Consider the following 526961-nt stretch of genomic DNA (forward strand, 5'->3'; position numbering starts at 1 on the left):
ATGGTGTCTAAAAAATATTCAGTAAAAAAACAATTAATTGTCTGATCAAATCTGCAAAACGGAACTCAAATATGTCAAATCCACGAAATTTAACTGAAAATTTGTTACTAAATTACACATATATAGTCCGTCGACGTCCATTCCGCCCACAAAAGTCAAAATTCATGTGAAAATATGAACCACATAAGGCGATGGCGCATATTGTTGTTGCCAAGTTGGTGCAAATTTGGCTTAGACTAAATTATGCTAAAAAATATGCCAGATGCTAAATGGAAAATTTTGGTGCCAAAGCGAGTGAAAATATGCCAGATCTGGCATCATTTATGCCAAGTTGGCAACACTGATTACTATGTAGTGGCCAATACGTAGTGCACTGCATCTAGTTTTCCGGTAGAAAAACTAGATACGGGCGGATGTAGTCTACATCTCTAGATATATTATATAGACTACATAGACTAGATCTAAACCAATGTACCTACTTCCCTATATATTAATTCCCTGCGGTTTCGTGGAATTGGATAATTAGTAGGTAAATGTAGCGTTAGCAAAACTCTGGTAAAATAATGTAAGTTACATAAACTAAATTCGAATAATATTTTTAAACTGATGATTTTGAATGATAAATTATTAAAAAATTGGATTTGATTTGTAACGTACAGTCAACGGTAAAAATATGGGTGTAGACAACTTACTCAAAAATATGTCCCATAGTTCTTAATTCACTGACATAAGAGTTATGGGACATATTTTTGAAATGATTTGTACACCCATATTTTTACGTATAAAACATTTCAAATTAAGTATTTTCCTTGCGTTGGTGTGGTGTAAAATTGTGTGTTTATCTCGGCAGGAAAGTTTGTTTAACCTTCGCGCCTACAAACCCTCGGAATGCTCAAAGTTCCACTTTTACCGATTTTATACGACAAATGTTTTAAAAACAGATCAAAGGCAGACATTAACTTTACTATCTACAGAACTGCACTTTTGAACTAACATCTCAGTAAATCGTTATTTTATACCTTAAACTTTGTGAACACACACGTGGTCCCAAAAAGTAACAGCTGCAATTTCACAAGCAGCTAGAATAAATCACTTGAAAATTCGCCATTTATCTAAAGAACTAGTCGATGCTGTCGGTACCAAATGCTGTAAAAATTAAGTGCTGACGCGTGATCGCAGCCAGTTAACTTGAGATCGATTTTTAGGGTTCCGTACCCAAAGGGTAAAACGGGACCCTATTACTAAGACTTCGCTGTCCGTCCGTCCGTCCGTCCGTCCGTCTGTCCGTCTGTCTGTCACCAGGCTGTATCTCACGAACCGTGATAGCTAGACAATTGAAATTTTCACAGATGATGTATTTCTGTTGCCGCTATAACAACAAATACTAAAAACAGAATAAAATAAAGATTTAAGTGGGGCTCCCATACAGCAAACGTGATTTTTGACCAAAGTTAAGCAACGTCGGGCGTGGTCAGTACTTGGATGGGTGACCGTTTTCTTTTTGCATTTTTTCCGTTTTTTTTTTTGGTTTATGGTACGGAACCCTTCGTGCGCGAGTCCGACTCGCACTTGCCCGGTTTTTAACGGTTTAACGCGTAATGTGAATAACTGGGTGATTTTATTGTGTGAATTCAATTTCCTAGAGTCTGTTCGGAAAGAGAAGAGTCGAGGAATGTATTGGAACTCATAGGTACATTCCACGACCTATGGGTACCTCTTCTTCTTCCTGGCGTTATCCCGGCATTTCGCCACGGCTCATGAGAGCCTGGGGTCCGCTTGACAACTAATCCCATGATTTGACGTAGGCACTAGTTTTTACGAAAGCGACTGCCATCTGACCTTCCAACCCAGAGAGTAAACTAGGCCTTATTGGGATTAGTACGGTTTCCTCACGATGTTTTCCTTGACCGAAAAGTGACTGGTAAATATCAAATGATATTTCGTACATAAATTCCGAAAATCTCATTGGTACGAGCCGGGGTTTGAACCCGCGACCTCCAGATTGCAAGTCGCACGCTCTCACCCCTAGGCCACCAGCGCTTATGGCGCCTATGGGTACTTATGGGTTCCAATACATTCCACGACTCTTCACTTTCCGAACAGACTATCATCGAACATGAACATCGGCGCGATTCGGGAAATGAATTAGAGATTAACTAGATACGATATAGTAAAGATATGTGACGTCCCACGGGTAAAGGTACCTTATGGCGGTTGGCGCTTACGCTATTGTTAACGCAGCTCCAATATTATTGCGGCGCTATGCGACGTTAGCGCCATCCGATATTCGATACCCTTTTCCGTGGAACGCCACATATCGTCACTATTTCATATCTAGTGAATCTCTAATTAATTTCCCGAATCGCGGCGCCAGTCACCATAAGGTACCTTTTGCAGTGGGACGTCACATATCTTTACCGTTTCATATCTAGTGAGTCTCTAATTTATTTCCCGAATCGAGCCGCATGTCTCTCTATCATTGGTTCCAAGTGCGCTGCCGGCCTTTAACATGTACAGTCAACGGTAAAAATATGGGTGTACAAATCATTTCAAAAATATGTCCCATAACTCTTATGTCAGTGAATTAAGAACTATGGGACATATTTTTGAGTAAGTTGTCTACACCCATATTTTTACCGTTGACTGTACCTACTTGTACTGATCAAATAAAGATATCTGAGAGAGCATTGGTCAGTTTTATTGTAGTTAGCTCGAAATTAAATATTATAATTGCAATTATATTGCAGCGTTGAGGTGACACGCTGGATTTTCATCTATATCGGTGCACAACACAACCCACAATCCATCAATGTTATAATTGAAATGCTGCGGTTATCAAACGCTGGTTTCAGTATATATGTTATTAACATCCAAAAGCCAAAAAACATTAAATAAAAACAATTCCAAATTACAAACTGGGGATCCAAGAGCTGGCACTTACCTCGCTCAACGCTTCAGTCTTGCAGTTCAGCGGGGTATCGCAGCCAGCTTCTTGCAGTTCAGCGAGGTAACGCAGCCAGCTTCTTGGGGACCTTGTCGCAGGGGCCTTTTTAAGATTTAGTTTAGTTTAGTTTTATTTTAGATAATTCATTCATTAGGTAGGTACCTACTTAATATACTGTTGATTGTCCTATAACACGCGGCAAAACATTACCTAACCCTTCTCATGCTTTTTTTATTAAATATTAAAACCGTGATCCCCATAACTCCTGTCACATTCCCATTCCCGTCACGCGCTACAAGTATGTTGTCACGTTCTGGATTACCGTAGCAGGTGTTGGAAGAAACATCCTGTAGTTTTGGCAGGAATTTCAAACTAGCTTGGAGCTGTGTTGTGAAAACTCTGGTTTGCATAATAATGGACGTTGAAACAAATAGTGTTAGCCTGATTTATTTGTTTGGCATCTATACGAAATGGTAAACAAGGTTAAAGAATAATAGGTAGGATATAGTGGTTAGGTATAAAATATCCTATCATTTATATTTTAGATAGGTAGACATGTGAAAAACCGGCCAAGTGTGAGTCGGACTCGCGTTTCTAGGTTTCCGTACGTAAGTCCGACTCACGCTTGACTGCACATTTCTAATAGGTATTACTGTCATCTACAGGTAAAGAACTGTATTGTGTATTTTTTTCAGAATTTTAGACCCAGTAGATTCGGAGATAAAGGGGGGGGGTGATCATTTTTTGGCTATTTTCTTAAATAACTTCTTCTTAAATAACTTCAAACCTTTGAATTTTAAAATTATAAAAAAAACATGACCATCTTTGGGTCACTAATTTACATATATGTACCAAATTTCAACTTAATTGGTCCAGTAGTTTCCGAGAAAATAGGCTGTGACAGACGGACAGACAGACAGACGCACGAGTGATCCTATAAGGGTTCTTTTTTTTCCTTTTGCGGTACTGAACCCTAAAAATGGTGAAATATACTGTTATTACAATGTATTTTGCAACATTTAGATCTTGACAATATGTAGCAAAATCTTCACAACCTCATTGTCAACATTTTTAAATGCGAACTGAGCTTATCAATCGTAATTTGACAGTTTGACTACGCGAACATAGTCGCAGGCTGAAGCTAGTTGTTCATAACCGAACACAGGTTGAGTATATTTAGGTGTATAAAAACTCTTTAGGTTCCTTTTTTACTCTATTATTATCTATGATAAGAAACAACTGAATAGAAACAATGGAGAAGAGATTGAGTTGTGATAATATAAAGATGTAAGTTTTGGTGGAGAAAAATATATTTTGTAGTTGCAGTGAGTTGTTTTATTGTGGAGACACGGTCAGAGCCAGGGCCCCTTCAAATTGTCTCGCACACTAGTGTCGTTTCAAATACTACTGATCAAACAAATCCATTAACACATATTTAATTATTTTATACATACATTACCAGCGCATTTCAGCTCAGCAAGACTTATTTAGTATATGGGGCTAGCATGTAGCAGTGGCGGCGCGTCCATAAAAGCCGATTCCCCCCGGCTTGCCTGTTTTTGGACTTTTGAGCAGAGTTGTAAAGGAAATATGTACTTAAGCCAAATTAGCCCCGGCTTGCCTATGGATATATTTGACGCGCCGCCACTGGCATGTAGCGTAAATATTTAACCCTTAATACACAAAAAAGTGAATGAGTGATTGAAGTGGCAATGGGCAGGCCACATTGCACGCAGAGAAGATGGCCGATGGGGTCGAAAAGTGCTCGAGTGGAGACCACGGACTAGCAAGCGCAGCGTAGGACGTCCACCCACAAGATGGACAGACGACCTTGTTAAGGTCGCCGGAAGACGCTGGATGCGGGCTTCCAACCGGCACGTATAGAGATTCAAGGGGGAGGCCTATGTTCAGCAGTGGACGTCTTATGGCTGAGATGATGACAAAAAAAAGCAATCATAGCGAGTTCAAAACTCCTTAACGCTCAATGGTCGTAATTTTGGTAAGCAAATTAATGCAAAACATTCTATCACAGGGTCTCAGGCGGCGGCGTTCTCTGTTCATATCTTATGCTTCTTCTTCTTTTTTAGGTGCCATATCCTCTACGGATGTCGGCTACCACAGTCCGGAACTCTTCTTTATTCGCAGCTTTTCTGCCTAGCGCGGCAGCGTCGATTCCCGTCCAACTCCTAAGGTTATCCACCCAAGTTGTTTTTCTTTTCCCTCTGCCCTTTTTCCCTCTATTATCCCTCTAACAATATTGTATTTGTCATGTCTGTATACGTGTCCAAAGTAAGCGGTTATTCTTTTCATTACGTACGTACGTTACGGTATGTTATGCTTAGTAGGGGAGACCGAGGTGAGTTGTGACAGAGAAGAGTTGTGACATTGTCGATTTTTTCGAATCTATTAACTAAAAAACCGGGCAAGTGCGAGTCGGACTTGCGCACGAAGGGTTACGTACCATAATGAAAAAAAAAAATAGCAAAAAGAAAACGGTCACCCATCCAAGTACTGACCCCTCCCGACGTTGCTTAACTTTGGTCAAAAATCACGTTTGTTGTATGGAAGCCCCATTTAAATCTTTATTTTATTCTGTTTTTAGTATTTGTTGTTATAGCGGCAACAGAAATACATCATCTGTGAAAATTTCAACTGTCTAGCTATCACGGTTCGTGAGATACAGCCTGGTGACAGACGGACGGACGGACGGACGGACGGACAGCGAAGTCTTAGTAATAGGGTCCCGTTTTACCCTTTGGGTACGGAACCCTAAAAACTACGTCGCAATAGCGCGCGTTTGTTAGTTCAAGTTGCGAGCTAACAAACGCACACTGTTGTGAGCTCACTAACATTTATTAGATTTCAAAAAATCGACAAATATACAACTCTCGTCTGTCACAACTCACCTCGGTCTCCTACCTACCTACCTAATACATGACAGTCATTAACCGATCTGAACACGCTAGGTATGCTACTACGAAATGTTAGTGTTTAAAATGTCAAATCTCTGAGTCGCTATGTTTATTATTAGTGTCTTTGGTATTTAAACATGGTGTGAATCAGCTGTGTTACTTGGTATTGTTATTAACAATTTCACATAAACATTTTATGTACACTCATTCAAATAATCCAGTCTTAATTCCTTAAACCAAACCGCCGGGCTAAAGTTGGACTGGGCAGGCCATGCGTGTTCCTATTACGAACCTATATGCCTATGACATTTGCACCCATAGAGGCACCCACTAAACTAGCCACGGAGTGGGGGCCACAATTTAAGAGCCCTTCAACCTGCACACTAGCGCCACTACTAAATTATCATGATTATTTAAATTTCACGAAAGATATTTAAAAAAGAAGGCCGCTACGGTCTGTATTGTGTATTTAAGTACCTTTTGAATACATCAAAATAGTTCTTATGTTGCTGGATTTGTCAATCCATGCGTCCAAAGTAAAAACGGCCGTTTTTGTTTTGAGTTCCTAGATCGACGACGAATCTAGCAACATAAAAACTAGTTTGATGTATTCAAAAGGTACTTAAATACACAATACAGTCCGCAGCGGCCCCCATCTTTAAATACCTGTCGTCAAATTTAAATAATCACGATTATTTAGCAGTGGCGCTAGTGTGCACGTTGAAGGGCTCTTAAACGCCGGAGTGGTGATACTGGTGATTAAGTATATTACGAGGAGATGACGGAACGGCCCAACCTGGACGCATTTACCAGCAACGGAACGGATACTGCACTTAATCGGGAATATTGTAAGTCTAGGCGGCACCTTTTTACCCAGCATAATAGCAGTGGCTTAGCACCAATTGCACCATCCCACTAACCCGGGGTTAACCTGTTAAACCGTTAACCAGGTGGCCAATTGTACTGGTAACCATGATAGTTTAACCAGTTAGTAGAATGGTGCAAGTGGCGGTAATAAGTAGTCGAATGTCCCACGGACAGCTACTTACAGCCTATCACTTAGGATTTACAAAAGCTGGGACATTTGTGGTAATTCTGGTTGCCAATAATTGACGATTTTTTTTGTAACTCTCGTATCGTATTTTAACCTTATCGCAAGAGTTAATGAGCATGCTAGTGAGAAACCATTACTGGTAAGTGACCACCCCAGGAGACTGGCTTCTTATGTTGTGCGAGTTAATGACGAAATCGAATCAAGCTCATACTACGTTTTATCTTAAACTTTACTGCATAGAAGATACGGTCCATTATTGATTAGTTCAGTTGATAGGGTCTATTATTGGTAATTTGAAATGGAATCAGGCTCTCGGGATGTTTGCATTACGTTTTTATCGTCGTTGTTAAATGACCATTCATGAACCTTGATACAAAGAGATAAGGTTTATTTTTGAACAATTAAATATACTGTTGTCGGTAAAGAGACTAGTGCATAGAAAAGAATTTCAAATAATACTGAATTTTCACTGTTGTAAATGGCGCTTAAGTAATTATTAATTTTACAGTATTTATTTAATTACAATTATATTTTACAAATCTGTAACTGGTATTTACTTTATAACTTAAAATTGGACTTCGTTGACCATTGTCAGAGGTACAAAAATACAATAAAAGCAATATAAAATTATTATACCGAAATTCTTTTTTAATAGCGCCATCTATTTTTATCCTTTTTGTAACTTCCATAGAACTTTAATGAGGAAATGCCCCGAATGCTTTTATTATGCTTTCGTTGTATTTAGGTAACTACTTACTTTAGTTCTTATGACAGGGCTAGGCAAGTTCAATGTTTAGGAGTCATATAAGTATAAGATAATAGTTTTTACATGCACAAAATTAAAATGCAATACTTAAAATGAATGAAAGCATGCGGGGAATGCGGTGTTATATGGAGGTTGTCAGTCTTTTCTATTTACTAGCCTCGGGTACTGGCTAATGACGAAATGGAATCAGGCACTCGGGACGCCTGCATAACGTTTTTACTCCGTACAGACGGACGCTCATTCTGTCCCCTATTTAAATTTTAAAATATTGTTATATGGAGATTGTCAGTCTTTCTGTTTACTAGCCTCGGATGCTAGCTAATGACGAAATGGAATCAGGCACCCGGGACGCCTGCATAACGTTTTTACTCCGTACAGACGGACGCTCATTCTGTCCCCTATTTAAATTTTAAAATATTGTAAGGGCAAAGTCGATGTTTAGGTCGAACCATAATACTCTCATTCGATAGGTAATAACAACACTAGAGAAATAAGGATAGACATATGTAAAATTACATAGGTTAAAAAGAGATAGCGCTATACGAATAAAGAACACTTCCAAGATGTCGTTGTTTCATTAAACTAGCCTTACATGGCGCTGCGTCAAATTAATTAAAAATAATGGTTTAAAGTTGTTAAAAACGTGAAATAAATGTAAATTAATAGACCTCATAGTGAAAGTCATGTAATAAAGTAAAAATAAGTATATAAACGTTAGTGAAAACACGGATGTAGCCGGATTGCGAATCCTACGTTAAAGGAACTAGCTCGCATCACGTTTCGTTGCGGTACCACGTTTCGGTACGCCGGCAAGTTTTCTCTTTTTTCAGCTTTCAGGTCAAAAGTAACTAAAATCATAAATAATGGAAGGAACAGAAGAAGAAGATTTTCAAACTGTTACGGTAGCACAGTTACGGGAAGAATTGACATTACGTTATTTGCCAGTAAGTGGCCTAAAACATGATTTAATCAAAGAATTATCGACGACAACAAAGCTAAAATACAGGATGGTACAATGGAAGCATTGAAGCAAGAAAAGGTACGTCGTACATCTCAAATTTTGGAAATGGAGTCTATGAGACAGCAAATTCGGGAACTACGAGCAAGTCGAGCACAGGTAGTAAACGAAGGTATGTCCACGGAAGGTACGAATGCGACCTTAACCGAAGTTTTAACTCAATTGGCACAGACTCAAGAAATAATTGCACAAAAAATGTCTCCTACTTTTCAAGTCTTTTCAACCAGTGACACTAGTAACGCTATTCCCCTTTTCGGTGGTAATCGCACTGAAAATGCAACTGAATGGGTTAGGCAAGTAGAACGTATAGCCGCACTAGCTAGTTGGTCAGATAACTTGACAATGGTAAACGCATCCATGCGATTAAGAGGCCCAGCTTATAATTGGAATACTGTTTGTGGAAAAAAAATAGAATCATGGTCAGAATGGAAAAAGCAACTCGTAGATAGGTTTAAAATAAGAATGTCATTTGCCGAATTCATACAATACCAAAGTAAAAGGATACTTCGCTCGAATGAAACCATTACTGAGTACATTTATGTCAAAAATGCGATGCTTGAAAAGTCACCTAGTTTAATTCCAGAGCCCGATCGAGTATCTCTGATACTGGAAGGAATCCAAGACATGCGGTGGTCAACGCCTTTGGCAACGCATTGCTGTAAGAATGTGGAGGAGCTCATCAATCATGCAACAGCAATTGACAACATCAGGAAGGTACAGCGTAAGATGACCGAGCAGCAAGAATCAGTAAGTAAACAAACATTTGACAAATCAAAAAGCAATTTCATACCGAAATATAACCCCAGTGTAGACAAAATTGATGAAGTAACTTGTTTCCGATGCAAAAAGAAAGGCCATGTTTCATACAATTGTGAAATGCAGTCACAGCAATCCAATGTACAGTCACCCAAGGAAAAAGTAGCTACAAAACCATACTCTAATCAATTGAATAACCCAAGCACATCGACAGGTATTAAAAATAATCAAAATAAAGAAAAACAAGTTAATTGCATACAGTTTGATGAACCAAGTGTAACATTAATACCAATTATACTTAACAGCAACATAGAACTGTCAGCACTCCCAGATTCAGGATCGGTGGTAACCATGGTGGATAAGAAGCTACTCCCAAGTGACCTGCAAGTATACCCATGGCAGAAAGGCTCATACAAGGTAGCAGGGAGCATGATCACACCCGTTGGATGGATTACAGCGAGGTTACAGGTGGGAAAAATTGACTATATTATGCCTCAGATAGCAATCAGTGAAAACTTACCAGTAGATATGATAATAGGAAAAGATTGGCAAAATGCGGTATATGCAAGAATTATACATGAACCAGATGGCAAAGTATGTATCATTACGCCTACGCATACAGAGTATTTTGACAGTTTGACACAGGATAATACTTTAACTGCATGTTGTATGAAACCCATAAGCATTAGTAAACAGGAAATTTTAATTACACAAGATGACCAAGAAAAAGTTGCAAATTTAGTTGACAAGTATTCAGATATTTTTAAAAGTGACAAGAATGATATAGGAGAATTTCAGGATGTAGAACTAGAAATAAAGTTAAAACATAACATTCCCATTAAATGTAAACCGTATAGACTGCCACAACCAGAACGAGAATTTCTAAGAAAAACAATAGATGAATGGATTGAGCAAAAGATATGTAGACATTCAGATTCCCCATATGCTGCACCAATGTTTGTTGTAGAACAGCCATTTCATAGTACAACCCCTTTCAGACCAGTTGTAGATTATTCAAAGACTATAAACCCTATTACAGAAAACAATGTTCAACCTATAGACCGAATGGATGACATAATAAATGTAATATCTCAGTTTGTATACAAATTTAAACTTGACATTTACCATGCATATCACAATATTAAAATTAAAGAAGAAGATATTTATAAGACAGCGGTAATAACACAGGATCATCATGTAGAATTCATGCGAGTCATGTTTGGCATGGTCGGAGGACCATCGATTATGTCAAAAGTAATCAATTTAACATATGGACACTTATATGATCAAGGAGTACGCTTGTATTATGATGACATTTCAGGAGGAGCACATAATATTGAACAATTATTGTCAGTTTTGGAACAGGTATTTATTGCAACACAGAAAAAAAAATTGAAATTAAACAAAGAAAAGTGTGTATTTTTAGCAACAGAACTACCACTATTTGGAAGAATAATTGGTCACAATGAAGAAAAACCAGATCCACAAAGAACAGCTGCAGTGAGTAGATACGAAACTTTGACATCAATTTCTGAAATTCGATCATTTTTAGGTTTCACAAATACATTTAGAAAATACATACAAAATTATGCATCTATTGTAAAACCACTGACAGATATGTTGAAACGAAACGCAAATTTGCCCATAGAAAAAAAACAAGAGTTAAAAAAGAAACAAGTGACTTTGACAGAAACACAACAAAACGCATTTCAATCAGTAAAAACATTAATAACGTCGTCACCAATATTAGCATATTTTCGCCAAGACGCAGAAGAAACCATAGTAGAAACTGACAGCTCATACAGTGGAATAGGATCGTGTTTGCTTCAAATTCAAAATGGACAGAAAAAAGTGATTGAGTACGCCAGCAGATCATTGAAGGATACAGAAACAAGATATCACATCAATGAACTAGAGGTAACGGCAGTTCATTGGGCTATTACACAAAAATTTAGAGTTTACTTGCTTGGCACAAAGTTTACACTTATCACGGACAGTTACACGACAGCGTACGTTATAAATAAATCAAAAATGAACAGAAAATTCGCCAGATATGTTGTAGATTTAGCTCCATTTGATTTCATACCAGTGCACAGACCCGGCAAACAAAATTGTATCGCAGATCATTTGTCAAGATATCCCTTAGAAGATTTATGTATGATGATAGTCACAAGTAATGAAGAAAAATTAAAACAAGCTCAGAATAAGGACAATTTCATTAAATTAATATGTACAAAATTAAATTTAGACCCAACAACACACCATTTGCAACAAATTAGACAACAATATAAAATAGAAAACGATATTCTCATACATGTCAATGAACAAGAGCTTTACAATAAAGAGAAAATTGTAGTACCACAAAGTTTAAGATCTTCAATATTAAAGTTAGCACATGATGACAGTGGACACATGGACTTGAAATCAACATTGGCACGCATCAAGCAAAAATATTGGTGGAAATCAATGCACAAGGACGTTAAAGCTTACACAAATGCCTGCATTGTTTGTGCAAGTACCAATCGAAGAACAAAATTGGCTTATGGATTAATGGGTACAAGACCGATACCACACACACCCATGGAGGTAATATCAGCTGACCATATAGTAGCATTGCCACAGACCACTTCCGGCAACATATACATGTTGGTACATATAGACCATGCTACTAGGTACATAATGGCTAAGCCCACAAGCTCGTTGTCAGCAAGTGATGTCATAGACACAATAGAAAAGGATATTATTTACGTATATGGTCCACCATTGACATACATTTCAGATAAAGCCCCATGTTTTATGAGTCAATCAACTCAACGTTTCTTCACAAAATATGGAATACAACATCTGCCCACAACACCATACACGGCTCAGAGCAACGGATTAATTGAAAGAGCAAATGCCACGATTATTGCAACTCTGACTAAAATGGCATTGGAAAATAGTACAGAGTGGGACAAGTTATTGCCTAATACTTTATTAGCAATAAATACATCAAGACAGAAGACAACAGAATATTCCCCATTTTATTTATTACACGGATATCATCCTAGAATACCACCCAATGAAATTCACATAGGAACTATTCAAGAAAATATGGACCGGACACATCAGTTAGATTTATTATCCGAAGCAAGAACCATAGCAAACAAAAAAATAGAAGAGCAACATTGTAGAAATAAAATCAGATTTGACCTCAGAAAATTAGAACATAACTTCAAGGAAGGTGAATATGTATTATATGCATGGCCCCAACCACAAGATCATAAGTTGACTCCAAAATACAAGGGACCATACAAAATAGTAAAGAAAGTAGGATCAGTATGCTATGAGATACAGAATGTCAGACAACCCACAAAGAAGAAGATAGTCCATGTACAGTTTTTGAAACCCTTAACACCACCTCCCTCTTTAGATTCTTTTTCAGCTTTTTCAGATACACAAAACGATGACCATATTAATAGTGACCAGTACAAGGATGATGACAGCGATGATGTAAACTCCCATAGTGACCAGATACCGGAGGATCATCAGACCACGGACGTGACCCATACCCTGGAGTGTGATGGAACCAGTCATACAGGAGGACGAAGACAGTATGTAACCAACAGAGGACGCATCACTGAGAAACCATACAAGTATGATATTTAACCGGATTTGACAATATAAATATATGTATTTCTTTTATATTCCATGATAGTATACAATCTATGTACCTACGTAAGAGTCTTAGATATCAATTTTGTTTTTCAATATATAGTAATTTCAGTAATATTTTGCATAATTAATTTAAAAGTAAACAGTCCAGTAATTACATAATAATTTATTTTTACCGTAACTCAGTTTAAAAAGAGGAAAAAAAAAGTAAAGGAATGGAAAGTCAGTTTGCGAAGCGCCAGAATGTGTAAATAAAAAGAATTTGCTATAAATATGTACATATCTAGCTTTAAGTGTATATAGGCGTGTATAGTAGGGTAAAGACTGTAGTATTGTGCGTATAGAGAGGAATTAAAAAAAAAAAACAAACAAATTTGTGTATAATGTTATATTGCATGCTCTGTAAATAATTACTTAATGAACTTAACCTAATAAACTTAACCTAGTGCCGAATAAAATAAGCAAATCTGTAAATAGTGACTGAGATGTATTTGTAAATAATTATTAGAAAAAGGACACCAACTCCAAAACCATTTGTATAATAGTAAATGTTAATGAACTATTGCATGATATGTAGTGTAATTTTTTTAGATATTAGTGTATATAACGAGTCTAACATAAGACATTAATTCGTTTGGTAAATTGCTGTAAGTATATAGGTCGCTTCAAAAAAAAAACATTAGATTTAAAAACAAAAAACATTTAAAAAGAAGAAAAGTTACAAAAAAAGATGTGCTGTATATATATATTGCTTATAATAGTTAAAGGTAATAAGTTTTGACAAATTAAGGTCAGATAGAAATAAAAATGTTTGGAAATGTATGAAACAAATTTAATATATAGTAATGATGATTTCAACAAAGAAGTGTAACAATAAAGTAAAATAACATGATTCTCATTTATAAGTTTATAACAGTTGTAATTTCAAGTTTGACAATATTAAAGTTTCAGTAATTTGAGTTGTATAATGTTGGTAATGTATAAGTAGTTTCAGTTTCAGGCCCGCCCAAATTAAATGGAAGTAAATTAACTTATGTAATAATAAAATGTTTTTCTAAATTTAAAGTTATAGTTTTGAAATAATGGCATGTAAGGGTAAGATAAATGTGAAATTTAAAATTAAAACAATACAAATATTCTTTTCAATTTAAATTTCAAAGGGCATGTAAGGGCAAAGTCGATGTTTAGGTCGAACCATAATACTCTCATTCGATAGGTAATAACAACACTAGAGAAATAAGGATAGACATATGTAAAAACACATAGGTTAAAAAGAGATAGCGCTATACGAATAAAGAACACTTCCAAGATGTCGTTGTTTCATTAAACTAGCCTTACAATATTGTTATATGGAGATTGTCAGTCTTTCTGTTTACTAGCCTCGGATGCTAGCTAATGACGAAATGGAATCAGGCACCCGGGACGCCTGCATTACGTTTTTACTCCGTACAGACGGACGCTCATTCTGTTTCCTGATGAGATTTTAAAATAGTGTTATATGGAGATTGTCAGTCTTCTGTTTACTAGCCTCGGGTGCTAGCTAATAACAATATGGCATCAGACACCGGGACGCCTGCATTACGTTTTTACTCTGTACAGACGGACGCTCATTCTGTCCCCTATTGAGATTTTAAAATAGTGTTATACGGAGATTGTCAGTCTTTTCTGTTCACTAGCCTCGGGTGCTAGCTAATGACGAAATGGAATCAGGCACCCGGGACGCCTGCATTACGTTTTTACTCCGTACAGACGGACGCTCATTCTGTTTCCTGATGAGATTCAAATTAGTTTTATATATTTTCTTGTTTAGTCAGTTTTTTTATTTTCTGTAGAAAACACCCGTGGCACAAAGTAATTAGGGGATAGCGACGAACCTTATAAACACCACAGGTGACCAGAAGGATGGCCATTTCGCTCAAGGAATGCTTGTAGCCATTCAACGTGGCAATGCGGCCAGCCTTCTGGCAGGCGTGTCTCACTCCGCGATTTCGTCGCTTTGCTACAGGTAGCTAAAAGTACATCCGTTCGGCCCCAATTTTGGGGTTTGCCATAAGCCGCGCGTGGCGCTGTCGCCACCTAGCGGCCATATCTGTGCTGATCGTGACAGACGCGTTTTGTTAGAGAGTGAGTCTTCTGTACCTAGTACTATTATTTATTCTGTGCTTCTGGGCACATTGCCCATCGGCAGTGACTTGGAAGACGATTTTTATTTTTAATTATTTAGCTTTATTTGGAGTTTTTTTTGGTAGTTAATTATTGTCAAACTGTCGAGTTACGAAATGCATTAGCTTTAAGATAACATGGATTAAATTAAATGTATTGTATAACAGCAGGTAACCCTGGTTGCCTGGAAAAATTGAATAACATTTTTTATTCGTGTATTTATTCGATAAGTTTACTTCAACTTAAACTTAATAATAGTAACAGTTATATTTAAACCGACTTCAGTTTTAAGAAGGAGTAGATTTTGTATTCGTTTATATTTTAAATGTGTTCGTCATGTACACCTATATCCAATCCACGTGATCCGATTTGACTAATTCCTTTTTTTTATTAGTCTATTTTAGTGTCCCACTGCTCCGAAAAAGCAAAACCGTATTTCAGTGTATATAAGGTATTGCTAGACAAAACCCGTTAACATACTTTACTAAATATAAATTCAACTGTAAATATGAATATAACTTATACAAGTTCAAGCTTGACTGACTGCATATATTGGATTAAACCACTCATACTCGCAGCAGCATGCTTCGTGACCTTAATTGAAACTTAAAGTCCGATTAAGTCTACTGTAAGAAAGCGATGAGATACTGCCGTATTCGAACTTCAAGATATTCACAAGAGACTACATGTATAGATATCAACTAGTTCTCTTTTGCAGTGCAACTCGGGCAACCAATGTCACTTTTACGTTAGATAGCGTAAGATATCTATTAGATGTGAATTGGATCTCTAAGTCATATCCTGAGGAAATCGTTCAAGAGTAGCTCCTGAATCGCGCAAATGTCAAATTTGAGATTTTAGATCTTAAACATATCGTTATCGTATCTTGGTGATGTCTAAAAGATATCTAATAGATGTCTATTTCAAAATCCGAATCGGGCCGATATACGTAACACAGTGAGCGAGCTGCCCTAATGTGAGAGCTTATTAGCACTTATCAGCTTTTTCACACGACTGTCCAAATCACGAGCGAGAAGCGTTTCAAGGGACTTATTTAAAAGCTGCATATACATATTAAAACGGAGCGTTGAGCCAGGAAATTAAAAGAAAACCAAAAAATAAGTAGGTATAGCGCGTTTCGTGGCGAAACTTGCGATGGAAGATATTTCCGTGACATGGATTATTACTATTGCTCTGAAAATCTACTTCTCTTTACAATTTTTCTAGCCAGATCCCTCGGCTATATCACTAGTTACATAATTATACTGTTTTTTACTGCAACCTGTTTCAACGATATAAAACTGAATATAAATGAAAATTAAACATGCTTTCGTGGTGTTTTCTGTCGGATTAACTTTAACTTTTCAAGTTTTGATTGGAGTATGTCCTTGCAAATGTACCTAGTCTACAATCCGTGTGATAATTTTTATGGCAATAACCCTTAATAAAAACGTGTTAAATTAAAACTACAACTTTGCGTTAGCCCCCACTTAATTAACACAAAATGTTACCCGCTGTTCGCTTATCGCTTATTTACCACAAACCACTAATTCCCGTTAGCGGAGAAGGATACAGCGCACCCAGTGGCACACTGGCCCGTTGTATTACTTACTTATAAAAGGTTATATTACCTACAACTTTCAACGGCGCTTACGTCGTTTTGTCTACGCTATGCAGCGCTTTATAACTTAGTCGTAGAAGGTTATATTGTCTTTAATGTTGTACGGCGCTTACGTCGTTTTGGGTATTCGGTGCTACAAGACTTGGGAGTCATTAGGTTGGTTTATCACTGGATTGTCTAAATGTTCGCACACGACGTTGAATAGTTAATAATTATGTAGTTAAATAGTGTACGGTATTGAGTGCATGGACAGAGTATGAGGTAGATATAGGCATGTTTTAGGCATATTAAATAAATAAAAATTATTATATACAATTAGGTAGGTACTTATAAAATATGTAGGTACCTATTAAACTTAGCCTTGGCCTCTTCCACAAGTTATTAATAAAAAGATATAATTACACCTCTTCACGCCACTGTTTTGGGTGTTCGATAGATATAAACATACATATCCACTCACATGATTGATATTTTTCAGTGACCTCTATTATAATGATAAAATAAGGGTCATCATCATCATCATCTCAGCCATAAGACGTCCACTGCTGAACATAGGCCTCCCCCTTGGACCTCCATACGTGCCGGTTGGAAGCGACCCGCATCCAGCGTCTTCCGGCGACCTTAACAAGGTCGTCTGTCCATCTTGTGGGTGGAAAATTGGATATTAAGGGTGACAGCTGGCAACCACAGTTGCCAGCTGTCAACTGTGTGTTGTTTCGCAAAATCGGTGAACGCTCTAAGGAATAAGCCTCTTAAACCTAGAGAATCAACTTTCAATCTAGCCACTCTTCATAGCATTTGCTGGCTCCTCGGACCTTCACTAATAAACAGCTGCCAGGTGCCAGAATCTTGTAATAAAGATTATGGCTATCTAAATATATTTTAGCGGGGCTAGTTCTTAATATGCAATATCCCTCTAAGCAGGGGTTAACCGATTAATCCTAAAGTTACCAATCCTGAATTTGACGCTGGGGTAACGGTTTAACGGGTTAACCCCGGGTTAGAGGAATAGTGCAAGTGGCACTACGACGCTTATCATATTTCTGACCATGCTAAACAGCAGAGTACCTACAGAAAAGTAAGTTCATTAATATAATTAGAAGAACTTTCGCCTTTAATAGTGTTAATCATTTGCATAACGCTACTATGTAAGTTTTGTTTGCTCACATAATGCGATCATCTAAGATTATCTAAGGTTTGTGATTCGTCATTTCTCTATTATTAAGGTGCATTGGGGTAATTTCGAAAGCGGGACAATTTTGTAAATGGCAAATATCTGATAATAAACTACAATGTTTTTTGGTTTGCGGCATATTGACAAAACGTACCATAGAATCATGCTACATAGTTGGTATCTAAATAATCTCACATTACAGATAAGTTCACTTATTAACATTTAAAGACTTATCCATTATGGGAGCAGATAGATAGGCATGTGTTACAATTAAAGGCTGGCGTCCACTAGACTCGCCGAGGCGAATCGAATCGAATCGCAATAATTCGCCTCCTATATTTTCTATGCAACTGCATCCATTGACGAATAGCCGCGGCGCGCCGATTCGACTCTCCGCGCGTATTGCTCGTCAGGCGAATTTCTGCGGCTACGCGTTTCGACTCGACTCGGCGAGTCTAGTGGACGCCAGCCTTTAAATAGCGTAGTCATTTGCACGAGAGCATTTGGTGATAAACTTGACTTGAAATCAATTAAAGCTATAAAGCACGCATACCATACTCATAGTTTTTAGACAAAAAAAGGCAGTATTTTAATATGGAACTAGTCATGTTTTGCTTCATTTCTTGATAGAATCGCAAGCGCACCCACCCAGATATTATACCTGCGTAGACCGCGCAAGTTTGAATGTCAATAACAAGACTTTGTATGCATGTGTTTACTGTTCTCTCCAATATGTTCTGCGCACTATGCCGCTTGTGCAAAGTTTTGAGATTTTTATTTCAATCAGGCTCGGCTCAGCATATGCCCCTGATGTGGTAACACTAGTAACGAACATCGTAGGCCTGATAAAGGTGACATTTATACCTACCTAAGTATCATAATTGTGTTGGTCATGCATGAACCACCCCATAGTTCTCTGAAATGTTCACCGAACTTCGTGCCAATTTGTCCTTTTCAATTGGTTATAGTTAGTTAGTTAGTTATCCTGGGCATTTTCCGCAAATCGACAACCACTGTGCCTATTTTGCGTGAAAACGAGGTTGCACTACTCTAGCCACCCCAGCTCTTCCATGAAACCTAGCAGTGTCTTCAGGTTGCTAACTGCCTCCTTCAGTGTGCACGGAGTCCCTAGGTATTGGTTCCTGTATGCTTCTATCTGTTTACAGTGTAGGAGGATATGTTTTGCTGTTTCTTCTTTGGTTGGTTAGTTATAATTAAGTGTTGTTTCGTTACATAAGTTGTCTATTATGACTTATGTCTGCGCACACTCCTCGCCATTTTCTTTAATCAAATGCTCACCGGGCATAATAAATAGCATAGTAACATTAGTAACCTGCGCATGTCTTTAATATTCTTTAGCAATCTGACGCAAGTGACGCTGACGCTGTCCTCCGCGCATCAGGCATATCGTGAAATTCCTAGGCATATCGTGAAACGTGAAAATCTTTAACTCGCTGCGCAGGGCTCCTATTTCTCGACAGTTTGCCCTTCGGGCATCTGAAGCAACCTAACGAACCTATCCTACATACATACATAGGTAATAAATAGTTATTGGTTTAATGTAACTATGGTCAAAACATTACACAGGAACATTACGATCTGCCTGATCTTACGATCGGCCGCCGACATTAATATAATTCACGAAGTGTTGTGTTGTCACACGTGACGTCTATTTGTTCGAATATCTGTGCACCCACCCCACTTCTCTCGAATGCTCACCGCGCTTCGGCGCACGCGCATCGTCTTCAGTTCTCTAGGTCAAACAGCCGCGGTGCAACGCGGCTACGAATTGTTGTGTGTGTTGTGGTTGTGTTTTGTTTTTGGATTTTGCCGGCTTGCCGACGGCTTGACGGCTGTTAAGGTAATTTGTGTGTGTGTATTTTACCTATAGATTATTGTTTTTTTGAAGGGTGTGTTTTATAGTTTTTTATGTGGAGAAGTTGCAGGTATAGATGAGATTTTAAACGCATTTTTGTGTAAAACGAAATTCGATAGAAATAGCAAAAAGTATAAACAAAACTATAAGATAACCAGCTACCTCAATACTTAACTAAACTTTACCTATGTTCTACGATCGAATGTTGTTTATTTCGCGTTCTAAGATTTACCTACATACCTACATAAAATGGACCACAAACAAAGATTAGTTAAGTAAAAACTTGACTTAAACTCATAAGAATAATTAAATGGGTAAGTAGGTACCTAATTCGTTAGACCAGCCATTCTCAAAGTGTGTTCCCCGGAACCCTAGGGTTCCGCAAAGCCTTTGTTGAGGTTCCGCGAAAATATACTTGTAGTAATAAGAAAAAAACCAGCTCTTCTATAGGTATATCTCGTCCACAGTGATGAACGAAAATTTTTAATTTGGGGTTCCGTCAAATATTTCGCTTGCCGAAAGGGTTCCGTCACCAAAAAAGTTTGAGAACCGCTGCGTTAGACAATAGGTAATAAACAGCTATCATAAGTTGGATAATGATAATATCCCTGTGCTGGAGACAGTCCCAATATCAATAGTTGCTACCTTCGATTAACCTCTGGTAAGTAGAGATGCCACGAATATTCGGCAACTATTCGGCCTATTCGGCCAATTTGCCGAATATTCGGTATTCGGCCGAATGTTGCCTACTATTCGGCCGAATACCAAATATCTGTTGCACCTACCTAAAAAGAAAAATTTCACAAAAAAATAATCAATAACTAGGTAGTTATATTTAATATTTAAAATGTATTCTTGGAAAGTGGTTAAATACGAAGGCGCGTTTTTGAGCATTTGTTGATTCCAAAATATTTAATTTGTATAATGGGTCTGATTTAATTGACTCTAACTACATACATTTTTAATTCTGTTCAACATTAAAATATATCTTAGCAAACGTTGTGCTTTGTTGGCGAACAGTTTTCGTAATAATTGTGACTCAAAATGTTCGCATGTTATGCCGAATATTGCCGGGAGGGGGCGCCGAATATTCGGTATTCGGTATTCAGCCAAATTCACTATTCAGGGCATCTCTACTGGTAAGTATGTGTTACTTAAGTAGGTACTTCAACTTTTAGCACTTTTTGAATTTTGAGATTTGAACCCACGACTTATTATTAAAGGTTAATTCCCCACAATACAAGTGACAAATGGGCTGCCAACTGTTTTAATTAGGCTGTCAAACACTAGTACGTTTACCTTAATTATAAAGTAAAAACAAAGCACTGGCCATTTCTATTTATCATGATTACCATCAATTATCATAACGAACATACTTATGTTTTTGTTTTTGTGACACTTCCTTATGTTCCAAATCAATTAGTTGTTAATTTAGGTGGCGAGGAAAATCTGTGAAAGAAAATAGACAGTGGAAAGTATTGCATACATGCATTATGTAAAATCACACTTGTATGAAAGAAAACTGGTAAACAAAATAAAGAAAATCTATAAAATTGCATGAAAATTGGTGTAATATAGGTTTAATAAAGTTACATCGATTTTAATTAGTGTAAGTACTTTAGAAAGTAGGTAGGTACCTACTACTTTAAATAATTAATAAGCAGAGAAGTGATTAGGAAATAAGAATATTACATATTCTAAATGAAAAGATTCCCTACTCGTTTGCCTACAGTAATTTGTTCGTGTGAAAGATTTGGCTTGATTGGAACATATTTTTACTACCTACACGTTTATAATACCTTTTTACCTAGTATTTATCTAGGTATCCGTCATAAATGCCTACATACATAGCGATATTTATAATTACTTAAAATAAACGAGACATTTATTTTTTTACATCAGAAAGAAGCCTTTCTCATCTACTTACTCATAACTTTCCATAAAACATTATCATAACAATACCTATCAGTCTAATGACTGCAATAATATCCCATTTAATTATAATTGTCGTCATTTCCTTTTGTTCGAAATCGTTTCTTTAAAACTACAACAGAAATAACTAAAATAGTAAAAGTAACTTCAGTTTAGACACGAAACCTATGAAAATATACTGACACATCAAAAACACTACGGTTCGTTGCTTCTAGTTTGCGATTGTATGTAAACCTCTATCGCAAACCTGTATCGAGATTAATCTGTTGTCTGTTACAAAAAAAAATACTTTAAAACTTATAATTATTTATCTCTTTAGTAATTCTTCAAGTCTGTGTAACAACTTGAAATGCTAAGAGTTCATGGCGTGAATGTAAAAATTGATAGGCAAACCAAAAGTATGTTAAGTATGTAACCTTTAGCAGACCTTTCTATGCGACTGACATTATACACTTTGTATTGAACCGTTTACAGCAATAGGTATGCTATGTTTTAGGATATATTACAAAATGAACCTAGTATGTATATAGATATTTCAAAACAAGTATGTACCTTGCATCACTTGGAACATACTCTTACAAGTTCTTTTGAAACTAATAGCATCTATGTAGTACCCAATAATTGTTACTGAGAGCTTTAATCGTTTTTAAAGTACACTTACCCGATGATCCCAGTTGTTATTATGTAACAATAAATACTTATGTAACCAGCCACTCGGAGTAATTAACAATGGAGCCGCCATTAACAGGCGTTCCCCTCTGTCGAATATAGGCGGCCAATGGTCAACCTCATGTCAACCATATGTATGAACTGACGTTTATCTGACATGACGTACCTATACATTTGATGTGCCCCTCCCCCGCAAAAAACGGCAGACTATTTTGTACCGAAAATTTTAGACATGGCGTCTCCGTTGGTTATATCCTCCAAGACCAGCCATGATGAGACGTAAATAAATATAATTTTCACCACACCAGCTCGGAAAGAAATACTTTGCACTTCAAAAACGAATAGCAAAGTTGCATTTTATCCACATGTGAGGCAAAGTAATCAAATGCAAATTTTGAGTTGTTTTCTTATGTTTGCTGGTAGAATTGACTTTTAAATGATGATTTTGGATGATTAATGTTTAATAACATTCATTTGGATTTGATTTGGTTTTATTTTGTTTCATATTTTACATTTGTGTTTCACAAAATTTTGTGTTTCACTCGGGGGCAAATTTTGTTTAACCCTCGTGCTTTGAAACCCTCGCAACGCTCAAGATTCCATTTTTCGGAATCTTTCGCTTGCTCGGGTATCAATATTAGCACGAGCGGTTAAACAACAACTTTGCCCCCTTGTAAAACAAATAACTATTCTTATTCGCGATCTTTAAAACTATTTACCTAGCTAAAGGTTTACGGGTTTGAGTCAACTTGCCAATCCTAATTGTGCTCAATTTGTCCTATGGGTTGAAAAGTTATTCTAGCCATGTGCGTAGTACGTGATAGACTGACGATGACAGAGGGACAAAAAGCGGCCAAGTGCGAGTCGGACTCGCCCATGAAGGGTTCTAACTACTCGTACTTACTAGATTTCGTTCAAACCAATTTTTGGTGGAAGATTGCATGGTAATGTACATCATATATTTTTTTAGTTTTATTATTCTTTTATTTTAGAAGTTACAGGTGGGGGGGACACACATTTTACCAATTTGGAAGTGTCTCTCTCGCAAACTATTCAGTTTAGAAATAAATGACATTAGAAACCTCAGAATATTTTTGAATATTTTTTTTTTGAGTTTCAGTTCTAAGTATGGGGAACCCCCAAAAGTTATTGTTTTTTTTTGTGTGAAAATCTTAACGCGGTTCACAGAATATATCTACTTACCAAGTTTCAACAGTATAGTTCTTATAGTTTCGGAAAAAAGTGGCTGTGACATACGGACGGACAGACAGACAGACAGACAGATATGACGAATCCATAAAAACGGAACCCTAAAAAGTCGTGACCGATATAAAATGTGAACATTCGTGGGCTTTTAACATTAATACAGATGTAGTGCATAATTTGTTTTCCTTCGTATTTTCACGGAAACGTACGAACGTGTCGTGCTATTTCAGTCAGTCTCGGTACAAAAAGTACTGTAATAATACGAACGTGTCAGAGAAAATACGAAGGAAAACAATTATGCACTACATCTGTACTCATTGTGAAATGTCAAAAATGTTTCGAGATGTTGATAATGAATTTCATGTCCTGAAAAGTTGACATTTCCTCCCGTATATGCTGCATAGCAATAATGTCGCAATCAAAATGTAACCTTTATTTTCACACGATTAGGGTCGATTGCACCAAACTTCTTGTCATCCCCAAAGAGTTCGCTAAATCTTATTGCATGGAAAGTTTCATATAGTACTTACTTACAATGAAGTATTTGAACAAATTAAATTATTTTCCAGGAAATATTTTAATTTGTTTTTTATCAAGTAGAAACACTACTATATTACTTTACTTTATTTCAGTTTATAGTACTTACTTATTGATCACTTTGTCAAGTGAGGATGGTGCTTACACATTGAGAAGTTGTCAAACAATTAAAATTAAAAAAGTAATTAATTATTTTGGTTACCCACTTAAACTGTCTCATTGCCGCCAGTCAGAAGCGGGACCAAGAGGGCATGCAGTTTATTGGTCTCGCATAACCAATAGATGGCATGCGCATTTGAAACTATCACCAAAGCCAATTTATGAGTTAAGCAAGCAAACCACATAATCGTTTAGGAAGTCAGGAAAACATCTATTACACTAACTATGTACGTTACATGGATCCACAAAAAGCCGATCGATCGCGAATGGAGCGTGACGTATCGGTTGACCACATGCTGCGGTGGATTTCTAGCAGCACGACATTGCCATGTGAAACTCCCATTACCCGCTGATCGTGTTCTACGGATTTATGGGGCTATACACCGTGTTTTTTTTTATTTCCGTTAATTGCAAGGGTGCATTCCTGAGCTTAAATCAAGTAACTTTCTCAAAGACACCGATATTCTAATTAACTCCATTTCGGAGATAATCAATGATTTATTTTTTCTAATAAGGCCTCTACAAGTGTACACTTGCCTTAGGCTCGGTTTACATATTGATTAGTGTTTAGAATGAGTTCATACATTTGCTACTAAACTTAAGTACAATCTCGGTCGATCGATGTTCGAAATGACATTGATATGTCACAGATTTCAATTGTTTGGTTGAGTTAAATGTAATGTACGTGTTATAACAACGCTATATGCCACATTTAATTACTTTTTATACCTTATTTTTTTTGTAAAAAATAGGTTTTTTTTTTTTTGAAAATTAACTATGGCATTTAGTTCTCTTAAACGTACTTAACTTAACCATACCCCGAAGTTAACGGAATTCAATAAAAACACGGTGTATACATCAGATTGTACAGTCAGCTGCAGAATGATCCCTTTCTTTACGACTTCATTCTACTGTCGTTCTATCACCGGACGTCCAGGCGTGAGCAAATGCACCATTAGGGGTCATCCATTAATTACGTCACACGTTTAGGGGGAGGGAGGGGGTCAAGAAAATGTGACATATTGTGACATGGGGGAGGGGGGAGACAGAAACTTTGTGACGTCACTTTAACTTCATCAGTAACCGAAAATTTATTTAAATTATTTAGTTCGCTGTACATTTAAATAACAGGTTTTTAAAACGAAAATAGTTTTTAATCGTTTAATTTTCTTTCCTAAGCAGTTTTGGGTTATAAAATTACTAATATTTATATCGTCAAAAATATTTTGATAAAATATTCATAATACTTAGGTACTTACTTAATTCGATTTGGCGATTTCGTAGAAAAAATGTGACGTCACACTAGGGGGGGAGGGGTTTGCCAAATGTGACCAAGTGTGACAAGGGGGGGGGGAGGGGTCAAAAAACCTAGAAATTGGTGTGACGTAATTAATGGATGACCCCTTACGTTGTCGACATATTGTACCATTTATTTGCACGAAGCCATTTAAATCGCCATTCCTAATGAAGGCTAAGGAATGGACACAGAATACGGTGGTTGGTCTAAAGTTCCCGTTGTCAATATTCCTTGACAATTATCTAAGTTGCTATTTCAGTCAGTCTCGGTACAAAAAGTACTGAGGTTGATTCTTCAATCAACAATTCAAATAGCATGACAAATACGAACGTTTCCGAGAAAATACGAAGGAAAACAATTATGCACTACATCTGTACGCGACGTGGATCGAACATACGGCTCGATTCGGGAAATGAATTAGAGACTCACTAGATATGAAATAGTAAAGATATGTGACGTTCCACTGCAAAAGGTACCTTATGGCGGCTGGCGCCGCGATTCGGGAAATAAATTAGAAATGCACTAGATATGAAATAGTGAATATATGTGACGTTCCACGGAAAAAGGTACCGTATGGCGGCCGGCGTTTACGTCGAATAGCGCCGCAATAATTTTGGAGCGGCGTTAATAATAGCGTAAAAGTGACATTCCATTTCCAACTGCAGCTGCAATACTGTTCATTTTCTATGGAAATTGACAATGACAGCGACGCGTTTCCATGAACAGTATTGCAGCTGCAGTTGGAAATGGAATGTCACTCTAAGCGTCAACCGCCATAAGGTACCTTTTTTCGTGGGACGTCACATATCTTTACTATATCGTATCTAGTTAATCTCTAATACATTTCCCGAATCGCGCCGATAATCAAGAGTTTATTCGACTTAATACGCGAGCAACCCTTTCGCCGTGCCATTTTCAACGCAAATTATCGTAAAAAGCGACACGCAGACATCTTAGACTACCTTAATGTCACTTTCTTTAGAGAATCTGTATCAAGATAATTAAGATATTTCAAAGTTAATGAATGCAACGTTATAATAGTAAGTTTTGAAGTAAACCAAGGCGCGACCCGAGTACCGTTTGACTTGAATTTCAAGTTTATGTGATTGCTGCTGTGTGTTTTAATTGCTATAAAATATGCATGACAAGTCAAATCTAGAAGTTAGGTTTAAGATTAAGATTTGGTTGCATGAGTTGATATTCCTATCACCAAACACCAACAATATACATAATATAGCCTCTAGTAGGTAGCCACTATACTGGAAACACTGGCAATGGTATTCAATGCAAATTCTTCCCCATATACCGGGTGTGGCCTGTAACATGAGCAAATAATTAAAACATTGATTGTACTCCTCAAACGGTGACACTTTTGTTCAACAACTTTAAAAATTATGAAGTATTTAGACACCCTATTTTTCATACAAAATTAATATTATCTTCAATGGACGCCATCGCCACGCCATATCATTGCGATTGACGTTGCTTGTCAAGCCTTAAACATAACAAAATTCGCAATATATTGCGTCTTTGAATAACCTTTAAAGTGTATTAAAAATCAAAGTACAAGTTATTTTCAAAAGTCGCTGAACAAAATGTTGATCAGTATGAGGAGTACAGCCTACAGTTAAATTTTTTGCTCATATTACAGGCCACACCCGGTATATACCTAATATCAGGGAGACCGAGCTTTGCTCGGAAAACATAATACCTATATAAAAACTCAAAAATGCGCGTTTTCCCAAAGATAAGACCTAGCTAGATTGATGTATCGTCCCCGAAAACCCCTATATAGCAAATTTCATCGAAATCGTTAGAGCCGTTTCCAAGATTCCCGAAATACGAGTATATGTACCTATAAATAAATACCTATACAAGAATTGCTCGATTAAAGGTATTAAATATTATTTACTTTATTAAAACTGATTAAATAATTAAATTAAACATAATTTTATGAGGCCCACTTGCCATCCCACTAACCCGGGATTAATCGGTTAAACCGTTAACCCAGTGTCAAATTGTACTGGTAACCACGGTAACTCCAGGTTTAACCGGTTAACTTGGGTTATTGGAATGGTGCAAAGTGGGCCTAATAATGATTTCTATTCGCAGCTGTTTAACTAGGTATGCGAATAAGGTACCTGTTAAATAAATACCTAAAAATCTGACACAGAGGGGGGAGGTAGATTGAGCACATTGTTACATAAGACCAAAAAGAATAGATAGTATAGAGGGGTCCTGTCATAGTAAATGTTGTAGTCACTGTAAATTTACTGCCATCTATCGACGCACGACTATAACTCAAAATAAACACGTATGAACATAATCAAAAAAATGAATATACCTGTATGGATAAATGATTTTATTATTTTTATATCATTTTGACCCATGTTCATTCACTGACATCTATGTGTTAAAATTGTTAAATATGTAACGGTCTCGTCACGCCATCTAGCAGAGAATAGGCCAAAGGTGTGTGCGCCATCTATCCGAGAATGACTTTTTCTTGATTTCCGAGGCACGATTTTTTCTTAGACTTTATTCATCTTATACGAACTACATATGTCTTTGTTTAATAAATTAAGTACCTATATGTATCAACAATACGTCTCGAGTTGAAGTGGTGCCCGAACCTCCCGACTGCTCAATGCTCCTCCTACCAGAGGTACCTGGTACATTCTAAGCACCATTATTTTCGCTCCATTGACCTCATTTATTTCATTGAGAATACCCGATAAAGTAAGTTCATTGAAAGTAAACGTTAAAGAAACGTAGATAAAAACGATGTTTTGCTTAACTTTTTTATTACGTACGACCTTGAAGCTCATTGATGCACGTCGACACTTTAATCTTACAAGTGTGACGTTTTCAACTAAAAGGTATTTTGTCCGATTTCTGAGATCAAGTTCATCATAGATTTACTATGGCGTACTTTGATCTTAGAAAAGCGGACAGACTACCGCATTGAATGATTTGATTTGATTAGGTTGATTTAATTTTGAACTCTTTAAGGGGCCACAAATTACCAGTTCGCCGGACGATATCAGCCTGTCAGTTGTTAAGAGCTGTCAAATTTAGCGTTTAAATGACCCCTTTATACAATAGTGACATTCTACTGTCACTGAGTGTACTATTGACAACTGACATAAGTAGTAAGTAACCGTTTGGTTGAAAACACCACTTTTATAATCTACTCTTATTTTTTAAAGAGGGATGACACGAAATTGGAGTTTTTATATTAAAACAGTTTTTGGTAAAGGTTAAGTTTTAACAATTTAAAAGTCATAGCAGTTTTTTTGCTGAACTAGGTTTCAATATAATCTGAATAATTTAATTAAAACCTTGTTCAGTTATTTTTTAATTGATTACATATAGTTCCGCAAAGTAACTGCTATTTTATTAAAACTTGACGATTGATGACATTTTTCAAACGAATGCTATTGCACCCAATTTCATTAATAGCGGAAGCAGTTATAAAGTTGACCCAAAAATGTTTTATTAAGCTATGAGCTTCATCACATATGTTCCTTGAGTAATTCTAAGCATTTCAAGCCTGGGAGGCAATAAGAAATGTGTGTCTACTCGGATTTGTAATGGATTCAAACTTTCAACCCCTTTTTAACCCTGTTAGGGGATGAATTTTACAAAACGCTGAAATTACTTTTCCTGTCTTTTAATAATATCCCCAAATACAAAGATTCAAGTCCCGCGTTCGAAAAATTTTTTGATATCCATACAAACTTTCAACCCCCTTTTCACCACCTTAGGGGATGAATTTTCAAAAACGCTGAAATTAGTTTTCTTGTATTTTAATAATATATCGTTTTACGAAGTTTCAAATTCCTAGCTTAAAATAAAACTTGAACCCCATACAAACTTTCATCCCCTTTTTAACCCCCTTAGGGGTTGAATTTCTCAAAATCGCTTCTTATCTCTTGTACACTTTATAAATGTAATCTAGTGTGCAAATTTCAACTTTCTATCTTTTGTAGTTTCGGCTCCGCGTAGCAAAAATCTCCAACCAAATTTTTCACCTTTTTACGTTTTTCTTGTAAAATTACTATGAAATTGAAAAAACAAATATCAGCAATGAATTCTACGTCTTTGGTTTATACGAAAATGATACCAAACTTGCCCTAGTACCCACCAGGATCAGAGTAGATTTTTTTTAAAGATGACGGTTGGCGGCCGTCTTTGTACCCCACCCTCCCCCCCACTTCAGGCTGGAAATGCTTAGAATTACTCAAATATCAGATGTGATGAAGCTCATAGCTTAATAAAAATTTTTTGGGTCATGTATGGCAGCGTTACATAACTGACTCCAGTATAATTACAAAAATTCCGTAAACCGTTATTAAAAATATATGTCAGCGCATACCTATCCAAAAAGCTTTTTAAAATTCGAATCATCCGTATAATAAGTCCAATGACCGGAACATTTTAGGTTCAACTGTCAAACGTCAACAACCGTTTAGGATCGAACGCGATTTGAAATTCAAATTTGGAATCTAAATTTAAACGGTGTTCGTCACGACAGTGAGTGGCCGGTTTTGAATTAACTATTTGTTAAGATTTTGTTCTTGTTTTGACACGACCTTGGTTTGGCTTATTTGGTGCATGCAATGAAATTCGTGTTATTAGGTTGGGTATCTCGCTCGCACTAGTTTATTGGTGCGCGTTGTTCTGATAATTATTTAATGTTATTAAACGGTTATGGATATGTTCTGTCAGCTGTCAACACTGATAACATTTGTGTCGCTTAATTTCAAACTCGGGTAAATCCATTCGACCCTCTCAGCATCCTTTTACCTTTTCTTATTACCAATCGCAAAATCTGACAGATGGATTTACCCGAGTTTGAAGTTAAGCGACTCATTTATGGTTGAAGAAATGTTAAGGTCGTATCAAAACGAATTAAACTCCACGACAAAATGTTAGATTACAATCAGCCTCCGAGACTTATGGCGGAGGAAGTGAATGAAACAATTGAAGCTACAATATGTAATAGTTTCCGGTACGGCTTATGATTAAATACGATATAGCTGTGCATTCGAATAGCCTTTGTTAATAATGATGATGATTGACAATTATTGGCAATAAAATGCGGTAAAACTTGAAAGCAGTCTGAATTTGGGCATATTTCGGCGAATGGAACTTTAATAATCTAAGCCTGTAAGATAAGATAAGGGAAGAAGGAACTAAACGGACAAGTGTAAAAAGTGGGTGGCTTGATTTTGCTGCCCGTTTTTAAAAATTATGATGCTTATATTTTGAGGCTAATATAAATTTATTGGTGCTAAAATATTAATGCCAAATTACCTATATTGTTATATGCCCAATGAAAGTTCCTGTTTAATATTTTAATGTTTAATAATAAGCCCAAACAAACTAACCAGTATATTGCCATGGTACGAGTAAGTCTCAATTAAATCCCAGAACGATTAGGTAAATTAAACATTGCCTTAATAAAAGTAACAGTTTAGAATAGGAATATTTTAACCTAGAAATTATTTATTACGGTAAGGTGGTGGGGTACCACCGGGTTAAAACTATCACTTTTATGGAATCCTCATACTGTAGGTACGTCTTGTCCCGAGCAAAATAAACTATATTAGTCTTACAGACAAAACATTCTCCAGACTTAATTACACACGGTAATTTTACTCCATGTTCGAGTCGAAAGTGCCTTTGTGTGACGTCCGTGTCTCTGAACGGACCAATCACGGCACGGGACTTCGCTCACCTCGTCCCGCGCACCCCCGCATTTTTGGCATCAACGGTTGCGTGAAATAATTGCTCTAAACTCTGTCTAGAGGATTCCTAGTCTATGGTCTTACCCCACCTTACCTTAATTATTTATCAAAACCCGATAACTTCACTTAAACTATACAAGATTCATATTATGACTTAATTTTGTAGAGAGAAACATTCCTTGAAACAATAAAAAAAATGTTAAAAAAACCCCCCATTGAGAAGTTCCTCCTATTAAATTCTAAAGTCTAAAACTAGGCATTAAAACGTCAGCATCCTTAAGAATACAAGATCATCTTGGTTTCCTTATCTTGTTCGTACAGATAACCTTTTGCAGAAAGTTTGCAGGATAATGAGGAATCTTTACGGTGAATTTAAAAAGGTGCCTAGGGCGCGTCTGGTGAAGACGCGAGTAAATGAAGCTTGCTCGAGCTGAACTGTGGGTTGGTAGATAAAATTAATTAGACATTGTCTAAATAAATGTATAAAGGGGCCCACAGTTTTCCAGTTCGGAGGACGATATCGGCCTGTCAGTTAAGCCTCCTCCACACTCGGGCGCGAATCGCGGCGCGAAGCCGCGAAGGCGAGTGTGGAGTCGATTTTCGCAGACAGCGAACTCGACTCCACACTCGCGTTTGCGGCTTCGCCCGCGATTCACGCGCATAGTCTGGAGGGGGCTTTAAACGCAAAAGGTGACGCGAAGGCGCAAAAGGTGAGGCGAACTGGTAATCTGTGGGCCCCTTTAAATAAGCTGCAGCGCTACACAAAGTCTACGTTACAACACCCAATACGTTCATTTTATAGTATATCAAAATTTTCAATTATCATGCCATCCCTGATGTAAATAAATATGGTTTTGATATTTAGATGATAAAAACATGGTAGTACTATGACTTAAAGTTAAAATATATCTGATAAGATTTATTGAGTAACTAATTGAACATAGCTTAATTAAAGATTCGCCTATGTACTGTAATATGTGACGTTCCACGGAAAAAGGTACCTTATGGCGGCTGGCGCTTACGTCACATAGCGCCGCAATAATATTGGAGCGGCATTAATAATAGCGTAAGCGCCAACCGCCATAAGGTACCTTTACCCGTGAGACGTCACATATGTGTATGTTCGTGTATGTGTATGTAATGTATACTTTAGGTTTTACTATAATACTTACTATTCGAGCCGAACATTGCCCAAGTTCATTACAAGGAAACTACTAATGAGGTGCTAACCATAATTCATTAACAAGTGAGATACTAGTCACTTCCCCCGGTATTCCCCGCAGTAATCGCTGCCTGTTTTTCTTCCGGCACGAGTATGACATTACTAATGACAGTTTTACAGGCGAGTGGGCATGTGTGGTCTGTGCGATGAGTTGGCAGCGATTATTTTTGTTTACACTTAATTAAAACAATTCACTGTCAGTGGAATTTTTTGTTTATGTGTATCTTTATGTTTTCGCATACTCTGGTACAATATCAACTTCAAAGTTTCTTAAATATGCCTTAGATTTTTTGTTTAAATCTGACATCCGCTTGAACAGTAAAACGAGGCAATGAAATTGAAAAACTAATATTTATATACCTATTAATATTGCCCACATTTTATTTCTAGTCATTTCAAAAAGTTAATTTTTTTGAATATATATCATATTTTGATTTAATTTCATTTCTTTCTAATTTCAATTAATTTATTTATCTCTATAACATGTGTAACCAAATGACATTGTATAGCATATAGAGCATAATACTAACAATAGTTTATAAGTCATAGTCGTAAGTACTAACAAAAATGATCTCAGTTGGTCCTTAAATAAATGATAATTAAAAATTAAATTAATTATATTTAGTTCTTTGAAAGAAAAGAAAGTATGAAAATACATTTTAAGTTCATTTTCATATTTTGGTGGACCATTACTTCTTAAAAATGTATTTGCTAGAATTAATATTTTTTTATCTATAGTTGTACAAACGCCTATACATATAATGGTTAAATAGTTTTCATTATTGTGATAGCATTCTTAGCCATGATTCAATATTTTTGACATTTTCTATCTAGAACTGCCGTGACATGTGAGTTATTCGCTCGCTCATCGTTCATCCCTTGCGCGCGAGTGGAAAGTCGATGAGATACGTTCAATCGGTGCGCAAGCGCCGCCGCGTGTAATTACTCGTTACACTGACCCATTTGTACGCAGTTTCACATATTCTTACCCTACCCTACCCTACGGTAGGAGGGTACATCACTATAAAGTCGCTCATTATGAGATAAACCAATCAAATTTTACGATGCTCAGTTGTTTGCAGTTTCAAAAATAATTCCCTGCCAGCGTAGTTTCACATATAAGTTAAATAATTAACCGCTCGTGCTAATATTGATACCCGAGCAAGCGAAAGATTGCAAAATTGAACCACGAGCATAGCGAGTGGTTCGAAAAATGGAATCTTGAGCGTTGCGAGGATTTCAAAGCACGAGGGTTAAACAAAATTTGCCTACGAGTGAAATACAAAATTTTTCACCACACCAACCGGAAGCAAATATTAAAAGTAAAATATCAAACAAAATCAAACCAAATCGAATCCAAATGAATGTTATTAAATATTTATCATCCAAAATTATCTTTTAAAAGTCAATTCTACCAGCAAACGAACTCAAAATTTGCATTTGATTACTTTGCCTCACATGTGAATCATCTCAGCCATAAGACGTCCACTGCTGAACATAGGCCTCCCCCTTGGACCTCCATACGTGCCGGTTGGAAGCGACCCGCATCCAGCGTCTTCCGGCGACCTTAACAAGATCGTCTGTCCATCTTGTGGGTGGACGTCCTACGCTGCGCTTGCTAGTCCGTGGTCTCCACTCGAGCACTTTTCGACCCCATCGGCCATCTTCTCTGCGTGCAATGTGGCCTGCCCATTGCCACTTCAGCCTGCTAATCCGGTGGGCTATGTCGGTGACTTTAGTTCGTCTACGGATCTCCTCATTTCTGATTCGATCACGTAGAGAAACTCCGAGCATAGCCCTCTCCATAGCTCGTTGAGCGACTTTGAGTTTTGAGATGAGGCCGATAGTGAAAGACCACGTTTCGGAGCCGTAAGTCATCACTGGTAACACACATTGATTAAAGACTTTCGTCTTGAGGTACTGAGGTATGTCGGACGAAAAGACATTACGTAGTTTCCCGAACGCTGCCCAACCGAGTTGGATTCGGCGGTTGACCTCTTTCTCGAAGTTGGACCTACCTAATTGGACTACTTGTCCTAGTACGAGTCAACAACTTCGAGTACCGAGTTCCCAACAGAGACTGGGATGGGCACAACATTGGCATTTGACATAAGTTTCGTCTTGTCCATGTTCATTTTCAAGCCCACCCGTTGTGAAACTCGGTTGAGGTCATCGAGCATCATGCTGAGTTCCTCCATCGACTTTGCCATGACTACGATATCGTCGGCAAACCGAAGGTGAGTGATGTATTCGCCGTTGATGTTGATGCCAACTCCTTCCCATTCCAGGAGCTTGAAGGCGTCTTCCATTACGGCAGTAAACAGTTTCGGAGAGATAACGTCTCCCTGCCTTACGCCTCTTCGCAATGGAATCGCCCTCGTGCTCTGCTCCTGTACTCGGACCGACATGGTGGCGTTACTATACAAACACTTCAACACTTCGATGTACCGATAGTCAATATGGCATCGCTGAAGAGACTCAAGCACCGCCCATGTTTCCACCGAATCGAAGGCTTTCTCATAGTCCACAAACGCTAAGCATAATGGCAAGTTATACTCTTCGGTCTTCTGTATAACTTGCCGCAGCGTATGGATGTGGTCTATGGTACTATAGCCTTTTCGGAAACCGGCTTGTTCGGGAGGCTGGAAGTCATCAAGTCTGTGTTCGAGACGGTTCGTGATGACCCTTGAAAACAGCTTATAGACATGGCTCAGAAGCGTGATGGGTCTGTAGTTCTTCAATAGGTTGTTATCACCTTTTTTGAAGAACAGCACCACCTCGCCTCTATTCCATGTTTCAGGCGTTATGCCCTCGGACAAGACGGAATTAAAGAGCTTCTGGAGGACTTTAAGTACCGGTGTTCCACCCGCTCTCAGAAGCTCTGAAGTGATTCCGTCTTTGCCCGGCGCCTTGTTGTTCTTAAGCTGCTTCAGGGCCATCCTAATCTCGTACAGACTGATGTCCGGGATATCTTCGGTATAATGTCGGGACAGCTTGGCTCTTGGATCTCCTACCAAGCTGTCAACGGGCTTTGCGATCGAAGTGTATAACTGTCCATAGAACCTCTCGATCTCACCTAAAACCTCCGCTTTGCTTGACGCTATGCTGCCATCTTCCCGTTTCAACTTTGTCAGCTGGCTTTGCCCAATAGACTTGTCCTTTGCGAACACTTTGGAGCCTTGGTTTCGCTCAATAGTCTCTTTAATACGGTTAGTATTAAAGAGACGCAGATCATGTCGCAAGGACTTAGATATACGTCTATTGAGCTGCCTATATGACTCCGCGTCATCGGGAGACTGCAACTGTAGCGAGCGTCGTTCAGCCATGAGGTTTAAGGTTTGCTCGGTCAATTTCTGAGGTTTCCGTCAGTCCTCATAGTGCGTATGTTGTGTGTTACCAGGGCCAGTCGTCGTCGGGGCGGGTAGCCGGATCTTTGCCGGAGATTCTTAGTACCCCTGACCCCGCTAATGCCCTGACCGCTACCATAGCCAGAGCACCGGGGGTCGCCGGAACCTCGGGGCCGTGGTTTTATTGTGCTCATCATGATGGGGGGTGAATGCCATAATCGCCACGCTTGGCAGGCGGGTTGGCGATCGCAGTCGAGTACACCGAATTTGAGGGACGCTGCTGCCCGTCCACCGGTGGTCTTGGACGTAGTTTAAGGACATACCCGGGTCCTCACATGTGAATAAAATGCAATTTTGCTATCCGTTTTTGAAGTGTAAAGTAAGCCTTTCCGAGCTGGTGTGGTGAAAATAAATTCTTACATTTCTCCCAAATTTATTGGAAATTAATCTAGGTGTCAGGTATATTAAAATAGGATAAAATACTCAGTTTCATCTAATTCTGTAAGGATAATTCTACTTTCCAAAATTGTAAACCGCGTCGTAGAAATGCTTTCCCACATTCCAGGATTAGTTTTCACTGTGGAAGCAAATTTCACGGTACGGGGTTTGTCTCGATTTAAAACTAATCAGGTTTAGCTATATAAGGAGAAAAACAATTGTTTCGAGAACAGAACAGTGTCATTACAGTAACTTTTACCTCTGTTGTTTTAAAACAGATTTATTACCTGTGGAAATATTGTTATTGCGTAATAATATCATCGAATGCGATTTGGTAATGACATTCAAATTTCGAACATCTCTAAAAACAAAGGAATGTGATTTAAGTATACTCCAATATTATTCGAGATTACTTTTTATTCGAAATGAAATGTTAATTGCAAACAATTTTGGCAAGGTACTTGATATTGAATCATCATTACCTCTGTGAGATACTGTAATGCCCTCTTTACAGCCCTCAAGCTGTAAAGAGGATTGATCCTTCGACTTAGTCTGGAGTTGTTTTGGCTATCATATACTGGATACGAAATGACAATTATTAAAAAAATTGTTTTATTTCAAAAAAAAGCATGCATATTTACAAACTTAACTACTAATCTTAAATTAATTATGGGCCGGACACTATCATGAATACTGACATTACTTTGATGGAATGACGTTTTTACTGATGGTGTAGGGATTGACGGCAAGTAATGAGGGTTATTTAAATAATATTCGTCAGTATTGGAATTATGTCAAAGTAATGACGCTAGAAATGACATTACTACTGACCGTGAATTGATTAGAAATAAGATTTTTTGAGTTGAGGAAGTCTAGGTAGTCATACAGATTTAATTATACACCACTATTACAGTTTTATTGTATTGATACAAGATAGGGATTCGATTGTTCTCTCATTTTAAGCATGTGTGCAACTCACCTGCGCTGCTATACTTAACGAGAATGTTAGACAAAACACAATAAAGTAATTCTTAACACGCGACATGTCTATGTTTGTCATTGACAATTCAACTTGAGTGACAAAAAAGTTAGCGATATTAAAAGCTGTTGTACATGAAATCTATCTCAATTACAAATGCTAGATTAAAATGGCATCAGAATAATATGCACGCTACATTTGTTTAATTACCGTAAAATGGGGTGAGTTGGGTGAAATTTGACTTTCAAACCTCGATAAAATTTTATTTTTACATGTGAAAACTGAATGGTGTATATAATAAGTGGTTCGGACGTTTGTATTTTAGTTTGTATTTTATTTTGGGTAGTTCCATTTCATAACTTTGACGATAAAGAGGAAAACCCACCTCACCCCGTAGTGCCTCGTATTTGGGGTGAGAGGATTTTCATACAAAGGTGATTTTGGAAGATTGGTGGATCGTTTTTTTTTTATTATGCATAGTACTATAGCCCTATTTTAAATTGGAATACATTATTTTTGTACAAGTAGCCTTAAAATCCCTTCTCACCCCCCTCAAACCTTCTCTCCCCATTCATAACCCAACTCTCCCCGCGAAACCTACTCACCCCGTTTTACGGTACTTATAATAGGAGAAACAAAAAAACAGCTATCGTCAACCTATTTACTTAGAATCAGATCACAACAGTTACACATACACTCACATTTTTTTTTGTTTTATTATGAATGGGCTTACTCATGGCCAGACTAGCCGAGGCGTAGACGTGGCCTACGATGGAGCGAGCTCGCCCAGAAGGTGCCTGTTCACTCTTGATTTGAAGGTTGCCGGGTTATAAGAACACGGAAATATAGACGCCGGCAAGGAATTCCATTCCTTGGCAGTGCGCATAAGGAAAGTAGAAGCAAAGCGCTTCGTGCGAATTGGTGGAATATCTACCAAGTAAGGATGGAAACCGGCCGTGCGTCTAAAAGTCCGATGGTAGAATGGGGACGGTGGAATGAGCTCGTGTAGCTCTTGGGCACACTCCCCGAAGTGCAACCTGTAGAATACCGACAGGCTGGCGACTTTCCGCCGATGGGTCATGAATTACTTGTCGCTATTGGCGACATGTTTCGGGCCTATCGGGGGTCCTTCTTCAGCGGGGCCTCGGGGGCCCGAAGCATGTCGCCAATAACGACAAATAATTCACGTGAGTACAACCGTTTTGATCTAAATATTTTAGAATATGTCTCACGAAATTTAATTTAGAGTCTGCGGAAAGAGAAGAGTTGTAGAATGTATTGGTCCCCATACATTTCACGACTCTTCTCTTTTCTACAAAATTATGATTACCCCTCTGTGTTGAAAGCCTGCGTAAAAATGACAATCCAATCTATCTTCATCAAATCTGAAACATAAGTAAATAGCAAATTGAATCCGGATCTTTTATTTATAGGAATAGCACAAAAATAGAGAGTGTCATATCATGTCATATTTTAGATCCTTCCGCGTCTTCTTTCCTTATCTGTAATTTCTTCCATACATATGTCATGTATATCTACACGGCGATAAAATTTGTAAACAAAAGACTTCATTCGATTTTCTTCGCCATCGTAACTCGTAACACACATTTCACTTCCCAGTCTTAGCGAAATGGTATCGTAAAAAATAACCATTCGTTTGTTAAGTTTCCGCGCTTCTTATGTGAATATCGTAGATCACTTAACTACTAGATGGAATCGACTCCCGGCGGTAGCCCGGTAGCATTTTTATCGCTTGTCACCATGCCTGTCCCATTCTAACATGTACGTAAGTGCGAAAGTGACGGGCATAGTGACATGCGATAAAAATAGAATCATGCTGCACCTGCCTGGGGTTTAACCAAGATGACAATCGTACTTACATCGAAAACGAAAAATAAAAATGTATAGGGATGACAGATGCTATTACTAAGAGTCACGTGACTATTTCAATATAAGTTTTGAGTGGCGTTTTCTATCAACTATTGTCTTATTGGCTATGCCCCCTGGTCTACACGCATTGGCGCTCCCATGCAAATATTGCTATTGAGGCTTCTAACCTCTTTGGTGACCTGACATCTGACTAACTAGCTGACTGACTTACATATTTGGAACGACTGACATCTTAAGGAAATCAAGCAAACAAATGGTTCCTGTCCCAAGGACACCAAGCAAACAATGGTTCCTGTCCCATGGACAACAAGCAATTACAGAGTATCAGTCCATGCGGCTTAGATTTGAATCAAAGCAAAACTAAATGTATTCTAATTAATTAAATATGTGACGTCCCACGGGTAAAGGTACCTTATGGCGGTTGGCGCTTACGCTATTATTAATGCCGCTCCAATATTATCGCGGCGCTATGTGACGTAAGTCTCAGCCGCCATAAGGTACCTTTTAACGTGGAACGTCACATATAAAGTGTATACTGGTATAGTTATGGTGATCTCTTTGTAAAGTCATCATAAAGCGGAGTCTTGTATGTGTTATCTACGGCAAGCATGTAACCGATACGCCGACTGATTTGTATCGATAGACAGCTGTTGTAAGTTTAAGTAGCCAGTTCCTATGCTATTTTAGTCGACTTAACCTATTCATCGTTGTGTAAGTGTATTAGACATTGTTATTTGCGTTCGGTAAAGCTGGTCGCTGGTGGTGTAGGTAGAGTCAGACCAAGAAAAGTCTGCAGTGATTTTGAGAGCCTTCTTCCAAACTTCTATGAAATTATGACGTATAAATAGCAAGTGTTATTTATACGTCATAATTTCATAGAAGTTTCACTGCGTGTGCTGTCAAAACGCTGCAGAGTTTTCTTGATTATTAAACTGTAGTAAGCCACGAGACGCAGTGGAGACGCATCTTTGTAAACGGGGGCGAAGCCAGGAAATTAGAACGAAATAAAAGATGTGGTGACATAATATCGGTCACCGCTCAGGCTTATGATATGTGTGTAGGTAAATGCCTAGTTATGTACAGTGTATGTAACTGTACATAATGATGATGATCATTATGTCCTCCCAGACGTATCCGTCGACGACGACATCCTGACAAATAAAAAAAAGGATCTTAACTATTACGTGCAATGACGCGAGCGTGGCTCGCAAATCCAAAACTTTTGAAAGTGCGACAACACAAAACTGTACATAATTAGGTATTAAAACACTAGCGTAATGTTTTTATGAAACGCACACTGCCTTTAATTATTAGCAGTCAAATAAACGACTATTAAGTATTAGATCATGTTTATGATAACGCCGGTTTGTTTTATTTCATAAAACATGTTAATAATTAACAGTTTATAAGGATATAAAAATTAACATAATATGAAGGTATTAACCGTCTTAAATTAGCGTTATAAAATAATGAAACACATTTGCATTTGATGCATCGGTGGTTTACGAATAACTTACATACAAATACAACACACACTTTTAAAATTCCTATCTACTTCATCAAATATACTACAAATTTAACCTTATTAGTTCGGAGTAAGGTTGCTTATTGAATGTCACATTTCAATAAGATGCGAGCTTTCGATAGTAACTAATCGATATGTAAAACCTCCAACATGATCTGCCGGCCTAGCCAAGCTTACAATCGCTATCGCTTCGACATCGAAAAGCATTATGTCTCTCTATCACTCTTCCATATTAGCGCGACAGTGACAGTTGCGTTTCGATCGCTACGGATCGTAAGCGATTGGCATCTTGGCTACGCGGCCAGTGTAGCTTGATTTTAACAGTCCTCTTCAATTAACGCCAATATGAACTTTACATCCTTGTAATAAGGTAGCTTTTGCAACGGCAAGAGTGCATAAGATACGAGCTAACGAAAGTGATAAGCTGAATATGTAAAACATCCTACATGGTCAGTCTGGTGTTAACAGTTTTTACCGACAACGCAAAAGGAGGTGATGGTGAGGGACGCGTGAACATGATAGATTTATGTTTTTATTTTCTTGTTAATTAATGATTTGTGGAAGCGCTGGTGGCCTAGCGGTGAAAGCGTGCGACTTGCAATCTGGAGGTCGCGGGTTCAAACCCCGGCTCGTACCAATGAGTTTTTCGGAACTTATGTACGAAATATCATTTGATATTTACCAGTCGCTTTTCGGTGAAGGAAAACATCGTGAGGAAACCGGCCTAGTCCCAATAAGGCCTAGTTTACCCTCTGGGTTGGAAGGTCAGATGGCAGTCGCTTTCGTAAAAACTAGTGCCTACGTCAAATCATGGGATTAGTTGTCAAGCGGACCCCAGGCTCCCATGAGCCGTGGCGAAATGCCGGGATAACGCGAGGAAGAAGAAGTTAATTAATGATTGTTCCATGCCGGTTGATATCATGAATGATAGTAAAGTTTATTGGTATTGGCTGTTTGTCCATTTAAAAGGCAGCGACATAATAATGTAGTGTATCATGATCGCATTATTACGAGCTTTTATTTAGTTTCACCTGACCGTTGTCTGTCTGTCTGTCTGTCTGTGTGTAATCAAATCTTGCAAGTTAAATTTGATCCACTTCCCGGTTTCCGATTGAGCTGAAATTTTGCATACATACGTAAGTCGGGTGACATTGCAATATTATGGTGTCATCGAGCTGATCTAATGATAGAGACCGGAGGTGGACATAGGAACTCTGTCATAAAACAACGAAACCTAATTGTGTTTGGGGTTTTTAGAATTTTCTTGATGAGTATTAGTTGCCTGTGGAAAAAAAAGTACAGTCGGCGATAAAACCTTGTACCAAAAATGAAATTTTTGCCAAAAACTTATTACTTGTCAGTCATCACTTCAGTCTACATCAGTCACTATCAGTTTCGCACTTACATACTTGTTAGAACGTGACAGGCATGATGATAGATGATAAAAAACCGACCATCTTAGCCCTACAGAGTTTATACCGAGTGTGGCCTGTAATATGAGCAAAAAATTAAACTGTAACTAGGCTGTACTCCTCATACTGACCAACATTTGCTCAGCGACTTTTAAAAATAACTTGTGGTTTGATTTTTAAAACACTTTAAAGTTTATTGTAAGACGCAATGTACTGCGAATTTTGTTTTGTTTAAGGCGTGACAAGCAACGTCAATCACAATGATATGGCGTGGCGATGGCGTCCATTGAAGATAATATTTATTTTGTATGGAATTTTGTATATTCATAAATTTTAAAAGTTGTTGAATAAAAGTGTCACCGTTTGAGGAGTAGAATCTATGTTTTAATTATTTGCTCGTGTTACAGGCCACACTCTGTATAAAGGCAATGTTAGACAACTAATAGCGGTATTCATAAACGCGCTACAAGTCTCAATTAGGTATTATAAGTTTGTCTTAATCTGTCATTTTGAATTATATTTGTAAGAAAAGGATAAAACGTAAATGAATTAACTAATCAGGCTAAAGTTTTATGAATAAGGGGGCCGCGAGGCCCGGGCCGAGGCATCAGGCATGTCATTTTCTATGACGGCTGATCGGTGATCACGTGGTGCTTTCCATAGAAAACGAAGCGCCAGAAGCTCCGGCCCGGTCCCGGCCCGGTCTAGCGTGTGAGTCATCCTTTGACATTCGGATCGGATGACAACTGCAGTTGCATAACTGCAGTTGTCATCCGATCCGAATGTCACCATCACGCAGAGGAATCCGCAGGCAGATACTAGTATGGAAATATTTATATTGCTGTTAAACAAAAAATAGGTATAAAAAATATGTTTATTTCAAAGATAGATACTTTACAAGAGTAATTTTCCAAAATTAAACATAATTAAAAGTAATCGACCTCCAAAATACTAATTTCTCCGTAAATCAATGTTATCGGAACCCCTTTCCTAAATCAACAAATTACTCCGAGTCCCAGTGATTTTAATTAATAATAAATCATTGTTAGCACAATGGGTCCTATTACGGCGCCTAGGGCGATAGACCAAGAGCTAGCCTCGGGAAATGTTATATCTGGTGTTGCCTGTAACACGAGCAAATAATTAAAACATATATTATACTCCTCAAACTATAAAACTTTTGTTAAACAATTTATGAATCCTTTAGATTTCCTCTTTTTTATACAAAACAAATATTGCCTTCAATGTACGCTGACATCAGCTTAAAGGATGTAACCAAACGAAGACGCCTTGTCTGCAATTTTCTGTACATACCAGTCCGCCGATTTTTGCGGGGGAGGGGCACGTCGAATCGCTCCTTGAGAAGCATAGTGTCACTATACAAGATGACTTGTGCCTGAAAATTCACTTTTCAAAAATGGAACAACGTCACTATTGGAATGATTCTTAATTTTGTATAGTGACACTATGTTTCTCAAGGAGCGAAATGTATACGTAGGTAACGTAAAAATAGTCATGTCAGATAAACGACAGTGTATTGTAATTTTATCAAGGACGTTGACAGATACAGCAGCAGCTAACATCGCAACAGTAATGCAGCTGCAATTGACACCCGAATGTCAATTTTTGTTGCTCCCATTATCATTTACCATTTTGTAATGCTAGCTCTTGGCCTGCGATGAATGTTGAGCGACTGAGCGTGGCTACCATTCGTTTTATTACTGTACATTTAACAAGCAATTATTGAGAATACAAAGACGATTTAACGCTCTTTGTACACTCTGTGGGAATGGGAGGTGTAGTTTGGTGGAAGAAGGGTTCTGTTTTTTTTATTTATTTAAGTAAATCTAAAAAAATAGCTACATACTTGAAACTATAGTTCCTTTGTTGATTTACATACTAATGCTATAGCATCAGTATGTGAATCAACAAAGGAAGGTAGGTCATAAATCAGTGGTGGGCAAATTTTCTTCATGGGGACTTTAGGAAATTTAAGTGGGGGGCCAGAATTGTAGCCAAAATTTATTTTTATTTGCGATAATCGTGGGCCAAAGCCATATACTAATTATTTCATAGGACCGGCGGCGGGCCGGATAAAATCCATTGGCGGGCCGGAGATGGCCCGCGGGCCGTACTTTGCCCACCACTGCCGTAAATACTTACAATTTCATCATTAGTGATGCTACCAGTGATGGTCTCTTATACCAATCTCAAAATCGCGAAGAGGTTCCAGCGCTTACTTCCGGCCCGGACCCGGCCCGGTCTAACGTGAGTCATCCTTTATTTTAATCTTAATCTTTATTGCACAATACATGAAGGTACAAAAGACGGACTTAATGACTTAAGGCATTCTCTACCATCCTTTACTCGTATTGTTAGGTATCAGTATTTTGTTTCTTACGTAAGATAAGAGGCTTATCAAAACACCGGTAGAACCCTAACAAGTTCGTGATTCAAAACAAATGCTACCAAATAAAGTTGTACAAATAAACGAAAATCTCTCAGGAAATCGTCATTCCTTTGTTTGCGAGAAAGTTGGCCGCAAAGAAAATGTTAAGCCAAGAATTGTTGAATTAAAAAGACGTTGCCTTCAATTGTCCTATACTGTGGACCGGGGAAAGTTTGCCTTTAGTTTTTATTTACGAAATAATGGATACCCTTGTAGTGTTTAGAAGAATTGCTGTGGTATACAGCCATAAATATACACCGTGTTTTTATTGAATTCCGTTAACTAACAAAACACGGTGTATAACAATGGCTACGCATTGAAAAGATATTTACAAATCGACCAAACTTATTTAAAAAAACTGTGTATAATACTTAGAAAATATTTAATTTATATTTAACTGAAGTAAAAGAGTGTTTGTTCTTTTATTAGGTAGGTGTTCTGTTTGCAAATCTCTTTGATTGATTTTTATTGCGACTGTAATACCTAAATATCTGACATCTAATATTTGCACTACGACATAGGCGATTGACGATTGGCGATTGGGACAATATTTAAAACTATACCGAATATAATTCAGATTTTTATTTTATTGAAAAAAAAACTTTACTTATCTGAACAACACTATTAAATAAATATAAAACATTAAATTAGCTTAAAAATAATAATACAAACTATCTCTAAACTAAATAAACTTAAAATAAAAACCTATAAATAAAAAACGTCCCCCAACGTTTTATTGATATTGAATGAATGATATTTTTATCATTACAGTAACGGTACTTTTACCACAGAATACAACTACCGTACAGAAAAGAAACTTCCTACAAAACCGAAGTTTCACAGCGATTCGGGGATAGGAGGGCCCTCCCCGGCCCTTAATTACATATGTATGTAAAAAAAATTTGCAATTCTCTCTTATCTGTGGTCGTACACGCAAGCGGATGTCAAGTTTTGCCAACCCTAATAAATGCTTAGAGCACTGATTCGAACAGAGACGAGAATGCCCGAAAGGATCAGAGCGGCTACCGCGAAAACCGAAATTCGTAAATTGCGGGGATCTTTCTCTTTTACTCCAATGAAGACGTAATTAGAGGGATAGAGAAAAATGCCCGCAAATTGCGAACTTCGAAGCCCAGTTTCACCCCCCTGCTCTTACGTTAAATAGATTTAGATTTATATATGTACCTACATATACATTGAGTTATAGTAGGTTTTACTTGTCCTCGCACTTTTAACATCAAAACGAATTGCATATTGCACCTGCGAAACCGGGGTATACCTACATATATACATGCATTGAATTTAAAGGTACTCGATATTTCGGTTAGGTGTTTCTTAAATATTTTGTTTATTTAAAAATACTTATCCGAAATAGTGCAGTTCAAAGCCGTTCTCACATTTGGATTTACTGCTACGTTACGGTTTTAACTCCATTTTAATTTATACTCCATGGAAAACACCTTATAATCGATTTCACGCTCGATTCCAATACCTATCTCTAGTTTAGTCCATTCCAAAGATAAAAAAGTATTATTGAGATTTCTCGTTTATATTGAAGCGTGCCTCTAGATATAAATAAATAAATATTCGTATAACAAATATCCAGAGCGTAATTTGATATTTTAAAATCTGTCATTAATTTGTTTTGGATATGTTACGTCTATATTGCTTTCTCAGTCGCAGCACATCTCGCTCGTACCACACACAGGCGTAAGATTACGCCTGTGTGGACATATAGATTGCCTAGGCGTAGGATTTCCAAACATTATCAAATTGACATAAATTTGTTAAGTAAGGATGATTCACGTTTGACCGGACCGTGCCCGGGCCGGAGCTTCCGGCGCTTACTTTTCGATGACATGTGATGCTTTTCATAGAAAACGATGCGCCGGAAGCTCCGGAAGTCTAACGTGATGTGAGCCATCCTTTAGACGGACGTCTAAACATTTAATACTGATGACTTCTCGTATCAGTACGGATATTATGGTCGTATTTGTCTACGTGACAGCGTGATAAAACGGCGTCCGTCTCTTTCTATCCCGCAGAGTTAAAAAGTGACAGTTGTTTTATCACGTGGATAAATGTGGATAAAGCGATCCATAATAGGCTTGCAGGTGTCATCAATCTTATGTATCTTTCAGTATAGGAGTAGCAGCGAAAGAGCTATTATTATTGTTTGTCCTTGTCACAGTCTCACATTTTATTTTTTCCCCATCGTAAATTTAGTAAGGATTACGGTAGGCAACAAATAAATGCGACCAATCATATTGTCGCATTGCGTATGTTTTGTCCCTGACGGAGGCACCCGTATACCACTTCTATAGGATCCTACCTTCTATGGTTTAACTAGACAATTTTTCTTTTTACTCGTAACATCACCTGTCCGTAGGTAAGTACTTTATAATTCATTCAGGTACAAAATTAAAACATATAATAGACTTTAACATGAAATATCTGAGTACGAAGAATCCCTCAGTCAAATAAAAGACACGAACTAGACAGAACCCGAATAAAAGAAATAGTGGGTTTTAAATTTACTTCGTCTCTTTGCTGTGACGAATCGACCTTTGGGTTCTTATTGACGACGATCTTAACCTGGATAAGCCGTTAATATATTATGCAAGTTATTAAAAAAAAAGTTATCAAGTTAGTAGAATTTTGAAGTGTCTTTGTGTCTTTGCAGTGTGTTAAATACAGTGGCTAAAAAATAAAGTGCATTCCCGTTGACAGGGAGGTTTTAGGATTATACTGAGCAAGTTTTACTATGGGATCAACTACGATATCGCGGAAAAAAGTTGACCGGTTAAATACGTGCCAAAAATAATTACCCTTAACTCACATTATAGAGTGGTCTAACGCGAATTATATTCAATTACCTTTATTTACCGACGTTAATATGAGTTAATATGTATTCAAAACGCGAAAGTTTAAAATAATAATTACCCTCCCATAGAAAAAAGACCAGCCATAATGTATGAAATAGCCAAATTTTTTCTCAAATTATTTAATGTCCCAAATCTCAAGGCGCTTATGTTGCATTGCGCCATAATGCCAAAGTATACCTACGATGTTCCATGGTATGTAGTGTGATTCACGAAATTAACCGTTTTAAAATTAACCCTGCACCTAATCATCCATGATAACATAACCACTTAACCAGTGATGACTTACGGCTCCGAAACGTGGTCTTTCACTATCGGCCTCATCTCAAAACTCAAAGTCGCTCAACGAGCTATGGTGAGGGCTATGCTCGGAGTTTCTCTGCGTGATCGAATCAGAAATGAGGAGATCCGTAGACGAACTAAAGTCACCGACATAGCCCACCGGATTAGCAAGCTGAAGTGGCAATGGGCAGTCCACATTGCGCGCAGAGAAGATGGCCGATGGGGTCGAAAAGTGCTCGAGTGGAGACCACGGACTAGCAAGCGCAGCGTAGGACGTCTAACCACAAGACGGACAGACGACCTTGTTAAGGTCGCCGGAAGACGCTGGATGCGGGTCGCTTCCAACCGGCACATATGGAGGTCCAAAGGAAAGGCCTATGTTCAGCAGTCGACGTCTTATGGCTGAGATGATGATGATGAATAGTTATTGCATACTAAACTTTACGTTCATGCTAATTCTAAGTAAAAGTTAACCTGCAGAAAGTGGCCGCTAGAAGCGTTAAATGATATTAATAACTGTAATACCACACATTATAATAATATTAATGTAGGCCCGACAGTATAAAATACCAGGGTTCCATAACTTGTACAGTATAAGAAAGTAGCGATTAAGGTCGCCTCGCGTAATAATTAAAGGTGACAGCTGTCATTTGTCACTCTGACTAATAACACTGTCAAGATGTGGAATATGTGAATAGGCGTAAATACGCGAGATAAGAAATAACTTTATACTACAGATGTAGGGCATGTCTTTTCCTTCGTATTTTCTCGGATTTGTCATGCTATTTCAGTCAACCACAGTACTTTTCGTACCGAGACTGACTGAAATAGCGAGACATATTCGTACGTTTTCGTGATAATGCGGTGCCCTAACAGGGTTTGTGGTAAACGTACCTAATGTAAACCCACAAAAGCAATAAATAAATGAATGAAAATACGAAGGAAAATAATAATGCACTAAGTACTTACATCTGTACGTACACAAATATTTAAGAAGGAAAGAATAGTACATTTCGATGCTAGTGCGGAAGGTATGTCATTACTTCACGAGTACCGAGATATCTTGCCACTCGCCTGCGGCTCGTGGCAAGACTCGGGACGAGTGAAGAATGACATTTCCGCACGTGTATCGAACGACGTTTTTTAATACAGTTGCGAAAAAATAAGAAAAACATTGTTAATCGTACACTAAACAAAAGTGGTAACAGTGACAGCTCGGTTAGACGTCGTCTTTAAGTATATTATATCTATGGGCGTTTGACAGCTATTCCGTTCCATTCAGTCAACTTATTAAGAACGGAATTTTCAATATTGAATATTAAAAATTAAACGTGTTATAATGATGAAGAGGTAAGTAATTAAATATGAAATATGTAATATTTTTCGTATTCTTACATTAACGGTAGGTTTTTATGCTGATTACGACGTTTAAAGGAAACTAATATTAACACTCATCAATAAGTAGTCGTGAATTGGAACAAGTATAAATTTAAAAAAATTGGAAAAGTAAAAAGCACTAGTTCGAGATAACCAACTTTCCGCACGCTAAACAGCTACGTAAAGTAGCACTTTTTGAGCAACTGTATTAAAAATATATTTTTCTTCTTTTCTTTCTTTCTTTCTTTCATAAATATGTATACCTTGCGTGTTTTATTTTTCCGCTATCGTTATTTATTTGAGATAATTGTGACTATGCGGTATTCAGACAATGTTATTTCTCTTTCCTCGCGCACGTAGATTTAAACACTAAAATGCTAAGCTCTTTAATTTGATCGTGACAAGCAAAAATAATAGTAATAATGTGACCATAAAAATTGTTTTAAACTATCACAGATATTGCGTTCAAGCGTCCGTCATCAACTAATCATAATCATCATCATATCCGTTCCTTTCCTGGTTCTATCATTTTATGGTCCACTGCTGAGCAAGTGAGCATAGGTCTCTCTTCAAGTACGCCACTTGTCCCGGTCCTGAGCCAATCTCATCCAGAAGTGACCCGCAATCTTCCGAATGTCGTCCACCCATCGAGCCAATGGACGCCAGGCACTCCTTTCCGTTTGTAAGCAGCCACAATTCCTTCTTACCTGCCAATTTTGCCATCACTCTGCCTAATGGCTCCTCTACACGATGGGCCAGGGGACACTCCAAGGGACGAATTTATGCGTTAGAGGGAGCAAGTGATATTGCTATCTCATTCTACCGCATGGCTGCGTCCCTTGGAGTGGCTGGCGCTGGCCCATCGTGTAGAGGAGCCATAACACCAAGTCCCATAGCTCCATTTAAGTTTCATAGTGACGTATCGGACGTATACCTATAAGTAGGTATATACGAACTTATGTTTTTGTGAAATTCATTTTATTCACTTCTTGTTTTTGACAATTATGGTTATACAGTCGTAGTATCTTAAACATTGATATTTGGCAGTCATGAATTGACCCATAAATATACGAACCCAAAGCAGGCGGCTCACTCCGCGATTTCGTCGCTTTGCTACAGGCAGCTAAAAGTACATCCGTTCCACACCAATTTTGGTCGTGACGCTGTCGCCACCTAGCGGCCACTTCTGTCCTGATCGTAACAAACGCATTTTGTAAGAGAGTGAGTCTTCAGTACCTAGTACTATTATTTATTCTGTGCCCAAAGGCTATCAGGGAATTGTCGTATCCCCTTTATATTTCCTTCGTCTCTCGCTCAATCATTCTCCCTCTATAACGACATGAAAGAATTTAATTCCATTAAACTGACTTATTTTCACACTTTGTTTTTCCACAATGTAGTTGTAAAAACAGTCGCATCATAAAGCGGAGTCGGGTTTTAATTAAATGTCTGTAGTAGTCCAAAATGAGATAGTTGGTTTATTTAATCAGCAGACGTCTTTCATTAGTCTAAATTAGTCTAAAAGTTGCATGACTTTGTTATATCTCTTCTATGGAAACGGAAAGGGTTGCAAAGAAAATTGTTTTAAGCGCACCGAATTAAATAATGTGGTATTACATAATTAACACAACAGATATACTGTCGAATAGTAATTAAAAACGTTATAAAAGGTCATTCTAATCAAGGCAATTAGACGCAACAGCAGACTGAGTCATATTCTCAGAGAATGATCCTAAACATCCTTATTTTAAGAAAAATGCAATAAAAGGTTGATTACTCCTGCATTTGAATTACCAATTTTTAGAATATCAGTAGGTAGGTACCTATAGATTGACGATATTATTAGTATCACGTTTACTGCTTATGATTTAAAAATTAAATCGAAATATATTTTAATCATATGTAGGTACATATAAACTAAAATGTGTACCTACCTACTGTAACCCGCCCCAGGCTGCTCCTGGCGCAAAGGTGCCCATCACGCTTGCTGCCACGATGGATTGAGATGGACAGCCTAAGGGATAATTATGGACTTTATTTAGGTTTATTAATTATTTTTTTAAGTTTATAATTATGGTTAAAATATTTATTAATTTAAAATAAATAGCTATTAAAGGTAGAAACGTTCATAGTTTAGTTTAGTTTAGTTATCTCAATATACAATTTTCATACAGGTAAAATATACATACATTTCAGCTTGTACTACTTGTCGTATGATGATCGTTTTTTAGAATAATAATAAGAATTATAACCGAACATCAAAATATAAAATAAAATAAAATAAAATTAGTACATAACAAATCAAAACATTGCAAATAGAAAAAAAAAAGTTTATCTTTTAAATAATAAAGGGTATGTAAATAGCAGGCTATTATAATTATGCGCCGTATTGTAGTGGACAATACCCGCAATCAGTGCCTATTGTGCGAATTAGCTAAGATTTATTATCTAGGGCTAATGTCCTGGCAGCTATTTTAATAAATAATTCGCCTTTTAGAATTAATTTAGAGCTTTGAATAAATAAGGTCAATACGGCTAAGTGTAGCTGCGGGGTTAGTGTGACTCAAACTTGAAGGCTTGTTTACATATTGATTTGTGTTTATTGCGAGATCGGCGAACCCTGCACGTCAATAAATATTGTGATAATTATCATGATATTTATTATGTATCTTGGGCCGGATCACAGCACACCCTACACCATCAATACGGATCGCGTCAGTAACGAAGCGTTCTTTGTACGAGGCAGACGTGATGGACTCTAGACAGAGAAAAATTACTGATGCGATAAATATCAAACGCGACACTACACGCAAGATAAATATCACGATCCGGGATCTAGGATCAGATCACAAGCATTTCCAGAAATCCAGCGAAATATTGTGATCCGTCAATACACTACCCTACACGTCAATAAATACGTAGGTATCGTAATCCGACAATATAATTGACGGATCACAATATGGATCTTGCGTGTAGGGTTCGCCATACATTTATATAGTCTGTCGATCTGTAACTGGCCCCTAGCCGCTAATCCTTTGTCTAATGGCTCCTCTACACGATGGGCCAGCACCGGCCACTCCAAGGGACGCAGCCATGCGCTAGAATGAGATAGCAATATCACTTGCTTCCTCCGATAAATGCGTCCCTTGGAGTGGCCGGCGTTGGCCCATCGTGTAGAGGAGCCATAATACTAAGTAAAACCGCATGTGCCTCTATCTGTAAAAAAGGGGTCGTGTAATTCTCTACGGTTACTGAGTGCTGGCGAGTCGAACCAGTCTAAAATGTGTCATCGAGATGCATAACAAAGGCGCGTTATCGGAGGGCGCACCTACACTGGTTTTTGAGCGTTGGCCTAGCCCGCGCTCAGGTGCCAATTAGAATAATTAAGATCCTTTTTTGCAGGTAAGTAGCTCGAGCGGTTTTACTTAACAATAAACAAAGGAATAGCAGTGGTACCTACTAGTGCTCGACATGCTAATGCCCAATAGATGACACCCTGCTGTCACCTCTATTGACAACATCTTAAGTTTAAAGATGATGATGATGAGCACCAGTACCACCACCTTTACGGCTACCACCAGTTTTGACATTGACAGATACGCTCGCGTCTACGTAAATTACTTTTTATACATCTCGCTTGCACTAATATGTGAGTACGAGCGAGATGCATAGAAAGTAAGTTACTTACACGCGAGCGTATCTGTAAATGTCATAACTGGTGGTAGTGGTTCTTGTACCACCAAACGCAAGTACCAAATGTAGGAACGTTTAATGTAAGTACATATAGTCGCACCAAACAAAGTTTGCAGCGGATCTGATAGCCCACGCACCGCACGCACGTAGTGTAAGTGTAGTGTGTGGTATACGTCATAATTTCATAGAAGTTTGACGTTTAAAATGACACTTGCACTGCGTGGGCTATCAAAATGGCTGCAGACTTTTTACGGTCTGACTATATGTTACAACAACAGTTTTGTAGTCAAGAATCCGACCATAAATAATGGAAGCTGGTAGTGTTGTCACAAATTCCGGCGCTAATCTGAGCATTGTCACGTCTGGATTTACGCGGCATTGTGCGGATAATACCGGCAATTAGTATTGTGCGTAAGCTTAGATTTATGCCCTAGTGCATGTTTCATTTGATTCCTGAATAGTGTTCCAATCGCCTATTGTAATAGTAGATTGTTAACCAAGGGATAAAAAGCACTCATTTCTGCCCAGATAGTTCGTCGTCGTCGTACGCAGTGACAGCGCCAATAGTCCGAGGCTATAATTATATTAATTATGTAATAAAATAAAAGGTATTTTTATGAGACCTATATTAATTGATGTTCGAAATTGATTTGATATTCCAGATATTAAAATGACAGTGTCCGATTTCTCTAATTTGTCCTACAGATCTGTCGCCTAAAGGAAAAGTCGACTTTTATCGACCGGGATATGAACCGTGATTAGGTATCTTTTGTATAATTTGTATTGTCCCGTGTTGTAACCGTGAATCATTCAAATCTGTTAGGATAAGTAGTAGGTATGTAGGTACTTGTACTTAAGTAAAATAGCAAAATAAGTTTTGAAAGCGAAATTAATACTTTTCTACTAGGTATAGCTAATTTCATTTTTGAACAACTTTATACAAGATAATTATGAATTATGATACAACTTTCTGAATTTTTACCCCGTAGGAGTTCATGTACCAATATATTTTTTAAGGTGGATCCACACCAGTTAAATTTTGTGGAGCCTTAAAAAATGTTACCATGTTGCACAATGTCGCTCCAGTAAAGGGAAATGCAGTGTATATGAACCTTTAAACAGACATGTTATGCTAATTACCTTGTACTATGTTATTACTATCTATAAGAAGTAAACTAGATTCACGTTAGTACCTTATCAAGCCATACAAGTTTCATCCGCATGTCGCTAGTAAAATCAGCCACAAAACGGACTTCTTATAGACCTTAATGCAATGGTATAAGGTCTAAAATTGGTTAATTAATTGTGTTAATGTTAGTAGGCACGCGCTAACTGCGTATCACTTGGCGAAAGTCCAATTATTTAGAGCTAGGACCTGTTAGAAAGGCTAGACCTACCTGTGTTATAGCTATACTTAGGTTAAAGACAGAAATTAGCAGACCAGTCTAGTGTCTATGTCAGAGGCCGATCGTAAGATCAGGCAGATCGTAATGTTCCTGTGTATTGTTTTGAGGATAGTCACATTAAACCAATATACTCGTATAGGTAAGATAGGTTCGTTAGGTTGCTTCAGATGCCCGAAGGGCAAACTGCCCAGAAATAGTGGCCCCGCGCGCGGGGCTCCGTCGACTCAGGGATCGAGTCAAAGTTTTACACGTTTTACGATATGCCTAGGAATTTCACGATCTGCCTGATCTTACGATCGGCCGCCGACATCTATACCACGATATAGGTACTTAAATGATCTAAGTAAGGTGGTGGTACTGGTGCTCGACGCGGTTCCAGTACCTACATGTCATCTTGAAACTTAAGTCATTGTCAATAGAGGTGACAGCAGGGTGTCATCTATTGGGCATTAGCATGTCGAGCACTAGTACCACCACCTTACGTGGGTTCTTTTGAGTGATGTTTTGTGAAAGGTTCGTTTTCGGGGTGCTTTCAAAAATGCACGGTACATTCGGAACTGCACATGTGACACCCCTGGCGGAATTTGAAGTCATAAAAATGTCATAATCAGATAAAACTTCTTTGGTAGTTGAGGAGAGAATTGTCAAAAGGGTTTATTTATCTTCGGACACCATACAAAAATAAGCTTGAAGGTAAATATAAATAATAATTAAATAAATATTATAGGACATTCTTCCACACATCGACTAAGTCCCACAGTAAGCTCAAGAAGGCTTGTGTTGTGGGTACTCAGACAACGATGTATATAATATATAAATATGTACTTAAATACATAGAAAACAACCATGACTCCGGAACAAATATCTGTGTCATCACACAAATAAATGCCCTTGCTGGGATTTGAACCCAGAACCATCGGCTTCACAGGCAGGGTCACTACCCACTAGGCCAGACTGGTCAAAAATAAGGTAGTTTAACAAAATTAAAAAGAATCTGATTGTCTATTAGTCCAACCTCCTCAATAAAGCAAAAGCGCTGACATTTATACTCCTAAATCTATATTTAGTCACTAACAATAGTCTTTAGTGCAAACTGGTGCCCAAAATACCACGTACTGAGTTTGAATCAAATCTCATAACAATTCAGCGAGCTCTATTACAGCCTAAGTTTCCTTATTGTCGGGCTCCATACAAGTCGCAACTGCACCAAAGTTCATGTGTACCGACCGTGGATACAACAATTATTATAGTATCCAACAGATACTCCACTTATGGGACAAATAAATGGACTTGATAAAACATGTTGATTTATGTAGGTATTATGTTGTTTGAAATTGTAGAAAAACTACTCTATACATTATTAAGCTAATGCCGAAATCGGCTTCTGGGCTTATTTAGACGATGCGAGAATTCGCATGCGAATTTCATTGCGGTGTTTCATCGGTCGGTTGAATTGGACGTAACCAACAGTCCGCAAAATAACTAAAATCGCATGCCAGGTCGCGCGACGTCTAAATCAGCCCAAATAATGTCAAAAGAATAGCGCCACGTAGGTACCCGGCATTTTTCTGGAATGCTCCTAAGAATTAAAAAGACTCCAACTCAAAACTGGGCAAAGTATAAGAACGTATCCGCGATCAGTGTAGTTTAGACGAATTACGTATAATTCAAGAACTAAAATTCTTTTCGACATTACTTATATTCATAGATACCTATTTTAACGGAAAAATAACAAATAGTAGCTAGTAATTATGTGAAGCTATATTACTGTCTTTTTATGTAACATATGAGCACAAAATGCCGTGTCTTACAGCTACATGTTATTACTATTTTAATATTAATATAGGCCGGTAGCTTGAACATGTCATGCTCGCTTAAAAGTCTTTGCTTACGGTGGCGTTGTTGATCGGGTCGCCACTTTCCCGAATGAAGGTTGAGGGAGGCGATGGCTGAGATACGCGTCATACTCGTGAACGGGTGCTGTTTGTGGAGACTGGTCTGTTAAGCTAACACGAGCTATTATACTTAGTAACTTTTATTAATTAATTACAGTGAGACGCCTCATTCTGTTCTCGTATGTTTCTTTTCTTTTAATGAATGTATTAATTATACAGGATATTGACTCTTGGAGACCCTATACATCTCTAAGGATAACTTGATAAACTATATAATCTTATAGTTCTGACACCTAGAGACATTTACACCTCTAAATATTATAGATTTTTTGTGTGTGTTTTTTTATCTGTATTTTGTATGTAATTCGACATTAAGAGACCATATACATCTCTTAGTAATTGTAATACGTTAGATTGAATTGTTAGTTTTAATTTATAAAATTGTTGATGTTATTATTTTTGCTTTTATGTAAATTCAATGTTGACGTGTAAAAGTGCCCTTGTGGCCTATTTGCTGAATAAATGTTGATATTTGATATTTGATATTTGATATTTGACAAATTGATAAGTATAGGTAAGAAAAATATCATCAACGCCATTATAATTCCAGAAATAGTTTTTTTTGTGACGTATCTGAAAAATATGGTAACGTATACATATAATTTGTGCTCCAACTGGCAAGTAAGTGGCAATTTGTGTGCCACTTGAACGCGGTTACTGCACACATGTTTAAGCTAACAGTAATTATGTAGTTTAGTGCATGAAATAGTTAGTTGTGTCCCTTATGAGAAATGGTAAAATTCATTGTAGCAGCTATATTCTTGTATCCTTAGTGGAGTATCTGGTAATATACAGTATTGAACTAACCTGTGCTCCAACTGGCAAGTAAGTGGCAATTTGTGTGCCACTTGAACGCGGTTACTTCACACATGTTAAACTCACAGTAATTATGTAGTTTAGTGCATGAAATAGTTAGAGTTGTGTGCCTTATGAGAAATGGTAAAATTCATTGTAGCAGCTATTTTCTTGTATCCTTAGTGGAGTATCTGGTAATATACAGTATTGAACTAGTCTGTGCTCTAACTGGCAAGTAAGTAGTAAGTAAGTGGCAAGTTGTGTGCCACTTGAACGGGGTTACTGCACACATGTTTAAGCTCACAGTAATTATGTAGTTTAGTGCATCTGATAGTTACTTATGTGACGTTCCATGGTAAAAGGTACCTTATGGCGGCTGCCACTTACGTCACATAGCGCAGCAATAATATTGGAGCGCCGTTAATAATAGCGTAAGCGCCAACCGCCATAAAGTACCTTTACCCGTGGGACGTCACATAGTAGTAGCTCTCTTTATGAGAAATGGTAGAAATAATTGTTTAAATCCGGAAGTCAGCAAATAGTAAGTACCTGGAAATAAAAGTTGAAGGGCCAAAAACGGGCCATAATATGAGGTTAAAGATAAACCCCCTTATTCATAAACGTTTACTAAAGTTAACAAGCCGATAATAATCGTTTGTCCCTTGCTATCATACTAATACGTCGGAAAGGGACAAACGATTATTATCGGCTTGTCAACTTTAGTAAACGTTTATGAATAAGGCGGAAAATATGTATTTCATGCTAAGTATGTAAGCAAAGCAACTAACTATGAAATCTATGTACATAAATCGATATATTGGTTTCCCCAATTTAGGGATAGGTTATTTTAGGGCCAAAATTACGTTTTTAATAAAATACCACGAATCTTCGCTTTTATAAGGTTTTAAATAACTTTTCTTCAATTCTGGCACTAATTCACAATCCAAATTACAAATCTGTCGAACAATTCGTAAAATTGTAACTACCCCTTTACAATAGCCGTAATTCCATTTGAACCACATTTAATTTGTCAAAGTCCAACGATTAAAAAAAAGTTTTTTTTTTTTAATTCTTCGCCAAAACGTGTCGAGTTCAGAGTGGCGTTTCATTATCGTTATTGCGGTTCAGGGGACTGAAGACGTTTACGGTTGACGCACACTTATCTAATTGGCACTAGCTCATTATTCCCTTATTAATATTTACCTAAGTACATATAATGAAATATATTTAGAGTCAGACCAAGAAAAGTCTGCAGCGGATTTGATAGCCCACGCAGTGCAAGTGTCATTTTAAACGTCACACCTCTATGAAATTATGACGTATAAATAACACTTGCACTGAGTGGGCTATCAAATCCGCTGCAGACTTTTCTTCTAGCTGCATGTCTATAAGGAAAATTTTCATATTTACCTACTACTAATTAATACACAGTACCTAAATACAAATTTTGGAAATAAAGTTGCAAAGCTACTCAAATCGCTCGACATGTTTATTCGTCCTTGCTTAGTGTCAATGTGATTTTACGTCAAGCACTCAACGTATACATTCGGTTTTACAGATTATCAATGTAGCGATCTAAAAATACTGCAGTCTCTTTTACCACCTTCGAAGCCAAAAATTCTCGTAACTATCTTTGTCACGTTTGCAACTTGTCTTAGCCGCATTTTCATTTGAAGCTCACTGCCCACGTCGTGAGCAGAAAATGTCTGATGCATAATATTGTCACGAATAGTCGTTGTTTCATCATAAGTACTACGTTGCTCTGCTCTCGCCTTGATATCCTAGCGAAGCTGAGGGCCTATATACCTCGAACCACGTTCGACGTGTTGCCTTCCTGTCACACTTAAGTACGAATTTACAAGTGCGACAGAGAGGCAACACGTCGAACGTGGTTCGCGGTAGGCCCCTGAACAGGCTTGTCTACTTGCATTCGGTTGATGCTTTATGTGCGGCGTAAATTAAGCTTTGCCATACGAGTAAATGTGCGTACTGATGTGCCGTGCCGTCGGAAAATTTCCAAAATTGCGAAAGGTCCATATTGGCAATTTCGGAAACATCTCATAATTTTGTATGCAGGTCGAAATTTCTCGTTTCGATTGAAAGTTTCCTTAATTACCTACGAAATTTCCCTGAACTATTTATGCAACTTTCCGCAACTTACAAAGATTCTGTAAGTGTGCGTTAACCTTTTCAGTTTACACTCTGATATAATCTCTTTCCGCGGAATGGTTTTTATTTCCAGCATTCTTAGCACTAATGCTGGTAAGTGCTCGGGTAATCATGTTTTTTTCCTTTTAAAGATTGTGTTTTAGTTCGATTTATATGTACGATTGTTTGTGGTATGGTATGGCCCAAGCTGAGACGTCCGACACGTCATTCTATGACGGTTGATTGGTGATCACGTGGTGCTTTCTCCGATCCGGCCCCGACCCAGTCTATCGTAAATCATCCTTAAAACTCAAACCAATTCGTTCGGCTGAAAGACAAATAAACGATTTTAAAATTTCTTTTTTTACCGTAGGTGGTTATAGACCGACCGCTTGAAAGAGTCCTCGCCTGCGCGGTACGGGGGCGACGGGAAGGGACGACTAAGGGTGGCGGGGAAGGTGCGGGCGGCAGGCGTACGGCGGTCCTACCCCGTCGCCCCCGTACCGCGCCGGCGAGGGACTCATTTAAGCGGTCGGTCTATAATTCAATTATTTTCTCATTTCAGAACCAGTATCTACCTCAAATGGCTCACTAGCAAACATCCGCAATGGGCAGCGGCCTCAGCACCGCGACCAGCAAGAAGCCCCGGAAGCCAGACTCGCAGGCCGAGTCTTCCCGGGTCTTGTTCCTGTTGTACCTCATTCATAGGACTTGGAATGTACTGGTCGAACATGTCGACGCTAAAAGCGCTAGGTAAGTTTGATAACCTCCATGTGAGACTCACAGGTTGTGTAGTATTTCTATGAAAGAGTGAGGAGTATACACATAGACACCCCATTTAGCGAGAAAGACCGCAAGGCAGACTCGCAGGCAGAGTCCTCCAGGGTGCTGTTCCTGCTGTACCTCATACATAGGACTTGGAATGATCTGGTCGAACATGTGGACGCTAAGAGCGCTAGGTAAGTTCCGTAAACCCTACTTTGAAACTAAGGGAAAGGGAGTAAGTAGATTTATTTATTTAATCGTATGGCTACAAACTAGTCGCTTGATAATTAATTGCTTATTGAATAGGTACTATAGTTTAACATCTAGTTTCTTCACCCATTGGGTTGCGTTCACATCAGGGCGGAGCAGGTCCAGGGAAACTCCGGTATATTTCCTCTTGGGGCAGTCGTAGATGATGTGATTAATAGTCTGCACTGGAGCCCCGCAATCACACGCCGGTGAATTTCGCCAGCAACACTTAAACATGTAATCCCCACAGAGTCCATGTTCGGTTCTGAGCCTATTCAGCTGGCACAAGTCCCGTCTAGAGCCCGAGAAGCCAAATGGCTTTTGCGTGGGGTCATAGTTAGAGACATCAGCCCTGGGTGGGTTTGCTATCCATTCGTCTTTCCATCTTGTTTTTATATTGAACGGCTTTTCCATCAGGTACTGTGCTGTCTGGTAGGGCGGATGTCGGGATTTCAGACGATGTCGAGGCGGGCACATAAACTCCTGGTGAACCGGTAGATTTGAGTTTCGAGCTATTTTGTTGGCTTCATTTAGTAAAGCCTGTTGCCTTCTAAGATGGGGAGGCGGTATGTGGCTCAGTGCTGGCAACCATTGTAGGGGGGTTGATTGTATCGTGCCAGATATACAGCGCATAGTTTTATGCAACTGGACGTCGATCTTGTCTGTGTGGGCACTGTTCAACCAAACCGGGGCGCAGTATTCTCCTGCTGAATACACCAGGCTAAGCCCACTTGTGCGCAGTACTTCCGCGCTAGCTCCCCAAGACGTGCCTGTAAGCTTATGCAAGATGTTGTTGCGAGTTACGAGTTTCTTATTTAACTTGCTCAGGTGAGATCGGTATGTCAGCGAACGATCAAGAGTGACTCCAAGATATTTAGGCTGTGGGTTGTATTCCAGGATTTTACCGTCAAAAGTGACTTTGGGGCAGTATGTGGCCAGTTGGTTGTGTAGGTGGAATGTTGATACTTCAGTTTTACTAGCGTTTGGTACTAATCTCCACGTTTTGAAGTAGTTGTTTATTGTAACCAAGTCACTTGTGAGTTGTTCCTCAGAGGCCTTAAACGTTTTGTGCTGGTAAGTTAGGGCAATATCGTCAGCATACATAAATTTTCTAGAGGCCGTGCTCGGTAAATCGTATGTGTAGAGGTTAAACAGTAGCGGCGCCAATGTTGAACCTAGTTTTCTACCTCAGTACCTACCTAGTAGTAAGTAGATAATCCTAGTTTTCGGGGAGCGTCGCAGATAGAATGCCGCAAGCGATCCCATGAGGTTCCCCTAACGGCAAAGAGGGTGACGCCGCAGGGGATGTTAATGGGTATTCTTCTCCTCTCCCTCTGGCTAGGACAAGATGTTATGGGAGGAGGGAGTCCCACATACCACCCCCCCAATGGGCTTCCCCAGCCCGGGCTGAGATGTGTAAATGCATTTACCTAGCCAGTAAGTCATAGCAAGTCATCGTCGTAATCGTCTCTAAAAAGACATACATACTTACATACATACATCACTGGCTCAGCGACCCAAAGAGGATCTTGGCCCCTGACACAAGAGAGCGCCATTCTGCCCTATTCTGCGCCACTTCACGCCAGTTGGGTATTCCGAGGTCTCTAAAAAGAAAACCCTCAAAATGGACTGACATGCTCAGTTTTCATAGTTCCCTCATAGCGCTGCGCTAGGTATGCTTCAACACCGCAACATGCAACAAACAGGTTATGCACTTTATGCAGTCATGCTGTCAGCACCGTCCGTCAACCTGCAATCGCAGGCTTTAGAAAACTTCACACGTCGTAGTATTTACCTCCTCCTTGCGTCGTATTCCTCAATATTAAGGGTCGTGATCTCCCTTTTGTATCACTTTCTCTCTTATGATATTTCTCCGTCTGTTTCTGTTCAGCCGGCCTAGCCACTAGCCAGGTTACAATCGCTATAGCGTTGACAACGAAACGATTTGTGTCTCTCTATCACTCTTCCATATTAGTGCGGCAGTGACAGTTGCGTTTCGATCACTACGGAGTGTAAGCGATTGGCATTTTGGCTACGCGTCATTGGTCATAGCATTAGGTCTGTGGTCATAGTATTTTACCTCTATTCAAAATTAAACAATTTCATTCTCCGGTTTCCAGGTGGCGCGGCTCCCAAACGGTCCCAAGCTCGCGCCGGTTCGACTCGGCCAGCATGCCGGATTCCGACCCCGGATCCTGTTACTCCTCCTGCAGCTGCAGCTACTGCCAGCTTCGGGAATGCGCCCAGGATTGTGTCAGGTAAGAATCTCAGGGGAGAGGGAGGGAAGGAGTTAAGTTTACTCCTAGATTTAGATGCGCTTGACTGACTCGGACCAAAGCTGCTGCTACCCCTCCGCAGCTGCAGCTACTGCTAGCTTTGAAAATGTGCCCAGGACTGTATCAGGTTAGCAAGCAATAATCTAATCTTCCTAGATCCCTCCTTGGGCAGGGACACTTAGGATTAGGTACCACCGTACATTGACCACCAAACTTGCACATGCCGGATCCCGTACTTCGGCTCCTGCTACTCTTGGAGCTATTGCCAGCTCCGGGAATGTGCCCAGGATTGTGTCAAGTAAGAATCTCAGGGATCTACATTAAAATCTCCAGGTCGCATCTCCCAAGATTGCTACTTAAGTAGGGTTAAGTCCAGACATGTCTATGAAGTTCGGTATAGTGATTTTCGTAAGGCAGAGAAATAATTATTCTAGAAAAAGTATTTGTTCATTATTATCTATCTGAGCTCTGTCTTCTATTTTTTATTTAATCTATCTTTTTTTCTATTTCAGGTAAGAGGTACGGCTATACAGACATCTCGGCTTCATCTTCATAAGTTTTAGTTACAAAATACAGTTCAAATTAGATCCGAGCCACAGATTTGATGACCAGTCTGGCCTAGTGGGTAGTGACCCTGCCTGCGTAGCCGATGGTCCTGGGTTCGAATCCCAGTAAGGGCATTTATTTGTGTGATGAACACTAATATTTGTTCCTCAGTCATTGGTGTTATCTATGTATATAAGTATGTATTTATCTATATAAGTATGTATATTGTCGCCTAGCACCCATAAAAAGTACAAACTTTGCTTAGTTTGGGGCTAGGTTGATCTGTGTAAGATGTCCCCAATATTTATTTTATTTTTATTATTTTATTAGATTATATAATTCCGAGCTTCTACCTACATTATTTCGATGGCAGATAGTATGAATTTCACGTAGCTCGTGCAATTGGTCACTCTCGGTTTTCATACAATCTAACTTTGACGAACTTCGATTCATCATCATCACTATCTCAGCCATAAGATGTCCACTGCTGCGTGCTGAACATAGGCCTCCCCCTTGGATCTCCATACGTGCCGGTTGGAAGCGACCCGCATCCATCGTCTTCCGGCGACCTTAACAAGGAAGTTTAACTTCGATTAGTCAAAATTAAAAATACAAATCTTACATATATACGAAATCTACTTAATTTAGGTTCGTCATTGACGTCTCGAAAAACGTGTCTAGGATTTTTATTTAAAACTAATTAAAACAAAATTTAAGGCCAGGAAACCAGTTTTTTGGCCTAAAATTGTTCAACTTTGATGCCAAATATCTCGATGACAATGAAATTTGAAGTGAAGATATGGGATACTATATTACTTAAAGCCGTTGCTGTTAATGCAAGTGTTATTTTAAAAGTCAATCTTTTATGAAATTATGACGTGTAAATGACACTTGCACTGCATATGGTATCAAAATCGTTGCAGACTTTTCTTGGTCTAACTCTATCTTCATAGACTGGACACGATTTGAGAGTCAAGACAACCATCTTTAATTAATTTTTGTACTTACTATATTAAAAGATACCTAAGGAAAAATTTGAAGATTCAACAACTCTGATGAGTTTTTAATTGTAATTTTGTTCGCAGATTGCTGCTGAATTAAAAAAATTATAGAACGATATATTTTGTAGGTAGCTATTTCTATCCAATGCAATCTTGCCTCCATCAAGCCAAGCACGGTCATTAGACAAAATCTCTAAACGCAAGCTTTTCCGAGATCATTCCACTAAATTACCTCAACAGATAACCGCAAAGAAAACTCTTTATTTTTAAAAGCCATTAAAAGGTTTAATTCCTAAAATTCGGCCAGCTATGTTCAAACATTTACAACTTTTATAAAGTCGTATCGTACATTTATTTTACACGCATTTTTGAACTTTAAGTCCACAACATAAGTGTCAGTTTTAAGTAAAAAGGTTTTTAACGGTACGAATTTGCGTATTATCATAAAGCGTCCTCTGACCTGCGGTTGATAAATGCGAAAAGTTTAAAATTAACCCAAATCTACCCTAACACATAATCGACTTTAAGTGTATGAGGTTAAGGTTCATATTGCAATGAGTTTTTTAGGAAGATTGCTGAGGCGCTGATAGCTTACTTAAACACGTTTCCTGATTTATTTTTAGGAAAAGGTCGGTAACGATTGAATTGAAAAAAGTTGCTTTTCTATAGGGCTAAATGAGTAACACGATTTGACTTCCGCTTTGGTCCCTTTTCCATAAAAAAATCTCTTCAAAATGTATATCAATTCAAATATATTCACAAAACGAAGTAACGGTACGTGTATGGTACGGTATTGAGCCACCGAACGTGGAGGGTAATTTTTTTATTTTTTGTTAGATAAAGTAAGACCAAAAAAGTCTGCAGAGATTTTGATAGCCCACGCAGTGCAAGTGTTGTATTGTAGTTCGGGCGATTTTCCGCAACTCGACGTCTTGCGCCTATTTTGCGTGGTAGTGGACTAGTCTTGCCAGCCCAGCTCCTCGAGGAATCCTATCAAACCTTTGATGTTGAGTAGGACCTCGGGGAGGTCACTCGGGGATCCGAGATGTTTTGCCCTGTATGGGGCCAATCCGCTGCATTCCAACACCACGTGAGAGGCTGTTTCTTCTTCCTCCATGCATCCACGGCATAGGGGACTGTCTGTGACACCTGTTATAAAAAGATGTTTGTTAAAAAGTCCATGACCTGTTATGACACTGGTTACCATACTCAGTCGAACCTTTCCTAGTTAAAGGAGCGCCCTTGTGAGCTTACCGTTCATACTAGGCATGGCTTGCTTGGCCTGTCTGCATCCAGTTTGGTTTAGCCAGTGTTCTGTGTGTAGTTTCCCTGTACGTGCCAGCAGCATTGAGCGTACCTTACTAAACGGTATCGGGAGGATCGGTTCCGGGCCTATCGCCCCCGCACCCGATCCTTGTCTGGCGAGCTCGTCCGCGGCATCGTTACCTCGGGATCCACTGTGTCCTTTGATCCATTGTAAGGTGATCTTATTGTTCTCACATACCTCCATTAGTCGTTCGTGGCATTCGTGTATAAGTTTGGATGTGACTATATGGCTTTTTAGGGCCATTAAGACTGCTCAGCTGTCGGAGAGTATGCGGATGGAGGATCCTACTACCTTCCTTGCAGTGATGGCAGCCGCCGCGTTAATGATGCCCATGCACTCAGCCTGGAATACCGAGTTATGGGCTCCTAGCGGAGTGGTGATTGACATGTTCAGGTCTTCTGAAAAGGTTCCAGAGCCTGATCCGCTGTCTGTTTTGGACCCATCAGTGAAGATTCTCAGCTCCCGGGGATTGAGTCCTTCGTAGTTGTCGTCCTCAAATAATTGTATTTTGTACCTTTTGTCAAAGATGGCTTGTTTGTGAATTCGATCCGTGCCCGCCATGAGCACTGGAAATTCGCTGTATACTTTTTCCAGGCATGCTGTGTGAAGAGCTCCTGTGGTGTTAGACCATATATTGAGGGTTCGTAACCTTAGTGCAAGTGTTATTTTAAATGAAATTATGTCGTATAACACTTGCACTGCGTGGGCTACCAAAATCGCTGCATCTGCAAACTTTTCTTGGTCTAACTTACAGGTTACACACAATTTTTCGGAAACACCTCTAGTGTTACGAGGAGTAATGATTACAGTGGGCCTACCACCAATCACGTTCGATGTGTTGCCTCCCTGTCATACTAACGTACGAATTTACAAGTGCGACACAGAGGCAACACGTCGAACGTGGTTCGCGGTAGACAAACAACAATGTCTGATAGTCATAAATATTAACAAAGTGCGGCCCGCGTCCACTTCGTTAACTGTTATGTGCTATGTTGCCCTTGGCTGCTAAAAGGTTGCCGACCGCTGCTTAAAACCGTTTACATTCGTACATCCAGAGAACTAAACCGCGATCCACAGATCCACTTAAACTTTTAAATGCAGTTGCCAAAGCTGGCGCAAGTTCGATTCCCTTTTAGAGCTTTTAATCAATTTAATGGCGTCTGGCAGTGAAAAGTGTTTACTTTCAAGCTCAGTTTAGGTTTGTAGCGGCCTTTTCATATTCTATAAAACGAGCGGTTATATTAAGCCCATTTGCACTATCCCACTAATCGGGGTTAAGCGGTTAAAGAATCAAACCAGTGTCAAATTGTACCGAACTCCAGGTTTAACCAACCGGTTAAACCTGGAGTTCGGTACAATTTGACACTGGTTTGATTCTTTGTTGCCCCGGGTTAGGTGAATGGTGCAAGTGGCGCTTAGGCAAATTAGTGGGGCAAATAATTTATTTGGACTTACAACGCTGGTACATACTTGTTTTATTTTATTCGACATGGAGGGGAATCTAGGTTGTATTTAAATTATTTTCAAAGCCTGTGAATACATCGTAAATCTAAAAAATAAGCGCTAGTTCATTATCTCGTTTTTAACATCTGGTTTAGAGCCTGAAGTGTCATACAAAAATAATTAATTCTTTTTGCAAGTGCCCAACAAAAAAAGACCAATTTATGACAATTTTAAAAATCGCTGATTTAAACTTTTTTTAACGGTTAATACTTGCCGCAATACCAACTGGCGACTGGGATGATAATGCTATCTCCTTTACCCTTGTTCAGACCAACCAAAAGTGAAAGAGATAGATGGCATTATGACCTGACTCGCCAGTTAGTTTTGCGGCATATAGGTACTACGGCGGGCTAAAAACAAGCGTTTGTTTGACTATTAAATAGTCTCTTCTCTTTACAGAGTTTGTTAGTGGTGCAATACCGCAAAGTGCATGCGCATTTAAAGCTGCGTCCAGGTTCATGTCTGATTGGCTAACAGCCTTCAGCCGATTCAGTCTCTAAAGGTACCTTTCGCATTCAGACTACAGCAGTATTACTGCTGCAGTATTGCGGCGCGACATTGCTGCCGACTGCATCACAGAATAAATAATTGATAATGGTACTACCGTGCAGAAAGGACACTTCCTACAAAACCGAAGTTTGACAGCGATTCAGGGACGAATTATGCTATCCCTTTCTAATGAATGGCACTATCCGTTTCGGCTATTTAGGGGTGTCAAAATTCAAGTGATTAATATCTTGTCTGTGGTACTCATAAGGACGTCAAGTGGTGCCATGCCAACCCTAATAATAATTGCCTGGAGCAATGCTGAGCCGAACGGAGCCGAGTTTGCCCGAAGTCCAGAGTGTCTTCCCACTGACTGCATTACGGTGGAAACTTTCGGAAAAAAGACAACTTTTGGTTTTGTGTGTATATAGAGATAAGCATTATTCTACTTCAAGCACTTCTACAACTCCTTCGCTCACACACATGACAGTTGTGCGCGGTGTGCGAACGAGACAGCGCTATATGATTATCTCATGATCTTCCTCGCGATGACAACGGCTTTTTGCCACGGCTCATTTGACCCTGGGGTCCGCTTGGCTAGTAATCCCAAGCATTGGCGACTGCTATCTGACCTTCCAACCCAGAGGGGAAACTAGGCCTTATTGGGATTAGTTCGGTTTCCTTACAATGTTTTCCTTCACCGAAAAGCGTTTGAAAATATCAAATATTATCCATAAGTAAGTTCCGAGAAACTTATGGGTACGAGCAGGGGATACTGAGGAGCCGCCTCGACAACGACAAAAACAATTAAAGCCGTTAGTAGTACTTTGTGGAAACGCTGAACATCATAGAAACGGCTCAGTCCTTGGAGTTAAGTGGTCATGTTCAGAAGTCTGTCAATTCAATAGTTCCCAAATTTTGAGTCTAGAAGCAACACACATTTGTACATTATGATATATTTTATAATATGTTGTATTTTATTATAATCTTAATGCACTTACATATGTTTGCAATAAGAAATCCGCAACGCAGGCTTCATCCGGTGGCTACAAATGCAAATCAGCAACATGCCTCATCCCAAAAAAACCAATGATTAATTATGATTTCTTTTATCGTAACCAGCTCATTAGAACTACAAATAAATACAATTTATTAGGGATCTATTCTGATCTGCCAGTTGACTCGTTGAAGTCCGCATTCTGCGTATACCGTTTATTAGAAAAGATTTAATAGGCTAATTTTATTGACGGGTAAGTAATATAAATTTATAGCAATCAATCGATCAGAATATTCAGAATATACATACAAAGTTTCATACTTGTTCTCGGGTTAGTGGGATGGTGCAAGTGGTCCAAAGTAGGTATACATGTCTTTGGATACCATAACACACGTGTACCTATGTATGCCTTAACTTAAATCCTATTCGGAGGTCCAAGTCATAGATATAGGTACTTAAATTATAAAACGTTAACCACAGTATATCATAGCAAAAAGAATAGATAGTATAGAGGGCTATTGCCAAAGTAAATTTTGTAGTCACGGTACATTTACTGCCATCTATCGACACACGATTAAAACTTAAAATAAAATTGAAAATGTATAAATTAATTAAATTAAAATATGTTTACGGATAAATGATTTTTAATTTTTATTGTTCCATACTGACCCATGTTCAACGCCATCTAGCCGAGAATAGGCAAAAGGTAATGGCGCCCTCTATTCGAGAATGACTTTTTCTTGATTTCCGAGACACGTTTTTTTCTTAGACTTTATTTATCTTATACGGAGTTATACATATATATTATCAGAGATATTATCTCTGATCATAGTACCTAAAGGGTAACAAATAAGTTGCACTTAAATAAGATAAGAACTTAACTAAACCTAAAGAAGAAACTCGTCTTGTAGATAAATGGTTCACTATACTTACTTTATGGCAGTGACTATATCTCCCAGGAATATTATTTATGTTTTTACCATAGTTTTGAACTAAACTCCAACTTCGGCATTTGGCACCCTGCCGCGGACGTGTTTATGTAACTCTCGCAGTCAGTGCGGTATGATATTAGTTTTACTTCTAGAAGAGAATAGAGTGTAAATAGTTACTGTCATGGTAAATTATGTAGCCACAGTACATTTACTGCCATCTTTCGACAGAAGGTTAATGGCCTGTGCATACCGGCTGCGTGTGCGTGACGTGCACGTGCGCGTGCGGCGTTGTAGTATACAGATCCTTATGAGAGATGGCACACCGCTTGCGTGACGTGTGCGTGTGGGGCTCCAACATTTTAGCGCACGCACACGCGCACGTCACGCACACGCAAACCGCTGTGGCTCGGCCTTAAAACTTTTAGAACGCCATTTGACTTTAATCTTTATTCTTTCACTGATATGTGTTAGCTTGTTAAACATCAATAAATTACGCCATCTACTCGACAGCACACCAAAGATATGGCGCCATCGCTCGAAAATATTGCACCATAGGTACATTTCGAACGCCTGGGGGCCGATTTTTGAATTTCGACCACCCGATTTCGTGTATTTCGTTAAGTAATATCTCCCCTACTAGGCATTTAAATTCTACTAATAGAATTGAAATCGAGTGGTCAATATCAATAGTTTCCAAATTTCGATCGTTCGATTTCGTCACTCGAAAATCGGTGGAAAACGGAGAAATGCTAATTTTTGAAATTCGAGCGATAGAAATTGGGAATCTAGTGGTATTGACCACTCGTTTTCAATTTTATTAGTAGAATTCAAATGCCTAGTAGTGGAGAAAATCGAGAGTTCGAATTTCAAAAATCGAACGCCTGTTCTCGCGCTTGCGTAGGGAACACTTGCATTGTCCTATTGTTGAACTTTGTCGACTTCTGAGTACAAATGTATTGTTGCATTTAGAAATGGAATGAATATTAACTGCTGCAGGTTTAGTAGTAGGGGAGACCGAGGTGAGTTGTGACAGAGGAGAGTTGTGACATCGTCGATTTTTTGGAATCTATTAACTAGGTCGCAACAGTGTGCGTTTGTTAGCTCGTAACTTGAACTAACAAACGCGCGCTATTGCTACCTAGTTTCTAGTTAATAGATTCCAAAAAATCGACGATGTTCCAACTCTCCTCTGCCACAACTCACCTCTGTCTCCCCTAGTAGTAAACTCTTTATTGTACAAAAAGACATATTAAAAATAACATACAATTAGTAAGAAGTACAAAGGCGAACTTATTCCTTTGAGTAGATGAGAGGAAAGAGCGAAAAGAGGGTGACAAATGCAGCAAACTGTACAACAAGGTACCAGAAAGATAAAGGATATAAATACATACAAGCTTTATAGGATAAACATACATATATTACACAAAAAAGGAATGGGGAAAATACACTAAAAATTGGAAAGAATTAGAACGATATAAAGCAACTACAATAGAAATATACAGTTTTACTGGGAAACAGGAAAATATATGTAATACCTAATACCTATACCTACCTACCTATCTCTAAAGTGTCATTCTATGGAACTTGCTAACAGTGTAAACAAAAGTCCCTAGTAAATTCATCATTTTTGACAGTTTCAATATGGCAGTTTATTTACATAAGTAAAAAAAAAATCTGTTTATTTTTAATCGAGAGGTTAGGAATTGTACATGAGTCTCAGTTACAATCTCTATATTTGGAGATTATTTAAACCAAGCTTAGCCTTAATTATATATAAACTAATATTGTTAGCAAGTTCCATAGAATGACACTTTATATTTTAGCGTTTTTAGTTCGTGATTCGTGGTCCATAGTTATATTTCATGAGTACCTAACTATCGCGGTAACCGAAGACAATATTATTATGCTACGACGAAGTACCCGAGTAAGTTATACAAAGACTAGCAAAACTAAGTTTCCAATAAAAATACCTCCTCGCAAACTACGCCACTAAGTTGAAACTGAAACTTTAGTTCTTGGCGTTATGCCGTCGTTTGTTTTACAGAGACAAGCTAGTTTAACAGACTGGAGTCGTACTCCGATTTAGATATTTATTATGAATATAAATAAATATTGTAGGACAATTTTACACGAATCGACCTAATCCCTCCGTAAGCTCAATAAGGTTTGTGTTTATGGCCACTATTAAATGATAAATTTATAGGTCATCATTCGCTTGCCCTTATCCCATTAATTTAGGGTAGGCGCAGCATGTCTTTTTCTTCCATACGGTCTCTCGCCCGTCATCTCATCATTCACTTACATTCGTTTTATATCATCTCTCACAGAGTCCTTCTAACTTTTTCTCGGTTTTCTTCTCCCGTTTCTTCCCTCCACATTCATTCATAATACCTTTTTCGTCACATGACTCTCATCCCTCCGCATCACATGCCCGTACCGCGCTATGCGATTCGCTCTTACTTTTTCTACTAAACGATGATTAAGACGATAAAGTTATAGGTGTATAATTAATACCCTCACCCTCATAAACTCACAAACAAATATTCGTGATAGGTACTGATAATAAATCAATGCAACTTGTGTATAGAGATTAAGTATAAGTCTTCATAATCTTCTTGTCTATGACTTTATCCACGATATATCAGTGCTATGTGATTAGGTACTTCCAAAGTTCCAAGAGTTTGATACAACTACTGGAAGCTTGCTAAATTCCATGCTTCCTACCTAAAGTATTGGTGAGTTGACGTAACGTACCTGAAACTTAGGTAAGTCCAGAGTAAGTCTTAGGTGAGCGATTTAAATTGAATAAATTTATGTTTGGAACACCTTTTTTTTTTTACGTGGAGTAATGCATTTAGGCATTCCGCCTAGCCGGGGAACTAGGACGGATATGTCGGACTCGTGGCCAAGGGGCCAAATACCGACTAAACCCTCCACGGTATGCCCGTCTCGCAGCAATAGTGACGGTGAACACGGGACCGCAGAGCATTCTACCGCGAACACCGCCTGCTGCCGACAGCCGAGGCTGTCCCCTCCTTGGACCCGAAGGCCCTGGAGCCGAAGCTCCCCCTCTCGAAGGTAGTATGCAGGGCGACACCACACACTGATCCCTCATGACAACCTCCACGCCGGGAGGAGATTGGAAAAACCCCGGGTTCCACCTCCTCAGGTTGTCTTAGCGATTTTTTATAGAGGTGGTCTTCCTCGTGGCCACCATACCGGCGCCGGCCAGCAGTGGCAACCCCCGCGGCCGTCATCATAGGCCCTCTGCCTAGACAGTTACGGGGACCGCAGTTTTATACAGGTCAGCGGCATTCCTGTGCCCTCACGCGCCCAAAGGCGCCCGGCCCGAAGGCCCCATCCGCGACCGTAGCCGCCCGGCCCGAAGGCCCCCTCCAGCACACACTCGGCTGAACTCTCCCTCATTGAGAGGACACCCTGTGCGGAACCCCCTCAACCCCCCCACGACAGGACATTGGCAGCACCGGTAAGGAATCACTTGAAAATCAAGAGATTATTTACCGTTGCCCCCGGGGTGCACCGTCCAAGAACCCTTCCCTTACCCCCGGATCAATTAGATCAAGAGGAATGAGAAGGGACCTGGCGCTCTGGGAGGTTTCCTGTCCGTAGCACCCCATGTTTGGAACACCTGTCCGACCGATGATGTTGATGACAATGATGACTGATGAGCATACATCGTTATCGCGGGAGCAAATACGATTTGACAATACTGAAAGATTATAAAAAACAGTCAAAAACAGAAATGACATTCGTATAGAGAAACGTTTATACCTACGACCTTAAAATGTATAATTATTTTATTGAATATCAATGCTATCTTACCTCCATACTTGACTTGATTGGTACTTAAAAAGATTACCTATTAGGTACGCAACCTTATCAGTCAATTTAGACATTTGTCAATCTTGACTGATCTTTATTTGTAACAACATAATCAAATAGAAGTTGCCTTTAAAATGCCTCGAAGGAAAATAACATGTGATGAATTTGTGGGGTTGTTTATACAGGATTATCCTGAGCTAGAGGCTCGCGATACAAATCTATTTTGCTCGAAGTGCAATATTAGTTTTTGTAAAACTAAATCTTCCGTGAAACGTCATTTTAACTCTGAAAGACACACTTCTCTCAAAAAAGATTTTAGGTTGGAACTGACAAAATTTCTAGTAAGCTGTAACATACCGTGGTCTCAAATAGAGAACCCTGTATTTAAAAATTTCATTGAAGATTGTGTATCTGGAAAATTTGAAAAAACTGTTCAGGTCCCTTCAGAATGTTTGCTGAGGCAGACTTGCGTGAATGAATTATACGACAAAGAGATGGATATAATTAGAGACGAATTAAAAGACGCGTATATACAGGGTGATTCATGAGACGTGAGCAGGACTAATCCTGCACACTCAGTAACTGATAATTGATAGATCACCGTTGTATTTAGGCAAAACAACCACACTTTTTCTATTTTTTAACTTTTTGGTGAGGGCAAATTTAATTCTCTACTATCATGGTCACCCTACAAGACCTAATTAATAAACATAAAACCTCTTTAACCGTAATGACAGCATATTGATTACGAAGAAAATGAACTGTCAACTGACCGTGATGACAGGGATTTCATTCAATTTGACACAGAATATCGGTACCTAGTTGTATTCTAATTTTAGGGTGACCATGCATGACGTAAATAAATTATAAACTTTTTTTTTCAACACGACTAGAAAATTAACGTTAACCTCACTAATACTCATACGAAGCAGTTGCTTATAATTTACGAAATGCACAGTGTTAGTCCTGCTCACGTCTCCTGAATCACCCTGTATATGTAAGTGTTGATGAAACCACAGATGCTATAGGTCGTCAAATCGCTAACGTTATAGTAGGTGCTATGCTTGAAGATGATGTTGGAACTCCACACGTGCTGTCAAGCAAATGTTTAAATGAAACGAACAATATCAGTATAACTAATACTGTAAAAAATGCCCTGGATGATTTGTGGGGCCCTGGTCACAATAAGCATGACAAGGTGTTGTTGTTATTGACTGATGGTGTGGGGTATATGTTGAAAGCTGGCAGAAATTTGAAAACACTTTTTCCGAACATTGTCCATGTTACATGTTTAGCCCATGCTCTTAACAGAGTTGCCGATCAAGTTCGTGTTCTTTTTCCAGAAGTTAACCTATTAATTTCAAATGTAAAGAAAGTATTTCGCAAATCTCCGAAAAGAGTAAAAGCATTAAGAGAAATGTTTAATGGAATTCCTTTGCCTCCAAACCCAACAATTGGGTAGGTAAAGTTTTTTGAAGATAGGCAAATTATATTTTTTCCCGATAGTATTCATTATAGCGATCACGGAAATGCAGCTCTTTTATTTTTATATCATTTTATTGATTAAATAAAAAATTTTAAATGATCGATATGACGTTTGTGAGGTGAAATGGCAGACTCGAGTAATTAATTCCTTGGCGCGTAGTAAATGGGACGAGATAGAAAAAAAATCGATGTCAACTGTCAGTGTCACTTAGCTCTCATTCCCGAAAAATAACGGACAAGCCTCATGTTACCTTGCGAATTGCTATTAATGTTATCATTGAGATTTTCGGCGACCTCAGCACGACCCACGGACTTCTGATTCCCCACGACATCTGCGCGTATTTGGACAAAGATTGAATTTACTTTCGATAACTTGGCACTGCATAAATTATTGGACAACGTTTTCTTCCCCACCCCTACACGACGGCCCCTACGCTGACCCTTGGACAGAGTTTTGCAAGAAAAATAAGCGAGTTCATACGAGATTGCGAGCAGATTCTACAAATTTGAAATTATTATCATAACAGTGATAAGCACAATGCCGTTGAATTAGAGGAGCAATGGCCGTACAGGAGTACGTATCCGTGAAATACATAGGTACAGAAAACTTTCTTCACTTGTGTTTTGATTTTTATTATTAAATTGCCATGAGCTGTTAAGTTCGTAAACAAGAAATCGGTCTAATTTTTTCTAACAATTTCAACCATCTGTTAGTTTTGTGTGGTTATCCTCATTTTATGAATGTTGTTCTTATTTTCAGGTGGATGTAAACATTCATTGGCGGTATTATACTGATGGCTAATTAGAACCATTGAGCCATGACATACTTCCTTGCAGTGTTATTCGGCTAAGCCTCGAGCATCCTGTGAATCTGAAGGATATAATTATTTCCATAAAAAAGAGCAATCGAATTAGGACCAAGATATCCCGAGAATCTAAAGACATTTTATAAAAAATGCAATAAAATGAAAATGGGAGACTCTCTTATTTTAACAATGTTACAAGATCATGACAATGTTATGGTCTATACTTATTAAAATTTTAAAACCAACATGTCTTTATCTTTGACTTGAAAATGTACAAATGATTTGGGTTAAGTTTTATGAAATGCAACTTATGCTAAAAATCTATTATTATTATATGTCAAATTATCGTGAACTCGATGTTGCTTAAGGCGTATCCAAATTAGTCAATTTTTCGCCAATCTGATTAAATTGCCCGATCGAATCGGGACGTACGGACGCAAACGCCAATTTGGCTCGCCGAATTCAACCGCCGATAATGACCAATAAAATGAGGTGCGGACACAAGAACACCAATTTGTGAGGCTAGTATTTTCGTTATGGGGCATTTTTTCAATTTAAATGGGTCTAATATCACCATAAATCTAAAATTGGAGATTGACGCCAATTTCATTTCTGATCAAATCGACCGATTTGATCAGTCCCGTCTGGATACCGCTTTAGCACCGCGAAAGGGCGCTGCGCGGTGCGCGCGGATTGACGCATGCGCGTACCGTATGCTTTGTATCTATGGTAATATAATTTTAAAAAATATGCAAATAAAAGGCGGCAAAGTTTATTCGTTGTGCAATACTCAATAAGTTACCGCTTGTTATTTTAATACTCGTAATAAACAAAATGAGTTCAAGTGACGAAAACGACCTGGAATAAACGGCATGCACCGCCTCGTTTTAAAGCAGAAGCAAACTTAATAATGAATAACTAGCTTCCTGCTAAGTCCTGGGACAAATACAACAGGACTTACGACATGCTCATGCTGTGGAAGGACACAAGAAGGACAGCCAAAACGCAAGAAACACCTACTCTGAAAGTGGTTTTTAGCGTATTTCTGTGACCAAGTGAAAACTAAAAAGCCATCTACATTTAATATAAACTAAGAATATGCGTTGTTTTTTTAATTGTATTCGCGTCACTTTACCCCTATTAAATACGCTTTACTAAATTGAATTTGTTTTATTTCCTCACATAATTTGAGAATAGTGCTTACTATGTATACCTCAATGGAAGCAAAAATGTAGTATTTTTGCGAGTTGATACACTTGCTACTTGTGTATAGTGGCAAATGTATTAAACCCGCAATCAACACTAATCAATATGTAAACAGGCCCCAATGTGAAGCACATTTACCCTACAGACATACTTATCCATATTGACCATATTTGAACCTCTCAACTCTCTTCAAGGGCACGCCACACAGCGTGATTCTATATACTGTTGTAATGTTAATGCTTAAGGATAATAATTTGTGGATTTTAAAATAAAACGAAACGAAATTTACTGGATTTATATTATATTATTTTGGATTTATATTATAAGTTTTCTAAAGTACAGTCGCCATCAGATATATTGGTGCAGCTAGGGTGCTCATAAATATCTGAACACGCCTCTATTATCAGGGCGTGCGTGTTCAGATATTGTGAACACCTTGCCGAGCCCATATATAATAGCCAATAACGACCTAGTTATTAACACTATTACAATCTTAATCATTATGTATGTATAATACAACAATCACGTTTATATAGTCCTCACAAACGTATAAGTTACCATTTTGGCCAATATATCTTCAAAGCTTGGCACCGAATCGCTGTTAAAGACTTTGGTGTGCTCAAATACGCTGAATTTGGAAAGTAACGTCTGTACTTCCTACAAGACGGTACGACGCACTTTGGGTTCATCTCTGTAATATTCTATTTCCATTCGAACGTTTCCGGGATCGTCTCCATCTATTGTGTTGATACTGAGATCCAAAATGACTCGTGTAGCAGTCCAAGAGTCGTGGTGGAGGTGTTAATGAAAATGTTCTCCAAGAAGCAGTGCCAAGTAGTCGAAAGCAATCGTTATCATTATCAAAATATCCGTGTTGATCGTGCTAGGGACGTTAAAAATACTTATTCTAGAAATCACACCGACATCCAATTACAAGAAAACACAAATGTTTCGTCCGACCATTATTTTCCAATTATTTGCAAGTTATTTTCCAAGAATGACACTGACAGTTGACATCGATTTTTTTTCTATCTCGTCCCATTTACTACGCGCCAAGGAATTAATTACTCGAGTCTGCCATTTCACCTCACAAACGTCATATCGATCATTTAAAAAATTATATTAAATCAATAAAATGATATAAAAATAAAAGAGCTGCATTTCCGTGATCGCTATAATGAATACTATCGGGAAAAAATATAATTTGCCTATCTTCAAAAAACTTTACCTACCCAATTATTCGCTGGGGAACATGGATCGAGGCTACCACTTACTACAACAAGTATTTTGATGAAATAAAAAGCGTTATAGACACATTTCGTAATTCAGACGCACAGTGCATCGTCAAAGCAAAAAAATCTTTACTCAGTGCAAAAGTTCGAAAAGATGTAAATTTCATAGCAAAGTATCTGCAAGTAATACCAGATGCTATAAATAAACTGCAGTGCCAAAATCTATCTCTTAGTGAAAGTTTGACCATAGTACAAAATACATACAAACATATATCCAAATTAATTTTGAATAAAGATGGAAAACAGATTTTAAAAAAGTTCAAAGTGGTTTTGCAGAAAAATGCCGGATATGAAGTTATGAAAAAAATGTGTGAACTGATATCGGAGAAGGAGATAGTACTAGATTCAACGATATATCGTTCTACATTTGATTACTTCCGTCGTTTTAAAAACGCACCCATTACAACAGTAGCAGTCGAAAGATCATTTAGCCAATTAAAATGGATATTTACTGCACGACGCCGCAGATTAAGAGTAGAAAACATAGAGAAAATTTATGTCGTATATTACGAAAATCACTTAAGATCAACAAAAATTAAATAATGTTGTACAAAATAAATCATGAATATTTATTTGATATGTCGATTCCGGGTCATTATTTACTAACAGAGTGTAAAGCAAGATTTATGAACATTATGCAACAAAAACTTCGTGCTATGTATGATGAACTTCTTGGAGGCTTATAATGTGTAGGCAGAAAGGTCTGTTTTTACTAAACGGGCAGTCTGTTTTACCACTTCTTTAATAAATTTATATTTGCTCCCGCGATAACGATGTATGCTGATGAGAAAGCAACAAACGATTGTATTTTATCACGCGCAACATTTCTTAAGATAAGAGTAAACATCGCGTTGAAAAAATTTGGTCAGCCAGGACGGGTATTCGACAACCGACAAGTCCGTCATTTTCTACGTAACAGCGTATTTGTAAAAAAAACTAATAACATCTAATGAAGACATTTTATACAGTCGAGAAGTGGTAAGCAAATATGTATTAGACTTTACTTTGCTCGTGTTAAGTCAGAAAATCAAATGTACACAATAGACTGACAATAACAAATTTCATATTATTTTACCTGTGTGACCTATATTTGACCTAGCGAAATTTAAACTTTCCTCACTTTGCACTATTTAATTATTTATTACAACGCCACCTAGCGCCATCCGACTGAACTAATGAGCGGATGAAAATGCGTACTGCCTTTCACTTTGCTTCGGCGAGTTTTCTTCGTAGACTGTCAGCTGAATATCGCAGTGGTACTAGTTTTAGTGCATAGATGGCGCATATATTATGTTACTGGTTTGATAAGTATATGTATTATTAGTATATTTACAGAGATGAGAAAAATGCTTTATAAAAAGTATTTAAATACAAAATACAAATACTTCCTTGATAATACTATTTCAAATGCAAAATACAAAATAGTTTTTGAATTTGTATTTAAATACAAAATACGAAATAGGTATTTTCAAAAAACTTTTTTAAAATACAAATACTTTGCGATAAAAGGTACTCTGAGTAGTGAATACCTAGTCTGAATTAAAAAGTATTACTCGGAATTTCCGAGTTGAAAAGACTCTTTCTATTCTTTGAAATCAATCGGATCCTCTATCTAAAGTGCAAATTTCTAGTTGTTTGCTCATATTAACCGGTAGGATGTAGGTATGGAATTATGGATGATGGTTTTTAACGGCCAACTTTTAAAGCATTAATTTGTAATGTTTTACAGCTATTATAATGCCTCTCGTTAGTGTGATGAAAACGTCTCGTTTGTGTTCCACCAGGGCAAAAAGTTTGTTCTCCTCTCGTGCCTTGAAACCCTCGCAACACTCAAGATTCCACTTTTTTAACCACTTGCTACGCTTGTGGTCAATTGGTCATGTCATGTGCGACGTTACTAAACAGCAGATTCAACAGTTCCATGTTAAAAGAATGAGAGAGTTGCCAGGATTGTAACATCAGAAGAGATTGTAACTCCTACCTACATTACCTACCTACTATAAAGTATTTTGTATTTTGAAAATAGAAAATAGGTCCAAAAAACTGTTTCAAATAAAATACAAAATAGTTTTCTTCAAAAGGTATTTAAATACAAAATAGGTATTTTGCATTTTATATTTGCATTTTAAATACAAGTATTTCAAATAAGTCACATCTCTGTATATTTAATTACAAACAGTACCCAGGACCGCCAAAAACATGTTTAAATTATTAAGATTTTTTTATGTTTTATAATAAAATCATTTACTTACATACTTACAATTTATATACAGTGGTACAACTAAACGAAATTAATAACTAGCTTAAATCTAAAATAGGCCCCTGAGGCATTGTACGGTGTACCAAGGATGCTGGCGGCATTAAGATTTTTTAGTAATCAATACCTATAGGCAAATAAATATACCTAGCATGAAAATAGAGTACCTAAGTAAACTTCTTCATTCACTCGGAAATTATATAAGCAAACACAATGTAACAATACATTCGGCCCGATTCGGGAAATGAATTAGAGATTCACTAGATATGAAATAGTAAAGATATGTGACGTTCCACGGCAAAAGGTACCTTATGGCGGCTGGCGCCCCGATTCGAAAAATGCATTAGAGATTCACTAGATATGATATAGTAAAGATATTACTATCTTTACTATATCGTATCTAGTTAATGTCTAATTCATTTCCCGAATCGCGCTGTTTGTCACTATACTACCAAGAATCGAAGTAGTCAGATCAATCAATAGACACAATTTCTTACGTCACATATGGAAAGTTACTCCGGGAAACTTTTCCTTCCTCATCAAGTCATCATCATAGGAAACTTTATCTCGCAACCTAAACGAGCTAGGGCTCTGATCGGTAACCTAAGCGCAGACACGAAATTCGGTAGGGAGGTTTTCATAAAGGTCTTTATTTTAACTCTCACGGAACGGAGCTCACTTGGTGAAATTAATTTACCTTTGAGTAGAGAATTAACTTTGTTTGGGAAACGAAGTTTTCTATTTCCAAAATGGAAAATGCCTTTAGTGCTTTGACCATTTCCGGAAAATTTTCGGGAACCTTTCCTACTTTTAGGAAAAATATTCGATATCTCAAATATCTCGCGCTTTTTAATTACTATGGGAAAACTAGGATAGTTGTGTCTTGGCATAAATATACTAAAGGTGGTCACCGAGGAGAGAGGGGGGTAAAAAATAGTAAAAAATAGGGCACGTATTAGGGTACTTATGTTCCCTTACACGCCCAACCGCTAGGCTAGGTGCCGATGCTTCGCTCGAAGGAACTTTCCCTATCCGGGATAAGCGCCATTATAACAGCTTTCCAAACATCTGTCAGGGAACTATTCATTATCTTGATAGTCTAGTTTTTATAGTTGTGTTTGCTCAGAGCATAAAAAGGTCAACCACGGCGTTGCATGAACAAGAGATTTCCTTTGGCAGGATTGGTCCTTAGGACCCAAGGAAGGAATTAAAAAGTGGAGCCACCCAGATTTTTGCTGCAGGTGGGGGGTGGGGGGGTTTTTAAGCGTCTGCGACGTCTGAGTTTAATAATTCTTTAAGTTTAGGTTCTAAGTCAAGTTTAGTATCATTTTGAACTGCTTAAATCAAAGATGTAGACATAAATTTCATCGAAATCGGTTCAGCGTTTATTGATTTCCCATACAATCCTACACCTTACCTTTCATTTTTAAGGTATTTCTTCCTTGGGACTCAAACTATCTCTATACCAAATTTTATCTAAATCGGTTCAGCGGTTCTTGAATCCCGATACAAATTTCCTCCTCCCTTTTCACACCCTTAACGGATAATTTTTGAGATTAAATGTTTGCTATTTTATTCCCCGGGACTCAAACTATCTCTGTACCAAATTTTAACTAAATTGGTTCAGCAGTTTAAGCGTGGAGAGGAATTTAAAAAAATATTTTTTTTTCATATTTTATGTATTTTTACTTCGGAATGGTGTCATTGTGATATCAGAAATGAATTCAGCACCCCCGATTTATACGAAAACGATACCAAACTTGGCCTAGTAGCTTAAATGATACAGATATCAAGATCAAGTTGAGAGCCCCCCCTCCCCTAAAAATTTACATCAAGAATCTCAGTGGCTCCACTTCTTGAGTCCATCCTTGGGTCTAAGGACCAATCCTGCCAAAGGAAATCTCTTGTTCATGCAACGCCGTATGTTAGCTCCAGCACCATCCGCTATTAACTACTTAAATGTTTAAAACTCCCGTGAGACTCGAACATTATTCAAATTAGTCGGTAGTCCACTCGAAAACCTTCTAAAACTTAAAAACAAAAAGGTAAATAAGTAAAAATAAAACTAAAAACTACTATATTGTTATGTATTTTGAATTAAAATGTTTATCAAAGTTCTAGGCCAATTCGAACACGCACCGATATCAAATCCTATTGGAATCATATCAGTTAATAGCTGTCATTTGCGCAGGCGTCTTGCTTGCACTAACTTTGTGCGTTAGTCTGAGCGAAATGAACGCGTAGATAATGACAGCTAACTGATATATGATTCCAATATCATTTGATATCAGAGCGTGTTCGAATTGGCCTATTGGCAGGTATGCCTCTAATTACAGATTTGCAAGTTGCAGAAAGTTCGCTAAAAGTTGAAAAAGTCCTCGGAAATTTTAGGAAAATTTCACAGGAAAAAAAATAAACTTTCATTTTGGAAATAGAAAATGTCCATACCCGTACAAAAATATGAAAACTTTCCAAAAAATTTCCACGTGAAAATTTCGCACATTTGGAAACATTTCGACGACGGCACATCATAGGCTTTAATAGTAAACCTAAAAGCTATTAAAGTAAAGCGCTACAGCTACGCGTATAGTATACACATACATACAGTACAGTAGGCCCCGCAAACTTGAAACTCCAAGTTCACCAGTCCGGCACCGGCGTCCGATGCGCGCGCACGTGCCGCCATTTTGAATCCGGACGTTTTGAACTTACTGGAGTTTTTGAGTTACTGGAGTTTTGAAAATGTGCGTGTGATTTGGGACTGTGTTTGTGTGTGTGTGGATGGGGATTGGAATAGTGTATAAAGGTGAGCTGATTTTTTTTTTTGTTTTTAAAGATTTTTTCTTGAGTAGTTTTTGTAATTTATGTATAAACTATGTTTTTTTGTTGACATTATTCAAATTGTAGTAATATGGTAGTAATAGTTGACAGGTGACAAAATGGTTAGGTAGGTAAGAACTATATTTTTAGGCTTTCTTATACAATGGGCGAGTCTGTCTGTCACCATACTGTATAGAATAAATAGGTAGATAGAATAGATAGGTAAATAGTAATTTATAATTTTTTAACAGACATTTATAATTTTTAATTTTTTTTGCAGTTCTGTCATTACAACGAATAATAACAATCATAGTATAACTTAACAAAAAGAGATAAGTACACAACTAAATAATAAATAAACAAATAAATAAAAATAAATGTATGAATACCTACAGAATATGAATAATGTATGTCTCTATTATGCACAAAGATTAGACTGTCGGCCCAATTCGAACTTTAAGATACGTCAGTTAAATACTTAGGATCTAGAAACGATATGAATTAAAATTAAATAAAATGTAACGTTTCTTCAAACAACGTCATTTTGACACTGTAAAGGGACAGATACTTAAACTTTTTAACGACCTAGGACTTTTACGAATACTACTCTGATTTTTATGAAGACACACTACACTTCTTCATTTTTTAAAGCTTTTTACTGGACCAAACATTACCGTTTTTCAGCCGATTTTTTAGTCAATGTCATTACCTCAACGACCCGACTTGACAACGGGTGTCGACCATCATTATTTTTTCTACTTTTTGTCGCGGCGTGATAGAAATAGTTTTCTTTTCAACACAATGAGTAGTAATGGCTATTGTCGGTTGTACAATTATTTATAATGGATAGGTTAAGGCACGTAAAAAGTTTAATATGTACGTATGAAGCATCTGTTAATAATTATAAGGTGACATATAATGCTACCTTACCTAGGGTCTTCGGTCTTCCTTGTTTTCCAAACATAAATTACTTATAAGTAAGTAGCTTAAAACTTTATAAGTACGTTTGAAACTTATTATAATTGAGTTTTCATCTATGTATGGAGTGAGCACTGTAATTTTGCTTATTTCTCTATGGTAATACTACGGTTGAAAAAACCCGGAAAAATTCCCGTTTTTTTCTAAAAGCCATGTTTTTTTAAGTTTTATTCGAAAAAAAACGGAAATCAACAGAAAAAAGACGCCCTTTGAAAAGCACTAAGGTACATTATATTTAATCTATAGTTAGGTATTTATGAAAATGTCTATTGACTTTGACGCTGTCGTTAGTTAAAAAAAATAATTTCTTTCCCAAAAAAACTGAAAAATACGAAAATATCAAAACTTCCTAAAAAAACGATTTGATATTTCGAGAATTTTCAACCCCAGGTAAAATAGGTATTTTGAAATAGGTACATCCTGTATACCTACTAAGACGCGTACGTAAGTACAGTCGCCATCAGATATATCGGAACGGCCGAGGTCCTCAAAAATATCTTAACACGCACTCTAACGCCATGACAATAGAGGCGTGTTCAGATATTTGTGAACACCTTGGCCGCTAGAATATATCTGATGGCGACTGTACGTCCTCCCCTATCTCTATGTAGTTGTATATGTTATTAATGTTATTATGATGCATGCATAAGTCATACGTGTAATAACTATTCATCGCCATATTATCCAGCCTGTGGGAGTTTAAAAATAGAATAACAAGTTTTTGCTTGATGAAATTGCTTTTAGACCGGCAGAAAGCGTACGGAGACATAATATTATAGTTATCTTTCTATCATCATCATCTCAGCCATAAGACGTCCACTGCTGAACATAGGCCTCCCCCTTGGACCTCCATACGTGCCGGTTGGAAGCGACCCGCATCCAGCGTCTTCCGGCGACCTTAACAAGGTCGTCTGTCCATCTTGTGGGTGGACGTCCTACGCTGCGCTTGCTAGTCCGTGGTCTGCACTCGAGCACTTTTCGAACCCATCTTCTTTGCGTGCAATGTGGCCTGCCCATTGCCACTTCAGTTTATCTTACCATAGGCTTATTTTTCTATAGGTCACTTTTTTATCTACTCGTAGACTGGGTTACATTTTGAAGGGTACCTATTTTCTGGATGTAGTGCATAATTATTTTCCATCCTATTTTCTCGAAACCGTACGAACGTGTCTTGCTATTTCAGTCAATCTCGGTACAAAAAGTACTGAGGTTGAACTTGACTGAAATAGCATGACAAATACGAATATTTCCGAGAAAATACGATGGAAAACAATAATGCACATACATCTGTAGTGCCCGACTGAAGTTTTGATTTCGGGCTCGGCATGTTTCGCCGCACATTTTCTTGTAAAATACACTTTGTTAATCTCATGAATAACTTCCACTAACATACTTATACCCAGTCATTATCATACTAAACCTTAGAGAATATAACCAAATGGAGTGGTCATTAACAGGCGTTCCCATCTGTCGAAAATAGGCGGCCAATGGTCAACGACATGTCAACCACATGTATGGACTGACGTTTATCTGACATGGCTATGTTTACGTTACGTATACATTTGATGTGCCTCTCCCCCGCAAAAAACGGCAGACTATTTTGTACCGAAAATTATAGACATGGCGTCTACATTGGTTATATCCTCTAAGATTTTGAAAGCAAGATTTTTGTCTTAGAAATAGGGTCGTTTTTACCCTTTAGGAACGGAACCCTAAAAACTTCGTTCATACATCCAATCGCCATGATCAAAACCGGCTAGGAAAAACTAAGATTATTAAGCACGAGCCATTAAAATTAACAAGAAATCTGATTGCCTTAGTTTATCAGGCTATAAAATTAACTAGAATATTCTTGTTCAAAGAAATGTGAAAGCACCATCTAGATGTAACTTTCGTGCGTAAACAGATATCTCGTCCAGTAATACCAGCCTCATTAAAATAAGATCATATTATTATGTATGACTTTAATGTTGTACCATTCGGTTTGATGAACGCACCGATTGGTTGACTGTAGCAAAGAGAATAGATAGTATAGAGGGGTCCTGTCATAGTAAATTTTGTAGTCACTGTAAAATTACTGCCATCTATCGACATCCGACAAAAACTCAAAATAAACACGTAAGTATACAATTATCAAAAAAATGTGTATATATGGATAAATTATTTTTATATCATTTTGACCCATGTTCATTCCCTGATATCTATGTGTTAAAATTGTTAAATATGAAACGGTGTCGTCACGCCATCTAGCCGAGGATAGGCATAGGCCAAAGGTGTGTGCGCCATCTCTCCGAGAATGACTTTTTCTTGATTTCCGAGGCACGTTTTTTTCTTACACTTTAGTCATCTTATACGAAGTTACATATGTCTTTGACTGTAGTAAATTCAGCGTTGAAAGTAGCGTATCAGACTGCGTCAAAAGTATCTGCTTATCATTATCTGATAGTTTAACTAAAGAGAACAATTACACTATTGCATCTGTAACAAGTAAAACTTTCGTTGCATCTGTATCAAAATGAAAGGGTTTTGTCTGGCAAAGGGTGTTGTGAGTTAAGCCTCATGCAAAACCCTTACACAACCCTCTATAAGGGATAGCGGGCCGGTCCCAGTAATTTAAACTGTTGTGTGACTGACTGCCCAGTTCGAACTTTAAAGATACGTCAATCAATAGATCTACCTAGTAACGATATGGATTAGATGTGCCAGTGTCAAGAGTGACGTTTTTGTTTGAAGAATAATATATTTCAATATTAATAATAATATTTTGTTGGTTTTGGATAAAGTTACATACCTATACTGTCATGTTGAATGTACAACATTAGCTTATTTACCATCAGATTCAAAGTTCATGCAATAAAAATTCAAACAATTAACAAACTGCAACCATTCTGAATGGGGACATGATCAAACCAAACCGTGTCAAAGTGTAATTGAACCTCGATTTCATGGTATTGACGGTTACGTATTTTTGTGAAATAATTGTTCGTCTCGACCTGCGATTTTGCATAATTTTATATCTGTAGTTATTATGTGAATTTCGTAATAAGCACTGTTGATGTGGGGAAAATGCCTGATATCAAAGGGTAATGAGCATTTGTGATAATTAATTAATGTAAAAGAAAATAATAAAAAAATCCTTCGCTCAGTTCCGAAATTAGATATTTATCGATAAAATAAAAGAGAAACTCTTCACTACTTTGTAGGACACCAAAAGACGTGATTTTCTAAATAAATTGTAATATAAAAAAAAACGGTCCATTTTTCAACACGACACGGACAGCGCTTTTTTATAGTGTAGAAGGACCGCCTGCTATAATTTTCTCTTAAGACGAACCATAGAGAAGAGAGGAAGAGGAATAAGGAATAAATTTAGTGCATTCGTTCATGATAATTAAAGTATAAACCGAACAGTGGGTTAGTGTTGAAGTAACAATAGATACTCAACGTTAATTAAGAGTTGTGAAAACAGAACAGCATGCAAATTCTCCATCAATCAGGCATTACTGTCACTGAGAACGCAAAAAAATGCGAAATGTATCACATAGTTTCTTCATTAGTAAATTTCAATCAACAGGCAAATTATTTCTCGTGTGTGACTGACAGATGGCTTTAATTAATTTTGTTTATGTCTTAACACAAATAGAATTGATAATTCATTAATGTAAAAGAAAATAATAAACAAAAATCTTCGCTCAGTTCCGAAATTAGATATTTATCGATAAAATAAAATAGAAACTCTTCACTACTTTGTAGGACACCAAAAGACGTGATTTTCTAAATATTTTTTATTGTGATATAAAAAAAAAACCAGGCAAGTGCGAGTCGGACTCGCGCACGAAGGGTTCCGTACCATAATGCAAAAAAGGCAAAAAAATATTTTGTTATTATGTATTTCGTATACATAGTTTCATTGCCAGTGAATATAATTATAATAAAAGCATGCATGATAAACAACAATTAGGCCCTGTTTTCTAAAATATGTATATAAAACTATGTATGAATAATCGAAATCACGACAAACCTTGAAGTTGGTATATCGTGTTTATTATGAAAATAAAAATACAGTTACTTTTATTTCGTTCGTACCATTAACCTTCACAAATCGAAACGCTTTTAATTATAACTGCGTTTATAAGTGCCCTCAAGTCAAAAGAATTGAATATTATTACACATATGTAGTGCATAATTATTTTCCATTGGATTTTCACGGAAATGCCCGAACGTGTCTTGCTATTTCAGTCAGACTCGGTACAAAAAGTACTGAGGTTGACTGAAGTAGCATGACAAATACGATCGTTTCCGAGAATATAGGATGAACACAAATTATGCACTAGTAGGCGGATTGTCATATTAAGAATAAGGCCAGATGAGACACTCAAATGCACCCATTGAACATTTAAATCTAGAGTTGGAGTTGGTAGTAGGTATATTCGTATTTTTCCACCTGATTTGATATTGGTAGAAATGCCTACACGTGTACATTTTATCATGTACTAAATTTTTAAGAGCTCCGCACAAAAGTTTACGGAGCAATTGTGGGATCACTTCAGTCTGTCAAATCGGTTAGAGTCTGTACGGTAAAGAAGAGTCGTGGAATGTATTGCGCCCCATACATTCCACTACTTTTCTTTTTCCGAACAGTTTCTCTCCGATACCGTATGACGCAGATACCTAAAATTTGGAACAGTTACAACCACTAGTACTCTGAATAAATCAAAACAGCTTATTTCTTATTTTAGAGGGGCAATTTAGGGGTTAAGGGGGACAAGCAAAAATTTTATTATTAGGGGTATTATAAACTATAAAATACTAGAACAGGGGCCTTGCATAAGGAAATTCAAGCTAATACTACCAGTGATATTTTAAAATCACTAATAGTACCACTTAGTGATTTTACTATGCAATAGGCCTCAGATCTCTACTACTCACTAAACTAAATAAATAGCTAAATCATGTTAATTCTTCAAATAACGAAGTTGTTGACCTGACTCAGATATTTTTTTTATTACATAATATGTAAAATATAACTCGGAAGGTTTGGCTTTGGGTTAATTATATATATATATGCCTTTTACGTAATATATCAATAAGTTAAATTTCCAAACCGATTTCCATGTATAATTTATGTTTTCTTAGCAGATGAGTTTTTTTTATTTGTAAATAATAAACGGTGTTTCTTTTAATAGACACGGCGGTACCCTAAATCCATTATTAGGTACAGTGTTATTAGTTAAAGGTTTTTTCACCTCAGCAGCTCGAACAAGGGTACTTTGCTTCTTAAAAACAGTGAGCAAAATGCGATTTTGCTCACTGAGTCATTTTGTCTCACTCAGTGGGCAAAATGCGATTTTGCTCACTTAATGAGACAGTATGAGTGAGCAAAATCGTATTATGCTCACTGAGTGAGACAAAATGTCATTCAAGTGACTTTTATAGTCAAATGTCATTTCAACATGCGGGGTCTAATACAAGTTCGATATACTTGCGTTCTATTATCTCTGTCCCTCTAGGTATGTTCTCACTGCTTAGGGTGAAAAATTTTGTGTACTACACGAGATCAAAGTTATTTACATCTCGTGCGCTTTTGAATCCCTTACTACGCTCAAGATTCTAAATTAGATTCATTATAGAATCTATTATAGAATCTTTCGCTTGCACGGGACTCAAAATAAGTACTCGAAGAAATATCAAACTTTGATCTCTTGTTGTACAAATAACTATTATCTAGTTTTTATTCAAGGAAAAAATAAAACAATGTTAATTGAAACCTATTAGTAATTTCTTCATCTCTCTGAAGGACATAAGTATGTACCTACATATATTTTTACTTTTTGTTGTTCTTAGGATTATTTCTTCAAAAAAGTTTATTATTAAATTAATTAATTGTGATCAAAATATCGTGCAGTCTCACGTAAAACCGTAATGTAAAACTCAGATCACCGAACTTTCCAACATGCAACTACATATTAATCAGCTTGCTCTCAAACTCAAATCCTCAAAAACCTATGAATAAGTTTGCATACATTCGCGGATACACGTTGACCATAAATTACGACGGTCAGATATTTTTGAATTAATTGCTTACGTAATAAACATAAACAGTTATCTAACGTAATGCTAGAGCAAGTGATATGAAAAATTTATGTAGGTACCTAATTTATTTCTGGGACCTAGTACTCGTAATCTATACAGTTTTAACACGTTCAATGCGGTAGGGGGTCGAAAGACCCTATACAAAGTATGGTTAATTACGAGTTATACTAATTGCCATATTGAAGCGCTGGTGGCCTAGCGGTGAGAGCGTGCGACTTGCAATCTGGAGGTCGCGGGTTCAAACCCCGGCTCGTACCAATGAGTTTTTCTGAACTTATGTACGAAATATCATTTGATATTTACCAGTCGCTTTTCGGTGAAGGAAAACATCGTGAGGAAACCGGACTAATCCCAATAAGGCCTAGTTTACCCTCTGGGTTGGAAGGTCAAATGGCAGTCGCTTTCGTAAAAACTAGTGCCTACGTCAAATCATGGGATTAGTTGTCAAGCGGACCCCAGGCTCTCATGAGCCGTGGCGAAATGCCGGGATAACGCGAGGAAGAAGAAGACTAATTGTCATATTACTAACCCGCCGCCAAAAGCCACTTCCATAGCCTCTTGGGGTTCAATTTCCTAATACTAGTACAAATTACCTCCAATGAAATTTAAATCTTAATTAAATGGAATAGAGTTTCTTTTATTTCGTTTCGTTCGATTTTAAAACAAAACAAATTCAACTCTATTTTCTAATACCGTTGATTCAAATTGGATTGCCAATTTTCCTTGTATGGTGGGCCGCTAGAGGATAGAGTAGGAGTTTTATATGTAAAACTTCTCGCTCTTATTTCTTTGTAATTAATTACAATTTCTGCTATCGAAAACAAGTAGGTACCTACCAGGCATTAAAATCAAAAATCTAAAACTAGTACCAGACATAGATATACTGACTCAAATGTTCATGACTTTCATGTTATTTCAGAATCTCGTTGTACCTAGTAACATTAAGGATGACTCACGTAACTCACGTTAGACCGGGCCGTGTCCAGGTCGGAGCTTCCGGCGCTTCGTTTTCTATGGAAAGCATCACGCGAACGCCTGTCATGTCATAGAAAAGTAAGCGTCGGAGCTCCGGCCCGGACACGGCCCGGTCTAACGTGAGTCATCCTTTACGCGCACATAAGAAAAGTCATAATGTTTAATTACCTGCATATTTCACTTTATGATAGAATACGAGGTACGATAAACTACCTGAAAAATAGTTGGCAATTTTGCGTAAAGAAAATTATAAACAGAGGAGACGACGATATTTGAACCATCGGGAGAGATCAACCAATAATTTTAAAACTTGACATGCAATTTTGAGTGACCTCGAACATTAATATTTTTTTTTGTAGTAGCGCAAATTTCATTGTACCTAAAGGGCCACTAATTGTCAGTCAGCCGGACGGTATCGGCCTGTCAGTTGTTCGGAACTGTCAAAATTTTGTTCTAACTGACAGGCCGATACCATCCGGCGGACTGTTAATCAGTGGGTCCCTTTTAGAATAGGTACCTATTATTAAAACAGGTATGTCCATTCTTAGGTACTTATGTACATTGAAATGTGCGCTACTGCAAAGCATTTCATTTTTGAAATACGTCAATTTATCGATATTAAACTTTCGTGAGACATATTTTAAATTGTTTATACGACAACGGTCACTCTCAGCAACGGCAACGGCGCCAGCGGCGGCAACGGTCAGGGTCGGACTCGAGCCTGAGGAAGGACCCCCGACGGGCCCGAAACATGTCGCCAATAGCGACTAAAAATTCAAGCAACGTCAATTTATGTTTAGCTACATTACATATTCAAGAATGTGTTTAGTCAGAAATACTTATTTCTCCCCACGGTTCGTTCGTCCCAGTTTCCTCCTCCTCATATTCTTTGGTCGGTAAAATCTTACGGCGGTGCATTCGCGAATGTGTGGTCGCACCGTTATAATAGAACAACTTTACTGCGAGTTTCCGACGGTACCGTTTTATTTTATTGTTTATTTACATGATGTGACATTTTGTCTTGGATAGATAGAAAGCTTCAAGGAGACTGATATATTTTAAAATAATTTTAACCTAAGTTTAGGTAAAAATATTTGAAGTCTGTGATTTTGAAGAAATGATATGGAATTAAAGTCAAAAATATCATCTCATAGTTCAGCGATACAGGGGCACTTCTTATAAATCATATTTTTATAATAATTATGTTCTTATTAATTATAATTTGTTTAACAACAAGGCAAAATTTTTATAGACCAAGGGAACACCGTTTCTAAGGTATATTTCATTTAGTTGTCATAATCATAACACTGGCGAAAAAACCGTTTTAAAATCTGAAATTTCAATAAAAAATATAAATGCAAGAGCGAATGTTTGAACCACTTTCCAATCGACATTCATAACTTAAATACTCGGATTAAACGAGGGTCTAAAAATACGAGCTGTTTTGCACTAAATTAATTTTATCTTTCCTTGACAAACTCGTTTTCTTGCAGCTATTAAACACAGAAAGTTAGAAACGCATAGGTACCTACCTATTCAATGAATATATCTACAAACATAATATTTAAGGCATATTAACACTTTCGTTTGGTATTAAGAGGGAGCGTAAAGCCAGGAAATTAGAAGGAAACAAAAGATATGGCATGCCGCGTGAAACTTGCGACGGCAGGTATGGCCGTCGCGCGGTATACTTTTTATTTATCAAAATTTTGCTCGTCAGATCCCCCGCGCGGTTACCTATTTTGTTCCCCTATTTTAAATGTTAATTCATCAAAATTTTGCTCGTTGAGCCCTGGGTTACCTATTTTGTTCCCTTATTCTAATACCCTGTATTACCGTTTAGCCGTTGCATGCAGGGAACTATTTTAAAGCCAGCAGAATAATTATAAATACTGGTTTCTGATTGGAGAACGCATTTGTCTGAAGTATTGCGATTAATGGAAGATTGTGGGAGTCCATTTATGGGCAAACTGAACGCTTCTGTATATTACATAGGTATACGTAATAATTATTATTACTAGCGAGCATAGGCCTCTCTTCTTGTACGCCACTTGAGAGGCCTATTGCTCAGCAGTCGGCGATAAATGGCTGATATGATGATGATTACCAGCGACCTGCCCCGGCTCCGCACGGGCACTCTATTGATAAGTAAAAACATCATGAAAATACGTCAGTACCTAGTTTTTTTAGGGTTCCGTACCCAAAGGGTAAAACGGAACCCTATTACTAAGACTTCGCTGTCCGTCCGTCTATCCGTCTGTCTGTCACCAGGCTGTATCTCACGAACCGTGATAGCTAGACAGTTGAAATTTTCACAGATGATGTATTTCTGTTGCCGCTTTAACAACAAATACTAAAAACAGAATAAAATAAAGATTTAAATGGGGCTCCCATACCACAAACGTGATTTTTGACCAAAGTTAACCAATTAACGTCGGGAGTGGTCAGTACTTGGATGGGTGATCGTTTTTTTTTTGCTTTTTTTTTGTTTTTTTTTGCATTATGGTACGGAACCCTTCGTGCGCGAGTCCGACTCGCACTTGCCCGGTTTTTAGTTTATCGCAAACATAAGTAGGTACCAGTGGCGGCGCGTCCATAATAGCTGTTTTTGGACGTTTGAGCAGAGTTGTAAAGGAAATACGTAGATAAAGTATTCTATTCTATTCTAAGCCAAATTAGCTTGCCTATGGATATGTTTGACGCGCCGCCTCTGGTAGGTACGATACATACTGACAGACGCGGTGGGGGACTTTGTTTTATAAGGTGTAGTGATCATCATCTCAGCCATAAGACGTCCACTACTGAACATAGGCCTCCCCCTTGGACCTCCATACGTGCCGGTTGGAAGCGACCTGCATCCAGTGTCTTCCGGCGACCTTAACAAGGTCGTCTGCCCATCTTGTGGGTGGATGTCCTACGCTGCGCTTGCTAGTCCGTGGTCTCCACTCGAGCACTTTTCGACCCCATCGGCCATCTTCTCTGCGTGCAATGTGGCCTGCTTATTGCCACTTCAGCTTGCTAATCCGGTGGGCTATGTCGGTGACTTTAGTTCTACTACGGATCTCCTCATTTCTGATTTGATCACGTAGAGAAACTCCGAGCATACATAGCCGAGCATAGAGAAGGTGTAGTGATATGTACCTACATACTAGATAGGTACGTGTATTAAGTAAATAAGAAAGTAATTAATAGTCGTCTTCAGATATATCGTAGGGGCCAAGGTGTTTACAAATATCTGAACAAAGCATCTATTATCAAGACGTTACTAAAGTGTATGTTCAGATAGTTTTGTTCAAACTACAAAAAAATATTAGGGCACTAATTGACTTCATCACACACTCATATTTTAAAACAAGCTTTTCATTAACTTGCAATGTACGTATGTATCAATGTATGTAACTATGTTTGTACGGGTGAAATCTTGCAAGTTAAATTTGACCCACATCCCGCTTTACGATAAAGCTGAAAACTTATTACATTTGGGCCCACTTGCACCAACCCACTAACCCGGGGTTAAGCGGTTAAACCGTTAACCCAGCGTCAAATTTTACTGGTAACCATGGTAACTCCAGGTTTCACCGGTTAACCCCGGGTTAGTGAATGGTGCAAGTGGGCGTTGGAGTCGTATTGCCAATATTCTTTTCTTACACTTAATTTCAATTTAATCTTAGCGGCGCTATAAGAAAACTCCCTCACCTCACTAGGACGTAGATTATTTATGACGTCGGCTTACAAATGTTGCGGATGATTAGTCGACAGCCTGATATATGAGCGTTTTCTAATTATCCGGCTATCATTCCATCACGTCCAACGCCATCTATCCTCACACGACATTAACATCCACTTTGCGGGACTCGCGTGCAATCGCGATTCCTCAGGAGCTTAAAAGCAATATTAATTAAGTTTAAATAGATAAATTATAATCTTAAGAGCGTCCTGTTGTAATTTATTTTACTTATAAGCAATATTTATACTACACTACTATGTAATTATTCTGATTTACCTCAAAATTTCCGCATGAAAATTAATTTGCTGCAATAATGTTCAGAAAGCTATCATTTGCCAGACTTAATCAATAATCAGTGAGCATGGTAATAATTAGGTATTAATAATTATATTGGTAGAATAACCGATAAGGCAAAAATATTCTTAAGTAGCGATCATCACCGTTTCCAACTACATAAGTATTAGCTACCACGGTTCATGAGTTACAGCCTGGTGACAGACAGACATACAGACAGACCGTGGAGTCTTAGTAATAGGGTCCCGTTTTTACCCTTTGGATACGGAACCCTAAAAAAAGGCATAACTGAATAGCCACCATCTTAGCGCCTTTGCGCAGTTATCTAGATAACTCCTGCTCACGCGCAGGTGGCCAGCTTTAACGTTAATACCACAACGACGTATGCTCCATTGACACTCTATAAACTTACGCTCTTTTACTTAGCACCGGATCGGCTATTGGAACGTTAATAATTTTTGACACTTTAGAAGCAGAAATTGATCGTTACAAAAAGGCTTATATCGATAGGGAATGGCTGGCGGTTATAACGTTTTTAAAGTAATAGGTATTAGATCTGGATCGATCCGATTGCGTGGAATGTCAGTGGTTTGTGTTATGACTTGAGATGTTAGATTGGTATCATTGCGTGTAAATAGCCTGCAGGGACATTCTGCTACTCCTGTTTTTTTTTGACTTTGGTATACGTTCTTATGAATGGAAAAAGAATGAGTCATATTCGAGTAAAAACTACTACTATAGTAGGGGCTAATATAAGTTGGCCAGACATTTAACTAAAAACGTTCGGTGTTCGATTCGGGCTCGGTAAGGACTCGTCACGTTGTATTGTAGTTAATTGTTTTTTATATAATAAGTAAGTATGGACGTAAGTAGTATTCTACTGGCAGTAACACCTCACCTCAGCCTGATTTTAAGACAGCAGTGGTTTTCTTTAGTTATCTACACCAAAATAGGATACAATAACTCTCGCGTCGAATGATGGTTCTTCCTATATTACCTATGATATGACAATTAATTTCTTCTCATGTGGTTGGGATTAAATAAATAAATAATTTAAGAAATAGTTTTTTACCATATTATTATACCTATTTATTAATACCTAATTGTTACCTACATATAAAAAGTGCTAATCTTCCAAAATTGTCCACAAACAATTTACGTAACAGTTACTCCATATAAAAATGAACTGTCATATGAACCATCACTCAACTCAACGTGAGAGGTATAGTACATATAGTAGGTACTTTTACTGTAAACTTTTTATCTTCCCATGTAGCCATTAGTAGTGGCAATCAGCGTAAAAAGAACCAGTTGGACAGAAATAGAGGGAGTAAGAAGCGTAAACGCTTTGCGGCACTACTGTGCCAAAGAGTAATAAATATGCAGTTGCACACTGTAGAAATGTGCAAAACTGGCTACTTGCGATAGTCGGACAATTGCCTAAATATTATTTTTGTTTTTTTTTTCAATAGCCTAGTTTGTGTCCCACTGCTGGGCAAAGGCCTCCCCCTTCTTCCGCCACTCGTATAATATACAGGGTCATTTTTGGACCGTTAGACATATTGTGCGAGGAGATTAGGTAGGTCATACTGAACAACTTTTTCTATGGGACCAACCCCGAAACCAAAAAAAAAAATTGGCCTTTCCATTGAAAACGTCGACAATCCACTCGACCACAATGTACGAACGACCAAAAAAATTTTTGTGATTACGGAGTTGTTCCCATAGAAAAAGTTGTGCAGTATGGCCTACCTAATCACCTCGCACAATATGGCTAACGGTCCAAAAATGACCCTGTATTAATATTAGAGCCCAGAGTACTCCAATTGTTAGGGTTCCGTACCCAAAGGGTAAAACGGGACCCTATTACTAAGACTTCGCTGTCCGTCCGTCCGTCCGTCTGTCACCAGGCTGTATCTCACGAACCGTGATAGCTAGACAGTTGAAATTTTCACAGATGATGTATTTCTGTTGCCGCTATAACAACAAATACTAAAAACAGAATAAAATAAAGATTTAAGTGGGGCTCCCATACAGCAAACGTGATTTTTGACCAAAGTTAAGCAACGTCGGGCGTGGTCAGTACTTGGATGGGTGACCGTTTTTTTTTTTTGCTTTTTTTTTTGTTTTTTTTTTGCATTATGGTACGGAACCCTTCGTGCGCGAGTCCGACTCGCACTTGCCCGGTTTTTTATCATTAGTGTTAATAATCTCATGTCGCCTCTGTTTTGCAATGGAACTCTTTGCCACACAACGCAGTCACGGATCCAATCAGATTGGAATCGAACCGCATTCGGTCGGCGGACGTGGATCGATTCGATGGACCGGCTTTTGCGACATTTTCCTCTTATTAGTTCCGCAACATGGAACGAATGAAGAGGAAAGCCTAGCGTGTTGTGCAATGCAAGTTTGAAACCCTCCCCTCCATTTTCATATAAAGCTTAACCAGCTTTTATTAGTTAAAACCAAACATCTATTGATAGAATTTAAGTAAGGAGCAACATAGCATATACCATTCACAATATTTCTTTCATATTATAGAATAGTATTTAGGTACGGATAATGATTGATTATCCGGAGCCGGGCCTTCGCGAGCTTCCGGGGCTTCGTTTTCTATGTAAATCACGACATGATCACCGATTAGCCGTCATAGAAAACGACATGTTGGTCGTCCCGGCCCGGGCACGGACCGGTCTTACATCTCTTATGTCTTTATCTAGCGTGAGTCATCCTTAATCAGTATAATAGAGTGATTACTCTCTCATGTTAATTAAACTTAACCGTTTCAGCCATTACATTATGTCATCAATCCCATAACAATGATATCATATATCATGTCAATTAAAAAAGTGATTAGAGATTAGGTGCGTGTTTATGTAAGGTGTTAAAAACATCGTCGATTGTTTTTGTATGGCTTATGTATGGGAACCGATTGATAGACATCTCCCATTCAGTCGTATTGGTCTGGTATTAGTGTTTCTTTTAGGGATCGGTTGACATTAATTTGTTGCCATAAATTTTAGCAAATGATAATTATGTTAGCCTAGAACTCCTATTAAGGGCATACTGAAAATTTCTGGACTGACCACTTAGAAAAAATAAGTCTTACACATATATCAGAATCCAGACACTTTCAGCAAAAAGAATAGATAGTATACATAGAGGGGTCCTGTCATAGTAAATGTTGTAGTCACTGTAAATTTACTGCCATCTGTCGACACACGATTATAACTCAAAATAAACACGTATGAAATTATCAAAAAAAAAAAATACTTATGGATACCTAAATAATTTTATTATTTTTATATCATTTTGACCCATGTTCATTCACTGATATCTGTGTGTTAAAATTATAAAATATGAAACGGTGTTGTCACGCCATCTAGCCGAGAATAGGCCAAAGGTGTGTGCGCCATCTATGCGAGAATGAGTTTTTCTTGATTTACGAGGCACGTTTTTTTCTTAGACTTTATTCATCTTATACGAAGTTACATATGTCTTTGCTTTCAGTATGGATTTAATTTCAGTATTTCAGAATAAATAATAGTACGACGTCTAAAACTAAAACTTAAACCTCGCGAAAGTTTCAACTACCTAAATAGAGGGCAGCTGTTAAAGCTCAGCCCACACATTGTGCAATCTCTATAGCAATAATTCATAAACTATCTTGATCTGAAACCATCGTATTAACCCATTTTTTGCTCGCAAACGGCCACAAATCAAGAATTATCTCAGCGCCATCTCTTTATCAATTACGCTAACTGTTGGGTGATAGTGATCGCTTAAGAGGATTTGAAATGATTAAACTAAGGATTATTTTATTTTAGTTAATTTTTGAAAGATCACTAGCTACCTACACCTCACAAAACAAAGGGCCCGATTCGGATTTTGAAATAGATATCTATTATACAGTGAGTAAATCTAATACAGGCGATAAATTAAATCGGATATAGTATTCATTAGTGTAATCATGAAGTAAAAGGTTTTTTTGAGTTGCAGTTCATTACGACCCCATAATTAATTTTTTAAAATTTCTCAGCAGCAATGTACTGTAAACATGGTTGTGGTACCGAAATGTCAAATGTTCATTAGCAATACAACAATAGCATTTACAAACTTACCTATCTGGAGGAACATTCACAATACATGTTAGCATTACACTGCTTTTAATGTTTTGTAGTTATTTTGGTAGATAAAAGTACTACTAGGCGTGTTAAAAGATATTAAATCTTATTTATGTATCATGTTTATCAACAAGAAACTGACTTCATTTTAATCAGTCACGATGACAGCACTTGACGTGATTATTTCTAATCTGAGCAATAGACAAGCACCTTTGATAGCATACCCTTTTTGAAAATTCATCTAATATCAGTATCTCATAAGTGATTATTGTGTATTCATTTCGTATTTAATTTGCCTGTTTTTTTATACCAGGATGGCGGAAAATAAGCATACGGCCCGCCTAATAGTTGTACAGTTATTACCAAAGTTATTTCGAGAATTAACTAAACCGTCTAAACACCACACAACTTGGTTGGTACACTGTGTGAAAACGTGGCAAACTCTTTGGTGGAATTGCAAGTTTCTTATTTTATTTCAACTCTGATTTGACAATGTCAGTCGTTCGATTCAAAAGTAATCGTATGTTACAAAAATGCCTCGTTTAAAAACTTTTACTATTCCTGAATTAATGGACATGATTTTAATTTACGGTGAAACACTACAAAATGGTCATCGAGCGCTAGCTGTGTACAGAGAGCGATTCCCTCATCGGGTTGTACCAAGAAACGCTCGAGTAATTGTAAACGCGATACAGCGAGCTCGCGAAGGATTGCCCGTAACTGGAAGGGTGGAGGGGGCAAAACTAAACTCAGGTTTCTCAGAATTTGTATCGTTGTAAATTGTGTTTTTTAGTTTTCTTTTTTAGTTGGTTTTCTTTAGGTAAGTATTTCAGCAACTTCAGTACGTTTCAGTTGTAATTTCAATGGGTCGTTATTAAAATAAATGATTGCTTTAATAAGATTTTTTCATGTAATTTGATTTTAAACTAGGTAGTAATTTCGTCCGATAAAAAACATCATACTTATTTATTATTTACCCACTCATGACAGTTAATGACATTACATACGCAATAGGAGTTTTTGAAAGTAACTGTCAACGAGCGTTTAACGTGAGTGTGTTTGCATTACATTGCGGGCTGAATTATTTTGTATAGACAAAATTATTGTTGCAACTTTAAGTAAATGTTATCTAATTACCTTTACTTTGTCCTATACTAACCACCGTTAAGAGATTCGCCCGTATTAGATTTACTCACTGTATTTTTTTTAGACATCACCAAGATACGATGACGATAGGTTTAAGATCTAACCTGTCAAATTTGACATTTGCGCGATTCTGGAGATACTCTTGAACGATTTCCACAGGATATGACTTAGAGATCCAATTCACATCTAGTACATATCTTACTCTATCTAACGTAAAAGTGACATTGGTTGCCAGAATTGCGCTGCAAAAGAGAACTAGTTGATATCTAAACTGTAACGTATCTAGAATGGACCGTAGTTCTGCAGAAAGCGACCAACTTTTTATGTTTGTCAAAGTGACTTACACCCTAACTCAGTAGCTTTGGTCGCTTTCTGCATTGATAAAAAAATTGTGTTGGTCGTTTTCTGCATAACTACGGTCCTAGTACGTGTCGTCTCTTGTGAATATCTTGAAGTTCGAACACAGCAGAAAGTTTGCCGCGTCTGTCTGATTGTGTGCATGTTAGCATGTATGTTCGCGATAAACTCAGAAACTACGGAACGGATTTTCATGCAGTTTTCACCTATTGGCGTTGGCAATTTTTTATTGTTTTAAAAAATTATATGTTTTAGGATTCCCATAAATATTAACTTTACTATTAATAACATCAGCTAACTAAATAATATTAAATAAATTATTCTGCTTGAATAAAAAAACGACTTAGAGGTAAAAAAGGATATCAAAACTTAAGTTTCCTCTTATGTTTTCTTTCATCTAAATAACAAACTATATTCCGTCCGTAATTATATATTTCGTTCCCAGAAACGTAAAGAAAATGGATTTTGCATACCTATAATAATAAAAAACGAATAAAAATTAGTTAATGGCTAAAAATATTTAAAATGTTCGACTGTATTTTTGCCGCAGTAAACTTGGTATAACTTCCCCTTAAATTGCCACTTGGAATCATTTTGCGGTAACATTAATATGACGGCGATTTTTACACGACTGCCCAAACAAAAAGAGTGTATTGTTTTCAGGGTTCATGTTTGTATGTGAGTTTCTTTATTCCACCATAACTTCTGAATGCCTTAACCGATTTAGATAAATTATATATCATTAGAATCCTTACGTCATCCCGACTAACATAGGCTATGTGACGTCATAATAAAATCAATATGGCGGACATAATACATGATATTGCGTGATGATTAGAAAAAAAAATTTTGCAAACCTATCGAGTGGGGCCTCAAAATAAAGAGCTTTAAAAGACGATTTAAAATATATATGCAACATACGCGTTCAAGTCTTATTTTGGTAGAATAAGGATTCACAAAATGTGCTAAGAAAAATAAATCCTTCTATCTTATTTATTGAGCTATAAAATGAAAGGGTTTTTACCGCTGATCATAAAAATATATATAAATCATATGGTATACCTAAGGTAAATACAGGAACTAAATACAAACATGTTCTAAATCGCACTATTGAAATCTAAACGTGTGAACTTCTATTTAAGCGATGGGCTTTGAATAATTTCTGGCTTATTGGATTCTTATATTCCTTGTGAATAAAATTATCCGTGCCTACTAAACCTACTTAACCCGCCTGCGAAACAGATTGGTTTTGTTTTAACACGTGCGTAGGTAGGTACCTACCAACTTCGATCATTTCTTCTTAACTCTAGTAGGTACTAAACTAATTTTCATAATAGGGATACTGCATTGTTCTGCCGAATATGCAAGAGTGATAGCAAAATTTTGATATTCTTATTTTGCGGTAGAGCCCGAGATTGTGATGGATTTTAGTAGTGGCGCCCCTTCCTTTATTCATTCCTAACCTAAATAACTAGTAGTAGACATTTTTCTAAATTCAAAAGCCGATATGTGAGCTCCGCGTAGGGTCCAAGGGCCAGATCGCGCGCTTTTCGCAACTTTTCCCTAAGTAATATCTTAATTGTGAAGGCCAAAGGCCGAGCTGCGGGAGTGTTGTGTTCAAACACAGACCAATAGAACAAGTGTCTAGATGCGCAGGCCAAAGTCCGAGCTGGGCTAGGGTCGAAGGTCAGGATCGTCTGACAGGTGGAACTCACTTACTGCAATTTCCCCTAGTATAGCTGCAATCTCCCCTTTTATAACAATAAAAAGCCAATGGTCCGAATCGTCCGAAAAAGGCGCGTCTTTAGTATTCAAACAACAACAAAGTACCATAATATAGACAATAATACAAGTATCTAAATACGAAGGCCGAAAGCCGTGAACCTCGTATAGGGCTGAATGCCCGAAGCGTCCGAGAAAGGCGTACCTTTAGTATTTAAACACAGAACAATGCAATGTTACAAGTGTCTAAAGCGAAGCCCGTAGACCGAACTCCGCGTAAAGCCGAAGGTCCGGAGCGTTCGACAGGTACATGCGCTATCCTCAATTTCCCCTAGTGTCTTAATTAGGAAGGCGCGATTCCACGCGACGCCGAAGACCGACCTGCGGGAGTTTGGTACTCGTGGAACTCGGTCAGACATTTAAAGAAATTGCACCCGTGGGCCTTACGTAGAGCTCGGTCTTCAGTTTACGTATTTTGACACATGGTACAATAGTTCTGTGTTTTACCGCTAAAGTCCCGCAGCATGGCTTTCAGCCTCGCGTAGAAGCGTGCTTCTCTTGAACGTTTTGGGCGTTCGGCTATACGCAAAGCTCGGCCCTCAGCATCTAGTCTGTCGGGGCTACTTACCTATATTGGCGAATTCATCATTTGTAAGTAGGTAGTAATTACAGCCACATAAAGATGTTAGCGTCGCGTAGACTGAATAATGAAATGCAATCTGACGCATATGATTGTTGTTCGATTTGTTGCTAGCAACGTGCTATTTTAGCCTAGGGCCATGTGCGTCCTGCTAAAGTCGCATCGAAGGTAATTGAGTCAATAACTTTTTAGTGGGAGTTAAAGTTATGAGTCTTTACTGTGGACCTTCAAACCCTCTTGGACATGTTAAAACGACTTCTACTTCTTTTTAAGAAGCTATATCGGAAAATGTCAAATGTCCCATATCGTGAACACATCCACATATTATCAACAGAAAAGACGTCGGTATTCCGGACCGGTGAGTTTAATTAAAAGGTCTCAGTCCCAGGAGCTAATATCCACATAAAGAGAACTTTGTGGACATACTAAATGCCCGGATAATCTTTATAAATAATAGTTTTAGTTCGTTTTGTAACTAAAATGTGTAAAATAAAATAAATTAATTAAAAAATTAAAAACACGACTGCTGAATTTTAAAGCGAACTGAAAAGCTAAAAATAATGTTAATATGTTAGTTACATAAGGGGTCATGCACATTTATGACCGTGACTGTAGGTAGGTACGTGTGCATTTAATTTCGATTGCAGTCGGGGGACCTTTTGTATGAAAGAATGCAGTAGGTAAATGAAGGTCCCCCGACTATAATTGAAATTAAATGTACACGTACCTACCTACAGTCACGGTCATAAATGTGCATGACCCCTTATGTAACTAACATATTAACATTATTTTTAGCTTTTCAGTTCGCTTTAAAATTCAGCAGTCGTGTTTTTAATTTTTTAATTAATTTATTTTATTTATAATAAAATTAATACCTTCGTGTAATTTATATCCCTTTTGTGTTTATAAAACATAAATTAAACATGAAACTAGCTGTTACAGTTTAGTCAAAGATATGTAAATAGTAAAGAATGTTAGTTTACTTACATGAAAGTCAACGTGCGTGGCGTACCTACACGAAACTTACCTCCACTTGTCTAAATTTTATTTATATTTATTTAAGAATAATCATGATTAAAAGGCATTTTATATAAAAAAATATGGGACAATTATACACAAATTGACCATGCCCCACATAAAGCTCGTTAAAGCCAATAGAAGTTTAAAAAAAATGTTACAGTAGTACTGTCTGGATAACATGATCTCTATATTCCAATAACTCAAAACAAAGTTATTCATTTGCGTGAACCTTTAGTTATTTCTATTCGTCAGTTACAGATGTAGTGCATAATTGTTTTCCTTCGTATTTTCACGGAAACGTACGAACGCGTCTTGCTATTTCAGTCACGGCGCGATTCGGGAAATGAATTAGAGATTCACTAGATATGAAATAGTAAAGATATGTGACGTTCCACGGCAAAAGGTACCATTGCTCCGGTTGAATATTGGAGCGGCGTTTATAATAGCGTAAGCGCCAGCCGCCATAAGGTACCTTTTTCCGTGGAACGTCACATATCTTTACTATTTCATATCTAGTAAATCTCTAATTCATTTCCCGAATCGCACCGTCAGTCTTGGCTTGGTACAAAAAGTACTGAGGTTGACTGAAGTAGCATGACAAATACGAACGTTTCCGAGAAAATACGATGGAAAACAATTATGCACTAGGTACCTACATCTGTATTTTTTATATTGCCCTCAATCTTCACACCGCATGTAAAGTTGTTCTTTGTTGGGGCAAAACTGTCATATACATATACCATTTTATCTTCTCACTCTAATCTAATGCTTTCCTGTAAAAACCGGAAAGCCATTACTTAACCCATAGATTACTTTACTTGGAACACATTAGTTGCACTCACAATTACAAGAGATAACGTCTATGTAAGGAGTCTTTAGGAGATAATCACAACTGGTTGTCCAATTTATATGTGGTCTGTTATAACATATAGTTATTACGGATCTGGGGGTCGTGTTTAAACTGGTTTGTAAAGTCGAATACTCATCTGCGCGTTTGTATGTGATAGTAAAGACAATTAAATAATATAGGCTGTTGATCTCCAAGTCTCCATGAAAAGTTTTGTACTTTATTTATGGCAATCACTACAAGGTAGTTACCTAAAAATTAATTACTCATCCGTGTTCTTTAACTTCTGTTTGAATAGCACCATTTATTCTAAGGCGGCGTTTTTGTGTTGTACTATATATTATGTATTATGATGATGCCGACATGGCTCCCTGCTTCAGCTACCACAAATGCGGTCGCAAATGCCGGTCCCGCATTGGCTTATACAGCCACGAGAGACGTTGTTCCTCGCTTACAGACGCTGCATAAATCATCTGTCAAGATGTTAAAGGCCTGATGATGATGATAATTATTATAAAACATTATTTATGTTACAAAAATCTCGCAGTGACTTCATTTGATTTGTGTTGAGAAAACTCGATCCATGTCTCCGTGATCCGGATGACCGAGTAGTTTAGGCATCTGCCGTAAATGCAGAGGACGCTTTTCCTATCCCAGCCCTGGGCACCGGAGGCCTTACTGACTTTTTATTTCGTATATGACATTTGTTTCAGTTTAAAATAAATATTATGACAAACGCAAATTTGTATGAAAAGACGTTTTAGAAAGTCAATATTATTTATTTACTAACAAGATATATACTCGTACAGTGGTATTACTAAAAGAAATTAATAACTAGCTTAAATCTAAAATAGGCCCTTGAGGCATTGTACCAAGGATGCTGTCGGCATTTCCTCGCTGTATCGCAATGCTGATACGTTGTGCGAGGTAGCCGCCATCTCTTCGGTCACCACAATTACGTAAACCAGACGGTTCGCGATTTCTGCAAACCACTTATGCGTTTTTATTCAATACATGTCTCTGTCGATAGGAATAACATCATCAGGCCGTCTGCACAGTGTCCTTATTAAGGGGATAATCACCGAGGAGCCAGAACCTGTAGACTTCTCATTAAGGGCACATCCTGTGACAAAGACGACTTCCGCTGTGACGCTGCCTTACAAGGTGCTACAGTTAGGCCTATAGTCTTATAACATTTAAAATATAAGAATGTTTAAAATAACATATTAAATAAATACTTATAGGTACTTAGAAGTATCAAATTATTTTGAAAGAAAGAAGAAAGAAAGAAAATACATTTATTTACGTCAAACCAACAACTTAAATTACAAATTTAAATTATTTTCAGAAAACAGTTAAGTTTGTTTTTATTTCAAGTAGAAACACTACTATATTACGGCCCCGACACTATCATTAGCAATGACATGAAATTTCATAACGCTCCAGCGTTTGATCCAGTCAGGTCATGACATTCCTAAATCTCCCCACACACTTATCAGTATTTCTATCAGTATTTTCATCATTACCTTTCACGGGGAATTTTAAGTTATTATTTTCCTAACCGTTCTTAGTTATGTTGTAGTGTACGTTTTGAAGAACACAAAACCAAGACATTATTCAATCATCGATTCAAATATTTCTAACCTGTCGTAATTATACTATGTACTGTGGCAACTCTATGCCCGATGAGCCAGAAAAATGCAGAAAAAGAAATAGTTAATTAAAAAGAATATTTATTTGTTTCAACCTTTTCGTGCGTGCGTGCGCCATGACTGTGTGAAAGATTGATAGTTAAAAAATGTATCCAAATTTTTTTTTTATTCTTACCACGAACCGGAAATCAAACTATTCTTAAAGTACAATCAGCATCATATAGTAGGTAGCATCCAAAGTACCTATTCAAATAGTTCGGTACGCCATACATACCTATTATATGGTGTACCGAACTATTTGAATACTTTGGATGCTACCTACTATACGACGCTGACTGTACCTACTGGATTCTTCTGTTATGTAAGAATGTATAATTTGGTTAAGAAAAAAGGGACCTGATATGTAGGGATTGCAATCCGGTCCGGCGGATCCGGTAATCCGGCCGGATCTGGCACATTTTTCAAGATACCGGATCCGGCAAAATTCACCGGATCCGGTCTCGGATCCGATAAAGTGAATCAAAGCGCTAAAATATAAAATAACAGCTTAAAACACTGTTAAAATTTAAAAGTTCTCGCCAATATTCGAATTTTCTCGCTCGCAAACAGCAACACAACAACTCGTTTGTTAGTTGACGCCAGTCTTCTAGCCGACGAAATATGTGTAGTCGTAGCGTTGAGATTTCCGTGCACCGTAAGTACTGGATTGGTTTATATTCAATTTATTGTGTAGTTTCATTGTAATTTAATGTACATGTTCTTTCGTTTTATTTTGTACAAACCATTACAGCCCACTTTAAGACACAGGTTTTTGGGGTATCCGAAATACTAATACTTGTACATAATTATATTAATTATTAAAAAAGTGGTTAGGATTTTGCTGATTAAAACTAGTCGGGGTTTCTGCGGTTGACCTGACGTTTAGTAAAAACAATATCTGTGGAGGTTCGAAGTAAGGAGGTATAAAAAAAGAGTCCGTCATAAAGCAAGTTCGAACGGGATAGTCTTATATGGAACATTTAACCATAAACACTAACTATTCATTCTCAATTAGTCATAAAACTTTTTAAGCTTTACAGGCCTGATTTAGTTAATATGTTTTATCCTTCTTACAAATACATAAGTCAAAATGAGAGATAAAGACCAAAACGAGAAAATCAAAACTATTCATAGCTAATTCAGGTAAGTAACGCGTTTATAAATAATGCCATAAACCAGAGAGTTTACTTATAAGATGCATACTTACAACATGTTATTATATAAGAATATACAAAATAGGGATGTTGACCATATTTTAAAAAATATATTGAACTCTATGCACGAAATAAAACGCAAAAGGGAATATTACGCAAAAGTCGGCGTAGGGTCCACTAGCAAATTCAGAGGGTCACTTCGCAATGCGAAAATCGAAATTTCGTTATCAGTCTCTAACCCTCGAATACGCAAGAGTGATAAAGAGGCAGAACGAAATTACGCGGTAAGCCCTCAGTATGTGCTAGAGGCGCCCCCTACGCAGAGTATTGCGTAATATTATTCTATTTCCCTGAATAGGGAATATTACTCGAAACTCTGCGTAGGGGGGCGCCACTACCACAATCCATCACAATCTGGGGTCTACCGCGAAACACGAAATTTCGTTATCTAACCTCTCTATCACTTTTCATCATCATCATCCTTACTTTTGCATATTCGAACGATAAAGAGGCAGATAACTAAATTTAGATTTTCGCGTTTCCCGGTAAAAATATAATGAAATTGTTGTAAACAACATAAAATAAAAGGTTTTTAATTTTTATTTCATGTATGGAAACTTTTAGAAAGGGACAGAGATTTTCTTTGTGCATCGTATTCTGCATGTTTTCCTTTTTTCTTAAGAGTCAAGTGAAAATAAACTTTAGAGCAATGATAATAGAGTAGGTATACTTCACTTATTGATTTAAATGCCAGTAATGACTCTTGTTAGTATAAAACCTTCTTCTAAAGTACTTTAAATGACGGAATGAGGGATTAAGTGATGCGCTCCACTCACTATCAGTATAATGTCATTATTTTGACATTTCTTCAAAAATATTAAAAATGTTTAATAACTTCATTATCGTCCATCATTCTTTCTGTCATTTCTGATTCCATCATTCTAACCAATTCACTGTCAGTATAATGTCATTTCTAGTATCATTACTTTGACATAACTCCAATACTGACGGAAATTATTAAAATAAGCTTCATTACTTGCCGTCATTCCTTCATGACACTCCCTACACTATCACTAAAAACGTCATTCCGTCAAAGTAATGTCAGTATCCATGATAGTGTCGGGGCCGTATATAAATTATAAACTGACTGGCTTTGGTTGCACGGTGCAACCCACTCATTAAGTTACAGCCTACATTAAATTTTCAATTATTTTTCTATTATATGTATTGAACTTAGGTATAAGAAATGGGCATCCATCGTATAAAAAAGCGGCCAAGTGCGAGTCGGACTCGCCCATGAAGGGTTCGTAACATAATAAAATTGCGGTTTACGGTTTATGACGTATTAAAAAAAAACTACTTACCAAATCCTGTTCAAAACAATTTTCGGTGGAAGTTTGCATGGTAATGTACATCATAATTATATTTTTTTTAGTTTTATCATACTCTTATTTTAGAAGTTACAGGGGGGGGGGACACACATTTTACCACTTTGGAAGTGTCTCTCGCGCAAACTATTCAGTTAAGAAGAAAATGATATTAGAAACCTCAATATCATTTTTGAAGACCTATCCATATACACCCCACACGTATGGGTTTGATGAAAAAAAAAAATTTTAGTTTCAGTTCTATGTATGGGAAACCCTAAAAAATTTTTTTTTTCTATTTTTGTATGAAAATCTTAATGCGGTTCACAGAATACATCTACTTACCAAGTTTCAACATTATAGTGCTTATAGTTTCGGAACAAAGTGGCTGTGACATACGGACGGACAGACAGACAGACAGACAGACAGACATGACGAATCATGACGAATAAGGGTTCCGTTTTTTGCCATTTGGCTACGGAACCCTAAAAAAGGAACCTCGACACGAAAAGAAGAAGAAGAAGGTATAAGAAATGTAATGACTTAGACTAGTCCTGTAAACTTGCATTTTGTTTTAAATAAATAGATTGAAATTGAATTCAAAATATCATAAAAATTAATAAAATATTTAAAATTACAACAATGTTGCACCACACCATACCTACATTTATTTTAAGGTGTACACTGTATTGGTTACCCAGTTGCCCTGAATACAGGTTAGGGGTCATCCATTAATTACGTCACACGAATTTCTAGGTTTTTTGACCCCTCCCCCCCTCCTTGTCACACTTGGTCACATTTGGCAAACCCCTCCCCCCCTAGTGTGACGTCACATTTTTTCTACGAAATCGCCAAATCGAATTAAGTATGTACCTAAGTATTATTAATATTTTATCAAAATATTTTTGACGATATAAATATAAGTAATTTTATAACCCAAAACTGCTTAGGAAAGAAAATTAAACGAGTAAAAACGATTATCGTTTTAAAAACTTGTTATTTAAATGTACAGCGAATAAAATAATTTAAATAAATTTTCGGTTACTGATGAAGTTAAAGTGACGTCACTAAGTTTGTGTCTCCCCCCTCCCCATGTCACAATATGTCACATTTTCTTGACCCCCTCCCTCCCCCTAAACGTGTTATGTAATTAATGGATGACCCCTTATGTAGTGAATTCGTAGTATTTTGATATGCACCCACTCAGGCACTCATGATAGTGGTGCAAGGAATCGCATGCAAGAGCACCATTTCAACTTTTAAAATCGGAACTTGGTTTGATTCTCTAGGAACATTTTAAAAATGCTCACGTTTAAGTACGATTATGAGGAATGAAAATTTTCATTACAAAAACAGAAATACATAAGTGTATTCGGGTATTTCCGAAAGGAAAAACACTGAAAAAGTGGCCGATAATTTCGAACAGGGACTCATATTATAACAGAATGTGAGTGATGTTTATTTGTTTAAATGATTTTCGGCATTAGCCACACATAAATTACCCGAATACACCTTTTTTTTTTCTTAGCCTATTTGAGTGTCCCACTGCTGGGCAAAGGCCTCTCCCCTTAATTTCCACGACTCCCGATTTGGTGTTTCCTCCTGCCCGTTGTTCAGGAAGCTGTCCAAGTCATCTCTCCATCTCTTTCCCCAAGTCTTTGTATGAATGTAACCATGAAATACGTATTTTTTGAATAAATTATGTTTTATGTTTATGTTTATCTACGTTTGGGCCTATACACTAATACACAAAAAACATACTACTAATACACCTTAGATTATTTTTTATTACCTACTACACAAAAGTATGACAAACAGACAGTGCATATAACTGCCACTGTGTTGCGCTCGTCCAAAATGACAACTTTTCTATGAAATTCCATCATTTTACCATACCTTTCCGGATTTTTGTAAACTTGTACTTGCACACCAGTAAGCACGAAATGCACTGCGATTAACGTCATATCCAGATAATATTTTTTAAATTCGAATTCCTCTCCAATTAGAGATTGCATTCCCCGCGCGATCGCAACGCGGTAGTCGCGTTCTGTCGATTCTAACGCCACTTTACATTTTCCGGAGTGAACTGATTTTTGTTGCACTTTTTTTACTTTTAATGGTTCCTACCAAGTCTACAAACATATGCACGCGTATGTATATAGGAAAGAAAAGTGAAAAGTGTGTCTATATAGATAGGACGTTGCTTATTTTACTTTTTACCGTACCTTTTACGTTTGCATGCAGATGTATGTAGTATAAAAAGTGAAACTATATAGATATGAAAAATTCTCACACTTCTAGTTAAGGTGCACGTATCCTGGCTTGTGTGGGTTTATTGTCGCACAATTTTACTGTATTTGCATCTGCAGATTTGTCTTACATAGAAGAATGTGAAAAATGCCTTGATAATATGATATTTTCAATAGATTGGTGAAAAAAAAATAGTAAGTACCGATTTTTGCCATGGCTTGCAAAAAAAGGAGCTTAGCGTTCAGTAACCTGCAGTAGTTTTAATACGAAAGCGTGGCCCTTCCAACCCGGAGGGCATCTAAGCTTTATGAGTATTAGTATAACTATTATTTAAATTACCTACCTTAACTTCCCGTTAAAAATATCTTAAATAAAATCAGCCAACTCGACAAACTTTAAAAGGAATTTCTCCACTAAAGAAAATTGCAAGATTTAAAACACGTAATAAACCTATATCCGTCTGGCGAGGTGTTGCCGCCGCCCAGTAGTCCGTTTATATTCCCATTTGGTGCGCAAGCGCCGTTGAGACAGTTAAGAATAAGAATAAGAATAAGAATAAGAATGATTTATTGCAGTACTGTGTACATTAAATTTTGTGGATGGTAATCATGATACAATTAGTTTCAACAGTTACCCATTTCGGGTATGCAATACTTAAATAACTTATGAACTAAACTTAAATAACATTGCAAAGATAATTACATACCAATTAATGCTCAAAATATTCTTTCAGACTATAAAATGTTTTATCTAATAGCCAGTTTTTCAACCTTACCCTGAATCGGTTGTCTTCAAGTGCCTTAATATCAGCTGGAAGGTGATTAAATACTCGAATAGCTGTTACAAAAGTGCTCTTTTTGTATATAGACGTGTTTGTTTTTGGTAGTATAATGTTATATTTATATTGGGTCCTAGCATTGCACTTAGTTGAAGAGTGAGCTGTAAAATAATTAGGCTGTTTTTTTACAAATAAGCATACTTCTAGGATGTAGAGTTATAGGGTAAACCAGTGTAACTTGTCCAAATACAGCTTGTAATAAATTTTTGATAGTCAAATTACAAAAATCAGTTTCACCAACACAAAATTTATGATTTTTCCGCATAGAGCAACTGTGGAGCAACAATGTGCAACAGTAAGTACAGCTTGGCAAAAAAAGGTAAAAATTAAAAAGTGGCAGCACTGTAGTGTCGTCTTGTTCTCTTATATAAATTGGTTTCAAAGAGACGACACTAGAGTTACATATTGCTGCTCTACTATACTGTTGCACATTGTTGCTCCACAGTTGCTCCTTACGGAAAAATCAGCAATTTTGTGGTACTGCTGCAAACTTTTGTAATTAGATTATCAAAAATTTAATCCAAAAATATGATCGATTAAAACTACTCCATGTCCTTCGGGCCTCAAATTATTTCCATACCAAATTCATCTAAATCGGTTCAGCGCTTATGCGTGAAGTGGTAACAAACAAACAGAGATACTTTCGCATTAATAAAGTAAGGATTTATTATATATTTGGCTTTTTCACCTTTGTTTAGTATAAGCTGTTGGAATATAAACGTATACCGTTTTAATGCGCGTACGCTGGACCGCTGAACGCTGGGGTAGCCAACCTTTTTACTGGGTATTATTTCTAAATATAGTAGCAATAAACACGATCTAGGTTAATCAAAATGTGAATGTTAGTCTAATAATCAAGTCGTAAATAAAAGAAAAAAAAACCATCACTTTTAGTGACTTATAATTTTTTTCTAACTTACTGTATTAAAACCTACATGAACGTACTAGAAGTTATTAAAAGTATTTGGCAGTAAAGTATTTGGTAGAGAATGCCTTTAGGCATTAAGTCCGCCATTTGTACATTTTATTTTTATTTTGTGCAATAAAGTTTACATAAATAAATAAATAAAGTAACTTCAATTCTGTATTATAATTATGTAGCTGCCGATTAGCATTGTAGACTACGCGGCCTAATTGACGTCAACTTCGACTATCGATAAAGCTACCGATTTTGATTGGAAATATGCAAAAAAAGATAGTTTAAGATCAAAAACAGATCTGAAAAAAAATCTAAATCTTTTTTACCTACGGTTTTTGTCTCGCGACTAGAGATGCACCGGATATCCGGTTACTATCCGGTATCCGGCCTATCCGGCCACTATTTTACCATCCAGCCGGATACCGGATAGTGACCTACTATCCGGCCGGATAACGGACAGTAACATTGCTTGATTTCGGAGTAAACAAATTGGATTTAAGAAACAGACACGGTCATAATCGTACCCACATGATTATTATTTTAAAACAAATTAATAATTTCCTTGACTTGCATGCGCACTCATTTAGAACCTTGAAATCAGTCCGCGCGAACGTTAACTAGGAAACAGGTCAATCCTGCAGAATGCGCACCTGAAAAACCGATATGTAGGTATAGTTCCACTGGCCGAATATCCGGCGGCCGGATACCGGATATTCGGCTGATGGTCAGCCCGAATATCCGGTATCCGGTATCCGGCCAAACAACTATCCGTTGCATCTCTACTCGCGACCACACAATGCGCGCTTGGAATACCTATTCTAATATAGACAAGTGGCCAGTAAAGCTTACATTACCTGCTTATGTACATAGCCTGTTAGATTTATTATTATACTGCCATAAAACGGGCATTAAACTTCGTTTTATAACGGTTGAATTGTAGCGCTTAATTAAATTAGTTATAACTAGGGTAATATTAAAAATACGAGGGAAATATTATGTCTTTCTATGTGAAGGAAATCGTTAAATGTTTATAGAGAATAAACAATTACTAGTGACTTTTATGTCTAACTACAGAAATTTTTAACTTATATAAGTAGGTACCTAGATCTCTCACATTGAGAAAACTCTGTACCTTCTAACATTTTGGTAATTTAGGTAGTCTTTGAATCAGTCTTTATGTGCAGAATATTTTTAATTGTTACTATCACCGGCTCGTCTGCTGTTTACTGACTATCACATTCTGTAAATAAAATATGTACAGCCACCTGCAGTAATGTTACTCTTCGAAGACCGCAAAAATATGTGACGCCTTCTAAATAAGATCGTGTCAGATATTTTTGGAGCCTTCGTTGTGTAACATATTATTGCAGTCAGTACCTATACTGCAGGTTTAACATAACAATGCCGATAAATTCACTTACCAATTTAACATAAATACTAACGAGCCCCATAGCTCCCCACTGGCTTATAAATTGCCATTCAAATTCACTTAATATAAATTAAATTCACATAAAAGCTAACGTCGAACATAAGTTAGTCTAACAAAGCTGCACATTGCATAGAAAAATGCAGAATTTAACCTTTGCATGCAGCGAGCAGGTGCGTTCGGGACCTATTTATACAGGACAGGAAAGGGGCTGTTGCTTGTGAGTTATATGTTTGTATGTAGAAAAATACATTAATAGAAATAATTTGAAAAACTACTGAGAATAGACTTATTTCATAATTTAACTAGTTTCGAAAGATGTGCGCTTCGTTTTTGTGTCATCGCCAAAAGTAAGTAAAAAATAGCTATACAAAGTTTAATCTTAATTTTTCTACCTATTTACTATTGACTCACTAACAAGAAAATATACTGTATAGGTAGCTACTAACTAACTTGGTAATATACCCGATATTAGAGATCTTTATTTGCATACCAGTATGTTACATAGGTACAATGGACCCTGGAAATAGCAATTCCTATAAAATTGCAAAAAACAAAAAAAAGAAAATGATCTGAATTATACAATTTAAACTAATTACCTAAGCAGCAGACACGAAAGCATAAAAAATTGTCGACATCCTTATAAATTGCAATGATACCAATGAATACCTGCAATAAGACAGACGGTACTTTATCCGTTTCCGATGTATATAAACATGGCCACCGTAAAAACTACCGCATCGATCAATGTGACGTATTTGCTACACACGTCAGATAATGACATCCGTTGGATAACAGCCCTTATCGCTTTTCATATAGAGTTTAAATTACCTGACACTAGCACTAACCATGTAATACAGCTGGATGACACTATCCAATTGATAACATTGCTTATCGCTTTGATATAGAGTTGATAATGTAGTGGCACAGCCGCTAAAGAGTTGGAAAAGAACTTATGACCCGTGGAATCGTGACTTATGAAGGCGACAACAGGAAACCATCTAAAATGTAAGGCATTCATAAAACTTTACGGGCCTGATTTAGTAAAATTATGTTTTATCCCTTTCTTACAAATACATAAGTCAAAATGACAGATAAGGACAAACGATTATTATCTAATTGACTTTTGTTGTAACGCGTTTAGGAATAAGGGGGACACACATACCAATACCATTAGCGATAGGTTTGACTAGCAATGTACAAATTGCAGAACATTCCCAAAAAGCGGAAACGTTCTCGAGAATGTTCTCAGAACATTCCTGCAACATGGAAATTATTGTTTAAACAAGAGAATATACTTGAAATAAAGTTTAAATAGGCATAACTTAAAACTAAATGTTATTATGCATATATTATTGTCTATTACAGTTAGCTATTTTGTTGATGTGATAAATTTACCAATAAGTTGCTTAAATTCTCACTGTATATCAGAGAACATTTCGACTTTCGACAATTTTTTCCAAAATTATTTTTTTGTTTCATTAGAATCTAGAGGCCTCTATCTCCCGCCATGCCAAATCTCAGCGCGCTCGGACCAAGTTGAAAAAATTAAAAAAAAAGTCGGCCATTTTGATTTTTTTTAATGCACTTTGTTTTGTCTTGGGGCCCTCTATGACATTTGGTCGAGCACCCCCCACCTATCACGCACCGTTTAAAAGTTGCCATACAAAATAAAAGTGGCCAGGTTTCCCGCAATGGCAGCATTTTTCAAAAAAAAATTATTTCATAGGTATCTAGGGGACCCCGAGATTCCGTGACTAAAATTTCAGCGCGCTAGGACAAAATTAAAAAAGTTTAAAAAAAAAGTCGGCCATATTGAAAAAAAATGGCGGCGTCAAAATCTGCCGGGGTCCCTCTATGACATTTGGTCGAGCACCCCCCACCTAAGTCTGACCGTTTGGCCGGGCCGTCATACATTTTTCTGACCGGAAGCGGACGACCAAAAGTCGGAATTTTTTGGGGGTAAGGACTACACCTAAACTATCGTGAATATTCATGGTATAAACCACGATAAATAAATAAATTCTCGTTCTCGAGAACATTCTCAGAAGTTACCGAGAATTTCTCATGTGGAAAGTTTCGCAACTTTAGAAAGTTCTCGTGCGTGCATTGCTGGGTTTGACCGTGATGAAAACCAGGGTAATTCAAGGAAGTACATACTTTAGGAGCCTAAATATATAGTTGATGTAAAAATTTGGATAATTGTGCGCGTAAAAGGACCCTCATTCATATCATTGTTTGTGTGAGAAACAAGAAAGTGCCGAAGCCCTGAAACAATTTTTTTTTTAATTAAAATATAACTTAAATACTTTAATCAATTTACTCTCTTAATCGCCAAATTAATCTACGCGATTGTGTTAAATTTAATCAATTATCAAGCATGAAAATTATTAGCAGTTCCTTAACTCCTTATTAAGATCAAAGTCTCCCCTCGCATAATTCCTGAACCAAGCAAATCCATTAAATTACTCAAATATGGCCACGTGCACGATTCAAAACTCAAAAGCATTCCTCAATTTGAATATAATAGAAAATGGCGGTTCAGCACAAGATGGCGGCCAATTTATATGCTAAAGCAAGCATCTGCCTGAATTTAAGAGGCCATTGGGCCTTTGAGATTTTTGATTACCTACTGCTTTAATACTGAAATGATTTAATACTAAGCTTCTCCGAGAATAAAACAACAAACTGCTGCTCTGGCTGTATATAAATTAAATAACAAAAAAATACTAACCTAGCATTTTAATTCCCCTATTTCCACTGTCAATTGTGACCTATAATTATATTTTTTAAAAGGACATTGCTATGCCAACTTTTCGTTTATTAACTGTCGTTAAGCAGTGTTATAAACAACTCAAAGTTGTCATAATAATCTTATTTAGTAATTTTATGAACGCTTCTAATTTTTTTTATTAGCCTGCTGTAGTGTTAGTTAATTTGCTTTTTCTCGAAAACATTAAACAAGAGGCAATGTAGTTAATTTAGATTAATAGTTATTTACGATACAAGTGCGAAAAATAGGAAATTCGCAACAAGTTGCGAATTTTAAAACACGGGCGAAGGGAATGTTTTAAACCGAAACGAGTTGCGAATTACCTGTTCGCGTGTAGGTATTGTACAACGTTTGACAGTACACATGGCCCTTAGTTATTTAATGTGCTTATTATAGCACCGGTGTCGTAATGAAGCACATTATGTACTCTAAAAAATAAAAATAATCGTTACGTCTAAAGATGAAACGGGATACTACATTTATTTAAGAGACATGACCGCCCAGTGCAATGTCCTCTTAAGGAAATAATTGCAGCAACTGACAATGCGTGCACTTATGCATGCGCGCGGAGTGGACTGTGGCGGTGCACGTTCCGCGAAACAACGTATTAATGTGAATATGCTAATTAAATTCTTAGAAAACATTTTTAGTGGTTTTGATAATACAGATTATGACTTATAGGTGTGTACTAGTAGGAATTGCTACTATTGTACTAAGTTCTGACATATATTGTTGAAGAATTTTGTTTGAACCAACTTTGCCTCACTGTGGGTACTTAATTAGTTATGCTCTCCTTATATAAATTGATTTAACGTCTAATATATTTTAATAAGTATTAAATTTTTATGTTATGTTATTATGTACCTAAATATATTCTCAGGTAAACCAAAATGAATAAGTAGGTATATATTTTATATTGGCTACGTTGGTCATTAATCTATCTTTTATAGGATTTTTATATTACTTCCTTTTTTATGAAATGAAAACTTTTTTGATGATGAGTACCTATATTTAAGAATCAATATTATAAATTATGCAAGATCATCACTACTATTTCGTCTACTATACTTACTTATTGAATAACCTTTGACCAAACCCACAATTTACTCCAAAAGCAACAGTGTAATTTCCTCGCCCCCGCATTGTCAAATATGGCTGCGGCGTAGCTTCGAGCATTTCCCATTACAAATAGAATCTAAATAACCACGAATCACGATTTGATCGGAATCAGAACGATAACTACATTCTGGGAACTATATTTTGATGTATTTGGACGGTGTTATCCAGTAAGCGCCAATATGCTTATAAATAAAAGAAAAACGCATGAAACTTAATTATTATGCGACTCTTGTTTTAATCAAAAAGCGCCTTTTATTTTAACGAGTAAGAGTGACATTCCATTTCCAACTGCAGCTGCAATACTGTTCATTTTACTATGGAGTTTACGCGTCGCTGTCATTGTCAATTTCCATAGAAAATGAACAGTATTGCAGCTGCAGTTGGAAATGGAATGTCACTTTAAAGCTCACAATTATTATATTACATCCCAGTTACATTTGAATTATTAAATTAACTTAAAAACGCCTGACAGTGTGACAGTATAATGTGATTCTCGTCATTTTCACCAATTATTTTTATGTAGGTTGATATTGAAAAGTTCATAGGTAGAGTAAAATAAGTAGAGTAGTAAAATTTATATCACGACGACGCAGTAAATTTTTAATACAGCAAAATACTACTGCTGTTTAGTTTTTTTGTGTTTACATAGAATATTTATCACATTCTGCTTAATACCATCCAAACCTAGTATTGCACGATATCATTATTTAAGCCAACCCACACTACTTTCTGGTTACATCTAATATTTAGATAAAAATGCCAGTGCATATTTCTGCCAACGTAAGAAAGATCAATCTTTAAACCACCATCAATTATAGCTTTATACTCAACTTTTCTTTTGTTTTACTAAATTTGAAGACTATAAGTTCTTATTTCAAAGCAATAAAGTTTAAATTGACACTTTCATGATTATTAGGCATTGCATGGATCGCGAATGGATTTGAGTGACCTTTTAGGTAATAATAAGAAACGGATTAGACATTAATTAATCATATTATACATATATTATTATTTTGTGATATAACCATCACAAAATAATAATTTAGTTATTACGCGATTTGCTATCCTAATCCTTGTGAGTTTGCTTTTGATAACAGTAGGTATAGTTGATCACACCAATTTGTCAGTCAGTAAAAACCAGGAAAACACACACCCTTTTGTTTTAGGTGCTAGTACTAGTGTAAGACAAATAAAAACTTTTTACAAAAAAAAAGAAAACCGACTTCAAAAAGGATGAAATAAAATATTATCCTTTTTAAGTCTATGCGTTACCAACTGATATGTTTGAAGTCGGTGCCAAGCCAACTTTTGAAGCATACCATGATTTTGGTGCGATTCGATAAGGATGTACGTTACACGACGTTGGATTGCCTTACACGACGACAATGAACGTACTTTCTGTAGGTACAGTCGACGTTAAAAATATGTTTAGGTACACTTTTCGTCTTATTACAAAGGAGTAAGGTGCAAAAGTGTAAACATATCTTTGACGTCGACTGTACTAAGAACACACCTCAGAACACACGATCAAACCTTCTTGGCACAGTCCGTACCATGTTTGTCGGCACGCAAGCGTGGGATTGGGACTGAGTTATTTCCCGTTCCTTATTCAGAGGACTACATTTCAAAATATAAAACAATTCAAGGAATTTACGTTCTTGCCAAATTTCACCTAAAGAGGTTCAGTTGTTTAGCCATGAAAAGGCGACAAAGAGGCAGACAGAATTACTTACACATTTACAATAGTTATTAGTACAGTTCTAATGGGATTTATAGTCATAAAGCTGATTATTTTTGACGGGTATTGTTACTACTTGGCTTGGCACCGACTTCAAACATATCAGTTGGTAACGCATAGACTTAAAAAGGATAATATTTTATTTCATCCTTTTTGAAGTCGGTTTTCTTTTTTTTTGTAAAAAGTTTTTATTTTTCAATTTTTAGTTTTAATGCATTGTTAAGAGCAGGAAGCATGAATTAAAAACAACATCATGATTAAAATTAAATGCGGGTACCTACTTTAATAAACATGTAATCAGGAATTTTCTCGAGTCCGTCTGGGAAATTATAATTCCTGTCACTACACTAAATCCATCCTCCGCCCCGTCACTAACCCAATCCCTCAACCCCCCGATCACTCTACCTCACAGCGCATCAACCCCTGATCCATGAACCCCTCGACCCTGAACCAGCAGCCCTTCAACCGCCATTCCCCGACCCCTTAATCCCCGACCCCTTAACTCCTAACCCTAACCCCCGATCAGTAGCCTTACCAGCTTACCAAGAGTTTGACATTGATTTATTCGCTAGCGTGTGTGTAACTTACTTTCTTTGCATCTCGCTCGTACTGGCATATTAGTGCGAGCGAGATGCATAAAAAGTAAGTTACAAAGACGTTAGCGTCGCTAACTTAGCGAATATGTCAATGTCAAACTCGTGGTAGGGCTACACTTGCACTACATCAAATTGGCGGTTTTCGGCAGCAAATGCTCGAGTTACTTTAGAAAACACCGAAATCACTTTACACGTGCCTTTAAAAACTGAGGAGTTCCCTCAATTCCTCATGGATTCCATCATCAGACCAGAACCAAAAATAATACGGAGACACCTTGGAGGGAACTCCTTCCAAACAAAAAAAGAATTACTCAAATCGGATCACAGGTGCCGGAGTAATCGCTGAACATATTACATTTAAAAAATCATCATCATTATCATCAAAACAATCATCATCATCAGGTCTACTTCATCAAAGTGGTGGTTTTCGGGAGAAAATGCTCGAGTAGCTTAAGAAAACACCCAAATCACCATGCATGTGCCTTTAAAAACTGAGGAGTTCCCTCAATTCCTCATAGATTCCATCATCAGACCAGAACCAAAAATAATACGGAGACACCTTGGAGGGAACTCCTTCCAAACAAAAAAAGAATTACTCAAATCGGATCACAGGTGCCGGAGTAATCGCTGAACATATTACATTTAAAAAATCATCATCATTATCATCAAAACAATCATCATCATCAGGTCTACTTCATCAAAGTGGTGGTTTTCGGGAGAAAATGCTCGAGTAGCTTAAGAAAACACCCAAATCACCATGCATGTGCCTTTAAAAATTGAGGAGTTCCCTCAATTCCTCATGGATCCCATCATCAGAACAGAACCAAATTAAAATGGGACCAACTCGGAGGTAGCTCCTTTCAAACAAAAAAAGAATTACTCAAATCGGACTACGGATGTCGGAGTAATCGGTGAACGTACATAGAAAAAAAAAATAAAAAAAAAAATAGCCACAACCGAATACAGAACCTCCTCCTTCTATGAAATGGAAGTCGGTTAAAAAAATATGATTCTCCCTGTCTATAATTGAAATGAAACAGTCCTTTGACAAACTATATTTTATGGTCCTCGTAAAAAAAATATCCTATTTTTATTTTATCATTCCAATTTACTCGAATTATACCTACTGGCGGCAGGAATCAATGTTGCTGCCCGGATTTTTAACATGTAATGGCGGCAAAGCAGTCAGCACCAGCAGCAATATCAGCAGCAGTAATGCTGGACATGCTGGTACCTATAGTCTGAATCCGAACAATACGTTAAACAAGTATGTATAATGAATAGGTACTTACCGTTTTTATGCCAATACCCACTGGATCTATTATTGACATGGAAATAGCAAATCAACTGTAAATAAACATTCAATCTTTAATTCATAAGCCAGAGATCACTGAAACTGGTAGCAGTGTCGGTGAAACGGAACGCGCTTTTTGCTCGGAACTATTCTTGTGGAAATCGCATGTAACGAAGCATTTAGAGAAATAATGCATGATACAATGCGTCTATACTTTTATGACTGTGAGTCAGTAGAGGGAGATGCTGCAAATGATTTTTTCAAGTTTAGTGACAGTTTAAAGGTAATTAGCTAAGTTATTTGAATGCACGAGCTTTAATGCTGGTTTTAATGAGTTTTTAGTTAGTTACTTAGCGCTTGCCTGGGATTTCGTCCGCAAAAATGTCGTTAATCTGCATTCCACTCCTGTACTAAATTGCAAACCCTACGGCACCCTATTCTTTTCTATCTATGTGACAATTTTTAGAAATTCATTTAGGTGTTTTACGTGAAAGAGGAACAAATAGGTATCAACTGAATGTATTAGTAGGTAGAAATCTTTTCGGTAAAGTAAAAGATCATGAGGAAACCTGCATTAGGTACCCATGAAGATTGTGGCATTAAATATATGTATGATTTCTGTAACTACAAATAAGTATTGGGCCCGATTCGGATTTTGAAATAGGTATCTATTAGATATCTTTTAGGCATCACCAAGATACGATAACGATATGTTTAAGATCCAACCTGTCAAATTTGCATTTGCGCGATTCTGAAGATACTCTTGAACGATTTCCACAGGATACGACTTAGAGATCCAATTCACATCTAATAGATATCTTACTCTATCTAACGTAAAAGTGACATTGGTTGCCCGAATTGCGCTGCAAAAGAGAACTAATTGATATCTAAACTATAACGTATCTACTACCTAGAATGGATCTAGTACGTGTCGTCTCTTGTGAATATCTTGAAGTTCGAATACGGAAGATTGTCTGGATAATATTTTGTAGTTCTGCAACTACAAATATTATCCGGACATTTCCGCAATTGCTAACTCGCGTAATGAAATCTCTCATTCAATTCATGTCGATCATCATCATTACCAGACCAGTAAACATCATCATCACGTTTTTGCCAAACCATGACTGCTTACACAACCTGTCCATACAATACAAACTCAAATAATCATGAACCTTAGAAAACGAAACTTTTCATTCGTCTTTCCATCCTATTTCAACTCATCATTCTTGATTTGCTATCTCTATCATGACAAAAGAGGTATGAATCGTCAATATTTTAGAACTTTTTATATTGCAGTGACTTGCCAAAGCGTTGACTCTCAATTTTAAAACGCAGCATCTCTTTATAAAAATGTATTTGCTCTAATACTCTTCAGAAATGTTAAGCATATTAGAGTAAGTGATTATGAAGATGACAGAAAATGTATGTCAAGATCGAAGTTTTTACTCAGTTTAATAAAGATTTTTAACAAAGATGTTTCTTGCATTACAAATCAATTTACGTAAAATGTAATCAAAACATTTTTACAGATAAAAACGTCTCGAGAATTGGATTGAATTCGTTTCTCACAGATTTTTGTTGGATTGGATTCGCACGTACGATGATCTTTACATAACGGATATTTAAACAGAACTGGGTTTGTTTTAATCCGTTTGGATTTGTATCACAATACCAATGTTAAAATAGGAACTAAAAAGTAAAAAGTGATATTTTTCGGAACTTGAGTATTTCAGTGAACTGATATTATTTTAGTTTATTCATTGCTGAAATAGTCAAGTTCCGAAAAGTATCACTTAAAGTGACATTCCATTTCCAACTGCAGCTGCAATACTGTTCATTCTACTATGGAAACCAAAGAATTATATGACAAAGAACAACTCTCAATCTTCAAAAGCGTGACCAAAAATGAAATGCAAGTGTGTGCGTAAATTGTCTATGTGAGATCAAAAAAAGTGATGTCATGTTACAACATATTACTAATCTGTCGATGTTTGATTGCTTTATCGACTACTTTTTCAAATGTGTTATTTTAAACATTAAAATTCTACGACATTATGACGTATAAATAACAATTGCACTGCGTTTGCCATCAAAATCGTTACAGACTTATCTTAATGTAACTCTTACTGTGCTGCAAAGTGAAGTTATCATGACACGCTAAACATGAACACCTTCAAAAAGGTATAACAATCGTTATTATTTGAAGTCGGTTATAAAAACTAATATCTTAATGATGTCTTGTGAGGAAATAATTACATAGCTATTAATATACCGACAAGTTATCGATACTGTCATATGAACATTTTGTCAAGCCCTAGCGTAAACGAACAGTTTATGTTTTTACACAAAATATCCTAAATTATTGACTAATATGATAAAATATTAGCACGGAACGGAAGAAAAACTTATAATGAACTGTATAAACCGGCTTCTTACACTTTTTACGCTGTTAATTTGACACAATATCGTTATGAAGAATATCATAAATCCTCTGAAATGAGTAATTACTTGGATTATTTGGCCCTGTGACACTGCAATCCGGCACACTACAAGATACCATCTTCACTGAATTATTTTATTTAATACTTTTCGTCGTAATCCGTGTATATTTTTCAATTTGAAAATTACCGTGATACGCTCTTGGCCGTCCGCGGCCGTCGTCAAACTCAAAAGTGGTTACGTTTTCTCATTGGTAGTCTGACTCTTTCGCACTCATGGGATGTTCATATACGTGATGGCTTCCCTTTCGCACACTTCAGCTGTCTGTCAAGCGCAAGCGAATCCTAGGTCTATGATGGAAACGCGTCGCTGTCATTGTCAATTTCCATAGTAAAATGAACAGTATTGCAGCTGCAGTTGGAAATGGAATGTCACTCTTATATATTATCCCTTAAGAAACATGAATACCATAACGACTTCAAAAGTGAATATAATGTTAAGTGTATAGTACTAGTAGTACCTACCTACTTATTTGGACTAATATGTTGACAATAATCTTGTTTCCTAATCAAGGCATGAAAATCTACTTTCTATAGGTGATTAATTATCGTGTTTTCTTTTTTGCAGGTAAACTTCACGTACCTTCTTGAGATAGCAGAGTGACAGGTATATGCAACTATATGACTAAGCTGGTACCTCCGTGTTCACTACCAACTTGTCTTATATTTAAATAACCATACACGATTAACATGTTATGTTGAGTTAAATGCACCAACCAGTTTTACTTGCTTCAGCTTCGTATTGTTTGTACATAGGTACGGCAAGTCTGAAAATATCAATACGAAAAAAGTGCCAAAAAAATGTATACATTACTATATTGCCCATATATTAAAGTAGGCAGTGTATAACTTTTTTGACACTTTTTCGTATCGATATTTTCAGAAGTGTGCGAAAGCAGCTGTAAATGTAAAAGTCTTACTTTATATTCCTGTGAGAATACTAGATCATGTTAGTAGGTATAAAGTTTCTTCACGATGTTTTCCTTCACTAGTAAGTCGTAAGGTAACATTAATCGCTTATCAACAGAACTTATCCTGAATCAATAAGCTTATAATACCTTAAGCGTACAGCTCTTAACGCATCATTACCTGTTTACATCAACGTTAGTAACATAGCAACATTGTAACTGCATTGGTTAGTGCATCTAGAGGCGTTTGCTATGATGGATGCAGGATTAGATAATAATACGGCCGAGAACGGCGTGAAATGCAATACAGTTCTAGTCAAACACTTATAACATGCCATAATGGGAAGGCAGTAGCAATAGAACAGGCATATAATTTCCTTTCGAGGTAGACTAATGCCCATTGCTCTTGAGTACAATAGGTAAACTTCAAAACAAATAGGGCAGCCAGGGTTTTTTTTTAATTACGAATGGACTTACTCATGGCCACAGACTAGCCTAGGCGTAGATGTGGCCTACGATGGAGCGAGCTCGCCCAGAAAGTGCCTGTTCACTCTTGACTTGAAGGTTGCCGGGTTATAAGAACACGGAAATATAGACGCCGGCAAGGAATTCCATTCCTTAGCAGTGCGCATAAGGAAAGAAGAAGCAAAGCAAGCAAGCGTAATTTAATTGAAAATATTAGACAAAAATACACGAGCAACTTTTACTATGGGTTCATGGGTGAATGGAGAAAGTGTGCCATGAACACAGGTGGATCTAGCTCTAGACTACCTAGTCTACTGCCCCTGAAATATAAGTACCTACTATGTTTAGAGTGGGTACATTTGCCCCACGGTTGCAATTGCCTACCTTACAATTCCCTTCCAAAGAAGACCCATGCCCAATTTGCCCAGCATAGCTCTTAAGTACAATGGGTAAACTTCAAAACACACTAATTAAAAACTTCAAATAAATTGAGATTGTAGGAACTGACCAATTTTTCTAAATAATACACTATTATTGGTAGCCTCAAGGGTTTTAAACTAAAGGAGCCCACAGATCGCCAGTTCGCCGGACGATATCAGCCTGTCAGTTGTTCGGAACTATCACCTTTTGCGTTTACTTGACAGGCTTCCACTATAAATAGTCGCACCAAACAAAGTCTGCAGCGGGTTGGATAGCCCACGCAGTGTAACTGTTAACGTCATAATTTCATAGAAGTTTGACGTTTAAAATGACACTAGTTTGCACTGCGTGGCCTATCAAAATCGCTGCAGACTTTTTACGGTCTGACTATAGCTGATATCGTCCGGCGAACTGGTAATCTGGTGCCTCTTTATATACCTACAAAGTTGGTAAAGTGCAACCTCTTTCACATAAAGGCACGTAACAAAAAGCATTTTAAAAAGCGCGGTAATGTCTTAATAATTCCCACACCCACTCATTACGGGCCATTTCATTTTATCGCGCGCTCAAATAGCGCATATCTACCCGTCATCGTCGAAAAAACTTAAAATAATGTCCGTTATCAACATTTTGACTTATTGCTCTTGCACGCCTTGGATTCTTTTCTTTAAAATAACTACAATTTCGCTATGTTGAGAAGTATTTATTTGTTAGTGTGAGCAATTGGCCTAGTGGGTAGTGACCTTGCCTGTGAAGCCGATGGTCCTGGATTCGAATCCCAGTAAGGGCATTTATTTGTGTGATGACACAGATATTTGTTCCTGAGTCATGGTTGTTTTCTATATATTTAAGTATTTATATATTATATATATCGTTGTCTGAGTACCCACAACACAAGGCTTCTTGAGCTTTCTGTGGGACTTGGTCAATCTGTGTAACAATGTCTTATAATATTTATTTATTTATCTATTTATTTGTTGGTATGAGCAATGATTGTATCTATATGTTGCTTCCATCTTCCATCTATATCTACGTTAGATCAAGAAAATTCTGCAGCGATTTTGATAGCCCACGCAGTGCAAGTGTTATTTATACGTCATAATTTCATAGAAGTTTGAAGTTTTCTTGGTCTATCATAATAACTGTATCATATTTTTATCAGGGTTTTGAAGCAGAAGCGCTCGTGAAGCGCTGAAGGCAATGCGTGCACTTTATCTGAAGATTCCATCGATTAAAGTAAGGACGCTATATTTATAAGAACGAAGAATTTCGTACATTGACCGTTCATTTCCTATATCTAATAACTATAAGTATTTTCCTACTAGGTAGTCAAATCAGTTACTTTTCTAGAACTGTCAAAACGATTTGCTAATATGGAATTTATATGAAACATTACATCGTGACGTCACGGTCAACTCACCTACTTTTACTTAGGTATATTTATATCCGATTTATTAAATAGAACTTATGTGTTTAAAAATAACTCCTATCTGTGTTTTTCTTATAATTCTCTGGTGCTTTATTGCATGCATGGTGTAAAATATTTTATTTTATATACATACAGTATAATACCCTATTTAAAGAAATGCTGTCTCACGATAATGTACCCAAATTGGTACAAAAGAAAGCGCACTCAAACAATCTATGAAAAGGCAAACAGCAATTTATTTGTGACCAGACACGTACCAAAGTAGCAATTTGCACAATTTACTTTAATGTCTCCATTTGAGCTTGTAAATAGTTTGTGTGTTTTACTGCTAATAGATGCGGGCATGCGATACTTAAATCATTTATTTTACGTGCACCTATTATTTCCGAAGAGTTATTAAGGCACTATAATATTTCCGGCGCGTTATAATAAAATATACTATTATTATTTTCACATATACTTACTTCTACACCTAGCATTATATTTATACATCTAATATTATTTGAAACAAATTGTCTTCAAAAGCTTATTATAGAGTTGAGGACTATTTAACAAATATACTCTCACTCAATCTGTACCTACAAATTTACTTCGATTAATGAAAATACCCTAGTTAAGCAAGAGCAAGATTCTATATTTTGTACTTTAAGTACCTATCCCTTATGCCCTCTTTGTAACTATTGTTATTTAATTTAGAACTTTAATAAATATCAAAATCTCAAAATTAAATTTATCTATTTCTCGAAATACTAGTAATAAGGTGCAAATATTTTCCTGGATATGTTAATAAAACTTGTATTTTGTGAAAAAATGTCTTTTTATAAATTAGAAGTTTAATTTCCAAATTACTGAATAAACAATGTGTGTTGTTGACCCAAATATGACCCCTTAAGTACGTTTTCAACTCCTACCTTGCCTTATTTTGTCACCACGCGACAAGTGGGTTGCGAAGCGCCCTGCAACAAACCTGTACCATCGCCCACACTGTTAACTGTATATCAGTGGACCTTATGCCTTTTGTAATAAGGTCCACCGATGTACAGTTAGGAGTGCTGCTGTTTGTACTGCAAGTACTGTGTGAAGTGAAACAGTTTTGTCATACATAATATCGTAATGCGATATGCGTGCACTGGAGCGTAGTGCATATTGTGTACGAGGTCCTGTGTCAATCATCGACGCAGGCGCAGTCAATAGATAGATTCCTGGGTCTTTATATCAAGAGCCTATCCAGACACCGACGCTGGAAAGACGATAGTGTGGAGTGGCACTATGGTTAGCGCTATGGAAAATGGCGTGACTTTGCGTTGAGCAGCAGCCATAGATAGGTTTTTTTTATCACATCGGTGGCAAACAAGCATACGACTCGCCTGATGGTAAGCAGTCACGGTAGCCTATGGACGCCTGGAACCTCAGAGGTGTTACATGCGCGTTGCCGACCTTATAAAAACCTGTACACTCCTATTTTGAAGAACCCCATACTGTAGATCCTCGGGAAAATCTCGAAATTGAGCTTATTCCACAGCCGAAGCGTCCGCGGCAGGAAATTCCTCTTAAAACGCACAGTACGCGACCATTTAGTTTCTAGGGTGTGAGGATGAACACCCAATCGACGGCGAGCGGTGCGGTGATAGAAAGCGGCCGTTGGCATCATGTCAAACAATTCTTCAGAGCACGTCCCATTGTACAAACGGAACACACACAAGGAGGCAAAGTCTCTCTTTAGACTTAAAGGTTCAATACCGCTTGTGAGTTCGGGATCATCGACGATTCGTAGGAAAAATTCACCGCTTCGGGCAAGACTCGAGCTCTTATCCAACCGAGCTACCGAAGCCTACCAGAAGCGTGTGAATCTTTCCATTACTTCCTTTTTTGTTTTCGATCATACAAGTACAAGTCTAGCTATTACATTTTGGTCTTCAAACCGTTACGTGGGAAATGATCCAGATTGCCAAGAATTGTTTGCAAATATTTGAAACTCCCGATTAGTGAAATCATGACTTTCACAGTTTTTTAGAATAAATCAAAAACATCTAAAATTTCCATTGTCTATTAAAATTTCCTATGCTTTATTTGTAATTTTTCAACTTGACGGCTTGACGTACCTAAATGATAATTTTATTCAAAGTAGACGTTCGTTTCCTCCTCATTAGTGAAAGCTGTCGCATCAGTAACGTGTTAATTCCTAAATTATAATATTCATGAGCGTTTCTGCGATGAACATGCAAACTAATTTGCAAAAGTGGACAGTATAGATTCAATCGCAACATGATTATAATATTAACGTAAAGTTTCCTATAGAACCATCCAGTTTTCATTAACATTATCTTTACTAAGACAAGAATCAGTGAAATAATGCGCATGCAAGGTAAACTTTTTAGAAGAAATAAGGTAAACAATCTTGATGTGTCTTTTAATTGAATAACACATTTTAAAAATAAGTTACAGCAAATATATAACAATTATGAATCTAATATGATCATTTATATTCTTCTGCTTTCATAAGTAATAGTTATTGAAGACATGTCAAGATCGCTTACCTTCTATGAAGTTCTTTCTAATGCTAAAAAAAACAAACTATAATAATAGATAAATACCCCAATAATGTACAGTCAATATCAATATAATATAATTAACGGATGAAGCAACGCAGCAAAAGAATCTGCCACCCTAAAATACTTATTCAAATAAGATAATAATTAATATCTCTAAAGTTTCCGTTCAAAAGTATATGTCACAAATTCACAATCTAATTGTTCGCCATTTTGATACACACGTAAGCTTCTATCCATCGAAGTTCTTTCTTCTTCTATTGCATTTCTTCCTCATACAAATACTACATATGTATAACTTGATTAAATAATGTTAGTGTAACCCCAACGTGAAATTTGTCCAAGTATTGCTTTGAAATTAAGTAGCGACCTAGGTAGCTTAAGCAGGAAGCTAATAAATATTATTTCCAAATAGTACAATACGGTAAGAAATAGTCCACGCAGAAATATGTTAAGCGAAATACATTTTCACCTATTCCGCATTCCCGTTCGCACGCAAACTATGCATTCCGTGCGACACGATCGCATAACACGATATCCATTGATCGTTTTACTAGAATAATCGCTATTAAAGCGGGATAACGAAAGCGATGGAATGCGAATTAGAGAGGTGGAAGAGGAATGTGTGAATTCTCGGTACCGGTCCAACAAAACAGTGTGATAGCTACTTTCGTTCTACATTAAAATTGAAAGATTTAGTGATACAGCGGTATAGAACAATATGATGTTTTCTCAAGATGATTTTCTGAAACTATAGGAAAGTTGCGTATTGTGCCTTTTGTTTCTTGTTATCGGATTAATAAGCGGAAATTGTTCGATTGTTATTTGTAATTATTTTCTGTGTAAGTAACATTGATTACGTTAGAGAAAAAATACTTTCATGCTACTTTGTTAAGAACTAATTGTACTTCTCAGATTGTCACCAAATCTCGCACCTTATTTTTTATTTCTCAGTAAATGAATCGATTAGGTAATCCTCTGGTATTACTATTTAGTCTTGGTAGAGTAAGTACGAGAATCGATGTTAATTGTTTTGTAACGTGTTTCAATTCAACCATGTATTTCAAGATATAAATATGTAGATGTTTATGAATAAAACTCTGCATTAAATTAATTTAAGAATACAGAAGGAACACTTCTTCGACTTTAATTGTTAGCTAACTATCGAGCAATTATTTTTCTTATACCTTTTGTTTTTATTTATTTTACGCTTTCATAAACCACAATATCAAGTGATTGAACAAACAGAGCTAGAATTAAATTATGAACGTCGAAGAATTACCAAAGATGATTGCTTAATTTACCGAAGATTCTGTAGCCCTTCTCACTAATTTCTCACTTTCTACAAAAAGTAAATATAACACCCAACTCTCTAGAAGCGTTAAAATTAGCTGATTCGTCATTGTTTGGAGGTCAACGGTTAGTTAGTTATGGTATTTTAACTAAAGTTATCGAAGTATAAACACTTCATCTTGAGTGGTAACTTTTGGTCATGGGTATCATAACCTTATTAGAGACATGTATGAAGTTGTGGGTTTACTAATTCTTCATTCTCGTGGCCACTTTTTTCCGTTTCGTTTATCTGTGTCAAATTTTGAAACAAATATTGCTTTTGTGTACTATATCTCGTAACATTTTGAAGAAACTGATAATTTGTCACCCTTGAACTTTGTGAGGTTCGGGTCCTTTTTCAAAAAAGAGTGCATCCGTTTAGAAAACTAAACTCTCTTTAAACTATAAACTTTCTCCAACGTTAACTTTTTTTTCAATTTCCATGTCAATAAACACACATTTAAAATACCTTATCTTAATATTCTTGTCAATTAACAAGCACTTACGTTGTTATATTATGTATTTCCCCATACTACACCTTTCACACTTCTCATGTCATGACCACTTTCATTACTGATTTATCTTATTTCACACTTGACGTTCTAACCATCATGGCAACATGATTTATTATTTTTTAATTGACGGCTACCCAACCTTTGAATAGTACTCTCAAATTCTGAACACTCCATTACTTTTTTTATCGTGTCAACAGCGCGTGCCGTACTGGATAACAAGCCAACGTAACCATACACTTTATGAACGTTTTGCCACTTGTCATTAAAGATCATAATACCTTACATGAATTCTTTAATGCTGTTTAACAAACCATCTTACTCAAGGAGTTCTGTTGCATCGTATTACGTTTCAATACGGTCAGTAGTCGCTTGAATCAATTGCAAGTGATAGCACCAACGGTCACTTACCTCCTAAGGCGTTATGGGTGCCTGGTACAAGCATTGTTTGTTTAAGAAAAAAGTCGAGTGTAATGTCTTCGCCATCGCGATACAGTTATCTTATTACATCAGTAGTATGTCCCGATGCAATGGGAACATAGTATTAACCAATCAGTAGGATTAAAATGCCGGTTCAATTGGTCAATTAAAAATGTTTAAACTCTTGCAGAACTGAGGCCTCTTGCAATTATTTTTGCGTAAGATGGTCTTGGTAAAATTGATGCCCTTATTTGCCAATTTTTTCGCTGTGTTCTCACGAGATATTTGAAATAATGGAATTTGAATGTAATCTGTGATGGTAATCGGTAAGTATCTTTGTTAACTTTAGAGACGAAGATTCATATTTAAGAGACGGGAAAACAGCGTAGCTCAAATCAGATTGAACTGATAATTATGAGATGAGTCATAATTGAAAAGTGTAGGTAATGCAATAGATGAGCATTTTTCATCAGGTAAATTTATCAGCGTATTAATCCCAAACCATTAAATTTTAAACCAAGGATCCTTTACTAATTCAAAGATAAAGTTACATTAAATAAATAGTCTTCTTTTCAAACTTCTGCCAATTTACTTTTTTAATACATTGAATTCAATATCATAGACGTAGATGTTTTCCATTGGATCTTAAATTAAGTAGGTCCACCGAAAATTGTTTCCAGATGTAAACTTTCTACAATTTACCATCTTCATAATAATAGTAATCCAATTATAGCATAAGACGAATTATAATTCAAATTATTACGAATTATACAACGAGGAAAGTAGGTACGAGTAAATATGATCTAATTACGAACGGTAATACTATGTTGTGCATTGCATGACTAGTTACTATTACGGGGCCCTAAATGAATGGTATGCTGATGTTCACATAAAATTGGCGCATAGAACTATTGTACAGTTGCCATCAGATATATCGGAGCGGCCAAGGTGTTCACAATATCTGAAACGCACTCTAACGCCTTGACAATAGAGGCGTGTTCAGATATTTGTGAGCACCTTGGCCGCTCCGATATATATGATGGCGACTGTACCATCATGCTCCGCGATTGTTGCGCCATTTAGGGTCCCAGCTAAATTAGTTGTTCAATACTTACTCTATAGAATTTCAATTTAGCAAGAACCCTAAATGGCATAACAATCCCGTGTGGTTTCACACATTACATTTTTATACACAGTACATTTTTATTTCGCCGGGTGGCAAACAAGCTTAGTCGATGGATAGTAAGCATTACCTTAGTCTATGATGCTTGTCATTCTAGCGATATCACATAGAAACTAATTATAGTCGGACAAAACTAACACTGCACCGAATTTGATGTGACAAAGTGTAAAAGCGCCATAATAAACGACATATTTTGATGGGATTTTGATGTTACGCTGACACACTGACCAGGTTCAGCTTGGTCAGGTCAGACTAACGTCGCTAAACGAAATACCTATACGATTAAAATTAAAAATTTATAAAACACTATGTTGTAATTTATGCTATAAATAATTTTGTGACAGTGTAGCTCCCCCGTCTCATATTATACATAGATGCGTCTATTAAATTGAATAAGCGATTACCTACATAACATTATTTTGAATCAAATTTCTTTAGTTTATTCCATAAATTACCGGTTATATCTAATCCAACCTAATGGGTATCAATACATCAACTTCTCTTTAACTTTTTTGCCTATCCGTCCTTCCGGATGCAGAGGCCAGTTATTAACACTGCCACATAATATGATAATCGTATCGCATTAATTTAATAACTCAACCGCATACCTGTTTTTTATTTTGGCTGTTACGCCATACATTTAACGGTATTCTTCAGATTTCTTAATCAAGACAACTGGTTCTGTTCCAAAAGTACGTTTACATGTTTGCATCTTATTACGTCGTAGTAAGGTATACAATGTTTACTTATTTTTGAAGGAACCTAAGTAACGTGAACGTGGCTTCCCGGTCTGATGAAAAAAATCTTTTGGAACCAAATCGATTTGGTCGGATAATTGGTTTGCCATGGTACGAGGTTCGATGAGTTTTTGTTGGGTTCAATCCGAGATGGGACAAGTCGGAAGCGTTGTTTACTCTGATAGAAACGTCAGGGAATGAAGAAATTTCATTCAGTAAATCAATTATTTTCTTCTTTTAATATTTTATAATCCTGAATTATAAACCTGAACTAAAAACAGGTTGGTAGTTTTTCTGTATTAACAGGTCCATCGTCTACCTAACGACGTTTTCTTAAGGCATATAATATGGAGTTCTTCAAAACTAGAGACACGACGTCTAGATTATTTCTCAAAAGATGAAGGAGGGTCAACACAATAGTTTTTCTATGGCCCTAGGGACTAATAAGGTCAATTTTAGATCCGCTGACAGATTCACTGAGCGCGTCCGTGTTTTGGTTCTCCACAACAGCCAGTCAAATCGATTTAGAGGTCTTCATGTAGGTAGCTTGAGAGCTGATATCGATGAAGAAAAACACTCTTGATAAACGCCTTATTCCAATAAGACCTAATATATTTTACGGAGACGGATACAAAGCAAACATTCTTGCCCGTCCATTATTCAGTCTAGGATACAAACACTACAAACAGTCTAAGATGAAGAGTCAACATGACCTTTCAAGTGCCATCAATTTAATGTGAAATCCTGCATACCAACACTACCGTTACGTATAATGATATTAAGCTGGTTTTCTATGTAATAATGCAGTGATTCCTATATCTTAACCCAGTATTCCCAATCAGCTAAGAAGTACAAACGACTTAACAACATACGTGACTATCAAATATTAAGTTTATACGTCCTCGTATGGACCGTATATCTCCGTAATAAGAGGGATATTTGTTTACATTAGGCCTTTGCTTTATGGCGTTTAAGCCTTTTTATAGCTATGCTGGTAGATTTACTCTAACGACTCACATTCTCGCGGAGGACCCTGTTAAGTGCGCAAGAGCAAGCCATGCTGTTCGCGTAGCTTGCAAAGCAATCGTGTAAGAAACAGTATAAGTTGGGTGATAGATCAAATATTGTGGTGGATATGGGCTAGCATTGTAATTTCACAGTTGGAAGCCTAATAGTATGAAAATTATAGCCCACGGAGAGGACATTTTTGCGATACTTGCGTTGTCATAGATTTTCGTTCCCTATTATATAGGCTACAGCCTATCGTATAGCATCACATCAGAAAATATTAACTTTGACGTTTCAGTTAAATGTGAACATGTTCTCAATAATATTCGCTTAAAGGTCCGATGTAAACTTTTATGTAACATTACCCTCCAGAAAAAAATTAAAATAGCTAGAGGTAACTTTACCCGTTCTCGGTAAGCGACAGTGGGAACACACTGGCCACCATTGACTGGTAATGTCAAAAGCATCAAGATCGCGGGAGTACGGCGGGCCACGTTCCATTCGCGTAATGCTGGTGGTAATATTTCCCGCAATGTGACCTGTTTACATAATATAAATAAATACATAAGTATCCCTTCAGATATCCTGTAGTGTTTTGATCTTTCGCGTAACTACTGAACCGGGCAGAACACATGAGACTAATTAGAAAACACCGTTTGAATTGGCTGACTACGTGCCTTTAGCAATGTCGGAGAATTGTATTTTCTTGTAGCATTTGACAATTCCAGATTCTTCTGACAGTTTAGAATAAACTGTCTATCCAGAATCACACTATTCTCAACAGATGCTATTATTATGCGCTGGCTTATACCTGCGCCCAAACTTCAACATTGCACTTACGAAATTTCAAAACAGCTGCTCAAATATATCTTCTGACTCAGTATTGTGGCCTCGATCAGTAAGGAAAACCCTCTCTCGTCATCAGAGAAGATTTCTCCATTTAGTCCTCTCTTCTCTGCCTTTCTAAGTTAAAGGAAGTTGGTATTGTTAGAATCCTCTCAACATATTAGAGATAATATGGAGTTCATGTTAAACCAGCCCAACTAAGTTTCATTGAACTATAAAATGTCGAAGCAAATAAGGCGGAAATGAGATGTGCTTACACACGTCCAATGACCCGCGGTTCCCACACAAACGGTACAGGATTGCCGAAATACCGTTCGCTAAGACGGAAACAAGATCGGTACATTCGAGTGTATATTCAGTAGGTACCTACCTACCTAGAAGCGCTGGTGGCTTAGCGGTAGCGGTTCGAAGCCCGGCTCGTACTGAGTTTTTCGGAATTTATGTACGAAATATCATTTGATATTTACCAGTCGCTTTTCGGTGAAGGAAAAGATCGTAAGGAAACCGGACTAATCCCAATAAGGCCTAGATTACCCTCAGGGTTGGAAGGTGAGATGGCAGTCGCTTTCGTAAAAACTAGTGCCTACGCCAATTCTTGGGATTAGTTGCCAAGCGGACCCCAAGCTATCATGAGCCGTGGCGAAATGCCGAGATAACTCGAGGAAGAAGAAGATTCAGTACCTAATGTGACGGGAGTATTTGGCAAGGACATTTATTTTTCACATCATCGGTAGTAAACAGGCATAAATTATGACTCAGGATGCTTGTAACTTGCAAAAGAGGTGGTCAAGCTTGGTGGTAAGTTGGTAACTTAACCAATTTTACATAGACCGTGCTTGGCCGGTGCTTTTTGAAAACTGTCCTGTTCAAAGAATGATTGATATGGAATATAATATTGTTTATATGAATTTTCTTAAATTTACCTGGAGATGGGTACATGGGTTGACATCACTCGACGACTAGTTTTTGTATTCTATTCTTTTTATTTACGAGTACCTATTTGTTTCATGATTTCTTCCAGATGGAACAATATTTTTAATCACTTGAGCCCAAAAGCCATACTCAAATTGAGTAGGTATTCCTTTTTGGGAGTGAGATAAACTCCACAAATCTATTAATGCTAATAGTGTGAACGCTAAGGTCACGCCACGGGCCGCGCGGAACAAAGGGCTGCTGACCTCATACAGTTACCAACAATGGTGGCGGTGGGACTTTCCCACAAACCATCTGGTGCTGTTTCCTTCTCCTGGTACTGTCGTGACCACAAGTCCCGAGATAAAGAGAGTAATGATTCCTCAGCAATTTATTTTCATAACGAACTGGTATTAAATTAAATTTTATTAAAGCGAAGCAAACTCGGAATTCGAAACCAAAAACCGTAGATATTAATTTGCAATGTAACTGTATAAGTAACACATGGAAAAGTAATTTTATTTTGACAACCGAATTTGAGTTTTTCTTAATAAAGGCAGAAAGGAACCTTATTTTTTTCTAGGAGTATTTATCCAAGGGCAAAAATAACCCTTATAATGCTGTACCAAAACTGAGCAATAAGTAGGTACCAGATCATTTGCAACATAAAATGAACTAAGTAGACTACTTCTGAAGTGTGAATCAAACGTTCTTATTTATCACGTACACGAACTTTTTTACCGAGCCTGCCGAGGTCGTAGTTTTCACAAAATAAATTAAAAATGCCGTAAATCTTAGGAAATCTCAACATTGATGGCTGTTATGAAATAAAAATGTCTATTTACAACTCATTAAGAATATATTAGAATAGTGAGATATGTTTCCCGTCGGGATTAAATGAATAACTCATCATTATCCATAATCGAAACCAAGATATGAGATATTACCATAGTTAATATAAATTATTCAACTAAGAATTGAAAAGCCTGGGATACCTACGTTTACGAGATAATTTTTCTCCGCTATTTCGGTGTTGGTTCAATTAGTAAAAGAAGCTCAATATGTCGTATGCATATATTCACCTCGAAAAATAATGGTTGAATTAAATGCTATAAATTTTATAACCAAAAAATAAAAGTTAGCTTGATAGACAGCCTTTTCTTTGCATTTATGATTAACACAATGTTAAAATTTTGTACTATTTTTTTTTTTTTGTAATTTTTACGTTCACAAATAGAAACACTTTTGTTCGCGTCAGTCAACACTTACAAACGTAAGAAATTGTATCAGATTCAGAACGCACCGCCATTAATTACTTTTGCTTTATTAATTCCTATCATTTGCTCGTTAATTACTTTACTGCATTTTACCTACTATTTCAATCTAAATTTGATTCCTTTTAAAATAGTATTATGACTTGATTGATGTTATTGAATTTAATTTAGTAACTTAATTGCGCATAACAAGTTAAGCATACTTAATGAATACTATCTTTCAAATTGTCCGAATTTTAGTTAGTCATGTTATCATTTATTATCCAATCGTGCATTTCGTATGTCGTTAGTTTTGACTTCTTTTACGACACCGACATTCATTTGACCTATTAACGTAGATGAAAAAACTAGGCATTACTGGAATTATTCCGGTGCTCTTGCCATTTTTTCTCTCACCGAAGAACACCTCGTAAATTGTATTATATTTCGTACATCAAAAACACATTAGTACAGTCGCCATCAGATAAATCAGAGCGGCCAAAGCGCTCACAAATATCTGGTCGCGCCTCTATTGTCAGGGCGTTAGAGTGCATGTTCAGATATTTTTGGGCACCTTGGCCGCTCCGATATATCTGATGGCAAATGTACGAGCTGGAGTTCGAAAATCGCAAGCCTTACCGCTTACCAACGCTTCTACAATACCTGTTTTATTCTGAAATAAATCCATCTTTGTAAACATTTTGACATTGTTTACTTATATTATTTATTTTATCACACTACTAATAAACAGTTTCCTAAAGAGACGCCTTGTTACCAAGAAACATCGACAAAGGCCAGTGCTGTGCTCGATTGTCATCGACTCCATTGTCCGGTACCAGGAATCACTGCCACACACATTGTTTCATCGATATTATCGACAATTATGTCAGCGAACTGATCCCATATTGTTATTTTGCTGAGGATCCAATACGGCATCATTAAGGTAGGTACCTATTCTTGGAAGTGAGTTATGAATTTTGAAATGAGAACATTGACTAAGTGAGTTGTACGTGGTGAGGGAAAAAAGGCGAAGATTTCGCTCAACTAGGAAAAATTAGGGACAGTAATGTTTAGAATAGGGCATAGGTTTTTTTTTAAAGTGCAGGTACCATAACTACTAGTACCATTGAATTACTGTTGCTTTGTCGAGAAAGTTATATTTTAACGTTCCAGAATTGATAAATCAGGATATTTGTGGGATCCCCTCTGTGTCTGTTCGACTGCCACAGGTGTGATCAAAATTGAAGAATACCTAATAAAATTGGTTATACCTACTTTATATAAGGGCCCCCCACATCTAGCGTCTTTCGAGCGTCGGCGTCTACAACTGTATGGCCGCGCTCGACGCAACGTCGACGCAACTGCGCAGCGACGTCATTTTCCATAGCGCTGACCAGACGCCGACAGACGCCGACGCTCGAAAGACGCTAGATGTGGGGGGGGGGGGGCTAAGTAGGAATTAAATGTGCACAATTGCGCATTATATTTGTTTATGACAATTATGACTGATTTTAAGAGTTTGAACTAATTTCATCATTATTTGTTACAGGTAATAATTGCTTAATCAACTTTGCTACTCCATCATGACAATTAGCGACTCAAAGGTATGTGTCTATAAAAAATGATTTTAAACTTTCTTCCATCGCACTTAAAGTCTAAATTAGAATATTTTGTTTTATCCAACGATCGCCTGTCACAACTGTCACGGAACTGACAGTATCCTTACAAAATTGACATATCAACGTCCTCTGACAGCCCGACACCTAACATTACACAGCTCATTACCCTGATATCTAGTTAGTCAACCAATCAAAACGCTTCCATAAAATGTCACTTTCGTTCCATATGCAGCTGGACACGCTAATTTAGACTTAAAGTTGATCGACATAAGGAGATTAAGACGGCGTTTGATATATCCGCTACCGTGACGCAGTGCCAATTATCGATAGAAAGTGACCATCACTATGCATATTTTTAAGTGGAAACACTGCTTCATTATTTTCATGCAAATTTTCTTAATTTTCGATTCGGATTCTGAATTTAATACAGTCAGCATAGATAATTGTTCAGCACCTATCTATGTGTAGGGGCCAGGCTATATTTTTTACCGGATTTTTTCTATATTTTGTGCCTTTCAATTGCTTTGGTTTATGTGTGCATTTAGGGAAGCCCCATGGGTATCACATCACACCAAATTTCGATTTTTAAGTTTCGTCATGTACTTTGATTGTTATAGGTCATTTAAGGTTTCCTTTAAAACATTGGATATTTTATAGGGTAAGTATTAAACAGTCAAAATAGCTTAGGTAAGCCTAACAATGGCTTACCTATATCCATATCTGAGGCAATTATAAAGGCATATTATAGTTATGAAAAAAAAAACAATAACAAAGTCTCAAGTAAAATAACAATTACTACCAGTTTTAATTAAAAACCTATTAAGTAAAAGCACGTCCGCTTTTAATGCACAAACGAAATTAAAAACCTATAAGAAGGCAGGTGCTTTAGAAAGTACAAGATGATCGGTATTCGTAATGAGAGGTTGCTTAGGTTGCTAGGTGTTTTATTAGAGCGGTTACAGATTAACTGTAAATTACCGTTATTGGAGTAGGTATTTTATATAGAGCATACGTAATTTTTAAGTCACGCTCTAATTTGATGTAAGCAAGCTTTGTTGATATTATCAACTTGATCTCATTAGTTAGATCATAAGTAAAAAACTTACTCATTAAATCGTTACTATAAACATGCATTGTTTGCGAAAAGTTTATTAACTCAGTTATTTTCTTAATTCTCAATCTAATCAGGCATAATCCGGTCTACAAAATTGCCTAACATAATAGATTAAGTCCTTATATAACACATACCTCATTACTTTTATGAAGAACTAACGATCTTTGAATAGTTTGTGTTAGAGACTAGTAAAATTATATAGATTGTTAAACTATGATAATATATGACTGTATAAACTTGCATATGGATTCATTTTTTAGGGTTCCGTAGCCAAATGGCAAAAAACGGAACCCTTATAGATTCGTCATGTCTGTCTGTCTGTCTTTCTGTCTGTCTGTCAGTCTGTCTGTCTGTCTGCCTGTCTGTCTGTCTGTCTGTCTATCTGTCTGTCTGTCTGTCTGTCTGTCTGTCTGTCTGTCCGTCCATATGTCACAGCCACTTTTTTCCGAAACTATAAGCTCTATACTGTTGAAACTTGGTAAGTAGATGTATTCTGTGAACCGCATTAAGATTTCATACAAAAATAGAAAAAAAAAACAATATTTTTTAGGGTTCCCCATACATAGAACTGAAACTCAAAATTTTAGTTTAAGAAGCTCACAGCTGGACTATGTATGTGCAATTACTCATGGATAAAAAAAACTCAAATTATTTATGTATATTGTTTATTGTGTGTTGTTTATGTCTCTAAGAGTTTATAATGGACACTGATCCCAGTCATATAGGTTAGGTAGTTAGGTACCTATATCACTGGGACCGTCTTAGGCGTTGAACCTGCGGTGCGGATAATCGGTCATTGGCGTCCAAAACCATGGGTTAAAACGCCGAAAATGCATTGCTAAAACAATTTTATTTACCACCGATCCCAGTGATATAGGTTAGGTACCTATATCACTGGGATCGGTGTCCATTTATTATTACACAATAGGATCTAGTGTATTTAAGTGACACCTATAAATTAAGCCATCGAGTGAAGCTCTTTAGTTCCGTACCATAGGTAATCTTTAGTGAACGTAGTTTGGCGAAACGGATTCATCCTCAAAAATTTGTGATTTCAATAAATGATTTCCCTTTTTGACAGAAAGTACAACTTCTTTGACAGCTTTTTGTAGGTTGGATCCTTTCCCCTTAGCTACGTCAAATTTGAAATTACCAGTCTTTAATTTTTAGTTGTCTATGGCTCGTACGTTTGCGTGTGCTGGGGCAACAGTTGCTCAAATGACACAATTACACACATTGAACTGCAACGGTTAAGTACGAACACAGGTACAGTCAACTGCAATAATATCTTGCTCCAACAATATGGCAGACTTAGGTAAAGTCACTTGCTAAGTACCTATGTCCTGCAGGAAGAACGCGTAGCAAATGCTTTTACAGTTCTACAAATGATTATCAAATGTGTCAGATTGTCAGATAATTATGTTCACGCTTAGTCATGCAAGATATTTAGTATTGGGTGAGATTACTGCAAAGAATATAATACTGGATTACTGTCCTAACACGTAGTATTGATATTAATTACATTTCAGTATTTCTTAATTTTCCATCTTAGGCTATAGTTTGTTTTTTTTTAGCATTAGAAAGAACTTGTAAGAACGTAAGGGATCTTGACATGTCTTTTAATTGAAAAACGCTCTTTAAAAATCAGTAACTATTACTTATGAAAGCAGAAGAATATATACTATCGCATCAGATTCATAATTGTTACATATTTGCCGTAACTTATTTTTAACCGACTTCCATTTCATAGAAGGAGGAGGTTCTGTATTCGGTTGTGGCTATTTTTTTTTTTTCTATGTACGTTCACCGATTACTCCGACATCCGTAGTCCGATTTGAGTAATTTTTTTTTTGATCGAAAGGAGCTACCTCCGAATTGGTCCCATTTTAATTTGGTTCTGTTCTGATGATGGGATCCATGAGGAATTGAGGGAACTCCTCAATTTTTAAAGGCACATGCATGGTGATTTGAGTGTTTTTTTAAGCAACTCGAGCATTTTCTTCCGAAAACCACCACTTTGATGAAGTAGACCTGATGATGATGATTGTTTTGATGATAATGATGATGATTTTTTAAATGTAGTACGTTCACCGATTACTCCGACATCCGTAGTCCGATTTGAGTAATTCTTTTTTTGTTTGAAAGGAACTACCTCCGACTTGGTCCCATTTTAATTTGGTTCTGTTCTGATGATGGGATCCATGAGGAATTGAGGGAACTCCTCAATTTTTAAAGGCACATGCATGGTGATTTGGGTGTTTTCTTAAGCAACTCAAGCATTTTCTCCCGAAAACCACCACTTTGATGAAGTAGACCTGATGATGATGATTGTTTTGATGATAATGATGATGATTTTTTAAATGTAGTATGTTCAGCGATTACTCCGGCACCTGTGATCCGAATTGAGTAATTCTTTTTTTGTTTGGAAGGAGTTGCCTCTTAGGTGTTTTTGTATTATTTTTGGTTCTGGTCTGATGATGGAATCCATGAGGAACTGAGGGAACTCCTCAGTTTTTAAAGGCACGTGTAAAGTGATTTCGGTGTTTTCTAAAGTAACTCAAGCATTTGCTTCCGAACACCGCCAATTTGATGTAGTGCAACTGTAGCCGTACCACGAGTTTGACATTGACATATTCGCTAAGTTAGCGACGCTAACGTCTTCGTAACTAACTTTTTATGCATCTCGCTCGCACTAATATGCCAATACGAGCGAGATACAAAGAAAGTAAGTTACACACACGCTAGCGAATAAATCAATGTCAAACTCTTGGAAAGCTGGTAAGGCTACTGATCGGGGGTTAGGGTTAGGAGTTAAGGGGTCGGGGATAAAGGGGTCGGGTAATGGTGGTTGTAGGGCTGCTGGTTCAGGGCCGAGGGGTACATGGATCAGGAGTTGATACGCTGTGAGGTAGAGTGATCGGGGGGGGTTGAGAGATTGGGTCAGTGGCGGGGCGGAGGATGGATTTAGTGTAGTGACAGGAATTGTAATTTCCCAGACGGACTCGAGAAAATTCCTGATTACATATTTATTAAAGTAGATACACGAATTTAGTGTTAATCATGATGTTGTTTTTCATTCATGCGTCGCGCTCTTAACAATGCGTTAAAACTAAAAATGGAAAAATAAAAACTTTTTACAAAAAAAAGAAAACCGACTTCAAAAAGGATGAAATAAAATATTATCCATTTTAAGTCTATGCGTTACCAACTGATATGTTTGAAGTCGGTGCCAAGCCAAGTAGTAACAATACCCGTCAAATATAATCAGCCTTATGACTATAAATCCCATTAGAACTGTATTAATAACTATTATAAATGTGTAAGTAATTCTGTCTGCCTCTTTGTCACCTTTTCATGGCTATACAACTGAACCGCTTCAGGTGACATTTGGCAAGAAAGTAAATTCCTTGAATTGTTTTTATATTATGAAGCGTAGTTCTCTGAATAAGGGACGGGAAATAACTTCAGTCCCAATCTCACGCTTGCGTGCCGACTAACATGGTACGGACTGTGCTAAGAAGGTTTGATCGTGTGTTCTGAGGTGTGTTCTTAGGTACATTCGACGTCAAAGATATGGTTACACTTTTGCACCTTACTCCTTTGTAATAAGACGAAAAGTGTAAACATATTTTTAACGTCAACTGTACCTACAGAAAGTACGTTAATTGTCGTCGTGTAAGGCAAACCAACGTACATCCTTATCGATTCGCACCAAAATCATGGTATGCTTCCAAAGTTGGCTTGGCACCGACTTCAAACATATCAGTTGGTAACGCATAGACTTAAAATGGATAATATTTTATTTCATCCTTTTTGAAGTCGGTTTTCTTTTTTTTGTAAAAAGTTTTTATTAAAATGTGTTTTTCAACTAAAAGACACATCAAGATTGTTTACCTTATTTCTAATGCTAAAAAAAACGAACTATAGGTCGTTTATTTTATAAAATGAATATAAAAGTAAAATATAAAACAATACAAAATACACATAAAACACATTATTAAAAACCTAACTTAGGGTGCCGCCAGCAGCGGGACAGGGCGAAGCTGCCGGTGGTCAGGGCCGCAGAGTGAGGAACCATCGTAGTATACGCTCTGAGTCCAAAATTACCGCCTTCTGCATCTGACCCTTGGTTTAATCTCATCATTATTAGTTTATTTAAAAATTTGAATAAAACCATCAAAGCAACCGCTGACCAAAATGTGAGTGATTAAAACATAACGTAATAAGGGTCAGTTTAATATCCATAGACTATCTTTCCTATTAGGGCAGATACAGACGGACTGCAACCCGACTGCAATTTGACATTGCAGTTCCCATCAAAGTTGCGGTCCATCTGTACCGACCCTCAGACATTAAGTTGACCTTACCTATCTATTAAACCCGCTACGGTATTTAATTACGTTCAAAGTAATCCACTAATGTCTTAGCGTATGAGTCTGACATTTCGCAGCCGCGTGCGACGTCGACAGTTAGCTAACAGTACACATCTCGTATTGGGCCCGATTCGGATTTTGAAATAGATATATATTAGATATCTTTTAGACATCACCAAGATACGATAACGATATGTTTAAGATCTAACCTGTCAAATTATCATTTGCGCGATTCTGGAGATACTCTTGAACGATTTCCACAGGATATGACTTAGAGATCCAATTCACATTTAATATATATCTTACTCTATCTATAATTCGTTTTTTTTAGCATTAGAAAGAACTTGCAAGAAGGTAAGCGATCTTGACATGTCTTTTAATTGAAAAACGCTCTTTAAAAACCAAAAACTATTACTTATGAAAGCAGAGGAATAGAAATGATCATATTAGATTCATAATTGTTACATATTTGCCGTAACTTATTTTTAAAATGTGTTTTTCAATTAAAAGACATCAAGATTGTTTACCTTTTTTCTAATGCTAAAAAAAACGAGGTATAACGTAAAAGTGACATTGGTTGCCCGAATTGCGCTGCAAAAGAGTACTAGTTGATATCTAAACTATAACGTATCTAGAATGGATCTAGTGCGTGTCGTCTCTTGTGAATATCTTGAAGTTCGAATACGGCAGATTGTGGGCGCCGTCTTGGTCGATTGAAGATCTGTGACGTGCTTTATGATGCACAGGTAATCAACAAATACAAGTATGGCTTATTTTAACCATACCTACGATGTCTGCCAAACCAAATTTGTCAGTAAAGAAGGACAAAAAAACTAGAGTTACACCAAGAAAAGTCTGCAGTGATTTTGATAGCCCACGCAATGCAAGTGTTATTTTAAACGTCAAACTTCTATGAAATAATGACGTATTATTATCACTATTTTGGCATGTGCAAGAAACTTTTTAACAAGTTATCAAAATGTATCAAAGAACTGACCTGATTACCTGACTGACCTGTTAATAGATATCGAAATTAAATGTTACTGACTGAAAAACCTATTTCCTCTGTGAAGATAATTTTATTTTAAGATTCGTTTTAGATTTTTGCATACTAGTACAATCAGCAGCAAAACTTCTAAGCGAGCGAGGTGTTCAAAATAAACTCGACACACTCTTATTCTCTTATAACAATAAAGTCGCGTCAAGATCATTTTGAACACCTCGCCCGCTTAGTAACTTCAGCTGCTGACTGTACAACCTGTATACCAAGGTAATAATAATTACTAGTCATAGCGAAGAGTCTCGACAAACACCTAGAGAGACTCTCGCTAGGTGGTTGGATCAAGGGTCAGATGCAGAAGGCGGTAATTTTGGACACGGCGCGTATAGTACGTCGATTCCTCACTCTGCGGCCCTGACCACCGGCAGCTTGGGCCCTGCCCCGCTGCTAGCGGCACCCTAGGTTAGGTTTTTTATAATGTGTTTATAATTTTTTTTTTTTTTGTAAGTGTTTTTATAGTTTACTTTTATATTCATATTATAATTAACCTAACTTAAGAAGAAAAATAAATAAAGAAAATTACTAGTCATAACACACGCAATCGCGCGAACCAATAACAATGTTCTTGTACCATTGACACCTGTCATGTTCCTGTCAGTTCTAATCTCTATGGTTTTTGCTCTCTAGATTCGCGCGTCTATGTCTAGAACGCATATAGATCGCTATCGATAGAATACGGGCACTGACATAGATTGTAATAAAAACTATAATTAATCTAGTATACCTACCTATCGGTATTAGAGGTGATCTAAGCCAACACTACGCCAATTTTTTTGTACAGCCAAAGCTTAGAACTAAATGCTCTAAGAGCCAAAGTCATTATTTTAATCAATATTACAAAATTTACGAAGCTTGAAGTCTTAATAATCAGCAATCTCTAGTTTTTTCTAATGCGCTTTAGGAAAAAATGTGAAATCTTTTAACTAGTAAAATCAGTACCTAAACCAAAGAATATATAATACTCACTACCTAAACCGAGAATTTTCGTTTAGTTGAGTCATATAAAACCAGTACCGGGAGGATACTGAGATATACAGTCTAATCTTTTCTCCTAGTTAACCTCGTTAACCTCTTATACCTACATAAAATATATTTTTATGACAAATCCCCAATTTCACCTATTTACGAGTAAATATGGTGAAATTTTTGGTTTTTAAGGGTTCTACAAAGCGCGCTTGCGGGTGTAGACAGGCTACGGTAACGCTTATGGTAACATTCCATTTCTAATCGCAGCTGCACTACCGGCTACCGGTACTGAACGCGTCCCTGTCATTGTCAATTTCCATAGTAAAACTGACAGTAAGTAGTGCAACTGTCGTTGGAAATGGAATGTTACCCTTACCATCCGGACCGAATGCTAGTTCACCACCGACGTAAAAAGAAATATTGAACACTATATTTATATGTTTTTAACGCAAAACTATTATAAAATAATATCCCCAGTTGGCAGGCCGAGGCATCGACTTATAAATGGCCGGCGTCCAGTGATAAGTATAATTCATGCGTTCAATGGAGGCAGAACAGAAGCCGGATGGGGTTAGCGGCGCGTGCGCATTGCGCGTTTATTTACGGCACGACATTATATGATAACCCTTTTGTGAAATGGCTCCTCTACACGATGGGCCAACGCCGGCCACTCCAAGGGACGCATAAATTCTAAAACTGGTCTCCAATAACAGATTATGTAAACTAAAACTGGGCTCCAATAGTTGCGTGGTTACTTACGGCACGACATTATGATAACCCTTTTGTATAAGATTACTATTAACTATAGGTACTGGGTTGTTCACCGAGTCGATCACTGAATTCTAAAACTGTGCTCCAATAACAGAAAATACTAAAACTGGGCTCCAATAGCATAGATAAGGTAAATGTCGAGAAGACTATACAAATTTTGGTTGGGAAAATCGTTACCTATAGAGCAAAAACTCTCGTATTTGTATATGCACTTGGCTCAGACACAGTCAGAAAGGAAGAGCTTCGCTCCTTCTGCTCTACTCATCTTATCTAAGTGGAGTATGTGTACAAGCGTAAGAGTGAAAAGCGACAAATGAGCTTATAAAAGGCCTTGCCTAAACCCTGTAATAAATAACCCTCTCCACAAACCCCCTTTGACGTTACTACAATTAATTGAAATGTTTCACCTGTTTTCTTATTTTGTTCATCTGAATCCGCAATTTCTACTAGCTTTTTAAAAATCATAGTTATGACATATTCATTGCCTATAAGCCCAGCACCAGTATAATATTTGTCATATTAAACTTCAATTTATTCATAATCCCTTTTAAATTATAAGTGTAATGGAGACGCTGGGCACTGTGAATGGGCTCACTTCATAATTTATATCAGATTTAGTGCGCCTCGGGCCGTTGATACTGGTAAATGATAGCCCTACGGCCGCCGGGTGAAGTGTTGCCTTTAAATATTTGCACGTGAACTGTAATTATTTCCGACTGACTGTACTCAGTAGGCTTTAGAAATATTGCAAATTCCAAAGAAGTCTTTGAATTTGTAACGTATTTTGTCACTCTTTGATGGTTCACTAGAGAAATTTCGATTTTCAAAATAATGGAAAATGCAATAAGCGTATAAATATAAAATGATGAAAGCGGTGTCAATAATAAAATTTCCAGGCCTAGACATAAAAACATTCCTTCAAAATTTTGAAGTCGGTTAAAAGCAATGACCGATTTATGGAAGCAAAAACACACAATTATTAAATTGGCGTTATCTAAAGGTGCCATTTAAGGCACCTACAAATCTTTGCCTACAATTTGAGCAAATAAAAGTAGGAATACTTACATACAAATTGTAAAAAAGACGAGATTGGCAAACCAGCTTTTAAAAGCAATATTTTTTTAACAATGACGGTTATGATAAAAATTCTTTATAGTAAGTATCTGCGGTAGGTACTTTTCTTAGTAAACGAAAGCCTCAGGCATGGTCATTTTGCATAAGTATCAGTTTGAATGGAATCCTCATCATACTTGTAACCGTTCATTTGGCTTCGTCTGTCGTTGGAAACATTCATTTATTGGTATTTTGGTACCTTCTCTTTGGAACTGTTACTCGTATTTTATTTTTAACGTATTTTAGTCATTCGAGGTTCGAAAACCTTTCTCCCATAAAATTGCATGTTTATCTCGTTAATGATCAATAAGTTTGAGAGAAAGTTTAATCCTTTCTTGGCGGTTTCAAGGAAAAGGATAAATTGGATTACCGTAAATGTATTTGGGTATGCTTGAATTTACATTTATTTTGTTGGTAATATAAATATAGCGATAACAAGTCCTGTTTAAGTTCTAGAGACATATTGAACGACGAAAGTTTTTAAAGCGTTGTATTTGAAAGCCAATGGATTTGGCCAATATTTTAAACAGACGAGTAAGTTAGCATATTTCTATTAAATTAAAATTTTTTGAAGGACACGCATAGATTAACTGGAGTATTATTCATACAATGTTTCTAATTTCGAAATTTTCATACCTACCGCTTCTCCATAAAAACGAAATCTCCGTTTTCCTCTCTAGAAAATAAATGTTGACATTATAGATTATAGATAAATACTTATATAAATAAATATTGTATTTTTTTTATATTAAAACTATTATGCCACTTCATTTGTTTATTTTTTAGAAGAGATAGATGCATTATACACTATCGTGTATTACTATGTCACTTCATCACCTAAAGTACCTATCTAGATAATCATTACTTTGAACTAGACACGGGCACAGGTACCTAGGTATTATTTATTTGTTGAAAGCGCCGATGTACTCGTAACAGCTATCCTATAAAGCCTATTTTTTTTTAAATAACGACGTTATATTACCAATATGCCATAATTTCATTACCTTACCTACAATACAGAAAGTGAAAATTAAAAAAGTCCATTAATAGATAACTGATGACTTTCACAAGGTCACAAATAGCTGTCACTCTCATGCTTTCATACAGAATGACTTGACTTTATACGACAAACTTATTTGGACATCTGGCAAATGAATCGGTTGGCATCAAATCTTACATTTTGTGTCGATATGTTTAAGAAGATGACGGTAAAATTAACATTGTTTAGTTTTGAATGCCAAATGATGAGTTGTTTTAAATCAAATGTCATCGTTCTAGCGGAAGCAGTTATAAAGTTGACCCAAAAATTTTTTATTAAGCTATGAGCTTCATCACATATGTTCCTTGAGTAATTCTAAGCATTTCAAGCCTGGGAGCCAATAAGAAATGTGTGTCTACTCGGATTTGTAATGGATTCAAACTTTCAACCCCTTTTTAACCCTGTTAGGGGATGAATTTTACAAAACGCTGAAATTACTTTTCCTGTCTTTTAATAATATCCCCAAATACAAAGATTCAAGTCCCGCGTTCGAAATTTTTTTTGATATCCATACAAACTTTCAACTCCTTTTTCACCACCTTAGGGGATGAATTTTCAAAAACGCTGAAATTAGTTTTCTTGTATTTTAATAATATATCGTTTTACGAAGTTTCAAATTCTTAGCTTAAAATAAAACTTGAACCCCATACAAACTTTCATCCCCTTTTTAACCCCCTTAGGGGTTGAATTTCTCAAAATCGCTTCTTATCTCTTGTACACTTTATAAATGTAATCTAGTGTGCAAATTTCAACTTTCTATCTTTTGTAGTTTCGGCTCCGCGTAGCAAAAATCTCCAACCAAATTTTTCACCTTTTTACGTTTTTCTTGTAAAATTACTATGAAATTGAAAAAACAAATATCAGCAATGAATTCTACGTCTTTGGTTTATACGAAAATGATACCAAACTTGCCCTAGTACCCACCAGGATCAGAGTAGATTTTTTTTAAAGATGACGGATGGCGGCCGTCTTTGTACACCACCCTCCCCCCCACTTCACGCTAGAAATGCTTAGAATTACTCAAATATCAGATGTGATGAAGCTCATAGCTTAATAAAAATTTTTTGGGTCATGTATGGCAGCGTTACATAACTGACTCCAGTATTCGGTGAAAATATGGAAACATGGAAACGTACGTCTATCTGCGCGACTAATTTAAGAAGAAAGGTATGAATAAAGGTGACAATCCATTTTCAACATCAGCTGCACTCTGCACAACTGTTGCGACGTTACTGTCATTCATTTGATTGTCTTGTCATTCATTTTACTATGGAAATTGACAATAACATCGACGTATCGGAGCAGTAGCGGGAGCAGGTCAGAAATGGAATGTTACCTTTATGGGTAACATGCAGTTTTTTTTTTTGGGTACCTATGTAACTAATTATAACAAACCCAAAATGTTGAAAAAAATATATAACAAGCCCTTTATAACATTAACCTTTCATAAATTAACTCCTATACTGAAACTAAAGTTAATTACATGTCAAGTCACATCTAAGCTTTCCTGACCGTGACCATATTTGGTCTATCTTTAAGCTTATTTTAAAGTCAACCTTGAGATGATAAGCTACTTATTCAATAAAAAATGACTTTGAATATCGGCTCACCGACACTCACGGTGTCTTGAAGCATACTCACAAAAAACATAGAGGTATTAAGAACCTTCATTAGGTATTACCTATATGTAGGCCTAGAGGTATTAATATATGCCATTCATACATGTAGATCTGCTATGTCGCATCTGATTCAAATCAATAAAAATCCTCTTCAATATTCAAGTACATATTGAAATAATTAGTGTAAATATTCTATGAACGCTGTTCTTTGAATTTTATTGAAAATGGTAGGTGTAAAAGCCACCATAGGTGTGTTGTGTGTTATGCTCCAATTTCCGAATCGACATGCGCGCACAATTAGAAATCCAAAAGACTCGAACCCTGTTAGTTCTTTTTTAGGGCTTGCCTCTTTTTTAACGCTTAAAAGGCTAAAAGCCTTTTTCTATTTAATTAGTAAAATAGGCTTTTAGCCTTTTAGTCAAGAGATGAGGCGAGCCCTATAAAAAACCGGGCAAGTGCGAGTCGGACTCGCGCACGAAGGGTTCCGTACCTAAAGCAAAAAAAAAATAATGCGGTCACCCATCCAAGTACTGACCACTCCCGACGTTGCTTAACTTTGGTCAAAAATCACGTTTGTTGTATGAGAGCCCCATTTAAATCTTTATTTTATTCTGTTTTTAGTATTTGTTGCTATAGCGGCAACAGAAATACATCATCTGTGAAAATTTCAACTGTCTAGCTATCACGGTTCGTGAGATACAGCCTGGTGACAGACGGACGGACGGACGGACGGACGGACAGCGAAGTCTTAGTAATAGGGTCCCGTTTTACCCTTTGGGTACGGAACCCTAAAAAAGAGCTAACAGGGCTCGAGTCTTTTAGATCACTAGCGCACATCGTCTTAATTTTGCATAAAACCTGCTCTTCACCTGCATCCAGCCTCTTGGTGCGTGGTTTTTGTCAGTCCACTATCAATTCTCTGTAATGGCAGTCGACAGGTACTATGTTAACACTTAGCTGGTGCACACAAGTTGGCTGGCCGACCGGTTTAGACAAGGGTTTTCAAACTTATTTGCTAGGATATATGTACGCTATAATGCAAAATATATCAGCAGACTGTTTCGAGGGCCTAGACAAACGACAACCGTACATCGACAAACGCCAAAGAAAAAATAAAACATGTATCGGGAGTCCCGATTCGGGATGATATGCTACGAAAAGTCACGTTTAAGTTTCGATTGGCGTTTTCTGTCAATAATTTTCAAGTTGGCTGGACTCGCAGGTCAAAGAAAAGACCGAGAAGAAGTATTGGTATTTATATCTAATGATTTGACAATTCAGATTATTCAGATGAACCAAAGTAATCTCAAACAGTAGGGGAAAACCCGGAAGTACTGATCTCCAAACTTGTAAAAAAGTTTTCTCAGATAAGCTTTTTATCGGTAATAAACCGAGACACAAACTCTAATTTAGAGATATAGGTACAATCTTATGCAGACTTTCCTTCAAACTAAGCAAAACTTTTACACAATAAATGTCGACGTTGCGAAGTTATATTTTTAACCATTTGAACATAAATCATATAAATGCACGAATATTGATATTGGGATGGTCTTTAGCGGTAAAGCGAGTGGGTAGTAGGCACACTACTCAGATTTTCTCTTTGTCCAGTCCCTAATAACAAACCAGTATGCACACTTTGAGAGCCAGGCGTCGATAGGCCCGTATGATAATGCGTCTAATCGGGCGGTTAGCTTGTGGGAAAAAACGGTTCGCAATTTACGATCGCCCAACTTATTAACCGCTGCGTGCGCGCAGGATTCGCACCGACCGCATGTTTTGTTGGTTTTATTTATTTATTTAGAAATTTAATTCAGGCAACAAGGCCCATATTACAAATACCTTACAGACTAACATACATAATGTATTTTATAAACTTAAAACTAAACACTATTTAGTCGACAAAACGGCGTATATATGTATATTAATTTATATTGCTCCCATTTCGTGGGCTGGATGGTAAGGAATTTGGCTAATCTAGAGGCTCGCGGGCCGAATCCGGTCCGTAGTTTTGAGATCGCTAAATACCAAGTCTAAGGTACAGAACCGATACCGGTACCGATTTTTTGTATGATAAAGTGTGGAAACGCCACCACGAATGTTATATTTTTTGGGAATTTGACGTGTTACTTAGATATAATTTTAGTTTTCTGTTTTTCCGCCGCATTTTCTGTATAAATTGTTTTTACAATAAAAAACTACAAAGTTGGTCAAAGGAATGGATAGATGACCGTATTTTTCAATAAACTTCGTCATTCAATAAACCCTTGTGAGTTAGTCGGTGTAGACCCATTTAAGTCGTCTAAGCCTACCCTTATACGTACAGCCTATAGACGTGGTACATTTGCCGTGAAAAAACCCACTCGGTAATCCTCGTAGTTTTAAGCTTAGCTACAGTCACAGTTATGAAAACATTTCCGCTCATATTTTTTTAAACCTAGTAAGTACTCACGTGTTATCGAAATAAATTAACAAAATTATAGGAAATTATTACACTAATTGACTAATCTTCACCGTAAGCTCTGTAAGGCTTTTGTTGTGAGTACTTAAACAACGATATATTTAATATATAAATACTAAAAATACATGAAAATCACCCTCGACCAGGCGTGGTGAAAATCTCCTCACTCCGCGATTTCGTCGCTTTGCTACAGGTAGATAAAAGTACATCCTTTCCACACCAATTTTGGTGGCCATCCATAAGCCGCGCGTGGGGCTGTCGCCACCTAGCGGCCAGATCTGTCCTGATCGGAACAGACGCGTTTTGTTAGAGAGTGAGTCTTCTGTATCTAGTACATACTATTATTTATTCTGTGCCTACCCAGAAACAAATATTCGTGCTAATCACAAAAATAAATGCCCTTACACTTTGAACCCGGGACCATCGGCTTCATAAGCAGGGCCATGGTCATGAGTAAAGACTAGGCCAGACAGATCCTACAGGTCAGTCGGACTATAGATATTTTTAAAATATTATTGCGAAATAAAGAAACATATTGCTTTACGACATTAGTATATTCACCTTGCTGATGCCAATTTAAAGATAGTAGGTAAGAAGCATTATTTTTCTCAATCTTTTAATTGCTATCTCTAGCGATACGGGACCTAGTTACCGCAATAAAACCAAAAACAAGTTAATGCACAAGCAAGCTAAATCCTAATAAAATGATAGGCTGTTCTATGCCTTATAGTCTAGGTATTTAGCATTAAAATGCAGTGAAATAGTACATGTACATGAGGCATTTCTTATCTGAAGTACGCTAAAACAATCAAGTTTTAATAGGATTCTACTTGTAACAATAATCGAAGTCTTATGTTGTTTATAAATCTACTCTTATCGCCGCATTTAACTACATAATTATAACCAATTCAACTTGTGTTCCATTTGACAAGCAAAATTTTTAACTGAAGTAGACTTTTAGAGTTACTGACACCGTGCGAAGTGCATTGTAGGGGTAAGTACAGATAGTGATCCAAAAACTCGAGTCTTTTAGCTCTTTTTTAAGGCTCGCCTCATCTTTTGACGCCTAAAAGGCTAAAAGCCTATTTTACTAATTAAATAGAAATAGGCTTTTAGCCTTTTAGGCGTCAAGAGATGGGGCGAGCCCTAAAAAAAAACCGGGCAAGTGCGAGTCGGACTCGCGCACGAAGGGTTCCGTACCATAACGCAAAAAAAAAAACAAAAAAAAGCAAAAAGAAAACGGTCACCCATCCAAGTACTGACCCCTCCCGACGTTGCTTAACTTTGTTCAAAAATCACGTTTGTTGTATGGGGGCCCCATTTAAATCTTTATTTTATTCTGTTTTTAGTATTTGTTGTTATAGCGGCAACAGAAATACATCATCTGTGAAAATTTCAACTGTCTAGCTATCACGGTTCGTGAGATACAGCCTGGTGACAGACGGACGGACGGACGGACGGACGGACGGACGGACGGACGGACGGACAGCGAAGTCTTAGTAATAGGGTCCCGTTTTACCCTTTGGGTACGGAACCCTAAAAAGAGCTAAAAGGTTCGAGTCTTTTGGATCACTAAGAACAGCGATCGCAGCCCATGCGGTGGTAAAAATAGGCACTAACTTCGGTTACTGTCTATTCAGACGGACAGCAGAGTCTTAGTAATAGGTTCCCGTTTTTACCCTTTGGGTGCGTACGGAACCCTAAAAACGTTAAAAGCTGCGCGTTCGCCGTATCTTCCGTCGTAAGTTTCGCGTCATCTTTTTTCTTTTCTAATTTCCTGGCTTTACGCCTTCTTTCAACTCCTTTTATTAGAAAGGGTTTTTGTTTTCTGGTTCTTCAAGTTACAAGGTTTTGTAAAATAAGCGTTGTAATGACCCAATGACAAGCGTAATCGACCGTTCCAACAATTAATCGATCTTGGATGATCTTTTGTTTAATAATTTTGTTTTATTTTGGATCGTTTCAATTAAGAAAACTTTGAGAGATTAGGCTTTTGTTGATCAAAGCGATGGTGTAAAATTGTAAATGTAATTAACTTCGACGGCGCAAAGTTTCAAACTCTAATTATTGAATTTAATTTTAACTGAATATATTCCGTGATTTGAACATCGAACATCTGAACATCGTGAGGAAACCGGACTAATCCCAATAAGGCCTAGTTTACCCTCTGGGTTGGAAGGTCAGATGGCAGTCGCTTTCGTAAAACTAGTGCCTACGTCAAATCATGGGATTAGTTGTCAAGCGGACCCCAGGCTCCCATGAGCCGCGGCAGAATGCCGGGATAACGCGAGGAAGAAGAAGAAGAAGATATTCCGTGATTTGAAGATGTTTTTTTTTAATTTGAATATATGTAGTATAATAAAGGGATGCTGCCTGGGCATCCACTGGTGGACTTGGATGTAGTTTAAGGACATACCCGAGTCCTACATATATTATGTTTGTCCCAAATTGAAATTTTGCATTTATTCTACGCAGAATGAGCAGCTCTTCAAATCAGCCTAATTTTATCAAAGTCTAACGAAAATAAAATGTACACCAAAATATAATCGGCTCAATTAGCAGGTATTAATCGACCTATCAATCAGACCAGATTATTACGCCACGTAGGTGTCCCAAATTAAACAACGTTGCTCAAACTTGAAACATGAATACCGTACACGGTCATGACGGTCATCACCATAAATTGTCAGAGGTCCTTGATTTGTGATGCTAGTGATGTACGTACCCAGTAAAGTAGTGGTTTAATTTATCGATAATTTTATTTCTGGTTAGCCAATGCGCTTGTATATTTAATGTATATCTTGCGTGCGCCACTTACACGATGAAAGGCTATAAAAGATAAGTTAGGTCTTAGGCCCCTGAGGCCCTACCGCGAAAAACAAAAGTCGATATTTCATTATCTGTCTCTCTATCGCAAATTCGACAGAGAAGCAGATCACAAAATTTCAGATTAGTTGATAAAGCAAAAATTAGGCAAAATAAAACTGTGTCACAAAGCCCAAGAGTTGGGGAATCAGTAGGATAACAGTATTAATAATATTAATATACTGGTTTATACAAAAATTTATTGGTTTATTAGAAAATACAAATTTCCTAATGAAGGCGCTACTTGACGGTCGACGCAGTTTTTATAGGTACCTAATAGGTAAAGTATATCGAGAGGTAGCACATCACTAGAGAGGTCTTTTTAGGGTTCCGTACCCAAAGGGTAAAACGGGACCCTATTACTAAGACTTCGCTGTCCGTCCGTCCGTCCGTCCGTCCGTCCGTCCGTCTGTCACCAGGCTGTATCTCACGAACCGTGATAGTTAGACAGTTGAAATTTTCACACATGATGTATTTCTGTTGCCGCTATAACAACAAATACTAAAAACAGAATAAAATAAATATTTAAATGGGGCTCCCATACAACAAACGTGATTTTTGACCAAAGTTAAGCAACGTCGGGAGGGGTCAGTACTTGGATGGGTGACCGTTTTCTTTTTGCTTTTTTTTGTTTTTTTTTTTGCATTATGGTACGGAACCCTTCGTGCGCGAGTCCGACTCGCACTTGCCCGGTTTTTTAAAACAATGGCGTCTGCAAAAGTTCACACGCGCTATCCGGAATGCCACCTACGAATTTAAACCAGATTTAACTTATACAACCTTAATGCACATATCGATATGGTCTAAACTCGTACATCATAGCCTAGTTTTATGCTATTGCCCAGTTGTGACCAACATTTTTATTATACCAAGTAATTGCCCGTGACTTTGCTTACTCTTTTAGGTCAAAATAATAAAATAGTTATGACAATTATTGTGATTTTTGACGGATTGAGTGACGTGAATTCAGTTCGCAGTGCGCTGAGCACAGGGCTATAACCGCGAAAATCGAAGTTCGCAAATTGCGGGGATTTTTCTCTGTCACTCTAATTACGCCTTCGTTAGAGTAAAAGAGAAAGATCCCCGCAATTTGCGAATTTCGGTTTTCGCGGTAGCCGCTCTGAGCATTAGCGGAAAGCCGTGCGGGCCCGGGATCGTCGATATCAGTTATTTACAAGCAGTTTTCATGCTTTTAAACCTATTGTATTATGTTTCTACCGATGTTTAATAAGATTTACGCGTTAATAGAGAAAGGCTTCAAGGTTGCAATTCATATATTTTGACAACCGTATTAAGAAATTTGCACAAAATATTTGTTTTTTTAGAGTTCCGTACCCAAAAGGTAAAACGGGACCCTATTACTAAGACTTCGATGTCCGTCCGTCCGTCCGTCCGTTCGTCCGTCTGTCTGTCACCAGGCTGTATCTCACGAACCGTGATAGCTAGACAGTTGAAATTTTCACAGATGATGTATTTCTGTTGCCGCTATAACAACAAATACTAAAAACAGAATAAAATAAAGATTTAAATGGGGCTCCTATACAACAAACGTGATTTTTGACCAAAGTTAAGCAACGTCGGGCGTGGTCAGTACTTGGATGGGTGACCGTTTTTTTTTTGCATTTTTTTCCGTTTTCATTATGGTACGGAACCCTTCGTGCGCGAGTCCGACTCGCACTTGCCCGGTTTTTTTATAGTATGTAGTTACCTACACTGTAAAAGACAGACAAACACACTAGTCCAATGATTCACACGTTGTCTCGGTAATGTATTGGTACTGAATATGTTACACATAAATTATCATACTAAAACGACATTGAAATGCTCTCTGTGAGAATGAAAACATACATTGTTTGTTTTGTTAACCGTACTTTTATAGTTATTTACTTTGTTTTATTTGAGAAGAACTTTTGATTTGATAATAGATTAAGAAAATGTACATAGTTGAGTAGTTTAATGAACCTCTAATTCAAATTTAACGGAATGGTGCTTTGAACTACGAAATTTTGTACAATAATGAGTTTACTACTACTACTACTAGTTCCTACTATATTTGCAGAATATAACTTAATACATATACCGGGTGTGGCCTGTAACACGAGCAAATAATTAAAACATAGATTGTACACCTCAAACGGTGACTCGTCTTTTGTTCAACAACTTTTAAAAATTATGAAGTATTTAGACTCCCTATTATTTTTCATACCAAATAAATATTATCTTCAATGGACGCCATCGCCACGCCCCATATCATTGTGATTGACGTTGCTTGTCACGCCTTAAACATAACAAAATTCGCAATACATTGCGTCTTAGAATAAACTTTAAAGTGTATTAAAAATCAAACCACAAGTTATTTTTAAAAGTCACTGAACAAATGTTGGTCAGTATGAGAAGTGCAGCCTACAGTTTAATTTATTGCTCATATTACAGGCCACACCCGGTATCATCATCATCATTTCAGCCTATATACGTCCCACTGCTGAGCACAGGCCTCCTCTCATGCGCGAGAGGGCTTGGGCTATAGTCCCCACGCCAGGCCAATGCGGATTGGGGACTTCACATACACCTTTGAATTTCTTCGCAGATGTATGCAGGTTTCCTCACGATGTTTTCCTTCACCGAAAAGCTAGTGGTAAATATCAAATGATATTTCGTACATAAGTCCCGAAAAACTCATTGGTACGAGCCAGGATTTGCACCCGCGACCTCCGGATTGAAAGTCAGACGTCATATCCACTCGGCCATCACTGCTTTTTAGGGTTCCGTACCCAAAGGGTAAAACGGGACCCTATTACTAAGACTTCGCTGTCCGTCCGTCCGTCCGTCCGTCTGTCACCAGGTTGTATCTCACGAACCGTGATAGCTAGACAGTTGAAATTTTCACAGATGATGTATTTCTGTTGCCGCTATAACAACAAATACTAAAAACAGAATAAAATAAAGATTTAAATGGGGCCCATACAACAAACGTGATTTTCGACCAAAGTTAAGCAACGTCGGGAGGGGTCAGTACTTGGATGGGTGACCGTTTTCTTTTTGCATTTTTTCCGTTTTTTTTTTTGCTTTATGGTACGGAACCCTTCGTGCGCGAGTCCGACTCGCACTTGCCCGGTTTTGTTTACACCCGGTATACCAAGTGGCAATCATAAACTGACTCCAGTCATTGAACAGCCGTTGTGGTGAAAACGTTGAAGTTGACAATTTGCGTTTGCAAATGATGCGACAGACCCAGTAAGCCAACAGTGGAACGTTTGGCGTGTGGTCTAATGAGGAAACGCTATGACGTTCTCATCTCTTCTACTTCGGAGCCCGGGGGGCCTAGCCAATATGATAACCGTATATCGACAAACGTCAAGCAAAAAGAAAAAAAAAATATTGGGATGACAGTTGCTACGAAAGGTCACGTGACTATTATTTACATAAATTATTTAAGTTTTTTTGTTTTCTTGGCTTGTCTTCTTGGCTTGGGCCTCAGGATCTTCAATTTCGGAAAAGTACTGGAAGTACATAATGCATTATGAACAGAATAGTATATTATTAACAGAAGTATTAAGATTGCCATTATTTTACTTATGTATAACTTTTTACGTATTCTAAAACATGTATTATAGGTATTTATAAATATCACGTATATTCTAGTTAGTTTTTTCCATACAGCGTTAGTGGGAAAAAAGCAAACGGCCCGGTTGATAGTATAGGTACCTATAGTTACAGTCAGCAGCAGAAGTTGCTAAGCAGGCCAGGCGTTCAAAATTATCTTGACCCGTCTTTATTATGAGCGTGTCAAAATTTTCAACACCTCGCCCGCTTAGCAACTTCTGCTGCTGACTGTACCATCGCTGATAGACGTTTGAAATATCAGCGTTGTCAACCCCTGGGAACCAATTCGCTGGCACACGATTATATCTTGATTTTACCAAATCGCTACCAGTTAGTAACTTGACTCTACTGACACAGTTCTACTGAAGCAAAACGGACTGATATCAACCTCCGAGATTATCTCGACCGCCTGCGGAAAATCACATCTTTACCGACTAGTATTAACAAATCTATAATCTCTCTTCCATAGTTACGACCATAGACAGACGAATAGTAAGACGCGTGAAATAGTTCGAAATATTGCCGGTATTGGGACAACTCCAGACTGTACGACTCCGTACATTATGCGGTTGCTAGGAGTTGTGCTCAACATGATTTTGGACGGATATGACACGGCTCGCTATTGTACATCTCGTACCTAGGCACAAGCCTAACTTAGACCCTTCATTTGAAGCTATAAGCATGCCTATAATTGTGATGAATATGGTAATATTATTATGGAAAGTTGAGATGCGAATACAAGAGAAATTCCAAGTTTCAAGATTCTCATGATATACCTATTTATATTAATTTTACATATAATTAAGCCCCTACATTTAATACCTAAGTGTGTCGTACCTCTGAGTTAAACGGTAACTAAACATGTTACTACCTTTTGCCAAATTGAAGTTATCTTTCCAAAAACATCTTGAACTCTTAGATGAACTAAGATGAGATAAGAACTTTATGGAACTAAATTTATTCAACACACACTGCCTATTAACACCAATATACCACCATTAAAGTCATAAAATTATTCATCTAGCCGATTCCGCTTCCTATCGTGATTCGTGACCGACCTGCGTGAATCTAATCCGATCGATTATGTAAAAAAAATCGAGATCAAATCGAAGAAAGTGACGATTTTATTGAGTAACATCCGTAACTTGAACATTCCCATCACATTCAGAATCGCCTCACAAGAACCAATATACGTTTCTGAAGGATTAATGCGTCAGTCGAAGGCCTTATTATACTGGATTATTGCGCCAAATGCTGGCTTGGCGGTGGTAATAACAGCTCTGTTAAGTCACGATACGGAGTGATATATCGTCGGACTGGATTTGTGGAAAAACGGGGAAATTTGTGAAGTTACATCAGACCCTACTTTCAAATTGCATTTTTGCTGACGGAGGTAAGTACGGAGGACGGTACGTTATCGAAAAGCGTTACATTTTCTCTACCAAAGGCACAATCTGCTGAGATCAAAACAAATCATTATTACGCCAGTAAAATAAATATTTAGTACTACATATTAGCATGTTCATTAGCATTCATCCCCATGGAGATCCTTGGGGGAGGCCTTTGTCCAGCAGTGGACGTATTTCTGCTGAGATGATGATGATAATTAGCATGTTCCCTTCTCCAACATTTTAACGGACGTATTTCGTCAAACCCGGGACCCGGGTATGTCCTTAAACTACATCCAAGACCACCGGTGGACGGGCAGCAGCGTCCTTCAAATTCGGTGTACTCGACTGCGATCGCCAACCCGCCTGCCAAGCGTGGCGATTATGGCATTCACCCCCCACAAGGGGAGGCCTATGTTCAGTAGTGGACGTCTTATGGCTGAGATGATGATGATAATGATGATGATGATTTCGTCAAATTCCAAATATAACTAGGTGATGAATATTAGTCGAATTTTTCATCTGCCTTTAAAAGCATTCAGTTTGACAACGGAAAATGTTTCTCCACTAGGGTCCCGAAACGGATTTTGAAATAGACATCTATTAGACATCTTTTAGACATCAGCAAGATACGATAACGATATGTTTAAGATCTAACCTGTCAAATTTGACATTTGCGCGATTCTGGAGATACTCTTGAACGGTTTCCACAGGATATGACTTAGAGATCCGATTCACATCTAATAGATATCTTACGCTATCTGCGCTGCAAAAGAGAACTAAGTAGTTGATGTCTAAACTAAAACGTATTTAGAATGGATCTAGTACGTGTCGTCTCTTGTCAATATCTTGAAGTTCGAATACAGCAGTAGTAAGTTTTTTCCGACCTTCTATTAACTCTCTCTCACGTATTAAGTTTCTAGCAAATCTGGAGTAAACTTGCATCAATACCCTTAATCGTACTAACCTTAATCGCCATCGATATACCGCTGATTACTCCCGCCATTTATGTAAACAAGTTTAATCCTAGCTAGACGATTTTAGCTTCTATTCCACTGTATTAGAGTCTAAAAGGCAGAGTTATAGTAAGCTTTAGCTTATAGAGGTTAATTTAGAAACAATGTAACTGTTTATCGTCGTTTTCAAACGGCGTTTATCTGCTTCAATCTACCTAGATCTGTAATTTAGAACATCTTTCCGATAGCTTTATCAATAAATTGTATATGCAAATGTCAACCACAATGAAAAAACGTGGGACTCGACTCGACCCACATCTTTGGCTTGCCGGTCCAAAAATTCTTTCAATATGTTTTTGATTAACATTAGCTTTATTAATTGCATGCATCTCGAGTCCCGAGGTACCAGGATAATTGTGCTATTTTTACCCTATGGGTACGGAACCCTAAAAATGATTGTTATCATACACATCGGTATCTCGTAGTATTTTGATAGCAACATAGTTTAATGAAACAAAATTACCTATACCGATTTCATCTCTAAATACTCTTCCGCTAAACTGCTCCAACATTCCCCACGTATAGTCGTATCGTATTTGTTGTCGTTGAAGCACATAGACCATAGACTAGGAAGCCTCTAGACGGAGTTTAGAACAATTATTTCATGAAACCGATGCTGCCAAAAATACTGGGGTGCGGGGGACGAGGTGAGCGAGTCCCGTGCCGTGATTGATCCGTTCAAAGACACGGGCGTCACACAAAGACACTTTGACTCGAAAATGGAGTAAAACTATAGTCCGACCACTTAAATGAGTCCTCGCGTGCGCGGTACGGGGGCGACAGGGTAGGACGACTAGTGCGGCGGGGAAGGTGCGGGGACTCATTTAAGCGGTCGGGTATATTTGTGGCAGAAGGGGTAGCGCTACTATGCTCAGTCTGGAGGATGTCTTGTCTGTGATACAGACCGACGGCAATATAACAGCACCTGTAATAGGTTACGGGACGCAGACTGAGACGAATGGCTGGCCTCGATGCCGGGGATTGATCCCGACTGCGCGTACGATTTAGGGGCTTCCAGTTTATTTATTTAATATTTATAGCACAGTAAATAAAGTACAAAAGGCGGACTTATTGTCAGAAGGTATTCTCAGCCACTTATCAGTCCAAACACTCCAAACAAATAAAAGATCTAGGCGCAGAAAGAAACGAGCGAGTGTAAAGCAAGAAAATTTGAAAACAACATTAATCAAATTTGACATTTGCGCGATTCTGGACATACTCTTGAACGATTTCCACAGGATATGACTTAGAGATCTAATTCACATCTAATAGATAGCTTACTCTATCTAACGTAAATTGGTTGCCCGAATTGCGCTGCAAAAGAGAACTAGTTGGTATCTAAACTATAACGTATCTAGAATGGATCTAGTACGTGTCGTCTCTTGTGAATATCTTGAAGTTCGAATACGGCAGCATTTATCTTTAGCTAATCCATACTTTTATACTTTACTGCGGCAACTTGTAAAATATTCTCATATTGCCCGAACACAACGGCATTTCTCCACGGTATGTGGGTTTGACCTCTATAAGGGCTTATTTATCCGCGGGTAAGTAATCCGACTGTACGATTTGTTATTTGTATCACTAAGAACGGTCTAAGTTGAGTATTTTATCTAGCGCCCTGGATACCAGGAGCCCAATTCATAAGAAAAAGCGGGTTACAAGATGTACTCGTACCTATTAGGAAGTATATTACCTATTTCATACTCTTGAACGATTTGATTCCTATTTTATGCAGGTAAAGCTAATGGAAAACGCTATGCAATAATAAGCGTTAGTCAACGAAACCAATGAGTTTAATTAATTCGTAGCATTCTCGGCTCCGTTCGGCTCAGCATTGCTCCGAACAATTATTAGGGTTGTACCACTTGACGTCGATCCTTGTGCGTGCACTACCACAGATAAGATAATTAGTCATTACTTACTTGAATTTTGACAACCCTAAATAAGAAAGGGCATGATTCGACCCTGAATCGCTGTCCAACTTCGGTTTTGTAGGAAGACTAGGAAGCGTCTTTTCTGTACGGTAGTTTTAGGTAGGTACTAATTACTTATTCTGTGGTTCAGGTCGGTGCGAACTTAGCTTGGTCCGACTCTAATGACTTGCACCGCCCCGTGTACCGTAGCTGCCGCCGGCGGTCTCGCTACCAACTCCTGCGCACGACTCTATCTGCGGCTACTCGTAATTTACTTATCCGCGGCGCGCACGCCTCAGGCTCCATATTCCACCTCGCTTTCTTACAAAAAGTCGTAAGTCTATACAAGATTCATAGTCCAATACGACTTTGTGTCGCCAGTGCTAAAATGACGTTAGTTTTGAGTTTACACTCCGGTCAGCCATTTTTGTGCGTGATCTGCGTTATTAGACATATAGTTAATGTTGACGTTAATGTTAAATGGGCATAATTACGACAAGTGTAATGTGTGTTATTGAGGACGGAAGACTTGATGGGATGGGTGGTCTGGTAGTTGAATGGTTGTGTGACGGGCACCATTCGTTTTCAAGCTGTGTACAATTGATTTCGTGTGTCAGTTTTTAGAGCGTTTTCACATTGTAGGATCCTACATCCCCGTAGTCAGAGGCGCCGTCTTTATGGCTCCTCTACACGATGGACCAACGCCGGCCACTCCAAGAGACGCAGCCATGCGGTAGAATGAGATAGCAATATCACTTGCTCCCTCTAACGCATAAACTCGTCCCTAGGAGTGGCCGGCGCTGGCCCATAGAAGTGTAGCAGAGCCATTAGCGGTCACCAAAATCATCGATACCAAAAAAAAATATCTTGACAACTGCTAATTAATCAGCATGTTTAGGCCATCTGTCGATGTTTTTGCCGCGAAAAACACTAATTACTTCAAACAGCACGTGACCGATTCTCTCAACGCCCCAAAAATTCAATGAAAACTCAATCCAACGAACACACTCAATCGGCCAAAAACAAACCGACCAAGATCACGATCTGAGAGTCGTGATAAAGCGGAGACAAATACAACAATGAATTTGTCCGTGCGTGTCGGTACTCGGTAACGGTATGCCGGTCGTGAAATATGCCGCGGCGGGAAAGATGAATATTTAGTAGAATAGTTGAGATAGCCCGTGGGAATACGAGATATACAGGGTAGCTAAAAATAATGCATTCCCGTCGGCAGGGAGGTTTTGGGATTATATTGAGCAACTTTGGGACCAAACTTGAATCGCGAAAAATAATCTGGCTGTTTCATACATTTTGGCTGTTCCATTTTCTATGGGAGGGTAACTTATTTTTTCGGGGTTCGGGGATCGATTTCGGGGTTGGTCCCATCTTAGTAAAAATTGCTCAGTATAGTCCCAAAACCTCCCTGGCAACAGGGATGCAGTTATTTTTTAACATACTACTATAAATACACAGTTCTGCTATAATCCGATCAATTGTGCCACAATATATTTAGGCGTTTAATACTTGAATTTTGATTATAAATTGGGTATTTATAGAGACTAGAACTAAATAGAATATAATTAAATACCTACCTCTCTGTAGAGAGTAGGTATTTGGTTATATTCCATAGATACAAGGTAACTATAAAGTTAAGGCATTTTTTTTACCCACGTATAATTCGTCACGTCAAAAGTTATAGTATAAGTTATAAAATTTTAAGAGTACCTAATGCGCGATATGTACCTAAGGTTCTAATACAACAGCCGTCATCAACAAGGCATATACTTATTTCTTCCTTAACGTTTAATCGTAGTTTTGCCAGTTAAATGCCAACTATCTCGTCAAGCCTAGCCATTGAACCGTATCCAGCCGAGTAAGACAAACATAGACCTAGTATTACATAGATGAGCTATACGCGTGCTTCCGTGAGGGACAAAACATACGCAAAGCGACAATATTAAAAACACGTTTTAACATTCCTGACAACATACCAAAAACAATCCACGTAATTCGGTCGGGTTATTTGTTGCCCACCATAAACCATACTACATTTTTGGTGGGGAATAAACAAAAAGTGAGACTGTGACAAGGACAAGCAATAATTTCTCTGCTACTCCTACTGAAATTTCCATGAGTGCATCTCGTTCGGTCGTTTGGCCCCTCCCCCGTGTCATCTCTATATTATTGTACCTCTATGAAGACAAAGGTTTATTACCAAGAAGCATGGTGGCCCTGCCCGTGGAGGTAATATCAATGTGACTACGGTATATGTACCGCTATACGATATTATGGTCATATTGTCCTTTGACTTTTGTTAGTATGAGTCATATAAATACCGTGTTGGTTAACTTTTGTTTGTTGTACAATTGATCAATCTAATTAAATATGAAAGTAGCCGCATAAAACGCGTGTCGTCCCTCATCAGCATTAAGAAAATTATTTAAACAGATCTCTGGAGGGTGACTGCCACTACACAGTAAGAAACAAGCCAATAGAAGTCTAAGGGTCGGTTGCACCAAACTGTTCGTATTGTTAAAGAGTTCGCTACATTTTTATGTACCTATGGAAAGTTTCATAGTAAGAGTGACATTCCATTTCCAACTGCAGCTGCAATACTGTTCTTTTACTATGGAAACGCGTCGCTGTCATTGTCAATTGCCATAGCCAAATGAACAGTATTGCAGCTGCAGTTGGAAATGGAATGTCACTTTAAAGCGCTGGGGCGCGCCGGCTGACGTTGATCAGTCTGTCAAATGTTGGTTGGTGCAATTGGCCCTTATTGCTAAGAGTGGCCAATTACTATGTAGTGGACAATAACTATAGTGGTCACCCTATTTTATTTATCACTTCAGTTTATAGAGAATAGAAATTTATTCTCTCGAACACAGGGGATGTTCGCATTTTCTTTCCCTTTCCTTTCAATAGCAGTCTGGGAATAAAATTATTCTATGAATGAATATGAATAATCAATAACCACCTTACACTTTTGATGTGCCAAGATCTAGATAAGAATATGTAGCTGCAGTAAAACGTATAATACTGCCGTATTCGAACTTCAAGATATTCACAAGAGACGACACGTACTAGATCCATTCTAGATACGTTATAGTTTAGATATCAACTAGTTCTCTTTTGCAGCGCAATTCGGGCAACCAATGTCACTTTTACGTTATTAGAGTAAGATATCTATTAGATGTGAATTGGATCTCTAAGTCATATCCTGTGGAAATCGTTCAAGAGTATCTCCAGAATCGCGCAAATGTCAAATTTGACAGGTTAGATCTTAAACATATCGTTATCGTATCTTGGTGATGTCTAAAAGATATCTAATAGATGTCTATTTCAAAATCCGAATCGGGCCCATAGTTCCTCATTGTGACAGAATTCTTGTACCAATCGTGGTCATAAACCAGTGAAGGCACAAACGAAGAAATGTGCCATGTCGTATTATACCGATTTACCATTTTCCCCTATTATGGACACAATAACACTGACTATCCGAGAACATAAAACGCTTTTAACACCATGTTTGTGTAGCAGAATGAAGTGTTATTTCGCATTTTTGACTTGGCAATTTTAAGTTCCTTATAAAGGTGGTATAGAGTGGCTACCTCAAACCAACTCTAGCTTTTAACACCATGTCCATATTAGCGGAGAAAGGTTTTATGTCCCATTTGTATGCTTTACGATTTAGACTTTTTTGTCGACAGCGATAAGACAGATTATCCCACTACACTTGCTTACGATGTCTTTAGTTGTGCGCGTCGCTTTTTTGTATGACGCGACTAGTTCCGCATTTGACGGCACTCGTAAAATTAGCTGGCCATCGGATTGTGGCAGTAACGGGGTCCTTTTTATAGGGCTTGTCGGTTGTAGTGACATTTTTACTGCGCAGTCATGCCGCATATGTCCCCGGGTTTGACCACTTTGACCACTAGACAGGTTGCCATATATGGATGTACCTAACGTAGGACGTAAAGGATCAAACCGTTGAGTTTTGTAAGAACACAATGGGTTGATTCGCAAAGAATAGTCAGAATTGATCTTTGAATTCCCAATTTTGTTTCATAGCGGACTCCAAATCTGTAGGGCTAAGATGGTTGGCTCTTTATCATTTGTCACCATGCCTATCAAAGTCTAACAAGTACCTAAGTGCGAAAGTGACGTATGACATGACAAGTGATAATGCGACCATGATACAGGTGGTGATCTTCTGTTACTTGCTACTTGCATTTTTTATTTTCTCAGATCCATCTTCATAACTTTCATAAGGCACTCAGTTAAGGAAAATATTTAAAAAGATTTAATAGTAAGGTCGTTGGGTTTTGACATGGTTTATTTAAAAGGAAAACATTAAAACGAACATCAAAAATCCAAATTCTGCTATGTGGCTCTTTACCGCTTTTGCATATATGAGCCGGTATACGCCTTAGTAAAAGAAAAGAGCATGTTCCCATCTTAAAGGCAACGCGCTTAAATAACCCATCTGATGTTGATGTGTCTATGGGCGATGTATGCCTCCTGGGGAATGCAAATCGGTTATTTTCGGTTATTTTTTGTATGGAAATAATCGGTTATTAACCGAAACCGCGGTTATTTCCTTACAAAAAATAACCGATTTGCATTCCCTAATGCCTCCTACGTAGCTATCATAATAACCGGGCAAGTGCGAGTCGGGTCGTGCACGAAGGGTTCCGTACCATAAAGCAAAAAAAAACGGAAAAAAAAAGAAAACGGTCACCCATCCAAGTACTGACCACGCCCGACGTTGCTTAACTTTGGTCAAAAATCACGTTTGCTGTATGGGAGCCCCACTTAAATCTTTATTTTATTCTGTTTTTAGTATTTGTTGTTATAGCGGCAACAGAAATACATCATCTGTGAAAATTTCAACTGTCTAGCTCTAGTCTAGTCTCTAGCTAGCTATCTCGGTTCGTGAGATACAGCCTGGTGACAGATGGACGGACGGACGGACGGACGGACGGACGGACAGCGAAGTCTTAGTAATAGGGTCCCGTTTTACCCTTTGGGTACGGAACCCTAAAAAGAAGTTGAAAGTGAGAATATTACTTCCTCAGCTTATCATCTCCATCACATGTCCGTTTCTCAGCCCTCAGTGAGCAAATCACTCCTTTGGGCATCCTAAACATAAACAGGGTTGAAGATAATCTGCCATACTCAGTTATCAAGTGACAATCTCACTTTCCACGCACATATCTGTAATCTGCATAGTAATATTTCAACTCGTCGGGTGACAGCGACAACCGGTCTCGTATAAATAGACGGTGCTTTTTATAAAAATGTGGTCGCATAAGTACCTCCATTTTTATAAATGCAAAGGGGTTATAAAGTTTATGTTTAATAAAATTTAATGATTGAGCTGGAAAGTAAAATGAAAATTATAAAATATAGTAATCGTTATGATCAATACGGCTTTGTAAAAAATGCACGCGACATTATACCGGACTGAACTGACTTTTATCTTATAGGTACCTAGAACAATTTTATTGTGAAAAAGATCTTCTCAGAGCTTCAAAATATGAAGCGCCACAAAAACAATTATCATCACTTAAAATGTTGTTGTATAAGTACTCACAAAGAAACTCACAAAGCATTGAAATCAGCCAAATACGAGTAACCACTGAAAAGCCTAATTTCCAATAAGATTTTCATCAATAAATAAACGCAGTAACGAACGGATCACCTGAAAAATATATGACATTACTATGTCTAAGATTGTCGAAAATCGTATTGTTATAATTACACTTTTACGTCACGTTTGTTTACAATTTTACATGAAGACACGTAAGGATGGATACACTTTACTTGGAAATACATGCAAACTAAGTACCTACATGAGCGCACCAATCAGAGTGGGCAATCGTCAAGTTCGCACCTGTCATAACAAGATCCAAATCTAAACGAATTGTAACTACTAAGTAACCCCGGCTACACAAGTTAACCCTTAAAACGTTTCTGTCACTTTTTTAGTACAGGTACTAAATGTGGCGCCAAGTTTAAACACTAAGTGCAGGCTAGAAAAGGAAGTACGTTAAAGAAAGTGCGAGAATTGTACTTTTTTTCCTAGTTTAAGAAAATATCAGACAAAATTAGGTTTATGCGCAGGCGGCAGTTGAAATCTGAAATTCGCTGAATTTGTGACGGTGTGTGTTCCTGGGGTCATAGAATATAAAGTTAATAGCCAAATTGTTTTCTTTGTGTTGATATTATTACTAGATGAGTTAAACATTGTTATTCTATATAAAGCTCATTAAATCATAGATTAATTCTAAGTCAAAAATTGCGAAATATATCTTGTCCCATTTTTGTGACATTGTCGATAGTACTGGTAACAAGGTACCATTTAGCACGTCCTAAAAAACGGACAGTGCCGACTTGTGCGGAGACAAGATTGTGACAGAAAACGGACATTGCCATACTTAGGGTTTATGCTTTTTTTTCATTTATCGTCATTTTATAGGCTATTGTTGCATTGGGGTTATGTTATACATAAGTATATGTATACATTTATTTATATTTTAGTTTCAGGTGGTTCCACCATCTGATTCAGAAGAGTGAGATAGCGAAAAAACGACGATGACGAAATTTTACTAGAGACAGATTGTACATCTGCCTTGCCCCAATCTGACTCTTTTTCAGCCAGGTCACTTTCTACGAGGATGTCAAATATGATGGACAAATATATGTTCATTTACAAACACGCGTGCTTTTATTCTTATTGTCATGCTATTAAAGTTTAGTGCGCCTCATTGTGAATGGCACTATCTGTATTTAAATGTAATTTCGAAGTCTAACGTAGTCATTGTGGGAAAAAAGTTGTTCATAATATTCGACCTGACCTAAACACGACCTGTCCTCTAGTACTCCATCCACAAAACTTAATTCCTCGCCATTAAACGCATAACTCGCTTCAGTATCCAAATTATTGGCACTTCTTGAAATGTCCTACGGTTAGAACCTATTTCAAGTTGATGATGAAGATGCTACAATTCCTGACGCCTGTAAAATGTAATCTCTACAAATTTCAGGAGAGTAAATAGCTAATTTAATTTTAATTTAGATAAAATTTTGTGTAGGTTAAGTTTTATTTGAATTATTTGAATTATTTTTAGGGTTTTTTTACAATAATTGTATTAATGATGTGTAATATTATGATTGTATAAAATGAATAATATATTTGGCTACAATAGCTAATTTCTCTGGTCTGGAATAGAATCTAGTCTTTCATATGTCGGGCAGACGAAGCAAAGCATTTCTACTCGGGTACAAGAACATATTATTATAGCTGATGTCAAGCACCGCCAACTAAAGTCTGCGGTCTGGGAGCATGACATGGATAAGACTCTGGTTCTCGCCAAGGAGGAGCCATATATTACCAGAATGTTGCCAGAGGCCATTGAGACTGAAAAATATCTAAACTTTTACTGAAACTACAGCTCTTCTTTACCACCAGCTTAGGTTCCAGATACTCCGGGTGATAAGAAAACAAGCAAAACATAGAACTGTGAGACCGTAGAGATAAATGGTGTGGTCATTTAAGTAAAGTAATGTTACTTACAATCATTGTAATGTGTAACTATCTTTATTAGCCTATTTTGCCTGTATACGTAGCTTTATAATGTATATTTTTTGTTTATTACATCTGTACGTGGGTCGTTTTACATATAAACACTAGAAGTAAATATAGTATTATTATGTTTCTCATTACTTTTTTCTTCTTATTAATATAATTAAACATTTTTCCAAACATTCACTAGTGTGTTATTGAAATAATTATAAATTTTCTTGCCCTGTAATTCTTTAGTATTTTTTTATTTTGTGAAACTGTATAACGGCATTGTCCGTTTTTTAGGACAACCTTGAGAGCAATCAATCTATAAGGTTCGTGGCAATGTCCGTTTTAACGGACGTCCTGAAAACCCTACTTTCAGAATGCTTTTAATATTTTTTTCTTAAATATAGTACTTTTTTACCCATTACTATCCCCAAAAACATTCCATGAAATAGGTGGATACATTATTTCATGTCTTGCCATGTTAAGGGTTAACTATAGATCGTAGCGATTAATCTGTGCAGTCCGATTTGCGCAGTTTTATCTACCGTGTATATGACAAATCATTACGATAATCGACAACGATTTTTCATACACACGGCAGATAAAACTGCGCAAATCGGACTGCACAGTTTAATTGCTACGATTTATAGTTACGTGTGTAGCCGTCATAAGTAGTACTACTACTATTAGGTACTGGTTCATTCAAGTGATGCTGATGAGTAACAGTGTTTTTCTTTTGTTTCAGTGAACTAACACTGCTGGAAGGCATGGCAGGCTGCGGGGGTTGGAGTGAGGAGCCGATCTCCAAGGTAACAAACCTAGGGCCTAATATTTTTTGATTTGACTTACTCGCAGCTCACTTGTAGTATATTACTTGTAGTATATTATTGTAGTGTAGTATTGTAGTATATTAGGTGTGTAGGTATCATAATGTTTTGTGCATTGGCGACCGGTCTGGCCTAGTGGGTAGTGACCCTGCCTGCGAAGCCGATGGTCCTGGGTTCGAATCCCAGTAAGGGCATTTATTTGTATGATGATACAGATATTTGTTCCTGAGTCATGGGTGTTTTCTATGTATTTAAGTATTTGTATATTATATATATCGTTGTTTGAGTACCCACAACACAAGCCTTCTTGAGCTTACTGTGGGACTTAGTCAATCTGTGTAAGAATGTCCTATAATATTTATTATTTATTTATTTAAGTTTCACGGAGTTCTAGATTGCCAACATGTAAAAAATAAAGAAATACTTATTTAATATAAGTAGATACCTACCAATAAACATAAGAAATCTATATATACAGACTTATCCACAAATTTATTATATAAGGAACTTATCTTAACGTGCGATGTAAACTCGGTATCGGTGGTCGCACTAGACATAACATGAAAAGCAATTTCCAACTAAATAAGGTCCTATATGAAATTTTGAGAAATTCCCGAGATCCTACAAGTGGAAAGTTAATTCTGGAAACTTTCCGTAGGCTCTGTTAAGCTAGTTTTGTGTCAACTGATGGTAGTACCTACTGTATCGTCAAAGTTCATCATCATCATCATCTCAGCCATAAGACGTCCACTGCTGAACATAGGCCTCCCCTTGGACCTCCATTCGTACCGGTTGGAAGCGACCCGCATCCAGCGTCTTCCGGCGGCCTTAACAAGGTCGTCCGTCCATCTTGTGGACCGTCAAAGTTAACTGCTTGCATCTAATTCCTAGATTGGCCATTAAATTCTTAACGTCTTCTAGTTAATAGTAACGTCCCCATAATGTTGTGTTTTCTTATTTATTTTCTTTAGCGAAAGACTTCATTTATGTACTGACCGTTATAACGTTTTAACTTGTTATTGCTATCATTAATACACTAACCTATTTTAAGTTAGAATTGGATAAGTTGACAGGAGTTCGAAGAAGTATTTAGTTTTTCGGCCATTTTTTTGTAAAATCATAAATGGAAAGGATTAGAACTAATAAAATAAAGGAAACTACTTAATTCATAAAATGAATACCACGACGGTAATCTCATTGAATTCATGCCTGCAAACCTTAGTTTAGTTACATGTACCTACCTATATTACAACTACGGGTGTCGTGGAAGACAAGGGGAGAGGCCTTTGCCCAGCAGCAGTGGGACACCATAATAGGCTAGCTAAAAAAAAACAAATTATACATATGTTAGAATATTGTCACATAAAAATAAAATTGGTACATAACGAACCTGGGCATGTATATACCTACATATATTCTATAAATTGTTACCTACACATTACTAATACACTACTACAACTGTTCCAAAATAATGTAGCTTTATTAGAAAGCAAAATTCTACACACAAAACTAAATTCGCAAAGATAAAACGCAACATACAATCAGCCAACATTGCATAAGTCATTTAAAGCGCTGTTTACTTAAATCCTATTTTAAAAGTAACTTTCACTAGGTAGCGTTAGAATGATTTACAAGAAGATTTATGACTGAAGTGTTTTCCAGTTGCGAGGGCGCTTTCCAGAGACACAATACTGCACTTTGCGGGTTGCACAGTAATGCACATGCTACACAGACACCGCATTATGAGGCGTATATGTCGGCGGCCGATCGTAAGATCAGGCATATCGTGAAATTCCTAGGCATATCGTGTTCCCTGAGCCGACGGAGCCCAGCGTAGCGGGCTCCTATTTCTGGGCAGTTTGCTCTTCGGGCATCTGAAGCAACCTAACGGACCTATCCTACCTATATCTTGGATAAATGTGACTATCGTCAAAACATTACACAGGGACGTTACGATCTGCCTAGGGTTTGCACGACGGATCCGAAATGTATGGGAAGATCCGCGGATCCGGATCCAGATCCGGATAATTTCATACATTTCGGATCCGGATTGCAAACCCTAGATCTGCCTGATGATCGGCCGCTAACATATACAAAGAGCATGCGGTAACCACACATTGCTTTTCGTGCCTGCGATACGGCCCACTTGGGCACCAACATTTTTAAACATTTTTTTTTATTTAGATTTAATTGCCAATAATCAATACATTTTGAGATGTGGCCGTATAGCAGGCAGGGGACGATTGGTGTAATTTGACTTGTAAAATACTACGATTTAAGCAGCACACCTGAGTTGTATTTTTCACCGTTTTATACTATAAGAGTCCACGTACAATCTTAAAACTGTAGCACAGCCCTTAGTTCCCACACAGACATGTAGACACACCCTCATACACACGACTGTGAACTCCCTAATCTTCATACACTCACCATTCATCATATTCACTCGACCAATCACTCAATCACCTCGCGTGCGCCATACTGGCAGTCCGATCCCGTTTGCCTATCGAGATGCAACGCACGCGACTTTACGATAATTTTCAGTGAGTGATCCTTTCTTAGCTATTTTGTGTAAATCACAGGACCCCTTTTGACCATCCCCGGTTACACGTGGCGCCCAACGTGGGGCCCAAACTAGCAATGCACGCACGAGAACTTTCCAAAGTTGCGAAACTTTCCACATGAGAAATTCTCGGTAACTTCTGAGAATGTTCTCGAGAACGAGAATTTTTTTATTTATCGTAGTTTATACCATGAATATTCACGATAGTTTAGGTGTAGTCCTTACCCCCAGAAAATTCCGACTTTTGGTCGTCCGCTTCCGGTCAGAAAAATGTATGACGGCCCGGCCAAACGGTCAGACTTAGGTGGGGGGTGCTGGACCAAATTTCATAGAGGGACCCTGGCAGTTTTTGACGCCGCCATTTTTTTTCAATATGGCAGACTTTTTTTTTTAAACTTTTTGAATTTTGTCCTAGCGCGCTGAAATTTTGGTCACGGAATCTCGGGGTCCCCTACATACCTATGAATAAATTTTTTTTGGAAAAATGCTACAATTGCGGGAAAACTGGCCACTTTTATTTTGTATGGCAACTTTTAAACGGTGCGTGATAGGTGGGGGGTGCTCGACCAAATGTCATAGAGGGCCCCGAGACAAAACAAACTGCATTAAAAAAAAACAAAATGGCCGACTTTTTTTTTTTAATTTTTCAAGTTGGTCCGAGCGCGCTGAGATTTGGCATGGCGGGAGATAGAGGCTTCTAGATTCTAATGACACTAAAAAAAAATTTTGGAAAAATTTGTCGAAAGTCGAAATGTTCTCTGATATAAAGTGAGAATTTAAGCAACTTATTGGTAAATTTATCACATCAACAAAATAGCTAACTGTAATAGACAGTAATATATGCATAATAACATTTAGTTTTAAGTTATGCCTATTTAAACTTTATTTCAAGTATATTCTCTTGTTTAAACAATAATTTCCATGTTGCAGGAATGTTCTGAGAACATTCTCGAGAACGTTCTTTTTCGGAATGTTCTGCAATTTGTACATTGCTAGCCCAAACTCATTAGGAGGAATGGTCAAAATTAAAATTATTCATTAAATTTTTTATATATTTTTAATGTACACGTGTACCTACTGCTGGGCTAGCAATGGGAATAGAGCGACAGTAAAACGGCGAGATGACTACCCGTCCCTCTTTTACTAACATAGAAAAAGACGGTTAGTCTATCTCGCCGCGAGATACGGTCGCCCCAATCATATGCTAGGCCTACTGGGGCCTATTTCTCGAGCAATATTAGACTTATCCACGAAACGTCGCAAATCGTATGGGTTACCATGGCAACATGCGAATAATATTAGACTAATACCGCTCGACTAATGGGCCCCTGGGCCCGGTTTTCCATATTCGTTTTTTGACTATAGATGTATACCTAAATAAAGAACACTATTTAAAAAATTTAAGCAAATTGCTTGAATACATCCCCATAAGTCAAAAACTGTCACTAGTAAGATGTTGATACTCAGAAAAAATGTCCTTCACCATAAGAGGTACTCACAAAAAAAACCCGAGTCAAATTGATTTAAGGGCCAACTTACTATGGAAAACCGACTATGGCCTTTTGTACGGGAGCGCTTATGTGTGGTAACCTCGATAGTCGATTGTCTTGTGCTGTCTAATAGTTAAGGTGGTCTGTGGTGGGTTGTCTATGCTCTATGCTCATTTTAAGACGTTTAACATGTTCAGCTTTTACCGTCGAAGTAAATGACATTGTGGTTTTTAAGATCACTGGCGGAGTTTTCCGGTAGCGGCCTTACTTTGTTACATTGTGTTCTCTATAGTGACTTAAGTCAGCAGAACTCCTCAGTACGGATATGATGGTCGTATTTGTCTACGTGACAGCTTGCGATAAAACGGTGTCCATCTCTTTCTATCCCGCAGAGTTAAAAAGTGACTGTTGTTTTATCACGTGGATAAATGTGGATAAAGCGATCCATAATAGGCTTGCAGGACGAGCTGTGTTGACGCTATCGCTATGAGATACAATACAACTATCAATACAATACAACAATCAGTCTGATCCTTAAAAGATAATTAGGGAATGTTTTTTAACCCTTATCTTGGCATCGTAACACCCGTGATACATGGAACTTAAAAAAATCTAGCAAGTTCACTTTATTACCTAACAAAATAATTCTACCATCAATATGTCGAGCTACCCTCCTTACTTATAGAAAAAAATAATGGGCACGAGTGTCATTGTAAATTAATTAGTAATAATCAACATGGCGCCGCGGAAACAATAGATTTCGGTTCGTACAGGAAGTTTTGCATTTATTTCTTATGTTAGTATATATTTTTCCATAATCTACATTTTGATGTCTTTACTGGCTCTTAATGCATACATATTTACAATGCCTTTGAATTTAAAAACATTTAATACATAGAACCTTACATGAAACTGTTATGTATTATATTTGATACAGTGCCAAGAACTCAGAAATGTACATATCGTAAGGATTGTATTACATTTAATACATTGCCAAGTTATCGTCAAAATAGATTTATATGATTTTTTAATTTTTTTATTTTTGTGGGGTTACAAAACATGCTTCAATTATAGAATATTAGTTGTCGTATTATTTAGTTATTTAACTTTGATTTTTTTAAGAACTAGATGTTATTTAACTATATATTCGTATGCTGTAGCACTATTGCTACGCCGTAGCCCGTAGCACGGAAAAATATGTGTATGGCAAAAAATGGCCCCAAAGTAAAAAAAAAAAATTTTTTTTTACTTTTAATTATTTGTTTACTTTTCATATTTTACTCAACTTTTTGCTGACGACTTTTTTGAAACTTTACGGGATCAAATTTTCCGCCCATGTGATCAGGTATTCGTAGATATATTTTATATTTACAGGTTTAATAGTCATCTGATGCTTTAGATTGCGTTTAATTAGCAGTAAATGCTAATTTCTGTTGCATTACATGTTTTATTTTTATTAAAATCTACATTTTTCTTTTAAAAAGTAGGTAACTATTTTGTCGAGTTATTGGCACTGTATCAAATATGATACATATGATTTTCCGAAACTGGAAAATCCTGGATTTTTTTTCTTATTTTTTAATAGTCTAGTATGCTCAATAGGTGACAAAAAACTAAAAAAATGTTTATATTTAAGATATTTTGAGCCTTGCCAAGATAAGGGTTAATAACTTTTTTTTTGTTTTATTCTTTTTAATTAACAAGTGGATACAATATTAAAACTAAAGTTAGCCTATTTAAATGTGTCCCACTGCTGGGCAAAGACATCTCCCCTGGTTCTCCATAACTCCTGATTTTGTGCTTCTTCCGGCCAGCTATAAAGGAAATGACATACGGTGCCGAGACATGGGCGCTCACTAGGGGGGCTGTGCATAAAATACGAGTAGCACAAAGAGCCATGGAGCGCTCCATGCTCGGCATTAAACTGCAAGACCGAGTGAGGAATGTCGAAATCCGACGCCGCACCAAGGTGCGAGACGTAGGTGACGTCATCTCCAAGCTTAAATGGAGTTGGGCGGGACATGTTGCTAGGCAGAGTGATGGCAGGTGGACCAAAAGGTTGACGGATTGGTGGCCACTTTCGGATGAAAGAAGCGCCTGGCGTCCGTTAGCTCGTTGGGTGGATGACATTCGGAAAATTGCGGGGCACTTTTAGATGAGACTAGCCCAGGACCGGGATAAGTGGCGTACACGAAGAGAGCCCTATGCTCAGCAGTGGGCGACTGAAGGCTAGAATGATGATGATAAAGGAAAAGGTTAGAATAAAAACTTTATTATAATTTTCGCATTCTTATTTATAAATAAGGCCCGTCTCTCACGAGGCTACTCTCAAGCGATTTGTGTTTCGTACGCGTATCCTACGCGTCGCTTGTGAGTACCCGCCGTATTGAGTGAGAGAAGACGGGCCTAAGAGATTGTTCATAATTAATTTCTTCAACATTTAGGAAATGCAAAATTACAACAAATATTACAGGAGTGATGCCTACATGACGCAATTTTAGAATAGGTAAATATAAAATACATAAGTATATAAAAGGGAGCAAGTAAGAATACATCAACAGTTCCCTGCAGCTTTTTAAACAATCAGTACTGAGGATCATAAATATCTATAGCACAGAGTCTATGCAGTGAGTAAATCATATCAATTCCAACCAATTACTCTAAGACAATACAATTAACTGACAATACAATAAGTTATGGTAATCGCGGCTTCACACCTCGACAACAAAAGATGATCTTCCAATTACAATATAAATTAGACTAATAGCTGATATCAATGAATCTAAATCTCTTGATATATTCTTTGACTTCTTTTTGTTCAATCATTTCTGGAATATCAACTTTGTTTCGCACGGAATAAAGCTGCTGTTTGTAACAATTGACATAACAGATTGAAGAATTATCGATTATGGGAATAAGGTAATATAAGCTATGTAAACATTTGATTTATATGATTTTTTAAAGAATGGATAAGTTTTTCTCGAATGTGTAATGTATGCAAGTCCCACGCTCTCGATTCCTACGACGGGACTTTTTGTTGTGATTCCGACACCGATTCGATCGAAACGTTGGGATTATTTTATTATATGAGAACTGGCAGTTTCGTAGCTATCTATGAATTCTAGATTATAGGTACAGTCAGCTGCAGAAGTTACTAAGCGGGCGAGGTGTTCACAATTACCTTGACACGCTCTTATTCACTTAACAATAAAGTCGCATCAAGATCATTTTGAACACCTAGCCCGCTTAGCAACTTCTGCTGTTAACTGTACCTAACGTGCTTTGTTGATGCATTTATAGTTCGTATTTTTAGCATTAGAAAGAACTCCACAGAAGCAAGCGTGCAGTTTTTATCAGGTTCTTTAATTGTTAATAATTATTGAATTATCTAATGTGGCATGGTCAATACATATAATTTACTTTTTAAATTATTACCGCTAAAAGTGCCGGATTTGGAACCACAAGCTTACTTCTGCGAAATTCTTTCTAATGCTAAAAAAACGGACTATAGCATAGGGTTTGTTCCTGGTTACAAGTTACAAGTTAAAATAACAGCTACAAGGAGGACTCTTCTAACTGTTTACTTATGACTCCTCTAAATTCGCAAGCATCTGTAGACTCTGATATCCGCTCACCATCGTACCGTGGTTTTAATAAACAGATAACAAACTAGCTTTTTATTTTTCTCTTAACTTATCTTAATCAAATACAGTGAGTATAAAAGTAACGGATCAAACTACGCGTCAAATGTTATCATATCTGATAGCGTAACAAAAAGATATACACGTAAGTCCTTTTATGTAGAACAATTTGAGTACTTTAGAACGCGAACTGTAGAGATATAGGTATATCTCTATTCGGAAAAGAATTCCAGAATGGCAATTACTTTTAGCGCGTTGTTACATGCTCTTTGTACATAGTATCCCAGACTGACTTACCGAGCCTGTTTTAAAAGACTACGGGTCAGAATAGCGGCGTTCCCTTGTTAGACGATGTCTCATCAAAAACTACCATTACTCAAGGCGACGTGGAGTAATTGGTATCCGATTTAAGGCCGCATACCCGTGCCGTACTCAACCCTGTATCTCCACCCGCTTGGAGGTATGGTATAACATCTCGTTTCCGGGGGGAACGGGATTAATATTTATTTCTAATAATAAAAAATAATGAATCTCGCGCAGACAAAAATGCAGACAATTCTCAACAATTGCTTACATAGAATTATATATGACAATTGATTAATGCTAAGTAAACATTGTTTACTTTTTGAAAACCATTTTTGTATATTTACATTAGTTAAGTTCTATTTAAGTGCATGAATGTTATAATTTTGGATAATTTTAAAGAAATAAATATTATTCTATTCTATAACAATAACGGGATTTATTTGAGCGTATAATAAAAAATAATGAATCCAGCGCAGACACAAATGCTGGCAATTATTTAATTGTCAACAATTACAGGAATTTATTTGACAAATTGTCGAATTAGCTGTACATTTTTATATCATTTCTGACTATTTAATATAAGCCTTGTACTTATTGATAACTGGGAATGCCATCAAAATGTGTACTACGAATCTAACAAACACTTTAATAACTGGCCAAGCCCGCCAGCAGCAAGCAGGCCAGCGTAGTGAAACGTTCATCACACTGACAAAATGCCACTAGACATTGACAACTTATCGTGCCGTGCTGGTCCAATAAGTAAACAATAACACTGTGTAAGTACCTATTGTCGTTACTTGCCAACCCAGAAATCTACAGGGAATTGTCACTTGTCAGTGTGAACTGTCAATTGTCATGTTGATGAATAGACGACTCGTCCCGTTTATTGCAACTTGACTCTCGGACACAGCGTCATCGCCTTAAGTCGTGCTATGGCAAATTACAGCTGATTTGCTGTTCCATTGTGCGGCATTCTGAAACCGCCACTGCCTATTTATTCGTCATCATCAGTCGCAAGACGTCCACTGCTGGACGTAGGTCCTTAAAGATTCTACAACGACCGATCAAGATCCTTGGTAGGTATGTCCTTATGTAGGTACCACAGACAAAACATCCTCCAGGCATAGTCGCGCTACCCCCTCTGCCACGCATACGGTAATTTTACTTCATATTCGAGTAGAAAGTGTTTTTGTGCGACGTCCGTGTCTTTGAACGAACTAATCACGGGACGGGACTTCGCTCACCTCGTCCCGCGCACCCCCGCATTTTTGGCATCATCGGTTGCATGAAATAATTGCTCAAAACTACCTAGAGTGACGGCACCAATCATGGACATGTTAAGCGCACTAAATTAGAATTTCGTTTAAAAATGGGATGTTTTTTGACGATACAAAAATGGTGATTTTTTTTTCGGCACTTAAATACATGAGGAACATTTAAACAAAACCAAAAATTCTGTATGTTTAATACATAATTAATAAAAAATATATAAATAGAAATTTACGAAATCACCATTGATGGACATCAAAAATTCAGTAATGGACACCCAGTCATGGACATGGACCCAATTATGAACATCCATTAATGGACACTTTTGTATTGAACACATAAATGAAACAAATGATGTCACAAATCAACTTTTATTAACGCTATTTGAACTTTCATTTAGATTTCTAAGTTATACTATAAGAGTTTTAGTCCGGTTGCCGGCTGCATGAAACAAACCTGATCAAAAAATAGAATATACCTACCCTGTAGAGGTACCTGACATTTAGTACCTTCCAACGCACTTGGTCGGCCTAGGCTTAACCTGGCAGATTTTGTACAAATGGCAAAAACGTTGGACAAAAAAACATCAAAAAAATACCTCATCGAAAAATGGAATGAAACTTGTATGGTAGGATACCTGACCTTGGGGACAGTAAAAAAAAAGTGGTCGGCCTCACCTTAGCCTGGCAGTTTTTGCAGTCCGACCAGATTTATTGGACCACATGACACCTGCAATTTACCTCATAGCAAAATAGAATTGTTGACGTATGTCTTGGTCGGCCTCACCTTAACCTGGCAGCTTTTGCAGTCCGACCAAATTTATAAAAAAAAAACATGAAAAAGACCTATCGAAAAATCGTATGAAACTTGTATGGTACGATAGCTGCCTTTGAGGACAGTAAAAAAAAATGGTCGGCCAAATCCTGTATTGGCCGGCCGATTGGCGATTGGGTCGATCAAATTTGTGGTACCACGTGAGAGCTACAATTTACCTCATCAACAAATAGAATTGGCAGTTTTTGCTGCCAGGCTACGAGTTTTTGCAGTCCAACCAAATTTGTGGTACCACGTGACAGCTATAATTTACCTTGTCGAAAAATAGGATGAAAAAAACGGATTATAATAGCTAAAATAAACCTGTTGACGTATGGTTTGGTCGGCCTCACCTTAGCCTGGCAGTTTTTGCAGTCCGACTAAATTTGTGGTACCACGTGACAGCTATTATTTGCCTCATCGAAAAATAGGATGAATAAGGACGGGTTATAATAGCAAAATAAACCTGTTGACGTATGGCTTGGTCGGCCTCGCCTTAGCCTGGCAGTTTTTGCAGTCCGACCACATTTATCCATCCATCTAAGACAAAACAAAGAGCCCAATTATGGACAACTAAAAATACCCAGTTATGGACATCGTCCATTATTGGAAAATAAAGAGCAATCACAAAATCAACCCAACTCAAATGTTTAGTGCAATAAATTAAATAATTTAACACAATAAACTAAAAAAGTAATAAAAAGCTTAAGCTTGGACACTTGTCCATTACTGAATTTCATAAAATATCGAATCCAGTAATGAACAAACCCCACAAAAAACTTATTGCTGTGATTGGACATATTCAACTTAGCTCAATTTACTTGCAATATAGTATTATTCAGTAAAAATAACATTAAATCTCATTACAACATAACACAAGATAACGCCATGCACAAATATGTACTCACCTCCTTAACGATTTCAACAACAATAACGGATTTTTATGACCACCGCCCGCAACGAGATTTTACTTTGCAGCCATCTTAGAACAAAACGGCTGATTTTGGCGACATGTGTCAAAATGACAGCTCAAACGTCTATTGGTTATGCTTTAGTGTTGCCAGTTGAAAAATGTTGGGACAGTTGCTTAATAAATTCGATCAACGTAAAAAATGTCCATAATTGGTGCCGTGTCCATTACTGGTGCCGTCACCCTACCTAATGTTTTCCTGTGGTCTTATCCCGATTGTCGGTATAGAACAGTTAGCGGGGCCTTCTTCTGCTGCGTCCTTCGAATATCATTCAATATTCTTTATCCCCAAATCGCTACTAATATTATTAATGCGGATACACCACACTTCCGTAGCGGAAGTAACTCTGTCTGTCTGCTCTTCACGCTTAAACCGAATTAGATTAAATTTCGTATGGAGATAATTTGATGCCTGAGGAAGGACATAGTATAGTTTTTGGCAGTAATCATCGTCATCATTATCCCACGCAGAAGCTAGTTATAACCTCGTGCCGCCCAATATACATTAGGTTGTACATGTACACTCAGATTCGATGGAATGTCAACCTTAATTAAAAACAAAGTAGGTAGCATTTCATTTATCTCGTAAAATTTTCGAACAAATGAAATTCAACTGAAAATACAACAAGATTCTAACTTCCTTGGCTATAATTTTGTATGGTGAGCGGCACGCGGATAATTATGCTTCAGCGGCCATTGGTTCAACGCACACAGAAATAGACAAAACTCTTAAAACTCTTGTTTCCTATTAAGATCGCAGGAGCTTGATTAGCAAGTGAAACTCCCCTGATTTTTTTTTTATTATTATGAATGGGCTTACTCATGGCCACAGACTAGCCGAGGCGTAGACGTGGCCTACGATGGAGCGAGCTCGCCCAGAAGGTGCCTGTTCACTCTTGATTTGAAGGTTGCCGGGTTATAAGAACACGGAAATATAGACGCCGGCAAGGAATTCCATTCCTTGGCAGTGCGCATAAGGAAAGTAGAAGCAAAGCGCTTCGTGCGAATTGGTGGAATATCTACCAAGTAAGGATGGAAACCAGCCGTGCGTCTAAAAGTCCGATGGTAGAATGGGGACTGAAGAAATGTCTTTGAAGTCACCCGTTTATGGTCTAGAGACATCAACGTAGTAACGACGGAATGTGAAAAATGCAGTTTCCTCGCCTTACCCTGGACAAACGAGTCCGCCTCCATGAATATTTATAGCGTGAATAACACTTAATTAAGTGAAAATTGCCGCATCTTAGTGCTTTCTTGATTGCATCCCGAAGGAACCTAATAAGATTGGTTTGTCTATCTGATCTCTAAAAGTAACGATATTTATTATTTGTTATTTCGTTTTAGACAGGCAGCTGATGCTGGTACGTCCATATTATATCAGAGTTCATCTACCACGATTTCACTGTTTTGATAGTTTGTTAAACCTATTTTTAAATTGATTCACGCTTGTAGAGTTCACAACTTCAGAGGGTAATTTGTTCCAAGCATTTACTATTCGGTTTGCAATGAAGTTTTTCGCGATATTTGTTTTATCCTTTGTTGTTACTAGTTTAAGGTAGTGTCCTCTTGTGCGCGTGTTTGTTTTTTTTTTATCCATAAGTAATACATGGCATGTGATTCTCGTATTTCATAGGTAAATAAGTTTCGAACTAACCTTTGGTTTGAAAGTAACATATGCCTGAACAATTCTGCTACCATTGCTTTTCAACAGTTACATAAAATGCAAAAACTAGCCCTTCACTAATTCGAAGACGTTAAATTGGATGACGGGTTAATGGCTTATTACACAGTATCACATCAGAGAAATTCACTCGTCCACTTTTACAATAATTCGCACTATTTAGTAATTACGTACGTATCGCCGAGCCTGTGGTTTGGTTTAATTAAATTAATTAAATGCCTGCTGCTTTTAATTGCCACGGTGAGAATTCTGCGGCCACCGCGGTTACAACAAGTATGGCACAGTGGACACGTTACTAACAGTACCCTTTAGGCCATAACAACATTGTGACATCAACAACTTTATTCGAAGTGGGCAGTATATACCTATATATTTTACTTTTTATGTCATGAATCATGAATAATCCGTCGTAACGTTAATCCACGATTAAAATCAAATCCGGACGGCAGATCACAGATCTATATCAGTAGCATTGTAACCTTAAAAATCACAACTCGTTCTGATTGGTGAAGTGCTATCGTGTTCAATAAAACTTACTATACATGGTGTGTCTGACCATGGGGCTTTAAATCCAGGGCTTGATTTTACTCGCTAAACTGAGCTACTTTTACTATGGGACCAACCCTAAAATCGGGGAAAAATTTTGGCTTTTCCATAAAAAACGTCGACATCTGATCAGCCAAAATGTATGAAAAAGTAAAAAAAAATTCGGGATTTCGGGGTTGGTGCCATAATAAAAGTAGCTCAGTTTAGCGAGTAGAATCGAGCCCTGGATTTAAAGCCCCAAGGTCAGACACACCCTGTATATACGTAGTATAACCGCGGGCAAGCATATATACATATATGCACTGTACTCATATATGTATGAAAATAAGATTTTCGGATAGAAGAAGATATGTTGTTTTTTTATTTGGTTGCATAATTATATGACCCTTCAATCATAAGTTCATGGTGATGCCGTACTGACCCATACGGTGGAAAAATTTGCTGGCTATGGATGAGGTGTAGGTGGCTCAGATGGCAGAGCGCTGGAGTATCGATCCAGAGGCCGTAAGTTCAAGTCTCACACAGTATTTTTTCCATTTTTAAATTTATTCTAAGCTTGATGGCGTACTGTTTATACACTTTACACTGAGCTACTTGTTGCTTCTATTATGAAGCGGTTCTTATGTATTTGTTCTTCCCGTGCGTTCAACTCGGAACTATAACGGATGGGTAACAATTTGAACATACCGAGGAAATCAACGGTGGATTCCTTCGTTGTAAAACGGTTGTTGTTTATGTCATTATATGTAACAGTAGGTAAGTAAACAACGTCCTTAATTTGGACATAAGTAGTTTAGGGTAAAAGATCCAATCCACAAAAATCTGTTAGTAAAATTTGAACTTTCTGTCAAACTGAAAAGTCATTCATTTAAATGACAAATTTTAGAGGATGGATCTTTTACGCTATTTTATCTGACTCCCTTACATGAATGAGTGGGTACCAATCGTTGTGAGTATCAGACATCGTACATTTTCTAGCATGTACAGTGCAGCGGGGTGGTGTTAACGGAATTGGTATAAATAATTTCAACCCTAATGATTAATTAGCGTTAATTACGTTAATATTAACCTTAATTTACCATTTCAGTTGAAATTATCTATACCAATTCCGATAATACCACTCTGCTACACCAAAAATGCTGGAACATGTACGATCATTCGTGAGTATACTCTATGTAATGCTTGCTTCATGCTAGACCATGGGGTCACAGCGCGCAATTTTTCTGCAGAAATCGCGAAGCATCTGGTTGACGTAACTGGTGACCGAAGAGCTGGCGGCTACCTCGCACAACGTATCAGCATTGCGATACAGCCAGGAAATGCCGCCAGCATCCTTGGTACAATGCCTCAAGCGGCCTATTTTAGATTTGATTGTATTGGTAACTATTTGTAGTGTAGTACCTCTGTATATTTAATTATGCTTAGATCAAATCTAAAATAGGCCGCTTGAGGCATTGTACCAAGGATGCTGGCGGCATTTCCTGGCTGTATCGCAATGCTGATACGTTGTGCGAGGTAGCCGTCAGCTCTTCGGTCACCAGTTACGTACTTACTTCATGTATATTTTAGAAATTCCCGTTAGTGAATATTTATCAATTTTACTGCTTTTTATATATTCGGGTATAGTAAGGGTCTCATTCGATCTTAGAGATGCAGGTAAGAGTCTAAACATCTACATAATATTATGGACTAATCTGAGAATTAATGACTGTTCGAATTCACTACTGCTTTTAGTCTGGCGGTATATTAAACAACAATAAAATGTTATCAAACTGCACAACGGGACTTAATCGCGTATTTAAGTTAACTTAACTTAACCATTTAACTTGACTTAACTTAACTTTTTTTTTAACTTTTTTTTTGACTTTTTGATTTGTGTTTTAACTTGAGCCAGTCTTCTCCGAGACCACGGGGACAACGCCGTCCTCGAAACGTCGGAGGTAAATCTTATAACTTAAATACGCGATTAAGTCCCGTTGTGCAGTTTGATAATGTTTAATAATCGTGAAAGTTTAAATCAGTGTTTAACAATAAAATGCATTTTAGAACAGGTGCAGTAAATAAGGGAACTACAGATTAGTTCCAAGAAACTAGATTTCTGTACGAATTTGAACTTTAACACCAAAGAATCTCATAGTTTTATCGAAATAATTGATTGTTATCTAAGAAGACCCCTGGGAGGCGGTGTCCCGTGACGATACAAACGGCTGTACAGTCAGCAGCAGAAGTTGCTAAGCGGGCCAGGTGTTCAAAATGATCTTGAAGCGACTATATTGTTAAAAGAATAAGAGCGTGCTGCTGACTGCACTAGTGCAAGAAGGGTCACTTTTTTTGGAGTAATGAACTCACGAAGCGTGTAACAAAAAAAAAACCGGGCAAGTGCGAGTCGCACTCGCGCACGAAGGGTTCCGTACCATAATGCAAAAAAAAAACAAAAAAAAGCAAAAAGAAAACGGTCACCCATCCAAGTACTGACCACTCCCGACGTTGCTTAACTTTGGTCAAAAATCACGTTTGTTGTATGGGAGCCCCATTTAAATCTTTATTTTATTCTGTTTTTAGTATTTGTTGTTATAGCGGCAACAGAAATACATCATCTGTGAAAATTTCAACTGTCTAGCTATCACGGTTCGTGAGATACAGCCTGGTGACAGACAGACGGACGGACGGACGGACGGACAGCGAAGTCTTAGTAATAGGGTCCCGTTTTACCCTTTGGGTACGGAACCCTAAAAATGGGTTTGTAACAGAATTGTATGGCGTAATAACTTAAAGTTCTAGCAGAGTTGCTTCTGTATAAATGCTGACCACCAAAAACATTTTCATGTACATTTTGCCAAGACGAAACCATAAGGCTCGCACTTTCAAAAAGTTATCAATTATCTTGTAGAGCCAAGCTTTTAACTCTACACAAACTACACTTTAGTCAAAATATGTGGCTTAGCCGTTTTGCTACCGTCATATGGGCGTAAGGTGAAAAAATTATTCACTAATTATTTTTTATTAAACAATAGTCCTTGTAGTAACGAAACGGCCAAACATATTTTGACCTAAGTAAGTTTTTGACCTACCTAATGTAATATAATATCATTAATATCTTAATTCTAAGTCATTTTTGAATGGACATCGCATAATTTATATTTAACATTTTAGGAGCAGCCTCTAAAGACTTAGGCATGTTCTTTTTATATATAGATATAAGGTATAGACCTTAGGTAATATGATAATTTTATAAATAATTTTATAACTTATAAAAGTTAGTTCTCTAAGCCTAAAGAATTGCAATCTTTTGTGATGTTTTCTGTTTGTTATACAAACTTCGTAACATTTATTACTCGCTCCACAAAACTTGACAAATCGCAGCCCATTCAAAACACTAACATAAAGCAATAAACCCATATAAATGGATTCACAGGCTACTTTATAATGACAAATTGTTTTCGGAACCCCAGATAAGTATCGGCCTTTCTCTCAACCCATCCACTGTTATTAAAGTACGGTGAATATATAATTAAATACGTCTTAGTACGAGCTTCCGGTAAAAATAGCTTTTGGCTCGAGTGATTAGTGAGACAAAAGGGTTCTGTAGTTTTTTCGTTTTGTTTTAATAAGGTCATGTGGGGTAAGTGAAACATAGTTTTTTTTATCGGGGCAAGACTAAACAACTGTACCTTACCTATGAGGATTCCATACAAGTTATTTTTTGCCCCAGTGTTTCTCTTATCCCGTCTAAACTGAAATAAAATTAAAGTAGACGCTATTTTAATTTGTTGTTATAAAAAAACGCAGCAGAATCCCATAGTATTAGGTAGTTATCAAAGGTCGTTACCCAAATTAGGTATCCAAATATCGAGTTAAATTAGGCATTGAAATTATAATCAAACCAATCTCTTTCTTACCCACATTCCTTGTAACTGTGTCTGTCTGTAAGTTTCGGTTTTCATTCAAGTAGGTAAAACCACTCAAATTGTATAAGTAAGGTCAATGTGGCTGATTCCGTCATATTAGGGGCTATTCCGTCCACTTGCGTTTTTCTCGAACAACGAACAATGTTGATAACTTCGTCGACAAAGCAGCGATTGCTTTTAGTTACAGCAATTTAAAGCAAATACCAATTTTCCCTACTACTGAAAATCAAAGAAATATTTATGTACGCTCGTGGACGGAATAGTCCCTACGACGAAATTAGCCACATTGACCTTAGTTATAATATCTTTATAATAGGTATACACATTTACTATACTTGTAAGTACCTTTATTTAAAATAAATTACATTGTTAAGTCCTTAGTCCCTAATGGATCCATGCATACTACCTAACTTTATGTGAAGTACCTACTTAGTATTAAATAAAGATATCTATCTATCATTCATTACTGACGAATACATTTTTTTTCTGACATAATTAGTATCTTTATTTGTGGCGCATATGCACATTTTTAAGTAGGTTGCTCTATTAAAATACAGATCTCTGTTTTTATTGGAGTATCATGACTGTTATTAAACATAAAACGTGCATCTTTTATTGCCTAGTTCATATTCATTATTGTAATTTTTATTGTGTAACTATCAAGTTGCAAATAAGAAAATAAATTGAAAGAAATAGCATAAACTATATAGCAATAAGGATGCATCCACTTAATGTTTAATGCATTTCAAATAGCAAAAACAATAAACCAGGGTGGTGATAATTCTAATTGGCTGTGCTCGTAAAATACAGGGTGATTTCGGGGTCGTGGAGCAAGAGAGCCAGACATCATACAGAATCCAAAGATGAGCCTAATGATGTTGTTAATTATTGGTTATCACCAATAATGATGATTATTTTCCAGATGACAAGTAGGAAAAAACATTTTTGCATACAATTTGGTGACCCTACTCAATGTGACGTTTTGTCGCTTTCCATACAGCGTATGTCAAAAGTCATAGGGTGACCATAATTACTTAGTATAACATTAATTTTACTTGAAAAATAAGAATAATTAAAGTAATTATCTTTTAATCAAATACTACCATATGATAATGTGGATCATTTACAGAGTCAGAAAAAGTGGTTCTGGATCACGACCCAGAAATCACCCTGTATAATAACTATAAACACTGATGAGTATTTAAGTATTGACTGATTGAATTTATATATTATTGCTTTCTACCTTCACCATTAGAGCCTTACCCCCTTTTTCATAAAACTTAGTAACATGTGTAAAATTTTGTCTCTTTCTGATAAACACTAATTTTAACATGACGGATAGGGATAGGGATACACGAATGCTGCAAAGTCGAAATAAGAGAGTTAAGTATATTTTTGACCTGAATATTATGTCAGTCTCTATGTTCCCTAGGTACCAATCAAAAAACTTTATTGCGCCTGTCTTCTCGGGGTCGTGATATGCTAATAATTAAAAAAAAACCGTTTTGAAAATTCGGCACATTCAACCACGGAACCCTGATAATATTCTGCTTGTTATTACATCCACTTCATTGCGCGATAGCATCAGAAGCACAACAAAAGATGTACCAGTGTAATCGTTGTACAAAAATTACCCAAACTAGAGCGGTAGAATCATACCGGTTACGTATCATTAGGCTTATGAGCAGAAAGCGTATTATACTTGATTTATCGTTTGATAATGACAAGATTGGTATGATCCGTTTTTTACTGATAATCAGTATAAAAAACTACATATATAGTACCTACCTACCTACATATATTGAAATTAATACGAGTTTAAGGTAAACGTCCACAGGGTCGCATCGCACGCATCGGACGCGTACGCGTCGTACGCAACGGATTCTAGTATTATTTGTATAGAAAACTCACACACAAGTGCACTGATCCGTTGCGTGCGATGCGTCCGATGCGTGCGATGCGGCTCTGTGAACGTCTACCTTAAAAATAAAGCTTGAATCACAAGTGAGTCAGTGATATGTCTCAGATAATTATTGTCAGTCATGTAGACCGATTTTTTAAGTCGAAAATGTACTAAGTGAATTGGTGTAATACTGTAACCTAAAATAAACAATAAGAGTTTCGCCTATTCCGGGTGTGGCCTGTAATATGAGCAAAAAATTAAACTGTAGGCTGTACTCCTCATACTGACTAACATTTGTTCAGCGACTTTTAAAACTTGTGGTTTGATTTTTAATACACTTTAAAGTTAATGCTAAGACGCAATGTATTGCGAATTTTGTTTTGTTTAAGGCGTGACAAGCAACGTCAATCACAATGATATGGCGTGGCGATGGCATCCATTGAAGATAATATTTATTTTGTATGAAAAATAGGGAGTCTAAATAATTCATAATTTTTAAAAGTTGTAGAACAAAAGTGTCACCGTTTGAGGATTACAATCTATGTTTTAATTATTTGCTCATGTTACAGGCCACACCCGGTATACATAATTATTATTTCGTCGCTGCACATAAGTCCTTGATCATAGATGAATGCACTCACATGTGAGTGCTGTGCAAATAAAGATAGATGATGCGTCCCGTTGAGTTGAGTATGTGAGCATATTACCATCAGTGTACCTCAGTAAACCATTAATAAAAACCGGGCAAGTGCGAGTCGGACTCGCGCACGAAGGGTTCCGTACCATAATGCAAAAAAAACAAAAACAAAAAAAAGCAAAAAAAAAACGGTCACCCATCCAAGTACTGACCACTCCCGACGTTGCTTAACTTTGGTCAAAAATCACGTTTTTTGTATGGGAGCCCCATTAAAATTTTTATTTTATTCTGTTTTTAGTATTTGTTGTTATAGCGGCAACAGAAATACATCATCTGTGAAAATTTCAACTGTCTATCAGGGTTCGTGAGATACAGCCTGGTGACAGACGGACGGACGGACGGACGGACGGACAGCGAAGTCTTAGTAATAGGGTCCCGTTTTACCCTTTGGATACGGAACCCTAAAAATTTAACTACCTATGCCTACAATGAGCTATGCTCAAAATAAGATCCACCCTCCCACAAGGTATCAATCGTTTCCGCTACGACAACGATACGCTATGTCTCTCTATCGCACTATTATATGTGATAGAGAGACAGAAAACGTTTCGTTGTCGTGGCGCAAACTATTGATACCTTGGCTAACTCCGGACGTCAAAGACGGATTACACAGACGCGCCCGCGCATCGTTCCGTTCCGTTCATTAACCCTGCTTTCTTTCGTCGTAAGCTAATTTGACAGTAATTGTTAGTTTAGCACTTACCGCACTCATGTATTATTTATAATAACGCAACATTGAGTTGCGGGTTAATTGCATTGTTTCGTTTCGTACCGGTTTTAGTTGCTTGATCCTTTTAAGCGGCCCACTGATTAACAGTCCGCCGGATGGTCTCGGCCTGTCAGTTAGAATTTTGACAGTTCCGAATAACTGACAGGCCGATACCGTCCGGCGCGTCTAGTGGGCCCCTTTACAAACTGTAAAATACTTCTTTCACCCCTATTTTCGATAAGAAAGCCCGCTGCTTCACACTCGTAAAAAAATACCCTCTCATAGAAAATGGACCAGCCATAAAAACGTGTGTGTATAGCAGGCCTAATTCAGAGTGAAAAATAAAATTTCATAATACGAGTAACATTATTGAATAAATTTCAATCCAGTTGTCAGAGCCACTTTCTCATCTTAAATAATGGCGTAAATGGCTGTTTTATACGAGAAAACTCTATATTAATCGTCAAAACTGCCGACTTATAATCGCGTATTCAAATTTTTCACATAACACCGGTAATGTTACGTGAGCGAAATTATAAAATATGGTGTTGGGTGTTGAAGTCCAATGGGTGATTATTTACATCACCATAAGTAGATGGTTTATACGGAACGTACACGTCTTCTACTAGTCTAAAATACAGACTTATTATTTAACATGTTACTTAACGGTTCGTTATTGGTAGGTATGTAATTTATGTCAAATTCACTAAGTGCAATGTAGGACAAAAGCCGCTTCTCTACTTTACTATCAGCCATTACTGTAATGTGCCCTTCCACCCATATTAAGTTTAGTCACACTTAAATTTGTAGGTCTCCTTGGATGCGCCCTGTAGTCCGGGCGTAAGAATACGGCTACGGTATCCCCTGCCTGTCGTAAAAGGCGACTAAAAGGGGTTCTCGGGGTCGGAGACGGTCGCAGCTAGGGACTGCGACCAAAAAAAAAAGGAGAGGACCCTCAAAGAGGCATAGCGTTAGGACGGCACTGGCGCGTTCACTGGAGATCCCAGAGCCGTCCGAAATGCGCTGAGAAGGACTACTGGGAGGTTTTTAGTCGGTGAAAGTCCGACATAACCTCCGCGCTGTCCCTGCGGTGCGGAGGTATCCATAACGGATTTTCCTCCCAATAAAAAAAAAATAAAAAAAGAAGGTCTCCTTGGATGATCCAATATAAAATATATCCTTATATATTAGCCCCTTTATTCACAAAACTTTACGGGCCTGAATTGGGAGTTAAATTATGTTTTATCCCTTTCTTACAAATACATAAGTCAAAAACGACAGATAAAGACAAACGATTCATGCCTAATTCAGCCTTGTAATAGGCAGGCGGGCATTTATGAATAACGTCATTGTACTTACCTACCTACTTTAATCTTCTATCATTAAATTGAAACCTATGTTCAGCAGTGGACGTCTTATGGCTGAGATGATGATGATGATGTATGGTATTATTCTTAACTAAAGGGGCCCACTAATTAACAGTCCGCCGGACGGTATCGGCCTGTCATTTAGAACAAAATTTTGACAGTTTCGAACAACTTACAGGCCGATACCGTCCGGCGGACTGTTAATCAGTGGGCCCCTTTACACCTATAATATTTTTCGACTTAATTTTAAGACACATAATTACCAATTTCTCTTCCAACAATTACTCATAAACTAATTTGCGCTAATAACATACAAAACACATTCGCACTAATAGGCTTTTTACAACGAATTGTCTAAAATGTTTCACATAGCTCAAATTCTTGAACAGATGGCCTACCGCGAACCACGTTCGACGTGTTGCCTCTCTGTCGCACTTGTAAACTCGTACGTAAGTGTGACAGGGAGGCAACACGTCGAACATCGTTCGCGGTAGATCCTCAGTGTTCCAAACTTTCTCCGTTGTCATAGCATTGTAAACGAATGAGCTATGTTGCGCCGAAGTTCCCAGTTAATTTGTTATGATATGTGCAGGTATAGTGGGGAAAATTGCTATTTGTTATTGCTGATGCTGACTTTGACATCAGATAGCCAGACGGTATGAGAACGCAACTATTGTACTGCGCTGGTCTAATCATTATTCAGTTCTATAGTCGCACCAAACGAAGTCTGTAGCGGAATTGGTAGCCCACGCAGTGTAAGTGTTATGTATACCTACGTCATAATTTCATAGAAGTTTGACGTTTAAAATGACAATGACCTGCGTGGGCTATCAAAATCGCTGCAGACTTTTTACGGTCTGACTATACGCAATTTCATGTAGGTAGCCAAAGTGTCTAATGTAATTTGTAAGCATTATATTGCTGCATTTTTGCCTGACTGACCAAAACAGAGTAGACTAGACGAATAGGCTTTAGAATGAGACGATTTACGAAAAGAATAAGAAGCGCCTATGAAAGGAGGCGATTATAATGCCGTTGTAATGAAACTTTGCACATACAATGACAAATGAGGTATAACTAATCCTATAAGGGGTCATCCATTAATTACGTCACACCAATTTCTAGGTTTTTTGACCCCTCCCCCCCCCCCTTGTCACACTTGGTCACATTTGGCAAACCCCTCCCCCCCTAGTGTGCCGTCACATTTTTTCTACGAAATCGCCAATCGAATTAAGTAAGTACCTAAGTATTATTAATATTTTATCAAAATATTATTGACGATATAAATATTAGTAATTTTATAACCTAAAACTGCTTAGGAAAGAAAATTAAACGATTAAAAACTATTTTCGTTTTAAAAACATGTTATTTAAATGTACAGCGAACTAAATAATTTAAATAAATTTTCGGTTACTGATGAAGTTAAAGTGACGTCACAAAGTTTGTGTCTCCCCCCTCCCCCATGTCACAATATGTCACATTTTCTTGACCCCCTCCCTCCCCCTAAACGTGTGACGTAATTAATGGATGACCCCTAATTCCTTTTTATGGCTCCAGTTTATATAACAAACGAAATAAACCAATAACAAGTTTTATTTATAAAAATTTAATTTCGCTGTATTGTTTTAACTATGGTATCTGAAGCTATATAAACTAATTACAGGACTAGATATTACATACATTATCATATTATTATAAGTACAAAGTTTCAGAGCAATCTAGCTGGTCGTTTTAAAATGAGAGCGTAACTACGTTTGTATACGTGTTTTTGAATAAATTATGTTTATGTTTACGTTTATGTTTATGTTTATGTTTATGTTTATGTTTATGTTTATGTTTATGTTTATGTTTATGTTTATGTTTATGTTTATGTTTATGTTTATGTTCATGTTCATGTTCATGTTCATGTTCATGTTCATGTTCATGTTCATGTTCATGTTCATGTTTATGTTTATGTTTATGTTTATGTTTATGTTTATGTTTATGTTTATGTTTATGTTTACGTTTACGTTTATGTTTACGTGTACGTTTATGTTTATGTTTGTTTATGTTTATGTATAGAGAACCGGGCTTGCTGGGGACTCATCAAATCTAAATGCGTACCCAATTAATTCTATCTCCGTTTTAAATTATAAATTATCTTGTTACAGGAAAAGCAAAGGCCACCGATCTACAACCCGGAAGACTACGCGACATCCCTTAAAAAATGGGGCAAGAAGACTGGCGGCGGCAACTTGTACGAGCTCGAGCAAGAGCCAGGGAAAGCGCGCACGCTACCCAACCAGGGCAGCAAAGACTTCAGGTAATGTTGCTTTTCTATTTTCCCTGATTGTGTACAGAGATTATCTAGGATTTCTGAGGGATGGGGCTAGAAGACTGGCGGCGGCTGCCTGTACGAGCTCGAGCAAGAGCCAGGGAAAGCACTTCAGGTAATGTGACTTGAAGACTGGAGGCGGCTGCCTGTACAAGCTCGAGCAAGAGCCAGGGAAAGGACGCAGGTTACCCAACCAGGGCAGCAAAGACTTCAGGTAATGTTGCTTTTCTTTTTTCCTCATTGTGGACACTATCTACATCTAGGACTTCTAAGAAATGGGCTAAGACTAGTAGGCGGTGGCTGCTTATACGAGCTCGAACAAAAGCCAGGGAAGGAATGCACTCGGCCCAACCAGGTCTGTCGCTCTAAAGTCCTAAGATTACAAATAATTTTTTAATACAGTTGCTCAAAAAGTGCTACTTTACGTAGCTGTTTAGCGTGCGGAAAGTTGGTTATCTCGAACTAGTGCTTTTTACTTTTCCAATTTTTTTAAATTTATACTTGTTCCAATTCACGACTACTTATTGATGACTGTTAATATTAGTTTCCTTTAAACGTCGTAATCAGCATAAAAACCTACCGTTAATGTAAGAATACGAAAAATATTACATATTTCATATTTAATTACTTACCTCTTCATCATTATAACACGTTTATTTTTTAATATTCAATATTGAAAATTCCGTTCTTAATAAGTTGACTGAATGGAACGGAACGGAATAGCTGCCAAACGCCCATAGATATAATATACTTAAAGACGACGTCTAACCGAGCTGTCACTGTTACCACTTTTGTTTAGTGTACGATTAACAATGTTTTTCTTATTTTTTCGCAACTGTATTAAAAAACGTCGTTCGATACACGTGCGGAAATGTCATTCTTCACTCGTCCCGAGTCTTGCCACTCGCCTAACGCTACGTCTTACGTAGGCGAACAACGCGCGAACGCGGCGCGGCGCGGCGCGGCGAAAGCAATCCTTTGATGCCCATAGAAGTGTCCTACGTAAGCGATCTCGTTGCGAACGCGGTGCGGCGCGATTTGCACGCGAATGTCAGGCGGCGCGGCGCGGCGCGGCGCGGCGGCGGCCGCTTTCGCCGCGCCGCGCCGCGCCGCGTTCGCGCGTTGTTCGCCTACGTAAGACGTAGCGTAAGGCTCGTGGCAAGATATCTCGGTACTCGTGAAGTAATGACATACCTTCCGCACTAGCATCGAAATGTACTATTCCTAACTTTCTACTAGGTACCTACGAGTAAACGTATGAAGAAAATGCATATATATTATTATGTTGTATGATTTTGCTACTTGTTGTTTCTACTTTCTATACAAATAATTTGTCAGACCCGGAAACGTAAAAGGGTCAATTTTTGAAGAGGGTGTTTTTTCGACATTTGTATGGCAATTTTTTATTTTTGAAAAATCTGATTTATAATCATCGTTTTAGGAAGGGTTCTTAACAACAAAAAATATACTGTATGAGGCACCTCTGTGCTTTTTATAGTTAGCTAGATATGGACGTTTAAAGATCGACATTTGTATGCCACTATTTAGCCATTTGTAAGGCGCTTTTGACGTGTCTAAGGCATTTTTTCAACATTATATGGCAGTATCAACATGTATATGCCACTATTTATAATGTTTGTTGCATTTATAAGACCCTGACGACATTAGTATGTTACCTTCTCGACATCTGTATGACATTATGTCGACATTTGTATGCCACAATCGACATTTTTACGGTCAAAATAGCCGTATAAATGTCGCCATACAAATGTCGCGACATGTCGCCAATAATATTTTTTAGCGATATTTCCTACACAATACAACCGATTCACTTATTTATTTTACTATATATTTTAACACTATATTTACAACTATTATTATAAAATAAACATTTTTAGTTCAACTATGTACCAACGTATTAAGCGTCCATACAAATGTCGTTGTAGTCGTACCAAAATATATCGAAAGAGATTCTTGCCTGTTGTTAAATAAATTAAACTGTTTCCGCGTCTACATTCGATGTCAATCGATGCCCAACTAACCGCACTATTGCGTCGTACATTTAATCTAACCGTTATTCAATAGACAAAGAAGATTATAGGGGGTATATTTAAGTCATAACAAAACAGGTGCCGCGCGGGACAGCGATAAAAAGGCTTCCCTTGTTTTATTACATAACGCAATAATTTATCAATATAATTAAATAAATTCTCTAGAAAATGCTCTTTATAAAAATACAAACTTGTTTATAATACGTTGCCTACATCCAAAGTTATGATTTTTTTTATTGCGCTATGCCGCCACTGGGACACGCCAAAAACGGACGTTTTTGGAACTTCAAATGCGATTTTGTCAGGAACTAATAATACTTTAGGTACAGTTGTGCATGATTTTTAAAGCTTATAACACGTTGAATGAAAATATATACATACCTATTCTTTTAGTCCTATGGACTTCAAGTTTTAGCCGTGGGACAGCAAAAAATGCCTATTTGAAAATTGACCCAAAATATGATTACTGTGTCATAATATTTCTTGCCGTCATGATTAAACAATAAGTAATCCCATGGTATTTAGCATTATACTATTCTGAAGAGCTGCCTAGACTTTGGTGGCTGGATGATGTCGCAAAAGATTTCCAGTATGCAAAACGGTGTTAGGGTCTCCCCAGATATATCGGCGCATTCGGCAAAATCCGATAGGAAAAAGCTTTATGTTCGATATTCAAAAGTAAATTACCTACGGGCGTTTGAAAAGTAAAAGTCACTTCCATATGAATAGTTTTCCATAAAAGCATAATGAAGTCTTTTCATTTCGTCAGATTTTTGGCGCGAGGCGTAAATGTGTCGATTATGCTTCAGATGTAGCCCACAAGATGGCAGAACCTACTATGCACAAGGAAACGTACCGACGAGAACGGTAGATGGTAGCACTTGCTTTGGCAATGTACATGTGCACATATGTTTCGCTTCAGGCCACAAGATGGCAGCCTCTCCAACGCGGACGGTCCCTATAATGATATTCTAATGTTTTTACAGAAATCCATGCCTCGGCATGGGCGAAGAGATGAGCCTGCGGCAATTCGGGACTCCTAGTGAGCTGCTCACCAAGTTACGAGCTGATCTGAGACTTTCATTCCCAAGGTAATATCTTCTTTTAACATCTTTACCTAAGAATCTAGGTAGAGTAAGACCAATAAAAGTCTGCAACGATTTTGATAGCATACGCAGTGCTTGCAAACTTCTATGAAATTATGACGTATAAATAACACTTGCACTGCGTGTGCTATCAATCAATATCGTTGCACACTTTTTTTGGTCTTACTTTATGTACCTATGTATGTATTTATCTAAAGGCCACTTGCACCATCCTAATAACCCGGGGTTAACCGGTTAAACCTGGAGTTACCATGGTTACCAGTACAATTTGAGAGTTAACGGTTTAACCGGTTAACCCCAGGTTTGTGGGATGGTGCAAGTGGCGCTTAGTAATACTATATTTCTTTGAACGCAGTTTTATTTCTTTAAAAAAATAAAAGATGTTTCTTTTAAGTAAAATTAGCTAATTTAAGGTTTAAGGCACATTGCCTCCAGGGCCTATTATTTTTTTCCACGCAGTATGTTTACCGTTATGCATTAAAGTACGAGTATGTATATAATTAAATGTTTTAATGACTGCAACGTGCAGTTAGCTATTTTGTGGTACATAAAATATTTCTCAAGGGATCTAAGTGTACTTTATTTTATAATTAAAATATACTTATTTTTATCCCAGTCTTAATGTTCCCTTAATGCCCTATAAAACCTCTTAGGTTATAAAATTTGTTACACTTAGCGACTATTTACTTTATGCCATTATATTTATGGGTTTACAAACTATTAATGATTATGGTTTGCGCATAATGAACCTCTCGGCCATTATTTTGCAACCGTTGTAAACTACACTTTTAATGGCTTCAGTAAAATGCGATCGATAGTTGAATCTAAAGCAGGCCACTGACGAGCCTTCCAAATGGATGCCGTTACAATGGATTCATCCAAATGGACGGCATCCTAATATTAAACATTATACGTTTTTGATATTCACGGACCGATTTTGGATTGCAGCCATAAGCCACGCTATTTCGACTGTTGGAAGAAGGTTGGAAGGCTCGTCAGTGGCCACCTTAATTATTCGATGTGAATTTTAGTAGTTTATGTGAATGCTACTTAATGAACGGCATTAAAATACGACTGTGTTTAATCATATTCATAGAAATATCACATGAGTGTTTTAATGCACGATTATTTATAGTTACAAGAACTGCGTTAAGGTAAACGGCCCCAAGTTCGTGTTAGTACGTTATTTCGTTAGTTTTTTTTCTGGCGCAAATAATAAGGAATTCAAATATCTTTTATTCAAATTATACATATGAAAAAAATCTGTATTATTTAATCTCTTCAATAAAATGATAACCAATATTTTAGTGATTAAACTAAGAGTAATACGACGGTCGAAACTGTTAGACGGCCGCGAATAGCTGTGTTGTATGCGTGCACTTTTTTTAGGCGTAAGGTGCGCGCTCTCACTTGTTAAGCTTATAGGAAGGAAAAGCTAAACCCATTCGGATAAAAGTTTTTGGGAGTGTTTCTGTGGGTTCCTTAGTAATTGATTTGACAAGAAAAAAGATTGAATATATGCATAGAAATAACTTAAAATTGCAATAAATCGACTCACGAAATAGCGGTCATTTTATCTTACGTATGTCTCCTATTTCGTGCCACTAACGAATCAAGGATTTTCTAGATACATTTTGAGTGCTTGTTTTTAAATATAACAACAAAGATAATTAAAAAAATAAATTAGAAAACCATTAATGTATTTCATGAAGTTTCGTATGAGCGAAATTCGGTATATGTTTTTTTCACTAGAATTCTTATAAAACGAGTTTGAATGTGACCCAAGTTAAACATTTTAAGGTATGTTCCACGTATATTGTCATATTAACTACTAGCACAATTTTATTTATTATTGAAATTTGATTTATTTTTGTGTATGTTTATTTTTAACGTATAAGATAGTAAATTATTTTTTGTAAAAAATTTTTATTTTTAATTATTTTTTATTTTTTTTATTGTATTTTTTTATGTTTTATTTAAATTAAATAGTTTGACTTTTAATCAAGTATTAAAGTACCCATATGGTTTACCTAAGTCTTAATTCAACCATTAAAGTCGACGAGTACAAAAAACTTTAAGCTAGTTCTCAATTTAACATTTTTTTTTATTTATTTTTTTTATTTGACCTTACAATTATTCGTAAGTAGGGAAGACCGTTAAATATTTAAAATGATTATCAGAAAATTATCAATTTATCACCAATTACTCTAAGAAAACTTTATGCCGAAACAGGGGACACGAATTCACGAATTTAGGGGCTGACCTAAATTTGTATCACGAAATGGGAGCCAAATAAGAGGTCCACGAAAAAATTCATATAAAAAAAAGTTTCAACTAAAACCCTACAGTTTATACATTAAATTATTAACAAAGAACTAATATAACATATTCAAAAGCTTTCAAGGTATTGATATGCTTAGTAATATTAAAAAAAAATACACAAACTCTCAACTCACTCTCAAGAGCCTTAACCTGCCGAAACAGGGGCCCTTTACTTTATAATTAAAATATACTTATTTTTATCCCAGTCTTAATGTTCCCTTAATGCCCTATAAAACCTCTTAGGTTATAAAATTTGTTACACTTAGCGACTATTTACTTTATGCCATTATATTTATGGGTTTACAAACTATTAATGATTATGGTTTGCGCATAATGAACCTCTCGGCCATTATTTTGCAACCGTTGTAAACTACACTTTTAATGGCTTCAGTAAAATGCGATCGATAGTTGAATCTAAAGCAGGCCACTGACGAGCCTTCCAAATGGATGCCGTTACAATGGATTCATCCAAATGGACGGCATCCTAATATTAAACATTATACGTTTTTGATATTCACGGACCGATTTTGGATTGCAGCCATAAGCCACGCTATTTCGACTGTTGGAAGAAGGTTGGAAGGCTCGTCAGTGGCCACCTTAATTATTCGATGTGAATTTTAGTAGTTTATGTGAATGCTACTTAATGAACGGCATTAAAATACGACTGTGTTTAATCATATTCATAGAAATATCACATGAGTGTTTTAATGCACGATTATTTATAGTTACAAGAACTGCGTTACTATTAGAAGTATTTGATCAGAAAATATTTTAATTTGTTTTTATCAAGCAGAAACACTACTATATAAATTATACTGAAATAAATGTCAGATACTAAGAAAAAAAAACGCGAGCCGAGCGAGTTTCGGTGGCCGAGTGGTTTAGACACCTGCCGCGATAGCAGAGGACGCTGGTTCGATTCCGGCCTGGGGCACTGGAGGCCTTGGTCACTTTTTCTTAGTATATGACATTTATTTCAGTTTATAAGCACTGCGTTATCTGCACACACATATTTTGAGCTCTCTGTGATGTGTTCAGGAACCGCATGTTACGACCGCCAATGTGTCATTTGATTACACTTTTAGCAAATTACATTTGAGTCGCTTAACTTCAAACTCGGGTAAATACATCCGTCAGATTAAATATGCAATTTTGGTATTAAGAAAAGGTAATAGGGTTAAACATTTGCTGAGACGGTCGAATGGATTTACCTGAATTTGAAGCTAAGCGACACAATTTCTGTGTATAAAATTTTCATGAATTAACCTTCAATAAAGTTACCCTACAATATTCGTACCTGCTTAATAGCCTACAGTAGCTCTTAATTCTTAATTTTATGGCATTATTATCTTTAACACAAACCTCACTTAACTTTACTGGCTGATCCATCAGACTTATATAACACACTATCTATAGGCACTTAGCACATATACCTATATTACCTATAGACCCATTAGGTTCATCTTAGGATCGTAAAGTTTATAAATTTATTACCAATAAGGGTAATTAATTTAACGTGTATTTTATTTTATCACTATTAATAAGTATGTACTATAATATTTATACCTCGGTTTATAATGCTGTGATAAGTCAATGATAAACTATTACCTATAACTCAAGTATTAACTTCTCACTTTATCTTCTTTTTGTGACGTGGCGATTTTTACATTATACCTACATTCAATTAACTTTATTAAATGACTTTATTTTATACGTTCACACCGAATAGTTTGTACGTCGGTACAATTTTATTTGTCTTGTCGATATTAATTATTTACATGAAACAATTTACATTTAAGACGCTAGTGTGACCCTTAAGGCTCATTTAGACGATGCGAGAACTCGCATGCGAGTTTCATTACATTGCGGGTTTTGATCGGTCGGTTGAATTGAGCGTGACCAACAGTCCGCAATGTAACTAAAATCGCATGCGAATTCGCGCGCCGTCTAAATCAGCCCTTACTTTCGCATAAATATAAGTAGGGTAAATAAAACCACGACAATGCAAAATATAAGCACGCTTGAGTAAAACTGCATTACAGAAGTGCATCTCAAGTGCATTATATTATAAAGTGGCGCGTTTCTAATAATAAGGGGCTTGAGGGAGTCCTAATTACATCTCACTCGGATAAGCGCGGTTAGCTTATTGCCGTGGCGGTGTGTGGCGCGAGGGATACGCTGAAGCGGACTGTAATTGTACGACACTAAAATACCTATAGAGGTAACTGGTAGAGAATGCTTTCTGGCAATAAGTTCGCCTTTTGTACAATTTTTATGTGCAATAAGTTTTAAAGATTAAGTAAATATGTAATTAAAATGAATATAAACGCAACGCCTATTTTTATTTAGCGTTAGATAAATGGTAGGTACCTATAGTCGGACCAAGAAAAGTCTGCAGCGGACTTGATAGCCCACGCAGTGTAAGAGTTATTTATACGTCATAATTTCATGGAAGTTTGGGCACGTGGGCTATCAAATCCGCTGCAGACTTTTCTTAGTCTGACTCTAAACAATCTTGACATGACTCTTTACTGATAAACGCTTTAAAAAATTGTAAGTAACTATTACTAATGAAACCAAAAGGTAAATGAACATATATGCCAGGTTAGGATGTTTTTCAATAAAAAAATACACGTTAAAGGGGCCCACTGATTAACAGTCCGCCGGACGGTAACGGCCTGTCAGTTAGAACAAAATTTTGACAGTTCCGAATAACTGACAGGCCGATACCGTCCGGCGGACTGTTAATCAGTGGGCCCCTTTAGGATTTATTATCTTTTTAGGGTTCCGTACCCAAAGGGTAAAACGGGACCCTATTACTAAGACTTCGCTGTTCGTCCGTCCGTCCGTCCGTCTGTCACCAGGCTGTATCTCACGAACCGTGATAGCTAGACAGTTGAAATTTTCACAGATGATGTATTTCTGTTGCCGCTATAACAACAAATACTAAAAACAGAATAAAATAAAGATTTAAATGGGGCTCCCATACAACAAACGTGATTTTTGACCAAAGTTAAGCAACGTCGGGAGTGGTCAGTACTTGGATGGGTGACCGTCTTTTTTGCTTTTTTTTATTTATTTTTTTGCATTATGGTACGGAACCCTTCGTGCGCGAGTCCGACTCGCACTTGCCCGGTTTTTTCTAATGCTTAAAAATGGAGTAGGTATAGTAAGACTCTTGCATTTATTTGTCAGTCTTATATATCACTACATTTTATTACGGGATAATCTACTTTACCTACCTACTTACCTACCATATACCTAGTTGCTTTGACTTTGTGTTTCCGATTTTCGAGCACCATTTTTATGGTGAGTCTATTACATTACAGGATCACATGGTAAACATCCCGTAATTAAATTAATTGTCATTACAATTTACCTAAAGACGTCTATGGTGTAGGTAGGTACCTAATCTATCTTTACTCTAGGTAAACCCACGCCCACAATCTCTCCGCTTTGCCTTAAGGTTGACTGGTAGAGAATGCTTTTGGCATTAAGTCCGCCTTTTGTACGATAAGTTTTCTTTTGTGCAATAAAGTTTAAATAAATAAATAAACTGACTCCATAGCAGCTGGCGTACGTTGTTTAGATAATTTCCTTTAATTCTCGCTACCGCTTGTACCTTAGTCCACAACTCAGCACTTTTTACATTTCAAATTGCCAGGACGAGTGATTCCGTGGCAATTTGTGACAGAAATGTTTCTTATGCCGCCAAATTATATGGCAGTATTATTGCACCGTGCCATTCCGGCCTAATGGTGGCGTGCCATACTAAAAGTGCACTGGGGATAGCACTGTATACAGGGTGAGAAGTCTATGTGGGTTAGAAGAATATATGGGAATATGTACCAGTAAACTGACGCAATTGCTTTTAAATCGACATACCTAGTACTCTTAAAGATGCCGTATATCGTCATTTATTAGGGTTTCGTATTTAAAGGGGAAAACGGGACCCTAATTACTAAGACTCCGCAGTCCGTCTGTCTATCACCAGGCTGTATCTCATGAACCGTGATAGTTGTCTAGCAAACAACTGCCTAGTTGAAATTAGGCAACAACAAATACTAAAAATTACGGAACCCTCGGTAGGCTAGTCCAACTCGCACTTATCCGGTTTTTCATAAATCGATGCTAGATAGCGGTAGGTAGCTTTTAAACTAAACAAATGGTATATTCTTGCTTAAATTTATTAAATAAATAATTTCTAGTTATTATTTTCAATAATTGACAATTTTCTACGTAGACGGTCACAGTCCAAAACAAAAAATTAATACTTTAGTATTTTCAAGTCAAACTCTAGTTATTTGCAAATTAATTTAACAAAATATCCTAATCGCACTTTTATGTATTTTAAATGTGATAATAATAATAAATCATTTAATTCGGACCAAGTTATGCACGTATCAAGATGGCGGAACAATAATTTCCATGTTGCAGGAATGTTCTGAGAACATTCTCGAGAACGTTTCCGCTTTTTGGGAATGTTCTGCAATTTGTACATTGCTAACGTGATCCTATTATAAATTGTTCACATGTACACCCTGTATACCAAGTGCGTTTTTCGCTTTAGGTTCATTTGTTTCATTTCGTTTAATAAGCGCATTTATGACAGGGGAATGGTTCAGTGGCGCCACGCAATAATGGAGGTAAAATTATGACGTCTAATTAACGTTGCATTTCGAGTTTTTGTTGATACCTACTGTTGAGATATGAAAATTTAATATCATTTAAAAAGGTTTCATAAGTATACATTGCAAGTAGGTACTTAAAAGTTTTAATCAGGTTTTCGATTTTAATGCGAATATAAGAATTTTACGCATTTGAGCGCTTTGCAAGACCAAAGTGATCAAAAACGTATAAAAAATAATTGCCGCACCAAAAACCCGATGTATGAATACGAATATAATTTTCACCTCAGCAGCTCGAACAAGGGTACTTTGCTTCTTAAAAACAGTGAGCAAAATGCGATTTTGTTCACTCATACTGTCTCACTAAGTGAGCAAAATGCGATTTTGCTCACTGAGTGAGACAAAATGACTCAGTGAGCAAAATCGCATTTTGCTCACTGTTTTTAAGAAGCAAAGTACCCTTGTTCGAGCTGCTGAGGTGAAAATTATATTCGTATTCATACATCGGGTTTTTGGCTCACTGAGTGAGACAAAATGTCCTTCAAGTGACTTTTATAGTCAAATGTCATTTCAACATGCGGGGTCTAATACAAGTTCGATATACTTGGGTTCTATTATCTCTGTCTGAGGGTGAAAAATTTTGTGTACTACACGAGATCAAAGTTATTTACATCTCGTGCGCTTTTGAATCCCTTACTACGCTCAAGATTCTAAATTAGATTCACTCGCTACGCTCGTGAATCTATTATAGAATCTTTCGCTTGTACGGGACTCATAATAAGCACTCGAAGAAATATCAAACTTTGATCTCTTGTTGTACAAATAACTATTTAGTTTTGCTGTGACTTCTGTTTTACGCATTGCTAACAAAGAAAGACAGGAAACTTGGATTACTAATCAAAATTTATGAAACGTAACTTACCTTTGCCCAGCAGTGGGACACTCTAGGCTCATATAAAATAAAATAAAATGAAATAAACTTACCTACTTCTACCAACTGCCTACATACGAAAAAGCATATGAACTTACTCCGCTTTTACAAAATGACAATTTTCACGTTTCAGTTTCGTCCAAGAGTTCGCCTGCGAGCCGCTAGATGGCGTGACGCTACTACTGGAACTGCTGCGCAACGTGCAGCTCAGCCAAGTGGGGGAGGGGGCGAGGGGCCCGCCCGCCGTGCGGCGGCGCCCGCTGCTTGATGAATTAGCTTGCTTGTAAGTATATTTTTCAGTTTTGTGTAAGAGTTCACCTGCGGGCCGCTAGATGGCGTGACGCTGCTACTGGAAGTACTGGAATTCCTTCGCAACTCCTGACCCAATGATTGAAAAGGCTTTTTCTGGCTGATCTTTCAAATCGCGGCGCCACTCGTCCTCCTCCTCATAATCCTTGAATAATTTTCCGGTTAAGACTCACTTCTTTTTAGTCACTCGCGCGACATGTCCTTTGATGTTCTCGTGATCCGTATTTCCTCCGCTTGTACTGAACCACTCTGAGCTTTGTCAACGACACTAGTTGTTTTGGAAATCTTCACATTTCCAAATCACCCTAATTATTAACGGAAAAATAAATTTTGTAGGTAACTATCCAGGCCTGCAGTTAAATCCTACGAGAAAACTATCAAGAACATGCACTATTCTTATCGGCATAAACTGTCATTCAATGGAACTTGCTAACTATGTACACAAAAGGCACTAGTAAATTCATCATTCAGAGACAATTTCAATATGGCGGCTTGTTTACATAGTTAGCAAGTTCCATAGAATGACACTTTACTATTTATTTTTTCAGGCAATGCCTCTGGAGTTGCTGCAGCAGATACCCTGACTGCGTGAGACGGCTGGTGGCTGGCTCCAACGGCGTCTACACGCTGACTGTGTGCATCATGTCCACGGTCAACAAGTCCAGGGTGCTGGCGTTGCAGGTCAGTTTAGTTGTTGCAGCAGATACCCTGACTGCGTGAGACGGCTGGTGGCTGGCTCCAACGGCGTCTACACGCTGACTGTGTGCATCATGTCCACGGTCAACAAGTCCAGGGTGCTGGCGTTACAGGTCAGTTTAGTTGCTTCAGCAGATACCCTGACTGCGTGAGGCGGCTGGTAGCTGGCTCCAACGGCGTCTATACGCTGACTGTGTGCATCATGTCCACGGTCAATAAGTCCATGGTGCTGGCGTTACAGGTCAGTTTAGTCCTCAAAGAGGTCCATTAGAGGTCTGCCGCCCGCGGTATTCCGGATCGATAGGACCTTAAAGGGGCCCACTGATTAACAGTCCGCCGGACGGAATCGGCCTGTCAGTTAGAACAAAAAGTTGACAGTTCCGAAGAACTGACAGGCAAATACCATCCAGTGAGCTGTTAATCCTGATTAAGAATCCTGAAGAATCCTGAAAATATCATGGACGGATAGAATAACTAACGAAAGAGTGCTGCAGTTAGTAAATAAAGAGGTCGAGGTTTTAAAGACCGTCAAAACACGCATGCTACAGTACCTTGGTCATATCATGCGAAACGAGAAGTATGCAAGTATGCAAGGAAAGATCCAAGGGAAAAGATCATCCGGACGAAGACGTAACTCATGGCTCCAAAATCTCCGAACATGGTTCAAGCAGAGCACACGCTCATTATTTCGCGCAGCTGTTATTTGTTAATTTAAAGGTTAGTAAATTATAAGACAACATTATTGGTAGCCATCTTTTATTAAACAAGTTCCAAATCCAAATTCGACCATAAACTAAAACCATAGACTATTCCATAACGTAACATTCCTCTCCTTCACAGAATTATAACTCAAAGAGTAAAGTAAGTATATAGGTATTATAACTACAACTATAACTAAGATTCAATTAGTCTCGACGGAGCCTTGACTATTCGTCCAGACCTCGTCTTATACAAGTCAAGATTTGGTTCCGGAGTATCATTGATTCCAGTAGAGCTTTGACTCGCTTCACTTGTATCAATGAGCTCCTGATCATCAGTTTCTTCTGCTTCATAAAAGGATTCACAGTCGCTATCATTACTATCATAGTTTATAACATAAGAGTTAGGATTAACAGACTCATTTTCAGTACAATTAGTTGACTCATATTCATTTATATTACGCAAATGTTGTCTGTTCCTCCTATATTGGCGACCTTGTTCATCCTTTACAATATAAGAACGAGGGAAGTCAGCCTTCTTTACAACACTTCCTTTTTGCCAGCGATCATCTGACATCTTTTTCTTAAACATGATACCCTGACCTATCTCTAATTCTCTTAGAGACCTAGCAGTTTTATTGTAGTGGTTTTCAACCTTATGTTGCAACTATTTATCTAAGAAATAATTTCTAGTATATATTTTAGGCTTTAAATAATTTGCAGACACAGGGCAACGGTCATTAAGGTTCCGATTGAACAAAAGATTAGCTGGAGAAGGGCTATTTTCCTTCGGACTATTTCTGAAATTTAATAACGCAATATAAGGATCTGTATTATCCTCTTTACATTTTTTTAGTATAGATTTGACAGTTTTGACCGAAGATTCCGCTAAACCGTTCGACTTTGGGTAGTCAGGAGACGAAGTAATATGCTTAAAACCATATGCATCCGCAAATTCTTTAAACTCTTTACAAGAATACTGTGGACCATTGTCACTTACAATCTCTAAAGGACAACCATGTCTAGCTATCATAGACTTAATATGATTGATGATAGTCCTTGAAGACAAGTCATTTAATCGAGCAACTTCAAAAAATTTACTGTAATAATATACAACAACCAGATAGTATTGTTTATTAAATTCAAAAAGATCAGTGCCTAACTTTAGCCATGGTAGTCTAGGTATGTCATGAAATTGAATTGGTTCTTTAGTATTATTTTTCCTAAATAAGGCACATGTTTGACAGTTGTTGCAGAGTTCTTTAATTTGACTTGTCAATCCAGGCCAAAATAGAACGTTTTTAGCTCTCCGAAGACATGTATTTAATCCTAAGTGACCTTCATGAATAATTTCTAGCATCATTTTTTGTAATGCTACTGGAATCACAATAAGACTATTTCTTAAAATTATCTGGTCGACTAGGGACAATTCATTGCGAAAATTCCAGAAAGGTTTTACTAATTCATTTAGGTTATTCTTAGAATTTGGCCAACCATTATGTATATAGTCTTTTAAACAGGACAATGTGGCATCCTCGTTCGTTTTCATGGCAATGAGTTGTCGCTTGTCACTTGAAATAGGCAACGAATCTATCATGACCTCAACATGACAAACAATTTCTTTGTTGAATTCTTCATCAAATTCCTTCGTTTCATCATTCTTGTCAACTAGGAAAGAGCGACTGAGAATATCTGATATATGCATTTGTTTTCCAGGTACATACTTAACAGTAATGTCATTCCCTTGTATTTTAAGCATCATTCTTTGTAGTCTTGCAGGTACTAAAGAGAGGGGTTTTTTAAATAAAATTTCTAATGCCGAATGATCGGTTTCAACTAGGGTATGTTTTCCTAAAATATACTTATGGAATTTGATGCATCCAAATACAATAGCAAACATCTCGCGTTCAACCTGGGCATAACCTTTCTGACATTCAGTTAGTGCCTTAGAAGCGTATGCAATAGGCTGTCTGTCTTGTAAAAGACAAGCGCCTACTCCTTCCGAGCTGCAATCTACCGAAACGACAACATCTTTATTACTGTCAAATAATTTAAGCGTGGGAGCGTTTGTTAATGCCTCCTTAAGTTTATTAAAAGCATTTTCATGAGAAGGAAGCCATTTAAATAATATGTCTTTTTTAAGAAGCTCGCGCAACGGGCTTGTAATAGTCGAGTAATTCGCCGTGTGCCTGCTATACGGCCACAATTCAAAATTTTTGATTTTCTGGATTATTGCAGATTCGTATTTAAAATTGTTCAATTTACGACCTTATTTCGAGAGCCATAGCAAAAAAGGTCTTTAAGAACCTTTTTCTCACAAGTGGCCTTATGGATTTGACCATAAATTGTCAGACAATTCCCTGCAATACAGCCACTTTTGAGTTGTGGCTATATAGCACACGTTTTCAATTAAGCTTTTGAGTTGCGTCCTAGAAAATAATAATTAGCGTAATAAAATTTACTACATTTTTGATATATTTACAGAGATATTCAAAGGATCGCCGTGCATGGTCGTATGCCACGATTATAAACTTTAAGGTAAAGTGGCATACGACCACAGCTATCCTCTGAATCTCTGTAAAAATATAAATAATGTAGTAAATTATATTACGTTGTATTTTTTTATTAAAAAAATTATAACATTTATAATATTTCCTGTTTGATAACTTCAGATAAGAATTCTATCTTGTTTCATACTTTTAGAGCGCGATTTGCAGTAGTCGGGTTTTAGTTTTTGAACAAATTTTTTATTTAATTAATTTTGGGGTCATGACTTCGTTACTAACTATTCGAAGCCACTTTATATTACTTTTACGAAGGCATCTCCAGTACAGAAATGCACGCAGAGCGCCACATATATCGGGCTGCGCCATCCTTTGGCATGGAGGCGCTTTCGGCGCCCAGCTTTGGAACGTGTAGAGTGCGCCTCCTACGTCGGGCTACGCCCGACTATTAGGGCCCCCCCACATCTGGCGTCTTTCGAGCGTCGGCGTCTACAATTCTATGGCCGACGTCGACGCAACGTCGACGCAGCGTCGACGCAACTGCGCAGCGACGTCATTTTCCATAGCGCTGGACCGACGCCGACAGACGCCAACGCTCGAAAGACGCCAGATGTGGGGGGGCCCTTAATATGAGGGCGCCGAGGGCGCCCGTCTTTGGAACGCGTAGAGCGTGTCTTGTACGTCGGGCTACGCCTGACTCTTTTAGTATGAGGACGCCAAAGGCGCCCGGCTTTGGAACGCGTAGAGCGTGCCCGTTCGTCTCTGTACGGCTGTTTCATGCATTTGCCCGGATTTGGTAAGCGTCCAGCGTGTCACGTATGTCGACACTTTTAGTATGAGAAAGTCGAAGTCGCCTGGCTTTGGACCGCTTGCAGCGCGCCACGTACGTCGGGCTACGCCCGACTCTTCTAGTATGAGGGCGCCGAAGGCGCCCGGCTTTGGAACGCGTACAGCGAGCTTCGTACGTCTCTTGTACGGCTGTTTCATACATTTTGGCTGATCTGGACTTTTATACCTATTCACGTTATAAAATATTGCAGGTCAAAAAAAAACACTATGTTTATAGCGGCCAAACAAATTTATTTTGCAAATACCTTCTTGTATCGCCGTAGTCGGGTAATACGCGGATAGAATCCAGAGCGCTTGTAGATTCGTAGTTCGAATCACCTACCCGATAAATTAATGTTTCATCGGGTGCATGCAAGCAAAGCCGGGTGCAAAAGCTAACAATATTTATATATTCGAAATGTGCTAATTGAGCTCTTTCAAATGATATACATCACGTAATCATTACTTATTTTTATTTTTTTCGTTCGTGACTTTATGACCTCTAGAGGGGCGCCTTGTTCATTTTTTTGTGACTTCATATAGCCTATAACCAGCGGACGATTAAGATAATTCGAATGACATATCGTTTGTCAAATTATAATGCGTACTTTAGAAGTTATGAGGGAACAAATGAACATACATACATACATACATACCGGTCAAAATCATAACCCTCCTTTTGCATTGCCGTAGTCGGGTAAAAATAAAGGGATTTTAACTATTTTGGTGTTTTTATTTATATTTACATGGTAACCTTTATCCAATAATTATGTGTTTAAATTTGGCCGCATCTCAAAATCTTAAAAAAACGTTTCTGCAATACGGCCACAACACTAAATACCTGTCTTTCGGGCCTTGTATCTTAAAAAATATACATTTCTTTTAAAAAGTGGCGTGGTCATAAGGAGGGTTACATCATTCCGAGTAAAAAAAGCTAAATTTTAAATTCATAGACCTAAAACTAAAGGAGTAAGATCCTATTAAACACCCTGAACTATACTCTCACAACTTTGAGACGCGATTTCTCGAAAAAAAGGTTTTTTGAGATGTGGCAGTGTAGCAGGCACACGGCGAATTGTTGATAAATTTTGACAAGTAATTTGTCATTCCTAAAAATCGTTCAAGTTCTTTCTTATCATGAATGCATTTTAATTCGGAAATGGCCATTACTTTAATTGGATCAGGTTTAACCCCTTGGTCACTTACAATCATGCCAAGAAATGAAATTTCTCTACACAGAACTTGGGACTTCTCCCTATTGAATTTGACATTACATTCTTGAGCTCTTTTCAATACATTTAGTAACACTTTATTATGTTCTTCCACCGTGCTGGCATACATTATTAAATCATCGACATAAAATTGTACATTATCAATATCACTAAAAGTCTCTTCCATGCATTCCTGAAACGCTTCTGTTGACACGGAAAGTCCAAATGGCAATCGTTTATAGGAGTAGTTACCAAATGGAGTAGAAAACGTGCATAACTTTGAACTTTCTGAGTCAAGTTGTACTGTCCAAAACCCACTGCTACAGTCAAATTTAGAATTGCTGTGTCTAAAGTTCGTATAGCCCTCATGATAGCCGACCTCCGGTAGGAGATGGCACTGGAAGAAGAAGAAGAAGAAGAAGAGCTGTTAATCAGTGGGCCCCTTAAGAAAACCCGCAACGCGTTTGCAACCCCTCTGTAGTGTTGCAGGTATCTTTTGCTTGTTTGCCTCCTATGAAATAAATAAATATTAGGGGGGACATCCTACACAGATCAACCTAGCCTCAAACTAAGCAAAGCCTGTACTATGGGTGCTAGGCGACGATATAAGATACTTTTATAGATAAATACATATACGTAGAAAACATCCATGACTCAGGAACCAATATTTGTGTTCATCACACATTTAAATGCCCTTCCCGGGATTCGAACTCAGGATCAGCTTCGCAGGCAGGGTCAGAGGGTCACTACCAGAGCTCGGCGGGGGTGAGCTGTTTTCAGAGTTTGCACAACATGGACATGCCTTGTCATTCGATGGTATATGTGGTGTAATTTAATAACTAAAGAAATTATTTTATTTAGGCTGCCTTTCCGCTACGATCTTTACGTCGCCATTAAAACAAATTAATTTTATAGCAAGCTTTTTTAGTAAACCTCTTCAAATAATACGTATATCCATCCATATGCTACTATTAAAGTTTATTTGTATATAAGGCATTGTCATTTTAGTTTAATTATAATTAATAAAGTTTTATTTTAATATTTCATTCTAAGGTGTATCTATATTAATATCTACACTTGACATAATAAGTGACGTCAAAATGGCTCACCCCTGCCGATAGCTCTGGTCACTACCCACTAGGCCAGATCGGTAGTCAAAAATGCTATAGAACAAAGATAATTATAGTGATATTGATGATTAGTTTTCATTGTTAAACTACGACTATTTAATTACAGCTGCTCACAAAATCCTGCTACCCACCCGCCAGCGGCCACGCCGAGGTCTCCGAAGCCCTATCAACCCTCCGCCTCCGCTACGGCGAGCCAGTCCGCTTCAGGTTCCTCGTAGGGATGCTCCAAAGCACTGGAGGCTCAGGAGACCTGCAAGCAGCAGGCCTGGCCTTTATAAATGCGCTGCTCTGCAGTGCCCCCACTCCGCAGAGGAAGCTGTATATACAAGCGGAGTTGGAGCAAGCTGGATTCGATATTATCACTTTGAAGAAGGTAAGCAATGTGGTATGTATCGTCAATTGAAGTAATTAATATTAGTCATTAGAAAAAATATTCAACTCAAGGGCTTAAGCATCACGGAAGCAGCTGATAGTATTGCATTAAGTATGTTTTATTGAGCATTAAGTAGCATTGAGCATACTTTTCTTGGTAACTTCAAAGAAATGCGTTAAACACCATTGATGATTTCCTAATTCTATGTATAAAGTTAACGAAGCGCTTCGAGAAAAGGTAGATATAGTCTGTCAGACCAAATTTGTCAGTCAATAAGACCAAAAAAACTATAATCATCCCTTTCTTTTGGGTGCTAGTACTAGTGTAAGACAAAGATAGTATAATTTCTCTCTATGTTTGTGAGACAGTCCTTTGACAAACTATAGTGCCCTTGCGCTTCGCTATGCTCGTCTTGGCGGGGGCATTACCGTGCCCCCAGATTTAGGCGCTAAAGCCTAAGTTGATTGAAGAATTTCGTCGACATTCCTCATATCATAAACCTTTTAACAGATATTTCCAAATAAATAAACATTTATTCCGAACGTAAGTATGTAATGCTACAAACTATCTAACTAACAATTACAAATAATATACATTGGTTTCTTAATTTTATTTCAGCTTGTCACAAAGCTGCCAAGTACGAATGAGCAGGTGACAAAAGAGATAGAAAGCTACGAGAAACAGTTGATCGACATCGACACGCTGAGCGAGAAGGCACATGAAGCGCAGAGGGAGAAGGACGATCTCAGACACAAGCTGGACTTGCTCGAGAAAAGGGTTAAGGTGAGACAACGAGTGATGATGATGATATGTTAAAGATATAATGTTCCACTTAAGTTCACACACATATACATCTAGAAGAAACTGATTTTAAAATCGGTGACAAATATGACAGCGTTCGACATCATCACAAATATTACGTCCTTGTAAAATCGAAAAAAATTGTGCCAATCTAAAATCAAAACATAATAAAATATTAGTCAACAAGTTTCAATCGAGTTTCATAATAAAATTAGTAGGTAGTTAATAATTTGTTTACCCACCTTTAACAGATTCTTCAAGAGGAAAAAGGAATCCTGCTGTCATTAGAGAAGTGTTTGAAGGAAAAGTGCTGCGAGCTTCAAGAAGAGGTGTCAACGTTGCGCTCGGAGCACGGCAACTCCAACCGCAAGAAGACTTACGTGGTCAAGAAAAAAAACACGGTTCACAAAAATAGAGGTGAGTTATGACTACAACAAGGACCCCTATTCGACAAGCGACGTTTGACGTATCGTGTTGATCTCCCGTTGATGTGGGAAAAATCATAAGTTCTCGAATACGTACAATGTCAAAATTTGACATTAACAATCCACAGTTAGGGTGGCAAGCAAACCAAACCGAACCGCCCTCAGTTTAGAGTTGAGTTTCGGTTGTACCAAATGATATTATCCACCGTTGATGGAATCAACACTCAGTATGCAATAAAATCAACTGTTGATTTAACGTGGATGCGAAATCTGACAGTTGTACATGTCGAATTTGGCCCAAGTATAGTCAACATCAACAACTAAGTAGGTACCTAAGTGAAGGAAAAACCTCCAACTTTTAAACCTCCTAAGGCAAAACAACCCTGTGTACAAGTTTTTGTAGGTCTACAGTTCTAAAATCTTTTGTGAACTTTTGTTGAGTAACTCCTCTCCTTCCTCGCGTTATCCCGGCATTTTGCCACGGCTCATGGGCATGGGAGCCTGGGGTCCGCTTGACAACTAAAGAGCTTGTTGTTGTTGTTATTGGGTAACTAAAGAGTATAAATTTAAAAATAAAACGACGGCTAAAGTGTCTCAGGAAGCCTTCATACATTGCATGAATTGCATCCGTGTTTAGTCAAAAGTCAGCCATCACGATTCTCACCTCCTTATCAGTAGTATCTACGTTAGTTGGGTAAATCAACTTTTTCTTGGCTCTAGTTGCCATGGTTACGGTCTCCTAGATCACTCTTAAAATACTAGTTATTTCGTATTTAAATGAACCAAACTTGAATTTTTTGGTACTTATAAGGCCTTTCCATAATGGTACATCTACTAAGTACGTTTGTAGAACATGGTACAGCAGCTCTTCTAAGAAACTATGCTATTATTGTCTCCTGGCTGATGGGACAGAATAACGACAAGAAATAGTTGATCGACCCAGTTACTATTTTTGACGTATTATATCAATGGGTAAATCAATTTTGTCAATTTACATTCCTTTTATCTGTTTCAGATGAGTCATCACCCCCTGAAGACGAAGGAATAAGTTCCTCGGAAAGATCTCTTAGTCCTGAAGGCGATGCGCAAAGAGAATCCATGGTATACGAGGTATTTAACGTGAAGAACGAAACTTACGATATGATGAGAAATAAGCGCAACCTGCACAAGAAATTAGAGTCCACAAAAAAACATGACACCCACAAGTCATCAGATGACGAAGAAGAAACAACAATAGATGAAGTTATACAGGAACTAAGAAATATAGTCAATGACGCGGAATCTGAACAATATGCTAAAAACAGGACTTATGACGACAAATCGTCCAGGTGCAACGAAACTTCTGAAATCAATGTTTCCATTCATGCCATGGAATGCCAAAAGCATCGACATCTTGAAAAGGAAGATTCGATAACAAGCACAAAACACAGCATCCAGATAACGAGTAGTACAGAATTCTTAAACGAAAGTAATGAAGACGACGAAGAGACTAAAATTGTGCCGAGCAAAATACTCCCGCACCCACCAAGAAAAGCCAAGAGCTTAATACATTTACTCGTCCCACCGGCTGACCAGGGTTTGCTTTATAACAAGCCTCCTGATTTGTACGACGATACATACTTCTCCAGTGACGAAGGCTCAGATTCCTTGCTCAGCGCCTCGCGCTGTCAAAATCCCATAGTGAAGAAACACTCGGTTTCAAGTTTTGATTTTCACGAATGCCGAGCTGTTTTCAACTCGATAGCTGAGAAGGAAAAAGACGATAATAGAGTCAAACGTTCTAGAACAAGGTCCAGAGAGGAAAGCAGAAGAACGTCTGTTAAAAGAACGGGGTCATTTCAAACGTCTGAAAAGGGTTCCAGACAGAGAGAGTACATTGATAGCATGTTTTATAATGAAACGAATAATTCCCATATTGGAACTGGAACACCCCTTCAAAGATCTAATTCTAAGTGCAGTCGGGTGGATGAAATAGTAAGCTTGATCGAGTCTAAGAAACTGACTAAAAGCTTGGATAGGATCGATGAAGGATTAAACTCCATGGTAGATATCGTAATGATGGATGAACCGAAGAAACCAGTGTGGCCTTATGAGAGGAGACAGCGATCCTGCTCAAGAACCAGTAGCGATGCTGGCAATGAAAGCCCCTTGATTCCAGTAACGAGATCGAATAGCAAAAGAAACGTTCACCCGAGATACGATTCAAAATCCTCGAGCAAAAAGGATGAGCCAATCAACAAGCCAGATTCTCCGCAGAAATTTTATCTGCCGCATCCCAAACTGAGTACTGGGTCCTTTGAAAACGCGTCTTCATATAATAATTCGTTTCTTATGAAGCGCGGTCACGTTAACGCAGGGTTTTATTCTGGGCCCCACATCATGAGAGATGCACCAGCAAGCATGACTAGTCTAGTAATGACTGGGACACACAGCCATTCAGATTTAAAGCGGACTTTGTCCCCTATGGGGTCTTCTGGTTATGGCATTCACAAGCTGGCAGATATGCCTTCAGGATTATATTGAAATTTCCATATTTTATGCGTACTCAAAACCAACGATTATTTTAAGATTTGTGTACCTACTTTGACTAGTGCAATATATACCCGTATTGGGAGTGTCGTTTAAGAGCTCTCGATGTATAATGTAAAGTAAGTCTTGCGATTTAGTGGAATCTTAGTAATTTTGTATGTAAGCAAAATTGGCTTAAGATCACAAAATTTTCATTGCGATCAAATTGTTTGTAACATGTTTCTTTCTTTGTATATTTCTCAAAATTATTCAGATACTTCTGAAATCTTTGGATATTTATCTATTTTCTTTATGGTTTCTTTAATTTACTTATTTTTAAGTTAAGGTTATTGCTATGTTAACATTAACATATTAAAAGTGTTTGATGAAATTATCTTATTTTATTTTATGCTCTCCTATTGAATCTAGAAGTAAATTAGGTACCTGCATTAAGATTAATATTACAGCAGATATTAGCTTCAATTCATACATAGATACATACACACATCATTGGCTCAGTGACCCAAAAAAACAACGGGTTGCACTCCGGGAACGGCGACAGAACTGAAAGCTCAATGACTAGTCCAAAATGTCTGCAGCACTATGTATAATTGACCCATCCTCCTTTCTATTGAAAAACTTTAGTTCCGAAATTGCTGGCCAGTGAGCTTAAATTTGTAGCGTTAATTGTTTAAAATTCGAATAGAAATTGTAAAGTTACCTTGCAGACCTCGCATCTTAATATATTTTGGTCATGATATTTTGAGTTTTATTCACCAGTACTAGAGTTCACTTTGATTAGCGATTTCATCAAGATGAAGCTTTATTGGATTATATTTGAGTGATATAAAGTTAGAATGTAACTGTGAGATCCTCGTATTTCAGCCCGTACAAGATTAGAACATTGAGCTTTATTGCTTAATATAAAAGTCCAGTTTTAAATAATTGACCTGATTATGATACGTTATGACTAAAGTTCTTTGGTGAATAACATTGTCCGTGACACATGACGTCAGCGTTACGTTACGCGTTACGCTGAATCGAGTTTATCATTTTTTCCCCACCTCAAAAAGTGCTCAGCGCCGCTAAAGAAGTTTTCACTTCAAAAATGATCTTGGCCTCTGACACAAGAGAGCACCACTCTGCCCTATTCTGCGCCACTTCACACCAGTTGGGTATTCCGAGAGCGGACAGCCGGCCTAGCCAAGGTTACAATCGCTATCGCTTCGACAACGAAAAGCATGATGTCTCTCTATCGCTCTTCCATATTAGCGCGACCGTGACTGTTGCGTTTCGATCGCTACGGAGCGTAAGCGATTGGCATTTTGGCTACGCGGCCAGGTTCGGTTTGAGCTTCGTCACTCCAGCGGTATCTAACGTATCGTACGTAAGAAGGAACCTATATTCATACTCGCTAAAATTCTAGTGACTCCGAGTCATCGAGAAAAACCGTAAATCAACACAGGGTATGTTTACGAGTACATATTATTACAACTGCAATGTTTATTTATAAAAGAAAACAATAAACAATCAAACCAAAACACGCTGTGATGGAATGTTTTAAATATAACAATCCACATTGTTTACTGGATCTCATTCGTCCAAACTGATCAGTCGTCATTACGGCATCCAAACATGAACACGAAGGTTCTCCTGTTAATTTTTTTGAGGTTCTTGGGCGAAGGAGTGAGCGTCGAGATGTCGGACCCTGTTGTAGACATATTCGACCTTTCCCACCCAGTTTCGTGGAAAGATTTGGTGAACACTTACGAAGAGATTAATGCACCGCATAATAAGCAATGGTAAGACAAATATTTGTGTCGCTTAACATCAAACTCGGGTAAATCCATTCGACCCTCTCAGCAAATATCTACCCTATTACCTATTCATAATAGGTACCAAAATCGCATAATCTGACATATGGATTTACCCGAGTTTGAAGTTAAGCGACTCATTTCTTGTAAACGTGATCGAATCTATACTCATGGACAGTCGGCGTCAGATATATCTGAGCGGCCGAGGTGCTCAATACGTAATATCTTAACACTTAATATCTGGCTGCTCCGATATATCTGATAGCGACTGGACATCATTAGAGAAACGCAAAAAAAACAACGTGTTGCACTCCGGGAGTGCCGACAGAAGTAAAAACTCAATGACTAGTCCAAAATGTCTGCAGCACTAATAATATAATATAATAAGTGCTCAACGCCGCTAAAGAAGTTTTCACTTCAAAAATTGGTTTAGCCACTGGATTACAGCACCTTAGATAAGTAATTTCAAAATTAATAATTAAACTTATTTTTGCGTTTCTCTAAATTTTGTCCAGTCTTATACCATCGGCCATTATACCATTGTTTATTGATAGTTCGTAAACCTTATTACAAAAGGCATAAGGTCCAACGATGGACAGTTAAGAGTGTTGCTGTTTATACATACAGAGTGGAAAGAGAAGTCGGGCCCTGAAGGGAAACTACCTTAAATCCTTAAGCTGGCTCATTTTACTTAAAGGAGACATTCCTTTATTTTTAAATAGAAACAAAACTGCATTTAAAGATTTTTTTTTCTTCAATTTGGCTTGTCTAAAAAAATCTTGCAATAAATATTCGATTTTATACGACAGACGAGTGTAAGACCTAATGTTTCTTGGAGATATGGTATCATTAACACTAACTGTATCGACTAGTAGAATAAAATTGCGAGTGTTTATTTTTTGGAATTTTTAGTTGGTTCAAGTCCCGGGCGAAGCAAGCGAGTTTTGGAAATAATTGAATGCTGTTTTGTTTCTTTTTAAAAATAAAGCAATGTGTCCTTTAAGTATAATGAGCCAGCTTAAGGATTTAAGGTAGTTTCCCTCCAGGGCCCGACTTATCTTTCCACACTGTATATTAGATAAGTATTATAAGAGTAACGTGGAGGGAAAGTCGCCCATACCGTAACGGAATTTTAGCGTTCCTCTAGGAGAAATTTGGCCTACGGTCAGTATCGTATTTACCATAAGGGCACACGGGGCCCGTGCCTAGGGCCCCCATCCTCAGGGGGCCCCGAAGGACAGACAGTAACAGTATATTTCATTACCGATAATAAATAGAAGATCATAGTAGAAACATGTTAGTTTAATTAGCTTTCTTTACTTTCCAAAAGGTCCCCAAATTCTTATGTGCGGGGCCCCTGGGCACATAAGAATTTGGGGCAGCATAGTTTAAGACGACCCTGCCTATTGTCGCGTATAAATAACTATGAAACAAGCAGCCCAGTTTCCCCTTTAATCAATTTCCAGGCAAATCTGCTACAACTGCGGTTTCCCCGAAATGGGAACTGCCATCCACTATCAATACTACGGCTGGAATGCCTTGAAGCCAGCAGCCATACCAATTAATAACTTGCTGACCAGGCGTAAGTTGATTTAGTATCTATTAGAACAATGAAATAGGTACAGATGTAAAGAACTACAAGTACATTCAGCAGCAGAAGTTGCTAAGCGGGCGAGGTGTTCAAAATTACCATGACGCGCTCTTATGCTCTTAACAATAAAGTCGCGTCAAGATCAATTTGATCACCTGGCCCGCTTAGCAACTTCTGCTGCTGACTGTACATGCTTAAATCTCATATTTAGAGACAATAATATCCCTTGCCTTTAGATTAATTTGTTTTAAAGGGCCTCGCGCTGTTAGCTTCAGCCCCACGCACGCCTCCGAAAGGTCTGGGACCCCATGGTCCCGAGATATGGAAAGACAGACAAATACCTAACAATTCAGCCTAGTACGTCCCACCGCTGGGAGAGGGCTTGGATTATCTATAGTCCCCACGCTAGCCGAATGCGGATTGGATATATTATATTTGTATTGTAAACTACGTGTATGTGAGGTGTGCAATAAAAAGTATTGTATTGTATTATATATATATAATTGGTCAAGCAGATCTTGTCAGTAGAAAAAAGCGGCAAATTTGAAAAATGCAGGCGCTAACGGATATAGTCTCATAGAAAATTTGAATTTCGCGCCTTTTTCTACCGACAAGATTTGCTTGACCATCTATATCCATTTTTCCAGTCAGAGTCCTAGACTTAAGCTACATCACGAAGAGCGATCCAAATGTCGTGCTCACTCTCGACGAGGCTCGCCGCTTTCTCACTGTGGAACAGGGACCGTTCCGGCCCACGATTCTGTTGTTCAAGTTCGGATGGCCGGATAACCCGTCATATGGTCTCAATTACAAATGTTACTGCCAGATGCCTGGTGAGTTTTGGTAAATATACAGTCAACTGTCAAATCATCTCAAAAATATGTCCCATACAGGGTGTCCCAGAATTCGACGTCAAGCCGTAAACGGATTATAGACCAAGTCATAACAGTTATCATAAAAATACAAAAAAAATAATCCAACTCATGTTTTTTAAAAATTATTATGGTCACTCTAAAAATTCACTAAAAAATCCACACCCTAGAATGGTTCTTTAACTCTTGTTACTACAAATTCCATAATTTATTCTAATTTTTTTATTATTGTGTAATCTTGAATAATTACAGGATGTGGATTTTTTAGTGAATTTTTAAAGTGACCATAATTTTTAAAGAACATGAGTTGGATTTTTTTTGTATTTTTATGATAACTGTTATGACTTGGTCTATCATCCGTTTACGGCTTGACGTCGAATTCTGGGACACCCTGTATAGCTCTTATGTCAGTGAATTAAGAACTATGGGACATATTTTTGAATAAGTTGGCTACACCCATATTTTTACAGTTGACTGTACTGTCGCTCAATCTACAGATCGTCAACTAGGTAGGTATAACTTGAGAAGGTACAGTCACCTGCAATACTATGTTACACAATGAAGGCCGCAAAAATATCTGACACGATCTTATTCGTAGAGCCATAAGAGCGTGTCACAAATTTTTGCGGCGTTCGAAGAGTAACATATTATTGCAGGTGACTGTACTTAATAATAAATTTCCTGTGTAATGTTTCTTGACGATAGTCATATTAAACCAATACGTTATAGATATGTAGGATAGGTTCGTTAGGTTGCTTCAGATGCCCGAAGGGAAAACTGTCCAGAAAAATAGGAGCCACGACAACGAAACGCTACCTAATTCTGTCTCTCTATCGCACTAACATGGAAGAGTGATAGAGAGATATAAAGCGCTTAGTTTGTAGGAGCGCAAATGATTGTCATCTTGGCTAGGCTGGGGTTTAGTACATTATGATGGATTCGTTTATAGACCGACCGCTTAACAGAGGTTGTACCGCGAACCAAGTTCGACGTGTTGCCTCTCTGTCGCATTTGTTAATTCGTACGCAAGTGTGACAGGAAGGCAGCACGTCGAACGTGGTTCGCGGTAGGCCCTCAGGCCGTGTAGCCAACATGCCAATCGCTTACCGAAACGCAACTGTCACTGTCGCACTAATATGGAAGAGTGATAGAGAGACACAAAGCGTTTTGTTGTCGAAGCGATAGCGATTCTCACCTTGGCTAGGCCGCCCGCATCTTCCCCGCCACCCATGGTATAATAATATACTCCGCCTGGTACCCCATTCCCGTCTTTTCTAGGTCACCTAACTGACACAAGCCTACGTCATCATGCGACAGCGCTATATGATAATATGCGATTGCGCTATATATAGCGGCCATGTTATTGTGACGTAGGCCTGTGTCACTCTGGGAATAGAAGACCATGTTTTATTAGACTATGCCCGCCACCCTTAGTCGTCCCTCCCCGTCGCCCCCGTACCGCGCAGGCGAGGACTCAGTTAAGCGGTCGATCTATACTAAAGTATAGTGCACCAGTGAACGACAGGGAACCAATAATCCGATACTTCAAGTTTTATCTATGAAAAAAATATTTACTCTCCAGGATTAATGTCCAGGGATGGAACGTTGGCTAAGCATTCAGCTGCACAGGGGGGCCATTTTTGAATTTGGAGCGCTCGATTTCGTCACTCGAAAGTCTGTGGGAAACGGCAAAATGCTAAATTACGAATTACGAGCGATAGAAATTGAGAATCGAGTGGTATTGACCACTCGTTTTTAATTCTGTTAGTAAAATCTTAAATGCCTATTAGTAGACATATTATAGAATCAAATACACGAAATCGAAATTATTCTAAAATCGGCCCCCAGCGTTGCCGTAAAGGAGATCGGTTCCCTAATCCTCGCCCTTAGTTTTTAGATAAAAATTGAATTTAACCCTTAGGTATTTAGTCCGTTGCCACCATACTTAAAACAAAGACGCATCTCTGCGCCCCAGAATTACCGTAGTATGGAACTCCTATACTAGTTACCAGCACACGTGTGACAGTAGGGCGCTCCAGGGGTTAAAAAACCGGGCAAGTGCGAGTCGGACTCGCGCACGAAGGGTTCCGTACCATAATGCAAAAAAAAAAAAACTAAAAAAAAGCTAAAAAAAAAACGGTCACCCATCCAAGTACTGACCACTCCCGACGTTGCTTAACTTTGGTCAAAAATCACGTTTGTTGTATGGGAGCCCCATTTAAATCTTTATTTTATTCTGTTTTTAGTATTTGTTGTTATAGCGGCAACAGAAATACATCATCTGTGAAAATTTCAACTGTCTATTAGCTATCACAGTTCGTGAGATACAGCCTGGTGACAGACGGAAGGACGGACGGACGGACGGACGGACGGACGGACGGACGGACGGACGGACGGACAGCGAAGTCTTAGTAATAGGGTCCCGTTTTACCCTTTGGGTACGGGACCCTAACAAAAACGCATCTCTACTATAAGAATTACGGTTCGAAATCGAATGACTAGAAAGGAATGTCAAATGGTTAATCATTTCAGGAATCAGCTTCGAGCTAGCGGCGTGGATAGCCGTCAATCTGAGCCACGTGGTGGGTGTGGCCACGGACGCGCCCAGTCTGGAGTCCGAGGAGACACGGAACACCACGGGTAAAACTGTGTCGGCTCTGTTTGGCAAGAGTGGAGTTTACATGATTGAAAATGTGGATGCGAGGAGGAATCTACCAGGCGAGTACAAACAGCACTTCTAACTTCACTTCGGTGGACCTTATTACAAAAGGCATAAGGTCCACCGTTGTACAATTAACAGTGTGGGCGTTGGGACTTATACCAGGCGTGGCTCACTCCGCGATTTCGCCGCTTTGCAACAACAGGTAGGTACAAGTACATCCGTTCCACACCAATTTTGGTGGCTAGCCATAGTCATATCTGTCCTAATCGTAACAGACGCGTTTTGTTATAGTGAATCTTCTGTACCTAGTAATATTTATTTATTTAGATATTTAATTCAGGCAACAAGGCCCATATTACAAATACCTTACAGACTAACATACATATGTATTTTATAAACTTAAAACTAAACACTATTTAGACGACAAAACGGCGTGGCTCCGTTGTGTCGGCTGCTCTTGATATGATTTATTCTGTGCTTATACTCTATCCTCGTGAAAATCTTAATTAACAGATATATTTTTGTTCTAGAAAGGGGATGCATGGCGTTGGTTACGCCCACGAAACTGATAGACGGGAATTTCGTGCCAGCCCGCTTTACTGCTTTCTGCCCGCGGCACCACAGAAATAATGTGGAAATAGTCATGTCTCACCGACGAGTAAGATACTAAATTGTTGTTCGATAGCAAAGGATGGACTGTATGAAAATAAACGAGAGCAACGAAGGGGGGTATGAATTGGTGATAGTTTTTATGGCTCCTCTACACGTTGGCCCAACCTATTGGTCCAATATGTTGGGACAACGTGTGGAGGGGGTATTGGTGTCGGTTGGCTTTTGGCGCGCGGGATGGCGATGAGTTGGCCGCGGTGTCGGTTTTTCGGCCGCACATTAAAGGGATTGGCCAAGCGATTTGGTACGCATCTACACGTGGCCCAATCGGCAGTGCGTGCTCGGACGCGGTCGAGGGTGGACGTTCATGCTTTTTGTGTTTTTTAACACTTTCGCAACCGGGCAAAAAACGGTGCACTAGCCCAGAAACCGGTCGTCTATATCTGCGTACAAAAGAACCCGCTGGGCGGGTTGTCCGGCATCTGAGCAAACATTACGAGTGCCTACCAGGCGGGTTCTCGGTAGTCAAAGTGAATTAAAAATGACGAATACGTGGCCACGTGTAGTAGCGTTCCGACCAAGGCACGGCCAACTCATGGGCCAAGCGTTGGCGGAGCGTTTGGCCAACGTGTAGAGGAGCCATTAGAGACACTGGCTCTGTCAACTGTATGACAGAGCGACAGTATTTTTTTTTAATAATTGAATTTTTAACTGTGACTAAGTGTTGCCACAGTCACACGAAACTTACTTATACTTGTCAAATCTATACAACATAATAATCCACAAATAATACATATTTATAAATAGAAAAAAAATAGTAGGTAATAGATTAAAGCGGTTAAATGTTAAATTATTTCGACTTTCAGTTTTTAGTATTAAGTAACTTAAGTTGCTCCCCCCACCCCACCAGGGTTCATGTTCACATGAATTAGTGTAATACATAGGGACGCCAATGACCGACATATCCGCACCGCAGGTTCAACGCCAAAGACCGATTAATCGGTCACAGACCACAGAGCAACATAGACCTGCGTGCATACGCATAAAGTTTTCAGTTTTGTTCAAATAATTTCAAATAAATAATTTCAGTAAAGTTTCAAATTTCAGTTTTGACACTTCGGTGATGTGGCGTCCGAGTGACAGTTTTTATGTTTGACTCGGCGTCGATAACGTTGTCCATGTGTGCAAATGAAACGTCGTGATATAATTATCGTCTCACCTCCCAGAGGCTTGGATATAACCAATCAGAGACGCCTTGTCTGTAATTTTCTGTAAAACAGTCTGCCGATTAATGCGGGGGATGGGCACGTCAAATACGTAACGTAAAAATAGCCATTAAACGTCACTCCATACCATGTGTATGACCATTGGCCGCCTATTTTCGACAGAGGGGAACGCCTGTTAATGGCTACTCCTTTTGGTTATATCCTCTAAGCCCAGAGACGTATAAAATAGTCTTCCATTCCATTATGATTTAGGTCTTTATTTCGACAAGTTTTAATTTATGGGCGGCTAAGGGTTATAAAAAGGTTATCGAATGAAACATTTAAAATTGAATAAATAAGCTTTATTTTTGGCCAAACTATTACATTCCATAAAACTTTACACATCTATTGAAATATTCCATTATTACAGTAAAGTAACAAATAAAAATCGTAAAAAATATAGCACAAACTAAGAATAGACCCAACATTAGATACTATACTAAAAAGAAGTATGTGTTCCCACGTCTAGTCTAAGAGTTCAGAGAATGTATATTCTAAGCTAAATATTTTATTTAAATCATCTAAAAAAATAAATGTCAAAAGGTATGGACGATAATTTCGCTACGATATCGTGATGGCTTACCGCGAAAATCGAAATTTTGTTATCTGCCTCTCTATTATGGCTGATTTAGATTAAGGCCTGATTTAGACGGCGCGCGAACTCGCATTCGATTTTAGTTACATTGCGGACTGTTAGTTACGTCCAATTTATCCGACCGATCAAAACCCGCAATGGTATGAAACTCGCATGCGACTTCTCGCATTGTCTAAATCAGCCCTTAGACGGCGCGCGAACTCGCATGCGATTTTAGTTACATTGCGGACTGTTGGTTACGTCCAATTCAACCGGCCGATCAAAACCCGCAATGGTATGAAACTCGCATGCGAGTTCTCGCATCGTATAAAAGAGCCCTTACTCTACATATTCGAGCAATGAAGGCAAATAGACGAAGTGGTTCGCGGTAAGCCTAGTATTGTGTCATGGTATTCTAAGACACTATTACAGAGTGTACACATATAAGAACGTGTCGATATTTGCGTCCATCCTAAAGGGAATCAAGCATTGGGCCTTTGAAGCATATTAATCGTATAGCAAAAAGATGTTACATACAGTGGCGTTCGTTTTGAGAACAGTAAGTACCTACGACTAAACATATGATATAGTTCGTAGTTTTGTAACTGAGCCCGAGCTAATCCTATTGTCTATTGTTAAGTAAAACCGCTCGTGCCACGTGCCACAACCACCTGCATAAAAACCTGCGTAATTCGGTTCGGCGAGTCGAATACCTAAAATGTGTCATCGAGATGCGTAACAAAGGCGCTTTATCGGAGAGCGCACCTACACTGGTTTTTTGAGCGTTGGACTAGCCCGCGCTCAGGTGCCAAATAGAATGAGTATGACCCTTTTTTGCAGGTAAGTAGCACGTGCGGTTTTACTTAACAATAGACAATAGGATTAGCCGCCGCGCCGGGCTCTGTTACAAAACTACGCACTATACCGAGTTGGCTATAAAGGCTCCGTCACATTGACGCGGTAGCGGAAACGACGCGGATTGCGCGCAGTACCGCGCAACTGGTAATGCACAGAACGTTATGAGCTACGTCACATTGCCGAAGCGCGGTATCGCGTTCAATCCGCTCTCGATACCACGGAATAAATAATAGTACTACCATTATTCTTCCTACAAACCCGAAGTTTGACAGCGTTTCAGGGTCGAATCATGCTATCCCTTTCTAATATATGGCACTATCCCTTTCGGCTATTTAGGGTTGTCAAAATTCAAGTGATAATCTTATCTGTGGTCGTGCACGCAAAAGGAAGTCCAACCAACCCTGATAAGTGCTCGGAGCAATGCTGAGCCGAACGGAGCCGAGTTCGACCGAAGTGAGGAGTGTCTCCCCACTGTCGATACTCCGACCAAATGCGGAACCGACGCGGAGCGGTTGAATGAATGTTAATTTAATTCGTATCGATAGTTGAGTTACTGTTTAACTATGAAACGAACGCCACTGGTATAACCATATCTATTTACTCTACCATGATACCAATAAAAATAAAGCTATACTTCCTTATCACTTTTTACCAAATTATATGTTGTGATATAAAGTAAATTGTAAAAAATCACGAATTTGAGTGGTGAACAATTTATTGTACATTAAAGACCAGAAGAGTTATACAGTAGAGCACCCTCTTTCATATTTTGTTTAGCTCGAAGTCCAGAATAAAGGCATAATGGCATAAATCGCAAACATTTCGAAGACCTAAATTATTAGACTTATTCACATTATATAGTAAACTTTAAAAAAAGCTGAGCAATCTTTAAGTCATAGCAATGGCATGTAAAAAAGTAGTTTAACTGGGCCTCGAACGTTAAATATGAAGATATTCTAATGTAGAAGAGAATAGCTTACTGTCACAGGTACATCTCAAGCTACGAAAGATTGAGAAATTATTGAGTGACCAGCCTCTCCAATAAGAATTGAAAATACACTTTATTGCAAACACTTAAGGTCTAATATTAAGAAAACCTCCCGCTTTTAAGAATAATACATACTAGCGTATATTGATGTACGAAATCCTGCAGTCTACTCCACAACTAAGAGAGAAACGATGTTTATGGTGACCAAAAATGGTGTAATGCCTCAAAAATGCTTCATCTATACGCTAGTTTCGTTACTAATTCTTAACCCAAGGACAAGACATCCTCCAGACTGATCATAGTAGCGCTACCCCCTCTGCCACAAATATACGGTAGTTTTACTCCATTTTCGAGTGAAGTGTCTTTGTGTGACGCCCGTGTCTTTGAACGGACCAATCACGGCACGGGACTTGCTCACCTCGTCCCCCTGTATTTTTGGCAGCATCGGTTTCATGGAATAATTTACTCTAAGCTCCGTCTAGAGGATTCCTAGTCTATCTTAACTCCTTCCATACATTAATACTTTCATAATTATTGCCATGATTAACATTAACTGGCACTGTTTTGTAGAAGCACTGTGAATTACTAAAATATAGCTTTTTTGGTGCACCAATGTTCTTAAAATACACGTTTAATACTACGTTTTTGGTGAACTGTGTAAGCATAAAAACGATACAATTTATGTTGTTCACTGAATAAATTCAAAATGTTATATTAACCGATTCGTTGAGTGTTCCATTTTCGAAAACTTTTGGCTGTGGCGCGGAACAATAATTTCAGGACACGGCAACCATGCCATGCGCCATAGAATATGATAACACTCCTCCCGTGTCATACGCCACACGTAAAAAACATTGATAACACGGCAGGCGTGTCATCAGCCCCGAATCGGTTAAAGGAAAAACAGGAAAAAATTGGAATATCGCTCGCAGACGTATCTGCTTGTTTAAAAAAAATTCACTGTATAAATTGTTTCTAGTTCAGTCCAAGATGGATACATTTTTTTTTGCGTTTGTTTGCTTACACAGTAACACTGATAATCGAATATATAGTATAATACCGTCAATAACTTTTGAGACTACGCTCTTTCCGTATAGCAGTACAGTCGAAAAAATAACGTTCTCACACCCCTAGTTTATCCACTCATACGTCAGTCTTGACATTATTTCTCTGACTGTACCATCAGACCAGCGGTATTGGTCGCATTTTTATCACATGTCATGCCATGCGTCACTTTCGCACTTACATACTTGTTAGAACGTGACAGGGTGACAAATGATAAAGAGCCGACGATATAAGCCCTACAGCTTGGCTTGAAATGCTTTTTAAAAGGAATGCTAGTTGGTAGCATGTTGTGTCGCTAGCGAGTGGGCTGACTACTAAAATTAATATAATATGTTTATTCTAAAATACTTATATATACTTTTTTTAATGTGATAGTCAGCAAACGAGCCGCCTGATGAGAAGCGGTAATCGTCGCCCATGGACATAAGCAACCATGGGCAGAAGCCACTTAAGCGTTTGCCGACCCTTGTTGATAGTATAATTAAAGTCATATTGTGATGACCCAGCTAGCAAAAAGTAACATACTTGTCTGTTATTAATAGTGATTTCTTTCATTATTATAGTTCGTAGCTTTCTAATAGAGCCCGACGGTTAATCCTATTGTCTATTGTTAAGTAAAACCGCTCGTGCCACGCGCCACAACCACCTGCATAAAAAATCGTTCGTTCACTTTACCCAGGTAATTGAATACCGGCGAGTTGTACAGTCGCCATCAGATATATCGGAGCGGCCGAGGTGTTCACAATATCTGAACACGCACTCTAACGCCTTGACAATAGAGGCGTGTTCAGATATTTGTGAGTGCCTTGACCGCTCCGATATATCTGATGGCGACTGTACGCTACAGAACCGGTCAAAAATGTGTCATCGAGATGCGTAACAAAGGCGCGTTATCGGAGATCGCACCTACACTGGTTTTTTGAGCGTTGGACTAGCCCGCGTTCAGGTGCCAAATAGAATAATTAAGACCCTTTTCGCAGGTAAGTAGCACGTGCGGTTTTAGGTACTTAACAATAGGGATGTTTCCTGTACTTAAAATAAATTATTTCAAACCGTGCACGAAATAAAGCACCAGATAATTATTGGAAAAACATAGATACTAGCAGCTATTTTTAAACACAATTTGTATTTAATAAATCGGATTGAACTATAAAAAGTAGGTGAGTTTACCGTGACGTCACTACATTCGTTTTCATATAAATTCCATATTAGCAAATCGTTTTGACAGTTCTAAAAAAGAAGCTGATTTGACTAGTAGGAATGTAGCCTATAGACAATAGGATTAGCCGTCAGGCTCTATTAGAAAGCTACGAACTATACTTTATATTGTAATCACACTTAGATTTTATTACCATTTACTAGCCGAGTGTATTTTAATAAACGATAAGTAAATACATTGCATATTATATATAGGGATGTAACGATACATGATTTTACCGATACGATACCGATACCGATTTTTGAAGTAAGTAATCGGCGATACCGATACAGATACCGATATCAATGGCACAGTAGTTAGCTAATAGATATAACAAGTAAGGAATTATATACTTATTATGCATAAAACATACATATGTATTAATAGACACTCGATTTTGTGAAGTGTGAAAAACTGTAAAACTAATAAAAGAAAAATGCCAAATCAAAATCAAAGAAAACATTTATTTAGGTAACCACCAAGCAATCAATGCAAAAGTAAATCCAAATCAGTAATTATAGTTCACTTTAGGTAGTTTTTACCCGATTACGGCAACGCAAAAGGAGGGTTATTTGTTATGGAAACAAAGTGTATTCAAATTATTAGCAGCGTCATTCGTCTCGCGCGCTTTTCAAACTGTAATATCGGCTGAATTTAAATCGGCGATGCCGATATATCGGTCTGCCGATTATATCGGCCGATATATCGTATCGGTATCGGTATCGTTACATCCCTAATTATATATTTTATTACTCCTAATACTAGGGTATGAGTATTTGAATGTATCTAATAGGTACAAAAATATTGTAGGATACTTCGTAGTCTACTTTTTACATATACTAATAGTGATTTCAATAAGGCTCATGTATTATCTACAGGAATTAGGGAAAACGTCATATCATACATATTTATTTTTTGTATATTATTATTGAAAAAGTATAAAGGTACTATCAAAAAGGTATAAGCGAATCCAAAGCTTTCTTAAACACTTTAGGTTAGTGAGGGTACGATATTTGGTTTTCAATAGGGATTAATACTAAGTGTTGATTTGACCAAACCTGACAAAATTTCCAAGTTTCTTTCGCTTTGGTCAAATGTAATTTAAAAAATTTAATTTCTAAAGTAGAAAATAAAGCAAATATGGATATACCTAGTGACTCTTAGATACTAAGTTTGTCGATATTTGATATTTCAGTCAGCCAACTTTAACGACACAAATCTAATGCGGTTATCACACTGGCGAATTCGCACGTCGCGGTGTACGAGTGTGACAGCGGTAGGCGCGTACATAGCGATGTCTCGCTCGCACTCCGGACTAGCGTGCGAAATAGCATCCGGCGTGAAGACCGCCTAAGAGTCGGGTACTGGATTGTAATAAGTATCCAATTGGGCATTTACTTGAAAGTAATATGAACGAAACTTATATTAGATATGTCTAACATATTATACTGAGTATAATTTCAAAATGGAATTTCTTGGCCTAAAGGAGAACGGGAGAGTAGACAGTATACACAACTAAGGGCCACTTGCACCATTCACTAACCCGGGAGTTAACCGGTTAAACCTGGAGCTACCATGGTTACCAGTACAATTTGACACTGGATTACCGGTTTAACCGGTTAATCCTGGGTTAGTGGGATGGTGCAAGTGGCGCTAAGAGTGTAAATATAATTCCGTCACACATTTTAGACAAAATACTCTTATAATCCATTCGTTTACATGCCAACAGAAGTGCCATACAGGAATATTCAAATAAGCACTTTAAATTACAATTGGTATCTTTTTTCCAAGTATTAACTCTACAAGGATTTTACAATTACATGGTACTAATAGAAAATTCTCTCCTGACTACATGACACTTCTAGAATACTATTACATCACTGATATACTCAGATCAAGGTAACAGGAATCGAAACCATTATTACTTTGTGTAATGGTAGTCTTTCGTTTTTCGTTTTAGCCAATCCTCTTTACATCATACTTTACAAAACAAAGTAATTGTTAGGTTTACCGCAAAACACGGAAATATTCACTTAGTAAAAAGTCGTTAACCATCTTAAAGGTACAACGAATTATCGACTTGACTATACCTACTTCGTTTTTTTTAGCATTAGAAATTAGGTAAACAATCTTGATGTGTCTTTTAATTGAAAAACACATTTTAAAAATAAGTTACGGCAAATATGTAACAATTATGAATCTAATACGATCATTTATACTCTTCTGCTTTCATAATTAATAGTTTTTGATTTTTAAAAAGCGTTTTTTAATTAAAAGACATGTCAAGATCGTTTACCTTCTTGCAAGTTCTTTCTAATGCTAAAAAAACGAACTATAGGGGTGGCCCCTAGCGTCTAGCCACCTACCTGAGAATGATTATTTACCCCCTTATTCATAAACGTTTACTAAAGTATAAGTAAGAAGCGGATAATAATTGTTTCTCCCTTTCGGACGTATCGGTATGATGGAAAGGGACAAACTATTATCGGCTCGTTAACTTTAGTAAACGTTTATGAAGCGGGCTAGACTTTTAGAGTAAAGGTCGGGCCAAAAAGAAAAACGAAAATAAATATAATTTTTGTAGCTGAACCAGTATCTCCCGTAATCCCATTTCAAAATCACCAATGGCACTTCAATCCAGTCTCTTACCAAGCTTAGTCCTTCCAGTCCTTCTTGATCTCGAAGCTCCACTCCCACTGGAGATGCACGTTTTTATCATCGTCCGTGAAGAGACTGTTGACGGTGTATGAACCTCGCGCCATCATGCCGGAAGGCGCGTCTTCGGGCGGCGTGGTGTAGGATTGGATCTCAGTTTTTGGGGGGTACGAGCCGACCATGTGGGTCATTTTGTCCACTGGAATAGAAAACGTATGAAGTTGAGGCATCATTGTTATTGGAAACTATAGGTATGTAACTGAATGAAAAGCAATTACTCAAACTCGTTAATGTTTAGGTCATACTGAGCGACTTTTACTATTGGACCAACCCCGAAAACGCGAGGTAAAAATATTGGATGCATATGTGATATATTTTGCTGGTCGGATGTTGAAGTTGACTATGAGAGACTACATTTTTTTGTCGCGATTTCGTGGTTGGTCCCATAGTCAAAGTTGTTTAGGATGATCTAAACATTAACGGGTTTGTGTAATTGCTTTTCGTTCAAACATACATTAACATAATTTATTCAAAAAACACGTATTTCATGGTTACATTCATATAAAACAAAGACTTAAAAATAGTGATAGTTTACATGTGCCTGAACTAGGATTCCCTGTGGTTCAGTTACATACTGTAGATCGTGCTTTGGTTTGGTTATACTATAACTAATTAGGTTACAAACTAATTTTTAATTACTATCGATTATTAACATCAATGCCTATTTCAAGGTCAACCCACAACCTCCAAACATGTAATAATGTAAGTGTAGGGACACTGGGTACGTGTAACGTGTTAGTCGTGTAGGGCTACCATCCGACCGGCTTTCCGTAGTTCGGCTAATGTTGCCCTTCTGGCTTAGCGAAGTGTGGCAGCGCCATATCATGGGATATTCATTTATGTTGGCGCTTTCACACTCTGTCGCATGCAAAGTCAGTGAAGAGTTATCTTAGGTGGACTCTAAATAGTTTAGGTTTTTTGTTTGAATATTACAAAAACTGAGTGTGTATAACGTAACATTACTTTCTTTATAAAATAGACAACCCATTTTTTTTCATAACTATCCCATATTAACCTTTAGCGGGCCATTATACAAGAAAAATTGGCAATAAAATTGAAATCAATGGTTTCAGAAAATATAAATGAATTTATTTCGTGTTAAAATCTACCTCGACAAAAGAAAAGCGGCAGAAGATTTTGTTTTTAATAATGATTTAAACTTAATTTGAGGTAATTTGTACTAGCATTAGAACCGCTGGACGCTAGAGGTTAAATAAAACTTGGATGTTAGCCCTAAGTGTGAGGTATAATTGCATACAATCACACGCGATATGCATGAGTCAGCGTGACAATGACAGGGCCGTGTCGCCGTGCGATGTGATGTGAGTAAATTACGATCGAGTACTATCGGCGCCGGAAATCTTGCAACATGTTTTGTACTATTGGATCGAACGGGACATAATCTTAAGTAACATCCTGATTCCTGATAAGATAATGTTGCACCTTGCCCGTTGACGGCGACCTGGGGCAAATTTTTTATCTATAGTTTTGTAAGTTTTATTATGTTTGTTTATTTCTTTCTTTGTTTTTATCAATAAATATTTCAGATAATGTTTAGATGCTAATTTAATTAATTTAATTAATTAATTAATTTTATTTTATTTAAGTGTCTGTAATTTGTGTATTTTAGCAAAAAAAAATAACAGAGAACTGCTAAGGTTTTTTTTATGAATAAAGGTGTAGTATACAAGTGTAGTAGATTGCATATATGATGTGGATTAGTACATATAAGGCTAATCGTTTCGAATTATCTTCCAGGTCTTAATTTCATTACATCTTTACAAACTATACAAGATATTTGTTTCCATTTGAATTTAATTAGTACTACGGGTAGGGCCTAACGAGGTTAAGGTGCGGTGTGTTAGGTCCTTTGCGGCCTCAATCTCTGAATGTGAAATTAGATATTGACCTTGATGTTATTTCTACCCTTTACATAACAAAAAAAAACGAATACCACTTTTATGCGTGTTCGTATTAAGTCTATATAAACTATTTAGTATTTACAATGTACTCAGGACTATGAAACAATACACCAAAAATGGGTAACGCAATATCATGCTAGGTCTCGTCTACACACAAACTAATTATATGCATGGAATGTGCATTACATGTGCATGAATGAATACCAGGAGGTACGTACCGGCCACTGTCCGAAGGAGCGTGGAACAATGAACGTGCATGTTAATGATATGAATAGTAAATGCATAACATATATATATAGTTCATATTCATATAACTATAAACAACTACTATATAATATATACATTTAGGAGCGCGTCTGAGGGCTTTCGCAACTAACTTAGGGCTCATTTAGACGATGCGAGAACTCGTATGCGAGTTTCATTACATTGCGGGTTTTGATAGGTCGGTTGAATTGGACGTAACCAACAGTCCGCAATGTAGCTAAAATCGCACGCGAGTTCGCGCGCCGTCTAAATCGGCCCTTATTCAGAGACTTTTGAGAGTTATACGCCTCATTGTAATAGCTGAGAGTTAATTTTATCCATAAATAAGAAAAATCACTGAAAGGTGAAGTTATTATACCCAATGGCCTAATATGATCCTCAACGACGACTCAGCGAAAAATTTTCGCTGAAATCGTCGCCATATTTTGGGCTACTACTACTACTAAATTGCGGGACCTGCGGGTAAGATAATTTAATAATAATTTTAATACGATTAGACATTCAACTCGCCCTACTAAAACTTAAACTTACAACGAAAACACAATTTGTAGTTGACGAAATATAATTTGCATCGATTACTCGCGTAACTTGGAATGTAAGCAAATTCCAAGCCACAACAACAACATAAATATCTCGTTCGCCCCTAACTGGCCCCGTAGACAACATGGCAATCGCTGACGCTCCGTAGCGAACGAAACGCAACTGTCACTGTCACACTGGATATGGAAGAGTGATAGAGAGACGCAAGCGATTGTCACATTGGCTAGGCCGCCTGTCCTCAACCTTTAAAAATAATAACAAATAATTTTTAGCTTGTAAGATTTTACTATTGTATGTATGTTAGTTTGTAAGGTATGTATCTATGGGCCTTAGTTGCCTGATAATAAATGATATTTGATTTTTTTGATTTGATTTTTAAGCCGATCCTTTTCATAATTTAAATAAAACCAGGTAATTATCTTAATTAACGCCCCAGCTTTAAAAGTGTAACCTAAAACTATATGTTAGCCGACCTTGTCCTCAATCGATTGTAGTCCGGATATCCCTTGCAGATCTTCTACGATTCCTTGCAGCAGTGCAATTCATAATATCACGTAACTACGCAAGGAATCCCTACTCATATTGAAAAATTCTGTTACCTTAATACACTTAAAACAGGTGAAACGATTTAAGTACTTATATGACATTTGGTAAGGAGACAGTTTCGAGTCCCGAAGAAGGCCATATGATAATTACTGATAATTTGAATACACACATATCATAAACCCTCCATGATGCGTTCAAAAACTTCGCAAATTCGGTAGCCAGAACTATGATATACTTGAAAAATTGGAGCGTTGAAAGTGTTGAAACGTTATGGAAATGTTCAACTTCGAAATCTAAAGGCACGATGACATTGCTAGAGCACTTTGGTAAATTAGATTGATTCCATTACCTAGAACCACTCGCAACGAGTTAGTAACCCTCGGGAAATTTGTAAAAAGTCAAGAGCCATCATAACTCAATTGGTGACAACTTCCATCCCGTGTGGACTCTATATGGAACATGGGTTCCATATATACATACGCTCTCTTCAGTATATTACAGTACGATTTATGATTGCTTCGGTAATCATCGCCTTTTGGGCGAAATACACCGTAAGCTATGGCTGTGTTTATGTTATGATATTGATCGATTTTAGTAACCGAAATACTCGCCACTCGACTAAATTACTAACATAGTCCGAACTAGGCCTTAGCGATAGCAAGCGAGTGCAGACGGCTTAACATAAGATACTGACGCGGAGCTGTCATGCTGGCGGCTGCAGTGGTCATTTTTCAGTTAATCATTTGCTTGCCCTTGTCCCATTCACTTGGGGTCGGCGCAGCTCTTTTTCTTCAATACCTCTCTGTCGCCCGGCATCTCTTCATTCACTTGCGTTCGAGTCACTTGCACCATCCGACTACCCCGATGTTAACCGGTTAAACCGTAAACCCAGTGTCAAATTGTACTGGTAACCATGGTAACTCCAGGTTCAACCGGTTAACCGCGGGTTGGTGGGATGGTGCAAGTGGCCCTAGGTACATATAATAAAGTTTTACTAGCTGTTACCTGGTACTCCGAGCCGATACGTCTTCTGCACGTACTTCAGGCCATGCACGATCTCACGCTGTACGATGAAGTCGATCCTTATCCGGTATTGCACGCCCTCCTTGATCACGAACACCTGAAATAGAAGACGAACGCGCAAGTTTAAGTCACAGGCCTAATATGTGGCTTTCCATCAGAGAAGGCTCCTTATGCTTCATGTGCAATAAGGACCTTTTTATTAGAATTTCTGTTGGAATTTCAGATGAAAAGGACCTAATTGTACTTGAATCATAAAAGGACCCTTCTGTGAAGCCACATATACAGTCAGTAGCAGAATTTGCTAAGCGGGCGAGGTGCTCACAATTACTTTGACACGCTCTTATTCTCTTAACAATAAAGTCGCGTCAAGATCATTTTGAACACCGGTCCGCTTAGCAACTTCTGCTGCTGATTGTACTTTACGATTTATACTCCGTTTCAAAGAAATCTCAACAACAAATTAAAAGTAAAGAAGTGGCACTTGTTTGTCTCGTAAAAATTATGAACAAACCAAATTCAACCCAATTAAAAATACAACTAGATTCAAATTTCCTTCGCCATAATTTTGTATGGTGGGGAGCAGCACGAGCATAGACAAGATTGCTTATCAACGATCAAAGGCGCGTGGAATATTGGAATCATGTCAAGTGTCATTGGAAGTATTTCGGAATTAAAATGCGATACTTAGCGTGAATTATTTTCTTTTGTAACAATATATTTCAAGATCTAAAGACTGTATCGTTAAGTACCTATAGGGACGGATAAAACCCGGTCTAACTGTTGGCATGTGTATTATTTTGTATATATGTTCTAAGAGTTTGATCTGAGGGTATTTTTAAGCTATATCTGATTTAAGAAGGTTTGACATTTTTTTTATTTTATGGACTTTATGATGCTTTTAATGGCGTATAGCAAATACAGTCCGGACAAGCCTATCGAGCTGAATTTGAGACTATTTTACCGACTCTTTGGTACGATTTAAAGTAACAACAGATTAATAGGCTGCCAAAACATGTTATCTAAGTGTCCTCTTCATGACTGTTCAATTGAGCAGCTGCGGAATAAACGTGGTGAATTTTTATTTTACATAAAAACGATTTTTCGCCTCACGTTTTGGAATCCCTTCAATTTCTGATGCATGCGTAATGACGGAGACAGCTAGAAGAATAAGCTTAAAACCAAAGCCTCACGGAAATTCATGGCATTGATTCATCGCTAGAGCGGGTCGATAGAAACGCTCCATGATAGCTATATTAGATGTCAAAGTCATAGTTGTCGTAAGTAGCATGCCATATTCTCTAAAAGGCCACCATGCACAGATCATAAACTTTTTTTTTAACGAAAAGAAATGCTTAGACTATGTCCAGATGTTTCGCTATACGAATCATGTGTAATTGCTGTTTACATAGTACGATTTTTTTTGTGTGATATTGTCTTGTTCGCAAACCGCAAATTTTCGTCTACTATTTGTCAGCAATCGCTATTGTTACTCGAGAGGATTGGGTAAATTTCGTCCAAACCATATGCTTTACGTCGAGCTCCCAGGACGAAATGTGTACCTTATTTAAGCACTAATTAAACACATGTGTAATATTGAAATAAAAATATAATACCAAACAAAAAAACGGCTAAGTAAAGTTGTCCCCATAATTAACGATACAGTCTTTAAACATCTCTTAAATGTATTGTTTTAATCTATTTTTTACAATTCTGCGTACCTATGCTATCAAAAAAGTGTTGGAAATGAAATATTATAACGAGGAATGCGGCAGAGATCATTTAGCACAGGCGCAGCACAAATTTGACAGTAGAAATAGCGCTATAGGCACTTGTCCCACCGCCGACGATGAGCGATAAGCGAGTAGAACGATAAACTAGAAACGAGTGGGCGAGCGGCGAGAAGCGAGTGTTAGCTCCAATAGTTTTGTCGCTCGGCTATAGGCGAGTGTTCAAGTGCGACGGGCTATTACTCGCGTCACTCGCTCGGGCGGTGCAGCGTAGCCGAACACGCAGACTGATTGGTTTAGCAGCTTGAGTTCTAACTACGAAGCGAGCATCGCCGAGCGAGTACCTCTGAGCTAGTTTTATCTTATCGCGGCGACAAACTAGTAGAGCGAGTGTTCTCGCCGGCAGTGTGAACAACCAGCGATGAACTATTAATATATGTGTCTCTTTTACTAACACAGGATCCTAATCTTTTGTTCGTTTCTTGGGCGAGAAAATCACCGATAGTTAATCGCTTACTCGCTCTTGGTGGGACAAGTGCCTATCGGCCGTATATTATGCGAACTAGGTTGCGTCTGTCATCCAAGTATTCCAAATTACCGCGAAACGTTTAGCGCTATCTGCTTCTGTGTCAAATTGCGGCCTGTTTGGCGGTACATACAACATCTTAGTACATATTATCAAAAAGAATAGATAGTACAGAGGGGTTCTGTCATAGTAAATGTTGTAGTCACTGTAAATTTACTGCCATCTATCGACACACGACTATAACTTAAAATAAACACGTGTAAAATTATCAAAAAAATTAATATATATGGATAAATGATTTTATTATTTTTATATCATTTTGACCCGTGTTCATTCTCTGATATCTATGTGTTAAAATTGTTAAATATGAAACGGTGTCGTCACACCATCTAGCCAAGCATAGGCTAAAGGTGTGTGCGCCATCTATCCGAGAATGACTTTTTCTTGATTTCCGAGGCACGTTTTTTTCTTAGACTATTCATCTTATACGAAGTTACATATGTCTTTGGTATTATTCTACCTGTTGGTATTGGTAATTTTAGGATGACTATGACTACCTACGTTACTCGTCCAGTTGCTAGATTTATGCATGCATGCATATGTGGAAAGAGAAGAACATTAATAACAATGCTTTAACATCTCACAAATATTGATTAACTAATTAAAAAACCAGAGCAAGAATATCATATATGTCCGCAAAAATTATGCGTGTTTTAAAAACGATTTGCTTACTCAGGCATGTATTTAGGCGAGGGACGACATCATCGAGTAATCATAACACATTTTTTATTTGCGTTTAGTATACATACTTACTAAAATTACTTTAAAATCAGTCGCTAGGGTCCGTTAACTTTGTGACCGAATTTACGGCAAGACTATGGATGAAAATGGTGTTGAAGAGACGAATAAACTAAACAAAATAATATCGGAAAGTACCTAATAATCGCTTGGCCGCACCGCTTAGACCACTTTGCATACAATGCATTACTATCAAACTATTCAGACAGACTGCAGCTAAGCACGCGACATACCCATCTGTCATCGGCGCTGCCATTATTTACGACGCGTGTGACGATCGGTGTCAGTCGACACACTGTATACAGGGTGTAATTTTTTACGTGATACAAAATATGTTTTTCTAACTCCATAAACAACTAGCAATTGAATGCTCCTACTCTCGTTGAAATCGGACAATTTTATTTTTATTTTTTTTATTTTTTTTCGTGATATTTTTTGTACTTTTAAGGGATATTATGATATTAAAACAGCTTTAAAATGTAAAGTGAACTAAATTTCTTTTCAAAGTAGCGTAAATCACAAGTCATTAAACATTTTTTGTGATTTATGCTACTTTGAAAAGTAATTTAGTTCACTTTACATTTTAAATATCTTATAAAGCTGTTTTAATATCATAATATCCTTTAAATGTACAAAAAATATCACGAAAAAAAATAAAAAAATTAAAAATAAAATTGTCTGATTTCAACGAGAGTAGGAGCATTCAATTGCTAGTTGTTTATGGAGTTAGAAAAACATATTTTGTATCACGTAAAAAATTACACCCTGTATAGGTCCACTCTTATTATACAGGATGTGAAGGAGACTAGAGCAAACTTTATCCCGGACCTCCATAGTCACTATCAAACTATTCAGTACGCCTGAAGCTTAGCACGCGGCATACCCATCTGTCATCGGCGCTGCCATTATTTACGACGCGTGTGTCGATCGGCGTCAGTCGACACACTGTATACATTATGTACAGGATGTGAAGGAGACTAGAGTAAACTTTAACACTCTCACTGTATCTTATGCTGGACCTCCATGGTTACTATCAGACTATTCAGACCGACTGCAGCTCAGTACGCGGCATACCCATCTGTCATCGGCGCTGCCATTATTTACGACGCGTGTGTCGATCGGCGTCAGTCGACACACTGTATACATTATGTACAGGATGTGAAGGAGACTAGAGTGAACTTTAACACTCTCACTGTCTTATCCTGGATCTCCATGGTTACTATCAAACTATTCAGACCGACTGCAGCTAAGCACGCGACATACTCATCTGTCATCGGCGCTGCCATTATTTACGACGCGTGTGTCGATCCGCGTCGGTCAACACACTGTACAAACACTATATACAGGATGTGAAGGAGACTAGAGTAAACTTTAACACTGTCACCAAAGACATATGTAACTTCGTATAAGATGAATAAAGTCTAATTAAAATACGATACAAGCGATGAATCGACCTGTATGCGAATTACTACGTTAAGAGTCGCACGAACCTACCGCCACAGTACAATCGAAGTTATACGTTCTCATTTTAAAACGACATTATGTAACAACACTTTTTTTCCAAATTTAACTGTATTAACATATATCTGTTTCTGTCTGCTAGTTTTTGTTGCTACAAAACTTCTATTTGCTCCATTTTCTTTGTACCCATACCATATTATAGCAACGATGACTAGTACCACACACATACATATCACTACACCTTATAAAACAGTCTCCCGCCGCCTCTGTCTGTGTGTATGTATGTTCGCAATAAACTTAAAAACTACTGAACGAATTTTCATGCAGTTTTCACCTAACGATAGAGTGATTCTTGAGGAAGGTTTAGGTGTATAATTTCAATAATCTGTTAACCCGTGCGAAGCCGGGGCGGGTCGCTATTGTATATATTCATCCCATGTTTCATGTAATTTAAGCATGTCGTTTCAAAATGAGAGCGTAACGATTTTATAGGAGCGGCTTTAAGGCGGTGGGTTCATGTGACTCTTACTTAACGCATCGATTAGGTACAATATTAGCGGAAGGAAAACCGCAAATTACACCCTTTCCATACCGTCTCATCCTGTATACGCTGGCCGGACGCCAAAACTGATTTAATACCGGAGCGAATTGCGACAAGCGACGTTACTCCGAGTCCAGAACTATTGAACTCTGCTCACAAATGTACGGTTAAATTCAGAAAAGCTGATACTAATGATGTCAATGACTTAATTACGTCAGTGCCGCAATAGACAAGTCTTTTTTTTAGGGTTCCGTACCCAAAGGGTAAAACGGAACCCTATTACTAAGACTTCGCTATCCGTCCGTCCGTCTGTCACCAGGCTGTATCTCAGGAACCGTGATAGCTAGACAGTTGAAATTTTCACAGATGATGTATTTCTGTTGCCGCTATAACAACAAATACTAAAAACAGAATAAAATGAAGATTTAAATGGGGCTCCCATACAACAAACGTGATTTTTGACCAAAGTTAAGCAACGTCGGGCGGGGCAGTACTTGGATGGGTGACCGCTTTTTTTTTGCCGTTTTTTGCATTATGGTACGGAACCCTTCGTGCGCGAGTCCGACTCGCACTTGCCCGGTTTTTTGATGAGCTGTTTTCTCTTTGGCCTGGTGCTGCTTGCTCTTTGGCCTGGTCCAAATACGCATGTTTACACTTACAGAGGTTTAAATTTTACTTCAGTTTATCTACTATTCCAGTTTACGATTGTAATTATAATACCAGATACCAGACGTCAGCTCAGTGCAAAACTAATGTGATATGTCTTCGAAGTACAGTCATAACTTCAGATAAAGTCGACTATAAACTTCTAACTGAAATAGGCGTGGTAGAGCACATGTGTTTGTTATGACGCAATATTAATTATAATCATAGCGCGTCGCTTCGCTCCATCAGTTAAAGTCAGTTTGCAAATGGAAGCTAAGCAAATATACAACAACCTGTTATTGCAATTAAGACCATATTGCCTCATTCCTTAAGATTCAAAATTCGAAACTTAGTTGGGATTTGATTGTTTGATAGTACGTGAGATATTTATGATGTGATTTTCAATAAATCTTAGCTAAATACATTCTGACGGATGATGATTAATTTGGAATTAATTAGTGGTGTATTCATTTTTCATGTATTACTAATTGTAGCTGTGATAGCATACTTTTAGTTGGAGCTGATTTTAATATACTGCTGCAGATAATACCTACAGATGTAGTGCATAATTGTTTTCCATCGTATTTTCTCGGAAAGGTTCGTATTTCGTGCCGCGATAGCAGAGGACGCTGGTTCGATTCCAGCCTGGGGCACTGGAGGCCTTGGTCACTTTTTCTTAGTACATATGTGATACTTATTTCAGTTTACGTTCGTATTTGTCATTACTTTTTGTACCGAGACTGACTGAAATAGCAAGACATGTTCGTACGTTTCCGTGAAAATAAGATGAAAAATATCAGATAGCAGAAGCAGCTACGCTGAAGATACCGAGTAGCGTAACCTAATATTTGTGACCCGCTTCGACGGATCGCTGCTCACATCTCACACCCACAATTATTACTATTAGGTGACGTGAAATACATATGAACATTCATATGAGACGTAGCCTATTTAGGAAAATGATTTTCGAAAAATGTCGCTGCACTATAGTTCGTCTTTTTTAGCATTAGAAAGAATTTGCAAGAAGGTAAGCGATCTTGACATGTCTTTTAATTGAAAAACGCTTTTTAAAAATCAAAAACTATTACTTATGATAGTAGAAGAATATAAATGATCGTATTAGATTCATAATTGTTACATTATTTGCCGTAACTTATTTTTTTAATGTGTTTTTCAATTAAAGTCTTTTACATCAAGATTGTTTACCTTATTTCTAATGCTAAAAAAACGAACTATAAGGTCACTTAGATGGTGGTTGCTCTGCCTCTACTCAAAATACATTTATTTCTACAATTCTTTTTCTACGTGTTTACGACCCGGTGTGATTGCACCATTGGGACGAGAGACAAATCGAATATTTAGACAAACTTTGTCAATGAACTGACGTTGTTTGCTCCTTGACATTTCCACCTGACATTTCAGTGCACGACATACACACTTTGTTCATAGTTCCACAGTCCTAGCAGCAGGTGGTTACTCCATCCCGCGTCCCATAAACTGGCCTGTCGCAATTAGCACTGTTATTATATTTGATTTGGCGTCCGTCCAGCGCGCGTGGAGTAGCAAAACGTTGAAAAAAGGATGTCGCGAGATAGCGATCTTTGGTCTATGATGGCCGGGTTGGGTTTGCCAAATGTAAATTATTAATTCCCGCCAAAAAAATGCGAAGCCACTGTACCCTGTACCTCACACGTGAAATAAGGGTTATTAGATGTATCCTTACGCTTCACACTGTCTGATAAACATAACCTTTCTGTCCCTTCCCGTAGAAATTGTCCGGTGACCTGCGGGCGCAGCACGGTTCCATTTTTATCGACTATCACTATGCGCGTCCCTTTCGCACTTACATACTTGTTAGAACGTGACAGGTATGGTGACAAGGGATAAAAACGCCACCGTGCTACGCCGCCTGATATTGTATTTTATTATGAATTACGGCGTGTCGAGTTGTGGGTATATTCCTCGATCTTATCATGTAGGGTTTCTATATCTAATTGAACGTGAACAGATACGGAAGTAATTAGCTTTTTTGTGGTTTCCCGAGAAAGCAAAATAACCTTTTTTCTATCAATGCTCAAAACAAAAATTAAGTATCAAAAAATCATGACCTTGTTACACACACACACAGCACAACGCACACACACACAGTGACGCACAGTGGCACCAAGAATTAAATTATGTTTTAATTTTCACGGTTATACTCCATTTCGTTTAAGACCATACATTTATACGAATAATTATCTGTCAATCTATCAGAGTTGTCAGTTTACTATCTGGCTAATTTTGAATACCCAAGAAAATCGTATCTAGAGGGGGAAATAATGTGGCATAGAATTACCTGTTTCTTGAGGTCAGTGAGGTCTCCAGAAAGGTCTAGTTCCACGTCGTCCCTGCCCGCGACGCACAGCGCCAGCTTCTTCACTATGACCTTACGGGGATCCGAGGCGTCTGTGAAAAACAAATATTTTCAGGTTCTCCACTCGCTTCAAGGCATTAGATCTTCTATTGTAGACATCATTGACATAATATATGTATATATTATCTAAGGAAGGGCCTTGGGGCTGATTAGATGATGCGAGAACTCGCATGCGAGTGTCATTGCGGGTTTTGATCTGTCGGTTGAATCGGACGTAACCATCAGTCCGCAATGTAGGTAACTAAAATCGTATGCGAGTTCGCGCGCCGTCTAAATCAGCCCTAAGGGCACAAAGAATGGTGCTAGTTCAGCGGTGTCACTAACGAATTCGAACCAATCGTGCAGTCTAACGCAACTATAGTTGCGACTAATCGCGCGCGTCATGCGAACTCATCAACCAATGGCGTAGAGTTAGACTGCACGGCACGGCTTGGCTTTTGCAACATGAAACATCTGATATTTTTTACAGAAAAAACTAATGAGTTTTGGCTGCCAATTTTACAAAAAAGTTTTCGGTGGGATATCATTTATTTTTGTAATTACCCTCGTTTTTTTAGCTTTAGCCTACGTTGCAAATTATGTGATGCCTGATGCACCCTCATTAATAGGGGATAGCCACCCTATTATTAAAAAAAGTAGTTTTCTAACTTGAAAAGAAATACATGACCTTTAAACGCGACAACTCAAAAATAACAGGACTCATCTTCACAAATAACAAACGCAATTTACCTACGCAATACAAATGCTTCACATATAGGGAAAAAAACGAATACCAAAGAGTTATAAGGCCAGCTTTATACGTGTATAAATAGATAAGTAAACAATGGTTTCCTTTACATGGGTTTACTATAGCAGGAAAATAATGAACGGAACACACGTGTATCTTTTTAGAGGTACAGTCTGACACAAAAGTAGAAATTAAATGCACTAAGGTTGATACAGGCTGTGGCCCCACGCGTCAGTTGACGTCTTCGGCGGTCAAACGTTTAACAGACATTTAAATGATGTCACAGTACCTAGGTATCGAATAAAAACCGTTGGTCGATAACCGTTTCGGACGTTCTAAAACCAGTTATTAACTTTTTTTTAATGCATAAAGTGTCATACTATGGAATTTTCAACGTAAACAAAAGTCACTAGTAAATTCATCATTCAGAGACAATTTCAATATGGCGGTTTGTTTCCATAGTTAACAAGTTCCATAGAATGACACTTTAGGTAACATTCTACTGTTATTACGTTTCCGTGACCTTGTAACACCTAAATTCGGCCGCGAATCTAATTAAATTTTGAAAATACTATTAGAATGATTTTGTTGTAAAATAGAATAAGAATAAATAAATACTTTTCCTTTAGACGAAGTATATCTTTAAGCTGTTTTGATAAAAGTCATCTTTCATACAGTGAAACAAAGTTCATAATACATTGGCTATCAGAAGTAGCAGGATATTCTGATAGCATGACTGATAACTGAGATAAAACCTTCATATTTGACATTCTCTAGTGCCTATCATGTGGTACTACAGTTATGGAGATAAGGGAATTTATTAAACTATTGGTAATTTTGTGTCACTTACCAAACTATGGATATTCATAATCTGAAGTGGATATTACTGGGTTCATCCAGTATATGATACAGTACAGTCGCCATCAGATATATCGGAGAGGCCAAGGTGCTCACAAATATCTGAACACGCCTCTATTGTCAGGGCGTTAGAGTGCGTGTTCAGATATTGTGAACACCATGGCCGCTCCGATATCTTTTGTCTGAATAAAAATATTTGGTGACAATCTTACACAACCTTGTTCCAAACGTTAAGCTTGTACTGGGTACTTGGGTAGGTACTAGGCAACAATATACATCATTTTTATAGTTCGTTTTTTTAGCATTAGAAAGAACTTGCAAGAAGGTAAGCGATCTTGACATGTCTTTTAATTGAAAAACGCTTTTTAAAAATCAACAACTATTATCTATTATCTTATAGTTCGTTTATTTTAGCATTAGAAACAAGGTAAACAATCTTGACGTGTCTTTTAATTGAAAAACACATTTTAAAAATAAGTTACGGCAAATATGTAACAATTATGAATCTAATACGATCATTTATATTCTTCTGCTTTCATAATTAATAGTTTTTGATCTTTTTTTACCTTCTTTTTCTTCTTTGAGTTTTTTACCTTCTTGCAAGTTCTTTCTAATGCTAAAAAAAACGAACTATAGGGAGCTACTGAGTTTGTATGGCGAGAACCGGGAATTCCCACAACAACAACAACATACCAACAACAACATACCAACAACAACATACCAACAACAACAACAACATACCAACAACAACAGTTCCGGTCTGCGCCTGCCCCAACAGAGCCTCCTTATATTTCCGCAAGGACTCATCCTCCTGGTCGGCCGCCAGGATTTCCTCAATGGTCTTCTCCGGGGGAGGTTTGTAGGTGGACTTGATCTCCTCCTCCTCACCCTCTGGTGTGTGTGCTACATCGGGTTCACCAGACATTGTTCTAGAACAAAATATGAAAAAAAAATTGATTGTGCCAGTGTTTTAGCCATTTTATGATTTAGATTATGCTAGTTTTTTAGCCCTTTCATGGTCCAGAATTAAAAAATACATTAATCCAGATTTAAAGCCCTTAAAATTCTGTATAAGAAAATACAAAAGATGTTGTTATATGGTGGTCATTTTTGCCATATGTGACGTCCCACAGGTAAAGGTACCTTATGGCGGTTGGCGCTTACGCTATTATTATCGCCGCTCCAATATTATTGCGGTGCTATGCGACGTAAGCGCCAGGCGCCATAAGGTACCTTTTGTAGTGGAACGTCACATATAATATCTAAGTGTGCCCTATGAAGGGTTAATATGATCTAAGTACATATGTTTAATGTTCCTTTAAATTTTATGCACACAATCCTCAAGTTGTTGGGCCACATGAGTTTCTCACATAAGGCTTATAAATTCCCTCTCAAACATTACCCTATTTGATAAAATACCATAATCTAGTAGGTTAGATCTTATCAGTGGGGAGACACTCCTGACTTCGGTCGAACGTGGCTCCGCTCGGCTCAGCATTGCTCCGAGCAATTATTAGGGTTGGCATCACTTGACTTCCTTGTGCGTGCATGACCACAGATAAGATAATCACTTGAATTTTGACAATCCTAAATAGCCGAAGGGATACTGCCATATATTAGAAAGGGATAGCATGATTTGACCCTGAATTGCTGTCAAACTTCGGATTTGTAGGAAGTGTCCTTTCTGTACGGTAGTACTATTATTTCTTGTGATCTTATTAGGAATGTTTATTAATGTGCACTGCATGATACTCACATAACTATATCAGTCAGTCATATCAAATCAGATTATATCATATTCATATAAATAAGTTATTACTAAATAGGTAAGCATGTGTGTTTGAGCATTTATAAATCAAAGACAGCACAAACTGCCAGAGCTTACCCAATTTGTTATGCACATGATTATTTCATTTTTATTCAAGAGTTTGGATTTTACTTGTACTAAAATAACCTAATTTTAAGTACCTAACAGGAAAGTAAATTACAAGTACAATTTATCTTTTAGTTATACCAGAATATACAGAATATACTAACTGCATAGAATATATTATGTCACACAAGGTACAGTGCCATAAAAAGGGAATGTGTTCCAACAGAATCGTTTTACATAAATTCTAAGTTATAACCATTTACTTACTAGGTACTTATTTAACTTGGGTGCATTTTTAACATAAAATTCAGAAGGCAATTTCGAATAAAAGTATTTTCTAGAATATGCTAAACAAGTCTAAATACGATTTGTTACCACACGTATAGCGTGGTGTCCGTTTTTGGAGCCGCCCAAGCCCATGAAGCTCAAAAAAAAAACCTGATATCAACCATGAATTAAAGCGATGAATGGAACCGTTATTTATATCCATGAAAGTGCATTGACAATGACGCACGGTTCAGTAGCTTGTACAATAACAGATATAATCGGCTTCGGCTCCGTCATTACATCCCAAGCTTATCAAACTTGGAGAATGAACGCTTTAAGTAAAGTATCAACTTCTTACTTACTTTTCTAGTAGCTCTCGACGACACTACGGAAACTAGACGATTTTTAAGCGACAAATAATTATATTTCAATGAAATCACTAAATAATCGCACAAAACTATCAATGCAATTTACAGATTTGTAAAATCTATAGATCAAAAATGACGGACGAAATGCTTCCGGCCACAGAGTGAAAAAAATTTATTAATTTTGGAGGAGCGTACCCTTGTTTCCGCTTCTGTGTTGCTTTTTATTTGTCTATGGATCACTTCGTTATTCGTGATCGTATTTTTAAATGTTCCCTGAATATAGTGAATATGTGCGATCGTAGCTCGTAACTCGCGCTGGCAGTGAATTTAGTGGTTTTGGTTGTTTCAAGTTCGTTTTGCATTATAAAAGAAAGAGATGCAGAGTGTGGTTGTGGACCTCAGGGCGGTCATAATATCTCCTTAACGCACGTACGGCGACCACCTTACACACACTAATCACACTATCGATAAGTGCGCCGCACCGCACCAATGTAACCAAGGTCGCGGTGCGATGCTGTAGTCTGTTACGGCTTTTATAACTTCAAACGTGAGTATTATATTCTTTGCTTCAAACCAAGCATTTACTGAACGCAACTTATGAAAAATCATAGACAAGTCAAACTGTCATTGTTGTCAACTTGTCAATGTCAAATATCATCAAATATCAAATAAAAGCTCATCAGCTGGATGTACAATGTTTTGTATTTTTCCTTTTGTAAAATATGTAAATGTTAACTTAAATTTCTAACTAGAGACAATGATTCTTAAGTAGCAAAACTATAGCATAGAACAAAGAAATGGTTGTAAGTACCTTCAAGTATGAAAAATTTAAATATAATCATCTATAAGGAAGTGTTTTTATTTTAGTCTCTTAAATTTCAGATTTCAAAACTCTTGCTCCTAAGACCATTCAATAGAAACAATTTTAGACCACGTATTAAATACTGTACAACGAAAACTGAAGCGGAAATAGAAAAAGAAAAGGAACTTGAGCGGCTAGCAAATGACGTAATAATTACAAATATTTATCTTTTTAAACACAGATGTTCTGGTCTTTAAAGAACACACTGCCAATCTGGTGACTGGTCTCATAATACCGTCTTTGTCACGTTTGCCTGGTCTTAACAAAAGTAAACGATAAAAAAAAATCATTTATTCAGATGAAATAAACCCTATTTTACAAACGTTTTTCTTCTGCCAAACTGCAGGGCAGTTGCGTTATGTGCTCAGTTGCCTGTTGGTATTGTGGCTACTGTTCAAATTATATTTATGCCTGCATCATTGTTGTCCAAAAGCAATTCAGAGGTGCTAAGAGTCTATATTATTATATTGTAGATGTTGTGCAGGGACGCCTGGTGGGAAACAGGTGGGTTGTTGATTGCTTGTTGCATTAATTGGAGTGGAGCTGCAGGTTACTGGTTTTTTGCCCATCCGGATTAGTGATCCTGATCTCCCACTGTTACCAAACAGTAGGGATTACCAGTTTATATCAAAAATTGCTGCCTGCAATCCCTACTATTTAATATTATAAATGAGAAAGTAATTCCGTCTGTATATCTGTTACTTCTTCACACTTAGATTTGGTATGGAGATAGTTTTATGGACCAGGAATGGGCATAGACTAGTAACCTATATAAATAGACTCAATGGCTCTCACCTCACTGTATCATATATCATATGTCATATGTTACAGGCATCAATAGATGAACCCCCAACATCATGCTGCCAATCCGGCTGTGCCAACTGTGTCTTCATTGTGTGGGCGGAGACCTTGAGTAAGAAGATGAATAATGCGGGCCCGGAGATAGCGGAGAAGATCATGAAGTCAGTTCAAGACCCATCTCTGAGAGCCTACTTGGAAATGGAGCTAAGGCTGCGAGGAGTTAATAAATAGCTTCATTTAGTTAATAGAACTTACACAGTCGGAATTAAATAGATAGTGATGGTCAATGTGTCCAAATATCCTCCTAAGGCCCAGCCATATGAAATGAAAAATGCAAAATTCGCCACAGAAATTTGAACCTACAATGTAGGAAACAGAGTTGATTTTGCATTGTTCAAAAACTGAACGAAACAAAGCATAAAAGCAACTCTGTTCCAATTGAATATGATTAAAATTTAATTGAACTGAATAAGTACTATAGGTAGGACCTTGGGTCTTAGGAAGATATATTGTTACAAGCCTATGTTACCATGAAATAAGGATGTGTTCCACTATATTTGGCCACTTTACCATCATTATTTATTTGATGCTATCTGTACTAGTGATCCAAAAGACTCGAGCCTTTGGAGCTCTTTTTTTAGGGCTCGCCTCATCTCTTGACGCCTAAAAGGCTAAAAGCCTATTTAGCTCTATAGCCCCCGAGCCTAGTTCTATTTACTCTTGGGGCTAATAACCTTATTAAGCCCCCTAAAAAACTTAGACTCTCGGGGCTTAATAAGGTTATTAGCCCCAAGAGTCTAGGATCTTAAATGTTATAAAATGTAAAAAAAAAACCGGGCAAGTGCGAGTCGGACTCGCGCACGAAGGGTTCCGTACCATAATGCAAAAAAAAACGGTCACCCATCCAAGTACTGACCACTCCCGACATTGCTTAACTTTGGTCAAAAATCACGTTTGTTGTATGGGAGCCCCACTTAAATCTTTATTTTATTCTGTTTTTAGTATTTGTTGTTATAGCGGCAACAGAAATACAGCATCTGTGAAAATTTCAACTGTCTAGCTATCACGGTTCGTGAGATACAGCCTGGTGACAGACGGACGGACGGACAGACGGACGGACGGACAGCGAAGTCTTAGTAATAGGGTCCCGTTTTACCCTTTGGGTACGGAACCCTAAAAAGAACTAGGCTCATGGGCTGAAGAGCTAAATAGGCTTTTAGCCTTTTAGGCGTCAAGAGATGAGGCGAGCCCTAAAAGAAAGAGCTAAAAGGCTCAAGTCCTTTGGATCACTAAATTCTGTACAGCACTCACATAATGTTGAGCTAGTTATATATTAGTTTAAACCCGAACTCAAAACCGAGTCATAATCAAAGCTGTATGTATGTATGTTCATTTTTGAATTTACTCTAGTTCCATTAGTTTCTACATTTGAAAACCATAGAAATCAAAAGATTAAGTAAAAGTTGTTAGTATTATATTAATATTTGACTGTATTTTTAATATAATAGTAGTAGCTTATTTTTTAACAAATATTTATATAGATATTTAGTCTAATTAGATAAGTTAAATAAAATCCTCTTGTATAGTTCACACATACTAAATACATCATTTATTTTGCAAATTGAATTGTGTCTAAGTGCCTCAATTGCGAACTAAAACCACAGAAGAAATAATAGTACTACCGTACAGAAAGGACACTTCCTACAAACCCGAAGTTTGACAGCGATTCAGGGTCGAATCATGCTATCCCTTTCTAATATATGGCACTATCCCTTTCGGCAATTTAGGGTGGTAAAAATCAAGTGATTATCTTATCTATGGTCTTGCACGCAAAAGGAAGTCAAGTGGTGCCAACCCTAATAATTGCCCTAATAACAGCAATGCTGAGGCGAACGGCGCCGAGGAGTGTCTCCCCACTGCTAAAACCCAGAATTTTCCCGACAAAGGTCCAACAGACATTAACTGAGGGCCTACCGAGAAAACAGAAATTCGCAAATTGCGGGGATCTTTCTCTTTTACTCCAATGAAGGCGTAATTAGAGTGACAGAGAAAGATGCCCGCAATTTTCGAACTTCGACTTTCGCGGTTAAGTACCCTGCAGTTTACAAACGTAGAAAATGCGTGCAAAGCTAAAATACAAAAATTATATGTAGATATATGTTACGTGCACTACCTCCTTTTCGTTTAATACGTATTCGTAAAGAGGTTAATTGCGTCTGGTAAATGTACTATTCTTGGGTAGGTATAGGCCGTATAGGGCATAGAGGTTCAATAAAATAGAGATGACACGGGGGGCCAAACGACCGAACGAGATGCACTTATAGAAATTTCAGTAGGAGTAGCAGAGAAAGCGGTATTATTGCTTGTCCTTGTCTCAGTCTCACTTTTTGTTTGTTCCCCACCAAAAATATTAGTATGGTTTATGGTGGGCAACAAATAACCCGACCGAGTTACGTAGATTATTTTTGGTATGTTGTCAGGAATGTTAAAACGTGTTTTTAATATTGTCGCTTTGCGTATGTTTGGTCCCTCACGGAGGCACGCGTATAGCTCATCTATGTAATACTAGGTCTATGGTACAGGGAATTAATACTAGGTCTCTAAAATCTCTATGCCATTAAATACCAATTGTCTACGACTAATTGGTCTCCGAATACCAATTGTCTACGGCTAATAAAATTGGAGATCGTGAAACCTCTGTCACCAGGCGAAGTCAATATTTAAGTACCTATAGTACCGTACTTAAATTGGTACATAAATACTTAGTTTTACTTTTATTATAGGTAAGGTGTATTCGGGTAATACCGAATGTCGGATAATTCCGAAATTTAGATGAAAATCACCCTTAATTCCATCATAATAAAAGTCTCTTTTCGGAATTATCCGACAGTTTTCGACATTCGGAATTACCCGAGTAAACCTTACCAGAAATTTAGCGCCTGTAAGAAACTTCATAGCAAAGTACACATTAGCAAAACAGTTTTCACACCTTTTATCATTATCCAATTCGCTTCGCACATCTTGAATTAATGTGCCTATCACAGATTTAGTAGGTACTTTGAATGGAGTGAATCTTCGTCGATGGCACTATCAACCTACTTGTAGGTACAGTCATCAGCAATAGTATCTTACACAACTATATTTGGAGCGCAATAAGAGCGCGTCATATATTTTTGCGGCCCTAGTTGTGTAAGATACTATTGCTGATGACTGTACCTAGGTATATCCAAAAATCACTAATTTCTTAACCTAAACTAACAACTAATACAACTAATCACAAAATTCGTTCCGAGTCCCTCCAGATGCAAAGGTATATAATACAATCTCGCAAATATATATAGTCTGACAAACCAAATTTGTCAGTAAATAAGAACAACAAAACTAAACTCACCCCTTTCTTTTGGGCGCTAGTACAGTCACCTGCAATAATATGTTAACTACTCTTCGAAGGCCGCAAAAACATGTGACCTGAGAGCCTACCGCGAACCACGTTCGAAGTGTTGCCTCCCTGTCAACCCTACGGACAAATTTACAAGTGCGATAGAGAGGCAACACGTCGAACGTGGTTCGCGGTAAGCCCTATGCTCTTATGGCTCTACAAATAAAATCGTGGCAGAGGGCCTACCGCGAACCACGTTCGACGTGTTGCCTCCCTGTCACACTTACGTACGAATTTACAAGTGCGGCAGAAAGGCAACACGTCGAACGTGGTTCGCGGTAGGCCCTCAAATACTTTGCGGCATTGTGTAATATATTAATTTTATCGTAGGTGGCTGTACTTAGCTTAGTGTACAGTCAGCAGCAGATATACCTGAGCGGGTAAGGTGTCCAAGAAAACATATACACTTCAATCGTCACAAAAATAAGGACATCTTAGTTGTCATTTTCACTTAGGCTTTCAGTTCGTCACATATACCTTAACTTCTGAGTTTTTCTTTAACACATACACCCTTATTTAATCACAATGACAATAACGGTTAGAATGTCAGTGGTAACTAAGCGCTCAAATTCAAGCTGCTGTCATGAATACCTAAGGTCGCCTCCATAAACTCGCGAACTAAATTGACATGAGTTTGACAAATAAAATGATACCAGGCCGCGTAGCCAAGATGCCGATCGCTTACGCTCCGTAGCGATCGAAACACAACTGTCACTGTCGCACTAATACGGAAGTGTGATAGAGAGACATAATGGTTTTCGTTGTCGACGAAGCGATAGCGATTGTAACCTCGGCTAGTTGCCCAGGAATAGCAAAGAAAAAATAGTCACGGGTATATGTCGATAAAATGATATCGATAAGTAAAATATTGCACTTACTACCCATGTCGTAATTATAAAGGGGTCACAAACGATTTCGATTAATGTGAATGTGACGAGAAAAGTGGTTAATTCGATTGTAAGATTGTGTCGTTACCAATCAAATCAGGAGGTGCGGATGAGAAACTGACAAATTTCAGTGTCATGTTAGTGTGCAACAACTTGCCGTTCTTTATTTCAAGAGCTCGGTTGTCGCCATAAATCTAAAATTGGTGATTTAATTTTATACATGTGGCCGGTAGATGAGATTGATCCATAATTATTTATACTTGGTCAAGCAGATCTTGTCAGTAAAAAAAGGCGGCAAATTTGAAAAATGAAGGCGCGAAGGGATATCGTCTCAAAGTAAATTTGAATTTCGCGCCTTTGTCTACTGACAAGATTTGCTTGACCATCTATCTTCTCAACTCAACTCAAGTCAACTTAAACGTCCAGTTTAGGGACTGGTCTTCACAATCGAAGCCATAGGGATACCGAGGCGATTTAATTTTTGCGTCCACACCACTCGAATTAAATGAGAAATTAATCACATTATACGAAATATTTCCCCGTCTGGGCCGGCCTTTTTTGTATTTTGAGCCAAAATCACTTTTTCTATGTTATCACCTACAACTTAATTGTTACTCTAGCTGTAAGTTTTCCTAACAAATAAAACAAAATAAATATAATAAAATATTTATTTAATTACAATATGTTTATTCAATATCTTTGTTTCTATTAGGTACTATAAAATTGCACAATTTTGGAAATACCGACATTCTCTAATTCAAACTTTTTTGAAAATATCGATATGAACAACACTGGCCAAACTGTGGTATCATTTGTGCACATTGACCTGTCAATTTAGTTCGCGAGTTTCTGGAGGCAACTGTACACGCACTGCAAATCACGTACGTCAGCAGCCAGGGTGCCACCAGTTGCTAAGCAGTTGTTATTTCAATGGTAACTAAGCATCAACATTTTATCTGTTTAACTTTAAAATAAATACTGTCGCAGCTATGAATTGACACCTCCTTTCTTAAAGAAGTATTTTATCGTTAAGTGTCAAACTTAGACAATAAATAAGTACAGTAAAGGGCCAAAAAGAATGCACATCGAGCTTTAGAAAGAGGCAATCGGCTAATTTCGACTTCGTATAGCGATATCTGTGTCGCACACACCATGACGTTTGTTTTGTCAGTCATGGTTCAAATGCGAGAGAGTGCAGTCGCCTATCTAAGTCAATACCTATATATATAGAGCTGCTAAAACCCCTATAAAATTAAATTTGTACTATGGCATCTATAGGGAAAAAAGGTAAGCCGTTACTCTACCAGTCACGCGAAATTATCCACAATGTTTATAAATATTTTTTATCTGAAGCCAACCAATTTAAAAAACATGAGGATGTTAATGTAAGTAATTATTTTAAGAAGGTTCAACAGAGATTTGTCATTACAATATTACACTTTTTGTCGATCTTATATAAAATATATATTTATGAAGATTATTTTTCCCTAACAAGAATATAGCAATAATTAAAAATAGTTACATCGTGTTTTACAGCTCTATATATTTCACGTGAAATCAAAACAAAACAACAATAAAGTATTTAGTTCTAAATTCAAATTCTGATAAACGACTAACCTAATAATTGATGTACATGGAAATGAGCATTCGTTTGTATTCGGAAATGCGATGATTGCCGATGTGCATTCTTTTTGGCCCTTTACTGTAGGTTCTACGAGTATGATCGGTTTTTTATTTTAAGCATAAGCGTAGAGCATATTATATATGTTAATATATTTATTTAGCCCGCTTATTGTACTAAGATATACTATACAGGGTGGGAAAATCTGATACTATAAGATATACACCGATCTCTTCTTAGGAACCATGTCATCGATTTTAGTAACACGAAAAACTGCATTCATACATTTAAAATTGTGTACTCAGCTCGGGAATCGAACCCCGAACGTTTTGAAAAATAAAACTAAGACTATTTCTATTTAATATCGATTGTGTAGGTCTTAAGCTTAAATTTAATGTTACTTTGAAATATGATGTCTGAAATTAATAAAATGCATTGATTTCATATCCTTTAATTTAATTTAGTAAGTTTTCGAAGAGACCCCCATTTTTAGGGTTCCGTAGCCAAATGGCAAAAAAAACGAAACCCTTATGTCCCTCATGTCTGCCTGTCTATCTGTCCGTCCGTATGTCACAGCCACTTTTTTCCGAAACTATAAGAACTATACTGTTGAAACTTGGTAAGTAGATGTATTCTGTGAACCGCTTTAAGAGTTTCACACAAAAATAGAAAAAAAAAACAATAAATCTTGGGGGTTCCCCATACTTACAACTGTAACTCAAAATTTTTTTTCATCATCACGTATAGGACGTGTGGGGTATCTATGGATAGGTCTTCAAAAATGATATTGAGGTTTCTAATATTTTTTTTTTCTAAACTGTATAGTTTGCGCGAGAGACACTTCCAAAGTGGTAAAATGTGTGTCCTTCCCTGTAATTTCTAAAATAAGAGAATGATAAAACTAAAAAAAATATATGCTGTAAATTACTATGCAAACTTCCCCCGAAAATTGGTTTGAACGAGATCTAGTAAGTAGTTTTTTTTTAATACGTCATAAATCGTAAACCGCAATTTTATTGTTGCTTGCTGCTATGGAACCCTTCATGGGCGAGTCCGACTCGCACTTGGCCGCTTTTTTCCGCACAGGAGTAATCTAAGTAACGCCCACTGCGAGTTCAAACCTATTACAACGTTCTGTTAGAAAGTCGTACATACGCTACAGTGACATAGCTTCAAAAATTATATAACATAAAATCAAAAGACACAAATTATGAAATTAATAATAGATATGAAACCCAAAAAAATAAAAAGCTGTAATCTCTAGGTGCGTACGACTGAGATTAGTACCCGCGGTCTCTGCTTTGAAAAGCAAACGCCTGTTACTGAGACCACAACGTGCCTTGACAATTGGCTCTAAATTCCGCTTCAGTTAGCTTTCGCTATGTGTCATTCGTTTTGACGATTCTGTTAAAAGAAATAGTTTGCAGTAAGTTGACCGAGAGGCTCCTGTCAAATGGTTGAAGGATAAAACGTGAGATAGATGTATGTGATGACAAGACTGTACTGCTTTCGATGATTGTCAAAACGCTTTACCTGAAATTAGCATGGCTATCTTTCATTCAATATTCGACCATACTTGTATGCTTTAAAGACTATTTTTCCATATTGTTCAGACATATTTGACACGTTGACCGCTTAGATACCATTGGTTTTTTGACAGCTAAGGTATCAATGACTTGTTGTAAGTGTAGAAATTAATGAATAGCGACTGTTAAGATATTTGTAACACGTTAAGCGCTCACAAGTAAATACTACTATGACAGCCAACAACTTTTTGACAGTTTAAACGTTTACCTCTCTTTGAGCACCTGGAGTGTATAGCGAGTTCTGCTGCTGACTGTACATGACTAGCGTAAGACAAAGGCAGTATCATTATCTCTGTCTCTGTTTGAAATGAGACAGTCCCTCGCTATATATTTTTTATAGTCGCTGGTTCCGATGTCCGCTGTTTTTATTAATCTGTCAGCTGGTATCTCATGAACCGTAACATGAATAGGTACCTACCTTACGGTTGACATTTCCACGGTGTATTTGTGTAGCTGGTAGGTACAGTCACCTGCAATAACATGTTATACTCTTCAAAGGCCGCAAAAATATGTGACTCGCTCTTATGGCTCTACAAATAAGATCGTGTCAGATAATTTTGCGGCCTTCAAAGAGTAACATGTTTTTGCAGGTGACTGTACCTACTTATAAAAGTTAGTTACTTATAAAAAAATCCGGAAATCGTTTTTTCCAAGTTGCGATTTCTTCCATTCGCAATTTTTACCTCTTTATTATTTCTCAAATGTGTTATTTCCCGTAAGCATTTCAAAACATTCGCATTTTCCCTATTATATTTTACTTTTCTAAAGGAAATATATTATTCCATTTTTAGCAAGTTATGAAATCTTATTAAATTGGCTGATCAAATCAGGTGGTGTGGGCGCAAACGTCGATTCAGCTAGCCGATTTCACAAATTGCGGGCATTATTCTCTGTCACTCTAATTACGCCCTGATTGGCGTAAAAGAGAAATAATGCCCGCAAAATAAGCCCCTCTGGTTTACTGTCTAGCTGTCTATAAACTGGGGGTCCCATAATAATTGATTGTCCTTGTAATGTTACGTATAAAACTCATTTCGCATAGGTAGTTATTATTGTACTGTAACTATTAAGTAACATTTCTGAAAAATTATAGAACGAACCTACCTTAATCTAGGGTAGGTTAGATTTTAGGTTAGGATTTTTCACAACCTATGCAATATATTTTCGAAAATACTTTCTGTTTCAGCTGGAGAAAAATTATGCGTAAAGAGTTTTAGGGCTTGTGCACAAATCACGCGAGGTTCGATAGGCGGAGGGGGGGTCACGAAAAAATCGCGATAGATCACGTTGGGGGAGGGGGGTATAAGGCAACCTTACGTATATTTTTCTACAGTGAACGAAACTAAGAAAGAAAGACCTACCACATGAGTAGATACTTTTTCTTCACTTTGCACTTCAAAATAGCGAGTCCATTTAACGAAAAAAGAAAAATAAACAAGATTTTCTATTATACAATACTACTTATCTTAAAATTAGGTCGAATGAAATAATTTCAAAAAAATACACGCGAGGTTGTGTGGGGGGAGGGGGGTAGCAAAAAACCTCACCAAATATCACCAGGGGTCAAAAAGGGTCAATAGTCAAGGGGGGTCAAAAAGTAGCCGAAAACACCTCGCGTGATTTGTGCACAACCCCTTATGCGTAACATTACATTAGGACAATCAATTATTATGCAACGAGATAGGCACCGATATGTGCTACGTTTAGCATTGTCTGTATAAAAGGCCTACTGCGAACCAAGTTAGACGTGTTGCCTCCCTGTCACACTTACGTACGAATATACAAGAGCGACAGCGAACACAAACAACAACGTCAAAAACACGTCAAAAGTGGTTCGCGGTAGACCCTCTGTACTAGAGATCCGGTTACTATCCGGTATCCGGCCTATCCGGCCATTATTTTACTATCCGGCCGGATACCGGATAGTGATCAACTAGCCGGCCGGATACCGTATAGTAACATTGCTTGATTTCGGAGTAAACAAAATGAGTCCGCGCGAACGTTTACTAGGAATCAGGTCAAACCTGCAGAATGCGCACCTGAAAAACCGAAATGTAGGTGTATAGTTCCGCTGGCCGAATATTCGGCGGCCTGATACCGGATATTCGGCCAATGATCAGGCCGAATATCCGGTATCCGGCCAAACAACTATATCCGTTGTATCTCTACTCTGTACCCGCGCTCGCGCCAAGCGCAGAACCCGCCCGTGACCTTGAATTAATTCTGCAAACTACCGATAGACCCGATCCCGAGGAATAATTATTCATTGTTTTGTACTTCCTTCACTCAGCAGTGTTGGGCGTAATTAATTACTTCTGTTATTTAATTATTAGTTGAATTAAATGTAATTTAAATGAATATGTAATTTGTATTTGTATGTAAAATTACATTAAATGGTAATCAAATTGCCTTACTACTTTATCTTAACATTTGACCTATAAGTAATATAGAAAAGGTAAAAAAAAAACACACGGCACACCAATGTCTGAAAAAAATGTACTTAATTTAATTTCATCAACCCTTTTCCAGGCAAAGTATCTACCTACAATTTATCGACCACATATCTAAACCGAATTATTTTCAAAATTAACAAATTGCTGAAATGTGATTATTTTGTCTTCAGATGAATCACCAAAACGACTCCAACTGTATTTGAATTTAGGGAAAATATTCTAGAACCTGGAAAAAAAAAACGTAGTAGGTAATTTTATTATCAGAAATTATATATGCAGTAACTTTATTGTAATTGGCATATATTTTGTATAAGATTATAACATATTTTTTATCCCCGAAATCATCCCTTAAGTGGATTAAATTGTGGACAAATATAGAAAAGAAGGGGTAAGTCTGTACATTTGACCCGAGTTTGAAGTTAAGCAACACAATTTGTAATTCAATTACTTTTTCTCCAACACTGCTACTCCGAAAGCAATTATGCTATCAAAACAAGAAACTATTATTCTGTGTTACACGAAATGTCTCCAAGTTGTTGATTTGTCCGTAAGGACGGCAGTAAGACTATTTTGAGGCCCGAGGACCTTTAGAGTAATAATTTGATAAAGTTTGGAAACTACAAATAACATACTAGACTCTAGGGATATCCAGATTTACTATTACATATAACTCTACTCATTGACAATAGTCAATAAGTTACGACCATAAACAGTGTACCTACATAAATGTAGGTAGATCACGTTTAATAATTTTGTACAAACACTATTGTTGGTAAATTCTCAGTAAGTACAAATATAAAAAATGACAGACAAATGATTCACTCATAAGTAGTTCATTTACACGGTCTATTTAAATAGAAATAACTTTTATTAATAAAATAACACATAATCTAAACCTAAAACTAATTTATTATCAGGTTATTATATACTTTCCACTTTTAATTAAAGTAACACAAATAAAAATATTTCATTAAATAATTTCATTTGTTCAAAGGTTATTTTGCAGAAGTTTTGTATTGTAAGATGTTTTGCTTTTATGATACAAGCAGTTAATTTGGAGGGCATGATATAATATCAATTTTACATTTTGTAGGATTAAGGTAATTTAAAAAAATGTGGAACGATAGTTCGTGCTATAAAAACAAAGGGCCTACCACTAACATCGAAAATCGAAATTTCATTACCTTTAGTTAGGGCAAAGACATGTGTAACTTCGTATAAGATGAATAAAGTCAGAAAAAAACGTGCCTCGGAAATCAAGAAAAAGTCATTCTCGGATAGATGGCGCACACACCTTTAGCCTATTCTCGGGTAGATATCAGTGAATGAACATGGGTCAAAATGATATAAAAATAATAAAATCATTTATCCATATATATTATTTTTTTTATAATTTTATACTTGTTTATTTTGAGGTATAGTCGTGTGTCGATAGATGGCAGTAAATTTACAGTGACTACAACATTTACCATGACATGACAGGACCCCTCTATACTACCTATCTATTCTTTTTGGTTAGGGGATGGTGCGAGTGGCTCTAAGGGTATCGTTCGATTTAAATTAGATTCGCAATCAGTCTTGTTCTGTGGGATTGACATAGGGTAGTTTGTGGTAGGTTCGTGTAATTAGTCGGGAATGTCGTTATCTTAACCCTTTCAACGGCGTACGTAAGATACGTATACGTACGAAAGATACGTACGTACGTAGGCGTCGTGTGCTGTCGTAAGAACTCGCTTAGAGCCGTATTCTGATTTTACACTTTAATAAACCAGTTTTTATGTTAAAATTTTGATATTGTTGTGAATCTTGACACGGTTCGCTGTGAATCTCTCGCGCACCAAAAGGTAACCACCACAATAAGAATGAATTGAATAAGGAAAATCTTTTAAGATTATACCAATAATTTTGGCGTGTGCGTGACATTTTTTACGCTAAGATATGTCAGTAAAAAATTACCTATAATGTTTATTTTTAACTTGCTCAATTATTATTTAGTTCAATGTAGTTGGTTCAATTCACTTGTCAAAGGCATGAGTTGCTGTAGGTAGTACTGTCAAGAGGAGATTACCAAAAATAAAACCCAGAAATACAGAACCTATTTTAATTAATTTAAAACCAAACGTTTTATCAGAAAAGAAAGCTATAAACATTAATGTGCTTTATTTAATTTTAAATTACCTATAAAGCTATGTTAGTCTACAATTACAAAAAAACGTATTATTACTTCCTTACGAATTCATGAACCGAAAAACCTAAATTCTAAAATTTAAAACATCTAATACATATTGAGAAATATTTATTAACAATATAATAATAAAAAATATGAATCACTAGATAATTAAGTTATAGTTTAGCACGAGGAATCAAATGTTTAACAAATGTGAAGGTAAAATAAACTTAATAGGTGACGTACATATTTGGTCCTAAAACATATAAGGAGCATTCCACGGGCTGTCCCGTACAAACGCATTTTATTTCCTGTGTTGCGACTTTTTTTTTGGTATTTAAAGCAGGCGATTATTTCTCTGTGCATATTTTTGACCATTTGTCATAGAAATGGAAACTCTTATACCTACAAATCTTCGAAAAATTCGCGTTTGTACAAACGGTAGACAAGACGGTAGACAACGGTAGACAATACTTGATTTTGGTTGTAAAATGTTATAAAAATTAGGGTAACGTTTTCCGAGGTTACAACAGGGGTAACAAAATTGAAAAGGTTGAATCATTTTAAATTCTCATACTACTTTTAATTTCTTACATTATTTATAACTTCAGCCAGCAGCGTAGTAAGCTGTTTCATTAAGAATCTCTACAAGTTTCAACAACCTCCACTGAACTTGGAAAATAAACTAGATATTTTATTTTAACACCTCTCCAAAGCTAACTTTCTTACACTGTTTTCTAAGCGAATTCGGATCAACAACAGCGTATACTAGATTCGTTATTCCACACAAGTTTTTCTCCATGTCTAGTTTGAAGTAACCTTCGTCGCCCCATCTAGCGCCCCATGAGTTCTTGACCAGCCAGTACCTTTTACCGTTTTCTTTCCCGTAGCCAACTATGAGTACGGCGTGTGTTTGACTTCCCGGTACTGATAGACTAAAAAAAAAAAAAACATTAAATATACTCTAACGAACATAATATATTATACAGGGTGTTTGGTATATCGTTTGCCAAATTAAAACGGCAGATAGGTTGAGTCATTTGCTATCTTCTCATGCCTAGAAAAAACAAAATTGGCCATGGTTTTTTTTACTACTATTACGCAAGTGAAATTTTGGAATTAACAAAAAACTGGCATAGAGTGGTAATTTTTTTTTTTGCGTCAAATTCAAAATTTCTAGGCCTGAGAAGATAGCAAATGACTCAACCTATCTGCCATTTTAATTTGGCAAACGATGTACCAAACACTCTGCATCGACATGTCGAGCGATTTTTTTGACTGAAACATACTGAAATTACGCGAGTCATCTGTTTGAAACAATTTATTTATACCTATACTCATCTAAATAAGGTAGGTAGAGGAATACATATTTATTTTCAAAAAATTGATTACTTACTTGTAGTGAAATATTATCACCTATTTTTACGCAAACTAAATATCTCTCCAAAAGTGATTTAATATAAAAACTGTATTTTACTAAGCATTAAATAAGCAGCAGCAAATTGTAAAAAACTATAGTTTTAAAATAACTAGTTTTAAATTATTAAGGACGATATAGATGGTCAAGCAAACCTTGTCAGTAGAAAAAGGCGGCAAATTTAAAAGATGTAGGCGCGAAGGTTTATCGTCCCATAGAAAATTTGAATTTCGCGCCTTTTCCTACTGACAAGATTTGCTTGACCAAGTGTATAATTTTATTACCTACGGTTTAAATATAATGCCGTCAACGAAAAACGTCGGTAAGGTATGAGCGAATAAAATATGTATGTTGTTAACAAAAAAAAACTGTAAAATACAAATCTCACCAGGTATTATCATCGTACACTCCAGAGCGATAGTAATATAACGACCCCGGTACATGCATGACGGTCGCCAGAGGACCGTGCTGACGAAGAGCGGCCTAGAAAGGAGAGAACAATATAGTGAGTTGGGACTAGGGTAGATGATGATGGTAGGGTAGGGTAGGGTAGGGTGGATGGATGATGGGTAGGGTAGGGCAGGGTGGGGGTAGATGACAGGGATTTTCCTGACAGGTCAGGAATTTTGGCTTTTTGTCAGGAATGGGGACGGAACACGGAAAATGTCAGGAATTTATTGAATTGATAGACTTTTTTATTTACCTACTTATAGGAATCCAAAAACATTGTAAAAAAATTATAAATGAGATCAACTCAACTTATCAATAACTTCGTAATTATTAATTAACAAATCTTTACTCAAAGTAGGTACAACATCCTAGCCCCCTCCCCCCCCGACCCCGTCCTCCCGTCGTCGTCAATATGAATGTCAGGAAAAAAATAGGAAATCAGGAATTTTGTCAGGAAATTCTAAATTTGTATCCGGTAACCCTAGTTGGGACAAGTGCAATCATATCATGGGAAAACTGAGCGGCTACCGCGAAATTCGCAAATTGCGGGGATCTTTCTCTTTTACTCCAACGAAGGAGTAATTAGAGTAAAAGAGAAAGATTCCCGCAATTTGCGAATTTCGGTTTTCATGGTAGCCGCTCTGCATCTACAATAACAATCCTGTCACATGTTCTATAGAGTCGGACCAAAAATAGTCTGCAGCGGATTTGATAGCCCACGCGGTCACAGAATAAATAATAGTACTAGGTACAGAAGACTCACTCCCTAACAAAACGCGTCTGTTACGATCAGCACAGATATGGCCGCTAGGTGGCGACAGCGCCACGCGCGGCTTATGGCAAACCCCAAAATTGAGGCCGAACGGATGTACTTTTAGCTACCTGTAGCAAAGCGACGAAATCGCGGAGTGAGCCACGCCTGACGCGGTGCAAGTGTCATTTATACGTCATAATTTCATAGAAGTATGACATTTTAAATAACACTTTCGCTGCGTGGGCTATCAAATCCACCGCAGACTGTTCTTGGTCTGACTCTACTTACCTTAATGGCCTTGATTTCGTTCTGCAATCTGATGTAATTGTGTATATACATTAATCGTGTTTGTTTCAAATGACAATATCCCTCCTGAAATAAATGTGTATATACCTATATTGTAAATAAAACTTAATTGAAAACTAATAAAATAAGTAGGTAATTGCTCCAAAAACTAAGCAAATATTTTGACGCATTACTTAGAAATAGCTTAACATTTTGACCGACATTTATTTATTTATTTGGAGCCTTACGTGTCCCACTGCTGGGCAAAGGCCTACCCCTAATTTGACCGTCATTATTAGTTATTTTACCCTTTTACATATTATTTTACCCTTTGGGTAATGAACCGTAAAAAATATCTAAAAAAACCGGACAAGTGCGAGTCGGACTCGCCCACCGAGGGTTCCGTACTTTTTAGTATTTATTGTTATAGCAGCAACAGAAATACATCATCTGTGAAAATTTCAACTGTCTAGCTATCACACGGTTCGTGAGATACAGCCAGGGTGACAGACGGACGGACGAACGGACGGACAGCGGAGTCTTAGTAATAGGGTCCCGTTTTACCCTTTGGGTACGGAACCCTAAAAATAGAAACTACAAAATAAACACATTATGGCTGCGATTCATTACACAAGTTACGCCCCCCAGTGTCAGGGACGGCCGCGAAAATGCCGGAACTTGACACGATACGACCAAAACTTCCCCTTGTGGTTGAAGGTCGCTAGACGTTCAGTCGGAACTCTCACCACGAAATATTTCAATTCGCATTGTGCCGAAATTCCAAGTTTGAGACCCGGATAAATCCGGACTTCGCTCGTACATACTGGACATGTCATCGACCTTCGTAAGATAATGTGTGATGACGCCATGCTGCCGTATTCGAACTTCAAGATATTCACAAGAGACGACACGTACTAGATCCATTCTATTCTAGATATGTTATAGTTTGGATATCAACTAGTTCTCTTTTGCAGCGCAACTCGGGCAACCAATGTCACTTTTACGTTAGATAGAGTAAGATATCTATTAGATGTGAATTGGATCTCTATCATCTCTGAGTTATATCCTGTGGAAATCGTTCAAGAGTATCTCCAGAATCGCGCAAATGTCAAATTTGACAGGTTAGATCTTAAACATATCGTTATCGTATCTTGGTGATGTCTATCAGATGTCTAATAGATGTCTATTTCAAAATCGGAATCGGGCCCATGTGGTACCCGTTGGGTTACGCGGTGATGCCTTTAAGAGTTCTTGACTTTTTAAGAGTTAAACTGTGACTTTGGTAGTCTTGTTTCTTATTTCCTCTTACCATTGCCAAATAAGGTCCATAATCTTTTCTTAAGGGAATGCCATTCTTTTTGACCCATTGCAGGCTAGAACTTAAAAATCCACCATTACATCCCTGATTGCCATTTCTGAAAATAAATGTAATAATTCAATACAGATTATTTATATAAATTGTCAGCAAAGTTAAAGCTAAATATCCAAATAGCTTCGCTAAAATTTTGTTCCACTAATCTCATTTGGTGACTTCGTCCGCGTAGAGGTTGTAACCCCATTATCACGAAATAGTTATACAAGTGCGAAAAAAAGGAAATTCGAAACGAGTGGCGATTAATTAAAACACGTCCGATGGGAATGTTTAAAATCGACACGAGCTGCGAATTACCAACTCGCACAGGTATCGTACAACGTGTTACATTACATATGTCCTTTTAAACTATCGACATACGCACGGAAAGTGCTCTTTCCCTCACTAGTGCGGAAATAAGCACTTTCCGTTTATATGGCGAAAATTTTAAGGGCGACGTTGTACTGTACACGTGCGATTATGTAATTCGCAACTCGTGTCGATTTAAAACACTCCTATCGGTCTCTATCGCCACTCGTTCCGAATTTCCTATACTTTCCGCACTTGTATTTTGAATCGTAAATCACTATTATTCGTAGAGCTCTATTCACCATTCAGTATGAACTTTCGTCCTGTAATTAGTCCCAGAATTAAAAGCCCTCTTACAGACCGTAGATGAAGGCAATAAATCAAATGAGGTAATGAGTAATGAAGCACAACTGTTACTCAAACGTAACGAAACTCATTACCGGTCAGAGGTCATGTTTCCCGGAAAAATCTTAACAGCGTGAAGTAGAATTTCTCACACACGCCACAGCGACATCTAGCGGATGATTCGATAGCTAAAATAACTCATTGCTACTAAAACTAGGAAACGGTTGCACGCTTACCCATTCTTGCCCGTCGAGCAGTCTATGATTGCTTGTTCGCTGGCTTCTACCAGGTTGTTACAGCCATTACTGATGTATGCCGCTGACTCGATGGCCGCGGCGACTGTGAACGCGTAGCAACTCCCGCATAAAAATGTCTGATCTGAGGAAAAAAAAGATACCTCCTAAGTATACTGAGGCAAATGCAAACAGGCTTTTGCAAGAGAGCGGTTCAAAGATAGAACGGAACGTATTTTCCTTATTTGTTAAAGTCATTCCATGAAATTTTAGATTTGTTCAAGCGAAATTACATCTGTATTAATACATATTAATTAAGATTTCTAGCGACCCGCCTCTGCTTCGCACGAGTAGAACCCTAAACATTCCTCAATCGATAAGTAAATTCCGCATGAAAATCCGTTCATTAGGTTTTGAGTTTAAGAGTTTAAAATTTGTATCTTAAAGTTCGAATTGGGCAGCTAGCCTACTATGGCTATTATTTATATTCAGAACATACCTTTAACTGGCGTCACTGCATCATACGATCTCCAATCGAAGTCCTTACTGTCCTCAATATCGTCATTATCTAAAAAACTATGCGTCGAATTGACTGTTTCCCCTTTGAGTTTAGTACCAGATAACAATGCCAACTCATCCTCTGTCAAGTCTGCAAATTGGTTGACAGACAGTTTGTAAGATCCTTGTTGGCTGTTGACAGACTGTATGTATCTGTAATTAAATTACAAAATAATCAGGTAAGTAGGTACTTGAGTTAATAGCCCTAGCTAACTTTAAACAGATTTATCGTAACATAAACTTCATTTTCTTCTATGAAAATATTAAGTATGTTATAGTCATTGTCATTACACACTTTGTTATTCTGTCAATTGTGTGTATTACGGATGCAAAAATGCAATACGGTTCTCTAATGGTGTAAAATAGTCTCTAATGGTGTAGTAGTGGTGGTGGTGGTGTTGGTCCTGGGTTCGAATCCCAGTAAGGGCATTTATTTGTGTGATAAACACTAATATTTGTTCCTGATTCATGGGTGTTTTCTATGTATATAAGTATGTATTTATCTATATAAGTATGTGTATCGCTGTCGTCGCCTAGCACCCATAGTACAAGCTTTGCTTAGTTTGGGGCTAGGTTGATCTGTGTAAGATGTCCCCAATATTTATTTATTTATTTATAGTACCCTTTATGGAACTCGTACAGACAAATTAGATAAACGGGCGAGGTGTTACCAAAATAACCTTAACATCTCCTTATTGTGAAGAAAAGAAGAGCATTAATAGTTAAAGTTTATACATTAAATAGCCAAGTTTTGGCCACGCGTCGTAAAATGTTAGCAACTCACATTAAAGGAATGAACTTTCATAATATCGTTTATTGCATGATGGTAAAAATAAAAAAAAAAGTTGTTACAAATAGGTAATACAAAGTAAATAGACTATAGATGTCGCTTGTTTTACTCCTTTGAACAAGGATTGTGCCACATGTTCTAATGGCCCTATCTTTAAGGGGCCCACTGATTAGGGAGTGCTCCCGGTACCGAGTTTCTATACAAATACAGTACTGGAACCGGGAATTCCCGGTTCTCGCCATACAAACTCAGTACCGGGAGCATTCCCTACCACTGATTAACAGTCCGCCGGACGGTATCGGCCTGTCAGTTAGAACAAAATTTTGACAGTTCCGAACAACTGACAGGTTGATACCGTCCGGCGGACTGTTCATCAGTGGGCTCCTTTACTTTTGAAATCTTTGATATACTCGTATTATCACATTCAGGGCCAAGAACCCGACAGTCGGGTACACTGTTCGTAGCGACTATGCTCTCCATACGGCGAAAGCGTGGCTACGCGCTACTAGCGTGCGCACTAAGTGGCAATGGATGTGTTGCTATTGTCAAATGAATAATAATACTTGTAAGAAAAAAAAATACATTTAAACCTATCTATAGGGTTAATAAAATACCGCCCGACTCTTAGCCGCAAGATAGCATAGTGAGGTGGTGTCGTAAGTTTTTGCTACGTAAATCACGTTATTGGATCAAATAATTAGAAATACAATAATATTTATTTTCCATAGGTACCTGACATTTTTCAGGAACACAGATAACCTCATGAAGTGCTCTTCGATATTTTTGTATTGTCTATTATGTGCCAACTTGAATCTGTAATTAAACATAAACTTAATAAATTGTTTGTTAAGTATGTTGTATTATTTATTAAGAATAAGATAGGTACTTGTTTACATCTTTTCTCCATTACACTAGTATTTTTATTTTATTTTACAACTATATTATAGGTATTATTGTACCTATACGAAACGAACTTTTTAATTGTAATGAAGTAATGATGCATGATGTACGTATTTTAAAATTAATACCTTTCAAATAAGTCCGTCACGTTTTGTTGCAAGATAGGGCTTTCGAGATCTAAACGGTGTTCAAAATCGCTTTCACTGTTTCTTACGGAAGGAGAATTGCATCGAAGGTCTGTAAGAAAGTGAATTTGAAATATGTTAATGAGGGACTTTTTGTATCAATATTATTTACTAATCTTATTTTTTAGGTTAAAATTATAAATAAAATTAAATTAGGCGTTTGCATTTAAACAGTGCTGTTAAAGGCCCTAATGGAACCTCATAGACGAGTATTTTACATCTTTGAACTAATTGTAATACTTGGTACAATGCCTCAAGGGCCTATTTTAGATTTAAGCTAGTTATTAATTTCGTTTACCACTGTAAATATCTTGTGTGTTAATAAATGATCTTTAACATAAAAATAAATTAAATGTAATTATTAAAAGATAGTTATTTCCGACTATGGCATGTTATTGGCAATAAATTGTTTTGTGAAGTCGATTTTTATGTTAAATATTATCAATAATAACGACTTACTAATGGAGAATTTAGGAAAAACAAATAAATCTGAATTTACAAAACTGGCATTTCCTTTCCTATAATTTCGAAGTAAAAAAAAAAACAAAAACCGGGCAAGTGCGAGTCGGACTCGCGCACGAAGGGTTCCGTACCATAATGCAAAAAAAAAACAAAAAAAAAGCAAAAAAGAAAACGGTCACCCATCCAAGTACTGACCCCTCCCGACGTTGCTTAACTTTGGTCAAAAATCACGTTTGTTGTATGGGAGCCCCATTTAAATCTTTATTTTATGCTGTTTTTAGTATTTGTTGTTATAGCGGCAACAGAAATATATCATCTGTGAAAATTTCAACTGTCTAGCTATCACGGTTCGTGAGATACAGCCTGGTGACAGACGGACGGACGGACGGACGGACGGACAGCGAAGTCTTAGTAATAGGGTCCCGTTTATACATACATATGGTCCCTTTGGGTACGGAACCCTAATAAAATGGCTATGTGCTTATGATATTATTCTGTAAATATGATTAGATAGATACTTTACATGTAGGTATTTACTTACTATGTGGGATTTTATACACAACGGCGTCTGGTTTGGAACGACTGAAGTATTCATAAACATGCTGAATAAAATCGCGTTCGACGCCTTTATAAAACATCCTGTACTCATATCTACAAAAAATACAATTAAGAAATAATTACATAAAGAGTGTACCATTTTCAACTATTACATGTACAGTCAGTCCTCTTATTATTCAAATACAGTCCACTATCCCATTACATCTTTTTCACAGGGCATAAAATAAAATAAAAAATTGACACAAATCTAGGGATTGACGGGGCAAGCTATGCTGGCGCCATCTGCTAAATACTTTGACCGGCCAATCCCCTTAACATTTACGCGGTAATGACATTAGATGCTAATTTGCTCATTGTCGCTTCGGTGTATGAGAGTGACAGTGATATGCGCCTATATAGCGATATCCTGCTCGCACACCGGAGCGGCGTACGGATTCCCATCCATTGAAGACAGTCTTAAGTGGGATTAAATTAAAAAAAGTGAAAAGCCAGAGCGGCCGCTTTGCAAAAAATGGGGAAAACTGCGGAAAAGTTAATAACGAGGCTATTTAATAACTTTTGTGAAGTAGCCCAAATCCCACCCCCACAATATTGAAAGAAACTTGTAATAAAAAGGCTCGCGCCTAGGGTTGCCATACGAATTTGTCCGAACATGTCAGGATTTTTGACCCTTTGTCCGGATTGCGGCCGGACTTGGCAAGTGTCCGGATTTTTAGGAAAGACCTTATAAAAAAATGTTTACTTCAAAGTCTTCATATATTTATTTCAAAGTTAACACAGTTTTCATGAATGAAAGAATACATAAAAGTATTAGTAAGTAATCAACGAAAACAATAATATTTCTTTCAACGATGCAGTACACCGCAGAGAGCAGCGCGCCGCCGGGGCGTCGTTCAAGCTACGCCATAATCTCTGTTACAAGAAATGTCCGGATTTTTAGGGTGATGTCAGGATTTTTATCAGGACATTTAATTCTTCCATATGGCAACCCTACTCACGCCGGTAAATGGGGCTATTGATATGAATTTCAAAGCTTTAGGAGGTACCTAACAAGCTCGGCCAAATTTCACCTTCCTTTACAAACGGAGTTTCGTTCTCGTTTAAAAACTACATGTTGTATCGTAATGAAACTTTGCACATACAATGACATGAGGAATATCTAGTGCTGTAATTAGTTTATATAGCTCCAGTTTATAAAACAAGCGAAATAGAGCAAATATAAATGTTGTATGAAAAACTTAAATTATCTGTATAGACCAGTCAAATTAGATCCAAATCTCAGTCAAATTAGAAAAAAAACTCCGTTTTGAGGAGTTAATTCCCAGCAACCTGGACATCATTTTAATATCTTAATTTGGTCCTAAATGCGTATTATCTGAGTTTGCTCGATCTCAGGAGGTGTGGATAAATATTGGGAGCCTTGAGAGATAGATTTTCCCTTGGATTAAAAAAAAACACTCGATGCAGAAATTGCAGAAGGAACCCACCCTCAAAATCAATATCACACACACACACACCAACAAGATGGTTGGTTGTAAATCAGTCACTGGTAAAAAAAATCGGATTATAACACTAAATATTTTACATTGTTTGACTACGAATTCATACTAAGGTACTTTTCGAATCCTCGAATGTAAATTAGAGTAGAATTAGAGTAAATTTTCCGTCGGACGTACAGTTTTTGAACTACATACAAGCAAAAAACTCCTGGAATGGAGCAAACTCGACCTAGTTTGACTGCCCTAGTAAATATTTTTTTAATCTGGTAGCTATACATTATAGGTACCTTATCCAATTGTAAGTACCGTAAAATGGGGTGATTTGGTTGAAATTTGACTTTCAAACCTCGATGAAATTTTATTTTTACATGTGAAAACTGAATAGTGTATATAATAAGTGGTTCGGACGTTTGTATTTTATTTTGGGTAGTTCCATTTCATAACTTTGACGATAAAGAGGAAAACCCACCTCACCCCGTAGTGCCTCGTATTTGGGGTGAGAGGGTTTTTCATACAAAGGTGATTTTGGAAGATTGTTGGATCGATTTTTTTTATTATGCGTATTACTATAGCCCGATTTTAAATTGGAATACATTATTTTTGTAGCAGTAGCCTTAAAATCCCTTCTCACCCCCCTCTCAAACCTTCTCTCCCCATTCATAACCCAACTCTCCCCGCGAAACCTACTCACCCCGTTTTACGGTATGTACAAAGTTTCTGAGCAATCTAGCAAGTAGTTTTAAAATGAGTGTACGTTTGTATGGAGAACCGAACTTGCTGGAGTTCCTTATTCTTACCTCACAGGTACCCATTCATTGGCTTGTCCCGTCGTCCAGAGGGCATATTTGAAAACGGCGCCATATTGCTGCTGAGTATACTGGTACTCCCATTTTGTGGTTTGATTGACATCTGGACCTGTAACACGAAAGTTTATGCAAATAGGTAATAAAAGTTTATGACGTTTAGTTAAGTTTAGCAGAAAGGAAGGTTAGAGAGTCAACACAGAAAACAACCGGGCAAGTGCGAGTCTGACTCGCGCACAAAGGGTTCCGTACCATAAAGCAAAAAAAAAAAAAAAGAAAAAAAAAGCAAAAAAAAAACGGTCACCCATCCAAGTACTGACCCCTCCCGACGTTGCTTAACTTTGGTCAAAAATCACGTTTGTTGTATGGGAGCCCCATTTAAATCTTTATTTTATTCTGTTTTTAGTATTTGTTGTTATAGCGGCAACAGAAATACATCATCTGTGAAAATTTCAACTGTCTAGCTATCACGGTTCGTGAGATACAGCCTGGTGACAGACGGACGGACGGACGGACGGACGGACGGACAGCGAAGTCTTAGTAATAGGGTCCCGTTTTACCCTTTGGGTACGGAACCCTAAAAACAACGGGTGGCACTCCGTGAGTGCCGAGAGAAGTGAAAACTCAATGACTACTCCAAAATGTCTGCAGCACTATGTATAATTGACCCATCCTCCTTTCTATTGAAAAACTTTAGTTCCGAAATTGCTGGCCAGTGAGCTTAAATTTGTAGCGTTAATTGTTTAAAATTCGAATAGAAATTGTAAAGTTACCTTGCAGACCTCGCATCTAAATATATTTCATGATATTTTGAGTTTTATTCACCAATACTAGTTCACTTTTATTAGCGATTTCATCAAGATGTACTTAGCTTTATTGAATTATATTGGAGTGATATAAAGTAGAATGTAACTGTGAGATCCTCGTATTTCAGCCCGTACAAGATTAGCACATTGAGCTTTATTGCTTAATATAAAAGTCCAGTTTTAAATAATTGACCTGATTATGATACGTTATGACTAAAGTTCTTTGGTGAATAACAATATACACAATAACATTGTTCGTCGCACATGACGTCAGCCCGTTACGCGTTACGCGTTACGCTGTCTCGAGTTTATCATTTTTTCCCCACCTCAAAAATTGCTCAGCGCCGCTAAAGAAGTTTTCACTTCAATAACGGCAGAAAAATCGGCATTTTTTTAGGGAGGTCATTTATTAAATATAAAAGTTTGACTTTGCCTCTATAAGTATAAATGCCATATTTTAAGTTAGCATTCCCATACTCTGTGGCTTGCCAAGATGGTGAAGTTAGCTTGGACAATTTCTAGATGCTCTAAGTTCTGGGGGGCTAGCCAAGATGACTATCCTTGATAGAAAACGCCAAACGAAACTGTAACGTGACTTTTCGAAGCATCTGTCATCCCGATACATTCTGTTTTGTTTGGCGTTTGTCGATGTAGTCAGCAGCAGAAGTTGCTAAGCGGGCCAGGTGTTCAAAAGGATCTTGCCACGACTTTATTATTAAGAGAATAGAGCATGTCAAGGTAATTTTGAACTCCTCGCCCGCTTAGCAACTTCTGCTGCTGACTAAGTACAATTGTCATCTTGGCTAGGCTACCTGAGCGTTATCTAGACCTTCCTTATAAATAGGCTCTCTTTTAGGCCCAGGCCAACGTGATCAGAAAAGAAATAAGGAACTAGTTGTTAATCTTATTTAGCGTTCACACGTACACAATTTCAGAGTTGAATCACAATGTAATTTTTGTGTCCGACACAATTAAATTGACAACTGTGCGAAGAATTGCCTCGTCTATACCCATATAATTATTTCCTTCTAAAATATGCTAAAATGTTGCGCGTCTTAACATTTAAACTTTTAATTTGTCATTAAGTAATCGATTATGCAATCAACGCCCAAATAATGTCGCTGTAAAAATTACGAGTAAGTATTAACTCACATTATAGACGGGTCTAACGGGTAACGGGTTGACGGGTCAGCCGCGACCACGACCAGTGAAACCTGTGTCGGAACGTCGGTAAATTGAATTGAATAAAATTCGCGTTAGACCCGTCTATAATGTGAGTTAATATGTGTTCAAAACGCGAAAGTATAAAATATTATATTACGAGTAGGTATTCTGTACATACCTGTTTCCTTGTAGTTGTAGGTAGGCGGCAAATAGTGGTAAAGCCGCTTTACTTCGGTAGAATTCACTGTTAGTTGGCGACAAACTATATCGTTTTGATTGACATTCATCGGGTCGGGGGTTACCTGCACGGAAAAATAGATTTGACGTTCCACGGGTAAAGGTACCTTATGGCGGTTGGCGCTTACGCTATTATTAATGCCGCTCCAATATTATTGCGGCGCTATATGCGACGTAAGTACCAGCCGCCATTAGGTATAGTTTGAATAACCTCAGGTGAATTTTTCGGGCTCGGACCCTAATCTGTTAAACAAAAGATATTGTTTCCTTTATGCAGTGGTTACAATGCTTACTGCTAATAACCCCGACGTAAGTAACGGGAACAAACCCATTTATAAAGCAAATTTACCATTCTAATTATATGGTTCAAATTCTTGAATCAGCTCATTCGGAGATAACACGTTTTTGCTATCTCTAAAAACAAGACCACCCTAATTGTTCTCTGAACAAGCTGTCATATGAATTTGAACCTTGATACTATCACGATAGTTGCTTTTTAAACGACATGGTTGCTTTGGCACGTGGCTGTAGACCGCTCTTAAAAGAAACAAAGGCTTTTGTTTAGACGGATCAGCACCCGAACTCGAAAAATTCACCTGAGATTATTCAAACTATACCTTTTGCCGTGGAGCGTCATAGATTTTCACTTGTCACGCTCGTAAAGTTGGTGTTTAAGTCGCGTGTAAGCGGCATAAAGTTGCTTTTTACACTCTATGATACAAACGCAAATGCAACCATCTTAGAGCATTTAGTAACCGGAGTCGCCTTTAAGAGCTTACCCCTCTGCCGAAAACCTTGCACAATTGTGCAAACTTTTGTATGAACTGACGTTTATCTGACATGGCTATTTGTACGTTACGTACAAATCATGTAAAATTAGCCATACATTTGACGTGCCCCTCCCCCGCAATAATCGGCAGACTGTTTTGTACAGAAAATGGCAGCCATGATGGCGTCTCCAGTTACTAAATACTCAAAGGCAAGCATAAACCACAGACCAATCTATTTATGTTATAAACCTATCTTTATATTATAAACCTATAAGCAACCTTGTCCGATATTCCACAAATTTCCACCCGAAATACGATATTTTGAACAATCCTCTTACTTACAATTGAAGGGCTGTTTTCAAAAACAACATAACTGCTTAGAGCGGTTGACACTTTTTTAAGAACATTGTATCGTTTCAGGTGTCAACCAGTGTAGTCAGTTATGTTGTTTTTGTAAACATCCCTTCAATTAGTTACCTACCTAGTGCCCCTGTATTGTCAAGTGAAGTGACCTATTGTGGGTCACCTTACGTGAACCGCTCTGTTGTTGCTAATATTAAATATGGATTTAATATACATTCCACATAATACCCACCCAACCCCGAGGTACAAAAGGTGCCAGGTCCTTTAACGTCCTTTTCACGCGTCTCAATCTAAAGCTTGGGACATAGCATACATACAAAGGGATTATGTTCATATCATAACGTTTATGATTTATGAATCTGCCTACTACATGCCTATTTTTAAGTATCGTACGCAGGAAAGGTACAGTCGCCATCAGATATATCGGAGCGGCCGAGCTGCTCAAAAATATATGAACACGCACTCTAACGCCTTGACAATAGAAGCGTGTTTAGACATTTTTGAGCGTCTTGGCCGCTCCCCTATATGTGATGGCGACTGTACATCATACTTGCTGCATTTACAGTCACCTGCAATAATATGTTACTCTTCGAAGGCCGCTCGAAATATGTGACACGCTCTTATGGCTCTACAAATAAGATCGTGTCAGATATTTTTGCGGTCTTCGTTGTGTAACATAATATTATTGCAGGTGAATGTACAACACCCAATCACCTGTAGTAGATTGTGTCACAAGGGAGCAAAATGATATATTTGCGCTCTAGGGCGGTAAAGTAGTACTATATCCCATCAAAAACATAAATGTAAAAAAGGAGAGCCAAGTTCAATACAAAAATTATGCTTGGCTGTGGGGTTCGCCGCAAAAAGAATGGAGATCTAAATGAGTGCCAAGTTCTATTCAAAATCCAAATATGTATTTATAGGAACAAAATAACATTATAAACAAGTATTAAACTCTATTTCTTTGCTTTATTGGATACCTATAACAATTGCTGTTATTAAAAAAAAATGCGAGATCTTAAAGCAGGTTAGATTTGACTTGGCCAGTTTTCATTACATCAGTCATTTTATAAAGTTATTCAACATATATACACCGTGAAATTTTAGTGGTTGTTTTCCCGCGGCAGGGCGATTTGCTATCGGTAGTACTTTCGAATTATGATAGACAAACTTATAAATAAACTGTTTTCCAAAAAAAAAAATACAAAAAAATAACCTAAACTCGAACAAGCGAAAAACAATAGTAACACACTAAAACTGCAAGTCGACGACAGTTCCCGATATTGTAAACAGATAAACAAATAAACAAGCACATGTTACTTTTTTAAACTGTGTAACAGGCTAGAGTGCTTTACTGTTTGACAACTGAAATTAAAATTTACTTAGACTGTTCCTTCATGATTAACAGTTGAAATAAAACCTTTTTATTAGTTTGATGATTGCCATTACGTTGTGTCAACTTTGTTAAATCGAATAATTACATCCTCTTCGCTTATTAAACTAATGTGATAACAGATCCTGTCAATGTCATCACTGCTATTTCTAGTAAAATGGATCGACATTACGAATATTCTAATTTAGAGTACGTCGCGATGGTGCAGCTGTATTACTACTACTACGACTCCCACGCCGCCCGGCGACTTTACGCGGAACCGGACCATTTACAGTCGCTGCGTCTTCGGGGGATTTTAAACCCCCAAGTTCCACACGGACGAACAATTGTCGCCGCAACACAGCGGCTGCTTAACCACGGGCAGTTTCAAACGCCAGCACATGCACAGGGCAGAGGTGATTGTGTATTGAACGTGGCGGATTGCAGTTCGAACAATTATTGCGGTATCGGAAAGTTTAAGTGTTTGTTTAAGTTTTTGATCATTAAAAGCTTGATCTTAACTTGTTATGTTTACTTTTAAGGATCTGCAAACTAACTGCACGTAAAATGTGTGAAGGAAAAATAAATGGAACTACTTTTTAGGTTATTTTGTTTCATTCACTCAAAAGAATTAGGTAGGTACTACTGCAGTGCTACTACTGGTGTTAGGTCACTTTCGAGTTTCGATCGACAAATTTATAAATCTGGCATTTCTTAACATTATTAAAAAAAAATATTACACATCGACTGTATATCGATAGCAGAATCATTTCGTTGCGGGAAAACAACCACTAAAATTTCACGGTGTATATATTTTGTAATTCTGATAAAAACTGGCCAAGCCAAATCTAACCTACTTTAAGATCTCACATTTTTTTTAAATAACAGCAATTGTTATAGGTATCCAATAAAGCAAAGAAATATATATTTCGTATTTGGATTTTGCATAGAACTTGGCACTCATTTAGATCTCCATTCTTTTTGCGGCGAACCCCACAGCCAAGCATAATTTTTGTATTGAACTTGGCTGTCCTTTTTTACATTTATGTTTTTGATGGGATATCAATACTTTTTGTAAAGAAAACTAGGCAGGTATAGAGATTTAATGTTTTTTCTTGTGTTTCCGCTGCATGTTTTTTACTTCTGTTCTTTGTATTGATTATGTGGTGCCGCGCGCCGCCAACGACACACCGTTGGCCGGTTGTTTAGCGCGTATTACAAGTTTTTTTGTATGTGGACACCACTTATTTTTTGACTTAACTTTATTTTTATATTTCTTTTATATAGCAAATATAATAATACATATATTGGGATAGTTTCAAATATCTGCTTGTAACGGTTCCAACGCTACAATTAAAAAATATTTTTTTTTGTATGGGGACCCCCCCTATTTTTTAACTGTTTTTTATTTTTTAGATTTTTTCTTACGCTTACACACAATTACCGAGCTGGATTCCAAATTTCATCCTTCTAGGTCATCTGGAAGTAGGTTAGGTTTAGGTACTATATGTCAGTCACAATAAAAAAGAAATTTGTATAAGGACCCCCCCTATTTATGAACTTTTTTTTATTTTTAGATTTTTTCCTACGCTTACACACAATAACAGAGCTGGGTTCCAAATTTCATCCTTCTAGGTCATCTGAAAGTAGGTTAGGTTTAGGTACTTATATGTCAGTCACAATAAAAAATGTTTTTTTTTTGTATGGGGACCCCCCCTATTTTTTAACTTTTTTTTATTTTTAGATTTTTTCCTATGCTTTCACACAATAACTGAGCTGGATTCCAAATTTCATCCTTCTAGGTCATCTGGAAGTAGGTTAGGTTTAGGTACTTATATGTCAGTCACAATAAAAAATGTTTTTTTTTGTATGGGGACCCCCCCTATTTTGTAACTTTTTTTATTTTTAGATTTTTTCCTACGCTTTCACACAATAACTGAGCTGGATTCCAAATTTCATCCTTCTAGGTCATCTGGAAGTAGGTTAGGTTTAGGTACTTATGTCAGTCACAATAAAAAATGTTTTTTTTGTATGGGGACCCCCCCTATTTTGTAACTTTTTTTATTTTTAGATTTTTTCCTACGCTTTCACACAATAACTGAGCTGGATTCCAAATTTCATCCTTCTAGGTCATCTGGAAGTAGGTTAGGTTTAGGTACTATAAGTCAGACTGACTGCAGTCTTAAAATTTACGACTTTTTGACCTTCATATCTTTATAACCGTTTGAGCTAGCTTCATGAAATTTGGGCTCCTAGATGTCCTTATGGATATAATTAAACACACGTAGTTTTATGTGTTTACGTTAAAGATGTTTTGAGTTATAGAAGGGTCAAAAGTGGCACCAAGTGGTTCGTGTAATATTACACTTGGCGCTGGCTAGCCAGTTCCTTTGCTTGAACTTGGCTTGACACGCTGCCGCGTGTCTAGATATGTAAGGTGCAGTGGAGCAATTTAGACTGTGGGGTAATTTAATAAACTAATCGAAATATGAACATTTCTTTGATCTAATACCTTTCGACGACGAGCAATACTTTTTTATTTCTTTATTTATTTATATGTATATATATTTTGAGGATCTCGGAAACGGCTCTAACGATCTCGATGAAATTAGCTATATGAGGGTTTTCGGGGGCGATAAATCGATCTAGCTTGGTTTTATCTCTGGGAAAACGCGCATTTTTTAGTTTTATATGTTTTCCGAGCAAAGCTCGTTCTCTCAGTTATTATTATTACAATTTTACACGTGACTCGGAAGTTCCGCCAAAACAAAACAAAAGTTACTAGTTTCCATAGACTAGGAATCCTCTAGACCGAGTTTAGAGCAATTATTTCATGCAACGACACTTTCGACTCGAACATGGAGTAAAATTACCGTATGCGCGGCAGAGGGGGTAGCACGACTATAGGTACTAAGTCTGGAGGATGTTTTGTCTGTGCTAGTTTCACTCTAAGTGCGTCGTATTTTCAACCTTGTTCGTCGTATTTTATCAGGCATATTTACTCGACCTATTTACTCAAGCACCACAAAGTCATATTGGCTAGGGTCTCGAACCGGAAAACAACTTTGTACATAGAAGTTAAATACAGTCAGCATATAGCTAGCGGAGTTAATATTATGTCAAATGTTTATGGAAATATTATATTATTAAAGCAAATAAATATAAATAATGTATACACTTATAAATAAACTAAACGTACCTAACTAGATTATAGAGTCCGGCTACCTACTGAAATTTTATACAAATGTTTGGCGGGAAATTCAAAATATCTTGGGCTGGTCACACTTGGTGTAGTAGGAATTATAGTTTTGATACTAGAAAATATTTTTGATTTTCTGTGCACACGTAAGGTACTTAGGTATAAGTTAAATATATGTTGAAGTGCTCTCAAAGTCAGCTCACATAGTTTCTACCACTATGTAATGTACAGTCAACGATAAACACATATGTTATTAACACTTTCTCACCATATACCATTGTAACAAGGCGAAAAAAGAAATGTAGTGTAAATAAGACCTAGCTCGATAATACCGTAATATTAATCCATCACCTATATATATGCTAATTGTTAAATGCTAAGTATCAAAATATTTATAGAGCACCAACCTTCTGATTTGTTTACATTTGTTTAGGAGTTGTAAACATTGCAGTTTTTCGTTATACAACGCTACACGTCGACTTCGCACATGGTCGTAAATTATTTACGAGCTTAAATAATAGTTTGCGAACCTCACTCAGTATGGACATTATTAATATTATTTAAAATAAAGACCTTATAAACCGCAAACATATGGAAACAATCCGAATGAATGACATAAATTGACAACTGACTTTTAGCTTTTTTTTTAATCATAGACAATTGGTGATGCAACAACGAAATATTTGTCAACAATTTTTGGCTAGCCAGACTCTAGTAGGTATCCTAACCTACTTTAGGTTAAATTAAAAAAAAAACAAAATAAAACATCCCTAAACCTAAACTACAATAAAAAATCGGTCAATTGCGAGTCCGAGCCCGACAAAGGGTTCCGTACCATTACGCAAAAAACGGCAAAAAATAATGTTTTTTGTATGGGAGCCCCACTTAAATAGGTAATTATTTACTATATTTATTTATTGTTATAACGGCAACAGAAATACATCATCTGTGAAAATTTCAACTGCCTAGCTACGTGATAGCTCATGAGATTGTAACAGACGCGTTTTGTTAGAGAGTGAATCTTCTGTACCTAGTATTATTTATTCTGTGGTTGTAGCGCAATGCAACTAGGTCTGTGGCAATATATCAAAAGCCTCCTCCACACTCGTGCACGAATCGCGGCGCGAAGCCGCGAACGTGAGTGTGGCGTCGATTTTCGAAATCGACTCCACACTCGCGTTCGCGGCTTCGCCCGCGATTCACGCGCATAGTCTGGAGGGGGCTAAATATTGTAAGTTAGTTAGTACGTAAGTAGTAAGCAGTAATTACGCGCCCGTACAGTTGAAGGTTGAAATTGGTTTAGCCAATACTTATTTTAACTTACCCAGAATTAAGAAGGCACTTACCCAATAGTATTGGAATTGGACGACATTGTTCACTTTTCCGTGTCGTTTCTGGTACATTTTAGACATTCCTTTGTAGAAGTCAAATCTGTGATGTCCTTCCACGCCATTAGACCTGGGGCCAAATTCGACATGTACAACTGATAGATTTCGCATCCACGTCAAAATCAACAGTTGATTTTATCGCATACTGAGTGTTGATTCCATCAACAGTGGATAATATCATTTGGTACAACCAAAACTCAACTCTAAACTAAGGGTGGTTCGGTTTGGTTTGCTTGTCACCCTAACTGTGGATTGTTAATGTCAAATTTTGACATTATACGTATTCGAGAACTTATGATTTTTCCCACATCAACGGGAGATCAACACGATACGTCAAACGTCGCTTGTCGAATAGGGGTCCTGGGGCCAAATCCGACATGGGGCCAAATTCGACATGTGCAACTGTCAGATTTCGCATCCACGTCAAATCAACAGTTGATTTTATTGCATAGGTACTGAATGTTGATTCCATCAACGGTGGATAATATCATTTGGTACAACCAAAACTCAACTCTAAACTAAGGGTGGTTCGGTTTGGTTTGCTTGTCACCCTAACTGTGGATTGTTAATGTCAAATTTTGACATTGTATGTATTCGAGAACTTATGATTTTTCCCACATCAACGGGAGATCAACACGATACCTCAAACGGCGCTTGTCGAATTGGGGTCCTGGGCTGTAACCGCGAAAATCGAAGTTCGCAAATTGCGGGCATTTTTCTCTGTCACTCTAATTACGCCTTCATTGGAGTAAAAGAGAAAGATCCCCGCAATTGGCGAATTTCGGTTTTGGCGGTAGCCCCTCTGTGCACAGCTGTGATTATTTCACGTCACTTACATATTACTTGAATGCTAGAAGAGATGGTTATGTTTATTTTTTTATTGCAAAATACGACAGTAGGTATGAAATCTAGGTAGCTTAAGGCATTACCTACCTTTGGATTTCATTTAGCTTTAGAGTAGGTATAATAGAGAATGGTTTGCTGTTCTATAAATTGTTTCTTGTTTATATTTTAAATTTCAGCCACTTACAATGTTTCTAATTACTATATTACAATTACTTACCAGACCTCATAAGGTTCAATTACGTTTGCTGACGGTATTTTTAGAGTTGCTCTAAAATGGTATGTTTGCGGCCATTGCAATGATGCTTCTGCTCCTAAAAAAATATTCATATTTATTTTGTATCACTGTGAGCTATTTTCTACTAAAATAAACGGTGAAAATGAAAATGTTTGGAATCAATTGGTTACTTTAGGTAGATACCGTTTTAACTTACTTTTTTCTACTAGAATTTCAGTTAATACTACTTAGTATTCACTTATTTCTTTTATTTGCTAGAATTTCAGAGTTGTATGTTTACGTAAAGCTTTTAGTTTGTGTTAAATCAATTTGCGATAAGAACTTTTATTTACCTACATATATAAAATATATTCGGTACAAATACATTTGATGGAAAAACTAAAAATAGGTACATACTTACTCGATTCCTAGCGATATTACTGTATAAGTTACACGTGTCAAAACTGTACGGATATGATGGTCGTATTTGTCTACGTGACAGCGTGATAAAACGGTGTCCGTCTCTTTCTATCCCACAGAGTTAAAAAGTGACAGTTGTTTTATCACGTGGATAAATGTGGATAAAGCGATCCATAATAGGCTTGCTGAAGTTGTTTACATAGAGGCTTTTTAAGGGGAGACAACATATACCGAACTATTTCTCATTACATACAAAACCGAAGAGACTACCTAAAGAGAGCAGAAGAATAGTACATTACTACAGAGGCCGGGACGAAAGGGGTTGCCGGCCGAAGACATATAGACGGCCGAGCGAAGCGAGGCCGGTAGGTCTGAGCGCGGGCAACCCCATTTCCCGCCAAGGTATGTATAGTGCTTTTCTCAAACATGCAATGAAATAAATAAAATAAAAAATCCACGAAACCCAAGTTTTATTTATAGAAAAAACTAAAAGTAAACTACACCCAAAATATAACCAACACGTACCTATATCATTATCACGCGTATGTTTTACACGAGTCGTGTATTTTTACTACCCGTATATTTTCATGTATCTTTGATTTTTTCGCCTTGTATCATTCTGACTGTCGTTTTCGTCATATAAGTTTACATAGTCTTTCATGTTGATATCATGTTTCACATACATCGTTGCTTTATGCATGGAGTAAATAAGTATAATTTCCACAGTGTTGACGAATTTGTAGTTACATTCCTTTAAAATATGCCACAAAAATGTTTCTAATAAACTGTGAGCCATTTTTCTTAGTTTCTCAAATAATAAAATCGCCATAAGCAACCATATACATACTTCGTCTTTGATTTGGCGGCAGAGGCAGCAAGTTATTTAAAATCAATTCTGCTTACGCTGCCAATTCCAACACCTACGATTACAATTAATATTAATTTCATTATTTCGTCGGAACTCATATTAAAGTAAAAAAATCAACAACGCACCATAAATCCAATAAAACAGAATGAAAATTTTTCAACTTTACCTCCATAACAATTAAAAAAAATAACTACGCGTGTTTGAGTAGACCTTTTTACCGCTAACGTTTAGATGAAATATTTTAAATGTTTTTATTTGTGTAGTTAAATTTATAATTTAAAATTATAGAATATGATTAATAATGTATTATTTATTAAGTTCATGTTGATTTTATACAAATAAAACTGCAAATTATAGCAAACATTGTTTTTTGTTTTTTTTTATAGGCGTAGTGGCAGAGTGTCATTACGAGCCATAAAGCAAATACAGCCTCTATTTTTTTTTAATGGATGAATGCCACGATGCTGTGTCACAAATATCTGTGAAATGAAAATTAAAAAAGAGGACTTTGCCGGCCTAGGCCTGCAAGATTTGTATGAAATTCCATTAACGACCTTTTGTCCTAGCCGCACCTGAAACGTCATACTTCGCAGCCTATTATAAGGAACATAACATCAATATTTAATTGCATGTTTGAGAAAAAATTATTTATCCAATAAAGCCTTTTACACCAAACCAGCTCAAAAGATCTCTATACCTATTTCAAAAACTAATGAGAAAGTTGCTTTTCATCCCAAAGAGTGGCAAAGTAGTCAAATGGAAATTTTAAGTTGTTTCCTCTTGTTTTTTATTTTATTTTATTTTATTTTATTCGGGATGCTTACTGCCTAATATACATAGGTTAATAGACTTATCTACTATATGCAAATTACAAGCTTCCACATATATAATGCTAAATAACATAAATATAAAGGTCTCAAATTAGCAGAGTATTACACTATATAGGAATATTCCTGATAAACTAACTATGAACGCAAACTTAAGTCAGGTATCGTTAACTATCTATTGAAAATAATATTTTTAACATTATTAATCTTGCTGTGAAACAAATCTACATCGGGCATATCATTAAGTTCATTAAATAACCTAATTGTACGAGGGAAGAAACATTTTTTACGAATGTTATTGCGAGAAAGAGGGAGGCGAAGCAAGGGTCTTCTGCGCAGTTGCGAGACAGGTATATAAAATTGTACTTTGCTCACAAGATCCGGGGAATCGACTGTACCTTGGGCAATTTTCATTAATAAACTTACGTCATTTGCCAATCGTCTCTTAAATAAAGGGACAAGATGGAATTTTTTGCATGACATAAGATAGTTGTCCATAGATAGCTTAAATTTAAAGGAGAGGAATCTAACAAACTTCTTCTGAATTTTTTCAATATTTTCTGCATACACCTTATAGAACGGGTTCCATATTTGAGAAGCATATTCGAGTTGAGATCTTACATAGGCACAGTATATGATTTTAATTGTTTTCATTTTTTTAAAGTCACCAGCAGATCGAATCAGAAAGCCAAGAGCTTTATAGGCTTTGTCAGTAATACTTTCTACATGCTCATTAAAAGTAAGTTTATCATCATAAATGACACCTAGATCCCGGCAGGACTTTTTAGTTATAAGGTTATGTGATTTAATTTTGTACACACTTTTATAAACATTTCTTTTTCTAGTAAAACTCATACTAAAGCATTTTGAAACATTTAAATCTAAATTGTTGTTTTTACAATACAAATCCAGTCTATCTAAATCGTCTTGCAATAATTTTGCCTCAAATTCACTATTAACTATTTTGAAGATTTTCATATCGTCCGCATAAAGCAGAAACATACTATTGATAAAAATTGAACCAATATCGTTGATAAAGATCACAAATAAAAGTGGCCCTAACAATGATCCCTGGGGAACTCCGGAGGGTACCCTTATCCAGGACGACTTGAAGCCATTAAGAACAACAGCCTGAGTTCTATTTAATACGTAGGCCGAGAACCACCTGAAAAGATCACCACGGATACCCAGAGTCTGTAATTTGAATAATAATATGTTATGATCTATTCGATCAAAACATTTGCTATAATCGGTATATATCACATCAATTTGGTTACCTTTCCCCATATTGTATGAAACAAAATCGTTAAAAGACACTAAATTCGTGACGGTAGATTTTCCACCGACAAAGCCGTGTTGCTGAGGAATGATTATAGACTTGATATTGACATAAACTTGATTATAAACAATACGCTCGAAAACTTTAGCCAAGATACATAATTTGGAAACGGGTCTATAGTTTTCTATATTATTTTTTGAACCTGATTTGTGAATTGGTGTAACATATGCAGATTTCCATATAACTGGAATTGCCCCGTCAGAAAGGGAACGACCGAAGATGATTGATACTGGGGTTGAAAGTTCACACGCACAGTTAATAAGGAATGTAGCCGGGATTGTGTCAGGTCCTGCCGATTTGTTAGGGTCAAGTGACTTTAGTAATTTATAAACCTGGTTGCTATCTACTTCAATAGAAGAAATGTCACAGGGAGTGGGTAAACAACTATCTGGGACATTACCTGGCACGCTGGAACAGCTCTGTGAGGGTTTCAGAAATGTAGAGGAAAAGAACGAGTTAAATAGCTCACTTATTCCCGCCCCGTCACTACTTGATTGATCCTGGTAGGTCATCGTGGCAGGTAGCGCGCCATGTCTTCTTTTGTCTTTCATGAACGTCCAAAATAATTTAGGGTTTTTCGTTATAGCCTCCTCCACGTATTTTATATAATTTTTATAGCAATGTTCTTCTGTTTTAACCAACCTTAGACGAAGTAATTTAAATGTTAACTCATCACGCTTATTATTATAATTTTTATATTTTTTATGAAATTTAGATTTTTCCTTTATGAGTTTAATTAACGCTGGAGTGTACCATGGCGGATAATTAGTATTTTTGCTTTTTCTGGTAGGAATGAATTGACTTCTCAACTTGTAAAGAGTAGAATAGAAAAAGTCAACCACTGCCTCAATATCGCCAGTTCTAAGCTCAACTTCCCAATCGATCTCCGATAAACGAGAACGTATATTGTGGTAGTCACCGCGGCTATAAGCAAAAGTGGTACGTACCGGCGCCTGAAGGGAGCAAAGTTCAATAAAACCGGGCCGAATCAATAATGACTGGTGATATGGATCTTCAGGGACTAGAGCATCCTCAGACGCTGAAACACACACCAGGTCATTACACAGTACTAGGTCGAGTATACCTCCAAATCGATTTGGGTTATTATTAAATTGCATTAAATTACAATCATATAACACATCAATGAATTCCTTGATTTTATCACTAGTGACATTTGAAGGCTGGAGACCAGGATTACCCGGCAACCACTGAATGCTACTCATATTAAAATCACCCAGTACCAAAAATTTATCTGAGACGTTAGAAAAAGTAATTACCGATTTGAGCTTAGATAGGAAATTAGACAGCTGAGTGTAAAATTTGTTACCTCTGTTCTGATCACAGAGGTATAACGCACAAACATGCAGGTGAAAAGTTTTTTTACGTAGATGGTCTCTAAGAGAGATCGTAATCCATAGGTCTTCTGCCGAGGACTGCCAGTCAGCAGTCTGAACTGAGAGTAGATCTCGCCGGACCGCGATAAGTACTCCGCCGCCTTTCGACTGGCCCGTCTTAACATAGTCACGATCGCGACGAAAAACTAAATACCGGTCATCAAACAGTTCACTATCCAGCACCCCAGGTAACAACCAAGTTTCACATAAGACAATTAAATCGTAATTATTTAATTTTACACTACGGCTAAAGGTGTTAGTTTTAGTCCGGAGGCCTCTCACATTTTGGTAGTACACTGAAAAATTATCTAGACCCATTTCATTGATAAAAACTTTAAAATATAACCTACTAAACAACGCATGTTAAATAATTTCCCTCTTATAGTTTCCCTCGTTCTCACAAAACTCAAACACAATAGTACAAACACCCTCTTAAGCTCAAAATCGTACTTTGGGCCGAAAAAAAACAAACTAACTTTTATGTTTAAGCAAATATGATTTAAATTAGTATACAACAATTTGCATAGATACAGCCCATTCTTTAACACAACAAAGGAATGCGACCGGTCGAGCCCAGTTAGCCGCCGATAAGAAATGCAATAACAACTTATGTTTCTCAAACTGTAATAATTGCAAACATTAGATTCAAATATTCTACAAAGTAAAAAAATTATAAGTACTCTATGGAATTCTTGTTTGATACCCGTAGCAAGGAGTATAAAATATATAGTTATTTTTAAGTACACGACAAAAAAACAAAATAATTTCACTATCGAATTTTTAGTAGATCTTTTTCGTTTTTTATTGCAATTACTTGCGAGGAAGTGTTTTTTCTGACGAAGATTTTTGAATTTTTTACCCACTTAAATTCGTACTCGTGTTCTTGGGCTAGTTTTTTCGTTTTAGACAGTAGAATTTTATTGTTGGCTGGAAGAATTGGCTTTGAAGTAATGATTTCGACGTTCATTCGAATTTGATGTACCTATGACAGTATTTTTCTCGCGATAGTGTGGTGACAAATTTTGTATTTCACTCGGGAGTAAAGTTTATTTTAACCCTCGTGCCTTGAAATCTGCGCAACGCTCATAATTGCACTTTTCGGACCACTCGCTATTTCGTTTGTTTAGATACCAATTAGTACGAGGGTTAAACAACAACTTTGCCCACTTGTAAAACAAATAACTATTGGTTAACTTACCGGTGAAGTACAGCATAAACAACGGATATACATAAAATAAATACATGTTGCCAGTACGGAAACAAGAAATGTTTTGATTTTCAAATTGCGGTCAGCATTATTTTGGGCCAAAAATATATAATTATAACGTTATCGCTTACATTAATTAATACATTATTAATTTTATCTGCATTAAAATGATAATATTAATGATGGAAATTATTATTATAATTATGTGTCCTTATTTGTCCTACATATTTTAAATTGATTAGTTATAATATTGAAATAGTGTTAAGTATTAATTATGATTATGATTTGAAAACTTTTATTACCAATTTAGAATTTTATGTATGTATATTGTTTTTCGGTAGGTACCTATCTGCATACCTATATATTCATAAATGACAATAAATAAATAAGCAAATATTGTGTCGAAAAACAATAAAATACGTTTCATGTCTCCGACAGTTAATGAAAATTCGTACTTTGTGTCAAGCAGTTTAATTTATGATGAAATATTGTTATGGGGCGCAGGTTACCACTCAATTAAAGATACTTTTCTATATTTATACTTGTTTTATTGATTTAATTAATTAAAATTGTACAAAGCTACGTTTAACATTATCCAGTCATGGTGCAAGAAGGAAGTTGCCACAGATTAGAAAATATGACATTAGCTGTCATCGAGTCGAGGGATGTTTGAGTTGCTATTTTAACACTCTTCCTCAACGCAATCATTCCTCGATATGAGACCAAGTTTGTCTACTAGTTTTACAAAAATAGTTTTACCTAACGGTTTGGTGAAAACGTCTGCTATCTGTTCTTTAGTACTAATGTATTCTACTTTTACAATATTTTGTTCAACCTTTTGCTTAATATAGTTATACTTCACATCAACATGCTTTAGTCTTTTCTGGTCTGAATTTTTAATAGCTTTAATTGTGCTTTGATTATCCTCATAAATGGTTACATTACTAATTTTTATATTTAAATCAGCTAATAGTTTTAACATAAAAGAAGCCTCCATAATCGCTTCACACAGAGCTACAAATTCAGCCTCTGTTGTACTTAGTGTAACTGTAGTCTGCTTTCTTGATCTCCAAACTACACTATTATTAAATACTTTAAAGAGATATCCAGATGTTGATTTTCTGTCATCAGTTCTAGCAAAATCAGCGTCTGCATATCCTACCAAAGGTACACTCGATTCATCTTTAGTATATAGTAATGAAAAATTTACAGTGTTTCTAACATATCTCAGTAATCGTTTCAAAGCACGCCATAGCCCAGCATTGGGCTTAGATTGAAATCTACTTAGGTAATACACAGAAGCTGCTAAATCTGGCCTAGAGCCAACAGTTGCATACATAAGTGATCCTATTAATGATCTACATTTATGTTCATATGTCATATCAACAGTTTCATTTTCATCAAATTTAAAATTAATGTCCATTGGTGTATCACAACCCTTACAATTTTCCATATTGAATTTTTTCAGTACATTTAGTAAATATTTAGATTGGTCTATTGAGATGCCTTCGGAGTGTTTTTTAATGGATATACCTAAATACATTAAATTTTCATTTCCCATGTCTTTCATGCGGAATTTTGTTTTCAAAAAGTTTTTTACTGACTCTACATCTTTTAAGTTATCACTGAGGATCAATAAATCGTCTACATATAAAAGTAAGTATAAGTTTCCCTTAGTAAACAAGCAATAGTCATTATCTGATCTTTTAAACCCATATGAAATAATTGTCTCATTAAATTTTTCATACCAATATTTTGGAGACTTTTTCAAACCGTATAAAGATTTTTTAAGCTTTAGTACATATCCATCCTGTATATTCATTCCCTCTGGAGGTTTTAGATACACATCCTCATCTATTCTTCCATATAGAAAAGCTCCTTTTACATCCATCTGATGTATATGGTAATCTTTCCTAGCAGCAACTGATAATAATGTCCGGAGTGTCTGTAGTCTTAAAACCGGTGAGTATACATCTTCAAATGTCTCTTGCTGTTGGTAACCTCGAACTACTAGTCTAGCTTTACAAATAGTATTATTTCCTGTATCTTTCCTTGTAAACACCCATTTTGCATCTAATAATTTTACATTTGGTCTTGGTACTATCTCAAAAGTTTCACTTTCCTCCAATACTTTCAGTTCTTCAACTACGGCCTTTTCCCAGTCTCTTTTGTCTTCCCTTTCTTGAATATCATTATATGTTACTGGCACATCTTCATGGTAACTACTAAGTAGAGCAAACATCGCTTCATCATTATTTTCTTCTAAATCAAGTACATAGTCTTCTTGCCATTTTGGTTTTTGAATTTTCCTTTTCTCTCTTCCTCTTTCATTGCTTCTCACTTCTTTTTCTGGTTCCTCTTCTTGTATATCATTTGATGTTTCTGTATTCTTAATTTCTTCTATCTTATTTTCTGTCCTTTTCATATTCAAATCTTCATTTTCCTGTTCCTTTTTATCATCTGTCTCATTTTCCTGTTCAGTTTTGTTTTCTGTCTCTTCCAAGGTGTCATAAGCAGGTATGTTAACTATCTTATCCGATTTTATAGGCCTCTCATCAAAAACTACATTTCTTGCTGTCACTGTTATTTGTTTTTCTTCATCATAAAGTTTATATCCTCCTATGTTGTATCCAATCATAATCATCTTCTTGCTTTTATCATCTAGTTTCTTTCTCAGTTCTTTTGGCACATGATTATAAGCAGCGCTTCCAAATACTCTAAAGTTTGATACATCAGGTTTGCGTCCTTCCCATAGCTCACATGGTGTTTTCTCTCTTCCTGAAACTGGACTCCTATTTGTTACATAAGTTGCGAACAAGACTGCATCACCCCAAAATTCTTTCTTCATACCAGAGTCTATTAGAATAGTCCTTGCTTTGTCCATAAGAGTATTATTCATTTTTTCTGCAACTCCGTTCATTTCAGGATTGTATGGTACTGTATGCTGCATGACGATTCCATTCCTATTACAAAAATCCCTAAATTCATCTGAAAGATATTCACGACCATTATCGATTCTCAGCTTCAACAAATTTGAATTAAAATGTTTTGTTACTGTATTATAATAAGTTTCAAACTTTTTGAAAACCTCTGATTTATTTCTTATTAAGAATACCATTGTAAAGTGAGTATAATCATCTATGAACGTAACAAAATATTTGTTACCGTCCCAAGTCACAGGTGTAATTGGTCCGCAGACATCAGAATGTACCAATTCTAAAGGTTTCTTAGCTCTAGTCCCTATTTTATTAAAAGGCTGTCTACGACTTTTCCCTAAAATACATGCTTCACATAAACTGTCATTTACAAATTTATTTTTTATTTCAGATAAACCATCTACCAGATTTTTACGTACAAGTATGTCTAAATTTTGTGAGCCCAAGTGACAATAACGTCTGTGCCATAAATTTGTATCTACTGTGTTTGTTAACTGACACGAATTCACATTAATTTTACATTCAACTGAGTATAGTGTTCCCTCTTTATTTCCAATCATGATTAAATAATTATGTTTATATACTCGTACCTTTCCATTAGCAAATTCAATCCTCAATCCAACACTTTCCATTTTAGACACTGATAATAAATTTTTCCTTACATCTGGAACATAATACACATTTTTTATTATACATTTGTTTTCAGTTTTGCCTACCTTGAACACTACTTCTATATTTCCTATTCCAAAAGCCTCTAAAGTTATTTTATTTTTAGCAACCGCAATTTTTCTCGGCACTTTCAATTCGATATATTCAGTGAAATGGTCTAGGGAGTATACTAAATGATCTGAGCACCCTGAATCTACATAAAATTTCAAATCTGGTTCATCACTTACATTTCCGCAGAAGAATGCTATTGTTTCATCATTATCTTCGACATAGTTGGTACTCCGTCCTTGGCTCGAACCTCTATTTCTCCCTTGGCTGCCACGACCACGTCCTTGGTTAAATCCCGTTCCTCTGTATGATCCACTCTGTCCACGTCCTTGATTAAAGCCTCTTCCCTGATTCCATCCGCCACGTCCTTGTCCTTGATTAAATCCATATCCTTGATTCCATCCGCCTCGTCCATGCCCTTGATTAAATCCGTATCCTTGACTCCATCCGCCACGTCCATGTCCTTGATTAAATCCATATCCTTGACTCTGTCCGCCACGTCCATGTCCTTGATTAAGTCCATATCCTTGACTCTGTCTGCATTGAAACTTTTTATGGCCGGGTTTGCCGCATGTAAAGCAATTGAACGCATTTAACTGTACTTGACTTGTATATTCATTAAATTTCTTTTGTTTTTCTTCCTCTGCCAATAATCTGTCTTTAACTGTATTTAATTTTAAGTCGCCGATCGTTTCTAAAGCTGTAACTATTGACTCATAAGATTTCGGCATTGACAAAAGCACGTAATTTATTTTTTCCTCTTCTTTTAGTTCCGATCCTGCTTCTTCTAATTGAGTACATATTTCTTGTATTTTAGTAAGGTGTTCTTTTAAAGATGTCGTGTCCTTGTATTTCATATCACTTAATTGTCTTCTTAAAAATAATTTGCTTCTTACTCCTTTGTCTTTAAAATTATCTTCTAAATTTTTGAACATCGCGTATGCTGTCTCTTCTCTCACATATTCTAAGTGGCTGTCCGCCACTGCGGCAATCAAGATGGCTTGTGCACGCGCTTCCATTTTCTCATTAACTTTATTTTCAGCATAGGTCACTGTTAATATTGCCTCCAGGCACGAATTTTCCTTTAAAACACTTTTTATCCTAAACGACCAATTGTTAAAACCGTCTCCATTAAACGGTTCAATATTATATCTATTATTAAAATTCACATTTTCTTTCGCCATCTTGGTTCTCTTATTTTCTCCCGTACTGTACTGATGACGCCGTATTTTCACTTTTCCTTTTCTTGTTTATTTACGATGTCTGGGCCCATAACTGATGAAATATTGTTATGGGGCGCAGGTTACCACTCAATTAAAGATACTTTTCTATATTTATACTTGTTTTATTGATTTAATTAATTAAAATTGTACAAAGCTACGTTTAACATTATCCAGTCATGGTGCAAGAAGGAAGTTGCCACAGATTAGAAAATATGACATTAGCTGTCATCGAGTCGAGGGATGTTTGAGTTGCTATTTTAACAATTTACATTCCATTTTAATTAGATTGCCAATATTTTGTACAAATTTAATCTCGATTCGTTTGTTTGTTTAACATTTCGAGAATCACACCCTAAGGTTGCCTCCAGAATCTCGCGAACTAAATTGACAGGTCAATGTGCACAAATGATACCACAGTTTGGCCAGTGCTGTTCATATCGATATTTTCAAAAAAGTTTGAATTAGAGAATATCGCGAGAATTCACCGCTAGCGGCGCTACTGTTGCGCGGTCAGTTAAAATGTATCTTTAAGTAATTTAAATTATTTTACAATTGTTACTTGGTATTTCGAAAACTGTGCAATTTTATAGTAAGGACTGTATCGTTTATTATAAATACAAATAAAACCTGGTCTTACTGTTGACGTGTGTATTATTTTGTATTACTATGTTCTTAAGGTATACTCTGGGGGTATTTTTAAGCCATATCTGATATAAGAAGGTTTTACATTTATTTTATTTTAGGGACTTTATTTTGCAATTGTAATTTGGACAAGCCTATCGAGCTTAATTTGAGACTATTTCACCGATTCCTTGGTACGATTTAAAGAAACAAAAGGTTAATATGCTGCCAAAATATGCCATCTAAGTGTCCTTTTCATGATTGCTCAATTGAACATCCACAGAATAAATGTGGTGATTTTTTATCTTTACATGAAAACGACTTTTTATGCAACATTTTGGATGCCCGTCAATTTCTGACGCCAGCGAAATGAGGGAAACAGCTAAAAGAATCTACCGAAATCCAAAGCCTAACGGACATTCATGGCGTTGAACCATGGCTAGAACAGGTCGATAGAAACGCTCCATGATGGTTATATTGTATACCAAAGTCGGGGTTGTCGTAAGTAACATGCCATATTCTCTAAAAGGCCACCAAGCACAGATCCAAAACTTTTTTTCCAACTAAAAGAAATGATTAGACTATGCCCAGATGTTTCGCTTTACGAATCATATGCATACATCGTTATCGCGGGAGCAAATATAAATTTATTAAAGAAGTGGTAAAACAGACTGCCCGTTTAGTAAAAACAGACCTTTCTGCCTACACATTATAAGCCTCCAAGAAGTTCATCATACATAGCACGAAGTTTTTGTTGCATAATGTTCATAAATCTTGCTTTACACTCTGTTAGTAAATAATGACCCGGAATCGACATATCAAATAAATATTCATGATTTATTTTGTACAACATTATTTAATTTTTGTTGATCTTAAGTGATTTTCGTAATATACGACATAAATTTTCTCTATGTTTTCTACTCTTAATCTGCGGCGTCGTGCAGTAAATATCCATTTTAATTGGCTAAATGATCTTTCGACTGCTACTGTTGTAATGGGTGCGTTTTTAAAACGACGGAAGTAATCAAATGTAGAACGATATATCGTTGAATCTAGTACTATCTCCTTCTCCGATATCAGTTCACACATTTTTTTCATAACTTCATATCCGGCATTTTTCTGCAAAACCACTTTGAACTTTTTTAAAATCTGTTTTCCATCTTTATTCAAAATTAATTTGGATATATGTTTGTATGTATTTTGTACTATGGTCAAACTTTCACTAAGAGATAGATTTTGGCACTGCAGTTTATTTATAGCATCTGGTATTACTTGCAGATACTTTGCTATGAAATTTACATCTTTTCGAACTTTTGCACTGAGTAAAGATTTTTTTGCTTTGACGATGCACTGTGCGTCTGAATTACGAAATGTGTCTATAACGCTTTTTATTTCATCAAAATACTTGTTGTAGTAAGTGGTAGCCTCGATCCATGTTCCCCAGCGAATAATTGTTGGGTTTGGAGGCAAAGGAATTCCAATGTTTAATGGAAAAAAAAATGTGTGAACTGATATCGGAGAAGGAGATAGTACTAGATTCAACGATATATCGTTCTACATTTGATTACTTCCGTCGTTTTAAAAACGCACCCATTACAACAGTAGCAGTCGAAAGATCATTTAGCCAATTAAAATGGATATTTACTGCACGACGCCGCAGATTAAGAGTAGAAAACATAGAGAAAATTTATGTCGTATATTACGAAAATCACTTAAGATCAACAAAAATTAAATAATGTTGTACAAAATAAATCATGAATATTTATTTGATATGTCGATTCCGGGTCATTATTTACTAACAGAGTGTAAAGCAAGATTTATGAACATTATGCAACAAAAACTTCGTGCTATGTATGATGAACTTCTTGGAGGCTTATAATGTGTAGGCAGAAAGGTCTGTTTTTACTAAACGGGCAGTCTGTTTTACCACTTCTTTAATAAATTTATATGTATTTGCTCCCGCGATAACGATGTATGATCATATGTAATTGCTGTTTACATAGTACGATTTTTTTTGTGTAATATCTCGTCTTGTTCGCAAACCGTAAATTTTCTTGTAGTATCTGTCCAAAATCGTTGTAGTTACTCGGGAGGATTGGGTAAATATTGTCCAAACCATATGCTTTACGTGATCTCCCAGGACGAAATGTTACTTATTATTAAAGCACTAATTAAACTATATGTGTAATTTTTTAATAAAAATATAATACCAGAAAAAACGGCTAAGTAAAGTTGTATTTATAATAAACGATACAGTCCTTAATAGAGACAAGGATATTGGATAAACATATTGTAGGTAATTAAATAAATATTTTTTTATTATAAATATTTTACCAAAAAAAGTCAGCAGTGATTTTAATAGCCCACGCAGTGCAAGTATTATTTCAAACGTCAAAATTCTATGAAATTATGACGTAGATATTAAATAATAGTTGCACTGCGTGGTCTATCAAAATCGCTGCAGAATTTTCTTGGTCTAACTTTATTTATCGATCAATCTCATCTACCGGTCACATTGTATAAAATTAAATCACCAATTTTAGATTTATGGCGACAACCGCGACCTCTTCATATAAACAACTTGCCCCCAAACCTGCATATTAAGAGCCAACAGGAGTGGTTTTATTTCCATACAAACGTACTCGACTGTTTCCTCCGTGGGTTTTGATGCAATGCAAGAGCAATGATTGATTGATGATTTTCTCAACACAGATTAATATTGTCAATATCTCAATATCTCAATATCTCAATCTCAATATCTGTGTCTGTGTCGGACCGTTTTCTTTTTATTGATATTTATTGATATTTTATATTTATTGATATTTTTGTTTTTTAAGGCGCTAGAGAGCCTTTCCAAAATGGCCTCATTGACTATGCCGCAATGAGGCGTTGTATTCAAAACTGATATCAATTAGCCAAAAAAGCAAAACGGTCTGGCACAGATAATTTCATAATCATTTAGATTTTCAAATTTGGTTACGATTGGTTATTAAGTTTTGGAGGAGGAAACAGTCGAGTAAGAAACCTCGAGATTTGAGATTTTTACGCAGGATTTTTCACCTTGTCCTTATCGCACTAGTTTTAGGAGCCGTTTCCGTTAGCGAGATGGGTATATTTACCTAAAATATTTAAACTCTGCAAATCAAAATCGTTTGTGATTCCTTTATAATTATCATATGGGTAGTAAGTGCATCTTACTTATCGATATCATTTTATCGACATATACCCCTGACTATTTTTTCTTTGCTATTCCTGGTATCATTTTATTTGTCAAACTCATGTCAATTTAGTTCGCGAGTTTCTAGAGGCAACCTTAGTTTTGAACACTTAGTCGCCGAGGGGTCGACTGAACTCAGTATTTTATGAGACCATATTATGAAAACTATAGAAATACGATGGATATACACATATTTTTCTTAAATATCTTGATAATAAATTTTATAATAATCAACAGTTTATATTTGGCGAATTATCGCAAAATTTATACAATTTAAACACTAAAAATGCTTCGTTTGAAATTTTTGTTGCACTCTAAAAGGTATTCTTAAGAACTTTCATATATCTTTGTACTTAGTTTCTTAAGTATGTTTTTGAATACTACCTACATATTTGTTGACACATTAAAAATGGCATAAAGAGATCACAATGTATACCTACTTACTATTTCAAATAAATAAATGCACTCCTATTTCACATAGATAATTGTAACTGTGTATAGTGACGAAGCCTGCGCTGTGGATCTGGATCTGGAAAAAAAACATAATAATAACAGTACCTACTGTTATTATTATGTTTTTTTTGTGGGTCAATAAAATATATTTTGACTACTGTAATTTTCAGTTAGAAAGGTACAGAACAGTTTGTATACTGTACTGGATGGGTAGTAAAATATATTAACATTTTTTCAACTAACAGACCCATTTTTACTTCAGAAATCCGTCACTCGCCGTTGAAATAATGAATCAGCGCGACAAACTTTCACGTGAAGGCAGGTACCAACAACGGCATCGTCGTACAATACCTAACGGGTTAAATTTCATAATGACGGCCACTGGGTCCGGCATCGGCAGACCCATTAGAGAATGAATGTAATCAATCAAATAGTATATTAATGATAGAAATACAACCCGGAGCAAAATAGACGTTTGTTGAGGTGTTCCATAGACTAGGAACCCTCAAAACCGAGTTTAGAGCAATTATTTCATGCAACCGATGATGCCAAAAATGCGGGGGTGCGCGGGACGAGGTGAGCAAAGTCCCGTGCCGTGATTGGTCCGTTCAAAATCACGGACGTCACACAAAGACACTTTCGACTCGAACATGGAGTAAAATGACCGTATATGCGTGGCAGAGGGGGTAGCGCGACTATGCTCGGTCTAGAGGATTCCCAGTCTATGAGGTGTTCTTATGGATAAAATGGATGTTAGTTTAAATGTAATGTGATAAAAAAATGTATAAGGACCATTTTTTGCGGAAAGCATGTTGAAGTTTACCTAGTTAACCTAGTAACCACTTTGAATCGCCTAATTAATTCTGTGCCTGGAAGCTACAAATGAAATCGCTTTGAGGCGCAATGTAATGAAAACTAAGCTCGGTGATTTTGCGGATGGCTGGACGGGAGTGTTTAAAGCTTTGCGAGTTACTGAGGTAGATTTTTTTTACTTTAGTTATAAGATATGCACATTATAATATTATGGAAAAAAATATAGAAGCCCCACAAAACTTAACAGTGACTTTGACTATGGGGTCTACAGTATCTAGTTATGTAACCACAGATATAATGTATTAATAAATTAGTTATTAATGAAGGCGGTTAAAAAGTAGGTAATGTTTTTTTAGCAGTGATTAAAATTTACCTATACTTATTCTTATTATTTTCACGTCTGATGGCTTCAGACAAACTATTAAGTAGATGGGATTCGTTTCCTGGAAGGATTCTCTCCCGTAATATTAATTCTAGGAACGACTAGTTTGTTTGAAGCCACAGCCTTTGTGATGAAGCACGATTAGGTAACTGGTGTTAAGGAATCTGCTGTGTTACGTGTAAGCTCTAAACAGCTATACAGGGTGTAATCGTTAAGTGTAGCCAGGCGATAATTGCGTAAATATAACAGATATCAGAAAACTTCCAATTGATATCGAAAGTGCGTTACCTACCCAATGAGTAAAATTACATTTATAACTTTTTTAAATAAAAGCAGAAATATCTCAAACATTAACTTCAAACCCCCCCCCCCCCCCATACATCTAGTACGACGACTTACCCCTCAAAGAACGTCGGTGTCCTAAGAGATAAAACTGCTTGAGATTAATTATTTGCGATAATCGTCGTTAGCAAATTGAGAACAACCGGAGATAATATGCCTGAGTGACTCTCCGGGACGGCGGCATGCCCGACAAAATGTCGACCGTACCGTCCTTCAGGATATATCTCCGGTAGTTATTCGTCATGTTATTATCTATTTTTTATTTATTTATTTTTCTTCTTAGGCTAGGTCATTTATAACATGAATATAAAAGTAAAATACAAAAACACATAAAAAACAACAAAAAATAAGTATAAACACATAAAAAACCTAACCTAGGGTGCCGCCAGCAGCGGGGCAGAGCCCAAGCTGCCGGTGGTCAGGGCCGCAGAGAGAGGAATCGGCGGACTATCCGCGCCGTGTCCAAGATCACCGCCTTCTGCATCTGACCCTTGATCCAACCACCTAGCGAGAGTCTCTCAAGATGTTGGTCGAGACTCTTCGCTATTAGACCGTTCACTGAAACGACTATCGATCATAACAATGATCGTCGAATCAACATCCCACATAGCGGTTATCTCATGAGCCAAGTCTAGGTACTTACTGGACTTGTCGTTCTCGGCTTTCACTTTCTACTATTATTATATATTAAAATATTATAAACTGAAATAAATGTCATATACTAAGAAAAAGTGACAAAGGCCTCCAGTGCCCCAGGCTGGAATCGAACCAGCGTCCTATTATTTATTTATTTTTTGTCACGAATAAACGCTCTCTATTCTATTATCTGCTATCGCTATCTGCTACATCTTATTATAAGTACTTACCTATTTATGTTTTAAACTAACCAGTAAGATTTTACAAATCTTGAATACCAAAATAATCATATTTAAATGAATCGTTTACGAAAGAAAAAAAGGCATGATTTTTTATAAAAACTTTATTTTTCATAACGCAGGACATCGATTCAACATTGACTTAAAACTATTGTCCAGATCTCATTACAATTTCCTTTGGATGGATTTTAATAAATTTAACAGTTAACATTCAAATAATCTAGTACAGTTTCTTAAGAACTAAAACGAGCATTCACAACGAATAACATCACACATCATGGGAAATCACATCAAAAGTGCTAAGATGGCCAGTTCTTTATCATTTGTCACCGCAGCCTGTCACGTTCTGACAAGTGCGTCATTGCAAAAGTGACGCATGACATGACAAGTGATAAAAACGCGACCATGACACCGCAGGTTTTAAAGAGATGATAAGCACGCATAGTTTTGACTTAGATAGGTAAACGTACAAAAACTTATTGTTCATACATAAATATATTCACATTTAATTTAGTTACGAGTATAAAATACATAATACGTAAATATTGACTATTCATTTAAATAAGTACCTACATCACATTTATTTTTTAAAACTTGGCCCAATATTTCAAAACACTGCATAAAAACTATACAATACTTTAAGGGCCACGTGCACCATCCAGGGTTTGCAACCGCATCGTTTTAAGTACATATGGCCCTTTAAATTTTCGACGTAGTTACGTAATGTGCTTATTATAGCACAGGGTGTTGTAATGGAGCACCAGGTGTACTGTGAAATAGAATTATTTTATGCTAGATTTTTTTATTTTTGATATGGAGATCTTGTAGTCTAAAATGAATGTTTATTTAAATGTAGGTCTGTGTTTTTCTTAGGAACCTTAGGAAACTTATAAAAATAGCTGAAATTTAAAAGTACATAATAGGAATAAGTATTTCTGTTGCCGCTACAACAATATTACTTAAAAATGAAGGTGGGGCATACATACAGCCCATTACATTGTTTTTACGGCTTAAGATTCAATAGCAAACTTGGTACATAAAAATATTTTTCATAGCAACAAATAATAAAATCTTTAATCTACCCAAGAAAACATTGTAATATAAAATGGATACCTTTTGGCAGTGCGACATTTCGTCCTATTGTTTTTCAAGTTTACATTTTAATAAATTACAGCACATGGTATCACATTCAGACCCTTACCTGTCCTAAGTATACATTCAACTTTCATTAATGAGATATATTAATGATGGGTACCTACCTTAGTATTCATATTGTTTACATAATTAATGATCTCGTTCAAATTACGGCTTTATATGTAAGTAAATATGTGTAACGAGTTAAAATCTTTTTACTTAGGTCTACTAATAATTGAAAATTATTGTTTTATATATTTGGCAGTTATATGTTAATCTCTCCTTGACGCTTATCATAACTTGCGAGTCATGTCAAACGCGACTGCAAGTATAGAGTCGCGCTCGACAACGCAAGTGATGCTAAGCGGTCTGGGGCCCATTTCTCGAACGATATTAGACTAATATTATTAGTCTACTAACTGTAAAACCATATGGGTTGTCATGACAACTCACTAATAATACTAGACTAATATCGTTCGAGAAATAGGCCCCTGTAAATGGATCACACTGACAGTAAAATGGGCTGCAAGGCATATGAAGCAAAGGTCAACCACGCGGAAATCTGGCAACCTGAGGAAATCTGGCAATGGCGTGTCCAAAATGACTAAATAGCCGGATAGAGAAAAGTGTAAAAATGTCTTGGGGACGGCTTTTATCAGAAAGAGGGTTTACATTTTATAAGTTAATTATATTTTATTGTAATACTGGTTTATATTTACTTATATTATGTGAAGAATTAGATAAAGTTTTTTATTAATATTATTATTCATATAATATTATTATAAATCACTACATTTTGAGCGTTCGCGACTTATCAAAAATTAAATAGGTATTAAAGCTAAAATATCGCGCCCAAAAATACTTATTTTAACATTGAATTGTTTTAATAGTCACTTTAAAGATATTTTGAGTATATTTATTTATAATTATATTTACAGTCAACTGAGTCAACTCAATGTCGATACATCAGAAAAAAAATTTGGACAAAAATCCTAAACACAAATCTAAAAAGACATAAGTTAAATATTACATGCTAAGTTTTGTTGTTCTACTGTATTCATTGTGTAATGAAAGCCAGCCGCTTGCACTTAGCTACGAGTATAACGCCTATAACATACATACATACATATAATCACGGTTATTTCCCGGAGGGGTAGGCAGAGAGTACGTATTTCCACCTGACATACTTACTCGCACTTCTTTCGCTTCCTTCGCTTTCATAACATTCCTCAAACACGCTCGCTTGGCCTGGCCTTTCTTCAGAATTTTCTCGATCTGATCAGAGAAAGTCCGCCGAGGTATAACTATACTTGCTATAAATAAGGCCCTAAATGCCTAAAGCTTATGGCGGCAGTTAAAGGATATGGCTTATACACGTGTTTTAAAAGGATAAAAAAAATTGTGATCCTTTTAATACTGAAGTTCTTGGATAAATCACAATAAATATGCGAATCCACAATGTCCACCCTTATCCGGCCTGACAGTTGACAAATGACAATTGAACGTCAGCCTAATAATATAGAACACATTTTATTGTTTGAAGAGGCTGCCAAGTAGCCTCTGCCTTGATAAGGGTTAATCGTTATTTCATCTTATAAGGCAACCTACCCAACTATCTGGTTCAGATTTGATTTAATTTAATATATATGTTATAGAGCAGCCATTCTCTAAGTGTATTCCGTGGAACCCTAGGGTTCCGCGACACCCCTGCAGGGGTTCCGCAAGAATTTAGAACACTATGCTTTAGTCACCTCGAAAAATTTTACCTATATGTAGGGTTAGGTTAAATTTTATGTACAATGTAGGGTTCCATCGAGTATTTCGCTTTCCAAAAGGGTTCCGGCAAAAAAAAGATTGAGAACCGCTGTTATAGCATATCACGGGATTAGTTGTCAAGCGGACCCCAGGCTCCCATGAACCATGGCAAAATGCCGCAATAACGTGAGGAAGAAGACGAATTCTAAAATAACAGACACGTTTTATTTCTTACCTGCCCAAACTCAACCTATTGGGAGAAATTGTCCTCCAAAGTACTGAAAAGTGACCAAACCCTCTAGCTTCTGTACAGCCGGCCTAGGCAATGTTACAATCGCTATCGCTTCGACAACGAAAACCATTATATCTCTCTATCACACTTCCATATTAGGGCGAGTGCGACAGTGACAGTTGCGTTTCGATCGCTACGGAGCGTAAGTGATCAGCATCTTGGCTACGCGGCCAGTTTTGTTCAAGCAAATTGCTTGTTAATTAATGGTTGGTTTATATGTTGGGGAACATGAAAAAGTAATGGACACGTGTTTTGTTATTTCGGCTCAAACAAAAATATTACAAAAAATCACTTCAAAAATACTTCATACTTCTCATCGGTTCACTCACTTCACTTTGGTTATTTTATTAGTTTTTTTATCAGTTAGTTTGCCCTTATTAAAAATTGAGCTTGCTGGCTTGAATAATAGAGTAAGTTGTATAATTTTAGTATAAAATAGCTGGTTATCCTTAGTGTATATTTCATTCGATAGCGTAAGCTACGAGTAAAAGTAATGTGTGCATGAGACAAAAAATACTTTGTTACTGCAGATATAAAATAATTCTCCGTTCATGTTATGTATTTAAAAGGCGTTTAGATACTAGTTAATTATGTAGTATGATGTAATGATTGGATTCTATAGCCGGTCAAACAAGTTTGTCAGTAGTACTGATCATGCCCCACGTTGGGCGCCAATGTAATTCCTAGGCTGTTATTTAGTTTTCTTAAAAGGCGCAAAAAATCAATTTTCGTTGAGACACTAACCCTTAGCGCCTACGCTTTTTTTAATTTGCCGACGGAAATGGCTTGTCAAAGTAGTTAATAACGTTATATATAATTATAGCAAACGTCCTTGATCTTATTTACCAGTTGAACTTAATTTGTGTATTTACAATTCGCTAATGTAATTAGCTAATTACCTACATCAAATTTACTGTAATTTTCACACACACATCGTGAATACCCGACCCTTTAAAATGACATCTAGAAATTTATAACTTGCCTCGTAAATCCTACTGATTAACATATTTAGATGAGTTTTCAGACCTAATGTATGTGTACGACATTTAATTATAACATTGATTGGCTTAATCGGATACGGTACTGCAATGTGAAGTGATTTATACATATACTGTTAGTTAAATATAAATATGTACTGAATAATTAGTTACATAATTGTGTACTGGCGATATGTTATATATTAAACACTATTCTCTGCGATTGGACAAACTTGGATTAAACTTTACGTACAGTCGACGTCAAAGATATGTTTAGACTTTTTTCCTTATTACAAAGGAGTAAGATGCAAAATTGTAAACATATTTTTGACGTCGACTGTACCTACCTATACTACCTATAGTTTACGCATAAATTAACCTAATAAAGGTAGTGGAATTAACCTGGAGCTCGATTCTGATTTGACAATTTGTTACGATTTGAGACGACTTTGAAGAAAAATCACAATTGCAAACGAAATGAATTGATGCACGACTATATATGTGAGAATTGCACCAATCATAAAGGCGGTCGGCAAGGTCGTATCAAAACAAACCAATAACAAATTGTCTAGTCAAAATGACCTGTAGTTGCTCCCATCTCTCATGTCAATGTCCCGCCGTAATGCACACTACCTTTCCCCAAAACCCACGGTTTTCGTGTATTAACTGCACTATAGAGAAATATAGTTAGAATAGAGTGTTCAAGATACCAAATCGACTATTTTCGCAGTCGACATCTAGTAAACTACTAACTGAATTATCAGTACGGAGTGAACACTCTATGTATTTTTTTTCTCTATGACTGTGCCAATGGATATAATCTTTTAAGAAAAGGTAATATAGTCAGTTATTGAATAATCAAATTCATCGTTCATTTAGGCATTGAATTATTGGATTATACATTAATGTCAATCCATTAATGTAGCACTCAGTCGTTCGCAATTTTAATCCCTTAGGATATAATCCATGAATATTAAGCACGAAATTTAAAGTCAATCAGGGATAACGATAGTTCAATGTACCAGTAATCCATTAATTGACATGTCTACTCAGTCTAGTCGCTTTCTTTGCAAGTCAGATTTTTATAGTCATACAAAAGGCATATTATGCCTTTTGTGAGCTATCGCATAAAACTTAATCTAATGTAATTATATTTTTTTGTTTATCGTTACGTTTTACGTAACTATTTTAGCATTGGTCACGTGTTCAAAGCTCATTGTTATAAAATATTTCAAGTACCTACTCTATGAAATGAGAAACGATGAAAAAAAAACCCTTGCGTTGTTAAAAAAAACTGCGAAGTTATAAGTCAGACCGTAAAAAGTCTGCAGCGATTTTGATAGCCCACGCAGTGCAAGTGTCATTTTAAACGTCAAACATCTATGAAATTATGACGTATACATAACACTTACACTGCGTGGGCTATCAAATCCGCTGCAGACTTTGTTTGGTGCGACTATACCAGTATTTAGGTAGGGTTTATATCCTGTTGCTGGAGCCACATTGATAAGATAATTTTATTGGTACAATACAGGTACACGTCAGATACAATTTTGTACAATAATCATACAAATTCTACATTACGGAGTATTTCAGATGTTGTGGCTACCACCAGTTTGACACTGGCATAAACGCCATAGAGAACGTAACTTACTTTCTATGCATCTCACTCGCATATTAGTGGCATTAGTGCCCGTAATCGCATACATTCAATAACATTTTTACTATTCTTACTTATACGCTTCAATAATACATACGCTTAATTCAGTGTCATCTCCTTGAAAAATGAAATAGTAAAAATATGTATATGTATAATTTCGAATGAGTTACCATTGAAACACAATTGTAATAAAGAAATCTCGTAACGTTCCTAAAACGGAGCTCCGACAGACGGGTCCTTTGTGATATCATAATTTTTACAGCATTATATTACATTAAACGTTGCTTTAAGAATTTTATCCTCGTAATATAAGGGAAAAATTTTGCGTTTTTGAATTTGGTTTACTTGATTTCTTTACGAGTTCAAAACTCGAATTGGATTTGCACTTCTATGAGTACGTCGTGGGGATATATGGATGTGTTTTATATTTCGGCAAAATATAATATATGTTTAATTCGTACAGTAGAGGTATTTCTGTATTGTTAATTACTATCATGAACTGTCAATAAAATATGAATAGGTACGTCCATAGATCGATCATGTAAACCTAAGGTTTCATTTCAATCAAATTCCGAGCATAGGACAGAATCAGCCTGATTCAAACTTTAAGATACGTAAAAAAATGTCAAATTTTTTGATTGAAGTAACGTCACTTTTGATAATTATATTAGCAATTTGTTTAAGATTCTTTAAGTTCGAATTAGGGACCCATTACTCGAACGATATTAGACTAATAATATTAGGCCACGAACTGTCAAATCGTATGGTGTCCTGACAACACACTAATAATATTAGACTAATATTGTTCGAGAAATGGGCCCCAGGCCGAGCATAATAGTGATTTATATAACAACCATTAACAAGCAAGACCCTTGACGACGGTTAAACTAGTTGGATAATACTGCCACATGACTTAGACGATAATTAATAGACGAGGCTCCGGCACTTGTCCTACCAAGAGCGAGTAAGCGATTAACTATCGGCGATTTTCTCGCCCAAGAAACGAACAAAAGATTAGGATCTTGTGTTAATAAAATAGACACATATATTAATAGTTCATCGCTGGCTGTTCACACTGCCGGCGAGAACACTCGCTCTACTAGTTTGTCGCCGCGATAAGATAAAACTAGCTCAGCGGTACTCGCTCGGCGATGCTCGCTTCGTAGTTCGAACTCAAGCTGCGAGACCAATCAGTGTGCGTGTTCGGCTACGCTGCACCGCCCGAGCGAGTGACGCGAGTAATAGCACTCGCCTATAGCCGAGCGACAAAACTATTGGAGCTAACACTCGCTTCTCGCCGCTCGCCCACTCGTTTCTTCTAGTTTATCGTTCTACTCGCTTATCGCTCATCGTCGGCGGTGGGACAAGTGCCTTAGAGCATTTAATAACTGGAGTCGCCTTTAAAAGCTTACCCCTGCCCAAAAAGTTGCACAATTGTGCAAACTTTTGTATAACTGACATGGCTATTTGTACGTTACGTACAAATCATGTAAAAATAGCAATACATTTGACGTCCCCGCCCCCGCAAAAATCGGCAGACTGTTTCGTACAGAAAATGACAGCTATGGCGTCTCCAGTTAGTAAATGCTCTAAGAGACGAGGACACCTTGAGCTGCCAACGCACTAAGACCGACCAAATACAAGGACAAAATTTAAATATGGATGCAAATGAGCATGACAACAATAAGGTGACGTAGTCTTTTCAACCTAACTTTTTACATATTGTACTTAATAATTATAATATATATTATAATTTATCATAACATATAAAAACACAGCCATTTAGAAATTAAACAGTTTTATCATAACGAGATATTTAGACAGAGTATGCATTATATTTCCAAATAATAATATACACCTATGAGAAAAAGATTACTTAATCGTAATAATTATTAAGTATCATTTAAATACATCAATATCCCATCATAAGCGATTTAGTTATGATCATAATTTACCATTGAAACATTTAACATTCCGAATCCTTTATTCCAATTGAGTAAGAAGTTTAAGTTTATTGGGATCATTTCGTTTCTGACACTTTAATGTACAATAGAACAAGTTTTTGACTATGCTCCTTTATCTTGCATATAATAATGCATAGCCAAAGTTTGATTACTTAAGTTTCACGCACAGATAGACTTTGTTTATAAATACTATTATAAACAAAGTCAGCAATAATACGCTGAGTTTACTTAAAGTTACAAATTTTATACGTCTAGTCTTAACGAGACAAGCACCTTTGTTTGAATCTATTAAACAGTTAAGTACAGCGCTAAGATAAACAATAGGTAAACAATTTACAATTAATGAGTTTTTAAACATAAATAGGATCATTCTACGGACTGTCCCGTACAAACGCATTTTATTTCCTGTATTGCGACTTGTTTCTCGGCATTTAAAGCATGCGATTATTTTTTTGTGCATATTTTTGATCATTTGTCATAGAAAAGGAAACTCTTTTACCTGCAAATCTTCAGAAAATTCGCGTTTATACGGGACATACAATGACAGGTAGTAGACAATTTTATGTACCTAATGCTCCAATATTGGTCTAATTTATTAAAATATTTAAAACTAATAAAAATACTAAACATCGCATATTAGAAATACTTTAGATACAATTATCACACACCTAATACATGTATATAAGGTACTGAAAACAATAAACACATATTAATTTCATATTACTACGTAATATGAAACGTATTATTAAGTGAAATTAACGATAATTATATCAAACCTGTGGAGAGATATTATTATCTAGGCGTAGAAAATAAAGAGTATATAGCAAATATCATCGAACATTTGGCAATGCTTAATTGATTAGCTATCTATCTTAAACCTGCAATAACTATTAGAACTTTACTGATAACTCGCGATTCGATCAATCGATTTTGTAAACTACTAATTTTATAACAGTTTATATAGCAAGGAATCATAATATTATATAGAATTTAAATTTTATGCGCGAATAAATAAGAAATGTAGAAATTGAAGATGACGACCATTACCTATGTAAAATTTTGACGATGGATTTACGTTAAAGCGCCTTTTATATTCTTAGATATTAATTTTAATTACGATCAGACAACCAATTAATATAATTAAGATCGCGGCCCTTTACTACAATTTTGAATACGGGTTCAAGAGGCCTTTTGGATATCAATTTTCATCATAATCAGTCAAAAAAGAAGATATTAAAGATAACGACCATTTTAATTATTATTTTGACTAAGGATGCGGCTTTCAGATTCTAAGATATAAATTTTCGTCACGATTAGACTAGTTACAAGTAATGAAGAAATTGTTGTCCCCCAAATTCTTTATGCGACCAGTGACTTACTAATGTTTGATATGTCCCAGAAAATGCCATTTTCCGCGTACCCCATTGACTAGACAACTGTCCACTGTATAGAGTCTATTTACCTACCTACGCTTACTTCCTTGCAAACGAGATGACCAGTATAGCAAGACCCCTTAACAAATCGCTTTTGGACCTCCTTACGCCATAACCCCTTGATCTATCCTGCCCATGTTATAACTTAACAAATATATGCCCTCCAGCTACGTGTTTACTAAATTTCATTTAAATTAGACCCAATTTACGAATGTTATTGAGAAACAAACTATTGAAAATAAAAAAAAACCATCGATTATTAGGCCTTCCGATGTTTCTACACACGCTAATGTGATATTTATTTAATCGTTAATAGGCTTAAATTAAAGCGAGATCGCATATAAGAACATTTACAATACGAATTAGATTAATACTATATTGTCTATAATGAATTTGCATGTTTTACAAAAAAAAGTGTGTTTTATTTCACAATGTTTCTTTTCAATTCGTGTTTAATGCACCAAAAGACTTTTAAGTACGTTGCTTACTTTTACGAAGTAAAATAATAATAATGTTATTACCTACTCGTAGTTTTACAAAGGAACAAAGTTGTTTTTAACTCCTCGTGCTAATATTGATACTCGAGCAAGAGAAATATTCCAAAATGGAACTAGTAAAGTGGAATCTTGAGCATTGTGAGGGTTGAAACCACGAGGGTTAAATAAATTTTGTTACCGAGTAAAACCCAAAAAATTTCACCACACCAATGCGAAGAAAATACTAACAGTAAAACATTATAAATAAAGTAAATAAAACTTAAATATTTATTATTAAAAATCACAACCTAAAATTAATTTCAATTTTTGCCAGCCAACATGACCTGATGACCTAAAAATATGCATCAAATTATTTTGCCACTCTTGTTAATTAAATGCATCTTTCTCGTCAGTTTTTGAATAATAAAGAGAGCTTTTACGAGCTGGTATGGTGAAAATGTATATAAACAAACTAGTAACTAATTAAGGGCCACTTGCACCATTCACTAACTCGAGGTTAACCAGACAAACCTGGAGTTACCATAGTTACCAGTACAATTTGACACTTGGTTAACGGATTAACCGCTTAACCCCGGGTTAGTGGAATGGTGCAAGTGGGCCTAAGTGTACTAAATATAAAGTAGCCTCTCCATTTATAAAACACACTATGCTTGACATAGCTTGTTCCTTACACATACAAATGTCAATAACAGCTTAAGATTGCCTTATCGCAACTAATTAAGATTCGCTTGACTAATGTTATGATTTTTTTAATATGCAAGTAGGTATATTCATACAAAATACGTTGTTTATAACCAGGTACCGTAGTCAAAATCGACGGAGCATAACCTCTGCATCGCAGCCAAGCCCCTCGCTCTTTCATCGGCGCCTTGTTTCATTCTCCTCATCTCAGCCTCTTCATCGCACTCGTAAATATAGTCGTTATAATAGATAACATTGACACTTACTTTCTCAAATGGTTCAGTCTTTTCGTCAAGGGGTCGGGTAGGCCGTTAGCGCCAGTCGTCACAGAAGCTGACGGCAGGAGCTGAGTGGTGGTCTCGCTGAGGTACGAAGCATGCGCAGGCTGGCGGACCAGGGGACGATAGGGCTGAGCCAGGGCCAAGGGAGCCCCCACATGAAAGACGGGCCCGGTCTCGGATGTTCTGAATAGAGCGGTTCGGGTTCCACCAAGGTTCTATTGCGTCATCGGACTGCGAGGGCCTGTCGAGGCCTGGTTCTGTAAGGAAATGGAAAGTTAACTTCTAATGGAAAGGTTTAGTAAACTACCTAAAGTAAGAAGGTATCAGGGAAACTAAGTTTCGCACAGTTATCCCTACAGTCAACTATGTTGTCTGTGGCAGTCTGAGAAATCCAGTAGTAATGTTAAGTTAGTTATCTACGTGACTTTTGAGTTCGGTGACGCTGATGACTTAGATATAATGATTAATGTTTGATAGTTTTTAAACTCAAATTCTAGTAAGCATCATTGCCTGCTTGCGTTAAAGATTTTTATTTTATTTCATACCTACGATCTAATAATGTACTAATATAAACTTAACATTAATAAACTAAGTAATAATAGATGTACATACTTAAGTAAGTATATTATGACTATGGTAAACATACGAAACGCCACGGTTGAGCTACGTAATGAATCTTGTTAAAAATAATACAGTTAAATCTCTCGAAACTGTTGATTCAAAATGTAATTTCCTAAAATAAACAAATAACAGGCCTTCTGTCTTAATAACTTCTGGTTCGGAAACTGGATTGGCATTTTGCTTAAGACAATATTTTAATGAAATCATGTTCAAGGTTGTCTGAGCATTTGTAGATGTTCAGTAAAGACAGTGGTTTACTATAGTAGGGGAGCCGACGATGCTAAATGTGTACTTACTCGAGCGAGCGTAGTACATACCTATTGTACATATATATATATATATTGGAAATGAAATATTAGATGATAAGAAGAAAATAGATATATAAAGTTTATTTTCCCAGCGAGCCGGAAAGCGTCTACAAGTTTTTTTTTAATTTCGGGAGGTTGGTGGAGGGTTAATAAATCGTTAAGCAGTTTGTGGGTTTGGTCGTTTTTGTTCACGTTAATGCTATAATTTTTCTATAACTTAATATTAACACTTATTTGAAGGCATTTTCTTAATCTGACGAACACAAGTTTGACGGCTAATTTTTACATTGTAACCGTCAAATTAAGGAAATGCGTGCAAATAATTATCAGATTTAGTAATAGCACAATTACAGCGTAATAACGCTTCAATAGGACTAATATGTCCAAATCCACAATCTGCTTAACAATTTGTTGAACCCCCCCACCAATCAAGGGCTCTACATAGATGGCTAAAAGGGGTAAAGGTAGACTACACGGGGTAGCTAGATATCATATCACTCATATTATCTTAATCTGACGCGCTCGAGTAAACACGAAAATCGCCTTTTGGGTTCCCCTACTGTAGTAGTATAACTTGTAAGTTATACTCATCAAAATATACATAGTAATCGCAAGCTTATAATAATTACTCATAAATTTTGTAATTAGATATATAAAAAATACGTAAACATATAATATTATATTTGCAAAGATGTTAGGGACATGGATACCTAATCTATAATGCGTTCTTCCTACGGTATCCTTACCATGAGAACACTAACATATATTCGCTAGCTAAGGGTTCCCTTTTTTCTTTTTGAGGTACGGAACTCTAAAAATCTTAACAAACGTATTTTTGGGCCGCCATATAACTTCGGACCCATCTATCAGTTAGATGCCGAGCATTTCGAAGTTTTTTAGTTTTTTTGATAGTTTGTTCCGCAACAAGCTTTAATCGCGTAATCTGACAGATGGATTTACCCGAGTTTGAAGTTAAGCGACTCATTTAGATATTTATATCCTCGTGCCGCCCAATGTACATTAGGATGTACACTCAGTTTTGAGTAGGTAGCATTTCATTTATCTCGTAAAATTTTCAAACTAATGAAATTCAACCCCATTGAAAATACAACAAGATTCTAACTTCCTTGGCTATAATTTTGTATGGTGGGCGGCACGAGGATATAGTTCAAAATCTTCTGTAAAAAGTAATAGCCATAACCTGACAAGCAGGATGGAATGATTGCCAACCTAGAGTGTGAATTTTTTTTTTTTGCGCCATTATTTGATTATCCATTGTCCCTGAAGCAATTAGAACATAAATGGCGTTACAATTTAGCCTTTTAGCATTTTTTTTAACATTGACATTTTAAAACTTTCTCATTTAATGCCGGGATCCCGGGAAGTTTCGGTATTAGCCGATATTCCAAAAAGTCCCGTATTTACAAATAGGGGCCGAGCCGACCGGCCTTTAATTATATTACACAGACTGCCGTATTCGAACTTCAAGATATTCACAAGAGACGACACGTACTAGACACGTTATAGTTTAGATATCAACTAGTTCTCTTTTGCAGCGCAATTCGGGCAACCAATGTCACTTTTACGTTAGATAGAGAAAGATATCTATTAGATGTGAATTGGATCTCTAAGTCATATCCTGTGGAAATCGTTTAAGAGTATCTCCAGAATCGCGCAAATGTCATATTTGACGGGTTAAATCTTAAACATATCGTTATGGTATCTTGGTGATGTCTAATAGATGTCTATTTCAAAATCCGAATCGGGCCCAGACTCGCCTTTCAATAAATTTAGATTTATCACAGGTATTCAATCCAAGCGAATTTTGTACTAAAAACCTTTTTTAAATTCCTGTGATAAATTTATTTCTTAGGCTCCTGAAAAGTCGGCACCTAAGTTTGTAACAGAGTTACCCTATCCCGACAGGCCATAAATTTGTGTTTTGTACAATAAAGAGTTTATACATACACATTTACACACATTTAAAAAAATTTAGAGTTACGTACACGAAAGTTGAGAAAGGGAACTCTATTTCCATTTATAGTTGGACCAATAGTCGGCTAATCATTTAAGGAGGCATTAAATAAAAATTAATAAAAATGTAGTTTTACTGCTTAAGAGCCCATCAACGTGCCACTGCTAAATAATAGTGATTATTTAAATTTAACGACAGGTATTTAAAAAAGGGAGCCGCTACGTCTATATTGTGCATTTAAGTACCTTTTTAATACATCAAACTAGTTTTTATGTTGCTGGATTATCTTCAATAAACACAGACCGCAACCTACTAGGGCCGTAAGTCCGCCCGAATCCTTAGATACAACTAGTTAGTATCTACTATCTATTCTTAGAAAGCTATCCTCATTTTACTTACGATATCGGGAAAGTGAGTTTTTTCTCCTCTCATGGTCCTCTCCGACCAGCCACCAAGTTTTCATGTCGCCCTTACCCTAAAACAAGTTATTTTACTATAAATAATAATAATAATAAATTTCTTTATTTCAATAACATAACAACTAAGATAACAACAAGTTAAAGATACATTTAAGGTAGGGAGGTACATACATCAGTCTGATTTAGGTACCTACATAAAGATTAATTTAGTTGCAAAGTTATACATTATACTATGAGAAGAATGAGTCCTTTACTCCCCGTACTAGTTAAAACTGTATCACGGTGAAGTAAGATTCGTCACCCGCAAACATAATAAAATTGCATACAATTTAATGTTAACAGTCATTACATTACCAAAGTCTGAGAAAATTAGATTTGAATCGTGTACATTTATGAGACGAACAAACAAAAACAGCTGACGGTAACTTGCATTCTTTCTAGCATGCGGCATCGGCATGTTGCTAAGCGTTAACTTAAACGTAAACAAGTATAAAAGTAATCGCTATCGTAAAACTAATTAATACGAGAGCTTGACAAGCGCCTCAGGGAGAAAGGGAATGACTCCCGTTCTGAGTCATGGCTTGTCCAACAGGTCTCCATCGCCATACAGCGGGGTAACGCTGCTAGTGTGATGGGGACCTTTGGACCCGGCATGGCTCAGAACGGGTTTTAGTTTCTTAAGTCGTGTAGGTAGTTAAGTAGAATATATCGTCGGGTGACAAGCAAAAGTCACTAAGTACTATCAAAAAATTAAAGTAACAATGCACTTTATTACACTTGTAATACGGTTTATTGTCCAATAATTTCAATGGTGTTAGTTAGTGACTTTTGCTTGTCACCCGACGATATTGTAATTAATTGATTTTTTTAATGATATTTATTAATACTTATTAGTAATATTATTAATACTTACCTATTCTGTCGTTCTAAATCTAATAGACGTATCTGAAGGACAAATGATTTCGGAATTGTTTGATAAAAATTTAATGTACATGTTCGCAGTCAATTTTCATTTGAGTTAGGGACGTACCTAACTCAAATGAAAATTGAGTTTTACTTAGGACGGCGGTATAAATTCCGTGGCCCTAGTGAAAAATGTTACAAGTCTCACACAGATTAGGTGTAAAAGGGCATAAGTGTTACGTGGAACTTATAGTATAGTTCGTTTTTTTAGCATTAGAAAAAAGGTAAACAATCTTGATGTGTCTTTTAATTGAAAAACACGTTTTAAAAATAAGTCACGGCAAATATGTAACAATTATGAATCTAATACGATCATTTATGTTCTTCTACTTTCATAAGTAATAATTCTTGATTTTTAAAAAGCGTTTTTCAATTAAAAGACATGTTAAGATCGCTTACCTTCTTTCAAGTTCTTTCTAATGCTAAAAAAAACGAACTATACACCCTTTTGCTCCTGCGCTGCCTGATACTTGTACCCTTATTCACGTGGGCCACATTACACTTTAAAATTCCAAATAATATTTAGCTCTAGAACTTGCAAATATCAAATAAGTATAACTAATTATACCTAGAAATTCTGTGACGATATTAATTTTCTCTAAATCCTTAAGTTAAATTTGAAACGTTTATAAAATAAAACGTATTTGAAAAGGGTTTCGTCTGCTAAAATCGTAAACCTTGTGACTCCATCAAGGACAGTCGAGATTTACGACTTTAGCCCACGAATCCCACGATTTACCTAAAATTGCATTAGAGGCAAGGTATCTTTTTTATGGGTTGAAGTAAAAATATCGCGCTCCATTATGAGTGGCATCAAACGACAGCTTAAAAGGGTTTACGATTACTATTACCCTTTTCTATGTGCTGTCTGCGTCAGTTATTCTATCACTCAGTGACTTTTGGTACCTTACTACAATACTTTGATATTCACAATACCACTCTACTTAAACTGGTACCCGCTGCGTTGCTTTAGCAGGCTTACGTTTCGCTTCTGACTTGTATCTCCCCCGCATTCTACATTTTCTTTTAATGGTACCTATCTTTGACTCTTAACCGTGATATTCACAATGTACCTCTCCTGGTACCAGTCGTTCTGTCGTAACAGTAATGGCTCCTCTACACGATGGGCCAGCGCCGGCCACTCCAAGGGACGCAGCCATGCGCTAGAATGAGATAGCAATATCACTTGCTCCCTCTAAGGCATACATGCGTCCCTTGGAGTGGCTGGCGTTGGCCCATCGTGTAGAGAAACCATAACGTGCCGTTGTTGGCATGAATTCCCGTTGCTTCTGTTAGTCGACATGTTTTAAATTGAATAATGTGTGAATTGTATCTATCTTTCACTTTAAAAGTAATGCAAATTAAATACACTCTATTGCCCCACAAAAGAAAAATTCAATTACCTACAGATACCTATTAAATCATAAATCATTTGCGTGAAAAGGGTACTAATGTTCATATTAGTCGTTGTCCTCCTTATTCATATTATTCATATTCATATTTATATTATTCATATTCATATTTATACTATTCATATTATTTATTATTGGAGTTTAAGTACCTTGATATTAACAATCCCTCTCTCCTTGAAATGGTACCCGCCATGCTGTCGCAGCAGCTTGTAAGTGTCGTTGCTGACGTGGATCCTCTGCGGTTCGCCGCTGGACTCCATACGTGCCGCAGTGTTGACCGTGTCCCCGAACAGACAGTAGCGAGGCATTTTGACACCCACCACGCCCGCAGCGCACTGCCCACTGTGTATACCTGTGGAAATATACGTACGTTAGATGTTGAGATTCACTGTTACGTTATGTCGTACAATGCAGTAATAAATGATACGCGCTATAAAGTGTAACATGACAGGATTATAGGTACTGTTTAACAAAAACTATGCGAAAAATAAAGTTAAATCTAAGCTGCCTTTAAAAGTATATAATTGTCCATCCATCCGCCCGTCCGTCCGTCTGTCACGTGCCGTATCACATGAACCGTGATAGCTAGACAATTGAAATTTTCAGAGGTGATGTATTTCTGTTGCCGCTATGACAACACATACTAAAAACAAAATAAAATAAATATTTGAGTGGGGCTCCCATTTTTTGCGTTATGGTATGGTACCCTTCGTGCGCGAGTCCAAATCGCACTTGGCCGGTTTCTATATTTATCAAAACAACAGAAATATTAAAGTTGTATAAACATTTACCTACTGGCACGTACAAACAAAAGAAACACTAGTAAATGTATGATTTATTATATTTCAACACAATGCATGGAAAAAATATACGTATTACAATACATCACAAATGAAAGGTTAACAGTTCACATTAGAATTTAAATTCTGCACTTTAAACATAACGGTTCATTGACATTGTTCGCACGTAACAATAAAAATAATCTGAATTTCTTATGATGTTCGACATAAAGACTACTATTGCTTAAATTATATTCAATCCTTCATTGATGTTCTCTGCAACAAATGTACTATAAGTAGACGATCAAATCATTAAATCAACAGTACCTTTCTTGGTGTCTTTCAGAACTTACGCAATGAGTTTTACAGATAAAGTTGCAATAGTAACTGGTGCGAGCTCCGGGATCGGAGCTGCCGCAGCCATAGCATTGGCCAAAGAAGGTGCTAAGGTAGCTTTAGTGGCCAGAAACGAAGAAAGACTCGTCAAAGTGTCGAAACAATGCGAAGAACTCGGTGCCAAATCTCTGATCATCGTAGCGGACGTAACTCAAGATGAAGAAGCGAAGACCATCGTGAAGCGGACAGTAGATCACTTTGGTAAGATAGACATTCTAATAAACAACGCTGGGATAGTTGGTATCTCATCCATGCTAGACGAAAGCATAATCCAATATTACGACATGGTCATGAACACTAATGTGCGTGCAACGGTTCTTTTGACAAGTCTAGCTGCTCCACACTTGATCAAGACGAAGGGTAACATCATTAATATCTCAAGTATAGCTGGAATAAAAGTTCCCGGGAAGAACTATATGTGTTACGCTGTATCTAAAGCTGCACTGGACCACTTTACAAGATGTACCGCTTTGGATTTTGCTGAGTTTGGAGTAAGGGCGAACAGCGTAAACCCTGGCCCGGTTAAAACTGAAATAGTAGCAAACGCGGGTGCTCCTAACCCGGATAAATTCTGGGAGAGGTTTAAGCAGGGAACAGCTTTGAAGAATATATCAGAACCTGAAGAGACTGCGGATCTGATTCTGTTTTTGGCCAGTGACAAGGCTAGGAGCATAACTGGTTCGTCATTTGTGACCGATAATGGTATGCTTTTAATGTAAACACATTTTGCAGCAAGACACAAGTTGACATAATAATTGAGTATCTTTAAAAAATCCGTAAGTATACTGTACCTATTAAATTGTTATGTGGTTTAAAGATGATTTTTGTGTGTTTTTCTTGCTACTCCTTTATTGTTTTGATATTGTTTATACTTATAAAGTTGTTAATTTATGCCCTGAAATATAAGTTTTATTTCAATACAAAATAAGTCTTTTTAATTATTATTAAATTATTTCTCAGTGACAGTTTCTTCATAACAGTTTCTCTTTGTAGGTATTTATTTTGTCCTAAAAAGTTAAATTACTTCTAGGACAATCCTTACGAGCAGTCAATTTAACTTCTTCAACTTTCATTGGAACTTTGAAGAAACACTTTTTAGACACAAATAATAGGATTTTCAAGTCACTTTAACTTTGCGACATTTAGAACGAACTTTAAACAGATAATTTGTTTAGTTAAAAGTTGACTAAACTATTTTAAAACAAGCTCCGTAGAGTTTCTGTAAAATATGACATAAGGGAAAAATATAATATAATAATTATATCTCCTACAAATTATTTGTGTAGGTACTCTAGTAGGTACTCTAGGTACTCTAGTAGGTACTGTAGGTACTCTCTCTGCATACCTTAAATTTTATTGTTATTTTTGTAAGACCGTATGCATTGTCAGGAGCCCATTTCTCGAACGGTATTAGACTAATATTATCAGTTCACGAACTGTCAAATCGTATGGGTTACCATGACAACACACTAATAATATTAGACTAATAACGTTCGAGAAATAGGCCCCTGTTGGGGCATATAGATACGCAGCTTAAACGTTAATATTCTTTTACAATACATCTGGTGCCATTACGACACACTGTGCTATAATAAGCACATTACGTAACTACGTCAAAATAAAGGGCCTTATGTACAGTCAACAACAGAGCTATGAATACAGGCAAAGTGTCAAAAATATATATACACGACCTTAATGTACAGGCAATAAAATAATGTATACATATTTTTGACACTTTGCCTGTATTCATAGCTCTGTTGTTGACTGTACCTACTGTAAACCTTTGTACAATACAAGTGCGAATAGGTAATTCGCAACTCGTGTCGACTTAAAACACTCTCTTCGGTCAAGTTTTAAAATTTGCCACTCGTTGTGAATTTCCTATTACTACGTCGTACTTGTTTCGTTAATAACTATTCTAGCATTGGGGTTAATTCATGCATTTTAATTAGAAGTACGCAAGGCATCTTTTTTACGTACATAAATGACCCACTGTCAACTTTCAATCGAGATTTAATCGAAAATATATTCGATTAATATTCAGATTAATTCAATTTTAATCGTATAGTAGGTTAGGTCGACTAAATTAATCGCGATAAAAATTTGACGATTTACTTTTTTATTCGAATAAACGGTTAATCGATTAATGCCCATCTCTGAGCGGCTACCGCGAAAACCGAAATTCGCAAATTGCGGGGATCTTTCTCTTTTACTCCAACGCAGGCGTAATTAGAGTGATAGAGAAATGCGAACTTCGATTTTCGCGGTTATAGCCCTGATTATAACTTACCGATTCGTATATGAAGTCGAGCGGCTGGCATATTCCTCATTCGGATCTTAGGCACCGCGTCCAGCACATGAAGCGCGAGCGAAGCCACCTCTGCCGCGTGCCGCGAACAGCGTTCGGGTACGCCCCCGACCACCATGTATGCGTCACCTATTGTCTCCACCTGAACAAAGTACACGTTCGTTTTTTTAGCATTAGAAAAAAGGTAAACAATCTTGACGTGTCTTATTTTTGAAAAACACTTTTGAAAACAGCGCTCGGGTACGCCCCCGACCACCACGTATGCGTCACCTATTGTCTTCACCTAGACAAAGTGTACGTTCGTTTTTTTAGCATTAGAAAAAAGGTAAACAATCTTGACGTGTCTTATTTTCTGTGACTTATTTAAAAAAATAAGTGACGGCAAATATGTAATTATGAATCATATACGATTATTTTCATTATTTTGCTTTCATAAGTAATAGTTTTAAAAAGTGTTTTTCAATAAAAAGACACGTGGAGACCGCGTAGTCTTTTCTTAAGCTAAAAAAACAAACTATACGTATTAATACTGTTAATACACACAGGAATCTAGTTAATTTTCGTAAATTCGTATCTTTGTCTTACAACATAATTCAGTGATGCATAAATATACCATTGTTGTAAGACCAGCATTATATTTAACTTAAAAAAACTGTTGAAAACAATGACTGACAGCGGAAGTTGGCTTTAGAAAAAAAAACACGAAGCAATGTCTTTTTTTTCATTAATTTTCATTATAACTTATTTTCTTAATATTTTATCAGTATTACTTTAGTATTAAATAGCTAGTTATAGAGATCCGACAAAAAAAATTTGTAAATATAAATGTATTTTCAGAGTTATTGAGATACGAGTATGGCGTTTTTCATTATAAACGCGTTACAGGCCTGAACTAGCTATGGATCGTTTGTCTTTATCTGTAATTTTGACTTATGTACTAGTAAGAAAGGGATAAAGCTTAATTTAACTAAATCATGCCCGTAAAGTTTTATGATTAAGGGGGATAGAAGGTCCCGAAGGACCCGATCAACGCAGCCATATCTTTCATCGCAATTTGCGTGCTGCGCCATTTCCCTTGTTTCAAAATGCGAAATTACGAAGTATTGAAGGTTTGATTACATTGCAATTTCAAATTTATAAATATAATTAATAATGAACATTGGTTTGTTTACATTGCAATTTCTACTGAGCTACACTTAAAGTTTGTGAAGCTTCAGTTTGCAAGTTTTGATTACAAACACAAAGGGGTGTTTACAAAATGGCCTTGCTACTATTGGCAGGGCTTGGCCCTTAATTTGTATCACACTGCCACCAAGTCCCTTTTTCTCAGCGTCTGTAGTGATGCACTATTATTTTTACATTTTTTTCATCTATGCTTGATCATTGTTTGGAAAACTTGGGAGTATAATTTACAAATGCAAATAAGAAACAATTTCAATGTTATCTTGTACACTCAGACTTTCTCACGTTTTGTGTAGGTGTTGCTACGATGTAGACTGCAGTGATGAGATCTTACCAAAAATAATTTTGTTTTTTCATGTTCTGTCTCTTTTAATTTGTTTCTTTACCAAATTGGCAAAAACTAAGTCGTATAGTTTCGTTAAATCATGTCGGTCTGTCCTTGTCGTATATCACAGATGTTTAATTCAATAACTCTAATGCCGTGGCCACACTAACGGGAAACGCCGTTGATTTTCGCAATAATGGACACTTTTCATACGGCCACACTGGGATTATCGCGATAATCGACGGCTTTTCCCGATAGTGTGGCCCAGGCATAAGAAATAATAATTCAATTTGTATAACTTGTATGTTGCTGAAATATTTATGGGGGTACAGTTTAATAAAAAATAAACCGATTACTGAGATCAAAGTGATCTCATAAGTGCTCCGTGAACAAAGGTTTGTACTAAAAATGAAAAACAAATCTAAAAATACCTAAGGTAAACATACTAGTGCTCGACATGCTAATGCCCAAATTGCCCAATAGATGACACCTTGCTGTCACCTCTATTGACAATGACTTAAGTTTCAAGATTACATGTACTGGGACCGCGTCGAGCACCAGTACGTTTACCTTACCGTTTAATAGATTCGGAAAATATGCTACAAATAACAAGCAACAAAGGCTTGCAATGGCGGCCAGGCGCAAAAAAACTGTGATAGTAAAAAAATATATATTACAAAAATAATAAAAAGGTAAGCCAAAAAATAAGGTGTAGTTCTGTTATGCTGATTGCAAGTAAAAATAATAATAATTTCAGCCTATACATATACACGTCCCACTGCTGGGCACAGACCTCCTCTCATGCACGAAAGGGCTTGGGCTATAATTCCCACGCTAGCCCAATGCGGATAGGGGGATACACTTTTGAATCAAGTATAGCAAAAAGGTAAAGTTGATTGATTGATTGATTTGAAATCATCCGCGGATGAATTATTCGGCCACTTTACAAATGACAAATGATTTAGTCGTTATTTCATTCGAAGAAATCCTCGAAAAATATTTAAGTTTTTTGGCTTATTCTATTCAAATAAATTTATTGGCGAATGAATTATCCGCGAATAAATCATCCGCGGATGAATCATTCGCGGATAAAAAAAAACTTGAATTATTGTTTATTCGAATGATTATTCATATAAAAGTTTATTCGAATGATGCCCATCTCAAGTCAAGTGAGGGGCGCAAGTAAAAAGCCTTATAAAAATGATGAGTATATTATGACACTGTACAGAAGCCCTGCCGGCCTAGCCAAGGTTACAATCGCTATCGCTTCGACAACGAAAAGCATTGTCTCTTTATCACTCTTCCGGATTAGCGCGACAATGACAGTTGCGTTTCGATCGCTACGAAACGTAAGCGATTGGCATCTTGGCTACGCGGCCTGGCCTGGCCAACTCACACAAGCTTGGATGAGTTATTTTAAATCCACTTCGCATCGCACTGAATATAATGGAGATAGATTCTCGCACATCAACACGTGCTCCAGTTGCACATCCTTTTACCGAATTACATAGTACGCCCACATGACTAGCTTTTCTCTTAAGAGTTACACGAACCTGCCGCCAAAAAGCCGCCCACACAAACGAAGTTACTTATGCTCTCATTTTAAAACGATATGAAAAAGTGTCATGAACATTTACATGATACCTAAATATTACATAATATTAAAAAGAATTTGAAATAGAGGAATATTATCAAAGCAAATTATGTAGTACATTTACTGCCATCTTTCGACACAAATGATTAACACTTTTAGAACGCCATTTGACTTTGATCCTTATTTTTTCACTGATATGTGTTAAATGTGTTGAATATCAAAAAGTATCGCCATCTACTCGAGGATAGGCCAAAGGTATGCTGCCACCGCTCATAAAAATCTATCATTTGACAAAACGCACCAGCAGAAGGGGGTCAGCGTACTCGAAAATAATGATACTGATGATGAATGTGATGATGATGTAAAACTACTACTCGCTTTCGTGTGACTCTTAACTAGTCTACTCACACGGGATTCCCTAATTACTTCCTTAATTGTGATGGGTATGTGTAGGCACGCAGGTACAATTTCCTGTATTGGCCTACGGCAAGCCGGCGTAAGTATCCTAAATAGCTCCCTAGACCGTTTCTAGGTTACTACACGTGTAACGCGATCGAGCATATTATTCAATTAAGACGAAACAGGAGCTGAGTTTTAAACATTTTGGGTAAATATACCCGTGTCGCTAACGGAAGCGGCTCCTAAAACTAGTGCGATAAGGACAAGGCGAAAAATCCTGCGTAAAAATCTCAAAAATCGAGGTATCGTACTCGACTGTTTCCTCCTCCAAAACTTAACCAATCCTAACCAAATTTGGAAATTTAAATGACTAAAATTATCTGTGTCGGACCGTTTTGCAGTTTTTTCTACACAAGACAGAACTTGGCACCCATATAGATCTCAATTCTTTTGTCGGCACGTATTCTTAATATTGAACTTGGCTCTTATGTTTTCTATTTCACATTTATGTTTTTGTTGGGATAAATTGATAATAAACGTTTGAGCTGAAACTCAGTGGGTGCCACAATTGGCATAAAATATGACAATTCAGAGTTAAACTTGCAGAGTGCGTCACCTTTAAGCATCAATATGCTCACTGACAAACTGCAAATGCACTGTTGATGACTGGCAACTGCAGTGCAAATTAAGGTGACAGTCCATTTCCAACGACAGCAGCACTACCGTTCATTTTAGTATGGAAATTGACAATAACACCGACGCGTTCGCACTAGTAGTGCAGCTGCGGTCAGAAATGGAATGTTACCCTTAGTTTTAATGTCAAATGTCATAAATTATTACCTTGTAAACGTTGTAATATGATATGATGGCATCACAGCATGTGTATAAGTCATTCAGAATTTCCACCACCTGAAACAAAAGAATACATTACTTACAAGCCGACAAGGAAATTGATACTTTTCTCCCTAGAGATAATCGCAGTAGACATAATATTACTATCAGTAAAAAGGTTTACATAAATGTTAAAAACTCCTAAGTCTTAACTCTATTTAGGTATAATATTGTACTATATGCCTAAATTAACACATTAACAGATATCTCTGTTTGGCTCTATGGTTGACTGGTAGAGAATGCCATTTGGCATTAAGTCCGCCATTTGTACATTGTTGTATTTATTTTGTGCAATAAAGTTTAAATAAATAAATAACAGTAAATAAATAACCGTAAATTAAAAGCATGTAAACAATATTATTAGCCTATTTAAAAAGTTATATTTAGATTTACTTGCTCGCTTTATACCGGATACCGAGAAAACACATCTTTGGTAACGTTTCGTTTCACTTAATGTCCATTCGACCCTCCAACTATCAACTCATCTGAATATATGTTAGAGAAGGCTTCTTAAATTCGTTTCCCTGCAGTGACCCGGAATATACGAGTAGCTAGTACAGTCGCCATCAGATATATCGGAGCAGTTAAGGTGTTCACAATATCTGAACACGCACTCTAACGCCCTGACAATAGAGGCGTGTTCAGATATTTGTGAGCGCCTTAGCTGCTCCGATGTATCTGATGGCGACTGTACCACGCTGGCAGGTATAGTATCAGTCAAGTGTAAAAATATGAGTGCACAGATCATACTCAAAAATATGTCACATAGCTCTTTTGTCAGCTGCTTAAGAACTATGGGACATATTTTTGAGTAAGTATTTTTACATTTGACTGTACCACGCTGATAAGTACCACTTGTACCTGCTCTTTTCTACTAACCCAATTAAAAGTTCTGTCACGTACGTGTGATATGCATGTTTTTCCTTAACATTTTCTCGAAGATAAACTTATTTGGGAGTGTAGAGTTTGCAATAAGCTCAAGTTAGGCAATATTTACACGACCTACGCTTTGATAAGTGTTGACTAGCAACACCCACGATGCGAACGCATTATTATTGTTGTCAGTCTACTCTCGGGTATATTTATGTTGTCACAGTCAACTATAAACCGAGCCAATAAAAGTTTTAACCCTATAAAACGTAATGTAGGTCAGGCATTGTCATATTCATATGTCTAGAGACGCAGTGGTGTCACGAATTCGAGCCAATCGTGCAGTTTAGCGCCACAATGTGATTGGTCGATGAGTTCGCATCACGCGCGCGATTGGTCGCAACTAGTTGCGTTAGACTGCACGGTTGGAATTCGTGAGTGACACCCTGACACCGCTGAACTATCACCATTCTTAGTGCTATATGTCAATGTGGTCAGGTAATGTAATGTAGGTAGGTGTAGAGAATTGAACTCACTACGAGTTACCTACATTATTCGCATATTCGGCGCTTTTATCTTTAAATACCTAACTCTTTTTGGCTCGGACAATAAAATAACCCGGATAATACGGCAAGGCTTCGCAAGCAGTTTAAATAATTCTAAATACTCTGTCACTCCTACAACCGAGACGCCCTGGCCTTAAATAACACCTCGTAAATCATAATCCGTCAAACGGAATGCCGTAAGCCGTTCCAAAAATAACTATTTACACGATACACACATATACACACGATATTTATACATGATGATATTTAATCGGTGATCAGGAGTAGAAAAATATTAATATCTAGTCCGACCAAATTAAACTTATTAGGCTAGATCTCATGCAATTATCTCATTGTTTAATTAATTAAAAGTTATAACACAATTAAAACTAATAACCACTAAATATAGTAACAGCACCAGTCATGGGACATTTAAGAGGAAATTTGGAGTATTTATGATATTTTCCGTATACATGTAAATGGTCTACCGCTTAGCGTGTTAAAAGATGAAAGTCCTATCCGTCTTTCATGTTTTAGGCGTGTTGTATGAAAGATACAGCAATTAGTTTCCACATATTTAACAAATTAAAACTATGCTTTTTTTCTCCAGTCATGGACACCAAAGCTCCAGTAATGGGCCCCCGGTAATGGACGTGGATCCAGTAATGGGCCCCCTATAATGGACATTGCTCTATCAGTATAAAATATTGAAATGGGGAATAAGTTACGGCAAAAAAATCTATTTTTGGTATAAGCTTTTATCGCTGAATGTATTTTTCTTTCCACAGCCAATTATTATTGTATTAGATCCATCGAGACAATTCTAATATACCCAAACACAATTAGTTAGGGTTTATTGCGATAAAGTTCCCATGGCCACCTCCTGTCTCCATCATCAGATTAGGTCCATGTTATCATAATATTGCATTATCATCCGATTTGCATACTTAATTACGTACTTACACAAAATTTCAACTGAATCGGACATCGAAAAGTGGCTCTAATTCAGCTACCAAGATTGGACCCACACTAACTAACAGGGCAAGTTAAATAAAAGTTTGGAAAAACGATATTAATTTATCCGAAGTCCGAGAATACCCTCCTGATTGACATATTTCGTAACTACATTTTACTTCTGTATTGTTTAAACATGAAATTATGGCATGGCAAGCATCATTCTGTCAATTGTCCCATTATAGGAGGTACGCAGTTTTACAGCTCCTATAATGGGATTGGGCCAAATACCACTATTTTTTTACATTTGTGGAGTCACAACATAGTGTGTTGTATAATGTATACCTTATCTCATGGTAAATGCAACTAACAAAACACATTCTAGTTTTCATCAAGTATTAATTAATTGAAATTTAATAAATTAACTCACCTCTCGTAGCGAAGTTGTTAAGTATTCGTTGTGGTATTTTTTTTCAGTGACACGACAACTTTTGGGTTGACGCCAATTTCTTAATAAGCAACCAAATTTAATGAAACTTCAAACTGAAACAGCTCTAGGACTCTTATTTATGATAATATACAGCCAGTGTTTATAAAAAACTACTTTTAGATACTTATTTTAGAGGAATTATGTTTTTTTGTCCCATTACTGGTTCCACGTCCATTATAGGGTATACTACTATACATGGTTATCTTACATGAAGTAACTACGATACGTCAAGTGCCATCGATATGGCGGGAAATTTGACGGATCTATGACTTCGTTTATGCATATGACTATCAGCCGTATTCGAACAATGAGATACGTCAAATACTAGATATTGAAACGATAGGGATTAGATATGTCAGTGTCAAACAAGTGTCAAATTTGACACTTCTTCGAACAAAAACGTCACTTTTGACACTTGTTTGACACTGACATATCTAATCCATCTTCTTCTTCCTCGCGTTATCCCGGCATTTTGCCACGGCTCACATAGGAGCCTGGGGTCCGCTTGACAACTAATCCCATGATTTGACGTAGGCACTAGTTTTTACGAAAGCGACTGCCATCTGACCTTCCAACCCAGAGGGGAAACTAGGCCTTATTGGGATTAGTCCGGTTTCCTCACGATGTTTTCCTTCACCGAAAAGCGACTAGTAAATATCAAATGATATTTCGTACATAAGTTCAGAAAAACTCATTGGTACGAGCCGGGGTTTGAACCCGCGACCTCCGGATTGCAAGTCGCACGCTCTTACCGCTAGGCCACCAGCGCTTCCATACACATATCTAATCCATATAGTTTCAATATCTAGATTTGACGTATCTCATTGTTCGAATACGGCTGAATGACAAGTTATTACTCATAAAAATTATCTATTGCCATTAAGTTTGTAAAGAGGCTATAACTCATAGGTACCGATTAGTAGAGTGACAAGGATTTTAGGATAAAATTGATCTTAAAATTAAAATTATGATTAAAAAAACAAGTTTCTTCCCATGTAATTACGGCTATAACGTAATCTACATTAATTACTGAGTTAGAAAAAAATGTTCCTGGTCACCGATTAAAAATCATCGTGTATACAGGGTGGAAAGATAAGTCGGGCCCTGGAGGGAAACTACCTTAAATCCTTAAGCTGGCTCATTTTACTTAAAGGAGACATTCCTTTATTTTTAAGAAGAAACAAAACTGCATTCAAATTATTGATCTTTTTTTCTTCAGTTTGGCTTGTCTAAAAAAATCTTAAGTACTAAATATTAGATTTTATGGATATTTTGAGTGAAGTCCCCAATCCGCATTGGGCTAGCGTGGGGACTATAGCCCAAGCTCTCTCGCGCTCGAGAGGAGGCCTGTGCCCAGCAGTGGGACGTATATAGGCTGAGATGATGATGATGATGATGGATATTTTGTACGACAGACGAGTGTAAGACCTAATGTTTCTTGGAGAAATGTTATCATTAACATTAACTGTATCGACTAGTAGAATAAAATTGCGAGTTTTCATTTTTTTGAATTTTTAGTCGGTTCGAGTCCCGGGCGAGGCAAGCGAGTTTTAGAAAATCTTTGAATGCAGTTTTGTTTCTTTTTAAAAATAAAGGAATGTCTCCTTTAAGTAAAATGAGCCAGCTTAAGGATTTAAGGTAGTTTCCCTCCAGGGCCCGACTTATCTTTCCACCCTGTATATTATAATGCTCGAAAAATATAAGCAATAAGCCAATTTTATCATACACTTATCTTTTTACAACTATCGGATCATCATCATCATCTCAGCCATAAGACGTCCACTGCTGAACATAGGCCTCCCCCTTGGACCTCCATTCGTACCGGTTGGAAGCCATCCGCATCCAGCGTCTTCCGGCGGCTTTAACAAGGTCGTCCGTCCATCTTGTGGGTGGACGTCCTACGCTGCGTTTGCTAGTCCGTGGTCTCCACTCGAGCACTTTTCGACCCCATCGGCCATCTTCTCTGCGCGCAATGTGGCCTGCCCATTGCCACTTCAGCTTGCTAATCCGGTGAGCTATGTCGGTGACTTTAGTTCGTCTACGGATCTCCTCATTTCTGATTCGATCACGCAGAGAAACTCCGAGCATAGCCCTCTCCATAGCTCGTTGAGCGACTTTGAATTTTGAGATGAGGCCGATAGTGAAAGACCACGTTTCGGAGCCGTAAGTCATCGCTGGTAACACACATTGATTAAAGACTTTCGTCTTGAGGCACTGAGGTATGTCGGACGAAAAGACATTACGTAGTTTCCCGAACGCTGCCCAACCGAGTTGGATTCGGCGGTTGACCTCCTTCTCGAAGTTGGACCTACCTAATTGGACTACTTGTCTTAGGTAGATGTACGAGTCAACAACTTCGAGTACCGAGTTCCCAACAGAGACTGGGATGGGCACAACATTGGCATTTGACATAAGTTTCGTCTTGTCCATGTTCATTTTCAAGCCCACCCGTTGTGAAACTCGGTTGAGGTCATCGAGCATCATGCTGAGTTCCTCCATCGACTTTGACAAACCGAAGGTGAGTGATGTATTCGCCGTTGATGTTGATGCCAAGTCCTTGCCATTCCAGGAGCTTGAAGGTGTCTTCCATTACGGCAGTAAACAGTTTCGGAGAGATAACGTCTCCCTGCCTTACGCCTCTTTGCAATGGAATCGCCTTCGTGCTCTGCTCCTGTACTCGGACCGACATGGTGGCCTTACTATACAAATACTTCAACACTTCGATGTATCGATAGTCAATATGGCATCGCTGAAGAGACTCAAGCACCGCCCATGTTTCCACCGAATCGAAGGCTTTCTCATAGTCCACAAACGCTAAGCATAATGGTAAGTTATACTCTTCGGTCTTCTGTATAACTTGCCGCAGCGTATGGATGTGGTCTATGGTACTATAGCCTTTTCGAAACCCGGCTTGTTCGGGACTATCGGATAAAAAGGTAATATTACGAAATTGCCTAGCAGTTAACTTACTAACTTGTACTTATAACCTAATCTTTTTGTGAAGTTTGTTTATATCAAAATACTAGCGACCCGCCCCGGCTTCGCAAGGGTTAACAAATTATACACTTAAACCCTCATCAAGGATCACTCTATTAGGAAACCGCATGAAAATCCGTTCAGTAGTTTTTGAGTTTATCGCGAACATACAAACACATAAACTGACAGACGCGGCGGGAGACTTAGTTTCTAATAATTAACATAATATTACTCATAGTAAAATTGTGCCTACAAGATTTCAGTGAATAAATAAATAATGATAGGTCCATGAATAATCTAGAAAGTGCGAGATAATGGGATTATTAAAGAAAATTAGTTTGTTTACACTATTTCATCTATCGGTCCAGACTATAAAGAACATCATAAACATAAACAACTGAAGACCTTGTTATTACTTCATTAGAAAATTCGCGAATAACAGAAATTTGTAGAGGTACAAAATGATTCTTCCTAATTGGTCTAGGTTGTAGGTCCCATTATTAAGTAGTTCATAAAAAAGGGGGAATCAACTTTCTCTTGTCAGTCGTTGCCATGGTTACCGTCGCCTGGGTACGCGGCCCCGGACTACTCTAGCTGCTAGTGTCACACACCCCTCTGTCTCCGTGACGCTAGTATCCCAAACCCTTACCCTTATCCTTCTATTTGTCTCCTCCAGTCTATCTATCTTTATCGACGAAGAATTCCCAAGGAGGGTTGATGTCAGGCAGGCGGCCGATCGTAAAAATATATGCCAAATCATTTACAACATGACATGAGTGCGACAAATGATAGGATATGCGATAATGCTAGGGCGTACCCCGCAGGCGACGCGCAGGCGCAGCACCCGGCGGCTGTGAGAAATGGACGAGGGTTGCTGCACCAGGGACGGGGGCAGCGTAAGAAGCTAGTCCGGGGAATAAGACTGAGGATTGCAAGTTGGAATATAGGTACGATGACTGGAAGAGGAAGAGAGTTAGCGGATGTTTTGGAAAGAAGACGAATAAACGTAGCATGTCTGCAGGAGACGAAGTGGAAGGGACAGAAAGCTAGAGAAATTGGGGCGGGTTATAAGTTTTATTATTGCGGCAGTGATGGGAAAAGAAATGGGGTGGGTATAGTGTTAGACAAAGAGCTGAAAAACAAGGTGATGGATGTAAAGAGAGTGAATGATAGACTAATGATCGTGAAATTGTTGATAGAAAACTTGATTTTAAATGTAATTAGTGTATATGCACCGCAGACTGGATGTGATGATAGTCTGAAAGAGAAATTCTGGGAGGATTTGGATGTGGTAATTATGGGAATACCAGAATGTGAGGAGATATATATTGGAGGAGATTTTAATGGACATGTGGGAAGAATGAATGACGGATATGAAAGAGTGCATGGGGGCCGTGGTTACGGAGTCAGGAATCAAGAGGGTGAAGCTCTTCTGGAAGCAGCCTTAGCCTTTGACTTAGCCATAGTGAACACCTACTATCAAAAGAAAGAACAACATCTTATTACATACCGTAGTGGCCAACACTCTACCCAAATAGATTACTTTCTTCTAAGAAGGAGTAAATTACAGTCGGCTAAGGACTGCAAAGTAGTACCCAGTGAGAGCCTAGTTTCCCAGCATAGGTTACTGATTCTAGACTTAAATCTTAAAGTACAACACTTGCAAAAGAACTCGAAGCCCCCACCTAGAACGAAATGGCATGGATTGAGGGACAGAGATTTAGCTGAAGAATTTAGGAAACGAATAGTCGATAAGATGGTAGGAATGGGTGATATGGCAGAGATGAGAGTGAATGATTGCTGGAATGAAATGGCAGTATGTTTAAGAAGTGTAGCGAGGGATGTTTTTGGGGAAACAACAGGGAAAGGGAAGATTGATAGGGATACATGGTGGTGGAATGAAGATGTGCGAATGGTTCTGAAAGAAAAGAAGAATGCTTTTAAAGAATGGAAGAGTGTGGAAGAGGGTAACGATAGAGAGAAAGGAATCAAGAGGTCAGCGTATCTTACAAGTAAAAAGAAAGCAAAGAAAGCAGTTGCAATCGCAAAGGCCAAGGTACAAGATAAATTGTACGATTTCCTGGAGAGCCCACAAGGCCAAAAAGATCTGTACAGAATAGCAAGAGAGAGAGAGAAGAATGCAAGAGATATAAATCATATGAAATGTATGAGAGACGAAGCAGGAAAGATTTGACGGATGACAAGAGCATAAAAGAACGCTGGAAGAACTACTTCAATAAACTTATGAACGAAGAGAATGACTGGAGTGGAGTGCTAGAAAATGTTAGAAGTAACATTGGTATGGTGAGGGAGATCATGGTAGAAGAAGTAAAGATGGCTGTGCAAGTTATGAAGAATGGGAAAGCGGTTGGGCCAGATGGTATACCTGTGGAAGTATGGAAGTTTCTGAAAGCGGATGGATGGAAGTGGCTGACTTTATTCTTCAATAAGTTGTTGCAAGAAGAGGCGATCCCTGATGAATGGTGCAACAGTTCACTGGTGCCCGTTTTTAAAAATAAGGGTGATGTACAGGATTGCAACAACTATAGGGGAATAAAGCTCATGTCACATAGTATGAAGGTATGGGAAAAAGTGGTAGCGAGACGAATGAGAGAAGAAAGTGAGGTAACACAGAACCAATTTGGGTTTATGCCGGGCCGGGGAACTACGGACGCCATATTTGCACTTCGCCAACTGTGCGAAAAATACAGACTTGCGCAAAAGAACTTGCACATGGTGTTCGTGGACTTGGAAAAGGCATACGATAGAGTACCCCGTGAGGTTCTGTGGTGGTGTATGAGAGAGAAGGGAATGCCAGAGAAGTATGTACGGCTTGTTCAGGCGATGTATGACAGAGCCAGTACTCACGTCAGGTCGGAAGCAGGAGTAACCGACAAGTTCAATGTGGCGGTAGGTTTACACCAGGGGTCGGCCTTAAGCCCGTATTTGTTCCTCCTGGTTATGGATGCTCTGACATCGAACATACAGGAGGAGGCACCTTGGTGTATGCTGTTTGCCGACGACATTGTTCTTGTCGGAGAAAATGCACTTGAGGTCCAGAGCAGGCTGGGAAAATGGCAAGAAAAGCTGGAAAGCGTGGGACTCAAAATAAGCAGAACCAAAACGGAGCACATGTTCTGCGATTTCGGTGGTCCATCCAGTTTTTCCCATATTGCCTTAAACGGTGTATCCCTACCAGTCTGCTCTGACTTCCGGTACCTTGGGTTATTGATCCAAGGTGACGGAAATATCGACCGAGACGTGAAAAATAGAATAAATGCGGGATGGATGAAATGGCGACAGGTCTCTGGAACAACTTGCGATCCACGAATGCCCCTTAAACTTAAGGGGAAAATATACAAAACGATCGTGAGACCTGTTGTAATGTATGGATCAGAATGCTGGGCGACGAAAGTAGCGGATGAAAGAAGAGTGCATGCAGCGGAAATGAGAATGCTGAGATGGATGTGTGGAGTGACGAGAAAGGATCGGATTAAGAATGAGTATATACGAGGAAGTTTGAAAGTAGCTCCAGTCACGGAGAAAATGAGGAGTGCTAGGTTGTCGTGGTATGGGCATGTAATGAGGAGGGATGAATGCCATATAGGCAAAAGAATGTTAGGGATGAATGTTGATGGACGGAGAGCGTATGGTAGACCCAAAAAACGATGGATGGATTGTGTGAAAGAGGATATGAGAAAGAAAGGAGTGAGTGCTGAGGACACGAAAGACAGAGGAGAATGGAAGAGAAAAACATGTTGTGCCGACCCCACATGGCGTGGGATAAGGGCAGGGGAAAGAAGAAGAAACGGTAGTTTTATTATTTTATTACAGTTTATTATCGCAAATAATGAATCTTAAGCAGTTTGATCTCTTACGACGCCCACGTTCTTTGAGGGGTGAGTCGTGATACTAAATGTATGGGAGGGTTTGAAGTTAATGTATGGGATATTTCTGCTTTAATAAAAAAAAAGTTATTAATGTAATTTTACTCATTGGGTAACGCACTTTCTATATCAATTTGAAGTTTTCTGATATCTGTTATGTTTACGGAATTATCGCTTGGCTACACTTAACGATTACACCCTGTATTACGAGCCAACGGGAGTGGCCATTTCTCCATATAAACGTACTCGACTGTTTCCTCCGTGGGTTTTGATGCTAGAGCAATGATTTTTTCAACACAGAATAATATTGTCAATATCTGTGTCAATATCTGTGCTATTTTTGATATTATTGTTTTTAAGGCGCTAGAGCCCTTCAAAAATGGCCAAAATGGCCTCATTGACTATGCCGCAATGAGATGCGTAATATTCAAAACTGATATCAATTAGCCAAAAAAGCAAAACGGTCCGACACAGATAATTTCATAATCATTTAGATTTCCAAATTTGGTTACGATTGGTTAAATTTTGGAGGAGGAAACAGTGGAGTACGAAACCTCGATTTTTGAGATTTTTACCCAGGATTTTTCGCCTTGTTCTTATCGCACTAGTTTTAGGAGCCGCTTCCGTTAACGAGACGGGTATATTTACCTAAAATATTTAAAACTCAGCTCCTATTCCGTCTTAAAAGAATAAGAGCGTGTCAAGATAATTTTGAACATCTAGCCCGCGTAATAATTTCTGCTGCTGACTATTATATACAATTGTAAGTACATGACTGTGGCGCCGCCCTAATGGGGGTACAAATGTTGCTTATCTCACTTATTTGTCAATCGAACTATCTGCAAACTTTACCACGTCCATTTGTATTACAAATTGGATTTCCATTAATCCGCGAATAGACAAATTTTGCGTAGGCATATTGGATAACAAACAACAAGATTGTTACGAATTGCTAGCCTTAAATATTAGGGGCCCGATTCGGATTATGAAATAGACATCTATTAGATATCTTTTAGACATCACCAAGATACGATAACGATATGTTTAAGATCTAACCTGTCAAATTTGACATTTGCGCGATTCTGGAGATACTCTTTAACGATTTCCACAGGATATGACTTTAGAAATCCAATTCCCATCTAATAGATATCTTACTCTATCTAACGTAAAAGTGACATTGGTTGCCCGAATTGCGCTGCAAAAGAGAACTAGTTGATATCTAAACTATAACGTATCTAGAATGGATCTAGTACGTGTCGTCTCTTGTGAATATCTTGAAGTTCGAATACGGCAGTAGGTTTTGGTTGTTTTCTATGTATTTATTCATGTAAAATAAATTTATTCAAATCCTTGGGGAATATGATATAATAAAATTTTATCGCAGGTGACCGACCGACCCCGTAAAGGAATTAATACCTAATGAAAGGCTTTTATATACTTTATGCTCAACCTACACCAGCCCACCCTATTTATTTATACCTACACGAGTTTATTTAATTGTTAATTACATGTATTTTTAGATTGCGCCGTATTTTTTGTGCCTTTTCTCTTTCTGATGATCTTTAATTTGTTTCTATTTTTATATACTCGAGTTTTTTTGTTTCCTTCAGCAGTTTCAGCACGCTTTTATAATTGTCTTTACTGTTATATAAAATCCTATCGATATCCTTTATTTGGGCTTCTGATGGTAATTTATTGTATACTTATTTATTTTATATTTATCTCTAAGTTTAGTTTTCAATTCGTTTTATGTTTAGTTTATGTGTTATGAAATAAAATGTATTAATTTAAAGAATATAACCTACATATAACATAGAACCTAATAAAAAATCTGAATAGTTTTGGTTGTTAAATTTACTTAGGAACATTAAATCTTTATTTAATTATCCCTAAAAGAAGTATAATCTCAAATTGATATTATTTGTTTATTGAAAACTAATACTAAATAAAATAAGATAAAATTAAAATATATCTAAGTAATTGGGCCCCTTTGGCATGGTGCCGAGGACGCTGGCAGCATTTCCCCGCTGTATTGCTAAGCTAATACGTTGAGCGAGAAAGCTGCCAGCTCTTCGGTCACCAGTGAAGTCTAAGTCTAAGTCTATATCTAATTGATATTCCCAATAAGGAAGTCGTGTTACCTACTAGTTGCCCACTAATAAAAAACCGGCCAAGTGCGAGTCGGACTCGCGTTTCTAGGGTTCCGTACATAAGTCCCACTCACGCTTGACTGCACTTTTCTAATAGGTTTTCCTGTCGTCTATAGGTAAAGAACTATTTCGTGTATTTTTTTCAAAATTTTAGACCCAGTAGTTTCGAAGATAAAGGGGGGAATGGTCATTTTTTGGCTATTTTCTTAAATAAATAACTTCGAACCTACGTATTTTAAAATTATAAAAAAAATATGTCCATCTTTGGGTCACTAATTTACATATGTGTACCAAATTTCAACTTAATTGGCCAAGATAGTTTCGGAGAAAATAGGCTGTGACAGACGGACAGACAGACAGACGCACGAGTGATCCTATAAGGGTTCCGTTTTTCCCTTTTGAGGTACGGAGCCCTAAAAAATATACTACCCACTCATTTTACTACGCAGATCGGCTAGAGGCCCTAAAACTTCCTTTTAGCGAACCCTATAAAATTTCACATTGTTTTTATGGCGCGTGTAATACAAGGACTATAGTTTAACTAAGCAACCTCGTATTTAGTACAAATATTATGTTGAAAAAGCAACAGTATATTGAGCACCGTAAGCCTAATTTTTCATTGTGAGATCAAGTAACATAACATCTTAAAATAAAACAGCCAAATAAATTTAATGCCTCTTTGCATTAAAAGAGCGACATTTGCTATATTTTATTTTATATTATCTTTGTTTGTTTTAATGATAGACAAATAGATTTCAATTTAATAATAGCTTCAAGAAAGTCCACCATATATATGATTCGGTCACATTGTGTTTCTTGAAAAACAAATTATAGCCAGCATTCAATGAATGTAGTATGATACCTTTGGGTATGGTGCTTTACGCATACTAGTGTCGCATTCCGTCCCTCTGACGCAACCCCCCCCCCCCTTAACATGAATTATGTCCCGGTTCAAATTTTTTTTACGATTTTCATGCGGTTTTCACTTATCGATAGAGTGATTCTTGAGACCCTATGGAGGAACCTGGTCTTCAACAGAAGGATATGATGTCACGATCCTCAGTATTAAGGGACCGACTGAAGAAGAGAAGAAGAAGATTCTTGAGAAAGGTTTGTGTATAATTTGTTAACCCGTGCAAAGGCCGGGTGGGTCGATAGACTCGCTAGTTAAATATAATAAACAAACGATTTATATCTAGCAATGTCTTACGAATAAAAAAGAAACACAAATCTTCTAGGAAATATCTTTTCCAAGCTTTACACAGACATGTCGTAAATAATATGCCAAGATTTTCTCGTGAAGTTTTTATTTAGTGGAGGTACATTATAAATGCTTAAGTAACCTTTTCATAATGTATATCATTTGTAGACTTATTTTCCGTATGCCTAGGTTACAAATCACATCCATGTGTAAAATTTGTATTTAACTAGAGAAAATCTCGTTAATTTTACATATTTATCAACTTCAGTATCGCGAGCTATTAAATTATTATAAAAAAAAATATATCTTTATAACTTTTTGCTTGCTAGCTCATACAGGGTGTTACTGACCATCGGGCTTTAAATCCAGGACTCGATTCTACTCCCTAAACTGAGCTACTTTTATTACCATAATGGTATGGTATGGTATGGCACCAACCCTGAAATCCCGAAATTGTTTTTTACTTTTTCATACATTTGGGCTCATCAGATGTCGACGTTTTCTATGGAAAAGCCAAAAAAATTTCCCCGACTTTAGGGTTGGTCCCATAGTAAACGTAGCTCAGTTTAGCGAGTAAAATCAAGCGCTGGAATTAAAGCCCCATGGTCATACACATACTGTATATGTACCTACCTAAATAAAGTAAAGTAAAATCAAACAACTTTTGATAGCTTCTAGTTAGCTCTGTTTGGGTTTGTTCAAGAATTCAAACAAACAAACACAAGTGAGCTAAATTAAATTCGGTGGATATATGACTTTAACCTACTTCTAAAATAATTCAGTAGAAGTTTTACGAATAGGTTAACTCAAGTTAAACTTAAGCGTCGAATCTAAATTTTTATTTCGTGACCGTGTTATTGTTTTATTTAGTGTTTTTTAGGGTTCCGTACCTCAAAAGGAAAAAACGGAACCCTTATAGGATCACTCGTGCGTCTGTCTGTCCGTCTGTCCGTCTGTCACAGCCAATTTGCTCCGAAACTACCGGACCAATTAAGTTGAAATTTGGTACACATATGTAAGTCTGTGACCCAAACACGGATATGTAACGTCAACAAATGAATTTTAAACATAGGGGCTACTTTTGGGGCGTAAACGATAAAATTAAAAAACAAAGTTTTGAAAACTATATCGTGTTACATATCAAACGAAAGAGCTCATTTTGGGAATCTCAAATATATTTTTGTTATAAATTTAGGATAAAAATTTTAGAAGTTATTCAAGAAAATAGACAAAAAATGACCATTCCCCCCCCTCTATCTCCGAAACTACTCGGTCTAAAATTCTGAAAAAAATACACAAAATAGTCGTTTACCTAAAGATGACAGGAAAACCTATTAGAAATCTAGAGTCAAGCGTGAGTCGGATTTAAGAACATAAATGCGGTTAACGTTTTTTTAGGGACACAGCCGCAATGGTTTAAGTGAAACGTGATGTAGACAGCTATTGCGAAGGCCATAGACCGATATCCGCATAAGGCCGAAGGCCCGAAGCGTCCCAAAGTGGCGTTCCTTTAGCTTCAAGCGTGAGTCGGACTGAAGACAAAAAAAGCGACTAGGCTGTAACTGGCACATAGCCGCAATGGTACTTGTAGTACAGTCAACAGCAGAAGTTGCTAAGCGGGCGAGGTGTTCAAAATGACCTTGACATGCTCTTATTGTCTTAACTATAAAGTCGCGTCCAGATCATTTTAAACCACTCACCCGCTTAGCAACTTCTGTTGCTGACTGTACTGATTGATTAGGTTACTATTGTTACGTGTTTTAAAAAGCACTAGGTATACAGGATGGCTAAAAAATAAACTAAGTGTATTTCCGTTGCCAACGTGCAACCCTGAAATCGCGAGGAAAAATTTGGCTGTTTCATACATTTAGGCTGGTCCGTTTTCTATGGGAGGATACTTCTTTTTTCGCGATTTCGGGGTTGGTCCCATACTAAAAGTCGCTCAGTATAATCCCAAAACCTCCCTGGCTACGGAAATACACTTTTATTTTTGGCCATCCTGTAGGTATTATCTCTCTTCGGCCTTCGCTTTTAAAACACTTTCGGAAGTTGTAGGAAGCGCGACCCGTCGGACGCTCGAGTTTTCACTGTTTTCAGCTCTACGCATTTGGACACTTGTACTATTGTTCGGCATTTAATCTTCAGAGATGTAAAGATATAAGCCACCACGCCAGAAAACTTCATGTTACATCTGGTTTTTGATTGACCCATTCGGGTTTTTCAAGACGTTTCACGTACAAAAAAATGTTGAAAATTATGTGATGTACGGAACCCTTGAAAGGCGAGTCCGACTCGCACTTGACCAGTTTTTTTTACGAATAAACGCTCTCTATCCTTTCTCTATTCTCTAAATATTGTATTATCATGTTCCACTCAGGCACGTGTTTTCAAAAACTGGGCACTGTGTTCTTTTTACCTGGGTCATCACACAAAACCATAAAATACACGGGATTATAGTCTTGAAGCACTTTGTTAACTACATCTGCCGCTTCTTATTTGTATGAAAAGATGAAATGCATTGAATCGTACAAATATTGTATACCTACTTGAATAAAACAAATTCAATCATTTCAGTTGCTAGTCCATATAAAAGGTATAATATTTTATTTTACTCTTTTTAAAGTCGGTTTTCTATTTTTTTAAAAGGTTAATTGTTGTATTTACATACTAAAATGACAGATCTGTTGGAAGCATTGAATTCTCGTTAATATGTGAAATATAAAATTTTGTACAATAAACAGAAAAAAAGTTCTGAATTTATTTGCGGCCCAGCGTCAGGCGTGGCTCACTCTGCGATTTCGTCGCGTCGCAACAAGTAGCTAGAAGTAAGTAAATCCTTCCCACACCAATTTTGGTGGCTAGCCATAGGCCGCGCGTGGCGATTGCGCCACCTAGCGGTCATATCTGTCCTAATCGTAACAAACGCGTTTTGTAATACGGCCCCGACACTATCATTAGCAATGACATGAAATTTCATGACGCTCCAGCGTTTGGTCCAGTCAGGTCATGACATTCCTAAATCTCCCCACACACTTATCAGTATTTCTATCAGTATTTTCATCATTACCTTTCACGGGGAATTTTAAGTTATTATTTTCCTAACCGTTCTTAGTTATGTTGTAGTGTACGTTTTGAAGAACACAAAACCAAGACATTATTCAATCATCGATTCAAATATTTCTAACCTGTCGTAATTATACTATGTACTGTGGCAACTCTATGCCCGATAAGCCAGAAAAATACAGAAAAAGAAATATTTAATTAAAAATAATATTTATTTGTTTCAACCTTTTCGTGCGTGCGTGCGCCATGACTGTGTGAAAGATTGGTAGTTAAAAAATGTATCCAAATATATATTTTTTATTCTTATCACGAACCGGGAATCAAACTATTCTTAAAGTACAATCAGCATCATATAGTAGGTAGCATCCAAAGTACCTATTCAAATAGTTCGGTGCGCTATACATACCTACCGGTGATTTTTAAAAAATGGATTGCTCGGCCTGCCAACTTCAAATCAAAAGAGAGGAGCTGCTGGTATGCTCGGGGTGCAAACGCCCCTATGATTACAAATGCTTATGTATACCAGATGATTATTTTAAGAAACACCTGTATAACATAAACCACAACTGGCATTGCACATCGTGCACAAACGTCACTCGGCGTAATAGAGGCGACGGAACCCCGATACGGCGGCACTACGAGCTCTCACCGCAGCAGCCGACGGGGGGCAATATGTCGATATGTGATGAGAACGAGATGCAGCAAAGTTACAGCGCGATCGATGACAGCACGCCGAACCCGGATTTCACATACAACGAAACCACCACAACAACGGAGGTCAACATTAACGTCCTTTCGAGCCTACTCGACGCTAAGTTAGCTGGCGTAAAACGTGATCTCGGTATGATAGACGCTAAGATAAGTACCACAAAACAAGAAATTGTTAAAGAATTAAATAATGAATTCACCCGTGTCTTAGATCAACTAAAAAAAGATTTCACAGCTACGACAGACTATCTAAGCGCCCAAATTAATAGCTTTCAACTTGAGCTTACTAACGTAAATAAAAAGGTATGTCACCTAGAAGTAGAAAACTCTCGCCTTAACGCAGAACTCAACTCGATCAAAAACAAGCCTATCCTCTCTGCAAATGTAACTGAACTGCAAAACACAATTGATCAAATGCAATGTGATTTAAACGACAGAGATCAATCTATGTTATTAAATGACGTTGAAATCTCGGGAGTACCTGAACACCAAGGCGAGTCGACCCTGCATATTACACAAGCTTTGACGCAAAAACTAGGCATGCAGCTGGAGGTACGGGATGTCGTTAGTGCCGAGCGAGTGGGGCCTCTAAGAACGCCTGGCGGCGGAGATAGCGCAAGACTGCGCGCGCGCCCGCTGGTCGTGCGCCTCGCCAGGCGCTCGCTCCGCGACGAGCTACTCCGGAACGCCAGGGTGCGGCGATCACTCGATTCCAGTAACATCGGGCTGCCTGAACATACCCCCTCGTCAGTCTATGTAAATGAGAGGCTAACAAAAGTAAATCGCAAGTTGTTCTGGAAGGCGCGACAGGCAGGTAAAGCGGCCGGGTGGAAATATATATGGACAAGAGAGGGACGGATATATGCCAAAAAAACCGAAGGTAATGACAGTAGAGGAGTGCGGATACAAAGCGAAAAAGACATTTCACGTTTTTTTGGCATGGATCCTACGGCGTCTAATTCATAAGGATAGCGTTATGTTTATTTGGTATAGTCACCTTATAAGTATTATAGTTTTATTAATGTTACTAATATCAATTTTAAATTACTGCCGCGAACACATACACATGCATTACTTCAATACTCTTACACAAAACAATACTTTTTTCCATATGACATATTTCAACATACATTTAACACACGTATTATTTTATGTAAATAGAAGTAAACATTTCTACGATCACGTTACGCATTTATGTAGTGGGCTAGTTTACATCAAATATAGCCATCATCTTGGTGCCTTTAGTATTTTATGGAGTATGATGCCTAATGTCCTACTTGAATTGAAACTGTCGACCTTGATATACAAATTATACAATCCTTCTCCTGTCTCCCGTTTCAACCTGCACCTCCTGCGTTGTATTTATATATACAAACCGAAATGAATCGCAAAAAAACATATAATTTAACTTTAGGTCTATTGAACGTGCGCTCCTTAAATACCGGCCGGGACGAGCTGGTGGCAGCTTTGGACAGGTATAACCCTGATATCTTGGCTTTAAATGAAACATGGCTTCGTGAGAATGAAGAAAAATATATACCAAAAATACCAGGTTACACTCTGAAAAGCAACCCGCGCCCAAACGGTGCCAAGGGAGGTGGTGTTGGTTTTTATATACGAAAAACCTTGCGAACCCGGGTAAGACAGCACCCTGCCTCATCTTTAGAGCAAATGTGGTTGGAATTGCACGTCCTAGGTGTAGGTCGGTTTGCTATCGGCACGGCATACAGACCAGAGTCGGTATCGGTCGAAAGTGCAGTCGACGCGCTTAACGATTCACTAGACTTGTTTGCGTCTTGTAAGAACTTGTTTATATTAACCGATTTCAATATTGATGTACAATTGAAGGATAAAACTAACGTAAAAAAATTAACAACTTTCTTATCACACCGTAGCCTTGTGCAACTCGTGAATGAGCCAACGAGGATTACACCTGAAAGTTCAACCATTTTGGACTTGGTAATAACAGACTGCCCTGAAGTTTGTAAAACCATCCAGGTACATCACAACCCTAAGCTTAGTGATCATGCGATGATATTGGTAGAGTTGTTAATAAAAAAACCAAAGAAACATCCTCAATACATATATAAACGACGTCTGAACCAAATAGATATGACTAAATTTAAAGTAGATCTGGAAAATATGCCTTGGTGGGAAATTAGGGAATTGATGAATATCAATTGTAAGGTCAACCGTTTTAATTGTCTTGTCACGAGTATATTCGACAAGCATGCCCCGGTTCGCCGAACTCAGGTCAATCGTGGATCTCTTCCCTGGGTTACCGACACAATTAAAACTATGATGCGTCTCCGTGATAACGCCTTAAAGAGAGCTCAACGAACTAAAAAAGAATCGCACTATAACCACTATAAAGACTTACGAAATTTCACTACGGGGGCCCTGGAACGTGAAAAAAACGGCGTACTTCACCTTTTACGTCAATAAAAACAAGTCACACCCAAAACAAATGTGGAACTACCTAAGAAGCTCCTTAATTATAGGTGAAACCGAAGCACACTCAATTCCTCCACATCTATGCGACGCTGACAAGATCAATAATTTCTTTTTAACACTCCCAGGAACTCCCGAGACGGACCGTGACATGCAAGCGTTGTTTGAGCATAATAATCAGGAAAATGTATTTATATTAAAAAGCTGTACCGAAGACCAAATCCTCAAAATTATTAACTCAATAAAAACAAACGCTAGTGGCTTTGATAATATTACAATAGAAATGATCCGCCTCACGCTGCATGTTACCCTGCCAATAATAACACATATAATCAATGCATCTATTGCATCTAGTACCTTTCCGGAGGCTTGGAAGCTTGCTCGGGTAAAGCCAATACCCAAATCGAATAGAACCGAAGACTATAAAGATTTACGCCCGATTAGTATCCTCCCGGTACTTTCAAAAATTATTGAAAAAGCAGTCTGCGATCAACTCACAAAGTACTTGGAGGTAAACAATCTACTACCGTGTACGCAGTCAGGTTTTCGGAGCAAACACGGAACGGCCACGGCATTGGCCAAGGTCACAGATGACATCATTACAGCGACAGACAGGGGTATGGGATCTGTCCTCGTCCTACTGGATTTTTCCCGCGCATTTGACTGCCTTAACCCGACACTGCTGCTCTCTAAAATGGATTACTATGGCGTGAGCGCATCTTCATGTACATGGTTTCAATCATTCCTCACAGGTCGAAAACAGTACGTAGAAATACCAACGGAACAAGGCAAGTTGATAAAATCGAGAACGGAAATAATCAACCGCGGCACACCGCAGGGATCAATTTTGAGTCCGTTGCTCTTCATTCTGTACACAGCTGATATGATTAGTAACCTAAAACACTGCAACGTACACTTATACGCAGATGACACGCAATTATATCATTCATTTGATCCAAAAAATCTGAATGAGTCCCTTAATAAGATAAACGAAGACTTACTAGCTATAGCAAAGTGGTCGCAGAAAAACAATCTTGTGTTAAACCCATCGAAGTCACAGTATATAGTTCTAGGAAATAAATGGCAGCGCGCAGCTATTAAAGAACAGAACCCAAGCGTACAAATTGGTAACGAACCTATCACCCAAGTCGAAAGTACAAAAAATCTGGGTCTCGTTTTGGACGGCGAGCTGCGTTATGTAGAGCATGTTAATTTAAAAATCCGTAATGCCTACTACCGACTCAAGGTACTATATAATATCCGGAAATACCTATCAGTCAAAGTGAGAGAGATACTAGTGGAATCGCTGGTACTCTCTCATTTTAACTACGCAGATGTGGTGTACGGGCCAAGACTGTTAGCAGAAACTAAAAAAGCTATACAACGCGTACAAAATGCATGTATTCGCTTCTGTTATGAGGTGCCTAAACGAGCACACATCACCCCATTTCTTAATGACAAGAAACTACTAAACATGGAGAACCGTAGGCATCAACATTTGGCTTATACAGTTAGAAAGGTTTTGGATCTCCAGGAGCCCTACTATCTATATGAAAAGCTAAAATGGATAAAAGACACACGCACTAGGTCGCTAAGAAGCTGCACTAAACTTGCTATCCCTAAACATAAAACAGCATTCTTTAGAGGGAGTTTTAAATTTGCTGCTGCCAAAGTGTGGAATGACTTGCCTCCACCTCTCCGTGAGCCTATGCCGCTGTTTAAATACAAATGTTTAGTACACGCTCACTTATTAGACAAACAGAGTGGAACTTTCCCTCCCTACTAAAGTTTTTAACCACGTAAGTGTCCACACATCACATACACATAGACAAACGTACAATCCCCGCCTCCACACACAGGCATATATATATATATATAAATATATATATTATACACACACACACACACACGCACACACACACACACACACACACACACACACGCACACACACACACACACACACACACACACACACACACGCCGACATACAAACATAATCGCGAGCATGTGTATTCTCATAATATTATTTTCCATTTATTATAAATCCAGTGTTGCAATATAGTATGACTGTTACTTCTAAGTGTACAATGCAAGCAAGCGTATCATTTTTTCTCTCATGTCAATTCAACTTTTTAATATTTTTAAATGTATTACTGTTAACTTGTAACTTATCTGCTAAAATCAATAGGTAATGTTAAATACATTCGAAATGTTAGTAGTAAAATTTTAAATGTTAGTAGTAAATTTTAAACGAGCACCAAAGTACTGAATTTGTCATAAATTATGTAACATTCTCCGACCGTCCTTAGTCTGGGACCGGTCTGAAAACCAGCGCCGGGCATCTAGGCCTGGCACACGCTGAGACTGGAACACTTTGCCTAATACAAAAATCTTCTCACCTTTTGCTCTGTATAATTTGATAATTTAACGGTTGTATTTTATTATGTAAGTAATTCTAACTCTATGTTATTTTCATGTATGTGGCAATAAACCATTCTTATTCTTATTCTTTATTCTTATTCTATTATATGGTGTACCGAACTATTTGAATACTTTGGATGCTACCTACTATACGACGCTGACTGTACCTACTGGATTCTTCTGTTATGTAAGAATGTATAATTTGGTTAAGAAAAAAGGTACCTGATATGTAGGGATTGCAATACGGTCCGGCGGATCCGGTAATCTGGCCGGATCCGGCACATTTTTCAAGATACCGGATCCGGCAAAATTCACCGGATCCGGTCTCGGATCCGGTAAAGTGAATCAAAGCGCTAAAATATAAAATAACAGCTTAAAACACTGCTAAAATTTAAAAGTTCTGGCCAATATTCGAATTTTCTCGCTCGCAAACAGCAACACAACAACTTGTTTGTTAGTTGACGCCAGTCTTCTAGCCGACGAAATATGTGTAGTCGTAGCGTTGAGATTTCCGTGCACCGTAAGTATTGGATTGGTTTATATTCAATTTGTTGTGTAGTTTCATTGTAATTTAACCCTTAAACAGGCCTGACGCATTTTTTACTTTTGATTACAGATTCGGGTAGGTAATAACTTTATAAGAAAAATAATTTCTTGATTTTTTTTTATCATCACTAATTCATTAAAAAAACCCGGTGGTTTTTATATGCCCACTGCCCGTTACCAATGGTGTTAAAATTTAAGGGTAAGTCACGAGCACATCACATTTACACTCGCGTTACAAAATGCACTAACTGCCAGCACTTCCATGGCTCGCGTGGATGTCGTGGCTCATAAGATTGACCGTTGAATAAATATTTAATTTAAATTAAAAAGAAAATATATTACTTTTGCACTATGAGGGCTCATTCATACTAATAAATCATACCCTTAAATTTCATGTAAACTCCCTCCAGGGCAGTGGTCACATAGAAACTACTTGAACGTGCCCCAGACGTGCAGAGGGTTCATACGAACCACAAATCTTTAAAGCGCATATTTTATCAGAAAATAATAACTAAGGTAAATTATGACTTACTACACATACATTATCTAATAATCTACCAAAAAAAAACAATACAAAATACGTACAGTATTTCGTTTCGCTGTAATAAACGTTTATAGCAGGGGAACTGCCATTTGTGGTCGATTGGAACTTGACAACTAAAATGTCAAAGAAATTTGTATTGACGTATTTTTTTACGTTCGGAAATCACCCACTTTACGGCAATGAAATTTTGCGGTCGTTGTATTTACTCTGCTCGTCAAGAAAAAATCATTTGTTATGTAGTACTTATAGATACACAACCTGTTTAAGGGTTAATGTACATGTTCTTTCGTTTTATTTTGTACAAACCATTATAGCCCACTTTGGCCACTTTAAGACACAGGTTTTTGGGGTATCCGAAATACTAATACTTGTACATAATTATATTAATTATTAAAAAAGTGGTTAGGATTTTGCTGATTAAAACTAGTCGGGGTTTCTGCGGTTGACCTGACGTTTAGTAAAAACAATATCGTGGAGGTTCGAAGTAAGGAGGTATAAAAAAAAGTCCGTTATAAAGCAAGTTCGAACGGGATAGTCTTACATGGAACATTCAACCATAAACACTAACTATTCATTCTCAATTAGTCATAAAACTTTTTAAGCTTTACAGGCCTAATATGTTTTATCCTTCTTACAAATACATAAGTCAAAATGAGAGATAAATACCAAAACGAGAAGATCAAAACTATTCATAGCTAATTCAGGTCAGTAACGCGTTTATAAATAATGCCATAAACCAGAGAGTTTACTTATAGGATAGATGCATACTTACAACATGTTATTATATAAGGCCATATACAGAATATACAAAATAGGGATGTTGACCATATTTTAAAAAATATATTGAACTCTATGCACGAAATAAAACGCAAAAGGGAATATTACGCAAAAGTCGGCGTAGGGTCCACTGTCCACTGTAGGGTCTACTTCGAAATGCGAAAATCGAAATTTCGTTATCAGTCTCTAACGCTCGAATACGCAAGAGTGATAAAGAGGTAGAAAACGAAATTACGCGGTAAGCCCTCAGTATGTGCTAGAGGCGCCCCCTACGCAGAGTATTGCGTAATATTATTCTATTTCCCTGAATAGGGAATATTACTCGAAACTCTGCGAAGGGGACGCCACTACCACAATCCATCACAATCTGGGGGTCTACCGCGAAACACGAAATTTCGTTATCTAACCTCTCTATCACTTTTCATCATCATCATCCTCACTTTTGCATATTCGAACGATAAAGAGGCAGATAACTAAATTTAGATTTTCGCGTTTCCCGGTAAAAATATAATTAAATTGTTGTCAACAACATAAAATAAAGGGTTTTTAATTTTTATTTCATGTATGGAAACTTTTAGAAAGGGACAGAGATTTTCTTTGTGCATCGTATTCTGCATGTTTTCCTTTTTTCTTAAGAGTCAAGTGAAAATAAACTTTAGAGCAATGATAATAGAATAGGTATACTTCACTTATTGATTTAAATGCCAGTAATGACTCTTGTTAGTATAAAACCTTCTTCTAAAGTACTTTAAATGACGGAATGAGGGATTAGAGTGATGCGCTCCACTCACTATCAGTATAATGTCATTATTTTGACATTTCTTCAAAAATATTAAAAATGTTTAATAACTTCATTATCGTCCATCATTCTTTCTGTCATTTCTGATTCCATCATTCTAACCAATTCACTGTCAGTATAATGTCATTTCTAGTATCATTACTTTGACATAACTCCAATACTGACGGAAATTATTAAAATAAACTTCATTACTTGCCTTCATTCCTTCATGACACTCCCTACACTATCACTAAAAACGTCATTCCGTCAAAGTAATGTCAGTATCCATGATAGTGTCGGGGCCGTATAAGAGTGAATCTTCTGCACCTAGTACATACTAGTATTTATTCTCTGCCAGCGTGCAACGTACCTATAGGAAGCGTATTAAACAAAATGAGTTGAAATATGGAGCCGGGCAAGAATTTCCGTAATAATGAAAAGCAATAACTTTAATAAAAACATTGTTCATGATAAACGAGACCTGACCTGACCTGAATCCCCTCGGGTTGTTGAACCTAGGTCAGGTACAATATTTATTAACTGTATAAAGATACTTATGCATAGTCGTAAAACGTTATTTATTTGTATTAGAGCCGGCTCTCAACAACTGACCTATACCTGTACGGGTTGCCAGATCGAAATGCGCTATTATCGGGATAAAAAATATTTTTCTCGGGATTTTGGGACTTAAGTCGGAAAAAAAAAATCAAATTAAAGTAATAGTATTAAAAAACAACGATATTTTACATTATTGGTTCGACGCTCGAAAACAGTTCGGTACTTGAAATTATTGATTTATAACGTGAAGCTGTTTTTCGGGAATATTTTCACTTTGTCGGGAATCGGGAACACATGCTAAAAATCGGGAGAATCCCGCCAAATCCCGACCATCTGGCAACACTACCTGTACCGGAGATCTTAAGAGGGTTCTACGAGAAAAGTAATGCGACTCACCGTTTTATTAAGTGTTCCTTTTAGCATAATGAAAATTTAAGAGTTCATTTAAAACTAGTTATATTTTCTTTTCTTTTTTTTTCTCTTTGTATGATTTGTAATTATCTAAAAGATAGATTCTTGGTTTGAATCTTAAATTAAGTATACCACAATGATTGTAGTAGAAACTCATGTTTATGTTTATTATAGTGGTCCTCGTTTTGCTACGAACCATCCAAAATCTGTTTATAGACACACTTAATAGTAAACACTCCTATTATATGTGTAGGCGACGGACCTATACCAACCTCCGTGCTGCGCGCGTGCTGGCCGGTAAGAATGCCGCGGCCAGCGCGCGTCTTTTGTTTTTGTAAATATTTTTTCACTGTGAGTTTCTCTATGCGAATGGTAGCAACTAATGTTTTGTGTTTTGCACATCGTTTGAATTTAAATGTGTAAATTGCCTCTAGTTTTGTATATATTCTGTGTACTTTATGTGTTGTGTAAATACTGTGTAAAAATAAACTGTACATATTAAACTTTTCGCGTATTTTTCGTCATCGGCGGCCCGATTGCCTACAATATGGATGTGGCACCAATAGTGACGGATGCCACAAATCCTGTAAAATAAGTATTTTACATCAGTTTTTAAACATTTTACCATTAACAAGAGTCATTATAGCTGCTTAAAGTTTGAGGTTATATTAATGTCTAAATGGTTTTCAAATAAATGGTGCCCATTACTAGAGAAAAAAAAAACTAGTTTTAATTTATTAATTAGGGATGTTGAAACCAGTTACTTACAGTATATTTCATTAGGCACGCGGGAACGGAAAACATAAAAGGCGAATAGTATAGGTATGTACTTATTCAAATTTCAACGCACAAAGCGCTAAAAATTGCACAGGTAATATCGGTGAAATATCGAAAATACCAAATTTTCTCTTAAATGTCTCGTAATTGGTGCCGTTACTATAGGAACTTAATTATCATTTACGAAAATTGAGATTTTGAATAAAACCGCCGCGCCTTGGGAGAAAAACCCGAGTTATAAAATCACTGAATTCAAAAGCTACCCGGAATAGGGCTGCACTGGAGTCAGCCGTAGAATGGCTACAATAAATTCCAGGTATTGACCACTCAATTCTCAAAAAAATACAAAGAGATTCCGGGCTATGAGATCCATTGGTAATTTTACTATTCTAGCAAAATAATATACATCTAACTACCGTATTCGAACTTCAAGATATTCACAAGAGACTACACGTACTAAATCCATTCTAGATACGTTATAGTTTAGATATCAACTAGTTCTCTTTTGCAGTGCAATTCGGGCAACCAATGTCACTTTTACGTTAGATAGAGTAAAATATCTAGTAGATGTGAATTGGATCTCTAAGTCATATCCTGTAGAAATCGTTCAAGAGTATCTCCAGAATCGCGCAAATGTAAAATTTGACAGGTTAGATCTTAAACATATCGTTATCGTATCTTGGTGATGTCTAAAAGATATCTAATAGATGTCTATTTCAAAATCCGAATCGGGCCCTAAGGTCATTGAAATTTTCTTTGAAGTTTTACGTTTGTTATTTTCTCGCACAATATAGGTAGGTACTTGATGTTTTATGAATTTATATCAAAGTCAGGCTTACTCAGTTTTTGTCTTTTCAGCCGGATTATTGAGCGCCGCATAGCTCTAACGTTATTTTATTATAAATTTACGTACCCTATTTTGTCATTCTGTATTCGCCCTTTTTATTTTAGTTACATAACTTACAACAAATGCCTACTACATATTTAAAAAAAAAAAAAAAAAAACATATTATATACCTACTCTTAGAGATGGTGAAGGTGGAGGGATATTCTGATTTTGCTCTGTGATCTACCTTTTCGACGCCGTGTCAAACACAAAAGCTGTCACTCGGACGCCACGTCACACGAAGTGTCAAAACTGAAATTGAACTTTATGCATATGCACGTAGGTTTGTGTTGCTCTGTGGTGTGTGACCGATTAATCTGTCTTTGGCGTTGGACCTGCGGTGCGGATATACCGGTCATTGGCGTGCAAAAGTTTAATGGGGTTTTCACAGAGTAAATAATATGAGGACCATAGGTTTTTAAGGTATTCGTCTTGGGTCGTCCCATTCGTTTTTTATCAAGTTCTTAAATTAATCCTATTCTGCTTTCGTCACTCATTCTACATTGAAAGCCACCGACGATTGTGACGAATGTAGGATGAGTGACGAAAGCAGAACAGGACTAATTTATGAACTTGACGAAAAACGAATAGGACGACACCCAAGACGATACTGTTTTTAATGGGTTTTCATAAAGGTAGACTAGCTAAAAGAAAAACAGAATACTGTATTATGATCAGAGCTCGGCGGGGGTGAGCCGTTTTCAGAGTTTGCACAACATGGACATTCCTTGTCATTCGAGGGTAAATGTTGTGTAATTTAATAACTAAACAAATTATTTTATTTAGGCTGCCTGTCCGCTACGATCTTTACGTCGCCATTAAATCAAATGAATTTTATTGCAAGCTTTTTTAGTAAACCTCTTCAATTAATATGTATATCCATCCATATGCTATTATTAAAGTTTATTTGTTCATAAGGCATTGTCATTTTAATGTATTTATAATTAATAAAGTGTTTTTTAAATATTTCTTTCTAAGGTGTATCTATATTAATATCGACACTTGACATAAGTGACGTCAAAATGGCTCACCCCTGCCGAGCTCTGATTATGATCGGTGTAATACCGAAGTAAACTAACCTGCATAGGCGTATTGGTGGCCGCTAGATTGGTGAAACCCACGATATCACTAAAGTATATCGTCACGCAGTCGTAGCTCTCAGCTTGGACCCTCTCACCCCGCTTCAGGGCCTCTGCCACTGTCCTGCTCAAAAAGTAAATATTCTTATTAGCATACAAAACATTAGGTATTGAAAAAATGTGAAACAAATGTTACTACCCGCTCACACCACCACGACATTGAGCGACCTGCGACGGCGGCAGCGACGACCATAGGTGGGAACGAACGGTCCGATCGCTGTGTCTTGCTCCAACCTATGGTTATCGCTGCCGTCGTCGCAAGTCGCTTAGTGTCGTGGCCGAGCCGTTGAGGTTGGCCGTTACCTCCCGGCCCGCTAACCCGCAGGCATCACCCCCTCTGACACCTTATACCTACACATGGCTAACACAGTATCACAACTACTTTTTCACCACACCAGTTCGGAAAGGCTTACTTTGCACTTCAAAAACTGATAGCAAAGTTGCATTTTATTCACATGTGAGGCAAAGTAATCAAATGCAAATTTTGAGTTGTTTTCTTATGTATGCTGGTAGGATTGACTTCTAAATGATGATTTTGGATGATAAATATTTAATAACATTCATTTGGATTTGATTAGGTTTGATTTTGTTTGATATTTTACATTTAATATTTGCTTCGGGTTGGTGTGGTGAAAAATTTTGAGTTTCACTCGGGGGCAAATTTTGTTTAACCCTCGTGCTTTGAAACCCTCGCAACGCTCAAGATTCCATTTTTCGAAACACTCGCTACGCTCGTGGTTCAATTTTGGAATCTTTCGCTTGCTCGGGTATCCATATAAATAACTATTATTACTTAAATTTTAAACAAACACAAACAATTAAATAAAGGGAGCTTGAAGAAATAAAGTACGAAATTATTTTTTGTCAACAGTAAGTACTCAAGTAATTTTATTGTACCCGTGACGTTATCATGTACGGTCACCGACGGCCAACTCGAAGCAAACGGGTAGTACATTGGTATTCTGATAAAAATTACTTTTAGTGAAATAAATCTTTAATATTAAGTAATAATTTAATCAAATAGATCGTGTCTGACTGCTAAAGTGAACAAATATAACGCAAGACCTAACTTAAAGTGACATTCCATTTCCAACTGCAGCTGCAATACTGTTCATTTTACTATGGAAACGCGTCGCTGTCACTGTCAATATCCATAGTAAAATGAACAGTATTACAGCTGCAGTTGGAAATGGAATGTCACTCTTACTTAACCTTTGGATTCATACCAAGAACTTTCTGCGATGTATTGGGAAACTTTGTCATTAACTCATTACCAGGCGTGTCTCACTCCGCGATTTCGTCGCTTTGCTACACTACAGGTAGCTAAAAGTACATCCGTTCGACCCCAATTTTGAGGTTTGCCATAAGCCGCGCGTGGCGCTGTCGCCACCTAGCGGCTATATCTGTCCTAATCGTAACAGACGCGTTTTGTTAGAGAGTGAGTCTTCTGTACCTAGTACTATTATTCATTATGTATCATTAAGTACAATCAGCATCAAAAGCAAGTACCTATTTAAAGCAACACATCAGACTAGGCGTTAAAAGTATCTACCATTCTCTAAGATATACTATACGATTAGACTGTGGGAGATGCTTTTAGTGTGTTATTTCATCCGTTACTCATAGGCGGTTGTCACACTGGCGCCGCGTCTCGTTGCGAGACGCGGAGCAACGGACTCGCATGCGGGGACAACACACCAACGTCCGAGTTTTCTCCGCATCTCCGTCCGGAGCTGCGATGCGCGACGTCCCGCGTTACTTCCGTCTCGCGTTCATTTCACATTCGAACGTTAAGGTGAAAACAGTTCCTATTTGTCGATAAAATGGAAACGGAACTTATTCAGGACGCTGCGGTGATACTTTTAGTTTGTTTTTTGTACAATCGAGTCATAAAACGCAGAAGACACTGCGTGGGTACATCCCTATTTACAAACCAGACCTATAAATGGGTCTTTTGCTAGAGATTACCAAGATTTAAGGCAACACAAAGAAAAAAATGATAATTGCACCCGTATGTCAACCTCGTCATTTGATTATTTTCTAAGCAAAATATTCGTCGCATTTAATATTCCAAATTGCTGGACGACTTCCAATTTCAAAAATAAACTTATCGACGTCGATATACTCGATATCCATTACACCTACGTCCTTCTTGCACTAAAATCCGTACGGCACTGCGGAGCTCGGTGTGACATACCCTGCGGCACGCACCGCGTCTCCGTCCGAGCGCGCGAGTCGTCGTGCGTCTCGCTCCTCCGCGCCTCGACGCGGAGCCAGTGTGTCGTGCCATGCGTTTTTTCTATACAAAATCAAGATTCTACATACAAAGTTAAAAAACGCATCAACGGACGTCGCTGCGAGATGCGGAGCAGTGTGACGACCGCCTTATGTTGACTGTACAACTGTCACAATATATTAAATTAAATGTAATATTAAAATAATTTCAATCAGCAAATATACACGTTATAACACTTTAAACTCTCGCGTTTTGTACACATATTCAATTACACAAACGGGTCTACCGCGATATAATTTCATTGTTTTTACCTTTAATTCCGACGTTTCAGCTGAGTTGCATCAGCTGTGGTCACGGAAAGACTGACGTCCCAACAAATGTCAACGGAGATATTAATAAAACAACACTAAACCAACCTACACGATCGTGAGAGAGGCGATTGAAATCAAAAAACACCCTAAAAATTTCAATCGAGAGGACGGTTACAAATTATCGTCTACTTGGGGACCAGTGTTTCAAATGTTGAAACCAGCAGATATATCTTCGGACCAGTGTACGGATACTGTGAGTGTTGTGTGTCGTGCCGTGGACAATAAACATTAAACTTTAACGGGTAGCTGCAATTTCTTTGTCTACCCCGAACATTTTTATAAACTAATTTCGGGTAGTTTAGTGTTGTTTTATTAATATCTCCGTTGACATTTGTTGGGACGTCAGTCTTTCCGTGACCACAGCTGATGCAACTCAGCTGAAACGTCGGAATTAAAGGTAAAAACAATGAAATTATATCGCGGTAGACCCGTTTGTGTAATTAAATATACACGTTATTTACCGTATGATTGATTCATTAAAACTTGACTACTTACATAAGTTTACTCAAGTTGTATCTGACAACTTTAAAATTACTTTATAATTATTAACTTTTAAACTTTACTTGAACTTCAAATTGAACCTCTTATCTTAACAAGTTTGAATGAAGTAACGTGAGCTTCGAAAATTTGTTACTGCAAAAAATACATAACACTTCGTTTAATTTCCCTTAGGAATATATGAGACATTGTGAAACTTTTCACTGATAAATTCTACATAAATTTGGGCAATTTATTTAGGCAATTTATATAGAAGTGTCAACGGGGTATAAAATAATTGTGACATTATCTAATTTTATTATATTTTCAATTGTCAGATTTAGTCTTTGATAAAATGTTATTTAAAACATTATATTCGGATAGAAATTTTAGTACCTACTTATTTAAATTTTACACGTTTTGAAAAAAGTCACAAAGAAACTAAACTAGGTACATTTGCGAGGGCTGACTCTTAACAAAACCTTGACAGGTTAATGGTAACATTCCATTTCTAACCGCAGCTGCACTACCGGCACAGAATAAGTAATAGTATTGCTACCGGTACTGAACGCGTCGCTGCACGCTGTCATTGTCAATTTCCATAGTAAAATGAACAGTAATGCAGCTGTCGTTGGAAATGGACTGTCACCTTAAAGTTCGCTAGAAAAAAATCACGAAGGCTCATTTTCATTAATTTTGAATTCTATATACCGTTACCTTGCATACCTTAGGAGCAGGGACCGTTACCGGTATAACTTAAAATCAAAATTATCTCATAGCTTTCACGTTATTTCTTTGAAATTATAGAATATTATTTAGGTAAGGATAATGATTGATCAAATTAGCATTAAATTAAGTGCAAAAATATATATAAACAACCAAAATACCAAAATTGAATACCGGCAGGCGTGGCTCACTCCGCGATTGCGTCGCTTTGCTACAGGTAGCTAAAAGTACATCCGTTCGACCCCAATTTTGGGGTTTGCCATAAACCGCGCGTGGCGCTGTCGCCACCTAGCGACCAAATCTGTGCTGATCATGACAGACGCGTTTTGTTAGAGAGTGAGTCTTCTGTACCTAGTACTATTATTTATTATGTGAATACCGGTTAATTGGTATGAAAAATATACCGGTCTCGGTCCCTGCTTAGGAGTATAATTTTATGGTATAATTATATTGCGGAGGGATATGACAAGCAAAATTTAAACCGAAATATATTTTCAGAGTCATTGTGATAAAAGTTAAAAACCCCCATAATGGTCATTACTTCACCGCAAGTATCGCGTGGCGCGCCATATCCTATTGTACTCTTATTAATTATCTGATTTTACTCTTAAGCTAATAACTTTGACCGGCTTAAAGCGACAGAATCTGGAAGCGAAACACTAAATGTCAAATTAACGTGAAATTATGACGGTTATAGTGGCTCCATTTTAATCGAAATTGCCAGCGTCAGAGAGGCAGGTAACGAAATTTCTATATTTAACTAATTTTAACGTTTGCGATAGGCCCTCGGAATGGATAAGGAGCGAGTCTTTAGATTTGTTACTTTTGTTAATCGTACACTTGGCAGTGGAAATCGAAATTAAAATATATGTAGATAACGCTATTGAATAGAAAATTAACCTTCAAGATTAATTCAATCTTTTTGTAAGATTCTCTATTTCAGAGCAATTAATTCAATAGTTAAGCATGACGTGATTACGATTATTACCTACAGGGATAATTATCTTAGTATCTACGGGCTACAATTAGAACCACATTGAATTGCCTCGATGGAGACACCCGTCGTATCCGAAGGGCTGATTTAGATGGCGCGCAAACTCGCATGCGATTTTAGTTACATTGCGGACTGTTGGTTACGTCCAATTCAACCGACCGATCAAAAACCGCAATGTAAATAAAACTCGCATGCGAGTTCTCGCATCATCTAGTGTGTGTGCATGACTCCATATTATCTGCCTAAAGTTGTGTTTAAATTTCTTAGTTAAGGTAACGGACATAGCTTTTAGGATTGTACGTTTAAAGTGGCATAGCCATATGGCTTAGCATTCGCTGTCATACCTTTAAGATTTTAGGAAAAGAGCTGTTTAAAAATGTACGTAAATTATGTCTGCCTAATCAAAAATATATCTGGAAACAATAAACAATCAGTTGGAAACAAATTTCGACATCCGAACTGCAAAAAATTATCGCGCAAAAGTCCTCATTTGTACCGAAAACTTAAACTTTTGACGGGTATTGCACGTTCTATAGAATATATGAAATAAAATAAATCGAGTGACCTACCTAGAGTGACGATAGTATGTTTTGAAGGTAGGTAGGTATATTTAATAAAACAATATACGGTAAAATGATAATTAGCAATTACGAGTCAAATTGTCAGAATTTCTGTTGTTGATAGCAATAATGAGACATCCTAATGTCGAAAAGTGATTTTCAACCCGCCTATCTACAATATGGAAAGTGCCAGTCTGTCGAAAACTTTCGTCAGTTTAAGGGCGGTTTCAGACTAGCGTATTTTTTTGCGCGTACAAGGCCATTTCAGCGTTACGAGCTTATTAGACGTTACATTTCCCTACATTTGATTTTAATGCGTTTATACGCGCGTTATTTTTCCCTCTATATGCGCGTACACTCATGTGCGCATACGCCCGTGTAAAATGCTGGTCTGAAACCGCTTTAAAGTTGGAGCTGTTCTCACCTGGGCAGCATTCTGTGCAGCAGGTCATCCGTGCGTCGCTTCTCCTGGAGTAACTGTTCAGTCCTGGCCGCCACCAGCGCTTCCAGATTACTTGCGTACTTCTCCATCATTGCCAGCATGTTGTCAAATATATTCGTTTTCCTAAAGAAAAACAACTCATTAGCATTGACATCGATATTAAGGGACTGGCTTTACGGGCAATAATAATGAGGCATGACAGGGGCCAGTACAGCGGTGTGACACCGCTACAACGCGATTGGTTGATGAGTTCGCATCACGCGCGCGAATGGTAGATGAGTTCGCATTACGCGCGCCATTGGTCGCAACTGGTTGCGTTAGACTGCACGATTGGCTGAAATTCGTTAGTAACACCGCTGAACTAGTACCATTTTTAGTGCCTGTAGATATTATACGTCTATGTTCATTAGTAAGTTTTTTTTATGAATTTTATCATAGGATAGCAGTAAATAAGTAATATTTTTTTATAACTAAACTACGTATGCCAAGTAATTTCTGTTCAAAATTCAGTCGGTGAATACCTACGCAAGGCAAAGTTAAATTACTCTTTGTATAACATTTCTATAACCTATTGTACGTGCCTGATTAGGAAAACGCTCATATACCTACGTACCTATAACACAAAGTACTTATTAAACTTTAATAACGTCTCCTTTGTGTTTTATTACTACTCAATTTATTACTACAATTGTATACCTACCTGGAAAATAACGATAATTTCGTTTACTTAGAAGCAGTAATAGTGGAAATTTAAAATATTTATTAAAAAAATGTATGCCTCTGGTAATATGCGCCCAAATGTTTTTAGAAACACACAGTTAGTAGCAATTTGATTAATGGTCATTAAATTGCTAACAAAAGGAATTTTATATAAGTACCCTTCAAAAGCTTGTAATTTATGTAATGTATTTTTTGTATTCTACCTATTTTGTGAATAAATTCGGCTATTATAATTTATTTCTCGTCCGTCATACTACAGCGGTCCATAAAATGACCGGGATAAAACTGACGTATTCACGATAAAATTATTAACGCTACATTAACCCTACTTAAAACGTGCTAATTTAGTCCGAACATACATTAGTCCCTTCGCCTTAATCACCATAATGTCCGAAATTAATCAAACCGTACCAGGGGTGCGAAACTCCTGACTTCGGCCAAACTCGGCTCCGCTCGGCTCAGCATTGCTCCGAGCAATTTTTAGGGTTGGCACCTCTTGACTTCCTTTTGCGTGCACGACCACAGATAAGATAATCACTTGAATTTTGACAACCCTAAATAGCCGAAAGGGATAGTGCTATATGTTAGAAAGGGATAGCATGATTCGACCCTGAACCGCTGTCAAACTTCGGTTTTGTAGGAAGTTTCCTTTCTGTACGGTAGTACTATTACCTATTTATTCTGTGACCGTACTAAACATAACCGTAATGGCTCCTCTACATGATGGGCCAGCACCGGCCACTCCAAGGGACGCAGCCATGCGGTAGAATGAGATAGCAATATCACTTGCTCCCTATAACGTATAAATGCGTCCCTTGGAGTGGCCGGCGCTGGCCCATCGGGTAGAGGAGACATAAAGAAATTAATGAGGTTCATACCAAAAGCAAGGTTTCGTGCTGGCCGCTTTACTTATACCGACTATGGTTACGATGACATTGACGTGTTCTATATTTAACTTACTATTTTTCATTCATTGACATAATATGTACCCGTACTTAGGCAGGGGTGCGAAGCTCCTGACTTCGGTCAAACTCGGCTCCGCTCGGCTCAGCATTGCTCCGAGCAATTTTTAGGGTTGGCACCTCTTGACTTCCTTTTGCGTGCACGACCACAGATAAGATAATCACTTGAATTTTGACAACCCTAAATAGCCGAAAGGGATAGTGCTATATGTTAGAAAGGGATAGCATGATTCGACCCTGAACCGCTGTCAAACTTCGGTTTTGTAGGAAGTTTCCTTTCTGTACGGTAGTACTATTATTTATTCTGTGACCGTACTAAACATAACCGTAATGGCTCCTCTACATGATGGGCCAGCACCGGCCACTCCAAGGGACGCAGCCATGCGGTAGAATGAGATAGCAATATCATTTGCTCCCTATAACGTATAAATGCGTCCCTTGGAGTGGCCGGCGCTGGCCCATCGGGTAAGAGGAGACATAAAGAAATTAATGAGGTTCATACCAAAAGCAAGGTTTCGTGCTGGCCGCTTTACTTATACCGACTATGGTTACGATGACATTGACGTGTTCTATATTTAACTTACTATTTTTCATTCATTGACATAATATGTACCCGTACTTAGGCAGGGGTGCGAAGCTCCTGACTTCGGTCAAACTCGGCTCCGCTCGGCTCAGCATTGCACCGAGCAATTAGGATTGTTCATTTTTTTTCAAATGTTCTATTTCGAAAACCATTTCGAGATATAAGGTTTTTAAACAGTTTCCGACATTTGCTGCGATATAATAATTGAGGATTGAAGATATTTCAACAAATATCCTTATGACCTTAGTTTGACCTTCTCCTGGGCTGAATGTAAAGTCATTGCATAATAAAAGTTATCGAACCATAGTAAATAAATCCGTCACTCACGTATTGTCAAAGTTATCATTGTCATCGATTGTCATAACAAAATTTTTCAGTTAAACCGCTGCGCTTGTTTGTTACAATTTGATTTATAATTAATACCTAAACAGTAGATTTCATTGCTTAATAATATATTAAAAACCTTGTTCCTATATGGGGAATGATTCACAAAAATAATAGTTCGAATCCACAAAGACCTACGACGTGAAAGATGGTGCCGTGAATTAAACTTGGAATACCTACCTACTTCACGTGTTACACACAGTATTGCTGTGAGAATCACGTTGATGTAAGTATAAAATTAATATTAATATACTACAATTAAGTATTTAAAAGCTCACTTTATTGGTAGGGTCGTGGTATCTATTTATTTTCTGTGGTAATGTAGCCAGAGTATCTAAAGGCAAACCGTTAAACAGAGATGGTGCCTACTAGAAAGAAGGAATATACGAGTACAAGAATACATAGCCATACTCAAAATTCAGCCTGAAACTGCTTTAAAAAGATATAATTTCTAATTTCCAGGTACATGTTGCAGTTCAAGCTGCTGATATCATGGTGGACAAGACTTAATAAAGAGTTGTGAATTATTATTCACATCAACATGTTTTTGTTTACCTACTTTTTTATTAATTTGGGAAATATGTTATATATGTTTCCAAAAAAAATAGTAACTTTACATTAAATGTATGTTTATCATGTTTTGCACGAGCATCTGACAATGATGACTTCTTGTTGAGCATCCAGAAGAGAAGTGTATGGTTTGTTATTTACTCTGTTCCCAGGCATTATTTACGGTCGTAAAGGATTACGACGATTAATAATTAATATGACGTTCGTTTCAATACAAAATGCTCAACTTTGTTCTGAGCCCAAGTGCAGTTACATATCTCACAGCTGTATCTAAATAGGAATCACGATGACCTGAAATAATAGGATATAATTAGCAAAATTGGCATGTTCCTAATATAGTAGTATAAGTACAATATCCAAACAATGGTGACAAGCCGGTAGAAAGCACCCACTGGGTGCTAGGTTACCATTAGCAATGGACGCTTGTAACGATTTTATGAATCCAATCTTCTTACGAATCGAATCAGTTAAAATATATATGATGTAGGTAACTTACATTTGTATTTTTGCTCCCTTGATTTCAGCCAAGTTATGGTTGGAGTTGGATGCTATATGGATACATACTCCAATAAAACTAAGTTATATTATATAACTTAGGCAGATTTCTGGAATCAGCTTTCTCAAATTTATAGCGTAGGTATGTATTTTGAAATTAATGATTCAAAATAAACGAGTTTTCCATTCCAGACGATTGTTATTTATAGAAACACGTGACACTGACATTGTCGACAGGTGACATTACAATCAATTGACAATGACAACTATTTTTTTAATGCTTGTTGTTGCTTGTGCATTATCCTAATCAGCCGACGACATGTAATTTACGAGAAGTCGTATCTCATATTTTCAATAAATTATAAATATTCAACCGAGCCACGAATTACTAAATCATTCAAATTGGTATCTTAAAATAACCTATATTTTCAGAAAATAAAATAAAAATGGGGGTCTAAAAAAAATGAACAATCCTAATTATTAGGGTTGGCACCACTTGACTTCCTTTTGCGTGCACGACCACAGATAAGATAATCACTTGATTTTTGACAACCCTAGATAGCCGAAAGGGATAGTGCCATATATTAGAAAGGGACAGCATGATTCGACCCTGAACCGCTGTCAAACTTCGGTTTTGTACGAAGTTTTCTTTCTGTACGGTAGTACTATTAATTATTCTGTGACTTAGGCAGATTAGGAAATAATACAAAAGGGTCAGTCTACAAGTATTTCATACGCTTTCTTCCCAGTGTGTATATTCAAAATAACGTATGAATTGTTATTATTCTTCTGACGTAACCACACGATGGCCCGAGAGATACGGGTACATAATACATACTGAATTTTACAAGGACTAAAATGGATTACGTAATCTTCATTATTAATCCCCGGCGGAAAATTCTATATTACCTATACAGATTCTGGAATAAATTATTTATGTATTCGTTTACTTTTAACTCATTCATTTTTTTTATTATTATTAATACACAGTACAGAGCTTAAATCTATACAGATCCCTGCAAAACTGTATTTACAGTTTGCCTGCAGGTAAGAGTCTCTACATACATGTATATTATTATACTTAACTATTATTTAATATGTTAAATATAAGCACTATAAGCACATAAGCACTTAAGTGACACTAGCACGCGTGCAATTGTCACTTAAGTGTTTGCAGTAGGTACAGTTTTAATGCGCTTTTGAATTTTTTCTTATTTGGTTCATGCCGAATATTCTCGGGTAGACTATTTAGGAAATACGGAAGTCTTTTCTTAAGAGTTCTGTCATCAAAATAGTTACTAACCCGGGGAACTTCAAATTTTCGCGCTGTTACTGTCCTTGTTTTGTGTTTATGTTCTATTAATATAGAGCTATGTTCTTCATTGCCATGGTTGTTAACTGCTAAAAGGAATTTATGCTTTAAACTAACTGGTAATATTTTACAAATTTTGAATAATTTAGTATAATCGCTTTTACAACTGTTTCTTGTTTTCTTATTCACGAGTAGTTTTAGGAATCTAATTTGTAGTGCTTCTAATTTATCTATGTATGATTTAAAAGTAAGACCATAGCAATCAAGTGCGTAGCTCAATACAGACTCAACTATTGTAAAATATAGGCATTTTAATATATTATTAGGTACTTTAAAGCTTAAGTGGTAAAATCTTCCAAGGAGAATTCTTAATTTACTACAAATATGGTTTATATGTTGTTGCCAAGAAAATGCTGTATCAACTTTGACCCCTAGATATGTGACAATATCTACTTTTTCTATAGGTTTACATTGACAGTTCTTTAATTTATTGTGATAACAAGTAAAGCTGTGAGTATACATAGGTAATTGTGCTTCTACGGTGTTTATATAGGGTGATTGTATGATGAGAAGTTTTGTTTTATCAGAATTTAATATTATACCATTATCATGTGACCATTTCACTGTTTTCATATATTTATTCATAATACATCTATCTAATACCTTTAGCGAGCAATTCTATATTTCGGGCATCTCGGAAACGGCTCTAACGATTTCTATGAAATTGCTATATGGGGGTTTTTGGGGGCGATAAATCGATCTAGCTTAGTCTCATCTCTGGGAAAACGCGCATGTTTGAGTTTTTATATGTTTTCCAAGCAAAGCTCGGTCTCCGCGATATTAATAATTTACATGTTATTAGCATAAACCACTTATTACCTACTATTAGGTAGGTGATTATTAAACAGGTACATACATAGGTGAACACAAATTTATTTCTGCACGCATTCCAAGTACAGGATTGAAAGACAGGTTCGTATCACTACCACGCCTCGACTACTTGACACGGTACTAACCATATTTTTACTTTTAAGACTTTTTCTTATAAGTAAAAATGTTTTTATCAAAGTCACAAAAAAAGACAAATGGTCCCACAAATTGCTACTCACGTCACGTCACGTCCTTAAGCCTGAATAGGTAAAGCCGTATACATTGAGGATAAGACCAGGCATGACAAGCTAAATATATGTAGCTTTCCATCAGAGAATCCTTATGTTAATGTGCATATACGTCTGATAGAACGCCACATATACGGGTCCTTCAGCATCGTCCTGACTTTAGGTCAAACCGACCGCTAGGCCATTCCTAATTTAATTCACAAACAGTCATGCTTAGTATGTCTTTTGGTCTGCGCCAAAATTGCCACTGGTAAGCTATTGGTAGTCTCTAGTAAAGATGCGTTGAATATAGCTAAGACACATGCCTGGACAAAGCTTACCATACCTAGTAAAGCTTAGTGCAGTCTAGTTATAAGTCTTTGACATTGAGCGTACCAGACCTAAAATTAAGCCAACAGTCTGGCCATCCGCTCCGGCACTGGTCACTTACCAACTGACTGGACAGCTAATAGGTCAGTAAATGAATGCTCATAAAACGTTGTAGAGGGAAATGCTAGGAACACAATTTTTGACTACGTAACTTTGTTTAGACTAGTTAGGAGGTAAACATATCAAAAGTCCCCGGCTGTAGCCCCGGTGCTGCGGGGTAGAGGGGGGTAAGAAGGTCGAATTTTTCGGTTTTTCATCGATATCTTGGAAACTTTGCATCTTAGCGACATGACTACTAAGACAAACCGAAAGCTCATAAAATTAGTTACAAGTTTTATCTAGTCAAGTTTTTCGATATCTTGAATAGTTTTTGAGATACCCGCTCTTGAAAGTTTATTTAGGGATTTTAATTTTATCTTGATTTTTTATCGTGATCAGTGATGCTGTTAGGCCATGTTTGATATCATTTTCGTATAAATCGGGGGTGCTGAATTCATTTATCGTATCACATTGACACTATTCCGAAGTAAAACCAAAATTAAAAAAAATATATTTTTAAAAATCCCTCTTCACGCTTAAACCGCTGAACCAATTTCGTTGAAATTTTGTATAGAAATAGTTTCAGTCTCGACACAGGACATAGGATGGTTTTTATAACCAAAAGCATCTTTTGAGGATGTGAAAAGTGGGGTGGAAGTTTGTATGAGGAGTCAATAACCGCTGAACCGGTTTAGGTGAAATTTAGGATGGTATACATCCTGTGATTTAGATGAAAATGATACCTAACATGACTTCAAACTTTACCTTAAGCAGTATTTACCTCAGGAATTCAGTTTCGTCGACGAAGTTGAATTCCCCCCGTACTCCATTTCACAACTTTAAAGGATGATTATTGAGATAAAAAGTATCTTATGTCCTGTCTTGGGACTCGAAATATCTGTATACCAAATTACAATTAAATTGGTTGAGCGGTTTAAGCGTGAAGATGAATTTAAAAAAAAAGGTATATGTTTAAAGTTTATATGTTTTTTCTAAGGAATGGTGTCAATGTGATACCAAAAATGAATTCAGCACCCCCGATTTATACGAAAATGAGACCAAACACGGCCTAGCAGCTTTACTAATGTAGATATCAGGATAAAATTGAAAGCCTTAAATAAACTTTCAAGAGCGGATATCTCAAAAACTATTCAAGATATCGAAAAACTTGACTGAATAAAACTTGTAACAAATTTTATCAGCTTTTGGTTTGTCTCAGTAGTCATGTCGCTAAGACGCAAAGTTTCCAAGATATTAGTGAAAAACCGAAAAATGAGACCTTCTTTCCCCCCTCTCCCCCCAGCACCGGGGCTACGGCCGGGGACTTTTGATATGTTCACCTCCTAACTAGTCCAAACAAAGTTACGGAGTCAAAAATTGTGTTCCTAGCATTTCCCTCTATAACTTCTTATTTCTTGGCCTATAAGATCGACGATCAGGCTACTAAGCTCACTAAATACTTACATGCCAGCGTTAGCGGTGGTTCACGTTTGTATGGGAAAAATTCAAACTCTAGCTAGAAGAAGCGGCACCCTCTCATTTTGTTACACTTGTTCTGTTGACTAAATATGCCAAGTTTTGTAATCTTATCTCAACTACAAGGGGGTGCTCAAACACTTTGAAATTATTCCAAGTTGTATGAAATCCAAAAAAATCAAGTTCCTATTTTTTGAGTTTTATGTAAGTAGTAGTTTTCACATTATTTGAAAGTGTGATTTAAAAGTTATTAGGTGAAAAACCATTTTTATTTCTATTTTTTATGATTTTTTAGGTGAAATTCTAGAAATCTTACTTTTGAACAATCAAAAAAATAGAAATAAAAAGGTTATTCTACTTAAAAACTTATGAATCACATGTACAAATAATGTGAAAACAGATACTTAAATAATATTCTGAATAATAAATACTTGTTTTTTTTTTTTGGTTTTCATACAACATACAAAATTTTCAAAGTGGTTGAGCACCCCCTTGTAGTTGAGATGAAATTACGAAACTTGGTGTATTTTATCAGCATAATAAGTGTAACAAAATAAGGGGGTGCCCCGTCGAAAAATCAAAAAAATGCTTTTTGAACCACCCAGCCAGCGTGCATATCCTTGAGCCTGAGTCGAACTAGCCGTAAGTCAGGCCGGCGGTCAGGCCGCTCGCTTCAGCACGCGTTCAGGAGAGCTAAGATCGACGATCAGGCCACTAAGCTCACTAACTACTTATATGCCAGCGTGCACATCCTTGAGCCGGAGTCGAACTAGCCGTAAGTCAAGCCGGCGGTCAGGCTGCTCGCTCCAGCTCGCGTTCTGGACAGCTAATATCGACGATCTGGTCTCTAATAAGCTCACTAAATACTTACATGCCAGCATGCATATCCTTAAGTCTGAGTCGAACTAGCCGTAAGTCAGGTCGGCGGTCAGGCCGCTCGCTCCAGCACGCGTTCAGGACAGCTAAGACCGACGGTCTGGCCGCTAAGCCGCTCATCGGCGGCCTGAAGAGGACGCCGCCAATTGGTTGTCTTACTCGGCCGATTATCTCTAAAAGGACAAAAATAAAATTTTAATGACCGATCCGTAATACAATATCGCAAAACCTCCACATGACAAATAAGCTTCATTTATTTAATTAGCTATGTATAAATCCCTAGCTGAGAGGCATAACACTGAAAGTATTTTTTTTGTGATTTTCGGTACATATTTTACAATATTTTTGGCATTTTTCAACATACATTTCTGATCGATATGCATCGGCCCATAAAACTGTAGGGGGTCAATTTTCAAATAGGCATTTTTTGCTGTCCCACGGCTAAAACTCGAAGTCCATAGGACTAAAAGACTGGGTATGTATATATTTTCATTCAGTGTATTATAAGCTTTAAAAATCATGCACAACTGTACCAAAAATATTATTTGGTCCTGACAAAATCGCATTTGAAGTTCCAAAAACGGCGAAATTTGCCGTTTTTCGCGTGTCCCAGTGGCGGCATCGCGCAATAAAAAAAATCATAACTTTGGAGTTTGGATGTACGCAACGTATTATAAACAACTTTGCATTTCTATAAAGAGATTTTCTAGAGAATTGATTTAATCATATTGATAAATTAATGCGTTATTTAATCAAACAAGGGAAGCCTTTTTATCGCTGTCCCGCGTGGCACCTGTTTTGTTATGACTTAAATATACCCCCTATAATCTTCTTTGTCTATTGAATAACGGTTAGATTAAATTTACAACGCAATAGTGCGGTTAGTCGGGCATCGATTGACATCAAATGTAAACCCGGAAACAGTTTAATTTATTTAAAAACAGATAAAAATCTCTTTCGATATATTTTGGTACGACTATAACGACATTTGTATGGACGCTGAATACGTTGGTACCTAGTTGGAATAAAAATGTTTCTTTTATAGTAATAGTTGCAAATATAGTTTTAAAATATATAGTAAAATAAATAAGTGAATCTGTTGTATTGTGTAGGAAATATCGCAAAAAAATATTATTGGCGACATGTCGCGACATTTGTATGGCGACATTTATACGGCTATTTTGACCGTATAAATGTCGATTGTGGCATACAAATGTCGACATAGTGCCATACAGATGTCGAGAAGGTATTATACATATGTCGTCGGTCTTATAAATGCAACAAAAATAATAAATAGTGGCATATACATGTTGATACTGCCATATAATGTCGAAAAAATGCCGTATACATGTCAAAAACGCCTTACAAATGGCTAAATAGTGTCATACAAATGTCGATCTTTAAACGTCCATATCTAGCTAACTATAAAAAGTACAGAGGTGCCTCATACAGTATATTTTTTGTTGTTAAGAACCCTTTCTAAAACGAAGATTATAAATTAGATATTTCAAAAATAAAAAATTGCCATACAAATGTCGAAAAAACACCCTCTTCAAAAATTGGCCCTAAGGTATTTATTATGCAAAATGGTTATTAAATGAATGTAAACAGTTAAACATTAATGTCTGAGTTTTAGTAAAACGATGACCCAAATGTAGAAAATTTTAAAAATCGCTTTTATTTCTTAGAACTAGCTCCCAGTAGGATTTTTGATTGTTATCATGCCTGTGCCCGCTGTCATTAGGTAGGCATTTTAATTTACCGTTTTGAAATCACAAATAATATCGGAATAACAGCTGTCATAGGCACGTTAAAAACCAGGGACTAAACTTTTTTGTTGAGGCATGAAATGACCTTGACTGGAATTATCGTCTGTGTCTGTGTAAGGCGATACTCTTGAAAATACGTGTAACGACATTACAATGTGCAAATTCAATACGGACAATAGTACATTGTGCAACATGGGGCGTAAGTTGAATATTGCAAACGAGAGTAAGGTACCTATACGTAATGTCATATGGTGTTAACTATTTTTCGTAATATTTGAAGTACATTGCTCGGTAAATCTTCAAAATTTATTTAAGACTACGGGGTCATACTTCAGTGTTGTTCTTAAAAAACTTTATATTTCTTGATTACACGAGTAGATTCTCATTGGATTTATATACACATTAGATAAGTAGGTATCCCTTTGAAGGCTACTTTCGAGAAAGTAGCCTGCAGAAAGGTTATACCAATCGCGCTTCTACGGAATGGCCTAGCTAGATGGCTTAGAAAAAAAGAAATGAAATAGGTACATATAAGTTTGCAAATTTAAGTTACTACATACGTACTTTAATTAATTTAACTAAAGGGGCCCACTGATTAACAGTCCGCCGGACGGTATCGGCCTGTCAGTTAGAACATAACTTTTAAGAAAAAAAAAACCGACTTCTATGGGGCCCGGTGAAAGATTATGGTAGATGGTGCACTATGTAGAAAAGGAGGTAAAACGAGTACTTTCTAGTAGCATTTCGTTTCCGTAAGGGTCGTAGTTCTAGCCTAACCTAACCCACTTCTCTGATAGCAGTTCGGTTCTGTGAGGATCGCAGTTCGAACCTAATCAAACCCACTTTTCTAGTAGCATTTCGTTTCTGAAAGACTCGCAGTTCTAACCAAACCTAACCCACTTTTGTTCGGTTCTGTGAGGATCGCAGTTCAAACCTAACCTAACCCACTTAACGGCGCATGCGGTGCGGTGTACGGGAGTTTGAGCGGGAGGGGTTTGGCATCATCATACCCACATTTTATGGTAGGTAATCATAGTGGTTTATTTAGTTTAGGTATCATAGTGGTTTTCCGGGTCAAGGTCCGGGTCTCTGAGTCAGAGTCCGGGTCCGAGTCCCGGTCCGAGTCCGGGTCCGAGTCCGGGTCCGAGTCCGGGTCCGAGTCCGGGTCCGAGTCCGGGTCCGAGTCCGGGTCCGAGTCCGGATCCGAGTACGGGTCCGAGTCCGGGTCCGAGTCCGAGTCCGAGTCCGGGTCCGAACCGGATCCGGGTATGAGTCCGGGTCCCAGTCCAAGTCAAAACCGAAATTCGAAATCACCAAACATGTACTATGCGTCGTTGAAGAGTTCTGTTCTGATCATCATCAGCAGTTCCACTTCATCAAATGCGACAGTTTTTAATGTAAATGCTTGATTTTATGATGAAAATACAAAAAATTCTATACGTATGCCTTTAAGATTTGAGGAGTTATCTCGATTCCTTATGGATCCCAACATCAGAACTCGAGCTTGACAGAAATGTGGCTTAAAAACTAAACTTGCTTAAACAAACATAACGAAGAGGACAAATCGCCAAACGTGAACTATGCGTCGTTGAAGAGTTCCGTTCTGATCATCATCAGCAGTTCCACTTCATCAAATGCGACAGTTTTTAATGAAAATGCTTGATTTTCTGATGAAAATACAAAAATCTCTATACGCATGCCTTTAAAATTTGAGGAGTTCCCTCGATTTCTCATGGATCCCATCATCAGAACTCGAGCTTGACAGAAATGTGGCTTAAAAACTAAACTTGCTTAACAAACATAACGAAGAGGACAAATCGCCAAACGTGAACTATGCGTCGTTGAAGAGTTCCGTTCTGATCATCATCAGCAGTTCCACTTCATCAAATGCGACAGTTTTTAATGAAAATGCTTGATTTTCTGATGTAAATACAAAAATCTCTATACGCATGCCTTTAAGATTTGAAGAGTTCCCTCGATTCCTCATGGATCCCATCATCAGAACTCGAGCTTGACAAAAATGTGGCTTAAAAACTTAACTTGCTTAACAAACATAACGAACTGGACAAATCGCCAAACGTGAACTATGCGTCGTTGAAGAGTTCCGTTCTGATCATCATCAGCAGTTCCACTTCATCATATGTCACTTTTTTGGATGTATATGCTTGATTTGTTGATAAAAACCCAAAAATCACTATATGTATGCCTTTAAGATTTGAGGAGTTCCCTCGATTCCTCATGAATCCCATCATCAGAACTGGGTTTTGACAAAAACGGGACCAATCTGTATGCATAAACATTCAATCAAAAAAAGAATTTTCAAAATCGGTCCAGTAATGACGGAGATATGGAGTAACAAACATAAAAAATAAAAAAAATAAAAAAAATAAAAATAAAAAAAAACATACAACCGAATTGATAACCTCCTCCTTTGGGATTTGGAAGTCGGTTAAAAATTTTGACAGCTCCGAACAACTGACAGGCCGATACTGTCCGGCGAACTGTTATTCAGTGTGCCCCTTTACTAAGCAAATACTTTGTATTTGTACTGTGTTATGACTAAAAAAAAGTATCACTGTGCTGAAAATCAGTTAACGTGTAAATTCTACTGTAAAATAAATACTATTTAAAAAATATACGTCGAGGTTTGCTTATATTTAAATAATGCCAAACTAGACTTTTCGTTTATTGACATAAAAGCAGAAAGCGAGACTCATGAGAGTAGTTCAACGAACCATTTACAAAGAATACACAAAAAGCTTACTGTTGCGATGGATACACAAACAAAAACGTTTTTCAGGTTTTACAAAATACGTAGTAAGGTAGAAGTACTACTGCCCGGCGCTGCACTAGTATTCGACATGGGCACTTTATGTCAAAGTGACAAGGATTAAATTTGAATACAGAAAAATCTTCGCCATTCAAATTTGACCTATATTACTTTGACATAAAGTGCCCGTGTCGAATACTAATGCAGCGTCGAGCTCTAGTACTTCTACCTTATTCAACCATGGAACAAATCAAATTATTGTACCTATTGATAATTTTATTCTGATTTTTGTGTATTAATTTATGACTGCCCGATTTGAACTATAAGATACGTCAATAGATCTAGAAACGAAATGGATTAGATGTGTCAGCGTCAAAAGTGACGTTTTTGTTTGAAGAAAATATCTAATCCATATCGTTTCTAGATCTATTAATTGATATTAAGTTCAAATCGGGGCGTGAGACTGCTTATAGTGCTTATAAATCATGAAATACATAGTTATCATATTACAAAAGAAATGGCGACACTCCATAGCTGGGATTGAACCAGTTGTAAATTTGTGGCAGACGCCAAAATCACTAGAGTTCGACCAACACAAGTCTGCAACGATTTCGACAGCACACGCAGTGCAAGTGTTATTTATACGTCATAATTTCACCGAAGTTTGACGTTTAAAATAACACTTGCTCTGCGTAAGCTGTCAAAATCGTTGCAGACTTTTCTTGGTCTAGCTCTAGGCTCTAGGGGTCGATCCCAGGCCTATCTCCGTAAATTGAAATAGATGTGGTACATGTATGTAATGACATCATTACAGTTTATGTAGCTTTCAGCAAATCACACAACTGAAAGAGTGGAGACAATAAGATCGTTTCGGCAAAACACATTCTCAGTATTAACTAGCTTGGAATTTTGCCAAAATTGATTCTTTTGTGGCAAATGTATAAGATAATAAAAGAAAGGTAGTTAGTAGTAGAAAAGTACCTATAAGATAAGATAGTAAGCAGTAAAGTATAATAGTCCGGTGGCCGGCTGCATGAAACAAACCTCATCAAAAAATAGAATATACCTACCCTATAGAGGTACCTGACATTTAGTAGCTTCCAACGCACTTGGTCGGCCTGCGCTTAACCTGGCAGATTTTGTACAAATGGCGAAAACGTTGGACAAAAATTCATCGAAAAATAGAATGAAACTTGTATGGTAGGATACCTGACCTTGAGGACAGTAAAAAAAAAGTGGTCGGCCTCACCTTAGCCTGGCAGTTTTTGCAGTCCGACCAGATTTATTGGGTCACGTGAGAGCTACAATTTACCTCATCGAAAAATAGAATGAAACAAACGGATTATAATAGCTAAAATAAGCCTGTTGACGTATGTCTTGGTCGGCCTCACCTTAACCTGGCAGTTTTTGCAGTCCGACCAAATTTATAAAAAAATCATCAAAAAAATTTTATCGAAAAATCGTATGAAACTTATATAGTACGATAGCTGCCTTTGAGGACAGTAAAAAAAAGTGGTCGGCTAAATCCTGTGTTCGCAGGTTCCTGTGTTCGACCAATTTTGTGGTACCACGTGAGAGCTACAATTTACCTCATCGAAAAATAGAATGAAACAAACGGATTATAATAGCTAAAATAAGCCTGTTGACGTATGTCTTGGTCGGCCTCACCTTAACCTGGCAGTTTTTGCAGTCCGACCAAATTTATAAAAAAATCATCAAAAATTTTTTATCTACAAATCGTATGAAACTTGTATAGTACGATAGCTGCCTTTGAGGACAGTAAAAAAAAGTGGTCGGCTAAATCCTGTGTTCGCAGGTTCCTGTGTTCGACCAATTTTGTGGTACCACGTGAGAGCTACAATTTACCTCATCGAAAAATAGAATGAAACAAACGGATTATAATAGCTAAAATAAGCCTGTTGACGTATGTCTTGGTCGGCCTCACCTTAACCTGGCAGTTTTTGCAGTCCGACCAAATTTATAAAAAAATCATCAAAAATTTTTTATTGAAAAATCGTATCAAACTTGTATGGTATACGATAGCTGCCTTTGAGGACAGTAAAAAAAAAGTAGTCGGCCAAATCCTGTATTGGCAGGTTCCTGTGTCCGACCAATTTTGTGGTACCATGTGAGGGCTACAATTTACCTCATCGAAAAATAGAATGAAACAAACGGATTATAATAGCTAAAATAAGCCTGTTGACGTATGTCTTGGTCGGCCTCACCTTAACGGCAGTTTTTGCAGTCCAACCAAATTTATAAAAAAAATCATCAAAAATTTTTTATCGAAAAATCGTATGAAACTTGTATGGTACGATAGCTGCCTTTGAGGACAGTAAAAAAACGGTAGACGGCCAAATCCTGTGTTGGCAGGTTCCTGTATCCGACCAATTTTGTGGTACCACGTGAGAGCTACAATTTACCTCATCGAAAAATAGAATGAAACAAACGGATTATAATACCTAAAATAAACCTGTTGATGTATGGCTTGGTCGGCCTCACCGTCGCCTGGCAGTTTTTGCAGTCCGACCAAATTTGTGGTACCACGTGACAGCTACAATTTACCTCATCGAAAATAGGATGAAAAAAAAAACGGATTATAATAGCTAAAATAAACCTGTTGACGTATGGCTTGTTACGGACGGCTTTCATAAATTCAATGAGGCAGTGTGCGACAGAATCAACTTGCATCAAATTTGATGCAACACATTGTGGCTGGACATTAAGAGATGAAATGTATAAGATCAAATGGTTTGAAGGACACATAACACCTTTGCGAGTCGAAGAAATAATAATAGATAAGTCGGAGTCTGGGGAAAGTTCGTCAGACTTCGACTCCGAAGATGATTATGATTAACAGTAATTATTAACAATAAAAGGATTATTCCCACTAGTTACCACCAAGTTCTTATCAGTGGTAACTACTGGGAATTATTTTCCCACCTTTTACCACTGGTAACTACTGGGAAAAACAAATCCTAGTAGTTACCACCAACTCGGTTTGGTGGTACCTACTGGGAATTTTTATTCCCAGTAGTTACCTATAGGTATATTTCCACAATTTGTCGCACACTATTGCAGTATTTTGGAGAACTCAACTGTTAATCTGAAACCACGTCGGCAGTTAGAACCTCCATGTATTCATTTACTTATGACTTTTTTCAGTTAGCATTATTAAGTTAAGTTCAAGCTGCGAAGAAACCGTATTTTCAATATAGAAATTATTATTCTTTATAAATGTGGTCGGACTGCAAAAACTGCCCGGCTAAGGTGAGGCCGACCAAGCCATGCGTCAACAGGTTTATTTTGCTATTGTAATCCGTTTTTTATTCATCCTATTTTTCGATGAGGCAAATTGTAGCTGTCACGTGGTACCACAAATTTGGTCGGACTGCAAAAACCGACAGGTTAAGGTGAGGCCGCTCAAGACATACGTCAACAGGTTTAGCTATTATAATCCGTTTTTTTTCGTCCTATTTTTCGATGAGGTAAATTGTAGCTGTCACGTGGTACCACAAATTTGGTCGGACTGCAAAAACTGCCCGGCTAAGGTGAGGCCGACCAAGCCATACGTCAACAGGTTTATTTTGCTATTATAATCCGTTTTTTATTCATCCTATTTTTCGATGAGGCAAATTGTAGCTGTCACGTGGTACCACAAATTTGGTCGGACTGCAAAAACCGACCGGTTAAGGTGAGGCTGCTCAAGACATACGTCAACAGGTTTATTTTAGCTATTATAATCCGTTTCTTTTCGTCCTATTTTTCGATGAGGTAAATTGTAGCTGTCACGTGGTACCACAAATTTGGTCAGACTGCAAAAACTGCCAGGTTAAGTTGAGGCCGGCCAAGACATACGTCAACAGGCTTATTTTAGCTATTATAATCCGTTTGTTTCATTCTATTTTTCGATGAGATAAATAGTAGCTCTTACGTGGTACCACAAAATTGGTCGGACACAGGAACCTGCCAACACAGGATTTGGCCGACCAGTTTTTTTTTACTGTCCTCAAAGGCAGCTATCGTACCATACAAGTTTCATACGATGTTTCGATAAAAAAATGTTTGATGATTTTTTTATAAATTTGGTCGGACGGCAAAAACTGCCAGGTTAAGGTGAGGCCGACCAAGACATACGTCAACAGGCTTATTTTAGCTATTATAATCCGTTTGTTTCATTCTATTTTTCGATGAGGTAAATTGTAGCTCTCACGTGGTACCACAAAATTGGACGGACACAGGAACCTGCCAACACAGGATTTGGCGGACCACATTTTTTTTACTGTCCTCAAAGGCAGCTATCGTACCATACAATTTTCATACGATTTTTCGATAAAATTTTTTTGATTATTTTTTTATAAATTTGGTCGGATTGCAAAAACTGCCAGGTTAAGGCGAGGCCGACCAAGACATACGTCAACAGGCTTATTTTAGCTATTATAATCCGTTTGTTTCATTCTATTTTTCGATGAGGCAAATTGTAGCTGTCACGTGGTACCACAAATTTGGTCGGACTGCAAAAACCGACAGGTTAAGGTGAGGCCGCTCAAGACATACGTCAACAGGTTTATTTTAGCTATTATAATCCGTTTTTTTTCGTCCTATTTTTCGATGAGGTAAATTGTAGCTGTCACGTGGTACCACAAATTTGGTCGGACTGCAAAAACTGCCCGGCTAAGGTGAGGCCGACCAAGCCATACGTCAACAGGTTTATTTTGCTATTATAATCCGTTTTTTATTCATCCTATTTTTCGATGAGGCAAATTGTAGCTGTCACGTGGTACCATAAATTTGGTCGGACTGCAAAAACCGCCAGGCTAAGGGGAGGCTGACCAAGCCATACATCAACAGGTTTATCTTAGCTGTTATAATCTGTTTGTTTCATTCTATTTTTCGATGAGGTCAATTGTAGTTGTCACGTGGTACCACAAATTTGATCGGACTGCAAAAACTGCCAGGCTACGGTAAGCCCGACTAAGCCATACGTCAACAGGGTTATTTTAGCTATTATAATCCGTTTGTTTCATTCTATTTTTCGATGAGGTAAATTGTAGCTCTCACGTGGTACCATAAAATTGGTCGGACACAGGAACCTGCCAACACAGGATTTGGCCAACCACTTTTTTTTACTGTCCTCAAAGGCAGCTATCGTACCATACAAGTATAATACGATTTTTCGATAAAATTTTTTTTTGCTTTTTTATAAGTTTGGTCGGACTGCAAAAACTGCCAGGTTAAGGTGAGGCCGGCCAAGACATACGTCAAGAGGCTTATTTTAGCTATTATAATCCGTTTGTTTCATTCTATTTTTCGATGAGATAAATAGTAGCTCTTACGTGGTACCACAAAATTGGTCGGACACAGGAACCTGCCAACACAGGATTTGGCCGACCACTTTTTTTTTACTGTCCTCAAAGGCAGCTATCGTATCATACAAGTTTCATACGATGTTTCGATAAAAAAATGTTTGATGATTTTTTTATAAATTTGGTCGGACGGCAAAAACTGCCAGGTTAAGGTGAGGCCGACCAAGACATACGTCAACAGGCTTATTTTAGCTATTATAATCCGTTTGTTTCATTCTATTTTTCGATGAGGTAAATTGTAGCTCTCACGTGGTACCACAAAATTGGTCGGACACAGGAACTTGCCAACACAGGATTTGGCCGACCACTTTTTTTTTACTGTCCTCAAAGGCAGCTATCGTACCATACAAGTTTCATACGATTTTTCGATAATTTTTTTTTTATAAATTTGGTCGGACTGCAAAAACTGCCAGGTTAAGGTGAGGCCGACCAAGACATACGTCAACAGGCTTATTTTAGCTATTATAATCCGTTTGTTTCATTCTATTTTTCGATGAGTTAAATAGTAGCTCTTACGTGGTACCACAAAATTGGTCGGACACAGGAACCTGCGAACACAGGATTTAGCCGACCACTTTTTTTTACTGTCCTCAAAGGCAGCTATCGTACCATACAAGTTTCATACGATTTTTAGATAAAAAAAATTTCATGATTTTTTTATAAATTTGGTCGGACTGCAAAAACTGCCAGGTTAAGGTGAGGCCGACCAAGACATACGTCAACAGGCTTATTTTAGCTATTATAATCCGTTTGTTTCATTCTATTTTTCGATGAGGTAAATTGTAGCTCTCACGTGACCCAATAAATCTGGTCGGACTGCAAAAACTGCCAGGCTAAGGTGAGGCCGACCACTTTTTTTTTACTGTCCTCAAGGTCAGGTATCCTACCATACAAGTTTCATTCTATTTTTCGATGAGGTTTTTTTTGATGAATTTTTGTCCAACGTTTTTGCCATTTGTACAAAATCTGCCAGGTTAAGCCCAGGCCGACCAAGTGCGTTGGAAGCTACTAAATGTCAGGTACCTCTGCAGGATAGGTATATTCTATATTTGATGAGGTTTGTTTCATGCAGCCGGCCACCGGACTATAAGAAAAGTCAGTGATTTACGGTGTGTAACACGAGCAAAATAATTAAAGCATATATTTTACTCCTTAAACGATAAAACTTTTGTTTAACAAATTTTATATTATGATGTCTTTAGACACATTTTTTATAAAAAACCGGGCAAGTGCGAGTCGGACTCGCGCACGAAGGGTTCCGTACCATAATGCAAAAAAAACAAAAAAAAAAGCAAAATAAAAAACGGTCACCCATCCAAGTACTGACCCCTCCCGACGTTGCTTAACTTTGGTCAAAAATCACGTTTGTTGTATGGGAGCCCCATTTAAATCTTTATTTTATTCTGTTTTCAGTATTTGTTGTTATAGCGGCAACAGAAATACATCATCTGTAAAAATTTCAACTGTCTAGCTATCACGGTTCGTGAGATACAGCCTGGTGACAGACAGACGGACGGACGGACGGACGGACGGACGGACAGCGAAGTCTTAGTAATAGGGTCCCGTTTTACCTTTTGGGTACGGAACCCTAAAAATAGAAGCCTCTATCCTGCTAATATCCTGATATTATTTATATTAAAAGAAATGCTTAACCCTACAATGCATGACTTTTTATCTGTGTTCCATATGTGGAACACCATGCATTAAGGTATAGAGTATATACATTTAAAAATATATGGCACATTTTCGTTTTTACATATTCCATTTCTTTTTGTAATGCTATCAACAGTTTTTATGGATGTGGATTGCTTTTAAGTGACTTTTGTGGATTTAGCGGCCTTGAATGATGTTTTTGACGAGATTTTTGTAATTTTACTTAGTCCTGATGAGGCCAGCTTGAAGCTCTACTGGTGATGTATTACCAGCATCAGCATTCCAAAAACTTCTGGTATTGTAGGTTGACTTTACAGAATTAAAGTGTAGGACGTGCAGATGATCATGGAACACATTGGTGACCTATTATTGAACTTGATACCAACTCCGAAATTCTGACAGGTGATTCCGATGTGATATAGTTAAAAATAAGTCATATGTAACTGGCGTCAGCTCAACTAACTCAGGACATGAAGACCGACTATTTTTTGAGTCGCTAAATTCTTCAGAAGCCTGATTTATTGTTGCCCGCATTATTTCAAAGACGAATTCACTATCGGCACTCTAATATCCCATCATCCAGATCCCGATCATCTTTACTTGCAAAGGATTGATAAAAATGATAAATAATGCTCATTATCTGCATTCCGTAAGGATTTACTTTCGCATCGTCTAAAAACTGTTCATAATTATTAATTAATCAGCTGTTGTGAGCTCTAAACAAAGGTTAACGATTTTGAGCCTTATGCCTTGGACAGAAGTTCTCAAATGTATACATATTTTAACGTGAGTGTGCCGTAAAACCATAAATAACCGTTCCTACAGATTACGCCAAACTAAAACTTATGCCAACGTAATAAAGACTCTGACAGGTGCAAGCGTTCCTTACTTGTTTTGTGTAAGCAATATGAACCTCAATGCATGGTGTGCCATATCGGGAACGTTTGAAAAATATTGCTTGACGCTATCTAAACGTTGCAAAACTATAAAATTAAACTTACCATTGAGTAATATACAGATTAACAGTCACAATATATATTTTTTCTTATTCTTTAACTTTAAAATGATTTTTTTGTCGCACTTCGAAACTTGTCAAAACTGATTTTTGCACCAACTCCCGAAATTTGACCGATTGTCCGTCACCATGGATATTTACTGCTACCTAGCGGCAACACGCCGAACTATTATAGTAGCCTTGAGTGTAAAGTAACCTTCAAGGTATAACAGATGTCACTGCCTACCTGAATCTTGACGCAATTCGCACATATTTCGGTTGTGCCATATATGGAACTGTATGCATTGTAGGGTTAAAGGTATTATGCTGAGTGTTCACCTTAATCCGTATAGTTACAATGTAGGTACAAGTTCGTTACAAGTATTTTTTCTTTCTTTCTCTGTAAGTATGGTATAAATGATATAGGTAATATTCTATTCTAATCATCATTATTGTCGTCTGCCGTCACAAACCAAAAAGCATCTGAAGTAAGGCGTATCCAGACAAGTAAATTTTTCGAAAATCTGATTAAATTGCCCGATCGAATCAGCCGGCCTAGCCAAGGTTACAATCGCTATCGCTTCGACAACGAAAAGCATTATGTCTCTCTATCACTCTTTCCATATTAGTGTGACAGTGATCGTTGCGTTTCGATCGCTACGGAGCGTAAGCGATTGGCATCTTGGCTACGCGGCCAGGACGTGCGGACGCAAACGCCAATTTGGCTAGTCAAATTAAACCGCCGATAATGACCGATATTACCGATAAAATGAGATGCGGACGAAAGAATACCAATTTGTGACATATTTTCGTAAGTATTTTCATTCTGGAGCATTTTTTTCAATTAGAGGGCTCTAATATCACCATAAATCTAAAATTGGTGATTAAATTGGAATTTAAGATTTGGTCAGGCCCGTCTGAATAGTACTGTATTCAGATCTGAATCTTGTTTTTATATCACGGGTCGAAGAAAAAATTAAAGCCATTTGTTAAACCGATCTTGTATTTTATTAGTAAATGGTAAAAACATAAGATAGAATTAACTGGGTATAAAGTTGGCCAGTCGAACTGTAATTTTGTATATGGCATATAAAAATAGAGCCTAAAATAAATGGGCCTTTTACTTTACGGCCGGCAGTTTTGTTCAGACATAAAAGTTTTTATACAATAGAGAGCTTTTCAGTCGAGTTCCGTATTTAGGCCAGGAAGCTTTCTGAGTGACCTAAGTAATGTACGAGATAGAAAAGCTTAATTTTCACTATGATATAATGTATACAATACTTTTTCTATTATACAACCTTAATAATTTAAAAAAAAACCGGGCAAGTGCGAGTCGGACTCGCGCACGAAGGGTTTCCGTACCATAATGCAAAAAAAAAGCAAAAAGAAAAAACGGTCACCCATCCAAGTACTGACCACTCCCGACGTTGCTTAACTTTGGTCAAAAATCACGTTTGTTGTATGGGAGCCCCATTTAAATCTTTATTTTATTCTGTTTTTAGTATTTGTTGTTATAGCGGCAACAGAAATACATCATCTGTGAAAATTTCAACTGTCTAGCTATCACGGTTCGTGAGATACAGCCTGGTGACAGACGGACGGACGGACGGACAGCGAAGTCTTAGTAATAGGGTCCCGTTTTACCCTTTGGGTACGGAACCCTAAAAATTACCTGCTGTAAAAATAAGCTCGTTGGTGTCTTTTGTTGCGTGACTGGTCAAATTCATTATAAAACACTAAAGAGTTTCGTAATGAAGTCATTATACTCGGGATATTACAGTGAAAGTATAGTTTTAGTGGTTGAATTAACCCGTTACCGCATGCAATGCCATATAATATGGCGGATATGATATTTAACTCTATTGACAGTAAAGTTTAAACAAATATTTTTTTTATTTCATGCAGTAAGGGGTTAAGACGAAGTACTTACAGGGGGTAACAACTACTTAAGTCGATGAGTAGAAAAAAAACCTTACCAGCATTAGTTAGATTGGTATCGCCCCATGGTCCGTTTCTCCCCAGTATCTCGTACAGGATGATACCGAAGGAGTACACGTCCCCCTTCTGCGAGCCGCGGGAGGGGGGGTTGGGGTCTCGGAGCAGTTCGGGCGCGCGCCAGAGCATGCGCCGTTCCATGCGCAGTGCGTCTTCCGCGTCGGCGCAGCCATCTGTTGGGGAAATATTTAACTATAACTCGCATCGAATTATGGCTCACATTATAGTTCATTTTTATGTGGAGTAGCTGTCACGGTAACTCACGTAAGATGTTTTATTTGTAGTATCAATTAAGTGAGCAAAAGACTTTTATACACTATTTTGTTTATTCTTTATAAAAAGGGGAATACTTATATATCAATAAAATACAACAAAGTAAATTAAATCATAAATACATATGTTAAAACTTTATAATATTGTTCACATAACTTGGTTAAGGTGACAGCTGTCATCTGCATACAAATTAATAACCATAAAACATAAAAAAAAGAACGTAGGTATCCAATCTTAAGTGAAAAATACTATTAAGTAGGTTCACCTGAAAAAGTTAGAGAAGTACCTACATTCATAGTCAGGCTGTTCGTAATTCGAATACAATACTAACTTACTAACTAATAGGTATTATGTCGCATATGATGAGCAAGAAAATGAAGGTTCAAGGTCATAAAATTAAAGTTCAAGCTCATGAATTACCAAAAATCGTTTAAAAGACATCTATCATCTGCCATCAAACGTTGAAAGCCCCTTTTACATTATTTTTCTCAAATAATATTATATCTTAAGCATTTAGCCTTAAGGTTGATATTTTAACGGTACTGTTGAGTTCATTAAAAGATCGACACGACCCGCGAATTGAAGCACTTGATGTTGTTTAACAAGATTATAAAGTCGCCCTTAAGCTTAATTGCTTCCTTTCAAATTAACTTACAGTGTGATTCCGTTATTCTTAAATTAATGAACGCTAGAGCCGATTCTTGGAAAGGTATTCTATCAATCGAACGTTCTAACCAAAGTGGCCCCGTAGTCTAGTGGGCCGTAGATAATATGCCAGTCACTTTGTAAACAGTTAAGGCTGATTTAAAAAAAATCAGTCTTTCACTTTGCATAAAGTCTAGTTACTTATATAAATAATCAAGTAGATAGAAACCATACAATACAACTATACTATAGTCCAAAATCTCCCAACTATGACCCAAAATTGCATTTCATAAAATATTTAGCATTCTTTGATAATGACTTCCACAATTCTAAGGAGTTATTTCTCAAATGATTATCTCGAGGAGAGATGGAGCTAATGGGAAAATATTATTTTGATTTATTGATGATATTTTACTCTTTGAATTTAGGTACGAGCTATTTTGTACGGCCGCCATCTTTAATTTAACGAAGCACTTAGGGCCTAAGGTGTTTGTTTAATACTTGCGGTACAAATCGTTTGAAAGGAGTACGCTCAATGCCTGTAATCTCAGCAATTAAAGTCCAACACTGTACCATAGAAAATATATATATAAAGTGCTAACTCCATACATCAGTTTTGGTACCAAAACGACTATTATTTTCGCAGTCGACATCTAGCATCGAGTAGCGGAATTATCAGTACCGAATGGTTTGACGGTACTTCATTATTTATATAAGTAAAATAGATTTTATGCAAAGTGAAAAAAAAATCAGCCTTATCTGTTAAGTCACTTACAAAGTCCTAGGGATATTACTTTGTTCATTATCCTTAAAGATTAAAAAATATCAACACATAACTTTTCAACGTTCTCAAGACGTTGTAACAATATTAAATTAATAATTAATCTAATTAAATTTCAAATGCCGTCTTCTGAAAAATGAACGTAATAAGACGAATAAGGTCACAATTGAGAGCTTTGTTTGACTTAAATAATACTAAAAACGAAATTCGTCAGTAACTGGTCACTTTTACTGACGAATCACCCTATAACTTCGAAAGACATGGGGAAATCAAAAGTCGCATTCAGCTTTAATATAAGGTAAAATGGGGTATAATACAAATACCCAATCCTCATAGGTACACAGTTTGTCTTGCCGATGCCGCGAGCAAAATAAACTATCAGCCGTATTCGAACTTCAAGATATTCACAAGAGACGACACGTACTAGATCCATTCTAGATACGTTATAGTTTAGATAACAACTAGTTTTCTATTGCAGCGCAATTCGGGCAACCAATGTCACTTTTACGTTAGATAGAGTAAGATATCTATTAGATGCGAATTAGATCTCTAAATCATATCCTGTGGAAATCGTTCAAAGTCTCCAGAAGAGAGAGTATCGATAAAGTGGAAATAGTGCGAATGCCGACTCCCTTCCGTGTTCCACGAAGCCCTACAACCTATCTACCAACTGAACTGATTCGCTAACCAAAATTTCCATCATTATTATCTTTATTGTTTTACACGCCTAAAGGAGTAAATTAACAACATCAAACGTGACCTTTACTGTAGAGGTTTTATTACAGCCCTCATCAGTTCCTTTGATTTGGCATTGAGTTCGTTATTTAAATTTGTGACGGAAAGTGAACGTAATGAAATTATAATTATAGCACCTATCATTCAACCTAGAGGCTCCCAGCGTCTAGCACGCACGCCGCGATACAATCTTCTTCTTCTTCTTCAGTTGAAGAATTATCCTCATGTCGGGTCCATTAGTCCCTCTCGTATGTCATAACCTCAAGGATCAGGTCAACCTCTTGATACGACACAACACCAGCTTTTTTTTACGGACCCATCGACCTTTATACATGTTATGTTAACAATATTTTGAACCATCTTTATATCATAAGCCCCGCATCAGTTAATTATGTTAATAAACTTTACATGGCATTGTTTAATGTTCACGGTCACGTTACAAAATTACGTTGCCGCTATCAGGTAGAGCATAATTATAATATGTAGGTAACTGAATTGTCGACACAGTCAAATATATTCCCTATTTTCATACGATAAGGTACATGATTGCATGAATATTTGTAAATAAGTAACACTGTACACGCTCACCATTTTCTTCTCGGTTTCGGTAGCTACGGATTTTCGGAAATTATACGCAAAAGTTGTTGTTTGAAAGTTTGTACTTCTGAGTTTTGCTTGAACCTACCTGGATTGGATACACGTACTACGTACTCGTATAGCTATTGTGTGTCCGTATGAGTAGGTGTATAAAAGAGGTCCTTTTAAACACGAATGATTTTCACAACACTTAAGTTCTTTTTAACAAAACCATGTCCGCCTACACGTCCGTTATGTAGGCGGACCTGAAAAAACTAAAATAGATTTACTTTGGAAAATATGCTTTCTTCTGTCGATAATTCTACCTGTAATCTTTTATTCTACAAGTAATCCATTAGTTGGCGGTCTGTAACACCCACCCGCAGTCGCTAGAATTAAATTGTTGCTCACAAGGTTCCAAGGCAATGTCAGCCCCGCAATCTATTCGTCAGCACACTTACACTTGAGATTATGCAGTCCGTAGTCAGCAATCTGCAGCACCCATCGGCTGTCGACAAGGCAGTTGCTGCTCGTGAGGTTTCCGTGCGAGACGAGCGCTGAATCGTGCAGGTACGTTAGTCCCCGTAGCAGATCCGCCACCTAGTGCGAACAGCAAAATGTGCATGAAAATACAAGGAATTACTTAAATACAAAGAAAACACCCATAACTCAGGAACAAATATCTGTGATATAAACAAATATAAGCCCTTCCTTGGATTTCTGATTTTTTCAAAGACAATATTAAAAATAAAGCAAGCGGATCATTCCATCACCAGGATTTTAAAAAGTAGTGACAACTAACCAGGCTGGCCACGAACATGTCATCCAGGTGTTGGTCGCGGTCAGCCAGCACTCTGGCCAGCGAGCCGCGGGAGCAGTAAGCCGATACGATGCATATGGAGCCAGCTTCCTCGCAAACTTCGATGACATATTAAATGACAGAGTTGTGACAACTAACCTGCTGGCCACGAACATATCATCCAGGTGCAGGTCACGGTCCGCCAGCACCCTAGCCAGCGAGCCGCTGGAGCAGTAAACCGACACGATGCAAGTCGAGCCAGCTTCCACACAAACTTCGATAGCATCCTAAATTACAAAGTTGTGACAACTAACCAGGCTGGCCACGAACATGTCGTCCAGGTGCAGGTCGCGGTCAGCCAGCACTCTGGCTAGCGAGCCGCGGGAGCAGTAAGCCGACACGATGCATGTGGAGCCAGCCTCCACGCAAACACCGACGAACGCGTTTATGTTTTCATGACGAAGTTCGCGAATCTGGAGAAAATATTCTGGTTAGATTTTGGAGGAAAGCCCTATCTAAAATTTACTAACAAGTATTACCACTAACAAATGTCGCTTAACTTCATAGTCGGGTAAATCCATTTGACCGTTTCAGCAAATATCTACCGTAACTATTACCTTTACTTATTTAATACCAAAATTGCATAATCTGACTGATGGATTTACCCGAGTTTGAAGTTAAGCGACTCAATTTGCTGAGTCACTGTCAATTTCCTGAGTAGTGTCATTGTTTACTTTTCGACCAACAATGTCGGTGAATTGTCATTGTAAGGTGAAAATTGATAGCGTGATAAAACCAGGCAGGATTTATATTACCAGTCGTATTCTAAATTAAATTAAAGAAAGGATAATATGATCAATTCGATCTGGACTAGCTAGCTTTTATAAGTTAAATACATAATATATTTACATAAATGTTCATGTTGGGAACTAACACGAATTAATAAACTACTCGTAGAGGATATGAAATGGTAGCTTCTTAGTATGAAAACAGTGTTGCCAAACTCATACATTCATGGTAAGTTACAGGGAATACAAAAATATGCTTCAAAAATATGCAAATATGCTTTCGATTAGTAGCAACCTACCAAACAAATTAGGTGTTACAGGACTGATTGGTTGAGGTTGAGATAGGTTTATTTTGTAGTTTCACAGTGCCTCGGTTTTATACCGTAATGCTGTGTTACTTATTTGAACAATAAATAAATAAATAGAATGAACATAAAGCGTAGATAACATAATATGCATATGTATTTTATAAAACTAACAAAGGTACCACTACCAATTCATTCACAGGATAAAAAAAGTAATATTATATACAGAAGTCACATATTAATTCGAGTGACGATTTACATAAGGTTTTTTTTATGATATATGGCTATGGCATGTCCATCCTGAACTTTTGGGAAGATACCTAATAAGTATACCAAACAAGTAGACCCAAACAATCCAAGAATTGCTTATAAACTCTATACTTGTTCTTTTCCAACTTTTGTGCACGTGGATGGCAAAAATAGAATTATCCCTACAAATATCGTGTTTCTAATCATTTCAAGAGATACAATACAATGCAATAAAATACAAATACTCTTTATTGCACACCTCATTACAGAAAACAATACAAATAATACAGGAAGAAGAGGTTAAACAACAGGCGGTCTTATCGCTAAAAAGCGATCTCTTCCAGACAACCTTTAGGTAGCGGAAATTTAAATTTATGTCATGTCAGTTTAGGACATGGTAGGGTGGGAGATATTAAATAGAAAAACACTCACGTGAACATGAACAATAGGCACAATAGTCCAGACTTTACAAATAGTTATGGACTTTATTCACAATATAATTGATTCCTTTGTGTGCCCAAAGTTACGTCTCGCTAAACAATGAAAACAGTTAAAGTTTTCTAGGCTTTGTAAAACAGATAACTAGGATAAATCGTCTATTACTGGCGACTGTTTAATAACTGGCCACCTTATGCTAAATATGAACCTATAAACACAATTTATTTTTAGTATAAGGTGCCAATAACAGGCCACCGTTTAATAACTAGCCACCTTATACTAAAATTAATCCTGTTGATAGTACGATAATATAGGCAAATAAAAGTAATCAAACTCTATACCCTAAAGGTTTATAATCATTGACATATATCTAAGGACGGACGTTATGGGTACTAAGAATGGTGCTAGTTCAGCGGTGTCACTCACGAATTCAAGCCAATCGTGACGTCTAACGCAACTAGTTGCGACCAATTGCGCGCGTGATGCGAACTCATCAACTAATCGCATTGTGGCGTTAGGCCCCCCCCACATCTGGCGTTAGGGCCCCCCCACATCTGGCGTCTTTCGAGCGTCGGCGTCTGTCGGCGTCGGTCCAGCGCTATGGAAAATGCCGTCGCTGCGCAGTTGCGTCGACGCTGCGTCGACGTTGCGTCGACGTTGGCCATAGAATTGTAGCGCCGACGCTCGAAAGACGCCAGATGTGGGGGGGGGGCCTTAGACTGCACGTCATCCGTGATGCGTTTTCTTCTTCGACCTTCCATTTTTGTTTGGTGTTTTGGCTTTTTACACGCGGCGACTACCATCTGACCCGCGCAACCTGGGCGGAGCCGGGGGAAGCCGTTTCGTAGCCTCGTCCGTTTGTCAGCAGGGGGACCGCGAGCAGGTGAGGTTGACTTGGGCCCAGAAGATGGTGGTAGGGACCCGAAACCCCCGAAACTGGCGTTAGACTGCACGATTGGCTCGAATTCATGTGCGGCACACCGCTGTACTGGCCCCATTCTTAGTGCCTATAAGGCCCGTCCTTATATGTCAATGTCTAAAGGTATATAATATAATAGCTTACCTGTTTCAACTCTTTCTTAATAGCCCTAGTGACGTCGATACTCTTCTTCTGCAGCCTCTTGACAGCCACTATGTTGCTTCTGTACATCGCGATGGTCGTGTGCGCTCGCCTCGCTTCGTTGTTTTGAGGAACTAACGTCTGTAATTACCCTTGGATTAGTTTTACAGACATGACATCATTTGAGTCGCTTAACTTCAAACTCGGGTAAATCCTCAGATTATGCGATTTTGGTGTTAGGAAAAGGTAAATAAAAGATATTTGTTGAAAGGGTCGAATGGGCTTATCCGATGTTGAAGCTAAGCGACACATTTATACTCGGAACCTTAAACTAATAACGCATAGACAGATAGTCCCCATACGGCTAACCTGCCAAAAGTGAAGCCGAAACACGATCGATGTGTGCGTGGAACGCTCGTGTTTTACGCTCAGCAAACACACACATATATACAAAATATGTTGCCAGTATTCATTTGCTTCTCTCAAAGTAGGGGAATTTTAACAACATCCACACTTGGTTATTAATAATTTGGAAGTGTGTAGATTCGATTTTGTAGCAAAAGCTTTTGTTTATTTTGGGATTTATTGCATTTCTGTACTTTGTGAAATGAGGATTAAATAAATAGCTGATAAGTTTTTACTATTTTTATTTATTTAACAAATGTGCATAAAACAATAAGAATAAATTTAAATAGGACAGAGCATATTCGACCGTGTTTAGTCCGTTTCCAATGTTTCCTTATTGCGTCATTCCGATTTAGACTAATTTTTTCCTTCCATCTCGCAGACAGAAGTGCATCAGTCAGAAAACTGAAACGAACATTACACAAAATAAATATAAGAAAAAAACTAAATACTTACCTAAATAATTAAGTTAATTATAATTTTCTATAATGAATCAATGAAATTCAATTGAGCGTATTTAAATTAGAATGTAGACGTCATGTCCCATTTGGAGGAAAAAATATTCACTACACTGGCAACATTTAGAAGAAATGGCGGCTGACGAAAATTTGGAATTTTGTATTTACGATTATGTAAAAATATCACATTAAACTCGATACTTACGCGTGAAATGTAATATCAGGCGGTTTGATTTTATTATATGATGTGTTGTGACACCCATTCACTGTAAAGCCTAACAAGTTCCTTTTTAGCCCTCGCCACGTTGCGGATTTTCGATGGAACTAATTTATTTTAATGGCAATTATTTTGTTTGACATCCGACATTGAAAGTCATTGAATGTCACCGATGTAAACAAATCGAAAATGATTGTAAATATTTCAGGATAATAATAGATTTTGCAATCAAAATGCCCAAAAAAATTCACACCGATGCTAAACAAATAATTTTAAATACATTAAAATACTTGCGACAGAAAAAGGATACGGGATTCAGTAGCATTCCATTAAACAATGTTGTGAAATTATTTGTTGACATGACGGGTACTGATTTTCATAGTGAGTTTGTAATAAACTGGTTAGTTTTGTACTAAATATGAATATTAATTATTAAATTATTATTTTTCTCATTTAAGGCGTCTTTAGTGCTATAATCAAAAATATTTATTATAAGAATGAGCCATTACCACCACGAGTGACTGAATCTGGTAAATATATATACGGAGGTCGAATATTTAGAATCAAATTATGGCGGATAGGTAAATTATTCATACTTAATTATCAACTAAACATGCTCTTTCGATTGGGTTTCGATTGGGAAACATACTTCTACAACTCACATGTACATAATTGTATACCTCACTCGCTCTTGCACGATGCCAATACACACTGTCCCGACTATTCATGACGTACACGTATTGTTGCTATATGTAAGCTGTTTGTAGCGACATTATATCAGGGCTAAAAAAGAACTTGTCAGGCTATACAAACAACCATCTTTCCTGTAGTTTTTGATTTTTAAACGGGAGGTGTACACAAACCGATTTGACTTTGAGTACTGCGAGGGCCGTTCGAATACGATGATATGATACGAGTGTGACGTGACGTCGCACTTGAAATGGCTTCACTAGGGGTGTACGGACTAGGTATCTATGCCTTATAAATCTATGCTCGGAACAAACAAAATATTTATGAAACTTTAAGGTGACGTTCCAATGTCCTGTGCGTATTATACATAATTCACCAAATTGGTACAATAGTTTTATCGCCGATTAGGCTCGATGGTAAAATAGCCTAGGTATTAATATCAATAGTGTAGTATTTAATCACAGTTTTTAGGCCACTTTTTATTATAAAGGTTATTATTTTCCCGAAGAAAGGAGCACCCTAAACCGGCGAGAGTATATGAGGAATGTTATCAAAGAAAAGGAAGCGGAGGTATGTCAGGATTAGCAATGTACAAGTTGCAGAACATTCTCAAAAATTCAGTGACATTCTCGGGAATTTCCGGAAACTTACACGAGAATTTAAATTAAATTTCCAATGAGAACATTCCATGAGAATTATCAAAAAATATACTATTAGTATTATTTTAATAAACTCGTAAATAAGACAGTCTGTTAAAATAATTGATAACGGCGGTGTCCAGCCACTTCCTAAATAATTTTTATGGTTCGTAAAATTTAAGTTCTGAGAACATTCGGTATGGAAAATTTCGCAACTTTGGAAACTTCTCCTTGGTGCATTGCTAGGAATGTTATGAAAGAAAAGGAAGCGGAGGTATGTCAGGATCATACCAAATCCTTGGGCTCTGCCTACCCCTCCGGGAAATAGGCGTGATTATGTTTGTTTGTTAAGGTTTTTTACAAGCTTTTATTTAGTTTCACCTGACCGTTGTCTGTCTGTAATCAAATATTGCAAGTTAAATCTGATCCACTTCCCGGTTTCCGATTGAGCTGAAATTTTGCATGCATGTATAAATCGGATGACAATGCAATATTATGGTACCATCGAGCTGATCTGATGATGGGGACAGGGGGTGGCCATAGGAAGTCTGTGATGAAACTACTCAACGTAATTCTGTTAGGGGTTTTTAGAATCGCCTCGATGAGTATTAATTAGTCTGTCTTAAGAAAAGTACAGTCAGCGATAAAAGCTTGTACCAAAAATGAATTTTTTGCCAAAAACTTATTATCACGTCGCTTAATAAAACCTAGCGCACCTGCAGGTGTTTGAAATTTAACCTTTGATAAAATTATAAACAATTTCGTGTAAACCTAAGCCCTTCTTTAAGGCCCGTATCATAGCGGCAAAGGGCTTCATGAACATCCGATATTTGACTTGCTTTGAAATTACCTTGTTCGAGTTTACTTTAGAAACTTAATCCTGATTACTTGGTGCTTTGAAAGTTTGTTGGAGAATGAATTCTTATTTTTTACGTTTTTCTCAAAAGATTTTTCGTCTAATGAACAACTGGAGTAGGTATTTGAATTCAAATTTTATTATTTCAACTTGCCAATGTATCCGTGCTATACGGGGAAATACGTAGAAAAGGAGATGAATTAACAAAATTACATAGTGGGCTTCATTCAAAATAAATTTGCTGATTCTTTTAGTGAAATTTACAAGTGATTTTAACAAAATATTTTGCTATTTGAATTTAAATAAAGAACTTAAAATATCGATTGATTTACCTGTAGGTAAGTCACTAACTTATTACTCATAATGTTTAAACGTAAACGTAAACTTGCTTTACAGTATTTTTTTCATTCGCTTTTTATTTAATTTATTTTCCAACTCGTTGAGCTTTATTATGAATCAAAATACTTTATGTTATTTCTAGCTAAAGTCCTCACTAGATAGGTATTTCTTTGCGAAACTCTCTGTGAGAGATTCGATATAAAATAAATTATATACGCGAAACTGATCAAATAACGAGAGAGGTATTAAATCTTCTTTCCGCTAGTCTTGCGAATTGGTTGTTACAGATTGATTTCTAAAAATATAATATTTGATTGGACATTGACATATAAATTATGATGTTTCTGTTTACATAATATGACAAAAACAAGAGAAATGTTTAGATTTTGTGATACCGTGCGCGTTGGAGGGCCTGCCCTCTTGTGGCCTGAATTGGAAACATATGTGCACATGTACATTGCTAAAGCAAGTGCTACCATCTACCATTCTCGTCGGTACGCTTCCTTGTGCATAGTAGATTGCATCTTGTGGGCTACAACGGAAGCATAATAAACGACATATTTACCTCGCGCCAAAAATCTGACTGCTCCTATGCTGCCCCCTATAGTTAATGCACGGGGCCTTTAGATTGATCTGACGTAAAAAGTGGCATAAGTCATGTCACTGCGTTTATAGCGCGTTAGTGCATTTTGAAGCAGCGATGTGGTTTTTACTTTTAGTTATTATCTTTACTTCATTATGTAGATAGATAGAGGTTGAAGCGAGAGAAGTCTGCAACGATTTTGAAACAAAGTGTTATTTTAAACGTCAAAATTCTATGAAATTATGACGTATAAATGACACTTGCACTGCATGCGCTATCAATATCGTTGCAGACTTTGGTTTAACTCTATTTACAACATTTAAATGGTTCCTAGTTTTATCACTTTTATCTATATGTACCTACTATACATAATGTTGATATCGCTTAACAAAAAAACCGGGACGCTAGAATTACGAACGTGAACTCACCTTATCCCCATCATTGCGGGCTAGTATAAACGTCAGATCCTTCGCCTCGATCCTCCAGAGTACACTGGCCAGCTTCTGCTCGTATCTATAATGCCTCAACAGCAGCGCGAGCGCAAGTATGGCCGCCGCGGCTACCGCGATAATGGCCGCTAGTACGCCCGGGTCGTGGGGCAGGGAACACTTTAGTCTGTCGAAGCCGCAGGGCGGCTCGGCTGCTGGCGGCTTTCCGTTCAGCCAGACGATTTTGTTGGCACCCACCAGCTCCTACAAACAGAAATTTGTTTCTATTTAATAGCGACTGAATACTTACATACAGTGTGGAAAAATAAGTTGGGCACTGGAGGGAAACTACCTTAAATCCTTAAGCTAGCTCATTTTACTTAAAGGAGTCATTCCTTTATTTTTTAAAAGAAACAAAACTGTATTAAAAAATTAACTTTAAGCATTCCTGAGAAGTAAACCTTTGTGGGATTTTAGTGTTTGTCCAATGGCTAAGGATACCTGTATAAATGTACACATAAGCAAACATTGCTTACTCCGCACTACTTTTATATACTACTACAAGCGTGTTTAGCTGTTGTTCTTATCTACCGCTATTTACCTGTGTATGTGATAAATACTCGCCACTTTATTGTAACAAATTTTGTTAACAAACATGTTAACTAAAGTCGTAAGCCCTAGAGATCATAGACCTAGGATTCGCTTGCGCTTGACAGACAGCTTAAGTGTGCGAAAGGGAAGCCATCACGTATATGAACATCCCATAAGTGCGAAAGAGTCAGACTACCAATGAGAAAACGTAACCACTTTTGAGTTTGACGACGGCCGCGGACGGCCAAGAGCGTATCACGGTAATTTTCAAATTGAAAAATATACACGGATTACGACGAAAAGTATTAAATAAAATAATTCAGTGAAGATGGTGTCTTGTAGTGTGCCGGATTGGAGTGTCACAGGTCCAAATAATCCAAGCAAATACTCATTTCAGAGGATTTATGATATTCCGAGCGAAATTTTCATAGCGATATTTTGTCAAATTAACAGCGTAAAAGTGTAAGAAGCCGGTTTATACAGTTCATTATAAGTTTTTCTTCCGTTCCGTGCTAATATTTTATCATATTAGTCAATAATTTAGAATATTTTGTGTAAAAACATAAACTGTTAGTTTACGCTAGGGCTTGACAAAATGTTCATATGACAGTATCGATAACTTGTCGGTATATTAATAGCTATTTAATTATTTCTTCACAAGAAATCATTAAGATATTATCTTTTATAACCGACTTCAAATAATAACGATTGTTATACTTTTTTGAAGGTGTTCATGTTTAGCGTGTCATGATAACTTCACTTTCCAACACAGTAAGAGTTACATTAAGATAAGTCTGCAACGATTTTTATGGCAAACGCAGTGCAAGTGTTATTTATACGTCATAATGTCATAGAATTTTAGTGTTTAAAATAACACATTTGAAAAAGTAGTCGATAAAGCAATCAAACATCGACAGATTATTAATATGTTGTAACATGACATCACTATTTTTGATCTCACATAGACAATTTACGCACACACTTGCATTTCATTTTTGGTCACACTTTTGAAGATTGAGAGTTGTTCTTTGTCATATAATTCTTTGCTAGAGATGGACTGCCTACTTTATTGGGCACTGACCCTCTAAACCTCCGAGGGCTACCTACAGCTAGTAAGTAAATACAGCTTCACAATTAATTTTATTTCTTTGTAATTCGTGTTTGTTTGACAAAGACAAACAATATGTGTTGCTTAATGAACGATAATTATGATAAAAATGATTTAATTAGTTAATTATTAATATATTTGGAGTTCCAAATATTTATTGTTGTTTTTGAACGCCTCGTTGAAACTTTTTATGTTCTGAGTTATTTTAGTAGTGAAGTACCTAAGTACTAACAGCTCTTAAGCTAAAGTTTTTTCACTTGGCAACCAGACCATAAATTCTACTATCATAATAAAAGTAAGAGTTGAGGGCGGCGCGCCAACAAACTGGTTACTCCAGTTTGGCGCATTTATTGTATATATGTATCATTGTAATTGTTTATATGAATAAATGAATTAATAATAATAATAAATGTGAAAGTTGATAAGCATGTACCTATGGTTGTATGTTTGTTAGAAACTCTTTTACGCTAAAGTAAGGGAACTTAGATAAAATTTGTTATATCCGCGGGTATACGAATTTTTATAAAGTCCTGCAAGCCTATTATGGATCGCTTTATCCACATTTATCCACGTGATAATACAACTGTCACTTTTTAACTCTGCGGGATAGAAAGGGACCGACACCGTTTTATCACGCTGTCGCGTAGACAAATACGACCATCATATCCGTACTGCGGTATTCGTCCCACGTTGATATAGCGGTTTTATAATTAATATCAAAGTTTGTCCAACGAGTTATGTCCAATGCAAGTTAAGTCGCGCAAAAAATCTTATCAACTTGTCATGCTTTTGCCCGCTTTCTATTCCCACATTAATTTGTTCATCAAAAATAACTGTTACTCAGCTTTCACTCTCGACCTAATCCTATTTATAATAAAAGTTAATTATACTTTACGCGCGAATTCATTAATTGTATGGCCGACACCAGCAATATTTAGGTAGGTACTCATAATATGTGTATAAATCTTCATTTTTAGGGTTTTTACCCAAAAGTTTTTTTTTTTTAATGTACGGCTGGCGGCATCTGCGTCAAGCGGTGTACCCTTGTTTTGCCGACAAACTTTTCATCGAATATTATTTCATCGACAACGATTCATCGAAAGGTTAGTACTAGTAATATTGTTTGGCGTTATTTTGTTTCATATACTATTTATTTCAATTTTTCTTACTGCGTAGAAATACTATTCAACGAATATTACTTGATCGCTGATTCGTTTCAAATGATTTTAATTGGCACAACTACTAAACATTGCAATTCATTTGTTCGACGTATTGCTTTAATACATTTTTATATGTCGTACTACTCATTTATACATTTTTCTGGTGTAACAATTTTAGGTTTAGGTTAGGTTAGAAATGCGACCCCACACAGAAACGAACGGCTATCTAAGTCGGTTTAGGTTAGGTTAGAACTGCAACCCCACACAGAAACGAACGGCTTTAAAAGTAGGTTTAGGTTAGGTTAGAACTGCGACCCCACACAGAAACGAACGGCTTTCAAAGTGGGTTTAGGTTAGGTTAGAACTGTGACCCCACACAGAAACGAACGGCTTCAAAGTGGGTTTAGGTTAGGTTAGAACTGAGCCTGCACAGAAACGAACGGCTTTCAAAGTAGGTTTATGTTAGGTTAGAACTGCGACCCCACACAGAAACGAACGGCTTTAAAAGTAGGTTTAGGTTAGGTTAGAACTGCGACCCCACACAGAAACGAACGGCTTTCAAAGTGGGTTTAGGTTAGGTTAGAACTGCGACCCCACACAGAAACGAACGGCTTCAAAGTGGGTTTAGGTTAGGTTAGAACTGCGAGCCCACACAGAAACGAACGGCTTTCAAAGTGGGTTTAGGTTAGGTTAGAACTGCGACCCCACACAGAAACGAACGGCTTCAAAGTGGGTTTAGGTTAGGTTAGAACTGCGACCCCACACAGAAACGAACGGCTTTAAAAGTAGGTTTAGGTTAGGTTAGAACTGCGACCCCACACAGAAACGAACGGCTTTCAAAGTGGGTTTAGGTTAGGTTAGAACTGCGACCCCACACAGAAACGAACGGCTTCAAAGTGGGTTTAGGTTAGGTTAGAACTGCGACCCCACACAAAAACGAACGGCTTTCAAAGTAGGTTTATGTTAGGTTAGAACTGCGACCCCACACAAAAACGAACGGCTTTTAAAGTAGGTTTAGGTTAGGTTAAAACTGCGACTCCACACAGACACGAACGGCTATCAAAGTAGGTTTAGGTTAGGTTAGAACTGCGACCCCACACAGAAACGAACGTCTTTCAAAGTAGGTTTAGGTTAGGTTAGAACTGCGACCCCACACACAAACGCACGGCTATCAAAGTCAAATATTACATTTTGAAATAATTTTATGCGTAATAAATTGTATTAAATGCAATCCAAAATGAAATAAGAAAACCCGTAAAGAAATACCACGATATAAACTATATACGAAATAACTCGAGTGCCAATTAAAAGTCCTAGATTTAAATTTACTAGTATCAATTCTTCGACGCAATGACTTGTCGATGAAATGAAAATACTTGAAACGTTGTCTTCGAAATAACATTCGATGAAATGTCTGTCGGCAATTCAAGGGTAAACCGCGTCAAGCGTGTGTACCGTTGTCCTCGGGTAAGTCTCCGATGTTTGCCTGTCTGTCTCACTACCAGTGGGTCGTATTTCAAGCGTAATAGGTAGAGCTTGATAGTCACTAAAGTACGCATCACTCCAATACACCTAATTAAAAAAAAGAAGTTTTCACTTCAAAAATATTACCGTTTTTTGAGACGGACGAGCTAGTTACATAGCACACATAGAAAACTACGCACAAATGCAAAATGTTCTTTAATTACTACGCACTCATACTAAAATAATTCAACGATATTAGTGAAAAAAAAAGCTATATAAAAAATATGTTCTTAGGGCGCAAGGCCGACCCGCAATTTACTTGGCCGGATTATTACTTAAAAGCACCTAAATCTCTCTTAGTACGAGTATATATCCTATATAAATAAGGACATTTCCTTTACCGTGTGGGAGTGATAAATCTAAGCGTTGTGTAAACTGCGACCTAGCTCTAAATACCTCCTTTGTATTCGTCTGCAGGCATCTCAAGGTAACCGGGTGACTATTATTATATTTTAGCTCGTGGCGTCCTTTAAGACCTGCGTTTCAGTCACAGGTGCCGAGCACGACACGAGTGAGCTGAGGCCATGGGGCCTACCTAGGGTTGCCAGAGGTCGGGATTTGGCGGGATTCTCCCGGTTTTTAGCATGTGTTCCCGATTCCCGACAAAGTGTAAACTGTCCCGAAAAACGGCTGCACGTTATAGAACAATAATTTCAAGTTCCGAACTGTCGTCGAGCGAGCGAGCTGACGTAGTGCCAAATTGCCAATAATGCAAAATATTGTTGTTTTTAATACGATTAGTACTTTAATTTGAATGCATTTTTTTCCCGACCTAAGTCCCAAAATCCCGAAAAATTGATATTGTTTCCGATAATAGCGCCTTCCGATCTGGCAACCCTTAGGCCTACCGGCAAAACCGAAGTTCGCAAATTGCGGGCGTCTTTCTCTGTCACTCTAACGTATTAATTGAAGTAAAAGGGAGAAATGCCCGCAATTCACGAATTTCGATTTTCGCGGTAGTAGGCCAGTTTATCACAATAGCGCTCACCGAGATCTTAAGGCGGTCTTCACATTGGTTGCAGAGCGGAACGTTGCTATATATAATATATGATTGGTCGCTGACATATCGTAAATTATAGTTCGTTTTTTTTTGCATTAGAAAGAACTTGAAAGAAGTTAAGCGATCTTGATATGTCTTAAAATTGCAAAACGCTTTTTAAAAATCAGTAACTATTACTTATGAAAGCAGAAGAATATAAATGATCTTATTAGATTCATAACTGTTACATATTTGCCGTAACTTATTTTTAAAATGTGTTTTTCAATTAAAAGACACATCAAGATTGTTTACCTGATTTCTAATGCTAAACAAACGCACTATATGTATGAGTAAAGTGTGGATTCGTCATGATGAAGATGTAATCTTAACACAATACCATTTTTTGTGTGGTGAGAAAATAGAAGCGTTGTTTCGTTCTAGAGAAAGGTGTCCGTTTTGTATTTGTATGGGAAATGTTCTCGCTCAAAAATATTTACATTCTCGAGAATTGTACAATTTTACACTGACGGAAGTGATCTGTTTAGTAACCAATTCGTTTAATACTGTTTATTCCGGCTGAGTTATTAGCTATGCTATGAGTATGAGGCAAGATTTTTACAGAAAGATCTTCGAATATTCCGAGCTCTGCGAAATGAAAGCCGCCAACAATTATTGTGTTTAAATTTGTTTACAAATTTTGGTTTTGACTTCCCTACAAAATAATTTGATGTTGGCTTTAGTTTAATGTCAATAAAGGTCAACTTTGTGTGATATTTCATAAGATTTCAAGAATAAATTATAATTATTTTGCGTGAGTTATGTTAAACTTATGGCATTCAGTGGGTAGTGATTAAAAATGTGATTTGTGTTTACCCGAATATTTGTTAATTAATCTGTGGGTAGTCGCGAAAATGACCCTTCTCTCCTAGCCGTCAATTCTAATGAGGGAAAAGTATAAAATGTAACTTACCATGGGATGGGGGGATCATTCTCGCTTGGCGCTTTAACCAGTAACATGTAGCACGAAGGTTACGGCTTGTTAATTAAATATTGTTAAAGAGTGTTGAAGTAAGAAGTTGGTGTAAAATAAAAGTAATTGATTGTACGAAGGACTTTGATTTATCACATTTGTCATCAAAAGCAATGTTTTTACTAATTTAATTTTACTTGAATAATGTTGTTACATTTAAGGTGATCAACATTACAAATTTATATTACCAATTACTTTCGGAACGGATCGACCGATTTGATTGCGGATTTATTTAAGGATTCGTTATCGACAACTATACTGTATCAGTTTGTTTATAATGAACAAATATCATAAGTCAGACTTTATTCAGCATCACTGTTTTAAAAATAAATCATGTTATTATTATGGAGCTTACCTACGTGTTGTTAAATGTGTGATCCTCTTTCGAATATAGGCTGCCTACTCTTCAACTTAATCGTAAACATTGTTGTTTTCCGTAAATACTGTTTCGACGGTTATGCTAAGTGCTTTATACGAGTATATTATTCAGAAATGTAATGGCTAGTCCCGAGGCTCGGGGAAACCTTATATATATTTACCTTCTAATGAATTGGAATGTAAATACATAAACAATGTTGGTACAAAATAAAGTATTTAATCAATAGTTTCGTTTAATCCTTGTGGTATTAACCCTAGCAATGCTGAGACAAAATTTACTCCCGTAATTTAGTCACGTTTGTACCCGCATACCTAGGGATTAATGCCTACGAACAAAGACACTATTTTTTCAAGGATGTTGTTGATGTCAATGAACTGCCGAAGAGTTCTGAACGCTTAGGCGTAGGCAAACGATCGCTTTTCAAACCTGAGGCCTATTTTAACTTCACAGATTGATTTAACCACTAACGGAGGGCCTACTGCAAAAAAATCGGCTTTATCTGTCTCTCTCGCACTTGCATATCACGCGATGAGGCAGATAATTTTGGTTTTTAGCGGTAAAGCCTAAAACGAAGACGGGAAACCGCTATGTCGACTCGCTGACAATACATAAGATCGGTTGGTACATCCCCACCCAATGGAATAAAAGAATATTCTTACTCGTAAAGGAACTATAACTGAAATCTTCTTCTTCTTCTTCGTGGTCGTGACCTCATGTCTGAGGGACGTGACTCCTATGGGTTATTCTTCCTACCACTGCTCTCCAGGCCTCTCGATCTTCGGCCATCTGCATTGTTGCCTGGAGCGAAGTCTGGGTAATATTTTGTACCACATCTGACCATCTACTGGGTGGTTATAGAGACCATAACTGAAATAGGTAGACACTTATGGTCTCTATAATGCTTTAGTCATTTATATTCCCACTTTCATATTACTCTATTTTATTTGTATTCTCTCCCTACTCCAAAAAGTTGCTTAAAACCGCAAATAAAGCTTTCGAATTAAATGCAAATTAAATTTAATTGGGTACATTTATTAACTAAGTTAGTTTTTGTTCAAGCAGGCTGGTAATTCGGAGCCTTACGCATTTGTATAGTTATCCTTTATATTTCTAATAAAATAATTGTAAATAAATCCAAACAACTATAAATATTTAATGAATAAAAGTCATAATATACTAACCGGTAGCATGTCTGAAGAGTTGGCGTATCGGAAGGTAGCCACCGGCGCAGCTCGCCATCCCCCTGGGCCCGTCTCATCTTCCACCAGCCCTATGACCGTGAAGTTGCCCTCAGCATCGCCTGCGCTGTCCATATATACCTGAACAAAACATTTTATGGATAGGTAAAGCAATAAGACTGCTAAAGCCGAAGAAGTATGGAATGCAGGTGAATCTTTGTTCCTCCAACTGTATGGCGCCAAACTCAGAGACTCTTGATGGTCATCGCCATACCTTATTTACAAAATCTTTGAGGCGTGCCGCAGCAAAATTGGAGGCTTTGCCACCTACTTCTGCAAGTGCGATACAACACTCTTTCAGAACATACTATCAAGTCCAACAATTGCTGGGAAGTATTAAAACTGAATCCTGAAGAGTGGGGTTGGAGTCGTCAAAATGGTTGCATGTATCCTGTTCGCACTACCCTACCACCAGCTCCGGATGAAATAATGGCCCTTATATTTTGCTCGTGGAAAAGTGGACGTTCCATTCTTATGTGTTCCTCTGTAATAAGTGGGATAACCTGATCCCCAGTATGCAAAATATGCGAGGGGTTTTCTTGCTCCAACCCGGACTTGAACAAAGGTGTGGCTCCTGTAGACATAGACGACAATGATGATTATGATGATTTTAAAGATGAAAAATAAGCGTAATATTAATAAGTAGACATAATTATAGTTCATAGGAAGTATATTGTAGCCGATTAAATCGTACTTTTGCCTTGAAATATCTTTTTGTCATAAAATAAGGGTCATATAAATGTGGGTGTGGTCTCAGCACTTACCCCCCCCCCCCCCCCCAAAAAGGGGTTAGGACGCCTAAATTTTTCTAGGACTCGGCAGATCCTTATTTCTAGTACCAAGATAAAGATCATAAATAAAGTTTCATGGATGGAAAGTTTTATGGACATATTTTGCCGCCAAAATATGCTACTTTTACCATACTATACGTACATCTGCGAAGAAATTCAAAGGCGTATGTGAAGTCCCCAATCCGCATTGGGCTAGCGTGGGGACTATAGCCCAAGCCCTCTCGCGCATGAGAGGAGGCCTGTGCCCAGCAGTGGGACTTATATAGGCTGAATTATTATATTATTATTATTATACTTGCGTACAATTATTAGATTGCTCTAGGAACTTAGGGACTTATACCACCCACACTCTACTTGAATTCCTAATCTACTTTTGATTTCGTATACGAGGAAAGGAACTCTCATTATTGTATTTCACGAGTGACAAGACTAGCGACTAATGAAAAAAATAATCCTTTACGCGTGTAACAAATCACGCTCCTTCCCTTATTGTTTTATTCAAGTCAAGGACAATAATGCTAAAAATCCTACTAAAATTATAGTTACGGAACCCTTCGTGCGCGAGTCCGACTCGCACTTGCCCGGTTTTTTTATTTGAACAAAGGTAATGAAATATTTTTATGTACGTTCCTAAATGAGGTCAGTGGTACTGATTTCAAAGCAACACGTCAGATTTACTGCTGAAAATTTATTCACCGAAGTCGGATCCTGAAAAAGGGATGTAGGTACATCTTTGTACACCGTTTCATGTTAAATTTGATACAAGCATATCACGTCACAGCTGCAATAAATTCATTTTAAGTGATTGAAAGTGTTATTCCAAATAGAAAATACTTTCAATTCGCGCTGGTCACCTAGCAGTAACGCTACGTCTTACGTAGGCGAACAACGCGCGAACGCGGCGCGGCGCGGCGCGGCGAAATCAATCCTTTGATGCCCATAGAAGTGTCCTACGTAAGCGATCTCGTTGCGAACGCGGTGCGGCGCGATTTGCACGCGAATGTCAGGCGGCGCGGCGCGTTCGCGCGTTGTTCGCCTACGTAAGACGTAGCGTAAGAGCGTGCGACTTTCAATCCGAAGGTCGCGTGTTCAAACCCCGGCTCGTATCATTGAGTTTTTCGGAACTTTTTATATTTTTATAAAGCCTATAAGGTGTCCCACTGCTGGGCAAAGGCCTCCCCTCTAGACCTCCAATCCTCCCGATTAAGTGCAGCCTCTGTCCAGTTGCTGAGAAATGTGTCCAGGTCGTCCCGCCATCTCCTCTTAGGCCGACCTTGCCGGCGTTTACATTGTGGCAGCCACTCCGTGGCTAGTTTAGCCCACCTCTGTGGGTGCATGCGTCGTACATGGCCTGCCCAGTCCCACTTTAGCGGAACTTATGTACGAAATATCATTTGATATTTACCAGTCGCTGTTGTGAAGGAAAACATCGTGAGGAAACCGGACTAATCCTAATAGACCTTATTACCTCTGAGTTGGAAGGTCAGATGGCAATCGCTTTCGTAAAAACTAGTGCCTACGCCAATCCTCGGGAATAGTTGCCAAGCGGACCCCAGGCTCCCATCAAAAAATGCCGGGATAGCGCGAGGAAGACGATGACTTTCAATTAAAATTTTCTATTTATAATAGCCCTCGAAAAACGGGAAATAATGTTCAAATTGAATCGAGTCAGACAGTTGGGTAATTATTTCCAACATAGAGAGAACTCGTAAAGTTAAATTAATACCCATTTCATACACCCCGAAAAGTTTAATTGTTATGACTTTTTTAGCTAAATTGAATATGCTGGCACGAAAACTTCATCGTTTTAGGCAAACATACCTTAGGTTGATTTATATTAAGCAGAAACGTCTGCGAGCGATAGATACTACACAATTTTATACTAAAGGAAATGAGGAAGAAAAATAATTTAAATTATTATTTTACTCGCTTAACTTCAAACTCGGGTAAATCCATCTGTCAGATGCGATTTGGGTATTATGAAAAGGTAATAGGGTAGATATTTGCTGAGAGGGTCGAAGGGATCCCGAGTTTGAAGTTAAGCAACACATTTGTTAAAAGTATGGGTAAGCACATCGTTGCCGGTGGATTCTCAAGTTGATACTCCGGTGCCTGTTAAGATAGCAACATCTGCCGCTACATTGTTACGGTATATGTTGTTATGCGCCTCACTAAAGCGCGTAACGTGTTTACGTTACGCGTAATGTAGGAAGGAATGGAAAGGTTCTTAGTTCTTACGTTCAATCACTCCGTAGCTAACTTTAACAACTTCTAACCAACTGTGGGCCCGATTCGGATTATGAAATAGACATCTATTAGACATCACCAAGATACGATAACGATATGTTTAAGATCTAACCTGTCAAATTTGATATTTGCGCGATTCTGGAGATACTCTTGAACGATTTCCACAGAATATAACTTGGAGATCTAATTCACATCTAATAGAATATCTTACTCTATCTAACGTAAAAGTGACATTGGTTGCCCGAATTGCGCTGCAAAAGAGAACTAGTTGATATCTAAACTATAACGTATCTAGAATGGATCTAGTTATGTGTCGTCTCTTGTGAATATCTTGAAGTTCGAATACGGCAGTGTCTCAGTCTAACGGTAGATCTATATTTAGCCACACAATCACAAAACTCCATAGAGTTCTCTTAACGAAAGACCATTTGTTTACGTTTGCTACTGACATCTTGTTAATTAGATCTCCAAGGAATATTAAGGAGTCATTGACACCAAAGGCGGTATTCTAGCATTAACAAGCAAAACGTTCAATAAACTTTAACCCAACTACATTATTTGTAACAAATCACCACTCTGTGTGGCCCGCTTAGTTGATTGGTGCTCACGGTCTAGGTCGTATCAAAATAAGATGAAACCCATATCAAATCGTTAAAATATAATAGGCATGGGATAGTCATCATCATCATCATCTCAGCCATAAGACGTTCACTGCTGAACATAGGCCTCCCCCTTTTTTGGGGGGTGAATGCCATAATCGCCACGCTTGGCAGGCGGGTTGGCGATCGCAGTCGAGTACACCGAATTTGAGGGACGCTGCTGCCCGTCCACCGGTGATCTTAGACGTGGTTTAAGGACATACCCGGGTCCTGGACGTAGTTTAAGGACATACCCGGGTCCATGGGATAGTATTTAAATATAATTATCTAAACTTATATCCGCCTTCATATTCCCTCCTTTATTTTTATTTTAAATTTGAAAATAAGCTTTTTTATTATAAACAACGTTGTTTATTTATCTGATTCAATAAAATAAATTAATTATCCTTTGAGATTTTTAAAAAATAAATTAGTTTCCTTATTTGCTCAAGAAATATGATACCCGGAGGATACTCAATACTTTTTAAGCAGGTAAGGTAAAAGGGTTTTATTTTACAAATCAGTTTTAAAAACGGCAGATAATTTCATTACTTCCCATTTTATATTATAAATAAGTAATCTAACAGCAACAAACGGAGGCACAACATCAGTCTTACTCAGCAAGAAAGCTATAAATGACCAGTCGCGTCATGACAGAAAGTTTAATTTAGGTATGCTAGATCCGGCCCAGACCCTTCGACCTTGCGGACTTTCTGTAATGGCTCCTCTAGACGATGGGCCAACGTCGGCCACTCCAAGGGACGCAGCCATGCGGTAGAATGAGATAGCAATATCACTTGCTCCCCTTAAAATAAAATACGTCCCTTGGAGTGGCCGGCGTAGGCCCATCGTGTAGAAGAGCCATAACGACGGTAGACAGGCGCGTTTCGTGGCCTGCGGGCGCAGCACGGTTCCATTTTTATCGACTATCACTATGCGCGTCCCTTTCGCACTTACATACTTGTTAGAACGTGACAGGCATGGTGACAAGGGATAAAAACGCGACCGTGCTACGCCGCCTGATATTATTTTACAAGCCTTTATTTAACTTGCCCTATGTTCCTGCAGACCACTAATGTCCAAAAGAAGTACCTACCTAGGCCGACACATACTATGAGGGTACAGAGCATTACGGCCCCAAGAATCTGGAATTTCCTGGATTCAACGGGCATTAGTAGTGAACTTTAAAGGGCCATCACAATAGATCACAGCTTGGTCGAAGTGGCACTCGGAGGCCCACAACACCCCAATAATAATAAATAATAACTACTTTGAAAAAATAGTATCTTACACTGATACTCAAAGTTGAAAGGCAGTAACTCTATGTGCAATAGTATGCATCCCATACAAAGATAACACATTTTTCTTTAGATTGGCAAAACAAAATACGCGTATACACTGTGAAATTAAATACATAACTATGTAGTTAAGAAAGTATACATAAAACTTACATCAAATCCCTGAACAGAGCGGTAAGTAGTGGGTCGAAGAAGCTTCATCAGGGAGGCCCCGTCGGTAGCCGGGAGCCCCGCCCGCATCGCGGCGGTGGCAGCCCTGGCCCAGAGTACCACTGCGTCGTACAAATGAGCCGCTTCTATTGGTACCTAGTGACAAAACAAATACCGTTACGTAACAAGAAAAAACTCATCGGAAAATCGACTCTATTGACATTTCATTTGTTCTTTTAAAAACTTAATGTATGGAATGTGTTTTTTTTTTTATTAAATTTTTAATTTAATTTTTTAATTTTATTTACATTTTAATTTTATTCTTTATTGACTTTTACAATGTTATAGGTACTATTATCAGACTTTTTTTTTACACACTCTTAATTATCCGATAGATTATGATGAAATGTTTTAATAGGTATTAGCTAGTAAGTGAAATATTATGTGCCCTAACAGGGTGTCATGAATTGGCCAACTTAACTGTAAGATCCTATTATGTAATTTATGTTCATGACTGCAATAAATGAAATATGAAATATGAAATAAAATCAGCTGAGAAGTTTTGAAGTTGACGCTGGGACTCAAGATGCTACAGTTATAGTGCATAATTATTTTCCATCGCATTTTCACGGAAACGTACGAACGTGTCTTTCTTTTCAGTCAGTCACAGGTACAAAAAGTATTGTACAAAGGTTGAGTGAATAGTAGCATGACAAATACGTACGAGAAAGTACGATGGAAAACAATTAAGCACTATACATCATAAATGTATCTGCATACCGAGATACACAGGGTCCGCCTAAGCGGATTTTGCAGGTCCTTTGACATGACAACAGTGTGAGTGCTACTATGAATGTCATATTTTCAAAGGAATCTGACGTATGATGACACACACTTTTCACTGCCTGAAAATATGTGCAGAATTAGTTTGACTCGACTCTAAACTGCTAAATTAATAACATTCCACTCTACCCGTACTTGGACAAAAACAATAAGGTTTACTCGGGTAATTCCGAATGTCGAAAACTGTCGGATAATTCCGAAACGAGACTTTTATTATGATGGAATTAAGGGTGATTTTCATCTGGTTTTCGGAATTATCCGACATTCTATATTACCCGAATACACCTTACCTACGTCGTGAATCGTGATTTTATAAATCTGTCGGGAACTTTTTGAAATCTACGTTCCTTTTTCCACACTTTTTATCTGTGCGTAACTTGAATCAGTCTTCAACATCATTCGTTCCAATCATCTTTCTCGAAATAGAAAAGCCTAACTTATAAACGCTAAGTATTTTTATCCTAATCGTGAATCTTATTCAGACATAACCAATGTGTTATGCTTTTGAACTGGTTTGGAACGATATGACCTTGACGGTTGTCGTGGTGACTGGTGCGCATCTCACATATAACTTTAACTTAATTTCGCATGCACCACGCGTGAGCGACCTTCAAGGTATCGTATATAAAAATATATTTTGTTTTATATAAGTTGTCCCGCCAGCTCTGGACCGATCAAAGTGGGGTGCTCTTGTGTTGGAGGCCAAGACTCATTTTGGATCACCGCGCCAACCAAGTAAGTAAGTTGTCAGTTTTGACAGGCGTGGGTAACTCCGCGATTTCGTCGCTTTGCTACAAGTAGCTAAAAGTACATCCGTTCCACACCAATTTTGTCGCCACCTAGCGGCCTTATCTGTCCTGATCGTAACAGACGCGTTTTGTTAGAGAGTGAGTCTTCTGTACCTAGTACTATTATTTATACTGTGGTTTTGACGAGATAGGGAGAGATATATGTAAAGTATGTAGTTAGAATACTAACTAGTTATTTTACAACTAGTAAATTAACTTGCCAACTTTCCAATTAAAAAGTTAGGTTGGTCGTATAGGTACCAGTTTAGTTGAAAATGTCAAAATTTCTCATCGCGAACTTTTGCCCCAGTTTCTAAAATTCATACAGTAGAATTTTCTTTGTTTTTTTTATTTACCTGTCCTTCCAATTAGCCAGCTTAGTCAGCTGTGACCTAGTTTAGTCCAAAAGTAGGCAAACCATGTTATTTTTCAGCTTGTTTACGAATCAGATTGGTTTCGAGCGTGTGGTTCTATGAATTTTGCATCAAAAAAGCTTTTCGCTTTTAGTTTAGTTTTGCCCTAGGTGGAGGTTATCCTCATTGGATACTGCCAGCCCGGTTTGGCAGCATGTCTGACTTAGCTAGGATTTCTGCAGCTGTCTACGGACTAAAACCTTTCACCCTGTCCATGTCCAGTGTTTCTGATTTTTTTACAAATCAAAAAGTCAAATTTAACGTTTATTTATTACCACGAACGTTGCAAGAATAGTATCCGAATAGTAAGTAACAAACTTATAGGTAAATAAGTAAAATTTACATTAAATTTTCCTCTGAAACTGTTAAAAAAAATCGCACTTGCACAGTTTTTTTTAATTGTAATCTATTTAATGTTCATTTCGGTTTATCAATATACATATTTATATAATTAGATTGATAAGGAAAACCTTGTTGTTGTATTGTTGTTGTTGTTGTTGTTGGTGTTGTTGTTGTTGTTGAAACCGACAATCCGGGACCGATGGGCCTGGAGCAGAAGTGTGAGGAGACCCGACCCCAGATAACGGGAACAGGGACGGACAAAGAAGAAGAAGAAGATAAGGGAAACCTCGTAAATGTAATTAATATGAGACTCAAAATGGCGCCAATAAAATAGGTAAGTAAATAGGTTTCCATTACTCCTTTTGAAAACGATATCCTTATTGTTTGAAATCCTGAAGAGTACGTAATTTGATAAGTTAGCCGTAAGTCAGAATAATGGACATTTAAGATAATTTTGCATAATTAATATTTATTATAGCATTAATTGGCTTAATTTGTAATGTAAACTTGGTAGCAAAGTTTGTTCACCTCTTGAAACCTTCACAACGTTCAAAATTCGATTTTAATTTGCATGAGGGTTTAAAAGCAACGTTTCTCCCTTTTTTAAACAAAATTTTGATTGCAACGATTTTAATAGCATACGCAGTGCGAGTGTTATTTTACACGTCAAACTTCTATGGAATTATTACGTATAAGTAAATAACACTTGTAATGCGTGTGTTATTGTGCAGACTTGTCTTGGTCACTCTTCGTCTATATTTTCTCGTTCCGATATTTTTCTGCACAATTATTTCATAATCTTTAGCTCACCTTAAGCTAATAACTTTGGTCATCTATCATCGCCTCGGGTAATCTTCAAATATACAAAAACTCCTGGCGGCCTAGTCAAGGTGATGGTTGCGCATCGTCCTCAAACCGCTATGTGTCTCTCTATTACTCTTCCATATTAGCGTGACAGCAGGCGTGGCTCACTCCGCGATTTCGTCGCTTTGCTACAGGTAGCTAAAAGTACATCCGTTCGACCCCAATTTTGGGGTTTGCCATAAGCCGCGCGTGGCGCTGTCGCCACCTAGCGGCCTTATCTGTGCTGATCGTGACAGACGCGTTTTGTTAGAGAGTGAGTCTTCTGTACCTAGTACTATTATTTATTCTGTGGTGACAGTGATAGTTGCGTTTCGTTCGCTACGTAGCGTTAGCGATTGACATGTTATTGTCTACGGATATGTCTACGGAGCCAGGCCGCGTAGCCAAAATGCCAATCGCTTACGCTCCGTAGCGATCGAAACGCAACTGTCACTGTCGCACTAATATGGAAGAGTGATAGAGAGACACAAAGCGTTTCGTTGTCGAAGCGATAGCGATTGTAACCTTGGCTAGGCCGGCAGGCCGCGTAGCCAAGATGCCAATCGCTTACGCTCCGTAGCGATCGAAACGCAGCTGTCACTGTCGCGCTAATATGGAAGAGTGATAGAGAGAGATAATGCTTTTCGTTGTCAAAGCGATAGCGATTGTAACCTTGTCTAGGCCGGCTGGACTCAAATCTCGTAGCACGTACTCGTATTGGTCGTTAGTAGAAATGAAACCCTATTCGTAGGAAAGGTTGGTTGCTTCCTTATTACGGGAATGACTCGTGTTATTGAATATTCCATATGTAGGAAATCTCTGATTGGGCCTTGATATTCAAGGTTATGTTTATACCGGGTGTGGCCTGAAACACGAGCAAATAATTAAAACATAGATTGTACTCCTCAAACAGTGACACTTTTGTTCAACAACTTTTAAAAATTATGAAGTATTCAGACTCCCTATTTTTCATACAAAATAAATATTATTTTCAATGGATGCCATCGCCACGCCATTATCATTGTGACTGACGTTGCTTGTCACGCCTTAAACATAATAAAAATTTGCAATACATTGCGTCTTAGAATAAACTTTAAAGTGTATTTAAATTCAAACCACAAGTTATTTTTAAAAGTCGCTGAACAAATGTTGGTCAGTATGAGGAATACAGCTTACGGTTTAATATTTTGCTTATATTACAGGCCACACCCGGTATACCACTATACTGGGTGTAAATTTCATCAATTATTCGATTGATTTGAGAGTACCTAATTCCAAAGTTAATATGGGTGGAGGGGTCAACAAATAGAGGCTGAACTAGAGAAAAATTCAATTGAGTAGTTAGGTACGCAGTTTCAAGATCAAGCGTTCTATTGATTAAACTTATTATAGTTAGGAGTATAGCGTAACCTGTCAAATCATCATCATCATTTTAGTCTTCAGTCGCCCACTGCTGAGCCTGTCAAATACTATTTACTTACTACTTTATTTTTAATCTAATGCAAAAAAGGCGGAGGTTATCAAATCACCGGTTTTTTTTTTCAAGGCTAATTACTAATGCTAGTTAGTTAAACAAATATTAAATTAAGATGCTATAATATCATGTTACTTACAGAGGCGTCTTCGTAAAGCTTATGGTAATTGGGCACACAGAACGGGGGCGCAGCCGAGTGGTTGCGTATCATCTGACACAGCTCCCTGAAACACAACACTTGTTAAATACAGGCCAATTTAAACGTGCAGTAGTTAGCTGAACCGAGAAAACCGAACACACCGTGCACAGGACCGAGAAAAGTGGCGCTATCCTGTGTCGGAACCCAAAAGCCGTATTCGAACAATGAGATACGTCAAATACTAGATATTGAAACGATATGGATCGGATATGTTAGTGTCAAACAAGTTTCAAAATTGACGTTTCTTCAAATAAAAACGTCACTTTTGACACTGACATGTTCATTTCGCTCAAACTGGTCCGCACAAGTATTAGTGCGAGTGGGACGCCCGCGTGAATGACAGCTATTTAACTGATATGATTCCAATACTTATATCATTTAATCAGTCATCATTATCCTACCCACACAGACAAATTCGCGGGAAGGATCTAGTTAATAATTATAAATAGGCGAGATTGAGAGATTGTCGATTTTTTGGAATCTAATAACTGTTAGTGAGCTCGCAACAGTGTGCGTTTGTTAGCTCGCAACTTGAACTAAAAAACGCGCGCTATTGTGATCTAGTTTTTAGTTAATAGATTCCAAAAAATCGACAATGTCACAACTCTCCTCTGTCACAACTCATCTCGGTCTCCCCTACAAAAGTAATTCTGTCTGAAGCGTAAAGAGGTACGCTTAAACCGCTAAACTGATTTAGATGGGTATGGAAATAGTTTGAGACCCGAGGCAGGACATAGCATAGTTTTTTACAATAATCACCATACTTCGCAAACGAAGTCCTGGGCAGAAGTTAGTATGTTAATAAAAAAGTTAATCCTTTGTTTATGACTCCTAATAGTCTGCCGCCCACAATATGGGTACTTTTGTAGCACTATAGTAAAAAAAACCGGGCAAGTGCGAGTCGGACTCGCGCACGAAGGGTTCCGTACCATAATGCAAAAAAAAACAATAAAAAAAAACGGTCACCCATCCAAGTACTGACCACTCCCGACGTTGCTTAACTTTGGTCAAAAATCACGTTTGTTGTATGGGAGCCCCATTTAAATCTTTATTTTATTCTGTTTTTAGTATTTGTTGTTATAGCGGCAACAGAAATACATCATCTGTGAAAATTTCAACTGTCTAGCTATCACGGTTCGTGAGATACAGCCTGGTGACAGACGGACGGACGGACGGACAGACGGACGGACAGCGAAGTCTTAGTAATAGGGTCCCGTTTTACCCTTTGGGTACGGAACCCTAATAAACATTCTAAGCTTAATAGCATCGTTTGCAGACGATTCTGCTTGTTAAAAATTAATTCAGTAAAAATAATTAAAATTAAAAAAAAACTCATTCTTGAAAAGGTAAACATAAAGTCCTAAAATAGGTATATCTGTGCATGAAAATGGCAAAACATCCGTATGCAGAAATGGCCGGTTAGCTTACTCTTCAATTTTTAGGCTATAAAATTATCCGGCAACAAGTCTAGGGATAAGGGCATTGTTGGCCCTGTAAGTAACCTTGATATGTATGAAACATGAATTGAAAAACATGATCCTCGAATAAGAAACGAGCGCCGCATATTGATGTGTGATTCACGTCCTAAAAATAAGGAAAAAAAGATAGGAAATAGAATTTCCGCCTTTATAGAAAGTCCAAAATATTAGCAGCACGTGCAGGAATGATTCGCAACAATGCCACTTTTTCCTGACAATATTATTCACGATGTTCACTAGCAACCCAATATATTTTAACCACGCATTTCTGAGGCCAAAAGAAGAAAAAATTTAATATGACTATAAGTCAAATTTACAAAAAAAATCTCTACAAGTGTTTCCCTTACTCCTTAGTTTTTCTTATCAAAGCTTTTCAACCTTTGATACTTTTTTTACTCACTCATAAATAGGATTCGTTGGAAATGATGGCGTCAGTTTGAGTACAGCCCTGAAAGCCATGACGTCGCTACTGCTATTTTGACCCAGATGATCTGAAACAAACATTAAAACATTAATGGCCCAATCGAACTTAAAGATACGTCAATGAATAGATCTAGAAACGATATGGATTAGATATGTCAGTGTCAAATCTGACGTATTTTCGAACAAAAACGTCACTTTTGACACTGACACATCTATTCCATATCGTTTCTAGATCTATTAATAAACGTATCTTAAAGTTCGAATCGGGCAGTAACTTTCTTTCATTGGGAGATTTTCGTTTATCTGTTTTGTATAATGTTCTCAACTGTAAATATTATAGTTGAGTTGAAATAGAAATAATCTATTTGTAAGCACAGAATAAATAAAATTTAACTTTATCTCGAAAGTTTAAATGGACATAATATATAACTGTAACTCGTGTCGATTTAAAACCACTCGATTCGAATTTCGCACTTGTATTGGGTTCAAGGTCGGAAAAGTACTCCACAGTCTGTTTAAATAGGATTGGCAATAATAATATTGACGTGAGCTTAGTGTTGGTAGGAACTCGAGTCCTTTGAGTCTGAATTTGAAGAACCCAGCTCGTTTTTACGAGAACCTGCGCTTTAAAAACTTCTGAGTCTTTTTATTTCAAGTCGAGTCCTTTATTGTTGAGTTTTTTTTAAGTGTAACTGGAATGGACTCGAGCCTCAAAAAATTTATAGGTGTTTCCTACTATGAAGTATTTGAACAAATTAAATTATTTTCAGCAAATATTTTTAATTTGTTTTCTTAGTATATGACATTTATTTCTCTGAAAAGGACTCAAGTCTCTACTCGAAGAACTCGAGTTTATACTTAATTATAAGAGCCTGAAAAACAGAGTCGAGTCTTGAAGTACTCGAGTCCTACACAACACTACGTGAGTTTTCGATTTGCAGTCCCCCTTTGAAACGTTTTCTTATTGCTTTTTCTATTTTGCATCGGAAAATATCTCATCTATAAAAGATATTCCGAGAAATAGATGACGATATATTTATTGCGATAGATATTTATTTTCATGATATTGCACCTTACAGCTCTCTTCATCTCTAAATATTACTCAAAGTGGGTCATCGGCACAGATGTGAATTAACTTATAGGTAGGTAAATTACGATTCTGATTTTTCATCTTAAAAAAAATACGAAATAAATATATTTAATTTTCACAGCTTGCATTTATATTAAATATAAACTAAACTAATGCTTTAAATTAATGCTTTTAAGCTTGCATTTAAAGTAAAAAATTCAAGTACGAGTATATACTAGTTTTGACATTAAATGTGTTTGATATTAAAATACGGTTTTATTTTTAAACATGTTTGAATTTACTAAAGCACAATATTCAATGCATTTTAAACGAAATTTATATTACATTCTGTCTGAAATAAGCAAAGTTTTAGAAGTAAATACGAAAGTGTATTAACATCTAAAACTAATTAACTAATGAATGCGGTTGGAGCGTATAATTGAAAAATATAACTTATTTAATGACAGCCTAAAGATTGCACTAAGTATAAAGAACCATTTTGCCTACTGTCGAATCATATTTCATAATTATTAAAGGTTTGTAGAAGTATACTGAAGGTACAATATAACTTCATGATTTTAGTGCGATATAATGCAAGATTTTATAGGCATTCTGACATCAGAATACCGGGTGGACCTTTTTTAAATAGCTCGTTTTAAGGAGAGGTAAACTGGTTACCATTAAAGGTAAACCGAGGTAAGTACACAGTAGGTACAGTCAACGGTAAAAATATGGGTGTAGACAACTTACTCAAAAATATGTCCCATAGTTCTTAATTCACTGACATAAGAGTTATGGGACATATTTTTGAAATGATTTGTACACCCATATTTTTACCGTTGACTGTACAATATGTTATTTTGTTGAAATTCTTTGAGGTCGATCCGCTCTCCTGACACTCACTAATCTACGTATAAAATAAAATACATGGCATCTTTATATCACTAACATCATATATATAAAATTGAAAAACCAGAACGGGATAAAAAACCAGCGAAGAAGAGAGATGGCGCCTTACAAATTTCTAAAAAAGTTTTTGACACGTATCTCGAATACAACGCACGTATGATAAGAAAAAACTGTTTAAATCAATTATCTACATATAGGAATAAAACTAGAACATAAAAACTATCGCTTTCTATGCGTATTTAATTTACAATAAGTAAAAGAAATTTTCATAACAATCTTGATTTTACTATATTCGCCCATTTTCGGCAACTCTCGGTTGTTTTCGTTTGGTGGTGCTACAGCCTAGACCAAATTATCCGTAAGTTAAAGTAACCTAAATTATGTTTGTCATGTTAGTATACAGGTATTTCTGAGTTTTTTTACACGAAGTAAAATAAAAAGTGCTGCCAACCTCAACCTTAGTCCATAGCCCATACGAGTGCCTTATGCCATTTATGACATGACATATCAATCAAATTAATATTATCGTATGATTATCGTGTTAATAATTTGTATTTTATTGTTTTAAATTTCTTTTTGAGTTATATTATTCAGATTGACTTTCACGGCTTCCGAGATAGGCCAGAGAACCCATCAGTTTAAGGGATGGTGCCCGTAATAATGTGTGTGTGATAATTATACTTTAATGACTTTACAGATATAACCAATTCGGGAACTGTTTTCTCGCGTAATACGATGCGACTCGACCAGGTAGGATTTTTTCTTCTTGCTGAACAGTCACCATCAGATATATCGGAACGGGTGAGGTGTTCACAAATATCTGAACAATGTAAATTATAATGTAGTTAAAGTGCATGCTCAGATATTTTGGAGCTCAAGGGTTGCTCAAGATCTGATCAACCTCGGCCATGGCGACTGGCGAGAGCTATCGCAAGACCGGGAAACATGGTGTGATTTGGTGTCGGAAGCCAGGACTCATTTTCGATCGTTGCGTCACCGTAGCCGTCGTAAGTAATGTCAATATCCAGACAGGGAAATGGGGACTATTTACATTTGTATGAAAATGCGATTTATGGGCGGTGGTCGTACATATTCGTCTTAAGGCGGAAATTATTCTAATGAACGTGTTTGCAATTGGGCTTATAAAAATAAATAATAATTTTGGGTTAGCATTTGAATCACGCATTATAGGGAGGGGCGGGGGGAAGGGTGGCATTTTGTAGGGGTTGGTCACCACTTTCAAATGACACCCAATTCGTGTCTAGGAGACGCGTAGTTTTTTTATGCGTGTTTGAAGTTGCGTTCACAACACACCTGACTCGCTGTTAAAAACGAAATACAGTGGTCAAAAACATGTATACGGACATAGTGCTCAAAAATATGTATACAAAATTCAAAATTGGTTACCCTTTCGTACGCTTTGGTTGTATTATTGAACATAACCTCAACAAATACAAAAAAAAAATATTCGTGGTAACTATTGATTTCCTAACTTTGGGGAAGGGTTCGGGGGGGGGGTCCTACTCCCTCCCCCTCCCTATAATGCGTAATTCAAATGCAACCCCATAATTTTATGTTTAAACAAGTTTTAAATAAATACCTACGTAGATGAAAAAATACAATCTTGCATTTTATCAAATCACATAATTTTTTGAGAAATTTGCGAAGTAAGTTATCCAAATATCGGTTACAAATAAGAAGTCCCTATCACAGTTATAAACCCTGGCAGGGTTCAATTCAATACATAATAATATCGGTATTTAAGTAAACATAAGACAAACTCTTTATTTCATTTACGCGAGCGGAGCTGCGGGCCCGTCTAGTATATTTATAAGTTTTGTTGAGCCTTGTACTATCTAATATGGATTTTTAATTCGAAATAAAATTATTGTATTGAAATAGTAAGTATACCAGCATGGGCGATGGCGGAGGTGCTTGGGTCGTATATCTCGTCGTCGACCGCCACCACGGCGTAGTCGCCAGTCTGGAGCAGCCCGCGGCCCTGAAGCACCTTCACAAAGTCCACCAGCGCTATGTGCTCACCCAGGAACACGTACACTGCAACATATACATTGACTTAGAAATAAAGGGCTGGCTAGTATCTCGCACAGCGCATCAGCATAGCTATACAGAGAGGAAATGCGGCCAGCCTTCTGAGCACCCTGCCCGTTGACGGCGATTTAGGCCAATTTTTTACCTGTAGGTAGGTTATCGTGGTTGCGGCGTGGTTGCCTTTAAATAGAACAGACATTTAGATTGACAGCCGTGTAGCCTACTCATTTTACGGTTACGCAAAACATTTCATTATATGCCACGATCAAAACCGTTTTGACTCACAATAAGGCAATAGGCGACGGATATGACTCTACGTGACAGTGTGATAAAGACAGTAGGGACCGCCTCTTTCATTCAAAACACAACAAGTGACGTCATGGTAAAGTTGCTTACTCCTTATATCCGATTTATTACATAGAAATGTGTGTGTGTGCTGTGTGTGTGCGTGCGCGCGTGCGTGCGTGCGTGCGTGCGTGCGTGCGTGTGTGCGTGCGTGCGTGCGTGCGTGCGTGCGTGCGTGCGTGCGTGCGTGTGTGTGTGTGTGATTACATATGTGTACAAAACGCGGGAGTTTAAAGTGTTATCATATATCACTTACCTCTCGTCTTGTCGTAAGTTTGGTCCACTATCTTCTCCATGTTGGATATGTTCAAGGGTATGTAATAAGGAAAATTGTGCTCCGCCGTTACTATCATGTCATTGTGCGTTGCCAGTTTCTGAGAACAAAATAAAATAAGCATATAATGTTTTTGATCATTTAATTATCCGTAAGTAAACAACGGTAGACACTTTCATAGAATGCTCCAATTCATAATCATAATTAAGATTCAGATTAAATCTTCGAGAAGTTAAGGAAAATACGTGAAGTAACTTATCCCTTAATGAGATAAGCTCGCCTTTATACACATTTACTGTATTCTCTCTGTGTTTTGTGCTTGTTTTGTCCAATAAAGTGTTTACTACTACTTCATACTACCTGATAATACGAAAGCTGAAACCGCTCGTTTCAACGTATTTATTAACGCATTCACTGCCAGGGGGCGTGGCCTAGGAACAAACTTGTATGACGGTGAACGCACATGTGCGTTGGGGGCAGTGAATCTGTTAACTTGTTGTGCACACTTTGTTGTATAATTTGTGTAACGGCTCCTCTACACGATGGGCCAACGCTGGCCACTCCAAGGGACGCGGCCATGCGGTAGGACGAGATAACATATCACTTGCTCCCTCTAACGCATAAATGCGTCCCTTGGAGTGGCTGGCGTTGGCCCATCGTGTAGAGGAGCCATAACGTTTGTCTCGAGTCTGTTTGTCTTTACGAGTAGGAGTACCTACAAAACAAAATACCGCTGACATTTGGAACTACGAGACAAGTGGACTCCCACTCATTTAGTTTAGCGAATATGTATTATTACATACAAAGTCAATTAAACTTTCCGTGCTAGCACAAAGGGGTAGCAAATACTTAAGTGTTGACTGTAATCTGTAAACATTACTTAATCTTGTTATTGTTATTGTAACGTACCTATTTGTACTTATGGGAAATAAGTAAATATGACAGTCCAGTGTTTTTCTCGCTCTATAGGCGATTGTGCACTACAATGAATTTTACTGTCCGGCAGTCCGATTTTTTACAGTCCGATATGGCACGCCATTAAATGTACCTATATAGTAGCTTGTGCACTAGACGTAATTTTACCGTCAGACATTTTACTTTTCCCCATTCCGGACAGTTTTTTCCGGTCCGAGATGACAGCTATGAAAAACGTGTTAATGCTTGTGCACTGCGTCTGGAATTAGTATTATTCATGACTTGGCCGGGCGGAGACAGGCTAGGGGTTACCTCTTTTTTAGAAAAAATGGACAGGTGCACAAGCCAATCATCCGTTTATTTGATCCCACTGCGCCGCACCTGCTAGTAAAAAGACGGACAAGTGCACAAGCCAATCATCCGCTTTTTTATGCCACTGCGTCGTACCTGCGAGTAAAAAGACAGACAAGTGCACAAGCCAATCATCCGTTTTTTTCATCCCACTGCGTCGTACCTGTGAGTAAAAAGACGGACAAGTGCACAAGCCAATCATCCGTTTTTTTTCATGACAGTAATAGTACATTATTGTCGAGGTTCGGAAGTAGCTACTTGCAGGCTGAGGATTCGTTTTAAACGGACGACCTTGGGAGTCCGTTTAATTGAATCCGAAGCCAGCAAGTAGCCTTCCAGCCGAGTCATATATAGTGCTTTTCTCAAAAATGGTGCAAGAAATATAAATATCATAGAAATATTTTACAAAAGCAACGTTGTTACGTATATATTTTCACAGAAGAAAGCCCTTGCCGCCTTTTTATTTTTTTAATAAAAATATAGAAGTGTATTTTTCTGCCGAAAATACGCCAACCTATTTGAGACAACTAAATAGTCGCGGTACTAATCATCTGTTTGGCTGTTTAAAGCGCCTGTGCCTTCAATTGATATGGCCATTTCAACTTTTAAAAAGTTTGGAACTCGACAAATAATGGAATTTGTATGCAACATTGCAGTCCCAAAATCGAGACTGCAATGTATTTAACTTTTTAATTTTTGACTGACCATAAACTAAACGCTTCGCGACCTATTTTTTAGACAGCAAGGTCGACTTTGCCGTCCATTTTTGAGAAAAATTCATTGTAGTGCACAATCGCCCTATCCGTTCACTGCCGAGATACTTACAATGTTTTGTTTAGTCAGTGTATTTAGGTAGAAATTGGTTAGACCCAGATAAGGGCGACGATTTCGATTGCTCCTAAGTCCCCCTTGTCATTATTGCAGTTGTGAATTTGGAATACTCTTGTATTCCATTTTAATCTAAAATTCGATTTGAATTAAATCCTTTATAAGGGCCTCAGGGACTCAGAGGGATACAACCTTAATAATTAAACTAAACGGGGTAAGTATCTGGGTTGATGAATGTATCTTAGAATCATCTCAGCCTATATACGTCCCACTGCTGGGCACAGGCCTCCTCTCGAGCGCGAGAGGGCTTGGGCTATAGTCCCCACGCTAGCCCAATGCGGATTGGGGACTTCACATACACCTTTGAATTTCTTCGCAGATGTATGCAGGTTTCCTCACGATGTTTTCCTTCACCGAAAAGCGACTGGTAAATATCAAATGATATTTCGTACATAAGTTCCGAAAAACTCATTGGTACGAGCCGGGGTTTGAACCCGCGACCTCCGGATTGCAAGTCGCACGCTCTTACCGCTAGGCCACCAGCGCTCTCAGAATAATAAGTATCTTAGAATAATAAGCATCAATGAGCTTATTTTTCAAAAGATGCTCTTTGATGTATTTTGGTCTATCCTCTGGTTTTGTACGCTTGATTGCAGCGAGACGTGATTGTTTAAATACATTATAGTTTACTAAGGCGTCTCGTGATGAAGTTATTATAGTTGAGTCGGGAGCCCATTAAATATGCGATTATAGTTTGGTATACGAAGTCTTAAATCAACCATTAATGTCGACGACTAAAACAAAAACATTACTTAATTACACACAAACGGGTCCACAGCTGGTGCAACTCAGCTGAAACGTTGGAATTAAAGGTAAAAACAATGAAATTATATCGCGGTAGACCCGTTTGTGTAATTAAATATGTGACTTGAAAAAAGTTTTAAATTTTCAGTATCAACTTTCATTAGCTTGAATCTAATAAACTATAAGCCTATTAAAATACTCCTACTTTAACTAAAAAGGTGAAATTAAGTAAGCGAGTGTTTCAACAACACTATGAAAAGCAAGATTAAGTGCACTCATCGTAATATCTAGGCATTAAGGCACTTCACACCACTTTCAAGATTATCGCCGGAAGACACTATACTTAAGTAAAATTATTTTTATGAAAGCTAACACTAGCAACTATGTTCGAGTAAGAGCCATTCTAAAACAGACTTTATGTGAATCATAGAAGGGTAATAATTGCAATACGTGTTAATATAAGAAATAGGCCAACGTTCGAAGAGCCTCGAGAAAATTTCCGATGCATAAATCAAAGTAGCCAAGTTTTATATTTTTAATTAGGTCAGTATCTAAAATGCACGCTGCATTTTTAATGGGACACTGAGACACTTTGAAATGGTCTGAGAAAAACTTCCCTATTATCTTTTAATACCATGATAATGGCGGCATTAAAGCCAAGGACGGACTAAATAAAGGCCATTATTTGATCTAAATTAATTTCATGATACGGCGTTATATTTCTAAATAAACAACATTAAAAGATTCAAATCATGCTCATTTGAAATATAAAGGATTTATATTTTTTTCCGGCCAATTTTTCATGCCATGGTAGTGTTTCCAACTACGCGAACTAATTTAGGGGCTCAGTCTGTTGAGTTGAGGTAGGTCTTGCTCGAAACGGTCGGAAATTAAAAATAAAGAAAAATGTTACCTCAATGTAGTTCAGTAATAATTGAATTAGGAAACGGTGCTCGTTAGGAAATAACATAGGTAAGTAAATATGCGAAAGGTAAAATTCAGTAGCAATTTTCCGGTTTTACTAGTCAGTTTATTATAAAAAAATTGCAATTTCATTCCATGTTTTTCGTTGGAATATAGGTCATAGTTAGGTTAATTGAGTCCGAATACCGGTATTGGCAAAACTTTCAACGAATAGCAATTTTTACGAAAAAAGGGGAATGTACCTAGTTACAGATTTGTTCTTGACAGGCGCGCGGTTATTTTGTGCGATTAATGGTAACATTCCATTTCTAACCGCAGCTGCACTCCTAGTACTGAACGCGTCGCTGTTATTGTCAATTTCCATAGTAAAATGAACAGTAATGCAACTGTCGTTGGAAATGGACTGTCACCTTTATGGTAATAATCATTCAACATTCCATTTCTAACCGCAGCTGCACTACCGGTACTGAACGCGTCGCTGTCATTGTCAATTTCCATAGGTAGTAAAATGAGCAGTAGTGCAGCTGTCGTTGGAAATGGACTGTCACCTTAATGGTAATACTTCATTTCTGACCGCAGCTGAACTACTGATCCCTACTACACGCGTCGGTGTTATTGTAAATTTCCATAGTAAAATGAACGATAGTGCAGCTGTCGTTGGAAATGGGCTGTCACCTTAACGAAGCGTTGAACGCATAACAGAATGTCATGAAAAATAACAATGCTCTTACCGCTGCGTTTACAACGTAATTTTTCCTACATTCCGTTGATCGCATGCGTCCAACGCTGCGTGGGTGTGTGCGTATTATATTATATTTCAAAAATAGCTCGTTTAAAGGTAAGTATAAGATAGAATAGAATAGAGAATAGAGAGCTTTTATTCGTGACAAAAATAAATAAATAAAACAAAAAGTAACACAATAACACGGTCAATAGGACATTCTTACACAGATTGACTAAGTCCCACTGTTATGTTATGAGTTTATACACAAAGAAAGTATGTAGGTGTAATCTTAAAAACCTCATGACAAAGAATTGTTTGTGTATGTCTAACTAATAAATCTAATAGAAACCTATTTGAGAAGATTTTCTTTTGAAATTGCTTTGATAAATCGTACTTATATTAAAAGCGGGCGTGTAATATTTTTTTTAATACAGTTGCTCAAAAAGTGCTACTTTACGTAGCTGTTTAGCGTGCGGAAAGTTGGTTATCTCGAACTAGTGCTTTTTACTTTTCCAATTTTTTTAAATTTATACTTGTTCCAATTCACGACTACTTATTGATGAGTGTTAATATTAGTTTCCTTTAAACGTCGTAATCAGCATAAAAACCTACCGTTAATGTAAGAATACGAAAAATATTACATATTTCATATTTAATTACTTACCTCTTCATCATTATAACACGTTTATTTTTTAATATTAAATATTAAATATTCCGTTCTTAATAAGTTGACTGAATGGAACGGAATAGCTGCCAAACGCCCATAGATATAATATACTTAAAGACGACGTCTAACCGAGCTGTCACTGTTACCACTTTTGTTTAGTGTACGATTAACAATGTTTTTCTTATTTTTTCGCAACTGTATTAAAAAACGTCGTTCGATACACGTGCGGAAATGTCATTCTTCACTCGTCCCGAGTCTTGCCACTCGCCTGCGGCTCGTGGCAAGATATCTCGGTACTCGTGAAGTAATGACATACCTTCCGCACTAGCATCGAAATGTACTATTTTAATACAGTTGCTCAAAAAGTGCTACTTTACGTAGCTGTTTAGCGTGCGGAAAGTTGGTTATCTCGAACTAGTGCTTTTTACTTTTCCAATTTTTTTAAATTTATACTTGTTCCAATTCACGACTACTTATTGATGAGTGTTAATATTAGTTTCCTTTAAACGTCGTAATCAGCATAAAAACCTACCGTTAATGTAAGAATACGAAAAATATTACATATTTCATATTTAATTACTTACCTCTTCATCATTATAACTCGTTTATTTTTTAATATTCAATATTGAAAATTCCGTTCTTAATAAGTTGACTGAATGGAACGGAATAGCTGCCAAACGCCCATAGATATAATATACTTAAAGACGACGTCTAACCGAGCTGTCACTGTTACCACTTTTGTTTAGTGTACGATTAACAATGTTTTTCTTATTTTTTCGCAACTGTATTAAAAAACGTCGTTCGATACACGTGCGGAAATGTCATTCTTCACTCGTCCCGAGTCTTGCCACTCGCCTGCGGCTCGTGGCAAGATATCTCGGTACTCGTGAAGTAATGACATACCTTCCGCACTAGCATCGAAATGTACTATTTCACCACACCAGCTGGTAAAGGCCCTCTATATTGTTAAAAAACTAACGAGATAGTTGCATTTTATCCACATATGGGACAAAGTAATCAAATGCAAATTTTGAGTTGTTTCCTTTATGCTGGCTGGTAGATTGACATTAAAATTAAGTATGACTTTGAACGATAAATATTTAATATCATTAATTTTGAATTTATTTGGTTTAATTTTGTAATTTGATATTTTACAGTTAATATTTTTCGTGTGTTGGTGTGATGAAAAATGTTGTGTTTCACTCTGTGACAAAATTTGTTTAACTTACAAGGGTTAACCCTCGCATAGCTCAAGATACCACTTTTCCAACCACTCGCTACGCTCGTAGTTGAATTTTGGAATCTTTCGCTTGCTCGGTTGTCATTATAAGCACTAGAGGTTAAACAAATTTGCCCCCTTGTAAAACAAAGAACCATTCGACAATCAAATCACTTACATAATCTATTCGTTTTTGAAAGCAAATTTTGCGCCTAGACTAAGCCAGTTTTATTTTTTTCAGATACCTAGAAATAAAAAGTAGTAATAAAGTGGTGATACTAGTGTCCACCTTAGGTGGTAGTAACTTTTTTCCTCCAAAACGAATCTGAGTAAATATGCACTAAATTATAGTGTCGTTTGTTACATATTATTGAACCGCAATATTAGATATCATAGCAAGTATAGCTACAAGCATTTTGGAAGAAAGTTAATTACCACTACTTTTGAGGTTAGACAGATTCATAAATATCTTAAAAAATCGAAAATACCTTAATAGCGTCCTTCTGTTGTGCCGCGACCCCTTCACCAGCCACAATGGCGAACTTATTCCAGCTGAAAGCCTTTAGCAGGGCCATGACGGACTTGCTGATCTTGAAGGCCGGGGGCAGGGTCCGCGCGAACGTGACGCCAAGGCTTACGCGCGCTTCACGGTCCGTGGCCTTGTCATCCCGCTTTGGACTGTCATCGGCGCATTTCTGGAACAAATATATAAAATTTAATATATACTGCCAACGATATTTTTTATAAATCAGTCAAGTGCGAGTCGAACTCATCCACCGAGGGTTCCGTACTTTTTAGTATTTCGGCTCGATTCGGGAAATGAATTAGAGATTCACTAGATATGAAATAGTAAAGATATATTATCTTTACTATATGGTATTAGGTAATGTCTAATTCATTTCCCGAATCGCGCAGAAATATATCATCGGTGAAAATTGCACCGCATGAAAATCCTTTCAGTAGTTTTTTAGTTTATCGTGAACATACATGCAAAACAGACAGACGCGGTGGAATTTTTTAAATCGATACGGCTATTAGAAGCCCGCACCACTAGAAAATTAACCTACCAACATGTTATTACATTGTTAGTTTTAATTAAGCTTTCATTAAATCCGATTGCTAAGGGCTTGTGCACAAATCACGCGAGATTCGACAGGGGGAGGGGGGGGCCATGAAAAAATCACGATATACCACGTTGAGGGAGGGGGGGGGGGGGGGGGGGTTGGGGTTATAAGGAAACCTCACGTGTATTTTTCTACAGTGAACGAAACTGAGAAAAAAAACCTACCACATGAGTAGATACTTTTTTTCTCGGTTTCGTTAAACATAAATCTTCACTCTGTACTTCAAAATAGTGAGTCTATTTAACGAAAATCGAAAAATAAACAAGATTTTCTATATACAATACTATTTATCTTATTAGGTCGAATGAAAAAATTTCAAAATAATACACGTGTGGTTGTGTGGCGGGAGGGGGGGGTAGCCAAAAACCTCACCAAATATCACCAAGGGGGAGGGGGGGTTTCAAAAAGTAGCCGAAAACACCTCGCGTGATATGTGCACAACCCCTAAGCGTCTGTGGCCAGTTCTCTTTGTTTACTTCCACTTCAATGCTTTTCCAATGCGTGTAATTTTTAATTAAATTCTATCTCTACCTACAACTAAGTCCCTCGCCGCGTCTGTCGATTTGTGTGTATGTATGGTCGCGATAAACTCAAAAACCACTGAACGGATTTCCATACGGTTTTCCTATCAATAGAGTGATTATTAAAAAGGTTTAGGTACTTATATAATTTGTTAAGGTTTTGTGTAACCCGTGCGAAGCCGGGCGGGTCGCTAGTTTAAAACATAAAACGAAAATCCAGTCGAGTGATTGACGTCATAAATTACTCACAAGAGCGCTCGCTGTGTAACGAAGTAGGTAAGAACCATTGACTTATACCTCAGGACTGGCCTTGCGGGCAATAAGAATGGAGCATGAATGGGGCCAGTACAGCGGTGTGACAACGCTACAACGCGATTGGTTGATGAGTTCGAATGACACGCGCGATTGGGCGCAACTAGTTGCGTTAGACTGCACGATTGGCTCGAATTCGTGAGTGACACCGCTGAAATGGTACCATTTTAGTGCCCGTAAGGCCGGTCCTGAGATATAAGTCAATGGTAAGGACTTATTTCCATTTTATTGGTTTTTCCAGGAACCATTTCATGTTCAATACAAGCTTTATTTGTATTAATATACCAAACATTTAAATTCAAAGCAATGCTTAATAAACGAAACCATTTTTTTCCGTATTATTTCTTTTTGAAACAGTTTTCTATTTGCCAATTTAGCAACAATTTTGTTGAAATAATAAAAAGAAGAGAACAATTATGTAACAACAAAGTATAAGCGTATCATTTTGTCTTTGAGCATAATAATTATATTAATTATTCTTAATTGGAGAGAAACTGAAGAAATATTTTGCTAATGAGGCATTTTTTCGAGAACTAATGTATAAAAGGGAATGTATATATTGACAAATATTAGGTATAACAACAAAAATAATAATAAATTATATTCAGTAGGTACATATTATAATTTAAGTTGTCGAATTGAATTAAGATACAACTAGGCATTATGGATTGTGCCAGTCACCACTCGCCGAACTGTGCCGCAAATGTTACTATACCCACCATTTGCTGGTAATCCATCTGTTATTAAGAGTAAAGGGACCGACTGCTTCTCATTACATTTAGAAAGAATCTTCTTCCTGGCGTTATCCCGGCATTTTGCCACGGCTCATGGGAGCCTGGGGTCCGCTTGACAACTAATCCCATGATTTGACGTAGGCACTAGTTTTTACGAAAGCGACTGTCATCTGACCTTCCAACCCAGAAGGGGAAACTAGGCCTTATTAGGATTAGTCCGGTTTCCTCACGATGTTTTTCCTTCACCGAAAAGCGACTGGCAAATATCAAATGATATTTCGTACATAAGTTCCGAAAAACTCATTGGTACGAGCCTGGATTTGAACCCGCGACCTCCGGATTGAAAGTCGCACGCTCTTACCGCTAGGCCACCAGTCATTACATTTAGAAAGAATAATGAAAGAAAATACATTTATTTACGTCAAACAAAACCAGTTAAATACAATTCAAACGTAGGTAGTCCTAATTTTTCTCTCTGAATATTGAGATTATGAATAGTATTTTATGCAACAGTTTTATAGGGGTCAAAAAATGTGAGTGGCGTGGGTAACAATGTGAGCCGAAGGCGAACATTGTTAATAAATACGCCATGAGCATTTTTTGACTACTTATACAACACTGATTTAAACTTTCACGATTATTAAACATTATCAAACTGCACAACGGGACTTAATCGCGTATTTAAGTTTTAAGATTTACCTCCGACGTTTCGAGGACGGCGTTGTCCCCGTGGTCTCGGAGAAGACTGGCTCAAGTCTAGAAGATGTTGATGTCAACTTGAGCCAGTCTTCTCCGAGACCACGGGGACAACGCCGTCCTCGAAACGTCGGAGGTAAATCTTAAAACTTAAATACGCGATTAAGTCCCGTTGTGCAGTTTGATAATACTTATACAACGTTGCATACAATGCTTTTTCTATGAGTAGGCAATATTAAATAAAATACAAAAAAATATAAACAAAATTTTATTTATGAAAATGTCAATGTAAATTTTGGATAGTAGGTATTACTATATGTATGTAGGTCTTGTCTGCGACAAGCACCCATAATACCAAATATTACTGCAACCTGTAACAAGAAAAAGGAGAATTAAATAATATTCAGTTTCAATGCAAAAATATAAAATGTACATAAATATAGCTCGTTGTACTGTGTACCCTAAAAATGTGTATCAAAAAATTCTATAACATATACCAACCTTGCTTAAAAGATAGATCTGATCCGGAGCTTCCAATTAGTCTTTGAAAATACACCAAAGACGTTTTCAGAGAATGACGAAGTTTTGTGCTCCAATCTCCACGCCATGCCACTTCTCATAAGATTTGTCGCATAGGTGCTGAGATTTAGTACTTAGGCAACAAATTTTCGGTTGCTGCTTGTGCTGCAGCGGATGGTGTAGAAACAATGTAGTTCTCTTTGTCCATTTTCAACACTTTTTATGAACGCAAAACAAATAGTAACGCAAAGTACTCAAAGAACAAGAAATTACCGGGAAAGGCGGCAAACGAGAAACAAACGAGTAATGTCTATGGTTATGTTTTTTTAAAGCCGTTACACACTACCGCACCGCACCAGGGTCGTGGTGCTGTAGGGTATAAAAGTATTTTTTATTATGTTGGTAGCAATGAACTCAGTACAAATTTGTTTCTTTTTTAATAAAAACCGTATGCATTCAATCGTTTGTCACGTTGATAGCAATGTACCGGTATGTGCCACCTGCTACCCTGCACTAGCTTACCGTATCGTAATGTCTCTAAAACGATACAAGTGCTTTTTTGGGCAATAGACTATAGACTTTTAAGGAGTATTAATAATGTACGCCCTTATATGTTCGTTCGTGACTAGAGTCTGGCTACTGAAATTTTACCTAAATTTTTAGCGGGAAATTCAAAAAAATTTGGGCTGGTTACACTTTGTGTAGTAGGAATTATAGTTTTGATACTCGACAATATTTATGATATTCTGTGTACAAGTAAGGTACCTAAGGAAATAAGTTAAATAAACGTTTACGTGCACTCAAAGTCAGGTCACATAATTTCTACCACTATTTAAAGTACAGTCAACGACAAACACCTAATGGTTACGTTCCAATATTTAGATTTTATAGATATTTTTCAGAACTTTTAGTTTATCCGTTTCTTTGTACACTTGTCATATTTATGAGATTCAGGCATTAATAAATTCACGTACTTAATCAAAGTAATACGCAAATGTTAGAACTAGTACTTAAAGTATCAAAATATTTATAGAGCACCAACCTCCTAATTTGTTTACATTTGGTTAGGAGTTGTAAACATTGCAGTTTTTCGTTATACAACGCTACACGTCGACTTCTCACATTGTCGTAATTATTTACGAGCTTAAATAATAGTTAGCGAACCTCACTCAGTATAGAAATTATTAATATTATTTAAAATAAACCCATTATAAACCGCAAACAATTTGAATGAATGACATAAATTGACAACTGTCTTTTAGCTTTTTTTTAAATCATAGACAATTGGTGATACAACAACGAAATATCTGTCAACAATTTTTGGTTAGCCAGACTCTATGTAAATGACAGATAAAAGTACCCGAGTAGAAAAAAATATTTATACAATTTATAGCCGGGCATCGTTTTATAAATTTATATAATCATTGCGTGATCACGTTCGTTTTATAAGTTACAAGACCCGGACCGTCCCATCGTGAGTCATCCTTAAGATCCATCGAAAAGATTAGGGTTCGAAATTTAACGCTTTGAGATAAATGTCAAACCACTAAATCGTAAAGTCCGTACCTGAGAGGCATAACACTGTAAGTCCATTTTTGGTGATTTTCGGTTTTTTAGAGTATCGTACATAATTTTTGATTCTCCATCGATCCATAAAACTGGATTTTTCGAACATGCTACCAATTGCAAATTTTTGAAATGCATTTTACTGTAAGTCCATAATCCTCTGGGAAACATTTTAATGTAAGTGACATACAGTAAAATGCTACTAGACGTTTAATAAAATCATTATACGGTATGTTTAGGGAATGCAATCTCGATCTCGCAATTTCAAGATCTCGCGAGATCTCGCACGAATTTTCGAGATTCAATCTCGTTGACAGAAAATCTCGATTTTAGCCATCTCGGTCGAGATCTTGATTAATATTTTCGAGATCTCGAACGAGATTGAAAGATTGATCCGTATGAATTACTTTGTTTTGAGTAATGTTTTTGACCTTAGGTTCATGTTGTTCAGGCAGTGCTATTGTATGCGGCCGGCTTTAGCTGACGATAAAAGCACAGTGGCGCGCTCTGTGCGGAAAAATCGGACGAACTTAACGTACCCAGTCACAATTATTTATGATTTTTGCTCGCTCGAGCATTTTTTTGTAAGTCGCTGAGTGCTTGTCAATAATATCAACTGAGCATGTTACTGCCTCTGCTTACAATTTTGTAAAATTCAAAATAATTAATACCACTTTTTCATAATTACATACAAATTAGAGCTACATACATATTAGTTTTTTGTTAAAATAAAAGTAATTCTTTTATTAAATGTTGATTAATTTGAAGATCTTCAAAATAAAACATGACGTAGGTACTCTAAATAAGTAGTACATACGGAATTCTTCGAGATTTTTGCTCAAAATAACTCATTTTTAATTACTTTGTCATATCTCGATCTCGTCGAGATTAATCTCGATCTCAAAAGTGTGACGGTCGAGATCTCGAAACACCCTATCTCGATTCAGATTTTTCGTGCGAGATCTCGAATCGCCAATCTTGGTGCGAGATTGCATTCCCTAGGTATGTTCATAGTTCAATGATCGAAGCGCACATACAGTATATTGCTATAATTTTTATAGTCATATTGTGAAGCATTTACGGACGACGTACAGTATTATGCCTCACATATTTTAATATGCAGAGGAAACTGGAGGGTAGGTAGATTTTTTACCATAATTCGTGAATGTTACCTTAATAATTAATTATTCTCATAACACAATAGCATGCTCACTACAAATACGCGTTTGTGATAAAATTAAGTGATACAAAATCAGCGGTTTTTAATAAGGATGCCTCGTGATTGGGAGCAGTTTGTGAAAATTTGTAAACCGACAAACCCTTTGATAGTTCATAGTATGAATTTAAACAACATAAAATGGAGGAAGAGTGAGCTAGGAATGTCGTTTTATAAAACGTCTATTGATGATACCGAATTTTCAAAAAAATATTTGCAGAAGAATGTGAGGGAACAGTTACAACTGCCACCATCGATACCACAAGTAAACAAAAAAGAACGTCCTATCAGTAATCCAAAACATAAGGACAATGGATGACTGATGAGAGGGTCCATATTGGGTCGCATAATAATTGATTGTCCTAATGTAATGTTACGCATAAAACTCATTTTGCATAGTTGTTATTGTGCTGGAAATAGTAACATTTCTGAAAAATTATAACACAAACCTAACCTAATCTACCCTATTCTACACAACCTATGCAAAATATTTTCGAAAATACTTTCTGTTTCAGCTGGAGAAAAAATATGCGAAAAGAGATTTATGCGTAACATTACATTATGACAATCAATTATTATGCGATGAGATAGGATCCCCTGATGAGACTGTCAAGAAATACTATACTGACTTACTTCATGGCAACGTACCCGATATTGTCGAATCGGATAATAAAGACTGACGTAACTATTGATAAGTAACTACATAGGTACTCGTATTATTTCATGTAGTTTTTCGTAAAATAAGAAAAAACTCTCTATTTGTTCCTCATAAGTTAAAATGTTCATTTATAATTAATTAGAGTCAGTTAAAATAATCATATGTATTAAAACTACTTACTATTCTTATAAAAAAACATGGTCACCTAGTATTTGTATATAATTTAATATTACTGTAACTCCTCAGATTTAAATTGAGTGTAGAAGCAGAACACTGTATGTGGGGTAGTTATTTTAGTTTTTCCTTAAAAATGTACCTTAAATAAGTAACTGAATAATATCTCATAAAGTAACAATTGATAATTTCAAATATATTTACTATTGATTCATAAAAAAATCTGCGACATAAACCTCTCGTGTATCAATTTATACCCTTCGAAAAACCTTGCAAGACAATTTTTTACACAAAATCGCCTCTCCTGTAAAATTACTAAAATGGCACTTACAGTGTTATGCCTCTCAGGTACGGAAGTACACGCCCACGGCGCCTATGGCTGTACCATCGCCCACACTGTTAACTGTACATCGGTGGACCTTATGCCTTTTGTAATAAGGTCCACCGATGTACAGTTGGGAGTGTTGCTGTCTGTACGGACAAATCAACCGGGCACTCGCACAAGGAATGTAACCAATTCCATATTTCCCTTTACTCCTACGGAGCGTTGACGAATTTACCGATCGGGTAATCTGGCCGCCTAGCCAAGGTTACAATCGCTATCGCTTCGACAACGAAAAGCATTATGTATCTCTATCACTCTTCTACATGAGTGTGACAGTGACAGTTGCGTTTCGATCGCTACGGAGCGTTAGCGATTGGCATCTTGGCTACGCGGCCAGTAGTCTTTACTAACTTTGAGATAACTTTACACTTAAGCATTACTTTTTATGGGAATAAATATAAAACAGCTCTTTATTTGAGTGCGCTGTGCGGACTTATCTTGATCTAACTGTCTAAATATTTATGATAATATTGATGAGGTAATATAATTTATTAATGGTATTGACGCATTTATTTCGACCTATAGTTGATAGAAAATGCCTGGAGGCCTTAAGTTCGCCTTTTGTACTTTTTAAGTGCAATAAGATTCTAATTATAAAAACAGGCCAAGTGCGAATCGGACTCGCACACGAAGGGTCGGGTTCCGTACCATTAGGTATCTATAAAAACGGTCACCCATCCAAGTACTGACCCCACCCGACGTTGCTTAACTTCGGCCAAAAATCACGTTTGTTGTATGGGAGCCCCACTTAAATCTTTATTTTATTCTGTTTTTAGTATTTGTTGTCATAGTGGCAACAGAAATACATCATCTGTAAAAAATTCAGCTGTATGCTATCACAGATCACGAGATACAGCCTGGTGACAGACGGACGGACGGACGGACAGCGGAGTCTTAGTAATAGGGTCCCGTTTTACCCTTTCGGTACGGAACCCTAAAAATACTGCATAAGTTTGCCCCTAGCAAATTATTAAGTAAAATACCTAATAAATAATAATAATTTAGCCTATATACGTCCCACTGCTGGGCACAGACCTCCTCTCAAGCATGAGAGGGTATGGGCTACAGTCCCCACTCCCCACGCTGGCCCAATGCGGGTTCGGGACTTCACGTACACCTTTGAATTCCTTCGCAGATATGTACGCAGGGTTTCCTCACGATGTTTTCCTTCACCAAAAAGCTAGTGGTACCTACTTAAATATGAAATGATGATGATGAGTTATTAAGTAGATGTATTTTAGTGTCTTTGCCCGTAGTTAATAAGAAATGGGTAAGCGGTGTATGTCACACGTACGGCATATTATTAGTATGTCTCTTCTCTCTGGTATTAAATTGGTGCTGAATCTATGCGTTTGCGTGTATCGTGTGGCTGCAATGTGCTTCGATTTACTTAATCGACGTTGCAACACTGGCATACCCAATTTACCTATGAATATTAATAGCTACAGTATACGACAGTAGATGAAAGCAATATTGCCAGCGTGGCAATATCGCACTGTTTTCTGTGGTCGCAAACAAACCACTTATCAATGTTTCATTCTTATGAGTAAATGTCTAAACTTTAAGTTTAGTCACCGCGGCTCCGAGTGTATTAAAAAGAGAAAAGTAACGTTAACACAAACAATCTATTGCCACCAGATATATCCGAGCGGCCGAGGTGTTTAAAAATATCTGAACACGCATGATGCCTTAACAAAAAAGGCATATTCAAACTTGTGCGCTAAGCACCTTGGCCGCTCCACTATATCTAATAGCGACTGTACCTAATAAAAGTAATTGATGAAGTTTGCGCACCAGAAAGTCCCAAGGGGAGAAAGACATTGTTATTTAATAATAAGGGTGACCCTGATCTTGGAGGTTAATCACGTAGATTGACCTAAATCTAAATGCACATTGGACTATTTACTTAAAAACTCTTTTCTTTGTCTTTAGTCTCCTTTTTTAACGGCCTCCTAGTCTATAGTTTGTTTTTTTTAGCATTAGAAAGAACTTAGCAGAAGTAAACTTGTGGTTCCAAATCCGACACTTATAGCGGTAATAATTTGAAGTAAATTATATATATTGACCATGCTACATTAGATAATTCAATAATTATGAACAATTAAAGAGCCTGATAAAAACTGCACGCTTGCTTCTGTGGAGTTCTTTCTAATGCTAAAAAAAACGAACAATAGTCGGTAGTGAATTTGCCTCTGAAGCAGGGAATCTCGGGCTCAAATTGTAGTAAGGGTATTTATTTGTGTTCATCACAGATATTTTATCGTGAGTTATGGATGTTTTCTATGAATTTAAGTATTTATCTATTATATATTACAGTGAAACCTGGATAAGTGGGATCTCAAGGGACGAGCAAATTTGTCTCATTTAAAGAGGTTTTCCACTGACCCAGGCTCCCAGTTAGCCAGGTACAAATAAGTTTCTGTCTCATTTACAGAGGGTGCCATTAATAGAGGTGAGAATAGAGTATATTTCAGTTATAGAGGTGGTTAATAAGGTATTTAGTAATTATCTTTAAAAATAAATAAGGTAAAATAATCATTTCGATAAATATTTTTTAAGTCTGTTTAAATATTTATTTGAATTTATTTTGAATGATTCTCCAAAGGATAGATATTTCAAAATTTAATTAAATTTGATACGGACTTCATTGCGTATTAGAAATTTAATAAATGAAAATTTATTTTTTCGTTTCAGCGTTTAAATTTCAGCTTTCTTTTCGATAGTTTTACCTACTTACATAAATTAACTAAATCAAACTTGAAGTTGTTTAGACACAATTAGGCAAATGCGGAATTTGTGGATAGACTAAGAGTTAGTAAGAATACGGAAATTGTTCAATGAAGTCCAAGTTAGAGAGGTCATAAATTGACGTTATCTCAGATACAGAAGTCAATTCCCTATAAAATTCTAAAAAACAATTAGGAAAGTGTAATCTTATAAATATAGTCTCAGTAAAAGAGGTAAAATACACTCTCTGTCTCAATTATAGAGGTAAATGTGACTATAAAATCACAACAACGAATCCCAGTTATAGAGGTTCGTTTTTTCTCAGTAACAGAGGTAATTCAGTGCTGAAGTGTCGGGACCGCACCACGAGTCCCAGCTATAGAGGTTTCTCACTTATCCAGGTCCCACTTAACCAGGTTTCACTGTATAATACTATAATATATTACATATAATAATATTATAATAGAGAGCGCTGGTGGCCTAGCGGTAAGAGCGTGCGACTTGCAATCCGGAGGTCGCGGGTTCAAACCCCGGCTCGTACCAATGAGTTTTTCGGAACTTATGTACGAAATATCATTTGATATTTACCAGTCGCTTTTCGGTGAAGGAAAACATCGTGAGGAAACCTGCATACATCTGCGAAGAAATTCAAAGGTGTATGTGAAGTCCCCAATCCGCATTGGGCTAGCGTGGGGACTATAGCCCAAGCCCTCTCGCGCTCGAGAGGAGGCCTGTGCCCAGCAGTGGGACGTATATAGGCTGAGATGATGATGATGATATTATAATATATAGTCGTCTAGTACGAACAACACAAGCCTTATTGAGATACTGTGAGACGAAGGACGTGACGAGCAAGGTTTTAAAAAACCGGGCAAGTGCGAGTCGGACTCGCGCACGAAGGGTTCCGTACCATAAAGCAAAAAAAAACAAAAAAAAGCAAAAAAAAACGGTCACCCATCCAAGTACTGACCACTCCCGACATTGCTTAACTTTGGTCAAAAATCACGTTTGTTGTATGGGAGCCCCATTTAAATCTTTATTTTATTCTGTTTTTAGTATTTGTTGTTATAGCGGCAACAGAAATACATCATCTGTGAAAATTTCAGCTGTCTAGCTATCACGGTTCGTGAGATACAGCCTGGTGACAGACGGACGGACGGACGGACAGCGAAGTCTTAGTAATAGGGTCCCGTTTTACCTTTTGGGTACGGAACCCTAAAAATGAACGTACATACGTGTCAGATAACCGCCACTTGCACCATCCCACTAACCCGCGGTTAACCGGTTACACCGTTAACCCATTCGCAATTGTACTGGTAACCATGGAATGGTGCGAGTAGCCCTAAGTGTCATTCAAGTGAACCGTTTTTTAGGGTTCCGTACCTCAAAAGGAAAAAACGGAACCCTTATAGGATCACTCGTGCGTCTGTCTATCCGTCTGTCCGTCTGTCACAGCCAATTTGCTCCGAAACTACCGAACCAATTAAGTTGAAATTTGGTACACATATGTAAGTCTGTGACCCAAAGACGGATATGTAACGTCAACAAATGAATTTTAAACATAGGGGCTACTTTTGGGGGGTAAACGATAAAATTAACAAAACAAAGTTTTGAAAACTATATCGTGTTACATATCAAACGAAAGAGCTCATTTTGGGAATCTCAAATATATTTTTGTTATAAATTTAGGATAAAAATTTCAGAATTTATTCAAGAAAATAGACAAAAAATGACCATTCCCCCCCCCTCTATCTCCGAAACTACTGGGTCTAAAATTCTGAAAAAAATACACAAAATAGTCCTTTACCTAAAGATGACAGGAAAACCTATTAGAAATCTAGAGTCAAGCGTGAGTCGGATTTAAGAACATAAATGCGGTTAACGTTTTTTTAGGGACACAGCCGCAATGGTTTAAGTGAAACGTGATGTAGACAGCTATTGCGAAAGCCATAGGCCGATATCCGCATAAGGCCAAAGGCCCGAAGCGTCCCAAAGTGGCGTTCCTTTAGCTTCAAGCGTGAGTCGGACTGAAGACAAAAAATGCGACTAGGCTGTAACTGGCACATAGCCGCAATGGTACTTGTAGTACAGTCAACAGCAGAAGTTGTTCAAAATTACCTTGACATGCTCTTATTGTCTTAACTATAAAGTCGCGTCCAGATCATTTTAAACCACTCACCCGCTTAGCAACTTCTGTTGCTGACTGATTAGGTTACTATTGTTACGTGTTTTAAAAATCACTAGGTATACAGGTTGGCTAAAAAATAAACTAAGCTTGCCAACGTGCAACCCTGAAATCGCGAGGAAAAATTTGGCTGTTTCATACATTTAGGCTGGTCCGTTTTCTATGGGAGGATACTTCTTTTTTCGCGATTTCGGGGTTGGTCCCATACTAAAAGTCGCTCAGTATAATCCCAAAACCTCCCTGGCTACGGAAATACACTTTTATTTTTGGCCATCCTGTAGGTATTATCTCTCTTCGGCCTTCGCTTTTAAAACACTTTCGGAAGTTGTAGGAAGCGCGACCCATCGGACGCTCGAGTTTTCACTGTTTTCAGCTCTACGCATTTGGACACTTGTACTATTATTCGGCATTTAATCTTCAGAGATGTAAAGATATAAGCCACCACGCCAGAAAACTTCATGTTACATCTGGTTTTTGATTGACCCATTCGGGTTTTTCAAGACGTTTCACGTACAAAAAAATGTTGAAAATAATGTGATGTACGGAACCCTTGAAAGGCGAGTCCGACTCGCACTTGACCAGTTTTTGAAATCAAAAATTCACTAATCTATGTATTATTTCGTCGTTGTATGAAGCAAGGATAGGTAATAGCAGATAATATATAAATACGTATAATTGAAAGTACGAAGGCGAACTTACCCCTATAAGAAATCACTTCTAGCTAACCGAATGTATTGCTATTACCTTTATACTGGTGCACCGCTTATAGAGCTCGTCATATTTTGTTCGGTTCAAATATAGACTAGGAATCCTCTAGACCGAGTTTTGAGCAATTATTTCATGCAAGCGATGATGCCAAATATGCGGGGGTGCGCGGGACGAGGTGAGTGAAGTCCCGTGCCGTGATTGGTCCGTTCAAAGACACGGACGTCACACAAAGACAGTTTCGGCTCGAACATGGAGTAAAATTACCGTATGCGTAGCAGACGGGGTAGCGCGACTACGCTCGGTCTAGAGGATTCCTAGTCTATGGGTTCAAGGAAGGACTTTTCGAATATGAAAGCCAAGGCGGAAACCACATCAACGCATGTTCGTACCGTATCGCCCACAATGTGAACTGTAAATCGGTGGACCTTATGCCATTTGTAATAAGGTCCACCGTTGTACAGTTGGGAGTGTTGCTCTTTGTACAACAATACTTATAACAACAATAGATTCGGTATCCGTAATACTAATAATAATATGTTATATATTTTATATTTTATAGTGTTTTTATATTTTGCGCTGGTGGCCTAGCGGTGAGAGCGTGCGACTTGCAATCTGGAGGTCGCGGGTTCAAACCCCGGCTCGTACCAATGAGTTTTTCGGAACTTATGTACGAAATATCATTTGATATTTACCAGTCGCTTTTCGGTGAAGGAAAACATCGTGAGGAAACCGGACTAATCCCAATAAGGCCTAGTTTACCCTCTGGGTTGGAAGGTCAGATGGCAGTCGCTTTCGTAAAAACTAGTGCCTACGTCAAATCATGGGATTAGTTGTCAAGCGGACCCCAGGCTCTCATGAGCCGTGGCGAAATGCCGGGATAACGCCAGGAAGAAGAAGTGTTTTTATATTTTACTTTTATATTCATATTATAATTAACCTAACTTAAGAAGAAAAATAAATAAAGAGATTAATATGTTATATTAATACAGCAAATGAAAATGTACGTATCCGTATCCTTACTAATATTTTGTATCGTAAGTATTAATTTTGAAAGAGAATATTTATTTTAGTAATCGGATAATGAGAATGATCTACCGATAGTTATCATGTTTACATCATTACAACAATAATGATAGTTACCGCCCACTTACCACATCGGCCTAGTATTCGAAACATGTATCATCATCATCATCATCTCAGCCACAAGACGTCCACTGCTGAACACAGGCCTCGCCCTTATGGGGGGTGAATGCCATAACCGCCACGCTTGGCAGGCGGGTTGGCGATCGCAGTCGAGTACACCGAATTTGAGGGACGCTGCTGCCCGTCCACCGGTGGTCTTGGACGTAGTTTAAGGACATACCTGGGTTCATGTATAGTCAGTAATAGTTGCTAAGCGGGCGAAGGGTTCAAAATTACCTTGACACGCTCTTATTCTCTTAACGATAAAGTCGCGTCAAGACCATTTTGAGCACCTGATGACTCATCCTTCTTATTTCATTTAACTTAATTAACCGCATTGATAGAGTTACAGTTTGATAAATTGATAATATCGATAAAAAGCGTTGCTCCCTCCCACTATCTGTCAATCGCCGCACCCAAGAATTCAGCCCCTAGTAATGACTACGCCTAATGCTGATCTATTGGTTGTACTAAACTGATGAAGCCTACATTGCAGATTTGAATTTGTCAATTTATATTGCTTACTTTTATTCAATAAACTCATTTTAATATACAGGGTAATTTTTGGACCGTTAGCCATATTGTGCGAGGTGATTAGGTAGGCCACACTGTACTTTTTCTATGGGACCAACTCCGAAATCACAAAAATTTTTTTGGCCGTTTCATACATTTTGGTCGAGCGGATGTCGACGTTTTCTATGGGAAGGCCAATTTTTTTTTTGGCATTTCGTGGTTGGTCCCATGGAAAAAGTCTAAAATGGCTAACCGTCCAAAAATGACCCTGTATAGTTTCAACATTTCGACTCAAATTTCATATCATAATTTTCCCGAAGCCTCTGCTCTGCTGCCTCTACATAGATATACTCGTAAATGAACTGACTAAATGACTGACCATTACGTGCCACCTTAGAGACACACAATTTATGATGAAATTGATGACCTTGAACACTATACACCGTGTTTTTTTTTATTTCCGTTAATTTCAAGGGTGCATTACTGAGCTTAAATCAAGTAACTTTCTCAAAGACACCGATGTTCTAATTAAGGCCATTTCGGAGATAATCAATAATTTATTTTTTTCATATAAGGCCTCTACAAGCGTGTACACTTGCATTAGGGTCGATTTACATATTGATTAGTGTTTAGAATGAGTTCATACATTTGCTACTAAACTTAAGTACAATCTCGGTCGATTGATGTACGAAATGACATTGATATGTCACAGATTTCAATTGTTTGGTTGAGTTAAATGTAATGCCCGTGTTACAACAACGCTATATGCTACATTTAATTACTTTTTAAACAAAAAAAAAATCCAAAAAAGATTTTTTTTTTTTTTAAATTAACTATGCCATTTAGTTCTCTTAAACGTACTTAACCATACCCCGAAGTTAACGGAATTCAATAAAAACACGGTGTATAACATGTTACAACTTCTCAAACTCTTACGTAACTCAATTCCGATTTCATCAGGAAGCATTTCGCTTCTAAAGTAAATTCCACGCTTCTCTTGCGAGTTTAAAACGGAAACTACTCATGTATGTATGTAACTTTCCACTTCAATATCCATCTATGTTTCAGGTAATATCAACCCTATCTAGTAGAGACACGGAGTCTTATTCTGACTGCAATAACAAGTTATGAATATGTGTGATCTATCAGATCAGAAACCTACTTCAGCCAGAAATGTCACTTTTACACTGACAAAAATAATATCCATAGTAAGAGTGACATTCCATTCCCAACTGCAGCTGCAGTACTGTTCATTTTCTATGAAAATTGACAGTGACAGCGACGCGTTTCCATAGTAAAATGAACAGTATTGCAGCTGCAGTTGGAAATGGAATGTCACTTTTAAAGTGACAATGACAGCGACGCGTTTCCATAGTAATATGAACAGTATTGAACAGCTGCAGTTGGAAATGGAATGTCACTCAGTCCCGATCAAATTCATAAGTTTCATAACCTTTTATTACAATCAGAACTCGCTTGACGTTGTTTAAGTTACATGTGAATTCAGTAAAAAAGTAGAGACACAAGACAAGTAAATAATTTCAAGCAAACATGGACATTACTATTGAAAACGGCGTAAGTAAATAATTACCGCCTGCATTTGTTTTGGCGAGTTTAAACAAATATGTATACATGGGAAATACTCCTTGGTATATGTACAGTAGAATCCGTTTATAATGACATCGAAGGGAAGTGACAAACACGTCATACTAAGCGGATGTCATATAAAACATACTTGTACAACTTCTTATTTTTGTTGTTTTCCAAATTAATCTCAAATTCCTTTATGAGTAATGAGTTTTATTAAACTTGTAACAAATATCAACTTGTCAAAACTAAAATACCTTACACGCCACGAACGCACCAAACGTCCTCGAAGGGAAAGATGTGATGACGGCCACGAAAACCAGCGAATGTGTCAGTATAACCGGACATAATTTCATGGAAATAGGATTTTTAGGTCATAGTAAGCGGTTTGTCACTATAAGCGAAGTCATCTTATCCGAATTTGTCACAAACAATTTTATATGAAAACCAAACTTCGCACAATAATTACGTCATAGTAAGCGGTTGGTCAGTATAAGCGGATTCTACTGTATGTACAATACAATATAATACAAATACTCATTATTGCTCAAATAATCACCAATATCAAAAGAAACAGCTAATAAAATAAGTTTATGACAAAAAAAATATTTGTGGTACAAGCTTTTATCGCTTACTGTACTTTTCTTTCCACAAGCAACTCATACTCATCGAAATAATTCTAAAAATCGGACAAGTGCGAGTCGGACTCGCTCACCGAGGGTTCCGTAATTTTTAGTATTTGTTGTTATAGCGGCAACAGAAATACATCATCTGTGAAATTTTCAACTGTCTAGCTACCACTATTCGTGAGATTCAGCCTGGTGACAGACGGACGGACGGACAGCGGAGTCTTAGTAATAGTTTTTTACAGAGTTCCTATGGTCACCTCCTCTCTCCATCATCAGATCAGCTCCATGGTATCATAACATTGCATTGTCACCCGACTTAAATATGTATCAGTGGCGGTGCGTCCATGAAAGCGGATTCCCACCGGCTTGCCTGTTTTTGGACGTTTGAGCAGGGTTGTAAAGGAAATATGTAAGCTAAATTAGCCCCGGCTTGCCTATGGATATGTTTGACGCGCCGCCACTGATATGTATGCAAATTTTCAGCTTCATAGGAAGTCGGGAAGTGGGTCAAATTTAACCTGCAAGATTTGTGCAAACATACGAATATGTATTCAGTGTTCAGTATTTATTTTGCTTCCACGGTAGTTACATTGGTATACTTATATAAATTGCAAGTTAAAAAAAAAGCTTGTAAAAATAAAAGCTAAGCATAATCGTATTTGTGCAAGGCAAATGAATCGTAACTTTACAAAAGTTCGGAATACGCTACAGTTTATTCAGTTGTTCTGCACTGCTCCAAGATTGTGAGGAGCAACGTCTGAGCAAGCATAATTCGAGAAAAGTTATGGAGTGTCTTCTCAGGGAGACTTACGCTAACATTTTCTTTTCCTGCTAACTTCGCTAAGCTGGGCCATCTATTTTAATGCCCAGGTTTTTCACTTACCTACCATAATATTTAATACCGTAAAATGGGGTGAGTAGGGTCAAAACTGAAACTCAAACCTCGATAACATTTTATTTTTACATATGAAAACTGAATGGTGTATAATAATAAGTGTTCCGGACGTTTGTATTTTAGTTTTTATTTTATTTTGGGTAGTTCCATTTCATAACTTTGACGATAAAGAGGAAAACCCACCTCACCCCGTAGTGCCTCGTATTTGGGAGAAAGGTTTTCTGAGAGAGGTTTTCATACAAAGGTGATTTTGGAAGATTGTTGGATCGATTTTTTTTTATTATGCGTATTAATTAGCTCCATTTTAAATTGGAATACATTATTTTTGTAGCAGTAGCCTTAAAATGCCTTCTCACCCCTCTCTCAAACCTTCTCTCCCCATTCATAACCCACCTCTCCCCGCGAAATCTACTCACCCCGTTTTACGGTAATATCTTTGTTATAAATTCAATGTACCATGGTGAATAGTATTCATAACAAAATTCAGTTTGTATTTTGTTTATGTTTCTTTGACATTAAATTTTTTTTTTTATTCATTATTTTAGGAGCTTAGTCGCTGAGCGATTATGGCGCTCCATACGTTCGCGAAAATACAGTAGCATTAGGTATAAGATAATTATTATTATATTTAGTTAATACACAATTTATAAGTCTTATACAGTAATTTTGCTTGCTCTGACTCAGGATTAGCCAGCACGACATTGCATAATCCAGTGTTAAAAGTTGCACGAAGAGGCTCCCCTCGTACACATTCCATCAAAATGTGATAAACGTCCTCTACGACTCCACAATCAGTACAATTAGGGTTATCAGTTTTCCCCATCAAGAACTTAAATTTATTAGAAGGAACGTGTCCAGAGCGGAGCCTCATCGCTATCACAAGGTTTTGTCGTGTAAGCGAGCACTGCGTTATCCACGGAGACTGTAACGGTTCAGGCTGTATAGTTCGGTACCATATACCCTTCTCTTGAGATCTTTTATCGAAAAACTCCTTCCAAAGGTTGGCACAGTGCTTTCTGACTTGACCTAGTGCTTCAGTATAAAAAGGCACCGCATTAATGACTACGCCTTCCGAGGATGCTTCTCTAGCCAGTTTGTCTGCAGCTTCGTTACCGTCGATGCCTATGTGCGATGGAATCCATTGAAGCATAACATTTTTATTTTTGGACTTATGCTTTCGCATGAGGTCTAAAATTAAATAAGCTGTCGGTGTTCCTCGACATGTCGAGGTACATCGAGCTATATGTTGTAAGGCACTTTTTGAATCAGTAAATATTACTATATTTCCTGCCTCAATCGATTCCAAATAGGCCAAGGCCTCCACAATAGCCTGCAACTCAACTGACATAATAGATACTTCTCCCTCAATTTTGAAACACATTCCTCTATTTAACTGTCTATCAAAAACAGCTGCCCCTGATCCCCTCTCATCTTTGGATCCATCAGTGTATATTTCGTAAAATCCAGAATATTTGTTATTGAGAAACTCGTGACACAAATTCCTTAGACTAAGAACTCTGTATTGTTTTTTCGGCCTGGATGCTATATCAATATTAGAGCAAATGTTTGCAACGTTCACGTAATTTACCCACCAATCAAATGAAAACATCTCTAATTTTTCACTACAATGCACCGGGGTGTTTTCAAATGTTCTATGCACTATCCACAATAGCGGTTCTTTTTTTCTCTTCCAGCAAGAAGTTTTTTCACGTAAGTCATCCAACAAAGATATCATAGTACTGTTAAATTTAAGCGATTTACTTTTGAACCAAAATTTTCCACCTAAATATTGCCTTCTTACTTTTAGCGGCTGCAAGGTCAGCTCACTTTGCATGACATGTATAGGCGTTGTTTTAATGAATCCACCGATAACCCTCATAGCTTGATTTTGAATTCTATCTAATTTATCAGTATGGCAGTTTGCACCATCGTCAAATAAAAAACTACCATAATCTAATCGGCTCCTAACCACTGCCATATAAATACGTCTTAGATGTTTTGGATGAACTCCCCACCCAGATCCAGCCAAAACTTTCAAAACGTTTAAAAACTTTGATGTTTTATCGGTGATTTCATTAATGTGTTTTGCCCATCTTAGTGACCTATCCAACCAAAGACCTAAGTATTTCACGTTGTCAGCTGTTTGTAACCTGTTATTATTCACCGTAAGTGTGACCTTTAACCTTTTGTATCCCTTTTGGAAAATACAGACTTTACTTTTCTCTGACGAAATCTCCAAGCCCTTATCACCGACTAACCGTTCAACCGTGTTTAAAGATACCTGTAATCTTGCCGCCGCAGTATGAATATTCTTATGGGTACAATATAGGACAAAATCGTCGGCATACTGGGAAATGTTGACTTCACTAACACGATTACACACATCCATCGTCGCGACGTTAAATAATAACGGAGACAAAGGATCACCCTGGGCAAGTCCACGGCCTGTATGACGACAAATTTTGGTGTCATCAGTCTTAATTTCAAGGTTTCGCTCGCTAAGGTACTCCCACAAATAAATACATATCTTCTTGCCTACTCCTGCTCGGTCCAAAATATCCATAAGCCTAGCAATGTCTACATTGTTGGAAGCGTTGTTAATATCAATAAAGCACCCTATGGTGGGTTCATTATTTAGGAAGCCCTTGTATATTTTAGAGATAAGCTGACTTAAATTATCTAGGCATGATCGACATCGTCTAAAGCCAACTGTATTATCCGAGAAAAACCCATGCGTTTCAAAAAACCATTCTAACCGCCTTTGTAATATGGAATGAAATATTTTAGCAATACACGACATCATAGCTATTGGACGATAGGAAGATATTGACTGCGGATCCCTTCCTGGTTTTGGGATAGCAACTATGTTAATTTCGCGCCACTGACTAGGGACATAACCAGTATTTAACAATATATTATAAAGCTTTGCTAAAAAGGTTTTACCGCTACTTGGTAGGTTCCTTATCATAGAATAGGAAACCTCATCGCATCCAGGGGCCGTATCTTTGGATTTTATACACTTTTCCATTTCTGAAACCATGATATTTACTTCTAGCTTATCGTTTTGAGACTCAAAAGTTGGTTTAGGCGGAGAGACGTGGTCAGGTGCCAAACTCTGTAGGAGATTGTACGCCATATTAGCGTCTATATTGTGCCTCGGCGACCGATATCCTTTAAGCCACCTCATTTGCCGCCATACCGCACCAGCTGATGTAGTTTCATTTAAATTGTTACAAAAGTTACGCCATGAATCATGTTGCGCTTTACGGATTAACTTTTGAGACTCACTAATCTTTTCTTGTAATGAGGAAAGGTTATCAGGGGTGGGATTTCGTCTAAACTTAGCTAAGGCTAGCCTACGTTCTGCAACCGCTTTGGATAGTTCGGGGCTCCAGTAAGCTTTAGGTGAAAATTTGTTTTCAGGATTGTGGCATATTTTAATAACCGGGATATGTTTTTCAGCAGCCTCGTATAAACATCCTATAAAACAGTCGTATGCATTTTGTGGGTCATTAGGGATTACTATGTTTGACAATATTTTGTCCACCTCCGCTGCGTAAGATACCCAGTCTGCTTTTTTAAAGTTTCTTTTTTTTGATAAATCTAATTTCGTAGTAAAAGACGTATGTATCTTAATTAGCTGATGGTCACTGCCTAAGGATTCTTTCATTACAGACCAAAAGAATTTTGCAGCTATGTCTATTGAAGCAAGAGATAAGTCGGGAGATGAGAGCCTCATGTCACCATCGACTAACTGAAACCGTGTAAATTCGCCTGTGTTTAAAAATGCAAAATCATTTTCTAGCAACGATTTATGTATCTGTGAACCCCTACTATCTGTCTTATAGGACCAACTGGAGTGATGACCGTTAAAGTCTCCGAGGATAACGGTTTTCCTGTTAAAACATGTAAACAAGTAGTCCCAATCATTTTGTGTGGTATTCACATCGGACGGACAGTAAACAGAGATTACATTTTCTAAATAGCCACAATTTGATAATCTAACGCAGACACACTCGATACCGGGATTTGTGCATAAAGGTAGGACATGTGTTTGCGCCCGAAGCGACTTATGAGTCAGAATCGCAACACCGCCGTATGCGGAATCTCGGTCTTTACGAAACACATTATAATTTTTTACCCTAAAATCGCTATCGGGCTCCAACCACGTCTCGCTTATTGCCACAATATGAACTTTCTCCTGTAACAATAAATTCTCAAATTCTCTAAGTTTAGGCTTAATGCTACGTGCATTCCACTGACAAATATTTAAATTAACACATACTTTTTTCGGACCTTTACCCATTGCCTGACCCGAAAACATTTTTCAGCAAAGGTAATTCAGACAATACTTTAACTATACACGATAATAACCAACTTTTTATCATTTTGTAACCAGTGTATATCTTCTCCTGCAAGCTAAGACTTCTGACAAATAAAAGGTCTTTTAAATGCTCGAGCAATTCTGACAGGCACTGAATTTCTTCCTCGCTTCGTTCACTTACATTCTCTCGACGTTCCTGTGACATATCTGCTTCTACGTTATCTGAGGCTGTTTGCTTACGCGTGGCGCTTGTACTTGATTCCGGGCGCGCGCTCGTTTGTGGTCGATTAACATTCATTTTCGGTTGTCTCTGTGTCCCAGAAGGTACCTTGTTTTGTTTTTTCTTTTCCGGAACTTTACGAGCAATATCCCTGTATGTTGGCTGGGATTCCGTGACGTCATCCGGAGTGTCCTGAACCTTCACTGTCTGTTGAATTGTCGCAACGTTCGTCTCCGATACTGTTGGAGACGGTGGTACAAATATATCAAGCGCTTTTTGGTATGTACAGTTGAATTCTCTCATAAGTTCTCTGATTCTTTTCTCTTTGAGGTATGTAGGACATTTCTTGGACATTGCTAAGTGCTCACCTCTACAGTTGGCACACGTGAACTGTTGTGTCTCACAATTCGCATGTCTCTCACCACATTTTGGACAAATTGGTTTGTTGGCGGGGCACATTTTTGCTGTATGTCCGAATCTCCAGCAGCGCGAGCATTGTGTGACCGGAAAAATGTATGGTCTCACTTTAATTCTTAAGCCGCACAGAAACTCGTGAGGCGGGAGCCTCGAACCCTTGAACCCAATCCTGACGCTCTCGCTCGCTGTCCAACCATCAGGGCTTAGTCGGTTAAGACGCTTGATAGAGGCTGTCTTCTTCGCTCTCAATATCCTTTAGTAGATCTTCTTCAGAAAGGTCTGTCTCGATGTCACTTATAATACCAAACGATAATCCAACTTCTGCTGTATTTTGTCTTTTCCATTCCAATTTTGTCAATTCCGTGTTATTGATGAAATTCATGGCGCTTTCATACATACACACACATTTTACATTTTACATTATATGTACTAAAAATATCCTATATAATATTATAAGATAATGATATTTATAATGCAACTACACAAATGGGTCGGAAAGCTTCTTAAACTTAAAGTCCTCGTGATCTAATAAAATAACGGCACACCTAGAAGTTACCTCAGTCTTCACTAATTAAAAATGTAGCGGGAGGATCTAGCCCTCCGCCATCTTGGATTCGGTATAGCACGTGTCATCGGGGCCTACGGCACACCTAAGTAACGTATCGTAGTGTGCAGGGGCGTATTTTGAAATTTGGCACCCCGAGCCAATAAGTTGCACCGCCCCAAAAGTGTGCAGGGGCGTATTTTTAAATGTGGCGCCCCGGGCCAATAGTGTACATTTATTATAACAACAAGTACTTACATGCGATATAAGCGGTAGGTTCCAAGCTGCCGCCAGCTTCGCCTCGGTATGGCACGTGTCATCGGGGCCGAAAAACGCCACAACGCCCAAGTCTCGCATCTGAGTCATAACTCTGAAACAATAATCACAAATCAACAACTAAGTACTTCTTCTGAAAGTTTGACTCAATCTTAAGGCCTGTACACACGGGATGCGTGTGCGTAGACGAGCACGACTGCACGTACTTGGAGTAGGTTGTAGTATACTGCCGACCTAGCCAAGGTTACAATCGCTATCGCTTCGACAACGAAAAGCTTTATGTCTCTCTATTACTCTTCCTAATTAGTGCGACAGTGACAGTTGCGTTTCGATCGCAACGGAGCGTAAGCGATTGGCATTTTGGCTACGCGGCCAGATCCTTTTGAGAGACGGCACACTGCTTGCGTGACGTGTGTGTGCGGCTCCAACATTTTAGTGCACGCACACGTGCACGTCACGCATCCGGTGTGCTCTGGCCTTTAAGTAGTCTAAAATTGTGTGTCTACAATCTACCTACTTATAGTTGACCGTACCTATACATAATATATTATACCCAACTTTGATTTGTTAGAAAAGTACAGTCACCATCAATTTTACCGGAGCGCCCGAGGTGCCCAAAAATACCTGAACGCGCACCGCTCACTGCTTAAGTAGTAGTACCTTTGAGTAGATGAGAGGAGAGAGTGAAAAGAGTAAGTTAAGTTTCGGTTGTAGAGCCTCAGGCGCCTCAGTTAATAACCAAGTTCAGTTTTGCACCTTAGGTTGTGATGGACAGAAATGCACATGTCGCAAGTTTGGGCTTAAGACACTATAGGATGACTCACTTTATCGTTAGACCGGGCCGTGTCCAGGCCGGAGCTTCCGGTGCATCGTTTTCTACGGAAAGCATCACGTGATCGCCTGTCATGTCATAGAAATTAGAAAACACAACAGGAAACAGCCCGGTCTAACGTGAGTAATCCTTAATGAATGACCTAATTTCGAAACGGCACTTCATTAAACTGGGTTGATAACAAAGGTTCATTGAACCCTAAAGGTATTCGATAAACAAATTAACGAGAGAGCATATCGTTGCCCCGGGCGAAATGGAAATTTGGATTTGTCCTGATTTAGTTCAGTCAAGTAAATTATTCTCATTTGAGTGTGCCACATATAGGGATACAAATTTAGAATTTCCTGACAAAATTCCTGATTTCCGAATATTTTTCCTGACATTTATATTTTTGAGGACGACGACGACGGGGGAGGGTCTGACCGTTAGCGATGGCCACGTAATGATTTAATATAAGTAAATAAAAAGGTATTTTATAAAAAAGCCTGTCGATTCAAAAAATTCCTGACATTTTCATGTTCCGTCCCAATTCCTGACAAAAGGCCGAAAATTCCTGACATGTCAGGAAAATTCCTGTCATCTGGTAACCCTAGCCACATACTGCTGTGCAAAGGCCTCGCCCCGGGTTCTCCATAAACTTCCATTATGTGAATGTAATTATAATATCCATATTGATTTAGATAATAATTATGCAATAATAACCTTTTCACAGATAAGAAATTTCGTTGTAACAAAACAGTATATATATATATATATATATTGTTGCATGTCGTAATTTGCGGATGTGTGTGTGATTAAAATCCATTATACGTCAAATGCCGAAAAACAAAAGCACTAGCTATAAAGTCATGACAACCCCTTTAATTAAGTTAAGTATGATTGGCATTTATACAAATTCAAGAGAAATTTACTCTTACCTACTTAATATAATGAATGAGGCTTAATAGCTACCATAACAAAATTCAAGGTAGCATTAGCTTGGAGGAAAAAAACATAACATTTGAAGGTAAATTAGATTCACTACTTACCTAGGTACCACAAATTGTTATAGTGCCATGCCTTATGGGAAACGGTCGCAGAGATAGTTCAGAGCCGGAAACCGCTACCAACTTTTAGTATGTTGTTAGGCATGGCATTGGGTCTCCAAAACTGCCGGGAGACGGCGGCGCCGGCCATCTACTTCAGCGGAATGACGTCATCAAAATGACTCCCGCTTCGTTGCGAATATTGCATACTGCGCCCAAATTATGCATAGCACATACACGTGTGGGGTATTAAATGAAAGCCAATTAAATATACTATATTTTATTTATACAAAGTGTATCAAAATATGCAACAGTTTAATAGAAATTTACAAAATAATAAAAATTACGTAAAAAAATATTCGATTATTTGGGTTTTACAACCAAACCAAAAGTCGGACGATAAAGCAATGTACTACAACATTAAAGATGACTTCTCAAGCCATACACTGATATCAATAAAATCAAAATTGGACCAAATATGTGGAAATTATGCATCAAAATGTAGATATTCGCCCATACAAATGCATATAAGTTAAAACAATCAAAATTGGTCATTTTCAGGATAATCCGCATAAGCTTCTAGTATGTTATTAGCAATATGACCTGGAGTCTAAAACTGCCGGGAGACCATCGCTGTTGTTCCTCAGTTACAAATAATGACGTCATATAAATAATCACTGCCGAATTTCGTAAAATGTAAATTATAGCTATACCACGAGTCTCACATACACGTGAGTTACATGTAACGAAAGGTTATTAAATGTATTATGATTCAATTAAACATTGTTTGTAAAAAAATTTACGGTTTCAGAGCTAGAAACAACGAAATACCACTTTTTATGGAAAAAGTAGATATGTATCAATTTTATAGCTAAACTAAAACCGTCAAAAAATTTTTTGCGTATAATATTTGAAAAACTTGTTATTCAACTATATATCACAATTTAAATTTTACATTTCCGACAAAAACTGTGGAAGTTGTGGAAAAAACACTAAAGCGCCCCAACAATTCTACCTTAATGCGCTCATATTATGCAAAGAATAGTTCTATTTATCGAGTATTAAATGAATGAACATTACATAAAATACATGAAAACGACATTTTCGAATGGAACCATAATTAAAAAATAATAATTTACTTGATAAGTAAGCAAAATACTGTTTCTTTAAGTACCTAATCTCCTCCTTTCAAAGTCGGTTAAAATGTAGCTTTTGTGACCTGGGCTACAAAGACAAATAAATTGACACCTCATTTATCAAAATCAGTTCAGTAGTTTCATGCAAACGGTACCTACACATGCACGCATAGATAGCAAATTCTGCCGTAGTCGGACAAAAAATAAAAATTCAATAATTAGACCTTTACTATTATGGCCTGGCGTGGCTTGGCATCTAACGTTGAAACTCTCAGGCCGTAGATGTTAGCAGGCCTAGCGGGCGTCGCCTCGATGAGTTAGCAAGATGCCTTATGGAGGCTTCGAATGATCAGAGGGGTGACCTGTATTTCGGAGGATCAGAGGGAAAATTCTGCCAGCCTTCTCAGCTCAGCCTTGAAACCCTTGCACCACTCAAGATTCCACTTTTATAAGAATACCCAACTGGCGCGAAGTGGCGCAGAATAGGGCAGAGTGACGCTCTTTTGTGCCAGAGGCCAAGATCCTCTTTGCTTTGGGTCACTGAGCCAGTGATGTATGTATGTACAAGGCTAATCGAGGCTTAAATATATAATTATGTATCGCATTAAGTGAACTGATAGGGCATTTACCTCGATAAGGCATTTGGTATTAGGCATGTACCTACTTACTGGCATGTAACTTTACATTTCTCTAATAATGTAGCGTTAGGCCATGACAATAAGAGTCTATTTCATATTAATATTTATCGCAACTACAGCAGGAACTGCTATCTACGTATGTAATTATGTATTTTTTACATGAAACAACTGAACTGATTTTGATAAATGAGGTGTCAATTTATTTGTCTTTGTAGCCCAGGTCACAAAAGCCACATTTTAACCGACTTTGAAAGGAGGAGATTAGGTACTTAAAGACACAGTATTTTGCTTACTTATCAACTAAATTATTATTTTTTTAATTAAGGTTCCATTTGAAAATGTCGTTTTCATGTATTTTATGTAATGTTCATTCATTTAATACTCGATAAATAGAACTATTCTTTGCATAATATGAGCGCATTAAGACGAAACAGGACGTCAGCCCGATCTCAGTTTTGAGATTTTGAGGTGAATATCGCCGTCGCGCTGACGGGGGCGGCGCTGCGTAGTGAAGGACTATCCCTGTGTGTGTGGTGCGCGCACACAGACGCACACGTCATTTGCCTTCACGGGCCTCGCGAAGCGGTCGGTCCGTTATAGCTTTGCTACACCTAGTTCTTTTCTTATAGTACAAACTTATTCTTAGGTGGTAACTCGTTAGCTCGCTACCGCCACTAAGCGTTTACTTATTTGATTCGGTCAAATTGTGTTTTTTGAAAAACTAACTATAGCCAGTATTTTATTAATGTAGTATGATACCTTTGGGTATGGTGCTTTACGCACACTAGCGTCCTACCCCCTCCCCCTGACGCAATCCCCCCCACCCCTTATAGCATGAAATATGTCCCGGTTGGCAGTTTTATTTTTATTATTGGGGGGGTTGCGTCAGGGGGAGGGGTCGGGACACTAGTGTGCGTAAAGCACCATACCCCAAGGTATCATACTACATTCATTGAATGCTGGCTATAATTTGTTTGTCTTCCCCATACATTAGAACACAATTTGACCGAATCATATTCCCTGTTATTGTGATTTAACTTCTTGACTTTAGGTAGGTACCTAACTGAATTCAATATCCGTCTACAACCTGCAATCAAGTTAAAATCTTAATAACTGTTTTATTAGTGGTCCGATATTTAGGGTTGCGTAGTCACCAAAGAAACCCTTATTGTTTCGCCATGTTCGTCTGTCTGCCTGTCTGTCCGATCCGAGGCTTTGCTTCATGATCGTAAGTGCTAAAAAGCTGCAAGTTGGCAACTTATTGGCATGGATACATGATCACGCATTGCGACGGAACAGTAAAATAAAAACTATTAAAAAAAATTGCAGACCTGAGACCTCCCATACAATATTCGATACCTTTGGGTTCAATTAGCGTAAAGGACAAAATGCTATTTTTCAGGAGACAGAGATTTTTTAAATGTTGATTTATTTTTGTTGTTTATGGAGCTATATTTTTGATGTGTATTAAAAAAGTACTCAAAATGTTAGTCTCTTTAACCTGAATTAGCAATCATATGTATAAATTAAAAACGAAAGAAGTTAATGTCCTATAGAATTGGTCAAAAACACTATGAATGTCCTTTACACCCATGCTGCGTTTTTTGATAATATAGTGTATCTTGTTTAGTAGGGGTCGTAAGTGACATTCTGAGACTATTTTATTCCAAATTCGGGGTGTATTAGTTACCAGCTACGGTACCTACACATGTTAACTGTTTTCAGCATAGTTTATAACGAAGGTTAAAAATTTATCAAACGGTAGTTAATGATGCTAGGTATAACCCGATTAGGTACAGGCGTTATTAATATTTTTCTAATAATATAGTAATAATAAAGAAAGCACAATATTTTGAACCATTTATTTACTAAAAATAATTTGTTCAAAATATTGTGCTAATATAAAATAATTACTTGCTCACAAAGTAGCTAATATTCGGGAATGAAGGTAAATTAAATGTCCCAGTGCTTAACACTAGCCGCCTTTAATCATAAAATGACAGCCTTTAGTTATAACAAGGGAAGTATAAGATCAGCTAGCGATGATAAGAATTAGCATATCAAGCATTTGGAACGTCCTTAGTGAATAAAAGACTATAATTCTATAGTTTCAATTTTTCAAGATGTCTTATTTCAAAATACGAAACAATAAGATATTAAATCGTTTTTTTATTCCTATTTAAGTAGTAATTTCTGTGTTATTTCATCCCTGTTAACTGTAGCTGCAATAATTTCTAATTTCAAACACTTAAAAATATCTTCTGTACATATTATGAAACAAGTAAGTAAACGAATTAATTATAACCGATTAATTACCACTTCGTCCAGATACGTTCCAAACTTTGTGAGTGTGTTTGAAACGAGGCATTGTTCTTTATTTCAACTAGTTTTTGTAGTCGAGCTCAACCAATGACACAAATAATTAAATTACGCACAAAAAACAACTTGCACCGCGCAGGAACGGGTAATAAATAGTCGGGAGCGAGGTCGCTGATACACCTTACCTACAATCCTAACTATAACATAAAACGAACTTTAATTAATGTAGCGAGATCTTCTCATAATAGAACAACCTTTGCGAACTCACAATTTAACACAAAATCCGCTTTCATATATAATAAAATCAATAAAATTCTAAACATTTACCCTAAACAATCCCATGAATGTAAGTCTACTGTAACCAAATGGCTCAAAACTAAAACATATGAGAAAACAGAGAGCCTTTTACGATGAGTACCATCACACACACACACACACACACGCGTGCAGGCTTGACTACTTTTCTGATCACATATTTTTATTGTTGTCTTTATGTTGCTTATAATAGTTATAATTGATGTATTGCTTGTAATTAGTATATAGTTATTATTTGTAAATAGTATAGGTAGTAAATGTTTTGTGACTTGTAAATAGTGTAGCTTAGTATTAGTTAGATTTCAATAATAACGGAAGAGCGGTGCCTCCCAACACAGGCATAGGTATATTGCTTACCGGGAGACACCATCCCTCAAATTATATGTACAGTTTTTTATGAAATAAAGAATTTTGTATTTTGTACCCGTCTCGTTCTCCTAATCAACAAGAAATGCGAGTAGGAAAGGTTCAGAGTGTATTATGCACAGGCTAGTACATATGTTATTGTCGCAAGACTATAAGAGATTCCACTGCGAGAAACACAGTAATAGTTGCGGAAAAACACTGAGCTGAGTTTTCTAATTTGAAGGGCAAACGTTATATTTTGGTAATAAAGGACCCATAAAACTATTTATCAATTTGGCATTATAGACCTTTACGTGCATGAACAAAGATAACTGCGGAAAAAACTCTTGCGTAAATGCTTTCAAATTTGACGGCAAACATTACATAATAGTAATAAAGGTCCCAGAAAACGACTTTCTTGATAGTATATACATACTACTACGTCCATGTTATTTGTTTGCAATTTGGAGTTTAAACGACACAAAAGTTAGAAAAGTCCTTTACAATTTGTTCGCCTGGTATACTTAAGGTAAATCATTTTTAGGACGGGTCGTAAAGGGCAAGTAAAATAATTTCAATAGTCAAATAATGTCCTTTATGACCATCTTGACCACACGATATGAAAAATTATCATGACAAATGAAGGGCTAAATGACGACAAAGGACATGTTAGTATTGTTAGTCCTTTACAACATAATTTAATTACAAAAAAAAAAGAAAAAATAACTGATCATTTACGCCCCTTGAGCTAAGCTGTTTTTGCAAGCTCATAGTGTAAAAATTGGGTCGTAAAGGCAACTTTTTACGAGATATCGAAATTTTAACTATACAGAACAAAAGCGCTTGGAATTCTGAACAAAACTGTATATTTATTTATTTAATCGTATGGCATGCATGATTAGATTGATTAGGCAATCAGAGTACAGCTTTGAGGTTGTTAAGCCAGGTATTAAAACTGTATATATAACTCATTTTCGCCAAAATGTCCTTTACGCCAATTTAACTCAAAGGTATATATATATATATATATATATATATATATATATATATATATATATATAAATCTATATATATATATATATATATATATATATATAGATTTTTTTTTTTTTTTGCTTAGTCCCAATAGTGTTGGATAGGTGTTTCAAAACGGATAAAGGTCTCCTTAAAACATTTTTTGATAAATTTATATATTTTCGGAAATAATCTATCAAAAAAAAAAAAACCCACCTTCTAACTTTTTAACCATGGTCCAAAATCATGAAAAAAATCAACAAAAGCTTAATAACTACTTTCAATGAAAACTATATAGCGAATATGACCGGACTCCAGTCGGTTTTGAGTTATGGCAAAAAATCTTCTGTTCTTAGTAAAAATCTAAAAATACGTAAAACGCTCTGTACTCCCTTGTAAACGTATGATACTGACTTATCGCCCCGGTTTGGCCTATTTTGACAGAACGGTAACTACGAAACTCTACACTGAGCATGGCCCGACATGCTCTCGGCCGATTATTATTTTTGAGTCAGATTTGGATACATTTAGGCACCTATGTTTGAGGAGCTCCTGATTCTGGTCGGACTAAATACGAAACCCCAATTTGGGACAACAGTATAGTACAAGTTCAAAGGTGTGATAGATACCTCAGATTGGATTCGGAATGATGTTTAGAAAAATGTATTCAAAGCGTTTATTACCACAGATATGAAATCAAAAATTATTATTAAATAAAAGTGCGTCTACTCAGCTTTGTATGAACCAAGAAATAATAGTGTTAAACGGTGTCCCCTGAGGCAAAAGTGCAATAGGTATTACTTACTTCACTAACTTCGCCTACTAAGAGGCAAATCGCGACTTTGTTATGGTTTATCGATAACTTCTCACATCACTAGATTATCGATATTACATGTCGACTATTGCCCATCACTTTTCTGTCTGTGTACGTATTTAGAAACTTGAACCCGCCCCTAAAATTAGTGCGATAGGGACAACTGCAGCTGAGGCGAAAAATCCTGCGTAAAAATGGCAAAAATCGAGGTTTCGTAGTCCTCTTTTTCCTCCTCCAAATCTTAACCAATCGTAACCAAATTTGGAAATCTGAATGATTATGAAATTATCTGTGTCGGACCGTTTTGCTTTTTTGGCTAATTGATATCAGTTTTGAATACCACGCCTCTCATTGCGGCATAGTCAATTAGGCCATTTTGGCCATTTTTGAAGGGCTCTAGCGCCTTAAAAAACAAAAATATCAAAAAAAGCAAAACGGTCCGACACAGATATTGACAATATTAATCTGTGTTGAAAAAATCATTGCTCTAGCTTCAAAAACCACGGAGGAAAACGAGGACTACGTTTGTATGGAGGAATGACCACTCCTGTTGGCTCTTAAGGTAGAATTGTTGGGGCGCTTTAGTGTTTTTTCCACAACTTCCACAGTTTTTGTCGGAAATGTAAAATTTAAATTGTGATATATAGTTGAATAACAAGTTTTTCAAATGTTATACGCAAAATTTTTTTGACGGTTTTAGTTTAGCTATAAAATTGATACATATCTACTTTTTCCATAAAAAGTGGTATTTCGTTGTTTCTAGCTCTGAAACCGTACATTTTTTTTACAAACAATGTTTCGGTGAATCATAATACATTTAATAACCTTTCGTTACATGTAACTCACGTGTATGTGAGACTCGTGGTACAGCTATAATTTACATTTTACGAAATTCGGCAGTGATAATTTATATGACGTCATTATTTGTAACTGAGGAACAACAGAGATGGTCTCCCGGCAGTTTTAGACTCCAGGTCATATTGCTAATAACATACTAGAAGCTTATGCGGATTATCCTGAAAATGACTAATTTTGATTTTTTTAACTTTTATGGCTTTGTATGGGCGAATATCTACATTTTGATGCATAATTTCCACATATTTGGTCCAATTTTGATTTTATTGATATCAGTGTATGGCTTGAGAAGTCATCTTTAATGTTGTTGTACATTGCTTTATCGTCCGACTTTTGGTTTGGTTGTAAAACCGTGATTTTTATTATTTTGTGAATTTCTCTTAAACTGTTGCATATTTTGATACACTTTGTATAAATAAAATATAGTATATTTAATTGGCTTTCATTTAATACCCCACACGTGTATGTGCTATGCATAATTTGGGTGCAGTATGCAATATTCGCAACGAAGCGGGAGTCATTTTGATGACGTCATTCCGCTGAAGTAGATGGCCGGCGCCGCCGTCTCCCGGCAGTTTTGGAGACCCAATGCCATGCCCAAGAACATACTAAAAGTTGGTAGCGGTTTCCGGCTCTGAACTATATTCCCATAAGGCATATGACTATTACTAGGTACTCAGTAGAGGAATTCAAGTTTAATACTATATGTCAGCTTTTGTCAATTTTTAACCGACTTCCAAATCCCAAAGGAGGAGGTTATCAATTCGGTTGTATGTTTTTTATTTTTTTTATTTTTTTTATTTTTTATGTTTGTTACTTCATATCTCCGTCATTACTGGACCGATTTTGAAAATTATTTTTTTGATTGAATGTATATGCATACAGATTGGTCCCGTTTCTGTCAAAACCCAGTTCTGATGATGGGTTCCATGAGGAATCGAGGGAACTCCTCAAATCTTAAAGGCATACATATAGTGATTTTTGGGTTTTTATCATCAAATCAAGCATATACATCCAAAAGAGTGACATTTGATGAAGTGGAACTGCTGATGATGATCAGAACGGAACTCCTCAACGACGCATAGTTCACGGTTTGCGATTTGTCCTCTTCGTTATGTTTGTTAAGCAAGTTCAGTTTTTAATGCACATTTTTGTCAAGCTCGAGTTCTGATGATGGGATCCATGAGGAATCGAGAGAACTCCTCAAATCTTAAAGGCATGCGTATAGAGATTTTTGTATTTACATCAGAAAATTAAACATTTTCATTAAAAACTGTCGCATTTGATGAAGTGGAACTACTGATGATGATCAGAACAGAACTCTTCAACGACGCATAGTTCACGTTTCGAGATTTTTCCTCTTCGTTATGTTTGTTAAGCAAGTTAAGTTTTTAATGCACATTTTTGTCAAGCTCGAGTTCTGATGATGGGATCCATAAGGAATCGATGGAACTCCTCAAATATTAAAGGCATGCGTATAGAGATTTTTGTATTTACATCAGAAAATTAAGCATTTTCATTAAAAACTGTCGCATTTGATGAAGTGGAACTGCTGATGATGATCAGAACAGAACTCTTCAACGACGCATAGTTCACGTTTGGCGATTTTTCCTCTTCGTTATGTTTGTTAAGCAAGTTAAGTTTTTAAGCCACATTTTTGTCAAGCTCGAGTTCTGATGATGGGATCCATAAGGAATGGAGGGAACTCCTCAAATATTAAAGGCATACGCATAGATTTTTTTGTATTTTCATCATAAAATTAAGCATTTACATTAAAAACTGTCGCATTTGATGAAATGGAACTGCTGATGATGACCAGAATAGAACTCTTCAACAACGCATAGTACACATTTGGTGATTACGAATTTCGATTTTGACTTGGACTGGGTCCCAGAATCGGACCCAGAACTGGACTCATACCCGGATCCGGTTCGGACCCGGACCCGGACCTGGACTCGAACCCGGGCTCGGACCCGGACTCGGACCCGGACTCAGACCCGGACTCGGACCCGGACCTTGACCCGGAAAACCACTAGGATACCTTAACTAAATAAACCACTATGATTACCTACCATAAAATGTGTAAGTATATAAGTATGATGATGCCAATCTTACTAGCCCCTCCCGCTTAAACCCCCGTACACCGCACTGCATGGGCCGTTAAGTGGGTTAGGTTAGGTTTGAACTGCGATCCTCACAGAACTGAACTGCTATCAGAGAAGTGGGTTAGGTTAGGCTAGAACTACGACCCTTACAGAAGCGAAATGCTAGTAAAAAAGTGGGTGGTTTAACCTCCTTTTCTACATAGTGTACCATCTACAATAATCTTTCACCGGCCCCCATAGAAGTCGGTTTTTTTTTCTTAAAAATTATCTTTTAAAAAGTCACAATAATATTACGGAAAAGTATGAAAAGTATACCTACTCTTTGTTATATACAGGTAACTAGTTAATTTTATTATATATAGGTAACTAGCGACCCTCTCCGGCTTCGCACGAGTTAACAAATTAACCTTCCTCAAGAATCACTCTATCGACTGGTGAAAACCGCATAAAAATCCGTTCAGTACTTTTTGAGTTTATCGCGAACATAATACAAATACACACAGACAGAAGCGCGGCAGGGGACTTTGTTTTATAAGTTGTAGTGATTGTGATATTTTCATGTCAGGTTTGAGTTTTCATTGCAGGATTCCTCAAAGTTCACGTTACCTACCTAATTACAATTATTAGAATTTATAACGGTAAATTTCAATTTTATATGCTCCAGAAGCAGTTGGGCGCATTTTTTTATTTTATTTTTTATTCTTCGACTTCATCGAGTCTTTTTTAGGGTTCCGTACCTCAAAAGGAAAAAACGGAACCCTTATAGGATCACTCGTGCGTCTGTCTGTCCGTCTGTCCGTCTGTCACAGCCAATTTGATCCGAAACTACCGGACAAATTAAGTTGAAATTTGGTACACATATGTAAGTCTGTGACCCAAAGACGGATATGTAACGTCAACAAATGAATTTTAAACATAGGGGCTACTTTTGGGGGGTAAACGATAAAATTAAAAAACAAAGTTTTGAAAACTATATCGTGTTACATATCAAACGAAAGAGCTCATTTTGAGAATCTCAAATATATTTTTGTTATAAATTTAGGATAAAAATTTTAGAAGTTATTCAAGAAAATAGACAAAAAATGACCATTCCCCCCCCTCTATCTCCGAAACTACTGGGTCTAAAATTCTGAAAAAAATACACAAAATAGTCCTTTACCTAAAGATGACAGGAAAACCTATTAGAAATCTAGAGTCAAGCGTGAGTCGGATTTAAGAACATAAATGCGGTTAACGTTTTTTTAGGGACACAGCCGCAATGGTTTAAGTGAAACGTGATGTAGACAGCTATTGCGAAGGCCATAGGCCGATATCTGCATAAGGCCGAAGGCCCGCAGCGTCCCAAAGTGGCGTTCCTTTAGCTTCAAGCGTGAGTCGGACTGAAGACAAAAAATGCGACTAGGCTGTAACTGGCACATAGCCGCAATGGTACTTGTAGTACAGTCAACAGCAGAAGTTGCTAAGCGGGCGAGGTGTTCAAAATTACCTTGACATGCTCTTATTGTCTTAACTATAAAGTCGCGTCCAGATCATTTTAAACCACTCACCCGCTTAGCAACTTCTGTTGCTGACTGTACTGATTGATTAGGTTACTATTGTTACGTGTTTTAAAAAGCACTAGGTATACAGGATGGCTAAAAAATAAACTAAGTGTATTCCCGTTGCCAACGTGCAACCCTGAAATCGCGAGGAAAAATTTGGCTGTTTCATACATTTAGGCTGGTCCGTTTTCTATGGGAGGATACTACTTTTTTCGCGATTTCGGGGTTGGTCCCATACTAAAAGTTGCACAGTATAATCCCAAAACCTCTCTGGCTACGGAAATACACTTTTATTTTTGGCCATCCTGTGGGTATTATCTCTCTTCGGCCTTCGCTTTTAAAACACTTTCGGAAGTTGTAGGAAGCGCGACCCGTCGGACGCTCGAGTTTTCACTGTTTTCAGCTCTACGCATTTGGACACTTGTACCATTGTTCGGCATTTAATCTTCAGAGATGTAAAGATATAAGCCACCACGCCAGAAAACTTCATGTTACATCTGGTTTTTGATTGACCCAAGTCGGGTTTTTCAAGACTTTTCACGTACAAAAAAATGTTGAAAATTATGTGATGTACGGAACCCTTGAAAGGTGAGTCCGACTTGCACTTGACCAGTTTTATTTTTATATAAAGGAGCACATGTAATAAAAAATACTCGGCCGAAATATAAAAGCTAATCTTTCGCACGTTGCGTCACGTTTCGCTGCTATAGGTTCGAAATTGATTGTATTATGTCGCTGTAGGACGATAAAATTGTCTTTTAAACATGGTTGAGCGTTCTCACTAATGAGAAATTAGGTAGGCACCGCGGTACACAAACGACGCAATCGGCGCGATTCGGGAAATGATTTAGAGATTAACTAGATACGATATAGTAAAGATATGTGACGTCCCACGGGTAAAGGTACCTTATATCGATTGGCGCTTACGCTATTATTATTAACGTCGCTCTAATATTATTGCGGCGCTATGTGGCGTAAGCGCCAGCCGCCATAAGGTACCTTTTTCCGTGGAACGTCACATATCTTCACTATTTCATATCTAGTGAATCTCCAATTAATTTCCCTAATACCTTTTGAAGTGGAACGTTACTATTTCATAACTAATGAGTCTCTAATTCATTTCCCGAATCGAGCCGAATGTCTTTTACAGTATATAAATGGTGCTACTTTACCGCCCTAGCGCGGGATTAAGGACAATACGTGCCTATGTCAAAAATTTAAAGAGCCATATGTACAGTAAAACGTTGTAAGTACAATACACGTGCGATAGAATTTCCTAGCTTTGCCACTTGTATCGTATTGTACTATTGTTGAACAGTTTAGAGGCCACATTATCATTTCAGATAATTCACACTACGGTAAGGCAGGATAAGACTATAACCGGGGCAAAACAAATACTTGTATGGTAATCCACATACGGGGTCATCCATTAATTACGTCACACGAATTTCTAGGTTTTTGACCCCTCCCCCCCTCCTTGTCACACTTGGTCACATTTGGCAAATCCCTCCCCCCTAGTGTGATGTCACATTTTTTCTACGAAATCGCCAAATCGAATTTAGTGAGTACCTAAGTATTATTAATATTTTATCAAAATATTTTTGACGATATAAATATTAGTAATTTTATAACCCAAAACTGCTTAGGAAAGAAAATTAAACGAATAAAAACGATTATCGTTTTATAAACATGTTATTTAAATTTACAGCAAATAAAATAATTTAATTAAGAAATTTAGAAATTTAAATAAATTTTCGGTTACTGATGAAGTTAAAGTGACGTCACAAAGTTTGTGTCTCCCCCTCCCCCATGTCACAATATGTATTGTCACATTTTTTTGACCCCCTCCCTCCCCCTAAACGTGTGATGTAATTAATGGATGACCCCTACCCTTTGTTTTACCCAGAGCAAAATAAACTATCTACCTGATTCGAACTTTAAGATACGTCAAATATTATAGATACGATATGGATTAGATATGTAAGTGTCAAAAGAACCGCTTTTATTGAAGAACTGATACTAACATATCCAATCCATATCGCATTCATTTGACGTATAGAAAATTTCGAATCAGGCCGTATGTTCAACTTACCCCACCTTACCTTAAAGGGTGAAACCGGAAACAATGGCTGATACAAACCGTACCGGGTCTCAAGTACCTACATTTTGATCGTATTAAATTAAGTACATACATCTAAATATAATGTCTGATACAAACCGTTCCGGGTCTCAAGTACCTACATTTTGATCGTATTAAATTAAGTACATACATTTAAATATAAGATAATGAATTTAATATTCACTTGAGTGGGTTTGATGGGATTAGTTGCCAAGCGGACCTCAGGCCATGAGCGATGCGAGGAAGATGATGATGATTTAATAATTACTTGACCAAGTTAATGCCAGTTAAGGAGATCAAGTGAATTAAATGGAGGGTGAAGGTAAAAAGGCGTGTTTGCAAAATTATTTATACATTTTCAGTTGGATGGTGTTTAGCAAAAATGAGTTATCCCACATCCATTTTGCAATAAAATGTCAATTCTTTGAATTGACATTTTATTAAAATGCGGGTTTACACATTATTGCGTATCAGCATCCAGTTGGGTGTAAAATATCAAGGTAGGTACTTAATATTGTTAAAAAATTGTTATCGTAGACAAAGCATTCATTTGAGTATAATTAAGACTAGAAACATCGTTCATAATTAAATTGTAGATTTGGAACCAAAGTATGAAAAGTATCCATTTATTTGGACGTATTTTTCGCCAATATTTCGAGTCAGAATGGGTGCCTTTACCCGGGTTTAACCCTCTACTTTTAATTTTGAATACGAAGAAAGCAAAACACATGTGTATTTAACTTTCATTTCAAAACATGAATAAACATATACTTGTAGAATACCTATTTATTGAAGGTACTTTCAATTAACAAAATAGGTTCTTAAAAGGATCCTTATTTAAGGGCAATGTTTCACAATCCTTAAAAAGGGTTCTATAATATATTATTTGTTGTGTTATGTTACGTCCCTAAATTCCCTATTTTATATGAATAGGTTAGGAATACAGTCAATATCGTACACGTAGGGTTACCAGATGACAGGAATTTTCCTGACATGTCAGGAATTTTGGCCTTTTGTCAGGAATGGGGACGGAACACGGAAATGTCAGGAATTTTTTGAATCGATAGAATATAAAGTACCTTTTTATTTAATTAAATTAATACAAATACCTACTAAATATAATAAAACATAAATTAATAAACATCGCACACAACACGTCCACGAGTCAACATCGCAAAACAACCGTCAACCCCATCTTGGTACAATGATAATTAATTTTTAATCTTGCTTACCTATACCATAATCGGTTCCGATGTCGTTACAAACGGTATTGATTTAATAGTATGTATATATTAGGTCGTTTTTTTTATCGTTAAAAGATTTTATTGGTATTGATTGTATCTTAATGAAATGTTTTCATCACCATTAACTTAAGAGTTATTCTCTCATCGGTGGAGTATCTTCCCGCTTTCTTCCAGTTTTTCCTATCTTGCGGCAGCTCTTTGACTTTTTTTGAAATATTTTTCGAATCTGTAAAATGAGTGGGCTACACGTGCAATTCATAATTCATCAATGTCTGCGGCCGTTAGCAAGCTTCCGTGTTGATCTTTCTTATTTACCAACGACTTTTAGCCTTAAAATGAGAATTCAAACATCAAACATTTAGATTTATTCAGTAAGTAGGCCACCAGGGCACATTTACATGTAAAATTTTACAAGCAAAAAAAAAAACAAAATTACAAAACACAATCACAGGTATAGAATCAATGAAGTATTAGATACTTTGAGATGTTGTAGCCTATCAGCCTCTAAATGTCGTTAATACTATAGTAAAAAAAAGCAACAAATTTCAGTGCAAAAATCAAATCAGAACTCGGCTGGTTGGACTCCCCCCCCCCCTCACGCAAAATAGGCCATCGTCGAGTCGAGGAAACCTGTCAGTGCTGCACTACATTACAATACAACAATACAATTTCAGTGCAATATTAAATTAGGACTGGCCTCCGGTCCAATGTCATTCTCATCTGCACGGTCGCATTTTTATCACTTGTCACGTTCTAGCAAGTATGTAAGTGCGAAAATGACGGGCGATAAAAATGCACCATGCCGCCACCGTGGACACTGATATAGAACCGGAGCGATAACAAGCGGAGAAACTAAATAAGCAATAAAATTAACACCAGAGCTTGAAGGTTAGAACAGTAGCCTTCACATGTTCTCGCCGCAATAACATACAATAACAACATAATATACATAATAACAAAAGTTTACACTGAGGCCGATTCTACGTTTCAAGTCTGAATTTGATTTGTAATGTTATGATACGACCTTGACACAACTCGCTGTGTTTCTAATAAGGGTCAACGAGATAACTTTATGATACGACTCAAAATGGTCTGTGAAACCTATAAAAGGAATTAACCTTTTCGACGCCGTGTCATCCATAAAAGCTTCACTCGGACGCCACGTCACCGAAGTGTTAAAACTGAAATTGAACTTTATGCATATGCACGTAGGTCTATGTTGCTCTGTGATCTGTGACCAATTAATCGGTCTTTGGCGTTGGACCTGCGGTCATTAGCGTCCAAAAGGTTAAAGAGCCCTATAACTAAAATGATACCTCACTCACTCACTTCAAAATTTCGCTCCTCACTGTCACTATAGTGACAAAGATAGTCATTCACATTATAATGTTTAGTTTTTACTATCAAGATGGTTAAGGCAAGTCAATTGACGCATATAAGAATTATCAAAATCGTCCAACGGGTTTGGCCTCTAGAGTGCCACAAAGGAACAAACATACTTACATACATAGACTAATATACACATTACCTTCCTATGTGTTGCACTTCACATGCATTGCACTGTCGTATAAAATAGACGTTCCTTTGATAATCATCATCATCATCATCATCATCTCAGCCATAAGACGTCCACTGCTGAACATAGGCCTTCCCCTTTTGGGGGTGAATGCCATAATCGCCACGCTTGGCAGGCGGGTTGGCGATCGCAGTCGAGTACACCGAATTTGAGGGATGCTGCTGTCCGTCCACCGGTGGTCTTGGACGTAGTTTAAGGACATACCCGGGTCCAAACCCAATAATATTCACAAAGTATTCACAAAGTATTCGTGATTAATTTATCATGCAGCTTAGTTGATGAATGAGGGACGCGGACGTCCGAAAAGTTAAAACAGTGGAATAAAGGGGAACAAAAATACTGTAAACAAAGAAGTAATGGCTACCCATTACTTCGAAAATTCTTTGAGGTGATTTGTCACATTTTGTTAGGAACCTTTTATGATGTCGTTCAAAAACTTCCCAAAGTTTCGATAAAGCTTTGAAAAGGGGAGGAAATTAATTTAAGTATTCTAAATTAAAGTATTCACGGTATAACATGAGGAAACCGAATAATTTTAACCACGCATTTCTGAGGTCAAAACAAGGCAAAAACGTAATATGAGTTTAGGTCAATTTCGCCAAAAAAAAAATTATTTTTTTGTTTTGTTTTTTCCATTTTTTGAATGTATTTGTACATAAAAAATAAATATTATTGGTAAGCTTTTTACATTTTTTTTTCGTAAAACCTACTTTTTGCATAAACCTAACCTACTTACCTAACCCTACCTACCTACTAACTAAACCTACTTTTTACTTTACTTGTCATTTTTTGACATCTATCAATAAGGATATTCAGACTACGTCCCACAGCAGCAACATTACCATCAAAAAGGCCTTTTACACTATGTAACAATAAAAACTTGTTTTTTTTTTAATTACTATTATCTCTGAAACTAGGCGAATTTCGAAAAAGTTAATAGGACATTTTTGTCTCTAAATATTCCTGGTCAGGAATACGCTGTTAAAATTATTCGGTTTACTCATGTTACACCGTGTATAACGTTTATGTTCTCGAAATATCTCTGTTTAGGCGCAAATCATGTTAATTTGGCTTAAGAGTGAGTAAAATGAGGCAATGTTTTTTCCAGCTTCCTTTAAGCGGGTGTTTATTATCAGTAAACAGACAATAAGCACTGTAACCTACTAAGGTTATAATAGGCTCTCGACTTTAATTATCGTTTTTGTACTGCTGTTGAAATATTATTTTTTTACTTCACCTTCTAGTCCTTGAATTAATGAAGTAAACAACTAAAAATATCTCTTTTTCTCTGATTTACAATGTAAGTGAAACACCCACACGGTTTAGCTTTTTTAGGGTTCCGTACATCAAAAGGAAAAAAAACGGAACTCTTATAGGATCACTCGTGCGTTTGTCTGTCACAGCCACAGCCCATTTTCTCCAAAAGTACTGGACCTTGGACCAATTAAGTTGAAATTTGGTACACATATATAAATTCGTGACCCAAAGACGGATATCTTACGTAAATAAATGAATTTTAAACATGGATGGCCACTTACGGGGGGTAAATGAGTAATTAAAAACGTATTTAACTGATTTTCAAGACCGAAGTGATCCGTAAACAAAGTTTTGTACGGAACACTAAAAATAATGTTTTTAAACTATTTTCTGTTACATATCAAATGAACGAGCTCATATTGAGAATCTCATTTGATCGTGTAGAAGTTATTTAAGGGAATAGCCAAAAAATGTCCATTCCCCCTCTTTATATCTCCGAAACTACTAGGTCTAAAATTTTAAAAAAAATATCCATAATAATTCTTTATCTATAGATGTCAGGAAAACTTATTAGAAAGGTGCAGTCAAGCGTGAGTTGGATAATTATTTTTGATCCGACCCCTACGGGTTTTACAAACACAATTCACTTGCGTTTCACATTTAAAAATTTATTGTTAAAAATTGTATAATGCAAGCAGAATTCTGCAAGCGCAGCTTGTCAAAACCTACGAATGGTTAAATAAATGGCGTATCAGGGCTAGTGCTCCTAAATCGCATCACATGACTTTTGAAGGCATGAAACTTGCCCGCCAGTCAAACTAGGAGATTCTGAATTGCCGCAACCATCCTGCGTCAAATACCTTGGGTTTTACTTGGATCGAAGGATGACCTGGAAGGAACATATAAAACACAAACGAGGAGAAGTAAACAACAGATTCAGAAACCTACTATGGCTCCTTGGTAGACAGTCCGCACTATCTCTGAGCAACAAATTAAGAGTATATTGCTCAATCATCAAACCAATCTGGACATATGGGATCCAGATATGGTCTTCTGCTAGCAAATCAAACATCCTCTGCCTTCAAAGAGCCCAAAATAATATTTTAAGGGTTTTGTGCGCTGCACCTTGGTTCACTCGTAACAGTGAAATCCACGAATACCTAGAAATGCCGACTGTCCTTGAAGAGGCAAAACGCTATAATGATATCTACAAGGATCGCCTGATCATGCATCCAAATCCACTGATCATCCCATTACTTAAACCGGACTATGACAGGCGACTTAAAAGAGCTGATGTGCTGGATATTTAATGGAGGGTAGGGCAATGGCCCTATCATTCTGGAAACGTCATATATATTTCCCTGATCCAATCTGATTATAGTCTTGCGACTGATTGTAGATATTATATAAGAGAAAAAAAAAATTGTATAATGTACGGAACTCTTGGAACATGAGTCCGACTCGCACTTTGCCGGTTTTTTAATGATTAGTATCATCAGTATGATCATTTATCACCCTATAACAACCAATGAATAAGGATAAAACCTTATTAATTATTAGTAAATGTCACTTTGATAATAGTACTTTGATTTAATGGCACTTTGATAATTATTAAATGTCATTAATTATTAAAAAAAAGTAATTTGTCACTTTTGATTGCACCACCTTAAGTACCACCACCACCACCACCGTAGGATAGCAAGTGTACATTCAATGTACCTACACTCCGTTCTAATTAAATAGAACTTTCGTAAACCACATAAAGTCCATTTTTGCTTTTTTATACCAACGAAATTCATCCCAATTTTCTATAGGTATATTAATGTTCATATTAAAAGTAGGAAAATTCTGAAAGGTGAGTCTTACTGGAGTATGCAATACAAATTTTATAAATAGACATAACCCCGAGGAAGATTCCATTGTTGACTGTTGATCGTTCATTTACATAACTCGACGGGCTGTCTGGCAATTTATGTGTTGATACATTCAAATTCAGCAGATTCTTTCCTCCCAACGTTATTTCGTGTTGATTTTAGGAGCAGAGAAATATGCTAATCATATTGATCTCATCGAAATAATTAGTATTCAATCTTCAGACCGGTATATTTGGAATGGGAATCGCTGAACACATTTAGATGAAATTTGGTATGAAGATAGTCTGAGGCCCCGGGATGGACATAGGATAGTTTTACTCGTAATCAATCACTATAATCATTCCACGTAGACGAAATCGCAGGCAGACGCTAATTTAAAACAAATAACACACTGGCACCGTCCCACCTCCAACGGACTAATGTAAAAGCGGGCGGAGCGGCGGAAAGCGCAGGAATTTTAAAACGTAATAAATACACGGTGTAACATGAGTAAACCGAATAATTTTAACAGCGTATTCCTGATCATATTTAGAGACAAAAATGTCCTATAAACTTTTTTTTAATTCGCCTAGTTTCAGAGATATTATTAATTAAAAAATAAACAAGTTTTTATTGTTACATAGTGTAAAAGGCCTTTTTGATGGTGATGTTGCTGCTATGGGACGTAGTCTAAATATCCTTATCGATAGATGTCAAAAGTGACAAGTAACACTTTGCAAAAAGTGGGTTTTACGAAAAAAAAATGTAAAAATCAATTTTAAGTGACATATTTACCAATAACATTTATTTATTAAGTACAAATACATTCAAAAACGTGAAAAAAACAAAACAAAAAAAAATTTTTTTTGACGGAATTGACCTTAACTCATATTACATTTTTTACTTCTTTTGACCTCAGAAATGCGTGGTTAAAATTATTCGGTTTCCTCATGTTACACCGTGTATAAGAGCCTCGGTAGAGTTGGGGTTGAATCTAGGTCCATGTGGTCCTAGCGCGCACAACTTATTTGCCGAAATCACAAAGCGTCTGGTTGACGTAACTGGTGACCGAAGAGCTGGTGACTACCTCACACAACGTATCAGCACTAGAGATGCACCGGATATCCGGTTACTATCCGGTATCCGGCTTATCCAGCCATTATTTTACTATCCGGCCGGATACCGGATAGTGATCTACTATCCGGCCGGATACCGGGTAGTAACATTGCTTGATTTCGGAGTAAACAAATTGGATTTAAGAAACGGACACGGTCATTATCGTACTTGTTTATTATTTTAAAACAATTTAATCATTTCACTGACTTGCACGCGCACTCATTTCGAAAAACCTCCTTCACCTGAAAAACCGAAATGAAGGTATAGTTCCGCTGGCCGAATATTCGGCGGCCGGATACCGGATATTCGGCCGATGGTCAGGCCGAATATCCGGTATCCGGTATCCGGCCAAACAACTATCCGTTGCATCTCTAATTAGCACTGCGATACAACGAGGAAATGCCGCCAGCAACTAAGTATTTTAGATTTACGCTAGTTATTAATTTAGTTTAGTAGTTTGCTTTTACCGGCTACATTTCTGACTTACCTGAGAGTCATGCTGTCTTTGTCCATCGGCATGTTCGGTCGAGAACGGCCGATGTCTGCTGCTACGAAACGCAGGCGAAGTCCGGGCAGCAAGCTAGGCTCGCGGTTAACTGCCGCAACAGCCAGGGGCAAGGCGCCGAGGATAGTCTGAAACAAATAAAAAATATTTTTACCACACCAATGCATCTACCATGAGTTGCGCTCTCGCGCCAATCCATACTTCAAGTCGTGCAAGATGTATGGGGTCAGGGTCACGCGCGAGAACGAAACTTGAGCTAGCAAATCATCTCGTAAAGATCTCTTTATAACTCTAAAACTGATGAGAAAGTAACATTTTATTCACAAGAATGGTAAAGTAATCTGATCTTATGGACATTTCAAGTTGTTGTCGCATGTTGGCTGCTAGAATTGACTTTTAGGTTTAGTATTTTCCTCGCGTTGTTGGCTTGTTGAAAACAATTGTGTTTCACTCGAGAGCAAAGTTTGTATAACTCTCGTGTCTAGGAAACCCTCGCGTTGCTCATGAAAAATTCTGCATTCGTATTTTGGAAAATTTTACTTGCTCGGGTATGAAATTTAGCACAACGGGTTAAACAACAATTTGGCTTCGTTAGGTAACAAATTAGTGTTTCACTTTAGCGACTAAATTGATTGATTTGTTTCAGAAATAAGGCAAACTCTTGTTTTTTCGCGCCTAAATTTTATCATATTTCCCGACTTTTGTTAATTGGTTTGACAAACTATAAATGAAAACATTTCTTCTTCACAAACAAACGGCCCACATCGGTATTAATTTACTGCTAAGTATAGGTAAGTATATTTACTTTTCCCTGTACGTGTATTGTATGAAAATTGAGAGTAATTTTATTTCAATCATTTTCGTTTTCTTTAATACTCAATTGATTGGCATGGGAAAAAATGAGGCCTTTAATTACCCCAAAAAGCTTCGTAAAATATATTTTTTTATTTCTATCGCTATTGGCAAAGGCTTTGGGTAACTTGAAGGCCTTGTTTAAGGTTTCTGAAACGAAGTTGCAAGACCCTCTAGCGAATATTTCGGTTGAGAAATTAGTTACCTGTCGAGATTTTCCTTATTTGTATAACATCATAGCCATTCCCGATTACGATTACAATTCCAGTTTCAGGTCAAACCCGATAAGTCCAGACATTTTGTCATTAAAATAAGAACTTTTAAGTAGGTACTTAATTTGATGATTTTTTTAAATGTTATGAATCGTCCATAGGCTAATTTAACCGTTAATAAGTTTCTAAATTTGAAGAAAAGTAATTGAAACGATTGAAATCACACACATTTCGTGTATTCGGAATTACGATATCCATGATAAAAATATCCTGTTTTCTTATTTACGTTCATAAACACGTATAATTTTACGTAAATGTCACAAAAATTTGTGGATTTCACATTTTTGCATTTATTTCGTGTTGTTGAACATGATTACTGAACAAATGTTATAAAATATCGTTGAAGCCATGTTCAAGCATATTGTAGCCACTCAACACACTGTTGCGAGTAGTCCGTCTATATAAGGGGCCCCCTGGTTACCAGTTCGCCGAACGATATCGGCCTGTCAGTTAAACGCAAAATTTTACAGCTCCAGACAACTGCCGAACGACGAACGACGACGACGATCTTCCGGCGAACTGGTAATCTGTAGGCCTCTTAAGGAGCATAAGGGTCTCCCCAAATATATCGACGCGCATTCGGCAAAAGCCGATAGGAAAAAGCTTTATGTCCACGCAATAAGAGCGAAGAAGCCGACGACGCGTCGGCCGGCGCCGGCCGATGCGAGCCGAGCCGAACGACGACTTTTTCGCTCTTATTGCGCGGACATAAAGCTTTTTCCTATCGGCTTTTGCCGAATGCGCGTCGATATATTTGGGGAGACCCTAACACACTGAAGGTCCGAATCACACGACGATTCGTGCTTTTGGACGAAGATGCGATTCGCGCTGCAGGGTATGCCACACCGAGCTCCATAGTACCAACCTACCGTATGGATTTTTTTACTTAGATACAAAGAAAATCACACCACCGGACCATCGTCGCCGCACGCAAATTCGTCGCTTCCAACTTCAGAACGACATGCGACCATTGACGTATATCTCAAGGACAGGCCTTACGAGTAATAAAACCGGCCAAGTGCGAGTCGGACTCGCGTTCTAAGGGTTCCGTACAATACTCAATTTAAAAAAATGTATTTTTATGAGAAACGTGAGTGAAATCTCTTTAATAAATCCGTAGGGGTCGGATCAAAAACTAAGTAATTAAGTCCGACTCACGCTTGACTGTACATTTCTAATAGGTTTTCCTATCATCTGTAGGCCTATCATATATAGACCTATTTGATGTATTTTTTTCAAAATTTTAGACCCAGTAGTTTCGGAGATAAAGGAGGGGGGGAATGGTAATTTTTTGCCTATTCTCTTGAATTACTTCTAAACTGTTCATTCGATAATTGTAAAAAAAAAATATTTGAGATCCTTACAATAAGCTCTTTCATTTGATATGTAACATGATATAGTTTAAAAAACTTTAATTTTTAATTTTCTCATTTACCCCCAAAAGTGGCCCCCATGTTTAAAATTATTTTGTTTACGTTACATGTCCGTATTTGGGTCACAAACTTACATATGTGTACCAAATTTCAACTTAATTGGTCCAGTAGTTCCGGAGAAAATCGGCTGTGACAGACGGACATACAGACAGACAGACAGACAGACGCACGAGTGATCCTATAAGGGTTCCGTTTTTTACTTTTGAGGTACGGAACCCTAAAAATGGTACTGGTTCAGCGGTGTCACTCGATCACGAATTCGAGCCAATCGTGCAGTCGAACGCAACTTGTTGCGACCAATCGCGCGCGTGATGCGAACTCATCAACTAATCGCGTTGTAGCGGTGTGACATTCTTATTGCCCGTAAGGCCAGTCCTGAGATATACGTCAATACACGCGACGGCAATGTGCTATGCCCCATTACATCTAAATGTAGGAACGCGGAGGTGTGCAATAAACATCCATTTCACTTACACTTCCGTCCTACAGAAACATAATGGCGAAGTATACTAACATCCATCAGGATGTCTCAGGTAGTGGTCCGAGAAAAATACTACGTTTCCATTTGATTCGTATAGCTGTCGCCAGTAAAACGATTATCACTACCAGCATCTGATAAAACCAGGGCTCGGAACCGGTATTTTTAAAAAACCCCGAAATAGCCCAATATTTTGAATTGTTTTATGCTCTTTCCGTAGGACTGAATCAAGTATTTAGGTAACGAGTTCGTATTATTAGATTGTCCCATTAAAAGTGAGATAATAAACCAAAGAACGAAATAATACCGGTATTTTTGTATAGAGCCAATACCGGTTTCCGACACCTGGATAAAACAAAGTCTCCCGACGCGTCTGTATATTTGTGTGTTTGTTCGCGATAAACTTCAAAACTACTGAACGGATTTTCATGCTTCTTCGGTTGTTTTTTACTATCGAAATATTGATTCTTGAGGAAGGTTTAGGTATATAAGTACTTTGTTAGAATACACGATTATATAATCGGTTACGGTTTTGTGTAACCCGTAACCCGTGCATACTGGGGCGGGTCGCAAGTGTTATTGTAATAATACATACATTGATAAGATAAATTACACACGGGCCGGCCGCCTAACTAAATTCTCCACGAAGTGAGAAGAAAAGGGTGACAAATGTATATTGAAACCTCCCACTGAAGCATTAATCTTTCTTTACATAGACTAAGAGTTAGTCTCGGAAAATGGTACCTGCACTGAGAGAAAAATCATCACCAGGACTTAAAAAACAGTTCTGTACTGGGGGAAAAATGAAGTTTTAGTAATAATTACTATTTCTGTAAAGTTTATTTATTTCTACAAACAGCTCAGTAATCCCAAATATAATTTCAACAAACAGATAATAGAAATTGCAAGAACTAATAGAAATTACAAAAGTCAATTTGTTCCTATTAGTTAACTCTCCTTGTCCCCGGATTAAGTTTATTTTTGTAATTCTAAATGTATTTTTGTTATACTTTTCTCTCAGTGTGTATCATAATGAGAGCAACTAAACTGGGTATAAGTACTCTAATAGTTAATAGAGTTGGACCAAGAAAAGTCGGCAGGGATTTGGACAGCACACGCAGCGTCAGCGTCATTTATACGTCATAATTTCATAGAAGTTTGATAAGTCCGAGCGTCTGCCACATTACATTGGTGAAGATCAGAGTGATAGGCCAGTAAAACTTTACAATTGAAAAAGGGGGCTGCCATAGTTCGAGAAAAGTGCTGAAGGTGTTTCATTCATCCAGGCGCATTAATGCGGCAACAAAAAACGGCAGGTGAAAGAATACGAATAACGTTAATTGTCACCAGGTCATTGATTAGAAATCGAAATAACTGACAATGTTGCCCTACTACAACACACCTGGAACTATACAGGATGACTCACGTTAGACCGGGCCGTGTCCGTGTCCGGGCCGGAGCTTCCGGAGCTTACTTTTCTATGACATGACAGGCGATCGCGTGATGCTTTCCATAGAAAACGATGCGCCGGAAGCTCCGGGCCGGACACGGCCCGGTCTAACGTGAGTAATGTTTAAAGCTTGCATCCTTCAAGGGGCAGCTTTCTTTAATCCAATAATGGACAGTTGCCAAACGCCTGGATCCAATAATCAGGATAGTACCTAGGTATAGCAAATTGTCTAATTTTGTCGCTCTCATTATTAGTTACCATTTTTCGGGGCTAGCTCTCCGACTACGTTGCTTAGATTACTAATCATCTTCTTGGCGTTATCCCAGCTTTTTGCTACGGCCATTCTTAGCCTAGCCTATTGCCAACGCCGCATGACAACGAATCCCAAGAAACTAGGCTTTATTAGTCCGGATGTTTTTCTTCATCGAACAACAATTAGCAAGTATCAAATAATATTTCGTACAAACGATCCAAAAAACAATGAGTCTTTTTGTGCGAGCCGGGATTTGAACCCGTGACCTCAACAGATTGGAACTCACACGCCCTACGCTTCCAAATGAACGCTACAATATGATAAACAATTGACAGCTGGGATGATTAAAAAAAAAGTCCGTCCAGTAATGACGGAGATATGGAGTAACAAACATTAAAAAAAAACCGAATTGACCAAGACTCCTCCCTTTGAGATTTGGAAGTCGGTTAAAAATGTGGTTAAGAATGCAAAACAAGAATGTAACAACAAAACGTCAAACGGTTTGCCAAAACCAGAACTATTGTAATTTTATTTAATACACAATTAATATAATTACCTAATAATTTTGTCAGAATAAATAAAACTTCACCGAGATAACTATCGAACGTTTTACAGACTATATTCGATTACACCTTCAACACGGTTCAATTAACTATCCAATCGTATTAACATCGTTGCTCTTAGGGCGGAAGTTATTGCCTGGAGGATTCCACGCAGGTGTGGCTTTTCTAGACTAGCCACGGAGAATGTACTAAGAAATTCATATAGGTAGGTACTGTACAAACAGCGACACTCTTAACTATACATCTGTGGACCTTATTACAAACGTAAGGTCCACCGATGGACAGTTGACAGTGTGGGTGATGGTACCGTAGACTTAGAAGCGTATTCTGGTTGTGAATGAATACATATTAATATGAATATGAATTTGATCTGGATTTGTTATGGATATGTACTATCAATATCAAAAGTGATATTTCTGGTTGAAAAATGTTATTTTTGACACGGACATTTCCATTACAAATCATCAAATTCATAACCTGGTATTACAATAAGAACACGCCTCCATGGTAACTAAAGTTGGTCAAGCAGATCTTGTCAGTAGAAAAAGGCGGCAAATTTGAAAAATGTAGGTGCGAAGGGATACCGTCTCATAGAAAATTTGGATTTCGCGCCTTTTTCTACTGACAAGATTTGCTTGACCATCTATATATTCCAAAGTATAGGTAAAAATTTAGCTAAAGACCATTTTGTAATCTCATCAGAGTTAAGGATTGCTCTTTTTATTTACTAACTAAAAGAAGATTTATTATACCTGTCGGCTTATAATTTATTTTACTAGAAAATTCTCCATGATTAATTAATTCATTCATTAATATCAGTAGTTATTTATTTTAAGTACAGTCGCCATCAGATATATCGGAGCGGCCAAGGTGTTCACAATATCTGAAGAAGCACTCTAACGCCCTGACGATAGAGGCGTGCTCAGATATTTGTGAGCACCTTGGGCGCTCCGATATATCTGATGGCGACTGTACAAGATGGTAAAGTAGTTGTTTATCTTCTCGTGCGAATTGATACCCGAGCAAGCGAAAGATTTCAAAATTTCAAGGGTTAAATAAACTTTGCTACCGAGTGAAACAAAACATGTTTCACCTTGTTATGGAGGTAAATACTAACTGTAAAATATTATAAATCAAATACGAGTGAACCGTTACCGTTACCGTTACCGTTAAGTGACTGCGCCAGCCAGCAGTTCTGCTGCAAGGACGCAGAAGCGTTGGTCACACCGGAGAGGGAGGGACGGAGAGGCTCGTCGAGCTTGCTCAAATACACGCGCTGGCACGATCCAGGCAGTCGGTCAGAGACGTATGCTACGGTACGCTAACAATCTCCGTCCAGACAAACCTGTTCCGAGCCAGGGCGTGTATTCGGGCCTACTCGCGTATTCCTTCCATCATCAGCCGCCCCGGCATGCTCAACTGACCCTCCTGCCCGAGACACCGGCGAGCCAATAATACAGGTGGGGAGTGTGGGGCGTGTGCAGTCGAGGATAGGACTTGACGGGAGTAGAAGAACCAGACCGAATACCAGCATCGTGCCCAGTGTAAGGAAGATATGTAGATAAATACTAGTGTAAATATATAGGTAAGAAGGGATGGTGACTGCGATTAAGTAGCGTTCGTTGTTCTTAGGTTTGTTGTGAAGCCGATTGTAATTTTCCCGTGAGTTGTTCAATCACTGGTCTGTCGTTCTCATCAGGCTGGGACTTCGGTATTAACAGTTTTCATGAATTCGTGATTGACTTTCTTTAAGGTCTTTTTCTAATATATGGCTTTCGTATTTTCTTAAGTTTCTTACCCACCACTGTCCGTTGTCACTTGCGAGAGCCAAAACTTTGAGCCTTGCTAGTCTCCAGACAATGTTTCTTCTGTACAGTAGGGGTTTTGTATGACAGCGGGATGGATGATAGCGGTAATGGCGATGCCGCGCTATGTAAATATTCGAGTTTGCGTGGAGATTGTCCTTAGCGTTTCGTGAGCTCGTGATCGTCCGGTTCGGTTTCAATCCGTAACATTTGTCTCAGTGTGTTGACTGCTTGTTCCATAATATCCTGGATATACGCCGTAGCGCGCTGTAAATGCACTCCCATTGGAGGGTTAACTAATCTTAGATAAATACGAAATTTTTAACTTTACCCACCCATTTTTGCTATTTCAGGCGCGATCACTATGTTTAACTCCGCTTCCATGTATTATGTGCATATTAAGGTTGTACCTAACGGACGACGTTCAGTGTCTCTCTTGTCCTAAAATAATTGTCTCAAGGTTCTTTTCTTCAGATAGCCAATATACGGTGTGTGCGAATTAATACAACTAGGTACATACTACAATACTAAGAATTAATCACGCTTATCAATCAACACTGCAAGAACGCGACAAAACACTAAGCAACACTCGAACACCTATGTTTTAAGCTAACAAAATAGAATCACCACCAAATATTATTCATACACCGTATGCACTAAATACTGTCATCGGTAGGTATGTTCTCTTTTGTTCCATTCATGTGCATAAATATCCGTATCGTTCATTAATATCCGACTTATGGATGCGCCAAGACTTAGTACTTAGGTACTACTGGGATTTGTAAGGTGTCAGGTCACGCTTAGAAAAGTGATCATTTATTTCTGTTCTTGTGCTAATACAGTTTTTCACGTAGCACCTAGAAATGATTTGCAAGTCCAAAATAACACTTCGATGATTGTTTATGTTTGACCACACTCGGATCTGGTTGCTCAACGGACATTCAAATTAATTTGGCACTGCATATAGCCAGACACTGCTAGCACAAATAAAAATACATAGACACAGTCACTTTAATAAACAAGTCACTAATTTAAGAATGTAAGAAATATTATGGGTCCAAAGATTGTACAGATATTACACTTAAACAAACATTAGGCTTGGTTGCCTTTGTCTGGGAATGCTAACAAAAAACCTTTTGGCTCGTTTGTGCAATTTAGCGGCCTGTACTTTTTATGGTTATTTGGTCAACAGATGCGTTAAAGGGAAGCGTATTTGTTTTTTCTAAACTCCATTTTCTAAACTATTGCACCATTGTTTCCCGTAATTCAAAGCCCCCCGAGCTACGTCTGAGCACCAGATGGCCGAAGCTATAGACTGCTTTCTCCTGGTTTTATTGACTTGATATTCTCAGGATCGTAGATAAAAAGAAACTTACGATAAAAAACACTATGAACACTCCTAATGTACAGTAAATTAGCAATCAGGTTTACCTTAGTACGGTGCGTACTGCGTATACGAGATACTTGTTTGATACGTACATCGCTGGAGAAATTTAGGTGTATCCGTGAACGTGTTCACTTTTAGTGCAGCCCGTGTAGCCGATACATTATATTCACATTATAGATGCCAGTTGTGTATATTCAGTATTTTGAAACATTTGTCTAATCTAATGACCTGCTATTTGCTGCCAGTGTCGATTGCAAGTTATTGGCCCTTAAATTTATGTAATACCTAATATTTACGTGTAACTAGACGCAAATGACGCAATGAGGTAATCTTTGCAGAACACGGTGCGTATGCGCAAAACATCTCGCATCGGACCCTAAGGGTGATTCGGTTGGGAAATTGTATATAGAACGCGAGTGCGGCGATCCTTAAACTCAAGTAAAGAGCACTGCTGCCTCAACCCTTAAGCAATATTCATGCATGGTTATAGTAGGTATATGCAAATCGGAACAATCTCACCGGAGTCACTAGACTAGCCCAGTTATACGGCACATGTTGTTGATGTCAGCTTATGTCGCACGCACTGATGATAGGTACACACACACTGCATACACACACACACACAGACACACGTGGAAAAATATCTATCTATATATGTAAAAACACTGCACAGTACACACTCGTCAAGATTGATATCAATCGCGAAAATGAGTAGCTATAAAGCGGCTAGGTCACGTCAGGGATCATAGACCGTCGCGTCGGTGTGAGTTGGTCAGTTGCATCACATCTGCGCGATCTATTGTTTCGTCTCGGCGTTTAAGAATTTTAAGGGATTATTCATCCCTTAAAATTCTTGCACAGATGCGTCCGTCTTCCACGGTGTGTCAAACGAGACTCATTATAAATCAAATACGAGTGAACGTTATTAAATAATCATCAGTCAAAATCATCAACACGAACAAACAACTCATGCAACAAATTAGTTTGCCGCTTTCGAAGATTCATTTGTGACGTTCCACGGTAGCAGGTATCTTATGGCGGCTGGGACTTACGTCACATAGAGCCGCAATAATATTGGAGCGGCGTTAATAACAGCGTAAGCACCAATCGCCATAAGGTACCTTTACCCGTGGGACGTCACATTTTATCTTCGAAAGCGGCAAACTAATTTGATGACTTTCTCATCCGTGTTTAAAGAATAAAGAGAATGCTGAAAATTTTATTGATAAAAACAAGGAAAGAAATAAACAAACATAATAAAAAAGGGAATTAAATTAAAGAGAGCCTATACTAGCAGCTAGCTGGTGTGGTGAGAAGTTAATTCAATGTGGTTTTGAGTGAAGAAACTGCTCCTTAGGTAGGTACCTATACATCTATGGTCCAATGTTTGTTTCTGCATTAAGGATAATTTAGACGGAACAAGAACTCACATGCATTTCTCGTTTCACATTTGGTATTCAATCTTAATCAATCACTCAAATACCTCACCGTCACGCATATTACGTATTCTCGTCGTAATGTCTGCTTGAGTTCCTGTGTAATGTCTGAAAGCGCAATGTGTGAATGGCTGTGTAATGTGTGATATAGCGCAGTTAGTCTCGTAAGCCGTACATTGTGATTAAATCAATCAAAAGGAATACCTAATGTAAATCCACACACAACCAATACAACGGAGCCACGCCGTTTTATCGTCTAAATAGTGTTTAGTTTTAAGTTTATAAAATACATATGTATGTTAGTCTGTAAGGTATTTGTAATAACTATGGGCCTTGTTGCCTGAATTAAATTTCTAAATAAATAATAAAATAAATAAATACAAACATAGTAGAGTCGGACCAAAAAAGTCTGCAGCGGATTTGGTAGCCCACGCAGTGCATAATTGTCATCATTAGTGTCATAATTTCATAGAAGTTTGACGTTTAAAATAACACATTCACTGCGGGGGCAATCAAATCCGCTGCAAACTATTCTTGGTCTGACTCTACAAATACAACTATTGCTCCACAAGTTCAATATATATCTGTTCGGTTGACAATACTTGCTTTTTAAAATCAGTTTTTTTTTTAATTAATAGTCATTTATTTACAAAAAAAGATATTTACAGTGGTATTACTAAAATAAATTAACAAGTAGCTTAAATTTAAAATAGGTCCTATTATTTTTTATGTTCAATGGGTGTGACTAATTATTTTTATTCGCTTTTTTTCTTGATGGCCTCTTCCACTTGGTCAGTTTGTGAGTTCATCTGTTGTCTAGCATTCTTGCGGCGTGACCCGCCCAACGATAAAGTTTGAACTCTTTAAAAAAGCGCTAGTGGCCTAGCGGTAAGAGCGTGCGACTTTCAATCCGGAGGTAGCGGGTTTAAACCCTGATTCGTACCAATGAGTTTTTCGGAACTTATGTACGAAACATCATTTGATATTTGCCAGTCGCTTTTCGGTGAACAAAAATATCGTGAGGAAACTGGACTAATTCCAATAAAGCCTAGTTTCCCCTCTGGGTCAGATGGCAGTCGCTCTCGTAAAAACTAGTGCCTACGTCAAATCATGGAATTAGTTGTCAAGCGGACCCCAGGCTCTCATGAGCCTTGGCAAAATGTTGGGATAACGCGAGGAAGAAGAAGATTCTTTGAACTCTTTTTACATTTCGCTGGCTCAATATTATATGCTAAATCAGACAGTTGAAATTCGACTTAATCACTATCACAATTATCACTAAGACAATGTTCTAATTTCAGTTCGATAAAAGTGGAACAGAACCCGGTGTGAAAAGTGTAATATTAGGCCAGCGATTTAGTTAGCCTCACTCGATGCTTCTTTGACCACATTTCGGACAACGAGACTATCGACTTGATTCTTCAAGGCTACCCAATTCATAACTTCTAACATTCGTCTCCCACGCACCCACCCAAACCCTATCGAAATAGCCCCAATACATCTTATTGAGAATGACCACTCTTTCGTCGATGAAACACCTTAAATCGCTATGAAACCAGTGTAGCCACTTCGACGTTTTAATTTTAGCCAAGCAACATCTTTTCAAAGCACTTTTATGAATGCCGTCATCCTGTCCGAAAAATATTCGATCATTCTGAATGAAATGATTGGGTATCTATTGTGACTGGTGTTCAATAGCAGTGAATGACCGGCTGATTGCAGCAGAATACCAAACTTATTATATTGACAGTACATTCTGGTGCTCTAATAAGCACATTACGTCGAAAATTTCAAGGGTCATATGTCTGTAAAACGTTGTACGACACATGATAGGCGTGCAATATCACGCCTCAGTAAAATATACAGCTTAAGGAAAAACAACCGATTAAATATTGAGGCAAACAACAGGTGGTATTATCGCTAGTGCTAGCTAATTATTTGGCGTTAATCTGATTACCAGGCACTGATTACATTTACTCACGCTGTCGAAAACTCAGTATTTATGTAACATCCGTGTAACTAGGACGCAATGAGTTTTACCGGTAAAGTGGCAATTGTGACTGGTGCTAGCTCTGGTATAGGAGCTGCGACAGCCGTAGCTCTTGCCAAAGATGGTGCCAAGGTAGTCCTGGTGGCTAGAAACGAGATCAAACTAAGTCAAGTCGCCCAGCAATGCAAACAACACGACGCCAAGTATCTCATCATCAAGGCTGATGTCTCCAAAGACGAAGAAGTCAAAACCATTGTGGAAAAAACTATCGATCATTTCGGTCAGATAGACGTACTGGTCAACAATGCTGGATTTGGCAAAAACGCATCGATACTAAACGAGAATATTATGGAATGTTTCGACCTCGTTATGAACACGAATCTGCGTGCAGGCGTCCTCCTAACGCACTTGGCTGCTCCACATTTAGTCAAGACTAAAGGCAACGTCATCAATATATCAAGCGTTATCTCTTTACGCATTCCTTCAGAAGGTTATCTGCCTTATGCAGTATCAAAAGCAGGGTTGGATCACTTCACACGCTGCGTTGCTTTGGACTTATCTCCTCACGGGGTAAGGGTCAACTGCATCAACCCTGGACCCGTCAAAACCGATGTAGTAGCGAATGCAGGGGTCTCAAATCCAGATATAGTATGGGAGCACTGGAAAGCGAAAACGCTACTTAAGAGAATAGGAGAGCCAGAAGAGATCGCGGACTTGGTACTGTTCCTGGCAAGTGATAAGGCAAGAAGCATTACTGGATCCACATTTGTGTCGGATAACGGAATACTCTTGTCTTGAATTAAAATGATTTTATAATTGTTCGTTATAAATATGTAAAACATAATATTAAATGTGCATTGTGTAACTCATGCTCTTTGAAATGATACCCCATTTGACCTCATAACCTAACAACCTTCCGTCTTCTTTTGCCGGATCCCATTATTAATATTTATTAGCTACTTAAGTAGTTCTTTACTTACTTACCAATAAGTTATATACATATATTAATTTGATGCACATACTTTATAGTTGCTATATGTTATTTTGTATTGATGAGCTGTCTGAATGATTTTGATTCAATTTTATTATTTGACGTGTTATTATGATTTATGACTTTCTCCGAATAATACTTAGAAAGAATTATGCAGCAAATTACGTTAAATTATAATGTAGATTAACGATAGCTTTTAAACGATATGCAGAAATAGTACTATATAGGTATGTATAACATTAAAATTTATACCTATTATTATTTATACCTGACTGACTGACAATCATGATTGTATTGTCCCAGTTAAATCCAATCGTGTCGTAAACCAGGACACGTCTTCACACCACCTCAGTCACTATAAACCCACGCTCTCGATATTAACATGTCGGACTAATAGCAACGTTAATGGACTCGCCTGTTCGCACCCTGATATCCAATCGAGATTGTATTGTCAGAGGTTGAGGATCCGAACTTAATCTGGTGCATACCCTGCCCTAGTTTGTGGGCACAGACCTCATACAGTCACATATAAGAACGCCGCATAGGTATTGGTTTAAACACCTATGCGACGCGTATAGGCGTGTTCGTTTTAGTAATACCTAAGCTTCATTCACAAGTTAATAACAACTTGTTATTACAATCAAAATACGCCTCCGTATAGCGCAATAAAATGCTAGTTTTTTTTAGTATTTTTAGTCCCATTGCAGTTTTTATTGTTTACTTGAGTAGGTAGATGTTATTCTTATACTTTTTTTTTAATTTGCATATTGTTAAAGTTTACTACTTGTAATTATACAAATGAGACAGTAAACATAAAAAAAGTAATTAATCGTAGTATCCTAACCTAACTCAATTTTACGAGTAGATATTAAGTGGAAATATTCTAAAATATTCAGTTTCCTGTAAGTTATGAGCATTTTTCCGATCGATAGTAACCTTAATTGACTCACCTGACTCCATTTATATGCTCCAAGGAATCCAATTGTAATCGTGTTGTCTGCGGTCCAATTTGAGCTTAAACTGGGACATATCTTGGCCCCGCCACAATCGCTGCTCAGCAGATCGTACAAACTCACGCCATCCACCTCTATCTTCCCTGATATCTCCTTTAAACTCGTCATTCCTGCGTAAATGTTATTCAAATACACTGAGTTGATCTTAGTGTTAGTGACTCGCTCTACATGTGACTCTACGTTTTCGCATGAACTCTTAGCTTCATTTTTGACGTCTATCCTCTCTGTTTTGATCTCTATGCTTGTGTCTACGTCGCTTGAGTTGATTGTTTGGTATTCTGAGTAATCGTAGTCGGAGATCCGTCTGGCGGTGAAGTTACAGCGGGCGGTGGTGAGCAGAACGAGCATGACGTAGAGGGTCTCGACCGCCATAATTTCTAAATCATTTTCATCGCCTTGATCGAGTCCTGTAAAAGAAAAATGAGTTAAGAAATAAATTCAACTGATTGAGCTCAAGCCAGACGTAATTGAATAAAATGATTGCCTCCTCTCATCTAATTATTGGTTATTTAAAGAAAAGTCGTATTTTTACTTCAATTTTCTTTATCCAAACAACAAATAAGTAGACGTGTTTAAGTTCCATTTGATGAATTGAATTAAAGTCTAGTTTAACTAAAATGTGCCTAATTTATTGTGCTTGAATGAAAATTCGATATGTGTGACGTCCCACGGGTAAAGGTACCTTATGGCGGTTGGCACTTACGCTATTATTAACGCCGTTCCAATATTATTGCGGCGCTATGTGACGTAAGCGCCAGCCGCCATTAGGTACCTTTGCCGCAGATCGTCACATATAAAGTTAGTCAAGCAGATCTTATCATTCTTGTCAGTATAAAAAGACGGCAAATTTGAAAAATGTAGGCGCGAAGGGATATGGTCTCATAGAAAATTTGAATTTCGCGCCTTTTTCTAAATACTAACAACTCTAACAAGATTTGCTTGGCCATCTATAATTATGTTTTTATGTGTATTGCTACGTCTGAGATGCTGATAAAATATATAATTAATAATATAATTCAGCCTATATACGTCCCACTGCTGGGCACAGGCCTCCTCTCGAGCGCGAGAGGGCTCTATATAATGTTATTGATTGGCTATTTCACCTAAGACATTCTTGCACGTGTGTGGACGGTACGGTGTGGACTTATGATCATATTAAATATTTTAATACTTAATGTCGACTTTCTAATAAATAATTAGGTAACTACACAGCGGACTTTGTTCTTCCCATCTACTTTGAGTGAGCTCATAAACTATTTAAGCTCGTGTTTCTATCTATACTGCAGAAAATGAAGACCGAACTTATTTTATCTTTGAATATTTTAAACACTTTTAGTGCACCGTATTAGCAAAGTAAGTATAATGTAGGTACCCGTTTTTTGCACCATTTTTGAATGGGCTTTTTTTTATTTCTACTAGAATTATATATGCAATTAGTTTTATTCATAATGCCAGATTTTACAAGCCAATTTTTAAAAATACTAACACGAACGAACTCGTAATCATTTAAGAAAAACGTTTAATATAATTAAGATAAGATATTTAATAAAAAATAAAATCATACATATTCATTAATTTATCAAATTTAATGATCTCATCGCTAAATAACTACTATGTAATCTAATACCTTTAAACGAGCAATCCTTGTTTATTTATTTATTCGGAAACGGCTCTAACAATTTCGATGAAATTTGGTTTACGGGGGTTTTCGGGAGCGAAAAATCGATCTAGCTAGGTCTTATTTCTGGGAAAACCCACATGTTTCAGCAGAGCAATGTAAAAATAAATAATCTAACGAAGGGAAAAACCTATATAAGTACTATTTTCCATAATTCCAGAGAAAATATAAGGATTACGTTTGTATGAATAACCAGCCGGCCTAGGTAAGGTTACAATCGCTATCGCTTCGACAACGAAAAGCATTCTGTCTCTCTATCACTCTTCCATATTAGCAGAGATATATATAACTCCGTATAAGATAAATAAAGTCTAAGAAAAAAACGTGCCTCGGATGTCAAGCAAAAGTCACTGTCGAATAGATGGCGCCATACACCTTTGGCCTATTGTCGTTTAGATGGCGTTGGCGACACCGTTTGATATTTAACAATTTTAACACGTATCAGTGAAAGAACATGGGTCATTGTGGAACAATAAAAATTAATAATCATATATCCGTAAACATATTTTAATTCATTTATACATTTTCAATTTTATTTTAAGTTTTAATCGTGTGTCGATAGATGGCAGTAAATGTACCGTGACTACAAAATTTACTTTGACAGGACCCCTCTATACTATCTATTCTTTTTGATATTAGTGTGACAGTGACAGTTGCGTTTCGATCGCTACGGAGCGTAAGCGATTGGCATCTTGGCTACGCGGCCTGTCAACCCCTTTCTTCTTAAGCTGAACAAGTGAACACGCCTCAAAGGCGTATAGATCACCTTGACCTAGACCTAAAATAGATAAGTTTGTATAATATGTTTAAAAACATTGTTAATCAAGCAATAATCCTTTATTAAGTATGTTAATTATATGCGTAACGAATATCTCAGCTCGGTAGATTATTCATCTTGTTTACGAGCCTCTTCGAAATTTTACTTGCTCAATTTATGCTCAATTATATCACAGACATTATCTAGGTACAGTCAGCAGCAGAAGTTGCTAAGCGGGCGAGTAGATGAAAATATTACACGATCAAATAATGTAGGTTCATTGAGTAGTATGTTCATTGAGTCTAAAGCACAAACTACGGCCAGAAAGCTGGGCGTCCTAAATAAGGTGAAGCGATACTTCACACCTGGACAGCTTCTAACACTTTACAAAGCTCAAGTCCGGCCGTGTATGGAGTATTGCAGCCACCTGTGGGATGGCTCAGCTAAATACCAACTCACCACTTTGGATTCAGTGGAGCGCAGATCCAGGAGGATGATTGGCGACAAGAAGCTAACGGCTAAGCTTCAGTCTTTGGCCCATCGGCGGAAAGTCGCCAGCCTGTCGGTATTCTACAGGTTGCACTTCGGGGAGTGTGCCCAAGAGCTACACGAGCTTATTCCAACGTCCCCATTCAACCATCGGACTTTTAGACGCACGGCCGGTTTCCATCCTTACATGGTAGATATTCCACCAATTCGCACGAAGCGCTTTGCTTCTACTTTCCTTATGCGCACTGCCAAGGAATGGAATTCCTTGCCGGCGTCTATATTTCCGTGTTCTTATAACCCGGCAACCTTCAAATCAAGAGTGAACAGGCACCTTCTGGGCGAGCTCGCTCCATCGTAGGCCACGTCTACGCCTCGGCTAGTCTGTGGCCATGAGTAAGCCCATTCATAATAATAATTTAAAAAAAATGTTAAAAGTTAAAGTCAGGTCGTTCAGTGACAGATCCAGGCGGTTTTGTATTTGATTGGTTAAAAGATAATGGCAAAAATTTCATTTTTGGTACAATTTCATTTTATCGCTGACTATACTTTTCTTACGACAGACAACTAATACTCATCGAGACAATTCTAAAAACCCCAAACACAATTAGGTTACGTTCTTACGTTGTTTCATCACAGAGTTCCTACCCACCTTCTGTCTTCATCATCAGATCAGCTCGATCGTACCATAATATTGCATTGTCATCCGATTTATACATGCATGCAAAATTTCAGCTCAATCAGAAACCGGGAAGTGGATCAAATTTAACTTGCAAGATTTGATTACAGACAGACAGACAGACAGACAGACAGACAACGGTCAGGTGAAACTAAATAAAAGCTTGTAATAACTAATATAGGTAAATGTTTTATAACTATTATCCGAAAATGTACAAATTATTTGTTTATTTTTATTTAAATACCAAAAGATATAAATGATAGTGTTAGGTTATGTACACATTTCAAATCCGAGACGCCTAAGCAATCAGATCCATCTGTGATTGGATATTTGATGTTTATTTTCACTGACACTTGTAAATCATAAAATAAATTGACCATTAATTCGGTCAATCACTCTAGCGCACACAATAGGCAGTCGGCTCGATTCGGGAAATTAATTAGAAACTCACTAGATATGATATAGTAAAGATATGTGACGTTCCACTGCAAAAGGTACCTTATGGCGGCTGGCGCCGCGATTTGGGAAATGAATTAGAAATAGTGAAGATATGTGACGTTCCACGGAAAAAGGTACCTGGCGCTTACGTCACATAACGCCGCAATAATATTGGAGCGGCGTTAATAATAGCGTAAGCGCCAACCGCCATAGGGTACCTTTACACGGGGGACGTCAAATATCTTTACTACATCGTATCTAGTTAATCTCTAATTCATTTCCCGAATCGCGCCGAGTGGCGTAGATAGGCGTGGGCGAATAGGGCCTACGGCCACGGCCTCGCACTTAGAGGGGCCTCGTAAAGCCAACCTTTTTATAACCTTGGCAAAACACATTGAAAAGGGCCTCGCAGATGTAGTTTTCGTCCACGGCTAGATTGGTTCACGCTATGCCACTGTTTAAAGGTTTAGTGTTCCTATAGTTCGTTTTTTTAGCATTAGAAAGAACTTGCAAGAAGGTAAGCGATCTTGAAATATCTTTTAATTAAAAAACGCTTTAAAAAAATCAGTAACTATTACTTTTGAAAGCATAAGAATATAAATGATCGTATTACATTCATAATTGTTACATTTTGCCAAAACTTATTTTTGAAATATGTTTTTCAATTAAAAGACACATCAAGATTGTTTACCTTATTTCTAATGCTAAAAAAAACGAACTATAATGAATCCCAATTCTACACATATATGCTTCCAAACAACTACTTACACTGAATAATAGAACATAGAACATAATATGTAGGTACAATCAAAAAATTTAATCTCCACCTATTTTGTACTGTTTCACAGTGACAATAGGTGTTTAGCGATTTTGATTTATTATTTATTTGTCAAATAAGTAACACAGCATTACAATAAAACCAAGGCACTGTGAAACAACAAAATAAAATACAATACAAAGAAACAACACATGAGAACAAAATACAAGTTTTACATTGGATTTTGGCGACGACTTGGATTTGGATTTAATATTGATTGTCACTGTGACACCTTGGTACGAAATGGGGCGCATGTAAAAATAAAACCGGGCAAGTGCGAGTCGGACTCGCGCACGAAGGGTTCCGTACCATAATGCAAAAAAAGGCAAAAAAAAGGTCACCCATCCAAATACTGACCCCGCCCGACGTTGCTTAACTTCGGTCAAAAATCATGTTTGTTGTATGGGAGCCCCACTTAAATCTTTATTTTATTCTGTTTTAGTATTTGTTGTTATAGCGGCAACAAAAATACATCATCTGTGAAAATTTCAACTGTCTAGGTATCACGGTTCGTGAGATACAGCCTGGTGACAGACGGACGGACGGACAGCGGAGTCTTAGTAATAGGGTCCCGTTTTACCCTTTGGGTACGGAACCCTAAAATTATGACTGTACTTATACTCGTACTGAATAAGTTTGACAAAGTATAATGCGGAATTTATAATTTAAGCTGTGCCGTTTAAATGGGGCAGTTAATAAGAAGTTATTATGACCAGACACGGAATGGTTGAAGACTGCTTGAAGCTGGTGTGATTTGTATTCTCAAGTAAGTTCCAAGTTTTTGTCCCAAAAGTCAACTAGAGTTAGACCAAGAAATCTATGCATCGATTTTGATAGCCCATGCAGTTCAAGTGTTATTTTAAATGTCAAACTTTTATGTAATTACGTATAAATAACACCTGCACTTGCACTGCGTGGGCTATTAAAATCGCTGCAGACTTTTCTTGGTCTAAGTCTAACTTCTACTATAAAATCACAGCGCAACATCCTCACCAGCCGCCTGAGATAAGTGGTAGACCCATTTTATTGTTGTTGTTTCATGAATTAATCATGTCACTCTGTTTTTAACCGACTTCCAAATCCCAAAGGAGGAGGTTATCAATTCGGTTGTATGTTTTTTTTTTTATTATTTTTTTTTTTTTATGTTTGTTACTCCATATCTCCGTCATTACTGGACCGATTTTGAAAATTCTTTTTTCGATTGAATGTATATGCATACAGATTGGTCCCGTTTCTATCAAAACCCAGTTCTGATGATGGGTTCCATGAGGAATCGAGGGAACTCCTCAAATCTTAAAGGCATACATATAGTGATTTTTGGGTTTTTATCATCAAATCAAGCATATACATCCAAAAAAGTGACATTTGATGAAGTGGAACTGCTGATGATGACCAGAACGGAACTCCTCAACGACGCATAGTTCACGGTTGGCGATTTGTCCTCTTCGTTATGTTTGTTAAGCAAGTTCAGTTTTTAAGCTACATTTTTGTCAAGCTCGAGTTCTGATGATGGGATCCATGAGGAATCGAGAGAACTCCTCAAATATTAAAGGCATACGCATAGATTTTTTTGTATTTTCATCATAAAATCAAGCATTTACTTTAAAAACTGTCACATTTGGAACTGCTGATGATGACCAGAATAGAACTCTTCAACAACGCATAGTACACATTTGGTGATTACGAATTTCGATTTTGACTTGGACTGGGTCCCGGACTCGGACCCAGAACCGGACTCATACCCGGATCCGGTTCGGACCCGGACCCGGACCTGGACTCGGACCCGGGCTCGGACCCGGACTCGGACCCGGACTCAGACCCGGACTCGGACCCGGACTCGGACCCGGACCTTGACCCGGAAAACCACTATGATACCTTAACTAAATAAACCACTATGATTACCTACCATAAAATGTGTAAGTATATAAGTATGATGATGCCAATCTTACTAGCCCCTCCCGCTTAAACCCCCGTACACCGCAACGCATGCGCCGTTAAGTGGGTTAGGTTAGGTTTGAACTGCGATCCTCACAGAACCGAACTGCTATCAGAGAAGTGGGTTAGGTTAGGCTAGAACTACGACCCTTACAGAAGCGAAATGCTAGTAGAAAAGTGGGTGGTTTTACCTCCTTTTCTACATAGTAGGTATACCATCTACAATAATCTTTCACCGGCCCCCATAGAAGTCGGTTTTTTTTTTCTTAAAAATTATGTGTAAATCAAAACGAGGCCCAACCTTACATACTTGTAATTTAATCAACTAGCCTTTGGGAGTGAATTGATATCCCTCGTGTACTAGGCATCAAACTAAATAAACATATTTACATATTTATAGTGTCTAGATTTTTAGGTTAAGTAATTGAGTACCGTAAAACGGGGGTGAGTAGGTTTCGCGGGGAGAGGTGGGTTATGAATGGAGAGAGAAGGTTTGAGAGGGGGGTGAGAAGGGATTTTAAGGCTACTGCTACAAAAATAATGTATTCCAATTTAAATGGGGCTATAGTAATACGCATAATAAAAAGAAATCGATCCAACAATCTTCCAAAATCACCTTTGTATGAAAAACCCTCTCACCCCAAATACGAGGCACTACGGGGTGAGGTGGGTTTTCCTCTTTATCGTCAAAGTTATGAAATGGAACTACCCAAAATAAAATACAAACTAAAATACAAACGTCCGAACCACTTATTATACACCATTCAGTTTTCACATGTAAAAATAAAATTTTATCGAGGTTTGAAAGTCAAATTTGACCCAACTCACCCCATTTTACGGTACTCGTACATACATCTTTTCATTGCACAGTCGCCATGAGATATATCGGAACGGCCAAGGTGTTGACAATATATGGACACGAACTCTAAGGGCTGATTTAGATGATGCGAGAACTCGCATGCGAGTTTAATACCATTGCGGGTTTTGATCGGTCGGTTGAATTGGACGTAACCAACAGTCCGCAATGTAACTAAAATCGTATGCGAGTTCGCGCGCCGGCCGTCTAAATCAGCCCTACGCCCTAAAAATAGAGGGCACAGAGGCGTTCAGATATATTTTGTGAGCGCTTGAAGGCCCGATTCGGATTTTGAAATAGACATCTATTAGATATCTTTTAGACATCACCAAGATACGATAACGATATGTTTAAGATCTAACCTGTCAAATTTGACATTTGCGCGATTCCGGAGATACTCTTGAACGATTTCCACAGGATATGACTTAGAGATCCAATTCACATCTACCTATAATAGATATCTTACTCTATCTAACGTAAAAGTGACATTGGTTGCCCGAATTGAAATATTTAAACTATAACGTATCTAGAATGGATCTAGTACGTGTCGTCTCTTGTGAATATCTTGAAGTTCGAATACGGCAGTTAGCCGTTTCAATGTATCTAATGGCGACTGTACATTCTGTACAACCTGCATGCGTGCTTAATGGCTCCTCTACACGATGGGCCAGCGCCGGCCACTCCAAGGGACGCATTTATGCGTTAGAGAGAGCAAGTGATATTATTATCTCATTCTACCACATGGCTGCGTCCCTTGGAGTGGCCGGCGCTGGCCCATCGTGTAGAGGAGCCATAAGGATGGTATTCCACCTGTCCAATTTCTTTGTGCCAATGTGTTTTGTCTCACATTTTGCTTAATGAGAGAGTAAGACTCAATGACATTGGACCAATATATTGGACAAATGGAATACACTCTAATGTATGATTTCTGTTCATAGTTATTTCGGTACAGGGGGCCGATTTTTGAATTTCGATCGCTCGATTACGTCACTCAAAAATTAGTGGAAACGGTGAAATGCTAATTTTCGAAATACGAGCGATCGAAATTTGGAATCTATTGGTATTGACCACTTGATTTCAATTCTATTAGCAGAATTTAAATATTATAAAAGTGTAGATATTATTTAACGAAATACACGAAATCGAGTAGTCGAGGGGGGGGGGGGGGGCAAAAGTCAGTAAAATAAACAGCGGTAGTCATGCGTCTTGATTAAAAAGTAAAAGAAAGGGCTGCAATAATCGTTCGTGCTTAAATTTCGGCTCGGAACCTATTTCATGCCTCGTTTAGTTACAAATACAGGACAAGTGCAAGTTGGACTCGCCCACCGAGGGTTCCGTACTTTTTAGTATTTGTTGTTATAGCGGCAACAGAAATCGATTATCTGTGAAAATATCAACTATCACGGTTCATAATATAATATACAGCTTGGTGACAGACAGACAGATGGACAGACAGACAGACGGACAGACGGACAGACGGACAGACGAACAGACGGAAAGACGGACAGACGGACAGACGGACAGACGGACAGACGGACAGACGGACAGACGGACAGACGGACAGACGGACAGACGGACAGACGGACAGACGGACAGACGGACAGACGGACAGACAGACAGACGGACAGACGGGCAGACGGACAGACAGACAGACGGACAGACGGGCAGACGGACAGACGGACAGACGGACAGACAGACAGACGGACAGACAGACGGTGGTCTTACAATTAGTAATAGGGTCCCGTTTTTACTACCCATTGGGTACGAAATCCTAAAAACCAGTGACGTACAAATATGACTTGGATTAGGTTTATGCCTACTATTATAAATATAATAATATGAGTATACAATTATTACTGGGTGGGGTAGGGTCCCGGTGCTCTGAAAATTTTCGGCGCGTTAGCAAAAAGGCTGGTGGATGTGACTGATGGGGACCGTAGGGCTGGCAGCTTCCTCGCACTTCATGCGCATTCGCATTCGCAGTCATGCGTCTTGATTAAAAAGTAAAAGAAAGGGCTGCAATAATCGTTCGTGCTTAAATTTCGGCTCGGAACCTATTTCATGCCTCGTTTAGTTACAAATACAGGACAAGTGCAAGTTGGACTCGCCCACCGAGGGTTCCGTACTTTTTAGTATTTCTTGTTATAGCGGCAACAGAAATCGATTATCTGTGAAAATATCAACTATCACGGTTCATAATATAATATACAGCTTGGTGACAGACAGACAGATGGACAGACAGACAGACGGACAGACGGACAGACGGACAGACGGACAGACGGACAGACGGACAGACGGACAGACGGACAGACGGACAGACGGACAGACGGACAGACGGACAGACGGACAGACGGACAGACGGACAGACGGACAGACGGACAGACGGACAGACGGACAGACGGACAGACGGACAGACGGACAGACGGACAGACAGACAGACGGACAGACGGGCAGACGGACAGACAGACAGACAGACAGACGGGCAGACGGACAGACGGACAGACGGACAGACAGACAGACGGACAGACAGACGGTGGTCTTACAATTAGTAATAGGGTCCCGTTTTTACTACCCATTGGGTACGAAATCCTAAAAACCAGTGACGTACAAATATGACTTGGATTAGGTTTATGCCTACTATTATAAATATAATAATATGAGTATACAATTATTACTGGGTGGGGTAGGGTCCCGGTGCTCTGAAAATTTTCGGCGCGTTAGCAAAAAGGCTGGTGGATGTGACTGATGGGGACCGTAGGGCTGGCAGCTTCCTCGCACTTCATGCGCATTCGCATTCGCAGTCATGCGTCTTGATTAAAAAGTAAAAGAAAGGGCTGCAATAATCGTTCGTGCTTAAATTTCGGCTCGGAACCTATTTCATGCCTCGTTTAGTTACAAATACAGGACAAGTGCAAGTTGGACTCGCCCACCGAGGGTTCCGTACTTTTTAGTATTTCTTGTTATAGCGGCAACAGAAATCGATTATCTGTGAAAATATCAACTATCACGGTTCATAATATAATATACAGCTTGGTGACAGACAGACAGATGGACAGACAGACAGACGGACAGACGGACAGACGGACAGACGGACAGACGGACAGACGGACAGACGGACAGACGGACAGACGGACAGACGGACAGACGGACAGACGGACAGACGGACAGACGGACAGACGGACAGACGGACAGACGGACAGACGGACAGACAGACAGACGGACAGACGGGCAGACGGACAGACAGATAGACAGACAGACGGGCAGACGGACAGACGGACAGACGGACAGACAGACAGACGGACAGACAGACGGTGGTCTTACAATTAGTAATAGGGTCCCGTTTTTACTACCCATTGGGTACGAAATCCTAAAAACCAGTGACGTACAAATATGACTTGGATTAGGTTTATGCCTACTATTATAAATATAATAATATGAGTATACAATTATTACTGGGTGGGGTAGGGTCCCGGTGCTCTGAAAATTTTCGGCGCGTTAGCAAAAAGGCTGGTGGATGTGACTGATGGGGACCGTAGGGCTGGCAGCTTCCTCGCACGGCGCATAAGCATTGCAATTCAGCGAGGTAATGCTGCCAGCGTCTACGGGCACCTTGCCGAGGGGCGATTTTTTAATGTAGGTTAGATTTTATTTTTATTCATTAAGTATAATTTTAGTTTATAAGTTTTTATACAACATTTATATTTATTTAATAAAAAATCTATTATTACTTGCATGTCAAAATCGATGTTTCTACATTTGCGGTAACATTGCAGTCTGCAGTAATGTCGCGCTGCACTGCAGCGGTAATGCTGGTGCAGTCTAAGGGCCTACCGCGAACTACGTTCGACGTGTTGCCTCCATGTCACACTTACGCATGAATTTACAAGTGCGACAGAGAGGAAACACGTCGAACTTGTTTCGCGGTAGGCCCTCTGAATCCGAACGTCCCTTTTTTCTCAATTGTTTGACATTTTGCCGTATTCGAACTTCAAGATATTCACATGAGACGACACGTACTAGATACGTTATAGTTTAGATATCAACTAGTCCTCTTTTGCAGCGCAAGTCGGGCAACCAATGTCACTTTTACGTTAGATAGAGTAAGATATCTATTAGATGTGAATTGGATCTCTAAGTCATATCCTGTGGAAATCGTTCACAGTATCTCCAGACTCGCGCAAATGTCAAATTTGACAGGTTAGATCTTAAACATATCGTTATCGTATCTTGGTGATGTCTAAGAGATGTCTAATAGATGTCTATTTCAAAATCCGAATCGGGCCCATTGAACGCCGAACTCAGTATTCAAATCACGATCACGCCTACGGCTACGAAAGAAAAATCTTAGGCGTAAGTATCACAAATAACATAATTAACGACATAACCTAGCCTAACCCCAGAAGGCCTACCGCGAGCCACGTTCGACGTGTTGCCTTGTGCTGCGTGGGTCAGGCGGGAACGGAATCATGAGTGAAAACAACGTGTTAGGACTACGTCTCTTTAATCACTGTCTTACATGGAGTCGTGCATATGCTTAAACTATATCTATACTTAACTACTAGCTACATACCACTACAGCCTCCCTGTCACACTTACGTACGAATTTACAAGTGCAACGGAGAGGCAACACGTCTAACGTGGTTCGCGGTAGGCCCCCAGGAATAAACTGTAGTAGGGTTCAATGATGACTCACGCTAGGCTACGCGAGGCGTCCGATATGTCATTTTCTATGACGTCTGATCGGTGGTCACGTGATGCTTTCCATAGAAAACGAAGCGCCAGAAGCTCCGGCCCGGCCCCGGCCCGGTCTAACGTGAGTCATCCTTTAATCATGTTTCTGCCTGTGATGTTGGAAAAAAATGTTTTTAAGAGGCTGTCAATACCACTAAATATACAAAACTAAAGCGCGTACACTGTCTATTTGTACCGGAGTAAATGAGATAGCACTGTCGCTGTTACTGGGCCGCAAGGGAATAATAAGAAAACTGTAGTTATAAAAGCGAGTGAAGTTTATCAAAAAACGCTGGACTAAAGATTAAAGGTATGATGGAATATATTCAGCAAAATCTTACAGAAGCCCATTTATTGTCATAAGGTTGTATTTTAGTAGATATACTTGGTCAAGCAGATCTTGTCAGTACAAAAAGGCGGCAAATTTGAAAAATGTAGGCGCCCAGGGATATCGTCTCATAGAAAATTTGAATTTCGCACCTTTTTCTACTGACAAGATCTGCTTGACCAGCTATATAGTACTGTAATTATTAAAATAAAATAACTGCTTAAATATTATATCATTTGGTTATTTACTACTAGCTTTTCGGTGAAGGAAAACATCGTGAGGAAACCTGCATACTCTGCGAAGAAATTCAAAGGTGTATGTAAAGTCGCCAATCCGCATTGGGCTGGCGTGGGGACTATAGCCCAAGCCCTCTCGCGTATTAGAGGAGGCCTGTGCCCAGCAGTGGGACGTATATAGGCTGAATTATTATTATTATTTTAACTGCTTGAATGTGTGCATTCAGTAATACTCGTAAGATATACCAGATCATGCATGCCCAGATTTTACTGTGTTCCTATAGTCTATAGGCACTGGTCCCACCGCGAGCTAATAAGCTATGAGCTATCGGCTATAAACACGAACAAAAGATAAGCACTCCCGTGTAAATAAAAGAGACACGGCGATATTTATAGCTCACCGCTGGGCGAGTAACTATAAATATCGCCGTGTCTCTTTTATTTACACGGGAGTGCTTATCTTTTGTTCGTGTTTATAGCTGATAGCTCATAGCTTACTAGCTCGCGGTGGGACCAGTGCCTTAACTAACATCATTTACATATCCTTTTGATGTCAAGTTTACGTTCGAATTGGCCTAGCTGGCTCCGCAGTGCCAGTGTGTAAACCGCCTAAAAATTGTTCTTGGTATTATTTGCTAATATTCGATACATATTCATTGACCTTAATTTGCTTAAGTTTTTCTATTTGATTGCGATTTCTGGCTCAGACATCGTGTCACTTAATTACCTACTAAATATTTGGTGTTTGTTGTTGTTATCCTAAGGCACCCCTAGCAATGTACAAATTGCAGAACATTCCCAAAAAGCGGAAACGTTCTCGAGAATGTTCTCAGAACATTCCTGCAACATGGAAATTATTGTTTAATCAAGAGAATATACTTGAAATAAAGTTTAAATAGGCATAACTTAAAACTAAATGTTATTATGCATATATTATTGTCTATTACAGTTAGCTAGGGTGCAAAGGGCCTTCACAAGCTCGCGCCACGCCTTCCTATCTTCAGCGACCGCTCTGGCCTCGCTCCAGCTCAACCCGACCGCTCGTAGCTCATTTATACTTGGTGTTTATTCAAAATAAAAATTCGGATTCTCCTTTTAGTTTAAATACGAAACTGTCATTTTGTGTAAGGCAAACAGGAGATATTTATTTTCAATCATACAAACAGAAGATATTTATTTAGCCGTCTCGAGGACGTGCTGCTTGAAAAGTCATCTTAGGCCCGGGCAAGTGCGAGTCGGACTCGCGCACGAAGGGTTCTGTACCATAATGCAAAAAATTGCAAAAAAAAAAACGGACACCCATCCAAGTACTGACCCCGCCCGACGTTGCTTAACTTCGGTAAAAAATCACGTTTGTTGTATGGGAGCCCCACTTAAATCTTTATTTTATTCTGTTTTTAGTATTTGTTGTTATAGCGGCAACAGAAATACATCATCTGTGAAAATTTCAACTGTCTAGCTATCACGGTTTGTGAGATAGCTATCATGGTTCGTGAGATACAGCCTGGTGACAGACGGACGGACGGACGGATAGCAGTCTTAGTAATAGGGTTCCGTTTTACCCTTTGGGTACGGAACCCTAAAAACGTTCAATTTTGTCTTGATTTTCTTTTGTTCCTTTCTTTTTAAATCGCAGTATAAATATTACGAATTTTCTACCCAGCCCCATCAAATATTAACAATAATTGTACAATTCATTTCATCGTTTACTTTTTCCACTCCCTTGCTTTTGGTAGATGTATTTACCCACCGAGACCCTTATTATGGGGCCTACTGATTACCAGTTAGCTGGACGATATCAGCCTGTCAGTTAAACGCAAAATTTGACAGCTCCGAACAACTGACAGGCTGATATCGTCGGGTGACAAGCAAAAGTCACTAACTAACACCATTGAAATTATTGGACAATAAACCGTAACACGGTTTAGTGTCATCATCATCATCATCATCTCAGCCATAAGACGTCCACTGCTGAACATAGGCCTCCCCCTTGATGGGGGGTGAATGCCATAATCGCCACGCTTGGCAGGCGGGTTGGCGATCGCAGTCGAGTACACCGAATTTGAGGGACGCTGCTGCCCGTCCACCGGTGGTCTTGGACGTAGTTTAAGGACATACCCGGGTCCCGGTTTAGTGTAATAAAGTGCATTGTTACTTTAATTTTTTGACAGTACTTAGTGACTTTTGCTTGTCACCCGACGATATGGTCCGGGGACCTAGTTATTTGTAGTGTGTACTTAGTTAGTCAGTTGTGTGTAGACCTAGTTGTGTGTAGGCCCCTTAACACACTAGATTCCACTTGAAACGTTTTTCGCTTCGTTGTTGCTATCCGTGGTGTGGAAACATAGAGGCTATTGTTTGGTGAAGGCAGACATCAAAACTTGAATCGCCAAGTGATTCTGACCCCCGTCAATGTCAAAATGCTTGACTTAGTTTAGAAGTAGAGCAAACACGAAGGAAGTTCCAAATATAAACTTGATTCAGCTATCATGGCTGTTAAGTATGCGTAGATGGGAGGTACTCACGCCTACCTACACATCAATAGAACCTACATGCCTTTCAGAAATAAATAACACACATAACATTTTCATATAGGCAGCAATAATTTGAAATTACTGTTTACGACTTTCCAAACCCATTTAAAAGGGAAGGATAGCTACTGACAATAGATACTTTTTGATGAAATTTACACTTCGGGAGAAAAAGGTTTCCACCAACTAAATCTTAATAAATCACTTTGTTTTTGATACCGATCGCTTCAGCATAATGTTCTAGGTTTATATGTTTCGCTTTAAAAAAAAAATCTCTTTTAGGAAAGCCTATATAGTCTTTCATTGTGTCAATAACGTAACTAACGTAACTGAATATGTAATTAATTATTGTAATGTATTCTTGACTAATTGCTATCTTTGTCTTTTGTATTCTTATTACTATCTTTGTCTTGTGTATGTATTAATTTTGTTGTTAATTCTCTTGTTATTCATGTTACCTGTCGTGATTGTTTCACCGGATGGTCTTATCGGAAGATCAGCGCTGGAAGTCGCCAGCAACATGCTGAGGTGAGACCATTTCGTGGCACTTTCTCTTTTTTATGTTTCTCTGTTTAGTATAAGTTTTTATTTTGTGTTTGTGCTTACGAATAAAATTATTTCTATTTCTATTCTATTCTAATTAAATTTTTGTCCCCTTAGTTACGTAGACATTTACATATTATTTACAAACAGCCTCTATATCTGGACCACCCTTAAAATTTTATGAATTTTTATATAAATTGTAACAAAAAGAGAAGAGGGAAATTTTATACCTATTATTATGCTGTCATAAATAATTCATAATTTTGGTGACACCAGTAATCATGTCCGTACTCAGCATATCTTAATTTATTGCGATATTATGTATATTCATAAAGGTAATGGACGTGAAGGTATGTTTATTTTAAAGATGGATCTAGGTGTTTTGTTTTTTTTTTATTTAGATTAAATATGTCATACAATATTTTTTAATGTTTACCAAATCATAATTAGTGAAACGTGTAGATTATTAAATTGTAAACCCATAATATTGAAATTGGGTACTTTTCTAAGATAAAAATGAATTAACTTCCTTAGGTTAAATTTAAAATAAATATGCATCCTGTTGATTTAAATGAAATATCATTTATTTTAGGCAACTAAGGAAAATAAAGAAAAAAAGACAAGAAAAATAGAAGAGATAAGGAAAACAAGGAAATAAAGATTTATTATTGTTTATTAAAAAAACAAAATGTTGAAGTAACTTAAGTTTATTTATGGCTTTGAAGGTAGGTTTTTGTTATATTTAGTTTTAGTTATTTTATTTTGTAAGGTATGTAAGTATTAAGTTTGTATTATTTACTTTAAATAAACAACAAAATAATATTATTTGGAATTTGTTGTTTTTCAGTTATTATATCGTTCATACAAGTACCTGTAGCTACTTGAAATAGCGATATCGATGTTTTACAAGAGCTGGGGGCCGATTTTTGAAATTCGACCACTCGATTTCGTGTATTTCGTTAAATGATATCTCCACTACTAGGCGTTTAAATTCTACTAATAAAATTGAAATCGAGTGGTCAATACCACTAGATTCCAAATTTCGATCGCTCGTATTTCAAAAATTAGTATTCGCCGTTTTCCACCGATTTTCGAGTGACGAAATCGAGCGGTCGAATTTCAAAAATCGGCCCCCAGTAGATGGATTTAATTACGTTTGAAAAAAAAACAAAAAAAACATCCAAGAAATTTAATGCTATAGGTATTAAAAATTCCTTAAATGTACTTAGCCATACGCCGAAGTTAACGGACTAAAAAAGTAGCATAAATACAATATATCAGCTAACCTAAATTTTCCTAAATTTAAAAACGTCTTAATCTAAATACGTTTTAAATATAAATATAAATTATTCATTTTCAAACAATTTCAATACGACTCCCGTGATTGTTGTTTCTATGCTAATTTCAATACGTTCCCGTAATAAACAAATAAGTTATGATTGTTATAATGTACCTATAGTTCGTTTTTTTAGCTTTGAAAGAACTTCGCAGAAGTAAGCTTGTGGTTCCAAATTCGTCACTTTTAGCGGTAATGATTTGAAGTAAATTATATGTATAGTAGTGTACCCTATGATGGGCGTGGAACCAGTAATGGGACAAAAAACCACAAATCCTGTAAAATAAGTGTCTAAAAGTAGTTTATAAACACTGCCTGTATATTATCATAAATAAGAGTCCTAGAGCTGTTTCAGTTTGAATTTTTATTAAATTTGGTTGTTTTTTAAGAAATTGGCGTCAACCCAAAAGTTGTCGTGTCACTGAAAAAAAAATACCACTACGAATTCTTAACAACTTCGCTAAGAGAGGTGAGTTAATTTATTAAATTTTAATTAATTAATACTTGATGAAAACTAAAATGTGTTTTGTTAATTGCATTTACCATGAGATAAGGTATACAACATACTATGTTGTGAGTCCACAGATGTAAAAAAATAGTGGTATTTGGCCCAATCCCATTATAGGAGCTGTAAAACTGCATACCTCCTATAATGGGAAATTTACATAATGATGCTTGCCATGCCATCATTTCATGTTTAAACAATACAGAAGTAAAATGTAGTTACGAAATATGTCAACCAGGAGGTATGCTCGGACTTCGGATAAATTAATATCGTTTTTTAGTGTGGGTCAAATCTTGGTAGCCGAGTTTGAGCCACTTTCCCGTTTTCCGATTGAGTTGAAATTTTGTATTCGTAATTAAATATGCAAATCGGATGATAATGCAATATTATGATAACATGGACCAGATCTGATGACCTATTTCAATATTTTATACTGATAGAGTAGTGTCCATTACTGGGGGGCCCATTACTGGAGCTTTGGTGTCCATGACTGGAGAAAAATAGCATAGTTTTAATTTGTTAAGTATGTGGAAACTCATTGCAGTATCTTTGATACAACACGCCTGAAACATGAAGGACGGGTAGGACTTTCATCTTTCAATACGCTAAGCGGTAGACCATTCACATGTATTAGGGAAATATCACAAATACTCCAAATTCCCTCTTAAATGTCCCATGACTGGTGCTGTTACTATATTGACCATGCTACATTAGATAACTCAATAATTAATAACAATTAAAGAGCCTGATAAAAACTGCATGCTTGCTTCTGTGGAGTTCTTTCTAATGCTAAAAAAAAACGAACTATAGACACAAGAAATGCACAAATTTTAATTTCATCCTGTTTTCGTGCCTCGGTCGTCCACTAATCAGTTCACAATGATTCTGTTTTGCTCCCAAACAGACAGTGAGAAAACGTAGCTATTGTCAGCTCCTTAATGAAACCTTTAAAAAATCCATTACTCCCTCGATAAAAGAACAGCTTTTGTTGTCTGTATCCTTTAAAATGAAATTTACTTAAGAACTACCCTTTGCGAGCAAGATGAAAAAAGTTTTTTGTAACGACCTACCCAAACCATAACATAACATTCAGAATAACATTGAGGCCTTTGTGCTAGGTATAACGAGTGAATAATATTGTTGCTCGTAAGTACAGTATTTTTGAGGTCTTGGAACTTTTTGGCATCTTGCCATCGTAAGAAGTAATGATACGGAAAAAAATTGCTGACGTGAAAATATTTACAAACCTTTTCCTAATAACATTTATGTATAAATCCATGTCTTGATATAAATTCAAGTCAATCAAGTTTTTTATTTTGGTTTATTTGTATATATTATATTCATTTATTTTATTCGATATACATAGGTACCGGAGTTTATGTGTTTTTATGTTAATATTTGAGTGATATTTGTTAGATACTTCCTAAAACAACTTAAATACCTATAAGTAATTTCGATAAATTTATAGCATACTTTTTACTCAATGAATAACTTCTTAATGGTTAAAATGGGGCACTCCAGCTAAGTGCTATAAAATTTTCCCATATTAATAACTAGGAACTGAAAAACAAATCTTCATACCTTCAAAGCTTGCACTGAAAATCAAGCAAGTCCCATATATTGTCTACATCACACAAACTTTAACTTGAAACTGTTCACAAACTTCAAAACGAACAGTTCAAAAGTTTTAAAACCTGTTCCAATCCCAAATATTTTTTCCAAATATAAATACGTTTAACGACAATAATTCAAAGTTACACTTTGAATTCGTGAATCGACGTGAACTTGCATTCGGAACGTCCCGCCCTAACCTAGTTACGTGTGGACATCACCGAGGTTCGCGATAAACTGAAGGCTCTATCCACAACCCGCAACCTTCGGAGTAAATAAATAGAACTTGATGCTGTTTGTGTTGGGATGCTGTGTACTAACGAGATGCTTTTGCCGGAAATTTGTTAAGACAGTAAAATGAAGTATTTGAACAAATTAAATTATTTTCCAGGAAATATTTTAATTTGTTTTTATCAAGTAGAAACACTACTATATAAATTATAAACTGAAATAAATGTCATATACTAAGAAAAAATGACCAAGGCCTCCAGTGCTCCACAGTGTGTGTAGTGTAGTGCAGTGTAGGGGGCGCCACAAGCCTTCAGTAAAAAGAGCATATACTTGGAAAATTTGACTAATGTCTCTGTGACCCGGTGGCCGAGTGGTTCAGGCACCTGCCGCGATAGCAGAGGACGCTGGTTCGATTCCAGCCTGGAGCACTGGAGGCCTTGGTCATTTTTTCTTAGTATATGACATTTATTTCAGTTTATAAGACAGTAAAAACTTAGCCTTCATTTCTGACCAAATAGTAGATAATCAGCAGATTTTTAGAACTACCTAGCTAAATAAATTAAATTGATTTATGTACTATGGAACAAATCATTAACAATTTGACTCCTCTTTTATTAAAAAGGTAAAAACCGAACTTATTTCCGAAAACCGGCCGATATTAATTGTAAACTGAAATGTATCCGACTTTTAAAAGCTTTGTTAATATATTTTCTACCAAGGGCTGATTTAGACGGCGCGCGAACTCGCATGCGATTTTAGTTACATCAGGGGTGCGAAGCTCCTGACTTCGGCCTAACTCGGCTCCGCTCGGCTCAGCATTGCTCCGAGCAATTTTTAGGGTTGGCACCACTTGACTTCCTTTTGCGTGCACGACCACAGATAAGATAATCACTTAAATTTTGACAACCCTAAATAGCCGAAAGGGATAGTGCCATATATTAGAAAGGGATAGTATGATTCGACCCTGAACCGCTGTCAAACTTCGGTTTTGTAGGAAGCTTCCTTTCTGTACGGTAGTACTATTATTTATTCTGTGGTTACATTGCGGACTGTTGGTTACGTCCAATTCAACCGACCGATCAAAAACCGTAATGTAATGAAACTCGCATGCGAGTTCTCGCATCGTTAAATTAGCCCACTTAATGTAGTTCAGGGCGCATAGCCAACGTGCTAATCGTTAACGGCTCGGCCACGACATCGAGCGACTTGCGACGGCGGGAGCGATAACCATAGGTTGGAGCGTGACACAGCGATCGGACCTTTCGCCCCAACCTATGGTTATCGCTCCCGCCGTCGCAAGTCGCTCGATGTCGTGGCCGAGCAGTAACGCTCCGTAGCGTGTCGTAGTCCTCTCTATCACTTTTCTTCACTAGTGCGACAGAGACAGTTGCGTTTCGTTCGCTACGGAGCGTTAACAATTGCACGTTGGCTACGCACCCAGTTAGACACACCAGTTAGACATATGCAGTGAAGTAAGGGATGGGGTCTCTGTGATCCGTTTTCTATGTGATTAACGAGCTATCCAGATGTGATCCAATAACAGGTAGAAATTTTACCTAAAATGAAAAGTGGGCATATCAGTATTTTGCGATAGTTGGTTCCATTTCTATTGACTTTCGTTTAATACCATAAATAAAGATACAATAACTAAATATATTGTTATCATATTTAAACGCTTATTTAAACGTCAAACTTCTATGAAATTATGACGCATAAATAGCACTTGCACTGCGTGGGCTATCAAAATCGCTGCAGACTTGTCTTGGTCTAACTCTGCGAGCGAAACGCACGCCCGACTGACAACATTTTGATGTGTCAAAAGTTTGTTTTGGGCTACTCAAATGTCTGTACCGACTTACATTCAATGTTTGATATTGAGTAGGATATTCAATGTATTTTAAGATCATAAGCCCCCATTCGCACGACAGCTTTTTCAACGCGCGTTAAAAAAGCGCTTGAATCTGTCTGCCCTCTAAATTCGACTTAACGACCAAGGCTTAAAGTCGAAAATCCAACAACGCTTGATAAAAAGCGTCACCGCTGTAGTGTGAATGCATACATGGTTACCCATTAGTGTCATTCAAACGCTTTTTTAACGCGCGTTGAAAAAGCTGTCGTGCGAATGGGGGCTAATCCCTTTCGTATCAGAACGATTAACCTCAAAGCCCTACTGCCCACACGGTAAGAACTTTATTATGTGCCTTACCACTTTCTAAATAAGGTCGTAACTAGAATACCTTTATGGGACACAGATGAGGGAGATTCATATTAGAACTGCGCAGCGTAGATAAGATACGTAGCGGCGGCTACGAAGGCCGTGTACCTACACGTATGCCGTAGCGTAGGTCGTAGACATCTCAAGAAAGAGCAAACGCTACACGGCGCGATTCGAACTTTAAGATATCGCGCCGTTAGACATTCACTAGATATGAAATTAGCTACGAAAAAAGCTACCTTATGGCGGCTGGCGCTTACGCTTATTATTAACGCCGCTCCAATATTCAGTCGGGGCAATGGTACCTTTTGCCGTGGAACGTCACATATCTTTACTATATCTTATCTAGTGCATCTCTATTTCATTTCTCGAATCGCGCCGACAGAGTCCGATAATAAGGCCTCATTTAGACGATGCGAGAACTCGCTTGCGAGTTTCATTACATTGCGGATTTTGATCCGTCGCTTATATTTGACGTAACCAACAGGTCGCAATGTAACTAAAATCGCATGCGAGTTCACGCGCCGTCTAAATCATCCCTAATGGAGGCCAAATGTCGTCGCTTAACTTCAACCTCGGGTAAATCCATTCCCACCCTCTCAGCAAATATCTACTTGTTCTTAATGTCAAAATCACATTTGTTTGAAGTTACCCGTGTCACCCTGTGCCCGAGTTTGAAGTTAAGCGACTTAATTCAAACGTACAGGGGCCAAATTCAACATGTACAACTGTCAAATTTCGCATCCACGTCAAATCAACAGTTGATTTTATTCCATACTGAGTGTTGATTCCATCAACGGTGGATAATATCATTTGGTACAACCAAAACTCAACTCTAAGCTAAGGGTGGTTCGGTTTGGTTTGCTTGTCACCCTAATTGTGGATTGTTAATGTCAAATTTTGACATTGTACGTATTCGAGAACTTATGATTTTTCCCACATCAACGGGAGATCAACACGATACGTCAAACGTCGCTTGTCGAATAGGGGTCCAGTTTGCTACCTTTTGTCATTTTGTTATCATTTCGCTCGTACTTGTCCGTACAATGTATTCCAACTGTCTCAAAACCTTTGCCAGATTTTTTCGGGTTAACGAGAAAGAAACTTGAGCTGGGCAGAAGTTATAAATATTTTAAAATAATAAAGAGGATAAAGGGGGATAATTTTATTTTGCTATTGAGTTTCTTCCACTTTTCCTTAACTTTTTTCGAGGTTCCCGTCTCTCAAAGAAAATATCTACGAGATCAAATTGCTGGGCAGTTTCTTTTACGAATACTAATGACCTAGGTATTCTAGAACATGCGCTAGAATATCTAGCTCATTGATATTCGTAATCTCACGTATTGAGAATAAATTGAAAACATATTGATGTTCAGTGGTATATAATCTTTTAAGGTCAACCGGGGTAAATGTGCATTAAAAGTGCAGTGACCACACTTCACTTCTTCACTTCACTCAACAGAGAGGTTTGCAATCGTTTTTACAAGCTTTTATTTAGTTTTACTTTCACCTGACCGTTGTCTGTAATCAAATCTTGCAAGTTAAATTTGATCCACTTCCCGGTTTGCGATTGAGCTGAAATTTTGCATACATACGTAAGTCGGGTAACAATGCAATATTATGGTATCATTGAGCTGATCTGATGATGGAGACCAGAGGTGGCCGTAGGAACTCTGTGATAAAACAACGAAACCTAATTGTGTTTGGGGTTTTTAGAATTGTCTCGATGAGTATTAATTGCCTGTGGAAAGAAAAGTACAGTCAGCGATAAAAGCTTGTACCAAAAATGAAATTTTTGCCAAAAACTTATAATATGTATGTATGTATGTATGTCACTTTATTGCACATAAATCATTTATCATTTTATGTCAACCTGACATAAAATGATATGTATGATATGTTTAGAAGAAATCCTTTAAAGAAGCATTTATCTCGGTTGACTTTACATGCAACTCCCCTTACTTTTATTTTTTCTTGCAAAATCCCTTGGTAATAAAATACCTGTGCGTGGCTCTAGAATCTAGACATACTTATATTCTAGATCCGGCGAAGTGAACATACCAGTTCCCAACATTCCTAAAATGACATGCACTTTTGGAGCACCTGGTATGACTAATAACTTAACAAATATTTAATAAAAATGTACCTAAATACGGTAACTAGAGTTACACCAGAAAAAGTCTGCAGCGATTTTGATAGCGCGCGCAGCGCAAGTGTCATTTTAAACGTCAAACTTCTATGAAATTATGACGTGTATAACACTTGCACTGCTTGGGCTAAATCGCTGCAGACTTTTCTTGGTCTAACTCTATGAGAATATTGAACGCGTAGGAAATAAATAAATAAAATAAATAGTTTTTCGTTCACTGTTCATTCTAACATTGTGTGATGACGACCACCAAATTATAAGTTGCAATTTTACTTTTAGTTAGTTTAGCGCATTTAATTTGTATGAAATCTGTTTTTCGCTCCTAATTTTTACAATAATCAAAAAATCGAAAAAATTACAATCATAGCTATGGTTAATTTACATCAAATTATGTAAGAACATTTTCCATAATGTCAATGTCCAGAGAAGATGGCCGATGGGGTCGAAAAGTGCTCGAGTGGAGACCATAGACTAGCAAGCGCAGCGTAGGACGTCCACCCACATGATGGACAGACGACCTTGTTAAGGTCGCCGGAAGACGCTGGATGCGGGTCGCTTCCAACCGGTACGTATGGAGATCCAAGGGGGAGGCCTATGTTCAGCAGTGGACGTCTCATGGCTGAGATGATGATGATGATGGTGAATGTCCAGAGAGGGAAATGGTGACTACGTTTATATAAAGTAGCGGCCGTTCCCTTTCCTCTTAATATTAAATTCACCTAACATAGCGTTCCTTAGGGTATAGGTATAATTCACAACACTCACTCTAAGGGCTGATTTGAACCGCGTGCGAACTCGCATGCGAGTTTCATTACATTGCGGTTTTTGATCAGTGAGTTGAATTGGACGTAACGTAACCAACAGTCCGCAATGTAACTAAAATCGCATGAGAGCTCGCGCGCCGTCTAACGAACTTTAAGATATGTCAAATATTTCAGCTAGATACGATATGGATTAGATATGTCAGTGTCAAACGTGACGTTTCTTCAAAGAGAAATGTCACTTTTGACACTGACATATCTAATCCATATCGTATCTATATAGTCGTAATATTTGACGTATTATCTTAAAGTTCAAATCGGGCAGTAAATAAATGAATAAAACATTTTCTTTTGTGAAAAAGAAAATTGTATTGTTATTATCAAATTAATCTGAAAATTTCGAGTACTCCTAATTTATTCTTAATTAATCCTGTAATTACAACGTTATCCCTCTCATTAACAAAGCATTAATTTGTAAGTAAAATATTAAAAATGAGTTCAAAGCCGCTTTCGACGAGGCTAAATTTCGTAAATGACGGTAAGTAGGTACCTATGCTAAGTAGGGGAGACCGAGGTGAGTTGTGACAGAGGAGAGTTGGAACATCGTCGATATTTTGGAATCTATTAACTAGAAACTAGGTCGCAATAGCGCGCGTTTGTTACAACTCACCTCGGTCTCCCCTAGGGTTCGGATTCAGACTACAGAAATACTGCAGCAGTATTCCAGCGTGACAATACTGCCGACTGCATTACTGCCACGAATGTCTAAAATCCGGGCAGCAACATCGATCAGTAATGCAGTCGGCAGTATTGTCGTATTGGAATACTGGTGTAGTAACCAGAGATGGACATTATTCGAATTAAACAATAATTCACGATTTTTCTGCGAATGATTTATTCGCGAATAATTTTTTATTTATTTATTGGGAGCCTATAATGTCGAATATAACCGCCGCGAACCGCGAATAAATCATTCGACCAAACAAATGACTGAATTATTAGCGAATAAATTTTGCCCAACTCTGGCAGGTAACGCTGGTTTAAGGATGACTCACGTTAGACCGAGCCGTGTCCGGGCCGGAGCTTCCGGCGCATCGTTTTCTATGGAAAGCATCACGTGATCACCTGCCATGTCGTAGCCTCCTGGGTCCCTGAGGCCTTTATAAAGGATTTAATCCAAATAGAATTTTGAATTAAAATGGAATATAAGAAGGTTCCAAATTCAAAACTGCAATAATTACAAGGGGCACTCAGGAGGATACAAAAGTAAGCGCCGAATGCTCCGGTCCGGACACGGCCCGGTCTAAAGTGAGTTGTCCTTTAGTCGGAATCCGAACGGTACCTTTAAGGCTCCTCTTCACGTTGGGCCAACGCCAACGCCAACGAGGGACGCATTTATGCGTTAGAGGGAGCAAGTGATATTGCTATCTCATTCTACCGCATTGCTGCGTCCCTCGTTGGCGTTGGTGCTGGCCCAACGTGAAGAGGAGCCTTTAGAGAAAACAATACAGCGAGTTACCCCGAGTTACTGGCACGTGAGCTTTTCTTCACATAATGTGCCTAAAGAAACGTAGTTAACAAAACTCTTAAGCTTACTTAGCACGTACGCTGCGGCAATTAGCGTAACTCATAATTAACTATACTTTGTGTCAATTCTTTCGGTTCAGTGCCGCAGTGAACCTATGAAGAATTTTAATAACAAAACTTCCGTAAGACACAGACATATTAAATATATTAAGAACGGAGTGAAACATCCCATACAACCATTTCTAGTCGCCGTTACGACGCGGTGTTGACACATCTTGTGTCGACACCGTCTGTTTCGGTCACAATTCCAGTCGCAGAGTCGTCGCCGTGTCGACACAGTTACCAGAAATGGGGAAGGGTCGACACATGACACAAAGTGACATAAAGTGTGGTCGCCGTGTGCACACATTGTTTCGGGTTTGCGACTACTTTATGCCAAAATCATTCGTTCATTCGTTCATTTTGTTCTTGTCAAATGGAAACTGTCAGATGGAAAAATGCTTAAATAAAAATAAGTGACATTAATACGCCATCTCTAAAACGGATTACAAGACGTAATTATATATTGTTTGCATTTATATTACAATAGGACTTAAATTATTATGGGGAATTAAACTGCTCGAGTGATTTGATAAACTAAGTGTAATATAATCAACGCGCCACCACATTGTTTTAGTTTAGCCGGAAATGAAATTGTTTACTTCTCAGTGCCTGTGTTCATAACTATATTATTTGATGCATTTTTAGTACTTCGATGCGTATACTATACTTAAATAACAGAAATAACGCTTTACATACTACGAAACTTGTTAATTATGATGTATAAATATGGTTTAAGGCTGAGAAATATTGCAGTCACAAAGTAGTCGCAAATGTTTCGACTTTGTGTCGACTCTGTGTTGACACATGACACGCGCTGTCAAAAGTAATAACAAAGTTACTGGATTTGCAAAATGGCTCCTTGTGTTCATTCGTTTTCAGATATTCTCAAAGTGTAAGAGCCATGCCGTGGAATAAAAAAAAGTTAATCCTCATATTTTAATCGCGATTAATTTAGTCGACCTAACATAGATTGAAATTGCATTAATCTGAATATTAATCGAATAAATTATCGATTAAATCTCGATTGAAAGTTTACAGGGGGACATTTTTGTACGTAAATGCAATAGGATTTGCATGTAAATATTTCCCACCTTTTCGGGGCGGGGACAAATGGGAACACACAATTTTTGGATGTATTCCCATTTATTCCCGCAGGGAACAGATGGAATAGGATTTGAAAGTAAATATTTCCCATTTTTTCCCCCCTTATCGGGGTGGGGACAAATGGGAACACACAATTTTCAGATGTATTCCCATTTATCTCCGTAGGGAACAGATGGAATAGGATTTGAAAGTAAATATTTCCCATTTTTTCCCCCCTTATCGGGCTGGGGACAAATGGGAACACACAATTTTCGGATATAATCCCATTTATCATTTATCCTCGCAGGGAACAGATGGAATAGGATTTGCATGTAAATATTTCCCATTTTTCCACCTTATCAGGGTGTGGACAAATGGGAACACACAATTTTCGGATGTATTCCCATTTATCTCCGTAGGGAACAGATGGAATAGGATTTGCATGTAAATATTTCCCATTTTTTCCACCTTATCGGGGTGGGGACAAATGGGAACACACAATTTTCGAATGTATTCCCATTTATCCCCGTAGGGAACAGATGGAATAGGATTTGCATGTAAATATTTCCCAATTTTCCCACCTTTTCGGGGTGGGGACAAATGGGAACACACAATTTTCAGATGTAATCCCATTTATCCCCGCAGGGAACAGATGGAATAGTATTTGCATGTAAATATTTCCCATTTTTTCCACCTTATCGGGGTGGGGACAAATGGGAACACACAATTTTCAGATGTATTCCCATTTATCCCCGTAGGAAACAGATGGAATAGGATTTGCATGTAAATATTTCCCAATTTTCCCACCTTATCGGGGTGGGGACAAATGGGAACACACAATTTTCAGATGTAATCCCATTTATCCCCGCAGGGAACAGATGGAATAGTATTTGCATGTAAATATTTCCCATTTTTTCCCACCTTATCGGGGTGGGGACAAATGGGAACACACAATTTTCGGATGTAATCCCATTTATCCTGGCAGGGAGCAGATGGAATAGGATTTGCATGTAAATATTTCCCATTTTTTCCACCTTATCGGGGTGGGGACAAATGGGAACACACAATTTTCGGATGTGTTCCCATTTATTTCCGTAGGGAACAGATGGAATAGGATTTGCATGTAAATATTTCCCATTTTTTCCCACCTTATCGGGATGGGGACAAATGGGAACACACAATTTTCAGATGTACTCCCTGGCGTGACAATGTGACGTAACGTGACAGGTGCGACATTTCGACAAGTCTCATTGTTGCTGACGTCACAGGCATCCATGGGCTACGGTTATCACTTACCATCGGGCGGGCCGTATTCCTGTTTGTCACCATCATTGTATTATTTTTAAAAACTTCATTATATCGGCAAAAACAGGTATTTCTTTTGCGATGTTTATGATGATAATGATGGAAATTGTCACAAGATTTCAAAGAACTTTCGGTAATTCTTGAGTTCTGTGTCGGAATTTCGTGACAATTGTCGTATTTCTTGTGACAAATGTCATTAGCTTCGCAAAATAAGTACTTATTAACTGGTGATATAGTGGAGTTTTTTTTTTAATTAACATGTTGGTGGCAAACAACCACACCGCCCGTCTGATGGTAAGCTATTACCGTAGCCCATGGAGGCCTGTGACTTCAATTACAGTGATGTAGACAATAGGGAATATTAGGCAAAGCTCTGCGTAGGTGGCACTAGTAGTACACATACAGTAAACAAGCATGCGTCACTACGTCACTCACATATCGCTTATCGTGAAACACGACAATCGAGGGTTCGGTTTCTGCCTCTCTATCACTCTCGTATATTCGAGCGATAAAGAGGCGGATAACTAAATTTCGATTTTCGCGTTTACCGGTAGGCACTTGTTAACAAACCGCCTTGATGCATCAATATCATATTTTATTGTCTTTGAAAACTTGTCAAAAACAGTTTAAGGCACAGTATGTATAAGTTAGTCTATGAATTTACTGAGTCGGTAGTGCTGCACTCTGGCGGCAGAACATTGCAGTAATATACCCTATTGTTGGACCTGTCACGTCCTAAAACCTATAAAACAATATTCATGACGACTTTTATGACAACATGCGTAGCCGCCATCTTGGATTATAAAATGGTCATCATTTTCGAATTCTGCAGTCCCTAAAACCTATAAATCGACATCCATGACGACGCAAGTTATCTTTATTTTCAGATCTAACCAATTGCTACAGAATACAAAGGACAAAAAAAGAAGCAAGGAGGTAATGAAACAAGCAAAAATACTGATGATTCCTCGACGCAATTGGATGATTCTTAAATTGTGTCCAGATTTTCTTGTCATAAAAGTTTTTATTTTTCACATATTACTCACACAAGCTCCGTGACATTTCGACCTTTTAATTTTTTTAATGTTTTTGTTTATATATGCGTATCTCACTAGAATAATATAATCAAGGTATGTTTATGTTTGATGGTTGAAATAGTAACTCTAAAAATTATATTTGTGTCTTATATTCCTGCCGAAGACTTTTATTTTTCCTTTTCCTTCTACACAAGTTAGGCCAAGTAATAAGAATTTAGGGCTCTCAATTTTATCTTGACTTCTACATCAGTAAAGCTACGAGGCCATGTTTGGTATCGTTTTCGTATAAATTCACAGTACCAAATTTAGTTATGGTATCACATTGACACCATTCCGAAGTAAAAACATATAAACTTATTAAAATACTTTCTTTTAAACTCCTCTTCACGCTTAAACTGCTGAATAGTTTTAATTTAAAGGTACACATATATTTTGAGTCCCGAGACAGGACATAATAAGTTATCTCAAAAATCATCCTTTAAAGGTGTGAAATGTGGTGCAGGGGGGAATTCAGAATTGAATTCTTGAAGTTAATACTTACTGTTTAAGTTTAGGTTTGAAGTTTGAAGTCATGTTTTTTATCATTTTCAACTAAATCAAAGATGTAGAATTGTAGACCATCCCAAATTTCATATAAATCGGTTCAGCGGTTATTGATTGTCCGTACAAATTTTCACGCCACTTTTCACACCTTCAAAAGATGATTTTGGTTATAAGATCTATCCTATGTCCTGTTCCGGGACGCAAACTATTTCTATACCAAATTTCAACGAAATCGGTTCAGCGGTTAAGCGTCAAGAGGAGTTTAAAAAATATCGGCCAAGTGCGAGCCGGACTCGCGTATTAAGGGTTCCGTACATTAAGTCCGCCTCGCGCTTGGCTGCACATTTCTAATAGGTTTTCCTGTCATCTTAATAATCGCGATAGGTAAAGGACTATTTTGTGTATTTTTTTCAAAATTTAAGACCTAGTAGTTTCGGAGATAAAGGGGGGGGGCAATGGTCATTTTTTGGGTATAAAATAAATTTGTTTACGTTATATGTCCGTCTTTGGGTCTCTAATTTACATATATGTACCAAATTTCAGCTTAATTGGTCCAGTAGTTTCCGAGAAAATAGGCTGTGACAGACGGATAGACATACAGACGCACGAGTGATCCTATAAGGGTTCCATTTTTTCCTTTTGAGGTACGGAACCCTAAAAAAATTGTTTTTAAATTTTGTGGAACACGGCCTAGCACCTTCACTGATGTAGAGATCAAGATAAAATTGAGAGCCCTAAATAAAGTTTCAAGAGCGGATATCTCAAAAACTATTCAATATATGGAAAAAATTGACTAAATAAACTTGTAACAAATTAAATTAACTTTCATTTTCTATAAGTGGCCATGTCGCTACGATGCATAGTTTCCGAGATATAATCGAAAAACCGGAAAATGGGACCTTCAAAGCCCCCTCTCTCCCCACCCGCTCAAAGGCTACGGCCGAGGACTTTTGATATGTTCACCTCCTAACTTGTCCAAACCAAGTTAAGGAGCCAAAAATTGTGTTCCGAGCATTTCCCTCTACAACTTTATTGAGCATTCGTTGCCTGACCTAGTAGCGTCTTGCATTTCTTTAAAAACTTTCCTGTAAAAGGTTGACGGGTATTGGGTGTTTATATGGTTTTGGTCGATTTTTATCATTCGCATCGCCCATGATGACTTTAGAATTACGAGCACACGAGACACTAATAGTAGTTTGACAAACCTTGGTTTTCAAGAGGTATTTTATATTGACATTTGCTGTCACAAATTTGCTGTCAGATTTAGTCGCAAACCGCACGCAAAGTGCACACAAATGTGTCGACACCTTGTTACGGAAAAGTGTAGACACGGCGACGACACTTTGTTTCGAAACAATTCTAGACACATTGTGTGGACTCTGTTACGACACATCTGACATTTAGTTACCACTTTGATGATTCTGCGACTGGAATGGTTATATGGGATGTCGAGCGTTTTTCGACTTAAAATACGTGAGTGACCCGGACCCCTATTCGACAAGCGACGTTTGACGTATCGTGTTGATATCCCGTTGATGTGGGAAAAATCATAAGTTCTCGAATACGTACAATGTCAAAATTTGACATTAACAATCCACAGTTAGGGTGACAAACAAACCAAACCGAACCACCCTTAGTTTAGAGTGGAGTTTTGGTTGTACCAAATGATATTATCCACCGTTGATGGAATCATAACTCTGTATGCGATAAAATCAACTGTTGATTTGACGTGGATGCGAAATCTGACAGTTGTACGTGTCGAATTTGGCCCCCGTTCTTAATATATTTAAAACGTATGAAGAACTCTAATAAGTAATAATTAGGTAATTAACTTTCTAACAAAAGGTACATGACAAGCGATGTGTGTTATATTGGATATTGATTGCCATATAACTGAGAGCTTTAATTAGATTGATAATTAGGATTATCAAATACATAATAATTTTGCAATTAATCTTTAATTAATTAAACATTTAACACCTTTTAACTATAAAGCAATTTTTATTGTAGGTTGAAAAAATATAGGTACCAAAATAATGTACCTAAGCTAAATCTAGTCAAATAAGCTCCTGCGAGTTGTACCGGACACCAAGTTGCCCACCATACTTGCCGCGTTTGGATGGTGATGGACAATTTAACCTTTGCCCCTATTGATTGTATTGGTCTTCGTAATAATCCGCACGTGAGTACATATTACTGCGATGTCTAACTGCCGTATTCGAACTTCAAGATATTCACAAGAGACGACACGTACTAGATCCATTCTAGATACGTTATAGTTTAGATATCAACTAGTTCTCTTTTGCAGCGCAATTCGGGCAACCAATGTCACTTTTACGTTAGATATCTATTAGATGTGAATTGGATCTCTAAGTCATATCCTGCGGAAATCGTTCCAGAGTATCTCGATCCAGAATCGCGCAAATGTCAAATTTGATAGGTTAGATCTTAAACATATCGTTATCGTATCTTGGTGACGTCTAAAAGATATCTAATAGATGTCTATTTCAAAATCCGAATCGGGCCCTAAAGCAATTTTTTGTAATGTGAAGTACTAACAGACAAACAGACACAGTTACTTTAGTATTTAAATAATACTTATAAAGTAGTTATAGTATCTAACTGCATGGAGTTTAGTTGTGGCCAGAAGCGGTATCATGGTCGCATTTTTATCACCTGTCATGCCATGCGTCACTTTCGCACTTACTTATTTGTTAGAACGTGACAGGCATGGTGACAAATGATAAAGAGCCGACCATCTTAGCTCTACAGGTCTCCGTCTACATATTACGGTCACTTTGTTACTTCGAATGAACTATCACACTCACACAAACTCTCTTATATTATATCTGATAAAATACACCGAAGATCATTGACACCGCTTTGATGTTACCCGATATGACTGTTATGCACAATTCATGAATAAATTATGTAAACTACCCACGCTTTTACTATTTAGAAGCGCATTACTTTACATAAATAAGGGGATGGTTAAATATACATTTTGATAAATTGGAAGACTCAGAAAACGTAAATAAAACTGTATTTTAATGATTAAAGCACTCTTAGTTTCTCAGCATATTCGGGCAGTACCTAAAAAATATATTCGTCACTACTATAATAGAATATTAAGGGCCCGATTCGGATTTTGAAATAGACATCCATTAGATATCTTTTAGACATCACCAATATACGATAACGATATGTTTAAGATCTAACCTGTTAAATTTGACATTTGCGCGATTCTGGAGATACTCTTGAACGATTTCCACAGGATATGACTTATAGAGATCCAATTCACATCTAATAGATATCTTACTCTATCTAACGTAAAAGTGAGATTGGTTGCCCGAATTGCGCTGCAAAAGAGAACAAGTTGATATCTAAACTATAGCGTATCTAGAATGGATCTAGTACGTGTGAATATCTTGAAGTTCGAATACAGCAGTAAGATGCGAAGGGCCCCTCGAAGCGTCAACGATAATCGAATGCTACGAGTACTTGCGTTCATTGCGGTATTGTTCGATCAATTGAATTAATTTCACCTTTTTACTAATGGTGGCCACTGACGAGCCTTCCAACAGTCCAAATAGCGTGGCTGCAATCCAAAATCGGTGCGTGAATGTCAATAACGTACAATGTTTAATATTTGGATGCCGTCCATTTGGATAAATCCATTGGAAGGCTCGTCAGTGGCCTGCTTTAGACGCTCTCTTTTCTGAGGCCAAGATTCTCTTTGGATCCCTGAGCCCAATTACTAGACTAATTACTAGATTAATTACTAGAGATGCCTCGAATATTCGTCAACCATTAGGTATTCGGCCTGTTCCGCCACTTTATCAAATATTCAATATTCGACCGAATGTTGCCTACTATTTTCCGGATACCGAATATCTGTTGCACCTACTTAAAAAGAAAAAAATCACAATAAAAGTAACCAAAAACTAGGTAGGTATCTATATTTAAAAGGTATTCATATAAAGTTTTTAAATACGAAGATGTCATGGGTCTGATTTGATTGACTCTAACTAATTTTGTTCAACAAAAATCTTTGTGCTTTGTTGTCGAACAGTTTTCATAATAATTGTGACTCAAAATGTTCGCATATCATACGAATATTCGACCGCCAAATATTCGGCGCTTCGGCCGAGAGAGAGGCCGAATATTTAATTTTCGGCCAAAACCATTATTCGGGGCATCTCTATTAATTACGGCAATTATCTATGTGTTTCAAGGTCGGTAGAAGCCTCAAAGACAAAACGACATCATCAATAATTCAATTTTTTTAAGATTGGGATCGTCCGTATTTATTTTGATCGTTATTTTCGTGAACAACGAAAATATTTGGTCGTTATTTTCGAGAGAAACGAAAATTCGTATACTTACTTACAACTGAATTAACTATCTTCAGACACATTGATTACAATGCTTAAATAAATTATTCAATAGGATTAAATTGTACGTTACAGATAGGATATACCGGGTGTGGCTGTAACATGAGCAAATAATTAAAACATAGATTGTACTCCTCAAACGGTGACACTATTGTTCTACAACTTTTAAAAATTATGAAGTATTTGACTCTCTATTTTTCATACAAATTAAATATTATCTTCAACGGACGCCATCGCCACGCCATATCATTGTGATTGACGTTGCTTGTCACGCCTTAAACATAACAAAATTAGCAATACATTGCGTCTCAGAATAAACTTTAAAGGGTATTAAAAATCAAACCACATGTTATTTTTAAGTTGCTGAACAAATGTTCTTCAATATGAGGAATACAGCCTACAGTTTTACTCATATTACAGGCCACACCCGGTATAAAATAAATGGATTGACAAGACAATAACGTACAGATGTAGTGCCTAATTATTTTCCATCGTATTTTCACGGAAACGTGCGAACGTGTCTTGCTATTTCAATCAGTCACGGTACAAAAAGTACTGAGGTTGACTGAAGTTGCATGACAAATACGAAGGTTTCCGAGAAAATACGATGGAAAATAATTATGAACTACATCTGTAGCTAGTTGGAGATGAAAAATTGGTATATTCATTTCGATTTATATTATTACAAACACGGGTTAAAATAAAATAGACACGTAGGTAAACTACAACAACTTTAATTTTTTACTCGTATTTTTTACAGTATTAAGAGTACAAATGTATAATAAATTACGAGTACATCAGTAAAATATAAAATACGAGACAGGAAGGTATTTAATAGAAATTAGTTTTATAAAATGTTGTTTTCTGTTTCGCTTAATCGCAAATCTGAACAATGTACCTAATTACCTAATTTGTTTCACACGGGGGAAAAGTTATTGTTTAAAACTCCTCGTGCCAATATTGAATACCTACTCGAGCAAGCGAAAGATTCCAAAACTGGAATCTAGAGGGTACTGACGGTTTTAACCCGTGGAGCGCTGTAGCATCACACGTGTGATGCTAACTCAATTTGGGTCGTAGCAACTCAGTATCAGACGTGTGTTACTACAAATCAATATGGGTCAAATTGCTTCACATCAATTTGTTGTTTGGTGGGCGTTCGACGGGTTAAAACAAGATCGAGGGTTAAACCACTAAGCGCCACTTGCACCATACTACTAACCCGGGGTTAACCGGTTAAACCTGAACTTACCATGGTTAGCAGTACAATTTTACGTTGGGTTAACAGTTTAACCGCTTAACCCCGGTTTAGTGGGATGGTGCAAGTGGACCTTAAAGACTTTGCTACCTAGTGAATCGTAAAATTTTTCACCGCATCGACAGGAGTAAAATACTATAAATCATTAAAAATCAAATACATTGAAATGAAATATTTATCAGTCAATTTCACCTGCCAAAATGAGGGAACACCTCGAAATTTGCATCAGTTTACTTTGT

The 526961-nt window shown here is 37.5% G+C and overlaps 7 protein-coding genes across 8 annotated transcripts; 5 read left to right on the top strand and 2 right to left on the bottom strand.

Annotated features, from left to right (window-relative positions):
- The first annotated feature begins 59857 nt into the window (after positions 1 to 59857).
- On the top strand, positions 59858 to 221060 carry LOC134667214 (uncharacterized). The gene is made up of 11 exons (XM_063524542.1): positions 59858 to 60044; positions 62426 to 62563; positions 173890 to 173953; positions 197985 to 198136; positions 201186 to 201290; positions 209320 to 209469; positions 210044 to 210176; positions 216669 to 216935; positions 217554 to 217718; positions 217988 to 218153; positions 219177 to 221060. Exons 1-11 carry the CDS (start codon positions 59899 to 59901, stop codon positions 220682 to 220684), a joined length of 2994 nt encoding a protein of 997 aa, XP_063380612.1. The 5' UTR covers positions 59858 to 59898; the 3' UTR covers positions 220685 to 221060.
- A 1307-nt stretch (positions 221061 to 222367) lies between these two features.
- Positions 222368 to 228278, top strand: LOC134667746 (uncharacterized). The gene is made up of 5 exons (XM_063525166.1): positions 222368 to 222471; positions 223950 to 224065; positions 224722 to 224907; positions 227479 to 227668; positions 228143 to 228278. The coding sequence occupies exons 1-5, from the start codon at positions 222368 to 222370 to the stop codon at positions 228276 to 228278; spliced, it is 732 nt and encodes a 243-aa protein (XP_063381236.1).
- A 1491-nt stretch (positions 228279 to 229769) lies between these two features.
- Positions 229770 to 253603, bottom strand: LOC134667195 (rho GDP-dissociation inhibitor 1). Of its 2 annotated transcripts, none has more exons than XM_063524517.1 (5): positions 253578 to 253603; positions 251616 to 251803; positions 249212 to 249321; positions 241158 to 241272; positions 229770 to 237019 (listed from the first exon to the last, which is right to left on the bottom strand). In XM_063524517.1, exons 2-5 carry the CDS (start codon positions 251797 to 251799, stop codon positions 236820 to 236822), a joined length of 609 nt encoding a protein of 202 aa, XP_063380587.1. In that variant the 5' UTR covers positions 251800 to 251803; positions 253578 to 253603; the 3' UTR covers positions 229770 to 236819. The 2 variants fall into 2 exon arrangements, with proteins under 2 accessions (XP_063380587.1, XP_063380585.1); XM_063524515.1 differs by lacking the exon at positions 253578 to 253603 and adding an exon at positions 253377 to 253542.
- A 453-nt stretch (positions 253604 to 254056) lies between these two features.
- Positions 254057 to 255390, top strand: LOC134667201 (oxidoreductase-like domain-containing protein 1). Its single transcript, XM_063524525.1, has 3 exons — positions 254057 to 254185; positions 254265 to 254390; positions 255076 to 255390. The coding sequence occupies exons 1-3, from the start codon at positions 254180 to 254182 to the stop codon at positions 255274 to 255276; spliced, it is 333 nt and encodes a 110-aa protein (XP_063380595.1). The 5' UTR covers positions 254057 to 254179; the 3' UTR covers positions 255277 to 255390.
- An 11879-nt stretch (positions 255391 to 267269) lies between these two features.
- Positions 267270 to 454206, bottom strand: LOC134667142 (guanylate cyclase 32E-like). The gene is made up of 33 exons (XM_063524433.1): positions 454101 to 454206; positions 430495 to 430701; positions 423557 to 423674; positions 422815 to 422961; positions 418903 to 418993; positions 416965 to 417049; positions 412126 to 412278; positions 406942 to 407079; positions 398990 to 399253; positions 394379 to 394516; positions 391850 to 392008; positions 391198 to 391336; positions 387708 to 387899; positions 373175 to 373352; positions 364258 to 364398; positions 358410 to 358533; positions 330286 to 330354; positions 325928 to 326087; positions 322612 to 322814; positions 320068 to 320143; positions 288460 to 288553; positions 287355 to 287466; positions 280246 to 280369; positions 278092 to 278209; positions 275779 to 275888; positions 274719 to 274827; positions 274423 to 274503; positions 272842 to 273053; positions 272346 to 272487; positions 271414 to 271519; positions 270108 to 270191; positions 269004 to 269098; positions 267270 to 268133 (listed from the first exon to the last, which is right to left on the bottom strand). Exons 1-33 carry the CDS (start codon positions 454197 to 454199, stop codon positions 267893 to 267895), a joined length of 4509 nt encoding a protein of 1502 aa, XP_063380503.1. The 5' UTR covers positions 454200 to 454206; the 3' UTR covers positions 267270 to 267892.
- Positions 323399 to 324359, top strand: LOC134667606 (uncharacterized oxidoreductase TM_0325-like). The gene has a single exon (XM_063525037.1). It carries the CDS (start codon positions 323598 to 323600, stop codon positions 324354 to 324356), a length of 759 nt encoding a protein of 252 aa, XP_063381107.1. The 5' UTR covers positions 323399 to 323597; the 3' UTR covers positions 324357 to 324359.
- A 34464-nt stretch (positions 454207 to 488670) lies between the features above and the next one.
- LOC134667607 (uncharacterized oxidoreductase MexAM1_META1p0182-like) lies at positions 488671 to 489478 on the top strand. The gene has a single exon (XM_063525038.1). It carries the CDS (start codon positions 488686 to 488688, stop codon positions 489442 to 489444), a length of 759 nt encoding a protein of 252 aa, XP_063381108.1. The 5' UTR covers positions 488671 to 488685; the 3' UTR covers positions 489445 to 489478.
- The last annotated feature ends 37483 nt before the right edge of the window (positions 489479 to 526961 follow it).

Source organism: Cydia fagiglandana, chromosome 9 (genome assembly GCF_963556715.1).
Source record: "Cydia fagiglandana chromosome 9, ilCydFagi1.1, whole genome shotgun sequence".
NCBI lineage: Eukaryota > Metazoa > Arthropoda > Insecta > Lepidoptera > Tortricidae > Cydia > Cydia fagiglandana.

Coding starts and splice junctions, on each gene's coding strand:
- LOC134667195 (XM_063524517.1), bottom strand. CDS start 251,799: ATGTCTGGTGAACCCGATGTAGCACACACACCAGAGGGTGAGGAGGAG. Junction 241,273..249,211: donor TCACTGACCTCAAGAAACAG/GTAATTCTATGC, acceptor CTTCTATTTCAG/GTGTTCGTGATCAAGGAGGG. Junction 237,020..241,157: donor GTATCGGCTCGGAGTACCAG/GTAACAGCTAGT, acceptor TTTCTATTCCAG/TGGACAAAATGACCCACATG.
- LOC134667201 (XM_063524525.1), top strand. Junction 254,391..255,075: donor TTGAGCGGCTAGCAAATGAC/GTAATAATTACA, acceptor CATATGTTACAG/GCATCAATAGATGAACCCCC.
- LOC134667606 (XM_063525037.1), top strand. CDS start 323,598: ATGAGTTTTACAGATAAAGTTGCAATAGTAACTGGTGCGAGCTCCGGG.
- LOC134667746 (XM_063525166.1), top strand. CDS start 222,368: ATGTCGGACCCTGTTGTAGACATATTCGACCTTTCCCACCCAGTTTCG. Junction 222,472..223,949: donor GCACCGCATAATAAGCAATG/GTAAGACAAATA, acceptor ATCAATTTCCAG/GCAAATCTGCTACAACTGCG. Junction 227,669..228,142: donor AGGAGGAATCTACCAGGCGA/GTACAAACAGCA, acceptor TGTTCTAGAAAG/GGGATGCATGGCGTTGGTTA.
- LOC134667607 (XM_063525038.1), top strand. CDS start 488,686: ATGAGTTTTACCGGTAAAGTGGCAATTGTGACTGGTGCTAGCTCTGGT.
- LOC134667142 (XM_063524433.1), bottom strand. CDS start 454,199: ATGCGAGACTTGGGCGTTGTGGCGTTTTTCGGCCCCGATGACACGTGC. Junction 399,254..406,941: donor ACTCTTCAGACATGCTACCG/GTTAGTATATTA, acceptor TTCTGTTTGTAG/GAGCTGGTGGGTGCCAACAA. Junction 322,815..325,927: donor TCGACTTCATATACGAATCG/GTAAGTTATAAT, acceptor ATATTTCCACAG/GTATACACAGTGGGCAGTGC.
- LOC134667214 (XM_063524542.1), top strand. CDS start 59,899: ATGGGCAGCGGCCTCAGCACCGCGACCAGCAAGAAGCCCCGGAAGCCA. Junction 209,470..210,043: donor CTTGATGAATTAGCTTGCTT/GTAAGTATATTT, acceptor TTATTTTTTCAG/GCAATGCCTCTGGAGTTGCT. Junction 217,719..217,987: donor TGCTCGAGAAAAGGGTTAAG/GTGAGACAACGA, acceptor CACCTTTAACAG/ATTCTTCAAGAGGAAAAAGG.